The sequence below is a fragment of the Mustela nivalis genome (genome assembly GCF_964662115.1).
Source record: "Mustela nivalis genome assembly, chromosome: 1".
Classification (NCBI taxonomy): domain Eukaryota; kingdom Metazoa; phylum Chordata; class Mammalia; order Carnivora; family Mustelidae; genus Mustela; species Mustela nivalis.
Genome location: NC_139020.1, coordinates 80,681,828 through 81,190,223, shown reverse-complemented (window position 1 = coordinate 81,190,223; position 508,396 = coordinate 80,681,828). Strand labels below are relative to the sequence as shown.

General features: G+C 39.7%; 2 protein-coding genes, 2 long non-coding RNA genes and 2 pseudogenes across 17 annotated transcripts; 3 read left to right on the top strand and 3 right to left on the bottom strand.

Annotated features, from left to right (window-relative positions):
- Nucleotides 1–10,238: 10,238 nt before the first annotated feature.
- LOC309869307 lies at nucleotides 10,239–31,959 on the top strand. Of its 3 annotated transcripts, XR_014314111.1 has the most exons (5): nucleotides 10,239–10,542; nucleotides 10,627–10,713; nucleotides 11,722–11,855; nucleotides 13,445–14,818; nucleotides 17,942–18,532. It is a non-coding gene; the product is annotated as an uncharacterized lncRNA (long non-coding RNA). The 3 variants fall into 3 exon arrangements; XR_014314112.1 differs by lacking the exon at nucleotides 13,445–14,818 and having other exon boundaries at nucleotides 10,271–10,542; XR_014314110.1 differs by lacking the exons at nucleotides 13,445–14,818; nucleotides 17,942–18,532 and adding an exon at nucleotides 30,832–31,959 and having other exon boundaries at nucleotides 10,273–10,542.
- Nucleotides 31,960–77,576: 45,617 nt separating this feature from the next.
- LOC309843613 (ADP/ATP translocase 4 pseudogene) lies at nucleotides 77,577–79,295 on the top strand (annotated as a pseudogene). The gene has a single exon. The product of its transcript is annotated as an ADP/ATP translocase 4 pseudogene (transcript).
- Nucleotides 79,296–92,410: 13,115 nt separating this feature from the next.
- VEPH1 (ventricular zone expressed PH domain containing 1) lies at nucleotides 92,411–339,515 on the top strand. Of its 10 annotated transcripts, XM_082685582.1 has the most exons (16): nucleotides 92,411–92,565; nucleotides 101,005–101,299; nucleotides 129,097–129,312; nucleotides 140,749–140,923; nucleotides 164,588–164,754; nucleotides 177,699–177,908; nucleotides 214,267–214,296; nucleotides 214,396–214,487; nucleotides 236,905–237,114; nucleotides 239,594–239,991; nucleotides 282,096–282,235; nucleotides 285,485–285,619; nucleotides 313,618–313,735; nucleotides 332,178–332,314; nucleotides 336,687–338,016; nucleotides 338,788–339,515. In XM_082685582.1, exons 2-15 carry the CDS (start codon nucleotides 101,102–101,104, stop codon nucleotides 336,921–336,923), a joined length of 2,463 nt encoding a protein of 820 aa, XP_082541708.1. In that variant the 5' UTR covers nucleotides 92,411–92,565; nucleotides 101,005–101,101; the 3' UTR covers nucleotides 336,924–338,016; nucleotides 338,788–339,515. The 10 variants fall into 10 exon arrangements, with proteins under 10 accessions (XP_082541708.1, XP_082541704.1, XP_082541711.1 ...); XM_082685578.1 differs by having other exon boundaries at nucleotides 214,267–214,487; XM_082685580.1 differs by lacking the exon at nucleotides 92,411–92,565 and adding an exon at nucleotides 92,585–92,789 and having other exon boundaries at nucleotides 214,267–214,487.
- Nucleotides 150,450–157,210, bottom strand: PTX3 (pentraxin 3). Its single transcript, XM_082685683.1, has 3 exons — nucleotides 156,392–157,210; nucleotides 155,538–155,939; nucleotides 150,450–151,672 (listed from the first exon to the last, which is right to left on the bottom strand). The coding sequence occupies exons 1-3, from the start codon at nucleotides 156,792–156,794 to the stop codon at nucleotides 151,059–151,061; spliced, it is 1,419 nt and encodes a 472-aa protein (XP_082541809.1). The 5' UTR covers nucleotides 156,795–157,210; the 3' UTR covers nucleotides 150,450–151,058.
- On the bottom strand, nucleotides 212,915–214,130 carry LOC309841947 (heterogeneous nuclear ribonucleoprotein A1 pseudogene; annotated as a pseudogene). Its single transcript has one exon. The product of its transcript is annotated as a heterogeneous nuclear ribonucleoprotein A1 pseudogene (transcript).
- A 105,361-nt stretch (nucleotides 339,516–444,876) lies between the features above and the next one.
- On the bottom strand, nucleotides 444,877–447,496 carry LOC309841967. The gene is made up of 2 exons (XR_014299424.1): nucleotides 446,352–447,496; nucleotides 444,877–446,133 (listed from the first exon to the last, which is right to left on the bottom strand). It is a non-coding gene; the product is annotated as an uncharacterized lncRNA (long non-coding RNA).
- Nucleotides 447,497–508,396: the final 60,900 nt, after the last annotated feature.

Here is a 508,396-nt window from a genome sequence, read left to right as displayed (position 1 = left end):
ATTGGTAAATATTGAATGGCAGTTAGTCAATGAGACCAGCGGCACCGTAATAGTAGTCACGAAAACCTACCGAGGAGAAACCATAGAAAAAGGACATTTTTGTATGTTCATAAAGGGTTAAGAAACCTAGCAGAGGTATAAAAATGTAATACTCACACTTGATATTGGAAAAATATAGGCACCTTTTCTTAAATTTCAATTGGATTAATTCAAAACCTTACCCGGAATAAGAACAGAGCAATATGCCAGATTCTTTGGCTAAATCCTTCATTGTCAAAGTCTTGAATTATTGCAAAGACCTCAAGATTTCAGAATAATGATGATATAGAGCAGTAACTTTCTATCACTGCACAAGATGTACAGAGCTATAAATCTTATTATAATATAACATAGAGTTCTAGAAATGCTTAAAATTCTAGTTGGTAAGACGTAGCGTCCACAATCCGCTGGTAGAAAAACTGAGGTGACTGACCTCGTTATAATCACAGCCGAGGGAAGGCTGGATCTGCTTAGCTAATTACACTACAACAAGTGATCTGGTCTACAACCTTCTCTGTAATATTTATTTTTAATGAAATATACAAAAGTTTGCAAACATCTTGTCTGCCTTATAAGTATTTCCCTCAGGACTATTTAAAGATCAAAAAGGAGATTTCAAACGAGCAATCTGTTAAAAAAAAAAAAAAGGCAAGCAAATAAACAGCGAGATAAGCTCTCTGTCTTACAGGAGGCAAATCACAGCCAGTATGCTCTAGTTCACGGGCCTCCACCCACTCCCTTCATTACGCCAGTTTTCCAAGGGATACCTTGAAATCTTGGGCCTGGGAGAGTCTACCTGACCCTTTCTCCTTTTGATACTTTCTTTCCAGGCTCATGAGCTCCCTCCGTTTAGCACAACCATTTATGAAGTTTCCAAAATACACCATCCCTTCACATTCTCATCTTCACCCCTGTTCCTTAGCAATCCAGCCCTAGGTAGAGACACACAATCAATACTACTTATCAATGCGGATGATTCCTGGCTCTCTCAGTTTGTCCCTTTCTCTTGCTGGGAATACCACTTCAGGATACAGCTTGTCCAGGGGAAATGTATTCGGCCTCTCACCTTGCACCTGCCCCACCCCCCTTCTTATTCAGACCAGCTAAAATCAATTTAGGATGATGGCGAGATGGCCAAGAATTCAAAGACAACGGTTCCCCGAAAGCTGACCTGTTGAAAAATTTTTGAGAATGAAATACAGCCAGGGCAAGAAGGCTTATCGTATCTCTCTTTTACCCCCGATGCCTCCCACCCCTATCTTTAAGGATCAATCCAATGGCAACAAGAAAGTTCTGCTGGGGGAAGGGGGGTAAGCCCGGGTGGGCTTTTTCAAAGCACAAGTCTGGTGATTCTGTCTGGTATACCTTTTTTTCTGGGATTTCAGTTCAAAAGGACAACAGCAACAGCAACAAAACAAAAGGAGGAAAAAAAATCAAACCCACCACCACAGAAAACCTAGGGTCTCGGAGGCCTTGGCTGATGTCGTATCTGTGGGAGGAGAGGGTCTCCCAGGCATGAGTAGAAATCCCAACCACCTGTGCAGCTTCGACTAGCACCAGGTGTTGAGTAACTGGTTGAAAGGGGCTGGGCCGGAGCAGCTGCCCCAGCTGTTCCTGGAAACTGCTCTTCCTTGAGTGTATGGCCTGGAATACTTCAAATAGAGACAACCTTCTGGGTACTGGAACCTTAAACCTGAGCTGGGAGTGAGCTCATCACAACACTGAGCCCTGAGACGTGGGAAATGGGTGAAGATTAAGAAAAGGATCAGAAGACCGTGAAGTCAAACTCCTGGCCGTGGAGGGTTAGTGTGAAGGAGTCGGTGTTAAGAGCCTGACCTGAGTGGGACGCAGCAGTCCATCCCAAGCTCCCCGCATTGGGCTGAAAGGGAAAGAGGGAAAATCCGAATATGGAGTAGACAGGATTGGGAAGAACGCTGGGGACTTGAAAGCGCCAGGCCTCCGTGTCCTCACCTGTGTGTTGAGGAACATGTGCTTCCCACTGAGCTGTTATTCTATTTCCTGATGAGAATGGTGGCAGAGAAAAGCCAGCATTAGGAAACCAGAGATTTCTCTTAGTCTACTCCTTTCCCAAACCTCTGCCTGCCACAAATCCTGCAGCCCTATGAACGGGACTGTGCTCAGGCCTATTTCACACCCGAATTCTTGACACAGGAAGAAGATGCTATTCACCCAGTGTCAATAGACCATGTGTGTCAAGGTTTTACAACCAATGGGGCAAGGAATCCTGATCACCTGTTTATACTCTCAATTCCAGTTCTGCCTGATTTGCCTTCATTTAAAAAAAAGAAAAAAAAGTTGGCATAAAGGCTTGTGAAATAGATTGAAACAAATTGTTTAAATATTTACATTGAAACTACTCCTTTGAACAAATTAATATATTCCAGCTAACTAAACTTATCGACCATGCGGTTTTACAAATGTATACTGTTTATAATGTTTTTAAAACACCAAACAGCTAATCTTGAATTAATATAGTATACTGATGTTTAGCCCTCCTTTACCAAGGTTAATTGTTCATTATTCCAAGGCAATTATTCATGTTCTTGAAAGTGGGTTTGCTGAGCCTGGGTCCTCAGAGCCGTGTGTTAAGATTTGTAAGAGGCAAATACACTCACACGAAGGCAAATTAATTATTTAGGGAGGAAAGGCTTAATCAAGACAGTGGGCCCCTACAATAATTAGACTTCAGAAAGAGAAAGCAAGCAGCAGCACAATTCATGATTACTTATTCTTCTTCCCCTTCTCCAAATATCAGAATTAGATCTCTAGTCCCCAAAATACTCGGAGAATCACATATATGCCCCCGTGTCCCTGCTCCTTGCCCCTCTGCCCCATCTCTTCCCATTATTATAGCTTTTATTATAGCTGAAGGACTGTGAAAAACAGATCACTTACAGCATTTTTTTTTTTTTTTTTTTTTTACTTACAGCATTTTAGAGCAAATAATCCACTTGGTCATTCCTCAAGGCTCCAAAAAATAGACCTTTGAACAATGACAGTTGGAAAATCCTGAGGCATCAGACACAGCTAATAGAGGATTCCACTCCTGTTTCCAGGAGTCTTTGAAAACCAAAACGCATCGTCCACAGCACAACATGTGACAAGGCATTTATTTTCATCTATTTGCTGTAAGCTGTTGAAAACTAGAAATATCAAATTAGATCAAATGTTTTAAAATAGGTTAAAATTGATCCTTTTCTTGCATTTTGGGTTCTGCCCCAACAGTCCTCAGGTTGGGGACTTTGCAGCATCAATGTATACTGCATTGTAAGAGGGAAAGAAAAGCTGTGAATGGTGATAATTACTGTCACCAAACTAGAAGGCTAATTGTCAGAGGTGCTCCCTCCTCTCTGGGGTTGGGCAGACCGGCGGTGAGATGTGGTTCCCTCTGCGGAAGGGACAAGGGATGAACCAACCATCTTTGAGCAGAATGGTTTTTCCTTTCCATTCTTTCAGGAGGTTTAAAATCATTTCATCTCTAGCACAGCCTAATCAGGTAAAAATCCAGTGAGAATTTTGTCAAACAAAGGCTTTCTTAGGGATTTTTGTTTTGTTTTGTCCCTGCCAACCCTCTTTGAGAAATGGAAAATGTAGAAATCCACAGGACACAGAGCCCTTGTGACTTTGGCCAAAGTTGCTGGTGTGTATTTGTTCTATTGATCTTTACGACTCCAACCCAAGGAGAAGCAGCACCTTCCTTAAAGAAACTCCAGGCCTCTGACTGCTTTTCTCTCATCATTAATCCTCACAACTTCCCGGAGAAGCAGGGAAGAGACAGCTCTGGGCACCCCCACTTATAGCCGGAGAAGCTGAGGTTTGGGAAGGTTAAGTGACTTGCCCAAGGTTATTTAGCAAATTACAAGAGGCCACCTGGGACGAGAGCTCTGGGTTCGTAGGTTCTGGGGCTGTAGCCAGCAAACACCCGCCACAAAAAGACTCTTTTGTGCTTGATTTTGTTGACATACCTGTTTGTATAGAGACTAAGTAAATGTTTCAGTTCTTCTGCTCTGTCTTCCCCTTTTATGCCACACACGGCTCCCCCCTCGCCCTTCCTGAGCTGTTGGGGCAAAAGTATAGTTCTGGATTCGAAGCTGCAAATAAATTCACTGATTTGCTGCAACGGTCTCAATGTGGCCTATTGTTTTAGGCCCTACTGCTTGGATGTGTCACTCCTCCTTCCTCTCCTCACTCTGAGAGCTGGGCTCTAGTACCTCATTAGGACCATATTAAAGAGCTCGGGCGAGAACAACTACTCCATTGATATGGACTTTCTTTTTAAAAAACCTTTAAGGAAAATTTATTGCTATCATCCTGAGGGAGAGTAAAGGTGCTGTGTAAGTCTGAGAGAAGAATGAAGTCCTACAAACCAAGGTGCTTTCGTGGGATGTTTTGGATTAGCATGCCGTCGTCGGACTTGAAGAAGAGGTGCCTTAGTTTTCAGAAGTGAGTAGTGTCAAGGTAGGGGAAGAAAGAAACCACATCTTAAGGAATACATTTTTCTGCCCCATCACAGAGCTCCGCATAGAAGGATGACTCACTAGAAGTTTAAAAGGGTGAACTCCTACAGAGACACTGCCTGTGGGGAGAAGTGACCTGTCCTGAGGAAAGAGGGAGAGGCATATCAAAGTCTAGGAGGAAAGAAAAGAATACCATCTTCAGGGCAGTCAGTGCCTTCTCGTTTGTGTACATGCTGGTTTGTAAGTACAATAGATCCTTTGGTAAAAGGCTTGTACCTCCGGGGCTGCGAGTTTTTAATTTTTGAATTGCAAGTGCTCCATCTAGTGGTCAATTTCTAGAACAACAAGCCCGTGGTGTTAACTGATGTCATCCTTTGGATGCAAATTATTTAGTTCAAGATTTTTTTTTTTTTTTAAATGACTAATGCCTGCATCAATCATAGCAAGCTACTGAGAATTTAACTTCCGGCAGGCACAGTTGGCAGTGGCTTCCAAGAACTAAAAGTATCTGTATATTGGCAATTTAAATCACAGCATTTTTCCACTACTGAGACCAACTTCCATGATTCATTATTATCTAAAATTTAATTATCCTGACATTGTTTCTGGGGTGAAACAGATAGTCCCTCAGAAAATTTACCAAAATTTATTCTTAAATTCAACATTTATTCTACCGTGAAAAAGAAGGAGAGTCAGGCATTTGTTTGGCATTGGGTGACCAGCAAATGCATGAAGCTCTTCCAGGGTCCCAGCCTTGAAGGACACTGCTGCACAGGGGGAGGGCAGGAGTCTGCTGACATCCAAGGAGTCACAGAGGTCTGGTGTGGTGGCATTGTGGACTGCCACGGTCAGAGAATATCCTACAGATGTTATTTGAGAAAAATTCTTCTCAGTGATAATGAAGATGGCATTAGGCAACATCAAAATCAGATCCAGAATCCATTTCCACATGTCCTACTAAGGCTTCAGCACCTCTGAGACTTGCCAGTCATCCTTTATAATCAAAGAGGACAGGATTCCATCTTATTTTCTTTTCCCAGGCAACAATACCTAGTTAGAATTCCATAGAACTGCATTTCACTTTGTCTTTAGTTATAGCTTTCCAACAATGGCAAGTGATACTACTTTTTTGTTAGGCAATTACATAAAATTTCCCCTTAAAAGAAACTGATTTAAATAAAAATGTGACACAATTTGAAAAAACAATAATACAGGAGGTAGATGGGCAGAGGAGAAATTGTGAAGGTTCACAGGGAGGCAGGATGATTGGAAACATATCATGAGGACAGATCATGCTCTGGGAACACCTGGGTCTATGCTCCCCTCTGGATCTGACATCTGCACTCTGTTGATACTTGGTCATGCTACTGAATCTCCGTTGACTTCCATTTTCCTCACCCGTAGACTGAGGGTTTGTTTTCGGTGAACTCAAAGACACCAATCAAACCAGAGCTTCTTTAAGCAATTTTTGAAGTGGAATTATCTTTTACTTGAATTCATAAGATGACTGGGAGATAGGAAAGGAAGCAGAATATCCTAAGAAAACCTACATGAAAGAATGAAGGGAGACACGTGGAAGACCCAAGAGTATAGAGTGGTAGTGAATTATGTCTGGCGTCTGAGTTGTTCTTAACCACAAGCCGCAAATTATAGTCATGTTCTCCAAAATTCTAACTCATGCATACTAAGGAACCATCAAATCAAAGAGCTATCAAAATACATCATTTCTTATTATAGGGTTTTGGGAAAAGGGCAATATCTTGCCCCTTAAAGCCATGCAAAGGACTGTTCAGTGGGAATAGAATGCACCTTTCAGCCTTTCAGACAGGATTTTCTTTCTTTCTTTCTTTCTTTTTTTTTTAAAAGATTTTATTTATTTATTTAACAGAGAGACACAGAGAGAGAGGGAACACAAGCAGGGGGAGTGGGAGAAGGAGAAACAGGCTCCCTGCTCAACAGGGAGCGGGTCTGGATCCCAGGACCCTGGGATCATGACCTGAGCCGAAGGCAGATGCTTTATTGATTGAGCCACCCAGGTGCCCTTTTTTTTTTTTTTTTAAGATTTACTTATTTATTTTTGAGAGAGAGAAATCATGGGGGGGGAGGGGCAGAGGGAGAAGAAGCAAGAATCTTAAGCAGACTCTGTGCTGAGTACAGAGACCTTTGTGAGGCTCGAACTCATGATCCTAAGATCACAAACCTGAGCCAAAACCAAGAGTTGGATGCTTCACCGACTGTACCACTCAGGCAGGCTTTTCTTGTGCAGAGGGACAGCTTGCTGGGGAGTGTTGGGTCTAAAGGGAACAGCTACGTCTGGGCTATGTAACCTAGGTCTGTAATAACAGAGAAGCACCAGGTGAGAACAAGGAAGTGTCCAGTGAGGCTTAGCAAGGCCTCCTGGGGCCCGAGCTATGGCTCCTTCTTGTGCCTTCACTGAGCTGCCAGTGGGCTGGGATTCACTGAGCAGTGGGGCTGGGCCCCATGTTCATAGTCTGTATCCATCCAGTCCCGACAGCAGCCCTGCAATGCAGGTGTGTTACCCCATCTTTACAGATGTGGCAACTGGGACTCAGAACCAGTAAGTTCCTTGCCAGAAACCACCTGGCTTGTAAGTGGCAACACCAGGTTTGGGTCTAGGTCTCCATGATCCTGGGAACACTGATTCCAACACCAGGTGGGCCTGGACTCCACTTTGGGAAGACATGACTTCCCATCTTTTCTGTGAGGGACAGAGGCAGTGGGTGCAGAGAGACTGGCCCCTCACCTCTCTGGGAGATGTAACTGTTTTTAGTTAATCAGTCCTGATTCTGCCTTGGTCTTTTTGATGAGCCCAAGTCTCTAGCATTCAAGCCTTGGTGCCCAGAGTTACAGGCTCCTGCCTTTTATTTTCTTCCTCCTAATCCTCCTCCACACATTCACTCTCATAAAGGGCCACTCCCTGCCTAGTTCTAAAAAATTGAGCCACTGGGTTATTTGCTGTCCTAGGTCACAGATGGGCACATAGAAGACTGACCCATCCCAAGAGGAGAACAGATTCCCTTCCCTTCTTCCATGTTGCTCTCAGGAGCCTACGTGATCCTTCCTTCTGCAAGGGCAGAAGAGCCTCCTTTGTTCACCTCAGATCTCATCTATGGAACCTAAAGAACAGGCCACCAGGTGAGAACAATAGCTAATTGCAAGAAAACACAATGAGCTGAATTCTTGCCTGGCTCTGAACACCCAATGTGCTGCGTGGGGAGCATGCATCAGGCGTTGCACTAGGCAGGATGGGCAACAGAGCATGAATAGAACCCCCTCCTGCTGTCAAGACCTACCAGTGAAGATGCAAAATGCATATATTTATTACAGTCTATGCTACTTCCATGTTACTATGTCTTGTTACTTCTTTGTGTCTCCATGTTCTTCTTTCTTTGTAAAATGGGGATAGTAAAACCACCGGCCTTGGAGGGTGGGCTTGAGGGTTAAATAGAAAAACCCATACACTTAACACATTACCTGAACTATAATCATCAATGCTATGCCACCAACAGCCTCCTCCTTACCATCATTTGGAAAACGACAGTGTCAGACTTTGGATGGCACTGGGGCTGAACTTGGATGGCTGTTTTTTTGGTAGGTAGAGGTCTGTGGGGAAAGCAGGGTGGCATTCTATGTGAGGTGACTAGTCTAGAAAAAAGCAAGGTCATGAAAAAGTTTGAGCGAGAAAAGGTGAGTTCAGAGAACTCTAAGAAATATGGCTTGGCAGGAGGGCAGGTCTGTGAAGGGAGGGTCAGCCCATGGAATGGAGAGCTGACACTTGGGGGCAAAAGTTGGCTTGAATTGGGAAGCAGGGGAGACCTACCACTAAAACCTTTGGATGGGGTAAGCTAAAGTTGGTCCTTGTGTAAAGGAGGACAGAACGGGGACAATTAGTGAAAAGGGGGATGAGTCAGGTGACAGTTACAGCATCCAAATGACAAGTAAGCACACTGATAGTGACATAGGAATGTACACACCATTACTCCCTGGTCTTCCTCCTCTGGAGCCCGGCTTCTACTCAAGTGGGGAAAAGGGAATCCCCATCATCAGAAGCCGAGCTCACATGCCCTTTGCCTACTGCTCCCCACAGGAAAAATTGAAAGCCTGTTTTCTCTACAACTGCGGCTTCTCATCCCTCCTACAGACAAAGTTTGGATGAAGGTTTATAGGCACTGTTGACCTCTTCAAATGCAATGAGAATCTCGATATAAAACCAGCTCCTGGTCTGAGGACAGCCTGTGTCAGGAGGCTCCCTTCCCTCCTATCACCAGGTTTGGGATGAGTGGGCACAGCTTGAGACGTACTGGTTGGACAGATCACCTCAAGAGGGGATGGAGAGGAGCCCCTGGAGGTGGGTCCCAGAGCTGCCTCCCCTCCCAGTTGCCTGACCAGGCTCTCCTCTGGAAAGTCTGGGTCTCCCTCAGGCCCAGCATAGCTATCAAGATGGGCCTTGAGTGTCTTAGCAGGATCCATCACAATGCTTACAACATGTGGGCCCATCGATGCTCAATGCTACTAATTTGGCTCATGAATAGTGGGGTAGGAAACACCTAAAGCCAAAGCCTACCTTTGCATCTATGCATTGGTTAATTTTCACTTGGAAAAGAGTGTCAGTACCTGCCCCCTTCCCCTGCTGGGAATTGAAGTCTTCAAAAAAAAAAAAAAAAAAAAAAAGACAGTGTCTACTGGAAATCACTGCTCCCCGCCATTTCTGTCCAATAGAATCAAATACGTGAACTGTGATGCCAGCTGGTAGAAGCAGGCGGGGGTGGCGTGGAGGCAGAGGGGGTTCACAAGCAAAGCTGGGGACCTCTCATCAGGCCAGTTTGCCTTTGGAGCTTTATTTCTTCTTTTGCATGGCGATGGCGGAGGAGGTGGTCTGGGGGCCCTGACAGTCTCAAATACAGTTCCAGTCCAGTAGAAAAAACAAATGCCAGGCATAGTCATCTGGTCAATATTAGTCTTACCCCCAATCCTTTCCCCTTACTGATAACTTGGGACAACAGATTCAGGACTGTGGGAAAGGAAAACATGAGTCAGGAGAACATGCTAGCTGGGAGCCAGGAGCTGCCCTTGGGCGTCTGGCTGACACAGGCGGGCTTCTCGCAGACAGAGGGGGAGAGGCAGCTCCCTGAGGGGACAGCTGTGGGTCAGATGCCTTTCCTCTCTGCCTGATCCCCAAACCACAGAGAACACAAACCCTGTGACTCTCTGGGAAATTGTTTCCTGGGCCAATTATCATCATCATCAACATGTTTATCAAATAAAAATCATTTTAAAAAATCTCAGTCTCCTTAGACTTCTATGTGGAGGGTGGAGCCAGGAGCTTTTTATAGGGGTTGGGCACAGAGGTGTCCATGGCCGCACACCCTTGTCTGGCCCTCTCCCAAGTGGTGGGAACTGTTCTCAGGCTTAGAATCCACAGGGAATGTTGCCAGGGACACTAGGCTTGAGGGACACTTTCTCAGAACATGGCATTCCTGGGCATACACTCACATCCTCTGGTCCTTCACCTAAGTACAAAAAACAAACCATTGAGACGTGATCCTGGCCAGACAGTGAGGGCCACTGACTAGCGAAGGAGCCCATTCCTGCCTTTCAATGAGGGGGACTCAAATCCACCCCTCATCAAAATGCCCACAGTCCTTCCACTGCCCATACTGTGTGCCCTGAAGACCTGCTGCCCTGCCTCATTCTGTAGGGGAGCTGGCAGGGTGAACACCCCCAAGTCCCTCCCACTGACTTCACTGTAGCTCGTTGGTCTCCTGGTTCAAGCTGTGCAGGAAACACGGTCCACACTCGGAGCATTCAACTGGCTTAAGGCACGGAGGTGGGAGCAGACTCCCTCGATGCCCGTTGTTCCCTGGAGCACCAGAGTGGAAGAAGCACAAGTCACCGGGCTGCAGCAGGTGGAGGGGAAGCCTGCCTGTGACCAGCCTGGGCCTGGACAGCGCCATAGACTCCTGTTCCTCACACTCCTTTGGGGGGTGCTGCTCTCCTTTTGCAAGTAAGTCTGTTTTCTGAGGATCAGATCTGAGAGGGCGCCAGGAAGATTAGGAGAGCTTCCTTTCATTTTCCTTTCTCTCTCAAGGCTGCCTTCCGGAACAAGAAGCTGTCATCAGCCTGACCTAGAGTCCCCTCAAGAAGAAAGACACGGGATGCTATTTCCTGCCTCAGGGTAAATATGTTACCTGATGTATCAAAGTCAAAATCTTTGGCCCCTTCATCCCATGACTTTGAGCCAGTGTCTGTCCTTTGTACAAACCTGATACTGGATTTAAAGTTCAGCACGGCCTCTTTTGTGGTGGGAGCATAGGGGTCTCAGACAGGCGAGAGAGAGAGAGAGAGAGAGAGAGAGAGAGAGAGAGGCATCGGGGCTATTTACTTCCAATCCCCTAGAAGAGGCTTTGTCACTACTCTCTAGAGAGTGATCACTATTGTTTTTACATTGGGGCCTTAATCAGATGCTCTAGTATCTTTCTTTTATTGCTCGTCCCCTTGTCATCCTTAATTGAGCCTGCCATTGCATTAGATAATTACATTCAGCCTCCCCGGCTCCCCCTTCACAAACCTTCTTGGAAGGCTGAGCTCATGACTCATCTTTCTCTGATACAAAGTGACTCTCTGAATTCATCAATACCTGACACGGGGCTGCCCCCGTCCCCATTAGGCACCACATCATTGACTGGTTGGTTAATTTCAGGATTTGGTTCAGGGTCATAGGAATGGTTGCAAGATTTTTGTGACATTAGGCTTTTGCAGCCCATCAGCTTGTACAGGACCCAGGAGTAACCTTCAGTGTTGAATATAGTTAGTCCTTGCAAATTCCTAGGTGAACAGCGCTTGCCAGGGAATGAGCCATAAAAATGGCCACTGCTCCTCCTAACCAACATCCCTACTTTGTCTTCATTGGGTCATTATGCTGCATGTTCAGGGGGCTATCATGAGGCCATTGCCTGCCTCTCCTCCTGGAAATGTCTGTCCCTCTACTCTGACCTGGAATAAACCACCGCTAGTGGGGTCCTTCTCTGTCTTAGCTCTCTCTTCTCTTCTCTTTCCTTGGAAAGCCCCAGAATTCTGAAGGCTAGAGGTGAGAATCCCAGGCCCACAGCGATGATGTCCTTCTTGTTATTGGAAGAGCCTACACATTTGGGCTGCGCTTACCCCGGACCCTCTCATCCTACAGGTGTGGTGAGTCTGGAGTCCCCACCTTTCCTGTCCATGCTTCCCGCACTCTGGACCCTTAACACACCGAGGCCTCCATCCCACACTCCTCCAGCCCCTCCCTGTAAGAACCCCTGGATGAGTCCTCCTGGAGGGGTGAGAAAGTTTTATTCTTACAGGGACCTTGTAAGGAGCGAGTTGGCCTTGCACTCAGTTCAGATTCTGGGTGTGTTTCCTCACTGAAGCAATGTTTTTTTGTTGTTGTTGTTGTTGTTTTGTTTTGTTTTTTTTTAAGATTTTATTTATTTGTCAGAGAGAGCGAGCGAGAGCGAGCACAGGCAGACAGAGTGGAAGGCAGAGTCAGACGGAGAAGCAGGCTCCCTGCGGAGCAAGGAGCCCGATATGGGACTCGATCCCAGGACGCTGGGATCATGACCTGAGCCGAAGGCAGCTGCTTAACCAACTGAGCCACCCAGGCGTCCCTGAAGCAATGTTTTTAAGCAATGTTGTTTATTAATAGGAGGAATAGAATTCCACTATATCATGGTATCTGTGAAAGGGTCTAGACAGCAATCCTTTAGTGACCTGAAAGCTGTCTATAATCCAGTTTTGCACAGGGTAGCACAGGGTGTGGGGTAAGACACACTCCGGGGACCCCCACTGCAGCAGAGAGGGTCCTGGGACCCGGGACCAGAAATCTGGGTTCGACTGCTAATCTGTCCACCTTGGACACCACTGTCCTCTGGGAGACTCTATCTTTCCTCCAGGGCAAAACGAGAATGGTGTGAAGGTGAAGTGATGTGATCATTGGGGGGAACCTCAGAGACAGTAAGGGTGTCAGAACTGTTAGTTGAATATGAATTCCAAGCAGAATAAGAAGAGATACCGTGAGCTCCAAAGGTTGTTTACAGGTTTTGCAACTCTGTCATCACTCTCTCTGTTTCCAAAGACCGGTATCTGCCCCACCTTCAAAATCTCACTCTCTGAACCTCCAACTTTGCCAGCTCCTCCTCACATGACTGGGAAATGTTCCCGCTGCCTTATGTTTTACACCTTTTGCTTTGTGTCAGAGACACTGGCACGCGGGAGACCAGGGCGGCCACTCCGCACCCCCACCCTTGGCTCAGAGAGGCGTCAGGAGGAACTTTGCCAGATTTAACCAATGGGAATACAGGGCATCCGGTTAGATGTGACTTTCAGTTGAACGACAAATATTTGCACATTCTTAGAAGTAGAAAAACAACTCATTGTTTCTTTGAAAATCAGAGTTAATTGGTCACTAGGTATTTTGTGTCTGCTCTAGGCATAGTGTGTGTTTGTCTCATGTAGGTGAAGGTCAGATGTTGTTAGGACAGTGTTATTGGAGCCACTGAATTATAAAACTTTCTTCAACCATGAGAAGATTTAGGATGTTTTGGGGGCCAGTCTTGGGTCTTTTCTATTATTCATTCCCTGGTCAGGACATGCCAGCAGTTGGTGGCTTCCTTGCAGCCCAGGGTCCCCTGTTAAGCAGGGAGTTAGTTGCCCTTCCCCCAGGAACAGCCCTCAGCCAGTGATGGGTGAAAGTTGGGATCAATATCTCAGCCTTTACGTCCCTGAGTGAAGGCAAGACATCAGAGGTATCCGTTCTCCTCTATACTGTCCTCAAGTTCTGCAGCGGGACTGAGCCCCAAATGTCCACAGGTAACCACCCTTATAGTCTTCTCTCTTCCCTTCTCTATCTGACCTCCTGACTCTCCTAACAGTGCTACCTCGGCCACTTCCCAATCAACACCCTGCATATAGATCCATGACTCAAGGTTGGCTTTTGCAGGCCCTCACCTAAGACAAAGCTGGACATTCTTTCTTTCTCTCTCTACGGATTCTCCAGCTGCCTCAGCCCTCAGAAATCATGAAAGGTTAAACTCATAGGGTACTTCCTGAAAATACAGAACCAGGAACCCAAGGATGATATCAGGAGTCCTAACACATTGGTTGCCGAGGTCTGTAGAGACCCCAACAACCAAAGGAGATGCTCATGGGAGAAGAGCTCAGCCTTGCTCTCCAGTTACCAAGCTACCAAACCAGGAGCCATGGAGTAGAAGAGCCGGTGTTCTGTGTTCATGGAAAAAGGATGGCATCCCACTTCCTGTCCAGTCCTTCTAGGAAGTTAACCTTGCAGCCCAGTCAAAGATTATCACTGCTAACATGGTATGCTCTCCAGGAGCTGTCCTTTGAGAAGATTCCGAGGTCAAGCAGGGTTTCAGCTGTCCTGAGACACTGGGAAAGGCAAGAATTTGAAGCCACAGCAATCCAGGCTTGAATCTTGGTCTGCCTCTACCTACCGGTGATCCTGGATGGACAGCCTCTGTCTGCTCACCTATAAAATGAGAGCAATAATGACTCTTAGGTGAATCACATGCAAGTCAGTTGGGGTCAAAGGTTGTGTGGCAGTCAGTAAATTACTCCTTCCCGATTGTAACGTACCAGCAAAACCAAATGAGAACACACCCGGGTATCATTCTGTCTGGGATGGTAGCTTTCACAAGCCCTGTCTCTCACTCAGGCTGGAAGTCAGGCCCAGATCTTGTTAATTGCTTCAGCGGGCTCGACCTGCTCTGCTCTTCCTCCCACCTCACCTTTCTCCTGGATCTCAAGAAGGTTCCGTGAAGATTGCCACCAGCAAGGTTGTCCAGCCTTATTCCAGAGCAGATCCTACCAGTAATTTGCTGTGATGGATAGTGTGCCTCAAACTGCCTGTGTAATTGTGGTGAGAAGCCAGAGCCATGGAGCTGCCGTGTTTAGGAAATTCAGACTTGCAGGGAACGCGGCGCTGCCTCGGCCACAGTCATTCCAAAATTAGACCTTTCCCCTACTCCATCATTACATGGCTAAGCAGTCAGAACACTTCCTGAATACGAACCACATATCAGAAGTGATTTATGGAAACATCCACATGTGTGTGGATAGGCGGCAGAGAGAGGGAGGGAGGCTTGGGGTTGGCCCCAGACCTCACTGCCGCTCTGCACATAGCTGCTTAGACCGGGCACCAGTCGCCTCAGCCACCGCCCCAGCAGAACGATGGTTGCTCCTCTGCTGCAGGGATGGGGAAGGGCCACTGTCTACTGGGGACAAGAAAGGTAAAGTCCTTTCAATTCACAGACGTGCCAGACCATAAACCTCCTTACCATGCATGTTAACAGTTCAGATGCCCTGGATCCTGCCCTAAAGGCACTGATTCAGTGGGTCTAGCTTGGGGCCTGGGCATCGGTGCTGAACACATGGTTCTCAAACCATAGCTGTACATCAGAGTGGCTGAGGAGCTGGCAACTCTCCTGGTGCCCAGGCCCCATTCCCCAGACCGACGACATCAGAGTTGCTGACTGTGGGACCCAGGGACAGGGGCTTTTTACAGAGCTCCAGGTGATGCCCATGTGTGATCGGGTTTGAGACTCACTGCGCAGATAATTTGAAAATCAGACATGTTTGGGAAATATAAGTTCAGGACAGAAGCCGAACCAGGAGAACCAAGTGCTTTATTTATTTATCATCAGCAAACTGTAATTCAGTGCCCCGGATGGCTTCAGCAGGTAAAATCGTGTTGTAGGGGTTGATTCCAAGCCCTTGTTCTGATTTCTTAGACTCTCCAAGTTTATCAATTTTCTAATACAGTTTTCCAGATTGCAGTTCCCATAGCTACCTACATTTTAAAGGTCCCGTGGGTCATTTGGATGCTCTTTCCAATTTGGTGACCGGTGACTTCAGGGAATTTTTAAGAGTTCAAAGCTTTTGATTTATAATTTTGTAAGAGACATGAGGGTTTGAGCCACAAGGAAATTTAACGGTGACCGAACATTTCTAGACATATCTTTATTTTTAAATTTTTGTTAAAAAAAAAAGATGTTTGGTTGACGACTAGAAATCCTAAAATGGATGTCATGCTCTAAATTTCTAATTTGGTGTTTCCTTAACTCTGGAGAGAAGGCATGGTAAGGTAACTCCACCCTTCAAGCTGATTTCCCCATCTTGATGCCACTTCAGCCAAAGCAAGAAAAGGCTCGAACCTCTTCCCTTACCTGTCCAATGATCACAATGGTGGAAAAAAAAAAAATTACTGAATTGGGCGATCTGTGAGGTCCCCAGTATCATCTCCAGGGTGCTGTTGCAGGCCAACTATTTCCTGGGGGTGCGCCCCCTGGTGACAGCGTGCGGGATAACTTCTGATTAGTGCACAAGGAGGGGCTTTGTGCTGCCTCCTCCAGGGGTCAGGGTGTGAGAGGCTAGGGGTTATCTCAGTCAGGCTTCTCTGAGCCACCCATTTCTCCGCGAGTCTCCCGAATTTTATTTTCAGCCCTGCCAAGGACAGATTAAATGGCTACATGAATGGGGAAATACAGGAGGCTTTGAAACAGATGGTTGGCTGTGCAGGCACAGCGACTTGCCAGGCCCTGGATTGTGCCGCCATATGAATGAAAATCCCACCGTGGCTAGGTTTTTATTTCTCCAACCTATGGATGACAGCCGCTCCCTGGTCCCCCTGGCAGGGCAGCCTGGAGCAGTTACCTGCTATTATTTGCCTCCCATCAGGGCTCAGATTCTCGCCTCTCTGGATTTTCCTGGTTCCTTTCTCTGAAAAGGAGTGCCATTCTAGACCAATTTCCTGATGGTGTAAATGATTTAGCAGGGCTGATGAATATCAATAGAGCTGCAGATGGGTTTAAGGCTCCTAATGAATGTGACAGTCACCGGTGCCAAATATTTTTCCAACTTGCATTTAGGATGAAAACAAGCTTGAATAGTGCCCACAAAGGTTACTTCTTTAATTATGCATTATACATTTTAAAGTCAGTAGACAGGTGTCAGCAAATTTTGTCACAGATGAGAAGCTGTGTACAAGGCCACGCACTGAATGCATGGGAGCCACAGAGCCCTGGGTTCAAATCCCAGCTCTGCCACTAACAAGCTGTGTGAATTTGAACAGGTTCTGTAATTTCTCAAAACTTGATTGCAAAATTCAGATAATAATACTTGCCCTTAGGCATTTTAAAAATAACAAGCATGGGGACATGTAGCATGAGCTGCATTCAAATGTAACAAATAATTATTATGTCCTACTATGCAGAAAGGGGTGCACTGTGTGCTGGGGAGTCAGAAGATTCTAGAAACTCATAGGTAAAGGGAATAACTAAATCAATGGTATACCAAGGGTAGGACAGAGAGAGCTCCTCCCCACCCCCAGCCGGGGCTATAGGGGTGTGTTGTCTGCAGATAATTTAAAAACAATAACAAAGCTGACTAAAAGTTGATCTGCTTTTTATTATCAACATGTTCCAAAAATTCTAAATAATATCAGTGATGAGATGTTCTTTCCCCCAACAACTTAGACCAAAAAAAAATTACTTGTTGGTCCAAGTTCCTGAGAGCTAGTATGGTTATTATTGGGTATTAATACTATATACATAAGCTTTGGATTATCTCATTTTAAAAATTATTTATCCTTTAATAAACATTGTATTCTATCCAGAAGTTCATTGGAAGAATACCAATTGCCAATTACACAACGGGTCTCCCCATCCCCCACCTCCTCAGCATACGTGGGCTCAGGCCCAGGGGTTGGTTCTAGGCCAAGTTTGCAACCAACCATTGGACATGGTTGAAGCAACCGGTTCTAGAGCAGGTTTTGCCACTGACCCTGGTGGTAGCACTTTTTCCTGCATTTAAACAGTAGATTTAAAACAAACAATAACTGCTCAGTGATTGCAAAACCAAACATATAAAGATCTCTGAAGTGTATCCATTATGTCATTTATGCGTAACCTCTTGGAGAGTCTGGGTTTTAAATTGAAAATAAGGAAACTGAATGGTGAGGTATAATTTTTTTTTGGCAAGTGTACATTTTAGATCATACCTGACATGTGCTGAATTCAGATTATCTTTAAATTTGCAATTCACTCTTCTTTTTAAATTATTTAAATTATAAATATTTGCTTTAAAAGAACGAATCAAGAAAATAATGATTATTGCTGATTATTAATGTGATTATTACTGAAAATAATTATTACTGATAATTAATGTGATAATTACTGAAGTTAATTACTGAAAATAATTCTATCACATAAAGAAGCGAGTGTTAAGCGATGATTCACCCCAGATGTCAAATATGTGAGGTACCTCACTGCAATGAATCACACAGTTCATTTTTTAAAGATTGTAAATTGACATAAATGATGGTCCTTCCTTTTTCAACATGGCCCTACTCAAAGTTCATGATGGAAGAACGAAGGTGTCTGCGGTCTTTCTGAAGATCTGACTCTGGGGCCCTTTGTATCTATCCAGCCTGGAGCTGGCCTCTTGAAGACATTATTTAGGCTTCTCAGTGTACAGTGAGATGTGTATGATTACCCCGATTTAAACAATTGGGACAAAATCGAGACAAAAACAAGGAATCGAGGCTGGGAGTAACACAGCTGGAGTTGACACCAGGGATCACCTGGCTCTGAAGCTTGTTCTCTTAACCACACTTCATCAAAAGGAGGGACGCTGATGCTGGCATTTCAGTTCTTGACTAGATTGCTGGAGAGTCTTTAGGACGATGAGATGCTAGACTTTGCTTCTCTTAACAACCATGCAGTGAGACAGGACACGGATGCTCACAAACCAAATATGTGTCTGAGCTGAAATGCAGCCCAGGAATTATGGAGAACTTCTCATTCACAGGAATGAAGCTGAGGCCCTGAGAAATTCTTGCACTAACAATCACACAACTATTACTGGACCGGGAACCCAGATTTCCATCCACCTACACCATGCTGCCTCTGGGTCTCAATTAAACACAAGCTCTTTTGTCCTTTCCAGTTCTCTCACTCTCATTTCCACGGGTTTGGGCTTGGAAAGAGGAGACTCTGGCTGCATAATGCTTTAGCTTTGAGAAAGCAGGATGACAATGTCGCTGACAGAAAGGAGAGGTGTGTGGACCAGAGTTAGGGCAGGTACCTTGGCTGGGATGACTTGCGGTATCTACTACTCTCCTTGGACTCTACTGTTCAACTTCCCAGACACTGCTTGACATTGATTGTGTTGACCTGCTCACACCTGGAGAAAGCCTCACCTTTCCTTTCCATGTAGAAACACAGAAGGGGCTTAGGTAGAACCATGCTCTTTTCTCTTTCTTTGAGTTGTCTGGACCTAAGAGGTTTTGCAACGTTGCAGCCCGGTTCATCCGCCTGGCTTTAGCGAATTTGTATTATTTGCTTTCCAGTCTGTTTCTCCATGTAGAAAATATGAGCCCCTAACTTAATCATTCCAAACTTCGAATGCACATGACTATTGCTAAATGCAACTTCCTGGGCTTCACCCCAGATGCTCTGATTCATTAGATCCAAGTGGAGCCCTTGAATCTGCATTTTCAATGAAGATTGGTTGGAGTTTTTCTCGAGTCTCCATTCTGAGATGCTCAGAAACAATGCCATTGTTCTTCTATTCTTCCCAGGTCTTTATGAATGAAAGGCCCCCGGCAAGTGTTTGCCGATTGAAAATTAAGGTCACTTTTATCCTTCTACTGCACATATACACTATTTGGAAAATTTTGTGACTAGGTCAGGGTAGGCTTATTTTAATGAACACGGATGTTGATTCTAGAAGCTATCCCTCTCAGACCTCATTCATAGTTTTTTGTTGTTATTGTTTTTTAAAAGATCCAAAAGTTATGTGTTAAAAGAGAAGTTGCTTAATCAGCAATCTGATTTAGAAAAGAATTGACAAATTTTATTTTATTAACATCTCACACTAACTGTTAGGAAATAGATTAAAATGTAGAGTAAGAAATCATAATTCATTTGTAGGTACTTTTAACAACAGAAAAGATTCAGCTTAGGAAAAAAAATTAGATTTCCCTTTCCAGATAATATAAAGTCTTCATAATATTTGCAATGTCAAAAAAATAATTTATTAGCAATATTTAGAGAACCCAGAGTCAAAGGAAACCCAACAGTCATTTTTGCAATAATGAGACCTCCCAACCGTCGTAGAGGTGGCAGGAAATGGAACCTGATAGAGTCTGGGAAATCAGGATATTCTCTTAAAATAAACAATAAAATAAAATAAAATCCTAAGGATCTTCTGCCAGTTTTTGTGACAGTCATTATTTTTACACTTACACCAAAGTTTTAAAAGATGAGTAAAACAATAGGAAGCATATGTTTCTCTAACATCTGTCACGAGCTTGTGAGACCAAAAAAAAAAAAAAAAAAATTAACAGAGGACCTGATGATTTGCTCTATAAGTTATTACAGGGCATGAGACGAGGTCTTTACCAATCATTATAGCACCTCCTGGCATTAGGGGACTGCACTGCTGGAGGGTTTTACCGTTATTCTCAAGAAATTCTGGTTGGAAATCCATTTGTCATATGTGACTTAATAATCAAATTATTGTAGAACCTGAAACTGAGCCACTTGGGAGTTTGGTGAGCAAAAATAAACTTACTTCCTGTTTTAAAAGAATTTCACCTAAAAGCTAAGGCAAGGCATTCTAAACCAACCAGCTGTGTGGCTCTAATTTTAAAATAAGGATGATTCAAGATGCAAAACTCTCAAAAGCCTTCTTTATCATGCTCTTCCAATCATACCCTGTCTAAAGCTCTCTGAACTTTGCATCTAAATTCCTTAGAGGTGGGGTGCCTGGGTGGCTCAGTCGGTTAAGCGTAGGCCTTCGGCTCAGGGTCCTGGGATCGAGTCCTGCATTGGGATCCCTGCTCAGCGGTGAGCATGCTTATCTCTCTGCCGGCCACTCCCCCTGCTTGTGTACACTCTTTCTCTATGACAAATAAATAAATAAATAAATAAATAGATAGATAGATACATTCCTTAGAGGGGCTACTGTCTCTTAAAATAACAGAGACATGTTTCTTGGTCATCTGCTAGGCTTGGTCTCCGTTTATTCTCCCCAAGTGAGGAGTCAGATTAGGACCAATCACATACCTTGAAAAGAACATCTCTAAATCCCAAGGTAAAAGAGTGAAGACAATATAACATTTTAATTTCCCTTGATGTTAAAGAATATTCTGAAGACACCGGTTTAAAAATAGAGTGGTTAAAAACTTAAATTCACATTTTTCAAAATGAACCACAGTGGGAACAAAAACAAGAAAAATCAACTTCCAGGATATAATCTCCTTGGCCCTCAATTTCTCTAGATCGAATCTCTTACAGAATAGGGGAAATAGCTTTCTTCATAAGAAACACTAGCTAACTTAATTTTTTTTTTTCCACAAGTAATGCTGGTGAAGATCTCTGTCACCCACATTTTCAGGAAAAAAGGAAATGGAACAGAGGAACATTATCTTGTGTTTAAGTTTCATGATGACTTGTTCTTCAATTTACTTGAATTTATAGACAAAACAGCCCTTTGGCAATTCATTCATCTAAAGCAATAAATTGTTCCCACAGTAGATAACCAAAAAATTAAGTGGATTCAAAAGACTGTATTTTTATTCAGACTTTTAAAATGAGCCCCAAATGGATAAGGAGTCTTATAGGGTGTGACTCTCTTTTTTCTTTTTTAAGATTTTATTTATTTATTTGACAGCAAGAGAGGGAACACAAGCAGAGGAGAGTGGGAGAGGGAGAAGCAGGCTCCCCGCAGAGCAGGGAGCCCAATGCGGGGCTTGATCCCAAGACCCCAGGATCATGACCTGAGCCGAAGGCAGACTCTTAATGACTGAGCTACTCAGTCACCCCTGTGTCCCTCTTTCTTTAAGCAGTTAAACCCAATCATGCTCTTCCCTGATGTTTGTATATATAAAAGCAGTATCAGAGGCCTCATTCAGGCACATCTGCAGGCTCTCCCTGTCTGAAAAGTTCCAGGGCTGGAAATCACAGCAGTCTGGGGGTCAAGGTATTCATCTCGGGCCTTCTGCTTTATCTGTATTTGTCTCAGTCATTTAACCTCAATGTCCACATCTATAAAATGGGGAGATTGGCTCATTCCTTTTAGCTCTAGCTTTCTAGGTTGTATGACATATCACTTGCAAAGTGCTTTCACTAGTCAAAAGAAGGATACAAACTTCCAAATAACAGAAACCTGTATGACTGATAAAGATAATAGCTAACAATCATTAGGCCCTGAGACATGCTAAACAAAATGCTAAGTGCTTTGCCCTTACTATGCTACTGGAAAATAGGAAGGTTTTTTTTTGTTTGTTTGTTTGTTTTAATTCTACATATTTCAGTGTAGAATGCTCCAGAAAATTTAATTGCTTTTATATATACTGCTTAATGTAGTATATATATATAATTATGGTCATATGACATTTATATATCAATTTAACAAGATTAAAGTTGTCAATGATCAAGGTAAATCTTCAAGGTGACTTTTTTTTTTTTAAAGATTTTTTATTTCTTTATTTAACAGAGAGAGAGATCACAAGGAGGCAGAGAGGCAGGCAGAGAGAGGAGGGGAAGCAGGCTCCCTGCTGAGCAGAGAGCCCGATGTGGGGCTCAATCCCAGGACCCTGAGATCATGACCTGAGCCGAAGGCAGAGGCTTAACCCACTGAGCCACCCAGGTCCCCCTTCAAAGTGACTTATAAAGAAAAATCTCCTTTCAGAAATATTCAATGGAACATGGTATAAACACATTTAATACGCAGATATACTGACTTTACTTCTCTGAAAGATATGAAACATAAAAGGGCAGAGAGCCCCCACAAGTGACAGTCCAAACTTCTTCCTGGTGATGAATTTGTTGAGGTTAGAGCATCCTGAGAATGGGAACATGTGATAATATTACCCAATGTTTACACTTCAATTTCAGTGAATGCTGGTTTCCATCTCAAAACAAGGAATACCAACTTGCAAAGTCTTGTTGATACTCCATGGAAAATTTGGTGAACTAAATTTGCTCAAGTCCAAAAGATCTCACCTTTTTGTGACTTTTTTGGCATTTGCACCTTGACCCACTTGAAAACGTGTCCTTGAGGCAACCAGCACACAGCAGGATGAGACCAGAGAACTTTGCACACTTAAGGTATTCATGGTGGCCAACATGTTGCTAATGGAAACTTTTGGATCCTCAAAAAGCAAATTGAGTGACAGGTTTTACTAAACCATAAAAACATATGATGATAAGTATCAATCAAAATTCTTTCATCATGAATTAAAGAAAATGTGTTGTAGATATAAAATATACAAAATTTTTGTCTTTTACCTTAAAAAACAAAAAACCCTAAAGATGGTGGAGCTCAACTTCTTCATCATGAAAGTGAAATATTCTATATTTAGAAGAGGCATTTAAGACCATGAGTGTTAATTTAGTTTTAAAATTTTATTAAGCAAAAGGAATGTCCACACACAGGAGTATAATGTGCCCCTCACCCCTGCCAAACATGAAACTTCACTCCCTACTTGCAAAGCTGTAGTACAATGAAAAGGAAAAGGGTTAGAATTATTGTTATTCATTCTAAAACTTTTAAACACTTCAAGATATTTAAATTAAAATTTAGGCCTGAATATATCAGGGCAGGGTTGGGTCCTTTTATAATCAACCAATATAGCTGTGTCTCTACCTTCTTCAGTCTCTGGCAGACATGTGGCCTTGTAAAAATGTACTACAAAAGGGTAGAGTGTTTTCTTGCTCCTTTCCTCCATGCCTCACCTAAATAGTTCAATGACCATCTACATACCAAAACTGTATCAACTACTCACAAGAAAATATCCATTGTGTCCTAACAAACAGGAGGTTGAGGCCACCTACTCAAAACTGGGCAGATAAGAGCAAGCTTGGCACAGAATTCTTGTATCCGATGAGGAAGGTGTATAGTTTAAGGAATCTAAGGGAAGGACTGTTGCTCTAAGAATAGTCACAGCTGCTGTTGGCGTGCCAACTGTTCTAACACCTTTGTACCTCAACTTGATGTTTTTCTAACAGTACTTTGAAAGATACAGGGTGAAAGTCTGGGAGAATCCATTCCTTTATTCATTTTTAAAATTTCAACAAATATTTACTGACTGCCCAGGAGGGCAGTCCCCTAGGAGGAAGTTCTGAGGATGCAATAGCTAAATAACAAATAGACAAAGTGTCTGCCCTCATGAAATTATATGACAATGAAGAAGACTAAGTTGGCATAGGATATAACCAATGCATTCATGTGAATGAATTTTACCAAATGAGTTTCTCCTATACTGGTAACACCTGGGGTATAAAGAGAGAACTGGGCACTTGGCTGGGGTAACAAAATATAACTGTGTGCTCACTCCTTAACTTTTCTCTGGTCTATTTCCTCTTGGACGGTGTCACTCTAAAGTTGTGTATTTGCCACTAAGACATGTTAGGAAGACATTTAAACTTTTATGTAGAAAAACAGTGTCAAGTATTGGTCCGTGCTTTTTTTTCTTGGCTTTCCCTTTTTTCACTAGTAGGGAAAAACTTAAATTCACGTTGCTCTTTAAAACTACTTTCGTTAGAGTCTTGGAGTTTTTCATAAAGGCTTATGGGGAGAAAGCTAAGTAAAGGGCTTGATGTTTTTATAACTAAATGAAGTCAAGGCCCCTATATAAGAGTGAAGTAACAGAATGAAGTTAGAGAGGCCACAGAGCTGGTGTGTACATTACAACTTCAGGTGAGTGAACTTGATTTCTAGCAATAAACATTCTATCAAACTCAATTTCCTTTCACAAACTTATAGTGAGTAAATGCAATTTCCCATTCCAAGCAAGTATGTCTCTGAGATTAAGGATATAGTCCAAGAGAAGATAACAATAAAGTTTAGAGTCAGTATTTCTCTAAGGAAATTCTTGCAAACGAGTCAGAGAATGATTTAATGGCAACAAGATATGGAATAAATATAAACATGGGGAAAAAAAGACCGTCACTCCAACCTTGCTGTTTATATTCTCAGTGTGTTTAAAGTAAATATCTTACATTTTCTAGCCATTATAGATTAAGATGATCTGGCGAACTCAGTGCTTTGCCCCGTGCCAACATTCTTCAAAGTTTTTTCCTTAAACTGATCACTAAAGCTTGTGATCCTCTGGCTTTGATCACAATTTCAGCCAAGGCTAAATCAAATAAGTTTCAGAGGGCTAACTTTCTATTTCCATTACTCCTTAGTGTCACCTGATGCTTTCCACTGGGTCCGTATTGCCTCTGGGAACAAGTGATGGGGTCTAAAGAGAGAAACAAGGCATTTTCTCTGATTTGTGCAAAGGTCCAACCCTCAAAGGAAAACCCAAAGGATGCTTGTGCAGAAACAATGTAACGGGCTTTGTGGGCGTGCTTGCTTCTGTAAGTGCACGGCCTTCTGCCCCAGAGGTTGGAAAAGATTCTCTGGAGCAGAGGGCGGGGCACCCAGGAGGAGATGCTGGGGCCTTACGGAGGGGGGTGTGCCATGACAAACACAGTGGAATGGAAGGAACCTATCCCTCTTTCCTGGGCAAAGAGTGAGGAGCAGCACTATGCCAGAGTGGAAACGGCTACCCCTCATATCAACATAAATTTGCCAGAGGCAACCACACGGTGTGCCCCTGCCCAGGTTGGGGTGGAAGCAGCAGACTCATCCTCTATGCCCAGGAGATGTATGGATTAGTGGAGACCCACGCCTTGCAGGGGGTATGGGGGATGACAGCAGCAAGGACCAGACAGGATGAGATCTTTTTCAGGAATGCCAGCAAGAGCAGATGATGACTCAGATCTCAGATGGGTAACCTCCTTGCCACAGCTCCATCCCTGTGCGTTGGTATCATTTAAATTCCCAATAACTTAGTGCAAGCTCTGGGAGAGAGGGAGAAAATATTCTTTATTGACTCAAGCTAAGGTTTTGCCACCCAATGAGATGGGGTGTGAAACAGAAACTGAGTTGAGTTACAGAAAAATAAAGCTCCATTTCTTGCACAGCTAAATTTATGGACAATATCCTCACCTGATATGTTTCTTATAAAGAGATGGGTATTTCAGCTGAATTAGGATTACTTGGAGGTTGTTCTGGGGAGAGACTCATTTGTTTTAGCAAACAAATTTTCTGTCTTTTATTCACACGGGTTTTTTTGTTGTTGTTGTTGTTTGGTGGGTTTGAAGGAATCAAGAAGAAGAGAAGAGGATCTCTTTAAATTAGGGTGGAAAGTAGGAGTGACTGTTCTGAAGTTACCAGTTTGAATTGTAGATTGGCAAAGCTTTGACTACATAAGCTAATAAAGTTTGATGAAATTAGAATCATGGAGATTAAAATTCTTTGGTATCAAATTTAACTTTGCTTTCCAAACTGTTATAAAAGTTTGAAAAGTTGACAGTAATCAGTGATTTTTGCAATCTTAGCTGTACATCAAAAATCATCCACAGGATTTTCTGTAAATAAGATATACCCAGGACCTACCAAATCAGGATCTCTTGATTGGGGTCTTGTTCTTAACTAAGCCTTTTCTGGGCAGCCATTTTTTTTTAATGTCACAAGGCTCTAGGACAGCTAACTTAGTGTCAATGGACGTGTGAGAAACCTATTCTGATGCAACAACTAGGAGTATTATCAGAAGCCACAGAAAAGGACACTAGTGCATTTAAAGAAAAAAATTTATTAAGCACCAATAATTTCTTGTACTCTCTAGGAGGTAAAACGTACAAATAAATAGACTTTTAAGACTTGCATGCAAGATAAAATGCTGTTTCAGCTTCAACACCTCAGTGGAAGCAGTGTCACATAACTCCAAAGATGACTCAAGTTTAGTTTCCCTGTAAGAGTAGAGCTGGGACTTTCCTCAGAAGCCCAGAACCAAGCATGCCTCCTGAATTCTTCCACTCATGTGTTCATTCTCCGCTCAGCTCAGAAGCAAATCATGTCAAGAAGCCTGGCAACTCTCTGTTACTGGCAGGGGATTGTCAGGGGTGTGGTGGTAAGACCTGGAACTTTAATAAGGCAGGGATGCCTTCTTGCTCTTATGCAGGGGTGAGTCCTGACCCTCTCCCACCAATTCCGCTCACCCTGAGCAGTATCATCAAGCATGGGGGGATCCTGCCGTGTTTCTGCTGCCGAGGCCCACAGGGATTCCACAGGCGTTTGACCTTCTCTGACAACTCCCTCAAGATAACATCTCCCAAGTGCCACACTGACCATGTCTCCGTTCTGGAGCCTTCAGTAGGTCGCCGCTGCCCATAGATGGCCCTCAAGGCCCTGAGAATCTGACCTGCCTGTTCCAGCCTGTCCTACTCCAGCCCTGAAGTTATTCTCCCCTCGTCAAACAGTCTTATTACATCTCAAATACCTGCCCACCTCTAAGCCTTCACTCTAGCTTCTGCACTGCCTGGAATTTCCTTCCTTTTTACTCAGGCGACTGATAAACTACCCATTCTTTCAAGCCCACCAAATGTTCCCTCCCCCACAAAGGCTCATATTAACTTCTTGGGCTCCTATAATGAAGTACCTCAGAGCGGCTCAAACAATGGCATTTGTTTTCTCATAGTCCAGGATGCTGGAAGTTCGAGGCTACGGTGTCAGCAGAGTTGGGTCATTCTATGAGCCGTGAGGCTCTGTGCTAGGCCTCTCTCCCTGCCTTCTAGATGGCCCTTTTCTCTGTGTCTTCACATCGTCTTCTCTCTGTCCATGTTTCTGTATCCAAATTTCCTCTTCTTATCAGGACACCAGTCATACTGGATTTGGGCCCCACTTTATGGACCTCATTTTGACGTAACTACTCCTTTATAGATGTTATCTACAAATATGGTTACATTCTGAGGTATTAGAGGTGAGGATTTCAACAGATGAGCTTTGGGGGCAATACGCTTAAACCCGTAACAACCGTATTCTGGTTACTCATTCCAGTCAGAAGTAACCTGTCCTCCCTCGTACTGATTGTCTGTACCGTATATGACACTTAGCAACAACTGGATTTTATCTTTGTTCCTCAACTGGGGATGGGCACATTGTACCTACACGGTGAGCATCTATTACAGTAGAAGCTGCTTCAGAGACCCCCACTCACAAATTCTGCAGATGAGTGATTCCTCACAGCCTCTGTAAACCTCCCCCTTCCCTTCTCTCTCTCAGAGAGCTGGCAGTGATCAGGCCTCCCTCTAGAACCAGTGGGCTTCTAGTCAGACTGAGTGATTTGTACGTTCACCAAGAATCTGTTTTTGAGCCCCAAACTGTGTATCCCCTGTCTGGCTTCATAGATGTACACATTTCAAGAATTACGTGAAGCAATGAATTATGAGCACAACGGGAAGGGAGTGTTTATATAGAGATGAGGAGGCCTGGTTTGGAAAGGCTTGCCAAAAGGGAGCTCCTCAAAAGTAGTGCTAAATTAAGCATGAGTGAGACAACCGAAGAGTCAGAGAAGAGGGACTCCTGAGGGGCGCAGTCAGTTAAATGTCTGCCTTGGGCTCAGGTCATGATCCCAGGGTCTTGGGATAGAGTCCTGCATCAGGCTCTCTGCTCAGCGGAGAGCCTGCTTCTCCCTCTTCCACTCCCCTTGCTTGTGTTCCCTCTCTGGCACGCTCTCTCTCTCTCTCTCTCTCTGTGTCAAATAAATAAGAATCTAAAAAAAAGAGTACGGGAAGAAATAATTACATTCTGGAGGCCTCTGTTCGTAGATGACAGTATGAGTGTTTTTAAGTTCTCGTAATGAAGACATACTTTAAAGAAGCTCAAAAATGGATATTGTAGATGGTGCATTATAAATGGGGTTTGTGAAAGATAGCTCCAGTATCAGACCCAGATTCAACAAAAAGACTCCCCCCACCACATCAAACGATTCCTGAATGAACACACTAATTTATGTTTTAAGTTCAAAGAAGTGTTTATAGCATGTATGTCTTAGCTTTTTAAGATGACTCTTCATTTTATGTAACTTCTCCAATCAAGGATACAACTCCTTTTGCATAAGCGATGAGGGACTCTGAATAAGCTGACTTGTCAATGAAGGATTATACTGAGGTGTGTTTTTTCTAAACAAAGAAGGCATGAGAGCTGTCTACAGAATTTGCTAAGCACTGGCTGCAGCTGACAGACCTCAGGCTTGAGGAATGTTTCTTCCCAGACAAAGACCTCAGGGCCACGGTCTCAGATGCAAAGTCTGGAGACTCCAGCGTCTCAGAGACAGTCTGGTGGGTGACTGTGGGGGGTCAGCACAGCCCCTCACCCTGGGCTCTACTGCTGGCCACACCCACGAGCACAGGTCAGTCAGCTCCCCAGCCCTTGATCCAATGTTTCTGGAACTCCTGCTCACACCAGGCAATTCTGCTTCAAAAACACTTTGCAATCTTTCCCACCATCGGTTCACCCCACAGATAATCGATATGTTCCTCACAGCCCACGAGGAAATGAAACATTCTACAGCTACCCACAACAGAAGGCTAACACTCAACCTGTCTGCCTTAAGAGACCAGGCTGTCACACAGAGCACACCTGAGTGGTTTTTGTTGTTGTTGTTGTCGTTATTCTGTACATTAAAGAAATGACAGCCACTGCTGACTACTGAATAAAGTAGGAATGGAGACAGTAATTCCTACAGATTTTCAGATCAAGGAAAATGTAGCCAGTTGCAGAAAACCCTGGTCGGAAACAATTTCTTTATTTTGTAACCAATGGACCTGGCTGGGGCAGAACATTGTAGAATGACCACATGGTGGGAAGGTAAAGGCAGGAACTCGTCCCTGCACCTAAAGAGTGTCAACAAGAGGACATCCCTGCCCACACTGTGGACAGAGACCGAGGGTCCGCTTTGCCCTTTCGGATGTGGATGTCTCCTCATCAACTAGTAATGGTTCTCCCTCCAGCACCCCCAAAAGGGGCTGTGGTGGTCTCTCTTTGCAGTACAGAATGAACTGTGCAGTCATCTGGAATGTTTTTCTTAAGGTAAAGGTTAAAAGGATTATTAATTCTGACACTACTTACAGAATTACACCGCAAATCATCAGCTATTTCCCCCTCCTATTAAATCTGAGATACGGGAAATTAACCCGCCTCCCACAGTCCTGTCACCCCATTACTTATCTGTGAGCTTATTTCCTTTCACTCTCCTCCAAGTTTTTTCTCACTCTTGTTTCCCCTTCCTGATGTTTGCCTTCCTCACCTCCTTCCTGGCTTGCTTGCATTCCTTGATGTCCAGCCCCCAAAGGAATTAAACAAAGAAAGAAAGAAAGCTCTTGAGTTGGATGTAAAGAAGAGACAAAGAATTCTAAAGCTGGAAAGGCTATTAAGGATGTCATGGAACTACTTCCATTATGGACAAGCCCATGGCGATGCAGACGCGAAAGCCAGTTGAGGCAGAGGCTGGCTCTACAGTTCAGGTTGGAAGCTCTGGGGTTGTACTCATGCAGGGACTAGCTAAGGCAAAGGCCATGCCAGCTCTTTGAACCCCTTTCCCCGGCCCCTGCAAGGACCTTCCCTCCAAAGAGCAGCAAGGCGGAGATGCCATGTGTGAAATTGCTCTGTCAACTGCGAAACATTTTAAATGCTTAAATGTTTTCAAAACTCTGTGTATCACCGGTAGATTATAGTGACCTATCTCCCGCATTCTGAAGTCCCAGCCAGGCACCATAAGGGCTGGGGTGAGAACTTCATTTAATTAGGTCTCTGCCTGCTCCCTCACTGCAAGGGGTTAAATGAATGCCTCCATAAGATGTGTCCTTAAAGCTTCACATTTAAAATAGCCCAGAACTCTCAGGAGAGTGATAATAAAAAGAAGAAGGGTACCACATGCTAGGATTGCGTGTTACTCTTGTCAGCACCCAAAATCACGTGCCAATCCATTCTCTCACAGGGAATGGGCATTTTTCTCAGTTTAAACAAGAATAGAATTCATCGTTTGAATTACCTGCACATTACCCATTTATTTATTTGCTTACTTACTTACTTACCGACTTACTAATTTACTTCATATTTGGCCTTGTCACTTCCTGCCTTTGTCATTGAAGTTCTCATCCAGGAGATAGTCTGCCTTCGGTACAGGAATTTGTAAAATTGAGTTCATGGCCGGCATGTTTTTCAAATATAAAATTCTATATTACGACACAAGTAATGAAAAGTCGTAGAGCACGCCTCCTTCTTTCATCTGGTGATCACCCCTCAAGGGATACTCTGTGCATGGCTCTTATTTCTTTCACATAAAGGATACATTTTGCTATTAAATGTAGGGCCCTGGTACTAACTTCTCTTTTCTCTCATCTAGGTTCACATGGACCCTGGGGAGCTTCTGTGCTCTGGAATCCCACATTAGTTTGGATGGGGATGATTCACTGAGAGCGAAAGTGAAGAAAGTGTCATTCCTTCAAGCCGGCGCCTTTGGGGTCCTGTAATCCCTTTGCCCTTCTTTAGTGGGGCCACAACACCCTGGCATAACATGGACCCCACGGCGGTCTCAAAACTCCATCCCAGCCAGAATCTACTTCCACAGAAGGAGGGCAGGTGGGGCACTAACTAAACACAGAGTCCTGACCTAAAGATGAGGGAGGCGTGGAACAAACACCCTTCATCTCGGCCACTGACTCAGTCAGGAATCAAAGCAGAAAGCGGGGGAAAATGAATCCAAATCTCATTCCCTCTCAACCTGAAAGAATTTTAAGAGTTTTCTAAGAGCAGAAACTGCCACCAAGGCTGTAGGAGTCAGGCTAGCTGGGGTCTGTGACTGGTCTGACAAAGGCTAACTCTTACCCAGATGTCCAATAAAAACACTTAGCAAGTATCATTTCCATAAGGCTTTGTCTACTCGAAACACAAGCCAATTGTTTGGGTCCAATTTATGAAGCAAGGTCTTTCGAAGGTTATGGGGTGAGGAGGCCTGATGACAACTAAATTGCCTTAAATGGAGCTCAAAATACCACCTTAACCATTCTCCTCTCCCAAGAAATGCTTCATCATAAATCAACTGGCTCAAAACGTATTAAAAATGACAAATAGAGCAAGCACTTACATTTCATTTTTTTCTTTTAATTCACCAATGCATCAAAGATTTCTGAAGGATATTATTCCGCACAAAAGAGATGAAGTGCACCAGGAATGCGAGATTCCAGGGATAAAAGAGGAGACTAAAAAATCAAATGGTGGACCAGACTTAATGCCGAAAATTATTCTGAAAATAGACACACTCATTTGAGAACTAGGACATGAGGATGGTCTGTTCCGAACTTGTAAGGAGTGGTGAATCTCACAGTAATAGGACACATGTTTTTCATCTTAGAAGAACTTATGAATCCATTTTAGCGCATTAAAGTTCATGGGTACTGTTTGTCCACAAGTGAGCTTTCTCCTCCCTTTCCCCACCATGCATATTTTAATGGGGTATTGATTCAATGGGGGGGGGGGAACCTTCCAAAACTCACTAATGTTTCCTGAATTGCCATTAGGCTAGCTTTAGAAGGAGTTTTATAGCATGTGTTAAATGAAACTTTCTGGGCAAGAATCTTTAATATTCTTCTACTTTGGGATAGCAGCTTATTTTTTATGTGTCCCTTCCTCTATACATAGAAAGTCATTCTCCTCAATGAGAATTATTAAGTGCCTAACATAAGATGTAAATTTGTCTTGAGCTAGAATAGATTAGGAAGAGGATGGGGCAGAAAAGTCCAGCCCAGCAAATCATAATGCATGTCCTCAAAAGGCATTGGTTCCGAGCACTTGGATGGTTCAGTATGGAAGGAAGGAAGAAAGGAAGGAAGGAGAACAAACTCCATGAAAACAGTTCTTATTTCCCCTCCCTTCCTGTTGATTACAAAACCCTGAAAAACTCAACCAATCCTAAAGGCTGTGAACCTGATTCCCCCCATCCCCAAAACCTTTTTCAGTCTATTTGGAAACACCTGTTTTTAATTGCATTTGGATTTGAAAACTAATTTCAGGTGATATTGAGTTCAGGCTCCAATCAAGTTGGAACCAAGAGATTATTGCTTATCCACGCATCCCAAAATTCAGGGAGGCTTGAGGCCAAGGATACCACACGTTCTGAATGCATGCATGAGGCCCATATGTTTAGAAATGAAAAAGGAATGGCCTCGTTCTCTCTGGGAAACTTCTTTAAGGCCATGATTGGGGGTTTTAGGTTACAGCTTTTAGATTCAGCATTCGATTTTGGTAAAGGTCATTGGGAGGACAATACCGTCCCAGGCATTCCAACACACAGAGCAGGAGATGAAGCATTCATGTGATCAATTCAAAATAAAAATAGTATTTTAGGTTGTTCACTGAAGAGACCATAAATCCACCCCACTCACCCAATATGAAAGAAATTGAAATCAACAGGCCGTCGCCTAACCACAATTTCCCTCCTATAGTCTTTAAAGGCATGGAGCCCCTCTCTGCCTTCCTTCATACTAGAAAGGTGAAGGAAGGAGCGGGACTCAAGAATTCTTCTTTGTACATGTTCTAGGACTGCCTTTTCCACTCCAGAATCTGTTGAGACCAGGGCTTGGGGGCTGGTCCCAAACCTGTCACTCACTTACAGTGTATTCCTGGGCTCTTGGCCTCATAGTAGACAATTTTAAATGAGGTTCTTATTTCTCTGCTTCACAAAACATTTTGGGAGTTCTCATTGCTGATTTGTCATAAAGTACTAAAAATCATAAAGATCTGCTGAAGTGCAAGAGGCTATTTTGATTTTCTTTAATAGCTGAGTCTAAGGAATAAAAGGAAAATTCATGCCTAGAATCCTAACATGATTATTTGATATTCTGCATGACAATCCAAAACATAAGGCTTGGTGCCCTTGCTTTGCAATATTCCAAATGACAACTAGTGCCAGTTTTATTGAGCTGATCAACAATAAATACCTCTTTGATTTTTAAAACCGAAAGCACCAAAGAGTAAGAGAACACAGAAATATATTTCAATTGGACTATAAAGCTATTATAAATTTCAGTAAGCTAAAATACTGAGAACACAGAGTGCCCTCATATTTGTTCCCCACATTCAAAGGATGCAGGCAGGCTTAAACTTAAACACCATTGTTAATTTTTACTAAATTCATTAACCAATTTTTATAAATGTTTTACATACAATGAGTTATTAGTTCCTAAGATTCCCTTTTATGGATGAATGGGAGAGCACCACTTACCATTTGTTAATTGTTCTAATGTTCTAATTCTAATTCTAATCCCGAGCACCACCCACTAATGAAGAAAATATAATTTCCACGAAGCTTCTTTATTCTTATTCAGAGGCTGCATTATGCTTTTTTGTTGCTGATTATTGGTTTATTTATTCCTCTTCCTATATATTTATATAAATACCAATATATGTATATGTTGCTCTTAAAATTTTACTTTTGTAATACTGCATATCGAATTATTTACATAGATAAAAGACTATTTGGGCTCTGGAAATTCAAAGGCATTAATTAGAGAAAAATGTGATTTTGCTCCCATTAAACATCTAGAAATTTCATTGGGGGTTTTGATTTCTAAGACCTGACAGAAGGAGAAAATACAGTATCTGGAAATTCCCAGAAATCATGGAGAGCCAAAGAATCAGGAAGGTAAAATACACATCTCCAAGTTGGGTCCTCTGTAGGTTGCCACAATGAAGTAGGTCAGCTGCAAAGTGCAAGGAAATAGTGACTTTTTCACAATTGAAACAACCACAATACCCATGGTAAATGCTTCATAATAATTTATTGTGACTGCGTTAAATTGATGTTCATATGCAAGCCCTGCAAAACAGATTGAGCAAAAATTCTGGCTTGTCTAATTCTGCTGCCTAAACTGAAAGGAATTTAACAGACAAACAAATCTGAGCAAGAATCACCGTAGCACTGTGACTTCTGTGTTGCTGGTCCTAAAAGTACTTCTTAAAATTCTAAGGCATCTTCTAAAAGCAGACGAAAAGAAATAAGAAGCACTTTTGATTGATCAGAGCAGAAAGACCAAACAATGTACTTACATTTCTATATAGTTGGAGTAGAATATAAGTAGAATTATACAATATATGTAACCACAAATAAAGCCTGACATTCCAATTTGCCAGGAATGTTCTAAGTGACAACACAGAGAGAATGAGAACATTAAGAGGCAACCGAAACATACCTTGGGATCTGAATATTTTAGGTGAAACTGGGAATCATTAGAGAAAATTTAGATGGAAGTAATTTTTGTTCTGCATTCTTGCGAGTTTAGAGATTGATGAGTATTAAATATCTCTTTCTAGGATAGGTTGTGTCCCTAATCAGATAGAAAATCATATATCTACACAGTAAGATATGGGAAGTGGTTTTGAATAATGGCAATATAAAAAAACATTTTTGAGGGGCACCTGGGTGTCTCAGTTTGTTAAGCATCGAGGTGTTCATTTCGGTTCAGGTCATGATCGTGGGATCCTGAGATGGAACCCAGAGTCAGGTTCTGTATGCAGCAGAGCAATAAATCTTAAAAAATTTTTCTAAATAATTTCAGTAGAGATTTATTTATCTGGTTTCCAGAATTTCTGCTTCAGCCCCACAGAACCCCTTCTCTGCACTAGGAAACCATCTGCCTCTAGGAGAGGCCGAGTGGGCAGGTTCTCCAGCAGGATGGGTCTCCTCACTTTGAATCAGGCCCTTCTGCCCACCAGTCTCTGTCCCATGAGTGGAGAAGGTGCTTTCTGGAGTTTCATATATCTTAACCAAGCCCTGATCGGTTATGGTATGCTAAAGTTTACCACCTACGAAATCCCAAAGGCTTAAAGTTTCTTAGATGTATTTCAAAAAGTTAATAAAAACACTTTCTTCAACTTTCTTATTGGAAGAACATGGAGGGGGCAGGGATTGCTTCCCAGCACACTCCTATTTCTTTTTCAAAATAAATTATTTCCTAGACTAACATAAGCACGTGGACAGTATCTTTGTGAGGTTACAGAATTAACAGCAATGAAAGACTGGGCAAAAATACTTCCTAAGTGACCCCCCCAAAATGGATCTAGAAGACAGAGTTTACTGCTCTCAAAGTGATGATTACCTTTCTCGATTCTGTTCAAGTTGTGCGTTGATTCTTCATCAGTAACAGGCTGGGCATTGCCCCTGATGGCTCAGTGGACACCAGCGCCCTGAGTGCGCATGCATGAGCTGCCTTCTCCTCCCCAGGGCCTCACAAGGAGCAAAGAACGCAAGGGGGGCGGGGGGGGGGTCGGGGGTCGGGAATGCTACAAACCAGTGAACCGGCACCCACTGGCATGCTGAAAGAAACTGTTGCGGCTGCATAGCACTTACTTGGTATTTCATCTCCCTAATACTGGCATTTCTGGAATGGCACCACAACAAAAGGTACCAGGGGAAAACATATGCCCTTTCCTTAGAGCTCAGCATCCCTAAGTGCTCTGAAAGGACAGCCACAGGTAGTGTCGGATGGACTGCGGCGATGGGCGGAATCCATTCGAAGAAAGCGAAGTAGTGTTTTAATTGCCCGCCTTTGCACTGATAAACTCAATGCCTCCGTTCCAGCACGGACAGACTTTGGGAGGGGACAGCAGACGGGAAAGAACACTGCGGAGATGAAGTCGGAAGAGACTGCAGAGGAGGACGGAGGAGATTAAACGTGGTGTTAGTGACAGCAGTAGCCAGCCGCATTAAAAACGGGAACAGGGAGGGTGATGCAGGCCTCCGGGAGGAGAGAGGCAGCGAAAAGCCCTGTGCTTGAGTCAGATGAAAAGCAGAGTGACTGAGAAACCCAGGAACCGTTGGGAAGTGTCAAGCGAGGGTCCCGCGATGGGGAAAATTGGGGTCCTTCAACCAACGCGTTCTTGATAAACACCTACATCTCCTCTATCTGCAAGTCACACTCAGGGTTAAGTCAGCAGTGCCCGGCCAGGTACTTTTGGGGAAGCTTTCTAAAGGAAAAACAGAAAGCAGCTGGCCATAAACCTTTAACGTTGCAGAGCCGAACAGCTCCTTCTCCTTGGGCCCTGGCTGTCTGTATTCTAACTCCAGCAGGTAGTTGTAAAAGCCAGAGAGCTTCCAGGGGCAATAATCAGATTGAATACTCTTGTTTAGGGAGCTAGGAAATCCTGGGATGTAGAACCTTAGCAAATGCGAAAGGCAAAGCCAGAAACCCAAACTAATCACGCAAAAACGGAAGGAGGACACTGGGTCCGGAATGAGTCCACCAGAGCAAGCCCGTGCATTTTTAACCTCTGTATCTTATTTTTTAAAATTAAAAATTATTTTTAATTTTAATCTTATCTTTTTAATATGTATTCTATTTTTAAAATTTTTAAGCTTATTTTTTAAATAAAAAATTAAATTTTAAATTTAATTTTTAAAAATTCATCCATTTTTCACGCTGCATCAGTATGAGGGTTAATAGCAGGAGACACACCAAACACACAGACATCTGACTGCAAGATTCTGGGTAAATCGTTCCCACTTGTTTAACATCAAACTGATGAAACTTTTATATTAAACCATTTGTGGAGTTATAACTGCAGCAGTAGAACTCACAGTTTCACACACATTACAGCCACATGGTAAGACAATAGACTTCAATATAACATTACCTTCAAACACATTTCTTATTTGGGGGATTTGCTTTATCCCCTAATGTTCAGGGCTAGAGAGACCATTGAGCACACGTTCCTTTGCAAAACTTAATTTTCTTTTGAACCCTGCATTGACCTTAAGTTTAACATCATTCCAAATCTGGTCTACTTTGCCCACACAAGATATTGCAGCTAAGCAAAACTGTTCCGGAAGGCTCATAAATTGTATGAGCTGCTCATTTTAGGCCTGAGGGAGTAAATTGAAGAGAGCTAGTGTGTCATATTGTTTTAGACTGTTTGGCACAGGAATTCAGGATTCGTTCTAGATTGATTGAACTAGTTATGGTGGTGACTCTGTGTGTGTGTGTGTGTGTGCGCATGTATGTATTATAGAATATATATGTGGAATCCATACTCTGTTATTGTAGTGACCTTTACCAAGTTGTCCCTTTTTTAAAGTTCTTGCTGTCAAGCTTTATTTAATACACTTAAAGTGGGTTTGGTGTTTTGGGGGTGTAGGGGAGAAAACTGATTAGGTGTTCCCAAGTACCAAATGCATCACTGGGGATGACCATATATTTTGTAATTTGTTCTATTCTACTGCTATGCACCGAATGTCTACTATATGCTGGGTGCTTGGGACTCCTTATTGAAGAGACAAGCCCTCTTCTTATGAAGTTATTTTTCATGTGACACCATTTTAACTTTTCATCAGTCAGATAAATTCCCGACATCACTTAATGTTGATTCAGAAATCTAATGATCTTAGCCCAGTTCATTGACATTTCGGTTTTATCACATGTACAGTTGGGGTTGCTAGGAGAAATATGAGAAAGCAAAGAGCACATATAAAAGGGACACCACTGGGAGGTGTCCCCATTCCTTCTTCTCAACTGGATGTAGATTTAAAAAAAGAGAGAGATATCAGAGAACAGTCTGGCCTCTTTTCCACCCTACACAAGTTGCAACATGAAGACAGTCCCTGGGTACCCAGTGGGGTTCCGAGCTGACTGCATCGATTTGTGCAGTGGTCCTCACCCTTGTCATAGTTGCAGCCACCAGGTGGCAGTAGGAAATGTGTCCTATCTGAGAAGGAGAGAAACGGGGCCACTTTCACTGATGTAGAGCTAAAACCAAATTCAGTTTTGTACTGGTTCTAAGAAGACAAACGAAGAAACATACATATTAAACAGTATTTAAAGAAATGGGAATCAGAGGAAAAGTAAAAAGAATGATATTTAGTTATTCAATAAATCACAAAAGGTGTTGTGACCACCAACTTCGGATGATGAAAATAGGATCTACCCTACTGAGTGGTGCAGGGGAACTACAGGACAGTACTGACACATAGTATACGCTGGAACTGTTTGCAGTGATTATTTTGGAAGGAGGGGTTTTTAGAGTAGCTGGGAGAGGAAAAATGGGACTGTTTATCAGCTCAGATAGCTCTCTGTGTATTTGACTTTCCTTGCCAATCTCTCCCTTATCTTGAGGGACCGAAAGTTTATAACTGTACTTACTGTTCACTTTTCGGCCACACAGACCAATTGAAATAAAAAGTAGTAACATGGAATCTGAATGTGCCACAGCCAAAAATTCTCAAAGGACCCATTTGGGATGAGAAAGAGAAATGTTAGATCTTACCAAAGAATGCCTTATCCTATTGAAAATAATGCAAAAATGTTCTTATTGGTCTTTAAATGAGGAAAATGTCTATTACAAATAGAAGTCTACAAAACAAAACACAACAAAAACAAAAACAAATAGAAGTTTATTAGAATAAATGATTATCAAACTTACACTTTTTTTTCTGATTCTTTAGTTTGTAATTAATATATGAATTATGAGAACATGCTTATATCCATATTTATGTAAAGATCTGGACTTGTAAATAAGGGTGGACATCCATGAATATATAATCCAAAGCCACCATTATCCAACATTATAATGTGGCATATGAAGATGACAAAGTCATTTACATGTTTAAATACATTAACACGATATTTTAAAGGTTACAGATCTTCCACTTCAATTTTTTTTTTTCCATTTGAATACTATGACAGAGATGTTTGCCTGTGGCCACAAACTGTATTTTTAATGACAGTCATTGTGGACTACTTGTTAGCATCTGTGGATCATTCCTCAGTCTTCAGATAGAAAAGAATAAGATATCCCCCAACGGCAACATATCATGTTCAGCTACCTTGAGGCAAGAAAATATTCAAACTGGATGAAGACAATAAATTAAAACTGGATGTAGATTTTGAAAAAAAGAGAGATATCGGAAAACAGACTGGCCTCTTTTCCGCTCTACACAAGTGGCAACATGAAGACAGTCGCTGGGTCCAATACAAGATATTCATGCAAGATTTAAGGCGTGTTCGTACTGAACATTTAATCATTACTTATTTGAAAACCACACCTAACTGGGTGTCCTGCATTTTTATTTGCTAAATCTGGCACCCCCGCCCATGAAGTCCTCCATGTATGCATAACAGAGCCTTCCTTCCCTCTTTGAAGATAAATCCTCAGCAGCTGGTTCGTCATGGAGGAGCCTATGAAATTTGTTGGGTGCCCACCCATCTGGCATGTCAGGAAGTCTGGAGAAAGGGCTTCATCCCCTTTTCCAGTTCTGGAGGCCATGCAGAGGAGGCTGCAAAATAACAGTTGGCAAATGCCCAAACAACAAAACTTAATGAGCCAACTTAGTACCCATGACAAACAAAAGGTGACCATATAACAGCCATGAAACATGTCATTCACTCCTGGTCAAGGCTCTCTGACTAACCTGCCTTCCTTTATAGCAAGGAGCAAACACATTTAAAACCTGAAAGAAACCTGGTGGCGATCTTAAAAAATTAATTTGCCTCTTTTCTCTGCCTTTTCTTTGGCCATGTATATGGAAATTCATATACATGTCCAAATACATGATATGCTTTCTTGGCCTTATAATGCGGGAATTCATGAAGTCAGGCGATTAGAGAACTAGGTATGACACTAAAACATAAATAAGGGCACAGTTTCAAAATTTCTATCAGTGGTTAGATTTTAAATCAGCACCATTTTTACCAAATAAAATCACTTTTAATCAAATTGCCTATATGCACTGGTATAAGTAGGGAAATAAATGTGAAGATCTATTTGACCCTTGCATATAATAGAAAAAAAAAAAAAAAAAAACCTTGAGCTCTAGGGTCCAAAAGACCTGAAGCAATGACTTGTTCCCTGTGGGAAAACAGATAATTACTTAAGCCCTCAGAACGTCAGCTCCTGTGTTTATACAATGAAGTTAAATGATGACGATCACAAGCCAAGGGTAGAACTGGGCATCACCCTGAGTCTCCTGACTCCCAGCGAATCTTCCGGTACGACAGAAATGAATGACCTCAGAGTGAACCATCCCAGCACAGGGATCTGAGACCATACGCCACAATGCTTAGTCATGCTTCCAGCCAGTGCTGGTGTGTGGGATACCAACGTGATTTTCAAAATTCACTTCCTTCTGTTTTGGATTTCCAATGCTTCTGAGGACTGACTATATTCTGTACTTTTCTACAATATTTTATAAACAGATGACTTATCTAGGCATGTATAATATTTTACAGCTTCCCTAGAAGCAGCTCTCACTTAATAGAGATTAGTTCTAGAGTAGATATGGTTGGTGTCTGACTTCTATTATAAATAAGATGGACAAATTTACTCTGTGGAGTATCTTTCTCAGACTCTTCTTGAAAAGTACTCCCCTTGGGCATCTGGGTGGCTCAGTTATTAAGTGTCTATCTTCGGCTCAGGTCATGATCCCAGGGTCCTGTGATGGAGCCCCACATTGGGCTCCCTGCTCAGCTGGGAGTCTGCTTCTCTCTCTCTGCGCCTCCCCCCTGCTCGTGTTTGCTCACTCTCTCTGTCTGAAATAAATGAATAGAATCTTAAAAAAAAAAGGGGGGGGGAAGAAAAGTACTCCCTTGTCCACTACAAGAGAATAGTATAATGCAATATCTGACTAAAGATGATTAAAATTTTACTCTCATCAAGGAACACATGTAAAAGAAATTCAACATAGAGTAGTGAACATATAAAGTAAATATGCTTTATTGTCTTTTTTTTTTTTTTTTTACTAAATTTAATAGGTTGTTACATCTGAGTCAAGAAAAAAAAAGGTAGTCAGGTTTGCCTGGGTGGCTCAGTCGGTTAAGCTTCTGCCTTTAGCTCAGGTCATGATCCCAAATCCCTGGGACCAAGCCCTGAGTTGGGTTCCCTGCTCAGTGGTGAGCCTGCTTCTCCCTCTCCCTCTGCCTCTCCCCTCTGCTTGTTCTCTCTGTCAAATAAGTAAATCAAGTCTTGAAAAAAAAAAAAAAAAGAAAAAGAAAAAGGCAGTCAGTGAAACATATCAACAACTTTGCTATCATATTTCAAAGTTTAAAAATACTGTTTCTCTATTACATTCAAAATATACTATACCAAATATACCATACAAATATAGAACTTCTGTTCAATAGCAAACCCAATAAAAATAGTTTGAATAAGAATGTTTAAATATTTAAAAATATGGACAAATATGGACAAGAATATTAACTTATGAACTCGAAATCCAAGATTCTTAACTCATGGAAGAGTAGCAAACAGAAAACAGACAATGGAAACCAGTCCTATAGATGTGCTCCAGTATTCCCAGGAACCGAACACATATTCCCATAGGAGATGTCAAATCCAAGATACCACATTCAACAACACTCCTGTTCTCTGCTGAAGAAATGATGGCAGCAAGCAAATGCACTTGAAATTCCATCGTTAAAGTAGGGATACTTGATGGTTCTATCTGCTAAGAAAATTTAATTTTCATTTGAGAATGAAGTCTTGCCTCCACAGAACTTGCAGCCTGGCTGGAAAGGTAAACAAGGAAGAGCTAGGAAAGAATGCTATGGGAGAACTCAGTGTGAGCACTTTACTTGCTCTGGGCCTGGGGAGTGAGAGAGGATGGGAGGGAGATGTGTAAGCAAGGTGATCTGGCACTTAGACAAGGCTCTACGGGTTTTGCCTCTAAACCACACAACCTGAACAATGAGTGTAACTGCAGAAATCGCTAAGGCAAAACTCTGTACTAAGCCCAGTGAGTGATATGGATATAAACTGTATATATAAATTGAACTATAAATTAAATTTAATGAAGAATAAGCAATGGTCAACCCTCTTAAGGAGACACAAATAAAATAATGTGGGAGTGAGGAACAGTGATCATAGTTTAGAGTTCCAGAGAAGAGGAAACAATGAAGAGAAGGAGAGCTCCATAAATCTATATATGGGTCACCTTGAGTCTTTGGTTGATTATTGATTCAAAGTAGGACAAGGCTCTAGGAGGCCAGGCAAAGAATAACTACTGGGAAAAGCAAAACTCCTGGAGCTCATGCAAGACTAGAAGACATTTGAGTTCTGCCTTCTTGAATACTGGGAACATTCAGTAGAGTTTCTAGTAGGCCCTGCCTTGGAAGTAGGGATAACTCTTGACTTAGAGGATGTCTAAAATTTAAAAGATTGACCATACCAAGTTTCAGTGAGGATGTAGAGTAACTGATTCTCATACATTGCTGATGGGGATGTGAGATGTTTCAAGGACTCAAAACGTTTGGCTTTTTTTTTTTTTTTAAATAAAATTAAATACACATTTACTTCATGACTGGGCAATTCCACTGGGAGGTATTTACCCAAGAGTAATGAAAACATGACCACACAAAGAGCTGGACAAAAATGTTTATGGAGCTTTTATTCATAATTTCCCAAATCTGGAAGCAACCCAAATGTCTACCAACGGATCACTGGATAAAAATTTGTGACTGACTTGTACAATGAAACCTACTCAGGATTTAAAAAGAATGAATTACTGATATGCTAACAAAATGACTATGCTATGTAAACATTCATGGACATATCCACTTAAATTAAGTGTATTTTATTGCATGGATATTATACTTCAATAGAAGTTTCTTTAACTGAGGTAAAGTTCATGTAATTAATTTTATATAAACTATTTTATTTTATTTTTCCCTTTCAAAATACTTTTATTTATTTTTTATTTTCTATTAAATTTTTCAATTTTAATTCCAGTACAGTTAACATATAGTGTTATATTAGTTTCAAGTATACAATATAGTGAGTCAACAATTCTCTACGTCATTACTCAGTGCTCATCACAAGTGTGCTCTTAATCTCCTTCACCTATTTCACCCATCCCCCCACCTTCCTCCTCCTGTTTGATATGCTTTATGTTATATATGAACTATTTTAAAGTGTAGAATGCAGTGGCTTCCAGCACATTCACAATGTTAGGCAACCACCACCTCTATCTAGTTCCAAAACATTTTCATCACCCCGGAAGAAATCCTTATGTCCATTAAATAGTTACTCCCCATGGCTCCCCCATCTTGGCCACTGACAACCACCAATCTGCTTTCTGTCTCTATGGATTTACCTATTCTGGATGTTTCATGTCAGTGAAATCATACAATATGTGACCTTTTGCATTTGGCTTCTTTCCCTTAGCATATGTTCTCAAGTTTCATCTACGAATGTATTGTATTTCATTCCTTTCTATAGCTGATTAATATTCCATTGTAGGTGTATACCACAATTTCTTTATCCATTCATCTGCTAATGGACATTTTGGTTGCTTCTACCTTTGGGCTATTGTGAATAATGCTACTATGAATATGCATATGTATGTGTGTGGACACATGTTTTCAATTACTTGGGGTTTATACCCAGAAGAGGAATTTCTGTGTTATGTGGTAATTCCACGTTTATCTTTTTGTGGAAATGACAAGATGTTTTCCAAAGCAACTTGGACCACTTTACATTGTCACCACTAATGCGTGAGGGTTCCAATTTTTCCATATCCTCTTTAACACTTATTTTCCTTTTTTTTTTTATTATGTCCATCCTAGTAGGTGTGAAATGGTATCTAATTATGGTTTTATTTGCAGTCCTTAAATGACTAATTGTGTTGAGTGTCTTTGCATAAGCTTGCTTCATATCTACATCTGCTTCAAAAAAATGTCTATTCAAGTCTTTTACTTATTTTTTAATTCGATTTTTTATCTTTTTGTTATCGAGTTGAAAGGATTCCTAATATCGTCTGGATACTAGACTCTTACTTGATAGTAGATGATTTGGAAATACTTTCTCCCAACAATCTCCAATTGTTGTTTTTACTTTTTTGCAGAGTCATTTAAGGCGAAAAGGTTTTTAATTTCACTAAAGTCCAATTTATCTCTTTTGTTTTTGTTGCTCATATTGTTGGTGTCATATCTACAAAGTCATTGCCAAATCCAAGGTCATAAAGATTTAACTTTATACTTTCTTGCAAGAGTTTAACAGTTTTCACTCTTCTACATAGGTAATTGATCCATTTTGAGTTAATTTTTCATATGTGTGAAGTGAGGGCCCAACTTCACATTTTGTACATAGATATCCAGTCGTACCAGAACCATTTGTTGAAAAGACTACTCTTTCCTCATTAAAAGATCTTGGCACCCTTGATGGATGCTTTTCCACATATTTAGGTCTTCTTTAAATTTTCTCAGCAGTTTTTCATGGTGTTCAGTGTATAAGTCTTTCACCTCCTTGGTTAAACATATTCCTAGTTATTTTAGTCTTTAGGTGTTTTATAAATGAAATTGTTTTCTTAATTTCCTTTCTGAATAGTACATCACTGGTATGTAAGAAACACAACTGATTTTTGTGTATTAATGATTTTGTGTATTAATTTGTTGTTATATTTTGTTTTGTTTGCTGTTATATTTTGTTTTGTTTTGTTTTGTTTTGTTTTCAGACTCTTTGGGATTATTCATATGTAGTAATATGTCCTCTGTGAATAGAGATAGTTTTACTTCTTCCTTTCCAATTTGGATGTCTTGAATCCATTTGTTTCACCTGACTGCTCTGGCCAGACCTTCCAGTACAGTTACAAATGCTGGTGGTAAACGTGGACACCACTGTGTTGTTCCCCAAGACTATAAGCTTCCTTCCTTCCTTCCTTACATCATTGAGTGAGGTGTCAGCTGTGAATTGATGTTAGCTGTAGGTTTTTCGTAAATGCTCTTTATCACATTGAGGAAGCTCTTTCAGTTCCTAGTTTTCTGAGTATTTTCATCATGATAGGGTGTTGGATTTTGTCAAACATGCTTTCTGTGTCAATTGAGATGATTTACTTCTTTCATTCTATTAATGCGATGTGTTACATTGATTGATTTTCTCATGTTGACCCACTCTTGCATTCTTGACATAAATCCCACTTGGTCACCATGTATAATCCTTTGAATGTGCTATTGGATTCAGTTTACTAGTGGCTGGTGATTTTTACACCTTTATACATAAGGGTTATCACCTGTAGCTTTCTTGTGGGGTCTTTATCTGATCTTGGTTTCAGAGTAAGGTGTACTGGCCTCACAGAATCAATTTGGAAGTCTTCCCTCCTCTTCAATTTTTTAGAAGAGTTTGAGTAGAAGTGGTGTTAATTCTTTCATTGTTTGGTAGAATTTATCAGTGAAGTCTTCTGGCCGTAGGTATTTGTTTGTTGAGAGGTTTGGTTATTGAGACAATCTCTTGTTATAGATCTGTTCAGTTTTTAATTTTATCTGAGTCAGTTTTAGGTCTTTGTAAGAATTTGCCATCTCATTCACGCTATCTCATTTGTTGGCCTACAGTTGTTCATAGTATTTTTTTTAATCCATTTTATTTTCTGTAAGGTTGGTGGTAACAACCTACTTTCGTTTTTGATTTTAGTTATTTGCATCTTTTTTCTCAGTAAATCTGGCTAACGTTTTGTCAATTTTTTTGTTCCTTCCAAATGCACTAGCTTTTGGTTCACTGATTCCCTCTATTGTTTTTCTGGTCTCTAGTACAATGCATATGTTTTTTAATGCTATGAAGGATATCGATGACAGAGGAAAACAATTTTAATTAAGGACTCTTGGGAGCCTTTCTTTGAATGGTTACAATAGAATTTGGCATTAAATTCCTAAAAAGCAAATGTATTTCACAGCTTTCTCCCAGATTGAGAAAAAGGCCTGGAAACAATTTTCCCCTTTTGAAGAACTGCTTGTTTAGGGAAGGTGATGCATTTGGCAAACCGTATGTGTTTATTTGACGTCTTATTTAGTGGCTTTTTGGGTAATGGTTAGCTTCTAACATGCTTATACTAAGAAAAAAGATCATACGAGTGGCCTATCTAACTGTTCACGGCTTCTTCCCACTTCCTGAGCCTCAACAGCATAGAACACGATTGTTGTTTTGAAATTTGAAATGATACAGAGGTCTATCTTATTTATTAAAGTTCTACATTCTTAGATCCTGAAGAATGTGTTCTGAAAATGAATGTGATCCAAAAAAACCCCTTAAAGGTAAAGCCTACTCATGTTTCAAAATCAATGAAATGAGGGTAAGAAAAACAACTCATGCACTAAGTACCTTGCAAACTTCTCTTTGAATTTGGGGTTTGAAACCCTTTCTTTTTGGCCATTCCCGAATATGCCACTTCCTTTAACATATACATTAAAGTGAAGAAGAGTACAAAACAAATAGAAAAAAGACAATTTTTTAAAAAAGGTTTACACTGGGGTGCCTGGGTGGCTCAGTTGGTTAAGCAGCTGCCTCTGGCTCGGGTCACAATCCTGGAGTCCTTGGATCGAGCCGTGCCTCAGGCTCTCTGCTCAGGGAGTGTCTGCTTCTCCCTTTCCCTATGATACTCCCCTCTCTCGTACTCTTTCTCTCACTCTCTCTCAAAAAAAAAAAAAAAGAACGAAAGAAAGAAAGGTTTACACCATGTTTCATCATTGTATTTCTCATTAAATTTACTCTCCTACAAAGTACAACAAGCCATTAATCACCTTAGAGATGTTACCTACTTTATTAGTATAAAAATTCAGATCCTATCTATAAAATGCCATAGGCTTTCATTCGAAGCTAATCATCCACAGCTACGTTTTTCTTTTGAGATCACATTTAGCTTTGAGATTCCCACACAAACCCCCTCCCCCGCTTTCCATTTTCCTCTTCTCCATAATCTTCTATTGTAAAAACGAAACTATTTGAAAATGGGAGTCTTCAGTATAATCTTTTGCAAACCATTCTGATTTGTCCTCTAAAAAAAGTATAAAAGGAGAAAAAGCTCACATACCTCACAGGCTGCACATCACTGTCAGTCTATCACAGCCGGTAAAGCTTAGTCACATGTGGCAAATACCACCCAGTATGTCATTAGTAGGCTCTTACTAATATTTCAAATGTGTGGCTCTAGCATTCCCTTGTGCTCAGAAATAAATCCAAGATGGAAATTATGCATCAAAGACTATACCTGTAGTTACGTCGGTTCAGCTTTCTGACTGACCAGCTCTCAACTATAAGGCAGGCAGCTGTCAGCTAGGGTGGTCCAACAGATTTTGTTGTTGTTATGGATACTTCATATAATCTATTAAAAACACCGTTGGCGGTTCAAGTGTGAAGAGGTTTCTGTAAAGATCCTTACAACACTCTCTCCACAGTAATGTGGAGCTGTGACATCAGTATTTTCCCAGAGATTTTAAACAAACCCCAATCTTGGCAGATTGCAATCATTATAGGCGTGATCAAAGCTATTCAACATCTAAAAAGTATTATTCACTGGAAGTTCTGAACTGCTCCTTTTACCTACTTGACGAACACACTTTCGCAATTTCCTCAGACCCCGTGAGGACAGTGAACGAGAGTCTTTTGAATGGAAGATACCAATTAAGACACAATTAGAAGTTTCGGGTAAAGAATTTCCAAAGGAAATATCTCACAGTGTGTTCTTTATCTGCTCTGTGCCAGTCAAATGCTTTACAGCACCCTTTTCTCTCACAGTGTCTCAATAATAGCGTACAGGTTTGAGACCCGGTGGTATCTGATCCCCACACACAAACTGCCAAGCAAACAGCCGTCGTTGACAGACAGTGTGGGGCAGGCGTCATGATGTTTCTACTCCAGCAGTTAGTGATGCCATGGGGAGAGCCATGGACTAACCTCCGGACAGATGCCATTTTCCGCATTCCAAGGTGCCTTGGTACCTGCCTCACGACCACCACACAAGGTTCTGGGCTAGTGATTTGGTGTTTTGAAAGAGTTTAAAGACGACAGTGCCTTCGAGAACTGTCAGCTGGCTTGTTGCTATAGCGCCTTGTCTAAAGTCAGGGGCCCCGACTTTAGAGTGTAAGAGGCGCTTGGGGACCAGGATCTGGGGCAAAATTCCCCTGACAACTGAGAAACAAGCACTGGTGGCCCCAGAAATCCCAGGCCATGTCACTAAGGTCCAGCGTCATCCTTCTTGGATCTCTTCTGCAAGCTTCAATTCCTTTGCCATCTCCTAAGATCTATTTTGAGGCCATGATACCGAAGGCAGCCAGGAGTGGGATAACTGTTTGGGCTCTAGTTGTAAAATGTATTTAATCTGTTGCTAACATTTAAAAACAAAGAGAATTCCCATAAAAATAGAGAATTTGAGCTTCTCTTAGAAATAAGAAAATTTGGCAAAAATTTCTCCATGACAGTGGGCTAAGCTGAGGAGTAGCTTCACCTTCTAAGACAGGACAAGAGCCCTGCACAGCTGTTGACATTGGAGTTTGCAACTCTGACTCCAGAGCACCCCTAAAACATGCTCACGGGGACACCCGCGCGGCTCTGTCAGTCAAGCGTCTGCCTTAGGCTCAGGTCATGATCCCAGGGTCCTGGGGTTGAGCCCCGCTTAGGGCTCCCTGCTCAGCAGGGAGTCTGCTTCTCACTCTTCCTCTCCCCTTGCTTGTGTTCTTTCTCTCTTTCTCTCTCAATCTTTCTCAAAAATAGATAAATAAAATCTTAAAAAAATTAAAACATGCTTGCTGCAGAATCGGTATTACTTTCTGAATGAGAGGCATGGTTTTGTGTGTGTCTGAGTAAAACTGGGCCATTATGACTCTCTGGTCTTCTGTTTGTCTTGCTTACTCACTCAAAAAAAAAAAAAAAATCTGCTTCTTGCTTGAGGAGCATTTAACATTTTCGAACTTTTTGCTCCTTAGTTCATTAAAGCTATTTGTAAAGTGGCTGCAAATACTTTTCCTGCTCTAATTTCTATCTTCTGCCTTGAAGCTATAATACCAGTACCTTTGAGACATTCATTGTTGGTGGAATGAGAAACATTAGCATCACCAGGAGCTTGTTAGATTTTCAGAATCTCGGGCTCCTGCCCAGACCTACAGAATTGGAAACTGGATCTTAACAACATTTCCAGATGATTCCTATGCACGTTAAAAGTGTGAGAATCACTGCCCATAGCTCACATACTCGTCAATTGGGCACTTTATTGATTATCTCTGTTCAGGATATTCATCAAGCACTTTCTATGGGCCAGGTTAGTGTGAGAGATACTAAGATTCTTTATCTTCCCCAAAGCAGGAATTATTAATGTGTACATGCTCAAACTGAAACTCAGAAATTTTGTGTTTTTCCTAAGAAAGACAAGTCAAGAAGGGATCAGGGGGGGGGGGTCTCTCCAGCAGGATTTTACCCCCTCAATTCTACAGCTGAGGCTCTCAAATGAGTTTAGGAGGCAGGGACTGAAAGTTATAGTAATCACTCTGAAGAACAACTTGAAATATCAGACATAGAATTTTATTACATGAATGAGAAGTACCTCTACTAGTAGGTTATAGGTTTAAATTATGTGTTTGCAACATAAAAATCACAAGCTAGAGCATGGGGGGTTGGGAAGCAAGCTGTCACACTCTGCAGTTAGCTGCTTCTGAATTTTACCATTAATATTCATCTGCTCCCTGATCACTGACTTTTCCTTCCACTCACACTCACAAGCCAACAAGCCGTAACAGGCACCAAAGCTTTAGAAAATGCCCATGAAGAAATACTTAAAGATAAGACCATTTTGTTAAAATGTCGCCCTTGTGATTTGGATGGAAACCGTGCCTGGCCCATTTAGGCAGTCAGGTATTGCTGGGTGTAGCTCCTGGTATTTGCAGGGAGGTAAGTTTGAGAAGCATTGGCTGAAAAACTCTCCTTAAGCCGTTCATGATGCAGAGAACTAGCCATGCTGCCTCCTTGGTCCTGGTGAGTCTTCCTCCCAAATAGGCCCACCCACGATTGCCTATTTTCTGTGCACTTATCCCCTCTAAGTACCCACAGTCATCCGCAGACCTTTGAGGTCTCTTCCAGGCTCCTGGTATGCGCCCCATTTTTTCCCAGCCCCCCATGGAGGGATGAAATCTGGGCAATGACTGCTTCTGTGTGAAGCTGGATTTAAGGGCTTGTCTCAGTTTTTTTTTTTTCTTTCTTTCTCTCTTTCTTTCTTTTTTCCCTCCTGGGCTAGCTCCCTGAACCCTCCCAGAAGACCCAGTAAGTGCTCGGCAGCCCCCCCATAATCCCAGCCTATCTGCAATTCATCTTTAAGGTCACAGCTCTGCCTATGTTCTGCACCTAGACAGTGTGGCTATTGGCTCCCTCGTGCCCACCGTGGGGCTGGAGAAGATGCCCCTAGGCCCACCCACCAAGAGGCCCGAGAGGGCTAGCGAGCGCAGGATGGTGCAACGCTGGGCCTGACAGTGGCCGTGCAGGCAGCAGGACCACAACCCTGGCCCACAGCCAGCCTCCCACGCTGGCTAGTGTAAGATGCTATGCGCTGGGTGCACTCCAGTCTCGCGCCAAATAGAGGCACTTCCATAGCAGTACACACACGCACAGTCATGTGTCCACTGAACTCGCACATAGTAACGGCACTGAAATATACACAGCCACACGCACAGACCTCATTGCATGTACAGATGTGCACTTATACATTCTTTCAAGAACATGGTAGCACACACCGGCACTTTCTTACACCTAGGTCACACCTAGGTCTTACACCTAGGTCACACTCATAGGTAAGGCTCCCTTTAACAAATACTTGCATACCGACACGTTTTTTACTGCATACAGTAAAAACCTAGGCCTTCTGTGGAGTGGGCTAAATAGTGCCTGCTACCTCCACCCCCCAAGACATCCAGGTTCCTGAAAGCCATGAATGCTACCTTTTATGGCAAAAGAGGATTTTGCGGGTGTGACTAATTCAGGTTCTTGAGATCATCCTGCATCATCTAGCGAGCCCTAAATGCAATCACATGTTTATATGAGTGAAGCAGGGGAAGATTGAGCGTTTAGAAGAGGAGGCAGAGCAGGAGGCAAAGTGGGAGTGATATGGTGTATCCAAGGACTGCTAGCAGCCGCCAGAAGCTGAAGAGGCAAGGAAGCAGCGGAGCCTGGGAGAGTGACTGCTAACCCGCAGACACCTAGACTTCAGCCTGGTGAAACAGGTTTCTGACTTCTGGCCTAAAGAACTATAAAAAAAATACATCTGGGGGCGCCTACGTGGCTTGGTGGGCTAAGCCACTGCCTTCGGCTCGGGTCATGATCTCAGAGTTCTGGGATCGAGCCCCACATCGGGCTCTCTGCTAGGCGGGAAGCTTGCTTCTCCCTCTGTCTCTGCCTGTCTCTCTGCCTACTTGTGATCTCTGTCTCTGTCAAATAAATAAATAAAATCTTAAAAAAAAAAATACATCTGTGTTGTTTGAAGCCATCAACTGGTTATTCATTACAAAAATCATTGGAAAAAAGTACTTTCTTATTCATACTCCCACCCACAGTTCTGCATCCTGGAGCCTTTGGAGTCAAAATTAAGATCAGTTAGAATCGTGCCACTTATAATAGTTCTTTAGCCCAGTTATGGAACCTTTGGCAGTCTCGGTGTCCTCACCCTGAAAACCTGGACAGGAATGCCCACCAAAGGAGCAGGTTATTGTGAGGACTCCCTTATTCGAGCATTCTTGCTTTCGTTCCTCATTAACCAGCCACTTCCTGCCTTGTACCAGGCGCTGCTCTGGGGGCGGGGTTAAGTGAGCCTCCTGAACACAGGTACAGGGCATAACAAAAGCTCTGGGAACCATGCCTGTCTGGTATACAGATGTTGCGGTCATCATCGGTGTCGGAGTCTGAATACCCAGCCTCACTTTAATGGGAGCTCAGGCCAGCACCTTATGGAGAGAGACTCTAAAAGCAACAGTAATGAAAAAAGCCTGAAGAGGCTTCTTGCACTCAGAACACAACTGTTCTCTCCACTCTCCTTAAGCCCCAGTCACTTTGCACCTTTCCCGCCAGCAATGCTACACATGTTTCCGTTTAAGACTGAAACATCCTGTGAGAAGAGAGAGTGGCTCTCTCTGCTGAATGGGGTTCACAGTCATTCCTTACCGTAAGCCCAGCCTGTAGGCACACAGAGCTACCTCCTCCTGAGGAGACTTCCTCTACTCTCTGCTACCTATTCCACTTAAAATGGTCACTCCATCTCGGACCCGAGCTGTTTTCATAACTGAACTTGCCCTAAGCTGGCTTGAAAGTAGCAGAACAGTACTCGGGCAGATACCTCCTAAACCCAGAAGCTATGCTGCATCCAAACCACTCCAATAGCTCATTCTTAGCATAGGTGTCTTTTCTCCACAGCGACATGTAAGCCCCCCATAGAAAGGACAGCCTTCATCTAGTGCCACTGACACCACTGGCTTTTTTGTTGGTTTGTTTTCTGTTTTTATTTACCCAGTTTGTTTGTTTGTTTGTTTGTTTTCTGTTTTTAAAGATTTTATTTATATTTATTTGATAGAGAGAGATCACAAGGAGGCAGAAAGGCAGGCAGAGAAAGAGGGGGAAGCAGGGTCTCTGCTGAGCAGAGAGCCTGATGTGGGACTTGATCCCAGGACCCTAAGATCATGACCTGAGCTGAAGGCAGACGCTTAACCCACTGAGCCACCCAGGCGATCCCCCACCACTGGCTTTTTGAAAGGGACGATTTGTTGTGGGGTTCAGGCTGTCTTGGACATTGTAGAACACCTAGAAACCTTGGGCTTAATCATTTACCTCAGGATTTGTGACAATCAAAACTGACCACACATTTCCAAACAGGAGTGGGAAGGTAAGGCCACGTGGATGGAACAGTCCTCATTTGGTTCAAGTTTTTCAATGAATTTGGCCCCACATTTTCCCCATGACATTTAATAGTGCCTTATGTAACAATAGGTGTGCATATTATAAACTAAGTGAATACCCCAGCATATGCAGTAATTTTTAAAACAGAGAATATTTCCAAAGAGTACAATGTGCTTCACCACTGCGATCTCAGGCTAATTTCTCCATGCATCAGTTTCCTCCACTCCCAAATGGACATGATAAGAACCTTTCAGGGACAGACAATCCTTGTTCCCCTTCCATAGCGTAGAATTGTTCTGGTGAGTGGCTCCCTGCCCCCTGCTGTATCAGGGTTGGACTATGAGCTTATTCAATAAAATGTGAGAGGTGATGTGGTTATTCAGTAAGATGGGAAGTGATGTGTGTTATCAATGTGGTTTGGAAATAGATGCACCTTTTGTACCTGTTTCCTCACTCACCAGCTAGATGCCAGTGTCCTGAACATCCTAGGAAGCCACACGTTGGAAATGAAGGAGCAACAATGTGGGTAGGGCCTGGGATCTCTGTTTAGAGAAGAACTGCCTGCCAATTAGGAATACTCATATTGGACTTGAATGGACAAAGATGCTTCTATTGTACTTGAGCCATTGTATATTTTGGAATTTGTTAGAGCAGGTAACAGTGCCTTAACTAATACAAATATCCTGGTATGGGTGTACCAGAATGATGAGTACCCCCTTGACCTTGAAAAGTTTGTGGTAGATTAAATAATGTAAAGTGCTGAGGAAAGTCCCTGGTACATAGTAAACATTCAATAAATGCTAGCTCTAGTTATTATAATTAATATTTTCTCCCTATATTATTTAGTGGGATGGAAGGTACTCAAGTCTCCTCCATTGTTTGAGAGAAATTAAGTGTGTAGGATGCTTTTGGATGTAACAGAAAACTCAGCTTGAAAATGTCTTAAATGATCATAATATCTCACTTTGTAAATTCAGGGTCGTTTCAAGATTGAATGGACTATATTGTCACAGACCCTACTGTCTGTCTTTTTCCTCTACTATCCTGGTGTGTGATGTTGTCTGTCCTCATGGGTTTTGGGGATCACATGCAGGCAGGGAAATGTCCAATGAATAAAGGGTATTTCCTTTTAATTAGTGAAGAAGAGCTTTTCCCAGATGACCCCAAACTCCTTCCCCAGGATCAGTTTACCTACCCATGACAAAACTAGTCACTACTGAAACCATCATCATTGGTCACCTTCCCCAAGCATATGGGAAGGTAAGAAGCCAAGATAAATTGAGACTCTATGACAGATGCTTTGGGTGGTCCCCTCTTCAGAACATGTTAGCTGAACTTCTAACAGCTAACACCTACGTTTTTCTAGCTGGGACTTTCTATGGCTTCCAGAGTCTGCTTTACTCAGACCTGCAACAGGAAAAAGAGCGAGGGGTTAACACTCCAAGAGCAGGCCTCAGTCAATGGCTGATGGGGATTGGGTGTCTAAATACCCAACTCCCCCTCACCTTTGAGGAGATAACTCTGAGGTACGTGACTACTTCTGTTGCTGTGGGCAGTTTCCCATGGTAATTATTTCGCTAAGTAACTAACTCTTTATTAGCCATTTTCCCTTGCTTGTCTTCCCCAATTCCATATCTATGTTTCCTGGAATAACCTCCCAAATAATAATCATATCAAAGTTATACTAAAGCCCTTGTCATAGGATTTACTTCCAGGGGAACTAAACTAGGGCAGCTTGAAAGAATAAGTAGGGGACACAGCAATCCACAAGGTCTACCATGGTTAGCTTCTTCAAACAACACTTTCTTAATATCTCTTCCTTATTTAAAAAAAAAAAAATAAATCCCATTGACTCTTTTGGTTGAATGGAAAACTTTTCAAGGTCAAGGAGGTGCTAATCATCCTGTACCTCCAGTACCCAACATACTGTCTGATATACAGTAAGCATTCAAAAATGTTGTTTATGGAACTAAATTGGTTTACTAAGCTGAAGGTGAGCCACTGCCCTGGCTTACCTGGGACTGAGGAGTTTCCTGAGATGTAGAACTTCCAATGTGACAAGTGAGGATGAGTTGGCTACCTCATCTAGGCCCTCTATCACCAGTTTCCACCCTACCTTCCCCCCATGAGTTTATGGATAGGAACAAAATATTTTCTTTTGAGACTGTAAGGTTTGGTATAGTGGTTTGATAAAGGCACCTGGTTTCATTTGAATGAGAACATTAATTTTTCTGTCATCATAGCCATTCTACCACTCATGGAATGATCATGGGTAGACAATAGGTAGAGCCACCTCCTCGGCCAAGACCAGAGCAATTGGACATTTCTAGGTGCCTGGCTGAGACAGGCCTGAGGTTCTGGCAGCGGCCTCAGGAGGCTAAACGACCCTGCCCCCCAGGTCTTCAGCAGGTGTAATTTCAGATTAGTGTAAAGCCTGAAACATAATAGTGTAAGATCCATAGTTTATAGGCCCAACTTTATTTACCTCTTTGATTGCATTTCCATTTATTTTTGTCTACATTTCATACTTGGTCAATTCCTTCTGTGAATTTCATCTGATCTTGATACACTAAAAGAGAAAAGAAGTTTTGTCTACACTTGGGCTAGCATTTTGAATTAGTGGAGCATTTTCTGGCTGGAAGACAATGGTAACCTACATAAGAGAACTCCAAGGGGAAAAGGGAACACCATGGGAAAGGTCAGAATTGCTTCGCCAACCACCTTTTCCCATCTTCCAGGGCTCAACCTTGATGGGAAATGCATTTTTTTTCTAATCAGGGTAGGAATCTCTTATCCCCTACTGTTTAATAGCATGGACTGTGGAGCTGGATTACATAAATTCTTAGCTTATAACATACTGGGCAGCTTAAACAACAGAATTTTATTTCTCATTGTTCTAGAGGCTGGGAAGTCCAAGATCAAGTTCCCAACAGCATTCAGTCTCTGGTGAGGACTCACTTTCTTGCTTGCAGATGGTTACCTTCTTGCTATGCCTTCTCATAGCCTTTCCTCTGGACGCAGGAGAGAGGGAGAGAGTAAGAGAAGGTTGGGGAGGGGGAAGAAAAAGGGGTTCTCTTGTATCTCTTCTTATAAGGGCAGTAATTCCACCATGAATACCTCACCTTCATGACCTCAAATAAACCTAATAACCTCCCAAATATTATCACCTTAGTGGTTAGGGCTTCAACATATGGATCATGGGACGGGAGGGTGGGCACAAACATTCAGTCCATAACAAATCCCCTGCCTTTAATAATCTAAGGGACCTTCGACAAGTTACTTCACTTCTCTCTATTTCAATTTCTTCATCTATAAAATGGGTATTTTAAAAAGGCCTCATGAGATTATTGTGAGTATCCAATGATTTAATAGTTGTAAAATTCTTTATTTTTAAAGATTTTATTTATTTATTTGACAGACAGAGGTCACAAGTAGGCAGAGAGACAGGCAGAGAGAGAGGGGGAAGCAGGCTCCCCGCTGAGCAGAGAGCCCGATGTGGGGCTCGATCCCAGGACCCTGGGATCATGACCTGAGCCGAAGGCAGAGGCTTCAACCCGCTGAGCCACCCAGGTGCCCCAGTAGTTGTAAAATTCTTAGAAAAGTCTTAGTTGTTATTAACATTACTATTTCCCTAAAGGAACATTTTATACTTTCAGCAGAAGTCTATTTTCCTCATCTTGCAAATATCCTTTATCAGGTTTACCTCTGAGTCTTTGCTCATGCTCATCATGTCCCCTGGGATGGCTGGGAGAGGGAATTGGGGGAGGTGGTCAAAAGGCATAAGCTTCCAGTTATAAGATGAATTAACATGAGGGATACAAGGTATAGTATGGTACATTATTGGTCCATTATGTATGTGGTAGATAATTAACACTGCTGTATGGTATATAGAAATGATAAGAGTAAGTCCTAAGAGTTCTCATCATAAGGAAAACAATACGTTTTTTCATTTTTTGCTTTCTCTTTTTTTTGTATCAACATGAGATGATGACAGCAACTAAATTTATCACAGTAATCATTTCACAATATAAGTCAAACCATTATGCTGTACACCTTAAAATTAAACAGTGATGTATGTCAATTATATCTCAGCAGAACTGGAAAAAAAGAATATTGAATCTTCCGATTCATGAAAAAAAAATCCTCCTCTAACTTCATGGTAGATATTAAGTAAGTTATTCAATCACTGTAAATCTTGGTTTTCTTATCAATCAAATGGGAATAATAAATTGCATTAAAAAATTTATCTCCAAAGACAACTATCATATGATCTCCCTGATATGAGGAAGTGGAGATGCAACTTGGGGGTTTAGGAGGTAGGAAAAGAATAAATGAAACAAGATGGGATTGGGAGGGAGACAAACCATAAGTGACTCTTAATCTCACAAAACAAACTGAGGGTTGCTGAGGGGAAGAGGGTAGGGAGAGGGTGGTTGGGTTATGGACATTGGGGAGGGTATGTGCTATGGTGAGTGCTGTGAAGTGTGTAAACCTGGCGATTCACAGACCTGTACCCCTGGGGCTAATAATATATGTTAATACGAAAATTTAAAAAATTTGAAAAAAATTTATCTCCAGTAGCATACCCATTTGGAAAACAAAGAATCATCCCACATAAACTTGATTTTTACAGTGTTCATCAATTATTGTACCTCAACAACCACTCTCGAGCACTGAAATACCCCCAAGTGGGAACTTCGTCACTATAGTTGCACCAAGAATTTAAAAATGGCAGGTTCCCAGCAGGTCAAAGGTCTTCTAGTCATTCTCGATATCAGGTGTAATCATGTATTTCCTTTTCCAGAAAAATGTGTCACCATTTGTCTCTTTTCTGCAAAGAGATCCAGGGCACTAAGTCACAAAGGGGAGTAAAAGGCAGGGAGAGTGGATTTAGGAAATCACTTAGTAGTTGCCTTAGGACTTGCACGTAGACTATACAAGATGAAAGAAAGCGAAGACACAATCACTTTTAATAGTCCCTTGGAAAAACTCCATCCCCAAGTGTCCTTCATTCTTGTTTCTATTTGTTGAAGGTTTGCAAAGCTGACTAAGAGTGTTTTATGCTAATTGGCTTTATCTGACATCCCTTTATCATTTGAAATTAATAGACAGCCTAGTAGATACAAGGTTAATGGAATATCTTCTCCACCTCAGATTTGCAACTTGGCGTTTTCCCCAAAACACCACTTTCATCTTTGTATAAACGGTCGTGTCTCTAAAGTCTTCTAAGAAAGCCATGCTGTCTAATCCCATCAACCCATTTGTGAAATGTTCCAGAGGGAAACTGTTACACTGTCATTGTAGAAGCTGTTCTGTTCTTGGCATGCTCCTAAATGCCCAACAGATTTGACATCCTCTTAGCATGGTAGGAAGACAGCGGTCTGATGTGCCAAGCACTAAGCCACAGACAGCCCTGCAGCAAAGCCTCTTCTGCAGCTCTTTGGAATGGTTACCCTCTGAGAAGAGGAAGCATAATGAGAAGGGGAACCGAGCTCCACCCCAAGATGCAGAGATGGTAAGAGGCCCTCTCTCCTCTCCTCCTGCTTCTCTCTTCCGAGGAATCCAGGCTGAGGTGACACTTGTGGAGAAAGTATGAAAATGTTATAAGACCGGAAAGACTTTGGATGAAGGAAAGCTTCTCTGAGTATCTGTGAGGGGCAAGCGCAGAGGAGAGGAGGGGAAGCAGAGAGGGTGACTGCTTTGCCTTCCCAGGGAGTTAAGAGAACCAGCAGGTTTATTTCTGTTTATCCAGCTCAGGTTAGCAAAGGGAAAGGAGAATCGAGGGAGACAGATCTAATCCAGGGTCCATAATGACTAAGTCCGTATGCTTTATGCTCCAAAGTCTCCAGAGTCTTAAATAGCGTATGTCAGTATTTAAGACTCACAAAAAGGTGAAAAGAATAAAGCAAAACAAAGTCAATACATGTTTATATACATGTCTCATCTCCTCCCCCTGCATCCTAACCCAGAAGTAATCCCACTCTTGAATCTGTTGTTTATCACCACATGCTTTTCCACACCTTTGCCACATGCTAATTGTTTTGCGTGTTTGTAAACCTTATTTACACATGTATCCAATGTAATAGAAAGAAATGGGTGCAGTGGATCACAGGGGAAGAGAGGGACAAAATGAAACAAGATAAAACCAGAGAGGGAGACAAACCACAAGACACTCTGAATCATAGGAAACAAACTGAGGGTTGCTAGAGGGGAGAAGGGTGGGGAGTTGGGGTAAGTGGGTGATGGACATTGGGGAGGTTATGTGTTATAATGAGCTCTGGGTATTTTATAAGACTGATGAATCACAGACCTGTACCCCTGAAACAAATAATACATAACAGGTTAATTAAAAAAAAAAAAAAGAAAGAAAGAAAGAAAAGAAAGGAACAAATGGGTGTAACAGAAGAAAGGAAGAAAGAAAAAGAGAGAGAAAGAGGAAGGAAGGAAGGATAGAGAGAGAAAAAAAAAGAAAGAAAGAGAAAGAAAGAAAAATAAAGCTGCTTAAACAAAACACAAGTTAATTCCTCTATCACATAAAAGAAATCTGGAGGGAGGCTCTCTGGGACTGATACAGTGGTACCTGCAAATCTGTCTCATTCCAGCTCATGGTTTCCATTTTCAATGTCACCTTCTAGTCTGAAGTTAGCTTCTGGAATTTCAGCCAGTATGTTCACATTGCTGGCTGGAAGAAAGGGAAAAGGCAGAAAGGCAAGAAAGGGCCATTTACAGCTGAGCACAACCCCTTTAATAAATTCCTGGAAGTCATGGTCATCGTTTCCAGTTACAACTTACTGGCCAGAAGTAAATCACATGACCATATTATGCTGCAGGGTCCCCTTTATTCTGAGAAGCCATCTGCCAAGCAATATTGGTGTTCTATTACACAGAAGGAAGTAGAGAACAGCTTAAGCAATTGCAGTTTCTTCAAGAGATAGTGGTCCATATGTGTTTTGGGGGCTGAATTACATTTGTGAGGTTCATCCACGCTGAATATTATATGCTGGCTCATTCATTTTCACTGCTATATATTATTTCATTTTGTGACTATCTTACAACTTCTTTATCCGGTCTCCTGTTTATGCTTTTTTTCTCTCTTTTTGGGATGGTGAAAAGAGGGTTTACAGAAGTAATGCTATGAATGCTCTTGTATGTCTCCTGGTGCATACATATGAGTATTTCTCTATGGCTCCTACTGGGGAGTGGAATTGCTAGGTCAGGGGTATTTACCTGTTCAACTTGAAAAGATAGTACTGAATTTTTCTCAAAGCGATAGCACCGTTTATGCTCTCCTAGCAGTCAGCAGGGTCCCTTGCTTTCCACTTCCACAGCAACATTTGGGAGTTTGAGACTTTTCAGGTTTTTGATGACTATAATATAGTTTTCCATTGTGGCTTTCTTTTGCATTTTCTTTTGTTAATAGTGTAGGTGAGAATCTTTGTTGTGTTTATTGGCCTTCCACGTTTTGTCTTCTATAAACCATCCAACTCTTTTGTCCATTTTTCAAAAATTGGGTTGTCTGTATTTTCTTTTTGATTATTTATATGTCCTGGCTATTAACCCTTTGCCAGGTATAAGAGTTGAGAATACATTTTTCCCCGTTGGGATTTTCCCTTTCACTGACTTTATGGTACATTTTGATTAACACAAGTTTTTAATTGCAGCATACTTGAATTTATCAAATTATGTATAGTTTATGTTTTTTTTCTTTTAAGAAATATTTTCTACTCCAAATCAAAATATTTTTTAATCTCTTCTAAAATTTTTAAGGTTTTTTCATATTTTAATCTTTCATCTCCTGACACATAAATTTTATGATGCGAGCTGAACTTCGAAGTTTGCTTTTATTATTTGACTAGTCATTAGTCCCAACATGACTTACTAAATAGTTCTTATTTCCGTCATTGGTCTGCAATGCCAGGTATGAAATATATTGTTTCCAAGTATTGATAGGACTTTTTTCAGCTCTTTCATTCTTGTTCACCAGTTTACTTGTCTATCAAGGTCAAGAAGACACAGTCTTCACTGTGAAGTTAGCATGGTATGAACAGAGTATCAGACAAGTGAAGCAGTGAAACAGAATGAAAAATAGGTGTTCTTCTCTTTTCTGTGTTCTTCTAAGTGATAGTCAAGAGCAGCCATAAAAGGAGACATAAGAGAGACTCAGAAACACAGTTTATCATACTCACAGGTTCTGGAGAGCGGATCACCAGAGCCCTCTCCCGTCGGTACTCAGTTGGCATGTTCTAGCCACTCTGGCCTCTCTGGACTATAAACTCCATCTCCTGGACTCAGAGTCCCCCGGACTCCCCTTGGGTTTTCATCTCTGCAACGTGGTGAGGAAACTCTCTCAAGGCAATAATCTGGGGCAAGCAAAAGGCTCATCTCATTTGTTTACCATATTTCAGGAATCACTGTCCTTCATTGCCTAATCTTCAATGTCATGAAAACCATTTTTTCATATATTTTGTCCATTTTTTGTTTTTTCTAGGTATAAAATGAATCTGGTCCTTGTCTCACCAGCCTGACTACAAATAACAATCTGATCAAGTTCCATTTTTGTCAATAGCCATGAAAACACTTGTTAAGATTTTGATTGGAATGACATATGAATTCATATGAATGACATTATTGTGATACTGAGTATTCCTATTAGTGATATGAATACATCCAAATAACTTCATTACAAACATGATGCATCTTTCAACTTTTAAAGATTTATAAACAAATTTTTATAATTTTATCCATTAAAGTCTGGCACATTTTTATGACCTTTATTCTTTTTTCAAGATTATTTATTTATTTATTTATTTGACAGAGAGAGAGAGAGAGATCACAAGTGGGTAGAGAGGCAGGCAGAAAGAGAGGGGGAAGCAGGCTCCTTGCTGAGCAGAGAACCTGATGTGGGGCTCCAACCCAGGACTCTGAGATCATGACCTAAGCCAAAAGCAGAGGCTTAATCCACTAAGCCACCCAGGCACCCCTATGACATTTATTCTTAGTACATTTATTCTTAGTACATTTATTCTTAGTACTTTTTATCTATCTCTACTAATATAAGAGCCATTTTAATTAATTTTTTTAAATTTAATTCTGTATTTCTTTGTAGTTAATGTTTTGGAACGTAAGTGCTTTATATATATTGTTCTTGAAATCTAGTAACCTCATTAAACTTTCTTATGAATTATATCCAGAGAGTTTTTTGGATTTTGTATGTAGATAATCATATCATCTATGTAAAATTATAGTTTTCTTCTTTCCCATCTCATACTTTTTCTTTCTTTTATCTCTTTGCTTGCCTGCCTGCCTGCCTGCTTTCCTTCCTTCCTCCCTCCCCCCTCCCCTTTTCCTTCCTTCCCTTCCACCCTTCCTTCCTTTTCAGTGTTTTCTCCCTCCTTTTTGCCTCTCCCCCTCTCCCCTCCCCCTGCTCTCTTGATCACATTGCACTGACTTGAATATCCACTTCAGTGATCAACACTAAACCTGAGAGGTGGTAGCAGGTCTTCTTGTCTCATTCCTAATTTCAAAAAAAAAAAAAAAAACAACTTTTTTTTTTAACCCTTCTGAAGGTTTGCTATAGGTTTTTGTAAGGTTCTGCATGGGGAGTTTATTTCCTCCTCAGCTTAAATAACAGTTGCAACATGAAAGGAGCTGTGCTAAGGGCTATGAAGAGGACAAAGATATACAGGACACGGTCCACCCCAGGAAACTGGCTGGATCATTAGTGATAAGACATACATTCCCATAATTTCACTACAGAGCAGGCTGAACAGGAGCAAATGAAAGATACCAATCAATAGTTTCAATGTTGCATTATCTCCTTGAAGGATTCAACTCCATAAATAAATATTGAATACATGCTCTATGCAAGAATTAGGAAAGCCTGTGTAAAGAGGTTATTTAAATCTTAGAAATGTTTCCAAAAATTAGATGATTAGACTCTTGGGTTAGTAGTACGGATAAATTTGTTCTCAGTACTTTATTTAATGATTTAGCTCTTAAAACCCCAAGGTTTTAAAAACAGAAAAAGACCAATTCTATCCCCACAATAGGGTTAAACTCTAAAATGTACAGTACAAAAAGAAAAGGGACATCTTATATTTCAATATTATGGGAAATATTGTATTGGGAAGAAAAGATACATTTTAGATATAAATTTAAGAAATAGAGTGGAGATGCAAAAGTTGCAGTTCTATCTTTAGAGAAGTAGAAACAAACAAACAAAAAAACTACTGCCTATTAGTAATTGCTTTTAGTGCCTTTGGAACTTGACTTTTTGCTCAGGAAACTGTTAAAAGAAATCTCTTTTTTCCTATGTAGGAGACTTTCCTATGTAGGAAAAAAGAGACTTCTTTTAACAGTTTCCTGAGCAAAACATCTATCTCTCTTATTACTGTTAATATTTTCTAGCTAAAATCTTATCTGGCTTAGTTGTATATGAAAAGTCAGCAAAAGCACTACCTAATTCTCTGGTGTATAATCTACTAATAATATTGGAGAAACAAAGAAGAGAATGCAGAGAGTGATCAACAGGTGCTTATGCTGGTGAGATGAAGAAAGATGTCTGAGAAGTGTCCATTTAATGGGGTCATTAGGGAGTCACTGGTGGTCCTATCCACGCCATTTTGGGTGAAGTGATGGGAAAGGAAAGACCCTAGCCATGAAGGATGAAGGGGAGGTGAGGAAGAGGGGGCAGCAGGTACAGACAACTCTTCCCAGCAGCGAGTCTGCTGCTGTATGTCAGATTCCTTCAAGGGAAGTAGGAGTCCCAAAATCAATGGGTCCCAAATACCAATTGCTGTTGCCATAAAAGGACATGACCAGATTTTCACTGGTTCAAATCGAAGTGAGAAAGATATGGACCACACAGGCCCTCATCCCATTTTCATTTGTCAGATGGGCTAAAGGAGGTTGTCCAGCCATAAGTCTGGGAGGAGAAAAAAGTTAAGGCCCAACAGATTTTTTTTTCCCCCACACTGTGTTTCAATGACATATATTATACACTGCTGAGTGCTTCCAAGGAGGGCAGATCCAGGTCTGCATGAGGATCTTGCAGGCAGTTTCAAACATTTATTCAGTTTGAAAAACTGTCTCATGCTCTCAGATAATGATCTACCAAACTATCCCTAAATGTTTGGTGGTGATGGGGATGGAAGTAGAGGTGCAGACTGTGTGAAACACCCTTTCTTATATGAAATGATGGGGAAAGTAGATAGAGGTTTTTTTTTTTAAACTTATGGCTTTCTTTTTTTTAAAGATTTTAAAAATTTCTTTTGGGGGAAGGTGGATAGGCTGAGGGAGAAATAGAGAGAGAAGCTCACGCAGACTTCCCATGGACTGCTGACCCCTTGTAGGGCTCAGTCCCACAAATCTGAGATCATGGCCTGAGCTGAAATCAAGAGTTGGACCCGTAAGCAACTGAGCCACCCAGGTGCTCTCTCTACCCTTTTTTTTTTCTTTTTAAAGTAAAAATGTTCTAACTTTGAAAAATTCAGAGGTTGGTAGTTGTATATTTGTTTTCCTTCCTTTTTGTTGTCTTGAATTGGTTTTGTCTTTTGCTCTCCTAGGATTTCAAAAGTCTTGGAATCAGATTTCTTTACTGGGACGAGGAACTGCCATGGATAGACCATTACCACAGCAACCCACCTGGGATACTACCCAGGCTTCCTCTCAGAAACCTGCCTGCTTTCTGCCCAAATCTACTTCCGCAGCTGTGCTGACTCTGGGAGCACACAGGGCCCCAGGTGGAGGCCACTTCCTTTTCTCTTCAGCCCGATGGCATGGAGCAGCGACACAAGAGAGCGTAACCTTACCTCTGTAGTTGTAAGATTGCTAACCACCAATTCTGAGCACAGTCTTCATTCGGGCATCTGTTATAGCAGCTGTGCCAGATGTAGTCGTATTTTTAGTCATGTGCTGTGGGTGGTGAACTCTTACAGAGTTCACACTTTTATCAGTTTGCTAGACTCTATAGGTTCTTTTATTTCTTCTCTTTCGCTAGATGATGGTGATGATGACTGGTGTTCCATAGACAGAAAGCACTTTAACTTTATAAATCATGCACACTAAATTATTCCTCATCTACCAAAACAATTTTGTTCGAGAATGACAAATAGCAAGAAAAATGGGCACATGTCGTGGCATTTGTCACATGTTGGAAAAGGGGCCCTTTTTCTGTCCCTGACTCATTGAATCTCTGAGCATATTAGACCATTTGTTGTTTTAAGCCACTAATTTTGGATGGTTTGTTACACAGCAACAGTTAAGTGGCAAAGAAGCTTGTCGTTTTATTATGAAATAATAACAAAAGCTAACATTTATTGGACCTGGCAACAGGTAAGTAATTGACAGTACTTTCTCATTGACTCCTCAAAATGAGCCCTTGTAATAAGCATTACTTACTATTAATCCCATTTTATAGATGAGAAAACTGATACATAAAGGCAGAGACAAATGTGTTTTATATTTTCATAATTAGTGCTATATTATTTCTCTTTAAGTATTTTGGTTTTTTCATGTGCCAGTGACAAGGGATCACTTAATGTGAAATCCACTCCCCACCCTCACCCCCCCACTTCTTTTTCAATTTGAACTACTTTTGGAAGAATCTAAATTCTGGGTAGACCTTGAAGTAAGTCTATGAATGCAAACTCATTGTTTGCATTGTCTTGTAAGAGAGGTTATAAAACAATTTAATGGAAGAATCCTGGCAAATACTTTGCTCACAGAGAAGATATAATAATAAATTGATTTCTGTAAAGAATATAAACCATTATATTATTTTATTATAAGGAAATCAAAAAACTGTAAGGTGGTTATCATTATCTCTCAACCACATCAACCATAATTCTGTCTCTATTTGGCAGCTCAGAATAGTATAACTAAGTGAGGTAGAGGGGATCAAATGCTCAGCAGGAGAGTAAGGTATAGGACTTGGACCTCCTAATTGCGTTCTGGCTTCTCTATTTATCCAACTGCAACTTTCTGACATGGAGCATGTATTTATATAGTCATTTACTCATTATTAACTTTTAAATTTGTAAATGCCTATTCTACACCAACAATGTGCCAGGCACAATAGTAGTCTGATGGAGAAATATATTTATTTATTTTTATTTTTTTATTTTTATTTATTTTTTTTAAATTACAAGTACACTGAGAGGCAGGCAGAGAGAGAGAGAGAGAGAAGGAAGCAGGCTCCCTGCTGAGCAGAGAGCCCGATGTGGGACTCAATCCCAGGACCCTGAGATCATGACCTGAGCTGAAGGCAGCGGCTTAACCCACTGAGCCACCCAGGCACCCCGGAGAAATATATTTAAACCACTACTTTATTTTAAAAATGCTTTCCCCACCTTCAGAAGAATGCTTTTTCCAATGCTTAGCTCTTTCCCCAAATTGATCAGTTAGATTTTTCTGGGTTCATAGATTTAAGAAAGTGATATGAAAAGAGAAAGCAGAGGAAAAAAGTTTCTGTCTGCTTTTGAGTTTCAAAAGATTAGGCCCTCAGAGCAACACACAGAATCCCTTATTGGAAAAAATGTTTGAGAGAAGGACCTCAAAAATAAGGGCAAAGCTTCTATTTACCTACCTCCTGCTCCTTCTAGGAAGTTTCTCCGAACTGAGACAACAGAGGAGTTGGAGGAAGATAATAAGAGTGCAGACCTTGGTGGGTCCTGGAAAAGGAACCTGTGCCTGTCCCCAGGTAGCAATGATTTTACATCCAGACTGAGACCAAGCTTCAGCCAGTGACAGAGACTGCCCAGGACCCAACATGGCATCAGAACTGGAGAATGGCTCATTTGTACCTAATGAAAACAGTACTGAGAACCACTGGATGGAAGGGCCTTGTGTTTAGGAAGAAGAGGCCTCTTGGATGGCCTTTGTGAAACATGGACTAGGGCCTGGAAGGACAACAGGTGTTTGGCCAGATGGACAGAGAACATGGAGATCTTGAGGGGCTCCATGTAATTCCTCTACAACGTGGGTATATACTAGTGAAGTGGATGGGGAGGTTCTACCTTGATTTACATTAAATTTGTCTATCTTGGTCGAATGGGAATTTGTGAACAAATATGAAATATTTAGATAGTCATGTTTTTATACACCTATGTTATGGACAGTGATTTTTATCAACTGAACCAGTTTTAGGGATTACATAGTTGGACAGAGAGATAATAAATAAGTGAGCAAATAAATTAATAGATTAATTATAGGCTGCAAACAGCATTAAGAAGGAAATATATAAGGTGCTAGTGAGTAATCAGGAGGACCTACCTACTAGGCAGGGCCAGGAAAGGCCTTCAGGAATAGCCTGCACAAGGATCCCTAGCTATGGAAGATCATGGCCTATTCCTGATCCCACAGAAGGCACACTGCCTGGAATGGCAGTTCAAATAAGGCTGGAAACGTTATAGGTTGTCTAGGGCCCTTATAAGGAGTTGGAATTTTATTCTATGTGGAACGAGAAGCCATTGAAGGGATTTAATTTGGAGAAATCAAATTTAAATCTGTACTTTAAGATGAATTAAGCTGTTGTGTGGGGTCTGGATTGTCAGGGATAGGGACAAGAATGGAGTGGGGGGTCCAGTGAGAATCTTCTACAGTGATCCAGGCCAGAGATGATAGAATCTCAAACTGAACTGGAATCTGAAATGGAAAAAAGTTAGTCGAAACATGTAAGATATCTTTCCAACATAGAATCGAGAGGAATCGCTGATGCATTTGAGTTTGAGAAAAGGCAAAGGTGGATGTCAGGATGATTTCCTCCAGCTGGATACTAAGGCCATTTCTTGAACTTGGGGAAGAGGTGATGCCTTTTGGGGGTTGTGGTGAGAAAACAAGTGTTCCATTAAGACTGGTTCAGTTTGATGTAGCAAGAAACTGCACATGGAGTTGTCAGGAAGTTATTTAGATATTAATTGGGTTCTGAGGGGAGTCTGGGGAGATGGATGCTTGAGACCCATCACTCTACAAATGGTCTTCAAAGTTTCGGGAATGGACATGATCTATTAGGGAAAGAATGTGATGGAGAAGAAGAGAGGGCCTGGACATCTTTGCTTCAAAATGAGAAGGGAGAAATGCAAATTTCTTTACTCGTGATAACTCTGCTAAGTGAGTAATGTGCCCCCAGCCAACCAGGCAAAGGAGGTCTGTTCCTTCTATGGGACACCCTCCTCAGGCTCCCGAGTAAGTCCCCTCAGGCATTAGTTTCCCCTGTGGTAGCAGCCACTACATTCTTACATGGTTTGGTGAGAATTGTCAAGATGGAATTAGACTCAGGCACAAAGATTTACATTCAACTGCCGGCCATTTTCTCAGTCTTGATGAATAGTCCAGACTTTGTGTTTTAGGTCTTTAAAAATACTAATAATGCAATCGGAATCAAAATCATCATTCATATTATTAACAAGCAGTTTTGAGTAATGTTTTGGGTAAGTGCCTAGTAAAGTTTAAGGAATAAAAGTAACTCATGTTTATTAAAGAAGAATTACTAGGTCTCCATTCATAAGCTTCAATATCCTGCTTAATGGATTCCATACAACATAACACAGAAACCCAGTGAATGAATTATGGAGAAACAGTCCACAAAAATTATATGGTTTCCTTTTTTACTATTGTTCCCCCTCCATGAAATAACAATGAGGAGTGTAGCTTGAATAAAGCCATTTCTTGTGGCAGCACGAAGGCATTAGGGTGACACCGGTTGTATTTCAGCGGCTGGCGGGGACATCCACAACTTTGCGGTCAGAATGTGCCCCCTTGTGGAAGATGAGAGTAAGGATGCATGGAGAGGAAGCCACACCGCTCGCAAGCTCTTGTGAGAACTGAGGTGGGGAGAGGCCCAAGGAGACAATGAATAAAATGCTTGTTGACCACATTTTGTAAAGAGCTGTGTACGGAGGAAGACACTTCATCACGTAAGCAAATGAATGTAGCCAGATGGGAAGGAGGGCCTGGGGCAATTAAGCTTGCAGTCTCAGGTTCTAGAAAACTTGAATCATTTATGATGAAGAGTAAATGGAAAAGCCACTGAATGAATTGTAAAGTGGTGGAGGAGGGTGTTGTGCCTGGGCTCCCCCTGCCCGGGTGCAAACCTTGGCTCTGGTAGTAGCTGCGTGATTTTAGGGAGTCATTTTGCTGTTCTTTAAGCTTCCATCACCCCGTCTGGGAAGGTCAGGGTTGTTGCGAGGAGCAAATGAAACGAGGTACAGAATGTGTGTGTTTAGCCCAGTAACTGCGACACAAAAGGAGCCATCCCGGGCCACCTGCCAGCGTGTGCATTTAAAGTCAGAGAAAGACATGTGCGTGTCTATTTTAAAAGATGGCTTCCAGATACGGACACTTGTCGACTACAGAGGGAAGCTCCGTGGCTCTGTGAAAGTTGGGAGGCAGAAGGTGTTTGAACCTCTCTGCGAGGTACTCCAACTATGGTGAATCAGGGTCCAGCCGCTTATCTACGGTGTGTGTTGCCCAAGCTGTCCAGACAACTCTGGCATCAGCGTGGCCAATTTGTTTTCACTTTGGTTGAGGAGGGGTCAGGGCTTGCTGGGTGGGCGGCTGGGGCTGAGCTGAACTTGCAGGGAGCGACAGGTATAGGCATCCATGGGAAGTCAAGCCCAGGCCATAAGAAGGGCACAGATTTGCCAGAACCCGGAAGAGTTGTACTCCAGGAGAACACAAAAGAACAATCCTGGGGGCAGTTACCATTTTCTCTTAAGTGGGGTGGAGCTACCAACCTGCAAACAAGAGAATAGCAGGGTGACTATAGGATGAAACTTGCTTTAAATAAACAACAAAAGTGTTTGTCTTTTCATTCCCTCAAAGGTGCTGCCAAACAATTCAAGTACTTGAAAATGTCAAGAGGCATTGCTGCAACTGAGACTTTCAAGGGGGGAAAAGAGGTTGAGTGGTGCGTGCCTGAGGAGAGCGCCAGACTGAAGGCTCTCCTTTACCAGGGGGCCTCAGGGAGGCGCATGGATGGTCGGCTCTCCACCTCTCTCATTCAGTGAAGAGGTCCACAACCTGGATTGGATTTGATTTATTTTATTTTGATTTTATTATTTTATTTTATTTTATTTGTTTTTCACAGCCTGTATTCCAAACACAACTTCTGTGAAACAGTTCTCAAATGGGGAATTCCATTTGAATTTGGAAGTCTTTTGCCTCTTTTCATTACTATAAGGGAGAATTTTCTCCCGCTTTCTTCATATCACAAAATAATGGTTCGGTGAGCTTTGACAATTCACTCTAGTAAATGTCATGAAACGAAACAAACCCAGCTTAATGATTCTAATGGCAAAGTCGGTTTCCAGGACCTTCCCTGTGTTCATGCCATCCTTCTGGCTTCCAGTGACTGTCTCCTTGGCCAGGATCATACTTTTACTGTCCCTGCAGCACTCTCTCTAGCACCTACAATCCTTTTCTTCTCGTTGACTTTCTGTGATTCCCACCTGCCAATCCCATTGACTTTCTGTGATTCCCACCTGCCAGTTCACACCTCCAGGAACTCATTCTTTTTTTTTTTTGTCTTTTCTTGATCGGGCCGACAAGTGTTTCTCTAGGGGAAACACATCCCTAAGGAGTCCTATTAGAGACCATCATGTTTTTGTCCTCCCAAATCTGATCGGGGAACTTGCGGCCTCTCTCCAATTGTTTCTTCATTTCTTCTTGTTCCCTCCTAGCCCCCGCAGTGTCTGAGTCAGACCTAGTCCTTGCCCCCGGGACCCCAGCCCCGATCCTGCCGGTTCTCACTCTCAGTAAATCATTTTCCATTCTTTATGATCAAAGGAAATCAAGTGTAATTTTTCTTGGCCGTTCTTTATCCAGCAAACTAATTTTTGTTGTCATTATAGAGCTTTCTTCTTTGTCTCAGGGGAAGGTGGCCCTTCCTTTCTGCCAAGGCTGATCTTACTTTTTGCTCTAGATCTTGTTCTCCAGAGGCTTCTTCAGTGCCCTGCTCCAACATTATCCCTTTCTGTCCCTTTGTCCATAGCTTCCTATATACTTTATTCTCTGTCTATTTTATCCCAACTATACTTACCCACCATTCAGTTTTTATTTCTCTTCCAAACTTACAACAGATCTCTGTGCATATTCTCAGTGACCATGGCCTTACTATCCAGCCTAGCCCTTCTCCCTCTATTACAAAGCTTTCTTGAGGGCCACTGATGACATGCCTTCAGACCTCATCTTTCTTTTTCTTTTTTTTTTTTTTTTTTAAGATTTTATTTATTTGTCAGAGAGAGAGAGGGGGAGAGAGCAAGCACAGGCAGACAGAATGGCAGGCAAAGGCAGAGGGAGAAGCAGGCTCCCTGCTGAGCAAGGAGCCCGATGTGGGACTCGATCCCAGGACGGTGGGATCGTGACCTGAGCCGAAGGCAGCTGCTTAACCAACTGAGCCACCCAGGTGTCCCTCATCTTTCTTTTTTTATTGTTTTTTATGTTTCAAGCTTTTGTTTAAATTCTAGGTAGTTAACATATAGTGTAATATTGGTTTCAGGAGTAGAATTTGGTGATTCATCACTCACACGTAACACCCAGTACTCATCATAACAAGTGCCTTCCTTAGTACTCGTCACCCATATAGCCCACCCACCACCCACCTCCCCTCAGCAACTAACCGTGTTTTTTTTTCTCTATAGTTAAGAGTCTCTTATGGTTTGACTCCCTCTGTCTTTTTTTTTCTCCCTTCCCCTATGTTCATCTGTTTTGTCTCTTAAATCCCACTTATGAGTGAAATGATATGGTATTTGTCTTTCCCTGACTGACTTATTTTGCTCAGTATAATATACTGTAATTCCATCCAGATTGTTGCAAATGGCAAGATTTTGTTCTTTTTAATAAATGGCTAAGTGCTATTCGATTGTATATACTTATATACCAACTTCTTCTTTATTCACTCATCAGTTGATGGGCAGTTGGGTTCTTTCCATAGTATGACTATTGTTGATACTGCTGCTATAAACATTGGGGTGCATGTGACTCTTTGAATCAGTACTTTTGTGTCCTTTTCATAAATACCTAGTAGTGCAGTTGCTGGTTCAGAGGGTAGCTCTATTTTTAACTTTTTGAGGAACCTCCATAGTGTTTTCCAGAGTGGTTATACCAGTTTGCATTCCCACCAACAGTGCAAGAGGGCTCCCCTTTCTCTGCATCCTTGACAATACCTACTGTTTTATCTGTTGTTAAATTCAGGCATTCTGACAGGTGTGAGGTGGTATCTCACTGTGGTTTTGATTTCTGTTTCCTTGATGATGAGTGATGTTGAACATCTTTTCACATATCTGTTAACAGACCTTATCTTTAACCTCTCTAGAAAGTTCCATTCTGTCTTGATACTTTCTCCCTGGTCACAAGCTTCTGCCTCTCTTAGTGTTTTCTTTCTGCTCTTCCTAGCACCAGTTTTACAGCCCAATGCATTCTCCGTGTGCTGCTGGGCATTCTGTCTAGGGCACATGTCATTCGTCAGCTTAAACCTCATTTTAGGATCATTTCAGGATCAACCTCAAATCTTCAAGATGATTCATGATGGTTGGCCACCTCTTCAGTCTCTGCCTCATTACTTCCATCCACTCCCTAATCCAGTTACCTTTAACTCTTTTCAGCCTGTTTCCTCTAATTAAACACTGTCCCTTGCCTTTCCCAGCATGGCCCTCACCACTCACGATCCCCATGACTCACTAAGTCCTACTAGCTTTTCATAGTTCAGTTCAGCCACCGCTTCCTCCTGGAAGCCTCATCTCATGTCTCATGTCTCATATCTCCATGTCCCATGTCTCTACTCTGCGCTCCTGAGCCTGCCTCTCTATAAAAGTTGTCATGACCTGTAATGATCTCCATCCTCATCTCTCACTCCCACCATTCTGTGAGCTCCATAATAAGCAGGTTCTGGTTGGTTAGGTCACACCTGAAGACCCAGATGCTGCACAGCAAGGGACAAAGAGTAGAGGTTTAATAAGCGTTTGCTGAATCATCAAGACAATGAATTAAAGGAATTATATAATCCAAATAATAACTAATAGCTAACAAAAGTAGTCAACATTTTCATAGAGCTTAGTACATGCGAGTCATAGTTCTAAGGATGCCAGTACTGCTTAACTCATATAATTCTCTTAACATGCTCACACGGCAGGTAGGAGAATGTTTTCATTGCATAGAAGAGTAAACTGAGGATGATAGAGCACTGTTCTAGATCAGTGGTTAATGAACTACCACCCTTGGGCCAAATCTAGTCAGCTGCCTGACTTTGTACCTACAGTTTAGTCGGTATACAGCGATGCCCACTTGTTTATGCATCTTCAGTGGCTGCTTTCCCACTACCATGGATGGTTTGGGTAGCTGTGACAGACACTACATGGCTCACAAAGCTGGAACTCTTTGCTATTTGGCCCTTTAGAGGGCATTTGGGGCATGCTGGAAATCATGTTTATTTATACTCTCTTGTGGAGATCCTGAGAAGACAACCTCACATCCTCAAACTACATTTTAATTTTGAATTTTCCATTTTTAATTTTTGATATGTTTTGATAGTGTAGTAAAGCAAAATCTATCTGTCTGCAATATAAAATACTTTCCCCTGGTGGAGATGTTTTTCAAAACCTAGGACCTGGCTCCTCCTACTATACAGAATTTAGAAATCTAAGATGCCTGTGGCTTCTCCCATCTTCTTTTAAAAAAGAAAAAAAAAAAAAAACAGGAAATGAGGTCTGGAGACCCTGACTTATTCCCTAAAAGTCATGTGAATAGCCAAGGGAGGGTATGGACAAGAGGTATCCAAAGGCCCTGACAGCCCAGCTCTGCCTTTTCATTGGCAGGGCTCCCGGGGCACCCACTCGACCTCAGGGACTCAGTTTGGTGTCAGTGATTTAGGGACAGAGCAGCAAGGTTGGACTGTTTATTTCCCAAATATATAGAGTCAATTCTGAGCCCCCAACATAAACAGGACCCAGAGAATCAAGCTAAAGATCATTGGGATGTGTTTCCCTTTATTTTCTGTTATTGTTCCGACTTATTTCCTGAGTTCTTTGTTTATGTCATTTATGTGTGGTGTGTATGCATGTGTGGGGGTATGTGCAGGGGTGGTGTGGAGTCCCCAGTTTTCACAACCGAACCTTAAGCAAATGAGAAAAGTGCCTTAAGGTCTAACTAGGACAAATGGGACTCGAGTAAAACCAATAGGTTTTGATACCACCTGAGCCCTGGGGTACAGAATATGAAAATTCCAAACTGTTATTATTCAGATCAATCAGGAAAAAACACGTTAACGCCTCTGCAGAGCCGCGTGGCTCCATTAGCACACACAGCACCCACTCTCGGCTTCTTGGATGCAGCTCACATCACTGAAGACCCTGTGCGAGCAACACTGTGGTTAAGGATATGTCACAGCAAATCAACAAAATATGCAGTTTGATCAGCACATTCTGAGAGCAGATCATTAAAATATGCAACCCGATCCCCCAAGTGCATGAAAAATTAACTAACAAGTTTTGTATCTTGATCAGTTTAATGAGTGAGAAGTCGCTGAACAAGAGTGTCAAATTGTACAGCCCGGCAAGGGGCAGATGGTTGTCTGAGAGGAGAAGGGAGGGCCAGAGCTAATACTGTTGATTTTCAAAACAGCGATTCTTAGAATTCAATGTCAGGGAGAGCTGATTAGTATTAAGATGTTGTACAGCCTGTGTCCACCAGGATGTGATGAGATGTTGAGCCTTCTGATGTAAATGAAACATTGATTCTCCTTTTCAGGCTTCACTAAATCTTAATGGACCCAGCCATGCGCCTGGAAACCCCTGCCAATGGCATCATATACACATGTGTGGGACTAAGAGGCAGTGGCAGCCTTCTGGAAATATCTGAACCATCTGACCTTGAAGAATGGCTGAAAGGAAGAGAGAGAGAAGGCGAGGGGTGAGGGGGGGCAGGGAAGCCCTTTAATCAAACTAGATCAGACTGCACCATGCCGCAGGGAAAGGAGCAGGGTTTAGTAAGCCGGAAATGGCCCTGCTAGAAAGTCTGTGAAGATCCAGGCAAATGCTGCCCAAGTGGTGGAGGGTCACTGGGGAAACATGTGAATTGGATTGTCACAGAGGACTATGGGGACTTCTGCCACCCCACTATTGGCAGGCTGTGGACGGGAGGTTGACAACACACTTTTAAAGCAACCACACATGCCCCCAGTGACTTGGCCCACGTATAAACGGGAACTTGAGCACCGGTCTGTTAATCCTGCTTTGCTACTTTATCTTGGCCGACCGGCTGGCACTGCAGCTACGGGAGTGTCGGTTTCCCAGGGCATAAATTTACCCCCTTCTGTAATGAGCTGGGCAACAGAAAGATGGCAATCCCAAATAAAAGGCAGAAAGCAAATCCAAATGCGAAACATTCGGCAGACAAAGGAGAAGATTGGCAGCCTGGCAACTGCCGAGGCCGGAGCTGGCGGCCAGTTGCCCTTCTGTTGAGTGTGTACTTTGTGGGGCAGAGGAGGTGGGAGAGAGTACTTTTTTTTGGTCTTTCTAAACTTCATTAGATTTTCTCAAAATATAGTGCACGGACATACCTAGAATGCATTTTGGTCAAATGTGTTGTAGGGACAAACTTTTAAAAATTCTAACAGTTATGATTCTTTTTCATGAACATTAGATAAAATAGAAATAGCACATTAACTTCATGATTTAACTAATGTCATTTTTTAGAGTGAGGTAAAGATAGCAAAAGTGAGTCAAATTAAATTGAAAGAAAATGACTACTTATGTCACAGGACATGTGATAAATGGTATGTCAAAAATCATGCAGGGATTTTCAGATGGCTGAAGTTTAGGAAAATTCAGGCTAGAACGTTTTCCTTTGGTAAGAAGGTTTTATGCATTTCAGCCTAGCAAACAGGTCCGTGTATATGTTGAAAAGATGTAGGTTGCTGCTTAAAATGATTTTCAGCAGAAAAGGAAGACTAGGGGATAGGAATAAATCATGGAAATAAAAGAAAGATTTTAAAACTTGTCACTCATCCCATTTTCATTTGTCAGATCGGCTAAAGGAGGTTGCCCAGCCATAAGTCTGGGAGGAGAAAAAAGTTAAGGCCAAACAGATTTCTTTTTCCCACACTGTGTTTCATTATACACTGCTCAGTGCTTCCAAGGAGGCCAGATCTAGGTCTGCATGAGGACCTTGCAAGCCTCTGTGAATCTTTCTTAGAGCCATCAGAAAATGTTAATTTCAAAAATATATGATACACTGGCAAAAGGATCTTAAAGGTCATCGCAGGAGTTAGTAACTGTCTCACTGAACTCAGAGATAGAAAGAAGCTTGGACCCAGAACACATTCTTGAGGCAGCACAACAATGAGCTGTCATAAAACAAAGAAAATATTCCTTGGATTACTAAAAAATAACTTTCACCTGTTAGAAGTATTAATGAATTTTTTATGAAGATTTTCAAACAAATTATAACATGCATCAAAGTTATGTATACTAGTATGTATACAATCTATATATGTATGACATGTATAGTTCTACACACAGACATATTTATGTATATTTTAAAAATAACAGGCATGTGTGTACCCTTCACCCAGCTTAAGAAGTAGAAAATAACTTGTATTTTGAAGCTTCCAGTATGTCCCCACAACAGCAACCCTGTTCAAACCTCCCCTTCCCAGATACCCACTTTACTGAGTTTCAGGGTAATCACTCCTTTACCTTCTTTATAATCTTACTATGTGTACAAGTACCCCAAGCAACACATTATCTAAATTTCCTGAATGTCAGTTTTATATTAAAGAAAGCACACTGCATGGATTCTTTGTAACTTGCTTTTTCACTCAAGGTTATGATCTTAGCATTGACCCCATAAATAGGCATAGATTTAGTTTATATATTTTCACTCCTATGTACTATTTCAGTGAATATACCACAATAATTTATTTACCATACTTTTCACAGACATTTGGACAGATTTTTTTTATATCATGAACAAGGCTGCTTTTATAGGTCTCCCGTGTCCATGGCCAAGAGTTTCCCTTGGGAATGCACTTAGGGCTGGAATAGCTATGTTGCAGGTAGTGTCACATTGTTTTCCAAAATGGTATATCAGTTTATACTCCAACTCCTTCCAATAGCAACAAAAATAAAGTGACTGGACCTTTATCTACTAAATACACAAAAATCAACTCAAAAGGATAAAACTTAAATATAATACCTGAAACTGCAAAACTCCTGGAAGAAAATATAGGGAACAATCTTCCTGACATTAGTCTTAACAATGATTTCTTGGAAATGACACCAAATGTTTGGGCAACGAAAGCAAAAACAATAAGGAATTAAAAAGCTGATAAGAAAATTGAAAAGAAATGAGCAACCGAAAGAAAAGGCAATGTTTGGAATGGAAGAAAATATTTGCAAACCATATATCTGATACTGAGTTCATGACCTATGTGTATAAGAGACTCCAAACACTCAACAGCAAAATAATAGCAACAGAGGAGGACGCCGAGGCGGTTTTCTGCTTGCTTTTCGTCGTCCTTCTCAGGCTTGTTTTGCCACAGCTGCTGCCGGTTTTTAGCCTCCATCACCCCACCATGCAGCGTGAACCTCCGAAGAAGAAGCAAGAGAAGAAGTCGGAAAAGCGGCTCTTTGACCCCGCATCCTTCGGGAAGGACCTGCTGGCAGGCGGGGTCGCAGCGGCTGTGTCCAAGACCGCGGTGGCCCCCATCGAGCGGGTGAAGCTGCTGCTGCAGGTGCAAGCGTCTTCCAAGCAGATCAGTGCCGAGACGCAGTACAAAGGCATGGTGGACTGCCTGGTGCGGATTCCCCGAGAGCAAGGTTTCTTCAGTTTTTGGCGTGGCAATTTGGCCAATGTTATCCGATATTTTCCAACACAAGCTCTTAATTTTGCGTTTAAGGACAAATACAAACAACTTTTCATGTCTGGAGTTAATAAAGAAAAGCAGTTCTGGAGGTGGTTTTTGGCAAACCTGGCTTCTGGTGGAGCTGCTGGAGCAACATCCTTATGTGTAGTTTATCCGCTAGACTTTGCCCGAACCCGATTAGGTGCTGATATTGGAAAAGGTCCTGAAGAGCGACAATTCAAGGGTTTAGGTGACTGTATTATAAAAATAGCAAAATCAGACGGAATTGTTGGTTTGTACCAAGGGTTTGGTGTTTCAGTTCAGGGTATCATTGTGTACCGAGCCTCCTATTTTGGAGCATATGACACAGTTAAGGGCTTATTACCAAAACCAAAGGAAACCCCATTTCTTGTCTCCTTTTTCATTGCTCAAGTTGTGACCACATGCTCTGGAATTCTTTCTTATCCCTTTGACACAGTTAGAAGACGCATGATGATGCAGAGTGGTGAGGTGGAATGGCAATACAAAGGAACGTTAGACTGCTTTGTGAAGATATACCAACATGAGGGAATCAGTGCATTTTTTCGTGGTGCCTTCTCCAATATCCTTCGTGGTACAGGGGGTGCTTTGGTGTTGGTACTATATGATAAAATTAAAGAATTCCTTAATATTGATATTGGAGGTAGTTCATCAGGAGATTAAGAAACACATGTATTTAACTTGTTAAACATACAAATTATATAGCTGCCATTTGTGTACGATTTGATAGAGTGTTATTACTGTCAGTATTTTTTAGAATGCTAATTCTACAAAAAAGCATATGCTTTTTCAAGGATTTTATATACTAAAAATCAGATAAATGTGGGTTTCCTTCCTACTTAGACTCAAACCTTAATGAGATATTTGACTTTAAGTAGTATGTGTTATTTCTATTAGTTTAAAATCCTTTGCTTTTGTAATGAAAAATTAAAATGTATAATACTAAAATCTAAGAAATGGAAGTATATTCTTTTTAAATGCTCTTCTCTTAATATAACTGCCTTCTCATCTTTTAAAATCATATGATATGACAAATGTTTCTTAAAAGCTTATCAGGAGATGTCATCATATTTATGGGCAGAAGTAAACTTTCTTCTACAACATCTCTATTAAGACAGCTCAGGTATTACTATGTATAGTTTATGTTACCATATACCTGTTATAGATTCTAGATCTGATCATAAAAAATTAATGACTTTTTGACACTATAAACATGTTGGTGGAAAACAAAAGATATAAAATGGTGTGTCTGCTTTTATCTTTAAAATAAAAAAATCTGACTAATGTGAATGTATCTTGGAACAAAAAATATACCTATTAGTTTGTGTGCTGTGTATTGATAATAAAGTTTAAAACTATTATAAAAAAAAATAATAAAAAAAAAAAAATAATAGCAACAGCAAAACAAATTACCCAATTAAAAAATGGGCAAATGATTTGAATAGACATTTCTCTAAAAAGACATACAAATGGCCACCAGGTACATGTAAAAGTGTTTGACATCACTAATAATCAGGGAAATAAAAATCAAAATCACAATGAAATTTTATTCCCACCTGTTAGGATCACTATTATCAAAAACCCCCCAAAGATGGCAAATGTTGACAGGCATGTGGAGAAATCAGAACCCTTGCACACTGTTGTTGGGAATGTAAAATGGTGAAAACAGTATGGAGATTCCTCAAAAAATTAAAAATAGAACAATTGTATAATCCCGAATCCCCACTTCTGGGTCAGTATCCAAAATAATTGAAATCAGGATTGCAAAGAGATATTTGTGCTTCCATTTTCACTGCAGCATCAGTTACCAAGCTGAAATATGGAAGCAACCAAAAGTCCGTTGGTGAATTAATGGATAAAGAACATGTGGCATATATAATGGAATATTATGGAGCCCTAGAAAAGGAGATAATCTTGCCATATGTGACCACATGAATAAATCCAAAGGACTCTATACTATGGGAAATAAGCCAGTCACAGAAAGACCAATACTCCATGATTCCATTTTTACAGGGTTCCTAAAATAGTCCAACTCCCAGAAGCAGTGTTTCAAATGGTGGTTGCCTAATGCTTCCCGGCCTTTTGGCTAAGATCAAGTGTAGAGTGGTGGTTGCCTAGATCTGGGAGCAGGAGGGAATGGGGAGTTACTGTTCAATGGGCATAAATCTTCAGCAATGAAAAATGAGTAATTTCTAGAGATCTGCTATACGACGTTGTTCCTCTAACAATATTGTATTGTGCACTAAAAACAGAAGGAAGATCTCCTATGAAGTAGTCTTACCACAAAAGCAAAACCAAAACAAAGGGGCACAAGAAAACTTTTAGAGGTGATGGCTATGTCTATAAGCTTGCCTGTGGTGATGGTTTCATGAAAGGTTTTATGTGTATGTCCAAACTCCTCAAATCATATGTATTAAATAGGTTCAGTTTTTGTACATCAATTATACATTAAAACTGCTATTTCCAAAGTGTTTAAAAGGGACCTCTGGGTGGCTCATTCGATTGAGTTCTGCCTTTGGCTCACATCATGATCCCAGGGTCCTGGGATCAAGGGACCCATCGGGGTCACTGCTCAATGGGGAGCCTGCTTCTCCCTCTCCCTCTGCCTGCCACTCCCCTGCTTTCTCTCACTCTCTCAAATAAATAAATAAAATCTTTAAAAAACTAAAAGTATTTAGCATGTTTAAAATGCAATTTTAGAACAAATTTATTGAAAAATATTGAAGAAGATATAAATAACTTTGGAGTTATCATATGCTATGGATGGGAAAATCCAGTATTGTGTAAGTATTGATTCTCAAATTAACTGTAAATTTCATGCTCTTCCAATCAAAATCTAAATGTGTTTTTCTTGGAAGTTACAATCTGATTTTCAAAACGAATAGCCAGTAGAATTTTGAAAGAGATGAAGCAAGTCGTTCTACTGAATACAGTAATTAAGACAGTGTGGTATTGGTGTAAAGATAGACTGTATCTAAAAGAACAAAACACACAATCCAGAAACAGGGCCTTCCCTAGAAGGAAATGGCATATTGCTTTGGCCGTGTGGATTACTGAAGAAGGGACAAACTCCTGTGAACGGCACTCTGGCTCTTGGTTGACTAGACGACGAAAGACAAAACAGATCCTTATCTGCACTCAACAATCAATTCCTTGAAGATTAAGGACTTCAATGAGAAATGCAAAACTTCTACAACTTTTAGGAAATTGTAAAGGAGAATATATTTATGATCTTTGTGTAGGGACAGATTTCTTGAAAAAGAAACAGAAAGCACAAAACACAAACAAAAAGACTTATAATTTTGACTATATTAAAATCAAAATCTCAAAAGACATTTAAAAATATTGTAAAGAGGGTGAAATCCAAACCACAAACTAGGAGGGCATATTTGTGATACACGTATCTGGAAAAGAACTCATATCAAAAATACATATAAAGAATTCTTCTGAATAATTTATAAAAAATAAATGACCAAATGGCAAATCAGCAAAAGAGAACATGAATAGGCAGCTCACAAAAGAAAAATATAAATGCCCAATAAATATTAAAAGATGCTCAAACTCCTTGAATTGAAATGTAAGACCAGGGAGAGAGACAATTTCACACTCACCAGACTGGCAAAAATTGAAAAGTCAAGCAGCATTATTATCTGTTGGAGATGATATAGTGCTAAGAACTCTCACCCATGGTAGGTAGGAATGTACATCAAGACTTTGGAAAATAGACGTTCTCTAGGACAGTGGGGTACTCACATATCCTATGACATAATAGCGCTACTGTAGATATATACGGAAGAGAAGCGCTTGCACATTTGCATGGGAAGACATGCAGAAGGATGCCCAGAGCTCACCCTCAGCCACAGCAAAAACAGAACAAGTTAGACAACCAGCAGCAAAGAGAGGATGAATCAATCGAGACGAAGGATGTAGTAGGATACGAGGCAACCGTGATCGACCACAGCTCTATGGCTGAACGGCAAAAATAGAATGTCCGCTGGAAAAACACTGAGTCACAGAAGACTTTGTATTATTCAATTAATATTTCAAAAACGTAAAGTATTTAGATAAACACATAGGTGGGACCACTCTAAAGAAAAGCAAGAGAATGATGATGATGTACAATTCAAATAGTGTATTATTTCTGGATGGAGAAAGGAGGGAAAATTGGGGAGGGGCACATGTTTTGACTTCAGTTACTGTTTATTTCTTGAGCTGGATGGTAAACACCTGAGTGTTGTTTTTATTATCATCCCTGAAATGGCATTTTTAAAAATGATCCATTTCTTTTTCTTACTCTTTTGGATATATTGTAAATCTCACAATTTAAAAACGATAAAATAATTCTAAATATGGTGGAAGTTGTGGAGGTGATCATTTGATTGATCACATTAGGGTCCTTCTGTGCTAGGGAGAAAAGGGAGGTATGACTGCAGTGCATGGCACGTCAAACATCCCATTAATTCTTTCGGGATACTAGTACATACATGAATATTTGGCACCTGGCAAAGAATGGATATTCAATACAGTTGGTGAAAGAAAGAAAGGAAGGAAAGTAGAAGGGAGAGAGAGAGGAGGGCAGAGAGACAGAAGGGAAGAGGTAGGGAGGAGGAGGCTTACCACCCTGGATTTGTGAATAATTGATTCTACACAATGAGTAGATTCCCTGTTTGGAAAGAGCTCAGCCTTGTCTTGATGGAGAGAGAACTCTATTCTCTTGCAGAATTCAGCTCGCTGTGTCTTCACGTTCCTAATGGCTTCACTGACAGCTCTAGTACACCATAGAGACTTGCTTGTCAAACATTAACTACTATGCCATGTTATTATAGATTTTTTTTTCTGATGGATTAATCAGTACTACTTATGCGGAATGACAGAAGTTGCCTGATAGTATTTAATCTAATCTGAAAATATAAGAAATAGCCCAGCTGTGTAAGACATAGAAAGAACCCAAAGGGATTTCTTTCTTTCTTTTGAAAGCCAGGACAGAAAAAGAAACATTAACTACATAACTAAACTCTGACAGACTGTACCTTTTGCTTTAGTTTCATGAGAATTGGGGCAGTAAGTAAATAAGCACAATGTTGGCTGTTTTTTAAAAATTAATTTTTAAAGGTTGAATAAATACAAAATAATATTCATAACACAATCTTAAACTGTAACAATCATGATAAAACAAAAATTTGTGGACACACCACACAGCTTTAAAAAAAAAATTGAACCCTGAGGCAGTCTTTTTTTTTTTTAAGATTTTTATTTATTTGACAGACAGAGATCACAAGCAGGCAGAGAGGCAGGCAGAGAGGAAGGGAAGTAGGCTTCCCGTTGAGCAGAGAGCCCGATACGGGCTCCATCCCAGGACTCTGGATCATGACCTGAGCTAAAGGCAGATGCTTTAACCCACTGAGCCACCCAGGTGCCCCGAACCCTGAGGCAGTCTTTAGAGGTTCTTCCCCTTCCACTTTCCAGCACTCCATGGGAAATAATGATTATCCTGAATTTTATTTTTATTATTCCATGGCTTTTGTTTAGGGTGTTACATATTTTTATACCTTCTTAACCACTAACTTCTTTGCTTTTACAGATTTTTAAACTTCACATAAATACAACAGTGCTGCTTTTTTTTTTTTTCTATCATGACTTGGTTCTTTATCATTCAACACTCTGTTTTTGAGACTTGTCCATAGTAATACCATAATACGCTAAACTTTATTCGTTTCTGTTGCTCTTTACAATCACATCGTATGGATATCACAACATATATATTCATTTTTTCCTATTGATTCCCACTTAAGTTGTTTGCAGTTTCTTGTTATTATGACACCAGGAACTCTCTTGTATATGTTCCCTGGTTCATATGTGCACATTTCTTTGGGATTATACCTCATACCGGAATGACTGGTTTAGAGGGCATGCACATGTGCAAATTTTCTAGATAAGCATTGTTTTCTAGAGCAGTTGGCTAATTGGCACTCCCACCAGCATTGATCGAAAATTCCCCCAGGACCTTATCTTTACCTGTCTTTTTTGCCACTCTATGGATTAGTGTCCATCAAGCTCTCTAATGTGCCAACCTATATCATTCCTTTAAGTAACTGCAGATGTGATTCAGTCAGTATCCAAGCCATAACCTTAGATCTTTGCCATGATTTGAAGTTAGCGGCCCTTGTTGAATTGAGCCACGGCCTCATTGGACATTTGTCAAAAAGCGGGGCTTAAAAAGGAGAACGACTCTGCTGTTTTCTCAATAAAGTGCTGATTGACAAATATGAGGAAAAACTCATGATGTTAGTGGTAGAGATGAAATATTATATTTGGCACTGTTGGGAAATCACCCAAGTTTTGTGGGTTTCTGACTTTATAACTACAAGATATTTGGATCAAAGTATACTTACTTTAGGTGACATATGAATTCATAATCCAAGGGAAAAAGCCTCATAAAAATAACTCAACATTAAATATATCTTGCAAAAGAACCATTTAACTTGGCAAAATATTAATGAAATAAAACACATGGGTTAGATTTCCCTTCTAATACACATAGGAATAAAATGTGCTCAACAAAATGCGCTTTGGCTTTTGCCAAACTAGAAACATCTGAAAATAACTTAAGAGATTTCCCTAAATTATGGCATGTTTCTGGCTTTGTCCACCATTTAATTAAGTGTTGTTTTAATAATGAAGCACATTAGGGATGGGGGTTGTATCCAACCTACAAACCATTCTTTATGGGGTAGTAAAGAAATGGACAATAGTACAGACATAAAAAAATGTTTAATTTCACGGTCTTACCTTCTTAGCATATGTTTCATATCAGCCTTACTAGTTATTTTCTGAAATTCCCTATAGTTAAGAAAGCTGGTCATTGTTTTGTCCTTGAAAATGTAGATGGAAATCTATTACGATGATTCAAGGACAAAGGAGTAGGTAAGATGTATCCCTGGCAACTGTGATACTGTTGTTTATAAAGAACAAAATTATGTATGCTGGTAAATCATAATTGCAGTTCAGACATTTTCCAAGGCAAGATATTGTTTTATTCAGTATCTCCACTATATAAGCTCCTGAACTTTTAAAACTAATGTTGTAGAAATGATACAAAAACATCAGTGAATGCCATTTTAGAATAATCTCAGTACATGTGTATACCAAGCTTCTAATCCTATGAATAAAAACAATGCATTTTAGAGATAAAAATCTAACTGTTTAAGGCTTTCAACTTCTTGGTCCAAGTAAATCTGATCAGTCCATTTGCTGAGGACAATAAAATCTGGTCAAAATATAAATTTCTTGGTATTTGGGGGAAAAAAGTGTTTCAAGGTATTGAAAGACACTAAAATAATAAAGAATCAAGGTGTGACCCAAAATGTGGAGGGCCACACATGCACACACCTGTACACACATGCAGGCATTAGATGTATATATAAGATAGTACACCTATACTTACTACATCTCCAAGGAAGAGTAAAAAATAGTATATGAGAATATAATTTCCAATCTTACTGAGGAAAAAAGAGGAATAAAATATGCTCCATCAAAATAGGAGCCAGAAAAGAGAAAGAATCATAAAACAAATAGTGTAAGTAGAAAACCAATACTAAGATGGTAAATTTAAACTCAAATATGTAATTAGATGAAATGAAAATGGTGTACATGTTCCTATTAAAGGACAAAGGTGATCAGACTGAGAAGGGAAAAAAGTCATATGATATAAAGAAGACATAATCAAAACATAAGGTTAAAGAGAGGTTGAAATTAAAAGAGAAAGAGCCTACCTTCTGGCCCAGAAATTTCACTTCTGATATATATCCTAGGCCAATCCCTGCAACTGTGCACCAGGGAGCACTTTCAAGGATGTTCCTTTTGTTTGTATTTAGCAAACACTCATGTGGCCCTTACTACATTCCAGTCATGTTTCTGAGCACTTTACAAATATTACCTCAGATAATCCTCATAATAACTCTAGGAGGTAGGTACAATTAATACCCTTACAGGTTAAAAAAAAAAAAAAAAGAAAAAGAAAAAGGCCATATATTAAAAAGGTTGAAATTGTTGCCCAAAGTCACATAGCTTATAAGTGCTAGGACTGGATGTGAACCCAGTGAGTGTGTTCTTCCAATCCCAACCCCGCAGGCTTTTAGTAGTTCCTGCTCAGCACAAACAACTTCATCAACAAAAGAATGGATTAAGAGAAAATGCTACATTCATTGGATAAAATGCTACCAGCCAAAAAAGGGATATATATCTATATATTATATACATATAGATAATGTATATACAAATAGTTTTAAAGCATCTTATTGTGAAATGAAATAAAATTTCTGAAAGACTTTGTATACAATTAGTTTTATTTACTTTTTTTTTTGAGAGAGAGCAAGCTGTGGGCAGTGGCAAAGGGAATGACAGAGAGGGACTGGGAGAGAGAATCTTAAGTAGGCTCCACGCCCAGTGTGGATCCTAATGGGGGGCTCAATCTCAAGACTCTGATCATGACTTGAGCCAAAGTTGTGGGAGGTTTAACTGACTCAGCCATGCAGGAGCTCCATTATTATTCACTTAAGTGCTTTGTAGAATGTACCAATGAAACTACCTAGATCTTGAATTTTCTTCATGCGAATGTTTTTAACTGTGATTCCAATTTTTATTTAAAACATTTATTTACTTTTATTCAAGTATAATTAACATACAGTATTATATTAGTTTCAGGTATACAACATAATATTCAGCAGTTCTATACATTTCCCAGTGCTCATTGAGATAAGCATACTCTTAATTCCCTTTATTTTACACATTCTTCTTGTCCCTCTCCTTTCTGACAACCACATTTGTTCTCTGTATTTAAGAGCCTGTTTTTCTGCTTGTCTCTTTTTTTTCTTTGTTCATTTGTTTTGTTTCTTAAATACCACATGTAAGTAAAATTACGTGGTGCTTGTCTTTCTCTGACTGACTTATTTCACTTAGTGTTATACTCTCTAGGTGCATTCTTGTTATTGCAACTGGCAATATTTTATTCTTTTTTCTGAGTAATATTCCATAGTAGATAGGTTATGTATATTATATATACATATAATATGTATATACACATATATACATATATATGTATATATAATATATACATATACATATTATACACATATAATATGTATATTATTATGACATCTTCTTTATGCATTCATTGATAGGAACTTGAGGTGCTTTCATATCTTGGGTATTGCAAATAACACTGTATAAACATAGGGGTCCACACATCTTTTCGAATTAGTGTTTTTGTCTTCTTTGAGTAAATATCCAGTAGTGGAATTACCAGATCATATGGTAATTCTATTTTTTACTTTTTTGAGGAATCTTTGTACTGTTTTCTACAGTGACTGCCCAAATTTGCATCCCCACCAAATATACACAAGGGTTCCTTTTTTTCTACATCCTTGCCAACACTTTCTATCTCTTGTGATTTTTATTTTAGACATCTGACAGATGTAAAATGGTCTCTCACTCTGGTTTTAATTTGCATTTCTCTGACAATGATGTTGAGCATTTTTTTCACCTGTGTTTTGGCTATCTGTCTGTCTATTAGCTATTAGTATGTTGGAAAGATGTCTATTTTTTAGATTGTCTATGTTTTAATTGGATTATTTGTTTTTTTTTTTTTTTGGTCTTGAGTTATGTAAGTTCTTTACATATTTTGGATATTAACCCCTTATTGGATATCTCATTTGCCCCATTCTGTAGGTTACCATTTCATTTCGTTTATAGATTACTTTACTGTGCAGAAGCTTTTTATTTTGATGTAGTCCCAATAGGTTAATTTTGCTTTTGCTACCCTTGCCCAAAGAAGAAAGATCTAGAAAAGGGTTTCTATAGCTGATGTCAGAGAAATTACTGCCTTTGTTTTCTTCCAGGAAATTTATGGTTTGGGTCTCATGTTTAGGTCTTTAACCCATCCTGAGTTTACGTTTGTGTATGATGTAAGAAAGTGGTCCAGTTTCATTCTATAATTCCAATTTTTAAGTAAATAAATATAGAGCTATTCTAGTTATCTATGTTTTCTTGAATGGGTGGTGACAGTTTTTGTCCTTCAAGGAATTTATTCATTTCATTTAAGTCATCTAATTTATTGACATAAAATTTCCACAATAGTTCCTTATTCTTCTATTATAGCTGTAGCATCTATTATAGTAATGTCAACTCTCTTATTTGTGATATTGGTAGTTTGTGTCATCTCTCTGGTTTTCTAATCAGTGTTGTTAGAGTTTTTCAACAGAAGGTTATGCTCCTTTCTTCTTTACCAGTACTAAGAAATTACAAAAAAAAAACCCAAAACCTGTTAACCAACTTAACAAGAAAATAATTGTATATCAGCCAAATGGATTTCTTTGCTATACATCTTTTTATTTCTGAGTTCTTTTCACTTGTATAATAATAATTATTTTTTTAATTTGATTTAGTTTTTATGTGTTATTTTACTGATAATTTTCACTTATATAGCCCATTTCAATTATATAATTATTATTTTATTGATACTTTTATAAGGAGAGGCTTCATTCATGAAATTTTGATTGAATTCCTCCTCTGTGACAGACAATAGCCTCGTAGCCTAGTGCTGGAGTTCCTTAGATGAATTAATACCTGGTCCCTTTGTACCTCCAGTGTGGCTGGAGCCCGGCAACCAAAAGCAAGAGTTATAGGAGATGAAGCTGATGCCATGGAGGGAGAAGGGGGAAGCTATCTTATACAGGGCCTTGCTGATCTTGAAAAAACTTTGGTTCTGACTCAGGTGAGATGGAGAGTCATTCCATTGCAGAGAACTGGGCAGAAGGGAGTTCAGTTCTGTCTTCTATTTTCACAGGATTATCTGGGTGTTCTGTCACTACTATATTTGAACAAGGCAAGGGCAAAAGCCAAGGAGCTATGGCAATAACCTAAGTGAGACATGTCATCCTCAGACAATGGGTTGCCACTTATTAATTTTGAGTAAAAGAGATACATACCATATTTTATTTTAGAAAGCCGATTTGACAGCAGAGTTGAAGGGGCTGTGTCAGAGGCAGTGAGACCTGCTAGGAGACTCCTGTCAAAATCCAGACAAGAGAGAATGAAGAATTTAACAGAAGCAACAGCTATCTTGCTATCTCAGTGGAAAGAGGGAAATAGTCATGTTTTAGTTTTCTATTTCTGTATGACAAGTTATCATGAACTTAGTGGCTCAAAATGACACACATTTTTCATTCCATATTTTCTCTGTGTCTGGAGTCCAGGTAGGCTTAGATGGGTCCTTTGGTCAGAATGTCCCAAGGCTGTAATTGAGGTGTTAGCTGGGCTGTGTTTCCATCTGGAGGCTTAGTTGGGGAAATAATCCCCTTCCAACTTCATTCAGTTTGTTGGAAGGATTCATTTCCTTGTGTTTGTAGGGCTGAGGATCTTGGCTTCATGCTGGTTTTTGGCTGGATGCCATTTTCAGCTCTTAGAGGCCGCCCATAGTTCTTTGTCATGTGGGCTTTCTCAACATGACCAGTTATTGCATTGAACCAGCAAGGAAAATCTCTAGAGTGGGTCTGTTAGCAGGATGGCATCTTCTATAACATAATCACAGAAGTAGCATTTCATCATCTTTGTCATATCCTATTTGTTAGAAGCAAGTCACAAGTCCCACCCACACTAAGTGTAGAAAACTCCCAAGGTATAAACACTAGAAAATGGATCCTTGAGGATCACCTTAGGATCTATCCATTGTAGATTATGAATAATGATAAGGACACAGAACAGACAGAATGTAAGTTGTGATATGGTTGTTGGATGTGAGTGGGAAAAGAAAAGTGAGAAAGAGAGGATGATATGTATGTAGCTTTCTCGTTTATATGCTTGGTGGATTGTGAGGGCCCTTCACCAAGAAAAGAAACAGAAGGAGGAGCTAATTTAGGAGAATAATGAGTTCTTTCAAATTTGAGATTAAAAGATACTAGTTTTATTATCATATTTTTAATCAAATTCTTTAATTTTTAAATTTTTTATTTTTTATTAACATATAATGTATTATTAGCCCCAGAGGTACAGGTCTGTGAATCACCAGATTTACACACTTCATAGCACTCACCATAGCACATACCTTCCCCAATGCCCATAACCCCATCACCCTCTCCCTACTCAAATTCTTTATTATTATAATGAATCAAACTGAATAAACCTCAGTCACAGTTATCTATTTCCCTGTTCTTTTTTTTTTTTAAGATTTTATTTATTTGACAGAGAGAAATATCACAAGTAGGCAGTGAGGCAGGCAGAGTGAGGTGGGGGGAAGCAGGCTCCGCGCTGAGCAGAAAGCTGGATGCGGGCTCCATTCCAAGACCCTGAGACCATGACCTGAGCCAAAGACAGAAGCTTAACCCACTGAGCCACCCAGGAACCCCTATTTCCCTGTTCTTAAACAACAACAACAACAAAAAAAACAACACTTGATTCTCACAGTCCAAGCCATGTACTAGTTTGCTGAGCTAAAGGGGGGTTTCTGGATATGCCTGGGTATTTCTATAATGAGCTTCTGCAAAGCTGAATGGCTGAGCACAAAAAGGTGTACTCAAAAGAGTGTCACAGTTTCAGGTAGAAATATTATTACAGAAAATGGAGCCATCTAAAAATTCTGTGTTTATATGTAATTTACCCTTTTAAAGTTGCTTTGAAATTTATGTATCTTCATAAAGGAAGCCTCTTAGTCCAGCTATGTGGTTAGAGAGAATGTTCTTTATTTCAAGTTTATCAAAAGGGGCAGGGGAGGATAGTGGTGGGAGTGGTACAGAAACAGAAGGGGAAAAAATAAAGATAAAGCTATACTTTGTGCAACTAATTGCCCAAAGGAATTTATGAAAATTCTGCATGGATGGATGGATTTTGTGATCAGATTCATTAAGGTCAAACAGAATGTGGCCAGGAACTACCAGACAAGTCCAGGTGGTTAAAGTGTAAGTATTTGGGAAAGTGAACATGATGATGTTGGTTAAGAAAATCAATTTAGAAAGTCACACTTTCGGGTACACTGAATGACTACGGTCTTCCCCAGGCCTTTCCTGCCTCCACTGGTGGTCCGTGAAAGCCTGTGGTTGTCATTAAAGGGACTCATTTGTCATAGCTGGTTCCTAACGCAGCTCCCAGTCCACTTCCTTTGCAAGGGGCTGCACTAGGAAGACAGATCTCACAAACCGGCATTTGGCTAATTTAGCCAAACTGAAACTTTTCAGAGGCAAAGGGCAGAAAACCAGGCATAAAATCACTCAGGCTATTAAGGAATTGGGTTACAGGGAAGGGTGGGTCTTGTTAACTCCAGGGACAGCTGGTTTAAGTGGCCCAAACAAAGTCACTAAGGTTTGGTTTCTTGGTGGCAATGCGCAGGGTCAACCAGACCTTACATCTTCTTGTCACCAAGTCTAACAGGAAAGACTCTGTCCCCTCCAAGCCCCGTTCATCTTTCTCATGACTCCCACTGGCCTGGAAAGAGTCATCCCTCACTCTCTCAATCAATCACTATGGTCAGGACAACGTGATCTTTCTAATGGGTTTATGTCAGTGAACTCTGCCCAAAGAATGTTGTTTTGAAGGGAAATTTGGGTACATATTTTACCAGAAGTGGGATAAATAGATGTTGGGTGGCAAATACAGGAGAAAGTCCCCTTCACCCCAGGAGAATGCCTTTTAATTGAGCCAGCAATTTATTTACATGGCAGCACGTTTGCCAACGACATAGAAATACTGATATTTCCAGATGTACATCTTATACCTTACTTTTCCCCACCGCCCTGCCCCCCACACTCACACTTAGTTTGACTGAAAGCTAGAGAGAAGAGTCTCAGAGATATCCTGTTGCTTTATGTGCAGACAAAACCTCAGATCAATAAGGGGAGAAAACCCAGGTCAGACACATAAAAGGGGAGAGGAGAGCCTCCAGATATAACAATCCACTGGGTACCACCCATTAATTTATGCATTAGAGGTTTGGAGAGCATTCTCCTTAAAAGAGAGAGAGAGAGAAGACAGCTCATAAGGGATCCCCCAGTGTATTAGGCCTGAGAAGAAGACTTCTATACTTGGATGGCGAAAGGAAGTGAATTAGCAATTTGGACTGGTGCAAGAAAAAAAAACAGAGCCGGTTTGGAGAAATCCCCAGTGCTGGTAGGGATGCTTCATTCAGCCGTTTAGCCTTTCTCAAACAATACCAATAGCATAGTTAGACTTCGCTTCTTTACACTGGCCGTTTTGTTTCTCTCTAGGTGTTTTTTTCCACGTGTTTGCTTTAAATATTATCTCCTTCCCCCGCTTCCCTCTTTCCATTCCTCACTGAGCCTTTCACTGATGCCTGCCTGATAAAAGGCTCCCCATCTGATATTAACTTAAAACTTCCTTGATTCTTTAAAGTGAGTTACTCATTAACAGAAGCTAAGTTACTGGTTGTTAGGCAAATCTTCTAATTCTTGCAAACCACTGATCTGCTCAGAGAAGCTTCTCTAAATCTACCGTAGAAATAAGGGAAGCTTTGTGCCAATTGTCAGCGCTAAGCAGAAGGTTAGGAGAGAGAGGAGAAGTTACGCATTTGCTGGATCCCACACGGTGAGTTCAGGGGAGGGAAGCAAGTGTACAGCCAGCCTGCAGGACGAGCAGTGCAGGGGAGCGAGCGCAGCAGCTGCCAACAAGGCAGGACAGGACGGGGCAGGAAGGGGCAGGGGCTACCGGGCTGCCTCTGGGCTCCATCACGGGCACCAGCCAAATTACTCTAAAAATCAAGCATTTTACTTTCTATTTCCCATGATGGCCAGAGTTTCCTGTGCTGAGAGGTATGGCTATCTTTTTTCCCTGTCCTTCTGTTCAGCAAAAACAAAAGCTAATTAACGTTAAGTGTCAGAAGCTGCAGTGATGAAGGAGCTGGCTGCGGGAGTGGGGCAGAGAAACTTCCGGGGGCTGGCTGATTATGCAGATAAAGCACATTTGGGAGTTGTGTGTCTAGCTCTGTATGCCTGCTTTTCGGTTATTAGGATAAAAAAGCCACCTCTCTGTGGGTTATTAAAACATGTCTCTAGGCCTCAGGAGCAGAAAACCGTGCTTCTAGGTTCATAGTATGTGCATTTTTGTTTTACTCCAAAACCGTCTGGGCTCATTTCTATTTCACACTTTTGTTTACCTCAAGAAACATCTCGCAACCTGCAAAGAAACGGGCCCTGCCTCTGATTTTCAAAGAATTCAACTGCATCATTCCAGTCAGTGGGTTGAGCAGACACCACTACTGTTAAATGTTGCTCTTTTTTTTTCCTTTGGGTATTTTAGTTATCTTACAAACTGTAATTGAATCAAACTACTTTTTTGCTCTTTCAAATACATATTTAAATTGCTATAGTTATCAACCATTGGAGTGCATGACATTTTAAATTGAAACATGCAGGTTTTCAATTTAAGGAACAGAAAAAATACTTAAGGCATTATTTGAATTGGTCAATGCAGGTGTTTAACCTATGGAATTTAAAGGTAAGTAAAGACATGTTTAACATTGAATTTTCTTTGTAATTTGAGAGTTTGGGTATGTTTTTTGGAAAAAGAAACCTACAAAATTTGAATTAAAAAAAACTTTAGCAAGATTTAAGTTCATTATTGATATTTATAGTGATATAAGATCTATTCAATGTATACCAATATTTATATCAATTAAAAAAATTTGACCTGCAAAGTCAAAATTTATGAAAATGGATACACTATGAAATCATTACTACAGATCACAAATTCTTGGTTAAGAAAGTTTGTTAGACTTTAAGAAATTTACCTCATTCCCAAAGAAAAAATATTTCCTATCTGTTTTTCAATAAATTGCAATATGTATTCAAAACTAAGTGTTTCTTGAGCTCTTGCCTAAACAGGTCACCAAACCTGTTTTTTGTAAGTGCTTGTGATAATTAGCCTGCTACAAACTTAGACTGTATGAGTTTTAGAAAAAGACCACGGGCTGAGTCTGAAAGACCCGCGGATCCCCTTACCCAAGAAGGGGGGGGGTCTTTCAAGTCCTTTCGCATCATTTGGAACAACCCAGCCTCAGAGGCTTTCAGTAGAAGTGAATGAAGCTACATATCGTGCTAGAGGAAAGCGAGAGACGCACAGGGAACAATAGACATCTTGTGGCATGGGCTGAAATGTATGCGGCCAATTCCCATGGGAACGCCTGTAGCTCTTTCACGCTGTGTGAAAAAGATGCTCCTTGAAAAGAATCTTTAATCCTTTCTTTCAAGGGAAAATCTATCTGAGAGCTTTACTGTAAGTTTCTAGAACCCAAATGGGTATAAGTTAGTCAGTGGGCATTTATAATACAGGTGAATAAGATGAGAAGGTTTCGATGTGCCGTAGTGTTGTCCAAAGCATAATATAAATAAATGTTGCTATTCTAGAATGTTCTAAAGTGAAGAAACCAGAGAATATCCTAACCCCAAGTTGGAAGCTAGAGGCTAATTTTCTCAGAATAAGTTGGCTTGCTGAGTTAGTTATGTTTATTGAAACTCCCCCAAAGAGCCTCAACTTTTTCCACAGGTGGTATCCTTATAGTGCAGCAATTAAGTCCACCAGTTCATGTGTATTTTTATTTCATAGATCTATGGAGGAATAATAGAGTAAACTAGCAATGTTTTATTAGTGCCCATTGAGTGCAGGTCACCTTGAAAAGTCATAAAAAACTTTTTCCTCTGGTGCCTTGCAGGGAATTATACAGTCCATTTTCACTAAGAAATGTGGGAGTGAGCACTACACTTGCATCGAAAACTAAGTATTTGGATTATCCAACCACAAAAACGTCTGAGATGCATTGTATTTCAGTCCATTTCCACTCTAAAAAAAAATCTAGTTACTGTTTAGCCATGTTTGGGGATAAGGCTATTTCTTCAAGGAACAAGACTGCCAAAAAAAAAAAAAAAAAAAAAATCAACAGGGACACTTTCAAGATAGTGCCTAAACTACATTTAAATTTGGGGTAGAGTACAGCTAGGATATAAATATGATATCCTAGATGGAAAATACCTACACATCTCTAACATGGGAACTCAGCGTTGGGCAGAAGTACTGAGATGCATCAGATTTGGAAAGGGACGACCTAAGGACATGTTAACAGGAAAATGATCCACAAGAATAATGACATTAGAGATATGATTGCTGTTACTTCTTGTGTGGTTGCTATATGCTAGGTTCTATGCTGAATGCTTTACATAATCTCATTAAATCTTCCAGCCACCCATATCACAATCCTCAGGTGCAAATAAGGAACCTGAGGCTTAAGGAGCTTAATTAACCAGTCCTGATTTACACTGCAGATAATGGCATAGCTGAGCCCAATTGGGTGTGAGTCCCCACACTCTCACCACTCTGCTCTTCTTCCTAGAACAGGTCCAATTCTGGACCCTATACTCCTTTAAAAATGTAAGAAAATTGGATAAAATCTGGCAATGAGAACCACTAATAATGAATAGAGAACGAGGAAGAGGGAAGCCTAAAGCAGCAGAGCCTGTCCCTTTGAAAGAGGAGACTGCATCATATCTGTAAACGAGAAAATTACCAGCAAAAGGCTACACCTGCTCATGGATGACTGGCTTCTCCATTTTTACAGAGCAAACCCTTCAAAGGGATTCTCCATATGTGGATGGCATAAAAATGTGATTGATCACCCAGTATCTGGAAAGGTCATTCCCCTGGAGCGTAGGACCTGGTTCAACGGCAGGTGTGTCATCACTAGGACCAAACGCCTTTGCAGGAGCATAGCTCTCCTGGGAGTCCCATCCTCGTGATCACACAGATGAATCTGTCTGCAGCTCAGCTTCCCATATGTTTTGCCGGCAGATAAGAGATTTGATGGGTGGTAGACCCTCTATAAGGACAAATTAGAGGTAAAGAGGAATACAAAGAAAAAACATATTTTCTTTGATTTGTTGATGTATTTGAGAGAGAAAGCGAGCGCGCGAGAGAGAACAGGCAGGAGAGGCAGAGAGACTCTCAAGCAGACACCACACTGAGCACGGAGCCCCCACGAGTGGGAATCACAACCCTGAGATTGAGACCTAACCTGAAACCAAGGATCCGATGATTAACCAGCTGCACTACTCAGGAGCTTCTAAGAACATATTTTCTTAATGCACCATTAAGCATTGAAACCTTTAAGTGTTGAGAGTTTCAGGATCTTTTTCTCCTCTAGATTATCAGTAAGATTAAACAAGATAAACATTTTCTCTGAGTGTGATGGCAATATTTTAACATACGAATTTGACTTAAAGTGCCAATCCAAGTGGATTTTTAGGAAGAATCTCCCAGCGAGCGGAGGGGAAAAAAAGAAGGTATGGTTTTTGGTTCAGTGTGATTTGTTCATTTTAGTAGCAACTTCCTGCATCCTTAAATTTGCAACAGTATTAAACTAGAGGCAGAACAAGGGGACCACAGCTTTTGGAGCTGTGACTCACAGGACAAATGCTCGGTGTTCCAAACTCTGGGTGTGTAGTCCTGGGAGGGAGTGAAGCGTTCACGAAGCCGCAGTCCTCTCTTTCCCAGGCTTTGAGAAATGTCTCCCAATAGCCATTCCGTTCACCTGTCGGAGTTCTTGTTGAAACTGTTTCTTGCGTGGCTTTTTCTATCTACCCCCCTCCAGCCCCGTTCTTCCCAGGGAAAGTATAGATTTTCAGGAACACAGTGGGTTTTGTGTTCTCTGTTTAAAACAACTTTACTTGACTGGGGCAGGCTTTCTGTTTCACCCCGGGAAACAGAGCCTTTCTCTCAGATGCAACTCTCCACTGGGTGAGGTGCCGCTTGTCACCTGACCGGCTCTGGCGATGCCAGTGGCAGTAGGCTGCATTCCTTGAATTCTTCCGCCCAGCACCAAGAGCGAGCACAGCAATGAGCAACTTCAGGTTCACTGAGCTGAGTGGATTCCACTCGCCGTGCCCTCAGAGCCTGTGACTCGGATCTCCCACCCAGTCTCAAAACAGACAGCTGAGTAACAGCAAGCTGCCCGCCTTTGAAGAGTAGCGCACAGGTAAATCCAGTTTGTGGGGACAGCTGGGACTCCCTGATATGTGTCACATGGGACGCATGATCGTTTTTGTGTGTGGTGTCTGCTTGTCCGTGCAGAAACTTGAATTGTCAACAGATACCTGCTGAAAAAAAAAAAGATACTAAGTAAGGAAAGTGGGCTTCAGATGAGGGTCCCTTAAGGATTAGGGAGAGAAGCTAGGAGAGCAAAAGCTGGGAATAAGAAGGGCTTTTATATGTCGGTTTTTGTAATTCCAAAAGTACGAGATTGGAGGCTGACCTACTTGGAAATGAATCTTGGCTCTGTGTGTAACCTTCGACGCAGTGCCTCACCAGTCCTTTTTCTTCTTTGGTAACCATATCTACCTGCCAGGTTGATGGCAGAATGGAGGAGAAAGTCTCTAGCAAAGAGCTGAGTGCATGGAGAACCTTGGCGGTGCACACACATGTGATACGTGCACACACGTGCATGCTTGTGTGGATTCAGTGGGTGCATCTGTGTATGTGCATATAGGCCACAGGACTATGGCATTCATAAGGGTAGGGAGTTTCTCAGAGGATGAGGTTGAACTTGATCTGTCTCTGACCTTCTCTACTGTTGCAGAGAGATCAGCCCGGGAAGCCAGACACCTGAGCAAAACATTGACCAGAGCTGCTGAAAAATAAATAACATGTCTTGCTGATCCTTATCCAGGAAGGGGCGGTATAACGTACCATATGGGGTGCCCTTTACATGAAGACTGATAGAAGCAAGGCAGTTCAATAATTATCACACGTGGTCATGTATGCAGCTGATAGGGCTTCGTTCTGGGAGACCAACTATCTTCAGTTCTGACTCTGCAGCTTACTACTCTCTGGGTGTTCCTGGGCTGGTTGCTTTCCTCTCTGAGCATCCGTTTCTCATCACATGGAATTCTCATGAGAATTAAGTGACTCAGTCCTCAGGAAGCACTCATAGTAGTGCTTGCCACATGGTAAACACCTGCTAAACATTAGCTGTTGGTGTCATTATTTGACAAAAGGCTCTTTTATGTGTTACTCGCTTTGATCTTCAAAATGACCTGGTGAGATGGACAAGGCATGCATTAGCTCCATTTTGCAGATAAAGAAACTGAGGCTCAGGGAAGGGAAAAGCATGCACTGAACCTCAGTCTGTAGAAAAGCAGCTGACTTAGTATATCCTCAGCATGTGTGCATTGAATGAAACCTGTCTGAAAATGTCTGGCCTGAACACCATTTCTTCCACAAAACCATTCATTACCATCTTCCCCAGGAGAGATCTCTCTCTCCTTTGTAATTCTCCAAACTTCCTTTTATGGGACAGAGGAGACTTTCCTCTGGGTCATCCTTGTGTTGTAGAATGTTTGGTGTAAGTCTCACTTCTCCCTACCTCTCCTTAGATGTGTGAAAATTCTCATGGATGGTGGTGTTTTGAACAGTACTGTTTTGTACATGATGGATACTCAAGGGTAACAGCTGGAATGTCAGGCTCTGTACGAGGGGTCACTGTGGGTGTGGAGAGCACAGAAGGAGACCAGGGAAAACCTGGGGTGCTCCTCTCGACCTGTATGTATTTCTGCCCCATCTCCATGCTCAAGCCATGCTATGTCTGGGGCAGATGTCTCTTTTCAGGAACGGTGAGATGTTGACCAACAAGCTGGTTGGTCAAGGTGAAATCACTTCCAAAGTCCATCCAATGTCTTATTTTCCTGAATATTATTTCACTGAGACCCTGTCACTGCCAATCCCTGAAGGTAGGGAGAGAAATGTGTTCAGGGGACAATTCAGGAAAACACGGTCCTAATTTTTCCTATAGAGACTGTACTCTATGTTCCACATCTGCAAGGGTGCACTTTACTTTGTAGGACTCTCACTCTGTTCTCTCTCCAGCCCCCCAAACTCTCCCCGAACCCCCACCCTCAACCAACTCTCCTGATTTTCTCTTCCTCTAAGCTTCTCTTCCTTGTGATTTTCCTGATGTATGGTTGGCCTAAACCCCAGAGTATAGATGGGCAAGGATACAGAGTCCCTCCTTCCTTCAGTGTCGGAGGGAAGAGAAATTCATTTCATGCTTTATGACACCACCCATATCTTCTTCTTCAAATGTTAATAATGCTCTGAGGACTTTTACTCCTAACAGTAGCTGTGCATGAAGCTGTATGTGAAATCAGCATGTCATACTGGTAATGAACCGGGAGCCTACCCCTGGAATCTCTGGGTCCAAATCCCAAGTCTCCAGTTTGCTAGCTGTGTGGCTAGGGCAAGTTATTAATGCCTCAGTTCCTCACCGGTAAAATGGGGATGAAATTTCCTTCTATAGTTATTATGAGGGTTAAGTGCGCTAATGTTTGCAAAGCACCTAGAGCAGTGCCTTGCATGAAGGCAAGCATATGAAAGTATTGGGTATCATTTTTCTAGAGCTGGTAGATAGCACAAAAGTTGCATGTAGGTAATATTGCCCTTGACAGGCCTTCCGTGGCCTACAAACTGCACTGATAGAGCTTATTTAACAAGCACCCGGTGGGGGCGCCTGGGTGGCTCAGTGGGTTAAAGCCTATGCCCTCAGCTCAGGTCATTGATATCAGGGTCCTGGGATCGAGTCCCACATCGGGCTCTCTGCTGGGCAAGGAGCCTGCTTCCTCCTCTCTCTCTCTCTTTCTCTACTTGTGATCTCTCTCTGTCAAATGGATAAAATCTTAAAAACAAACGAACAAAAAAACAAGCACCCGGGGAAGGGGAGGACTGGGCTTGTGTTTAGAGACCACATCGCATGGTCTTGAACATTGCATTCAGCGCCCAGAGGTGCCTTCACAGTGACAGCTCAGGGAGGGGGTCTGAGATCACCCAAGGGAGCAACAGACTCCCCTCTCCCTTTCACACTCATTCTGGGAAACACATTCCAAGTGAAAGGCTGGGCAGTATTGCCTACTGCTTATATTCTTATATTAAATAAATCAGCCTCGGCTCTCACTCTCTGAACATGTATCTGCATTTGTAAGTTACATGAGATGACTCTACTTCATTGTAAACCACAGGGAAGCCCACTGGCCTGAAATCAGGGGAACAGCACCGCTGTAACTACCATGGAGACTTCGGGAAGTCGATGGCTAAGGTCTCTACCCATGCAAATGGTCTGTGATTTTATTAGGCCCAGAGGGGAACTGATGAGAAAAATCAGATACTTACGCTGTACCATTGCCCTTCTCTCTGTGGACTGTTCATCGAGTAAGAAGTATAGTGGGACTTTATTACTTCAACTGGGGGAATAGATGGAAGGTTGCCTTATCCCAAGGCCTTCCCTCTTTAGCCTGCATCACAATGCTATCACTTTCAAGTTCGGTGTTCAAGTTCAAATTCATACTCCCATTCAGCAGAGATCTGTAGCCTCATACTCCCAGGCAGAATCCTTACTTTCATTTCTACTTGTTTAGAGAGTATATATGAACAAGGCAAGTGTTGAGATCACCTCCTGGATGTAGGGGAGGGGGGGGCTTCTGTATTTTCAGTATAGGAAAGAAACCCAGCCAAGAAGGCAAGCACTGATTTCCCTGTCCAGGAATAAAGAGAAATTCAGGCAGTGGTTCTAAGAGATGTTTTCTGTGTTCCGTCTTTCCTTTCATTGCCCTTTTCTGTTTGGTTTCCATGGGAATCTGTTTGGGGAAAATCTGGTGAGTGCTGGGTATATCAGTGCTTGTCCACTTGTTTCCTTACGGCATGAGAGAAGGAGAAGCATATAGAAAGCGGGCAAGTAAGTGTGAAGGCTAAGAAGCTTTTTAAGGTAAATTAAGCTTTTATAGTAAATTCTAGAGAAACCTAATAATTTTTGGAAAGACCTTTCAGGAAAAAAACAAACAAAGGAAGAGCTCATTTGAAAGTCATCAAGTCAGGATCTGTTACTCTGTGCACATTTCCAAATGTCTTTTTCCCTCTCTCTGCTGGGCACCAAGTTCATATCCTGACTGGGCCATTCTACTAATACTTACATTGTATCATTTGTTTCTTTTCCAGAGAGAGTCAAAGAAGACCTCAAATTCTGGAGAAAAATGACCTTGCAAGGATTACAAAGTATACTTCCTACTGCATTTTTTTGTCTTACTAACCTCTGATGACTGAAACATATGGCCCTGGGCCTGCAGAAAGTCCATTGATTATCAAACTACTCATCATGCATCAACTGTTCAGACTGGTTTTAGGACAAAAAGATCTTTCACGAGCTGGTGACCTCTTCTCCTTAGATGACTCCGAGATTGAAGATAGCCTGACAGAAGCTTTGGAGCAAATTAAAATAATTAGCTCATCTTTGGTAAGTAAACTAGTTTTTAAACTAGATACCCGAAGTAACTTAGAGCCAAATAATTGTATGTATATGTTGGGGGAAAGAATCTTTGCATGGGGAAAGAGGAAAGACCACTTAACATTGGTTCCTTTTAACCCAGCTCTATGGTTTAGTTTAACATCTAAGAAATAACACCAGGGTAGTCACTGACTTATGGGGGCAGCGAGACTGCCTACTGCCCACTCTCAGGGACCAGGACTTGGGAAATTGCATACCAAGGAGGAACTATCACAAAAAGGCTTATCTAAGGGCTGTTTTTCTATCCTCGAAATGACACAGAGAGGAGAGGGAGCAAATCCTGGGAAAAGCAGACGGGCCAGGCTATATGACAGCATCAGTAAAAAAAGCAGGGTGTGTGGAGGAGGGTGAATAATGGAAGAAGGCAGGATGACACCTCCTGCCACACAGGTAACAGGAGACAAGGACAAGGAGCACTCTGTTGCCAGAAGTGACAGTCGCCCAGGGCTTGATAACACTGACTCCGTGTATTTCTATACAATCTCCATTTAAAAAAAAAACCAAAAAAACAAAAACAAACAAAAAAAACACAACTCTCATTTTACTCCTTTTTCTATACCCACCTATTTAATTCAACTCACCCATCATTAGCCTGCAGTGTGATCAGACAAATTTAAAATCCCCATCAACCCTCCCATCCCTTTGTTTCTCCTCAATGTCAAGATTATATATTCTGAAAGCACTTCCTAAAGGGGGTGGATGTGGAGTGCCCCGTGTGGTTTGCTGTTGTCTTTCTTCACTGTGCTTGGACCCTCCATGAGGTTAGTCCCATTTCAAAGGCCAACTCTCCCAAGCATCTCTTGTGCCTTCGCAGCTCAGTAACGTTTGTTAAGACTTGGCACAGACAGCACCCAGGCAGAGGAAAGAGACAGGACTTTAACCATAAAATACTGAATTACCAAATGTGTACACATTTCACAGATCACGGCATTCTTCCATGTTTTAATGGAGAGATGTTTGAAAGGCTTACCAGCAACCAGCGTGGCTTCCTCCCCAAGACTGTCAGCCTGCTCACTTATTGGCTGCTATGAACACACCATGTCCCCCCTGTGGCCAATGAAGTCATTGCCCAAACATTCGTTTCTCAGCTAACGTCTTTGACAGCAGTTATGTGTCCATATTTATTTTTTTTCCCAGAACGTTAATCAGCTTAGTCTGACTCAAAACAGAAAGTATTCCTGGTACACTTCCACCTTCCGGGCAGGATTTCTGTGCTGTTTCCAGCAGCCCCTTCCTTCACAGTCCTGTGGAAACCAATTGGCTGAATATGCCACTGATTTTCATCTTCTCTAATAAGAATATAGATATAGGTATCTATAAATAGGCATATATAGCTATAGATGTATTCCCCGAAGCCTATTTCCACTAGAGGTCACTACTGTCAGTGATTTCTTTGGTTTTCTTCATCAATTGCTTATTTTAACAGATGTCAAATTTAGAATTTTAGGACAGGAGAGTTCTATTCTATAACCCCACTTTTAACCATTAAGGGAGGCAGGTCCCTTGTCACCAGGAGCACTGTCTGTCCTTTAAGCCCTCTGATCAGCAGCCCACCAGACCAGCAAGGCTGGAGAGCTAGTGGTTCTCCTGTGGTCTTCATCTGCTAACTTCAATCATGTCTCACTTCCATTTCTCTATCCGTAACAGTGGCGTGAGCAGATGGGTGGCAGAATAAAAAGAATTTGTTTTTGGAGGAATTGTGCAGATCAGTTCATTTTTTCTGTTTGTTACTCAATCCTAGTTGTAAGTGTGTCTCAGTGTGGAATTCCTTCTCCGGTTCCATTCCTTTCAAAGCCAGTTCAAGTTTCATTATTCCTGAAATGGCTTCTAGTGATTCTAGTTCATAGTGATTACTTCCTTCTAAAAATACGTAGTTGTCCTTTGGCATGATACTCTGTTCTCATAGAGAATCATCTGTTCATATGACCTCCTCCAGGGCAACTTCTATATTATGGAATCCTAGATCTATGTTTTCAGCCTTGATATCTCTCCCTCACCTCAAGCCCTTGTGACTTGATATCCATGATCTTAACACAATCTATCTGAATGAGAAGTTATCATCTTTCTTCCAGCTGTACTATCACTTTCTTAGATCTCCAGATTTGCAACCTGGAGTCACTCTTGACATTTTTCTCTCACTCTCTCCTTTCTCCCTTCTGTGGACACTACCTGAGAAAAGCCTTTTCACTGGCTCCTTCTTTTCCCTTCCTGCTCACTATCCCCCTGCCTCAGGCCATCAAAACAAATTTGACCTTCTTGCCTTTGGTTTTACTTTTCTCTAGTTCAGTGTACTAACAGCTACCCAATTAAACTTCCCCAAAAGAGTTTATTGCATGTATCCCGTTGTCCAAAATCTTTCCATGATGCCTTAATGCCCATGACAGTCAATGACCAATGCCAGCCATTAGTCCACTGAACAAACATGGCCACTCTATGGCCCACTTCCCTGTTATCTGTAGCCCATCTTCCCCTTACTAGGATTTTCCTAATAGCTTAAATCTCAGTAATCAATTCTACTTCTCTACTCCTCTTTACAAACAAAGAACTAGAAGGGATCTTCTAAATCATCTTTTCCAACTTCTTTCCAGCCCATAAATCCCTTCATTATGATTCCTGACAAGCAGGTGACCGCTCTTTCTACCCTTGCTATGATGAGAACATAGTAAGTTTCTAATATTTTTTTCCTGCTCCTTATTTTTCCTTTCATAGATTTCCTTTTGCCATTGCATGAAGCCTCCATGGAGACTTCAGTCTGTTTTCTGCCTTGCCCTTGCCAGGACAGCAGAGAGGGAAAAAGTGGGGACACCTTGTTATGCCAATCAGATCTTATTTCCTGCTCGTTCCAGAAAAAAGTCAGTGAGGGTGATTTGTCATGATGATGGTGCTCAAAAGAGATAGTCCTTTGTTACTGTTATCCAAACTTTTCTGTTGCTTATGACCAATCCTAACTTACAAAGAGACAGTTGTTCCACTGTCAGAATTTTGAATTGTTAGTGTGTTCCTCCTTTGGGCCAGCTGAAATCTTACTCTTTGTATTGTCTATACATTATTCTTTGGTCTGTTCATTGCCCCAACAATCAAGAGCATAACTCTGTTCCTATAAGAACTTTAAACATAGGAAGATAGGTATCAGGGATCCCTTAGCTTCTCTCTTCTCAGCACACATCCTTGGTGTCCTAGTGTTCCTATGTTTTTCCATGACAAAGAAGGAGCCTATGGCAGAGAAAGGTTATACTACCTCACATTTCCAGGCTTTATCTGGAAGCTGAATTTTGTCAGTACATGAAAAATTCTATCCAAATCATGCTCTCCAAATGCAAGACTCGGAGGTATAAATTAGAGTGCTGATTTACTGATTTACAATGAAAATTATAATTCATGTCAGAATTTGTGTGCTCCCATGCCATCCCCACCAAGTGTATTACCCAGTCTTTCTCTAGACAATAGATATTATCATTGATTAGGTTTCCTCTTCCTCTGTTAGGATCATGTCCAGTCCTATCGCCCTATATTTAACTCACCTGTAGTCAGTCATGTACAGATAGCATGTTGGGTTAATCCCACTCACACAAGTGCATTTTTTTTTTTTCACTTAATTCTCAAAGGGCAATCTTGTTTCCTTATTTTTGGAGAACATCCCATCGTAGCTCCCAAGTACTGCCTACATTCTCAACATCTTGGTTTCTTTCCCCTGGAATTTTCCTAATTTATTATTGTAATTTGTCAAGGCCAAGTACTGAAACCAACTGCTTGGAACAATTGCTGATAATAGTCACTCTGTTTCTAAAATTTCTTTTCGACAGTAACATTACACAATTGGCCTCATTTATCCTGCCATGTACCAGAACCCTCAGCTTGAATCAAGACTTGTAATTAGAGAACTTGAAAAAAAAAATTGTAGGCGTACTGTGACACATTTTTAAACCAGTGTAATAATATCCTTTCCCTCAGGCCCTCATTCTAGGACATTCATACCTTTTAAAAGTTATGATTCTGTCCAGTATATTACTTCTCATTCCCATCTTTGTAGAACCTGAAAATTTGGCAAGCAACTCCTCAATCCTTTCCCTAAGGTCATTCACACAATCACTCAACCTTCCTAGATTCCATTCTATGCTCCTTGCCCTGTTTTCCACTAGTTTGTCCAAAATATTGCTGGGGATACTTTGTCCTTATGTTTTGCTTTCAAAATGTGACTGCTCACTTACAATTCTCTCCAAGTTCCTCAACGTGCCTTTAAGTTTTGTATTTTCATTTCAAATTCTTTCTGGACTGCTTTCATCTCATGATTATTTCTTCTACTACCCTGGCTCTCCTCCCAGACTACTTTCTCCCTAACCACTCATCCTCTTTCCCCTCCTCCTTTCCCACCATGTTCCCTTTGCCTAAACCCATATACCTTACATACATCTTCTAGGTCTCTTTAGTTTTTTTTTAAACCAACAAAAAATGTTAGGCATACACAAATTGCCCAATTTTTAAAATTAGATGAAATTGCAATCACTTGCATATTTTTCTCTGCTTTAAATCTCCTCCCTTTCCTCCCAAAGTAACCAATATCCTGACTATGGTATTTATCCATGAATGTTTTATTTCTTTACTACACATGCATAGCTTAAACATCATTTGTAGCATTGTATTCCATGTTTTTAAACTTTATATAAATGGTGTCATAAGGCTCAATATAATGTTTCTGAGGTTTATCATGGTATAGGTAGTCCCAATTAATTTTTTTTGGAGGAATGGAATGTTCCACTAAGTGACTATGCCATACTTTGATTATCCATTCTTCTTTTGATGGACATTTACTGTTTAAACAGTGTTGTAGTGAACATTCTTACAATCAGTGTTTTTGGCAAATGAGCTAGTATTTCTAGTGACAACAACTAGGAGGGAAGACACTGGCTTGGTGGTTCTATATACTTCCAGGTTTCTGATATGGCACCAGATTGTTCTTCTCTACAGTTGTACCTACTTATACTCCCATCAGCCCTGCTTGAGGTTCCTAGTGGCTTTATATCTTTACCAATGCTTGCTGTTATCAGATTTTTTAAGTTTTTGTTGATTTAAGTGAACCATATCTGATTGTTATTTAAATTTGTATTCCCCTCATGATTGGGAAGGGCAACAGATCATTTTTTTCATGTTTATTTGCTATTTGTCATTTGGGTTTCCTCTTCAGGAAAGTACCTATTTATGATTTTTTTTTCTCCTTCCATTTTTCCATTGAGGTTTTTAAAAAGACTTTTCTTATTAATCCATAAGAATTTTTTCTATATTCTTGGACAGACCCTGTCATGTATGAATGTTACAGGTCTCCTATTCCCAATGTAGCTTGCCTTATGCCTTTTACTGCACTAAGTCCTGATATCTGGTGGGAAAAATATCCCCAAACTTCTTTAAAATATTAGCTTCCCAATTTTAATGAATGATTCTGTGACTATCTTGATAGGAATTTAGTTATAGCTATGAATTTATTTGAAGAAAATTAACATCTTTATGCTACTATCTTCTTATCTGTGGATACTGTATACATATATATTTACTTAGATATTCTTAAATAGTTTTATGATTTTTTTCCCTAAAGATCTTAAAAGTCTTGTAAGTCCTTTTTTCCCCTTTTTAAATTTTATTTATATTCCATTAGCTAAGATACAGTACATCACTAGTTTCAAATTTAGTGTTCAATAATTTGTCAGTTGCGTGTAACACCTAAGTCCTTTTTAAAAAATGTAAGTATTTTAGATTTTATTAGCTGAGATTATAAATGACATCTTTTAAAAAATATTTTCCAATTATTTTTCAGATGATTAAAACTTGCATCATGATTATAAATCCAGTAAACTTATTCAACTCTCTTATTAATACTAATATCTGTCTATAAATTTTCCCCACTATTCAGCAACACTTATTAGGCACTTACAATATGCCAGATACTACAGATGCTGGGGATACAAGAGTAAGAAAAATAGACAAAGAAATCTCTGTTCCCTTTTATTCCTCTTTTTCTAAGAACTGATTAATTTTATCAACTGCTTTTTCTACTCTTAAAGTAATCCTATTTTCCCTTTTAATCTTATTAATGAGGTACATTATAATAATTGATTTTTAAAATACAAAGCCATTATAACATTCTGGGATAAAGTGAAATTTGATATTAATTTTAGTACATTTCCTTATTTGGTTTAATATTTTTAAAGAAGCTTTGGAGCCATGAGATTGGCCTATAATTGTCCTTTCTTCCACTGTTTTTCCTTGACTTTGGTATCGAGTTATATGTACTTGGTCATAAAATGATGTGGGAAAAGTTTCCACATTTCTGTTATCTATGACTTTGTAAGATTGTGACAATCTATTCCTTAATTTCACAGAAAACTATAAAATCCTCTTGACAGCATGCAGTTTTTTGGGGTGGGGATGCCGGGGGAGTGGTGGTGCTGGTCAGTTTTTTAAAATTCATTTTAAGATTCACTAAATTCATTTCTTTGAAGAAAATTGGGAAGGGTTGCTTTAGTCACTTTTGGTAAATTATCTTTTCTAGGAAACTATATATTTTATCCCAGGTTTCAAATTTATTGGCATAAAACTTTTTTATTCTTTTGTGTGTGTGTGTATGTGTGTGTGTGTGCTGCTGTATCTGTAAATGTTCTTTCACTGATCTTTTCATCAATACAGTCGGAGCTTTGTCTTTTTAAAAAGCTTTTAATTTATTAATCATCTGTATAGGGTCTTCTATCTCATTGATTCCTTTTTAAATATTCACTTATTTTCCTCTTTGATCTTTTTCTGATTGTTTTCTACTGTTCTTTTTCTAATTCCCTCAGGTATATGATTAGCTTATTGTTTATTGTTGTTGTTTGTTTTACTTTCTTATTTTCTGATATAAGCATTTGAGACCCTCGATTTCTTGCCGAGTACCATAAGTTTTGAGATATAGTATTTTCATTATGAATTCTAAATTCTTATTTTGATTGTGACTTCCTTTTTGATTCATCAGGGACTTAAAAGTTTGTGCTTTAATTTCCAGAAGAATTTTTGTAATCTTTTTGTTGTTAAGTTGAAATTTAGCTGCGTTGTTGTTGGATAACATGAATGGCAGGATACCACTTGTTTAGGCTTGGTCGAGACTTGTTTTGTAGCACAGTTGATGGCTAATCTGTGTAACTAACAATATTCCAGGGATTTTCCCAAGAGCTTACCACATGTTAATATATTTAGCCCTTTCAATAAACTTCCGAGATAAGTGTGCTAATATTCTCTCCATTTCATAGATAAGGAAACTGAAGCACAGAGAGGTTAATAATTTAACTTGTCCAAGACTATACAGCTAGTGAATAATCAAGCTAAGAATCAAGCCCAGAGAATTTGGATTCAGAAACCTCTTAGCCACTACACTCTCCTGACTCTTTAGACTATTTAGATGTTATATTTGTGCTTGAGAGGAATGTGTATTCTTGAATTAGTGGGTAGAAGGTATTAAGTAAGTTGATGAAAGAACTCTTTTTTGATTGTATTGTCTAAGTTCTCTAAATCCTCAATAAATCTGTGTTTGTTTAGACAGCCAAATGCTTAAGAGAGGTTTAAAAACTTCCCACTATAATTTTGGATTTGTCGATTTCTCCTTGTAATTTTGTCAAGATTGCTTTATAAATTTGGGAGCTTTTTTAAAAATTGAAGTATAATTAACATGCAATGTTATATTAGGTTCAGGGTACAACCCATTGATTCAATCATTTTATACATTACTCCATGTTCCCCCACAGTAAGTAAAGTCACCATCTGTCGCCATATGAAGTTTTTACAATACTGTAGCCATATTCCCTATGTTGCACTTTTCATCTCTATGACATTTATTTTATAACTGAAAGTTTTTTACCTCTTAAATCCCCTTGTTTTACCTGTCCTCCCACCCAGCTCCTCTCTGGCAACCTCCAGTTCTCAGTACTTGACAGTGTTTTTTTGTTTGTGTTCATTTGTTTAGTTTCTTAACTTCTACATGAGTGAAATCATATGGTATTTGTCTTTCTCTGGCTTATTTCACTTAGTCTATCTACGTTGTCTCAAATGGCAATATCTCATTCTTCTTTATAGCTGAGTAGTATTCGTGTGTGTGTGTGTGTGTACTTTTGTATTAATTAGTTTTGGGAGAGTTATTTATTCCTTGGAGAACTTTTCCTTTTTTTATTACATACACATTGTGCAACATTTTTCTGATAAGTTTTGTCTATTTTCTTTGAAATAGTTACCTATTTCCTCTTTTTCTTTTTCCTTTTTGAATTCTCACATCCTTATAACTTAAATATAATTTGTAAACACCATGTCAATAGATTTTTTAAATAATCCAAATTGAAAATTTGTCTTTTATTAGTAAATTTAGTCAATTTATATTTATTATGATAAATAATATACTTGGATATATTTCTCCATTTTATTTAGGGTTTCATTTCCTAATTTTCTAAATTTCTCTTAATCTTCTCTGCATTTTTTTCAATTGAGTGAAATTTTATCTTTTCATTTTCTACCTCTGTTGGCCCTGTTGGCTTGAAAGTTATATTCTATTTCTAATTTTTTAGTAGTTACCTTTAAAATTTTAACAAACATAGTAGCCATATATTGTCAATTCCAAGACAGACAGTTTTCATCTATTTATAACTCTGAAACAAGTATATATTTTATAGCTGATTACAATCTTACCATTCCTGTTGGTCAGGTATTAAGCATAATAAAGTTGCCATTGCCTACATGTGCATAAATTTTCCATAGCTTTTCATACTGTTAACATTCCAACTAAATTAGGTACATTATTGTTACTACTAGTGTTGGGTTAAGTGTCCACTTAAAATGCTTCCAAAGCTTCTAGATTATAATGTGGTACTGAAAAAAACACTTATTGAGTATGCAGGAAGGCATGGAAAAAGTACCAGAGTATAAATTTTACATTAGTGAACAAAAATATTCATCATTGTAGGAATGATAGGAATTCCACATTTTCTCACAAAATAATAACTGAAAGTTTTATGGAACCCAAAAAAGAATGTACTTTTTTACGTTACTGAGATATTTGTAAAATATTGTCTATTATATCGTAATAAGTAATGCAACTGAAAGCAGGAGAAACAGACAATTCTCTTGGAAGGCATGAAAGAAATTTCTGAGAAATAAGAGGCTAGCCAGTACCATCAATTTATGTCTTGCATGGAATTCTCTTTAAGACCTGATATAACCAGGGGTGCCTGGGTGGCTCAATGGGTTAAAACCTCTGCCTTCAGCTCAGGTCATGATCTCTGGGTCTTGGGATCAAGCCCTGCATTGGGCTTTCTGCTCAGCAGGGAGCCTGCTTCCTCCTCTCTTTCTGCCTGCCTTTCTGCCTACTTGTGATCTGTCTCTGCCAAAGAAATAAATAAAATCTTAAAAAAAAAAAAAAGACCTGATATAACCAACAATTTAATTGGCAGTCTTCTCTCTTTCTTCATAATGGAAGATCTCACAGTTGACACCATCTTACATTTGATGGGTTACAATGATGTCTAAAGTTATTCAATAGCTCTTGTCTATTACCATCAGGACCTTGGAATACTCTCATGCCCCTCTCATACATTAGTGTTAAGCAGGACTTTTTATTTCATCTTAATCCCCTTGAAACTATTCTTTAAAATTGCTGATGTTTAAAAAAATTGACCCATTGTTTGTTTCAAGCACCTAGTATTTCCTCATTTTTCCCCTCACTGTTCTTCCCCCCTCCCCCCCGCCCCGTTGTCTTCCTCTCTTTTTTCTTCTGCATCCAAGTTTCCACGTTCTGAAATATACATATTAAATGTCCTTTCAGTGAAGATCTATTAGTGATAAATCCTCTCAATGTTTGTCTTTTCCAAAAAGCTCCTCGTTTTGCCCTTAACTTTGAACATTGATCACCTGGCCTTGGATTTCAACACTTCATCTTAGTCGAAAGGCCAAGAAGCAATGGGCTTCTAGCTGGGTAGTGTTTTTATTTCTCAGTAACTCCTACCATTGCTGTTATAAAAATCCTCTGTCAGTTTGACATTCTTTATACCTACTCTATTTTTTTATGCTTTAATAATTTCTCTGTCTTTGGTGTGTTCCAAGGTTTCATGATTATGTGTCCGAATGTGGTTTTATTTGTATATCCTTACTCAATCCTCATTGTGTTTTGTGAGTTTGAGGTTCATGCTTTTTGTCAATTTTGGAAATTTAAAAAATATTATATCAAATACTCTCTTCCATCTCATTTTTCCTTCTGAAAATTCTACCCATTCCACTCATTTATGCATTCCACAAGTACTTTTGTGAGTACCTATTATCTTCTAGACGTTGGGAATATAATCATAAACAAAGCAGACAAGGAGGAGTCAAGATGGCGGAGAAGTAGCAGGCTGAGACTACTTCAGCTAGCCGGAGATCAGCTAGATAGCTTATCTAAAGATTGCAAACACCTGAAAATCCATCGGCAGATCGAAGAGAAGAACAGCAATTCTGGATACAGAAAAACAACCACTTTCTGAAAGGTAGGACCGGCGGAGAAGTGAATCCAAAGCGACGGGAAGATAGACCCCAGGGGGAGGGGCCGGCTCCAGGCAAGCGGCGGAACAACGGCGCACAAAATCAGGACTTTTAAAAGTCTGTTCCGCTGAGGGACATCGCTCCAGAGGCTAAACCGGAGTGAAGCCCACGTGGGGTCAGCATGGCCTCAGGTCCCGCAGGGTCACAGAAGGATCGGGGGTGTCTGAGTGTCGCAGAGCTTGCGGGTATTGGAACGGGAAAGCCGGCTGCAGAGACAGAGCCGACAGTAAGCTCACAGCTCGGTGTTACCTTGAACCGATCGCAGGCTCGGTGAGCTCAGAGCGCGGCCGGAGGTCAGGCAGACGGGAGTAACTGGGTGCTGTTCTCTGAGGGCACACTGAGGAGTGGGGCCCTGGGCTCTCGGCTCCTCCGGGCTGGAGACCAGGAGGCCGCCATTTGTATTCCCGTCCGCCGGAACTCTATGGAAAGCGCTCAGGGAACAAAAGCTCCTGAAAGCAAACCCGAGCGTATTACTTAGCCCGGCCCTGGTAAGGGCGGTGCAATTCCCCCTGGGGCAAAGATGCTTGAAAATCACTACACCAGGCCCCTCCCCCAGAAGATCAACAAGAAATCTAGCCAAGACCAAGTTCACCTACCAAGGAGTGCGGCTTCAATACCAAGGAGAGCAGCAGAATTCCAGAAAAGGAGAAAGCAAAGCACAGAACTCATGGCTTTTTCCCTGTGATTTTTTTTTAGTCTTGCAGTTAATTTAATTTTTTTCTTTTTCAGTTTTTGTTTTTTTTCTCACATTCTGGTAAATATTTTTTTAACTTTTACCTTTTTCTTTTTTAATGTTTTTTAACTAGTTTATCCAATATATATATATATTTTCTTTTTTATATTTTTCTAATTAGTTTTCTTTTTTTAAATTCTTTTCTTTTCTTTTTTTTCTTTCTTCCTCTTTGAACCTCTTTTAATCCCCTTTCTCCCCACTCACGATTTGGGATCTCTTCTAATTTGGTTAAAGCATATTTTCCTGGGGTTGTTGCCACCCTTTTAGTATTTTACTTGCTCCTTCATATACTCTTATCTGTACAAAATGACAAGACGGAACAATTCAACACATACAAAAAAAAAGAACAAGAGGCAGTACCAAAGGCTAGGGACCTAATCAATACAGACATTGGTAATATGTCAGATCTAGAGTTCAGAATGACAATTCTCAAGGTTCTAGCCGGGCTCGAAAAAGGCATGGAAGATATTAGAGAAACCCTCTCGAGAGATATAAAAGCCCTTTCTGGAGAAATAAAAGAACTAAAATCTAACCAAGTTGAAATCAAAAAAGCTATTAATGAGGTGCAATCAAAAATGGAGGCTCTCACTGCTAGGATAAATGAGGCAGAAGAAAGAATTAGTGATATAGAAGACCAAATGACAGAGAATAAAGAAGCTGAGCAAAAGAGGGACAAACAGCTACTGGACCACGAGGGGAGAATTCGAGAGATAAGTGACACATAAGACGAAACAACATTAGAATAATTGGGATTCCAGAAGAAGAAGAAAGAGAGAGGGGAACAGAAGGTATACTGGAGAGAATTATTGGGGAGAATTTCCCCAATATGGCAAAGGGAACGAGCATCAAAATTCAGGAGGTTCAGAGAAGGCCCGTCAAAATCAATAAGAATAGGCCCACACCCCATCACCTAATAGTAAAATTTACAAGTCTCAGTGACAAAGAGAAAATCCTGAAAGCAGCCCGGGAAAAGAAGTCTGTAACATACAATGGTAAAAATATTAGATTGGCAGCTGACTTATCCACAGAGACCTGGCAGGCCAGAAAGAGCTGGCATGATATTTTCAGAGCACTAAACGAGAAAAACATGCAGCCAAGAATACTATATCCAGCTAGGCTATCATTGAAAATAGAAGGAGAGATTAAAAGCTTCCAGGACAAACAACAACTGAAAGAATTTGCAAACACCAAACCAGCTCTACAGGAAATCTTGAAAGGGGTCCTCTAAGCAAAGAGAGAGCCTACAAGTGGTAGATCAGAAAGGAACAGAGACCATATACAGTAACAGTCACCTTACAGGCAATACAATTCATATCTCTCAATAGTTACCCTGAATGTGAATGGGCTAAATGCCCCTGTCAAAGACACAGGGTATCAGAATGGATAAAAAAACAAACCCCATCTATATGTTGCCTCCAAGACACTCATTTTAAGCCTGAAGACACCTCCAGATTTAAAGAGAGGGGGTGGAAAAGAATTTACCATGCTAATGGACATCAGAAGAAAGCAGGAGTGGCAATCCTTATATCAGATCAATTAGATTTTAAGCCAAAGACTATAATAAGAGATGAGGAAGGACACTATATCATACTCAAAGGGTCGGTCCAACAACAAGATCTAACAATTTTAAATATCTATGCCCCCAACGTGGGAGCAGCCAACTATATAAACCAATTAATAACAAAATCAAAGAAACACATCAACAATAATACAATAATAGTAGGGGACTTTAACACTCCCCTCACTGAAATGGACAGGTCATCCAAGCAAAAGATCAGCAAGGAAATAAAGGCCTTAAACGACACACTGGACCAGATGGACATCACAGATATATTCAGAACATTTCATCCCAAAGCAACAGAGAACACACATTCTTCTCTAATGCACATGGAACATTCTCCAGAATAGATCACATCCTAGGTCATAAATCAGGACTCAACCGGTATCAAAAGATTGGGATCATTCCCTGCATATTTTCAGACCACAATGCTCTAAAGCTAGAACTCAACCACAAAAGGAAGTTTGAAAAGAAGCCAAATACATGGAGACTAAACAGGATCCTTCTAAAGAATGAATGGGTCAACCGGGAAATTAAAGAAGAATTGAAAAAAATCATGGAAACAAATGATAATGAAAATACAATGGTTCAAAATCTGTGGGACACAACAAAGGCAGTCCTGAGAGGAAAATATATAGCAGTACAAGCCTTTCTCAAGAAACAAGAAAGGTCTCAGGTACACAACCTAACCCTACACCTAAAGGAGCTGGAGAAAGAACAAGAAAGAAACCCTAAGCCCAGCAGGAGAAGAGAAATCATAAAGATCAGAGCAGAAATCAATGAAATAGAAACCAAAAAAACAATAGAACAAATCAACAAAACTAGGAGCTGGTTCTTTGAAAGAATTAATAAATTTGATAAACCCCTGGCCCGACTTATCAAAAAGAAAAGAGAAAGGACCCAAATAAATAAAATCATGAATAAAAGAGGAGAGATCACAACTAACACCAAAGAAATACAAACTATTATAAGAACATACTATGAGCAACTCGACACCAATAAATTTGACAATCTGGAAGAAATGGATGCATTCCTAGAAACATATAAACTACCACAACTGAATCAGGAAGAAATAGAAAGCCTGAACAGACCCATAACCAGTAAGGAAATTGAAACAGTCATTAAAAATCTCCAAACAAACAAAAGCCCAGGGCCAGACGGCTTCCCAGGGGAATTCTACCAAACATTTAAAGAAGAACTAATTCCTATTCTCCTGAAACTGTTCCAAAAAATAGAAATCGAAGGAAAACTTCCAAACTCATTTGATGAGGCCAGCATCACCTTGATCCCAAAACCAGACAAGGATCCCATCAAAAAAGAGAGCTATAGACCAATATCCTTGATGAACACAGATGCAAAAATACTCAACAAAATACTAGCCAATAGGATTCAACAGCACATTAAAAGGATTATTCATCACGACCAAGTGGGATTTATTCCAGGGCTGCAAGGTTGGTTCAACATCCGCAAATCAGTCAATGTGATACAACACATCAATAAAAGAAAGAACAAGAACCATATGATACTCTCAATAGATGCTGAAAAAGCATTTGACAAAGTACAGCATCCCTTCCTGATCAAAACTCTTCAAAGTGTAGGGATAGAGGGCACATACCTCAATATCATCAAAGCCATCTATGAAAAACCCACCGCAAATATCATTCTCAATGGAGAAAAACTGAAAGCTTTTCCACTAAGGTCAGGAACACGGCAGGGATGTCCATTATCGCCACTGCTATTCAACATAGTACTAGAGGTCCTAGCCTCAGCAATCAGACAACAAAAGGAAATTAAAGGCATCCAAATTGGAAAAGAAGAAGTCAAATTATCACTCTTCGCAGATGATATGATACTACATGTGGAAAACGCAAAAGACTCCACTCCAAAACTGCTAGAACTTATACAGGAATTCAGTAAAGTGTCAGGATATAAAATCAATGCACAGAAATCCGTTGCATTTCTCTACACCAACAGCAAGACAGAAGAAAGAGAAATTAAGGAGTCCATCCCATTTACAATTGCACCCCAAACCATAAGATACCTAGGAATAAACCTAACCAAAGAGGCACAGAATCTATACTCAGAAAACTATAAAGTACTCATGATAGAAATTGAGGAAGACACAAAGAAATGGAAAAATGTTCCATGCTCCTGGATTGCAAGAATAAATATTGTGAAAATATCTCTGCTACCTAAAGCAATCTATACATTTAATGCAATTCCTATCAAAGTACCATCCATCTTTTTCAAAGAAATGGAACAAATAATTCTAAAATTTATATGGAACCAGAGAAGACCTCGAATAGCCAAAGGGATATTGAAAAAGAAAGCCAAAGTTGGTGGCATCACAATTCCGGACTTCAAGCTCTATTACAAAGCTGTCATCATCAAGACAGCATGGTACTGGCACAAAAACAGACACATAGATCAATGGAACAGAATAGAGAGCCCAGAAATCGACCCTCAACTCTATAGTCAACTAATCTTCGACAAAGCAGGAAAGAATGTCCAATGGAAAAAAGACAGCCTCTTCAATAAATGGTGCTGGGAAAATTGGACAGCCACATGCAGAAAAATGAAATTGGACCATTTCGTTACACCACACACGAAAATAGACTCAAAATGGATGAAGGACCTCAATGTGCGAAAGGAATCCATCAAAATCCTTGAGGAGAACACAGGCAGCAACCTCTTTGACCTCAGCCGCTGCAACATCTTGCTAGGAACAACGCCAAAGGCAAGGGAAGCAAGAGCAAAAATGAACTATTGGGATTTCATCAAGATCAAAAGCTTTTGCACAGCAACGGAAACAGTTAACAAAATCAAAAGACAACCGACAGAATGGGAGAAGATATTTGCAAATGACATATCAGACAAAGGACTAGTATCCAGAATCTATAAAGAACTTAGCAAACTCAAAACCCAAAGAACAAATAATCCAATCAAGAAATGGGCAGAGGACATGAACAGACATTTCTGCAAAGAAGACATCCAGATGGCCAACAGACACATGAAAAAGTGCTCCATATCACTCGGCATCAGGTAAATACAAATCAAAACCACAATGAGGTATCACCTCACACCAGTCAGAATGGCTAAAATAAACAAGTCAGGAAATGACAGATGCTGGCGAGTATGCGGAGAAAGGGGAACCCTCCTACACTGTTGGTGGGAATGCAAGCTGGTGTAGCCACTGTGGAAAACAGCATGGAGGTTCCTCAAAATGTTGAAAATAGAACTGCCCTATGACCCAGCAATTGCACTATTGGGTATTTAATCTAAAGATACAAACGTAGTGATCCAAAGGGGCACATGCACCCGAATGTTTATAGCAGCAATGTCCACAATAGCCAAACTATGGAAAGAACCTAGATGTCCATCAACAGATGAATCGATCAAGAAGATGTGGTATATATACACAATGGAATACTATGCAGCTATCAATAGAAATCAAATCTTGCCATTTACGACAACATGGATGGAACTAGAACGTATCATGCTTAGTGAAATAAGTCAAGCAGAGAAAGACAACTATCATATGATCTCCCTGATATGAGGAAGTGGTGATGCAACATGGGGGCTTAAGTGGGTAGGAGAAGAATCAATGAAACAAGATGGGATTGGGAGGTAGACAAACCATAAGTGACTCTTAATCTTACAAAACAAACTGAGGGTTGCTGGGGGGAGGGGGTTTGGGAGAAGGGGGTGGGATTATGGACATTGGGGAGGGTATGTGCTTTGGTGAGTGCTATGAAGTGTGTAAACCTGGTGATTCACAGACCTGTACCCCTGGGGATAAAAATATATGTTTATAAAACATAAAAAATTTAAAAAAATAAAAAATTAAAATTAAAAAAAAAAAAACAAAGCAGACAAAACCCACTGCCCTCACATCCTTCATATTCTCTGATTTTAACCTCCATGCCTTTTAACCTCTTGTATTTTTCATCTATGGAATATATTTTCATTTCCTCAGCTCCATATTCCAATCCACTGAGTCTTTTTTTCAGCTGTATCTTATCCACTATTTCATCCACTCACTGAGTTTTTCATTTCTTGAAGTTTCATTTGTTTTAACATCTTTCCTTTCCTTTTAAAAGAGATTTAGTCTTTGTTTATAAGAATCTTCCTTGATACAATGAATCATTTTGAACATATAATTATATAATTTGGGGTCAATAATTCTGCTATCTGCTTTTTGACTGTCTAATATGCCCCAAGTTGTACATCCTGCCATGTGTTCATATTGGCTTGGTTCCAATGTTTTATAAGTTTGGATTTTTGAATTGGTTTAAATAAAATTTTACTCCTGGGAGTACGGGATGATTTTAGCTGAGTGTTCCATCCTTCAAAGTCATTTTATGTTTGCTTTTGCTTTAAGTACCAGTGACATTATCAGCTCTGGGATCATTGGTGCTTCTGGTGAAGTTTTTAGTGTCTCCACCTTGAGGAATCTTAGAAGGGTAGAATAAGTAAGGTGTGTATACATGTGTGCTCTTGAAAGCAGGAAAAATGATACATAGATCAATATATTATTAGTATGGATTCTGTATAGAATGTGACAGTAGGAAGAGAATAAGTATGTGAAATTTTTGTGCTGTACATTATGAATTGGTTGTGAAATTAATGTATAAAAATATTGTAACCAGGGGTCCCTGGGTGGCTCAGTGGGTTAAGCCTCTACCTTTGGCTCAGGTCATAATCTCAGGGTCCTGGGATCGAGTCCCACATTGGGCTCTCTGCTCAGTGGGGAGCCTGCTTCCTCATCTCTCTCTCTCTCTCTCTGCCTGCCTCTTTGCCTACTTGTGATCTCTTTATGTCAAATAAATAAATAAATTCTTAAAAAAATTGTAACCACATATAAGGAAGTATTTATAACTCACTGTATGTTAACAACATTTATCTGCACTTATGTGCCAGACACTATTGTAAATCCTTTCCCTATGTTAATTAATTTAATCCTCACCATAGTAGCAGGAGATAGATATTAATAATAGGTTGATTTTTTAAGAAAAGATATTCATTTTTTATTCTCTACAATTTAAGTATTTTTCATATTTTTTAATTTTTTTATAAACATATAATGTATTACTAGCCCCAGAGGTACAGGTCTATGAATCACCAGGTTTACACACTTCACAGCACTCACCATAACACGTACCCTCCCCAATGTCCATAACCCCACTACCCTCTACCTACCCACCATCCCCCAGCAACTCCTCAGTTTGTTTTGTGAGATTAAGTGTCTCTTATGGTTTGTCTCCCTCCCGATCCCATCTTGTTTCATTTATTCTTTTCCTACCCCCAACGTTGCATCTCCACTTCCTCATATCAGGGAGATCATATGATAGTTGTCTTTCTCTGATTGACTTATTTCACTAAGCAAAATACCCTCTAGTTTCATCCATGTTGTTGCTAATGGCAAGATTTCATTTCTTTTGATGGCTGCATTATATATCCTACTTCTTCTTCATCCATTCCTCTGTTGATGGACATGTAGGTTCTTTCCATAGTTTGGCTATTGTGGACATTGCTGCTATAAACATTCGGATGCATGTGCCCCTCTATGGTGATCTCCTGTCTCCTTTTCTGTTTTAGGTGGTTTTCATTAAATGCAGAACTAGATTAAAAAAAGGGGGGGGCACCTGGGTGGCTCAGTGGGTTAAAGCCTCTGCCTTCGGCTCAGGTCATGATCCCAGGGTCCTGGGATCGAGCCCTGCATCGGGCTCTCTGCTCAGCAGAGAGCCTGCTTCCTCCTCTCTCTCTGCCTGCCTCTCCGCGTACTTGTGATCTCTGCCTGTCAAATAAATAAATAAAATCTTTAAAGTTGGAAAAGAGAAGGAGGATTCTTCTTACTAGAATTAACTGTCCTTTTAAAAGATATATATATCTCCTTTGGCTATTCGAGGTCTTTTCTGGTTCCATATAAATTTTAGGATTATTTGTTCCATTTCTTTGAAAAAAATGGATGGGATTTTGATAGGGATTGCATTAAATGTGTAGATTGCTTTAGGTAGCATAGGCATTTTCACTATGTTTGTATCTTTAGGGTAAATATTCAGTAGTGCGATTGTTGGGGTGTAGGGTAGATCTATTTTCAACTTTTTGAGGAACCTCCATGCTGTTTTCCAGATTGTTTGCACTGGCTTGCATTCCCACCAACAGTGGAGGAGCGTTCCCCTTTCTCCGCATACTCGCCAGCATCTGTCATTTCCTGACTTGTCAATTTTAGCCATTCTGACTGGTGTGAGGTGGTATCTCATTGTGGTTTTGATTTGTATTTCCCTGATGCTGAGTGATGTGGAGCACTTTTTCATGTGTCTGTTGGCCATCTGGATGTCTTCTTTGCAGAAATGTCTGTTCATGTCCTCTGCCCATTTCTTGATTGGATTATTTGTTCTTTGGGTGTTGCGTTTCCTAAGCTCCTTATAGATTTTGGATACTAGTCCTTTATCTGATATGCCATTTACAAATACCTTCTCCCATTCTGTCAGTTGTCTTTTGGTTTTGTTAACTGTTTCTTTTGCTGTGCAAAAGCTTTTGATCTTGATGAAATCCCAATAGTTCATTTTTGCCCTTGCTTCCTTTGCCTTTGGCAATGTTCCTAGGAAGATGTTGCTGTAGCCGAGGTTGAAGAGGTTGCTGCCTGTGTTCTCCTCAAGGATTTTGATGGATTCCTGTCTCACATTGAGCTCTTTCATCCATTTGGAGTCTATTTTTGTGTTTTGTATAAGGAAATGGTCCAATTTCATTCTTCTGCGTGTGGCTGTGTAATTTTCCCAGCACTATTTGTTGAAAAGACTGTCTTTTTTTCCATTGGATATTCTTTCCTGCTTTGTTAAATATTAGTTGACCATAGAATTGAAGGTCTATTTCTGGGCTCTCTGTTCTGTTCTATTGACTTTTGTGTCTGTATTTGTGCCAGTACCATACTGTCTTGATGATGACAGCTTTGTAATAGAGCTTGAAGTCCAGAATTGTGATGCCACCAACTTTGGCTTTCTTTTTCAATATTCCTTTGGCTATTCGAGGTCTTTTCTGGTTCCATATAAATTTTAGGATTATTTGTTCCATTTCTTTGAAAAAAATGGATGGGATTTTGATAGGGATTGCATTAAATGTGTAGATTGCTTTAGGTAGCATAGGCATTTTCACAATATTTGTTCTCCCAATCCATGAGCATGGAACATTTTTCCATTTCCTGTGTCTTCCTCAATTTCTTTCATGAGTACTTTATAGTTTTCTGAGTATAGATTATTTGCCTCTTTGGATAAGTTTATTCCTAGGTATCTTATGGTTTTGGGTGTAATTATAAATGGGATTGACTCCTTAATTTCTCTTTCTTCTGTCTTTCTGTTGGTGTATAGAAATGCAACTGATTCCTATGCATTGATTTTATATCCTGATACTTTATTGAATTCCTGTATGAGTAATAAGCATTTTTGAGTGGAGTCTTTTAGGTTTTCCACATAAAGTATCATATCATCTGCAAAGAGTGATAGTTTGATTTCTTCTTTACCGATTTGGATGCCTTTAATTTCTTTATGTTGTCTGATTGCTGAGGCTAGGACTTCTAATACTATGTTGAATGGCAGTGGTGATAATGGACATCCCTGCCGTGTTCCTGACCTTAGCGGAAAAGCTCTCAGTTTTTCTCCATTGAGAATGATATTTGCGGTGGGTTTTTCATAGATGGCTTTGACAATATTGAGGTATGTGCCCTCTATCCCTACACTTTGAAAAGTTTTGATCAGGAAGGGATACTGTACTTTGTCAAATGCTTTTTCAGCATCTATTGAGAGTATCATATGGTTCTTGTTCTTTCTTTTATTAATGTATTATATCACATTGATTGATTTGTGGATATTGAACCAACCTTGCATCCCTGGAATAAATCCCACTTGGTCATGGTGAATAATTCCTTTAATGTCCTGTTGGATCCTATTGGCTAATATTTTGGTGATAATTTCGTATCTGTGTTCATTAAGGATATTGGTCTGTAATTCTCTTTTTTGATGGGATCCTTGTCTGGTTTTGGGATCAAGGTGATGCTGGCCTCATCAAATGAGTTTGGAAGTTTTCCTTCCATTTCTATTTTTTGGAACAGTTTCAGGAGAATAAGAATTAATTTTTCTTTAAATGTTTGGTAGAATTCCCCTGAGAAGCTGTCTGGCCCCAGGCTCCTGTTTGTTTGGAGATTTTTGATGACTGTTTCAATCTCCTTACTGGTTATGGGTCTGTTCAGGTTTTCTATTTCTCCTGGTTCAGTTGTGGTAGTTTATATGTCTCTAGAAATGTATCCATTTCTTCCAGATTGTTGAGTTTGTTGGTGTAGAGTTGCTCATAATATGTTCTAATAATTGTTTGTATTTCTCAGTGTTGGTTGTGATATCTCTCTTTCCTTCATGATTTTATGTATTTGGGTCCTTTCTCTTTTCTTTTTGATAAGCCTGGCCAGGGACTTATTAATCTTATTAATTATTTCAAAGAACCAGCTCCTAGTTTTGTTAAATTTTTTTCTGTTTTTTTTTGGGGGGGGGGGTTCTATTTCATTAATTTCTGCTCTGATTTTTATAATTTCTATTCTCCTGCTGGGTTTAGGCTTTCTTTGTTGTTCTTTCTCCAGCTTCTTTAGATGTGGGGTTAAGTTGTGTATCTGAGACCTTTCTTGTTTCTTGAGAAAGGCTTGTATCACTATATATTTTTCCTCTCAGGACCACCTTTGTTGTGTCCCACAGATTTTGAACCATTGTGTTTTCATTATCATTTGTTTCCATGAATTTTTTTCAATTTTTCTTTAATTTCCTGGTTGACCCATTCATTCTTTAGAATGATGCTGTTTAGTCTCCATGTATTTGGGTTCTTTCCAAATTTCCTCTTGTGATTGAGTTCTAACTTCAGAGCATTGTGGTCTGAAAATATGCAGGGAATGATCCCAATCTTTTGTTACCATTCAAGACCTGATTTATGACCTAGGATGTGGTCTATTCTGGAGAATGTTCCATGTGCACTTAGAAAAATGTGTATTCTATTGCTTTAGGATGGAATGTTCTGAATGTATCTGTGATGTCCATTTGATCCAGTGTGTCATTTAAGGGATTCATTTCCTTGTTGGTCTTTTGCTTGGATGATCTGTCCATTTCAGTGAGGGGGGGTGTTAAAGTACCCTACTATTATTGCACTATTGTCGATGTGTTTTTTTGATTTTGTTATTAATTGGTTTATATAGTTGGCTGCACCCATGTTAGGGGCATAGATATTTAAAACTGTTAGATCTTCTTCTTGGACAGACCCTTTGAGTATGATATAGTATCCTTCCTCATGTCTTATTACAGTCTTTGGCTTAAAATCTAATTGATCTGATATAAGGATTGCCACCCCAGCTTTCTTTTGATGTCCATTAGCATGGTAAATTGTTTTCCACCCCCTCACTTTAAATCTGGAGGTGTCTTTGGGTTTAAAATGAGTTTCTTGTAGACAGCATATTGATTTTTTTTTTTAATCCATTGTGATACCCTGTGCCTTTTGACTGGGGCATTTAGCCCATTTATATTCAGGGTAACTATTGAAAGAGATGAATTTAGTTTCATTGTATTGCCTGTAAGGTGAATATTACTGTATATTGTCTCTGTTCCTTTCTGATCTACTGCTTTTAGGCTCTCTGTTTGCTTAGAGGACCCCTTTCAGTATTTCCTGTAGAGCTGGTTTGGTGTTTACAAATTCTTTCAGTTTTTGTTTGTCCTGGAAGCTTTTTATCTATTTCTATTTTCAATGGCAGCCTAGCTGGGTATAGTATTCTTGGCTGCATGTTTTTCTTGTTTAGTGCTCTTACTATATCATGCCGGTCCTTTCCGGCCTGCCAGTTCTCTGTGGATAAGTCCACTGCCAATCTAATATTTTTACCATTGTATGTTACAACTTCTTGTCCCGGGCTGCTTTCAAGATTTTCCGTTTGTCACTAAGACTTGTAAATTTTACTATTGGATGATGGGGTGTGGACCTATTCTTATTGATTTTGAAGGGGGCTCTTTGTACCTCCTGGATTTTGATGCTTGTTCCCTTTGCCGTATTAGGGAAATTCTCTACAATAATTCTCTCCAATATACCTTCTGCTCCCCTCTTTCTCCTTCTGGAGTCCCAATTATTCTAATGTTGTTTCATCTTATGGTATCACTTACCTCTCGAATTCTCCCCTTGTGTTCCAGTAGTTGTTTGTCTCTCTTTTGCTCAGTTTCTTTATTCTCTATCATTTGGTCTTCTATATCACTAATTCTCTCTCCCGCCTCATTTATCCTAGCAGTAAGAACCTCCATTTTTTATTGCACCTCATCAATAGCTTTTTTAATTTCAAATTGTTTATATTTTAGTTCTTTTATTTCTACAGAAAGGGCTTTTATTTCTCCAGACAGGGATTCTCTAATATCTTCCATGCCTTTTTCAAGCCTGGCTAGAACCTTGAGAATTGTCATTCTGAACTCTAGATCTGACATATTACCAATGTCCATATTGATAAGGTCCCTAGCCTTTGGTACTGCCTCTTGGTTTTTGTTTTTGTTTTTGTTTTTGTTTTTGTTTTTTGTGGTGAGTTTTTCTGCCTTGTCATTTTATCCAGATAAGAATATATGAAGGAGAAAATAAAATACTAAAAGGGTGGCGAAGACCCCAGGAAAATGTGCTTTAAGCAAATTAGAAGATACCCCAAATCATGGGGGGAAGAATGGGGGTAAAAAGAAGTTCAGGAAAAAGAATTAAAAAAAGAAAAAATGTAAAAATGTATATATATATATTAGACTGGTGATTAGAACAGGGTCACCCACTTAATTTTGGGAGTATTTTGGTCTCAGAAAAAACTACCTCTCAAAATTTAAAAAAATGAAAAACATATATAAAGGTAAACATGATGCAGGGATGGAATATAAGTATAAAGATGAAATTTTTTTTTAACTTCTAAAAAAAATAGTTGATAAGATAAGTTGGTTGGGAGAATAAAGAAAAAGAAAGTGAAGAGAATTTGTTCAGGCTGGAGACTAGAACAAAGCCCTGTGCTAGATTTAAGGTGTATTTTGATCTATTAGAAGAAGTTGTACCCCAAAATGTTTTAGAACAAAAAACCCTATGTGTATACAAAAAAAAAGTTAGATAAAATGAAGAATAAATATGACTATAATAATGAAGTTCAAAAAAGATCTTTTTAAATGAAAGGTATTGTTAAGATAGACTAGTTAAAAAATGTTAAAAGAGGAAATGGTAAATGTTAAAAAAAATTAGCAGAAGAAAAAAAATAAAAATATATTAATCAACTTTGCAAAACTAAAGAACCATGGGGAGAACGCCATGAATTCCATGCTTTGCTTTCTCCTCCTCTGGAATTCTGCTGTTGTCTTTGGTAAGTGAGCTTGGTCTTGACTGGATTTCTTGTTGATCTTTTGAGGGAGGGGCCTGTTGTAGTGATTCTCAAGTGTCTTTCCCGAGACAGAATTGCACTACCCTTACCAGGGGCTAGGCTAAGCAATCCCCTCGGGTTTGCTTTTGGGAGCTTTTGTTTTTCTGAATGCTTTCTGTAGAGTTCTGGAGGATGGAAATGAAAGTACTTGCCTCCCAGTCTCTGGCCGAGAGCTCAGGGTCCCACACCTCAGTGCACCCTCAGAGAAAAGTGTTCAATCACTCCCGTCTCCCTGGCCTCCACTGCGCTCTGAGCTCACACAGCCTGTGACCAAGCATCTCTGTCTCTGGCCCACAGCCCTGCCTGGAGTCTCTAACCCCACAGATCCCTGAGCTCTTCCAGGGGGCTCTCCCCGGATCTTGTAGAGTCCCTGTTTACAGAGCAGTCGACTGTGCCACAGATCATGGTTCAAGGTAACCCCAAGTTGAGAGCTCATTCCTTGGCTCCATCACTGTAGCCAGCTTCCCTGCTCTAATACCTGTGAGCTCTATTATACTCAGACACCCCCAATCCTTCTGTGACCCCGCTGGACATGGGGCCACACTGTCCCCATGTGCGCTTCACCCCAGCTTGGCCTCTGGAGTGATGTCCCTCAGTGGAGCAGACTTTTAAAAGTTCTGATTTTGTGCTCCATTGCTCCGCTGCTTGCCAGGAGCTGGCCCCTTCCCCCAAGGTCTATCTTCCCATCACTTTGGGTTCACTTCTCTGCCAGTCCTACCTTTCAGAAAGTGGCCAATTTTCTGTTTCTTGAATTTCTTCTCTTCTTCTCTTTGATCTCCTGTTGGATTTGTAGGTGTCTGGTTTGATAAGCTATCTAGCTGATCTCCTGCTACCTGATGTCATCTCAGCCTGCTATTTCTCTGCCATCTTGACTCCTCCCCTATAATATGCTGATTTTAAGGATTAGGCTACTGAGGTACAGAAAGATAAGTGGTTGCTCAAGATTTCAGAGCTGGTAAGAGCAGAATATGGCTCTGTGTGCAGACAAGAGTCCATACTTCTAACTGCTATGCTATGCTGTCTCTCACAGAAGGGAAGGAGAAATGGTTCTCAAGATGTTTTCCTTATTCTCTTCCAACTTCTACTCCTATGTCATTCCTATCACTAAGTGCTTTATTTCAGATGTTCCACATTCCCTTTTTCCAGTGGGCCATCCCCTGAAGACTGTTTAGAGCATAAGAAGTGTGAGTGGTTTATGGTTTTTGGATATTGATGTGGAGGAGTGGTATCTGTGGCTCGGTGGGGGTGACCCTTCCCAGTAACTAGACTTGGAGGAACACGATGTGTGGATTTTTTATTTTCCCACCTTATAATTTGGTCTCCCCACTGCTGTAGGGTAAGTTACTTAAACGTTAACAATGACCAGGTTACTGTGAGTATGAATCTCTAAACCTACTTTGATAGGTTTGATATTAAATAGATCTAGTTCTCAGAAGTTACCGATTTTAATATGCATAGGTAATGATTCAAGTTTGAACTTGAACATGGACACATATGTATGCAGACATATATATTTTATAAGATCAGGGTGGCATATGATGAGTTAGGAAACCCTAATTGCAAAGTTGATCCCCTGACAAAAATCTTTAGACTAGTCAATCACATCATTTTTTTGTTTTTTTGTTTTTTTTAATTTCCTTTGTCTTTTTGGATATTTGTTGAAGTAGTTAACAGCTTTTTGGGTTTTCAACCTTTTTTTGAGGAAACCTCCTTTTTGGAGAAAGCTTTTCTTCATGTCATATGTAGGGATTTAAATTTATAAATTGTCTCTAGTTAAAAAAATCTTTCCTTAGTAAAGTGGTATATCACAGGAAATTCTTAGCTCAATAGATTCACAGTAATATCAGCATTCATAACTGATGCACCTATGCCTAATATATTAATACGTTCACTGACATTGTGACCAGTGTGCACTGATTTATCTTACAAACAGCTGTTTAACTCTTGTAGTTAGAAATCTTAGAATGAGAATATATGCCTTTTGTTAAACAATCTTGCTGACACATTAATTTCTTCTGTATACTCCAGCTTCATTCCAGAATGCTTTCAGAATTCTCCATCAAAGCACTTCTCTTTTTAGTAGAAAACTGGAATTTTGTTGCTCGTGAACCAAGACACATATGTATGTCTTGTACTTTTCTTTTTTTTTTTTTTTTTAGGATTCATTTATTTATTTGACAGACAGAAATCAAAAGGAGGCAGAGAGGCAGGCAAAGAGAAAGGAGGAAGCAGGCTCCCCGCTGAGCAGAGAGCCCCATGTGGGGCTCGATCCCAGGACCCTGTAATCATGACCTGAGCTGAAGGCAGAGGCTTTAACCTACTGAGCCACCCAGGTGCCCCTTAACCTCACTTCTGATCAGGAAATTCCAAGTAAAACAGCAATGAGATAACTGTTTTTCACTGATCAAATTATTAGCACAAATTAATAATACTCTGTGCTTACAAAGGCACAGTGGGGAAAACATGCTTTCACCCAGCTGATGGGAATATATATCAGAAGACCTTTCTGGAAAATAGTATGACAGTATGTATCATGAGCCCTAGAAATGTTCCTGTCCTTTGTCCCAGAAATTTCCACTTCTGAAGACTCTGGCCATCGGTAATCTGAACATGGAGAGGGCTTCGTGCATAAGATGTTTACTGCAGCATTAGATATGATAGCTAACCCAGATTGTCAGGGCTGGAGCTCACAGTAGGGCAGAAAAGCCCCCTCACTTCCCATCTCCCATCGCACATGGTGGTGTATGGATCAAATTGCTTCACTGCTCAATTATATTTTCGTTTTTGTCAGTCTGCCAGGCTATGGACAGACCAGTTTTCTGAATTAAAATCATGGGCCGATTTTTCACATTTAGATCTTGGATGGTCCTATTACCTCCCAATAAAGATGATTAGATATTTGAGGGACAATTTAATAGTTAAATAAAGGGAAATTTGGTTGGGGAAAGCTAACGTGGATTTGGTAGTTATTTGAACCAAAAAGAGAGAGCTGAAATGATGTATTCTGTTGTGTAGTAGGAGAGAGAGAATGTTTATGAGGGGAAATTGGAGGATGATTTGAAACATTTCACAAAAATCATTGAACTGTCAGAGGAAAAAAAGTCAACCCTGACCTGTAACAGACTTAGAAACTGAAACAGCCTGAAAATTAAACCCTACTTGGCAAGTGAACAATTAAGCTTCTTTGGACTCTCCCCGCTCCCTGGCTGTGGGTCTGTGACAGCAGGAACCCGCTCCGTTTCAGCACATTTGCATATCGCCTCGTCCACCAGATTCTCATCTCCAAGGCAGAAGGCCCTCATTGTACTGGGGCTCACCCCTTAGCTCAGGGTACAGCACGCCCCTTTGCTAAGTGTATTAGCTGGCATGTTGTCGGTCCTTTCGAAGAGAACTTTCCAGACTGTTATTTAACATGAAGGTTTTCTTTCAACTAGGATTACCAGACCAATAACAATGACCAGGCAGTGGTTGAAATCTGCATCACGAGAATCACAACAGCCATCAGAGAGACAGAGTCGATTGAAAAGCATGCAGAGGCCCTGGTGGGGCTCTGGGACTCCTGTCTGGAGCACAGCCTAAGACCCTCTGGGAAAGATGAAGACACTCCCCATGCAAAAATTGCTTCTGATATCATGAGTTGCATTTTACAGGTATGTCAGCGTTCACTATCACGCTGTTCGACACTGGCTTTGCAACTTCGGTGAAGTGGTATCTCTGAACCAAGAGCTAATGTTTCTCTAGCCCTCAGATCTGGGAAGAAGACCCCACAAACCATCAACAGCTGAGCCCTGCAGGGTTCTAGAGAGCCTCTTCTGTCTGCAGGACACACTGTGGGGAATTCAAAGTAATGCTGCAGGAAGCTCCAGTCTATTTAGACAGATAAGACACAAGCATATCTAAGCTTAAAATTAATGTATGCCAAGATCCAAATGATGAAAATTCAGAATAAAAAGACCTCTTTTATCCAAGCTGACCAAGAAGGGGTGGGGTCTGAACTGAGGGACCATGAACTTAGAATATGTGGAGAGAAGTGATTTAATCATTTTTACATGTACCACTATATGTATTGTGAATTTTCTGCGATGATAATATTTGCCTATTCTAAATGTGCCCAGCTGGCTCAGTTGGTAGAACGTGCGACTTGATCTCGGGATCATGACTTTGAGCCCCAAGTTGGACATGGGGCCTACTTAAAAAAAAAAAAATCCTTCCTCTGGTATAAACATGATTTTGGAATTTGGGCTCAGCCAAAAACCAATTATATGATTGAAATGGTAGGGAGTCACTTAACTTCCTAAGCCACAGTTTCTTGCCTTAAAATACAGATGAGATGACATTGCCTAGGACAAATTTTACCAACCAGTAAATGTTGGTGCTGTTGATATGTGTTTTTCAAAAGAGGATTCAGTGGTCAAGTAAGTTTGGAAACACTAAATTCAATTTTTCTCTTTTGGGCTGTCATATGTTTCATAGTATATTAAAGGCTCTGAAAAGTCCAGCAATTAAGAAATCTCATTAATTTTGTTCAGTACAGTGTTGTTGATTCTGGTATGTCAGGAAACTTCCTTTTCCCTCCCTGTCCCCAACACAACATTTATGAATACCCCTCAAGACTATGGTTTCTGAGCCCAGTTTAGGAAATTCTGATTATGTGGGAGTGTTTAGCACTGCATGTGACATCTAATATTAGCCTCCTTTCTTCTTTCCTTCTTCCTCTTCTTCCTCCCCCTCCTCCTTCCCCTCTCCACCTCCCTTCCCCTTCTCCCCCTCCCCTTCCTCTTCACAGCTGTCTATACTTAAGTGGACCATATTCCATTTTGTCTGTCTAGACCAGACAATGGTCTACTGAAAAAAAAAAAAAATGATTTTACATACCCTGTCACACTGTTTTTTCTTCATCCCCAGGGTTAGGGATAGGAGGGAAGGAAATGGGGATTTCGTCAAAGTTAGTGAAAGATCAATGCTGCAAAGACCTAATACATCTGTTCTTCACTGATTATCTTAAATATGTTATTGATGTTCATCAGAGACATAGATTATCTTACTCCAAAATGCCTTTCCACAGACATTCAGACAGAAATTCACAAATCATCCATATTCCCCAGCTCCCACTGTGATTTCAAAACTATTGGTTTGGACTCTAGAGCGGTGCTATCCAATAGAAATGGAAGGTAATCTATAAACATAAGCCACATATATAATTTCAAATTTTGTAATTTGAAACATAAACATAAGCCACATTGTAATTTCAAATTTTCAAATTTTCAAAATTTCACATTAAAAAGAAAAAGAACTGATGAAATCCATTTGATAATATATTTTCCTTAACCCAGTATATCCAAAAAATTATTTCAATGCATGATGTAAAAGGAGATATTATACTTATGTTGTATACAAGTCTTATAAATCTGGTGTGTGTTTTAGCACATGTTACTTTGAAGCAATCAAATTTCATGTGTCAGTTGCTTCCCATGGGTCATGGTTCCTGTGTCAGCACAGTTCTAGAGAGTCAGGAGGTCTTTCTGGGTAGAGACCACATTTGAAAAGGGTTATGAACCATGAGCAATGATTTCACCAGGTAGGATATATAGAGCAAGAGGACATTTCAAGCAGACAGAAGATTCCAAGCTTGTACAGAAGTCCAGATTTGTGCCCTGAGATCAAGGTCAAAGAGTTTTAAGCAGGCTGCCCTTCAAATGGCCCCAATTTTAAACATAAGGGGGATGGTTCATTCTGGGCAAAGACATAAGATCTCCTACTTAAGAAAGGGGCATACACAAACGATGAATCATGGAGGGCTACATCAAACACTAATGAAGTACTGTATGGTGACTAACATAACAGTAAAATAAATTTTTGAAAAGGGGGAGGTTGAAGATGGGGGGAAATAAAAATGTAATTTCATGCTGATCAGTGACTCCAAGGAAATGAATCTGTAGGGTTGTCAAGAGCAGGACCCGAAGCACAGGCATGGATATTTTGGGAAGGGACAGTGGACAGGGCTTCCGAGTAAGCCTCTTGGTTGAGAGGGACAAGTGAGTCACAGAAAGGGGTGACTCCAGCCTGAAGGGCCAGTGTGGGCACAGGCTGTTCATTGTGCACCCTCCGAGGAAGCAAAAGGTATTAAAATGGAAGGCAGGGAGCCCTAAAGGCAAACTTGCTTTTCAGCCAAGTTCAGTCATTTGTGCAGGCCACCCCTGGGGATGTGGTTCCAGAAAGTTAGCCCTAGGATCCAAAGTCAAGGCTGTGGTTGCAGCTTTGCTGTGTAGCTTTGATCAAATTTTAAGGGAAAATTTTTGGCCTGTGGTAAATATCGAAAACATGATTTTGTACTACATGTAATTTCGGATCTTGCGGGAACCATGTAGAAATCCAGATGACTCGGGGCGCCTGGGTGGCTCAGTGGTTTGGGCTGCTGCCTTCGGCTCGGGTCATGATCTCACGGTCCTGGGATCGAGCCCCGCGTCAGGCTCCCTGCTCCGCAGGAAGCCTGCTTCCCTCTCTCTCTCTCTCTGCCTGCCTCTCTGCCTACTTGTGACCTCTGTCCTTCAAATAAATAAATAAAATCTTTAAAAAAAAAAAAAAAGAAATCCAGATGACTCATATTCTGCTCTGTTTTTTTCAATAAAATAAAACAGTAGATCAACTTTAAAGCCAACCACTTAGCATTTTGAGCTTACACAAAAACCAAAAAATAACAAAACAAAAAAGGAAGAGTGATTCCTTCTCTAGCCATTTACCTCTGTCAGATAAGCAATGCCAGAATCACACAATCAAGCACAGACCTACCCGTTCTTCCCACATCCTTGACCATTTTAACTTCATTTTTTTTTTCTCCTGGCCATTTCACTATCATTTCAGGCTAAATATGTTCCCACACACAGAACCTTCCTTTTTTCCCCACATTCCTTTTTTAACCCACTTCAGGTGACTCCTTCCTTTTCCACTTTTAATTAGTAATTATATATTTTGTTCTCTTTTTTCTTGGCCCCTATGTTCATGAACTTGGCACGTTTACCTTAAAGTAGTTTTTAAAATTCCAGTATTTGCCTTCTATACATTCTTCTGTACAGAATCAGTACCTGTGTGATATGTACCTGTGAGTTCTGCTTTCTTTTGCCTACCCCATGTCCATAAGCAAGTCTCAAAACCTGTCCTTGATAAAACAGAGGATGAACCAGATGATCTCTTAGCTTCCTTTCTGGTCTAAAATTCTAACTCCTGCAGGAGATGCGAGAGGTAGAATAGCAAAGAGATTTGGAGCTTAAGGGCCTTTAAGTCAAATGTTCTTGGTCTTCTATAAATGAGAGCTTGGCAAGTTACTTTATCATTCAGTTCTGTCTTCTGTAAAATGGGCATAGCTCCACATGCTGCTGGTGAGAACCATCCTTTATTAGAAAAGCAATCTCCATTTGTGGTCTGGCCACAGATGTACATATTTCCCACCATAGCTTCCTCCAACCAGGTTGCTCTGTGGAGTTGACCAATGCCTATTTCTTTGTTTCTAGAAAAATCCTGAAAGGGAAGATACTCCCTGTAAGGCCCATTGCATTCTAGGAGCCATTCAAACCTGGGGAGGGTTGAAGAAAATAAAAAAATACTGCAAGGAGGCTGTAATTATTGACAGAGCTGAGGTCCTAGAATGAAATTCTAGCTTGAACTGACAGGCCAACCATGATGAGGTTGAGAGTCAGTGCCTGGTTTTACTAGCTAAGGTGGTTAGAGCATCTTTACCAACCAAACTGCTTACAGAGCTGTTGCCAAGTAAGCTCAGCATCTCCTCTCTTTCTCCATTTCTGCTTGTGTTGGTGATGACTGTATGAAGAAAGGGATAGATAGCTAAAGGGGGTTGTCTGGAGGCAGGAGAGAAGAATCACAATAGTCTTCATGTTCACAGTTGGATCTCTTATTTTTCCTTTTTTTTGTAGATGGACCAACTATCCCTTCACCTTGATTCCACATTTTAATTTTCTAATTTCCTCTTCAGTTAATGATGGATAAGATTCACAGTCTGTTGCTGGCTGGTATTGCATGTGAAGTGCCTTGGACATTTTTTAGAGCATTTCCTTTGTAGCTCCTGGGGGCAGAATTGGTGACCTTGACCAAGAAGTTTATTCAGTAGGCAATTGCAACTCTACCATTTACTTGCAGTATGATCTTGGGCAGTTCTACCTTTCGGTGCCTTGCTTTCCTCATCTGTAAAATGCTGCAGCTGCCTCATGAGTTTTTGTGAGGATTACATTGTCATTAGATAATAGACATAAAATATTTGGGACGCAGGAAATGCAGCATGAGTAACGATTCTTGTTGGCATACTCTAAAATAGCACTCAGTGCTTCCTAACAAGCTATTCATTTAGGCATTTATTTTAGCCATTGTTCATTGCTTGTCTCCCCCTCCCCAAAAGAGAAGCTCTGTTTTACTGATGATCTTAGCACCTAGAATAGCAAATAACACATAGTAAGTGCTCAAAATAATATTCATTGAATGAAGGAATGAATGATTGAATAGATCAGGAGATGTGGCTGCCCTCTGGATTCTGTTTCTCTCTAGAATGAGTCCTAGTACTTTCTCTCAGTTAATGCCACACAAGCCCATGGCAAAAAAAAAAAAAAAAAAAAAAAAAAATGGGAGGAGACTGGGACACAACCTCCCAGGTTACTGAGACCCACTCTTTTATTACCTGTCTGAAAATCCAGTGGGAAAATTTAGGTGTATGTGCCATTTAGATTTTATATATGCCTATGCTGCTAAGAACCAAGCAATTTATATAAAAATCCAAAATTTGCTTGTTTGATTATCTGATCAGTGATGCAGGGTGAAAATCCATAAAACAGTGATTTTAATAAATGACACTTAATATTTCTTGAGATTACTCTTTTATGGCTTTTAGTTGAATTCAAAGTCCAAGAGCCAGAGCTTTTTAGTTGCTATCATCTCAGACAGATATCTCTTTTACTTCGCTTTATTTTTTCAATTCTGAAACTCCGGGAAATGTTCCCAAAGCGCATGTTTTCAAAAGGAAAACCTCCACCAAAAGCTCAAATTGGTGCTAATCTAGTTAAGATATATAATTCTTGGCATCCGTAGAACAAAGACCTTTTGTTCTGCTTTTATAGCTAAAAATAACCGTCCCCATGAGCAAGTCTTTATATCTACCTTGTACCTCACTGAGTGTGTTCCCCGAGTACTGGGCACTGAGTTGTAGGTAAGATGATACACATACCAATAAGCTCACATCTGCACCGAGACGCAAGGGCCATCGTAAGCTTCTGTAGTAACAGCTGCTATTAATGTGGTTTGTTTGTACAAGTGATCATTGGGTTTTCTCTGTGTGTGTACCATTAGCATTTCTGTGATCTAAATAATCTTAAAGATAACAAATTCATGGGCCTGAGATGACTGGAGAGTGAAACTCAGCCATTAGAAGGAGGTTGGATGGTACCTGCTAGGTCCATGGGACCTGTGTCTTTCTAGCCTCTTCTTGACCACCCAGGCCCTTGCTCATACCCCGTTTCTGTTATCAGTGCCCATGGCTTCTTGATACACTAGAAATGGTCTAGATGCTAGTTAGAGATTGAAAGCTTTTGGTAGTAATTCCTTGGTGTTCAAACAAGCGATGTGCTCTTTGCTTAATGTTTTACTCCTCCTGTCATTTGAAAGATTTCCAGATGACATATGTGAGAGGAAAATAGAAAAATTGAGTGTATTGAAGTTTTGTTTTGCTTTTTAATTATGACATTATACTTTTATTTTATTTGACTTTTATTATTTATCTAGTTTTATTAATTTCAGAGGTTGAATTTAGTGGTTCATCAGTTGCATATAACATCCAATGCTCATTACATTACATGTCCTCCTTAATGCCCATCATCCAATTATTCCATCCCCACCCATTTCCTCCAGCAACCCTCAGTTTGTTTCCTAGAGTTCACCATCTCTTATGGTTTGCCTCCTTATTTTGATCTTTTTTTTCCCTTCCCTTCCCCTATGTTCATCTCTTTTGTGTATTAAATTCCACATACGAGTGAAATCATATGATAATTGTCTCTCTCTGACTGACTTATTTCACTTAGCGTTATACCCTCCAGTTCCATTCATGTCATTGTAAATGGTAAGATTTCATCCTTTTTGATGGCTGAGTAATATACGTGTGTGTGTGTGTGTGTGTACATACACACAACTTCTTCTTTATCCATTCATCTGTCAATGGACATCTGGGCTCTTTCCATACTTTGGCAGTTGTGGACATTGCTGCCATAAATATCAGGGTGCATGTGCCCCTTCAAATCATAAATAAATACCTGGTAGTATTTGGATAAATACTTTGGATATTTATATTTGGATAAATACCTGGTAGTGCAATTGCTGGGTCAGAGGGTAGCTCTATTTTTAACTTTTTGAAGAACATCCATACTGTTTTCCAGAGTGGCTGCACCAGTTTGCATTCCCATCAACACTGTAAGAAGGTTCCCCTTTCTCTATAACCTCTCCAACACTTGTTGTTTTCCTCAGAAAACATTTGTTGTTTTCCTCAGTTTCCTATTTTAGTCATTCTCATGGGTGCAAAGTGGTATCTCATTGTGGTTTTGATGTCTTCTTTGGAGAAATGTTTGTTTATGTCTTCTGCCCGTATCTTGACTGGATTTTTTTGGGTGTAGAGTTTGTTAAGTTCTTTATAGATTTTGTATACTAGCCCTTTATCTGACAAAACATATGCAAATATGTTCTTCCATTCAGTAGGTTGCCTTTTAGTTTTGTTAACTGTTTCCTTTGCTGTACAAAAGCTTTTTATCTCCATGAAGGCCCAATAGTTCATTTTTGCCTTTATTTCCCTTGCCTTTCGAGGTGTGTCTAGCAAGAAGTTGCTGTGGCTGATGTCAAAGAGGTGGCTGCATGTGCTCTCCTCTAGGATTTTGATGGATTCCTTTCTCACGTCGAGGGCTTTCATCCATTTTGAGTTTATCTTTGTGTGTGGTATAAGAAAATGGTCCATTTTCTTCTGCATTTTTAAAAATATACTGTCATTATTAAAGAACAATGGCATTACAGTTTTTAAAAAATTTTACACATTTCACTTAGAATCACACTTCAAAGACTTTCACGGTTGCCTACTATTTTTCTCTAGAACATCTAGAGTTGTAAGAAGAATATGATGGAATTTGTTAAGACAGCCTGTTCTTTCATGGTTGCTGGCAAACATTAGCTCACCCCCAACGTTTAAAAATATCAGTTGCTGCAAGTACTGATTTTCATTGGTCTTTCACAGTCTGTGTTCACAATTAGTTGGAACATGAGTTGTACTCCCCAATGCTGCCATCTGTGGTTTCTAAGCAAGTTATAGGTAAATGTGCTTGGAGATGTATTCCTCTAATGGGAGATGTATTCCTCTAATGGGAGACAGCTGCAAGCTGTCCTTGACTAAAGGCTCAGAGTAGATACAAAGTAACCTTGGGCACAAAGTTCTTTGTTGGAAAGCTCTGAGAGGAATTGTGTGATTGTGTTCCACTCTCAAAACCAGGGCTTTGATTAGCCATGGCAGGGATAAAGATGTGTCATCTCAAAGTTAAACTAGCAAAAATCTATGCATGATGGAAAGATTGGCTGTCTGTAGGGGCAACCTAAAAATTGTATAGGTGAGACTGAAGGGTTTGGGGAATACCCAAATGCTATAATTGAGGTAATTTAAGTACTACCTCAAGGGAGCAGGGCTAGAATAAAATTATAAAGAGAAATAGAACAAATCAATTGGCCTTGCTAAACAACACCACTTCCTAAACATACTGTGAAGAATATGTCAACAAAAAGGAGGATGCTCAGTGGGGGGTCATTATTATGGCATAGTTAGCACAATTACCCAGTACTGTTTTGTGTGTGTTTGGAGGCAGTGGGTAGAGACTGAATCTCATGGATAGGAAAGTTCCAGTCAGTCACTAGAGATGGGGATTTGGTTATGGGGTAGGATTGTTATTTGAGTCGGGTTTCACCGTGGCAGGATGACATAACCCTCAGGATCTCTCTCTGCTCTTATCTGATTTTGTGCCCATCGGTGAGCATTCTGGTTAGTAATCTGGTTCCTGATATCCTGATAATGTGAAAGAGTCTGACCTAGGAAAGACCCTCACTGTAGACGAGTAAACTGGCATGCCTGATTATGCACCAGGCTTTTGGAAATCCCTTGGTGTGAGTTAGCATCAGTGGATCCAAACAATTCTGTCTGGCCTGACTAAGCACACACTCAGACTTCTAAAGCTGAAAGGCAGGGAGCAGCCAGCCTCCCAGGGAGGCCTCACAGCTCATCACATCAGTAATGGCCCAGTCCAATCAGGTCCAATTAAATTCACCAGGAGAGGAAATACTCAAGATAAAGTCAAAGCCTGGTATCAGAGAAGTCTGGCTGTAAGCCACGGTCCCAATAGTTAGACGCCATGAGGAACTCTAAGAAGGATAGGACCAAAACCTAGTGAGTGGAACAACTACAGAAGCACAGGGTTTGTTACAAATGGATAGGGTCAGAACTTGCAAGATAGTTGACTTAACCGTGAGATACCAGGTTAGGTTTTTGAATACTGACTTTCTCTGCTCAGGAGTCAGATTGACCCTTGAATCTGGAAAATGGGTGGAACTACAGAAATGGATTAAGGCTTTGTTGGTCTGTTTTTGTTTCTAGGGACCAGGAGAGGGAAAAAGCTCAAGCACAAAAGAGTTAACTGACTCACTTAGGAAAATTGGGGACAAATATTGGCCTCAACACAGCCTAATGCATAGGGCACAAATGATGCCACCAGGACCTATTGTCTCTCAACATGTCTCTCAGAAGCATATTGCCTTGTATCTCATACAGAGTCTCTCCTACTGAGGTCACAATCTGGCAGTAGCTACTCTCGGTCTTCCATGCTCAACACTTTGGATTGAGTAGAAGAGAGAATCTCTTTCACAGAGCCCTTTAATGATTCCTTAACTGTAATTGGGTAACTTTCCCATTCTTGAACCTATCATCTGGACAAATGAAATGTGATTCTCTGCTTGGTCAATGTCTAAGTTGTTTGATGACCCCTGAAGCCAAAGGTGCAAATGCCCCCATTAGAAAGAAGTATCATGGCTGAATGGGTAAAGAAGATGTGGTATATATATGTACAATGGAATACTATGCAGCCAACAAAAAATGAAATCTTGCTGTTTGCACTGATGTGGATGGAACTAGAGGGTATTATGCTAAGCGAAATAAGTCAGTCAGAGAAAGACAATTATCATATGATCTCACTGATAGGAGGAATTTGAGAAACAAGACAAACGATCATAGGGGAAGGGAGGGAAAAATGAAACAAGATGAAACCAGAGAAGGAGACAAGTCATAAGAGACTCTTAATCTCAGGAAACAAACTGAGGGTTGCTGGGGTTGTGGCACAGAGGGATAGGGTGGCTGGGTTATAGATATTGGGGAGAGTATGTGCTATGGTGAGTGCTGTGAATTGTCTAAGACTGATGAATCACAGACCTGTACCCCTGAAGAAATTAATACATTATGTGTTAATTTAAAAAAAAAGTATCATGGCACCTTGGCCATAGAAGTAGGAATTGGCTAACAGGTGTGTAACAACTCACCTGCCCAGTCAGGGTAGAAAATGTCCAGAAAATGGATGACATTGGAGGTTCAGACCCATACTCAGCCGTTGCTGGCAGCAATATGAACAAAAGACATAGGAGCAAATGGGCCCCCCACCTCCCTCCGTGCCTCCCTTTCTGTCACATTCTGTTCCGGATGACAGCTATCACAATAGATTTATATTTTCTTCATTGGTTACTCAGTTTCTCAGATGTTTATTGAACGCCTACCCCAAACCTAGAATTGTGGGTGGTATTAGAGGGAGTAATTCACAGCTGGAAAGATATAAGCACTTTTCACATGAATGGTTACAGAAAAATAACTGCCTTTTATTTCTAATATAATAATATGAAGACAAACATAGTGTACAGTGTGCAGCCTTTGCCTAATAGGCTAAAGGATGGGGTTGATGGTCAGAATAGTTGATGGCAGTGAAGACAAATTCTTTAAAATATATATATTTATTTATTTAATTGTCAGAGAGAGAGAGAGAGAGAGAGCACAAGCAGAAGTAGTGGCAGGCAGAGGGAGAAGCAGGCTCCCCACTAAACAAGGAGCCTGACACAGGACTCAATTCCGGGACCCTGAGATCATGACCTGAGCTGAAGGCAGACACTCAACCCACTGAGCCACCCAGGCATCCCTAACCATTCATTTTTAAGGAAATAATTTATATTTTTAACTATTCCCTAATTAGGTGATTAAATGTTGATGACACTATTTTATATGTAAGGATATTGATGGCCAATCATAAAGTAAAACAAAAAGAGAATTATTTTAGGAGTCAGCATTTCTTTAGTTTTTAGTCTTATGTTCATTCACTTTTTTCTTCTGAATCTCACTGACTGAGTTTTTAAGATACAGTCAGAAGGCACCGTTTTCAACATTCCTTAGGTTGTTAAATATAAATCTGAGGAGTTACTTTTGTCATCAATGATTCCTGATCACCTTAAGGATCAATTCCAAATTCCTTACCATGGAATGCCAGATCTTTCTAAATCATGCCCCTTTCACTTCTCCTGTCCCTGTGCTCACTTCCCTACCCCAGCCTTCTCACAGGTACCGCACTCCCACTGTGCAAAACTATTCACAGTTCCAGTGGTGCCTGCTCTCTGTCACCTCTTCTGTCTACCCCTTTCCTTGCCATCATGGAGCCATCTCCTCTTCATCCACCAGGTCCAGCTAAGACATCACTCCCTCCAGAAAGCTTTTGGACACCCTCCAGGACTGGGTTCTGTATTTCTTCTTTGTTCCCTCAGCATCCTGCACTTGCCTGTCTGTGCCCTCATCAGCCTATTCACTGCCTGTTTGCCTCCAAGTCTCCCCAGCAAGGACAAGAATCCCCAGAGGCCCCTATATAATGAAAACAGGGTGGGGCCCGTGTTTTCACAGCTGCATTCTGGAGATTAGCTCAATAAATATCTTTTGGATGATAAATAATGAACGACTTATTATTTGTTGCTTTCTTATGTTTCCTCAGAATTACAACCGGCCCCCTGTGATGGCATTAGCCATTCCCATCGCAGTGAAATTCCTCCACAGAAGCAACAAGGAACTATGCAGAAATATGTCCAACTACCTGTCCCTGGCTGCGATCACCAAGGCAGATCTCCTGGCTAATCACACAGACGTTATAGTAAAGAGCATACTCCAAGGTATGATACAATGGCTGAGCTTGGGGATGTTTTTTAGGAGTGGTTTTAAAGTATTTTCATGAACCATTTTAATGATTTGTGGAAAGGGGGGCATAGAATATTGAGAGGTATGTTCAATCCTCTGCTTTGCCACTAGTTGACTGGTGAACAGGGGTGAGGTTTCTTGGGCTGGCTGAGTCCATGTCTCTCATCTTTACTGAAGAGATGAATTATTTGAACTCATAGGAGAGTTGTAAGCTCTCTCTCTTCCAACTCTGCCTCTGTCAATTTGGAGAATGGTGTTTACCATGCTTCTGATTACCTTGTCCAGCTACCATTTGTGGAGAACCTACCTGTCTGCACTGCGTGGAATGTGTCCATTATTCTCAGTGGGAGGTGGAAAACCACTTCTGCCTTTGGTTTCCAAAAGCAAGAAATGTTAGATAAAACACAGAAGAGAACAGGTGAAGACTTCTTAAATGTGAACAAGATTTGGGAATAATTTGTAATTGTGTTAGTTAAATTTACTGTAAAAAAATCAGATCAGGACATCTCTGTTAATTGTTTCACATTTGCATGAAAGAGATCAAGTTAGTCCAATCAAAATATTCCCTTTGTCTTACTGTTTTTTTTTTTTTTCCCTCCTTTGGCTTCAGATCTATCAGAAACCATATTTTTTTTTCTTTTAATATTTTTTTATTTGGGGTCAGAGAACAGTATATGGTGTTATGTGATATGTGCCCAGTGTCCCTAGTTCCCATTAACAAGAAAGTATGAGGTCCATGAGTATCCTGGCCCAGATTTTACTGCCACATACCCCAGGTGCTCAAGTTGAATGTCAACTCTCCCAGACCAAGTATTTCTTAGAGTTTCGAAGGGTGTCCCACAAATGCTCCCTTTCTGGGTATCCAGACCAGTCCATAAACCCATGCTGTTATCGTCTCCATGCTTCCTGGCATAGCTTATGGTGGTGTCCACTTCCACCACCCGAAGCCCAGCAAACTCTGTGGCTGCTACCCCTGAAGCTTCAGGATCCACCAGTCCTCAGTACACTCATTTCATGTGGCAGCCTGAGGCAGGATGGGGGGAAGGGGGGGGTGGACACCTGTCTCCTTCCTTGGTGTTACACTTTGATACGCTCCAGAGTGGGGGTTGCTTAGCTCTCAATACCAACTTGTTCCCAAGTTTGCAGTAAAATGTATCCTTCTGTTCTAAAATGTTCTCTCTCTTTTGTGGGCTCACCTATCCAGCTAAGAGTCAGGCTAGCAACAAATCAGTCACCCAGTTCTCAAAATAACTATGGCCCACCAAGGACTAAGGTTTGTTTCATTGTATCAGACATTCCCACATAGAGTTCTTAGCACTGGCCTCTCGAGAACATCTGACCAGCCCCCTACCCTGTGGTCTACTGGATGCCCAGATATGTCTGAACCCCAGCCATGACAATGGAAATTCATCACTCTACCTGTGTTCCCCTCTAAAGATCTGTCATTGATATTACTAGTCAGTATCATTCATTTCCCATTTTCTTTGGCTACAGGATTGAATTGCTAATTTAATTTTTAATCATGATAATAAATTTTCTAAAAGTCCAGAAAAGCAGTTACACTTTTTTCAACATCTTGGCTATGTATTTGGAACAGATTTTGTATGATATTACAAACACATATATACACCACAATTTTAAAACCTTGATAGTTAGACTTGTAACTAACAGATTTATTGAAAAAAAAAACACAACAACAACAACAACAACAACACAGAAATGAATTGTTTCTTTGCAGCTGCCAACAACTTACTCATGTATTTGTTTCTTTTTTCTTTTTTTGAAATGCACTTTCAATGACCAAGAAATCTTTTGAAACACAAAATGCACTTTCTGAATTCACTGCAAGCATTTGAAATAAACAGATGATTTGGTTTATTTGATCTGGCACTATAAAAATTACCATAAAAGAAATGATAATTTGACTAAAAGAAGTTGTGACTACATATTTTAGGGCTTAGATTTTTAAGACTAATGTGTCTGTAAAACTCTGTAATGGTTCACATGAGGCCATCAAACTTAGACCGGCAAAGTAGAGGGGATCTTACTCTCTCTCAGTAAATTTTCTGCTCTGCACATATGTCATATATTCCCTGCAATTAGCTTTAGAAGCCATCATTAGGATTTCTTTTTTTCTTTACCTATAGTTTTTTCCTCTCTAGGTCTTCCTCCTTAACTTATATTACTTTAATCTGCAGTCTCCCATTTTTCTATTTCTATAGAAAATGCTGAACTGTTGCAGTTTCTTGATTTGATCCTTTTTTTTTTAAATAAGACTAGAATTTAAAAATTATAGAATCTTATGTTGGGACATTAAACATAGTTTAACTGAAGTACACAAGCATTACTTAAATCTACACCAAATGGTCATCTTCTCAATGATAACAATGATTATAATAACAATTATAACTACAATGGCAAAAATTTATCTCATGCTTTTGTTATGTCAAATACTGTATTAAGCACTTTATATGGATTATAGGATTATATCATTTAATCCCCAGAAGAACTGTACAACAAAAGTCCTATTATTGCCCTGTGTTACTAGTTAATAGTATTTTAAGTAATAGAAACCCCAGATCAAAATAACTTGATGATGATGACAATGATGGTGATAAATGAAGATGAGAAAGAAAAGAAAAAAGGGGGGGAGAGGGTAAGAAGAAAAGGAATGAAAGAGAGGAGGGGAAGGAAGAAGAACTTCTTATCAAAATACAAGACCAATAAGTGCATAAGTGTATCAGACTTTCCACATGGCTTGGTTCAGGGCTCAATGGCAGCCCCAAGAGTCATTACTCAGCTCTGCTTTCTTTGGATTGGATTTTCATGCTCTATGCTATGACCCTCTGCAGCTTCCAACTCACATCATCATGAGTACCAATTAAGCAAAAGAAACTCCATATTCAGTCTCGTATCTGTTTGACCTGACATGTGTCACATGCTCATTTCTGAACCAATCCATCATTATTGTCAGGGAATACAGTATTTCAGGTGACCAGGCTTGGGTAATGAACCACCGTCAAAGCAGGAGATGGGGGTCAACTGCAGTACCACATGAATGGGGTACTGGACCAAATCCAGGGCTGTTGCCAGCAATGGCTAAAATGAATGCTGGATACCAACAAACAGCTTTATGTATTTACTTTTCTCCTTTTATACTTTCTTTGTTAGAGAGTCAACCCACTGCTTTGGCATAACAAGACATTACTGGATAATGATTCTTCCAACTCAAGGTATCTGCAGTTCTTCCCAGGTTCTTGGCATCTGGAAATTTTATGAATAGAACCACTCTCCCTTCATTTTAAAACACTAATGAAAAAGTAGATCAGATGGAGCCAGGCAAGACTTGTGGTATGCCAGTGATGACTGCTTCTTATGCTTAGTTGGTATTACTCCACTGGTTTTATTTTTCGTTTGTTTTATACCGGTCTATCTCTGATTCAAAATGAAATGCCTCCTTTATGCTTGTAAGTCAATCATGGGAGGCTGTCAAATAAGCTTATGTATCTCTCCTTGAAGGCAAATATTTCAATAATTCCAAGACGATTTTTACTACTTTTCATTATTAGTAATTATATATAAGTAATAATATTGACTTTTATATTAAATGTAAATAGAAATTGATTTTATTTAAATTGCTTAGGCTCCATTTGTCTGTTTTATATTCTGCAATTCTCCCAGTGAGAAAGTAACTGTGAAAAGTCCTTCCATTTGGAGAAAAGATCAAAGGCACAAGCAATACTGCCTTGGTGCATACTTAAGAACTAAGGGGTTAGAAAACCTGAATATGCCTATAACAAATAAGACAATTATATCAGCATTTTTAAATCATCCCCAATTTTATAGATCAATTAGAACAAACATGTAAATAATAATTACAGGCTTGGCTAAACTTTTTCAGATAATTAAAAAACATTCTCCAACTAATTCTGTGAGGCTAGTATACATGTGATATCAAAACTAGAATAAGACAGGGTACCTGGGTGGCTCAGTGGGTTAAGCCGCTGCCTTCGGCTCAGGTCATGATCTCAGGGTCCTGGAGTCGAGTCCCACATTGGGCTCTCTGCTCAGTGGGGAGCCTGCTTCCCTCTCTCTCTCTCTACCTGTCTCTCTGCCTACTTGTGATCTCTCTCCGTCAAATAAATAAATAAAATCTTAAAAAAAACTAGAATAAGACTATATAAGAAAGGAAAATCAGGCCCATCTTAATTATGAACATAGTTGCATAAATCACAAATCAAAATGACTCCAGCCATGCTTAAGGAAAATAATAGTTTACATTTCTGAGTGCTTTCTGTGTATCATTTTCTGGTCTTTTTTTTTTAATTTTTAATTTTTAATTTTTTATAAACATATAATGTATTTTTATCCCCAGGGGCATTTTCTGGTCTTTTAAGTCAGGTAATTCTCCCAATATCTTATGAGGGAAGAACCTTTGTTATCCTCATTTTATAAAATTCATAATGATTCAGTTGAGTTTATCCTAAGAATGCCAGCATGTCTTAATATTCAAAATATAATTCCCCCCAGTAACAGACTAACAGGTCAAAAAGTCATCCGATCAATAAGAGCAGCCCATAAATTCAGTACCCATGCATGGAAAAGAAGTTTTTCGATGGGGTGCCTGGGTGGTGCAGTCAGCTAAGCATCTGCCTTTGGCTCAGGTCATGATCCTGGGGACCTGGGATCAAGCCCACCTGGGGCTTCCTACTCAGTGGGGAATTCTGCTTCTTCCTCTCTCTCTGTCCCTCTCCCTGCTTATGTGCACATGTTCTGTCTCTCTCTCAAATAAATAAAATTTTTAAAAAGAAAAGAGCTTTTTGAAAACTAGGAATTTTGAAGAACTTCCAGAAACTGATTAAGGGGATATTATGTATGTATATGTATGTATTATGTGTATTATGTCTATAATAGTATATATAAGAGAATTATATATATACACACACACACACCTGTATACCTATATGCATAGGTATATAGGTATTGTTTTGTAAAATTCAAAGCCTGTTCATGACAAAAAAAGAAACTTCTCCACAAACTAGCAATAGAAGAGGAACATGCTTAATCTAATAAAGTATAATCTACAAAAACCTACAACTAGAATCATACTTAATGGAAAAAATTAAATTCTTCCCCTTGAATTAAAAAATAAGACAAGGATATCACTTAGGTAATATATTTGTTTTCCACTTAAATAATATCAGAAGTAATTTAATATTTTGTGGCATCACCACCTTTTCAGAGTGGGAGTCATTTTTCAGTATTCCTGAATAATTCTCCAGACTTGTTCTTTGCCATGTGGATGCATTGTAAAACCTGCCCAGTGTCGGCATATAAAAGCGGGACCAGTGCTTAATGCAACATAATTGAGTGTGTCTTTTACCCCAAAAGCTGGCAGTTTTTTTGGAGAGGGTATCTCTAACTGTAAGGGATTATTTGAGGACTTACCGGGAAACCCTTTCCAAATTTTGATTTGGAACTCTGTGATGCAATGCATATCACTCCTATCAAAACTAAAAGGCTCTTCCCCTACGTTTCTGAATCAGTGGTCATAATAAGGAAACATGCCTCTCTGTCAGTATGCCTTTTATAAGGTCCTCTGGCACAGATCACAAGATGACCTCAAATGATTGGAAACTTAAGTAGAAAATCTTTGGAAACAAAATGTAATATTGTCTCAGCAAGAGTCCAAATTCCTTTCTGACTTACTGGCAAAAGTCTAGAAGAGACTGTCTAGTTAATTATGATAAATTCACCTCATTTCTTTCTCTATGTGAGACAAAATTCAAACCACTGACGGGTGAGCTGTCTCAGAAAATAGAGATAGAAAATTAACCTCTCATTTATTATGGTAGTAATAATACGTACCACATAGGGTGAGGTGAGGCGTAAGTGGATAAAGCAGTTATACTTTGCACAATGCTGGGCACGTAGTTCATCAATGGTTATGATGTTTCTTATCATCATCATTATCATAATCAACACCATTGTCATTGTCAAACCAAATTGAGCATCTGCCATGTACCAGGTCCATATTACAATATTAAAGGCAGAACCAAATTTATCTGTGGAGTTTTATACTCCCTGGGGACATATATAACCATTAAAGATTCATGATATGATTATTCTTAAGGAACAAAGTTTTAAGTTCAGCGTATTGCAGGTTGTTGAGAAAGAATTTATTAATTCAATTTCTACGAAACAGACTACGAAGCAATCTTATTAAGAAGATTCAAACTGAATAATAATACATGTAGGGAAATACTAAAAATGATGCTCTAAAAAGCCAACCCAAATGTGGATCAAGAAAGACACATCTTGAAACAGAAGAGGACCTCTTCTGAATTGTTAACAAAGTCTGGGATAGTTACACTCCGGAGTTTGCACCTTCTTGACTCCACCAGCAGATGTTGCTGTGAAGTAAAAGAAGGCCTGCATGGAGAGGCGCATCCCCGGGCAGACCTGCTGAGAATGACTTAGCCACAATATAAGGAAATCTTTATATTTGCTTATTTGTTATTTTTGCATGCTTACTCCTTTTTTCTTTAATGCACTGGGCGCACTTTGGAAAAACTTCTTTTTTAAAGACAAATTTTATTTCAAATATTATTTTATGGTTCAGAAAGTACACTTAGATGTATTATCAGTTTTTGTCATTTTCATAAAATCCTTCAGCAAGGGAAGGCAAGTCCTGTTATCCCTAATTTCTTGGTTAATGTGAGATCCATAAAGACTAGTTGGCAGGCCCAGCTTCTTCTGTTTGGGAGGTATTGGTGTTCTAGGAATCAAATGGTGAATTTCTGAGCCCAAGACCAGCGCACTTTCTTCCACAGTCTGGATTTATAACTGAATGCAAGCATCAGTAATTTCAGTTTTCCAGTTCATTGAATCTATGAATATAGATGTGAATGTTTATAATTACTTTGACCAAGATTTTTAACTTTTTGAGTGCTATTTATTAAGTGGCTAGAAGAGAGTTCTGGAAACATTTGGCCTTAGTAAGTTTCTCAAAGAAGAGCTTCCTAATATAAAATTTAATAAAAAAAGTAAAAATCAATGATGATTTCTTCTGTTTGAAAATATAATTGTTCAAGCGAAGTTAACTAAATAATTGTAAATACCAAACCTTAAATTCTATAATATATACTTAGGAGTAAAATCTTCTGAATATATTTTAAAGGAATTAACATTTCACTAAAAGCCAATTTACATTGTAATAGACAAGGAAAATATATTAACTCTATTTTGTTCATATATTCATATATACCTCTGCCAAAATATTGCTTTGTTGACATACAGATGTACATACTAGAGTGACAATGTGACAAACTGTCACAATTTGCCAAGAACTGAAGGGTTTTCTGGGACACAGGACTCTCAGTGCTAAAGCTGGGACAATAGCAGGCAAGCCAGAACAGCTGGTCACTTTAGCACACACATACCTAATATTTTGTATTTTATATATATAATGCATTTTTTCCTCCTAATAACTTGAGTCATCTTACACAATTACTTTATAATGCCAGGATATATAATGATGCCCCTAATAACCATTCTGGTGAATGAAACTCTTAGCCAATGTGACAAACTAAACCAGAATACTGATTTTTTTTTTTTTTTTAGAAAATTTATCTTCAGTTTTACACATTTCTTACTTCTTCCTTTTGCTGACACTCTGTATTTGAAACTCAATAAATCATATTAGAGAAAAAAAAAAAAAAAAGCCAGAGAGCCAACTTCCTGAGAATTTGGGAAATAGACTTTCTGAGTATAGTCTATGAATGTTTTGAGGAAATAAAGTGTGTGTGGTCTTTTCGATTTTTTAAAAAAAATTGCCCTCTTGGATCAGATTAGGTGGTCAAACAGTAGTGGATTTAAAACAACAAAAGTATGGTTTTCTTCATATTAGAGAAGTGCAGGAACAGGCAGCCCAGGACTAGCAACATCTTCACAACACGGGAGAGCCAAGCTTCTTCTGTATTGCTGCACCGAATTTCGTGATCTCAGATGGTTGCTGAAACTCCTGCCATCACAACCATATTCCAGTCAAGTGGAAGGGAAAGGGAATCATGTTCAGTATTTCAACATCAGCCAGCAATTAGTCATCTGGCCACACACAGCTGCAACTGATGCTAGAAAATCTAGACTTCGCTCTGAGTGGGCATAACAACCACTGAAACCAGAATTTTCTTCCTTTGGAAAAGAGAGAAAATAGGTATGAGGAAACAATCAGAAGTCCCTTGAAACACTTATCTGTATTTACTGCTGTAGTAGATGAAATTTCTACTTTAGTAACCCAAGAATTCCTTTTCTTCAACTTGCTGCTTCTTTACCTTAAATGTGTAATTCACATAGAAAAATTTAAAAGGCCCTTATGTTTAACTGTCAACCTATGAGTTTGCATGTATTTTGGCCTGCATCATATTAGATCTTTTGAACCAATCTAATTTGTGCTGAGATGGGAAAATTGAAATCGTGCCGAACTCTCAGCTTACATTGGGTCCAGTGTTTCACCTTCCACTTAAACATTCAGGTCATAGAGATAAAGGCTAAACAAGGACTTACCTATGGCCCTTCAAGGACAACCTTGAATCATGTAATCTCCATGGGCCAGTGACTGGCCTATGACCTCATAACTTTGAACACTCTTTTTAGAGATCAATCATCCTGATTTTGTGGACCTCATAAATGGGATCAAGCTCTACTGATGTCATCAGCATCCTCAAAGATTTCTAGATTCATGACATTTTATTGCTAAAGGCACTGAAAGACCAAGTTGCTTCTTTTACTGAGAAGACCCAGGAGAGTTAAGTAACTTGTCAACTAGCTAGTTATAAAATGTGGTTTGATAACTGCTCCTGGCCTTGTCCTCCAAACCTCAGAAACCAGAGATTATCTGGCCCTATTGTTAGGCAGACTAATCATCAGTGTGGCTCTACCACATTTGCTGCTGACATTCAGAAGCAGTGGTCTTCTATTACCCCTGCCTAGCCTTGACAGGAGAGAACTGTAGTGTGGTTGAGAGGTACTTCCCCATCTCTAGGCTGAAGGATCTTGACTGGTCTCTCCTTCAGGCATGAGTAAGAGAATGGGTATTTTTTGAGGGCAGGAATGGTTTTTCCAAATTCTTAGATCTTCCCAGGAACAATCCTGGTCATGTATATTTGGGGAACTCTGATATTTTGTTTCTGTATTACATATGACAGAATGTTGCATACGGTCATAGAAACATCAAATTGGGACCTACAGATCAATATCTCCTCAATTCCTTGATTTCTCAGTTGATAAAACTAAAACCCAGAGAGATGAATTGACTTAGCCAAGATCAGATTTCTTGCTCATGATTTATAGGAAGCCAAAGCTTAAATCAACTCTATAGTTTGTTTCTAACAATATTATTACTATTTACACAATAGATTAGTATCTGAAAACTAGTTCCTACTTTAAGAGTGTAGTTTTGCTCCAAAGCATCTTTTAAATTTATAATTACATGACATGAAGTAGTTTTATAAAATATTTTATTTACAGTAGAGTTTTACAAAAATAGTCTTAATAAAATTAATACAAAACCATTTTACAATATAACTTATATAACTATCTTCTCAAAAAAGAGACATTTGATTATAACACATAAACTACATTTGCATTTGTTAAGTCACATTGTAGTATAAATATGTTTTTATCATTTTTTTATAATAAGGTACATACCAAGAACAATGAACAATGGACAGCAAATGTTATTTTATTTTTCTCCCGATATAAAAGTTATCTCTGGCCAAAACAAAATTAACCAAAGAAAAGTAAAACAATTGTCCTTCTTTTCAACAATACAGTCCTTTTAATTATTTGAGAGTTTATCTGACAAAGACACAGCATTAATCTCAAAGCACCATGGCATAAAATCTAGTAACAGTATCCCCAAAAGCATTCTCCAATGTCTTCTCTTCAACTGTTTATTCAGTATTTTGCCAAGATAAATATTGATCTCAACTCTCCCCTTCATTAGTCTAAAGTGTTCTTAATATGCACTGAGGTTTTTAGACCGTCCCAACTGGCATATGTTTAAAATGTGAGTTTCTTTCTTTGGCTTCAAGTAGAGTTTCACAACACTTACAAGATATACTGAGCACCTCCATGTGGCTGAATCTCTGTGACTCCCCACCCAACAACATTTCCCCGGATGTGACAAGACTCTGCTCCACTGGTCTCTCTTATCTCTTCATTGCTGAGAACACGGTTCCAGATATTGAAGCCTGTGAGTCTTCCAGAAAAGGCCAGTGTTTCATCAAAGCCACCACCCACACAGCAGCCGTTCTTTTCTTGGCCAATTTGCAGGATTCCTCCCTCAGGAACAATGTGACCTGTGGCCATCTTGACTGTGGTAGCCATCAGCTCACCGTTTACCCACAAGGATGTGCGCCCTTTCTCAGAATTCCAGGTGCTGCACAGATGGGTCCACTTTCCCAGGGAAATCACGGTATTAGCAATCAGTGTGTTCTCCTCTCCACCCACCACAAACACTATGGACTGATAGCTGAGGTACAGCTGGATCTCATATGGGTTTCTCTTTGTGCCATAGGAAAACAGGATGGTTTTGTTTAATACATCTGTGGCTTTGACCCAAATGCAGGCACTAAAGGACTCAAGCTTCATGGGTGTCACTGGATGCACGCTTCCAAAAATCTTCTTGGAACGCATTGGGAATAAAATTGCTGTTTCACAACCTAGAGGAGCAGGAAAGTAAGAATATAAGAGAAAATATAAATTCCTTCAGAAATGATTCCAGCATTTAGGTATTTTAGCACAGGCACTTATTAACGACCACAACTGAAAATGATATGCTGTATCCCATTATGGCTTGAGGAGCTTCAAGCCTGATCTTGGTAGAGCAAAGAAAACTGGAATAAGGAAAGTCAATTGTCAGTTCTACTCAATGAAGCATCTAAGTGGAGAAGGCATGCAGGGTAGCCAGATTGCCCAAATTCAGAAAATAATGGAAACCACTTCCCCTAGCTTATTTTCTGCTGTTACTTAAAAAAAAAAAAAAAAAAAAAAAAAAAAGATTTTATTTATTTATTTGACAGATAGAGATCACAAGTAGGCAGAGAGAGAAGGAGAGGAGGAAGCAGGCTCCCTGCTGAGCAGAGAGCCCGATATGGGGCTGGACTCCAGGACTCTGGGATCATGACCCAAGCTGAAGGCAGAGGCTTTAACCCACTGAGCCACCCAGGCGCCCTTTTTTTTTTTTTAAATGAAAATATTGGGTCATTATGCGTTAACTTCAAACAATGATGCTGTAATTTCCAAGAACTTAGAGCCAGACTTGTTTCCCTCTTCTTGATTTCACCAAACTTCTGGAATAAAACAATCAAACCTATGAAATTCAATGGGCCTAGCTCACCCATTCACTCACTGGCAACATACATTTTTAAATGAAACTCTAGGACTGTCGATTGCAGAAATTTTAATACTCCGTATATGCCAGATACTTGTAACTTGCAAAGTTTGTAGAAATCTACCTTTGAAAGACAACAGTGTAGAACAATTATGACTCACTCTTACTGGGCACTCACCATGTACTGTTCTCATCACTCTGAATGTTTTAATCCTACTTATCAATCCTAAGAGATAGTCTTAATATTCCCTTTCTACAGATGAGAGAACTAAGGCATAGATCACTAAGTAACTTGGTTCTGCGTACTAGCTGGTAAGTGGTAAAACTGGGGGTTTGAACTTGGGCACTGTGGTTGCAGAAGCCACACCCTTAAACTAACACACTGCATTGCTTCTTAATGGGAAAAGAACCCCTTGATTTGGCTAGGAGAGATGGAATTCAGTTTGTTTTACTACTCTTAAAAACTCTTATTTTGTCCACATGCTTATAAATACTATTTAGGCAGCAATAGAAAAAACCTTTAAGGAAGATGGAACTCTTCCAAGGGGCATGGTGGAGAACATATTTCTGTTGAAGAGCACTTAGAAGGAGATGCTCAGACACCACGATGGGAGAATAGTAAAGTCCAGTTCACATGCTTAGTCAGGGAGCTAGAGATGCCAAAGTGAAGACCTAGGTGTCTCTGGGAAATGTGCTAAAACCTTTCGTAGATGAGCTCTGCTCTGTGATAACTTCATGTGAATAAGAGACCAGAAAAAGAATTAAAAAAAAAAAAAAAATCTAAATGAAGGCTAGGCATTCACTTCATAACAAACTAAAGATTTATCATAAAGTAGTTCTGATAAGCAAGTTCCAGAGCCTCAAAGACTAACTGGTAAACATACAGAACTGGAAGGCACCAAACATCCATGCAGTGTTAAACAAACAGTGTTAAACTAAAGTTAAATGCTGCAAGTGATTGAGGGCAAGGTTCTGTCCTAAAAAATTAAACAGGTGTGTACCTACAAACAGTCAAAGAAATCCTGAGATTCAGAAAATCGTATAAAAGTAACTACAATACTAAAGCATAAATTGGTCCTGTCACATTTTGGTATTTTCTTTTTCACTGAATAATTCGAATTTTTGAAGACTTTTAAGATTCATTCTTAATGAGGCTTTCTTGTTTCAAATGAAATTGGTAGATATTGTTTTTCCCCTAGCTGTGTAAATTAAATTAAACAAAGACTGTGGAACAAAAGATCACCATATGCATGACCATTTGAGATATACTCTGTAATGTCCCAGTAAAGTAGTGTTCAGGAGGGGGCCTACTGCAGTTCAATTAACTGATTTCCTGTTTAAATAAACCCAGGCAGTCAAGATTGCATTCCAAAGCATTCCTTGATTGCCTCTGAGAGACCCAGCTTTCCCTGCAGGCTCCACTGGCTACGCTATGTGAGCTCATGGAGTGGAATTTCGTGCTCACAGTTTTTTTGTGGCTTTTTTGGTGGGGACCAGTGATTGAGCCTCTTGATATCTCTTCAAAATGTCAGAAACTCTCACATGAAATGGCTTTTAACTAATAGGTTTTTCTGATTACATTATCAAAGACCAAACAAAATTAAAACCAGGTTCTTAGGAGGCCGACAACAGAATAATTAGGAATCCCTTAGGAACCAAGCTGGCAGGAAACCAAAAAGGGGAAATCAAACCATGTGGGTAAAAATACTATTGGATATAATAAGAAATTAACATGTCAGACTCAGAAATACATCTCTCTCTGCTCTAACTAGTATACAGAGGTGAGAGTGAAAATTAGCATTAATTCTTCAGTTTGGGGGATACACTGTATGTACAATCATTTCTCATAGTTTGCCAAAGACAAGACAATTTCATCCATTAAAAAATAGCCACAGAATTATAATTTGTCTCTGTCACTTACATTGAAGATCTATTGTATATTTGATTTTATGCTTTTTGGTCTCTGAACCGGTACTGAATATTCAAGAAACTATGCTCAGTACTGATAAACAGTCCGCAAATATTTAGGGAAGACTGTTACTCTGCTATGGTTTCTGCAAATTTAAATGAAACATGCTGTCACACATGCTTACAATTCTTCTTCCTACCCCAACAGAGGAGTTGGTTTATTGTAAATATAAAGAGGGATGACACTGTAATTGTTTTCTGTTCATGAGGGTCTCAGGAACAGTGTAAGTTATATTTTCTAACCAAGTCATTGATTTTCTAATATAACCCACAAAAGATTTTTTTGCACTACTATCTCTTAGAAATTTTGACTCCTAAATGAGGGCTATTTGGCTCCAAATCGTCTCATTTAGTTTAACAATCTTTCAAATGTATTATTCAAATGTATTATTTCAAAAGTATTATTTCAGGCCCATGTGTGTTTGGAGATTCATTCATATTACAGGGGAGTTCAACAAGTTGTATCCGGTTTGAACCGCCTCTCTCCTGTTTGGTCCTGACCCCCTAAAGCCCTGGGGAGGAGGGTTACCCATTTGCTCCCACAGCAGACCATTTCACTGTGGATCCCGCCCAGTCCAAACCTCACATACTCAGACCTCCCCTCTAGCGGGCTAATTCCACAGACCCCGGGGCCTGGGGGACCTCTCAGGAATTCCACTAATCCTTCAGGAGATGGGGTTCAGTCTCAAGTCTCTTGCCAGAACCAGCGGGGAGGAGGGGCCGGCCCAGGAATAGGAACGTGTTGATAAAAGAATTAGGCTGGGCCCTGAAATAGCGCGGGGAACCAGAGCTCCGCTAAAGAGAGAGACAGGCTAAAATTAGAAGAAGTGGAAATCCCAAACGGAGGGAAGCCGGACAGCTAGAGAGGTCACGGTTAAAACCGGCCAATAGAGCTCCTGGACTGCCCGGTCGGATCGGGTGTCAGGGGCCCCTGACGTCTATTTCAAGACTGTGATGTCTATGTCCTTAGCTCTCTTGGTTCCCGGGGGCTGGAGAATACTTTTTAAAGCCAGTTTTCGCGCCTTGGAGGGTGTTTCTGAGGCCTGTGAGCGTGCATGGAGAAACAGAGGTGTGTGTGTCCCCATTGAAGCTGCCCGTAGAGGACCGCCACCAGGCTTCCCGCCACGCGCGTTCCGAGGACAAAGACGCAGGATGTGTGGGGGCTGTGGGGAGAGGCGGGAGGCGTGGGCGGGGGGAGCGGGAGCCGCTCAGCCCGGCGTCCTTACCTGCTGGCAGCCAGCGCCGGGCTGCCCAGCCCTGCACAACGCGGAGGTCGGCTCGCGTCCGGCGCAGCTCCTCGAGCACCGCGCCCAGGGCGCGCCCCGCCTCCTCCGGGCGCGGCGTCCCGGCGCTCTCCAAGCGCGCCAGCCGGCGGCCCGCGTCGCGGCTCGCCTGCAGCAGCTCGTCCAGCGCGCGGTCCAGCCGGGCCTCCGCGGGGGCCGGCGGCGCGCACGGTCTCCCCAGGCTGCCGGCCAGGCGGCCCAGCTCCGCCCGCAGCCTCTGCAGCTCGCCGCGGAGGACGTCGTCGGTGGCCTGCAACAGCATGCCCTCTCTCATCTGCGAGTCCTCCAGCATGATGAAGAGCTTGTCCCACTCGGTGTGCTCCCGACGGCAGTCACACGGCGTGGCTAGAGCGAGGGACATACACGTTATCTAGCCGCCCAGGCCTTTCTCGGGTGCGCTTTGTACAAAGGTGACCTCCCTCGGTGGTCCCAAGTTCCTGCCCAGCCCCATCACCCCCTCCCCTTTAAGGACACCTCGGAAAAACAGCGTGTGAGTATCTCGACAGCGACAGGGACCATTCGCGCAGGTATATATTAAGTGGAACTCTGTGAAATTGCCGTTCATGCGGCTCAAAACAGGCAAATATCGGCGATTTCATGCGGTTCAAGCCGTTATGTATCTGTGACAGAAGTAACTTTTTGAAACCTCCCCCTTTCCTAAAGTGCTTCTTTCTTTTGCAAAACAAGCTATAATTTTTAGCACATTTCCTTGGCTACAAAGTATATGTATACTATTTAGAGCCAAAGAGGTGGGTATGTAGTTAGGGTTAGCAGAGAAACAGTTAAAGAGAACTTACGATCCTCAGTGGGATGGAGTCCATTGTCTATTTCGTTGTCCAAATTCACATACATGAGTTCATAATCCTCCGAGGTCTCAGCCAACGCCGCAAACCAGAGAGCGCAGAACAGAATCACAGGGAGATGCATTGCTGGAGAGAGACACAAAGTTCGTTCTTCGGCCACTTCCCACAGCTGGCCCGAGGGGACGAGGCGAGAAGCTCTCAAGTGAGCGGTGTTGCTGGAGCAGAGGAGAGTGAGAGTGAAAGGCAGGAGCCCAGAGCCCTTAATAAATGCTGGGGGAAGCCTGAATGGAGATGAATGAGTAATGCCGGTGGCACCGCGGTAACGGGAGTTCCCCTGAATTTGGAGGGGAGGGGGCCTGGTGGGAGGGCGAGGGAAACGTGGACGTTGCACAATCATAGACCGCAAAGGTTTACACCGCCGTCAGATTAATTGGAGGAGGGTCAGAGGGGAAAAAGGTGGGGAAACTGGGCTAAGACTGTCCCCCCAGAGGATTAGCTGTTGTAACTTGAATTGGTAGCATTGAGGGATGAAAGGGAAGGGAGGGGAGGTAGGGGGAGAAATAAGTCAGCAGGCACAGAGGCATGAAAGCAAGATCATCATTTCAGCATTTTGTGTGGTGCTTTTACAGTTTTACAGCCCTTTATGTATAGAAAACTTTCCCCACTTTTCTTTTGTACACGGTTTATAGGTCTAAGATGTGAAAGTTACTCCCCTGATTCCAAGATAAACCAACTTAAAGTAAGATTTCTGATTGCTGTAGAAGCCAAGTCCATTCTTAGTTATTCCATCTTTAATCCTTCTGGAGTTGCAACTCTACTTTTATAAACACATATATAAAATGAGAGACAACAAAGCAAAACTGGTAAATCTAAAGTAAGAAAGATCTGGGGGAGAGGAAGAAGCTGATTTTAGGAATGTCTCTTTTTGTAAGCTGGTGTTATGTAGAAAATGTATTATTTCACTAGGTTTAGAGTCAAAGATCACGTTTTTAAAATAAATTTAGGGATTTCTGCGTCCTTCAAAATAATAAGCTGAAAACTCTCCTGCAAAAAACACCTAGAAATGCATACATTATAATGATAACCTTAAATGTTCAAATGAACTACCAATAAAGTAAGGGAAGTATCCAGGGCCCAATGATAGAGGGGGGAACAAAAACCAAACTTGTAAGCCTGAGAGCTGATGCCAGGACTCCTTGGAGGGGCGTAGAGGGAAATTAGGGTTATCAGTTCTATAACAACTAAGTGTTAATGACCAGGTGGGAGCAAAGCTTAGGCCAGAGTGGGAGTTGGAATTGAGAACCTCACCTAAAGCCAGACCCTCAGAGAGTTACATATTGGATTTCAGTGTATATAGCCCCACCCTCTGTCCTAACACAAATAAGTGGGAAGTAAGCATGTCTTTGACTGAACTCTGCAGGGTCCCTAGTAGTTTGTGACATGGGTCTGCCCTCACACATGTTCAAGATTCAAATGTATACTATCTACCACAGTAAAAACAAATTCACAATAAAAATATTTAAACATATGAGGAAACAACCCACCACAAATGAGAATCAGCAGATACAGAAAAAGGATTAGGTACCCCTCTCCCAAGAACTTCATTTACTTAAATATCAGATAGGAATTAGAAAATGAGTGTGTTTAAAATTGTAAAATTCCAACACAAGGAGTTGGAAACACGAATAAAGAAAAAAGACATTGTCAAAAGAAAAAGATGAGGCAGATTTTTAATTTTTTTTTTCACTTTTTTAAAGATTTTATTTATTTGAGAGAGAGAATAAGCATGAGCAGGGGGAGAGGGGAAGGGCAGAAAGAAGGGGAGAAACAGATTCCCCACAAAGCAAGGATCCAGACATGGGGCTCGATCCCAGGACTCTGAGCTGAAGGCAGTTTAACCAACTAAGCCAACCAGGTCTCCCTAGGCAGATTTTTTTTTTTTTTAAAGAACCATATGTAACTTCTACAAATAAAAAATTAATTAAAAAATTTAAAACCTCAAGGAATGGATTAAATGGCAGATAGGCAAAACTGAAGAGAATTAAAGAACTGGAAGAAGGATCTGAGAAAATCATCCAAAATGTACTCTTTAATTTCAGTAACCTCAAGTCCTTTCATTGCTCAGGAAGATGATAGAAAAATTAATTTTGCTTTGTTTGGTCTAGAATGTTTATCTTTTTGAAGACAGACATGAAAACCAAAAGGAAATAGAATGTTCGTTTTGAACATTCTTAGAATTAGAATTAATTTTAGATTAGAATATTTAGAATTATTCTATTAGAATTATTAGAATTAGAGTTTTTAGATTAGAATTAGATAATTAGATAATAGATAATTAGACAATAATTAGAATTATTAGAATTAGACTTATTCTATTAGAATAATTAGAATTAAACAAACCTTTTTCCAAAAAAGCGGTAAAGAAGAGGGAAAAAACATAGACAAAGCAAGATGAATAAAAAACACAAGATGAGGTATCTGGGTGGCTCAGTGGGTTAAGCCTCTGCCTTCAGCTCAGGCCCTGGGATGGAGTCCCACATCAGGTTCTCTGCTCAGCAGGGAGGCTGCTTCCCCCTCTCTCTCTGCCTGCCTCTCTGCCTACTTGTGATCTCTCTCTGTCAAGTAAATAAATAAAATCTCTTAAAAATGTAAAAATAAATCCAAATATACCAATAGTCATTATAACTATTAATAAAACAAACTTTCCAGTTAAGAGACATAAGATGTCAAGTAGGAATATTTTTAAAGTCCCCAGCTATAAGTCACTTACAAAAGCCACCCATAAAACAGAAGAATCTAGAGATGCCCAAAGTAAAAAACTTGAAAAAAGCAGGAAAAGAACTTACCAAGCAAATGCAATTCAAAAAAGCTAGGATAGTTACAGTTATATCAATTGGAAATAACTGTAAGGGAGAAGAGGATAAAGTATGATAAACACTTTACTAGAATTATTTAGTAACATAGTTTCAAAAATATACGCTAAAGACTGACAAAATTATAAGGAGAAACTGACAAATCCATAATGATGGGGGAGATTTTATTTGTTTGACAGAGAGAGATCACAAGTAGGCAGAGAGGCAGGCAGAGAGAGAGAGGAGGAAGCAGGCTCCCTGCTGAGCAGAGAGCCCGACTCGGGACTCGATCCCAGGACTCTGAGATCATGACCTGAGCCGAAGGCAGTGGCTTAACCCACTGAGCCACCCAGGCGCCCTGGGGAGATTTTAATATACCATAACTAAGTTCACTGTTGTCATAAATGGCTACTCAAATCCCCCCCAAAAAGCACCTGCTAAAACATACAGAAACTTACAATACATGAAGTTTGAAATAATGAAATATATAGAACATTGTCCAGAAGGTTTAATAAGCAAGTTCTACCAAACATTCAAGGAATATATAATCCTCTTCTTATACAAACTGCTTCTAAGAATGAAGTGTGCAGGAATGTGCTAAATACTTTCTATATGTGTAGTACCTATGATACTAAAAAGAGACAAGGACAGTATAACAAAAGGTCAGCTTCATTCAAGAACATAGATGCAAAAGCTTTAAATAAAATATTAGCTAAACGAACTTGGCAATATATGCATAAAAGTACAAGATAACCAACCAACCAAGTTGAGTTTTACTCCAAGACTGCAAGATTGGTTAAAATTAGAGTTATCAATTAATTTATTACATGAACAATTTAGAGGAGAAATTATATAATCATGTCTATAGATGCAGAAAATCATTTAATAAAATTCATCATTTATGTACAGAAACAAAAATAAAAAAGAAATAACAAAATTGATAGAGCCATATACATATATTATGATGGGTCCTTAGAAACACACGTCTTAAAAAGAGTAAAAACAAAAGGATACCTTGGACACTAGCTCTATTCACTGAAGTACTGGAGGTTCTAACCAGGAAAGTAGGATCTAAAAAAAAAAAAAAAGCACTAAGATATAAGAACAGAAAAAAAGAAACAAAGCTTTCATCAATCATTATGAGTTGATTGCCTATATACAGAAAATCTAAGGGGCGCTGAAGACAGATTATTAATAAGAGAATTGAGGAAGTTTTGTTGGCTGAAAGATCAAAACAAAAATCAGCTGCTTTCTTAATACCAGCAGACAACTGATGATACATTTTTTTAAAAGTTTCCATTTACAATAGCAACCACAAAAATGAGATACCTAGGAATCATTTTTAATTAAAAGATACATAAGACACAGCTAATATCACAAAACTTTATTGAAAAACATTCTTTAAAACCCTGCATAGATGGAAGGACATATGTTTTTGAATGGGAACACTCAATTTCATAAGGATGTCAATTATCCCAAATTAGTCTATACATTCAGTATGGGAGAAAAAAATAAAGTAGTTTTTCAAGGAAGTTGACAAAGTAATGGTGAAATTTATATAGAGGAACCAAGAAGAATTTGAAGTAAAAGATAATTTGCCTCATGAGATATAATGCTTCATTATAAAGTTACTACAATTAACAAAATGTATAACTGGTAAAGGTATGATAAATACCCAGAAACAGACCCAGACATATGAGAAACCTTACATGTGAAGAAGGTATTAAAAAATTGGAAGAGAAACAACTGACAATTTGATAAATGCTAGGACAATTATTTATATACACACAAAAAATCCATTCTTTATGTACAAAAGTAAATTCCAGATGGATTAAGGACAAATATGAAAAACAAAACCATAATGCTTTTAAGAGAAAATGTTTATGAACCTAGGCTAGAGAAAGATACCTTAATAACAAAAAAAAATTATAAACTACAAAGAGATTTTAAAAAATCAACTACAAAGGGACGCCTGGGTGGCTCAGTTGGTTAAGCAGCTGCCTTCGGCTCAGGTCATGATCCCAGCGTCCTGGGATCGAGTCCCACATCGGGCTCCTTGCTCCGCAGGGAGCCTGCTTCTCCCTCTGACTCTGCCTTCCACTCTGTCTGCCAATGCTAGCTCTTGCTCGCTCTCTCTCTGACAAATAAATAAATAAAATCTTAAAAAAAAAAAATCAACTACATTGACATTGCAACTTTAGAAGTGATAAAAAAAAAAAAACTAGTGTCTAGAATAAATAAATAGCTTCTACAAATCAAGTAAAAAACACAAACATCCCAGCTGAAAATAGACAAAAGATATGAATGGTCAAATCGTGAGAGGGGAAATGACCTGTAAACATACTAAAAGGATGCTTAACTGCACAAGCAGTTAAGGAAATGAAGATGAAAACAACAAAAAAATGAGATGCCATCTCACACTCCATCAGGCTGGCAAAAACCGATGTCTGTCAAGACCAAGTGTTGGCAAAGATAAGGAACAACAGAAACACTCATGTTGCCGGCGGGTGTGTAGGTCATTATAGTCTTGATGGTAGGCAGAATAATGCCTCCCCAAATGTTCACATCTTCATCCCCACAACCTGTGGACATGTTATTTCACTGAAAATTAAGGTTGAAATTGAAATTAAGGTTGCTACATTAAATATGGAGATAATCCTAGATGATACACATGGTCCCAGTGTAATCACAAGGGTTCTTAAAAGCGGAAAAGAGAGGCAGAAGGGAGACTCAGAAGAAGAGGTATGATGATAGCAGAGTCAGAGAGGTGCTTACTCTGCTGCTGATTTTGAAGTTGAAGGAAGGGAACTCCAAGGAATGCTGGTAGTCTCTAGAAACGTCAAGGAAACCTATTCCCTTCTATAGCCTCCAAGAAGGAACTCGTGCCTTCCAATGTCTAGATTTTAGGCCAGTGAGATTCACAGCAGAGTTCTGAACTATAGAAATATAAGAATTTGGGCCACTAAGTTTTTGGTAACTTCTTATGGCAGATTAGAAAACTAATACAACCACACTGCAAAGAAATTTTGGAGGATCTAGAAACTTAACTCCTAGGGACATAGTCACTGCTTTCTGCTTAATTATGTGACCCAGGGACCATCAGCATCACCTGAGAGCTTGTTAGAAATTCAGATTCTCAAGCCCAGACTCTGAACCAGCTGAATCAATATCTATGGGTATCTATCAAGATACCCAGGTGATTTCTACGTGATTAAGCTCGGAGGCCATACCCTAGGGAAGATCTTCCATTTATGAACAAAGAAATAGGCATAAAAATTGCAGTGCTATTGGTAAAAAGCATCATCATCATCATAGCAGTGTCTTTCAACCATAGAGTATATGAATAAATTATTGCCTGTTTATACAATAGAATACCATACAGCTGTGAGAATAAGTGAAGGAGAGCTTTTTGGAGCTAATACTTCAACACAGTGTCGAATGTAAAAAAAAAAAAAAAATTAAATGTTCCAAAGAGATTTGTATAGTATGAATACTATTGCTGTAAAATTTTAAAGCATGCAAAACAACACCATAAAATGTTTGTTGGTATAGACCCATACAACTAAGAAGTAAAAAAACATCCATGAAGATGATAAATACCATCTTTAGGATGGTGGTTGCCCTTGGGGAGAAAAGGAAATGAGTGGGATAGGAAGCCATTTTGGCACGAGATTTTTTGACAAAACTAGCTGGTGGACACAACCCCATTCTTTATATTATTACCTCATTTGCCTAATGTCTTGAAATATTTCATAATTTTTAAAAAATGTTAGTTTATAAATGGAATTTACAGGATTTCTCTTTTTGCCTCTGAATTTATAGAATTTCTACATCGAAGTGTCTTCATCAGTTTCTAACTTAGAAAAAAAATTTATGCATTTCCTTTTGCATCATTTGATCAAAATTCAAGTCATCTGAAAATGACTAATCTGGAGACTTTCCCTTCAAGACTCTCAGGGTGTCTAATGAGTATCACACCAAAAGCCTTATACCAGTTTCCTGTCTTTGATTCCAAAAAGAGTGCTACTTATCATGAAATTTTTTAGGGATTGGTCAGTGTGTTTATATAATTAAGCTCTAAGATCTATTGTACCCTGTACAGAGTGGGCATTACATTTAAAATTCCTGATTGTTTAAGGAAAATCTCTTGGTTAAAAGAGAAGGAAAACAGATAAAGCAATGTGTTGTGTATGGACACAACTTGTTTTAAAAAAGAAAACCCTGAATATTTCTAGTACTTTGCAGTCCTTGGGCATATGACCAAAACCTGCTGGAGATTAATTATATGAACTACATGTGGGAAAAGCAATTCTCATTATTAATCATCATCCATATACATTTAAGTTGATCCAGAATCACCCTTCTACTATTTTTAGTCACTGGTATTCTGAAAATGATAGCCTTTGTCCAATTCTCATATTTAAATGTCCTTTATATGTGGACACATTCCTTCTGTTTGAGAAAGGTCTACATGTGTGTAATCACTGGTGCTTATTTGATTCCTTCTGTGTCCTTCTTCTATATACAAAGCCAAATTTAAAGTAAATAGACACAAAAAATTTTTTCTTCAAGAAATCCCTAGAAACCAATTCTCCTGAGACATTTAAGTACTTGAGAGACTTTTGAGAAAAAATCTATACCATAAAGTGATAAGCAGATGTTTCCCATATGTCATTTGCAGATAAGTCCCTGTAGCTTATGCAATATCTTTTCTGGAGATTTTGCCATTTTAAATCCAGTTGTCCATACATGTCATTGAGGCAAATCATGTGTGACAAACAAGCTGAGTCTAAACTTCCCTTGAAATGGTACAGAAATTGGGGATTTAAATTTGCATTGCTACTTTTCTGACTATTCATAAAAATAAGGCAGCTTTGCCATATGTCAGTTGTCTTAATCATGCCCCCATATCTCTCAGGAACGTGGATACATTCCTCTGCACTTTTTTTGGTTCAGTTTCATGCTTATGGCACTGCTTAGTTTTCATTTAAACAGCATCCAAATGTTGTTTCTCGTCAGAAATTCTTTGTCAGAACAGTTTCCTTCTTAAGGGTGTGGTCTGGTTACTGTCAAATTTTCCTCTTTCCCCGTGGTGCCTTACTCAGGAAAAGTTTTCATTGGATAATAAATAAATAAAATATCCCCTTGTATGGAATCCATTTAAATCATGCTTTAGTGATTTTTCAGAATAAGATATGGTGTTATTTTTAGCAGAAGAGTTGGCCCTCACTCCTCACTATTTAATGAATAAGTGCAAAGGTTATTGCATTGACAATAAATGTGTTTCCACTGCCTGTGAACTAATAACTCACCATTCTTGGTATTGTTCCCTCAACAGGCAATGCCATGCTGTTGAGGGTGTTGCCCGCAGTGTATGAAAAGCAGCCTCAGCCAATCAACAGACACCTGACAGAACTCCTGGCCTTGATGTCTCAGCTGGAACAACCAGAACAGTACCATCTTCTCCGGCTTTTGCATGTAGCTGTGAAGAGAAAGCAACCAGAGGTAAAAAAAAGCAAAAGCACATCACGTTATTTGATGGTCCACACAACCAAGCATGTTTCTGGGTGTGAGAACAGGATATGTGCTTCAGGTTTTTGCTCCCGTGTGCCCAAACACACCCATCTTTAAATGAAAGCACTCATTCGCTTTTTCTAGAACCATGTAAGTGAGGAGGTGACGGCAGAGGTTGGGTGCTGTGTTATGGTTCCCCAGAGAAACAGAACCAGGATACATATATCGTGAGCAACTGAGATTGGTTTACATGACTATGAGACTGAGGAGTCCTGCAGTACAACCTTTGTACGCTGAGGGCCCAAGAGAACGAGTGGTGTAGTTCCGGTCTGAATCCAAAGGCCTGAGGAGCAGAAGAATCAAAGTTGTGAGCCTTGGTCAGAGTCTGAAAACTTCAGAACTGGATGGCTGGTGGTGTAAGTCACGGTCTAAGGCAGGAGTAGACCAATGTCCCAGCTCAACCACTCATACTCAGGCCCTCAGCAGTTTCGAGGAGGCCCACCCACATTGGGAAGGGCAATCTGCTTTACTCAGTCTACCAATTTAAATGCCAGTCTCATCTGGAAACACCCTCAACAAACACACACAGAATAATGTTCAAGCAGGCATGTGGGCACTCCATGACCCAGTCAAGTGGACACATCAAATTAACCATAACAGGCACAGTACTAAAAACAGAACAAAGGTAAAACCTGTCACTATGGCAGAAAAGCTTGAATGTGGCCGTGCAGTCCAGGAATCTGGTTTCTCAGAAAAGGCCAAGGAAATGACCTATGCATGGAGAAGTCAACCTGGAGTGACAGCAGAGCCTTGTTTTCTAGGTAGCAAGTTAGTTGCTGATTTTTTATAATCAAATAAAAGATTGAAATAATTAGGATGATTGTGATATGCAGTCACAGAACACCCAACCCATGTTGATTTAAATAATAAAAGGAATTTATTAGCTAATTAGATGGGGTAAAATGCCTTCTGATGAGGTGGTTGATCCAGGAGCTCAAATAATACAAAGAGAACAGTTTTACTATTCTCTATTTCTCAGATTTGATTTCTGATTTTGGGTTCCATTTTCAGCAGGCTTTCCCCTTGTGGGCTCCATATAGGTCCAAGGGCTCTCGAGGCACCATGCTTCTTCTACCTCCCCCCCCCCCCCACCACCAACATCCAAACAAGAGTCCTGGTATTCTCTGTTTAGGACACACACTGTACCCCTGGTGCTTCTGCTGACCCCCAGTGATACTCAGATAGAGACTAAAGACTGCTAGGAAGGGGAAAGTAGAAACGGATTACAGAAGGTACCCAAACATGTGCTCAAGTGAAGATTAAAGGTCAGCCCAAGGTTTTATCAATCATGGTTGCAACTCTGTTTCATTTCCTGAGTGAACATTAAGGCGAATACTGGAACATTTGAAGTCAACATTCAAACTGTTCAAAGAAAAGCAGGCAAAAATGGTCATATGTGTAATTAACCACAATAGGCTGCCAATACCTGGTGGTAAGGAATCATTTCTTCTTTTCTTCTATATCCCAGACCTTGGCATAGTACCCAAAAGCACTCAGTAAACATTCATGAAATGAAACAGAATAAAACGTGGTGATAAATGTTCTACAGATGGTACAAACAGAAAGAGGGGCAATAAATTCTGCCTTAGGGAGAAATAGGTAACATGAAGATTTACAGTGGGAAGGGCCTCAGGGCTAGACCTTGAAGAATGGGAGGTTTTGATCCAGGTGGAGCAGAGGGGCAAAAGGCCTTGAGGAGGTGGAGACAGGGTTAGTTTTCTGCCTTTTTCCAGATTCTCAGGTGATGCTTTTCCCGATACTTCAGACCACACTTTGAGGAGCAAGGTGGGAGGTTGGGCAGAGGACTGGGTCATCTATGTTACCTGGTGTGTGTTTTTGCTTTTGCCCTTAGAACAATATATTGTCATTATTTTTGCATGACTGTCTTTCCTAGTGCGCTCTAAACTCTTTGAGGAACATAGGACCTGTGTCTGCATATTCACATGCATTCCCTAACATAGCGCTGCACACACAGTAGGATTTCAATAAAAAGTTGATGAATTCAGGGAGGAATAAATGACCAGAAGAGACCAAAGAGCCTGGAGACCTTGGAGAACCAGGGAAAGATGTTGAAGTTCCAAAGGATGAAAAGTGACTCAACAGGATCAAGATCTGGAGAAGTAAAGGACCTCGGAGACAGGAACTGAACTTACCTTTGACAACCGGGGACTCTGCAGGGCACTGCCTATGTGGGTGGGGTGAGGAGTGGTGGTCCTCTATTATGGACTGTGTGTGGAGGAAGGTTAGGAATTGACTGCACGAGTGCAGAAGTTTAAAGAAATAAGGAGAGCTAAAATAAAAACCAGTCACAGTGAAGAGATTGCAGATGTGGATCAAAGTACTAGCTAGAATCAGGGACTAGAGGCAGTTGGAGAATGAATACCAGAGTGTTAGTGGAGGAATCAGTTTGGGAAAGAATTAAGGACAGAAAGTTGGAGCAAAACTGTAGTAGAGTTTGGGCAAGGAATAGAGTTGAGGGATCACTGGATCACCTAAGTGGAGGCTTGTAGTGAAGGGAGCAGAATGGGTGGGGTATGTTTCCCAGCCCTGCTGAAACAAATGACCACAAACTTGATTTAAGACAGCACAAATTTATTATCCTCCAGTTCTTGAGATCAGAAGTCACAAATGGGTCAGCAGGGTTGCACCCCTTCTGGAGGCACTAGGGGAGAAATCTGTTTCTTTGCCTTTTTCCAGCTTCTGGAGGCTGCCTGCACTTCTCAGCTCCTGTCTTGCCTCCCTCTCACCTCTGCTTTTCTCATCACATCTCCTTCTCTGACTCTGAGCCTCTTTCCTCCCTCTTCTAAGGGCCCTTGTTGGTGCCACCCAGATGATTCATGATTATCTCTCCATCTCAAGACCTTGAACTTAATTATACCTGCAAAGTCCCTTTTGCTGTACAAGGCAACATCATTACATCATCATTACAGGTTCTGGGTGTATATACATCTTTGGGGAGTCATTATTCTGCCTACCACAGATAGAATCTGGGGACCAGATGATATGGGGGAATGGGGAGGGGTGACCAAAACACCAAACTTGGTTTCATAAAGGAGCCAGCTGGCATGCCATTTTATTTGCAGCCTGCAAGAAAGAGCAAAACATAGTTTTTGGAAAGTCAGGGGAAATAAAAATTCAAAGGGGATCTAGGGAGAGTCACTTAATTCAATTTATTTCCCATGGGCTAAAGGCTGGACATAAATGTAGATGAAACCAGCAGGAGGCTCACTTATAGGAAGGGGAAGGAAAAAGACTTGGGGTCTTCCAACCTAAAATGATGGGATCCAAGAGTAATGGTGGTACCATGGGTGACATTCAAAGAGGTCTCATTAGACACCTGGTTATAGCTCCTCTGTGGCTGAGACACAGAAAAAGATGACAGGGCCTCTTTAACTCCCAGCACCTTGAACAATTATGAGGTCCTAAACACCCATGGTTGGACACTCTCCTCTCAGTGCACTGAGTTTTTATATACATGCTGTGTTCTTCTGGAATGTTCTTCCCTCATCACCACTACCACTCTTTCTGGACTGACTATTCCTGGTCCTTAGACAAGTACTTTTTTTTTTTTTTTTAAGATTTTATTTATTTATTCGACAGAGAGAGATCACAAGTAGACAGAGAGGCAGGCAGAGAGAGAGAGGGAAGCAGGCTCCCTGCTGAGCAGAGAGCCCGATGCAGGACTCGATCCCAGGAACCTGAGATCATGACCTGAGCCAAAGGCTGTGGCTTAACCCACTGAGCCACCCAGGCGCCCTCAATGATTATCTTTACCTCTGCAGCACTTACCCAGATATAAGTCACTTTGACAATTTTCAGTTCTTGCCAGGAATCTTCTGATTCCTTCCTTCCCCACATCTCTGCCATACCAAATTTCACACTGTAATGAATCTGTCTCTACTGGACTCTCTCTGGGCCACCTTGGCTGTGATGCAAATGCTGGAGACATGAAGACCACTTTGTTCACCACTATGTGCCTGAGGCTTTGCATAGTACTTGGCACACAGAAGTCACTCCATGAATATTTCTTAACACAGATGAGTTAGTATTAGTGCCTAAATTTGCAGAGGAACTTATCATTCATAAAGGACTTCTTTTTTTAAGCATCTAATCCTACCAATCATCTAATCCTACCAATTTATTTATTTATTTTAATTTTAAGATATTATTATTTATTTGTGACAGAGAGAGATAGCAAGAGAGGGAATACAAATGTGGGAAAGTGGGAGAGGGAGAAGCAGGCTTCTCTCTAAGCAGGGAGCCCAATACAGAGCTCGATCCCAGGACGCTGGGATCATGACCTGAGCCAAAGGCAGACACTTCACAACTGAGCCACCCAGATACCCCTAATCCTCCCAATTTAATTTACTCCTACCAATAACTCTATGATGTGTTATTTTTTTCTCTATTCTATACCAGTCAAAATGGATGTTCTGGGAGGTTAACTTGACCCCATCACACAGGTAGTAAGAAGTAAGTGACAGATCTAGGACTCTGATTCCCAATCTCCTTCTCTCTTCTTGTGTGGGGAAATAACCAAGTTCAATTCACTGCACTTTGCAGCTGTTGTATTTTTTACAAATTAAAGTTTTGTGGCCACCCTGCATCAAGCAAGGCTGTGGTTACAATTTTTCCAATAGCACTTGTTTACTTTGAGTCTCTGTGTCACATTTTCATAATTCTTGCAATGATTTAAACATCTTTATTATTATTATATTTGTTATGGTGATCTGTGATCAGTGATCTTTAATGATACTATTGTAATTATTTGGGGGTACCCCAAACTGTACCCATAGGGATGCAAACTTCATAGATAAATGTGTGTGTTTTGACTGTCCATTAACCCTCCATTCCCCATCTCCCTCCTTATCCCAGGGCTCCCCCATTTCCTGAGACACAACATAATTGAAATTAGGCCACCTAAGAACCCTAGAAAAGCCTCTAAGTGTTCAGGTGAAAGGAAGAGTAGAAGCTCTCTCACTTTAAATAAAAAACTAGGCATGAATTAGCTTAATGAAGAAGGCATGCCAAAAGCTGACATAGGTCAAAAGCTGGGCCTCTTGTGCCAAATATCGATCTCTTAGCTAAGTTGTAAATGTAAAGGAAAAGTTCTTGAAGAAAATTGGAAGTGCTACTCCTTTGAATGTATGAGTGATAAGAAAACAAAACGGCCTTATTTTTGCTGTGGAGAAAGTGTGAGTGGTCTGGATAAAAGATGAAACTAGCCATGATGTTTTCTTAAGCCAAAGCCTAATGCAGATCAGTTCTGCGAAAGTGGAGAGAGGTGAGAAACCTGTGGAAGTGAAGTTTGATGTTGAAGCTGTAACAAGCTATGCAGATGATCAAGCTAAGAAACTTCATGAAGGTGACTGCACTAAACAACAGATTTTTCCGTGCCAATAAAACAGCCTTCTCTTAGAAGAAGATGCTGTCTAGGAATTTCATTGCTAGAGAGGAGAAATCAATGCTTGGCTTTAAGACTTCAAAGGACAGGCTTCTCTTTTGCTAGAGGTTGCTGCAGTTGGTGACTTCAAGTTAAAGCCAATGTTCACTGACCAGTTTGAAAATTCTAGAGCCCTTAAGAATGATGCTAACTCCACTCTGCCTGTGCTCTAGAAATGGAGCAACAAAGCCTGGTTGACAGCACATCTGTTTACAACGTGGTTTACTAAATATTTTAAGCCCACTGTTGAGACTTATAGCTCAGAAAAAGGAAGAGGAAGAGAGAGATTCCTTTCAAAATATGATGGCTCATTGACCATTCACATGGTCACCCAAGAGCTCTGATGGATGTGTACTATGAAAGCAATGTTTTCATACCTGCTAACATGAGTGGATCAGTGAGTGGATTTGAACTTTGAAGTACTACTACTTAAGAAATACACTTCATAAGACTGTAGCTGCCATACATAATGATTGTTCTGATGGATCTGGGCAAAGTAAACCGAAAACCTTCTGGAAAGGCATTACCATTGTAGACATCAGTAAGAACATTCATGGTTCATGAGAGGAGGTCAAAATATTAACGTGAACAGAAGTTTGGAAGAAGTTGATTCCAACCTTCATGGATGACTTTGAGGGATTCATGACTTCCCTAGAGGAAGTAACTGCAGATATGGCAAAAATAGCATGAGAACTAGAATTAAACAGGAACCTGAAGATGAGACTGAATTGCTACAATTTCGTGATAAAACTTTTAAAGATATGAAGACATGCTTCTTTTGGAGGAGCAAAGGAAGTGGTTTCTTGAGCTGGAATCCACTCCCAGTGCAGAAGCTGTAGAGACTGTTGAAATAACAACAAAGGATTTAGAATCTTACATACACTTGGTTGATAAAGCAGCAGCATGATTTGAGAGTATTGACTCCAGTTTTGAAAGCAGTTCTACTGTGGTAAAATGCTATCAAATAATATTTCATGCTGTAGAGAAATCTGTGAAAGGAAGAGTCAGTTGATGTGGTGAATTTCATTGCTGTCTTATTTTAAGAAATTGCCACAGGACCCCAGCCTTCAGCAGCCATCGCCCTGATCAGTCAGCAGCCATCAACATAAAGACAAGAACCTCTGCCAGCAAAAAGATTACAATTCGCCGAAAGCTCAGATGATGGTTAGCATTTTTAAACAATGTATTTTAGCTAAGATATATACATTTTTTAGACATAATGCTATTGCACACTTAATAGACTATAGTAGAGTATAAACATAAATTTTATATGTGCTGAGAAAGCAAAAAAATTCATTTGAATCTATTTATTGGGCTGTTTACTCTATTGTGGTGGTCTGGAACCTCTCCAAGGTGTTCCTGTAGGGTTCCCAGCTGGTTACAGGAAGCAGAGGAGGGTAAACAAGGGGCAGTAATAGTTGTTGAACTAATGTCAAGTTCTGGACACTGTGTAGGTGTTTTATAACATTATCTCACTTATTCACCATAATAACTTTTCCTTTGGTCAACAGAAAAGTCAACGTTTGGAGAGGTTGACAACTGTGGTGGTACATAGGAGTGATAGCAAAGTGGCTTTTCACAATCTCTTCTTCTTTACCAGCCCCTCCAATTTTCATATGGGCAGTGTCTGTTTCTCCTATTGTTCATTACAGTCATACTGCCCTCCCTGAGATTGCCACTTACAGAAGATCTGTGGCTATCACTGGTTAGGTAACTTTCCTAAAGCATAGATTTAAGGCTGGGCTACATTGTAAACCTAGTTTAATTCTAGCTGTTGAGATCTTTTGGCCTCAACATCCTGGAAAAAGGCTGTCAGGCTGTGGCTTATGAAGCAGATGGAAATTCCAGAGGGCCCAGTGGACGATAGCAGTCAGAAAGGTGAGCTAGATAGGAGAAGAAGGAATAAATAAGACTGAATGATGAGGAGGAGAGAATGAAAGCAGAGTCCCGTAGGCATTGTTGAGTGCTGGGTGTGTATCCTAGAATGAAGAAGCAAGGAAATCCACAAGTTTAGGAAATCACAGTGATGTGAATGGACCCTACCTGTGCCAGGGCCCTAATGGGGGAAGAAGTTAGAGCAGGAGAAAGACCCAAACCTTTGTTTCTCATCAGCACTCTCCTTCATGTTAAAGCATCCCCCACCAGCCTCCTATGGCTTATCACACAGCTCTTTGGGAGCTCACACTTGATTACTGAGGTGTGTAGGCAGTGAGCCAGAGAAGTGCCAGAGTCACCTTCTCTCTCTTACATTCCTTAATTAGACAGTGGGCAAAAAAGAAGCAGGACAGGGGTGGGGATGGGCAGGTGGGTTCCCTTCCTCCATCGCTGCCCTCTGGGTATCTCTCTTTCAGGAAAGTATCCTTTCTAGCTGGAGGGAGGGAGTTCCTGGCTGGTGATTCAGGCTGGAACCTCCAGAGAATCCTCAGGGTCCATTTATAGGAAAAGGCTGGGTGGTCAGTTTTCCAAGTGGCCTTTTGGGGCTAAGTGTGTATTCTTGGCTGCCATAAGCCATGCTGTAATCTAGCCAACAAAAGAAAGAATTTAGTAACACATAAGGGCCCATCTGTTATTATCCCCAGGATTTGGGCCTCTAGCCCCAACCATACAGAGATGAGTGGCAGAAAATAGCAATGTCAGCCCTCTGTTGATTAATGTCCAAACCCAGAGAAACTGCTTTTGTGGTCTGGCTCCTAGAGGAGAGAGTCATTTTCTTGGACTTTCCCTCAACAGCTTTGAGCATTCCTATTCACGTACCTAATCGTGCAGCACCTACCCCAGCATCATCTGGCTGACAATACTCAGAGGTCACTTTTGGTACTTATTTAAAATAAGAAGCTATTTGCAGAACATTAAGAAGATGGAGTGATGGAATATATAGTCTGTTCTACAACAGTCTTTGGAGCAGAACCATCGTTTTAAGAATATATATTTTATCAGTATAGTAAGAGTGATTAGCAAAGGATGAATGACAGTTATTACAGAGTTTTGGAGATTAATTGTTAATGCTGGCCAAATTAATTAGAAGATACAATTGAGCCTGAGGACCAATTTAAGAGGGAGTACATAATCACACATGTACACACATGTACACACACACGCAATAGCTCTACCTTTTATTCTATGCATAAGAGTTGAAGAGTCATTTGTTGCCAATTAAGTTATGGTGCTATGTGTTCAGATGGCCCTACCCTCAAGGTCCCCATGGCCTGGGGTGATGAGATGCAATGACAAAACTTGAGGTCAATGACAAGTTGCTAAATCCGTCAGCAGACTGCTCTGGGAGCACAAAAAAGACAGTGATTAAGTCTGCCCTGGAAGGAGTGGACAAGTCGGAGATAGGTGACTGTCTTTAAAAAGGACTGTCTTTAAAAAGTGGCTGTCTTCTAAAGTAAGGAAGGTCCTGATCTGAGCCTCACCTGCATGTTCTCCCAATTTCCATGCATTCCGTTGCCTATTAAATGTAGTCCAGGTAACTGGGACCTTGGAAATCTTTTCCTATGTATCATCTCCTTCCTGCTTCCAGGGCTTCAGCAGGCCTGGTCCCTGGATCTGTTCTCCCAAGGACAGGCCATGCTGACGGTGTGACCCCACAGGCCTGAGGCGTGTCCCAGATGAGCTTGTATATGTGGGCTGGGGTATTCACATACATGCATACAAGACCCCTTTCAGGGCAAAGCTGAGGGAGAAGAGAAAAGAGGGACAAGAAATGCGGTCTAAGGGTCATTTCCCTCTGGTCCCTATACCGAGGCCAAAACTTCCAAATTCAAATAAGGCCTCCTAGACTGTTATAAAGGTATATGTGTCAGGTGGAGGAGTAGCTGCTGAGTATTTGAGTGTGTGGTGTGACGACCTTTATTTGTCCTCTAACCCCTGGTCCTGCATGTGTTCGAGTAGGCTGTGGGGAATGGTTCCCACGAGTACAACCATTTGAGATGGGCTTTGAAAGCGTAAGTGTTCTCTCTGTGTTGGGGCCAGCTGTGGGTGATCAGTGGCATGTCTCTGGGTCAGAGTTCATGGTGGAAGAGGCAGTAGATATGCCTATCAGTGAATGCCATGGCATTGGGATTCCAGCTGTAAGCCATGAGAAATCTTTGGAGATTGAAGTCTTGACATGATTCTAATGGGGTTTTGGGACAATGACAGAAGAATAGAAGGAAGAGAGATTTGAGGCCAGGGGTCAGTTGGGAAGCTCTTTCAGAGGTCTGTGCCATGAGGTTTATGGCCTGAACAAAGGCCATGTCGGCTTGCTCTCCTCCAGGCATTAATGCTGTCTTAGTGGCTACTCTGCTCTCAGTGATGACAAAGCTTTCTCTGAGATGTGAAGCAGCCCCAAGTGAAGCAGCTCTATGAAAGAAAGCAGCCTAAGGAAATGCCCTGTGTTTAGAAAATAAAATTCCTTCTTATTCAAGAATAATCTATCTAAAGCCCAAAGTACCACTTGCTTTTCATATGTATGATAAACTTCAAGAAATATCTATCCTTTCTATCACCATCATAATAAGCTTTGGGCTATCAGGAAATGGCAAAATAATCAACTTTTGTTTAACTGGTAAAATGACTTTGTTTATGCTATTCAAGGCTTCTCTTCTCTTTGCTTCTATGGGTTCAACTCTGCCTAAACATACATGTATCTGCCATGAGCCAGTTCACTAGCTAGCTTGCTCACTTGTTTTTTCTTTTTTTTCTTTTCTTTTCTTTTTTTTTTTTTTTTTCCTTTATGGGACAATGAATACAGTATTTTTCTTGCATAGCTTGGGATGTATGGCTAGAGTTTAAATAAAATTGGCATGACTAGAAGCACGTGTCACAGAGACCTTCATGTTCCAGGAATAGGACATGAAGTGTAAGGACTAGGAAATGGAATTTTATTGAATGGGGCAGGAAGTGTGTAAGCATTTTCCATTCCTAAAAGACTCAGGTTAAGTATGGTGCCCTGACCCAGAGCAGCTGGCTGACACTTCTGCCTCATGTGCCAGGGATCTCTCGTGGTTTCTCCTGAAGGACATACAACGGCTTCCAAATGCACAGGCAGCATTTACGGAACTGTGCATTCCTATGTGCCATATACCAGAAGCAAGCCCTGGCCCTTACTTAGCAAGTACTGGCTATGAGTATCAAGTTTAAATTTGTACGTAGGATAATTTTAATAATAATCTCAAAATGTCTTTTTTATGTCCCTATTAGTTATGTTGTATATGACATGTGACAATATGTATGTTAAACATTATGTGCAACTGTTCAACACTATGGGGTAGAATGTGGAGGTTATTCAAATGCTACCTAAAAAGTCATTTAGACATGTCTTCCTTTGATTTGTGCCTCAAATATTTATCGACTCATTTTTTGGCCAGGCTTTGTGCTAGGCTTTGGGTGTGCAATGGAATACAAATTAGAATTGAGTCTTGACCTTGTAGAGTTTTTGATCCAGCCTGAAAAGCAGACATCTAGAGCAGCAATATGAAGAAAGCATGAGAAGGGTTTGTTGGGAGCCATTTAGTGTATGATGGGGCCTCAGCCTAGACACTGGACTGAATGGGGAGAGAAGGGAGTGGAGGAAGGCTTTTAAAGGAAACAGCAGCTAATCTGTGGCCTCAAGAGTAAGGAGTGTCAAGCAAAATAGAATAATAAGAATTATAGGCAAAGTTGATCACATGAGTTAAATACTAGATGCAAGAGAAAACTTAGCAGGTCAAGAAAAAATTTTTTAAAAAATCAACATGGTTGAAGTATGATACGTGATAGGATCTAGATGGGAGACGGTAGAATAGGTAAGATAAGTCTAGAAAGATTGTCATCAGTTCAGAAAAGGTATGTTAAATCTCAATCTGGAGAACAATGTCAAATTAGTGAACTATGCTAAGCGGGGGAAGGGTTACCATTGTGGCCACAAAGCAGAAAAGGAATTGGGTGGATGAGACTAAAGACAGAGAGAATAGTTAGAAAGCTGCTGGATAGGTTCAGGATGAGGGGATCAGTGGTTTCAGCTTAGAGGTACCTGCTGACAGTACTTTCCTGACCCCAGCCTGAATGAGGTCCCCAGGATATGTCTCACAGGTCTCACAGCACCTTGGATTTTCCCTGTACGGCACTTAATTAGAATTTATGATTAAACATTTCCTTTGTAATTATTTGTTTTATGGAATGTCTTCTTTACTACATACTGAAGTATTCCACAAAGTCAGACTTATTAGCAGCCATAACACTGGCACCTAGAACACTACCTTGCAAATAGGGAGGATCCAATAAATATTTGTGAATGAGTGAGTGGAGAGATGAATGAAAATGAAGGGAAGTGGAGAGATCTGTGAGATACCTGGGAGGTGGAATGAACCACTTGGTGGTTGCTTGGATGAGGCTCTGATAAGGGAGAAACAGATGTCAAAAGTGACTCCCAGATTTCTGACTTGAATAGCCAGGCAGATAATGGTTCCATTTATGGAGAAAAGAGATACTTAGAGCTAGCTAGAGAGGGACGTGGGGGAAGTAGGTTTTTGGCAGAAGGTGAATTATAAATTTAGCAGACCAACCTGAGTATCAGATTCTGTTTTAATACTGGAAGCTACATTTCAAGTTGACCTTGCAAAAAAAAAAAAAAAAAAAAAAAAAAAAGTGACAAGCCAAAAGAGCAAACCAACATCAAACAAAAAAAGTCAACGTAGTAAAAATAGGGATGAGCAAATTGTTTTTACTTTATTGTTCAGTTTTCCACAGATTATCCTTTCTAATTATTTTATTTTAACAGACAAAACAATTCATCAAATTGTTAGCATGTAACCTGTATGTGTATTAACATAGTGACTTTATTCCACAAAAAGTCACATTTTCTTTAATATGAATTATTGCATTTTTATATTCACAAAAGCATTCCAAGTCAAGAAAGCAACATTAGGGTATCAGGAATAGAGTAGAAATTATTTTACTTTGGTAATCTTTTTTATCTTAGTACATTTTTGTGATCAAAATGGAAAATTAAGAAAATGTTAAAGCTCTTTCCTGTTTCCTTATTTTATTATTAAGTATTTCTAAGGCATGCTTCTCCAACTTGAAGATGTTCATTAAAGTTATCAAGGATCTTTGACATACTTATACCATATTGTCCTTTAAATCATAGCTCTCACGGTGGGTTGGAGGAAATGTAATATTCCTGGTGAGGACATAACACATCAAAACTTGATTTATGAATAGCAGTATCTAAACATTTTTGTAAACTCTACTCTCCAATAGCACAGCACAGATGAAAAGAAACTGAATCCTCTGAAACTTTATCATAAATTTTAAATTCCGGATGTGGGGGATATGTTTGAGTTGCAATGAGGGCAATAATCCCAGAATGTGCTGACTTTAGATTTCATGCAAAAAATACTAGTTTGATTCTGATTTAATTAATTTTCTTCCTTGTTTCTCTTTCTTCTCCTCTCTTTCCTTTTTGTAGGTGGCTCAGAAATGTATTCCTTTCCTAATCGGGCATTTGAAAGATTCGACCCATAATGATGTCATCCTAAACATCCTCATAGAGATAGCAGGCTATGAACCTGTGGCTTTGAATGGTTTTCTTCCAATGCTGAAAGAGATTGGTGAGAGATTCCCCTACCTCATCGGACAAATGGCAAGACTCTACGGAGCTGTGGGGCATGTGGATGAAGTAAGTTTGGCTTTTTTCTCTCTGTTTCCCGAAATTCCATTGCCGCCTCATCCATTGGGGCTGTTGGACCTCCAAATTTGTCCTGGAACTTCTCAGAGTTCCCATTTCTCTTTTAAAACCTTTTGCATGGACAGTGATCTTTGGAACAAGGGCACGTTATAGCAGGGCTAGGTGGAAGGTTCGGTAAGTAAGGATCTCATTGCTGGAGTGTCATAGGGAAGGGGAAAGATTAAAATGGAGAAAGTGCTACGACAGACTCAAGACCACTTTGTAATAACAATAACCAATAAAAGGATTGTGTCTTATTTCTGGTTGCAGTTTTGCTCAATGAGAAAACCATCAGGAAGCATAAGGTTAGGTCTCAGACATACCTATTAATAAGATCCCATAGCTATACTGTCAATAAATACGTGAATTCAGTATCTTTTGAGCCCTCTGGATGATGTTACTTGGAAGAGTGAAATAAACGTTTGTGCATGTTTAAAAGGCCTAAATATTTGCATAATAGAATCCTTTGGTAGGAACAGCAGGATGCCATCAGCTTGTTGGGATTAGGCAACCAAGAAACCATTTCCAGAAATTCAGGTTCTGAAGGGTATGCATACATGCAAGTCTGTCTGATGATTTTACATTGGGATTTAGGATTTTTATCTTTTTAAAATTAAAATAAATATATAATTGATAGAAGGAAGCTTTTACTTTCACCCACTTACATATAATACAGTTTCCTATAAGATAGATATAAAATTGTACAACTCTTAAAAGGAAATTCACGGTTCATCAAGTTCAGTCCCTTAATTCTAAAAATTAGATAAACTTACCCAAACTGAGACTGGGTCAGTTGGTGACCCAGCTGGAGTTAGATCTTTGTTATCCTTGGCACTCTTTTCAAAGTTTGTCTTAGAATGGACCTTTGGTTCTGTTTTATTTTATTTCTGCTGAGATTTGCAGATGGCCTAGTGAATGAGAGGCTTCTTTCTGGTGGAGGGACTTTCTCTAGCTTCCCAGAAAAAGGTGGGAGAGAAGAACAGTCAAGCAGCTTGTAACTGTCAACATGAGGAGGGGATCTTGTAAAAGGATTACTTTGGTGTGGACATGTGCTTAATATAATCCTGTCCTATTCACTGCTGTTGGGAATGTCTCACACCTGCCATAATCTGCTTTCTGGTAACACTTTGCCATGCCTGTCACCTTTGCTGCCAGAGGAACCCACTGGTGTGCCCAAGTGCTTTTAGAACAACTTCAGCTGACAGCTGTTCAACTGAATCTGCTGACCTTGCAGATTTTTGTAGGTACCAAAAAATTCAACCTCTGATGTGTGAGGCCCTGGAATCCTTAAAACTCGTCCTGCACTCTAATGGTAGTTGTTTTCATCACAAATACACTAATGATTCATTAATGTGTTATAATGCACACTGGAAGTAAATGAACTTCCCATAGAAAATGGAATCTGGTTTTAAAAAAAAAAACAACAACTAGCCACATACAGTTATGTCACTGTAGGTTTACCTGAACTAAGGCTAACCTGACAGAGAGTTGCCTGTTATGGTGACATTTGTGTGACTCTGGGTGGGTGCAGAGAAAAGGTGAGGAGATCCAAAGAGCCTGAAGAATCACTTATTTCAGAATTCAGAGTATCAAAATATTTGTCCCTCCCACTCTTCTCGATCTCACATTATCATATGTTCATGAAGGCATCTGTGTTTGAAGGAAAAAATTTTTTTCAGGTGGTTCTGACTCACCTTCCCAGCAAAGAACAATGCCAGATCAAATACCTTCCAAATATACCTAAATATCAGGATTTCATGGGGAGTTTTTAAATGATATAAGTTCATGAGACTCATAGAAAATCTACTAAATCAGAATCTCCAGGAAGGGGACCCAGGAATCTGGATTTGTAGGAGTAACTGTCAGGATCAGTATTTGAGATCCCCTGATATAAAATATTTAATGCATATTCCATCTTAGTTTAGAATCAGGTCTTCTCCATCACTCTTTCTCTTTCCTCCATCAAGCTTTGTCAATCAATTAAAACTTTTCCAGACTACTGATATAAGCAGTTTAGATTAGGTATGGTTGAGAGTAGCACAAAAATTCAACACAATAGTGGCTTAAACAAAGACAGTCATTTATTTCACTCACACTTAAAGAAGTCTTGGAAGCAGTCTGTCTAGAAATTCATGTTTCAGAGACCGACCCTTGAGTATACCAGAGAACACTTAACTTCTGTGTCACAGTCCAAGGTGGTTATTTATCCTTACCCATCAGGTCAGTATTTCAGCCATCAAGGAGGTGAAAGGACAGAAAGAAGACTATCTTCCAGATAGTCAAATACAACCTACTATTCATATTCCACTGGCTACATAGAACAAAGTTACATGTGACCACACCCAGCTGCAAGGGAGGCTGGAACATGTAGTCTGAATTCAGGTGGTTACATATCAAGAAAGAAGGGTGGAAATAATGATAGAGGGCAAATAGTTCCTCTGTTGCAGCTTGTCAAGTCAGAGTTTGTTTTCTCTTCTCAAAAATAACATCCTTACACAGGTTTACCTCCCTTCTGCTCCGAGAGTCTTCATTTCATTACTGTATTTCATTTAAGGTCTGCCTGACCAAATCACCTATAAATGTCAGTATGGCTCCTTTACTGAGAAATAATGCTCTTTTTATTTGTTTCTAACCCCTAAAATATCACCATTAGAAACTCTTTCTTTTGACTTTAAAGAATGATAAAGTTTGGATGTCCCAAGAACACGTGTAGTAGTCTAAGTAGCTCTTAATGGGTTCATTTGGTGAACCTGTTCAACTTTCTGAAAATCTCATGGAACCATTTCCCAAAGACCAAAACCAGCAAGGAGGATATATATGTATGTGTATTTCTACCCAACTCATTCTAAAAGGAAACATGAACTTACTGAAGTACATTGCCAGGTGGGCCTGAGGGCAGAAGTTAGAGTCCTGGACACCTGTGGAGAAGAGAATTGTAGTAAAGAGGGAGCAGCAGGAATTTTGCCTCAAAAAAAAAAAAAAAATCCACAGAAAACAAAAAAACCACCATTTTCTGAATGGAGAACTTGGTCTATAGTGAGATAAAGAGACATAGGAATATATGAGACATGGAAATATTTAGAGTATTAAGGATAAGACAGCCATGGGACCCTAGTAACCTCAGTTTGTGGTCCTCTCTCTCATCCTGTCCTGTCTAAAAATTGACTTCATTTAGAAATTTTTCTTCTTGCACCAAAATAGGATTTTCAGATGTATTCAGGGTTTTCAAGTATCAGATGATGACATTGCTAAGATTTAAATGATTTTAGAAATACAGAAAAACAAATCCAACTTTGAGGATCTTCCTCCAACATTGAAATGCATAATCTGTGACTGACTGGAGCATACTGTTCCATCCCTCCCTTATTGCCTGGTCTCCAGAAAACTGAACTGTTAGATCCTTAAGAGAAATAGGTGAGACTCCTGGGAGCATGCAGTCATCAGGCCAGGGAGAGTCTTGGAGTAGAGCTAGCCTGGAATCAATTGCATGAATTATTAATCAACTTGTGCCTCAACTTCTATGCTTGCATGAGGCCAGGAATGAGAACTGCAAGGCCTGGATACAGAGAACCAGACCAGATGTGCCTGTCTTTCACATCAGGGCCATGTGGGTGGACACACTGTTATCAGCACCTTGAGAGCAATGTAACAGTGTTTCCATCTGCATTGCAAACAGCAGGGAGAGTTGTGTATATAAACCAAAAACTAAAACCCTACAGATTGTTATTCTCTCTATCTCTCAAATGACCTCAGGGATCTTTTTTTCACCCAAACTTAAAGGAAACTGAACTTAATAGCTGTATGGTGCCTGTATCACTATAGGAGGCAACAGAATGCCTCATGAACCATTTTCAGGTTTGTCCTTACACCCAAAGCACATCTACTGGATAGAGAATAAAAAGGAAGGACCATAGGCCAGGGAAACATGCTTCTGGGGCAATGATGCATTCTTGTCCCTGAGGTGCTCTTTCCTTGGCACTATCAAGTAAGGGACACAAATTGTTTCCATCATGCCAGGATTCACCCCAATTGTGTGGGATGCTCAGTTGAAGCAGATGCACAAGTAAGAAATATTACTATATTAGATGTGTCTTCACATTAGCCAAAACACACAGGTCCTTTTGTCTTTTTCCAATGAGAAGATTGCAATGAAGACCTTAGGAGACAATAGCAGCTCCTAAGAATCCAACCTCAAAGTGCCTAGCAGTTTGGTGCCAGCTACCACATCTCTGGACAACACTTGATTGACTCAGTGCAAAACCAAGGAGGCCCTAACCTGACCTAATAACCACACAAGGACCAAACCCTGCCCACAACAGGAAAAGAGAGCCATTACAAATCACTGGGCTTAAAGCAAAGGTGGCTCAGGCACAACAGTAGGGCACACACAGGAGGCACTCTTAAAGCACGGGTTCTGGTGAACAGGGGACAGTGCCCTGCAGGGCACTACAGAAACTCTTCTTCATAAGGCCACTACTTCCAAGAACAAGAGATATAGCTGACTTTCCTAACACACAGAAACAGACACAGAGAGTTAGACAAAATGAAGAAATAGAGGAATATGTCCCAAATGAAAGAACAGGACTAAATCAAAGCAAGAGAACTAAACAAAACAGAGGTAACCTATATGCCTGAGAAAGAATTTAAAGTAATGATTGTAATGATACTCAATGGACCTGAGAAGAGAGTGGATGACCTCACTGAGATGCTTAACAGAGAGATGGAATATGTAAAAAAGAATCAATTACAGATGAAGAACTAAGTAACTGAAATTTTTAAAAATACAAGAGGAAATAAATACTAGACTAGAGGAAGCATAAGAATGGATCAGTGACCTGGAGGAGAGAGTAATGGAAAGCAATCAAGCTGAACAGGAGAGAGAGAGAAAACATAATATAGACTGAAAATAAACTTAGGGAACGCAGTGTCAGCATCAGGGATAATAACAGTCACATAAAGATTCCAGAAGGAGAAGAAAGAGAAAAGGGGGCAGAATAGCTGACAAGTTCCTGAATCTAAGGAACAGAATCTACATCCAAGAGGCACAGAGAGCCCCTGACAAAATCGCCCCAAAGAGGCCCACATCAAGACACATAGTAAGTAATTAAAATGATAAAAAGTAGTGATAAAGAGAGAATCTTAAAAGTAACAAGAGAAAATAAAAGAGTTACATACAAGAGAAACCCCATAAGGCTATCATTGGATGTCTCAGCAGAAATTCTGCAGACTAGGGGCACCTGAGTGGCTCAGTGGGTTAAAGCCTCTGCCTTCAGCTCAGGTCATGATCCCAGGTCCTGGGATTGAGCCCCACATCGGGCTCTCTGCTCAGCAGGGAGCCTGCTTCCCCCTCTCTCTCTGCCTGCCTCTCTGCCTACTTGTGATCTCTGTCTGTCAAATAAATAAAATATTTTAAAAGAAAGAAAGAAAGAAAGAAAGAAAGAAAGAAAGAAAGAAAGAAAGAAATTCTGCAGACCAGAAGGGGGTGGCATGATATACTCAAAGTGCTGAAAGGGAAAAAATCTGCAGCCAAGAGTACTTTATTCAGCAAACCTATCATTCGAGTAGAGGAAGAGATAAAGAGCTTCCCAGACAAAGAAGGTTAAAGGAATTCATGACCACTAAACCAGCCCTACAGGAAATGTTAAAAGGCAGTTTGAGTGGAAAGGAAAGACCATAAACAGGAGTAAGAAAAGTAGAAAGCACAAAAGCAATAAAATTAAGTATATCTATAAAAATCAGTCAAGGGATTCACAAAATAAAAAGATGCATGGTATGTCAGATACCTAAAACATTGGAGAGGGGGAGAGAAATAAAGAATGAGTTCAAACTTCAGTGACCATCAAGGTAATATAGACTGCTCTACGCAGAGGATGTTATATATAAACCTAATAGTTACCACAAATCAAAAACCAGTAATGGATATGCAAAAAATAAAGAGCAAGGAACCCACATATATCACTAAAGAAAGCCAGCAAACCATGAGAGAAGATAACAGGAGAAGAAAGGAACAGAGAAGAATTACAAAAACAACCATAAAGCAAGCAACAAAATGGCAGTAACTATATACTTATCAATAATAACTTGAATGTAAATGGACTAAAGCCTCCAATCAAAAGACATAGGGTGATAGAATATATAAAAAAGCAAGACTCATCTATATGCTGCCTGTAAGTGACTCATTTCTGAACTCAAGACACAAGCAGATTGAAGGTGATGGGACGAAAAAAAACACTTATTATGTAAATGGAAGTTAAAAAAAAAAAAAAAGCCAGGGTAGCAATACTTATATCAGAAAAAATAGACCTTTAGACAAAGATTATAACAAAAGAGGAAGAAAGATACTGTAAAGTCATAACTGAAAACATTCCAACAAGAAGATATAACAATTATAAATATTTATTCACCCAACATGGGAGGACTCAAATTCATAAAGCTGCTATTAATAAACATGAAGGAGATAATAGAAAAAAACACAATAATAGTAGGGGACTTTGACACCCTACTTACATCAATGGACAGATCATCCAAACAGAAAATCAACAAGGGACAGTGGCTTTCAATGAAAAGCTTCCAAATTCATTTTATGAGGCTGGCATTACCCTGATACCAAACCCAGAAAAAGACACTACAAAAAAAAAAAAAAGAAAGAAAGAAAACAAAAGGCCAATATCTCTGATGAATATAGATGCAAAATCCTCAACAGAATGCTAACAAACTGAATCCAACAGCACATTAAAAAAAATAATGCACCACTATCAAGTGGGGTTTATTCCTGGGATCCAAGGGTGGTTCAATATTCATAAATCAATCAAAGTGGTACATCATATCATCAAGAGAACAAATAAAAACTTTAGGATCATTTCAGTACATGCAGAAAAAACATTTGACAAGGTACAACATCCATTCATGATAAAAACTTTCAATCAGGTAGGTTTAGAGGGAACATACCTCAAAATAATCAAGGCCATGTATGAAGAGTCCACAGCAAACATCATCATACTCAATGATGAAACATGGAGAGCTTTCCCCCTCAGATCAGGAACAAGACAAGAATCTCCACTCCCACCTTCATTTCTTTTTCTTTAATTTTAAGATTTTTATTTATTTACTTGACAGACAGAGATCACAAGTTGGCAGAGAGGCAGGCAGAGAGAGAGGGGGAAGCAGGCTCCCTGCTGAGCAGAGAGCCCGATGCGGGGCTCGATCTCAGGACCCTGAGATCATGACCTGAGCAGAAGACAGAGGCTTTAACCCACTGAGCCACCCAGGCGCCCCCACCATCTTCACTTAATGAGGTACTGGAAGTCATAGTTACAGCCATCAGACAAGGAATAGAAAGAAAATGGGGCATCTGGGTGGCTCAGTTGGCTGAGCATTTTATTTTTAGTTTCAGCTTAGGTCATGTTATCAAGCTAATGAGATCAAGCCCCACATCAGGCTCCATGCTCAGTAGGGAGTCTGCTTGAGATTCTCTTCTCCCTCTCCCTCTGCCCCTCCCCACTCTCTAAATTAAATAAATAAATCTTTTTTTAAAAAAGAAAAAGTAGTGAAAGACACCTAATTTGGTTTAAAAAAAGTAAAACTTTCACTATTGCGGATGACATGATATTATATATAAAAAACCTTAAAGTCTTCAGCAAAAAAATACTGGAACTGATAAATGAATTCAATAGTCATAGGATACAAAATCAATGTGTAGAACTTGGTTGCATTTATGTACACTAATAATGAAGTGGTAGAAAAATTGCAAAAATAATTCCATTTACAGTTGCTTGAAAAATAATAAAATACATGGGAATAAACTTAACCAAGGAAGTGAAAGACCTGTACTCTGAAAACTATGACACACTGATGAAAGAAATTAAAGATGAGACAAAGACATGGAAAGATATTCTATATTCATGGATTATAAGAACAAATATTGTTAAAAAGTCCATACCACTCAAAGTAGTCTACAGAATTAATGTCATTCCTATCAAAATATCAATAGCGTTTTTCACATAACTAGAACAAATAATCCTAAAATTGGTATGGAACCACAAAAGGCCCTGAATAGAGAAAGCAATCTTCAAAAAGAAGAACAAAACTGAAGATATTGTAATCTCAGGCTTCAAGATACACTACAAGACTACGGTAATCAAAACGGTATGTTACTGGCACAGAAATAGAGACATAAATCAATGGAAAAGAATACAGAGCCCAGATAGAAACCTACATTTATATGGTCAATTAATCTTTAACAAAGGAGGCAAGAAGATGCAATGGGGAAAAAGACAGTCTCATCAATATGTGGAAAAACCAGACATCTACATGGAAAAGAATGAAACTGGACCATTTTCTTAAACTATACACAAAAAAATTCAAAATGTTTTTAAGACCTAAATGTGAGACCTGAAATCATAAAATCCTAAAAGAGAGCACAAGCAGTAATTTCTTTGGCATTGGCTGTAGCAACATTTTTCTAGGTATGTCTCCTGAGACCAGGAAAACAAAAGCAAAGATAAACTATTGGGATTACATCAAAATAAAAATCTTCTGCACAGCAAGGAAAACCATGAATGAAACTGAAGGGCAAACTACTGAATGGGAGAAAATATTTATAAATGACATATCTGATAAAAAGTTAGTACCCAAAATATATAAAGAACTTGGCACAACTCAACACCCCAAACCAAGTAATCCAATAAAAATGGGAAGAAGATATAAGCAGACATTTCTCCAGATATCCAGATGGCCAACAGACACATGAAAAGATGCTCAACATCTCTCTTTATCAGGGAAAAGCAAATCAAACCACAATGAGACACCACCTCACATTTATCAGTATGGCTAAAATCAATACCCCCAAAACAACAAGTGTTGACAAAAATGTAGAGGAAGGGAAACCCTTGTGTACTGTTGTAAGAAAGCAAACTGGTACAGCTGCTGTGGAAAACAGTTTGGAGGTTTCTCAAAAAGTTAAAAACAGAACTACTATGTTATCCAGTAATAGGTATTTGCCCAAAGGTAAGAAAACATGGATTCAAAAATACATGCCCCCCTATGGTTATTGCAGCATTATTTATTATAGCCGTATTATAGAAGCAGCTCAAGTATCCACCCATAGATGAGTGGCTAGAGAATAAATAGGATGATAGAATGTTACTTAGCCATAAAAAAGAATGAAATCTTGTGATTTGCAGCAACACAGATGGATCTAAAGAGTATAATGCTGAGTGAAATAAGTCAGTCAGAGAAAGACCAATACTGTGATTTCACTTATAGGATGAATTTAAGAAATAAAACCAAAGAAGAAAGGAAAAAAGGAGACAAACCAAAAAACAGATATTTAACTACAGAGAACAAACTGATGGTTACCAGAGGGGAGGTGGGTGGGGAATGGGGGAAAAAGTGATGGGGATTAAGAAAGAGTACACTTGGGGTGCCTGAGTGGCTCAGTGGGTTAAGTCTCTGCCTTCGGCTCAGGTCATGATCCCAGGGTCCTGGGATCGAGCCCCACATCAGGCTCTCTGCTCTGCAGGGAGCCTGCTTCCTCCTCTCTCTCTGCCTGCCTCTCTGCCTACTTGTGATATCTCTCTGTCAAATAAAATCTTAAAAAAAAAAAAAGAAAGAGTACACTTATCTTGATAAACACTGATTAATATATGAAAGTGTTGAATCACTATTTTGTACACCAAATATTTGCAACTAATATAACTCTGTATGCTAACTATACTGAAATTAAAACTTAATAATAAAATTAAAAATATAAATTTTTTCTGTCTATAAATAAATAAAAAGTCCAATGAACCCTCTCAAGATGAAAACCTTGTGGGTGGGTGTTTATTTTCTATCCCTGTTAGTCCACGTCTAGTCACCAAACAAGTATTTCTCTGATTCCCTGGAACCTAATCATATTTCAAAAATGAAAGATACCTATACTTTTGAACTTTATTTCAGAAATTTCTATTGCTGAGATTATTGAAACTTAAAAATATGTAAGGTAAGGTACAGAGTACATCCCAATATCCGTTTATCAGACATGGAGCATTACACAAATTTTTAAATCTCAAAATATATGACTGTTAGAGGAATGCTTTCTCACCATTTCACTGTTGGTTTTTTTTTTTTTTTTTCTTCCTACAAAAAGCTCTGGGTTATAACAACAGTAAGGTAATAACATTTTTTAAAAGATCTTTTATTTATTTATTTGAGAGAGAGAGCATGAACAGCAGAGGGAGAAGCTGACTCCCCACTGAGCAGGGAGACTGAGGCAGGATTCGATCCCAGAACCCTGAGATCATGACCGAAGCCAAAGGCAGATGCTTAACTGACTGAGCCACTCAGGCACCCCAAAGTAATAACATTTCCTTCCCAAAACTTCAAATTTCATGATTATAGTACATCTCCCTAGATAGTTTTATTGGATACGTTTCTGAATCTTTAAACAATTTTTTTGACTTAGAGTTACCTTTTTTTTTTTTTTGGTACTCTTTATATCAATTTCCCTATCTATAAAATGGGGGAAATAACTCTACTTAACTCATAGTGCTGTTGTAAAGATGAAATGACAGAATCAGTGTGAAGCAGTGCTCCTAGCATATAACCATGCCTGGGGATCAATGAGTACACTTATTGTGATGAGCACTGAATAATGTACAGAATTACTGAATCGCTATATTATACACCTGAAGCTACTAATATAACAACGTATGTTAACTATACTGGAATTAAAATTAACACATACACCCAGATCATTCATACAAAGCCTTTAGCACAGTGCCTGGCATATAGAAAGTGCCTGATGATACATTTCTTTCTTTTTTTTTTTTTTTCAGATTTTATTTATTTATTCGACAGATAGAGATCACAAGTAGGCAGAGAGAGAGAGGAGGAAGCAGGCTCCCTGCTGAGCAGAGAGCCCGATGTGGGGGGCTCGATCCCAGGACTCTGGGATCATGACCTCAGCTGAAGGCAGAGGCTTTAACCCACTGAGACACCCAGGTGCCCCTTAATGATACATTTCAACGAATCATATTAATAGCAGCAACTTCAATCACCTCTCTTGGCTCAGTTTCCTCATCTGTACAATAAGAAGAGCACTATTATTCACCTCATAGGTTTTTGTATGGATTTAATGAATTAGGCTGTATGGAACAGTGTCTGGCAAATGGTGTACAGTCAATAAATACAAGCAATCTAATTAATGTATTACTTTTTCAGTGTTGCTTAAGACTTTCATTTATTTGGAGATACTGAAGCTTAAGCCTAACAGACTGAAAGTAGGGAAGACAGCAACCAGGGAAATGATTTGTCTCTTCCCTGCTTCTCCAATGAAAGAGGCTGAATGTTTGTGTATCCATGGAACAAGCCCAAATAAGGACAGACAGGAAAGGAATGATTTACCATCGGTGACTACACGTATCTGAAAGGTGCAAAGCAGGATTGACTGTATCTTTTCTTTTTTAGAGAATAGCTGGTCTATGTAGATTTTGTTTTCTAAGCAGAATGTATATCTGCTTTATATTTATTTTACAGACGACTATTCCTGAGGGGAATAAGAGTAACAAAAACAATAATAGAACCACATTTTGTAAAAATTTTCTAATTTAAGATAGGTCTTGTATTCTTGGGGGCTCTGGAAGTAAACCGCTTTCCATAAAGGGCAGGTCGTCCCCAGCTCCTCACCTATAAAAACAGCGAAAATAATTTTGCAGTTTTATTTTTAAAGTTCTTATGAACTAAATATGAAGTGGTTTAAATTAAATCCAGGCCAGACTTACTGGTGTTTTTTGTTTTGTTTTTTTTCATTTGTTTGTTTGTTTGTTTTTTTTTTTTTTTTTTGGTCCATGGAGAACTGAAATAGAATGTTTCGATTCCAGAGGCTTTTATTTTTTCCATCATTTTCTTGACTCACTGGACTGTGTCAGCCATGCACATGGCCTCAGCCCACTGGGTTGGGTACAGCATTTATTATAGACCTCTTTGCTAATGTGGGTCAACAAGGAAAAGAGACTCCATTGTAATGGCTTTGATTTTTTTTTTTTTTTGAGAAGCTGAATTGAATTCATGTGTTCTGTCTATTTACTTAAGGCTCAAGTAAACAAACTGAAAACAATTTTAGTTTAATAGTCAAATCCTAATGGGGACCAGCATCATTAGAAGGCACACACCAGTATAAAGCAAATGCTCCACAACCATGTTTTTTTCCCCATGCCAGAGCCACAAGGCAGCAGACCAGTGTGCTGGAAACAGAGACGGGATGCCTTAAAATGCTCTTTAAAATGATCGAGCACATGGAAGGATGCTATGGCTGGTTGTTTTCCTTAGCTGGAGATCAACACTCCGCACCTGTGGAGAGTCAAATGGCATGCCCTCCCAGGGCAGCCGCTGCCATGGTGGGTGTTAAATCCTGTGTCTTTTGCCTTGTTTTTCTAACTGGCTGGAATATGCTGGCCAAGCACCATGGTGTGTTTATTACATCCTCTCTGGGCTCAGAGTCCTGGACACTTTTCAAGTAAAGAAGTGACACACATCTTGCCCAGGTCGCCTTTCTGTGACATCCGGCAGGGTTTCCACAAAAACACTTTCAGGAGGAAAAGGAAAAGAATGACAAAGGCAACTGACAACCCCATTACTGTCCTCATCCTGACTGTGGAAAAACATCCTGGGAAATAGGAGCTGGATCAATGATTTGCTCATTTAACTTGCAAATCAAGACTAAAGGATCTGGGGGTGGGGGCACTCTACAAAAGGAGAACCTGTGACTTAAAACTACACTTTCCTCAAAGATGGAGAATTTAGTCAAAACTTTGGTAGTCTCAGTTACTTTGGAGATTCATTTTCTTAAGCCTTGGCTGGTGCCAGCCAGATGCTCCTGAATATTGCAGAGCTGTCATCAACTGGGGAAGACATTTCCCCTCAAAACATGCAAAGAGCTTTCTTGTTATTTACATTGTGAGAAGACTGCATGTTCATTGTAAATAGTATCAATAATAAACCTCTTCCAAAGTGTAAGGAAAACGAAATCAAAACAGACTTTGAGTATATACAGAGTATGCTTTCAAATAATGGTGCTGCTATTCCAAATCCTCCCTACCTCCAGGATACGGGTGTCGGTCGCTGAGTCTTTCCGGGTTCAAGCCCCAGTGCTGATGACGGGGACACAGAGAAGAGAAAAATGTGGTCCTTGCTGTAGAAGTGCTCTCAGCGAATGTGGGCCAAGGGAGATGTACGAACAGATGATTTGAATTTAATTCGCTGTGTGTTACTACTTCATCCTGAACTGGATCACTAAGGACACAAGGAACTACATGAGGGAGTCCGGGAGAGTGTTATGTAAGCTTGGTTTGTCAGATGACAGGATCATGTCATGGGAAGAAGAGGAAGGTATCCATGGGTGGACACAACACATAGAATAGCAAGCAGCTGGGGAAAGAACTTGAGTCTCCTGGAAACCAGGAAGAATTTCAAGTGCCTGGAGCATTGAATGAATAATGGAGGAGAGGATGAGGCTGGTCGGTAGACTGAGGCTAGATTCCGAAAACTCCTCATTGATGAGCAGACAGTTCCTGTCTTCTACCTTGTCTCTCTGAAATTATTCATCCCTGGAGCTCTGATGACCTTATTTTGTTTCCCTCCGTATTGCCCACAAGTAAATGAATACCGTATACCTCAGCGTTCCCAAGAAACTAAAGAGCCTGGTAAAAGGACAAACAGTCCCCACAAATAGTTGCAAATGCAGAGCAGTAAATAATGGTTACAAAAGTTACATGTTGCAACAATTTTCAACAATGTCTTGTAATTATCAACTGCAATTTAGGCCAACTGACCATATCCACAAATGGCTTTCAGTTCCTCAGTGTGAGCCGGGCAGCTTGACAAAACTTATGATGCAGCAGCAATACCTAGAAGGTACCTCTTCCTGACAAGTCTCCCCTTAGGGTTGAACCCCAAGAATGGCAGCCTGTTCCCCACAGAGTTGATCTCCTTTCTTCCAACAGGGACTGTTTGACTTTCTTGCAGAGATGTCTGTGCGGAAGTAGGTGAGTGTATTTGCCCCAGGAAAGTAGGAAGCTCCTCCTCAGTGACTCTCCCCTTAGTCTGCAACTCAAGAAGTAACCGAATCCTGAATCCTAGTTCACCAGAAGGACAAATGAGCCTTGGCAGCAGGGGGGTTGAGAGGATAAAGTAGTTGTTAATTCCAGCTCAAATCCTGCTGCTCTTTTAAGAAGCCAGCAGCAGTCCCGACCTCATCCATTTCCTCCCTCAGACGTTAATCACTTTGGCTTAAGCAGGCTACTTCACCTACAATCATCTGCAGTTCTTTGCCAATGGCTTTCCTCACTTTCACAAGCCACTGTGCTAATATGCATGACAGGATCGAGATGTGAGGAATCAACACTCCCCCAGCAGCCCTCTACCAAAGATGGAAGTTGAGGTATGTACCTCAAATGAGAGCTCCTTTCCCCAGAATTCTCAGGTATCCGTTGTGGCTACTTCCCTTCTGTACCTCCCTTCACACTCCCCTGCTGATTCCCTGCAGTTTCCAAATAAGTGATTGGCACTTCAATCATCTCAAAGGATCCTGATCCAAGGAAAAGGCATTTCCATGCCTCCCCAAGCCATTATGATCTCCCCTGTTCTGAACATATGTGGAGGTTAGCATTTGATTTTCATCTGGTTGCATTGGCTTTTCATTCATTGAGACTGGAGCTTGACTAAGTAAGCATCAGTATGTTGTGCTAGTGAATGACAGCTGATGACAGGGCAGGTTATATGTAAGGGGGAGGGGCAGGCAGGAGATCTATAGGCATTGCGTTCCAGTCATGGCTGGTGGCTACCGGTTTCCAGAAGCTGTCGGTCTGCTTCCTGTGTGGTGGCCAAAGCATAGTCCCCAGACTAGGAGCATTGGGCATCACCTAGGAATCAGAATCCACAGTTTAACAAGATCCCCAGGTAATGTGTATGCATGTGAAAGTTTAAGACGCACTGGCCTCAAGGAGCTAGGCCCTGCAGGATTTATCTGCTGTAGTATAAACCCCCTGAGATTTATTTATCAAAAAATTTAAGCCTGGGTTTATTTTGTAGTGAGTAGGAGTTGCCAGCTTGTTATTGGTTCATGTGGACTGAGCTAAAGTGGCTGAGAAAAGATACATCTGACAGCTGACTGACCAATGGACTGTCACACTGAAATGTTCCTGTTAGAGTTCCTAGCCTTCACCAGAATGATACTAGTTATCTACATGAATACATGAGCACTTGAAGATAACACATAAAAAATGACACTGAGAAGGGTGGCTTGACGTCAGTTTATTTCTTGTTAAGTCATAAATAAGTCTAAAGTAGACAAATACATAGTTGCTATTTAAGATTAGTGCATTTGAGATGACTGGAAAATAAGTGTTCCTAGACCGAGTGAATGGAAATGATCAACCATCAAGGTTCTGTAGATCCCACAGAGTTTCAGATATCTGGCAGTTCACCCGGAAAGGTGGAAGACAAACTTTCCTAACTATCTCAAACCATTGAAATCTTTATTTACTAAATGTGGTTGATTTTAGAAATCCCAGAATTAATTCTAAACTACTACTGCACTTTCCATTCTCTCAGAATATTTCTTGTACTGACTTCTGCTTTGGAGGGCAAACTTCCTTCAGCTGCAGATAGCATTCTTTGTGATGAGGGTCCCTATCTCATGCAAAAATTCCGTTCTTCCTTCAAAACCTTTCCAGAGCTGGCTTTCTCTATGACAGCTCTGCATTCCTGAAGCACTATTTGGTGTTAAAAAACTTTCTCTCCTTGGTTGTCTCCTAGGTACAAATTCAATTGGAAGAGAAGGAGGGTAATGAAACAGAAGAAGTTACAAAGATTTTCTGAAGGAAATATTCTCCATTCCTTTACCTTAGAGAGTGAGAATGACCTTGAAGGCAAGATGTGTGGATTTTAGTATCCCATATAGTAGATAAAACGGACACAGTAGATACAATGAGGTGACCCTTCTGTTCTGCTGTTGAGAAATGACAAGATTAAATCATGCTATGATCTGAATGTGCACCCCTCACCCCACCCAATTCATATGTTGAAACCTAATTGCCAAAGTGATGGTATTAGGAGGTGGAGCCTTGGGGAGGTGATTAGATCATGAGGGTGGAGACCTCATGAATGGGATTAGTGCCCTTATAAAAGAGGCCCAAGGGAGCTCTCTTGCCTCCATACTCCTGGAACCAAATACCACATCGAAAAATCCTAAAAGGCTGTTTTACTCTTTTGCCACTGTTACTAGAAGTCAGCTTACAAATAAGTGGAAAGCAATTTGGAACATAATCCTTTTCTTCCAGTCAGTGTATTTCAAACTTTTGAACATACCATCACATGACATATCTTCAACACCCCATCCTAGTCACTGCAATTTGTTTGCATATTTTTATTTACTTGTTTATTTATGCCAGTTAAGTTTAAATAAATTTGTTTATGTCAATGAGAAGTTGAGACTGTTCCCAATGAAAGTGTATTTGCTATGAGACCAAAAATAATGAACCCAAGGCAAAATCCAATATTGAGAGGTAAGCAGTGGGAGGATGGGGAACAGGGTACCAGAAAAACAGTATCAAACTCGCCTATCCAATCTCAGGCAAGATTTACACTTTTGCAAATTGCATTTTTTCGTTTATTCTCTGCCATAAGTAATGAAATAATACCCAAATATTTCCATCTAACTGTGCTTTAGGAGTTAAATCTCAGCTACCATGAATAAAACATCCTGGCTATTTCTTATGAAAATAAGTAGGTACAAAGAAAGATAGTCAGCCAGTGTTTAATTATGTAATGAGCAAATTATGTAATGTAATGAGTGAATTATGGGGAGTTCAATTGTAGCTGATGTATAGTTCAACTGAGTTAAATCTTACCATAATGTTCCTTTCCTAGTGAACAAAAGCATTTTTTTTTTCCTGGCAAAAGGCTCAAACACAATTTCTTTCTCTCGCTCTCTTTTTTTTTTTCTTTTCTTTTTCCTTTCCTTTTCTCCTTTCCTTCTCTTCTCTTTTTTCTTTTCTTTTCAGGCCCATAATAATCATTTTTCTCCAAAATGGTTTCCATGATTGGACCAGGTCTGTGGTCACTTTTTTTTTTTAAATCATTTTGTGATTATGCCACGTTTGCTAAACAGATATTGTGTAATTAAAAATGGGCTGCTTCTTGAGGTCTCTAGAAATGTTTCAATGTTAAAGGCCCCAGTGGTCTTTCAAAATGTTTGCTTAATTAAAGGAAAAGAAATAGTGGAACCATTGTTCAGGATAATCAATGAAAGGTCATTTACATGAAGGGACCATGGTATAGTGAGAGAAGAAATCCTGGCTCAGTATAATTCATTCTGGGTCCCTTGAGTCCACACAAAAGATTTACCTTTAAGAGGCTAAGTTCCCAAGCCCCCAGTTTTTAGGGAGTAAATCCAAACTATTGAACCTCTAAATCTTTTATCAGCCCACCAAATAACGCTATGTTAGAAGCTCAAATTAGAAGAGACTTCTGCAAGCTTTCATATCTGTATTAGGGGGTCAGTGCAAAGAAAAGATGCTGGAAAAAACCCTCAGGACAAAGGGAGACCGATTTATGTTTTCCAAATATAATTGTGGCCACGCTGAATACTATTTTGGGGAAAAAAATCATTTTAAAATTGGAACATTTTATTTGACAGCAGATCATGTTCAGTGCTTTGCCCTTTAAAAAAATCAATCATACTAAAAACATAATTTATTTGGGTATATTATTATCTCAAAAAGCAAGGCATAAAGGTAAGCTACCTTTCACATTCTTTGATTTCTATTTTAAATCCTAAGTCTTTCTGAGGAAGACAAAGTAAGTTCCACATTTTAAAAAAAGCCATAATTGGTTTATAAATACAAAAATTATACTTTTTTTAAAAGAAGGGTGGGGTTTACTTGAGCATTCTGTGCCAAATGCATGCTGTTGTACTGTGTCCAATTGGTCCTTAATTTTTGCCATGTTACAAAATTCGAGGTTCTTTCCAAACAAAGGATACATCTGTTTTTATCAGCTGTTTCTTGACTTTTATTACTGGGACTTATTTTAAAATTGTTTTGCCTGGATGGCATTGTTTTACTTGGCATGATTTATTACTCTCCCATGTCCCCACAGAAACTACGTATTCCAGAAATAATGCAAACTAAATAAAAAATAAGAAGAAAAAGATGGGAACTCATTTCATTTACATTGGATTAAATGATCATTTATAATATGTGAATACATTTACATTGTAATAGAATTTTTATTTATGAATGGGAACAAAAATATGTTCAATTACTCTAAGCCGATATACGGAAAAATTGAGGTCAAAATTGATCAGAGGTCAAAAGGAAGAATTGAAGAATGTGACTTTTTGGAATGTTATTTAAAAAATCAGCTCAAAATTGGAGGATTTTCTGCCTAACTGAACATTAACAATGTTTTTATTTATTTATTCTCTACTTTGTTTCACAAAAGATTTCAAGCAGTTTTCCCTTTCAATGTTCTGTTAAAAAATGTATTGAATCTTAGCTTTTGATATTTATGAACTAAAGACATTTGATCCCTACTTACTGTGCAAGCATTTTGCATATATTTTTATGCTAATTTTTAAGGCTAGAAGAACATATCTTTGAGTAACATAACATTTAAAGAGTAAATTTATTAGTTGTACTGTTATCTTGGCATGTATAGATTACTGGATAGCTTGACAATTACTGCCTTGCCAACTTCAATAACTAACTTTTTGTGGGGTTGAAAATGTTAAAATAATAGGATAGTTTTACTTTAGACAGGAAAATATTGAAAAAGACTGGGGAATAATTGCAAAGAGCAAAATATCTAGATATCTATAGATAATGAGCTAAACTTGGCTCAAATCACTAAGAAAATCTTAAATTGTACGGTGTTTTTATTTAATCATGTAACATTTTAAAATTTTAAGCATTTTAAATTTTATTAAATTTAAATTAAAACATTTTAAAAAAATTAAAAAGTGTTTTAAAAAATTTAAAAATTTTTCAGTAAAATGTAGAGCCTATTTCACTTCTAGGTAAACATTTTTTGTAGTTGGCCCATATTTGCTGATATTGGGGTTTGGGACATTTCTAGATCTTCCAAAACTTTATCAATTCACAAGATAAGTTAGCCAGGAAAATTTGAGGAGATATATTGCTTTAGAGACAGCTTGTTTTAGTTTTGTGATAATTCAAATATCCCTGCATTTGCATTTACCATTTTTGTTACTCAAACAGTAATAGCTAACATTTATTTAGCATTCCACCTGCCAAGCATTGTTCTGAATGCTTTGTTTTTTTAACCGATTGAATCCTCAGAGCTGCTGGATAGAGCAGGCACTGCTTATTAATGTTTTATAAGCCAAGACATAGAGAGTTAAGTAACTTACCCAAGGTCCATGACTGGCCATCACAGTGCCATGATTCAAACTAAGAAAGGAGCTCCGAGCCCAGTTTGTGACCACCAATGCCTGCTCAGAAAATGAGGCATCGTTGTGTGAGCTTTACGTGCTACTGCCACCATTCTGTTCTCTGAGAGCGGAGTTTTCTCTGTGAATATTTATCCAAAGAAAATCTCTCATATTTATTGACAATTTGAATAGCCAACGCTCTTCTTATTTTTGCCTCGCTAGTCTCTTACTTATCATTTCTATTTTACATGAGGAAAGAAAGATTTCAAGAGATTTTATGCAGTGGAACAATTTAGGTTGTTGCTTGAAGATATCTCAGAAAGAGCTACGAATCTCCAGGATCGGTCTGAGCAAAGGCTAGAATGGGGAAATTTCACACATTGCTCAGGCAGAGCAGCTGAATCCAACAGAAAAGCAACGCAAACAGGTCTCTTATGACTCAGACTCAGTCGCCATTTTGGATTTTCTAAAAAGAGTGATTATAAACTCACCAGGGAATAGAATTTTGGAATTTTATCTTAAAGGTTAATACCTCAAATTCCAAATAGAAAACAGAGTAGAAGATGCCAAAAATCTTCTAGTTAATAGGACAAAGAACCATAGACCATCAGCAAGTGCAACTTTACCTGCTCCAAGGTGATTCCTACCAATTAAAATTTTTTTCACATAAAAGAGTTGCAATTCTCATTCGGGGAGGGCTGCATAGTGTGGTATCCCAAACCAGATGGATCCCTTATTTTAATGGCATTTTTCTAACATCTTTTTTTCCCTTTTATATGGAGAACCAAGAAAGAAAGAAAAAAGGATTTCAGAATGTCAATGTTACCCGTATTTTCTTCATCTTCTATAAATACTGAGTTGTAAACAAAAAGCAGATGACTATGCCCAGTCTTCAGTCTACACACCAGAGTTGGGTCACATAAACAAAAAAATCTATAATGGGGAGAAGAATTAATATGTGGTGAAAAATGCAGTTCAAATGGATTTGGATGTGTAGTAACCTCCCACTTAAAGAAAATTTCAATTAGTTTAAAGACAATAAGAGACCTGCTGATGATGGAAAGTACAGGAAAAGACAAACTGGGAGATGTGCTGGAAACCATACTCCATCTGACCTTAGTAAAGGTGAACTAACATTTCTCTGTGCATGATTGCAATGGTTTATGCAAAGTCATGTGTTAACAATTTAGAGTGTCTTTCAATTCAGGCCAACCAAGGTAAAAGCAGGTATTTCCTTTTATAGGAGATCCACAAAGATCTGAGATTAATCAATAGATCCTCCTACCAACCTACCGACCCATTTTCTCTCCTACCTTCCTTTCTTCCTTCCTTCCTCCCATCTTTCTGTCTTCCTCACTGATTTCATGTTTGTGGATTCACCCCGCAGTAAAATGTGTTAGTAATCCCAGATCAATACTCAAGGTGCTTCTGAGATCATCCACAGACCTGCACAGAACAGCAAAAAATTTGAGTCACCCAATAGAAGTGGAACAAGGTGCTATTTTGCCTTCTTATTTCAGCTCTCATACAAATGTCTGTTCTTTTCATGGTCTATTAAGTGTCACATTTTTCTCATCTTTGTCTTTTTTCCTGGTGATTTTGCTGTTTAAAACGTCCCACAAGTGTAGCACTGAAGTGCTGTCTAGTGTTTCCAAGTATAAGAAGGCTGTGATGTGCCTTATGGAGAAAATGTATGTGTTAGAACAAGCTTCGTCCAGGCATGAGTTACAGTACTGTTGGCTGTGAGTTCATTTTAAATGAATTAACAATATATATTAAGATGTCTTTAACACACATAAAACAAGGCTATGTACTCCTCAGTTGATGAAGATGTATGACCAGAGGCTCGTGAGAACCTAGCCCTGTATTTCCCTAGAAACAATACTTCTGTATTTGGTAGTTCAGTGTTCACACAGATACACATACAGAGAGGGGGATATACGGGGATGTATCATCATATCCCCAACAATGTGAGTCTATGGAGCAGAATCCTCTGAGCTGCAATAATTTCCCACCTTCTCACAAACTGCCAAATAAGTGAACAACTATCTCAATTTGCCCATATGCCTTTGATTAAGGGATTTCCCAGGATGAGGGACTTTCAAGTGCGACAGCTGGGAAAATCCCAGGGCAAACTGGAAAGAGTTAGTCCCCTATTCTGGAATTTCTCGAAGCCAAAGAATTACGGTGGGGTTGGGGCCCATACAGACCCTTCAGATCTTGCTCTGGAGCTAGTAATCCCACCATCATTAGGAAAGAGACATAAAATACATATACCATTAAGCCCCCCTGGCCCCACTCATACTTCTAAGTGTTCATGAGCAAAACCTAAGGCCTCTCTGGCAACACTTGATTGAGAAAGCATTAACCACAAGTTCATTTGATTTACATTTCTAATGTCCCTGTCTCTTTGGTGTGAAGAGACTTCAGAGTTGAGCTGTGAAGAAATATAATGACTTAACCCAATAAAAAAGCAAAAAAAAGATACCCCAAAAATTAAATATGTCCATTCAGGGAGCTAAATATACTCTTTTCCATTATTTTTCTGTACATTGACAAATGATAGAGGAGAAAAAGTGTGGACTTTAAGATTTAATCCACATTTCCGAAATCAACAAATCCTCAACTTCTCCGAGATTTGTGGCTCTGTACAGAAGAGTGATTCTCAACCCTGTCTGCACATGAGAATTATCTGGGAGGTTTAAAAAAGTCCTATGCCTTGACTGCACCTATTATAATGAGATTAAATAAGAATGGGGGTGGGGTGTTACTGGCATTAGAATTATTCTAGAAGCTTCTCAGGTACTCTAATGTGAACCCTGAGCTAAGTAGCACTCACAGGGGAGACGGTGTTGAGGAGAGGTCTCGAGAAGCTTCTAGGTTCAGCAGAGAAGAGCGCTATATCAACTGGTGATGCCTGCAGAGGGCGGAAGGCAGGGAAGCTTTCAGCACACAGGGCTGCACTACACACCAGAAGTGGAAACATTCAAACTCTGTAATCAGGCAACTCTTGATTCTCTCTTTGCTCAGCTGTGAGGACTGTCTCACCTGTGTGACGTTGGTCAAGTGATTCGCCCCTTTGTCATCAGTACCATCCCCTGATAGCCATTTTGCGAGATTTGTAGTTAAGGATTGAGGAACCACATGCCACGTACCTGGCACAGAGTGAATGCTTAAGAAAGAAAAACTATCGTCCTCATGACAGGCTCCCACATTTCTCATTTTTGACCGCTTTCTGAGCTGCATTCTGTGATCCTGACAAAGAATACCAGGGGAGCTTTATGAGGTGGGAGTAGAGTTATTTTAAAAACAAAATGAATAACACTGATAAAAATGAATGGTACAGCCAAGGCAATTTTGTAAGCACATAATCTAGTTCGGGGGTCAGCAAATGACTGCCTGTGGGCCAAATCTAATCATACCCGCTCATTTACTTATTGTCTGGAGCTGTTTTCCCACCACAGAGATCATATGGCCCCTAAAGCTAGAAATATTTACTATCAGGTCCATTACAGAAAAAGTTTGCTGACCCTTGATTCTCGTTCATCAATTCTCAGTGTGGTTTCTGGACCCCTGAGACCCCGTCAGGGGATCCGTGAGGTCAAAGTTATTTTCACAGTAACACTCATACATCATTGGCCGTTTGCACTGTGTTGACATTTGTGCTGGAAGGACAGGAACCATGGCGGGTAAAACCGCTAATGCCTCAGCACCCATGCAGGCAAGGGCACCAACAGGCTTTTTAAGTTCTTTAGCACCACACCTTCACAGGAAAAAGCAAACAAAAAGCCAGTTTCACTTAACTCAGGGTTTCTTAGCTTTGGCACTATTGATATTTTGAGCCAGATAATTCTTGGTGGCGGGGAGCTGTCCTGCCCGATGTATGATGTTTATCAACATCTCTTGGCTCCATCCCCTACAGACTGACTGGACAACCAGCCCTTCCTCCCATTCCCCAGGGTTGACAACCCAAAGTGCCACCAGCCATGTTCTTTTTTGTTTTTTGTTTTGTTTTACTTTTGATTTCTCAGTTTTAACTTAATACATGTGACAATATAGGGCACATAGGAATAGATAAAACTCAGATCAACAAAAACTCTCTGGGGTCGCCTGTGATGTTTAACAGAGTAAGGAGATTCAGAAACCAAAAAATTTTAGATCTGCTGCTCTCTCTTGTATTCACGGTGCATTTACGATGTGTATATCACAAAATCAATGACCATATAACTGACGATAAGCAAGATGTAGAAACAAAAAGTAGAAAAATATGTGTGTGAGGGGGCTGGGGTCTTTGGACGGGAGGGACTGTGGGTATCCCCAGCAAGTACACAACTTTAGAGGCAGAAAAGGCATATGTGACCCTGAGCAAGTTAGTCTTCTGTTTGTGCCTTAGTTTCCTCCTTATAAAATGAAAGTGATCACAGTACTCCTCTCAGAGTATTATTGGGAGGATTTCATGAATAAACACATAAAAAGTGTGCCAAATAGGCTTGGCACTTAGATTAAGTATACCCTGTGGGTCAGCTATTATTATTTTTATAATAAATAGTTTGTCAGAAGGGATGAAGTCAGGCCTGCAATTAAGGCGTACAGGTGCTGCTGACCTTACCCCCAGTGGAATGACTGAAAACAGAAAAATTGAAGTCACTGGCTCCCCAGAGACAAAATATCATGGAGTTGAGAAAGAAATCAGAATCTTCAAACCCCCTTCCTACCCTAACACCACGCTTTCTAATCCAAAATCACATCTGTTACCCCTGTAAGGTACATGGACATTCTCCAAGGTTTCAAACAAACGATGTGAGGTTGGCTTGGTTTCATATGTTAGTTCCAGAGCAGTTATAATTTTTCTTGTTCCTGCACTGTGATTAATTTTCCCTTCAGCTCAATTTGGCTGCCAGAAGACCATACAGAATTGTATTGGTTTCAGAAAATACCCACACAGTCCCTTTCACCTTTAGGAAGACGCATGCTTTAAAGAAAGAGCTTGCTAGGGACACATGGATGGCTCCGTCAGTTAAACATGTATCTTTGGCTCTGTTCTTGATCCCAGGGTCCTGGGTCCTGGGACTCAGCTCTGAGTCAGGCTCCTTTCTCAGCAAGGAGTCTGCTTCTCCCTCTGCCTGCCGCCTCCCACGCCCTGGCTTGTGCTCCATCTTTTTCTCTTTCTGACAAATAAATAAAATCTTTTTTTAAAAAAAGGGGGCTTGCTAATTTTTATAGTAGGAAGAGTCCTTAAGAAAACCATAAGAACACTTCTTGGATAAGCAAATGAAATGTTTGTGCCATGGTTTTAAAAAGTGCTGAAAGAAAAATCTGATTCTGAAGGTGAAGAGAGAAGTTACTTGAAATTTGAAATGACATTCTCTGTAGTAAAGTGCCCCACGTGCCAAATTTCATATCTTCCTAACCTCCCTGTATCGAGCATGACAAGTGTTACTATAGTTATTTTCTGTAGCTACTGAGAATGTTGAGTTTAGATTCTAAAATTCAGTAAAATCCAAATGTCACCTTCTTTGTGAGATCTGACCGCCTTACACTATTTTTTAATTTTATTTTTTCAGTGTTCCAAGATTCATTGTTTATGCACCACACCCAGAGCCCTCCTCCACCAGGCTCACCTATCCCATCATCCCCCTCCCTTCCAAACCTTCAATTTGTTTCTCAGAGTCCACAGTCTCTCATGGTTCATCTCCCCCTCTGATTTCCCCCAATTCACTTTTCCTTTCCTTCTCCTAATGTCCTCCATGTTATTCCTTATTCTGCATGAATAAGTGAAACCATATGATAATTGACTCTCTCTGCTTGACTTACTTCACTCAGCATAATCTCCTCCATCCCATCCATGTTGATACAAAAGTTGGATATTCATCCTTTCCAATGGAGGTGTAATATTCCATTGTATATATGGACCATATCTTCTTACACTATTTAACATTGACTCCCCTCCCTGCGACTCCCCATCCTGCATCATTTTTCTTTGACGCATATTTCTTTTTCCAACACATGATATATTTTACATAAGTATTTTATTTATTGTCTGCTTGCCTCATTGTGATGGCAGGGGTTTTTATCCTTTTCCTTCAGTAATGTTTTCCTAGCTCCTGAAACTGAGCCTGGCACATGGTAGGGGCCCCCAAATTCAGGTTTTGTCTTTAAATGGGGAATGGAAAATGTCCCTGTGATGCATTGCATACTGTGAATTCACATACGGAGACCTTGCATGAATGAAAGCATCTATGTTTCGCAAAATAACCTATTAGACTCAAGAGCATTCAACTGTCACTCTGCAACTTGGCAATTGTATGAGCCAAGGTATCAAATAGGCTTTCAGGAACTTGTTCCAACAACCTTTACTTTTTAGTCATCTAACATTCTTATCCTTTAATGAATAAATGTCTCTTCATTAGATGTCCGGCTCATGAAATCTTCCCATACACCCAGACAGAGCACTGTGACTGACTGGCTCTTAAGAAATAATTATTAAGAGATTGATTGGCAGCTGTACTCCACATCCCCAAGAGATGTGTTCCAGTGCAGTTGTACAAGAAATCCTTGAAAACCTAATTAAGTATTAAAGACTAGGGAACTTAACTACTTAAATCTGTTCTGTAATAAATACTTCTTGTAAAGCACAAAATTCCTTTGCAACTATATATTTTATTTATAAAGTCATATTTTGGCATATAGGTTTTGCTTAAATGAGTGAAACAGGACTTATACACTGGGTGTAGGCTCTACAGGCTCAATTCTGTGCCAGGCTGATGATTGATGTTGAGAAAGAGCCCCTTTAGGAGACATGACTGGTATATACAACCATTAGTGAATTATAAATGGAAGGGGGAATTGCAAGTCCCTCCAAGGCAGAGTCCACCTCTTCACCTTTGTCATCTAGAATCTAGCGCAGGCATATTTTAAGCATGCAATACCTACCTGGTGATTAAATTAAACATGAATACACAAATAATCAAATGCAATCAAGTACTAATGAGATTCTTTAAAAAGTCTATAACGCAGTGAAAATTCAGACAGAAAAGGTCACTAGGAATGGCTTCATGGAGGAGATAGGGTAGAAGTTATGTCTGGAAAGAAATTAAGGCTTAAGTGCTGGAAAAAAGGGTAGAAGGGAAGATCAAGATAGAAAAGTAATTTAGACCTGTACACCCATCACTCAAAAGGATTTGGAACATCAATTTCCAGCAAATGTTTATTTATAATTATATATATTTTCTACTAGAGTAACATAATAAACAGTTTTTTAATACATTAAAAAAGGATTTTAAAGGAGGAATTAAAGATGAAATAAACCATAATAAACCATATATTTAAAATTATCTTTATTAATTGTGTATCATCATTTATATTGGGTACAAATATATGTTTCAACTATCCTTTGATAATTTTGAATTTCTTGGCTAACTTCCATTCATGTTGGATTAATCATGGTACCTCATGGTTCAGGAAGAGATAGATTCAGGAGACCTATCAGCTAAGACATTTTGCCTGTTTTGTACTCATGCCTGCATTATTCATATTGTCTTTCATCTTCTGTTTCTCTAAAGGAACTGATTTTACTCATTTGTGAGCATTAACTTGATTACAGGTAGATAATATGATCTGGTCACTTGACCAGGCACATAGAATTCATAACATGTTGAAAGATGCTTAAAATGAACAAATGAGTGAAAATACCCTGGGGAGAGGAGGTAAACGTTGCACACCATGGCACCACCTGACAGAAGGATGGATCAAGGGTGCCACTGACCAGCCTCCCCCTTGCAGGCAATTACTGAATCACAGACCTGGACACTGCCCTGAGGAGGACACAAAGTTGGGAAGAGTAGATGCGTGGAGTGAGGTCTTCAGTGGTAGTCAAGAGGTTTTGACTTGACAAGATAGGCAAATGAGTCTACTGATGTATTTTTTAAATTATTTTTATTAACATATAATGTATTATTTGCCCCAGGGGTACAGGTCTGTGAATCGTCAGGTATATATATTTCACAGCACTCACCACAGCATATAGCTTCCCCAATGTCCATAATCCAACCACCCTATCCCCTTACCCCCCAGAAACCCTCAGTTTGTTTTGTGAGATTGAGTCTCATGGCTTATCTCCCTCCCAATTCCATCTTGTTTCATTTTTTCCTTCCCTACCCCAACAATCCCCTACCCTGGCTCTCAAAATCCTCATATCAGAGAGATCATATGATAATTGCCTTTCTCTGATTGACTTATTTTGCTCAGCATATTACCCTCTAGTTCCATCCATATCATTGCAAATAGCAAGATTTCATTTCTTTTGATGGCTGCATAGTATTCCATTGTGCGTGTGTGTGTGTGTGTGTGTGTGTGTGTACACACCATATCTTCTTTAGCCAGTTATCTGTTGATAGACATGTAGGTTCTTCCCATAGTTTGGCTATTGTGGATATTGCTGCTATAAACATTTGGGTGCATGTGCTTCTTTGGATCACTACATTTGTATCTTTAGGGTAAATACCCAGTAGTGTGACTGCTGGGTCATAGGGTACCTCTATTTTCAACCCTTTGAGGAAACTCCATGCTGTTTTCCAGAGTGGTTGCACCGGCTTGCATTCCCACCAGCAGTGTAGAGGGTTCCCCTTTCTCCACATCCTTGCCAACATCTGTCATTTCCTGACTTGTCAATTTTAGCCATTCTGACTGGTGTGAGGTGGTATCTCATTGTGGTTTTGATTTGTATTTCCCCAATGCCGAGTGATGTGGAGCATTTTTTCATGTGTCTGTTGGCCTCTGGATTTCTTCTTTGCAGAAATGTCTGTTCATGTCTTCTGCCCATTTCTTGATTGGATTATTTGTTCTTTGGGTATCGAGTTTGGCAAGTCCTTATAGATTTTCAATACTGGCCCTTTATCTGATATGTCATTTGCGAATGTCTTCTCCCAGTCTGTCAGTTGTCTTCTGGTCTTGTTGACTGTTTCCTTTGCTGTGCAAAAGCTTTTGATCTTGATGAAGTCCCAATAGTTCATTTTTGCCCTTGCTTCCCTTGCCTTTGGTGATGTTTTTAGGAAGAAGTTGCTGTGGCTGAGGTCGAAGAGGTTGCTGCCTGTGTTCTCCTCAAGGATTTTGATGGATTCCTGTCTCACGTTGAGGTCTTTCATCCATTTTGACTCTGTTTTTGTGTGTGATATTAAGAAATGGTCCAATTTCATTTTTCTGCATGTGGCTGTCCAATTTTCCCAACACCATTTGTTGAAGAGACTGTCCTTTTTCCACTGGACATTCTTTCCTGCTTTGTTAACTATTAGTTGACCATAGAGTTGGGGTCTATTTCTGGGCTCTCTATTCTGTTCCATTGATCTATGTGTCTGTTTTTGTGCCAGTACCATACTGCTTTGATGATGACAGCTTTGTAATAGAGCTTGAAGTCTGGAATTATGATGCCACCAGCTTTGGCTTTCTTTTTCAACTATCCTCTGGCTATCCATGGGTCTTTTCTGGTTCCATATAAATTTTAGGATTATTTGTTCCATTTCTTTGAAAAAAAAATGGATGGTATTTTGGGAGGGATTGCATTAAATGTGTAGATTGCTTTTAGACATTTTCACAATATTTGTTCTTCCAATCCATGAGCATGGAACATTTTTGCATTTCTTTGTGTATTCCTCAATTTCTTTCATGAGTACTTTATAGTTTTCTGAGTACAAATTCTTTGCCTATTTGATTAGGTTTATTCATAGGTATCTTATGGTTTTTGGTGCAATTGTAAATGGGATCGACTTCTTAATTTCTTTGTTCTCCCTTGCTCTTAGTGTATAGACATGCAACTGATTTCTGTGCATTGATTTTATATCCTGACACTTTACTGAATTCCTGTATGAGTTAATAGCAGTTTTGGAGTGGAGTCTTTTGGGTTTTCCACATAAATTTTCATATCATCTGCAAAGGGCGAGAGTTTGATTTCTTCTTTGCTGATTCATATGCCTTTAATTTCCTTTTGTTGTCTGTTTGCCAAGGCTAGGACTTTTTTAGTACTATGTTGAATAACAGTGGTGATAGTGGACATTGCTGCTGTGTTCCTGACCTTAGTGGAAAAATTTGCAGTTTTCCCCCATTGAGAATGATACTCACTGTGGGTTTTTCATAGATGGCTTTGATAATATTGGGTATGTATCCTCTGTCCCTACACTTTGAAGAGTTTTGATCAAGAAAGGATGCTGTACTTTGCTAAATGTTTTTTCAGCATCTATTGAGAGTATCATATGGTTCTTGTTCTTTCTTTAATTAATGTATTGTATCACATTGATTTGTGGATATTGAACCAACCTTGCAGCCCAGGAATAAATCCCACTTTGTTGTGGTGAATAATCCTGTTAATGTACTGTTGGATCCTATTGGCTAGTATTTTGGTGAGAATTTTTGCATGTGTGTTGATTGAGGATATTGGTTTGTAATTCTCCTTTTTGATGGGGTCTTTGTCTGGTTTGGGATTAAGGTAATGCTGGCCTCATAAAATGAATTTGGAAGTTTTCCTTCCATTTCTATTTTTTTTAACAGTTTTAGGAGAATTGGTATAAATTCTTTTTTAAATGTTTGGTAGAATTTCCCTGGAAACCCATCTGGCCCTGGGCTCTTATTTGTTGGGAGATTTTTGATGACTGCTTCAATCTTATTACTGGGTATGGGTCTGTTCAGGTTTTCTATTTCTTCTTGGTTTAGTTTTGGTAGTTTATATGGCTCTAGGAATGCATCCATTTCTTCCAGATTGTCAAATTTGCTGGCACATAGTTGTTCATGATATGTTCTTATAATTGTTTGTATTTCTTTGGTGCTTGTTGTGAGCTCTCCTCTTTCATTCATGATTTTATTAATTTGGGTCCTTTCTTTTTTCTTATTGATGAATCTGGCCAGGGGTTTATCAATCTTATTAATTCTTTCAAGGAATTAGCTCCTAGTTTCATTGACTTGTTCTACTGTTCTTTTGGTTCATTGATTTCTGCTCTGATTTTTATTATTTCTCTTCTCTTGCTGGGTTTAGACTTTTTTTGCTGGTCTTTCTTCAGCTCCTTTAGGTGTAAGACTAACTTGTGTACTTGAGACCTTTCTTGTTTCTTGAGAAAAACTTGTATCACTATATACTTTTCTCTCAGAACCACCTTTTCTGTACCCCACATATTTTGAACAGTTGTGTTTTCATTTTCATTTGTTTCCATGAATTTTTAAATTTTTCTTTAATTTCCTGGTTGACCCATTCATTCTTTAGTAGAAAACTCTTTAGCTTCCATGTATTTGAGTTCTTGCCAACTTTCTTATGGTTGAGTTCTAGCTTCAGAGCATTGTGGTCTGAAAATATGCAGGGAATGATCCCAATCTTTTGGTACTGGTTGAGACTTGATTTGTGACCCAGGATGTGATCTATTCTGGAGAATGTTCTATGTGCTCTAGAGAAGAATGTGTATTCTGTTGCTTTGGGATGGAATGTTCTGAATATATCTGTGATGTCCATCTGGTCAAGTGTGTCATCTAACGCCTTTATTTTCTTGTTGATCTTTTGCTTAGATGATCTGTCCATTTCAGTGAGGGGTTGTTAAAGTCCCCTACTATTATTGTATTATTGTTGATGTGTTTCTTTGATTTTGTTATTAATTGGTTTATATAGTTGGCTGGTCCCATTTTAGGGGCATAGATATTTAAAATTGTAGATCTTCTTGTTGGTCAGACCCTTTAAGTATGATATGGTTTCCTTCCTTATCTCTTATTATAGTCTTGGTTTAAAATCTAATTTATCTGATATAAGGATTGCCCCCCCCAGCCTTCTTTTGATGTCCATTAATGGTAATCTTGTAGACAGCATATCAATGGATCTTGTTTTTTTATCCATTCTGATACCCTGTGTCTTTTGATTGGGGCATTTAACCCATTTACATTCAGGGTAACTATTGAAAGATATGAATTTAGTGCCATTATAATGCCTGTAAGATGACTGTTACTGTGTATTGTCTCTGTTCCTTTCTGTTCTATTACTTTTAGGATCTCTCTTTGCTTAGAGGACCCCTTTTAATATTTCCTGTAGGGCTGGCTTGGTGTTTGCAAATTCTTTTAATTTTTGTTTGTCCTGGAAGCTTTTTATCTCTCCTGCTATTTTCAGTGACAACCCAGCTGGATATAGTATTTTTGGCTGCATATTTGTCTCATTTATTGCTCTGAATGTATTATGCTAGTCCTTTCCGGCCTGTCAGGTCTTGGTAGTTAAGTCTGTTGCCAATCTAGTATTTCTACTGGTGTATGTTTCAGAATGCTTGTCCTGAGCTGCTTTCAGAATTTTCTCTTTGTCACCAAGACTTCTAAGTTTTATTACTAGATGACAGGGTGTGGACCTATTTTTATTGATCTTGAGGGGGGTTTCCTCTGTGCCTCCTGGGTTTTGTTGCTTGTTCCCTTTGCCATATTAGGGAAATTCTCTACTATAATTCAGTCCAATATGCCTTCTTCCCTTCTCTCTCTTTTGTCTTTTTCTGGGATCCCAATTACTCTAATAGTGTTTTGTCTTATAGTATCACTTATCGCTTGAATTCTGCTCTTGTGGTCCAGTAGTTGTTTGTCTCTCTCTTGCTCAGCTTCTTTATTCTCTGTCATTTGGTCTTCTATATCACTAATTCTCTCTTCTGCCTCAGTCATCCTAGCAGTAGAAGCCTCCATTTTTTTATTGTACCTCATTAATAGCTTTTTTAATTTCAACTTGGTTAGATTTTAGTTCTTTTATTTCTACAGAAAGGGATTCCCTAATATCTTCCATGTATATATGTATATATAACTGGTGAATAGAACAGAGCCACCCACTTGTTTTGGGGTGTATTCTGGTCTCTTAGAAGAAACCACCTCCCAAAATTTTAAAGAAAGAAAACATATATATGCAAAAATAATGATAAACATAATGAATAGATGGAATATGACTGTGAAGATGAAAATTTAAAAAGATTATAAAAAGGAATTGATAAAATAATTTGGTTGGAAAAGAAAAAAAAAGAGGAGAATGTGATCAGGCTGAAGACTAGAACAAAGCCATGTGCTAGATTTAGGGTGTATTTTAAGCTATTAGAAGAAATTGTACCCCAAAATTTTAAAGAAAGAAATGTATATGTGTACAAAAAAGTAAGGTTAAATACAATGAAAGGATAAAATATGACTATAACAATGAAAATTTTAAAAGATTTTTTTAAAGGTATTGATAAGATAAAATAGTTAAAAAATGTTAGAAGAAGAAAGAGGAAAAGTTAAAAATGTAGAATAAGAAAAAAATAAAATTAAAAAAATTTAATTGCAAGACTAAAGGATCATGGGGGGAAAAAGCCATGAATTCTATGCATTGCTTTCCCCTAGCTCTGGAGTTCAGCTGTTCTCCTTGATTAGTGAGCTTGGTCTTGGCTGGATGTTCTTGCTGATCTTCTGGGGAAGGGGCCTGTTGCAGTGAGTATCAACTATCTTTGCCTGAGGCGGAACTGCACTGCCCTTGCTGGGAGCCAGGCAAAGTAATCTGCTCAGGTTTGCTCTCAGGAGCTTTTGTTCCCTAATCACTTTTCATAGAGCTCTGGAGGACGGGAATGTAGATGGCGGCCTCCCATTCTCCGGTCCAGAGGAGCCAGGAGCTCGGGGCCCCACTTCTCAGTGTGTCTTCAGAGAAAAGCTGTCAAACTTTCCCATCTCACTGGTCTTCAGCCACATTCCAAGCTCATCCATCTTGTGACTGAGCATTTCTGTCTCTGGCAGCAGATTCCTGCTGCGCCTTCCTGTACTACTCCTCCTGGAGGAGGAAGGAGGTGTCTCTCTGGATCTGCCACTTGTGGGGCCCCTGCTCGAAAAGCAGCAGCCCAAATGTGCCTCAGATCATGGTTCAAGGTTACCCTGAGCTGAGAGCTCACTCCTCCGCTCTGTCTCTATAACCGGCTTCCCCACTCCAATACCTGGCAGCTCTGTCACACTCATACACCCCTGGTCTTTCTGTGACCCCACGGGACCTGAGACCACACTGTCCCCATGAGGGCTCCATCCCCGCTTAGCCCCTGGAGTGATGTCCAGAGGAGCAGACTTCAAAAAGTTCTGATATTGTGCTCTGCTGCTTCACCACTTGCTGGGAGCCAGCCCCTCTGCCACCATGGTATATCTTCCCGTTGGTTCGGATTCACTTTTCTGCATGTCCTACCTTTCAGAAAGTGGTTGATTTTCTGTTCCTAGAATTGCTGCTCTTCTTCTCTTCAATCTCCTGTTGAGTTTGTAGGTGTTCAGAATGGTTTGATAAATATCTAGCTGAACTACTGGGATCTAATGATTTCAGTGTCCTAATCCTCTGCCATCTTGCTTCCTCTCCCCTTTTGATGTATTTTTAAGAAAGGAATAATGGTTGTTACTCATCATCAGGAAAAAGGTTAAAATCTCAAAGAAGCCAATTCAGTGGCATTGTGAATGAGACATTATTTAGCTTTAGCTAGCTCTCTCAGCTCCCCGTAGAATCATTATCTGCTGGTCAGGGAACTGTGTTTTTCTTTTAAAATACAGATTTTTTTTCATTGTTCTTTAGTTCCCCTCCAGCCTTAACTGATGTATAATTGATTAGTACAATTGCAAGATATTTAATAAGTACAATGTGATGATTTGATATACATATTCATTATGAGATGATTCTCCCATATAGAGTCAATTGATGCAACCATCACCACACATATTTACCTTTTTTGGGGGGGGTAAATGAGAACATTTAAGTTCTACTCTCTTAGCATATTTTAATTATACAATACAGTGTTATCAACTATAGTCACCATGTTATACATGACCTTATTCAACTTATAGCTAAAAGTAAGCTTGCTCCCTTTGAACAACCTCTCTCTATTTCTCCCACCTACCCAAGTCCCCTCAGGGTTCTCTCAGTTAAAGTTCAACATTTTTTTTTTTTGTTTGTTTGTTTCTGCATATAGATGATACCACATGGTATTTGTTTTTTTCTATGTGGCTTATTTTACTTAGCATAATGCTCTCTAGGTTCATCCATGTTGTTGTGAATGGCAGGATTTCCTTCTTTTTTTATGACATGATTATGGATAAATAGTATTCCATTGTATATATATACTACATTTTCCTTTGTCCATTGATCCTTTTATGGACACATTGGTGGTTATCTCTTTGGGATAATGATTTTGTTTCCTTTGGATAAATACCTAGAAGTGGGATTGCTGGCCATATGGTAGTTATATTTTTTCATTTCTTTTCTTTTTTTTTTTTAAAGACACATTTATTCAGCGTTATGATCAGACTATTACATTTAGCAATCAACAACATGGGTGCAAAAAAAAAAAAATCTACATTAAAACCTTTTGTTGGAATGCTTTACACTTTCCACAGAACAGAAACTAAAATAACCTGTTATACAATTAGTCACACATACAGTCCTCGAGTTTTTTTGCCCATACACATAAGTATTGTCTAAAACATGTCTTCTTTGTAGCAGGTAGGCCCTGCCACCACTGTGCTTGGCTGAGTTCACAAATCTGTTGTAACCTGTAGCTTCCCTGTCATTTCTCTGGCTCTCCTCTCCTGCTAAGCTTTGTTTCCTGGCAGTAATTAAAACCTTCTGCCACTGCCATAGCTGCTGCTGCTGCTGGAACCACCATAGCCACCTTGGTTTCGTGGTTTGGTGAAGTATTGGCCTCCACCACCATAGGGGCCAGAGCTTCTGCCTCCAAAATTGCCACCTTTCATGGGTCCAAAATTTGAGGATTGATTGTTGTAATTGCCAAAATCATTATAGCTTCCGCCACCTCCAAAGTTGCTTCCACTACCACCGCCATAGCTGCCTCCACCTCCTCCGTTGTTATAGCTGTCATAGCTGTCACTCCCGCCATAGCCACTGCGCTGGTTTCCATAACCCTGTCCACCACTTCCATAGCCTCTGCTTCCTCCAGAGGAACCAGGGCCGCCTCCTCCATAACCACCATCATTACCAAATCCGTTATAGCCATCCCCACTGCCACCATATCCACCACCACCTCGACTGCCACCAAAGCCACCTCAACCACTGAGGTTTCCTCCGCGACCAAAGTTGTCATTCCCACCAAAACCACCTCCACGACCACCACCAAAGTTTCCAGAACCACTTCGACCTCTTTGGCTGGATGAAGCACTAGCCATCTCTTGCTTAGAGAGTGCTTTCCTTACTTCACAGTTGTGGCCATTCACAGTATGGTATTTTTGAATGACAATCTTGTCTACAGAATCATGGTCATCAAATGTTACAAAAGCAAAACCCCTCTTTTTGCCACTGCCTCGGTCAGTCATGATCTCAATCACTTCGATTTTCCCATACTGTTCGAAATAATCTCTTAGATGATGTTCTTCAGTGTCTTCTTTAATGCCACCAACAAAAATCTTTTTCACAGTTAAGTGGGCACCAGGTCTTTGAGAATCTTCTCTTGAGACAGCCCTCTTTGGTTCCACAACCTTCCATCCACCTTGTGTGGCCTTGCATTCATGGCTGCATCCACCTCCTCCACAGTGGCATAGGTGACAAACCCAAAGCCTCTGGAGCGCTTGGTGTTCGGATCTCTCATTCCCACACAGTCCGTAAGTGTTCCCCATTGCTCAAAATGGCTCCTCAGACTCTCATCGGTTGTTTCAAAGCTCAGACCTCCGATGAAGAGCTTCCGCAGCTGTTCAGGCTCTTTGGGAGACTCTGACTTAGACATGACAGCGGTGGGAGGGGAGACTTTAATGATGCTTACTCGGTGGCGTCCACAGGCAGAAACTATTTTTTCATTTCTTGAGGAACCTCCATACTGTTTTCCATTGTAACTGTACCAGTTTATGTTCCCACCAACAGTGCACACTGTTTTTCATTGTTTTTGGCAGGAGAGAGCCAGGAGCTGCCTGCCTTTCCTGGTGAGTCAGTTGGCCAACATGGAACATTCGTTTCATCATATTCTCCTGCTGGAGATTAAGAGTATCACTGATGCTTTCTCCTCCATCCTGGGCCCTCAGAGCAGAGATATCTTCCGTATGAGCAACAGCTTCACCACGATTGCCAGGCTCCTTACCCAACAACTGGAAACTGCCAAGGCCAAAAGCAGCAGGTGAGCAAGAGCTCCTGTGTACATCAGGGACATGTCATAAACCTATGGAGGTATAGCACAGACAGTAGGCACTCAACCTCCCAAAGAAAACCAAACCCACTATCTCAATGCAGAATAGCTTCTGAGTAAATTATAGCATTTGCCAGAATTTTTTCTAAATTTGTGAAAACCAGAGTGAAACAAACAAAAATTTCTAAAAAGTGCACAAAATGTGACAAAGGAATAAGAATGTAGTACAAATAATGCTTATATCACTCATTTAGTCAAGAAGTACTTAGCAATTGCTTGCTCTTACCAGGAATTCTGCTAGAAGCTAGACATATAGAGAGAGATAAAACATATTCCTTGTACCCATAGATCTTACTGTCTAGTAGAGGAAATAAATATTTAAGTGGTAACTAGAGAATAGTGGGAAGGTCATGCTTAATCAAGATGTGGTCATGGAGTATGGGGACACAAGGATAGGGATATCTACTTCAGCATGGAATGAAGAGAAATAGAAAACTTAGGTCAGGGAAGGCTTCCCAGAAGAGATGATATTTTGAACCAAGTCCTAAAAGATGACCAGATTGCACCAGGCTGTCTTTTGGGCGGCATGTGAAAGAGCACAACACTTTCTAGAAACAGAAGTCATTTTGTATGGGTAGGGTATGTGTTAGGAGGGTAACATTAGGTAATGCAAATGAAGTGGTAGGCAGAGACTGCAGGATGGTGGACTTGACACCTTCCTAAGGAGTTTGAATTTTACTCTGTAGGCTAAGAAGTATTGTGGGGTTTTATACATGGCAGGATATTATCAGAATCCATGTTTCAGGAATCTACTGATTCCAATGAAGAGAATGTCTCAGGGAGAGGTGGACTGAAGTCAAGTCCAGTGAGGGAAGGACAGAAGAGTGTCCATGGGAAATTATTGAAAATTGTGATGAATGAACTGCCAGTGATATGGGTGTAAAGAAAACAGAATTCCTGGGGTTGAAGAGAGAGAGTAGATACAATGCATCAAACTGGTCAAAGTTTGTGGGAAAATTTTTGGAAAAAAATAAAGATCATGTAAGATTAAAGGAGGTGTTATATTTTATTTTGCTATATTTTGAATAGGGAAGCACTTGGAAAGTTTTATAATTCTTAGAAGTTAAAAAACAGTTTCCAACAGTACTCTTATTTGATCCTCATGACTGCTCCACAAGGTAAGAAAAGCAGATATCATTCCTATTTTACAAAAGAAAAAATACTTCTATTTTTGAGGTGAGAGGTGTTAAATGTCTTCCCAAGGTTAAACAGTGACTAGGCGATAGAGGACAGACTCAGACCTTATCTTCACACCATGGACTGGAGGGTATTCAGTTCTAGAACAGGGCCAGGGCTCATTGGAGACCAATGTCAAATTTTGTGAGTTTTGGGGATATCAAATGATGCATACCATTTCCAGTGTGAATTAAGGAGTCCAAAAACATAAGAAGTGAGTAGTTAATCATCAGGGTCACTTTATGCCCACTTTGGCACAGTCTTGTGGTTTCAAGAGACCTAAGACACCATCCATTCCCTCAAAGGATTCACAGTCAGGTATGCGACAGGATTTTGGTAGAAGTGCATACAACAGGCTGTGGAGCATGAGAGATGTACTGACTAACAGCCAGGAAATTATAGAATGTTTTAGAGAGAAGGTGAAATTTAACTTCAGTCCATATTTATTGAGCAGCTTCACGGGCCAGGCATTTCTCTAGGTACTAGATAAAGTTGCACAGGATGAATGAGAGTTTTTCAGAAAAGGGTAGAAAGGATATTTTAAATACAGGGAACAGCATGGGCAAAGTTAGAGTTTTAAGAGTGTGTGACCCAAACTAAGGAAAAGCCATTGATTCATTGTGGTTGGAGCAAGTACATCAGGGCAGGGTGGGAGAGTAAGCTGAAATGTCAGGTGAAACAGATTATCAGAAGCTTTTACATGCTGTGTCAAGAAGCGAGGCGTTCATCCCTTCAGCAATGGAGGCTTGGAAAGGTTTTAATCCAGAGAATGATCACAGTTCCTAACAGAGTAATTAGCAGATAGGCACTTGATAAATGTCTATTCCCTGTAGGACCAGGGAAATGAGGAAGCGGCTAAAGCTGTGGAGCACTGAATGGATTTGGCTGGAGCAGCAAGATGGCTAGAGAGTGACCAAGATGGGATCACTGGAACCTTAATAAACAGGCTCTTTCAGCTCTGAGGGGAGCCTGAACTAAAGTGGTAGTGGAGGACCTAAGAAGGCAGGGAGTATCATTATAATGAGGAGAGCAGAATTATGAGGAACTGATTACTAACAAGAGGTAGGGCAAGGAGAAGGGGAAGATTATGGATAAAGCCCAGAGATACATAGTTTGAGGGACTGCATACACATGGAAGATGATGCTAACAACCATGAAAAGAGGAGCAGGAGGGAAGCCCAAATGGAAGGATCTCTTAGTCCACTCTACACAGAGAGTATTATCTGACCAATAGGGTCATCAAAGTCAGCAATAGCTATTCATCCAAAAAGACTGCTTTCTTCTAAGTGCCCTTTTGCCCTCAAAGCCATAGTTTTGATCTGTTGTTGGCTGATTCAATACATAAAATGCCTACAAACCAGGGTTTCTATTCTTGGTACTATTGAAATTTAGGCTCATTAATCCTTGGTTATGGGGTTGTCCTGTGCCTTATATAATATCTGCCAGTATCCTTGGACTCTACCCAGTAGATGCTGGTAGGAGTCCTCCCCCTCAGCTGTGGCAACCAAAAATGTATCCAGACATTGCTAAGTGTCCCCTGAGAGACAAAAATTGCTTACACTTGAGAACTGCTCTTATATATATATATTCTATTCAAAAATAGTATTTTTACAGACCCATGACTGGCCTAGCAACAGCCTAAACACAGCGGTATCCAAGAAATCCAAGGCCAGCATCATGAAGGGGTGATTTGTCATTTGTATGCAAGCACAAAGTCACTGTTGGCCAATTTTCATGATGATGTGGTTTTAGAAATTTGGTTTAGATCCTGGAGACATTTTGAATTCTGTGCATAGCCAGTCTGCTTATTTCTTCGTCCAGTGATGAGCGATGTGTATATCAGATGTGAAAGCTTAGGCATACGTGGCTTAGGCATACGTTCTATATGATCTCTATTGCCTCTGCAAATTCAAAGTTGCAAGAAGCTAGTTGGCATCTGCAAGAGTATATATGTGAAAAATATTGACATAAAGGAAAAACATGTTACACAAGGGTGTTACCTTGGGCATTCTAACAAGAAAATTCATCCTTAATAAGTAGGCCCAACCCAGTTAGCAATAAAAAATTCCCCCATGAAAAGAAGATTTTAAGATACACACACACGCATATATATAGCAGATTTTAATCTGCTAATGTAATATATACATTAGATTTTACTATTAAAATATGAATCTGTAGGTATGAGAATGCATTTAAGTTTCTCCTCCTTTTATTATTTTTCTGGGGAAAAAACACACAGAGAGAAATTAAATGCAAAGAAATAAAAATGTCACCACTCATCCCATGTACCACTACCACCACCATCCCCACTGCCTCTACTTTTCTCGATTCAAAATACTCACTTTTCCAGTGTTCAACACTCACTATCAATCTCCTTCTAATTGATTGCAATTATTCAGTGGGAACCTCAAAACGCTGGTGTGGACAGCCAGCCTTTGATATTAGCTGCTCATCCTCTATGGGATGGTTGCTAAGGCTTCTCTCCCAACATCTTTTTCCTGAATAGATTTCACTGTGACCACTTAGCTTTAGTAATTTTAATCTGTGTCCCCAAAGAAGAAGTGTCTACACTTTTGTCTCAAGCACCCAGCAAAGTGTGATCCTTACAATTGAAGGGGATATGAATAAGTGAGGAGAGTTTGAAAGAAAATAAAAGATGATAATATTCAAAACAGATGTCATCTAATTTACAAATCTGACACATAGCCCAGCAGGCCAGATTTTAGACTTCAGGCCAAAAATACAAGATTATCAGAAGAAAAACAATTAGCATCCTAGGGAGAATGAAAAACTGAAGCAGACAGGAGCCTTCTTTGTGCCAAGTCATTCTGAATTAATTGGGTGAGTTTTATTAGATGCACTAGGTAACACACTTGCACTTTTCTTATTTGCATGTTTTCGAGAGAACATTTATATCTAAACAATAAACCAACAGGAGAGCCAAGCAAAGCATTTAGATTTTGAAACTAATTCTGGGGAAGCAAAAAGAGGTAACAGCAATTACGGATTAAAAAGGAAAGTGACAAGATAAGAGAAAGGATCTAAACCTTTCAGAATCTTGGGAGCCCTGGGTAGCCTTCTGGGCAGCCACTAACCATTAAACCTTATGCCAGCCAGGACCCAGGGGATGCGTAGAAGGAGAGTGTGAGCTCCTGGCAACTGTGTGCCGGCCGAGCATTCAGGTGGTCATTGGACTAGAAGACACCTTTGCCCAGTGCATGTGGTTCCAGGGAGACTGCTCTAATCAGGCACCAACAGATTTGGGGACAGTTTGTCACAAGTTGTCTTAGTAGGTGGTTAGGCTCAGACACCAGTCGGGGATGGAAACTTGGAGGGATGGAAATTATGAAAAGAAACCGGGGTTGGCAGGAGGTCAATAGGCAAATTGAGCAAAGACAGGATGAAAGGATGGCAGTGGGAAAAGACCTAGGGAAAGCAGAGGACAAGGAGGAAGGGCACCTGCACACAGCCCCAAATCCCTGGCCTGGGTGGGGTGTGTGTGTGTGTGTGTGTGTGTGTGTGTGAGGGGATTTACAGTTTGCTCCAATCCAGTTTTCAAACCCTAGCCAAAGCCTTCAAGTTGTGGGGGGAAAAGAGCTGCTTATAAGAAAAGTTTTAATGTGAAGCATGTGGCTAAAGCTTTCCCAGACCTCTGGCTTGGTTCAGTGGGTGGTATGTTGTTTTGTTGTTTGGGTGGTAATGATGGCAGTAGTGGTGAGATTTTTTTTTTTTAAGATTTTATTTATTATTGGACAGAGAGAGAGATCACAAGGAGGCAGAGAGGCAGGCAGAGAGAGAGGAGGAAGCAGGCTCCCCGCTGAGCAGAGAGCCTGATGCGGGGCTTGATCCCAGCACCCTGGGATCATGACCTGAGCCGAAGGCAGAGGCTTTAACCCACTGAGCCACCCAGGCACCCCAGTAGTGGTGAGATTTTGCGTTGATTCTTTGTTTTTAAGAATCAAGTCCAGGGGTTGGGGGGAGGGGGAATGAAAGGTAAATTATGGCCAAAGCAAAAGTATAAATCTGATTTTGATATAAATAGAAAGAGATGACACAATGGAGAGAAGGCAAAAAAACAAAACAAAACAAAACAAAAAAAAACAACCCACAACAGTGTGTCAGGGAGAATGAAGAGAAAACAGAATAAGGAGATGATGTCCTTAAGGAATGACTCCAGGAAATCTATCCTTCTTGGCGTGTCCCCAGAGTTTTGGTTTATCCTAAATTTCATGCAATAAACATCAAAGAAATGGATTACAGGGAAAAACCAGGGATTTGAGTCGGCGCGTGGCCTGAATGTGTAAGCAAGCAACATGGCCTGCAAAGACTCTTTTCAAAATGTGAGACCTTTTGCTACCTGTGTTCCAGAGTTCCCATCTTGATACCCTGGGGATCACGTCAGAGCCTAGGTGTACTACACAGTCCCTGAAGGCATTGCTCAAGAGGTTGAGAGTGGTGGCTTTTTACTGGGTCCACAACAGAAATCGCAGAGAGCGGGGACCAGGTTCTTTCCAACTTTGTAATGGAGGATGTTATCCTTAGGTCTGACCATGCCTTTAACTAGCTCCTACCACATGACAGATTTTGTGCTAAGGGCTTTCAACTACGTTATACTGTTTAATCCTCACAACCGCAAAGTGGTATGTATTAGGATGACAGAGGCTTCCCGTTCAAGTGTAATAGAGTGAATCTTGTGGGCAGGTGAAAATACAGGAGCGAACTCTATCCAATCTTTACTCCCCTCTAGGTCCTTGGTAGCTCTTGCAGGGGCAATAGTGCAAATGCCCAGACATCAGCTCATAGAATTTCCTGCCATAGTCCAGTAGATCTCAAGTGTCAGCGTGGATGAGATTTATAGTGCTCACAGTACTTCATGGATAATTCAGAAAAATGTTAAAGGATTGTCAAGGGTGACTTTGCCTACTCCTCCCTAAAGTGATACTTCCCTAACCTTTATCATTATCTTCCAGAATGCCCACTTCCTCCCTCCTTTCCCTTTGAAGGTTTCCCTTCTCTAAGACTCCATTTTGGTACCACTTCCCCAGGAGGTGTTCCCCACCCATCCCTGCCCACTCTGACCTTCTCTCCTCTGAGCCACTACAGTTCATACCGCCATTCCACACCCCTGCACCCAAGGTCGCGCCCTGAAGTGTTAGCTATCTTTCTGTGGGCCCCTCCAGTCTCCCCCCCATACCTGAGAGAGCTAATATTCACAGCCTGTGCTCTATAGAAGGAAAACAGAGTCTTAAAAATGCTTATAAGAGTTCCTACCTTTTTTAGGCAAGACATTTTTTTACAAAGAGAAATTGATTCTTTGAGTGCAACAGTTGGCTCAGGGAATATGAGGAGGTTCAGGATCATAATTAAAAACATCTGATATTCTGGTCAGCATTGCCCCCTGCTTAGGAAAAGCTGAATGTAATTTCACCCCCACCAAGGTAACCAGAGTTTTAATTTAAAAACAGTATATCTTTTCAATCTAGAGAGTTCTACACTGGCCATTGTCTAAAAAGTGAATTTTAACAGCTATTTGTGGCAGTAGCTGTGGCTGTTTTGCTCCATGCATAGGGAAGGAAGGGCTTTGGGGTTTTTCACCCCTCTTCTCACCGAGGAGATTAAGTCTGACATGTGGTACCATTTATGTTCCATGTGTTGTTCATTTACTCCACCATTTGTCCTTCCTTAAAGCAGCATTTATGGTGATGTGAAGGTCCTTAAAGGTATTTCAGGAATTCGTTTATCAGCAAGAGATGGAGGTGGGAGACATCATTATCAGCTTTGGAGACAATAAAGCAAGCCCAAGGAGGGTGAGGCCCCAGAGGGGCTGGCTCTGAAAGTGTGGACAAAGAGAGGTAGAGATGGGAGGCGGGGCAGCCCTGCTAAGGAGTGGGAGCCTGGGCAATTGCAGCTTAGGCAGGGGATCCTGGCCTGTAACACAGAAGTGTTTAAAAACACAAGATACACCAAAAAGGGAAAGAGCTTTTCATCAAGCTCCTACGGCTTGGCTTCCTATTTCAAACAAGACAGGAAACACCAAAGCTTTAGCCTGGAGAAAAGGAAAAAGTGCACTTGTGGAAGAAAAAGTGGGAAGGACTTGACCCTCTATAGCCTTTTATAGGAGAGGTAACCCTCTCCAGCTTCTTTTTGGGATCAACCAAAATTGCACTCTGAGTTTGCTATTCACATCCCATTTCCTGAGTTTTGAACACCTTTTCAGTTTTGGCTATAGGGGATGCCAAAATTCATTTTTCAGATCCCTGTGAAGGGTTTGTTCAATGATTATATGTCAACTCTGTTCTGGTGTCTACTCCCATAGAATGTTACTCAGAGATGTGAGGGTACAATAACTTCTGTTGGGGACTGCATTATCACGAATGCCGTTATATGTATTATTTACCCCTGGGGTAGATTCAGATGCAGCCTGAACCAAACAGCTCCATAGAGGCAGTGGGAGAGCGATGTCACATGGGTGTGCTCTGGAGAAAGATACTTCCGGCTGGGTTTACTTGTCGACCTTCAGTAAGTTCCTGAACTCCTCTGTGCCTAAACTGCTCCATCTGTAAACGGAGACAGTAATAGGACTTGCCTCACTGGATTATGTAAGAAGTCATACGTGCAGCGAACTTGAATGGTGAGCGGCTCATTCATAGAAAGCCCTCACTAAGTATTAACTGCTAGCATTAATACTCTGTTCCAAGTGGGCATTATCGTAGGTGATTTCCCTTAGCATGTCCGTTATGTCAGAGCTACTGAAACCGTAGCTCATGAACCAACACCAGTCTGCAAACTATTCCTTACTAACCTGTGACAAGGTTACTACAGAGATTGAAAATAAGAGTTTAGAACTTTTACAGCAATATGACGTTGGTGCAACCTCCAATGCGTGATCAGCAGGCTTATACTCTGTATGTCTTTGTTTTCTTCCTTTTATTTCTCTGATGATTTATTTTTATTGTATTTCACAAAAATATTGGTCTGTGACATCTGAAAATTAAATTATCAAACAGCTTGTTCTGTGCCACAGGTAGTTTAAGAATCACTGCTTTAGATCTTCAATGTAGCTGAACCCAGGCAAAGCTTAGAACTCTCTTCAGTTACTGGTATTTTGCTCTCCCAACCTTCCTTTGGGACCTAAAGAAAGAGCTTTAATAAATGAGAGAGAGTGAACACAACACTTCAGCCATGGCGGAGATCAACTATTGTGGGAAAAATAGTTCTTAATGGTATTCAGTTTTACCACGAGGCAAAAGGTGGATTTTGTATTAGGGTGAAGGCTGTTGCCTAGACTTGGCTATAGGCAAATGCTGAATTCTAGGTAGACAGTGTTTGAATCACAGCATTTTGTGTAGTGTTCTGTCCCCCGCTCAGTCAGTAGTGTGTTTTGACTGACTGTATCGCCCCATTTCTAGGTAGCTATCCATTTCAACCAATTAAAAATGGGATAAGAGATCATATTTGTGGTGGAACCTCTGAGAGGGTGTATCAAAAAGGACTACTTAGTCATTTTCCTGTTCTTCCAGGAAGAAAGCTGGCAAGCTTGTCAAAAGCTGGCAAATGACAGTGTCTCCACTTTTTTCCTCTGCAGGCCCCATGATTCCGTTTTCATGGTAGATGCCCTCACTTCAACCCCATTATCCACTTACATCCCCAAGACAGTAATGTTACCCTAGAAAAAGAGGAGCATGTCGTTTTTACAGTTCTTACTCCTGATTCAAAGTGTTGTGGTGACATTACCTCTTCACATCTTTATGTTCCTTTATAGTTGAAAAGTGCTCTTGTACCTTGTGTCACATCCAGATGACAATGTGTTAGGACCCAGCAGCCTTCTGTTAAGGCTGGCCTGCCCACTCTAGTCCTGGGAATCCCGACTAAAGACTTAGGGCACATCTGAACCTCCCACAATGGCCAAACTGACAAGGTACATTTACCTTAGAATCGATAAAGACCTTTAGTGGCTTGAGGAAGACAAAGCTATGAGATGGGAACCACATGCAGTACTCCAAGTAATGCATGGGTTAAGTTTCACCTGGCTGCAGAATTAGTGAAACCCTTCTCAGCATTTTCAAGGGGAATGCCTGGATCCTGGTCTCATTCAGATTCTGTTCTTTCATTGTCTGGGCCATTTGCTTCTCAAACTTTAATGTGCCAGTGAGGTACCCAGGGATTGTGTTAAAATGCACATTCTGATCAGTGGGTCTGGAGTGTCTCTTGAATTTCTGCCTCTCCACAACTTGCAAGGTGATACTGACACTGCTGGCCCTGTGAGCCCACTTTGAGGGCAGGGGCTTTGCGCTTTTTGCTCATCCTTTTTCCATATTCCATTCTCTCTCCTGTGGGCTGAATGAAAAGTAAGCAATTGGCTGAGCATCTGTGTTAGAACAGTCACTTCCTCATAGCAGGGCTTTCAATTTTTCTTCTAACTGCAAGGAATCCTCTGTCTACAATTGCTCAGAATTTATGCTTACTATACAGAGTTGTTGTTGTTGTTGTTGTTGTTTTTAACCAACTATTTCTGCATCCCAGTAGCAAGGTTCACTATCTTTTTGTCCATACTCTTTAAGATGCTGTGGGAGTAAGAGCATTGTATGGTCCCCCCAGCTGTGAGCAAGAGAAGCTCATCTTCCAGGTTTGGTATCACCTACACAAGCCACCTTCTTTTGGTGTCACATGTCCACACAGCCTAGCAGCCACCCAGGGTTTTGCCATTTGACTTTTTCATGCCCATTCTGTGTGTGCTACACTGTCAAATCCATCATATAATGCTTTCAACAATCTGATGGTACTCTATCATTAACCCCATTTTTATAGGACAAAAATGAGACTTAGATTTATAAAGGGATTGACCACATCACAAATAAACAGGAAATTGGAGTCATAAACCTTCCGGTAAGACTATGTTCAGTTCATTTCCCCACAACCATCTCTTTTTTTGAGAACCCTTTAAAAATATCTTGTGTGAATGAAATAAACCATAGAGTTGTTTCATTTGAGGCAAAGTTGTACTAGTGGAGTGACTGGACCCCATATAACCGGGCATCTCCTGGTCTCTGGTCTTACCCATGAAGCAGGTCAGAAGCAGACTAGAGTACCAAGACCCAGACTTATCATTGTCCTTTCCCGTAGTATTGGAGTGTGGCTGTTCCAGCACTGTTTACTTCTCACAGTCCCAGAACAGAAGAGTGCTGTGGAGCTGGGGGATCCTCTGTCATTCTTATGATGACTGATGAGCCAAGAAATTGCTAAAGAGGAAGGAACACAACATCCTAAGAATTTAGGACTCCATTGTGGATTTGATCCCTCATGCTCTCCTACTTCTCTTCTAACAAACTGAACTTTGCAGGAGTACATATTCTGGACATGGGATCATAAGCCAAGATCATCAAACTTTAACAAATATTATTTTTCTTTGACCTAAGGAGCCAGGAGGAGAGGCTGCCAGTCTCTCCACCCCTGCAGGCTTCATAGTATCATCTTTAGTAAGCTTAGTGAGAGCAGTGAGCTAGCTGCCCAAGGGCTAATTTGTTTCCAAAGGGAGTCATGCTCACACCAGAGGGAGGTAATTTGGCCTCCCCCTGAGTATCCCTAGAGGTACTTTTAAAAACTTTACTTTGGCAAAAAGACTAGAAACTGTTCAGACTGGAAATCATCTGAGCCTCTTAAATGTAGCATGTTGAGTTAAAGCCAAGTTAATATTTAGGGGATTATAGAACTCTGACAAAGATTTCTGTAAAATTACCTCTGAAGTTAAAAGTGACAAATGGAAGAGAAATAACAACCCCTTGCATGAGCCCAACCCACTGGCCCCTACCTCCACCCCCAACAAGTAAACACACTCAGGACCCATGGCTCCATCCACGCTTTTGCATTTGTAAAGCATTTCCATGCTCTCCAAGGAAAAAAGAGTTTACCTCAAAAAAAGATTTTGGTCCTGAACAAATTCTCTCCTGTCTTTTTAGACCAAATTTAAAATCTAGGAAAAGTGAAGGAGCATGAATGTTTACTATAAACTTAAACTTCTGTCTACTGTTTCCTGACCTACCAACCTATTGGAACCAAAATGTGTCCTAACTCCCTGCCAGCAAAATTCTATAACAAGACCCAGGTGGTTCGATGACCAGTGACAAAAAGTTCTCTTTGGTCCATCTTGTGGCTCTTTCTGCCTTGGTGACTCTTCATGACCACCCCTGGCCCCTGACTTCTAAGTTAATGAAGCTTTAAATCATGAAAACAAGGAAGATTGTGTATAAAAGGAAGTCTTTGTGGCGAGAATTCTACTTCCCAGTAATGCTCATTAACCTCATATATAGCGATCACTTCTCTGGCCCAGATATTTTATTGTCATTTCTTCACTCTTCCTATTTGACCTTTTGCAAATCCCTCATTTTACTCCTACTTTTGCTCTCTGCTTCTCTATATTTGATATTTTCCAAATGATACCACCCCACCCTCTACCCCTTATAAGCCAGAAGAAGTGGCCAGTGCCTCATGGCCATCTAGTAGAACTCAGGAGGTTTGGGGGACCCAGAGGGTAGGCTGGCTTAGTAAACCAAGGTGATCTGTATTCATTTAATCAACAAACACTTCAGGTACCTATGTGTGTCAAGCAGTGTGCCAGATCCAAGGAAACAAAGATGATCAGTACAGGTTCCTGCCCACCCAGCAGCAGGGATTTACCCCAGACAGATTTAACAAATAGAAGTACAGGACACCCAATTGAACTTCAGATAAAGAACAAATAATTTTTTGGTATAATCATTTTAGTCTAGTATTATACACTTTTAGTATATCCCACTAGGGGTATACTCACACCAAAAAAAATTAGATTGTTGATCTGAAATTCAAATTTTATTGGGTATCCTATATTTTACAGGCAACCCTACCCTAAAAATACCTACCTGACTTGCCCCTCTTGTGGTGAGTAAATGTATAGGGATAACCCATAACTTCTCTCATGCCCAAGTCCCCTCCGAGGGATGTTACAAGGCAATCTAAGAATGAAAGAAGGCATGCCCCCAACTACAAGAGGTCTGACTGCTGGCTTCATAGCCAACACCTGGTAACTAGAGACAGGGGCAGAGAAAGGGAGCTGACTGTCCTCTCTTAAAGTCTGTTGCCATGGTGCTCTCCAGGGGACATTAATTCCCTCCAGGATATGGAATATTGGTCTGCCTGTGTCCAGACCACTGATGTGTTCTCTACATATTAACATAAGAGAGACAAGGCTGATGAAGTTTCCAAAGGAATAATAATAATAAAAATAATAATATCAGTTAATAATAACTGTCATACTAATAAAATCTAATGTCTTTTGAGCAGTGTGTTATCTGTTAGGAACACTACTTCATTCTGTTATTTCATCTTTGCAACAACATTATGAGTTAAGTACAGTTGTTTTCCCTATTATATAGATAGGGAAATTGATATAAAAAAGTACCAAAATCAAATGAAGATCTCTCTAAGTAAAAAATATATATATTTTATATTAATATTTATATAATATTTATATTAATATATATAAGATATATATATATTTTTTAAAGCCAGAAACTGATCCAATAAAATTATCCAGGAACATTTAATATAATCACATGAAATTCAAAGTGTTTTGGAAGAAAATACTGTTAACTGTTGTTACAACCCAGAGCTTTATGTAGAAAGAAAAAAATTGTGAGTTTGTAAGAAATTCTTCCTCTAGTAAGTCGTATGTTTTTAGATTTTAAAATTTGCATAATGCTCAATGTCTAATGTATGCATATTGAGTGTACTTTATACCTTAAAAAATCATTAAGTTTTAATAATCTCAGCTATGGAAATTTCTGAAATAAAGTTCAAAAACTTTAAGTGAGTAATATTCTATTACAAATATATACACATCACTTCTTTATCACTCATCTATGGATGGATACTTGGGCTGCTTCTATAATATAGTTATTATAAATAATGCTGTAATAAACATAGAGGGGCATGTATCTTTGAATCCATGTTTTCTTACCTTTGGGTTAATACTCAGTAGTGGAATTACTAGATCATATGGTATTTCTGTTTTTAACTTTTTGAGAAACTTCCAAACTGTTTTCCATAGTGGCTGTACCAGTTTGCTTTCCTACAACAGTACAAAAGAATTCCTCTTCCTCTACATTTTTACCAGCACTTGTTGTTTTGGGGTATTGAATTTAACCATACTGATAGGTGTTAAGTGATAGCTCATTGTGGTTTTGATTTGCATTTCCGATAATGAGAGATGTTGAGCATCTTTTCATGTGTCTGTTGGCCATCTGGATGTCTTCTTTGAAGAAATGTCTGTTCATGTCTTCTGCTCATTTTTTAATTGGATTATTTGTTTAGTGTTGAGTTGTTTAAGTTCTTTATATATTTTGGATACTAACCCTTTACTGGATATGTCATTTGCAAATATCTTCTCCCATTCAGCAGGTTGCCTTTTAGTTTTATTGATTGTTTCCTTGACTGTACAGAAGCTTTTTATTTTGATGTAGTCCCAATAGTTTATGTTTGTTTTTGTTTCCCTTGCCTCAGGGGACCCATCTAGAAAAATGTTGCTATGTCAAATGGCAGAGAAAATCCTACCTGTGTCTCTTCTAGGGCTTCTATGGTTCTAGGTCTCATTTTAAGTCTTTAACCTATTTTGGGGCGCCTGGGTGGCTCAGTGGGTTAAGCTGCTGCCTTCGGCTCAGGTCATGATCTCAGGGTCCTGGGATCGAGTCCCGCATTGGGCTCTCTGCTTGGCAGGGAGCCTGCTTCCCTCTCTCTCTGTCTGCCTCTCCGACTACTTGTGATTTCTCTCTGTCAAATAAATAAATAAAATCTTTAAAAAAAAAATAAGTCTTTAACCTATTTTGAGTTTATTGTGCATGATGTGAGAAATTGGTCAAGTTTCATTCTTTTGCATGTGGCTATCCAGTTTGTTCAAGAGACTTTCCTATTGCATCTTCTTGTCTCCTTTGTCAAAGATTAATGGACCATATAATCGTGGGTTTCCTTTTGGGTTCTATTCTGTTCCTTTGATCTATGTGTCTATTTTTGTGTCAGTACCATAGTGTTTTGATTACTATAGATTTGTTGTATATCTTGAAAATGAGGATTGTGATACCTCCAGTTTGATTCTTTTTCAAGATTACTTCAGTTGCTCCAAGTCTTTTGCGGTTCCATACCAGTTTCAGGATTATTTGTTCTAGTTCTTAGAAAAATGCTATTGATATTTGATAGGGATGGCATTAAGTCTTTAGATTGTTTGGGGAAGAATGGATATTTTAACAATATTTATTCTTCCAATCCATGAATATGAGATATCTTTCAATTTATTCTTGTCATCTTCAATTTCCTTCATCAGTGTTTCATAGTTTTCAGGGTACAGGTCTTTCACCTTTTTGGTTAAGTTTATGCCTACATATTTTATTATTTTGGTGCAATTGTAAATAGGATTTTTAAAAAATTTCTCTTTCTTCTACTTTGTTATTGTTATATAGAAATGCAACTGATTCCTGTATATTGATTTTGTATCCTTCGACTTTATTGAATTCATTTATCAGTTCTGGTAGGGTTTATTGTAGGGTTTTGTTTTGTTTTGTTTTGGTGGCATTGTTAGACTTTTTAATATATAGTATCATGTCATTTACAAATAGTGAATGCTTTACTTCTTCCTTACCAATTTGGATGTCTTTTTATTTTTTTTTCTTGTCTGATTGCTGTGGCTGGAACTTCCAATATTATATTGAATAAAAGTGATAATAGTTGACTATCCTTGTCTTATTCCTGATGTTAGGGGAAAAGTTCTCAGTGTTTTACCATGGAGTGTGATGTTTGCTGTTTTTTCATATATGGCCTTTATTATGTTGAGGTATGTTCCCTCTAAACCTACTTTGTGGGAGGTTTTAATGATGAATAGATGTTATACTTTGTCAAATGTCTCTTCTGCATCTATTTAAATGATCATATAGTTTTTATTCTTTCTCTTGATTATGTGTGTATCACATTGATTGATTTATGAATATTGAACTACTCTTGCATCCCATGAATAAATCCCACTTGATTGTGATGCATGATTTTATTGTTGGATTCAGTTTCCTAGTATTCTGGTGAGGATTTTTGCATTTATAGTCATCTGAGATATTGACCTCTTTTTTTTTTTTTTTTTTGGTAGTGTATTTATCTGGTTTTGGTATCAGGATAATGCTAGCCTCATAGAATAAATTTGGAAACTTTCCTTCCTCTTCTTTTTTTTTTGAAATAGTTTGAGAAGAATAAATATTAACTCTTCTTTAAATGTTTGGTAGAATTACCTTTGAAGCTCTCTGCACTCTGGACTCTTATTTGTTGAGGGTTCTTTGATTACTGATTCCATTTCATTACTAATATTTGGTCTCTTCACATTTTCTGTTTTTTCCTGGGTCAGTTTTAGAAGGTTTTATGTTACTAGGAATTTATCCTTTTTTTTTCCCCCGAGGTTGTCCTATTTGTTGGCATAAAGTTTTCATAATATACTCTTATAATCCTTTGTATTTCTGTGCTGCCAGTTGTTATTTCTCCTCTTTCATTTCTGAATGTTAGAGTTTGTTTGATTTCTCTCTCTCTCTCTTTATGACTCTGGCTAAAGGTTTATTAATTTTGTTTTTCTTTTTAAAGAACTGGGGCCTGGTTTCATTGATCTGTTTCACTGCTTTTTGTTTTGTTTTTAGTTTATATTTCATTTGTTTCTGCTCTAATCTTTATCATTTCCTTCTTTCTACTGATTTTGGGTTTTGTTTGTCCTTCTTTTTCTAGATCCTCTAGGTGAAAGATCAGGTTGTTCATTTGAGATTTTCCTTGCTTCTTGGATTGGTCTTTATTGCTATGGAACCACTTTTCTTGTATCTTAAGGGTTTTGAACAGTTGTGTTTTCATTTTCTTCTGTATATACATATATATTTTTTATTTTCTAGTTGAATTCTGGGTTGACCCATTCATTGTTTAGGAGCATGTTATTTAACCTCCATGTATTTTTGTTCTTTCCAGATTTTTCTTATTGTTGATTTCTAGTTTCACAGTGCTGTGGTCAGAAAAGATGTGTGGAATGACTTCAGTCTTTTTTAATTTGTTGAGGCTTCTTTTGTGGCCTAATTTGTGATCTATTGTGGAGAATGTTTCCTGTGCCCTTGAAAAGAATGTGCATTCTGCTGCTCTAGGATGGAATATTCTGAAGATATCTGTTAGAGCCCTCTGATCCAATGTGTCATTCAAAGTCACTGCTTTCTTGTGGATTTTCTTTTGGATGACCTGTTCAGTGGTGTGCATGGAGTTTTAAAATCACATACAAACATATATACATACGTAATACAATAATGATTGTATTTTAGAAATATTTTATTTATTTATTTGACACAGAGAGATCACAAGTAGGCAGAGAAGCAGGCAGAGAGAGAGAGGGAAACAGGCACCTTGCTGAGCAGAAAGCCTGATGCGGGGCTGGATCCCAGGACCCTGAGATCATGACCTGAGCTGAAGGCAGAGGCTTAACCCACTGATCCACCCAGGCGCCCCCAATAATGATTGTATTATTATCAGTGACATATTTATATTTGTTATGAGCTGTTTTTTGTATTTGGGTGCATATTTACAGCTGTTATTTACAGCGGTTATATCTTCTTGTTGTATTGTTCCCTTTTTGATTATATAGTGTGTTTCTTTGTCTCTTGTTACAGTCTTTGTTTTAAAGTCTATTTTATGTAAATATTGCTACTCCGGTTTTCCTTCAACTTCTATTTGCATGATAACTGATTTTCCATCCCTTCATATTCAATCTGTATATGTGTCTTTAGGTGTGAAATAAGTCTCTTGTAGGCAACATTTGGATAGGTCTTGTTTCTTTATCCACTCTGTCACTCTATGTCTTTTGATTGGGGTGTTTAGTCCATTTATATTCAAAGTAAATATTGATAGGAATGTATTTATTACCATTTTGTTATTTGTTTTTTTTTGTTGTTTTTGCAGTTTTTCTCTGTTCCTTTCTTCTCTTGCTCTTCTCTCCCATGGCTTGCTGATTTTCTTTAGTAATACACTTGCATTCCTTGCCTTTTTTGTTGTTATTGCTTATCTATTACTGGTTTTTGATTTGTGGGTACCATTAGGTCTGTATATAATATCTTAAGCATATAATGGTCTATATTAAATTGATGACCCTGTAAATCTGAACCAGTTTTTACTCCTTTATCCCCACATTTTAGGTATACAGTGACAAATTTTATATCCTTTTATTTTTTGAGTTGCTTGACTGATTTTTATAGATAAGATGAATTTTACTGCTTTTGTGCTTCCTACTTTTCTTACACCTACTTATGTCTTTTCTTTCCACTCAAAGAGTCCCCTTTAACATTTCTTTTCAGACTGATTTAGTGGTTATGAATTTCTTTTACTTTTAAAAACTCTTTACTTCTCCCCCCTTTTTTTTCCCAGCAGTTTTTTTTTCTTTTTTATTTAAATTAACATATAATGTATTATTTGCCCCAAGGGTATAAGTCTGTGAATCATCAGGCTTACACATTTCACAGCACTCACCATAGCACATACCCTCCCCACTGTCCATAACCCAGCCACCCTATCTCTACACCCCCACCTCCCAACAACCCTCAGTTTGTGTGATGAGTTTATATCTCTTTCTTCTATTCTGAACAATAGCTTTGGTGGATAGAGTATTCTTAATTAGAGGGTTTTTTTCTTTTAACACTTTGAATATATTATACCTCTCTCTTCTAGTCTTTCAAGTTTCTCCTGAAAAATCAGCTGATAACCTTATAGAGACTCCCTTGTATGTAACGTTTTCTTTCCCCTTGCTGTTTTTAAAATTCTCTCTTTATCACTACTTTTTGCCACTTAAGTTACTAAGTGTCTTTGTGTGGAACTCCTTGGGTTGATTTTGTTGGGAGTTGTCTATGCCTATTTGTTCCAGATTTCTGTTTCCTTCCCCAGACTGGGAAATTTTCAGCTATTATTTCCTCAAATAAAATTTCTTCCCCCTTTTCTCCTTCTGGTATCCCTATATTTAAATGTAACTGTGCTTGATGGTGTTGCAGAGTTCTTTAAGTCATCGTCATCATTGTCTTCTTCTTCTTCTTCTTTTTATTATTATTATTATTATTATTATTATTATTTCTTCTCTCTCCTCTTCAGCTTGATTGCTTTCTATTACTCTGTATTCTGGGTTGCTGATCTGTTCTGCTTCTTCTAGTCTACTATTTATTTTCTCTAGTGTATTTTTACTTTCAGTTATTGAGTTCTTCATCTCTGATTAGTTTTTCCTTATGTTTTCTATCTCTTTGTTAAGGGTTTCACTGAGGTCCTTTATTATTTTTTTTCTTTATGAGTATTACTTTCAATTCTCCAATAGGAATATTACTCACCTCTATTTCATTTAGCTCTCTTCCTGTGACTTTGTCCTGGTCTTCATTGGGACAATAGCCCAATATTGGGACAATATTCCCCTGTCTCCTTTTGTCTAACTATTTGTGCTCCTTTTTTAATTTTTTTTTATGATTTCTATATTTGATAGGGGAAGGGGCAGAGTGAGAGAATCTTTCAAGCAGACTCCCAGCTGAGTATGGACCCCCAACATAGGGCTTAATCCCATGACCCTCTGAGACCTTAACCTAAGCCAAAACCAAGAGTTGGACACTTAACTGACTGAGCCACTCGGGTGCTCCTGTTTGTGCTCTTCCTAAGTGTTAGGAAAGTTATCTGCATTTCTTGATCTTGAAAGTAGTAACCTTTTGAAAAAGAGGTCCTGTAGTGCCCTGCAGTGCAAAGTGCCTTCTTCACCAGAATATGTTACTTCATGGGTATCTCCTATGTGTGTTGAATGTGCCCCATTTCTTTGGCTGAGCCACTTTTGCTTTCAGCCCCATCTCTCTTTGCCTATTGTGGACAGTGATTGGTACCTGTGTTGTTATTGGGTCAGTTTGGGTCTGCCTTGGTCTTGAGATGTGTCAGACCAGGAATTTGTCAGAGATGCAGTAGAACTGATTAGCAATGTGCTTTCTTATGTTGTCCCTTGAGAAGGTTTATTGGTAGTTAGTGCCTGCATTCAGACCAGATGCCTGCCCCCAACCCACTGGGGGTGATTTTGGAGGAGAATGTGGGGGTGGAACTTACAGTGTTAACATGCTTCATGCAGGAGTGTTGTGGGAATGGACCTTGAATTGCTTTAGAAAACTGCAGCAGGACTAAAGGGGTCATGTCTACAGGAGAACACAGGGGTGGGACATGCTGCCAGCAAATTAGGTGAGAGTGGTCATACTGTGCTGGTTCCCACAGGTGTTCATGTGTCTAGGCTGGGGAACAGGAGAGGGAAATTGTGCTTGTCAGTTCCTTTGTCCCTGGAGAAGTCCTCTTAAAGATGTCTGCTCCTTTAGCACATTCTCTGAGATTAGTAAATAAATCTTCCCAGGTACCCCAAACGTTTTTCAAATTGCTACTTCTAGGCTGTATCTCTACAGAGCTATTTGTTGTGCTGTCTCTTTAAGGGCAGGGAATTGGTTTCCTCTGGCCCTCTGGCTCTCCCAGAGTGGAGCCTGCTGATTTTTAAAGTTCCAGGTGTTAAACCTCTATCATAAGAACTCAGAGAATTAGTCCCCTGTGGTTTCCAAAACCAAATGTTATGGGGATTCATCTTACTTGTGTGGGTTTCCCAGCCCGGGGTGCTTGTTGTGAAGGCCTGTTCCTTCTCTTCATGCCCATGGCTTCCCTTCCTCCTTGGACAGTCCTAGGGATCCATTTAGCCTCTACCATGTCTCTACCCTTCCTATCCTCTTCAGTGTGGACTTTTCTCTACATTTAGCTGTCGAGATTCTGTTCTGCCAATCTTTAGGTCATTTTTTTGGTTATTTACATTGATGTGGGTGTTATCTAGCTGTATCCTTGGGACAAGGTGAGCTTAGGATCTTCCTACTCCATCATCTTCCCCAGAAGTCCCATTGGATCTTTTAAAAATAACCTTAATAATCATCCTGGTTTGTAAAATAACATCCAGTGATAGTACTATCTTTGTTTCATTTGTAACAGTTCAACTTTTAGAATCATCTGGCTGGAAGATGTCAAAACCTCCCATCTGTTGTGGGCAGCCAGTATCATATATATCATAAAGGAAAACATGTTCGTGATTAGCCTTTATTCCCATGTACTGATTCTTGAAATCTACTCATGTATATTTCAATGAAGCATGATATAGATAATAAATTTTGCATTATGTATGCAAAACAATAGGAAGCCTATAAAAATTATATAAGTGTGTATTTAACTTTTTCTCAGCAATATTTTATTAGACAATAAACAATATCCTGGTTACTTAAATGATGATCTACTTGCTTTCCCAGTAGCACCAATTACATCTGTTCCCGGGCTGGACTAATGGGAATTTTAAAAATTGAGGGGCCCCAAACTATGAACCCTCCCATGAAACCAGTACTCCTCTCTGGGCAAGCCAGGAAAGCTGCCAACCAACATTTCCCAGTGCCCAGAACGGGTGAAGTGTAATTGGAAAAAACTGTCACCAGCACTTTCATGTTGATTTTCCCTAAAAAGCAGTGCCATTAGAAAAACCAGAATTGTATTTTCTCACTCTCACCTATGTACTATGCCAGGTCCTTAGGGGGAAATAGCCATATATTTGAAAAAGCCAGGATTGTTTTGTATGTTTGAGACCATTTTTGTTAACTTCTAGGAAAAAATAATAAAGAAGGACAGCCAGGTAAATGCACACAGACAAACCAACAGAATTATTAAGCCACCTTGATGAATGGATTTCTAGGGATGATTAACCCTTATATTTAAAAAGAAAGAATAATAATCTCATATTATATTGATAGTGATTGTTTAATAAAAATTTGGAATGCCTGGGTGGCTCAGTCAGTTAAGCATCTGCCTTTAGCTCAAGTCATGATCCTAGGGTCCTGGGATTGAGGCCCAATAGAAAGGTTTTTCTTATTTCATAATATAAAAGAATCACACTGATTGCCATAAAATTAACAATGCCATGAGTTTATACAGTCCATTTGAAATGTTCTATCAATTTCAGTACAAACAAATCACCCCTTAAAATTTTTCTAAAAAATATCTGGCATTAATTTCATGCAAAAGATATGCTTTTGTAGAACTGGATAAAAATAGGGTAGATAACCATACAAACTGCTTTGTTGGCACACACACACCAATGTTTATACACTTCTAGCAGAAGAAGCTATAGGAACAATTTTGAAGATCTATGTCCATTATTCACCTGAAACTAATGTAACATGGTGTTTCAACTATACTCAAATAAAAAAAAAAAATTTTTTTAAAGAGAAGGAAGTTTAGCACACAGATCAATTCACTATTGGCTGCAACAAAGAGCCCTAGAGTGTGAGTATCAGTGCAGGCAAGAATGAGCAATGGGTTCAGATCATACCTAGAGTGATGTGTACTGTTACGGCTAATCAGAAGCTGAAGAGGATCTGTGTGGTTGCATAAAAAAGTCTCCCACCTACACCGCTCCCACTAGCAGGCCACACATCTGTCAGTTCATGATGGTTGTATAATGCAAGGGCTTGCAAAATGGCCCCATAAAGGTGGTAGGCCATCACACTAAGTAGGATGACCTCAGCAGCTCCAAAGAAATGTTCTCCAAAGATTTAAATCATACACCCATTGAATAGAATGGTCTTTTATAGAACAAATCTATAATCGGTTTGGGCGTATTTATAGAGGAATAGCAGGCATCCATAAAGAAGAGATGGGCTAGAGAAAGGTACATGGGAGACCCCAGTGATGGGCTGGCAGAGATGGTGACTATAATGAGCACATTTCCTACCATAGAAACAATGTATATGACAGAAACTGGAACAAATATAATTTTCTTTCAAAAAAAAAAAGGGGGGGGATAACAAAGTCAGTGTGTAGAGCATGTGGCTTTTTATCTTGGGGTTATGAGTTCAAGCCCCACGTTGGGTGTAGAAATTACTTAAAAACAAAATCTTAAAAAAAAAAATCCCTATGTCCATTGTAGTTACTCAATAAACATTTGCTAGGTGACTAATCAAAAATACATCCGGTAAATTTTTCCATTTTGAATAAGAAGCAGTTAAATAGAGAGTAGCACTGTCTTGACAGTATATGTGACCATCATTTAATGCAATGGTTTTTATTCCTTTAGGAAAAAAACAAGCACTGAGGTTGAAATCCCTGAGAAGCTGGAAAAAATCAAGCTCACTTTGGCTGAAAATGAAGATCATGAAAAGCTGCAAGTTAAAATACAGGCTTTTGAAGACAAAATAAATGCTGAGAGCAATACTCCCAGCTCTATCAGAAGATACAGTTTGGGCCAATTTTCTAAGGAAGAAAGAAAGGACATTAGATTTAACAGGTATAAGCTTTGCTTGACTGGTTTTTTAAAGTATGCACTTCATGTTTGCTAGAAATTATGTTATCACACTGTTATGGGGTGGTTTTTAAATATCGTTCACCTATAGCACTCAACGTCCCATATTTTCATAAATGAAATGGCATTCACCATGCTTCCGTTATTCAAAGATGCTTACTTTATTTTTTATTATTATTAAAAGGAGAATACAGATGGAAAACAAATCTATGGCTTATTTTTTTTAAATACTTTAAATATAGATGTGCTATATAGGTCTTTTAAAGATTTTATTTATTTCTTATTATTTTTTAAAATTGTTTCAATTTATTTATTTTCAGAAAAACAGTATTCATTATTTTTTCACCACACCCAGTGCTCCATGCAATCCGTGCCCTCTATAATACCTACCACCTGGTACCTCAACCTCCCAACCCCTGCCACTTCAAACCCCTCAGATTGTTTTTCAGAGTCCATAGTCTCTCGTGATTCACCTCCCCTTCCAATTTACCCCAACTCCCTTCTCCTCTCTAACACCCCTTGTCCTCCATGATATTTGTTATGCTCCACAAATAAGTGAGACCATATGATAATTGACTCTCTCTGCTTGACTTATTTCACTCAGCATAATCTCTTCCAGTCCCGTCCATGTTGATATAAAAGTTGCGTATTCATCCTTTCTGATGGAGGCATAGTACTCCATAGTGTATATGGACCACATCTTCCTTATCCATTCGTCTGTTGAAGGGCATCTTGGTTCTTTCCATAGTTTGGCGACCGTGGCCATTGCTGCTATAAACATTGGGATACAGATGGCCCTTCTTTTCATGACATCTGTATCGTTGGGGTAAATACCCAGGAGTGCAATTGCAGGGTCATAGGGAAGTTCTATTTTTAATTTCTTGAGGAATCTCCACACTGTTCTCCAAAGTGGCTGCACCAACTTGCATTCCCACCAACAGTATAAGAGGGTTCCCCTTTCTCCACATCCTCTCCAACACATGTTGTTTCCTGTTTTGTTAATTTTGGCCATTCTAACTGGTGTAAGGTGATATCTCAATGTGGTTTTAATTTGAATCTCCCTGAGGGCTAGTGATGATGAACATTTTTTCATGTGTCTGATAGCCATTTGTATGTCTTGATTGGAGAAGTGTCTGTTCATATCTTCTGCCCATTTTTTGATATGTTTGCCTGTTTTGTGTGTGTTGAGTTTGAGGAGTTCATTATAGATCCTGGATATCAACCTTTTGTCTGTACTGTCATTTGCAAATATCTTCTCCCATTCCGTGGGTTGCCTCTTTGTTTTTTTGACTGTTTCTTTTGCTGTGCAGAAGCTTTTGATTTTGATGAAGTCCCAAAAGTTTATTTTCGCTTTTGTTTCCTTTGCCTTTGGAGACATATCTTGAAAGAAGTTGCTGTGGCTGATATCGAAGAGATTACTGCCTATGTTCTCCTCTAGGATTCCGATGGATTCCTGTCTCACATTGAGGTCTTTTATCCATTTTGAGTTTATCTTTGTGTACAGTGTAAGAGAATGGTTGAGTTTCATTCTTCTACATATAGCTGCCCAGTTTTCCCAGCACCATTTATTGAAGAGACTGTCTTTTTTCCACTGTATATTTTTTCCTGTTTTGTCGAAGATTAATTGACCATAGAGTTGAGGGTCCATATCTGGGCTCTCTACTCTGTTCCACTGGTCTATGTGTCTGTTTTTATGCCAATACCATGGTGTCTTGGTGATCACAGCTTTGTAATAAAGCTTGAAATCAGGTAACGTGATGCCCCCAGCTTTATTTTTGTTTTTCAACATTTCCTTAGCGATTCGGGGTCTCTTCTGATTCCATACAAATTTTAGAATTATTTGCTCCAGCTCTTTGAAGAATACCGGTGGAATTTTGATCAGAATGGCATTAAAAGTATATATTGCTCTAGGCAGTATAGACATTTATTTGTTTGTTTATCAGAGAGCAAGAGAGAGCAAAAACAGGCAGAGAAGCATCCAAAGGAAAAAGGAGAAGCAGGCTTTACACTGAGCGGGGAGTGTGATGTGGGGATCGATCTCAACACCCCGGGATCGTGACCTGAACCGACAACAGACACTTAACTGACTGAGCCACCCAGGCGCCTTTATAGATGTGCTATTTTGAGAATGACTGTCAAAAGCCTCTCTTGTTTTCTGATGAAAAAGCAGAAGCAAATGTATGGAAAAAAGAATATAAGTATGTAAGTCTACTATTTTCCAGTTAGTTTTGCCATGAAATTGACTTTTTAATGTCTGTTTTTGGAGGTAGCCTGGATCTTCAAGAATTTGGCTTACTATGTAACTTGTTGCTGATCTATGTTTTTATCAAATCTGTTAATAGCACCAATTCTCAGTTTCACACTCTAGAGGAAGTCATTTTTCCCAACTGTTATTATCCTTTATTTTCCTTCTCAGTGAGTTCTAGCTCAGCTTCTTTACCTGTCTTGGCTTTTTGTATTGTAGGTCAAAGAGTTTGGCTTTGCACACAGCACTAATGAAGAACGAGAGTTCAGATGATGAGGAAGTAGTAGAGAGTGAAGATAAGCCAACTAGCTTCTTTCTTTCAGAAACAGACCCACTTCGCCAAGGAAATGATAAGTTGCCCTTTAAGGCAAACTCTGACAGATCACAGCTGGGAAATTCTTCAGTTTCACACCCAAGTATTATGCATACAGAATCAGAGAATTTGCCAGAAACAGTTAAAGAAAACTGCCAGGAAGAAACTCCAGAAACAACTGCAAGTCCTGTAGAATACCAAGATAAGCTCTACTTGCACTTAAAGGAAAACTTCAGTAAAGTAAAAGCATATGCTATGGAAATCGGAAAGAAGATTCCAGTCCCCGATCAGTGTACTATTGAAGGTATGTGCTCTGAACACCCTAAATGTGAGAAATTTCAGACACCCCTGGGTGGGGGAAAGTCTTAAATCATAAAAATTACCATACCCTGGATTTTTTTTTGCAAAACAGATAGTTTGAAAACAACCTCACAATATTTTAATTGCTTTTCCCACCAATAAGGTCAATCATCTTTTTTATTTCTATTTGAATCTACTTAGGTGCACTGAAGTTCACCGACTCCAATTTTATTCAAACCTCAAAATCTGTTGTTCCTGGTTCTCTGTCCCCAGTGTTTAGGAAACTCCTGGAAGGGTCCATGTTCACTAAAATAGGCTCTGGGGTAGAGGTCCAGTCAGAGACATTTTCCCAACCACGTAAGCATGCAAGGAAGCTAGACACAGCAAGGGGCTTCAAGAGCTTTTTCTCCCAATCATTTAGCAGCATGTATGAAGCAGCTACTGTGTGCCAGGTACTGTGCTAAAAATTCACCTTTGTGTGGGATTTGGCTGTGACCCAAATCTTTGGCCTCTTGGAGAAAAATCATAGTCAGGAGATGATATCTGTCAGGAACCAGTGAGAGTATGAGCTAGTCAGAAATCAGAGAACAAAGAAAAAGATGCCAGGAAACGGGACTTCCCTCAGGTGCACAATTTAAGGAGGTGCCAAAAAACCTCAGTAACATTTTAAGCAAAGACAGGATCAGTATGTCTTGCCAAGCCATACTGGAGCAGAGGCTAAAGGATCAAGAGGTAATATTGATCATGTTTCCATTTATAATTTTGATCTCTTGTTTCATCATGAACTTTTTGCATTCATTTTCATTTTTTAAAAATATTATTTGTCTTGGGCGCCTGGGTGGCTCAGTGGGTTAAGCCGCTGCCTTCGGCTCAGGTCATGATCTCAGGGTCCTGGATCAAGTCCCGCATTGGACTCTCTGCTCAGCAGGGAGCCTGCTTCCTCCTCTCTCTCTCTCTCTCTGCCTGCCTCTCTGCCTACTTGTGATCTCTCTCTGTCAAATAAATAAATAAATTCTTTAAAAAAATTTATTTGACTACTAAATTTTCTCATACTTCTTAAGTTTTTGTGCCCTGTTCCTGGAAGAGATGATAGGTTTGAGGCACAGATACTTAATATGAGTGTTGGATAGTTAAGTATAGCAAGACTTAGAAATAACTAAAATCAATAAAACTCAACACAAACTCTTCACAGTTTTGCGTTTCACTAATACTCTGTGTATTTAAAGCACAGATTGGAGAATATAATGTAAAAGAGGTTAAGTGAATTGCCCAGCTTAAGAGAGGAAGTCTGTAGCAAATGTAAAGTCAGACATGTTTCCATCTGCTAGAATGGTTTTGTTTTTTAAGTTTAGCTTAACGCGTTGAAGCTGTGCTGTGTGGTGAGTTTTAATCTTGTGAAAATGTGTGGAAGTCCTGCAGTTACTTGAAGCATCTAGTTGTCAAAAATACATGCTATTTCTTTTTTTTTTTTTTTTTTTTTTTTTTTTTTTTTAACTTTTTATTTTTTATAAACCTTATTGCCTTGAATTATTTGGGGAGTTTGAGAGTGACTTGGATTTTTTTTTTCCAAAATATTGACTGAATCCATCATCTTTACTAAAAACAAACAAAAATCAACAGGTATTTTCTTTTGATGTTCCCTACTGGGAATGGCACATGCATGCATATATATATATATATATATTTTTTTTTTTAATATATATATATATTTTGAGTATACATTCTTTTTAAATTGACATTTTGGAATTTGTTCACATTTTTGTAATTTCCTGGAAAATTTCTTGCACAGAGATATGTGGGAGGGATTAAAGATTTATATGACTCACTATAAATACATCCACCGAGAAAGGACTCATGCTGACTGCAGGGGACGTGTTGTTATTATTCCCGAGATTGCGTAAACCATTTGGAGAATGCCAGAAGTCATCTGGCTGACACAGTTTTGCTTGCTGTCACGAGATCACTCAGCTCAACAGTATCACATTTCTATCCTTAAAAATTTATTGAAGAAAGATTCAGGCTTAGAAACTGTGTTATGTGTTTTTGGTGTAAAAAAAGGCACATTTGGCCTTTCTTGCTGAATTATGCAAAGTAATCAAGAAACATAAAAACCACTTCCACAACATTTAGAGTTAAAAAGACAAATAGCCATCAGGAAACAACAACAACAATGTAGTAAGAATAGTTTTAGACTGATGTCATAATGTCTATACCATAAGAAAATGATAAAACAACACTTTAAAGAAGTTCTTTTGGTATCATTTTGAATCATATGAAAAAAACCAATACTGACATCTGACTCCCTTACTTTGGCCTATAAAAACATCACTCTCGTAAGGTTCAACCTAATACTGTAGTAATAAACTGTGTTGAAAGAACAGGAACCTCACTAGTCAGAGTCCAGCAGAATTCAGTATGAGGTGAATCAAGGTCACAAATGCCATTCTTATCCTCAGTCAACCATCCTGATATTGCATGCTGTTAATCAGAGAGGGGGCAGGCAATGGGGTCTAAATACAGCAGCACAAATCTATCATCGTGTCTGGAAAAATTGTCAAACCCCCAGTCTTCCTGAGGTTAGGTCAGCAGTGTCATTTCAGCTATGAAAGAGCCTGTTATTCCCAAGTCAGTAATTCTCTCCTGGGCCCTCGAGGCCTCTGATGTGGGTGCAGGTTAGCCAACTCTGGAAAGTCAGGTATTCATAGTTAGAGTAATTGTCTGACATCACTGCCTGATTATATTTACATGCAAGACCGAAGGAATTTAGTTCATCAGCTAAAGGGCATTTTAAATATCCGAATCACTAGAATTCCTTTATGTGAACAAAAATGATTTGAGGCTAAAAAAAAAAAAAATCCAAAAACGCTTGATATTAAATAAATCCTTGAAAATCTGGCCCATCACCGGTGTTCTATAAAGGATGATATAAAAGCTTACAAGAACCCATCAATGTGGCTTTGGTGTGCTTTGAAGTATTCCCTGATTGGGTGAAAATACATCCCATCTGTAGAGCATATCAGCAAGTCTGACTTGCAGAAAGCTAATTTTAAAGCTAGTAATGTCGTCCTTTCTCTAATAGACTGACAGAAGGTGATTTTTCAACTTGAACAGATATGAGAATATACAAAAATAAAAGTTCATTATAAATATCAAGAAGCAGGTGCTGTTTCATAATTAATCACAAATTAATTTTTTAATTGAAATTTTGCATGTAGTCAAGTCCAACCGCATGCTGGGACGACCAAGGAGGAAAGGCAATCCAGTCCTTACCTCTATCTCCTTGGTTGGTCTAATCTGGAGGGTGATGTAACATTCATTCATGGAGTGGTTCTGGAGAAAGGGTCTTTCTTTTTTAAAATGGAGTGGTTTAGTCACGGAATTAGGATCATTTATCCTTGAGGATATTTATTTTTACATTTTTTTCTATTTTAATTCCAATATAGTTAACATACAGCGTTATATTAGTTTCAGGTATGCAAAATAATGATTCAGCACTTACATATATCACCCTGTACTCATCACAATTATACTCCTAAATCCCCATCACCTATTTCACCCATCCCCCCACCCGCCTCCTCCCTGGTAACCATCAGTCTGTTCTCCATAGTTAAGAGTCTGTTTCTTGTTTTTTTTTTTCCTCTCTCTCTCTCTCTCATTCCTTTGCACGTGTGTTTTGTTTTTTAATTCCACATATGAGTAAAATTGTATGGAATTTGTCTTTCTCTGACTGACTTAATCTGCTTAGCAATATACACTGTAGCTCCATCCATGTCATGGCAAATGGCAAGATTTCATTCTTTTTGTGGCTGAATAGTATTCCGCTGTATATATACAGTGGAATATATATATATATATATACAGTGGTATATATATATACCACTTCTCCATTCATTGACTAAGGAACATTTAAGCTGCTTCCATAATTTGGCTATTGTAAATAACACTCCTATAGTCATAGTGATGCATTTATCACTTTTAATCAATATTTTTATATTTTGGGGTAAATGCACAGTAGCACCACTGCTCAGTCATAGGGTAGTGTTGTCTTTAACATTTTTTTTTTAAATTTGACAGAGAGAGAGATCATAGGTAGGCAGAGAGGCAGGCAGAGAGAGAAGAGGAAGCAGGCTCCCTGCTGAGCAAAGAGCCCGATTCAGGCTCCATCCCAGGACCCTGAGATCATGACCTGAGCCGAAGGCAGCGGCTTAACCTACCAAGCCACCCAGGAGCCTCTGTCTTTAACATTTTTTTTTTTTTAAGATTTCATTTGTTAATTTATTTGACAGAGAGAGAGAGAGATCACAAGTAGGCAGAGAGGCAGGCAGAGAGAGAGGGGGAAGCAGGCTCTCCGCTGAGCAGAGAGCCCAATGCGGGGCTTGATTCCAGGATCCTGAAATCATGACCTGAGCCGAAGGCAGCAGCTTAACCCACTGAACCACCCAGGTGCCCCTGTCTTTAATATTTTGAGGAACCTCCGACTCTTTTCCACAGTGGCTGCACCAGTTTGCATTCCCACCAACAATGCAAGAGGTTTCCTTTTTCTCCATCTCCTTGCCAACACTTGTTTCCTGGGTTTTTTATTTTAGCCATTCCAACAGGATCTGAGGTGATATCTCATGTAGTTTTGATTCACATTTTGCCTGATAATGAGGGATATTGAGCATCTTTTCATGTGTCTATTGGCCATCTGGATGTCTTCTTTGGAAATATGTCTTCATGTCTTCTGTCCATTTTTTTTAAACTTTTTAAAAATTTTTCTTTATTTATTTGACAGACAGAGATCACAAGTAGGCAGAGAGGCAGGCAGAGAAGGAAGCAGGCTCCCTGCTGAGCAGAGAGCCTGATGCGGGGCTCAATCCCAGGACCCTGGGATCATGTCCTGAGCCAAAGGCAGAGGCTTTAACCCACTGAGCCACCCAGGTGCCCCTCTTCTGTCCATTTTTAAATTGGATTATTTGTTTTTGGGATGTTGAGTTATATATTTATATATTTTTATTCTAACCTTTTATCAGATATGTCATTTGTAAATATCTTCTTCCATTCAGTAAGGTGTCTTTTACTTTTGATTGTTTCCTTGGCTGTGCAGAAGATTTTTATTCTGATGTAGTCAAAATAAATTTTGATGTAGTCAAAATTAATTTTTGATTTTGTTTCCCTTGCCTCAGGAGACATATCTAGAGAAATGTTGCTACAGCTGATGTCTGAAACATTAGTTCCTATATTCTAGGATTTTTATGGCTTCAGGCCCCACATTTAGGTCTTTAATCCATTTTGAGTGTATTTTTGTGTATGGTGTAAGAAAGTGGTCCCATTTCATTGTTTTCCACGTAGCTGTCCAGTTTTCCCAACACCATTTGTTGAAGAGACTGTCTTTTTCCCATTGGATAGTCTTTCCTACTTTGCCAAAGATTAATTGACCATGTAATTGTGGGTTTATTTCTGGGTTTTCTATTCAGTTCTATTGATCTATGTGTCTATTTTTGTGCCACTACCATACTGTTTATGATGATTACAGCTTTGTAATAGGGCTTGAAATCTGGAATTGTGATACCTCAGCTTTGCTTTCCTTTTTCAGAATTGCTTTGCCTATTCAAGGTCTTTTGTGGCTCCACACCAAGTTTAGCATTGTTTCTTCTAGTTCTGTGAAAAAATGCTGTTGGTATTTTGATAGGGATTGCATTAAATGTATAGATTATTTTGGGTAGTATAGACTTTTTAACATATTTGTTTTCCTAATCCATGAGCATGGAATGCCTTTCCATTTCTTGGTGTCATCTTTGATTTCTTTCATCAACGTTTTATGGTTTTCAGAGTATAGGTCTTTCACCTCTTTGGTTAGGTTTATTCCTAGGTATCTTGTTATTTTTGGCACAATTGTAAATGGGGTTGTTTTCTTAATTTCTCCTTCTGTTGCTGTATTATTGGTGTAGAGAAATGCAACAGATTTCTGCACCTTGATTTTATATCCTACAACTATACTGAATTCATTTATCAGTTCTAGTGGGGTTTTGGTGGAATATTTTGGGTTTTTGATATGTAATATTGTGTCGACTGCAAAATTTCTTACCAATTTGGGTGACTTTTATTTCTTTTTGTTGTCTGGTCTCTAGGACTTCCAGAGAATAAAATAAATAAATAAAATGAATAAAAATGGTGAGAGTAGACATCCTTATATTATTCCTGATCTTAGGGGGAAAGCTCTCAGTTTTTCCCATTGGATATGATGTTGACTTCAGGTTTTTCATAGGTAGCCTTTATTATTTCAAAGTATGTTCACTCTAAACTTACTTTGTTGAGGGCTTTTACAATAAATGGATATTGTACTTTGTCAAGTGTTTTTCTACATCTACTGAAGTGATTGTATGGTTTTCATCCAGCGTCTTATTAATGTGATATATCATATTGATTGATTTATAAATATTAAGTCACCCTTGCATAGCAGGAATAAATCCCACTTGATCATGGTGAATAATTTTTTAAAATGTATTGTTGATTTCAGTGTGCTAGTATGTTGTTGAGAATTTTTGCATCTATGTTCATGAGTGATGTTTGCCTACAGTTCTCTTTTTTTGTGGTGTCTTTATCTGATTTTGGAATCAGGGTGATAAGGACCTCCTGAAATGAATTTAGAAATTTTCCTCCTTCTTATATTTCTTAGAATAGTTTCAGAAGAATATATATTCCTCTTTAAATATTTGGTAAACTTTACCTATGAAGTGGTCTGGTCCTAGGCTTTTGTTTGTTGGGAGATTTTTTTTGTTTTTATTTTTGTTTTTTTTATTACTGATTCAATCTCCTTGCTGGTAATCAGTCTGTTCAAATGTTCTATTTCTTCCTGCTTTTGTTTGGTAGGCTGTACTTTCCTAGGAACTTATCCATTTATTCTAAGTGGCCTAGTTCTTTGGCATATAGCTTTTCATGATATTCTTTTCAGTTATTTGTATTTCTGAGGTATTGGTTGTTATTTTCCTCTTTCATTTGTGATTTTGTTTATTGGAGTCGGCTCTTTCTCTCTCTCTCTGATGAGTCAGGCTAAAAGTTTATCAATTCTGTTGATCTTTTCAAAGAACCAGCTCCTGGTTTCATTGATCTGTTTTATTTATTTATTTATTTATTTATTCTTAGTTTCTATATCACTTATTTCTACTTTAATATTCATCATTTCCTTCCTTCTACTGGTTTTGGGTTTTATTTGTTGTTCTTTTTCCTAGCTCCTTTAAGGTATAAGATTAGGTTGCTCATTTGAGATTTTTCTTGCTTCTTGAGGTAGGCCTTTATTGCTATAAACTTCCCTCTTGGAACCACTTTTGTGGCCCCTAGAGATTTTGGATGGTTGTGTTTTCATTTTCTTTTGTCTCCATATATATTTTTAAATTTTCTTATTGAATTCTTTTTTGACCCATTCATCGTTTAGGAGCATGTTATTTAACCTCCATGTATTTGTGTTCTTTCCAGATTTTTCTTGTCATTGATTTCTAGTTTCACAGTGATGTGGTCAGAAAAGATGCGTGGAATGATTTCAGTCTTTTTGAATTTGTTGAGACTTGTTTTGTGGACTACTATGTGATCTATTGTGGAAAATGTTTCCTGTGCCTTGAAAAGAATGTGTATTCTGCTGCTTTAGGATGGAATGTTCTGAATACATCTGTTAGATCCCTCTGGTCCAACGTGTCATTCAAAGTCACTGTTTTCTTGTTGATTTGATGTTGGATGACCTGTCCATTGATGTACATGGAGTGTTAAAGTCCCCTACTATTATTGTATTACTATCGATGACATATTTTATATTTGTTATTAGCTGCTTTTTTGTATTTGGGTGCTCCCATGTTGGGTGCATAAATATTTACAATTATTATATCTTCTTATTGGAATGTTCCCTATGAATATATAGTGTCCTTCTTTGTTTTTTGTTGCAGTTTTTGTTTTAAAGTCTGGGGGTTTTTTGTTTTTGTTTTTGTTTTGAAGATTTTGTTTATTTATTTGACAGACAGAGATCACAAGTAGGCAGAGAGGCAGGCAAAGAGACAGAGAGGTGGAAGCAGGCTCCCTGATGAGCGGAGAGCCTGATGTGGGCCTTGATCCCAGGGCCCTGAGACCATGACCTGAGCCAAAAGCAGAGGCTTTAACCCACTGAGTCACCCAGGTGCCCCTTGTTTTTGTTTTGATATAGGTATTGCTACTTTGGCTTTCTTGTCACTTCCATTTGCATATAAATATTTCTTTAACCCTCCACTTTCAATCTGCATGTGTCTTTAGGTGTGAAGTAACTCTCTATAGATGGGTCTTATTTCTTTTCTTTTCTTTTCTTTTTTGAAGGAACTTTCATTTTATTTTTTTATTTCTTTTCAGTGTAACAGGATTCATTGTTTTTGCATCACACCCAGTGCTCCATGCAATACATGCCCTCCTTAATACCCACCACCTGGCTCCCCCAACCTCCCACCCCCCGCCCCTTCAAAACCCTTAGATTGTTTTTCAGAATCCATCATCTCTCATGGTTCATCTCCCCCTCCAATTCCCCTCAACTCCCTTCTCCTCTCCATCTCCCTATGTCCTCCATGCTATTTGTTATGCTCCACAAATAAGTGAAACCATATGATAATTGACTCTCTCTGCTTGACTTATTTCACTCAGCATAATCTCTTCCAGTCCCATCCTTGTTGATATAAAAGTTGGGTATTCATCCTTTCTGATGGAGGCATAGTACTCCATAGTGTATATGGACCACATCTTCCTTATCCATCCGTCCGTTGAAGGGCATCTGGGTTCTTTCCACAGGTTGGCGACCGTGGCCATTGCTGCTATAAACATTGGGGTACAGGTGGCCCTTCTTTTCACTACATCTGTATCCTTGGGGTAAATACCCAGGAGTGCAATTGCAGGGTCATAGGGAAGCTCTATTTTTAATTTCTTGAGGAATCTCCACACTGTTCTCCAAAGTGGCTGCACCAACTTGCATTCCCACCAACAGTGTAAGAGGGTTCCCCTTTCTCCACATTCTCTCCAACACACGTTGTTTCCTGTCTTGCTAATTTTGGCCATTCTAACTGGCATAAGGTGGTATCTCAATGTGGTTTTAATTTGAATCTCCAGCATCCGTTCCTGATTAAAACACTTCAAAGTATAGGGATAGAGGGAACATTCCTGAACTTTATAAAATCTATCTATGAAAGACTCACAGCAAATATCATCCTCAATGATAAAAAGCTCACAGCCTTCCCGTTGAGATCAGGAACATGACAAGGATGCGCACTCTCACCACTCTTGTTCAACATAGTATTAGAATTCCCAACAACAGCAATCAGACAACGAAGAGAAATAGAAGGTATCCAAATTGGCAAGGAAGAAGTCAAACTCTCTCTCTTTGCAGATGACATGATTCTTTATATGGAAAACTCAAAAGACTTCACCCCCAAACTACTAAAACTCCTACAGCAATTCAGTAACGTGGCAGGATACAAAGTCAATGTACAGAAATCAGTGGCTTTTTTATACACTAACAATGAAAATACAGAAAGGGAAATTAGAGAATCGATTCCATTTACTATAGCACCAAGAACCATAAGATACCTGGGAATAAACCTAACCAAAGAGGTAAAGGATCTGTACTTGAGGAACTACAGAACACTCATGAAAGAAATTGAAGAAGACACAAAAAGATGGAAGATCATTCCATGCTCTTGGATCGGAAGAATAAACATTGTTTAAATGTCTATACTGCCTAGAGAAATCTATACTTCTAATGCCATTCCAATCAAAATTCCACCGGTATGGGCGCCTGGGTGGCTTAGTGGGTTAAGCCGCTGCCTTCGGCTCAGGTCATGATCTCAGGGTCCTGGGATCGAGGCCCGCATCGGGCTCTCTGCTCAGCGGGGAGCCTGCTTCCCTCTCTCTCTCTCTCTGCCTGCCTCTCTGTCTACTTGTGATCTCTGTCAAATAAATAAAATCTTAAAAAAAAAAATTCCACCGGTATTTTTCAAAGATCTGGAGCAAATAATCCTAAAATTTGTGTGGAATCAGAAGAGACCCTGAATTGCTAAGGAAATGTTGAAAAACAAAAATAAAACTGGCAGCATCATGTTACCTGATTTCAAGCTTTACTACAAAGCTGTGATCACCAAGACACCATGGTACTGGCATAGAAACAGACACACAGATGAGTGGAACAGAGTAGAAAGCCCAGATATGGACCCTCAACTCTATGGTCAAATAATCTTCAACAAAGCAGGAAAAAATATACAGTGGAAAAAAGACAATCTCTTTAATGGTGCTGGGAAAATTGAACAGCTGTATGTAGAAGAATGAAACTCAATCATTCTCTTATGCCGTACACAAAGATAAACTCGAAATGGATAAAAGACCTCAATGTGAGACAGGAATCCATCAGAATCCTAGAGGAGACATAGGCAGTAACCTCTTCATTATCAGCCACAGCAACTTCTTTCAAGGTATGTCTCCAAAGGCAAAGGAAACAAAAGTGAAAATGAACTTTTGGGATTTCATCAAGATCAAAAACTTCTGCACAGCAAAGGAAACAGTCAACAAAACAAAGAGGCAACCCCCAAAATGGGAGAAGATATTTTCAAATGACAGTACAGAGAAAAGGTTGATATCCAGGATCTATAAAGAACTTCTCAAACTCAACACACACAAAACAGATAATCATATCAAAAAAATGGGCAGAAGATATGAACAGACACTTCTCCAATGAAGACATACAAATGGCTATCAGACACATGAAAAAATGTTCATCATCACTAGCCATCTGGGTCTTATTTCTTTATCCACTCTATCACTCTATGTCTTTTGATTAGAGTGTGTAGTCCATTTATAGTCAAAGTAAATTGATAGGAATGCACTTATTACCATTTTCTTATTTATTTTATGGTTGTTTTTGTAGTTTTTCTCTGATCCTTTCTTCTCTTTCTCTCTTTCATGGTTGCTGGGTTTTTGTTGTTGTTGTTGTTTTTGTTGTTGTTGTTTTTAGCAAAATACTTGGATTCTTTTGTCTATTCTTTGTATGTCTGTTATTTTTTTTTTATTTGTAGTTACTATTAGGTTTGTATATAACATCTTCTGGATATAGCAGTTTATATTAAGTTCATTATTGTTTAAGTTCAAACCTATTCTTTTCTTCTTTAGTGAGAGAGAAAGTGAGTAGTGACGGGGAAGGCAGTGGGAGAGAGAATTCCAAGAAGGTTCTATGCCCAGTGTGGAGCCTGATACAGGACTTGATCTCGTGACCCCAAGCTCATGACCTGAGCCCAAATCAAGAGTGGGTCACTAAACCAACTGAGCCACCCAGGTGCCCCCCAAACCATCCTTTACTCCTCTCCCTCTCATATTTGAGGCATACGGTGTCATATTTTATATCCTTTTATTTTGTGAATACCTTGACTGATTTTTTTTTTTTTTACAAACATGTTTATTTTTATTTCCTTTGTGGTTCTTATTTTCATTCTCTCACTTATGGTCTTTCCTTTTCACTCAGAATCACCTTTAATATTTCTTGTAGGCCTGATTTAGTGGTCATGAACTCCTTATTTTTTTGTTAGTCTGAGAAACTGTTTATTTCTATTTCTATTCTGAATGATAGCTTTGCTGGATAGTATATTCTTGGCTATAGATTTTTCCTTTTCAACACATTGAATATATCATGCCACTGGTTTACAAATTTTCTGCTGAAAAATCTGCTAATAGGCCTATGAGGTTCCCCTTGTATGTGGCTATCTTCTTTTCTCTTGCTGTTTTTAGAATTTTTTTCTCTATCGCTACTTTTAACATTTTGATTATTGTGGATTAAAGGACCTCCTTTGGTAGAACTTATTGGGGGAATTTCAGTGCCTCCTAGATTTGTAAATCTGTTTCCTTCCCCAAATTTGGGAAATTCTCAGCTATTATTTCTTCAAATAAATGTTCTGGCCTCTTTTCTTTCTCTTCTCTTTCTAGGATCCTTATAATTCAAGTTATTACACTTGATGGAGCTACTGAGTTCCCTAAATTTATTCTCATTTCACATAATTCTTTTTTTCTCTCATTTGATCAATTTGATTACTTTCAATTACTCTGTCTTCTAGATCATTAATTTGTTCTTCTTCCATCCTGTTTACTCCATCAAGTCTATTATTAATTTCATTTATTATGTTCTTCATCTCTGTTGGCTCTTTTTTATCTCTGTGTTAAGTGTCTAGCTGATGTCCTCCACTCTTTTCTCAAGTCCAGTGAGTATGTTTATGATCATTATTTTAAATTCTCTATTGGGCATGTTACCTATATCCATTTTGCTTAGGTCTCTTCCTGTGGTTTTGTCCTCTTCTTTCATTTGTGGCATATTCTTCTGTCTCTTCATTTTGCCTCTCTCTGTCTGTTTCTGTGTGTTGGAAACTCAGCTTGCTCTTGAAGTTAAAAAAGTTAAGAAAGTCTCTTGCCATTTAAAGTGGCGGGCAGAAAAGAAAAAAAGTGGTGGGCAGGGCTGCCTGGATGGTTCAGTGCGTTAAGCCTCTGCCTTGGGCTCAGGTTATGATCCCAGGGTCCTGGGATTGAACTCCACATTTGGCTCTTTGCTCAGCAGGGAGTCTGCTCCCCCCGACCCCCGCCTGCATCTCTTGTGATCTCTGTCTGTCAAATAGATAAATAAAATCTTTAAAAAAAAAAAAGTGGTGGGCAGGATATGAACTTTTAATTAGTTGGCACTGGTCCTCCTCCACAGGGAATGTGCATCCACGCATCCACAATGGAGTTCAGACCAGCCAGGGCCACTCCACAAAACATGCTTGGGAAGGAGGTGCAGTTTTAACAAATGCACATGTCCTTAGTGGAAGGTCAGGAGACAGTGTTGGCAAGGTTTGTGTGGGTCTTGAGGGGAGGGGGGAACTCTGGAACTGGGACTGAGGCAGGTCTGGCTGGAGAGGGGTGTGGTATAAGCAAGTTAAGCAGTGAATACAGGTGATGTGCTGGTTCCACAAGTGGCTCTGTGTTTATGATGAGGGGTGGGGGAAGGAAATAGTACCGGCCATCTTTTTTGTTCTGGAGAAGTCCCTTAGTGAACTCTGATATTAGTAACTAACACTCCCCCCTATAAATCCCAGATGCCTTTCAAACTGCTGCTTCCAAGCTGTATCATCATGGGCAGTTTGTTGTGTTATCTTTTTAAGGAAAGGGACTCAGCTTTCTATTACCCTTTGGGCTCCCTCAGAACTGAGCCTGTTGAATTTTAAGGCTTTAAGTACCACTAGTTGTAAATACTCACAAAATTCAGGCTTTAAGTACCACTAGTTGTAAATATTCACAAAATTCAATACCTCTGATTACAAATCAAGTGCTATGAGAATTTCTCTTCCCCTTTTAGGATCCCCTGTGTGTCATTCTCTTTCCTGAGCTTCTCCAGACATATCACCCTTCAGTGACAGACCTGTAGGGTCTAGAGTCCCACCAAGTCCTTAAGTCCTTGCCCTTCCTACCCTTTTTGATGTGGCTTTATCTGTACATTTAGTTGTGGAGTTTTTTCACAATTGCTAAATGCAGTTTGCAAATTTACTTTTGAGCACTCTAGTAGCCAGTAAGGAAGGAAATAAAACCAGTGAAAAATATAGAGTGTCCATAAATAGAAGTATTATAATTGCTTAGGGGGGGGGGGAGAAAGAAAGTTGTTTATTCATTTGGTTAATGATGTTGTATTCACTGAAGCTATTTCATTAAAAGAGGTTTTTATATTATGCAACATTTAACCACTAAACATAAAAAGAGTACTGGTTCTTCAACTGGAAGCAATTTTATCCCTAGCTTTAGGACTTTTGGTAACAATGTCTGGGGACATTTTTCATTGTCATAAGTGAAGGAGTGAAGCAGGAGCTACTGTCATGTAGTGGGTAGATGCCAGAGATAAGGTTAGGCATTCTACAATGGACAAGACAGACCCCTGCCAAAATAAAGTATTATCCAGGCTGAAATATCAGTGATGGTTACAAAACCCTGCAACAGACCTTTGTTTCTCAAAGTGTGGTCCATGAACTAGCTACATTGACATTGCTGGGGTACTTGTTAGAAATTCAGAGTTTCTAAAGTTTAACAAGATCCCTTAAGTGATTCAAATGCACATTAAAGTTTAAGAAGCATTGTTAGTGCAGGAATGAGAAATTCCAGTGGATCCCATAGGGATCCCATAGGGAAAATAATTTTATTCCTTATAGTGAATTTGTTATTTAATTAACTGATTCTTCATTTAATAATCACCTCTTAATTAAGGAGATGACTATTCTTCTCAAGAACACTCAAGGTTACAGGGCTCAGATATCTGGACTATTTATTGAATTTGTGTTTCCAGTTGTCCTTTGATTTTTTTCACAGGATATAGGTTAAAAAAGGATGAATAGGCTTATAAGCCAGAAAATTCTACTCCATGGTATATGTGTTAATTTGTAGTGTGTTTGACCTTCTGACTTTTTATGAACGTGGAATTTAGTTTCTCATGGAACTAGTAGTTTTAATAGCTTCAAAATATCTTGGGGATCAAATATGTCTTCAATGATGATTAGTAAACTTGTATAAATGAATTAGAAACATACAGAGTATATTTCCCTTAAAATATGCAGAGAATTTAAATTAAGCAAAAGCACGCTAGAGGCAAAATTTTCTTTCTTAAACCCAAAACATTGAAAAGTGGGTTAAGACAAGTATCTACATGTGAACTTACCTATCATTAATATTTATAGATTAATCCCATTAGCCCTCATTCCTTTTAATAAGAAATGATGTAATTGTACTTTGGACCATCTTTTCTCTACTGAATCTACCTGATTTTTTTTCTAACTTCCTTAAAAAGGATCTTGAAAATATTTTTTTAAAAAGCTCTCTTTTCCAGTAATTGTAGACAGTTAGGACATTCCTACATCTCTTTCTTGTCTTTCTGCTGAATTTATATTTTTCAGTCACACCGGTTACTGTTTTGTTTTTTTGTTTGTTTTTTGTTTGTTTGATTGTTCTTTTAACAAATCCTTTGAAATCTTACAAACAATTGAATCTACAGTAAAAAAAGAATCAAGACAAATATTTTTATTCTTATAACACAAAATTATATAATCTTTCCATAATTCCAGTGTCAAATGTACAGTGAACACTTGAGATGTTTATTAATGTTTTCAGAAATTTTATCATGTTTAACTTTCCATTTACTATTGTGCATTGTGTATTTTTAATTTATGTGCCACAGCAAGAAGAATTATTGTGTCTCCATAAGACAATTCAGTACCTTATAAATTAAAAAGTTTATCTTAAAGTACTGAAATACAAGGAAATTTCCAAAACAAAGGATAAAACAATAGCATATTGCCATTCTTGGTTGGTTGATATGCTATCTGTGAATACTTTTAATCTATATTATAGTGTCCTAATGTGTAATGGACCTAAGTTCAGCTTAGAAACTGATTTTTCAAACTCTTGAAGCTTAAGAAATTTCAAAATGCCTTTAGTCAAGCACTATTACTGTTAACTTTTGAACTCATGCACATTTTAGGGAAATTTAATCCATGTGTTTCAAATTTATTTTCACTTTATCCATCAAGATATGTTTTGGTAAACTCTTCTGATCCTTATGAGGTGTTTTATTGATAAAAATATTATCAAAAAAGAAACTTTGCTGGTATTAAGAAGAGACCTATATCCAAACTGCCTTAAAATGACCCATGACTTTTTTAAAAAGATTTCATTTATTTATTGGAGAGAGAGAGAGAATGAAAGAGAGAGAGAGCACGAGAAGTGGAGGGTCAGATTCCCTGCCCAGCAGAGAGCTTGATGGGGGACTCAATCCCAGGACTCCAGGATCATGACCTGAGCCAAAGGTAGTCCCTTAACCAACAGAGGCACCCAGGTGCCTGATCCGTGACTTCTGAAAAAAATATTTTTTTCTAGTTTTGGTCATACTTCTTACTATTTATTTTTTTATTTTTTATTTTTTATAAACATAAACATATAATATATTTTTATCCCCAGGAGTACAGGTCTGTGAATCGTGAGGTTTACACACTTCACAGCACTCACCATAGCATATACCCTCCCCAATGTCCATAACCCCATCCCCCTCTCCCAACCCCCCTCCACCCAGCAACCCTCAGTTTGTTTTGTGAGATTAAGAGTCACTTATGGTTTGTCTCCCTCCCAATCCCATCTTGTTTCATTTATTCTTCTCCTACCCCCTTAACACACATTGCATCTCCACTTCCTCATATCAGAGAGATCATATGATAGTTGTCTTTCTCTGATTGACTTATTTCACTAAGCATAATACCCTCTAGTTCCATCCACGTCGTCACACATGGCAAGATTTCATTTCTTTTGATGGCTGCATAGTATTCTATTGTGTATATATACCACCTCTTCTTTATGCATTCATCTGTTGATGGACATCTAGGTTCTTCCCATAGTTTAGCTATTGTAGACATTGCTGCTATAAACATTCGGGTGCATGTGCCCCTTCAGATCACTACATTTGTATCTTTAGGGTAAACACCCAGTAGGGCAATTCCTGGGTCATAGGATAGTTCTATTTTCACATTTTGAGGAACCTCCATGCTGTTTTCCAGAGTGGTAGCACCAGCTTACATTCCCACCAACAGTGGAGGAGGGTTCCCCTTTCTCCACATCCTCACCAGCATCTGTCATTTCCTGACTTGTTAATTTTAGCCATTCTGACTGGTGTGAGGTGATATCTCATTGTGGTTTTGATTTGTATTTCCCTGATGCCGAGTGATATGGAGCACTTTTTCATGTGTCTGTTGGCCATCTGGATGTCTTCTTTGCAGAAATGTCTGTTCATGTCTTCTGCCTATTTCTTTTTTTTTTTTTTTAAAGATTTTATTTATTTATTTGGCAGACAGAGATCACAGGTAGGCAGAGAGGCAGGCAGAGAGAGAGAGAGGGAAGCAGGCTCCCCACTGAGCAAAGAGCCCGATGCAGGGCTCGACCCCAGAACCCAGGGATCATGACCGGAGCCGAAGGCAGAGGCTTTAACCCACTGAGCCACCCAGGTGCCCCGCCCATTTCTTGATTGGGTTATTTGTTCTTTGGGTGTTGAGTTTGCTAAGTTCTTTATAGATTTTGGACACTAGCCCTTTATCTGATATGTTGTTTGCAAATATCTTCTCCCATTCTGTCAGTTGTCTTTTGGTTTTGTTAACTGTTTCCTTTGCTGTGAAAAAGCTTTTGATCTTGATGAAATCCCAATAGTTCATTTTTGCCCTTGCTTCCCTTGCCTTTGGCGATGTTCCTAGGAAGATGTTGCTGCGGCTGAGGTCCATACATCTTACTATTAACAAACAAACAAATCCACATATCTTAACATGGAATCATGGAATCAACTAGTTGTGGGCCAGGTTTGTACAGGGAAAATGTGGATAGGCTACTTTGCCCACTCATGTTAGGCAACGTTGAGTTTGGAACTGCTCCTACAATAAAGTAATGATGAGAGTTAGATACAGTAAGTCAGTTAAAGGGTCTAAGAAAATTTCTCTTTCTCTTTTTCCATCCAAAATCTATACTACCACCACTTTCTAGGGCAGGTGTCGCAAATAATTTCTATTAGAAATACATTTCTGTGTGTTATCACCCTTTGTACCTTTACCCCAGACAGAGTCAGCTCACATTCTCCAGAAAGATGAGGGTCTGAAGACACAAAAACCTAAGAGAGAGAATGTGGGGCTGAGATGTCCTGAGTGCATGCACCAGTATGAAAAGAACAGTTGGAGCCCTCAGCTACCTTTGCATCTGCCCACTCAGTGCTTGACTACACCAACCTAGGAGGAAAAGCAGGGTTGACATTTTGGTGGGCAACTAACTAGGACAGAGAAATCCATGCAGCAATGGGTCCCACTGAAGTCAGCCTCTGTGGCCATTGTAGGCCCTCTCAGGTCACAAATCACTGCCTTTAGCAGATAAATGATTTCCCAAAGTACTTGAGTCTGGCAGTCTTTCACTACCATGAGCAAGCAAAAACCCAGGGCACCAGACCAGGTCTTTTTGGCCCCTAGGGGCCTCAGCCAGGCCTAAGGTGGGAAAAGAATAGCACTTGGAACTTGAAGAGATTCCCTGGGCTCTGGAGTAGGACACAGAATACCTTCCATTTAAAGTTTCCAGTAACTTGGCTTTTAGGGCTCTGGCTTTAATAACCTAGTTATCTACTATCCTGTACACTTGCACAACTTGTGAGATACCTTCTGAGAGTGTCAGGATTTGGAGTCCCAGGCACAGAGAGATAGAATGGGACACCCTAATAATAGCAATTAGAATGAGAAGATCTCAGCACCGTGGGGTCTGGGTCTATATACCTGTGACATCCCTTCAGTCTCCAGACCTTCTCTATCCCCAGTGCCTAACATAGTACAGAACAACTGTTCAACATACACACTTGAATGAAAGAAAGGATGAACAAATCAACCAACAAATGGAAAACAAGGAACAGATCTTCCCAGAAGCTGACCTAGTACACAGTGTGTGTACCATCAATGTACAACTGAATCACAGTCTCTTTGTCAAGTAGATTTTAACATTGCACATGACTTTCCACTAATGGTTAGGTTGATAGCCTTTATTTAATTAGGAAAAGAAAAGTTAATTGTCTTTTCAACACAAAAGGTTGAAAACAGAGACTTCCACAAATAAAGAAATTATATCTTAAACTCAGCTTTTAAAAAGAGGCAAAATGGTTAATCATTTACTGGGAACATATGCATGGTATTTTTAAAAACTTGATATATTGAAGAAAATATTGAATTAATAGAAACTGACAACTGTTAGTGCTTTTAATAAATGAGCTTCATTATCGTTATTTATAAAATCAGCAAAGTTCAAAGGTAAAGCAACTGGGTGGAGTGTTAAGAGCACAGGTTTCAGCAGCCAGAGTAGGAGCCAGAAGTCTCTATAGTAATGGCCTGATGCATCACATATCTGAGAATTAAATGAGATAAGCATCTAAAAATTATTACTCACAAAAGTTTTTAGTATTTTTAACTGAAATTCAGTCAGTATTCGCATTGTAGTCTCCAGCTTTCATGGACATTAATTACATATAGTTTTTATCTGTAGGAAAATATAGGGTGGGGAATGAGAGTGTAACTCTCAGCAACACTCCTACCTCTCATATCCAGGAAAGTCATGGACTGAGCAGCAGATGAGACAAAGACTTTTATTCTCCAGAGCAGTTCCTTAGGTTGCATTATCTGTGGGGAGGATGATGTTATTCTCCAAACTAAAACTGGGACACATGAGCTGGAGAAATCAAAACTAAACTAACCTAACTACCAATTCATTTATGTCCAATGGTTTTCATACACAATTCTTAGTCTCCAAGTATTTTGCACTTCTGAGACTGGTATTTCCTGAAATTATTTTATCTACAAAACAAACTTAGCTCAATATTTATCCCTCAGAAGCCTAGGCCCCTGTGATAATAACAGCTGATAGATAAATTGAATTTATCAACTAATAGCACAACCTAACTCTAATCCATTTCCTAGTACAGAAATTCCTTGTAAAATTAACTTTTTTCTAATTATATAAGTACAATATCTGCTGTAAAAATTTGGAAAATAGAGAAAGGAGCAAAGAAAATTATCCTTAATCTTACCATTGCTACTACTGTTAAAAATTTTATGTATTTTCTTCCAGGACTGTGTTGAAAAGTATTTTAACCTTTCAGGGAAGGGCTATCACTTTTTAAAACTGAAGATGCTTCACTTTTTAATTGTAATGGTGAAAATTTGGATTTGAAAAATGTGGACCAGTATACAAGTACAATTTAAAGATCTAACCCAGCAATGTGCAATTATAGCTGTTGTTTGTTACAAAATTTAAGCAGGATGATCTTCTAAATGGAGTATTTTTTTGTTGAGGCACTGGAAACAATAGGCCAACTAGTTAACATTTCTTTAATATGTAAAGAGTTGCTAGATATCCCTCTGTAAGTAACATTACCTGACAGCTATAGCGGGTACAAGATATTGAACCTAGATCGGTACTTTTCTTTAAAAAGATAAAAAAAAAAAAAAAGATATTCTTTTACCATACCTTAGTAAAAGATAATTACTTCTTGCTTATGGCATTCACTTTGACACTAAAAGTAAATGTAATAATTCCAAAAATTTTAACATTCTTCAAACAAGTTTGAAATAAAAATGTTTACATCATCTTGCAATATTAAGCATTGTTATCAGCCTGTATTATAGGCCAGAGTTTGGCAAACTTTTTCTGTTAATGGCCAGATAGTAACTTTTTTTCATCAGAAACAAACCATTTGTTCTCAACTACAACTATTCAACTCTGCCATTAGAGTTTAAAATCATCCGTAGATAATGCATAAATCCATGGGCATGACTGTGTTCCAATAAAACTTTATTTACACAAACAAGCAGAGTCAGACTTGGCCTACAGTTACAGATTTATCAAGCCTTGTTCTAGACAGTTTTTGTTAGCTGCTGCATTCACCTGGACTTTTATGTTAGACAGTGTCTACAGATTTCTAACCCTCCTCCCCACACACACATACACACACATAAGACTTTCAGTAAACATAGCTGGTTGAACACATGTTTATCTCCATTATCACTAAAATTCCACTTAAATAATAATAAAGAAATTAAAAGATGTTAGCTCAGGAAAATGGAAGTGAAAGCAGCAGACAAAGGATGTCATGTCAGCAAAGTGTCTAACAGAGTAAAGATACAAAGTTGGCCCTAAACAGTGGCAGGCTAGAAGTCCAAGAGAATTGGCACTCGAGATAGAGATTTTGTACAGTTCTGCTGAGATCTCCTGGTGATCCGGTGTTGGAGATCCAACAAACTATTTCTCAGGAAAGTTGGTCCTAACCTGATGCAGTTGCTGTCAGAGCTGCCGCATTTAATGTATTTGTAAAACTCAAAGTAACTGATGTGTGGTGACAGTCGAGGTCTTGACTTCAACTGTAAACATTCTGGTATTCAGTGGGATTTTGGAATGAGAAGAATAGTATAACAAAAACTAGCAGTTTGACTACTAGTGTTTTTACTGCTATTAAGCTATTTTGAAACCCCCTTCTCTTCAGCCTTCTTTCTAAGACCCAAGGGAATCATTTGCTCTTATTTGCAGAGTCACTCCTAGTACCCATTGACCATTGACTAGTACCCTAGTGCCCAGCATTCTATCATGTGAGGAAGCAGAAGACAGAAAATTGGAAGATAAGGAGTGCAGAGAGGAGGCTTCTGTTCTGGGACGCTAATTTGCATGTCTGGGTCTCTGTCTGCAGAAGGAAGCATAGACAGGGGCAGGTTGGTAGCTATGGTGCTGGTGGGCTATTTGGGTGTCTCACTCTACAGCCCCGCATGCATGAGTCCAGCAGACAAAGGCGGTGTATAAGGAAGCTGTGTGCTGTGTGCTGTGTCGCAACAGATGCAAACTTCAAGAGTGACTGGGGTCAAATATAATAAGCCTCACTAACTCTTAGCCAATAACTCCTATCTCCTTTTCCCAGCAGAGTATTCAGAGAACTGATGAGAAAAAAAACCATGCACAGTTTACTGAGTTGGAACTTTTTAGGGATCGGGAGGGGTTTGTCTTGTCTTGTTTTGTTTTGAAACAGACACTTTTTGTGTGACGTTCTCCCTTTTGTCCTAAAGCAGACACTATATTCAGGTCTTTTTGACTCTATTCAGAGAGAAAAAAATTAGACTTCTTGGGTTATTACTACCACTATCACAGTATTGTCTTTCTTATTTTATTTTATTTTTTTAAGTTTGTAAACTTTATTTTTTTTTTTTTATTATGTGATGTTAGTCAGCCTACAGTACACCATTTGATTTCCTTGCTTCATAATAAATCTTCTTGTCTTCTCCCTCTTTGGTTTTCTCATCTCCTCTCAGTTCATTGTATTTGCATTTCCTTATTCCATGCTCATTCCTTTCATTCTTTAGGTTGGTCTACTCTCTCTGAGAATGTCAAAGAAAAAATATACCTCAATACCTCATACACACAAACTTCTGGCTTTCCAGTGGCAGCTTTTCAGAGAGGAATGCATTGAGCACAGAGCATCATAGTGTTGATGAAGGTGATTAGGGGAGTGGGCTGGTAACTGATTTTCAGTTTTGATAGGGGCAAAAATAAAATCAAATAAAATTCGGCAGCCCTACAGTCTCCACATAGAATAGGAAAGGCATGAAACCCAAGGAACAATGTATCTTTCCTGGCTGTGGAGCACTGTGCCTGTCATTACTTCCTGCCAGATTCTGTGAGCTCATGGTGGCATCTGGTTCTCCCACCCTCCTGGATTTTACATTATTGTGGATACCTGGGGGATCCTCATAGCCAGGACGCTACGTAAAGATATCCACAGGCAACCTATAATTGTTTAGCTTCGAATTTATGTTAAATGATACTTGCATTTGGGGAAGGGTTGAATCAGCAAGTTTAGGGGGAGGTTAAACAACCAGCATTTGCCATGTTGGATCTCTGTCCAAAGAGATCTCACTCTGAGTGAGATGCATATAGTTCAAGCCAGGAGGAGGTAAAATAGAATTGTGGTACAAATAAAATTAACCACCTGTTGTTACACTCTTTATTGCGATTTTATTCTCAGAGCACAATATAGGCACATGATTCCTCTAAATTCACTGAGTTTGATTTGAATGGCTTTTTAAGAATGTGATCTCTTGAAGTCAGAGGGCCTTTTGATTTTTTAAATTTGTTTATTTTTCCAAAAAGTAAAGTCTCCTTATTTATTTATTTTTGGTATGTCTGTTAGCTGCCACGCCTCTGTCCTGCCCACAAACACTCCTGGGCACCTGATGCAATAACTCTTGCCCTTACACAGGAATTTAAATCAGGCCTTCCCATTCAAATGAGAGCAATCACTTCAGATATTATGTTCCTCCTACCAGACTAACTTCCACAGACAACAACTATAAACTCTGGGGAAAATATAAAATATGGCCAATAGAGGTACCTGAGAGCAATCAAAAGCAAGCAGATTCTGGAGAGGAATCAGCCTTTGAAAAAAGGGAATAGCTGCTAGGTTGGGTTTTTAAATTTTTTTAAAATTTAATTCAATCAATAAACACATAATGTTTCAGGGGTACAGATCTATGATTCATCAGTCTTACACAATGCAATTCACACATACTTCCCCTTCCACACCCCTCCCCTCCAGCAACCTTCAGTTTGTTTCCTATACTTAAAAGTCTCTTATGGTTTGCCTCCCTTTCTGGTTTCATCTTGTTTCATTTTTTCCTCTCTTCCTCTGTGATCCTTTGCCTTGTTTCTTAAATTCTGCATATCATTGAGATCATATGTAATTGTCTTTTTCCAGTTGATTTTATTTGGCTTAGCATAGGACCCTCTGGTTCCATCCACATCATTGCAAATGGCAGGCTTTCATTTTTTGATGGCTGCATAATATTCCTGTGTGTGTGTGTGTGTGTGTGTGTGTGTGTAGATAGATAGATTCCACATCTTGTTTATCCATTCATCTGTTGATTGATATCTCAGCTCTTTTTATAGTTTGGCTATTGTGGACATTGCTGCTATAAACATTGGGGTGCAGATGACCTTTGGGTCACTACATTTGTATCTTTGGGGTAAATACCCAGTAGTGCAATTGCTGAGTCAGAGGATAGCTCTATTTTCAATTTCTCGGGGAACCTCCACACTGTTTTCCCGAGTGGCTGCACTAGCTTGCCTTCGCACCAACAGTGTAGGAGGATTCCCCACCAGAAGACCTTTTTAAAGTCATTCTTCTATGTGTGCTTGGGGGTTAGATTGCCTCTGTTGCCAGAACTAATATTTGAATTTCTATTATAAGAATTGCCAATGAATTTCAAAGATCATTCAGGCCAAACTGGCTTTGAAGTCATCTATTGTGGTCAAGGTTTATGCAAATTTAAATATATACATATATTTTAATATATATATATTAAATATATATATATATATACACACATATATATACACACACATACATATATATGATACCAGGTCTGTCGTGGTATTTGAAAACTATGTACACCAGCCCCATGCCAGGTTCTTTCCCACCCAGGGCAAGACCATTTGGCCCTCACCCTGCTCCTCATTCAAACCCGCCTATCCTTGATGTCTCAGCACACTGTTTCCTTAGAATAGCCCTCTCTGACCCCCAGCCCAGTCTAAATGAGTTGTTCCAATATTTTGTTCCAATACTTTGGAGAATTTTTACTGTTTTTTTTTTTTCCTTCAGAGCATTTATCACATTCACTTCCTTTGTGTATTATTCTCTATTTTCTCCTCCACTAAACAAAATAACACTCATTTCATTTACTACTGCATATCCAGTAGGAACTCAGTAAATGCATGTTGAAAAATGATCTTTTGAAAATTCTTACAAGTGTATGTCTATACTGTATTAAACCCCTTTAATACTTATTTTTTTTACTGCTCAGAAAAACAAATTTTTATAAGCGCTATTAGTTCACTCTAAACTTTGTATGTCTGGATACTTTGGATTTTATTTTTTTAGTTTTGACAACCTTCTTCCCAACTAATCCCTACACTTGTAAAAATGAACAAGAAAATAAGGAACTGTCTGTAAATTATTTAACAAAGGAATATACGGATAATAAATAATAGAAAGAGACCACAACTTGGTTTTTGCTATTGGTTTTCCTTTCTATCCATGTTAGTATTGTAGGGGTTATCAACTGACAGTGACTGTCATTTGTATTTGAATGCAGCTTATGCCTCCAGATTTAGGGTCCAGTAATTTCCCACATGGACTTGCTCTTTCCAAGTGAATCAACATATTATTTGTAAGAATGGCTAACTTTACTCAATGTACCATAAGGAATATTTATTGATTAAAAAATAACTGGATAAACTTATCTAACCATGATGAAAAACCTGCAGTCTAATTATGATTGTCCTCATTTTATGGATGAGAAAGTAGACTCAGAAAGTCAAATAGCCTGACCAAGATAATACAGCCAGTAGGGGGCAGAGTCGGGATTCAACCCTGGATTCAAGGCCATGTCACTGCCAGTCTATCCCACACTGCCTTTCCGGATGTGCCGCTTTCGTTCATACCTCCATGCCTTTGCCCACACTATGACTCCTCTAGGTGTCCTCCACTCCGTACATCTAGGCTCATCAAGTCTAGATCAAGTCTTACCTCTTCTTTCCTTAATGATTCCAAATACTACTTATCCTGCACTTTACCTTGGATTGTTATTTTTTTTATATTCCTATTTTCCTAATATCTCTTTATAAGTGATAAGACTTTCACTGAATCTCCTTATAGTTTCAATACCTAGATCAACGCTCTGTACTTGGTAAATTGCCAAAATATGTATTAATGACAGTGATGATGCTAGGTGTTTCCCTTGTACAGGATAACAAATGAAATCAACCTTCTTCAAGCTTAATAGCTTTCTATATTGTTACAGCATCTACACGAATTAAAGGTAATCTGTAACGTTTCAGAATTTATGCTCTAAGAGTATAGTTTACATGAAAATCCCTTCCTCAAATGCTTACAGTCATACTTATAGACTGCAGTATTGAGTTTTCCTTAAAACTAGAATTATGTTCTAAAATTAGCTTCCGGGGCACCTGGGTGGCTCAGTGGGTTAAGCCGCTGCCTTTGGCTCAGGTCATGATCTCAGGGTCCTGGGATCGAGTCCCACATCGGGCTCTCTGCTCAGCAGGGAGCCTGCTTCCCTTCCTCTCTCTCTGCCTGCCTCTCCGTCTACTTGTGATTTCTCTCTGTCAAATAAATAAATAAAATCTTAAAAAAAAATAAAATAAAATTAGCTTCCAAATTCATGGTATATCCCCAGAACTTAAATTAGCTACTTTCTATTTAGTGAGTCCTCATTCGGCAAAATGCTCCCTAATTTTCCCATGTCAGACACATGATTATGAAATCAACTTAGAATAAATCCCCAGTGGACGTCCTGGGAAAGTCAGGCTTGGCTAGGAGTTGCTAAAGGTCACCTCTTGCAAGAGCTTCAAAGAGTCTGAAGCAGTTGATATATACTCTGTGGTGGTACCATATATCTTGCACTAACATATTTGACATCATCAAACATCTTAGTAAATACATATCACTCTCCTAGGAGTGTTCTTATGAGGCTGATGGGTGGTGGCTAGGCCAGAAGGTCTCAGTTCAGAACTACCAGCTGGAGAGTAGTAAGATGGATAACTTGCATGCACACGATCTTGGGCTTGTCCTTCTTTCCTCAGGGAGAAAACATGTAAACAGACTCATTTTAGTGGAGTTTAATAATAAAATTTCCTAAAATTTTCTATGCCCTAAATCTGGTTGCTGTTATATATTTTGCAGAATCGTAAAGTAATTGGTCGCACATGGAATGGTACCTGCAGGGGATCACAGCTTTGCCTGCCTTGTTTGCCTCTGCACAGCTTTTGATAAATCTCTGCTTGGTAGAGCCAAATGTTTATTTATAACACATGGGCTTCCACTGACTCAGTGTGACCACAAAGTGACTCTGTATCATTGCCAGAAATTAACTACATTAGCATCAGAAAAAAATAGAGAGATATGTATGTATTTGATTTAAAATTCATATAAATTCCAAAATTACTTTCACTTCTGCAAATTATGCTAGCTTCTATGAAACTATCCCAGATTTATTTCTGACCATATTGATGTTGACTACTCTGCATTACTGTTTGGACATCTAAATCATATTTGGAGACTGTCAAGGGTGCATGGTGAGAAACAGTTGAGCTCTGCCTAATGAACTTCCCACTGGAGGGTTTGTGATGTGTAAGTGCTTAGTTGGAGGGTGCATTCTTTTTAGTGGCAACCACTAATAAAAGTTTCAGTATAGTCATTTAAAGGTAAGCTCAATTTTAAATTAGTCTCATAATTTTTAATTTCATTATGTCTATTTTGAGAGTAGTATTGGCTAAATTCCTGGAAATATTAGAAACAGTATTGAAATTAATACAAAAATATGAGTAATGTTACTATCATAACTTTTTTCTGTAATGATAAGCAATCAGTCACCTGATCAGAAATAATCCCAATGTGGGGAGTATTTGTAAGAGTCGCTGCTCATCTGTCTGTTCAATCAGGGGACCAGGAAAGTGGTCCCCTGTCACTATCAAGTGCCCATGTCACTATCAAGGTACATCTCCTTCACAATTAATATGATGGTTTTATCACTGAGTGAAGGATAACTATTCCTGAATTACAAATGCAGAAACTGAAATATAAAAGAAAAAACAAAATTTGCCCCAGATCATATAACTGGCAGATAGATGGTAGACCTGAAATTGATCCCAGGTTACCTAGCTGCGGAATCTGCCCTGTTACCTTATGTGCTGTTAGGCTAAGCTGATCTGGTCCTGTGATAATAAAGCTAATGTGCTTATGGCAGCATGTTCTCAGGTTCTCAGAACAATGCTCATAAAGTTTTGGTTCCTACGGAACACACTATTTTTATTTGCATCTTCAAAGTACAAGGATATTTCTATTGGCTTTATTATTTACTTGCCCAACTACCATTAAACATACGCACATAGGCTATGAAATAACTATAAGAAGTACAGTTCCTTTTCAGTGTAAATTCACTGTGCTATGTAAGGTGATTTGCTGTGGTCAGAGGTCCTATGGCCTTCTGCAGTCTTCTGTTGGAATAAGAGATATATGCAATTTTTCAAATACATTTCTCCCTCCCTGTCTTTCATTCCTTAGTAAGCTAAATTAGATTTGGTTGAATCATAAAAAAAAGGGCTTGGCCACTAAGCAGGCAGGAGGTTGAAAGAAGTAAAGAATATCATAAGCCCAAAGAATGGGAGTCAGAGTCATGAATGAGAAAAAACTAAAAATAGAATGTCAGCCTCCTCCAGGGAGCACCAGACCACCCCAAATGATGCTGTCCAAGGGAGTGTGGTTCACTCCAGAAGGTCCTGTGCATTGGCCAACTCCAGAAAGGAACCATTTACACCATGGCCTGTGAGAATGACATCCCCTGGACTCACACAGTAGAGAAAGCCTGTGTGGCTACAAGCAGTGACCCCGCAGATAAGGCCTAGAGTTGTATCTGAAAGGATGAGGTTTGCAGGGCAACCAGAACTCTTGGACAGATGCAGTTCTTGGCAGCAAATGAATGCCAAAGGCATGTTTCCAGCATAGTCCATTCAAGTGGACAAAGGAAATCTATGAGTAGGGCCAATCTCCAGATGGAAGGACGCTAGCAGCAGTTAAGCAAGATTGAAAGTCAGCTTCCATTTCCTTGAGGAGATGAGATGGATCCCAGCAGTGGGGAGAAAGTGAAGACCCATGCTTACTGCCCATTTTTCTCCATCTTTGATCATCCCAACCTAGACTCTTTCCAGCTCAGTAGCATGAGTGGTCACAGAGCATTCTGGTTAACCACCAGGTCTGCCTTCCTTGGTTCTGAAAGCAAAGCCCACCATCAGAGATTGTTGCTCTTTATAGGTGGGCCAGGGCCGGCCTATGCAAGGGCAAGTTCTGTGGTATTTGTACCAGGAGCACTGTGGCCATTTCAGGCTCCTCGTAAGTGAAATCAGAAACAGCACATTTGCCACTTCTTGCTCCTGTGCCACCCAAATCCTAGGAAAGACTCTCCATGATTTATCCCACTTGCTCTTTTTCTTCTGCTTCTTTCAAATCAGAAGACCAGCCCAGCACTCAACAATAATGAAATGTTTCCTTATAGAATTTTTCATACAGAACAGTACCAGATGCTGTATGATTGCTTAGATGATTGGGAATTCATGAATGTGAAAAGTCCTCTCTTGGGGGACACAAGCCCAATTTCATTTGATAAAGATGCTATCACACAATATATAGATAGGGTTTAAATATCTCAACTGTTTTCAGATACCTCTCATCTTGACTTTCTGATTCTCAGAACATCACACAGGGCTTTCAGTGAAAAAAAAAAAAAAATTGACTATAGAGGAGGCCTTGCTGGTGTAGAAACATTTAATTTCAAAATTAAGCCATTATGATCTAAATGCATGGGAAAATTGAATAGTGAGCTTTGCCATGCTTTCAAGGGTGTTTGAATCTCAAGATGGTATAGAAAAGAATAGTTTCTGAGCTGGTTCCTTTGCAAGTCCTCTATTATAAGAAAGAAAACGACAACTCTGGGATTTTAGCAGATTTTGCACACAAGGCAAACATTTAACATGCCAGAGTTTCTGAGGGCCATGGGCCACTACTGCAGTCTCTGCTGGACGCATGCTGATTGTCTTCTCACCTCGAAGTTTATGCTACCCCACAGACCACTGAAAATTAGCCAATTGAGGCAGGAATAATTCAACTCTATTCACTCCCACTTTCGTTCTTCAATAGATCTTTCTGTCTTCCTCTATGGGACAAAATATATAACCACCTGTTCCACATTTACAACCAGAAGGTTGAGTTTCTGGAAGTTGAAAAATATTGCTACTCTATTTTATTATAACTTTTTCTCTAGGCAGCAATATGAAAATGAAGGTAGAAATAATTTACCAGAAAGAGTTAAAAAAAATGACTCTCATTAATGTTAATTATGATGATTAATGTTATCATCCCTGGGTTGTAGGTTACCTAAGAATCAAACAAGTTGAACTTAAAATACAAGTTGAAGGAAACAATGGAGGAAACTAAGGTTTTCGAAGATATATTGACCTCTGCCATGTGTAACGTTGATTTATAGAAAAATAATTTTATTATTATGACTTTTGCTTCTACTGTAAGCTTTCTAGTTTTCAAAGCTAACTTGACGGAGGCAGTTTATCTCCTTGATTTATTTCTTTGACTGCTATGCTTCCAGTTCAGATGGTTCCCCCTGGGGAACAGTAATATCTTGAGCAGGGATTTCATGGGTCAATCACGTGTGTGTCCTTCAAGAGAGGTGTGAGCATGAATGGGAAGCTACCACATAACTCCTCAAATTTTACTCTAAAGATCAAAACTGCAATCAAAACCAAGAACTGACTAACAATGAATCTCTAAATACTGTGTAAATGAAAGTGATACACAATTTATAATGGGATTTACATAATTAAGAATGCCTAGGTGTAAATTAAATCCGTCTTTGACTTCAACTGTTATTAATTGCTGTTTAATCTAAACATAACAAATTACTTAATATCTTTGAGACTCAGCTTCTTTCTCTAAACTGGAAGTATCCATATTACAGGATTGTTGTGGACTAACACAGTAAGTGGGAATACACACATACAGCTCTTAGAACAGTGTCCTATACTCCCTGCTGCCTTCTCTCTTTCTCTGCCCCTCCCCACCCCACTCATGCTCTCACTTGCTCTGACCTCTCTCCTAAATAAATAAACAAATAATCTTAAAAAATATATAAGAACAGGTGTCCAACATATAAAAACCAACTTATTAATGTTAGCTATTTTTTCCTTATTCTGCTGCAAGAAAGTCTTTCTCTCACTTACTTTGCTCTGCATGCAGCAAATGTCAAAGCTTTTCTCAGAGCTTCCTAGTGGCATTCTTGCCACATTTCTGTGCTTCGGAGCTTCAAAATAGCATTAGCATCAAAAGCCTCACTTGCTCCTGTCTGGAACACTAGAACTTTGGAGGATTTCAGAGGGACCCTAGTGGATGACTTCAAACACTGTTGCTAGATCTTCCTTCCTGCCAGATCTTCTTCTGTCATGTCTCCAGAGATTTATGTCAGTTACGTAGAATTTTACTTCAGCCTGAACTTCAGTATTAGCTCTGTATTAAGTTCTTTTTAAATAAACAATTAGGCAAAAATTTCAGGACACTTAAGAGACCTAGAGATTCCAGGGGTCCTTATTCATCCCCTTTAATCCAAACAGCACTATGGCAAATGTTGAAACACTCCACTTGGCCAAGAAATCCTCTTTTTATATTCAATAGTACTAGTTGTAATAGTGATCATGATAATGGTAACAACCATTACTAAGCACTTGCTCTGTGCCAAGTGCACTTCCATCAGAGAACTTCGTGTGACTTAACTCCTTTTGTGCTCATATTAACCAGGGTGACCAGTACCTCTTGGTTTTTCCAGGACTTTCCTAGTTTTAACATGGAAAGTCTCACATCCCAGCAGCCACCTCAGTTCCCAGCAAGCCAAGGTGGTTAATCACCCTAAACAGCCCTTAAAATTATGTGTTCTTATTCCCAATCAAGTCACAGGGAGGTATGTAACTTTCTCAAGGACATAAAGCTCATAAGTAGGAATGTCTAGCTCAGAATCTGTGTTCTTAACCACCACATTGGAGAAGGACTGGTCTTTAAATGTTGGGTCAAAGCAATTGACCCTAGATTGGCTTGTGAGAGGGGCTTTTCCTCCCTGTGTCAGGGTGGAAAGATTGATTGTATGTGAGCATGCAAGATTTTCCATCACCTGAAAGTTAATGGGCAAGTCTCATTCTGTTCTTTAATAGTGACATGAAATAATAAGCTGGTATAATTTCTAAACAGTTTTCACATAAGAAATTTACAAGCATATTTTACAAGAGACATTAACTACATTCCACTGTGTGTGGTTGGATTTTAGCCCTCATGTGCCAGCAAGTGTCCAATATCCTTCCCTAAGCTGACTCCCTACCCTCTATCCTTTGCTGTGTGACTCTTAATAAGAATTTCTGACTTTCTATTAGAACATGATTTCTTTCTCCACCTGAGTCTTCTTATTCAGCATACTTTTATTCTCTATCATTATATCTATCATTATCTATCTATCTATTATATCTCTCATCTATCATCATAATATCTATCATTACTTTTCATTTATTGTGATATTACAAAATTGCACAGTATAATTCATACTTGTAGAGAAAATATATGGACATTTTGTCCAGAACTCATAAGGAGTAACTAACCACTGGCTAGTGAGGGGAGAAATTAACTGAGTCTCATTTAAATTTAATTCCATGCGATCATTTGAATAGAGCATTTAGGAAACTATCTCTCATTTTGTTGAACATGTTCTTTGTCTTACTTCCTTCTATGCTTATCTCCCTAAGGTGGCATGCTCTTTCTATGTGATGGCAAGAAAGCACTGGGCCTGGGAGTGGAGGGTGGAGAAATAGTGTCTTCTTGCCTAGAGGATAGTGTCCTTTGTTTGCCTGATCACCCTCTCCCAACTTAAGGTTAACGAGGTGTAATATCATGTAAGAACTCTGCACAGGGACAGGCCCATAGCTCTACCTGGTCACTCCGACCCCATCTCAGCACCCACTGGTGCTGTGGCCCGTCCAAGTTCTGCCTCGGACAATGCTCCCTGGAGTCCACCATGTGGAGCTTTCCACCCCCACATGCATTGTAGTGATTTCTCTGAAAAGCTGCCCAATAACAGTCGCAGCTTCTTCTTCCTCCTGTCCACTCAATAAGAGAGGCAAGGGTGGTCCATGAGAATTGAACCTCAGGCATTCTTTGTTTAGCTCCATGAGCTATGCTTGTAACTAAGTTGGCTGCCTTATATTGGTGGTGAGTGCCACCTGGGAATGCATCTCCTTGGTAAAGATCACCATTGCCCCCAGTGTTACCATAACTTATCTAATATATTCCCTCTTGAACAGACTGAAGCACAAAGACGGGAAAGTCAGGACCTGCATCTGAAGGCTTTACACTTGTCTCTCTCCTTCTCTCCACAATCTCTCCTACCCGAACTGAAAAGTCTTCTCTTCTACTTCCTCTATGTTATGTTTTCCCTACCAACCATACAATTGACCTAGCTGCCACTTGCTCCATACCACCAATCTATAATGCAAGTCCTCCAGGCTCACGGGTTGATGGACTAAAGGGAGAAAATTACATATTAATATCCTTCATTAAGACAGAAGTTTTGCTAGCAAAGCTTTTGTGATGCTACCTAATCCAGTTTGGGCAACTGAATTCTATTTTACTTTATCTTTCTCTTTGTTACTGCTATCATCATCTGATGTCTATCCTACCACCACTGTCACACGCATCTGACTGATAAGTATATGGAGGTTCACATGAATTAGGACAAATGTTGTAAACTCAGGAAGCCATAAAAGAAAAATATTTTTAAAACTAAATATTGGCTCCATTGCATGGTAATTTAGTGAGATATTATTAAAATCACTTTACTTAATCAATATCCACTTTTTCATTGTATATGATCTTTTTTCTTTTTAAATTATGTAGGTACACACAAATATAAACCCATGATGAGACAGTTATAATAATAGAAGTGTATGGAATAAAAAAATGTATGCTCCGCATGTCCAGTCCCACTTCTCAATCCAGAATAATCACTATCAATGATTGAACTATAGTCTTACAGATCTTTCTTCCATGCATTTATATAAATATATATGTTCATATATGAAAATATAATTTTGACTTTTTTTCTAAAACCAGGGTCAAAGAAATAGGACTTTGTACAACTATGGTTTGTACATTTCTGAATGTGCAATTACCAAATTTCCCTTTGCTGCTCTGAATTTATTTGTATTAGTAAAGCAATCACTTGCAAAATAACTTTTTCATTTTTTGGATGATTCCAAATAAAAACATCTGTCATGCTTATTTGGCAACCGACTAGAATTTTTGCTGTAAGCAGGAAAATGAGCCTTGTACTTTGGCTCTGGATGTGGATGTCGCACACATGTGCATGTGATATGGCCTGTGGCCAGCCAGCTGCTGAGAAGAGACTATTTCTCAATCAATAATGCTGTAAGTAGAACTTAGTGAAAATAAGACACAGTTTCTTTTCCCATCACTTTCCTGCCCTAGATTCTTTATCAACTGAGAAATTTGATAGTTTTTTCTTAAGCACATATCAGTTCAACAACTCACACTTCTGAGCTCCTGCTGTAGATCAAAGCCCTGGAAGTACCATAATGACTAAAGCAATGTCTACTCTTAAAAAATTATTTGATATCATTTCAAAGTCATTTCAGAAATTCATCTTTGTTTTTCAGAGTCTAATTTTTTATTTATATAGTAATATAATAAATATATTTTATATTATATGATGGTGGTGATGATTGTACAATAATATGAATGTACTTATTGACGTTGACCTGTGCACCTAAAAATAGCTAAAATGGTCCATTTCATTTTACATATATTTTACCACAATAAAAGAATCCTTACCCTCAAGGAACATACAATCTAGGAGAGAGAAAGATAATAAGCAAATAAAAGTGTAAAATTTAAAAAGTACTTTCTGGATCAGCTTTTGGTTGGCCACCATTTTACAGATAAGAAGCCAGAGGACAGAGAGAAAGATGACAGGAAGCTACCCAATAAGATGCTGGTGGTCTAATTTCTGGGCCAATGATCTTTCCATTGAACCATACTTCCTTTTTTTTTTTTTTTTTTTTTAAGATTTTATTTATTTGACAGACAAAGATCACAGGTAGGCAGAGAGGCAGGCAAAAAGAGGCGGAAGCAGGCTCCCTGCTAAGCAGAGAGCCCGATACAGGGCTCGATCTCAGGACCCTGGGATCATGACCTGAGCCAAAGGCAGAGGCTTGAACTCACTGAGCCACCCAGGTGCTCCCCATACTTCCATTTTGAGGTACTTCTATTACCTCTGTTTTTATCTGAACCATTCAATAATATACTGGAAAGAAAAGGACTTTGGAACCTGGGTTCAAATTACAGCTCAATTGCTTCCTGGAAGTTTGATCTTGAAATTTCCTTCTCTAAAATGAGGATAACAAGATCTACTTTATAAAGGTTCAATTTGTTATGTTTATACCTATGTACAAAGTAAGGAGTCAATGAAGATTATCTCCCTTGCTGTTAAGTCCCTCAAAAAGCCTTCTCTGAATTTGTTGCATATATGTGATATATTCAATGTATGAATCCTTTCAGTCTAGCAATTTCAGCAAATATATTCCTGTGTTTGAGTTTTTACAAATCATTCTAGAAATGTAGTTTGGATATGGAGACAAATAGCTCAACTAAAATACCTGGGAAACAAGCCAGATACATTTATTTGATCCTTATTTAGCTGGAAGAGATGTTCCAAAGTGTGAGCTCAGTAATAAATTCAAAACAAGAGCTAGCTTATTCTTTTTTCTGAAAAATAAAGCTAACTCTCTGATATTTCTACTAGCCATATATATAAACAGTCAAAGCTGTATTCTCTATTTATTCTTAAGAGGCATTTATCTCTAAATAAAAAGTATATAATGGCATAGATTATGTATAAGAACCACCCTGGGTGATGCGTTATAAGTATCTAGTCTCCCAAGAAGAATGATGTGTTTCTCAGATCCAATATAGATATTTAGAAAAAAGTCATACTTGTCAGCAGCTAGCAGAGCATCATGGGGCATTAAAATTACCACCACAATCCTCCTTCATGTGATTCCACAGTTTTGTCCACCTCAAGAAATTCTAAGCATAGCCATTTTGATAATTCCTATGGGGTTTAGAACCTCTTCTACTTAGCACACTGAAGATAAAAGAGACCAATTACTGCCATTTTACACAGGCCTGTAAAAAACTTTTCTTTATAAATTTGCCACAGTTCTTAAGATTTATGAAGACTTGTCCTACTCCCAGGTTAAAAAAATTACATTGGCTATATAGAAATTACATAGAAATTAAAGCCTTAGGTTACATTTCTAGAGCTGGACAACTTATATGGTCTTGTTAAAGATACTGACAATTTATCTTGGATTCTTGATCTTGTCCCTGCAAAAATTACAGATAGCTCAGCTTGGGAGGCAGATTCCAGTCTTTAGACAGTGTGGCTTTCAAGGAGGTAGTATCTCTTTATGAACAAAGTATAGGTTTGGCATTTTAATAAACTTGGGTCCAAATCATAGTTCCACATCTTATTACTTGATTAAGTCACTTAAATCTCTGACCCTTTAATATCTTAAGTGAAAAGAGATTCTCATAGATACTTACAAGGAGTGAATGGTTGATTGAATTATATAAAACATCTAACAAAGTGGTAAGAGAATAAATACTAATATTAGTTGTTTCACACATTGACTTACTTATTTCAAGCAATTCACATGCACTCGTACACATATGAACTAAAATCCAATTTTTATTTTTGGTTATAGTTTTGTTTGACTTAGAATTTCTTTTTTTTTTTTTTTTAAGATTCTGTTTATTTATTTGACAGACAGAGATCACAAGTAGGCAGAGAGGCAGGCAGAGAGAGAGGGGGAAGCAGGCTCCCCTGCTGAACAGAGAGCCCAATGTGGGGCTCGATCCCAGGACCCTGAGATCATGACCTGAGCTGAAGGCAGAGGCCTAAACCACTGAGCCACCCAGGCGCCCCTGACTTAGAATTTCTACTAGACTTTTAAAATAGTACTATAAAATTATAACTTCTTTTTGAAATTTCAGGATGTTATTTAGGACCATTTCTAATTTTATGGTTTCCAAAATGTTAGTTGGTATACTTTTTAGATTTTTTTAAGCACTTTACAACCATGAATAAAATAAATATTTATTTTGCAAGATCATAACATAAGAAGATACTGGCATCCGGAAAACAGCTAAAATACAAGTGACTGAACTAAGGTAGAATGTTCACATTAGCAAATGTATCTCTCATATTAGATATGCATTGTGGATTGTTTAAAGTGAAGTAAAATTTCAACCTAGATGTTAATATTGTATTATTACTGCTATAATTTCTCACTATGTTCATGGGGTTATCCTACAGTTTTATCTTTGTTCCAGAAGGAACAGATAGAGTGTAATAAATTATCATTGTTATACCAAGTCTCTATACCAGGTACTATAGTAGATGCTAAATATATAAAGATTTTTAAGAAAGAAAGCCAGAAAGGAGGAAGGAAAGGAGAGAGAGTGATCTTTACCTTCTATAGTAGACAGATAAAAATACTACAAAGTGAGAGCCAGGCTTCTCACTGTTGAAGCATGAATTTTCAGATAAGTAAGGAGAAGAGGCTAGAATGAGCCATATAGTAATGAAATGAAGTCATTGGTATGAACCCATATTTAGCTTAACATAGATACAGATGGATATTTATGAAAATACAGACATATGTACATACCCAGATTAGTGTACACACATAATTTCCTTGTTTTGACAGCTGAGAGGTCCAAAGGGCAATGACACCCCAGTACCCAGATCTCAGTTTCTAATACTCTTCTCCAATAAAAAGAACTCCTTAGAGAAACAGCTGATTCTATCACAGGACAGAAAACAATCGTGATGAGTCTGGAGCATCTTTTAGTCCCAGGAAGTAGGTAAGTGATCAAAAACAAAACAAAGCCAAACCACACACAGTGTTGGGGGCACACCAAATGAACACAGAAGGCAACTGAAAGAGTTCCAAATAGCCAAGGCTAAAACAATTAGAGCAACAAACAAAATAAAATAGTACTGAAATACAAAATAAATTATCATAAGTGTATACTGATAAAATAATTATTAAATCATTTTGAATTAAATAACTGAAGAAAGAAGAGATAAATTTGTCCAGAATCCTACATAATTTATGTAGCTCTTCTCCCCACAAGGAGGTGAAGCTGACTCCCCATTCCTTAAGTGTGCTCTACACATAATGACTTCCTTTCAAAGAGTATAATGTGAAAAGTGGAAAAAAGAAGAATAACTTTAGAGAAATCTGGTAAAACCTACCTCAGCCAGGCAATTAAGGTCAACATCAATATTTATTAAGCTATGATGATCAAATGGTACTCTTGACATGTTAGGATGAAAATAGCACTTTGTATCTGTGGTCTTCCTCCGTAAAACTCAAAATCTCAGTCTAATCCTAAGAGAAAAACAGGCAAATGCTATCTGAGGGATATCCCACAAAATACATACCAAAAGTACTCCTCAAAACAGTCAATGTCATCAAAAACAAAGAAAATCTGAGAATTTGCCACAGCCAGGAAGAGTCTGAAGATGGCATAATGAATAAATGTCACCTGGTATCTTAAATGGGACCCTGAAACAGAAGAAGGACACTAAGAATAAACTAAGGAAATCTGAATAAACTATGGACTCACATTCATAACAGTATATCAAAATAGGTTCATGAGCATGGACTAGATTTCCATTTGTTTGTGTCATCTTCAGTTTCTTTCATCAGTGTTTTACAGTTTTCAGAGTGCAGGTGTTTCACTTCTTCAGTTAAGTTTATTCCTAGGTACTATATTCTTTTTGGAACAATTATAAATCGTGTTACTTTTTAAATTTTCCTTTCTGTGATTTCATTGTTAGTGTATAGAAATACTACTGATTTCTATGTACTAATTTTGTACTCTGCCATTTCACTGAATTTATAAAATACTTCTGGTAATTTTTTTTGGTGGAATCTTTAGGTTTTCTTTATGTAGTATCATGTCATCTGCAAATAGTGAAATCCCCTTAACATTTCTTATAAGGCTGATTCAGTGGTGATAAAAGCCTTTATTTTTTGTTTGTCTAGGAAACTCTTTATTTCATCTTCAAACCTGAATGTTAACTTTGCCAAGTAGAGTATTCTTGGCTGTAGGTTTTTTACGTTAAGCGCTTTCAACATACCAGGCCACTTCTTTCTGACTTGCAAGGTTTCTGCTGAAAATTCATCTTACAGACTTACAGGTTTTCCCTTGAGGTGACTTCTTGTTTCTTTCTTGCTATTTTATGATCCCTTTTTATTTTTAAGCTTTGACATTTTAATTATTACGTGCTGTGGTGTAGACCTCCTTGAGTTCCTCTCATTTGGAACTCTGTGCTTCTTGGACTTAAATATCTATTTCCTTCCCTAAGTTAAGGAAGTTTTCAGTTATTATTTCTTGACATAAGTTTCCTACACCTCTCTCTCAATTCTTCTTCAGTGACCCCCTACAATGCAAATGTTTGTTGGCTTGACACTGTCCAAGAGATCCCTTAATCCTCATTTCTAAAAATCCTTTTCTCTTTTTACTGTTCAGCTTGTATGCTAGTACTCTGTCTTCCAGATTGCTGGTATATTCTTCTGCATCTTCTAATCTACTGTTGATTCCCTCTAGTGTGCTTTTTGTTTCAGTTATTGTATTCATCCATTCTGATTGGTTCTTTTTATTATTTTCTATCTTTTTATTGAAGGTGTCACTTGAGTTCTTCCATTCTTTTCTCCGGCCCAGTTAGTATTTTTGATATCATTGCTTTAAGTTCTTTATCAAGCATATTGCTTATCAGTGAGTTCAGGGTTTTCTTATATTGCCATCTTGAGCTGGAACCTATTCTTGAATTTTGTATCATACCTTTAAATCTACGCATGTGTGTGATGTATATATTTTGGATATTTCAACTTATAACACATTATATTATACAATTATTGATGTTAATGTTAACTTCAGTATTTATAAAGACCATAACAAATCCTTTGATTTTTACAAAGATAGGCTGTTGTCTACCAAAAGAAAGAAATAATCAGATATGGTATATACAAAGCATTCTATATTTAGCAAAGCATGACCTTCAACATGTACTCTGTAAAAATAAATAACCCTTTGGACAATAACTGTATAAGCAAAAGATATCATAGTGACCCCGATACACTAACCTTACCATCTGGAATTACCTTAAACTTAATGCTTTATATGATTTTTTTTCTAGATGTTCCATATGCTTAAAATGCTTTTTCTCCTCCCAACTTTTTCTAAGTTCAAGATCATGGTTATCTTTCAAAGTGACCTCAAATATTTCCTCTTCCAAAAAGATTCCCCTTGTTCTCCAAATAAAATAGCTACTCATTTCTCTGAGCAGTCAGAATTTTGTGTCCCTCCATTACCCCATGAACTTAAAACAGTTTATGTTTTGCTTATAGATGTCTTTCCCATTTGGCTGTAAGCTTCTTAAGAGCAGGGTCAACATTCTGACCTTTCTTGCTCTCCCTGTAGTGTTTGACATTCATTCATTCATCCAACAACCATTTACTGCATGCCTACCATTCAATACCACAGAGTGGAACATGAGGGAGAAAATTGCAGAGAAAAACAAGTGTTAATGTTGTGGAAATTTTTTCCAAGTTAGGACAGCTCTGAAAAAAGTGAGGAAAAAATATTGCTACAGATCAGGTTATAGAAAGCATTAACAGAAGATATCTCAGAACCAGGTTATTTTTATAGCCAGCATATTTGCTTCTAAGTTAAAGACCTCTATCTTCTACTGCTTTGCCTATTTTGTGTGATCTGGGACCCCTGTAGTTTGTGTATAGAAACTGGTAGACTCCAGGTCAGTAAAATATATCTAATCAATTTTAATTTGCAGAATAAAACATGAATGAGCAGTGAGAATATTTAGGGAAAGGGAAATACAAAAACTTTTTTCATGGTAGAGGCCTGAAGTCCAACTTGTGACTGTCAAACTACTGCATAGGTTTTTAGAAAAGAACTTGTTCTCTTTTGAACCCTTCTACTAAAGCAAAACACACTATTTGCTGTCTCAGCATATACATCACAGATAGCTTTATTTCAAGTATCATTTTTGTGTGTGCTTTTATGGGCTACTTGGATTCCTGTTTCTCTAGTAGTGATTAATTTAAATCCAATTTTCCAGAACATCTGTACCAAAAAAGGATTTTTAGCTACCATATCAAATAATTTCTGATAGGGCAATTTTAAGCCAATATTATGCTCAATTCATTGAGCTCTTTCTTTCTCAATGGAGGGCCTCTTGGTCTTTTCCACTGAAACTTCAATCAATTTTTATATCTCATAATTCATTCACCCACAGAATACAGAAATGATTTCTGATTTTATACAAGGATATTGAATGCTCAACCCAATTTTTTTAATTCCCCAAAACAATTAACTTCACAAAAATATCCTCTTACACACCAGTGTTTCAGAATGACAGAAAGTTGTTAATTGTTAAGATTTCTATATATATTTCTAAATTGACAGGTGACTTTATTTCTAATGCCTTGTCCTCTTCCTTAATATGTCATTGGTCACTCTTCCTTAATTTTTCTAAGCTCTTCCTGAAAAGCCTTTCATTCCTCACATCTCAGTCCTTATAGTGCACAGATAGGACTCCCCAATTCTCTAGGGACCCCAAGCACCCTCATAGGCGTGACTGCTACTTAGGGACTGACTGCTTCTTAATTAGGGTCCCCATCAACTTTATTAATAAACTGTAACCCATATTTCCATTTTTAAAAGTAGTGCATACTAAAATCCATTAATTCTCAAAATATTTCATTTAAAATATCAGCTTAATTCTGAAAGAATAAATACCTCATGCTTTATCAATATGACAGATCTAAAAATTCCCAGTATGCTAGAGCCTAAAGCATCTTAATGTGGAATCAGCTCAGCTGAGTTCAAATCCTGGCTCTGCCACAGTTTTTCTTTCCCTGAGCATCACTCATCTGTCCAAGGCATTCACCTTGGTTCACTAAGTGATCCACTAATGCAGTAAGTTTCCTTAGTGGTTCACTAAGCTGATCCACTAATGCATTAAGTTTCCTCAGCTTTAAAATAGAAATAATAACACCCATCCTGTAGGGTGTAAAAATTAAATGGCTCCTCCTAGTTGTGGCTTCTTGCCACTTCTGCTCCAATATAGAAACACCTTTAGAAATGTGTTCTATGCCACCACCACCACCCCCCTCCCTGGCTCCTTATCCCTAAAAAATGATCTCATTAATTTTCCCTACTGAACTTCTTCAATGTATAAGATAAACTTTCAAACCACACCAGGCTAGTTCACAGGAAGCCACACCACTGGCAGAGTTATTCTGGAGGCTATCTTTGTGGCCCCTATACAACCAAGAGAACAATGTTACTGGCTCATGGCATACTACCCACTGCCCAGAAAATGCCTGGGTTTTCTTTATGCATTTGTTTATCCTTCCCACATTATCATTTCAAAGTGCCCAATCAGATAGTAATAACACTCTTCTCCCTTTTTATTGGTGACAGGTCTTCTTTCTTCCAGGTGTGTTGTTTGGAGATTCCTGATGCTTTATAAATGAGAAGAAGAGAAAGGAGGATAGAAAAAATATAACTTGTTGAAGACCTCTTTAGTTAAATCTACATTCCATGAAATGGAACCCAAACACGCAGTTGTTCAGAGTTACTCGCTTGCAGACTGAAACTGAAGAACATATTTCTAAAGGTGTTTCTATATTGAAGAATAAAGTACAACTCTAGAAGAATCTATGTGTAATGCTATGTTTATTCATTTCTAGATTCTGTCAGAAGTTGTGTAGCAAAGTTGTTCTTCACCTGCTCCCTGAAGGGTCATTACTGCCTCTACAGTAAATCCAGTTTTATACTCATCAGCCAAGAACCTCAGCCATGGATCCAGATCATGTTTCTCTTTCAGCAGGTGTGTATATATATGTTTGTCATGACTCCTTAGTGAGTTAGTTGGGTATGAGTTTATAATCATTTTTACCAGATTATTCTTTGATTAGAGTTCATATGTAAATAACAGCAATGCATACACATTTTACTAATAATTTTTAACATGGGTTTTTTATATTTTAGGGTAGTTTCTTTATGAAAAAATTTGGATTAGTATTAAGGAGGCCAAGCCTAGTAATATCTTGAATGTTCTTAGCTTTAAAAAAGAAGAAAATGTTCTTCTCTTTAAAAAAAAAAAGAAAGAAAGAAAAAATATTTTTTATTAAATGACAACAATAACAGCTTATTTGGAGGAATAGTTTTCCTTATGTAGTGTTTGTCTTTATTTCTCTACAGCCTTCTGATCTCCAATTAATTTTAGTGTCAACATATCCTTTTTGACATCATTAAGATACTGGAATGTCCTTTTTTTCCCATAGAATTTATGTATATAGGTAAAGTTACATAAAGAGAAACTTCCAATTTAATGAATAACTTGATGCAAAGCTTTTAGCATAAGAGGAGATCCTTGAATATTGGGAAATACTTATCTTGAATACATTAACTTTCAAATAAAAGTTGAATATAGATTATAAAATGTTAGTAGTAGAAGGAGTATCAGCCATCATTTTTACAGATAAAAAAATTAAATAAAGACTGCAGGCCACCTAGCCCCTATTCGGTGGTCTTTTCCTAGTAGCACATGTGTTAAAAAATGAAATGGGGGGTTTCAGGCAGAAGCAGAGAGAGTTGAGGCAGAAAAACAGAATACGAATTTGTAAAACAGATAAAAATTAGGTCAAATGATAGTATAGTTTGTTTCTATTAATAAAATATTTCTATAAGAACCCCTACCAACCAATTACATTCCTTATAAAGAAAAGGTAAGCTCTTTTAAAGAGATGAATTTTAATGTTGAAAAGATCATAATCATAAAATGGAACTATAGTAATTAAGAAAGAAAAGAGGCTGCTTAGACATGCCTTAGGAAAACCATCTTTTCCTATAGGAAGAAGACTTAATAAGAACACTTAATAAGAAGAACACTTAATAATGTCTCATAGAAAACAACTTACATTTTGATGTGAATCAAATTGTATATGAGTATAAAAACCAGAATTGATTTTGTTTTTCCTTTTCTTGAAATGACCTTATTTTTTCTTCTGCTTTGCTTATGTTTTTCAAATAGTTTCCATTAGTGAGTTTGTATTTGGTTTCATCATTAGCTTTGTTCTTTACTTGTCAGTTTTCTGAAAATAAACCAAACAACTTGATTTACTTTTGTCCCTTCAGTCTTATTTTATTGACTAAGTATGATGCTTTGTTTTTCTCTTTAACAAAATCACCCGAAAGCATCTGTTTATGATGCTTTTCTTCTTTGTTCATTTTACAATGTTTCCTTTCTTTTTCTACAACCTTGATATTGTGTAGCCTGGGAGAATCCTGACTTTGGGGTCAAGAAAAACAAATCTTTGACTTGATCATTACAAACCCAGTACTACCCTTATACGCTGGGTCAAACTCTTCGCCTTTCTTTGTCAAGTTAACACATTCATGGAATTCTTAAATTCACAGATTCCAGTCTAACTGGTCCTCTTTGGAATGGTGATTTGTTGAATCAGGTCCTATTCTTCTTTAAGTGAAAAATCATATGCTGTATAATTTTCTGATAATAATCAAGAATTTTCCAGATGTGTCCTCATTATGGGTGGTATAATCAATTTATCTGTTATGGCTCTTAGCCTTTTTTGATCTGTGGACCACTTACTTGGGGTCTAAGATCCTCCACATTTCCCCACTCAGCATAAGAAATAGTTTATCTTGATGATGATAATAATTAGATTTTTCTGGAAGAAAGCTATTAATTTTCATGTACTAAATAGATACTTTATACACACAGACCACCTAAATTCTGATAAACTAATGCTTGGACAGTCATTGACACAAAAAATAAAATTTTATAAGCCAGTATCATTATTTTATCATACCTCACACATAAAGGATAAAATGTATAGTGTTATATGTATGTAAATTATATTTTATGCCCTATATTATGTTCTATGTTTTTATAAAATCGTTCCTTCCAATTAAAATACTTCTCACTTTATAAATATCATGTCACAATGTTTAAATGACTATTAAATCCATGATTGATTAGTAAATATATAAACACAATTTAAATCTTCCTTTGAAAATTTTATTGTTGTTGACTTGAATGAAATATGTATAAATGTGATTTTTACATGAACAATCTTTTTATCCAAAATTAGAGTATTAGCTCTGGAAATAGTTATCTCTTGTACATCTTAAGATTAAAAGTGTTTTTGTTGGGATACCTGGGTGGCTCAGTTGGTTAAGTGGCTGCCTTCGGCTCAGGTCATGATCTCAGCTTCCTGGGATCGAGTCCCACATCAGGCTCCTTGCTCAGCAGGGAGCCTACTTCTCTCTCTGTCTCTGTCTGCCACTTGGTCTGCCTGTGCTCGTGCTCTCTCTCTCTCTGACAAATAAATAAATAAAATCTTTTTTTTAAAAAAAAGTGTTTTTGTTTCCTTACCATCCATTTATACTATTCATATTTGAGTTGTTGCCTAGTGAACTCTTAGTTATTTAATTTCTAGCCTTCATCATCTAATCTGTATAAACAGACTTGATATTTGTACTCTAGTTTTAATTTTATACCATAATTCTCAGATCTTTCGACAAATAAATATGAATATTTATAATAACCATATTCTAATTAAGTAACCATGCCTGAGAAATGATCAAGGTAAACATTACATGACAAAGGTTAGGCATATTTAGAGATCAATATCAACTGGCTTGAAATCCTATTCCATAATTTTACTTTTCTAAAAAAAATGAAAAGCCTAGGGGCTTCTGGGTGGCTCAGTCACTTAAACGTCTGCCTTTGGCTCAGGTCATGATCTTGGGATCAGGTCCTGGGATCCAGCCCCACATCAGACTTCCTGCTCAGCAGGAAGTCTGCTTCTCTCTCTCCCACTCCCCCTGCTTGTGTTCCCTCTCTTGCTATCAAATAAATAAATAAAATCTTTTAAAAAATGAAAAACCTTAAATATATATGCCTGATCTTAAAGATAGACTTTTTTCTTTTGCTAATTTGCTTAAATTTAAACCATGTTGAATTTCAACCCAAATAGTATGTTGTAGTTGATCAAACAATGTTGTTAAGACAGGAGATAATGTTATGATTTTCTCATTAATGCCCTTTCAGAGTCTGTTTCCTGAGCCCCTGTCCATACAGAGTCATTCTGTACAATTCCTCAGAGCTCTGTGGGAGAAGACCCAGGCAGAAGGTGCTCACAGCTTTGAAACAGCCATGATGGAGTCCACATTTCCACAACAGAAGGTAAGTGTTTGTTTCCTTGGACATTGTAAGCTAATATTCAAGATTGTCTAGAAACAGTTTGCCTTTTTCTTAACAGCTGGGTTTTTTTCTTCTTTCCTATACCTTTTTGCACCATTATCAAAAAACACTAATTAAGGGACACCTGGGTGACTCAGTGGGTTAAGCCTCTGCCTTTGGCTCAGGTCATGATCCCAGGGTCCTAGGATCGAGCCTCGCATCAGGCTCTCTGCTAAGCAGAGAGCCTGCTTCCCCCCACCCCCCACCTCTCTCTCCCTGCCTCTCGGCCTGCTTGTGCTCTCTCTCTCTCTCTCTCTGTCAAATAAATAAAATCTTTTAAAAAAACAATAATTAAGTAATGATTTTCATGTGGTAATCATTGAAAGGACAGAGTAATATTGGTAGATAGGGTCATTGCCTGTTATGACTGTTAAATTAATGTTTGTTAAATGGAGCACAGGGTGCCAGATGGTGAGTCCCAGTTCAACAAAATACCACAAGGGAAATTGAAATAGAGAAATTTATTACTCCTGGAGGAAGTACACAGCACACCTCTAGGGGCCACAGTGGGAGGTCAAATTAAGATGCAGGCAGAGAGAGAGGCAGGACCTAGGACACATGCATTTATGGCAGTTGTGGGTGGAGGGCTTTGGGAAGTTCCCAGGCAAAGGCTGGAGGAATCAATTCAAACTAAAAAGAGCAGTTTTCTGTAAGCCTTGCCAGAGTCCATCTAAAAGGCACACCAGGAGAAGGCCCTCAGAACCAGAGGAAACTATTGATCACAGGAGCGATTAGAGGTATCCTACCAGGAGTGTGTGTTTTCTTGTGACTATGCAGGCTGCCATCTAGGCCATGAGTGGGCACGAAGGGATTAGTGTCAGTTTAAGTGCCCTGCAGCCCACTTGGCCAAACAAAATGGATTCCGAAGCACCAATACTATGGAGTAGCTTGATCAGAGTCACAACAGTGCTGTTTGAGGCTCACGGACTGACATAACACAGCCCACTCAGAGACACACAAAAACTACACAAACAATATGGCATAGAAAGCGTCTTTACAGAAGCAGATCATGGACTCTAGGATCAAAAGGGAAAGAGCATCAGGAAACTGGGTTCCAGTTCTTTGGTGCCTTTCATTTCTTCCCTCCCACACTTCTCTTCATCCCTTCGTCCTCTACAATTGCCACAAAGTTAAAAAAAAAAATAGAGAGAGAGAGAGAGAGAGAGATAAGATGGGCAGAAGAGAGGGAGCATGGTCAGGGTGAGAAAGAGCTCTATTGAGGCAAGTACGGCTTGAGACATAGCATTTTAGGAGTATGGACACAGGGGCAATGCTCTCAGGACACAAGTGAGACCTCTTGAGCATACGGCCAAACTGGAAAAGGACCAGAATATGGAATTGCACCCATTCACCAAACAGAGTGAAACTGGAAGTGTATCTACCTGATGTGAACAGGTTTGCATGAGAAAAGTCATAGGCCTGCGTATGGACAAAACAATCAAGTACACCTGGCTGGAGATAGGAAGGCTGCTTAGGAAGCTATTACTAGAATCAGGTAGGAGATGAAGGTCTGAACTGAAGTTGGAAGTTGTAGGGAGAGGATGGATTCAAGAGCTATTAAAGAAAGTAGAACCCACAGGATTTGGTTCTTGATAAAGAAAATGGAAGAACCAAGGATAATTCCAGGTGCTATCATAGGGCTGCGTGGATGAGGGCACGCTTCTGAAAAACAGACCACAAAGGGAGCTGAGGTGGAGGAAGAAGGCATTCTCATTTATGTATTTAGAGTCTGAGTTATCTGTGTAGCTAACCAGATGGTGATGGTGGCTGAAATGCCTGTGTGGACTTCAGGAAGAAAGCCATTACTGGAGACATGGATTTAGAAGTCATAAGGTAATGCTTGATATCACAGCAATTATCAGATCACTCAGGGAGAATATGACAATGAGAATAGAGAATTGGTATGTCCTTAGTAAATATAACAAACTGCTGTAAGCCCTTCACATATTCAAAGATTCTGATTACCCTTAATTTGCCTTCAAGAAAGCCCAATAATAGGTATTGGATGCTTACGGGGCAAATCAGAGGTTCTGAGAGTATATGATCATGGTCTTTGTCCTTGTTTTACTATTAGAAGGGGAACAAGCACACCAATATTAAATAAATTCAAAGTACAGACAAGTAGCAGATTAATCAAAACCTGTTAAATTGTGAAACGACTCAATACCTCTTAAGTGTGAAAGGATTGTAAGAAGAATGACAAATAGGTGTGATTAATCAGAAATTTATTTAGAATGGTCCAACTATTGCAGAAATTTATTTAATGTGTCCAACTATTGCATCACTATTTTTTGGCTTTGGTTTAAGAATTAAACTTGCCGTAGTAAGAATAAAGGAAATCCCATAATCAGATCAATGTAAAGTAGAGTGGATTTTTTTTTTTGCATATTTCATTCAAATTTTAAACTGTTGCATCACGATTAAAGACAATGCCTCAACTTATAAATTTTTCATGTGAACTGTATTTTAACTGCAGGCAACTAGTAAATTAACACTTGGCAAGCTGCTTCAAGTCCTGAGAGATTTTTTTCTTAAATTGGCAAACCAGTTTTGTGCATGCTCACAAATATGCGTCTTTGTATTTCTTCCATTTTATATCAATAAACATTCCTCTAGGGAAAAATTAACTGCAAATCAAAATGGTTTTGAAATCTTTAGTTTTGTAATTTTATTTATTCATAGGTAATAAAAAGAAAACCCTCTGATATCTGGAATGTACATTATGTAGCAAAGTTATCTCTCCAGGTATTTCTCAATCAAATTGATTTTCTTCTTCTTTTTTTTTCTTTTAATGAAGTGTTCTGCCCACTGAATTCAGAATAGCTGTGAGAATAATCCAAAGTCTGCTTTATTTCCCCCACATGCACCACTAGGCACATACACCAGGAATTTGAAAGTGATGTACATGTGTATATCTGTTGCTAGAAATGAGTTAACACTGCAGCCAAGGGAATTCACGTACACCAAAAAGGAAGAAATTCTTAAGAAAATGCCTGAGTCTCTAGCATGTAATGCTCTAGAAGGTTTGTTATTGCAATTGCTTTTAACGGAATCCTGGAATTTTAGAACTAAACATCAACAGTAAGATAGCTATTAAATTGCCACCCACTTGAGGACAGAAGTTGCACCCTGTTTATTATTGCATTTGCAGGGCCACACGGTGGTACCCAATTTAAAAAAAAAAAAAAAAAAGAAGTATGGTTTCTTTTATAATCAAGGAATAACAGATATTACAGATGTACTATTTTAGTTACATTGCTTTATGTAAGTAAATGTAAAGGAGCAGTTTACTTAAAGAAAAATCCATTTGAAGTTCATTGATTTCCATTATAAAATAAAGATTTTAGAAAAAGGGCAGAAAATCCATTAATTTACTTAGGAAATGAGAAGGATGGCCTCTGGGAGCAACCAGAGATACCATTAATAATTTCATTCCAGTGCATGTGTGGCCCAGCCCTTTAAAGGGAATGGTGTTCTGATTATCAGAGGAACAGACAGTTGACAAAGTTGATTGGGGATTGCTAAAGGACTGGAATTTGAGAGAGAAATCTCCTTTATTGACACACATGTTCCAGTTCCCAAAGCATGGAGAAGTTCCATAAGCCATAGAAAAGAAGTCTCAAAACTGACCATTATGGAGACAAAAAAGAAAAAATTTAATTTACTGCTGAAATAAAATATGCCCCATCTGGCTAACATTTGGAGGTTTTTTTTCAGTCCACACTGTTACAAACACACTTGACAGTTCCCAGGATAATTGGCTGTAGTGTCAAAGCATAAATAAAAGTGAAGCACCAGTTCTGGATATAATGAAAAGGAGACCTTCTGATGCTCCCCGAGACTTAGATGTAATGTGTTGAGTTGCAGTGTTAATATCATGCTCGAGGAAATAAATGCATAAGTAAGGAGTGGGTCTATTCTATATAAGCTGTAACTATCCACATTCTTAAGAGAAATTTAAGTCTTCCTGTGCCATGTAAGTGACAAGTGATGTAGGTCAGCCTCCAGGGAGAGCAGGGTGAATCCCGGTGTTGGAGAGACATTAGTTTTGTTGAGCCCTCCCTTTCAGAGCAAGCTAGGTGAGAATGGGATAAACAGGTATTGGGTTTGTTGATTTCAAAAGCTGAGATTAGGGTAGGGAATTTTAGGCTGTAAACTGAGAACCAGGAAAATCTGATAGGCATTATCTAAGAAGCAAAGGTGAGGTCAAGAATGAAAAGAAGGTCTGAGTAAAATCTAGTGATTAAAAGGTAAACTCCAGGAGAATGTCATTCATAATAGGAAGCCGAAGACAAGGGGGTTGAGAGGGCAGATTGAGGGTGGACTGTAGATGCAGATGCAAATGTCTGGGACACTCCGGACTGGGAGAGAGCTGGCTGGAAGGAAGTTAGGTATAATAGGGTCTGGGCTTCTAAATGAAAGAGGGACAGGGCTTCATATAAGGAGGATGACGTGAGCAGTAACATGGAAGAAACAACAACAACAAAATCACAGTGAAGTCCTGGAGAATGGAACCCTAAGTGCATTCATTAAGTTACAAACACTTTCGGCAAATGCCTGCTTTATGCCAACCTCTGTGCAGAGGCCAGACATAAATAATCATGCTCTGCCCCAAGGAGACAAGCAATCTGCAAGTAAAGAAAGGCACAATGCCCCACTGAAAGAGCCTGTAAAAAAATAAAAGGCCTGGAGGAAGTGATGAAGAACAGCAGTGTTTGTTGGGTGGTCAGAGTCTTCTCTGACCTCGAGTCAGGTTAGTTTTCCTGGCAAAAAGAATAATTTGCACAAAGGCAAATTACAAAAACCATATTACAAAAACAAAAATAACAGATTATTTTAAAAAAAAGAAGAATGAGAAGAGAAAAGAGAAAGGCAAAACCGTCAAAACCGTGGTGCATTAGAGCATTCTCCTTTAAATTTAAATAACACATCCCATCAAAAAAATAATTTGAGCAAGCACCCTCCATGTTTATATTTATTTACTTATAAATAATACACATGTACTATTACACTCATCATTTTTATTATGAAAATTTCAAAAATAGAAATCTTAAAGGATGATAATGAAAAGTAAACAAAAGTTAGAGTTCTAATATTGTCCTCCCCCTCCAGTACTGGGGATGGTCATACCACCCCAGGAATGAACTCTCTCCCCTTCCACAGTGTTCCAAGAAGGAGAAGAATCAGGGTAGAGCCCAGGGAACTAAAAGAAGAGTTGGTCTGGGGTAATTTACCTCTGCCTTATAAGCCATGTAAGCCATGTAAACCTTGTAAGCCATGGCAAGGAGCTTAGATTTTCTTGTAGTCTATGGGAGGTCACTGAAGAGTTTTGAGCAGCAGGCATTATTTCCAAGCCTATTTTGAAATGATCACACAGTACACTATGTAGAAGCTAGATCAAAAATGGGCAAAAGGAGAATCAGAGAGATCATGAAGATTTTTGCTCACCCAGATGAGAGAGGAAAGTAGTTTGAGCTAGAATGGTCCTGGTAGAGATGGAAATGAATGACACATTCAATATAAATTTTGGAGGTAAAAGGGACATAGCAAGCTAACTGAAAGAGTGTAAGGGTGAGGGAGACTTTTGAATATCTTAAATTTAAAATGCCTGTGGGATGTGCCAGTGTAATTGTCTAGTAGACTTATTTGTGGTTTAGGCCACAGACAAGGGCACTCTTGGCACAGAGGTGGTGAAAACCATGTGAAGATGAAAGCAATCTGAGAAGATCGTCTAGAGAGCCAAAGCACCCAGTACAGAGGTGAGTTCAGAGAGCAGCCGGAAGACAAAAGGAGCCAGAAAGTATGAAAGTCACCCATCTCAAGAGAGTCCAAGAAAGGGAGAGAACAGAGGTGAACGGGATTTGGCAGCCACGCCAAGGCAGCAAAGTACAGAAGGGTGCCCATCCGACCACGCAACTTAGAAAAGGCAGCTTTAGTGATGCTTTAAAGGAGAGGGTTCAAAACGAAATAGCCAAAGGAATGAGGAGAGAATGAGCAAGGAGACAGCATCTGTAGAGATCTGGTGCAGAGGTTGGTGCTGAATGGGTTCCGTCTTGGAGGAAGTATGGCCATGCTTTAGAATGGGAGCCCCCTGCGCATGTTTGCAAGTGTTGGGATGACACAACAGAGAGGGTGAGGATGGTGAACAGATGAGAAAAAGTGATTGCACACAGACCCAGATCAAGACGTAGAGTTGTTGGGGGAAAGATGAATGAGTGCTGTTTCATGGCTTTTCATCTTTTTCAGTGAAATAAGAGGTGAGACCATCATCTGAAAGTATGATTTGGGGAGGAGGGATAGAATGTAGGAGGTTTGAGGAAGAAAGTCTAAAATGAAATTCTCAGAAAAATGAACTATGAACTTACTAGAGAAATATAGCAGGACTTTAAGGCAATGAGAAACAGCCATTTGGGATCTGAGATAACAGACTTAGAGTAAAACGGAATTTTGATTTTCTCCAGTAGTGATTAGCTGTTTAGGTGCTATAATGGAAGTCATTCAAGCTTGAGCTTTTGTCTTTTGGTTGGGTGGTAATTAAGTGGTGAAAGATTTCAGGGTAGGCACGGGAGATCTGTGTTTGAGAAGATAAGAGGGTCAAGGGGCAGACCAAAAGAAAAAACTTGAAAGACCAAAAGAAAACATAGGAAACCCAATTTGAGAAACAGAAAGATGGTCTTTAGATCCCAGAAAGAAGTTATTTTCTGAACGAAGAAGAGGATGGATTTATGTTGAACTTCTTTTCACAAGAACCCTCGGCTTCTCTTCTCAGCCCCAACCCGTGCTCTACCACTCACCTTGGAAACAAGGGCACAAGCCCATTAGTCACACGCTGACCAAAGCTAACGCAGACAGCCCGTAGCCACTAGGCAAGATGAGGCTGGCCGTGACTGTGACCAAGGGTGTACCTGGCTATGTGTGTGAGACTTGCGATGCTAGGGAACACTGGGAGAGTATTAGCTTCAGCACAAGATGAATTTTATCACAGTTTATGTGCTGTCCGGATACCTACAATCCCCCCCACCAGAACCACATTATAGTTCATCAGGGATTAACATGATTAACATAAGAGGACAGGTTCCAAGATGAAAAGAGTCCTTGAGAACAGACACATCCTCTGGAGACTTGTATAAGCAGGACTTTTATTGATGCCTTAGGACCAGAGAGTTTGGAAGTCCAGCCAGATTCTCAACTTTGCCTCCCTAAATACTGCCTCTACCTTCGTTCAGATTCTTTATTTTCCCCCCCTTAACAGCTATACATCATAATAATCTGTAGGGCTCCTCATTTAAACAATTCCATACACTCAGCTCATACTAAGTGATCACACATGACTTCACAAACACAATGAACCTAAGTGACTATTTGATTCACTATTTAAAAACTAGAAAATTGTTATCCTTACACTTGGCTAATTAATATACACTAATTAATATCTCCCTAACTACCAGCCACACATATTATGCTTGTGTTGTACATAAACTTTTTTTTAAAGAAATTAAAATTGGCAGAAGGAATACTTTCTCAGTTTAGTTTAAAACGTGGTTGATCACATGTATTCTATTTCCTTCATTTTTCACAAGCCAAACTGTCCTATAATGAAGCATGTCAATTTTACTACTGTAGTGAACATTCCTTCACAGTCAGCCAGATGTTCTGCATCGGTCAAGGAAATTAAAAGAACTTTAGCAAATAGTTAACAAAATAACTCTATTCCTGGGGGAACAGAGGTACGTAGTTCCTCCAAAATGTCTATTCCAATCCAATAGTGGTTTGGGTTCTTAATCAGCCCATGACTAAAATAGTATCTTTTCCACTCTCAGTGCTATCAAGGATATTGTGTGAATGCATACAAACCATGGGCACTAAACTATGATAATAAATAGCACTTTATTGCAAGCAAAGCAGAAGCATGATAGAAACCCAGGCTCTGTGTTTGAATGCTGACCCGCACTTACTGTGATTGCACACAGACCCAGATCTTTAAGTCCTCTGTATTTACTCTTCTCTACCTGTAGAGTGCAGGAAACACTTGGCAAGCATGTTGGGGGGTTTAGAACACATAATACATGTAAAATCCTTGGACCAACAACTGGCCCACGGTTAAGAGCTCAGTCAAGTGTAACTAGTATCATATTATTATGCTTCCTCTGCAAGACACCTTCAACAAAATGAATGACCAAGGTTTCATCTTTTGAGAGTGAGATTGATTTTCACAACAGTCAGAAAACTTATGTAGGCCCAGATCTATTATAAAAGGAGATGATTCAAACCAAATAATAGTTAAAAGCTGGGTTTTACTCAAGTAATGAAACTTTTTTTGCACGTGCCTAATGTATATACTCTAGAGAACAGTCCTGCAAGAGACTTCTAAGAATGGTTTGAGCAGAGACCGTGTCACATCCAAGTTTAACACTCATTTCAAAATATAGATTCTGGGTTTTTTTTTAAATCTAAAAAATCATAGCAATTTAGATATCTCATACTAAATAAATCAAGAAAGAGAATAGTGTCACTACTTGTCTTTTTCTTTAAGATCCTGTATGTCGCATGTAGATTAGATCTCTGGGGACACATTACCAAATTACCCTCTTTCCTTTAGGGATTATGGAGTAAACTTTATTTTTTTTCAATTCAGTATACAAGTATTTTCTAAAGTCTACTTATTTTCAATACATTATTGTATTGTTCTACTATCCTCACTACGATTTGGGGTTCTTATTGAAGACCATTCCGAGGGGAAGGTGCCTTTTTAAAAATTCTTTTGCTAACTACAGCCAACAGAATCATTTAGCGCCTCTCCAGGCTTTGATAATTCCTTCTTAGTCGCCCTTGTAGCCAGCCCAAATTGTTCATGCTGAGTGTAAGCCCCTTTCTTCATGATCTTTCACCAGCCCTGATGGGAAACATTAGAACACCTGAGTGGGAGGGCTGCAGAGTAGTTCCCAGATCCTAGCACAAGTGAGAGTCTCAGCAGACCTTGTTTAAATGAAATTTTGGGGACCTCTGTGGATTTTGCAAATGGTAATCTTGGGGCGGGGGCGGTGGAGTGGGCCTGCAACTCCCACACAAGATCTCCCAGGGACCAGTCTTACACAAGATCTCCCAAGGACCAGTCTTACACAAGATCTCCCAGGGACCAGTCCTATGGAAATAAGTGAAATAGTAAAAGAGTCAAAAGCAACTGGAATCCAGTTGACCTGGCTTGAGTCACACCTCTACCACCAACACATTCTGGGAATCTGGGCAAGTTGGTTAACCTCACTGAAACTTAACTGCTTCATCTATAAACTGGGAACAGATCCACCTGCCCGATGGTGTTGCTAGGAAGGTAGTACGAGGTGATGCATTTCGTTAAACACCCAGAAGAGCAGCTGGCACAGAGTGAGTCCCCCATAAATAGCAACTATAAAACCACTGCTTCATAAATGTTGTGGCTGTGGTGAAATCACCTGTTTAGTTTTCTCTTTTGGGGATTTGTAACAATTTAGGTATCTTCATGGCCCTGCTCTGAATATTTTCCATCTTCACCTACTTCACAAGAACTGAACGCTGTGGCCTGTGCCTGATCAGGCCCAGGTACCTCATTATAGGCCTATCTATGTGTCTAATCATGCCCACATGGGCACACCTCATTGCATCCTTCAATTTCAGCATCTCGTTAGCATGCTCCATTTGCCCACCTTGTTATTTCCTATCCCCTTACCAATGTCCCCCCGCCTTTTTTGCTCTCGCATCTTCTTATGCCCATTTCTTTATTCATAGTAGTAAATCCTTCCTTTTATGCTTGTCATGATTCCTTCCTTTCTGCACAGCTCATTACATGCCTCCATCTGTGAACCTCATTATGCCATCCCATTTTTATCTCGTTACATCCTCACCGTGCACATATTATTAGCTCCTCCATTCATGCATAGCACTGCATTCTTTCCCTCTGCTTCTTATCACGACCTGCCCTTTCCACCCTTCCCATTTAATGCTTCCATTTATAAATCACATTACATGCCCCCAAATGCTTTATCATTACAGCCTTCCATGTATGCATCTCATTACACTATTGCCCATGCACATTTCTATGTGCATTTCTGTTTGCACATCTCATTACAGCCCCATCAAACATACACATGGCATTACTCCCCTTTCAAGTATTCACGTTGCATTACATCCTTCTATGTTTACATCTTATTACGTCCAATATTCTGAGGTTTGACAACAAACTAACAAAGACAGATAAGTATGTTACTTGCTTTTAGAAAACAAAATGTGTTTCTCAGGCGCCTAACATCAGTGTTTCTTAAACAAACAATTCATTTCAGAAATATTTACATATTTATCTAGCTAAGAGACAAAAAACCTTGTATTTTATATGCATGAAAAAAGCTTCTTATCTCGTTTTGTTCAAATCATTGTTATCACTACTTTGTATTATTTCTCTACAGTGTACAAAGTGTTGCAATTATCCATGAACTTATTTGAAGTGGCAAGTCTCTGCAGGAGACAGCTTAGGGATCACAGTCATTTTACAGATGGAGAAGTGCATTGAAAGCACCAAGAAATTATTTCCCAAGACCTGCTAGTGAATGACAGTGGCAGGACTCAAACTCGCATATTCTGGTTCCAAAACCTTCCTTCTTTCTGCCATACTACTCTCCAGCAAAACAAAAACAAAAAACAATAAAACAAAACAATACCCTTATTTCTAAGTATCACTTGGATCACTTAAACCATTCCATAACATTTCCCTATGGTGGAAGCTGGGGTTAGCGAGCTTTAGGTTTGCTTTGTTTTGTTTTCTAAAACAAAACAATGTGATATCAAACTTTCAAATCAGACACTTTGCATTTCCTATTTATCTCTTTATGTCTGAGTTCAAAGAGCCAGATTAAAAGAAGCTTTAATGTGGAGCCTCTCCCCCAACAAGACTAAATGCACATGGAATAAAATGCAAAAATCAGGAAAAAGTTATGGTCCTTTACTGATCTTCACCACCAAGGCCAGCCTCACACAGGCAAAATAAGGGGACTTCCCTATGAGGGAATTGAGGCATACTAAGGAAGCCCCCCCCCCCACCCCCCGCCCACCAACTGCAGAACCTTTCTTCCGACAGATCATAACCCCGGCCAGTTTCTGCTTCATTGAACTGTGTCCTCTGGCTCACTTTTATTGTTTATTAAATTATGAATAGCTCATAAATTCAGAAAAGTGCAGAAAAATGATGCCCATTCCCACCACAAGACAGAAGAGATGTTTACATTTCTTCCATATTTACTTCAAATATTCCCCTTGACAAAAAGAAAGAAACTGTCGCAAATACTCTCAGGAGGTTGGTGTGTATTATTTCCATGGATATTTTGGTACTGTTGTTTTAAACTTCTATATATGTGTTATCATATTGCACATATCTTTTGCAATATCCTTTCTCTGCTTACCAATATGTTTTAAAAATGTATCTATCTGTTCACACATGTGGAGCTAGCTCAATCGTTTTAGTATCTACAAAGTTTTCCATTGTGTAAATAGACAAGAGTTTACTTTATCCATTCTCTATGGATAATGCAACATCATATCTGCCTTGATCTCTTCATCAGTGCTTAATGCTGTGCTCTGGCCTTTGAATAACTAAGTGGAGACATTTGAAATTCCCACATGGTGGAAAGCAAAGCCTTCTCCTCACGTCCACAGCAGAGTCAGTTTTATTCCCTTTTTATTTTATTCCAAGTAGTAAACACACCAACAAAATGATATTTATTAAATAAAACTAGACCCTAACCAAATGTCGATGTGTACTAATGTATTAAAATAATTGCACCTAGAAAGGGTGGTCTGATTCCCAGAACCTGGAATGCTTCTTATGATAGTGAAAGGCAATAAAGATGAAGAAAAATGCAATGTTTGCCATATAAATGTGGTTGATTGTCCCCCTGGTTTAAGGAGTCACTGGAGACAGCTGCCAGTCCCCGATGCAATCGGACCAATGACTGTGGTCACCAAATGCATGGCCTAGCTCAGATATAAGAAAGGACTGTTAGATAGTAATCCTTCCAGAAGTTTCAGAGCCCAGAAAGGCCTTCCATTGTGAAGCACAAAAGGAATTCTTCATACTGTGCTGGTGGGAATGTAAATTGGATCATTCTGGAAAGTAATTTAACAGAACTTAGTGAAGTTAAAGATATGCATAATGTTTAATTTTTAATGTCTTGTGCAAACAATATTTCTGGAGCAGAGCAGATAACTTACAGCCAATAACCTCACCAGCTCTCCTTTGCTTCAGTTATTAACCCTGGGACACACAATGAGAGCCCGGTGTCATCGTACACATACAAGGGTCTGTACTATAGGTAAAAGAACCCTGAAAATATGGATCTGGATACTTACATAGCGGAAGGCCAGCAGCCCCATTCATCTGAGAGAAGGGGAGAAAAAATGTTGGTCTTTGGGAAGAATTCTGGGTTCTTCTACCTTGTGAGATATATATTTCTGGGAAGATAAATCTCTCTAGATTGTCTCTCAGTTTCTAATTAGGCATAAATCAACTTCTCAAGTTTGTTCTTTTAGCCCGAGTCCCAAGTTTTAGTAAAATTTGTCCAGAAAGTCTATGGAGAAACATAAAAAAATATTTTCTCTACAGCCCTAAACACACTTTGTAATGCAGCAGTTCCACTTCTGAATGATTTTCCCAGAAAAAATTCTTACTCATCACAAAGGGAAATATATGAGGATACTCATTGTTGCATGGTTTGTGTAGATGCAAAGATGGGGGCCTGGGAAATGGTGAAGTAAAATGTGGCGGTGTCGGATGTGCACTATGAAATCACTCTGTAGCAGTGACGGCAACAAACCAAGTACACACACAAGGCCATGTACAGAGCTTGAGAGACGCAAGCAAGAAATAGAATGTGGTCCATGGCGGAACATCATTTGTGAAAATGAAAAATACACTAAACATTGCTCCATATTTTTTGAGAATCAAGACATGTTCAAAGAAATAGATCAAACCCAAAAGAACAAGAGCTTATATAAAGGGGAGGTAGGAAGAGCATCTGGGAATGAGAGTGGTATTAGGGATAACTAGAGAAAAATAAGAGAAGGACCTCACCCCAAACAAAATAACCTACATGGCTGAAGAGTATGGCTATCTCACTAATTGATTTCCAGAGGAGAAAAAGAAAGCCCTTTCACTGAGCTTGCTCCCTATCAGCACCCTCGGTGGTCTTGTACCATGCGGTAATACAGTAGTCTCCCACACCGCTTTATCCTCAGGGATATGTTCCAAGAACTCCAGTGGATGCCTGAAACCATGGATAGTACTGAACCAAATATGGACTATGCTTTTTTCCTATGCATACATACCATTAGGCACAGAAAGAGATTAACAATAAAAACTAATCACGAAATAAAATGGCATAACGATGTCCTATAATAAAACTTATGTGAATGAGGTCTCTCAGAATATCTTAACATGCTGTACTCACTGTTCTTCTTGTAATGATGTGTAGTGAACGAGACGAAGTCAGGTGAAGGACACACGCAGTGTGGTGGAGGACCACTGGGCTACTACTGACCTCTGATGTAGAAGGAGGACCATTGTTTCCAGACTGGGGTTGACAGTGGGGAACTGAAGCTGTGGAGAGTGGAACCACAGATAAGGGGGGACTACTGGACATTGTGGTGTGAGATGATCAATATATCGTTGTTACAGGCAGATGGCAAGCATCAGTTAGGATGGGGAAAAAAAAAATACTACAATTCTTTGCTTTCCAGTGTGAAAGGAGATCCCATGGGAAAGCTGGCTGTCATGCCAACAGTTCCAGTGATTACATTTTACTGCTACCACCACTGTAGAAATGTCTAATTTTCTTGACATTTTGAACATTGGTAATCTTTTGCCCTTGCTTCCACTCTGATTAAAAATACTTAGCTGGGGGGGGGGGGGGCGCCTGGGTGGCTCAGTGGGTTGAGGCCTTTGCCTTCAGCTCACTCAGGTCATGATCCCGGGGTCCTGGGATCGATCCCCACGTCGGGCTCTCTGCTCGGAGGGGAGCCTGCTTCTCCCTTTCTCTCTCTCTGCCTGCCTCTCTGCCTACTTGTGATCTCTCTCTCTCTCTCTGTCAAATAAATAAATAAAATCATAAAAAAAAATACTTTGCTGGCTTTAATGGAGTCAATTTTAGAATAAATTTGGTTCCTAAAGAAACCAAAAAGAAGTCATTATGGATTTATCAAACATGTATAAAGCTTCACCCAATTTTCCACTCAACTCATACACTTACATTAGCTTTTGCAAAAACCTCTTTATTTAAACACTTGTAATATTTACTGCCAACATTTTATAATCACATTATTTTTTCATGATCGTTAGGCAAGTGAAAAAACTTTGACTTTTTTAATCGAATCAAATATTCTATCATATTTGTTGGTTCTTACATGAAAGAGTTCTTCAGAGCCTCTCTGTGAAATGAATCAAACCAGCAACTTGGAGCCAGACCCATGGTTAAAATCACCATGACTTGCCAAGAAACGATTCAGTTCTTCCCATCACGTGGGTACTCAAAGGATAGGATGAAAGTCAAGTTTGTTTCATGATCTATAGTGATGGTAAGAAACTGGCCACATTGACCTCATATACCCATGTGTACTTAGAGTTCCCTTATTAATCTGGGATATAAAAAGGATAAACAATGGAACAGAGCTCACTTGTGACCTCCAGTGAACACTGGATCACACTGTGCATTCCTCTGGGGAAGCACCCTTATGGCCTCTGCTCAGAGTCTGTCTCCCACCTGTTGCTCGCCCCTTCCCCACACATCCCAGCATTTCTGCCAACTTTCAAATAAGCCCCAACAACTTCAATTTTCACGCCTCCTTTCTTCCTTCCAAGTTGCACAAGTTGGAATAATAATGTCTCTGATCTTCAAGAAGGGAATTTTTACTCTTGCAACCAGATTGTGTATGTTGTCATTTAAACCAAACTATTGTGGAGAAGTCTGAACATACGGACATAAGGATGAAAAAATTCCTCGGTTGCCAATTAATAGAAACAAATCAGTCATCTTCATCTGTTTCCAAGAATGTAGGATTAACTGCCAGTCCTTGCACATCAGAATAACCTGAGAATTTGTTTAGAAATGCAGATTCCCAGGCACAATCACCGGCTGATTGGTTTAAGTTTCCAGGGATGGAACCTGTGTTTGTTGTTTTTAACAAGTTTCCCTGGGATTCCGGATACTGACACCTTCTGAGAACTGGTGATTTGGAAAAGCTGAGAACAAGCAGGCAGCATGCTATATTGAAGGATTTAGACAAGCACTCTTCAGTTATTAACATTTTATACCAGCAACTTAGTTTTTTTTTTAATTTTATTTATTTTTACTTGACAGATAGAGATCACAAGTAGGCAGAGAGGCAGGCAGAGAGAGAGGGAGGAGGAAGCAGGCTCCCCGCTGAGCAGAGAGCCCAATGCGGGGCTCGATCCCAGGACCCTGGGATCATGACCTGAGCCGAAGGCAGAGGCTTTAACCCACTGAGCCACCCAGGCGCCCCCCAGCAACTTGTTTTATAAAATAAATTCCTATAATACACATAGAAATGTAAGTGTATTTTTTTTTAATAAAAATGTTCTGAAAGGGCTTAGTGGGCATAATTGATGAGAAAATTAAAAACTGAAATGCTGAGATGCCTAGGTGGCTGAGTCAGTTAAGCATTCAATTAGGGACATCTGGGTGGCCCAGTGGGTTAAGCCCCTGCCTTCGGCTCAGGTCATGATCCCAGGGTCCTGGGATCTAGTTCCGCATCAGGTTCCTCGCTCAGCAGGGAGCCTCTCTCCACCTTTGTCTGTCTCTCTGCCTGCTTGTGTGCTCTCTCTCCCTGATAAATAAATAAAAGGCATTCAATTATTGATTTCAGCTCAGGTCTTAATCTCGGGTGTGGTGAGTTCAAGCCCTGCACTGGGCTCCATGCTGGACATGGAGCCTACTTAAAAAAAAATAAGAAAAATACCCTAAATGCTACTGTTGACATAAATTGCAGGTAAAATCTTTGTGTCTCAATTAGCGAAAATTTATAAAAGATTCACTGAACATCTCATATGAGCAAAGCACTATACTTAGTACTTTCGGAAGCTACAAAAATAATAAATAAATAAGTTTTCTTGCTGAGGGGCTTTAATCCAGTTGAGAGCCAAAAGAGTCACACCAGAAGAGGCTTAATAATGACCACAACTAAACACAAAGATGTATTCCAGCTTTCCTCTGTGAGGAACACTATGGACCCAGTGCATTACTGTTTACATTCTGGAATGTAGGATGATGTCTCCTTCTTCCATTTATCCTTGGTTCTTGACACAGGTGCTATAAATACTAATTGCTGTAAGTTAAATACAATAGTAATATTTTTTCAGAAGTTGAAATAAATTTAAAAACTAAATTATAGCATAAATATTCTTTAGAGTTTCTTTTGCTGGTTTATTCATCATACAGTATGTTTCTTACAAGACACTATGCTTGCACAATGTAGGACAATATAAATAATACAGAGATAAATGGTAAAAGGATGCCTCATTAATTTTTTTTTTCCTTCAATGAGTTTATTGCACACCCTGGACACCATAGAGTTAGAATTTGTGCACTAGAAATAACCATAAAGTCATAAAGCCCTCCTATTATATGCAAATATTGGAGATCATTAAAAAATAAAAAAAACTATTGTTTACATTTTTTAAAACATACTTGAAATATATGCCTAGATTTGATCCTATTAACCATAGGCAAACAGAGCACATGAGACAATCCTATGTTTTGTATCTGTGCAAAAATAGCTTTAAACAGAATTTAAATGTACCAGAACCTAAAGTTCTTCCAGATGTATGCTTTCACTGATTTCTGGAAAATTGCTTTCCCATACCCTCTCACAGTACATCGACCACTTTATAAGATCCAGAGGCCACTTTTCACTTTCACGGAATCCACATCATTGACTCATGCTGTCACTGTCATGAAATAATGTTGTAAATATCCTCTCATCTTCCCATGCTATCTGGCTTATTTTTCTCCTAAGAGGCTTTGCAAGAGATTTTTTATATAGTTCTGCAAATTCCTATTCCCATTAATGACTTAAAAAAAAAAAAACTGGAGAAATGTTCATTTCATCAGCTGTTTAAAAACAGCATTTTTCCTCCAAGGGCTTCTACCCCTTTTGAATCATATGGTCTTTATCAGGAAAATCTTTCTTAGCATATCTTTATTATGGTTATATATCTTTCTCGCCATGTTCTTCTTTTTATTGAGGCCTGATTTAGAGTTTTCTCAGAAGAATGTGACCCCTCTCATTTTCACCGAGAATTGGTCAACAGGGTCTCTGTCACCTTTCTTTCTTCATGGCATGATGTCAGTTTTGATTCTTTTTTTTTTTTTAAGATTTTATTTATTTATTTGACAGAGAGAGAGAGAGAGAGATCACAACTAGGCAGACAGGCAGGCAGAGAGAGAGGGGGAAGCAGGCTCCCCACTGAGTAAGAGCCCGATGCGGGGTTCAATCCCAGGACCCCGAGATCATGACCTGAGCTGAAGGCAGAGGCTTAACCCACTGAGCCACCCAGGCACCCCTCAGTATTGATTCTTTTTTTTTTTAATTTTTTTTATTAAATTTTTAAAATTTTTTTATAAACATATAATGTATTTTTATCCCCAGGGGTACAGGTTTGTGAATTGCAAGGTTTACACACTTCACAGCTCTAGCACATACCCTCCCCAATGTCTATAACACCACCTCCCTCTCCTGGCCCCCCTACCCCCAGCAACCCCATTTGTTTTGTGAGATTAAGAGTCACTTATGGTTTGTCTCCCTCCCAATCCCATCTTGTTTCATTTATTCTTTTCCTACCCCCCAAACCCCAAACATTACATCTCCACTTCGTCATACAAGGAGATCATATGATAGTTGTCTTTCTCCAAATGACTTATTTCGCTAAGCATAATATCCTCCAGTTCCATCCATGTCATTGCAAATGGCAAGATTTCATTTCTTTTGCTGGCTGCATAGTATTCCATTGTGTATATATACCACCTCTTCTTTATCCATTCATCAGTTGATGGACATCTAGATTCTTTCCATAGTTTGGCTATTGTGGACATTGCTACTATTAACATTCGGGTGCATGTGCCCCTTCGAATCACTACGTTTGTATCTTTAGGGTAAATATTCAGTAGTGTGATTGTTGGGACATAGGGTAGCTCTATTTTCAACTTTTTGAGGAACCTCCATGCTGTTTTCAGAGTGGTTGCACCAGCTTGCATTCCCACCAACAGTGTAGGAGGGTTCTCCTTTCTCTGCATCCTCGCCAGCATCTATCATTTCCTGACTTGTTAATTTTAGCCATTATGACTGGTGTGAGGTGGTATGTTATTGTAGTTTTGATTTGTATTTCTCTGATGCCGAGTGATGTGGAGCACTTTTTCATGTGTCTGTTGGCCATCTGGATGTCTTCTTTGCAGAAATGTCTGTTCATGTCCTCTGCCCATTTCTTGATTGGATTATTTGTTCTTTGGGTGTTGCGTTTCCTAAGCTCCTTATAGATTTTGGATACTAGCCCTTTATCTGATATGCCATTTACAAATATCTTCTCCCATTCTATCAGTTAACTGTTTCCTTTGATGTGCAAAAGCTTTTGATCTTGATGAAATCCCAATAGCTCATTTTTGCCCTTGCTTCCCTTGCCTTTGGCATTGTTCCTAGGAAGATGTTGCTGCGGCTGAGGTCGAAGAGGTTGCTGCCTGTGTTCTCCTCAAGGATTTTGGTGGATTCCCTTCTCACATTGAGGTCCTTCATCCATTTTGAGTCTATTTTCATGTGTGGTGTAAGGAAATGGTGCAATTTCACTTTTCTGCATGTGGCTGTCCAATTTTCCCCAACACCATTTGTTGAATAGACTGTCTTTTTTCCATTGGACATTCTTTACTGCTTTGTCAAAGATGAGTTGACCATAGAGTTGAGGGTCTATTTCTGGGCTCTCTATTCTGTTCCATTGATCTATGTGTCTGTTTTTGTGCCAGTACCATGCTGTCTTGATGATGACAGCTTTGTAATAGATCTTGAAGTCCAGAATTGTGATGCCACCAACTTTGACTTTCTTTTTCAATATTCCTTTGGCTACTCGAGGTCTTTTCTGGTTCCTCATAAATTTTAGGATTATTTGTTCCATTTCTTTGAAAAAAATGGATGGGGTTTTGATAGGGATTGCATTAAATGTGTAGATTACTTTAGGTAGCATAGACATTTTCACAATATTTATTCTTCCAATCCATGAGCATGGGGCATTTTTCCATTTCCTTGTGTCTTCCTCAATTTCTTTCATCAGTACTTTATAGTTTTCTGAGTGTAGATTCTTTGCCTCTTTGGTTAGGTTTATTCCTAGGTATCTTATGGTTTTGGGTGCAACTGTAAATGGGATTGACTCCTTAATTTCTGTTTCTTCTGCCTTGTTGTTGGTGTAAAGAAATGCAACTGATTTCTGTGCATTGATTTTATATCCTGACACTTTACTGAATTCCTTACAAGTTCTAGCAGTTTTGGAGTGGAGCCTTTTGTGTTTTCCACATACAGTATCATATCATCTGCAAAGAGTGATAGTTTAACTTCTTCTTTGCCGATTTGGATGCCTTTAATTTCTTTTTGTTACCTGATTGCTGAGGCTAGGACTTCTAGTACTATGTTGAACAGCAGTGGTGATAATGGACATCCCTGCCGTGTTCCTGACCTTAGCGGAAAAGCTTTCAGTTTTTCTCCATTGAAAATGATATTTGCAGTGGGGTTTTCATAGATGGCTTTGATGATATTGAGGTATGTGCCCTCTATCCCTACACTTTGAAGAGTTTTGATCAGGAAGGGATGCTGTACTTTGTCAAATGCTTTTTCAGCATCTATTGAAAGTATCGTATGGTTCTTGTTCTTTCTTTTATTAATGTATTGTATCACATTGATTGATTTGCAGATGTTGAACCAACCTTGCAGCCCTGGAATAAATCCCACTTGGTCGTGGTGAATAATCTTTTCAATGTACTGTTGGATCCTACTGGGTAGTATTTTGGTGAGAATTTTTGCATCTGTGTTCATCAAGGATATTGGTCTGTAATTCTCTTTTTTGATGGGATCCTTGTCTGGGTTTGGGATTAAGGTGATGCTGGCCTCATCAAATGAGTTTGTTTGGAAGTTTCCCTTCCATTTCTGTTTTTTGGAACAGTTTCAGGAGAATAGGAATTAGATCTTCTTTAAATGTTTGGTAGAATTCCCCTGGGAAGCCGTCTGGCCCTGGGCTTTTGTTTGTTTGGAGATTTTTGATGACTGTTTCAATCTCCTTACTGGTTATAGGTCTGTTCAGGTTTTCTATTTCTTCCTGGTTCAGTTGTGGTAGTTTATACATCTCCAGGAATGCATCCATTTCTTTGTTTGTCAAATTTGTTGCAACAGAGTTGTTCATAATATGTTCTTATAATTGTTTGTGGGTTTTTTGGTGTTGGTTGTGATCTCTTTCATTCATGATTTTATTTATTTGAGTCCTTTCTCTTTTCTTTTTGATAAGTCTGGCCAGGGGATTATCAATCTTATTAATTCTTTCAAAGAACCAGCTCCTAGTTTTGTTGATTTGTTCTATTGGTTTTTTGTTTGTTTGTTTCTATTTCATTGATTTCTTCTCTGATCATTATGATTTCTCTTCTCCTGCTGGGTTTAGGCGTTCTTTGCTGTTCTTTCTCTAGCTTCTTTAGGTGTAGGGTGAGGTTGTGTATTTGAGACCTTTCTAGTTTCTTGAGAAAGGCTTGTACCAGTATATATTTTCCTCTCAGGACTGCCTTTGATGTGTCCCACAGATTTTGAACAGTTGTGTTTTCGTTATCATTTGTTTCCATGAATTTTTTCAATTCTTCCTTAATTTCTTGGTTGGCCCATTCATTCTTTAGAAGGATTCTGTTTAGTCTCCATGTATTTGGGTTCTTTCCAAATTTCCTCCTGTGATTGAGTTTTAGCTTCTGAGCATTGTGGTCTGAAAATATGCAGGGAATGATCCCAGTCTTTTGATACCAGTTCAGACCTGATTTATGACCCAGGATGTGATCTATTCTGGAGAATGTTCCATGTGCACTAGAGAAGAATGTGTATTCTGTTGCTTTGGGATGAAATGTTCTGAATATATCTGTGATGTCCATCTGGTCCAGTGTGTCATTTAAGGCCTTTATTTCCTTGTTGATCTTTTGCTTGGATGATCTGTCCTTTTCCGTGAAGGGGGTGTTAAAGTCCCCTATTATTATTGTATTATTGTCGACGTGTTTCTTTGATTTTGTTATTAACTGGTTTATATAGTTGGCTGCACCCATGTTAGGGGCATAGATATTTAAAATTGTTAGATCTTGTTGGACAGACAATTTGAGTATGATATAGTATCCTTCCTCATCTCTTCTTATAGTCTTTGGCTTAAAGTCTAATTGATCTGATATAAGGATTGCGACCCCAGCCTTCTGATATCCATTAGCATAGTAAATTGTTTTCCACCCCCTTACTTTAAATCTGGAGGTGTCTTTGGGTATAAAATGAGTTTATTGTAGGCAGCATATTGATGGGTTTTGTTTTTTTTTTTTTTAAAGATTTTATTTATTTATTTGATAGAGAGAGATCACAAGTAGGTGGAGAGGCAGGCAGAGAGAGAGAGAGAGGGAAGCAGGCTCCCTGCCGAACAGAGAGCCCGATGTGGGACTCGATCCCAGGACCCTGAGATCATGACCTGAGCCGAAGGCAGCGGCTTAACCCACTGAGCCACCCAGGCGCCCGGGTTTTGTTTTTTTATCTATTCTGATACCCTGTGTCTCTTGATTGGGGCATTTAGCCCATTAACATTTAGGGTAACTATTGAGAGATATGAGTTTACTGCCATTGTATTGCCTATACTGTTACTGTATACTGTCTGTTCCTTTCCGATCTACTACTTTTAGGGTCTCTCTTTGCTTAGAGGACCCCTTTCAATATTTCCTGTAGAGCTGGTTTGGTGTTTGCAAATTCTTTCAGTTTTTATTTGTCCTGGAAGCTTTTTATCTCTCCTTCTATTTTCAATGATAGCCTAGCTGGATATATTATTTTTGGCTGCTTGTTTTTCTCGTTTAGTGCTCTGAATATATTATGCCAGTTCTTTCTGGCCTGCCAGGTCTCTGTGGATAAGTCCACTGCCAATCTAATATTTTTATCATTGTATGTTACAGACTTCTTTTCCCAGGCTGCTTTCAGGATTTTCTCTTTGTTGCTAAGCGTTGTAAATTTTACTATTAGGCGACACGGTGTGGACCTATACTTACTGATTTTGAGGGGGGTTCTCTGCACCTCCTGGATTTTGATGCTTGTTCCCTTTGCCATATTTGGGGAATTCTCTACAATAATTCTCTCCAATATACCTTCTGCTCCCCTCTTCTTCTTCTGGAACCCCAATTATTCTAATGTTCTTTCATATTGTGGTGTCACTTATCTCTTGAATTCTCCCCTTGTGGTCCAATATTTGTTTGTCTCTCTTTTGCTCAGCTTCTTTATTTTCTGTCATTTGGTCTTCTATATCACTAATTCTTTCTTCTGCGTCATTTATCCTAGCAGTAAGAGCCTCCATTTTTTATTGCGCCTCATTAATAGCTTTTTTGATTCCAACTTGGTTAGATTTTAGTTCTTTTATTTATTCATAAAGGGCTTTTATCTCTCCAGAGAGGGTTTCTCTAATATCTTCCATGCCTTTTTCGAGCCCGGCTAGAACCTTGAAAATCGTTATTCTGAACTCTAGATCTGACATATTACCAATGTCCATATTGATTAGGTCCCTAGCCTTCAGTATTGCCTCTTGTTCTTTTCTTTGTGGTTAGTTTTTCTGCCTTGTCATTTTGTCCAGATAAGAATATATGAAGGAGCAAATAAAATACTAAAAGGGTGGCAAAGACCCCAGTAAAATGTGCTTTAACCAAATCAGAAGAGGCCCCAAATCATGGGTGGGAGAAATGGGATAAAAAGAAGTTCAGAAAAAAAATTTTAGAAAAAAGAAAACAAATTTTAAAAAATATTAAAAAGAAAAAATATATATATTAGACTGGAAACTAGAACACTTAATTTTGGGAGTATTTTGGTCTCTTAGAAGAAACTACCTCCCAAAATTTTAAAGAATGAAAAACATATATAAGGGTAAACACAATGAAGGGATGGAAAATGCCTATAAAGATGAAAAAAAAATTTTTATATTTCTATAAAAGGAATTGATAAAGTAATTTGGTTGGGAGAATAAAGAAAAAGAAAGTGGAGAGATTTTGCTTGGGCTGGAGACTAGAACAAGCCCAGAGCTAGATTTAGGGCATATTTTGATCTATTAGAAGAAGTTGTACCCCAAATTTTTTAGAAGAAAAAACCCTACGTGTATATAAAAAATAAACTTAGATACAATGAAGGATAAAATGTGACTATAATAATGAAAGTTCAAAAAAGAAATAATGAAAGTTCAAAAAAGTTTTTTTTTTTTAATGAAAGGTATTGTTAAGATAAACTAGTTTAAAAAACGTTAAAAGAGGAAAGCGTAAAAGTTAAAAAAAATTTAGAAGAAGAAAAAAATAAAATTAAAAAAAAATTAAATTAACTGCAAGACTAAGGAATCATGGGGAGAAAGCCATGAATTCCATGTTTTGCTTTCTCCTCCTCTGGAATTCTGCTGTTCTCCTTGGTACGTGAACTTGGTCCTGGCTGGATTTCTTGTTGATCTTCTGGGGGAGGGGCCTTTTGTAGTGATTCTCAAGTGTCTTTGCCCCAGGCAGACTTGCACCGCCCTTACCCGGGGCCGGGCTAAGTAATCTGCTCCCGGTTTGCTTTCGGGAGCTTTTGTTCCCTGAGCTTTCCATAGAGTTCCGGAGGATGGGAATGAAAATGGCGGCCTCCCAATCTGCGGCCTGGAGGAGCCAAGAGCTCAAGGCCCCACTCCTCAGTGCGCCCTCAGAGAAGAGCACCCAATCACTCCTATCTCCCTGGCCTCCAGCTACACTCTGAGCTCACTGAGCCTGTGACTGGTTCAAGGTAACCCCGAGCTGAGAGCTCACTCCTCAGCTCTGTCTCTGTAGCCAGATTCCCCACTCTAATACCTGTGAGCTCTGTAACACTCAGACACCCCCAATCCTTCTGTGACCCTGCGAGACCAGGGGCCATGCTGACCCCGCGTGGGCTTCACCCCAGTTTAGCCTCTGGAGCAATGTCCCTCAGTGGAGCAAACTTTTATAAAAGTCCTGATTTTGTGCTCCGTTGTTCCACCGCTTGCCGGGAGCCGGTCCCCCCCACCCCCGTGGTCTATCTTCTCGTCGCTTTGGATTCACTTCTCCACCAGTCCTACCTTTCAGAAAGTGGTTGATTTTCTGTTTCTAGAATTGTTGCTGTTCTTCTCTTCGGTCTCCTGTTGGATTTGTAGGTGTTCACAATGGATTGATAAGATATCTAGCTGACGGGCGCCTGGGTGGCTCAGTGGGTTAAGCCTCTGCCTTCGGCTCAGGTCATGATCTCAGGGTCCTGGGATCGAGCCTCACATCGGGCTCTCTGCTCAGCAGGGAGCCTGTCCCCCACCCCCGCCTGCCTCTCTGCCTACTTGTGATCTCTCTCTGTCAAATAAATAAATAAATAATTTAAAAAAAAATAAAAAATTTAAAAATTTAAAAAAAAAAGATATCTAGCTGATCTCCTGCTACCTGATGCAGTCTTAGCCTGTTACTTCTCTGCCATCTTGACTCCTCTTCCTCCTCAGTATTGATTCTTAATGCTGCATAACAAATTACCAAAACCTAGAAACTTAAAACAATATCTGTTATCTCACAGTTTCCTTGGGTCAAGAATCTGCTTGTGACTTAACCGGGTCTTCTGTTCAATGTCTCCCTAGGCTGCAAAAACCAGATATTGGTTTGGCTATGGTCTCATTTGGAGATTTGAGTGGGAAGGGTCTGCTTCCAAAAGTTCTTAGGTTGTTGGCAGTTACTATTGATTTGGGGTAGTAAGACTATAAAGACCTGGGGCTTGTACTGACTATTGGCTGAAGGCAGCCTTTATGTCCTAGAGGAAACCCACACTTACCTGCCAGGTGTAACTCTCCACAGGTGTTTCACAACATGGCAGCTTGCTTCCTCAAGGCTAGCAGAAGAGTCTTCCAATTGCATCTGCTAACAAGATAGGGGTGTGTGTGTGTGTGTGTGTCTGTGTGTGTGTGTGGTACATATGCATATATGAGCAGTGTATGTGGTGCATGTGTGTGTACACATAATAATGTAAACATGGGATTGATATCTTACCATCTTTGCCATTTTCTCAGAAGCAAGTCATAGGCCTCTTCCACACGAGGGAAAGGGATTAGATGAGGGGATGAATACCAGGAGAGGGGAATTATAGGGGGCGATGGAGGGGGAGTCACACTAGGGTCTGTCCACCATAATCGCAATAAACTAGAATACTCAGAAAGGGACTATACTTAGATATGAATGCTTTTTTATTGTTCTTCTGGAATCTAGTTGTTTTAAAAGAAGCTTATAATTCTTTTAACAAAACAATTTTAGTTCCCTTGTATTAAAAAAAAAAAAAAGCCATATAAGCGATCTTGGGCAAGTCCTGGGAAGCTATAGGACCCAGAAGGGTAAAGAAGATAAGTAAGAGAGAGAAATAATGACATCAAGCACAATCAGAAAACCAAAACTCCAAAAACGTAGGTATTACTGGTTGACGGGTTTTGTTTGCTTATTTCGTGATTGATTCTGCTGTAATTTTCCAACAATATTTGGAACTACATGTATTTCATCTGTTTGTATCCAAAGTTGGCTGTTACAGCTGATTTCAACAGTTCATAGAATTACCATCCACCTTCTTCAGTCAATTCCCTTCGCACAACACCTAATCCTCTGAAGTAAGCCTGCTTTTGACTTCAAGTGCTTGAATACTGGGATGTAGCTCACCATCTGTCCTAAACTTTTCAAGTAACTTTTTGCCAAGACAAATGTGGATTATAAGCAACAACCTGGGACATTTCTGGTCTCAGAACAGGAAAAATAAAGGAACCCTTACGTATTTCAAGTACTTTGTTTGTTAGTGGTGTTTGTGGTGAATGAGAAATTGATCCCTAGTTGTGTGAGAAATAGAGAAGTGATCTGCATGCCTATGGCCAAGCATAGACTTCAGAGACTTAGCAGTTTTGAAACTGATATTTATGAACATCTGCTTTTCCCCCATAAATTTTAATATAGATTTCATCCTTTGAAACCTGCAAAACTCCCAGGTGCTTCTTCAGTCTTTATCTTGGGAACATGATTAAAAAAAAAGGTATTAAACTTTAGAATTTAAAATGCTGTATTCAGCATGTTGAGCCTTCAAGATGTCCAATCCCAGAACACAAGCCATAATGGTCTTAATAAAGAGTGCTGAAAAGTATTTATTTCTAGTCCCAGTTTATGCTTTTCATTATTCTACAAATATTTATTTAATGCTTGCTTATGTGATAGGCATTTTTAGTGCTGAGATCATAATAGCCATTATAACAGAGAAAATCCGTGCCTTCATTGTGTTTATGTTCCAGTGAATATAAATGTGCTCTTAAATAATCCCCTTTAAATGTTCATAATACTTTCACATAGGTCATTGGAAAACTTTACATTGGGCTTGCAAGCTGTTGCTGTGAATCCATTCCTGATGGTGGACTAGATTCTGGGACTACAACTTTGAACAAAGTGGATATTCATTCTCCCAAGGAGCTTAGAGTTTGGCATATTTATCACCTCTGTCAAGAAATGCAGACCTGGGAAACAGGAACTTTGGAGCAGAAACTAGGAAGCCACTTGTCCATTCTCTATTTTAGATCCATCAGAAGCAGCTCACACAGTGCTCCATCCCTGGAGCTTTTGGGCTTACGCTGTTACTCTGGGTAGAAGATCACAGCATGTGGACCAGAGGAAAGGGAATAAAATCTCAGCTCAACAGAGGACAAACACGTTCGTCAACTGAGCACGTGTAAGGCTAGCTGGCAAAGACATTAAATCCCTCTTAGGAAAGCAAGTTTTTAAGAGTGCGGTTCTGACCACCCTGTAGCAGAGGCTACAAGTCATTTACATAATAGGAAAGCCTCCAGAGGACAGTAGAGCTATTTAATTTGGTTAGGCTAATCGTATTCCATCCATTTACAGTGTAACGGAACCTCTCTCCTCTGCCTCTTAAGCAGGAATACATTGGCACAATGCCACGGGGCACATAAGACAAGGACAGTCTTCTTGGTGCATCAATTCAATTCAGCTATTGGGAGGGGGAAAATTAATTAATTTACTGATAAGTAATTTAAGACATTATTTTCCATTAAAATTAATACAGCCATATCATGGAATATAATGCAAGATTTGCATATAATCTTAAGATAAAAGGTAGAACTGAAACAGTGCCAGAGCCAAGGGCTGAGGGATTAAGCCTTCTCCCACACATTTCCCATCAGCCCCCTGCAAAGCCAGCCTAACAAAAATAATTTTTTGATACGGATACTCGATTCTCAACTTTACACAAACTGTACATGAAAGACCAACTCCCCCGTAGCATTCCTTTCAACCACAGTGCCACATGGCTACCCCTCCCTTTTACCCCTCTAATGTCTGGGGCAGGCATTAGATGCAAGAAAATGCTGGGCCACTTCAGGCTCACCCCCAACCCTGGGGCCCCCCACGCTCACTGCCTTCCGCATTGAGAGAACTCCCTTGGAGGGGCTTGAGATGGCTGTGGTCGTGCAGGATGGGCCAGTAGAGGTTTTCTCACTGCTTCCTCCTTGTCCTTAGCACCAAGTCTGAGTACTGGCCACCCTACTCCCATGTCCCTTCTTTCAGTCCCAGAATGCTACGTAGCAGGAAGATCAGCTTATGGGTTCTTTGTGCTTTGTGTTCCTGGAACAGGATCTGGACCAGGTACAGCTCCATCTGGAAGAAGTGAGATTCTTTGATGTATTTGGCTTCAGCGAAGCGGCAGGAGCGTGGCAATGCTTCATGTGCAACAATCCCGAGAAAGCGACCGGTGAGAGACCTCTCCTGTCCACTTGCTGCTCAGAATCGCTCGTGCCCCTGGGATTCACAGGGACCTCTGAGCCCTGCATTTCTCGTTGGCCTTCGTCTCACATCCTATGTTGTAATAATACACAGGGATGCCTGATCGCCTCTGTCTTGTGCTGAGAAAGGTATCTCACCAAAGTGGGAGTGAGAGAAAGGGAAGATGTGGAAAGGGGGAGAAACATAAGCCAGAAACAAGCAAGAGAAGCGACTTCCTTATCAAGGAAGCTGTACAGACTGTTTTGCCCTGAAAGCATTCATTTCAGCCCAGGTGACCCTGAGGGTTAGAGAAAAACAACCAACCTCTCAAAAGCCCTGAAGGAAGGAGATCAGACTGAGGGAGTGAATGCAGGCACCGACCCTGTCATCTTGAGGTCATCCCTCACACTCCAGTTTCGTGATGGAGCTACATAAAAAGTGAAACTTTTGAAAAGTGAGGATGTGAGGAATACCTTCATAGCTGTTATTCGCCCTCTCACTTCCTTCTTGTTGCCCAAGGAATTTGGTCTACTGACCTTGCCTAAAAGTACAATTATTAGTGAATATGAACCCAGCCCTTGCTAAATGTGTTAGGTATAGTTCATTAACATTTACAATGATCTTATCAGGTTGGTACTAACGTTATCTCCATTTCACTGATGGGGAAACTGAGGCACAGAGCAATTTGATTAACTGAGGTCACACAGGTAATAAATGAACAATAGTAGGATTTGAACCCAAGCTGACTCCAGGGGCCATGGTTAACATTCTACCGCTCTGCCTCCTCATTACGCTTGTCCCAATCAGACCAGTGGAATTAGGTTGGTAATATGTCTGTCTTCAGAAAGTTATGCTGTCCTTGGAAATGGACTATTTCATCACTCACTTCCTTCTGAGAGGACCCAGACTTCTCAACATGGACACTGCTCACAAACTGCAGTTTCAACTTAGAGAACAGTGTTCAAACCGCGTTGAAAATCCACTTTTTAGGTGATCCATTTGCTAGAGAGCCACAGGTGACACCCCCCCACCACCACAGCCCTTATATCTGTAACCTCCATTTTAGGATTTGGGGGCCTCTTAAAGATTATCCATTGTGGAAAGTCTGTTCTCTTGCTAACTGCTGAGAAGGTAAGGCTGAATGGAAATAAATGTCTTTATTTGGCCAGATGGGGATAAGAGGGGCTCTCGGAGAGGGACCAATTGAAAGGTCTTTCCCCACAGAAAAGGCTGTGGCTGGAGGAAGCTGGCACTGAAGGATGGCGGCCCCTGTGAGGCACAGATTGTTGGCCCATTACAGAGTCTGTGTTGAGCTGATGCCAGAGTGAACACCCCAATTTTAATAAGTTATTTGGGCAAATAAGAAATTGGGGAATTGAAAGTCTCCATTATAAAACTTTGTAATTAAACCTGACTTCACCTATGAAAAAGACAGGGCGTGAAAGAAACTTTATTTGAGAACATGGCGAAGTAAGGCACTTATCTTAGGTGGCTCTGAGAGACCCTTAAGAATTCTCATTCCAAGTCAGCTGAGTCCTTAGTTCAATATACATTTCAGCATTTCTGGCCAATGGAGGCCTCCGAGAAGGGTCTGGAAGTTAGAAACAAAAAGTGTTCCTTTAATATATGTTTTCTCAAATTCGCTGCCATACTCTTGAAAAGGACATTTTGCAATTTACTCTTTCTTACTTGTGTTTCTCACTGTTAAATATAGACTGAGAACACACAGAAATAAAGACTCAAATAAGGCCAAATATTTTATAACAGAACATATTGAATCAAAAATGTTCGGCCCCCAAAACTTCCGTGTGCTTACATTTCTTTGCTCATTTCCTTTTGCTACATAAAAGGGGATGCAAGCCTGCAAGAAATCTTATTTTAAACTATAATTTTCACCAAGAACTCCCGATTCCCTGAAAAATTTATGTAGGTTGTTGATCTCATCTTGTTTTGATACAAGGGTATAGGTTATACATTTCATATAAATGCAAGGTCTGACATCATACCGCTAACACATTATTCATGGAGATGATGGCTGCCTTCATGTTCTTCAATTGTGAGTTTAAATATGGTCAAGGAATAACTAGGAATAAATATTTTATTGTTTGGTTACTCACAACAAGCATAGTACCTGTGTCCCGCTGTTCATTTATATAAGTATGTGTGTTGCCTTGGTCAAATGTCTTCTACAGGCTGCGGCTTTGGACAAAATATGAGCAAGGTGCAAAATCTCCACTCTGAAAGGATTCAGAATCCAGTTAGGGTCAGACAGCATATATGGAAAAGTCTAGCAGACACCCTTGTATGTTTAGGGCACACAATGAATACTTGCTGAGTGAGTGAATGAATGAATAATATTTGGGAATGGCAACATCAGATACACCTCGAGTGTTAAAATAGGATATTTCAAAACTGTGGTTATGTGTTAATCAAATCAAATATATCATTATACGATACCCAGTGCATTGTGAATCTGGTAAATGGAGGCTGGTGCTTCTTTCCTCCTTGAGAGAAGTCAGTAGATATAAAACAAATGACCCACTTCCCTAACCTAGCACCTGACATACTGTGCCTGAGTCCTGTTACCATTCTGGGTTTTAATCAGTGCTCCTGAAGGATTCACATGCCCCTCACAAGGTTTAGCCTCAGAGAGGATGGGGTTTAAAGAAGCAGAGTTGGAGTCTAAGGCATAAGAAATTTTTTAAATGGATTTGGGGTTTTTTTTAAGTACTGACAAATGATACAACAATTGCTGTCAAGTATTCATTGTTCCAGTATAGAAAGAAAGATGCTATTCAGTATCTCCATAAGTGAGGAAATTTCAATTAGACTTCAGGAAAGACATCCTAAAATATAAATCCTTCTTAACAGTGTGTACCCTAAACTATGGGACTCATTCAGAAATTGACAGAAAACCATCTGGCTTATGTGGTCGCCTAAGTACATTCCCTTCTTCAGATCAAAATCTTATCACCCGCTAACACGCTTATCAACATACAGAAATTCACAGGCATTTAATATCTACTAAGTCAGTAAAATGCACTTTGAATCTAGTTAGGTACAGATGAATTCAGAGGAAAATGAAGGCTAAAATAGGCTAAAGATCCTAAAATTATTATAATTACTGCCGTTTATCATGTTAACTATGAGTTAAACATTTTTCTCATTATTATTGACTCCATTTTACAGATGAGGAGACTGAAACACAAAGAAGTTAAGTAATTTCCCCGAGGTCACAAAGCTACTAAGAGGTAGAACCAAGATTTAGTGCAGATTAATTCCTCAACCTGAAATTTCTGCCTCTTGGGCAAATCCAACTTAAGGACATGGACTATTTGAAATTCCAAGACTGATTATTTCACAATGTTATAATATCTTCCTCCCTGCTGACTTATTCCACTTAAAGAACAGAGGCTTTGGTGTGATCATGTGTGGGAAATGATTACATGAGGGAAACGGTTACAGTGAAAGCTATTTCCAATCCCTCCGATTGCTGATTCAGTTTCCGATAATCATTTTATAAAAGTACAGAGTCCACAATTAGCAAATCACTGGAATAACTCAAGAATCCTCTGAGATTTGCTTGGTGGTGTTTATTGCCCATCCCTGTACTCCTCCTGAATGAGAGAATCGAGATTGAGCAAGTGAATAGAACAGAACAGAACTTCCTTCTGGAAAACCAAGCAAATCCCCTTTATCAGTTGGCCTCATGTCTTGGAACTGCAAGTGCATGTTAGCAGTAACAGTGAGTCAGCTCGGCCATCCTGGAACACATCTGGCTCTCTGTTCAGTCACATTTGTCAAAAGGAGGAGGAAGAACTAGGTCGTGACTTTCACTCTTATTTCTTGAGACACAGGGGATGCCTTTGCTCTTACACCCAACAAAAAATAACTTAGACATCTCGGTTTTGGCACGGGTGTCCTCCTCTGTAAATCAGATTGCTTCCCCGTGTGATTACTCACTTAGTCACTAGATACTTGGATGTTGAATGTGTTTGTCCGTAGGAGGGCTCCTTAGCGTATGAAAGAAAATGAAAGCATGTCTTTTTTCAGACGACCTTCTTTCAGGATTGCTCTTTAGAACTTGATTTCAAATCTTTGCGCTATAAAACCATGCTGTCTGTTTTAACACACGGCCAAACAGAGATGGTTTCCAAATGATAGCAAGTGAAGAAAGGCCTCTTGTGAGGAGATTTTCTTCACACCTGCTGGGTAACTGGTAATAGCCTTTGTGGCTTTTGCTCGCCGGATGCCTTCAGCGTGGACTGGCTAACTCTCCACTCAGATGCCCATGCGAGAACATGCTTATGACCTCCGAGGTCAGAGGCCGCAAATAGCTTTGTGAGTCCATTAATATGAAACTTTCCCATTGAATTTCATGGTCAACATTCACAGTACTTTGGAGGTGACAAGAAGAAAGCCCCACTTTGGATTTGTGTGGTGGTAGGTTTGTCATGTGAGGCCTTCCCTCCTTCTGTATATGTTAAAACACTGTCTTATGTGCTCAGTGTTGTTTGAGCACCAAAAGCAATGTGCTGCTTGTGTTCATATTTGTCTACTGCTAGTGACTACTGAATACGCATTCCTTATGTCAAACCGAACCCCAGCTTGTTATTTAAAGATACTTTCTATTAATGACAAAATACACACATATTGACTCAGATAAATCATTATCCCGAAATCATTTTCCTTTTCCTCCTCTTCCCATTTTCCTGTTTTATGCCTTTCTGGCATGGGCATGCCTCTCTCTTTTAAACCTTCCCCCACACACTCACCTCTCTCTCTCACAACACACACATGCTTGCACGTGGGCGCACACACAGTATACGCAGACACACCACCACCCCAGATAATAGATTTCTCTCCTCTGTTCTTTCTGTTCTTCTGGGCTTGTTCTTATCAATCTCCCCCACTGAACAATGAAGCAGGGGCGATTCTTCATCCTTGTATGCCCTACTCAGTACCCAGTGTACAGTAGTGCCCAACAAGTATTTGGCATATGGATGGACTATTGAGTAACTCGTGGATAGTGTAAGTGATACGATGACTATGGAAGATAGAGGATTTGTTGTGAAATGTAATTTTCAAATCTAATGCTTTCTCAAAATTAAATAAACCCTGAACTGAAATCTTAAAGGAGCAACTTTTGCGAAATAAATGTTTTAAAGAAGAAAATGCTGCTGTACGTGGGATTTTAACATACCCAGATCTAATGTTTTACTGAAAGCTTTCAATACACACATACACACAGAGTCCATAGAAAACTTGCTAGTAACATGAGAGCCTCAGTGGGAAATAAGCTGAGATCAGTAACCTAGCCCCCTTCAGGGCTTGATTTCTATTCTTCGTCTCCCATCACTACCTAATCCTTCTGCCTTTTCATGTCAGGTCAACAATCCTATCTTGAAATAGGATAAAACTGTCTGATAGGCCTTATACTGGCAGTCAAGCATAGTCACCCTGTGGTTCTCCACAATAAATCATTGCACATGGAAATGTGTCCTTTTCCACTTGGAGAATCAGTTGACTCCAGCCAATCTATGCAGGAGGAAAAACATGCTTTCAAAAGGCAGACTAGAGTGAGTAACTCAGTCTCTTATCACTACACAGGATTAAGATAACGTTGATTTAAAAAAAATTTTATGTCCCTCCAAAATAAAGCACTTAATATATTTCAAAGGAACTCTAGTCATCACCTTTCAGAGTAACCCTAACTTATTTATTTACCTATATAAACACATTAAGAAAGAAATTTGTTTTTCAGCCACACACTCACCTATATAAATGACATACAGGTGCTTTTAGCAGCCACAGAAAGTCATCAAATATCTCAAGAAGGTGGTGATATTTTGTGAAGGATCTCATCCTTCCCACCTTCTCGTACACATCACCCTTTCTTACATATTCTGTTTCTTCTTCCCAAATGAATTCTTCCATTGGCTTTTTTTAAACTTATTTTATTTAAACTCAATTAGTTAACATATAGTATAACATTAGTTTCAGATATAGAGTTCAGTTATTCACCCACTGCATGAAACACCAAGTACTCATTAAATCACATGCCCTCCTTAAGCTCATCACCTTTTTATCCCATCCTCCCACCCACCTGCCCTCCAGCAACCCTCAGTTTGTTTCCTGGAATTAAGAGTCTCTTATACTTGCCTCCCTCTCCAATTTTGTCTTATTTTATTTTTCCCCTCCTTTCGCCTATGATCCTCTGTTTTGTTTCTTAAATTCCACATATGAGTAAAACTATATGATAATTGTCTTTCTCTGATTGACTTATTTTGCTTAGCATAATACAATCCAGTTCCATCCATGTTGTTGAAAATGATAAGATGTCATTCTTTTTGATGGCTGAGTAATATTTCATTATATGTATATAGTATATGTATATCTTTCACTATATGTGTGTGTATATATATATGTAACATATAGCTATATATAAAGACGTTTTTACATATAAAACTTTATCTATATATATCTATATATATTATATATATATTTATATATAAACCTTTTCTTTATCTATTCATCTGTCAGTGATCATCTGGCTCTTTCCATAGTTTTGCTATTGTGGATATTGCTGCTATAAACATTGGGGTGCAGGTGTCCCTTTGAATCTCAAGATTTGTATTCTTTGGGTAAATACCAGTAGTGCAATAGCTGGGTTGCACATAGCTCTATTTTTGACTTCTTGAAGAATCTCTATACTGTTTTCCAGAATGGCTGTACAGCTTGCATTCCCGACAACAGTGTAAGAGAGTTCCCCTTTCTCCACATCCTCATCAACATTTGTTGTTTCTTTGCTTAATTTTAGCCATTCTAACTGGTGTTATATCTCATTGTGGTTTTGATTTGTATTTCCCTGATACTGAGGGATGGTGAGGGATGTCTGTTGGCCATTTTTATGTCTTCTTTGGAGAAATGTCTGTTCATGTCTTCTGCCCATTTCTTGACTGGACTATTTGTTTCATATGTGTTGAGTCTGTTAAGTTCTTTATAAATCTTGGGTACTAGCTCTTTACTGCTAAGACATTTGTAAAAATCTTCTCCCATTCTGTAGCCTATGTTTTGGTGTTGTCAACTATTTCCTTTGATGTGAAAATCTTTTTATCTTGATGAAATCCTAAGTTCATTTTTTCTTTTGTTTCCCTTGCCTTAGGAGACAAGTCCAGCAAGAAGTTGCTGTGGCAGAGGTTGAAAAGGTTGCCAACTGTGCTTTCTTCTAGAATTTTGAAGCATTCCTGTCTCAGTTATGCCTTTCATCCATTTTGAGTTTATCTTTGTGCATGGTATAAGAAAATGGTCCAGTCTCATTTTTCTGCATGTGGCTGTCCAGTTTTCCTAACACCATTTGCTGAAGAGACTGTCCTTTTTCCATTGGATATTCTTTCCTACTTTGTTGAAGATTTGTTGGCCATAGATTTGGGAGTCCATTTTTTGGGCTCTCTATTCTTTTTTTTTTTTTTTTTTGAAGATTTTATTTATTTATTTGACACAGAGAGTTCACAGGTAGTCAGAGAGGCAGGCAGTGAGAGAGGGGGAAGCAGGCTCCCTGTTGAGTAGAAAGCCCAAGGTGGGGCTCAAGGTGGGGCTCGATCCCAGGACCCTGAGATCAAGACCTGAGTTGAAGGCAGAGGCTTAACCCACTGAGCCACCCAGGTGCCCCGTGCTCTCTCTTCTGTTCCATTGATCTATGTGTCTGTTTTTGTGCCAATACCAAGCTGTCTTGATGTTTACAGCTTTGTAATAGAGCTTGAAATCCAGCACTGTGATGCCCCCAGATTTGGTTTTCTTTTTCAATATTCCTCTGGCTATTTGGACTCTTTCCTAGTTCCATAAAAATTTTAGGATTATTTGTTCCAGCTCTGTGAAAAATACCAGTATTTCGACAGGGATTGCATTGAATATGTAGATTGCTCTGAGTAGCATAGACATTTTAACAATGTTTATTCTTCTAATCCATGAGCATGGAATGTTTTCCTATTTCTTTGTGTCTTCCTCAGTTTATTTCATAAGTGTTCTGTAGTTTTCAGAGTACAGATCCTTAACCTCTTTGGTTAGGCTTATTCCTAGGTATCTTTTGGTTTTTAATACATTAGTATATTGGATTTCTTAATTTCTCTTTCTTCTGTTTCATTGTTAGTGTATAGAAATGCAACTGATTTCTATGCCTAGATTTTATATCCTGCCATATTGCTGAATTCCTGTATGAGATCTAGCAATTTTAGGGCAAAGTCTTTTGGCTTTTCCACAAAAAGCATCATGTCATCTGAAAAGAGTGAGAGTTTGATGTCCTCTTTGCCAATTTGAATGCCTTTTATTTCTTTTTGTTGTCTGATTGGTGAGGCTAGGACCTCTAGTAGTATGTTGAATAACAGTGGTAAGATTGGGCCTCCCTGTCATTTTCCTGACCTTATGGGAGAAAGTTCTCAGTTTTTCACCCTTGAGAATGATATTTGCTGTGGGCTTTTCTTAGATGTGTTTTTTTATGACATTGAGGTATGTTCACTCTATCCCTATACTGTGGAGAGTTTTAATCCAAGAAAGGATCCTGTATTTTGTCAAGTGCTTTTTCTGCATCAATTGAGAGAATCATATGGCTCTTGTTCTTTCTTTTATGTATGTAGTGTATCACATTAATTGATTTCCAGATGTTGAACCATCCTTGCATTCCAGGAATAAATCCCACCTGGTCATGGTGAATAATCCTTTTAATGTATTGTTGGATCCTATCTGCTAGTGTTTTGGTGAGAATTTTTGCATCATCTTCATCAGTAATATTGGTCTGTAATTCTCCTTTTTGATAGGGCCTTTGTCTGGCTGATCCTGCCAGTCAGCCTCCCATGTTGCAGCCAGAATGGTCTCTTCAAAATGCAGCTCCGATAGTGCCACTCCCCTGCATGAAACCTTACAACAGCTTTCCACAGCTCTTAGCTTAAAGACCAGATTCTACAATATGCCCCTCACAGCCTCACAGGCAATGGTCTTTCCCATCCTCTGCAGCCTCATCTTTTCCCATATGTCATCTATTGTCTTTCTACTCAGGCTAGAAGGATCTTCTTTCAGTTTCCCATATACACCATGCTTCTTCCTGTCACTTCCTCCCCTCCTTATCTGGTTAATAGAGATCTTAGCCTCCCCATTACAATTCAGATTCACTGCCACAGGGAAACCTTCTATGACCTCCCTAATACTCACGTCCTCAAAGCCCTTCAGACTTCTACTCATGACAGTTGTTACACCTGCTGTTTTGTGTTTTTATATGTGGTTATTTGATTAATGTCTATTTCCTCTGGTAAATAGTAAAGTCTATGAAGGGAGCTCTCCTCATCCATCCATCTTCAGCCCCTAGCACACAATGCTCAATAAATATTTACCAAATAAGTGAACATCCAAAGTTGGTATCATCTCAGAAAATTTTTAGTAAAATTTTTCTCAGGTAAATGGTGACAAAAAACAAATTAATGAATTCACAGTGATTCATTTTAAGAGACAAAAGTATTAATATGATAACATTTAGTGCCAAATATATTCTTTGAATAAATAGTATCTTCTTAAATAAGTTCTTTTCAAAAGTAATATGAGATATCATTTTATTTATATATAATATAAATATATAATTATATATTATATATATAAATACATGCAAATATCATATATAAATATATAAATATCAAACACAGACAAAGCATGATGGCATACATGTATACATATTACAGATAAAGCTTCCAACTTCTATTTATTGCCAAAAGATTTGAACCGCAACAGATGGAACTTGTGCTTAATCAATTCTATAAAAGCATTGCAGACAACACCTTAGAATGTACTAATATGCCAAGAATGTACAGGGAGCTGGAACAATGGCTAGGATATGCTCAATTTACACAACCCAAACAAGCGGACAAGAAAGTATGTCATATCTCTTTTTCCCTGTGCAAGGAAAGCAGCTCTATAGTATACGGCAGTGTGGGAAAGCAGTCAACATCTACAACTGTCTAAATCCTATGGCCAGTTTTGCCAGCAAGACAATTAATTCATATTAATGGAATGGCAGTGTGCACCCAACACAAGAAACATGTGTGGAATCCTTCTCATTAAAAGTTCTATCCTAAAGTTGAGCAATTATCTTTATTCACTTCCATTCTCCCTAATATTTTCCCTTTGGTCCCTACCAGTCATAATGGGCAAGTCTGGGCCAGTCTTCATTGATAGCTTACCAGGAAGGCATTAAAGTAGATCATGCTTGCTGCACAAAACTAGTGAACAGGGGATGCCTGGTGGCTCAGTGGGTTAAACCCTCTGCCTTTGGCTCAGGTCATATTCCCTCCTGGGATTAGGCCCCACATCGGGCTCTCCAGAGAGCCTGCTTCCTCCTCTCTCTCTCTCTGCCTGCCTCTCTCCTACTTGTGATCTCTGCCTTTCAAATAAATAAATAAAATCTTAAAAACAAAACAAAACAAAACTAGTGGATGGATTACCTTCATAGGAAGTGGCTTTAGAATTTTTGTTTCACTGATGATATAAAAAATAAGCCAAGTTCCATGAATGTTGATTCTGAGCATTTTTTCTTTAACTCAATTGATTTAATCCAAAGACATGCATGTTATCTTATACTGCTATCCTGTTTTTTAATTATATGGAAATGTCATAAACAAATTTTGTCCCATTATTGGTTTTGCAGTTTAACTAGTTTGTGTATTATATGTCCTATTACTGTCATCAACCATGAAGTTGCTTTAATTTCCTAGAGGTTCTTGAGCTTCTTGATTGAGAATCACCTGGGGATCTTATTAAAAATATAAGGCCCCTCACCACCACCCCCCCAAACTATGATTCAGTAGATTTGGGCAGCACCTGGGAATGTACATTTAACAAACCAGCAAGTAACTCCAGTGTAGGTGGTCCTCAGAACACAGTCTGGAAAACATTGTTCTACAAGCTTCTAAAATAGTAGTTCTGAGGTTTCTTTAGATAAATAGTTCAGTGATTGATAGAGAAACCTAAAAAACATACTATGTTTTTTGTTTTGTTTTGTTTTTTTAAGATTTTATTTATTTATTTATTTGAGATGGAGCACGAGTAGGGTGAGGGGTGGAGGGAGAGAGAAGACGACTCCCTGCTGAGCAGGGAGCCCAATATGGAGTTCAATGTGGGGCTCGATCCCAGGACTCCAGGATCATGACCTGAGCCAAAGGCAGACACTCAACTGACTGAGCCCTCCAGGTACCCTGTGTTTGTTTGTTTTAGCATACTATGTTTTGATGGATATAAAATTATTGATGAAGGAAGCCATTCATTTACATGTGAAAGTGTCCTCCTCAAAGGGCTGCTGTCAAATTGAATTTGTCTGTCATATTCTGGGCCACACAGCATCTTGTAGAATGTTTCAAAATCCATGTTGGATTATGCCTCCTCATTCATTCACTACTGATAAAGAAATATGACCCCCTAAAATACTGCCTAGATATTCATTGGAAACATACCATTTGTTATGATCCATAGTGATTTCTAAAACCACAGACACTCAGTTTACTAAATGTGGCTTCTATGACCTCCTCATCTAATACTTCTATCCCTCTTTAGGCATTTCCTCTGTAATTAGGGTTGGCTTTATTAGAACTGGCATGCATACAAAAAAAATCAGTAAAGCCATGGAAGGGAATTCCAGTAAATCTGAGACTCTCAGTGCATACAAAGAAATTCCCCACAAACTGTATCAGAGTTATAATTCCCAGAAGCAATAATTTCAAGGGAAATTGAAAAAAAAAAAACACCTTTTTCTCAGTTCTTATTTAAAAGTGAAGTCTTTGAGATCTATATATTTTTTTCTTCCAGAATATGCCTTCTTTTGAAGGTATTTACCTTTAATAGTCAGGAAAGACTATCTAAGAATTCTCTCCTTATTCCTAACACCTTCATGTAGATTTCACTACATTCTTGATTTGAGGGAGGGAGGCAGGTTTTATCCTAGAGCCACTGGGTTGTGCTATTTATAAAAACCAAGTGTTCATTGTCACAGTAAAAGCATGATGATGATCATTTTATGTTGTTGGTGATGATGATATCATGATCATGATGATAGTAGCTACTACTTATTGATCCTTTACAATACACCAGGCATTTGGTTAAGCAAGGCCATTGTTAATCTTAATGACACTTTTGTGTGTTTTTATTTCTGGTGGATGAAATCCACTTGGGGGTGTGTGGCTTGAACATCAAAATACAAGCTGAATTTCAGCCTCTACTCACCACCTTGGCTGTCTGTTTTTGTGCAGTGGACAACCTACACACCAGTTCATGGTGGCCCTGTTGTTAAGCATGACACCTCTAGAGAGTTAGATAAAACTGACAAAATCCTGTCCAAGGATCTTTAGGACTGGTACCTCCTTGACTTTCACACCAACTCTGGCCCTCCAAGTCCCACCAGGTTCCCATCACATAGAATGAGTTAGTTTCTAGAAGGCATTGCATGAGGCTTTTCTAAGCCTTGGCCTTTTGCCTGTTTTTTGTTTCTGTTTTTGTTTTTTCAGTATACCTCTTCTCCCTTCACCCTCCTCACTGTTATTTGTTCTTCAGAATTCAGCTCAGACTCATTCACTCCAAGAAGCTTTCCTGCTTCTTCTGCCCAGTTAAGAAGAGGTGCCTCTCTCTCTTGGGGCGCCTGGGTGGCTCAGTGGGTTAAAGCCTCTGCCTTCAGCTCAGGTCATGATCCCAGGGTCCTGGGATCAAGCCCCACATTGGGCTCTCTGCTCTGCAGGGAGCCTGCTTCCTCCTCTCTCTCTCTCTCTCTCTCTCTCTCTGCCTGCCTCTCTGCCTACTTGTGATCTCTGTCTGTCAAATAAATAAATAAAATCTTTAAAAAAAAAAAAGAAGAAGAAGAAGAAGAGGTGCCTCTCCAGGGTGTGCTAAGTCTCCCTTACCTCTGGCTTTCAGTTACAGTTGACCACTAGCGACAAAGACAGACGATCAGAGGGAGGGAGAAGACTGAGGTTGGGTTATTTATTCCCAGCTTGCCCTCTGCTTGGTTGCTGCAGGTTGACTGTGTCCTGTGCCCAAGACCACAGTTCCTGTCAGTCAGTTCTCTATACAGGTTTCCCTCTGAGTCCTAACTGTTCTCTCCCATCTCTTCTTCACACAGAGGTATGTTATGCCTTCCCACGCTTCCTGACCCCAGAGTACTATGGTGCTTTTCCTACACCTTGCTCACATCTGTGTAAATAGTTCCTTCATTAACTCCCCTCAATTACCCAGCTTGAGGTGTCCTCTGTTTCCTGCTGAGACTCTCTGTGATACATAAATGATCCCATCTGGGGCCCCGGGGGGCTTCATGCCTGCCCTGGCTCGACCTTCATAGGCTCTAGGCTCCTGCTTAGTCCTTAAGAAAAGCAAAGTCCATTCTAATGAGTCTTCAAAAAGACCTGCAATTAAATTCCAATATGACCTCACCATGACAGTTTGTTACCCAGTCTCTTTCCTGGATCTTACACCTAGAAAATCCTGCATTGCCTTCACACTCTCCGCCCCCCTCCACCCATGGCTTTGTCCCAGAGCAACTGCTTTATGAAGTTTCTTCTGAGTTCATGGATCCTTCCATATTCTTTAGGTTCTTTTCTTTTCATGTTCTCTCTCTTACACATCCCTCTTGTACTTCAGCCCTTCTCTTCCCTTTTCCTAAATACCCTTTTTCCTTCCCTAGTACAGGCCCAGCTACCATGTCACCTCCTCCCAGCCAGAAGTAGAATTTCCTTTCTTTGAGGGTCATGGTGCTTGGCTTTTCCTTCTTCAGTGGCACTTGCCAAATTCCATATTGAGCTGTATAATTTGTAAAATGCTTTACCTCCCCTACACGATGATAAATCTAAGAACTCTGAACCTGGCATTTTAACTCCCCCAGATCTAGATCTAAACATAGTGCCTTACCGCTTATCTGTGGTCAAAAGTGCAGTGGGATGGCTGGGTGGTTGACGGATGAACAGAGGACTATTCTTTATTGCTTTGCTCTTCTTGCCATGGGGTTCCTCAGGCTTAATGTCTCTGTCTGGTATTACTTCGCTATGACTCACCACCTTCATGCTGAGTAAGACCAATCCCTTCAAAATTCATTTTTTAGCAGCATAAATATCTTCAACTCTTGCTGCACAAAAGAAATACAATTAATGTATACACATCTGTGTTGACACTCAGAAAGACTTTTAAGTTGATAAACACAGTAACAGTTGGGGCTCCAATTGCTCAAGGTAATTCAGTTTAGTATTCCATAGCTTTTCAGCCAACTGACAAAGAGAAGAACAGATCCAGGTTGGTAGAGAATACTTAGTCAAATTGTTGCACTTTAAATAAATTAATGAATTAATTGGCAAGAGAGAAAATATTTATTTATCTTGCATATGTTATGTGCGAACAAGAAAGTTTCAGACACATGATCATTCTCACAGTCTCGCTCCATGTGTTATTTTTGAAATAGAATATGATCATCCCTAGAAAGAATTGGTTCCCTGTTTTGATCATGAAGACAGTGTTTCATGAGAATTATTGCTTACAAGGACAAGATATGGGCAATAGACCTATTAAAATGACACATGGCATCTTTTGCCTATGTTAGATATAATTGAAAAAAAAATTAAGACATGGGATAGTAAGTGAAAATTTTTAACTCTTTTTGTTTTTTGCCTTTTGAAACTATTTTTTAATTAATCCTAAAGCTACAAATAACTTGGTTTTTATAAAATTATCTGAAGCTGACTCTGATGCCTAAATTGGGCCCTCACAGGAAGCTTCTTTAAAGTTCTGCTAACATTCCCTTCCTACAAGCTTTTCCATGGACTTTTCCCCCGGGGTAATTTTGGCGGGGCCCTACAGTGAAAAGCCTCTGTTTAGAAGCATTTCTCAAAAGTAAGCCATTGCTCCAGTAAGCCTATCATTTTGTCTTGAGTCTGTCATGGTCATTATGGTCACATAGTCATTATGTAGGTCTGTGGGTATGGTATCCTATCCACTCTGTGTTTTCAAGCAATTCCTTCAACTATTTTCCCAAGTGTTCCTTGCAAACTTCTGTCACATACTCTTGGGGTGCAACACTTGTAAAGCCTTTTTTTTTTTTTTTAAGAGAAAGAGATCAAGTGAGCCTGTGGGCAAGTGGGGGAGGGGCAGAGGGAAAGGGAGAGAGAGAGACTCTTAAGCAGGCTCCACACACAGTGCATGCAGTCCCAATGTGGGGCTGGATCTCACGACCCTGAGATCTTGACCTGAGCTGAAATCAAGTCGGATGCTTAATCAACTGAGCCACTCAGGCACCCAAGTGCAGCGTTTGGATCTGCCTTGAAGAGAAATATTTGAAGCTAATACCCTATGTCAGATCCAGAAGGCTCCATGAGCATAAATATTACTTAAATCAACCATGATTTCTTTTTTTTTTAATTTCTTTTTTTTAAAGATTTTATTTATTTGACAGAGAGAGATTACAAGTAGACAGAGAAGCAGGCAGAGAGAGAGGAAGGGAAGCAGGCTCCCTGCTGAGCAGAGAGCCCGATGCGGGACTTGATCCCAGGACCCTGAGATCATGACCTGAGCAGAAGGCAGCGGCTCAACCCACTGAGCCACCCAGGCGCCCCCCTAATTTCTTTTTTTTTTTTAATTTGACAGACAGAAATCACAAGTAGGCAGAGAGGCAGGCAGAGAGAGGGGAAGGGAAGCAGGCTCCCTGCTAAGCAGATAGCCCAATGCAGGGCTTGATCCCAGGACCCCGGGATCACGACCCAAGCCGAAGGCAGAGGCTTTAACTCACTGAGCCAGCCAGGTGCTTTATCCAAGGTATCTGCAGAGTGTAGAGACCGCACAAAGGAAGCAAGCATCATGTTTATGGGACAATTAAATTTGCAAAGAGCATATGATCTTTAATACTTTAAATCAGATAATTCCTAAGTAAAGCAAAGCAGAAATAATTTTCTTTTTTCTTTTAAGATTTTATTTATTTATTTGAGAGAGAGAGAGAACACAAGTGGGGTGAAAGGCAGAGGGAAAAGCAGACTCCCCACTGAGAAGGGAACCTGATGCAGGACCTGATCCCAGAACCCTGGGATCATGACCTGAGCTAAAGGTAGACATCTAACTGACTGAGCCACCCAGGAATCCCTGAAATCATTTTCTTGATATTGATAGTCAATAATTCTTGAGTTCTTGGTTTCCCTATACTCTGCTATGCACAATACAGGTCGTCATGAAGCTTCTCATAAGATGGGAGACACTTCTCAATGCTAAAGTCTCATATGGAAGATCCTTTCAAATGTCCAGGCTCTTTCCTGACCACCTATGTGAGTGTGCACTAATCCCCAGGTCACCCCCTACTTTATTTTCATCATAGTCCTATCACTATCTAAAATATATTTGATAGTATTTTCAGTTTTTAGCTTTAATTTGGGATTGACAAAAGAATATCCGATTGAATGGGGGTGGGGAATGTCAAACTTGCCTTAGTAAAACTTTGTGAAAACTATACATTTCATACATTTCATCATTCTTATCCTGAAAATCCTGTCAAGGTGAATAAATCCTCCTTGTCTAAAGTAGTTATGAGACCTATATTAGAAAAGAGAAATGGTAGGTTAGGGAGAATAGGTTGTGTTTGTATGGTCAAATAGGCATATTTGATGAAATATAAATTTCCAAATGATGAAACACATTTTATTACGTTCAAAGTGCTATGAAAATTGAACATAATATATGTAAGTATATATTGTCATAATCTCTAGAAATCAGATGCTTACTTATAAATTTGGAGAGTGAATCTTTTATTTTATTTTATTTCATTTTTTCAGTGTTCCAAGATTCATTGTTTATACACCACACCCAGTGCTTCATGCATTATTTGCCCTCCTCAATAACCACCACCAGGCTCACCCAACCCCCCACCCCACCCCAAACCCTCAGTTTGTTTCTCAGAATCCAGTCTCTCATGCTTTGTCACCCCCTCTGATTTCCCCCAATTCACTTTTTCTTTCTTTCTCTTAATGTCCTCAGTGTTATTCTTTATGTTCCACAAGTAAGTGAAACCATATGGTAATTGACTCTCTCTGCCTGATTTATTTCACTCAGCATAATCTCCTCCAGTCCTGTCCATGTTGATACAAAAGTTGGGAATTCATCCTTTCTGATGGAGGCATAATACTACATTGTATATATGGACCATATCTTCTTTATCCATTCATCTGCTGAAGGGCATCTTATCCCTTTCCACAGTTTGGCGACTGTGGCCATTGCTGCTATGAACATTGAGGTACAGATGGCCCTTCTTTCACTACATCTGTATCTCTGGGGTATATACCCAGTAGTGCAATTGCAGGGCCATAGGGTAGCTCTATTCTTAATTTCTTGAGGAATCTCCACACCGTTTTCCAAAGTGGCTGCACCAACTTGCATTTCCACCAAGTGTAAGAGGTTTCCCTTTGTCCACATCCTGGAGAGTGAATCTTATGTAGTTGACAAAATGAATGAAATTCTTCAGTTCAACATTGTAACTTCTGACTCTTGACATTGTAGTAGATCTTCTAATTCGATGATTATGTGCAATTCTATACACTCTACTTCACTGTAAAATTAACCTTTTCACATAAAAAATACTTACAGATTCCCTATATTTGCCAGGTAGCATATTAATGGCCTGGTGATATATCAGTGAACAAAGCAAAGGCCCTCATGGAGCTTTCAGTTCAATGGGAAAGAGAGACCTGAATCAGATAAACACCAAGAACAGTCTACCAGTGATGCTTGATGTAAAAGAAATAGACCAGAGGCTGTGAGAACATACGGCAGGTGAATCCACTCTGGCCTGAGTTTGGGGAAGTTCCCCCCAAAGAAGCAATATTTGAGTTGACTCATGGAATCATTAGTTGTTGATTGGGCAGAGATGGACATTTGCAGAAAGGAGAGGGTGTATGTGTGTTCCAGAGTGGAAATACCAGGTTCAGAAGAGTTACATTTGCCTTTGCAACTTTGTGTCTTCAGGAAAAACACATCTTTGGAGACACTGCTTGGGCTTCTGCTGCCCAATAGCTAAATGTACTTGGTTTGGGATTATTTATAAAGTATGCTTCTAAGCAGTTCATGTGAACAGAATTTCATGAAATAAGAGTTAAGAAGCACAGAAAGCTGGATATTAGAATATGCCTTAAAAACTGCTAACCAGATGCTCTTTTTGTGAACATACTCCTTTTGAAAATCTCAATGAGGGCTTTCTACAGGATCCCATTGTCATATCTAAATTGTGCATTCCTTTAGGGACAAAGGGGAAAAGGTTAACCAAATTCACAATTTATTAGCGCACTTTCCAAATATGCTTACTGGGTTCTGGTTCATTGTACAACTCTGACTTTTGATCACTTACCAAATAAATAATGGGAAATAAATGTTCATTCTCTTACCTTCAACAGTTGTAAATCAAGATGGCCAACCTCTTATAGAAGGAAAACTTAAAGAGAAGCAAGTCAGATGGAAGTTCATCAAAAGGTGGAAAACTCGTTATTTTACACTGGCTGGAAATCAACTTCTGTTTCAAAAAGGAAAGTCTGTAAGTTTCCCCTGTCTTTTACACTTTCATTTTTAAGGTCTTTATCTCCACCAACCAGCTAGGGATTTTGTCCTGAGTTAATACACCAATAATTTGTCCTTTTCCATTTATAATTTTACAGTGTCTTTTTTTTTTTTTTTTTGCATACATCCCTTGGACTGTCTGTTCTGTTCTGTCCTACCTTAGATGATCCACTGTCTCTCTTCAGTTTGTTATGAAAGATCTTTTTAAAAGTTGGCTTAAGTTTTGAAGATGAACGCCAAAGGACTACCCAGTGAGCTTGGCTTGAACAGTGTTTCCTTATAGATCACCTCCATAAATTAATAGCTTATGATATTGACCCTGACTCCCTTTATAATTAAAGGTTATATTTGGAAGCAGGGACACAGGGAAGAAGGACAGAAGACTGGAAAAAAGAAACAAAGGATGATTTATTATAAGTACCTTTTGTAGTCAACTAAGTTCAGTTCTGGTTAGGGAAAACCATTATCATCTTTCAGTCACTTAATACTCAGTTAACAAATATAAAAGGGTCCTAAAAAGAATGAATAAATATTCTTTTAATATAATATTCAATCTGAGCTAGGATGCTCAGTAAATATCTATACTCTGAATTTTCAGTGGGAAACTTCTGAAATAGCATTTTATTCCAATCAGCAATGCAGAGTTATTCCCTTCTTTTCAAGTCAGCTTTATCTATCATTAAATTCTATTAATTCAGGATCAGGGAGAAAGAAATGTGGACCTACTTCTTGGGTATTTTGAATATAATAATAATAGCTTATCACATGCCACCCTGGATTGTCTTAAAGAATCCTCAAAACAGTCCTTTAAGGTTAACACTACTGTTATTGCCATGTTCCAGATGGGTAAATCTAGGGTGCCTTTCCCTCCCTCTCTCCTTCCTTGCTAGCAGATGGAAGCATATTCCTCTGGGCTAGGTGATCCTCGTGGCCTTCTGCACAGTGCACAGGCCCTGAGAGCCTGGGTCCCAGGATGGGCAGGCACCAGGTTAGGTCTGATGCCAAGAAAGCCTTGTGCAACCAGACTTTAGCAATGTAGGCACTTTCAGTCTTTATCTCACTGCCAGACAAACCAGGAAGGGCAAGATCCTGGCCTTTGGATTTCTGTCTTATCCCACTCTTACAGATATCATTTGAACCCCAAAATCAGAGTGATTGGGAAAACATGAGCATATGTACACATGGTCATCCACTCCTGTGCAAAGATGCCCAGAGAACATGCATACAACACCTAGCTGATGCCTTTATAGCCATCATTCCCCATTCGTGGCATTTGGGACCCAGGGTCTGTCAGTCATTACCAGGAGTTGGCCTTTGTCCTAATCAAAGATATCAGGGAAATACAAAGGAGCTTAAGGCTCTGACAAGTTCTGCAGGAAAGAACCCACTTAATTTTGTTTCACTACTGTATCTCAAACTTGTTCCACCACATGGTACTTTTACATCATGTAACATCAGACCCAGTCCCACTCCCTTCCCCTTGTGAGAGAGACAGAGGAACAGAGACTCTGACTGGCTTGACAAATGAGTCAGTAAGGTAAAAAGAGGTAAAACTGGAGTCAGGTACAAGGCAGTGTGACATCAAAGCTTGCTGTTAAATGAGTACACTGTCCCTCTTCTTATGAACACTGAAAATACAGAGCCAGTGGCAAACCAAACTGTGTTTGAATTAATTAATGAAAGATTTTAAATTATTTAAAAATTGTGATTCACTGAGAATATGGGCACTATATCTTTAGAGTGCTCATTATAAAATTTATTTGAACTTTTTGCTCAACAGGAATAAAGTATGGTGTATCTCAATTATGACAAATTTTTCTGACCATTTTTTAAATTAATAAAACTTAATGTTAACTTTTTGAGTGAAAAAAAAAAAAAGCCCTAAGCTCATGCTACTTTCTTCATCTGTGTGTATTATTAAATATACAGATGGACTTTTCTGTGGCTGAAGATCTTTTTGAAAGGGAAGTATAATGGTATTCTCAATTCAGACAGTTATTGGAGGTTTAAAGAAACTTTTCTTAGCATAGCTCCACATTGAAGTATTTTTAATGTGTTTAAAGTGACTGTCTGAATTTCCCGTTTTTACTAAAGAAATCAGAAATAGAAGTTAAGATGTAGTGATTTCTCCTATCCCTTGAGATGGAGCAGAGTTAGTGAATAAGAATATTTTTCCTGAACTCAAATAATGATCTTTAAACATCTTGATTCAGAGCTTTTTAATAAAACTTAGAGAATAAGCTATTTTACAATTGGCTAACTTGTTTGACATCTTTATAGGGAAATAATGGTTTGACATTTCAGAAATCTGACAGCACATGTGGCTCAAATATTGAGAAATAATATAATGTACTATAAGGACCACAACAAATTTCTTCTCATCCCCAGGGACACAGTAACCTAGCAGAGGTCAACAGTCCAGCTGAAGCTTCAGGCCCATAATAAGGAACCTTTCTTATAAATGAGAAAAATGGTAAAATGTGCATTTTTAATAAGGACTGAAAGACAATAGCGTTATTTTTTACTTTCACATTCTTAAAGTCTTGATCTCCACCAACCAGCTAGGCAATGGTGCCCTTTGACTTCCTGTCCATTTCTCTTGGGTAATTCACTGTCTCTCTTTAGAGAACTATGACAACTTTTTGTTTTCTTGATCAGTTCCTCCATGTATCAATTTCTATTCTATAAACTAATTCAAAGAAATACAGCTTTATTGCTGTCAGATATTTACCATAAACCAAATTAAGCTAACAAAGTATTATCTAGCACAGGCATCTTCAAACTTTATTCTGTCTATTCCCTAAAAGAATCTTGAAAATCTGTGTAATACCTTGCTACATTTTAAGTTTATCATAAATTTAAACAGTTGCACAAACTGTAATTTCTGTTAAATTGAAAATACTATTATTTTGAAATAAAAAGTTCACACCTGTCCTTTAAGTATAACCATAGGAAAAAGGCAATTCACGCCTAACACCATCCATTAAAAAAATACATAAATTAGTTCATCTTTTTTTATTATGTTCAATTAGCCAGCATATAGTACACCATTCATTTTTGATGTAGTGTTCAACGATTCATTATTGAGTATAACTCCCAGTGCTCATCACAACATCTGCCCTCTTTAATAACCATCGCAATGCTTACATGGTATCATTTTTCTTTGAAATCATATTGTTTTCTACCTAACTCACAGTATTTTATCCTGATCATCCAATTATTTTTTACTGCAATGAAACTATGTATATAAATTTAAATTTAATTATTTTAATAATTTGTGACTATCAATCTCTAAATGTTAAGATTTTTCATTATTATAATCTTAAAATTAATTATAATTTTAATTTATAGTCATAAGCATAACACCAAATGCAATAAATAGTTACTAAACATTAAAAAGGGAAATGCTATTGGAAATGCACCTCTTGATATAGTAGCTGGGGAGTGATTGTGTTTTGTTTGAAGGACACTTCCTTAGCATCAATATTTTGCGTTGATCTTTCCAGTTCTTTGATCCTCCAGAGATTTTTCCAAGTTGGACGATACACCATGGTAAATTTGGGATGAGTGAGAAGGTTGCCTTTCCATTGCAGAATGAAAGAGGAGTGAGTTGTACAGGGTGCATGAGAAAGGAGAGTTGGCCAGATCCTCAAGCACAGGCACGTCTTCCATATTCAGGGATGTTAAAGACATTTCTGTAAAGAAGTATTTGATCTTTTGAAACTACTCATACTAGCCCATTGGGATGACCCTCATGTTATAGTTGTGATCTGTAAGCCTCTGTTTTGATGCCAGAAAAATGTAAATCACTAAGTATTCTTTCACTTAATGTTTGCAGACAAATCATACTTCCAGAGCTCCAGTGTGTCTCAAAACAGTTTGATCTGCTTAAACATTAGGACCCTATTTATTCAATTAATACACCTTTCTCAGAAATAACACAAAGGAAAATTCAATTTCATACTTCCCAAGTTATTTCAGATTCAGAGTTAATAGTACTCCAATTGTATTATTGCATTTTGCTCTATTGATAGTGTTGATACCAATCAAACATGACTTAAAATCAAAGAAGTATGAATTAAACATTTTCCCAAATGCCACTAAATAATAATTTCTTATAAATTCGCCATCTTGTGCCAACTTAATATACTATAACGTAGGACCAATTGCTCACTCCCTCCATTGTTCTAATGAATCACTCACTGAGGCCTTAGCATTCAAAATAACAAAGGCTAAGAACCAGTTGCAGTGAAAGGATTCTGATTTTGTTGGAAAATTCTCCAGTTGCCAGAGATCTTTTCATACTCTGAGAGCCAGCTCATGTTCTCTCCTTCCCATATGCATTTCAGAAAGATGATCCTGATGACTCCCCAATAGAACTCAGCAAAGTACAGAGTGTGAAAGTTGTGGCCAGGAAACGCAGGGACCGCTCCCTCCCTCGAGCTTTTGAAATCTTCACAGACAATAAAACCTATGTTTTCAAGGCCAAGGATGAGAAGAACGCAGAAGAGTGGCTCCAGTGCATCAATGTGGCAGTTGCCCAAGCAAAAGAGAGGGAAAGTAGAGAAGTAACCACATATCTGTAGGGATTTGCAAGCCGACCTCACACTGATTGCATACAATGGGCATTGCGCTATCATTGACCATGTTAAGAAAAAGAGATAAATTCACCAAGTCACATTGTGTTTTTCTAAGTACCAGTGGAATTGTTTTCCCTAAGAAGCAGGACCCAGAAGTGGTGAGATTCTTATGCATTTCATATTCTAATGGTGCCTGCATTAACTCTAGAACATCTGTGTGACCCTACAGGAAAAGGAGCTACAAATGGTATGGGGCAGAAAGGGGAGAGTTGGGGATCTAGGACGCTCTGAAGATATGCCATTGTACGTTGTAAAAACACAACTCTACGAGATACCTGAAATACCTATCCTGAGGAAAGATTAAATACTTCTGATTAAAACCACAATTTGCCAAAAGTATTAGAAGGGAAAAAAAAAAAGCCCTATTGGGAAAAGTCAAAACTATCAACCCTAAGGGGAAACATAGAACTTATTTATAGACATATAATTGTGTTTTTTCTTTCTAATGCAAATAAGGCTAATACATGGTAAAATGGCCCTCAAGTGAAAAAAGTTATATAATTAAAAGTCTTTCAGACATTTATCTGATTATTCCATTTAGATTCATATAATATAATCTAAAATGTAGGTTCTTGGATATATCTCTTGCCTAAAGCAGTAAGTGTAAGCTAGGATAGGCATAGAAAACCATTTTCACCATCTTCAAAATATGGGCCATTTCCATAAAAATTTGAGATGTTGAGGTTCTATACATTTTTTCTTTACATTCAATCTTTTAATATCTCAAAATTGCATTCAATGGTATTCCCTTCACTCATATTTTTTAAAAAATTAAGCTGTGGCAGGCAGAATTATAGAATGATTCCCAATGGTCTACACTCTGACCCTCCCCTTGAATGTGGTAGAAATCGTAACTTGCTTCTAACTAATAAATTATGAAAGAAAGAATAGAACAGTCTCCTCCATGATTATGTTACATTACACGGCAAGGGTGAAGAGATTTGTGGTTCTTAATTAGGTGACTTTGAACAAGTCAAAAGGATATGACCCTGGGTGGGGCTGACCTTATCAGATGAGACTTTTTAAAAAGAGTGAACAGGTCAAGTCAGAATGGCTAAAATCAACAAGTCAGGAAATGACAGATGCTGGCGAGGATGCAGAGAAAGGGGAACCCTCCTACACTGTTGGTGGGAATGCAAGCTGGTGCAACCTCTCTGGAAAACAGCATGGAGGTTCCTCAAAATGTTGAAAATAGAACTGCCCTATGACCCAGCAATTGCACTATTGGGTATTTATCCTAAAGATACAAATGTAGTGATCCAAAGGGGCACATGCACCCGAATGTTTATAGCAGCAATGTCCACAATAGCCAAACTATGGAAAGAACCTAGATGTCCATCAACAGATGAATGGATCAAGAAGATGTGGTATATATATACAATGGAATACTATGCAGCCATCAAAAGAAATGAAATCTTGCCATTTGCGACAACATGGATGGAACTAGAGCGTATCGTGCTTAGCGAAATAAGTCAAGCAGAGAAAGACAACTATCATATGATCTCCCTGATATGAGGAAGTGGTGATGCAACATGGAGGCTTAAGTGGGTAGGAGAAGAATAAATGAAACAAGATGGGATTGGGAAGGAGACAAATCATAAGTGACTCTTAATCTCACAAAACAAACTGAGGGTTGCTGGGGGGAGGGGGTTTGGGAGAAGGGGGTGGGATTGTGGACATTGGGGAGGGTATGTGCTTTGGTGAGTGCTGTGAAGTGTGTAAACCTGGTGATTCACAGACCTGTACCCCTGGGGATAAAAATATATGTTTATAAAAAATAAAAAATTATAAAAAAAAAAAGAGTGAACAGGTCAGAGACTCTCTCTTCCACTGGCCTTGAATACACAAACTGCAACAAGTTCTACAGCTTCAAGGGAATGAATTTTGCCAAGAACCCGTGAACTTGGAAGAGGATCCCAGCCCCAGCCAACACCTTGATTGCAGCTTTGCGAAACCTGGACAGAGGACCCAGCTAAGGTGTGCTTGAATGTCTGACCTAGAGGAATCTTGAGATAATAAATGCTGTTGAAAGCTGCTGAGTGTGTGAAAATTTGTTCCATAGCAATAGATAGATAATTCATACAAACACTAACTTAGTATACATATAAAGGGTCATTTTTTTCTTTTAAAATTTGTTGACTATGTAGTCTAGGATAGAAATCTGGAAAAAAAAATCTAAGTAGTCAGTATTCTTAATTCTACCTTAACTCTACTACCAACTCCCTAGCACAGGAAATATGTAAGAGGCCAAGTTTGAGGAGAGAAACATTTGGATTTTAATATGTAAAGTTTGAGGGCATTGTGAATCACAAAAGATATTACAAATTGGAAGCAGTTCTGAAGGTCAAGATTTTGCCTCACTGGATATATAGATGGTCACTAAATCTGTGGAACTAGCTGAAGTTACTCAGGGAGAATAAGACAAAAGAAGAAATAAGGGCTTCCTTGGGATACCCAACATTTAAACAATGGGCCACTGGATTGGCCAGTCAATGTTCAGAGATGTTATAAACCAAGGAAAACAATGTCACAAACCCCTTTTGGGAAGAAGGGAGAGATTAACAATGTAAAATCCTAGAGTAATCACTTAAGATAAAGAATGACTTTTGCAGTTAGGAAGGAATTTGTATCATTGGTAGGAACAATTTCATCAGAGTGTTGAAGTAAAAGTCAAATTCCAGTGAGTTGAAGAATCAATAGGAGGTTAGGGGTTTAAAGCAATAATTGGACAATATTTTCAAAAAGTTGGAGCTAAGATACAGAAAAGTGGTTTGTTGTTTGTTTTAAAAATGTATTGGACTTAAGGGGGAAGAATCTAACATACAGAAAGAAGAAAAATAACTTTACTTGAGCACAGTTTCTAGAAGTGATGGAAAAGGATTAAAATTCATGCCACACCAATTTATGGAACAGCTAGCACACAACAGTTACCATGTTTGTCCTGGAGATACAAAAATACCCAGGTCTTCCCATCAAAGAGTTTATAGGGCAGTGAAGGAGACAATCATAGACAACAAAAACTGAAATGCTAAGAGGCAAGTGCCTTGATAGAGGTTTGCCCAGGGGCCTGTGGAAATGCAGGAGGAGGCAACCCTATAATTGACTTTGAACTCAACACATGGGCACCCTCACTCTTTCTCAGAGCTGTTAGAGAAGGGTCGTGTCCTAAAGAACTAAGTGAGAAGGTCATGGGCAGATGAGGAGAAAATGGTCAGTTGAGAGGACCATGCTGCAAAAGCACAGGAGGGAAAGGGAACAAAACTTGGTCTGTTTGCAAAACAGCAAATCCTTATGTAAGATTGGAACATAAGGGGACCATTGAGGAATGCTGCGGAATGATGCCAGAGAAGCTTATGGGGTCATAGCATAAAGGGCTGGGTTCTATGCTAAGGAATCTTAAGATGACGAAACACCATTAAAAGGTTTTAAGACTTGCATTTAGAGAAATAATTTTGGACTGTAGGGATATAAAAAATTATATCAGGGAGATCATTTAGGAGGTTCTTGGAAGTGGTGAGGTCTACTAGCAGAGGAGATAGAGGAGAATGGAAATGCAGGAAAAATTTTGAAATAGTAAAACGGATTGGACACTGGTGGAAGGATGGAGCCTAGGTACAGGAATGGGAAGGAAAGTGTCTCTGATGATCCCTGGGTGCTTCCTTGGGAAACTTGATGTGAGGTGAGCCCAATTGTAAAATCAATTTTAGTGTATACATTTAGATCCATGATTCATCATGGACTGGAGAGACATCTCCAGTGATGAAGTCAGGCAGGAAAAGGCAAGAAGTTACAGTTGTAAATGAGTCTCTAAATATTATTTTGAAATCTAACAGCCCATTCTTAAGAATCTCTTGAGTAAACCTAGCTGTTAATTAGAAAAAACTGGTAACAGACAAATAGAATATCAAATAACACTGCATTAGTTATTAATAATTTAAATGCTAACAATGTGCTCAAACATTTTATAGCAGAGAAAATTACAATAACACTCAACCTGGTTGCATACCGATTTTATTTTCACTGAATGCTTGTCCTAGGAAAGAAGAGAATGGTCCTACTAGCTCAATTTAGAAGAAATGAATTATCTTTGTTACTTGTTACTTGTGATTTAATTAATCGGATACCTCTAGTTTAGAATGCAAATCGCAGAGCCTTTAAACCAAATCTAGAAAGAAAGAAATGTATGAAGTGTGAATAATGATCTTCCTGGTTTCATTCCACGAGGTAGTAGCAATTCCAAATGCAAGCAAATTCTCCTGGGTTTAGAATCAGACAAGAATCCCAGACTGGTCGGTTTCCCACTGATATTTCTGGCAATTCCATCCCTATTGCCAGCTAGCTTACCACAGACTGGCCTTTCCCAAGAGGGCCGCAGTTCCTGATTCTGATCTAAGAAGAAACCACTTTTTAAAACATGTTTAAACCTTTAAAAATGTTGGGATGAATACAATTACAATTATGGTTAGAAATTCAAGTGGTTTTCATTTTCATCTTATTTTGGTTCTTTTTTTCCCTCTCAGATAGCTGTGGAAACAAACATTTATATATAAGACTCTCATCTGGTTATTTCTTGAGAACCTGGAGTTTGGTAAAAATAAATGTTCAATACTTTTCTAACATGAGTTTTCTGAAAAATCCTTGGCTGGTGATATTTAGAGACATTTATTGGGTTATCTCCAACTCACCTATTTTCTGTAGGCACTTTTGGATCTATTATTGTAACTTTATTCTCAGGCATAAATGAAGAGTGCCCAGTTGAAAAACTACCTTTGAGAGATTTATGTTTAAATTTAAAGGTAAATTTACATTTACAAATTGCCTTTAGGAAACTATTGCACGATGATTTAAGAGAACATGTGAGGGGAATTTGAGGGGTACACTGCAGAGAAGTCAAAGCCAAAAGGACCCTAGGCAAGATTTTAAATCTGAGGCTTAAAAGCCCAAGCCAGGATTTCCAGTCCCAAAATCTAAGATTTTAGATGAACAACTAAGAAAAACCCAAAATTTCATCTTGTTCCTGAATAGCTCCAGTTTATAGGCCTCTTGGGACCATTCCTCCCCAAAGGTGCTTCTGAAGGACAGAGGAGTTGAGAAATCAGAGTGACTTCTACCAAGGCTGTGAAAGCTAGAGAAGGTGTCACAGGCTCTGGTAATGGGCACATGAAGATTCAAGTCCTAGTTCTACCAAAACTAAATGACTAACCTGAGTAAATGACTCATCTCTTATCTCTAGGTTGAGCATAATGACGTTGATGGAGAAGAATTGATGCGAGGCTTAAATGGCAAGAAAAACATCCAGTAGAGAACCTTTAATTGAATAGGTACTTGATGGCACATTATTTCTTACAGAACAGCAAGGAAGGAAAAAATCCTACAAATGAAATTATGATGCCATGTCTTAATAATAGTCTAATCAGTGGTGTTTTACTTCCAAATGTCTTTTACCTATTCTGAGAGTTTGGGCAGTTTCTTCTGACTTTGGGTACCTTGAGTGATGTGTGATAGGTCATTCTTTTGTATCTATTTCAGCAACAAAATGAAACTCAGCCTTCTCTACATGTTGATACCTTCCTTCATTGGGTAAAATATTTAGTGGCTGCATTGCAAGACATAGGGACCTGCTGTGATGGCTCTTTGGTTCCCAAATATCACAATTCATTCCACTCTTCCTTTGCTTCCCTGTGTACCTGATAACTTTTTGTTTCTAAGTCAAATCATATTATAATTTTTAGGACATACTAAACAGCAATTAATACATATAGTGTCAACCATACAGGTAACTCATTTAAAATGACAACACAAAGAACTGGGACCAAGTTTGAATGACACCTGGTCACATTCATTCCTAGTAGATGACAATTGCCAAATGCCACTGAATATAAGACACTTCCCAGTTTCAGAACTGAAAGTATGGGAGAAAAAAATTTAAGTAAATGCGTGAAAGTAAGTATTAATTTAAGAGTTCTATGCGGATTTGATTCATAGTAATCAAAACTGTATGTAAACGTTTTTGTGAACAATAAAGCATATTGTATATATAAGAAACTTTTAAATCTTTTTAAATGGTTAAAATGCACCCAATGCATCCATTCTCAAAGGTATGGGATCAGCCATTTCTGTGAATGCTTACCCTCTGTATTACCAGGGTTCTCCTGAGAAGTAAAACCAACAGGATATATAGAGATAGATATGTAAGAGGAGATTTATTGTAAGAATTGTCTCATGTGTTTACAGAGGGTAAGAAATCGCAATCTCTCATCTGCAAGCTGGTGACCCGGGGAGCCAGTGGTGTAATTCAGTCCAAGTTGAAAGGCCTGGGAACCAGGGAGGTGTTAGTCCTAGAGTTTGAAGTCCAGAGGCAGAAGAAGATGGACATCCAGCTCAAGAAGAGAGAAAGAATCCTCCCTTCCTTTGACATTTTGTTCCAATCAGACCCCCAATGGATTGGATGATGTCTACCCCCATTGGTGAGGGTGAATCTCTTTACTCAGTCTAATGATTCAAAATGCTGATGTTGTCCAAAAACATCCTCAGAGACACATCCAGAAATAATACTTTACCAGCTATCTGGACATCCCTTTGGCCAGTCAAGCTGACACATAAAATTAACCATCATACACTCTCCTTTGATGGAAAAAAAAGATGGTTAATATCCACAAACAAGCCATTTCTCAATGCCTCTGTATCTGCCCTTCCATGTTCTCCTTTATGCAAATTTCCTTTTTTTGGCAGGGAAGCTAATAGGGAATGAGCCAAGGTGGCAGGAGTGAGGGTGAGAGCACTGGTGTGTCTTTTACCCATTGTCACAAATTGGAGAGCCTGGAGGTGAAATTAGGATGGTGTCTAAGGAGAAATTCCAGACCACGTAGGAGAATTTCCAGAAGAGGCCCTCAAGGTCAACCACACCAGAGACAAAATGAGGGAGGCAGGGCCTCAAGCCAAGTTGGAAGCTGGGGAACCAGGGAAGAGTAGAGGGAGCACAGGGCAGAGCAGATGGATATGATGAAGTCTGTAGGACATTTAACAGAGCACGCTAATTCCCAGGGCTGCCTGTTCTTGGGTACTTGCCCAGGCGAGGAGGGTTCTCTTCAATGTACTTTTGAGACCTCCCCATTTGTGTTTTTCTATTACCAGGTTATTTAAGGCCCTATAGCCATATACTTGGCAGAACAGGCGACTAGCTCCCCCAGAGGCCTTAGAGAGCTTGGGTTGCACCATGAGATTCTAGCCTTGCAGAGCACTTTGCATATGTACATTCTTCTCATTCTATACCCCCAACCCAGCACATATTGAACTTGTCTACTTCAAAGAAAAACTTTCTGAGGGTATGGAGAGGGGGAGATGGAAATCCTAGAACTTTCTTAAGCATTTTTGTGTAAGACGATAATCAGACACATTGTGTTTACATGGTTCTTTATGGCTTTGTGGGCAAACCTTTTTAGAATCTTGCATCCAATAGAAAGAAAATGCATTTCCTCTTTCAATCAATAAAATAATTAGAATTCACTTTGGTACTGAGAACCTGGAAGAGTTACAAAGAAGTCAAATAATGTAAAAATAGAAAATATTCATACAAGTGGCAGACTCATTTGTTCATTAGAATAACAGTGCTCCTGAAGATCTCACTGGAAACTAAGGAGGATGGGGTGGTAATAACAGTGACTTCTCATTTTTCCCTTTTGAATTCCTCTTTGCCTTGTTTTGTTCTTTGACCATCAGTCTACTCACGTCAGTAATGTCCACAGTACACTTTGATACACATGTACACACGTATATTCTTTTACACTGGTGTGATGACAATAACACAATGGTTTTCATGCATGCATTATAGAGATCAATCTTTTTTCATTATCTCAAATTTCTTACTCTCTTTCACTCTCTCTGTCTCTGTTTATCTGTCTAGGCTGGGATTTCATGTCATCAGAAGACCTTTATGTGAGTTCCACTGTTTTCTGGGCAGAGATTCACTTCTACACACCAGATTTCCTCTGGGAGTATTCTGTTCCCTTTTAATTCTGGACTATTGTAATATGGAGGAAATTGTCTAAATGCCCTTTCTCTTGAGAGTGGAAAACAATGGTCCTGTTTGCCAAACTAGCCTATAAACTCACAAATCAGAACAAAGCCCATCTTTTTAATTTAACCAAAACCACAGTTTGGAAATGTCTCTTTTTAAAAATTAGCCATTAAATATAATACTTAGGGTATGTGTTATTCAAGTGCTGATTTGAGAACATTTTAATCAGGATTCACTCAAACAATTCAGACAGATACCTTACACTTCACACAAACAACTCTCACCCACATATTCATGCTCTTGCCATCACTGACTCCTGCTGTATATCAGCCTCAGTGGAATACAGATCAAATTCCACTGCAGCTGATCCTGTCATGGTGAGGTTCCAATGTGAGGAAATACTGGAAGCATGGAAGGCAGCCAAGCACATTAGACCAAGTTCTTCCAAGAAAGGGGACTCAGCATCTATCATTCAGGTAATAGGTATGATGGGCTGGGGTGCCTGAGGAGCTCAGTTGGTTAAGCCTCCAAGACTCTTGGTTTCAGAGTCCTGAAACCAAGCCCCAAGTCAGGCTCCACGCTCAGCTTGGAGTCTGCTTGAGACTCTCCCCCTCTCGCTCCACTCCTGCCTCTTCCCCTGTTTGTAGTCTCTCTCTTTCTCAAATAAATAAAAGATTTGGGGGTGGGAAACAGTATCATGGGCTATTGGATTCAGAAGAATCTTAGGACATGTGAGCTCCAATCTCCCCCTTCCCAATGGAGAGGTCCGTTCATTGGCAGGTGTCATTGCTGGCTATTCAAACACTGTTAGGGACAGAGAGCCCATTGCCTTGTCACATGCCCATATCTTTATAAAGTAGTTTTTGTCTGATTTAGTTACTGAATTTACTTATTTACTGCATATGAAACCAATATAGTATTATAGAAAAAGTTAGAAAACACAAGAAGACTACCAAAATATAGTAACAATTACCCATAATCTCAGAACCCAAACACATTCAATAGAATTGTTCAAATATGATTTCTGTTATATTATTTTTATTAGTATTAGCTTTTGGAAAAAATTCTGCCTTTCTCTAATTTTTAACCATAAGTCCTGCTTCTTTCCCCTGCAGCAACACAAAATATCTGTTCCTTCTGCCCCATCCCCCAGCAACCCTTCAAACAATTAGATTCAGGTATTCATTTAACAAATATTTAGAGCATCCAATATATGCCAGATACTATGGTAGGGCATCAGGGCTCAAAGATGACTAATAAATTGTCCATGCCTTTAAGAAACTCAGTAAATAAATACATATTTATCCAGTAGGTAAATCAAAACATAAAGCACCTCCTATGTCCTGGACTATGGATTAGGAATTGTGAGATGATCAGGTGTCCCAGCCTTTGTGCAATTTATATGCTAGTAGAAGAAAAAGATGATGAAGTCTTTCCTTAATCAACTATGAAACTGCCATGTGACCAGTACTACAAAGAAGCACAGTAGATAGAGATCCATGAAATGAGACACGTGACCTAGTCAGGGATTTAGGGACAGTCAACCTGAGATCTGAAAAAGGAACAGGGGTTCTAATCTTTGAAAGAGGTGGAGAAAAAGAAGATAAGAAAGAACATAGTAAGAGAAGATCCTAGGAAGAAAAGGTGCACAGCCCATCAGAGAAATCAAAACATGTGTCCCGAAAATGGCAGCAGAGAGAGGAAAACTGATGAGGGTAGTGAGGCTGGGGAGGTGGACAGGTCATGCGGGCCCAGAGGGGGAGCTATTGACAGGTTAGAACAAAGTGACACAATTAGATCAGCATTTAGTAATAGTAGTATTATCATTATTATTATTACTGGAATATAACTAACATGCAATGTTATATTTGTCTTGGGTTTATAACATATTGATTTCAACGATTCTTTACATTTCTCAGTGTTCACCACAGATATGTAGTCATCATCTGTCACCATGCAATGTTAGTACAGTATTATTAACTATAGTTCCTAGGCTGTAATCTTCATCTCTGTGGTTTGTTGATTTCATAACTGGAAGTTTGTACCTCTAATCCTCTTTTTCATTTTTGTAAGAGCACTCTAGTTGCTGTGTCAAGAGTGCAACCCATTCCATTGGGAAAGTAAGAATAGAAACTGAGAAAAAGGAGGCTATTAAGATAGTATAGGCAAGAGATGTATTGAGAGCTTGAAAGGAGGGAGGGGCACCAGAAATGGAGAGAAATGGAAGGCCAGAGAGATATTTAAGAAAAAATATTGCAGGACTTGGTGACAGATAGGAAGCACCCTCGGGATTCGGCACCAGTGGGTCAGTGGCAGCACTATTTATAAGAAGAACACCAAAGAGGGTGAGGTTTGAGGGCAAGCCTTGTCAACAGAGAAAGTATCACAGAGCTGGCCATGGCAGAGACACAGTGGGAAGCAGATGACCCTGCCTGGAGGGAATCATCAAACCCTCCACTGAAGAGGTGATGATATTCTGGGTCTTGAAGAAGGAATCCACTCTTCTTTTACACATTCTCCTTTTACACATTCTTTTTTTACACTTTCATACTTCTTTAGTCAAAGAAGTGAAAGGACATTCTAGTCTTAGGGAAGAGCATATGCAAAGATTCAGATCAAAGTTAAGGTAAAAGACAACATCAATGGGTGAGGATGAGAACAAGGATCACTCATTTCTATCTACTTATTTTATTTGTGCCCAGTTCCAAAAATTATCTATAATTCTTTTAAAATATATTCTAGGTTAAAAAAAAAAAAGTGAGTATCTTAATCCATTTGGGCTGTTATAACAAATTACTCCAGACTGGGTGGCTCATAAACAACAGAAATTTCTTTCTCATAGTCCTGGAGGCTAGGAAATCCAAAATCAAGGTGCCAACAGATTTGGTGTTTGGTTCATAGATGGTGTCTTCTTGCTGTGTTCTTACATTACAGAAGGGATGAAGAGATGAAGGAGCTCTCTGGGGTCTCATATGTAAAGATACTGATCCAATTCATGAAGGCTCTGCCCTCATGACCTAATCACCTCCCAAAGGTCTCACCTCCAAATGCCATCACTTTGGAGATTGGGTTTCAACATGTGAATTTTGGGGGACACAAATATTCAGCCTATAGCACTGATGTACCACCAATGCCCCCATGAATGAAGAATTTGGTCCTCTAGCTGCAAGGAGTACTTTTGGTAAATACCCTTTTGCTGTCATTCCCTTCAAGGATTGCCTCAGTATGCCCAATGTCACAACTCTAATTAGAGCATTTGACATCTAATGAATGGTTGCTGGAGGACTATAAAGATGTGGCTACTCGTGCTCAATTTGGGACAACCCTGGGGGCCATTCTAGCTCCAGAGCTCCCTTTGAGGTATTCTGAGGCTATTATTGGGACTGTTTCAAAGCTCAACTTCTTCCCCTCCCCAATCTTGATTCCTCTTCACTCCCTTCCATAGGTGTTAATTTTAAAGGGACTCCTTAAGAAACATTCTGCACCTTAAATTCCATCTCAGAGTCTGCTTCCCACAAAGTCCAACCATATTGAAAGTAAGTAAAGGCATAAGACAAAAGGAAACAAGACAAGAAGAATAGTCACCAGAATGAGGTAAGTAGGTAACATGCATGCCATGAGGTTCCACTTACTCACAAAAGGTAGGTAATATTCAGAGCTGACTCTGTCTTTTTGTGCAAGCAAATTTGAGGGAGATGTTCAGTCAGATTCATGAGTAAATTCATACAATTTCCCAGACTAAATATAAACCAGTTACCCAAAGGAAGAAAATATTCCCAAAACTAACACCTAAAAAATTTTTCCTGTAGGGACTCACAAAGAGAACACTGTAATATATCAACAATGGATTCCACTTCTTGCTAAAAAAAAGTCTCCAGAGGCAAGGGAAACAAAAGCAAAGGTGAACTATTGGGACTTCATCAAGATAAAAAGCTTTTGCACAGCAAAGGAAATAATCAACGAAACACTAAAGGCACCCTATGAAATGGGAGAAGATACTCACAGATGATGTGTCAAATAAAAGACTAGTATCCAAAATCCAAGAAGAACTTATCAAACTCAACATCCACGTAACAAAAAATTCAATCAAGAAATAGGCAGGAGACATGAACAGACATTTCTGCAAAAAAGACATCCAAATGACCAACAGACACATGAAAAATATCTCAACATCACTCAGCATCAGGGAAATATAAATCAAAACCACAGTGAAATACTACCTCACACCAGTCAGAATGGCTAAAATTAACAACTCGGGAAACAACAGATGTTGATGAGCATGTGGAGAAAAGGGAGCCCTCCTACACTGTTGATGGGAATGCAAACTGCTGCAGCCACTCTGGAAAACAGTATGGAGGTTCCTCAAAAATTTAAAACTAGAGATACTTTATAACCCAAAAATTGCATTTCTAGGTATTTTTCCAAAGTGTACAAAAATAGTGATTTGAAGGGGCACATGCACTCCAACATTGGTTAGCAGCAATGTCCACAAAATGAAAAGAGCCCAGATGTCCATCAACAGATGAATGGATAAAGAAGATGTGAGATATAGATATAGATATAGATATAGATATATAGATATAGAAACAGATGTATATGGAATATTACTCAGCCATCAAAAAGAATGAAATCTTGCCATTTGCAACTATGGGGATGGAACAAAATGGTATTATGCTGAGCAAAAAAAGTGAGTCAAATACTATGATTTCATTCATATGTGGAATTTAAGAAACAAAACAGATGAACATAGGAGAGGGGAAGGAAACATAAAATAAGGTGAAACAGAGAAGGAGGTAGACCATAAGAGACTCTTAACAATAGGGAACAAACAGAGGGTTGCTGGAGGGGAGGTAGGTGGGTAGATGGGGTAATTGGGTGATGGGCATTAAGGAGGGCACTTGCTGTAATGAGCGCTGGGCATTCTACACAACTGATGAATCACTAATTCTACCTCTGAAACTAATCATATACTATATGTTAACTAACTTGAATTTAAAGAAAAAAATTGTTTAAATGGCCTTAATATCTCCTTGATAAGGACTATAGCATGTTTTATAAGGAAGTGTAAGGTACAAACACCAGCTCATTAACTTAAACATGTAAATAACATAACTTCTTTATTTCTTTGTATTTGAACTTAGTTTATGTTTTGAGCCCTGGATCCCATTTCACCTGGTGGCCAAAAAAAAAAAAAAAAAAAAAAAAAGTAATCTTCGTCAAATCAAGGGAAATGTGGTAAACTTGGAGAATTCTCCATTATTCGGGTTTTTCCTCATTCCTCTTCTCCACAGTACTCCCAAATGTATTACTTATGCAACAAGGTTCATATCCTGGTTCTTCAGAATCATGAATATTTTTAACATCAAAATCTTTCCTTCTGAGACAAAATCCTATTTTCTCAAAGTATTACCTTGACAGTGAGTCTCAGAAATCTATTCTGAAATTCAAAAGCTGACAATTCACTGTTACTTCTCTGTAACTCCTTTTCAACTTCCCTCTTCTGAGGCAATGAACTCCTCCTGCCTAGTGTCAACGAGGGGTTGGGGTGACAGAAAGGGCAAAATGGTCTACAGGAAACAAAATGGGTAACAAAGGATTTTTTTAAACCATATTAATTAATGGATTGTTACCATTTAAAAAAATAACATTCTAAGGTGAAAACCAATAGCACAACACTAGTATATGGAACAAATAAAAGTAATTTGGGTGTAGGCTGGTGTATAACCCAGACAGACAGCATCTGTAAGTCATAATTATGGCAGGAATACATTTTTGAAAAAAGGACGGACACACTGTGCAACTTCCAAGCAACCTTTCACAAGGACCATCCAAGTGGAGTGAGAATTCTCTATTATTTTTTATACAATATTTCCATATTTAGGATATCTGCTTCAAAAAAGCAAAGAGTTGTAAAAGTTTATCTTTGTTGTTTTAAATAAAAGCCCCTGGAAGAAACGTGAGGTTGTCCCCCCAAATGAAAAAGTTATCATGAAAATTCTGTTTATTTTGTTCTCTGCCTCCACTAACTAAAGCCAGCCAGTTTTGTTTTAAATTCCAAACCACGGGAGAGGACAGGCTGTCGGGGGACAGGGCAGTGGTGGGTGAAAGTCCAGAGAACAGAGCAAAGGTCAAGAGGGCAGGGGGCCCCCTGAAGAGGGAATTAAAATAGCAGATGTACACAGAGCTCTGTGTGCTGAGAATGCTGAAAACATCAAGAGATTAAACTGATGTTCTGGAACGCCGTGGGAGCAGACATATTGGACTTATACCTGTAACCAAACAGAGGGGTTAAGAGATGATTTCTGTTGATGAGAATGGATGCCTTGAGGGTAATCTTAAACTATCTAAAGAATGAGTTTAGCTATTCATTATCCCAGGACAACAAGCAAACCTGTATAGCTGAATATTTTGTGGGGGAAGGTATTATTACAGAGAATTACACCGTTACTGTGAAGTCCGCCCCTATGTCGTGTCTGCTTGCTGAAGTTTTAATTGTAATACTTCTGGGTGATCACTTTACTCCACAGCAAGAAAGAATATGATTGTAGATAGCCTGGTATTTATGATGAAATTCCTCAAAATAGAAAGAGCTGTAAGAATAATCCAATAAGCCCCTTACAGCCACCACTCAGCTTCAGAGAAAAAAAAAAAAAAAAAAAGCACTGAAAATGTTTTCGAAGCTCTCTGTGTTATCTCCTCCCTAAATGCAATTCCTTCCGTACCTTACAGATAATGACTGTCTTGAGTTTAGTAATTATCATTCCAATATGTTTCTATACAAGTTTACTACATAGATATGCATTTCTAAGAAATACATGGTATTGTTTTATATGTATTTAGACTTTACATAAATGGTATCATATTGCATGAAACTTGCTCTGTTTTTAAGGATCTTGTTTGTGAGACTTACCAATCTTGATATATCTCTAGCTGATTTTCTTTGCTGTACATTATTTCTTCGCATACCATTCCACTTCCGTATTTATTTCTGGGTGGTGTCTGTCTCTGGCCTTTGCCATGATCAAAAATATAGGAAAACTCTGGTTCTTGGTGTGCCAAGTCAAATATTTCTTTGTGACCCAAAGAACCCTGACTTGCCTAGACCTCTTGAACCCCAGGCAATCCATGAGGTCAAAACCATTTTCGTAATAACACAGAGACATGTTTCCAATGTTTATTGTGTTGTCAGTTGTACTGAAGATATAAAAGCAACGGTAGGCAAAGCTGCTAGTGCCTCACACAGATCAAGACAATGGCACCCAGCCGTACTTGTGGCCGTTGTGTTCATTACCACTGCACATTGGGGATTTTAATAAATCACTTAAGAATATTAATTTTATTAAAATTCAACTCTTACATACTCATCTATTTTGTATTCCGTCTGTCAAATGGGGAGTGAGCACAAAGTACTTTTGCTGCCTACCCAAGTGCAATAGTGGTTCCGAAATCACTGTGGTTGTTTGGGCTTCAAGACAAATTGCCACTTTGTCATGGAATAGTGTTTTCATTTGGAAGAATGACTGACAGACAAACCACAATTCATTCAGTCTCTGGTATCTGGCAGACATTTTCTCAAAAGATTAATGAGGAAAAACTAGAATTTTTGAAAACTTCAATCCAAATGCAAGCTTGACAGCTTCTCAATATCTCAAAAATTCTCTGATGAGTTGGTGGTGATTTTCTGATATTGTCTAATGTAATTAAACATATCAACATTTAGAAAATCTGTGTATCTCAGTAAACCAGTATTTTCTTTCTTTTTTTTTACTAGAATATAATGTATTATTTGTTTTAGAGATACAGGTCTATGATTCATCAGTCTTACACAATACACAGCACTCACCACAACACACACCCTCCCCAATGTCTATCACCCAGCCACTCCAACCCCTACCCACCCTTCCCTCCAGCAATCCTCAGTTTGTTTCCTGAGATTAAGAGTCTCTTATGGTTTGTCTCCCTCTCTGGTTTCCTCTTGTTTCATTTTTCCCTCTTCTCCTCTATGATCTTCTGCCTTGTGTCTTGAATTCCACATATCCAGTGAGATCATATAATTGTCTTTCTCTGGTTGACTTATTTCGCTTAGCATAATACCCTCTAGTTCCATCCACATTGTTATAAATGGCAAGATTTAATTTTTGATGGCTGCATAATGTGTGTGTGTGTGTATGTGTGTGTTTATCATATCTTCTTTATCCATTCATCTGTTGATGGATATCTCAGCCCTTTCCATAGTTTGGCTATTGTGGACATTGCTACTATAAACATTGTGGTGCAGGTGCCCCTTCAGATCACTACATTTGTATCTTTGGGATAAATACCCAGTAGTGCAATTTCTGGGTCATAGGGCAACTCTACTTTCAACTTTCTGAGGAACCTCCATACTGTTTTCCAGAGTAGCTGCACCAGCTTGCATTCCCACCAACAGTGTAGGAAGGTTCCCCTTTCTCTGCATCCACACCAAGATCTGTTGTTTCTTGACTTGTTAGTTTTAGCCATTCTGACTGGTGTGAGGTGGTATCTCATTGTGCTTTTGATTTGTATTTCCCTGATGCTGAGTGATGTTGAACAATTTTTCATGTGTCTGTTGGCTATTTGGATGTCTTCTTTGCAGAAATGTCTGTTCATGTCTTTTGCCCATTTCTTGATTGGATTATTTCTTCTTTGGGTGTTGAGTTTGATATATTCTTTACCGAATTTGGATACTAGCCCTTTATCTGATTTGCTTTGTTGACTGTTTCTTTTGCTGTGCAAAATCTTTTTATCTTTATGAAGTCCCAATAGTTCATTTTTGCCATTGCTTCCCTTGACTTAGGCAATGTGTCTGGGAAGAAGTTGCTGCAGCCAGTGTTGAAGAGGTTGCGGTCTGTGTTCTCCTCAAGGATTTTGATGGATTCCTGTCTCACATTTAGGTCTTTCATCCATTTTGAGTCTATTTTTGTGTATTGTGTATGGAAGTAGTCCAGTTTCATTCTTCTGCATGTGGCTGTTCAATTATGCCAACACCATTTTTTTCCACTGCAAAATGTTACAAAATGATGGATGAGTACAAAGATCCATTCAAAGTGCAAGATAGATCATAGATTTTCGGAGTGCCTGGGTGGCTCAGCTGGTTAAGTGTCTGCCTTTAGCTCAGGTCATGCTCTGAAGATCCTGGGATTGACCCCAACATCGGGCTCCCTGCTCAACGGGAAGTCTACTTCTCCCTCTGTCCCTCCTCCTGCTCATGCTTGCATTCTGTCTCTGAAATACATAAATCTTCAAAAAAAAATCATAGATTTTAATTTAACAGAGTATGAAAAGTTCATTGACATGATTTAAATTCCAGTTCAACTAACCTTTTTTTTTTAATTTTTTATTTTTTATAAACATATATTTTTATCCCCAGGGGTACAGGTCTGGGAATCGCCAGGTTTACACACTTCACAGCCCTCACCAAAGCACATACCCTCCCCAATGTCCATAACCCCACCCCCCTTCTCCTAATCCCCCTCCCCCCAGCAACCCTCAGTTTGTTTTGTGAGATTAAGAGTCACTTATGGTTTGTCTCCCTCCCAATCCCATCTTGTTTCATTGATTCTTCTCCTACCCACTTAAGCCCCCATGTTGCATCACCACTTCCTCATATCAGGGAGATCATATGATAGTTGTCATTCTCTGCTTGACTTATTTCGCTGAGCATGATACGCTCTAGTTCCATCCATGTTGTCACAAATGGCAAGATTTCATTTCTTTTGATGGCTGCATAGTATTCCATTGTGTATATATACCACCTCTTCTTTATCCATTCATCTGTTGATGGATATCTAGGTTCTTTCCATAGTTTGGCTATTGTGGACATTGCTGCTATAAACATTCGGGTGCACGTGCCCCTTCGAATCACTACGTTTGTATCTTTAGGGTAAATACCCAGTAGTGCAATTGCTGGGTCATGGGGAAGTTCTATTTTCAACATTTTGAGGAACCTCCATGCTGTTTTCCAGAGTGGTAGCACCAGCTTGCATTCCCACCAACAGTGTAGGAGGGTTCCCCTTTCTCCACATCCTCGCCAGCATCTGTCATTTCCTGACTTGTTGATTTTAGCCATTCTGACTGGTGTGAGGTGATATCTCATTGTGGTTTTGATTTGTATTTCCCTGATGCCGAGTGATATGGAGCACTTTTTCATGTGTCTGTTGGCCATCTGGATGTCTTCTTTGCAGAAATGTCTGTTCATGTCCTCTGCCCATTTCTTGATTGGATTATTTGTTCTTTGGGTGTTGAGTTTGCTAAGTTCTTTATAGATTCTGGACACTAGTCCTTTATCTGATATGTCGTTTGCAAATATCTTCTCCCATTCTGTCAGTTGTCTTTTGATTTTGTTAACTGTTTCCTTTGCTGTGCAAAAGCTTTTGATCTTGATGAAATCCCAATAGTTCATTTTTGCCCTTGCTTCCCTTGCCTTTGGCAATGTTCCGAGGAAGATGTTGCTGCGGCTGAGGTCGAAGAGGTTGCTGCCTGTGTTCTCCTCAAGGATTTTGATGGATTCCTTTCGTAAATTGAGGTCCTTCATCCATTTTGAGTCTATTTTCGTGTGTGGTGTAAGGAAATGGTCCAATTTCATTTTTCTTCATGTGGCTGTCCAATTTTCCCAACACCATTTATTAAAGAGGCTGTCTTTTTTCCATTGGACATTCTTTCCTGCTTTGTCAAAGATTAGTTGACCATCAGTTCAACTAACCTTTAAGAAACTACTACTTGTGGGGCACCTGGGTGGCTCAGTGGGTTAAGCCGCTGCCTTTGGCTCAGGTCATGATCTCAGGGTCCTGGGATCGAGTCCCGCATCAGGCTCTCTGCTCAGCAGGGAGCCTGCTTCTCTCTCTCTCTCTCTCTGCCTGCCTCTCTGCCTACTTGCGATCTCTGTCAAATAAATAAATAAAATTAAAAAAAAAAAAGAAACTACTACTTGTTAGGGTGCCTGTGTGGCTCATCAGTTAAGCCTCCAACTCTTGATTTTGGCTCAGATCATGATCTCAGCATCCTGGGATCAGGCCCCACTTTGGGCTCCCTGCTCCATGGAGTCTGCTTCTCCCTCTCCCTCTGACCCTGCACACTCATACCCTCTCTCTCTCTCTCTATCTCTCTCTGAAATAAGTAAATCTTTAAAAAATAAAAGAAAGAAAGAAAGAATAAAGAAAGAAAGAAAAAAGAAGCTACTACTTTTTGAGTTTGGGGCATATTATCAAAGAAAGATTAAAAAAGACTATTGAGATACTACTCCCTTCTTTGATTCCAAATGTATGTGAGTCTGTTTTCTTCACATACTTCAATCAAAACAATACACCACAATAGATTGAATGTGGGAAAAGACTCTAGCTGTCTTCTTTTAAGCTAGCCATAAATAGCAGAAATGTAGAATAATGCCACTTTTCTCACTAAAATTTTTGTTTGGGAAAGATAGAATTATTTTATAGAAGTGTGTTATTCCTATTAACTTGCAATAGGCTTATATTGCTTTTTAAATGACTTAATAAATGTATTTTTAATTTCTCAGTTTTATTTTCTAGTATAATAAATATTGGTAGATATAAATGAAAGCTCTTCATCATCCTCAATAATTTTTAAAGGTCTGAGGGTCTTGAGACCAGAATGCTTAAGAACTGATGATGTAGGATATAGCCAAGAGTGGAATTGTTGGGTTGTAATTTATCTTTGTCAAGTATTTCCAAATTATTCTTCACAATGATTGCATCTAAATTCCTACTTGAACTATATAAGAATGCCTGTTGTTTACATTCCTACCAGCACTTTGAAATTGGTTCATGCTTAAATTTTTTTATACTTAATGAGAGTCAAAGTGTTGTTTTAATTGTGTTGCACTTAAGTGTTGTATTTCTCCAATTATTGCTGAGATTATGCATTTTCTATGTATTTATTGTCTCTAAAGATTTTCTCTACTTTGAAAATCCTGCTTACATTTTTTTTGCCCATTCCTCTACTGAATTGTCTTTTCACATTAATTTTTGAAAAAAAAAAATTCACATTTTCCAGGCATGTATCCTAGCTGGTTTCTCTCTTTTTTTTCACCTTTAATTTTTTCTTTTTTATTGAGATATAAATTACATACAAGAAAAGTAACCTAATGTAAATGTTGAGTTCATGAGCTTTGACAATTGTATAAGTCCATGTTATCAATACCCAACACAAGATATATTAGAATATTACTCTCATTCCAGAAATTTCCTCATGCTTCTCTGCAGAAGCAACCGCTATCGATTAGCTTAGTCTTTTCTGTAACTTCAAATAAATAGGATCATATTTGCATATGTTCTTTTGTGTCTGGCTTTTTCTCTCAACATGTTCTGATGTTCATCCATGTGTTTATGTGTATCAGTAGTTCATTCCTTGTTACTGTTGAATACAGTTCTATTGTATAAATATACCAAACTTTGTTCATCCATTATCCAGCAGATACACATCTGAGTTGTTTCCAGTCTTGGACTATTGCAAGTAAAGCTGCCATGAACATTCTTGTACACTTTTGTTTTGTTTTCTATTGGGTTTTTTTGTAACATGTTATCATGCCTTCTGGGTAAAACACTGAGGAATGGAATGAAACACTTTCTAAATGTATGTTTGACCTACACATGTTGTCTTCCATATGTTTTAATTTCTCTTTTTTTTCCCCCCATCTCTTTGTACTGTTATACAAGAGCTCTTAAGAGTTATCTCCTGGCTACTTATTACATATACCAAGTTTTCGTTTCAATGATTGCATTTTCATTTCCAAGATTTCTCTTTCATTTCTTTTTTGAATCTTCTGGTATTTTTAAGTAGTATCTTATTCCTTTCTCTTATTGTTTAGTCCATGTTTTACTGGCCAGATTGTTTAAAATAAAATATCTGTACTCAATATTTTCGTTTTCTGATTTGGTGGGAGCTCTCATCACATTGTTACTGTTTCTATTAACTCTTGGGCTTAGTAGTTTATTTCCTCATGGTTTATAAGTTGATGTTGGAAAAGTTTATCTGTGGGATTTATGCTGTTATTTTGATCATGTGTATATATGTGTATGTGTGTGTATACATATATATCTACTTTTTTTTTTTTTAATTTACTGCTTTTCTGCCCCATTCTGGAACTGGAGATGCAAAGTGAGGCTTGGAGCCTGCCACAGGAAAGTCTCAATCTGAGCAACAGGCAGGATTTCCTAGAGAGTCCCTCCATCCTGGAATACTTGTCCTTGGTATCCAGGGAAAGGGGGACAGTGGGGACACCAAACTGTTACTTTGACAATGCTAGTACCCATCATAGTAGCTGACCCTCATTCTGAACACTGGGACTCTGCCCTAATCTGGATTCCCTGAGGACCTGAGAGATTTCTTTGTTGAGAGATGGGAAGCCTGGGATCTGGCCCTTGTTGAGGATAGAGGTATCCCTTTATTTGAGCTTGAGATAAGAAGCCCATGTGCACTCCTTCTCCCTTTCCTCCCTATCCACAACATAGAATCACCACCTTACAATCTTCATGGGGCTGCCTCAGGGTGAGAGGTGACCAGAATAGTTTTATGGGGGATTTTGCAGGGAGAACAGGGCAGGGAACCCTTGTTAAGCATAAATGGCTGCCAGAAGAAATTTTTTTCACTTTCAAGTTCTACCAGTTGGCAGAAGAGCTAACAAAAAGAACCACTTCATTTTAATATCTTAACTCAGGATTTCTGACCACTCAGGGTATATAAATTCAAATCTCAACACCATGTATAGGTACATCTGATTGATTGATTGATTGATTTTTGGACACAGAGCCCAGATGAAGCAGACAGGTTTTCTTGTTATTTCACTTTGCCTGGACATCTTTTTTCTGGTAGTATCTTTGGGAGTCGTAGCAATTAGGTAGAGCCTTACTTCTACCTCCCCACCATGGCTCAAGGCCTTTTGTCCCGACATGTCAGAAACCCAAACTTCATGATTTCCAAGATCACCAAATGCCCCCAAAGCAGGGTTGGGGCTAGAATTAGCACCACCTCACCACTTTTGGTGTCTGGAAGTTTCCCCTGTTTTTCTTGAGAGCTTGATAATTGTTTTTATTTAAATTTAAGGTAGTTAACATATTGTGTATTATTAGAGAGCTTGATATTTTAAAGATTACCTGTTACATTTGATCCATCATTTCTAGATGTTTTGTATTGAGAGGTTCTTCAGAGTATTTCTTCTATTATGGTGACAGAAAAAGAAGTCTAGAAGCTATTGTTTCTTCCCACCAAAGTTATCAATAAGTAATGACCACCATTATTTTTCCAAGTCAGAGCACAACTGTTTTGGGATTAGGAAAGGCACACTACCCAGATAAAAGAGACACATATCTTCCTCATATCTGAGAAGCTCCTGCCTAAATTCCTTTACTTTATAAGATTCTAAGAGTTCCTGGATTACTGAAAAAGTCAATAAATATGGAGGGCATCCTTTGGGCACATTCTAAGAAGTTTAATATAAAACAGCAAAATATAAAGCCATTTCAAGTGATCCCAGGTCTCAAGCAAGTTCCATGTTCTTTCAATGTAGGAATACACTCAAAGATTATACTCCATGTTTGTTTTGAGTCAAAGAAGCAGCAGAGCCAAAAAGAAAAAAAAGAGAGAAAAGATTAAATCCTAGACTTACCAAGAAAGACAGAATTTTCCTAGTAGATCTCATGAGACAGAATTTGGGAAAGAGAATATTATTTTGGAGAAACTGTGCCCTGTTGAACTTGATTATTTAGCAACATGCATTGGTCTGAGGAAGAAGACTGTGCCATTTCCCTATAATCTCCCACCCTCATATAACATGTTTTCTTTCCTAATTATTGTTTCAAAATCAAAACTTGTGTGTTAAAGGCCTTTTATGAAATGGAAAATAAGAGAACAAGCATAAAAACAAGTGGTCAGAGAAAAACGGTTTTCAAAAGTCTCATTTACACATGTCTAGGGAATACAGTCAAGCCATTCAGGGCACAAAAACAAACAAACAAAAAAAAAAAAAAACCAAGAAAAAACTGTGACAGTGACTACTTACCGATGGGAAGGAAAATCCCAATAATAACTAAATACTGGGTTAGACCTGAAGAATATTCAGGGGTAGGAGATGTAATGGGAGGAAACAGAGTAATGTCATGAAAAAGAGTCACTAGCTATAGACTATGTCAAAGCAATAGCCCTTGAGGAATCACACACTACGCCGGGCTCAACTGGGCAACATTATGATGTTTTGTTCTTGGTGATCCACCTCTGCCCATGTAGACTTTCTTGCAGTAATTCTCCTTGGTGCCTTCCTCACATACTACTTCCTGCCCCTACATGCCCGCCTCCTGCATTAGAACACAGTCTGCCCTTCTATTAGGCAGGGGGGTTGGTGATGTGGGGAGATAATCTGGGAAGATCCAGCAGCTACTATAGGAGGCAGGTGGAGAACTTTATCAGAAGGCTCCCAGAACAGAGAGTAGGCAAACTTTTTTAAAGTAGACAACTCTGCAATCAAAATGATGGGCCAGCCAAAGAGAGTATATCCTTAGGCTCTGCTCCATGGGAAGATTGGTGATGAGGGAAACCTGGCAGAACCCCAGTTCAGAAAACAGTATGGACTAAGCAAGAACAGACCAAAGGAGCTGCGAGGACCAGAAGGCAGTTAACTGAAATAGATCCCATAATCAGTGGAGTGATCACGAGGATGGAGACAGCAGTCTTGATGCCAAATCAAGGATTGCAGGGAACTTTCTGAGATATTAACAAAGGCTTCTCATAAGCATCCTTCCCCAGGGCTTCTTTCTGCCCATTACTCTTTATGATTCACCAAGAACAAAGAATCAAATTCTTGTCCATGAGTTCCAAAATAAGCTCTTAAAATTCATAATAGAAATGATCTTATTAAAAGCCCAAGTATTTTTACTTGTATGAATTGGACTTTTGAAAGACAAAAGATTGTTTTGGTTCCAAAAGCATGGCTTTGAATATCAGGATCCAATATTCTGAACAAAAAGTTTATACTATAGTCAAAGTTTGTACTATAAACAACAGAGTTGGAGAGATTGCAAGGTGATGAACAAGCTGTTTTCCTCTACTGTAGCCACTGCCTCCACCCCCAAGACCAGCAGAAAATTTCAGTTTGGAGGAAAGAAGATACTGGGGAAAGAGAGCAAGATAGGAGTAACTGATATGAATTCCTGAGAAAAGGGCCTCCATAATCCTGCACATCCCAGGTTCAAATCCATGGTGCTGGAGTCAGGACTTCTAAGAGAATTCCTTTTAAGGAGGACCTGAAAACACAAGAAACTTCTGCTTCACTTCACAGGCAGTAGCCCAGAGACACAGAGCAAACAAAGGCCCATGGCAGAATCATAAACAGCTGGTAGTGCACAATGATAAGGACCAAGCAGAGGGAGTATATCTGGTAGATCCCAGCAGAAGACAGACGAAGAAGATGGCTTCCAGAAAACTCTTCTTTCACCAGAACCAGGATGAAAGAGAAGCTGTTGTCACCTGAACACTGCAGAGCTTAGATCAACTACAGGAGAGAGAGCGAGCTTGAACTGGCTGAATCCAGTGTTCTGCCATAGGATAGACACGGTGCTCAAGGGCTAATCTGGATTCAGCTGTTGAGAAATGAAGGTACATCTTTGCCCACCTGATTTTTATAACTGTGGTATTTATACCCATTAAAAGATCCAGATCCAGAGTAACATTGATCTAATGCTGGATCTATTGAACTGGTGTTTAGGGAGTGACACACTGTCTCTAATTAAATTGTACAGAGTTTGGGCGTACACCTAACCATATACGAGAATTTAACATAAAAGCTACATTTAAGACTAGTGAGGGAAAGATTATTCAGTAAGTGGAACTGGCATAACTAGAGACCATTTGGAAAATAATAAAGGAAAACCTCCGTCTTGCTCTTTATACCAAAGTAAATCTCACAAAGATTAAAGATTTAAACTGCAAACAAACAAGCAAAAAACAAAACAAACAAACAAAAAAACAACAACAACATCAAAAAACCAACACAGACGGTGCTGCAAGAGCTATTGCTCTATCAGCAAAAGATCATTATTATTACCTTTGTGTTTTTTGCACAACTGGCAGCCAAATGCAGGGTGGAATGAAGAAGGCAGCAGGCGGAGAGATGAATTAGCTGGTTGATACAATAGGTCATGAGGCCAGAACAAGGTCAATAGAAGTTAAAATGGGGAAGCTGGAGAGGGTTGGAAACAATTTAGAGATGGTAGAGTCACAAGATGGCTACTTATCAGGTGTGAGAAGGAGAGGCGGTAAAGTCATTTGAGATAGCATTTACCGAACCTGGTGGTTGACTGGGGGTGGGAGGCAAAGGAGGTAAAAACGTTTCTAATTTCGTAGACTAGGAAAAGCTGATCTGGTTAAACAACTTAAGGAGCCCGAGAAGGAAGGCACATTGGTTGAGGGCTGAAAGACACGCTAAATTTTGGAGGTGTTGAGTTCGAGATACCTGTGCGGTGCCCAGCTACAGGTCTCAGAGTGATATTTGGAAAATATAGTTGGAAACTCCTGAGTGAAAAAAACTGCTCCATGGGTAACAGAAGAAGAAAAGAGAGGGGAGGCAGAACTTTGGAGAAAACCTGCATTTCACGGTTGGGTCAAGGAAGGGGAATCAGCAAAGGGATTGGAGGAAGAATGGTCAGAATCTCTGGAGAAAAAGTAGTGCTCTGGTAGCCACAGGTCGAAGCAGCCATGAATGCCCAAATGCAGGGGGAGCCGTGCTTCCTTCTGGGAGCCCCCAGAAGTTCAGCTGCGCGAGCTAGCCCCAGCCCCACCCCGATTCTCTCCAGCTGTTCTCTGAAGTTTAAAGAACAGCAGTCCCAGCTTCTCCAGTTTTGCAGATAATCCTCCTTCTGACTTGTCTTCTAAAGCTACGGCAGGCTGCCTCCATCCTTCACCTCGTCTCCTCTCTTCACAGGGGCATTCTGTCGTCTCTCAGCATCACAAGAAGAGGGGTGAGCACAGAACATTAGGATATTTTGAGAGAAAGCACAAGACCACATCCATATACCTTTTATAACAGTACCTGGTCTTAATTGTCCTATTTTATTCCTAGCTATTGTTGTTCATCTCTTACTGTGCCTAATTTATAAATTAAGCTTTATCCTAGGAATGCATGCATAGGAGAAAAACATAGTATATATAAAGTTCAGTGCTGTCTATGATTTCAGGCATCCACTGGAGGTCTTGGAATGCTTCCCAGGCAGATGAGGGGGACTACTGTAATGTTCAGCTTTTTACGTAAGAACCTTCAAACATTTTCTAAAAAACAAGTGCTGTAATCCCCTTTGTCCCAAAATTCACAAATATAAAAAGATGCAATTTCCTTACACCCCTTGGCAACTCAAGGGCAATGGAGCTCACAGTTCGCCAGGCCTTAATCCAAGGCCCCACAGCCAAAACCTTCCAAGCAAATAAACAAAAGAAGCAAAATCCACCAGTCTACAGAAAGTCATACAAATTGAATTACATTTCTTTTTTCATATGAGAAAACTTGCTTCTGACAAGAATATTGAGCTCCTTTCCTAGGTCTTATAGCATAATGTTCCTGTTCTTTTTTAAAGAATTTTTTTTTTAAATTTTATTTATTTATTGGACAGACAGAGATCACAAGTAGGCAGAGAGGCAGTCAGAGAGAGAGAGGAGGAAGCAGGCTCCCTGCCAAGCAGAGAACCTGATGCGGGGCTCGATCCTAGGACTCCGGGACCACGACCCAAGCCGAAGGCAGAAGCTCTAACTCACTGAGCCACCCAGGCGCCCCTCCTGTTCTTTTTTAAATCTTCTAAAAATTCCCCAGCAATCTTTATGCTCCTTAAATCATGACAAAGCCAAGGATATTCCATAAGGCTGGCTTTAGTTCGAACACCTAGGGGACGATTTTGAGACATTACACGTCACTGAGTTTTTGGGGAGGCAGTTACTAAATGTATAAGTATGTAATTAATCCTAAAGCCCTTCTGATTATTTGCTCGGAAAAAAAATGATTTAGATTGCAATGACAGACTCATAGACATGCCTTGGAATTTATATAAGAAACCAAAGAGTTATTACAGAAACAATTCAAACCTGTATATTGTGACTTAAAGTTGCCAAAACAAATAAACTTAAGGTGCAAAGATGTTTTTAATAAAGAATGTTTTTAAAAACAGCTGCATAAGATGTATCCAAAATAAGAGTATTTTATTAAGTAGTATTTTTTTAAAGTCAGAAAACGAAGCAGGCACTGGAAGTGAAACCAGGCTCAGCAGGTGAAGTACTAAGGACTTGAGAGCATAACTCGGAGACCTTTTATAATTTTGTTTTATAAATCCATTTTTATAAGGAATGATCTGCACCTTTTCAAAAACTGTCAGATATTTTAATAGCTGGAAAACTTAATTCTGAGCTAATCTAATTGAGAGTTGGCTTTATCTGGTACCAACATAAGAAAGGAAACTTCAGTAAATTCAAATACATTGAATAATAACTTAACTCAGCCACTCTTTCTGGTCTGGAAGTAAGTAGCCGTCCTTCTCCCTTTTAGAGTTAGGCCTTTAGATCCTAGGCTTTAGATGCAGTCTTTTCATCCTCCTCAAAAAATCACCATCTCCACTGACACACTCTTTGTGGAGCCTTCATTCCCTGGCCCTCCAGAATCCTTCAGTTTTGCCTGTAAGTGGCCCCTCTGTCATAGAAATAAATGCACGTGTTAACATAGCCCTGTGATCCTCCTGGGATCTACTCCTTTCTTTTGTTCCTTTCACCCCATATTTCTTGATTGGCCGTCCTGCCAGGGCCTTCCCAGTCACTGCCAGGCACACTGAAGCCTTTGCCTCCTGCTGCAAAGCTCCTGTCCGCCATTCTGCTCACAGCTCTGTTCATCAAATCAATGGGCTTTTCTCAGACTTCATTCTTCTTGAACTCTTTACCACCTGGCCAGCCCTTCCTCAATAACAAGCTATGATGCATGGATTGATGTAAAACAAATCATTTGAGTTTTTGCAATGTTTAGGAGTATAGATTTTGTTGTCAAGGAGACCCAGTATCACCATTTTTGTAACTCTTTAACTATTGGGGGAAATTCTTAAATTTCTCTGTCTCAGTTTGCTCATCTGTAAAATTAGGTAAACTCTTCTTCCTAGGTAAGTTATGAGGATTAAATAAGAAAACACATGTAAAATTCTCAGTATTCAGTAGGCGCTCAATAAAAATTACCTCTACTACTCACCCCATCTTTCTGACAACTCCCTAGTCTCCTTGCTGTCTCCTCTTCATTTCTCTGTCCCTAACTGTGGATTTCTCCCAAAGCTTTGTGCTGCCCTCTATAAGCCCTTACATACCCCATCTCCTCATTTTTTCCAGGATGACCACTATACTATACCCTTCTAGTTTGGGCATGACCTCTCTGCCAAGCTCCATCCAATCCCACTTCATGGATTGCCCTCAGCACATTCCTCCCTGACTGAGCTGTCCTCCCTCACATTCAACTCCAAACAAAAGGATCTTCTCTTCTACCTCCAGTAACCTCTACCAGTGGCATCACAGATGTAGGACCTTAGAATCATTTTTAAGACATTCTTTTTCCACAGCTGCCTGCACTTCACATATACAATATCCTGTTTTTAGTTTCTAATCTCTCTTAGTACTGATTTCACCTTCTCTTTCCAGTGACCAGTGCTCTTGGTTAGGCCCTAATCTTCTTACATTTCGGTTACTGAAATAGCCTTTCAAAAGGCCTTCTTCTACTATCAACAGACTAATTTTTCTGAAATGACAGTGTAATAATAATGGTCTCCCATTCAAAATCCACTGACATTCTCCTCCCACGTGATTTTCTACAAGATGAAACAAAACTCTTTAGTCTTTAATTCAAAGTCCTCCGCATGCAACAATAATCAACCTCTCCAATTTTGTCTTCCAGTTGAAATCCTCTAAGTTAGAAGGTATGTCTGGTTCATCTTCGTATCCCCCATGTAAATCACAGTCCTAGTCAATAAATGTTTGCTGAGCTGAGCTACTATCGCTGATGTCCTCCCACAATTATAGGCATTTGTTGATTGAATATTAAATTCATTCTTCATTCAATTCATTTAACTAACTAATACTTATTGTCAAAGTGTCTGAAACTATATAAGCTCTACAATTATACAATATTTATAATGAGTAAGCATATTAATTAAGATAAGCCACTTTATGCTGTGGTGACAAATAATCCCAAATTCTCAGTGGCTTCACATATAGTATTATGTTTATCACTCACACAAAGCTCAGGCAGGTGACCTCCAGTGAAACTGCCTTCCTATGGGGTCCTGGGATTCCTGCATACTTTAATCCAATGGACGTCCACATCAAAATAACCTTCCACAATCACCATGGCCAGAAACAACAGCATGGAAAATCATATGCTGGCTCTTATACACTTAGACCTGGAAGGGACATGCAACATCTTACACTCAATGTCAAGGAAATGAAGAAGAGAGATCCTCCCATTTGTCCAGGAAGGGAAGAAGAACCAGAGGGCTGATGCATTAGGAATGAGAACAGTGGGCTTGTCAATGAATTGGAGTTTAATACAGCTGCTCGCCAACTTTAGCATGTGTCTGAATCACTGCAGAGTTTGTCAAATCAGAGATCACTAGACCTCATCCCCAGAGCCTGATTCAGTAAATCTGGATTGCAACTGGAAATTTTGCATTTCTGGCAAGTTCCCAGGAAATGCTGATGCTGCTAGTCTAGGGACCTCACTTTGAGAGCCACTGGGTCAAAATATACCTAAGCAATCTTTTCCTATTTTAAATGGTTCCTGTTCTCAAAGAGCCCACAATTTAAATTGAGGGGGAGTGAGAAGAAAATGTTCCTACTGAACTGAGATGAATATTGGCTGGAAGTGTTCAGGACTGGCCTAGCACAGTAAAAACAATAGCTAGAGCTATTGTATCCCACACCTCCTTCCACTTGCTGAGATTCAACCTTCTTTTTCACTTCCTCTGTCCCCATTCTCTTCCTCTCTTTTCTCCCCCCCTGACCAGGTATTTCTCCCTACACTTCTTGCTCCAGCCTCCCATGGATTCATTTCTAGAGTCCTAACTTTTTCTTCCAAACTGGTCCCCTTTGTCTCTGTCATTGTGAGCTCATAGTTTTGACATTTACTCCCACCACTGACCATTCATAAAATGTTTGCTGTTATCATTGAAAATCTACAAGAGGACATCAGCCACTCGGATCAGTTCAGCCTAGGGGCCAACTGGGTGCTTCTATATATGAGTTTCTATCAATCACTTTTTCCAAAATATTTATCCCTTTTAACCAGTGTGGCTCTCTCTTTGGGAAAGGTGGATACAAGCCAGAGGAAATATGAACGTGTACAAAACTCAAGACCTAGTGGCAGGGTAGGTTGGAGACCACTCAGGTGAGTAGGCCATCACTCCTGCTCCTATTACACCATCTATCACTGATCTTGTGGAAAGGTATTCTGTGGTCTTTTTGGAGACTTTCTCCAGTCTCCCTGGCAGGCATGACTCTCTGGTATCGTCCCAAGCTCTGGTCATCTTTGCAGGTGTCAGGACAGAGGCAGTCCAGGTAACAATGAAAACTCTCCCCACACCATCAATGAGGCACCATCTATGTACCTCAACCCTGACCTGGAGGGGTGACCAAAGTGCAACAAATGGAAATGCACAAGTCATATCTCTGTGTTATGTGAATTCTGTGGAGCCTGATTCAGCTCACCTGGGGTAAAAAGCTATTGGTTCTAATTGGATGCACCTGCATTTGAATTCCCATGAACTCAGTTTTCCAAAATATTTAGTTGGCTGCATAATCAGGAGTCAAATCATCAAAATTTAATGAGATTTGTCAAATACCTGAGGAACAGTTTCAAATTAAGTCTGCTGCCAGCAGGGGTGCCTGGGTGGCTTACTTGAGTCTGCTTGGAGATTCTCTTCCTTTTCTCCTCCCCGCACTCAAATTTAAGAGAGAGAGCACACATGTATATGTGTATATGTGTGCTCTCTCTCTTAAATAAATAAATAAATCTGTTGTCAACAATCACCTGACCCGTGCAGGACACCAAGAACCCTTTCTGTTGCTCACCACTCAAAATCCATCTGTAGAATTTCTGAAGAGTCAGCAATTCCAGATTTTAAGTAATTTATAAATTTTAAGTTTCTATGTTATTACCAACTTGTGATTTTTTAAATTACATTATTGTTAATCGATTTTTATGTTCAGATGCTAACATTTACTTCCTGCTTAGTTTTATAACATTTTTATCATTTATTTTAGCTCTTTCCATGAGTATGCTTTTTTTTTTCTGTTTTGTCATAAGAGGAAAATAAGGAACTATTAATGTATTTTGCTTTGGTTCTGTAATGTCAAGAATTTTTCCAAAAAAATTAAAAGATAAGCTAGAAAAGAAATTGAGGGGAAAGTGTATATAAATAAACATCTTTCTGATCTTTAAGAATAATATTTATTCTCCAAGCCAAGAGCTAACATGGTTGTGCAGTTGTATTTTCAAAATGGTGAAAAGCGAAGATAAAATCCACTCTTTTGGTGCCTGTGGGGCTGTGTTTACCTTGTGGTATATTACCTTATGGATGATTTTTTCTGATTTACCCAAAAACCCATATAGGGCTCCAGTTGTCCTGCTTACTTCTACAGATTCAACCTATCCAGCTATGTACAAAGCAGAAAACCAGGTCCCATCCTCCATTCCCCAGGAAGTAACCCTACTATTAATACTTTCGTGAATATGCCTCCAGATATTCTTTTTACTATTCAATTATTATATGTGAATAGGTAGGTGTTTTTAAATAGAATCATATCAAAATAGTCTCTTTCAACTTACTTTTTCAAAAAATAATATGTCAGGGACATCTCTAGAAACATGTTTACATGAAACTGTATACCAGTAGTTCTTCTAGGAGCTAGGGATATAAAAGTGAAACTAAAAAGGAAAGTCATTGAAAACTGTAATTTTTGGAGCAGGGGGGCGGAAAATAAAAAGCAAAATAATAATTATTAATAATTAATAATAATTAATAATTATTAATAGTAATAATCACTTTCATTTAATAGTAGGTATTATGAAAAAATAGTTAAAAAAAATCAAAAGCAGAAAGAAATGGTAATATAGACAGGGTAGTGGGTTGATGTGCATGCCAGCAGGAAAAAGAACTTCACCTCAGATGATTCAAATAAAGAGACTTTGACTGACAGAGGGGCTGTGTACAGAGGCATGAAAAAGAATACAAGGCAAAAGAGGGAAGATGACAGTATCCCAAGAGGTTAAGGGACAAGGAAAGGAAGGAACAGAGTCACAGGGATCCCAGTGCAATTGGGGCAAGGAGGAGGGGCCTTTGGAGTTGGGGGGATGCAGCTACTGTTAGAGATACAGGCCTGAAGCAAAGGGCGAGTGGGGAAAAAGTACCCTGGCCGCTCTTCCCCCACTCCCTGCCATTCTGCTGGGGCCACCCATTAGCAAACCCAGAAGGAACCCAGAGAGCATGGGAGATGCTGAGAAGTAATCCAACTTCAGATAATTTGAAGGCTTTGCTAGCTGGATATGGGGAGTGAAGGAAAGAAAAGCACTAGAGGTGGCACTAAGGTTTTTGGCCCAACTACTGATTGATTAGAGATACTGCTGTTGAGATGAGGAGGGCTGGGAAAGAAGCAGATTATGGAAGTTAAACGTTTGGTTTTGGACATGTCTGACTTGAGAGGTCTGTTAGACATATAGTGGAGATGGTTAGTGGGCGGAAAGTGTATTTGTTCAGAGCTTAGAAAATATATAAATTTGGGATTAATCTGCAAACAGATGACCATGGGGCTAGCTAAGAAAGGGTATGGCAGATAAAGAGAATCAAGGATGTTGTCCCTAGGTCCTCCAACATTTAGAGGGCCAGCAGAGATGGGGAACCAGCAGAGATGGGGAAGTGTCCAGTAAAGTGGGAAGAAGCTGACACAGAGCAGTGAACTGGAACCCAGTGACGAGAGGATTTCAAGGAGAAAGGAGTAGTCATCAGGGAACAAGTGACCTGATGAGGTCCAGTGACCCTGACAAGAATATTTTCATGGAAGCAGAGGGGATGAAAGCCAGATTGGAGTGACTTTTAGGGAGATGGAAGGTGAGGAAGTAAAGAAAGCAATGACGGGCAACCATTTTAAAGAAGTTTTGTAGTGAAGAACTCTAATTGAAGAGAACTTGGATAGAGAGGTTTTTTTTAACTTGAGAGATCACACATTTTTATGCTGATGGGAATGATCTGTTGAGGATGTGAAAACTGATAGTGTGGAAAGGAGAGGGCATGACTGCAGAGGCAAAATGGTTAAGGAGGCAGGACGGTGACTCTGTACACAGTGGAGAGGTTGTCCACACAGGCACAGAAACTACTGGAATGATAGGACAAGAGGGAAGATGATTTAGGCATAGAAGGGAGTAGAGTTGGAGGTGGGAAGAGAAGTTGGATCTCTCCTGACTGCTTCTATTTGTTTAGTAAGTTAAGAAATTTGGGGGTCTGAGAAGAGAGGATAACACGTGAAATGGTCCTTCCTGGCAGAAGAAAAGTTAATGTACCTTACCAGTGTGGTATGATTGTCTGACTGCAGTAACAACAAATCCTAAGTGAACCCAGCCAGCAGAGTGCGAGTTCTCCACCTGTTCCATTTCTCCACATGCAGCTGCCCAGGGGCTGGCGTGGTCAAATGAGGGAAATGAATTGCCCCAGGGTTTTGAGTTTCCCTTTATAATGGCTGCATGAAAGTCAACTTCCTGTGTAGAGTGATTTCAAGCTCTGACCTCAGAAATCCAGTTATGGTTTATTTATCCTTCATAATAAGAAAGTGAACTGAAATGTTTAAGAAATATTAAGCATAACTTAGTCTAGTTAATTTAAACTTAATTATATGTTTATATTTGGAGGCTTTGAGACAATTTATTTTGAAAGAATATTAGGAATATGTAGGGTTGATGATGTCATGGTTATGTCATTTGATTTTTAGGATTTATACTAAGTAGTAAATTTTTAAATTTCTTTAAATTCCAGTGTAGTTACCATTCAGTATTACATCTGTTTCGGGGGTACAGTATAAGTGATTTAATAATTCATGTATTACTCACTGCTCATCAAGATAAATGAACTCTAAGAAGTAAATTTTGAAAACAAGCTTATGAAGTAATTAGTCAGTGGCTTAGCAACAAACATTTATATATCCCTATATTGGTCTGCAAGGTGGCTGAGCTCAGGGGGGGCCAGATTGAAATGGGGTCTTCCCGTTGATTCAGGTGTGCTCCTCATGTTTTCCTGCTCAGCCTGAAGGGGCTCCTGCTATGTATGGCATGTTTTTCTCATGGCAATGAAAGAATACAAGAGGTGTGTGCAAAAGCATGCAGTACCCTTCAAGGTCTTGCTCAACCCTGGCACATTGTCAACTTCTCCCACATTCTTTTTTTTCTTTTTTTATTTAAATTCAATTTAATTAACATACAGTGTATTATTTGTTTCAAAGGTATAATTGAGTTGATTCATGAGTTGAATACAGCATCCAGGGCTCATTCCATCAAGTGCCCTCCTTAATGCCTATCACCCTGTTACCCCATCCCCCTACCCACCACCCCTCCAGCAACCCTCTGTTTGTTTCCTATGGTTAAGAGTCTCTTATAGTCTTCCTTCCTCTCTATTTTCATCTTATTTTATTTTTCCTTCTCTTACATGAACCCTATGTTCATCTGTTTTATTTCTTAAATTCCACATATAATTGAAATTGTATGATATTTGTCTTTCTCTGACTCACTTATTTTGCTTAGCATAGTACCCTCTAGTTCCATCCACATCATTACAAGTAGCAAATTTCATTCTTTTTGATGGCTGAGTAATATTCCTGTCGTGCACGTGCGTGGGGGGGGGGCACGCACGCGCGTATACCACATCTTCTTTATCCATTCACTTCTCCCACATTCTGTTGGCCAAAGGAAGTCGCATGGATAAGCTGAACATTAATATGATGTGAAAATACAATCTGTGGGAAGCATTTCAAGTTTCAATGGCAGATAACATGGATATATCCTATTACTATAGGAGAGTGTGCAGAATTGAGAACAATAATCCTGATTACTGCTTATGCGATGACATCATTGGGAACCACAAACTTCATAGACACATGACTTTGGTTTCATATTTGTAAGAATTTGATATTATCTGTGATATAGCCTATCTGAAATCTCATTCTGAGTTCAGAATGATTAGTGGTCTGAACTCCCCTCTATTCCTTTCTCAGTCTCCTAAACTGATATTGAATTGTTACCAAATGGGTCCCAGTGGTTCTATATTTGTGAATTGAACAAAAGTTGGCCCTCAAAAAGGCAACCCTTTCTTCCTTCCTAATCTGTTTTGTTTTTTTTTTAAGATTTTTTTTTTATTCATTTGAGACAGAGAGAAAGAGAGAACATGTGCAGGGGGAGAGGCAGAGGGAAAGGGAGAAGCAGACTCCCTGCTGAGCAGGGAGCCCAATGTGGAGCTCTATCGCAGGACTTGGGAACATGACCTGAGCTGAAGGCAGATGCTTAACCCACTGAGCACACAGCACCCCCCCCCCCAACTGGTTTTGTGTCTGGAAACATTCCCTATTTAAGATCCTTAAGTTCTACAAATTTAAAAGAATTCCGTTTCCTCAGGCAAGCATTTTTTCATTCAAACACAGTTTCAGAATGAGGTCTACCTGGAAATGGTCCAGGAGGTGAGGGGGGAGGCAGTGGGGAGATGATGGGGGAACAGGGACTTACAAGGAATGTTGCAAATGACTGAGTGACAATACTGAGCATGAGGCAGGGGCTCCCAAAGTCCACTAAGCCACTGTCAGTACAGCTCTGCCACCAGGTTGGTAAAGCTTTAAACAAAAAGAAATGGAAGACAAAGAATAAAAAGGCTTTTTTTTCTTTGAAGTCCCAGAGGTGTTAGCTTCTGTAATCGAAAGTGTTATCCTCTTCTCTTAGCAAAGACCCTTCCTATCCATTCATCACTTAAAGGCTTTTCTGTCTCCCCAGAACTCAAATAGGGGTAATCTTTTTTGTTGACTATTTTCAGAGACTATGATCTTTTCATCCTTGTGCATAGTTTCATTCACTTTGTTTCCTTTTATTCTATTATTTGAGGCTCTTCAAGAATTTTTGGATCCTTGAAACTATATTCCAAGTCTGTTTAATGTTTTTAAATACACACATTCCTATAAAGAAAAGTGAGATGTATTTTGATGGTGAATCACTAAACATATTGTTGGTATTTTGGTCATTCTCCTTTTCAGTGGGAAATCTTGGCTTCCTGGATGCTGATTTATGCAGAAGCACTCACTTTTGAGGACCCTCCACACCCTCTCACTGCATTACCAAGTGCAAAACATCTCACTTCTTTTTTGGTCTGTGAATTTTTTTTTTTTTTAAGATTTTATTTGTTTATTTGACAGAGGGAGAGCACAAGTAAGCAGAGTGGCAGGCAGGGGGAGAAGCAGACTCCCCACTGAGCAGGTAACCCGATCCAAGTCTCTATACCAGGACCCTGGGATCATGACCTGAGCTGCAGGCAGCCGCTTAACCGACTGAGCCACCCAGGGACCCCCGGTCTGTGAATTTATGAGCCAGCAATTCCAGAATCATGTCTTGCATTAAAGGCCCTGCAATGCTTCCCTGTTATGGTTAGTGAGAATCCAGAGCCAGAATTCTAAAACATTGTAAGATTAAGCCAGTCATAAACAGAAAGCCTGTATGTTCTGCCATGTTATTATTTAAGAAATCGCTCCGCTTCCTGAGTTTTTAAAAAGGAAAGTAACGGCTTGTGGCCATTTTTAAGGTTTTTGACTTGAGAGTATTCAAATTAATTTAATCTGACCTTGTTATTACTTTTTAATCTATGAAAATAGACCTTGGGTATAATAGCTACATTTTTTAAAATCCAGCATATTAGCTGAATATTAAAATTCTCAGACAAGACATTGGATTTTTCAACTTTTTAAAAATTAATTGGAAATGTTTGCCATATTAAGAATTTGCATAAATGAAATTGTTATTTATTGCTCTTAAGGCACCCTAGCTCCCAAATATCAGAAAAACATTTTATTTAATGAACATTTAATAAGTGTCTTTTTACTTAAGTGGAAAGGATTATTCCTCCTCTGTTATCTCCCTCCAGATATAATTTCTTGAAGGTAGATATTTATAGCCTACTCAATTAATATTTAGTATAATATCCTAGGACAGTTTTATTAACTCGGTGGTTACTCAATTAATAATTACTAAATGAATTTTTTCAGACTCAATCACTAATCACTTGGTAGTAATTACCTCAATACAATGGCAAACCGGAGTCAGAAATAACTGACTTCATCTGGATTAAATCAATAGGGTTTACAATGCATTTCAATGGATAAAGACAAGGATAAATGCCTTTGGGGCAAACTTCAGGAAGGATTAAAGGGAGCAGTGTTGACCCTTACTTGAAACTATAATAGCTTTACAATCTAGTCTCTTCACCAATAATTGTTAGTTCCCAATATTTTCCAATCCTTCTGGGCATATTAAAAAAAAGGAAGCCTTGTATATTGAAAGAGACTTCCCTTATGGCCTCAAGTAAGAGTATAAATAAGGAACCTGAGTCTAATAATCCAGCATTACACAAGTCCTCCCCAAAAAAATATATGTAAAGCTTGAAACATTTTAACCTTTTAGTTTTTTTAGAAGACCTAGAGAAAAACCTCACCTCTTTTTGGCATAGAAAACAAATAAGCAGTGTTCACTGTTTTATTTCCTTCACATTTTAGAATTTAAAATAGAATTTACTCTTCCTTCTCTTCCTTGCCACAGCCCCTTCCCGTGCATGACAGCTCAGTCCTAAAGCCATGAAGTAGGGCAGAGTCAAGTAGGCATCTGCCCCTGAAGGGAAGAACTTTAGTTCTCCACAGCAGGGTGCCAGAGCTCAAATATAACAAGAGACTGACCACACAGGATGGCATCCCGATGTGAGTGTCAGAGTCAGAGCTGGGTAAGGAGGGTGTCCACGAAGAAGGGACAGCCTGGTGTCTGCTGTCAGAGAATAAGCAGAGTAAAGGAGGCACCAGGCACGAGGGCTGCCCAACATGGGGTGCTGAAGCCCAAGCAGGGTCAACAGATGTCAGCAAGGTGGTGACAGCCCAGCACAGAGTGAGGTGAGCGCCCTGGTGGGCAAGAGTATGGCAGCAGTTAAGTAGCATATGTGGAGATGGATGGGATAATTAAGTAAATTAAGGCTATTAAGAGTCAGCTTCCTCATTGTCAGAGAAGGGAGAAAACGAGAATGAAACTTGTGGGGTTGGATTGGAATGGAAGGATATCAGTGTAAACTCATAATTTTCAATGTATATGTGAGTATAAGAGAGAGAAAAGTGTATAGATGCATGCAAATGTGTCTTTATGTAAAGATACAGGTGTGTCTACACCCATCTTTATGCTTTATAGATATACTTTATCAAAAATGTAAGTCTAATTATACCAACTGAAACAGTCTTAAATGATGTATTTCTAACATACCATTATGTGCTCAAATGTGTATAGACACACACACACATACATACGTACATACATACATACACACGTACTCTAGCTCTGTCTTCTGAGAGGGCCTGAGAAATAGCCAAATTCTAATACCAATAAACACACCCAGCAACCAGATCTTGGGTTATCAACATGATTCTCCACTAACAGCAACCTAGATTTCTTGGGGTTATGGATGATTCTAGAGCTGGAGCAGAGAGAGTATATGATGAGACTGAAACATCTTATCAGAAAGCAAAGAAGTATGCAAAGAATGATGGGGAAATGAAAAAATGGTAGAGAAGCAAACTCAGAGAAGCTGCCATTACCCAAATATCCCACTGCCCAGGGATGATCTGGGCATTGAAAAAAAAAAAAAATCAAGGGGCACCTGGATGCTCAGGGGATTAAAGCTTCTGCCTTCGGCTCCAGTCATGATCCCAGAGTCCTGGGATCGAGCCCTGCATCAGGCTCTCTGCTCAGTGGGGAACCTGCTTCTCTCTCTCTCTCTGCTCAGTGGGGAACCTGCTTCTCTCTCTCTCTCTCTCTCTGCCTCCCTCTCTGCCTACTTGTGATCTCTGTCTGTCAAATGAATAAATAAAATCTTTTTTTTTAATTATAACCTATTGAGTTAAATAAGAAGCCATGAATCCAAACAGATTTAAATAATGAATGACTTGAAAGTCTAAAACATAGTTTCAAAGTGCCAAAGGGAGTAAGAGTCACTTTCAGTGGAAAAGAGTCCAGCAGATGCCATTGTAACCAGGTGATCGAAGTGAAATTTGTCAGTAATGAGACAAATCTAAATTGTACACTCCCCTATAAGATGCAGAGAGGACACCGATATTCCTACCAAGGATGCATAACCTGAGTGTCATCATGAAGACACATCAGACAAAATTAAAGGACATTTACGGGGTGCCTGGGTGGCTCAGTGGGTTAAAGCCTCTGCATTCGGCTCAGGTCATGATCCCAGGGTTCTGGGATCGAGCCCCTCATCGGGCTCTCTGCTCAGTGGGGAGCCTTACTTCCTCCTCTCTCTCTGCCTACCTCTCTGCCTACTTGTGATCTCTGTCTGTCAAATAAATAAATAAAATCTTTAAAAAATATTAAAGGACATTTTATAAAATAATCAGCCTATGATCCTTAAAAGTGCCAACATTGTGGAAGACCAAGAAGGACCAAGGGCTTCATCAAGACTAAAGAAGACTAGCATGACAGCTAAATACAACATGGGATTCTGAACTAGATCCTGTATGTCATGAGGACAATCGGTAACCCTTGCATGGAGCCTGTGGATTAGAAGTGAGCGATGACTTGGCATTCACTTCCTGATCCTGATGCTTATCTTGTGCTTATGTAGGAGAATGTGCTTATAGGGAAACGTAACTAAAGTATTTAGGGATGATGAAACATCAGGTCAGCAACTTCCTCTCAAACTTATTTAGGAAAACAAAGAGTTTTCTGCCCTGTACAGTACTTGCAAGTTTTCCGAAAGTTTCTTTCTTTCTTTACTTACTAACCATAAGTAAGATACTTCATTATATTATATATATTTATATTATAAATTATATAATTTATACATTATATAAAATATAAAATTTTATAAAACACTTGTTTTAAAAATAAAGTGAATCTCATTATTCACTTTAGATGCTTCCCACTTTTCATTTTTGTACTCTCAGTATTATGCACCGTACACCTGGAACATCTCAGTGGTAAAGACTGAATCTCTGTCAACATTCCCCTGACAGCGTCTGGAACGTAGTAGACACTCAATAGCATTGCCTGGAGTGAGAATGAAGAGCTCTCTATTGGCCACTTTTATTTATGCTTTCAATTATTGCTTTTTCCTGTCAACTTTAATGATGATGCAGGAAAAATATATTAAAATGGCAATGTTCCGAGAAATATTTCTCACTTTTCTCCTAGTGCCTCAATAGATGTCTCATGCCCCAAATAAAATTAAATTAAGTAATAGCAGCCCATATTCTAAACAATAAAGTCTTTATTATATTTACGACTTAATCATTTTGTTGTGGTGGTGGGTTAGATTTCATCTTAGGCTCTTATGGTTCTCCCCAATCCATCTTCTTGTACATGTGGTCTTCTACTTCCTTAAACTCAACTTCCATATAATTCACATTTTTTTAAACATACATTTTACATTAGGGCCCTCAAACTGAGTATTGTTGGCCACATTCTGAATTTTTTTCTTGGCTTCCAGACAAACATTTTGAACCATAATATGGGGAGCTGCTTGAGGCCAGTCAGCCACTCACTTTGGCCAGCATTTGTCAGTGGATAGTGCTGTCAAAAAGCTTGACTGTTTTACTATATTTTGCCATTAGTATTTTATAAAAAGTAGTGGAAAATGAGAAAATGGGATGGTTGATATTAGTGAAAAATAAAGGTTTCATAAAAGTAATACTATTGGGACAAAGATGGAAATCAGTGGACATGCCAAAAGCTGTAGATTTCAACCTTATTCAGATGCTCATTGGACCTAAACCAGGTAATAGTGTGTTTTAGTATAGGAGGAAAACAAGATAAAAACTTGAGTGCATATATGATACATTAGAAATACATCTTTGAAGATTGTGTTTAACTTGGCATAATTAGACTTCTAATGAATGTTTGATAGTCCGTTTTCTTTCCTGCTCTCAGGAAGACTATGTATACAAAAGTAGCAGGTTCATGAAAGAAAAAAGTCCAGTCCTCATGAAATTCATACAACTTGGTGCATGGCTCAGTCATTAAGCATCTGCCTTAGGCTCAGGTCATGATCCCAGGGTCCTGGCATCAAGCCCCAGTTGGGCTCCCTGCTCAGTGGGAAACTTTCTTCTCCCTCTCCCTTTCCCCCTGCTTGTGTTCCCTCTCTCTCTGTCAAATAAATAAATTAATTCTTTAAAAAAAAAATTCAGACGACTTTCCAAGGTTTTAATTTTTAGCAGCCATGGCCTGGGAACAGAGGACCAGCTGAAAGCAATCATGGAGGTGGCCAAGACGAGCCCCCCCACTCCCAGCAGTGACATGGAATTATAGATGACTCACCCACCCATAAATCTCACAGATAAGTGTCCAGAAGAAAGAACCATTGTTTTTTGTTTGTTTGTTTGTTTGTTTGTTCTCGTTGTAGCCGTGATTAATGTCAAGATTGTCATAGATTTTATGTAAGTTTTTCACTGGGATCCCAAACTCAAACTACACTCTAAAGGCTGTATCCTACCTTTGTGTCCCCCATTTTAACATGTCTAGAATGCAGGGCACATTAAGGTAGAGGAGAAGGAGCAGAGGGAGGAAGAAAGAGATGGAGGAAGATAAAGAAGAGGAAATATGTTGCCATTCTCCCTGCCTCAAAGATACCCAAATCATTATAAAAAGCTGTCATATAAGCAGCTCCACAAATTCCTCCCTGTGAAGGCACACCAGGCAGCCCCAGTGTGCGCAGGATTGGGGGACAATGCAAGAAACTCATCACTGTGCTTCCTCAGGATAATGCGGGGGACTTTGTTATTTTTTTACAATACCCTCTATAGCAGAAAGTCCTCCCTTTCTCAGAATGAAGAGTGGTTTTTCTCCTGCTGAGACAGTATGAGGCTATGTCTCTATTTGCTGCTGAGACATTTAGAGCAGAATTTGTAGCCCAGCAGGAGCAAAGAGACCCATCCTTACAGCATGCATGGGATATGCTGATGGCGCCCATCTTTATCTGCATCGTTCCTACTCTTAAGTTGGGGCTTGGTACCTTCATGACTTGTTTTTGTTTTTGTCTTTTTAATCTCTCTCTACTGTGTATAGTTTGAAGACTCTGAAATCCTTTCTGGGATAAGAAAGGCCACAAATAAATATAGGTACACGTTCTAACTCATCTTAATTGTGAACATGTGAAGCGTTGACCTTGGGCTGTGTCAGTCGTGACCATAGATAATGCTCCAAGTAATTCAACTATACTACTAAATTCTTGTTATTTATCATTGTTGTAGTCCATAGCCCTTAATATGTCATGAACAATTAGTGCCAAAGTCATTTATAATCAGAGCAACTGCTTCAAGATCTGAATTCAACCGTATGATCCCTTTGGCCTTGCCGTACTGATTCACACCTCTTAGTGTGTTAGCAGAATTTATTAGATTACCCTCAAGAGGAAATAGAACTATTTCCTCCCTCAAGGTACTCCCTGACTGTAAAAACGTCGATGGTTTGTTTCCAGAGTTGGAAGTGGGGAAAGAGCGGGTGGAAGTGCAGGAGGGAAACAAGGGGACAGAGAGTAGTTTTGATAGAATTCTATCAGTCATAGAAAGACATATGGAATCATTCCTAGTTTTTGAAAAAGAAAATCAGATGCAAGTTAGGCAATAGTAAAATGACAGAGCATGTTTACCATATTAGTGAGTCAGTAAGTGTTGACATGGGGACTGACCGCAGGAGACCGGCATTTTCTTAAAATATTCCAAACAGAAATGAACAACACAAAAGTGTGTGTGTGTGTGTGTGTGTGTGTGTGTGTGTGTAATAGGGCAGGACCAGCCAGGGGAAAAAGGATCACAAAACGGTCAAAAATATTGTAACACAAAGCCCTTTTTAGGTTATAAACAAAATAAGGAAGATCCCCAGCTCTGTATACATGAAGAAAATGTTTTCTAAGAAAAATATGGTTTTGATTTTCTTAAGCTCTGATGAGGACTCCTACATGGAGCTAACACTTGGTAGATTTATTTCTAACCAGTCTTCACTGAAAATGAATGTTTTTGAAATACTTCAGCTCACGGGGAATATAAAACTGTGATCTTAAACCACCTTCCTGAGATGTGGCTGAGGAAAGATTCCAAGAGAAACTGCTGACCTTGCAGGTAGTGGCATTTGCTTCTGCTTCCAAAGCCTCGAAAGCTGTCCTGTTCTGTTTTGGGTTTTTTTTGGTGGAATCTGCCCCTGACATCATGGCTCTAGGACAAGTGGTGCAAACTGAAATCTCGGGGCTTAGCATGAGTAGGCAAACCTTGAATAGGACACAACTAAATCGTATTTCTTAGAATCATAAAAACAGGGTGCCCAGGGAAATTGGAATCCTAGAATCCCCACTCCATTGTTCAAAGAAAATGTTAAGAATATTCCAGGAAAATGTCTAAAGATAGCTTACATAAAAATTTCGCAACTTGCAGCTAAGCACAGGATGAAATGAGTTTAGATTTCCTCTAGCAATTAGAGGCCACAGGCTATTTCCATAGAGGAGGTCATGGGGTGATGGGAGGCAGTATCCCTTGGCCTAGTACACAGTCCTAGGCACCTCCACCCTCTCTGTTAGCTAACATTTGCTGTGTTGTTACTGTGTACCTGTCCTGTTTCTCAGCTTAAGGGACATAGAGGTAAGTAAAACTCTGTCCCAAGGCCCTCATAGTCTAGAGAAAAAAAAAGACAAGTTAACCAGTCATTAATGCAAGAGACAACAAATATAGGGATTAAGGGTGTAGATGTGGAAGTCAGATAACCAAGTTCAAATCCCAGCTCCAGTTTATGGCTTCTATTGACTGTGTGACTTTGCAAAAGTTATTTAACTTCCATGTCTCAGTGTTTTATGCACACACACACATATATATACATTCAGTTGTACACACACGCCAGTGTGTCCCTCAAAAGTGGTTTTGAGAATTAAAATATGTTCATTACTGGAAACAATCACCAAAACTAAAAGACAACCTACTGAATGGGAGAAGATATTTGCCAATGACATCCAATAAAGGGTTAGTATCCAAAATATACAAATAACTTATATAACTCAACATCAAAAAAACAAACAATCCAATTAAAAAATGGGCAGAAGACATGAATAGACATTTCCCCACAGAAGACATCCAGATGGCCAACAGACATATGTAAAGATGCTCAGCATCACTCATCATCAGGGAAATACAAACCAAAACCACAATGAATTATCACCTCACTCCTGTCAGATGGCTAAAACCAAAAACAAGAGACAAGTGTTGGTGAGGATGCTGGGTAAAAGGAATGCTCGTGCACTGTTGGTGGGAATGCAAACTGGTGCAGCTACTATAGGAAACAGTATGGAGATTCCTCAAAGAGTTAAAAATCAGGGGCAACTGGTTAACCCACCTGCCCAGTGGGTTAAGCCTCTGCCTTCGGTCCAGGTCATGATCTTGGGGACCTGGGATCGAACCTCACATAGGACTCTCTGCTCAGCAAGGAGCCTGCTTCCCCCTTCTCTCTCTGCCTGCCTCTCTGCCTACTTGTTGTGATCTCTGTCAAATAAATAAAATCTTTAAAAAAAAGTTAAAAATCAAACAATCATATGATCCAGTAATCTCACTACTCAATATTTGCCCAAAGAATATAAAAACCCTTACTTGTGGAGCATAAGGAATAACACAGAGGACTCCGGGAGAAGGGGAGGAGAAGTGAGTTGAGGGAAATCGGAGGGGGAGATGAACCATGAGAGACTGTGTACTCTGAGAAACAAACTGAGGGTTTTGGAGGGGAGGGGGCTGGTGGGGTGAGGCTGGTGGGGTTTTGGTGGGGTGAGGCTGGTGGTGGGTATTGAGGAGGGCACGCATTGCATGGAGCACTGGGTGTGGTACATAAACAGTGAATCTTGGAACACTGAAAAAATAGAAATACTGAACACTGCAAAAATAAAAAATAAAATTGATTATAAAATTAAATTTTAAAAAAGATAACTATCTTGATATCTTGATAGGAAAAGAGTTTTCTAGAATGTCCTGGGTTTTTTTTTTTTTTTTTTGCTTTTGTCCATTGGAAATGAGTATATACACATTAAAGGTATAATTAAAAGAAAGAAAAAGAAAAACACATTCTAAGGGATATATGCATCCCTGTTTATTGCAGCATTATTTACAGTAGCCAAATCATAGATGCAGCCCAAGTGTCCATCAATGAATGAATAAAGAAGTGATATCTATAATAGAATATTATTCAGCCATAAAAAAAATGAAATCTTGCCATTTGCAACAACATGGATGAATCAAGAGAATATAATGCTAAGTGAAATACATCAGTCAGAGAAAGACGAATGCCATACGATTTCACTCATATGGGAAATTTAAGAAACAAAACAAGCAGAAAAAGACAAATAACAGACTCTTAGCTGTAGAGAACAAACAGGGTTGCCAGAGGGAAGGTGAGTGGGGGGAGGGTGAAATAGGTGAAGGGGATTAAGAGTACACTTACCTTGATGAGCACTGAGTAATGTATGGAATTGACAAATCCCTATATTGAACACAAACACATATAACACTGTGTTAACTATACCAAAATTAAAATTAAAAATTTTTAAATAAAATATGTTCATCACTTAGAAGATTGTCTTGCCCCTAGTAACTGCTATGTATGTTTGTTAAATAACTAAGTAATGAAATTTATTTATTTTTAATATTTCATTTATTTAGTTAATTAATAAATATTTCATTTATTTATGTATCTGTGCTCTCTACTTCTAGGAGAGCACAAACCGGGAGAGCAGCAGGCAGATCATGACCTGAGCTGAAGGCAGACACCCAACCAACTGAGCCACCCAGGTACCCCTGCTTTTATTTCTTCTTTCAAAAGATTTTATTTATTGGGGCGCCTGGGTGGCTCAGTGGGTTAAGCCGCTGCCTTCGGCTCAGGTCATGATCTCAGAGTCCTGGGATCGAGTCCCGCATCGGGCTCTCTGCTCGGCAGAGAGCCTGCTTCCCTCTCTCTCTCTGCCTGCCTCTCCATCTACTTGTGATTTCTCTCTGTCAAATAGATAAATAAATTAAAAAAAAAAAAAAGATTTTATTTATTTATTTGACACAGAGAGAGAGATCACAAACAGGGGGAGCAGCAGGCAGAGGGAGAGGGAGAACCAGACTTCCAACAGAGCAGAGAGCCTGAGGTGGGACTCAGTCCCAAGACCCTGGGAACATGACCTGAGCTGAAGGCAGACACCTAACCGACTGAGCCACCCAGGTGCCCCGGCTTTTATTTCTTACTAGTAGTAAAACTGATGTTGAGGTAGACCTGCCATGCCTCTCCTAGGGGCAGATGTGCCTGGTCTGACAAGCAAGTGGCAGAAAAATTAGAAGATAAAACAGTACGGAATTATTAGAAAGGGTGAAACATTCAGAGTCAGTATTAGAAGCTAAGCCTTCTGAAGTATTTGTGGTTATGGAGGGAGCGCAGGACCTCCAGGCCAATGCCACTGGCTACCCCAGAAGGAAACTCTACGGCAGGCATCCTCCAAGAAGCTCAGGAACTTCTGTGCAGCAAGGACAAAGGAGCCTCCTAGGGATAACTAAGTATGATTTCAAAAATCCATAAAATGGGTACTCTGTTAGCCAGCATATACTACATCATAATCTTTTGTTGTAACATTCAACAATTCATCAGTTCCCTATAACACCCAGTGTTTATCACAACATGTGCCCTTCTTAATGCCCATCACCCTATTACTCCTTCCCCTCACCTCCACCCCTTCCCACAACCCTCAGTTTGTTTACCTGAGTCTCGAGTCTCTCATGGTTTGTCTCCCTCTCTGATTTCTTCCCATTTAGTTTTCCCTCCTTCCCCTGTGGTCCTCTGTTCTATTTCTTATGTTCCACATATGAGTGCAAATAAAAAGAATAAATAAAATTTTAAAATAAAAAGAAAACTAAAATTAAAAAGAAGCATTTCCATGTTAAAAATAAATAAACAAATAGATAGTCTGCCCCCTGGCTCTTAGTATTAAAAAACAAAGATTAGAAAGAAAAATGACATTATAGAACTTGGTACAATTCTAAAACACATACTCATTGTGACTAAGCAATTTCACTTCAGAGCCAACTGCCCTCAAGAAATAACACCACGGTGGTGTTTCTAGGTGATTTCTAGATGGTCTTTGTACAGACCCAGAAATGTGGTTTTATTAATGCTCTGAGTATGGGGTGACCTCTGTGACTTTGGCTTGCCCTAACCAAACCCACAGAAATATCTAAATACCAAGTGGAATGCTAATTCGTCAACTGACCATGAGAAAAACAACTTTAATCAAATTGGAATACAAAATAGTTATGGAGAAAACTCCCAAGCTTTACAGATTTTCCCGTATTTAATTCTCAAAACAATGTTTACAAGATGGACATTGAAGAAACTGTTAAAGCTCATCAATATCTCTGTGTACCTCTATATTTCCCTACCTCCCTTGCAGCTCTACTGGACAACAGAATGTGAGCAATTCGTGTGAGTCACTTCTGAGCAGAGGTGGTTAAGCAGATAATGTCCTTTCCCTATGCTCCTTCTTTCCCAAACATGCAGTTGGATGCAAAGGAAATGCTGGGCCAAGAGACCAGAAGAAGAGAGAGGTTTTAAGGGAAAGGACATCACAATGAGATCCAGGCCATTCATTTTTCTAAATTCACATTCTCAAGGACCAAGTCTTGCCCAGACAAGATTACAGACCCCAAGTGAGCAGAGAGAGACAAAAGAAGCTGGAAAACACTTTCCACAGGCTAAAGTGCCAGGGGTGGGATGGAAAGAAGAACCGTTTCAGAGGGGTTGAGAAATGGAGGGGTGGGTTTGTTGAAGGAGAAAAGATTATGTGGCCAAAGTGGGGGAAAAATGCAGGGGTGAAGTATTTCCAGGTGGTGACAAGGTCTAGGGTATTAGCATACCATGAGTTGGAAGAAGTGGAACAGAGGCTTTGGAATAGTCAAAGAATGATGAAGAAAGGGTCTGGATGGTAATTAAAATATCAAAATCTTAAACTCTAGCCAAGGCCTTAGACTTATGAAATCACAAATCCATCTTTTAACATCTAACATACACAGACATGGACATCTGATACACTTGGAATTCTACCTTAGTTTCATTAGTGACTTTCTGAATCATACCCATTTGTCATCCAGGCTGGCTTGTTTTAAATCCTATAGGAAATAGGTTTGATACAAAACTTTAGCTCAATATATTTGCTCTGTCAACAAGAATAAATCATATGGAAACTGACAAATCCCTGGAACAAATGTAATGAATTGATATTTTGATTTTGAGATATGTGATCATGAAAACATAAACTTTGTTATTGTCTTCAACCAAGTATTTCCTTTTTTGATTTTACCAGAGACTACGACTGATGTTTCACAGTAGAGCCATTCATTCTTTTACAACAATGTTCTTAACTAGTCCATACATTTAGCATATTTCTATTTTCCAAATTTGTTAGTTTTTTCTTAAATTAAATGTCCCTCCCAGTATTTTTCAGAAGGAGATATTGAGGAGGAGTTGTGTTACCAATTCAGTAATGTATTCTCTACAATATTGCCAGAAAACTTGCTAGTGAAGACTTCTTGGCTTATGTCATGGAACAGACAACAATTCTATCAATAGTTGACCATTTCAAAGTTAATGGATAGATTTCCACCTGATCAACTGAAACTCTTTGCTTTTCTTGTACCTGACTCATGTAAAGATATATTTACAGACAAAAGCCATCAACACTTACAGATGAACCAAGCAGAACTGTACTAGAAAGGACTCTATTTCCAAAAAGAAGTTCTTTTTACCCTCTTTTGATTTTGAAATTCCTTTTACTAAGGACAGAGCTTATCTTTCACACAGAAAAGGAAGACTTAAAATATAAATACCTCTGGAAAATGTAATATACGGGCTAAAAATTTATAAATTTTATTCTAGAACATTCTTAAGAAAAGGTTAAAGAAATATAAAATTTTTGAGTTGGTAGGAAGGGAAAAGAGGCAAAAAATGAAATAAAATAAAGACCTGTTGGAGTCATATTTCCATATTTATTTGGCTAATATCTATATTTACATACATTTCTCATTCATTTCTCTATTTCTTACCAATTACCAGTCTCATTTAGTACTCATCTTAAAAGTTACTTTAATTCCTGCAATTCACTATTTTCACTTACATAAAAACAGCACTAAAATAGCAATGTTATTTCTTGAAAAATTTCTAAGATACTTAGACCAAAGTTGTTATGCAAATGTAAAATATTATAGCAGTGGGTGTGCTATGGTAGGATTTATTGCAAGGTCAAGGTCTCCAAAATAGGTGCACCATTTGAAACTGCTTTCTTCTGTGTTTACAAGATTGCTCACTCCTGACCACATGTCCAGCTCTCCAGAACGGACATGCCCCACCTCAATGTTGACCAATCGTGTTGATTACACTTAAATTGTGATGTCCCCTCTGCTCTGTCTACAGTGATGGAAAAGATACAGCTACATGCCAGAAGAGATAGGAGGACTCCAGGTAGGTGAACTGCGTCATACTTTTCAAGATGGAATTTATCATTCGTGTGGGATTGGGTGTTGGCAAATGTATGCTGCTAGATGTGTAGATATGTGCGTGATCTGGGCACAAGCATGTTAATTTTACTCTGAGTCTAATATCACCACAGCTCATTGGAGACTGAATCTCCCAGTCTTCCCTCTGTGTCCTCATCTTTTTATTTTCTTTCACAATGCATATCTTGGTTCTCTCTCACCAAGGATTGTATTATGATTAGTGAATTCACTGACATCCTGATAATAAATAGGCAAACTTGAGAACTAAAGCACATCTTGGACCATTCTCTTTCAATTTTGAATAAGAGGATTAATGGAGAGGAATAAGGAAAGAGACAAATTAAAATAACCAAAACTGGTATTTAGAGAAAACATTTCTAACACCTAGAAACTCTGAACTAAGTCAAATAATCTGCAACCAAAATGATGCACACAAACAGAAATCTATCACTTTCTAGTTTTGAGACTGATTCTCCAAAAATAAGCAAAGTCAACTCAATAAAGGACTTTCTCCAATTCACTTTTGCTTCTAAATGAATATTTCAGACTTTTATACTTGAATCACCTAGATAATCAGCTCAAATTGTCACTTTACTTTGGACCAGTAACATATTCTTAAGCATGGTTTTACTTTTCTATTCTTTTGGTCACAATAAAATAATATACTTGAAATTTCAAAATACTTTTGACCTTGTCCAAAAAATTTTTACATAGTCTCCAGAAGGCTACTTCTACTCTTTGTGCTTGGGATCATAAGTATTGAAGTATTTGACAATATTCTTGAACACAATGGGACTTATCTCTAGATAGTCTTACTGCGAAAGATGCCCTCAGTATCACTAATCCAATCAGCTTTTGTTTGCAAACACTGTTCAAGCCTTAAAGTGGACCACAAAATCTGCTCTGAACATAAGGCAATGTATTCTATAAGTTCTGGAACTCTTTTGCCTACTTTTCTACACAGACCCCCTCCAAAAAAAAAAAAAAAAAAAAACCGTCTTTAATTTTGTTTTCCCCCAGAAACTACAAATGTACCATTACCTTCTTCCCATCTCCTTTCAACTATATGGAATTTTCTCATTTTCTTCTGCTGACATTTAATCCTTCAGAATTCCCAGTTTGTCCCACGTGATTGAATGGAATGTTCAGCATTTTTGTATATTATGCCTCATTGGGCAAGTAATCAACCAAAATAGACATTTATCATAGATTTGAAGTTCTCTTATTTTAAGTAAACACACACTCTAAACTCTATAATAAGCCAATCTTCTAAGTATTCACTAAGAATTTGTACACTGAATATAGACTATCAGAAAAAAATCATATAAAACCAATGTCCTCCAGCCAATGCTGTCACAGAAGGCAGTAAGATTTAAGTCCAAAGGAGTCAGAACTACACAGCAGATAGTCTGAAATCACTAAGACCATTATGATTAAAATTTGACCTTTTATTTAGCCAAGTAAATTGTCTGAAGAAATAAATCTAAAGTCACTGAAAGAGATAGAGCATGACTCCCAAGCCTAGGAGCCAAGTACCATGTGTAGGGTTTGCTAATCCTACTCTAGGCTAATCAGCTAAGAGATGTGTGGCAAATCCAGCGTAGGCTAAAGATACTTAAAAGACTCAGAAGGAAAACCTACAGCAACCAGAAGAGAAACAAATAAAGAACCTGAGGCTATTACAGCCAGAGAAACCTGGAGGCTGATTCCCTACTAAACTTCAGTTTATAAGGACTGTAAGCTGGTCAGGGACAGACTGCACTCCAATGGGACAAGACAGGAAGGGATGCCATAAATGCCGATGTAGGGATTAGACACAAGACAGACTTTGTCATAATGGGAGCCTATTAAACTGTACCCTGGGCCAACACTATGTTCAAAGTGTGTGACCTGCTGGACCCTAGGTCCCAACACAGAGGTATCAGAATGAACACAGGAAAGAAACTGCAAGGTTGCAAAAGGAGTGTCTTTTCTACAGAAGGTATCTCACCAAGATGAGGAGGATGTCCTATAAGATGTCGCAGAACAAGATGACTAAGAATCCTCTCTTAGTTCCAGTCCCAGTCCCCACCCAGGCAATTTTCGGTCCTTCTGGGAAGCCCCACTGCTCCAGTGGCCCTCAGTCCCTGTCACCTCTCTCTACCCTCTTCCCTGTCTCCCTTTTCTTTTCTTTCTCTTTTTCTCCTTCTAGCCTCTTTTTACTTCCTCCTTCCTCCTTCCCTATACTCTCTCAGTTTCTTTCTCTACCCACATGCATTGTTCCCATGGCTGGAGACGGAGGGAACTGAAAATTCTTGCAGTAGAATTTGATTTTTCATGACACGCTATAATTTATGCACACCAAAAGATTGCGGCATTGTGCTCTTCTATAGATGACATAAACTTGCTCATAAGCCACTGCTTTGGACTTGTATCTCCACCAAAATTCGTATGTTGAAGCCCCAATACTCAATGTGTCGCTTATTTGTAGGTGAGACCTTTGGGAGGTAATTGGTTTTAGATAAGGTATGAGGGGAAGCTGCCTCATGGGGTGGGGGGAATGGATGATGCTGGATAAGGCACTCCACCCTCGTGACCTCATCTAAACCTCTTCCTCTTTTTATAAGTAGCCTTATAAAAAGTGGAAGACACACCAGAGTTCTCTTTCTCTGTGTCATCTGAAGACATAGTTAAAGGAGGCAGTCTAAGAGGAGGATTCCCACCAGGAACCAAGCCTGCTGGCACCTTGATCTTGGAATTACCATCTCCAGAATCATAAGAAAATAGATTTCAATTGTTTTAGCCACTTGGTCTATTGTGATTTGTTATGGCAGCCCAACCTGACTAATACATTTCATTCCCACTTCTTGAGGTTGTAGGATGGGGTGGGATAAGGGGAGTACAAACTTCCCGTTAAGAATCAGTCAGCTACTTGGCTTTTAACAGTCCCTTCCAGATAAATATGCAGCCAGTTTGAAGTTCAAACTCCCTCTACGATTTGTCTCTCCTCTCGTGTTCCTCCCACTTCCCTCCCAAGATGGGAACTTGAAGGTGGAGCACAGATTACTTATCTTTGAGGACAGTGAAAGCGAATGTTGAGCCCAAGGCTGGCCTCAGAGATGTCCCCTGCATCCTGTGGTCTTACTCTGATGGTGACATTCATGATCAGTTCTTCGGTGGAAAAACGGGGTCACTGGGTCTTTTCTTCTGTTAGCTGGCTCTACCTTAGCCCAGGCTGGCCCTGTCAGTCCTCTTGAGTTTGTCTCCTCCTGAGGAGGAATCTGCACTGGGGTTCCCCCACTTCTTGCCATCACAGCCCTAGCAGGCCTATGGTTTTGTGGTTTTCATTTTTTGTTTTTTAATTGAAGTAAAACTGAACTAATATCCTATTAGTTTCAGGTGTACATCATAGGGATTCAACATTTTTATACATTACTAAATGATCCCCATGAGAAGTCTAGTTATCGTCTCCTGCCATACGACATTATTACAATATTACTGGCAACATTCCCTGCGCAGTACTTTATATCCTCAGGACTTCTTCATGTTATCATTGGAAGTTTATACGTCTTAATCCCCTTCACCTATTTTGCCTGCCCCTCCAATTCCTCCTCTGTCTGGTAACCAACAATTAATTTCCTGAATCTATGAGTCTGTTTCTATTCTGTTTCATTTTGTTTGTTCATTTATTTTGTTTTTTAGATTCACATATAAGTGAAATCCCATGGTGTTAGCTACTGTCTGACTTTCTTCACTTACTTGAATGCCCTTTAGGCCCATCCATATTGTCATAAATGGCAAGATTTTGTTCTTTCTGTGGCTGAGTAACATTCCATTACATGGATCACATCTTCTTTAACCATTGTCTATCAATGGACACTTAGGTGGCTTCCATATCTTGGCTATTGTAAACAATGCTGTAATGAACATCATAGTGTACATATTTCTTTCAGTTGGTGTTTTCATTGTCTTTGGATAAATACCCAGAAGTGGAATTGTTGAATCTTATGGTAGTTCTATTCTTCACTTTTTGAGGAACCTCCATACTGCTTTCCATAACGGCTGCACCAGCTGACATTTCCACTAACAGTGTAGGAGGGATCCCTTTTCTTCTACATTGTCTTGACCAATACTTATTTGTTTTTGTCCTTTTGATAATAGCCATTCTGACAGGTGTTGGGTAATATTTCATTGTGGCTTTGCTGGGTGATTAGTGGTGTCAAGCATCTTTTTATGTACTTCTTATCCATCTATATGTCTTCTATTAAAAAAAAATGTCTATTCAGATCCTTTGTCCATTTTTTAGCTGGATTGTTTTTTGGTTTTTGTGGGTTTTTTGTTTTGTTATAATAAATTCTGTAAGTGCAGGCCCCTGGTTTCAGTTGCTGCATCAAGGCATATAAGAGCTTCTGGATCTTTCCACATCATACCCAAACCAAGGGATTTTAGAGTTTCAGTATTTCACTCTCTCTATACTTAAATACTCCATCGTTGGCCATTACTACTTTGCTGCCTAGATGGTTCCATGTTGTATATGATAATTCTTCTAGAAGGCTTGAAATTTTCCCAGTCTGTATCCAGGGGAAACTAGAAACAAAACTCTTTGCTCTGGGAATAGCACATCCCACACCCCAATAAAAAAAAGGTGAGGCTATTTCTAACTTCTTCTCTCCTTTGGCCATGAAGGTGTGAAGCCTTCTTATTTGTCCACTTATTTGACCCTTTACCTCCCTTCCTCCTGTGCTCTCCTTTCTCTTTTGGTCTTGATGGGGGTGTGTGTGTGTACATGTGTGTATGTCTGTCTGTCTCTCCTCCCACACTCCCCCCCAACACACAGCTTCCTAGAAATTAGAAATATTATCTACTTTCTCTTCCCGTTAGGTGAGAAACTGTATGACAATTTCCTTCAGAACTTCTTTGATACTGTCCTTTCCTTCCCTGGGAAATAAGTCTTAATGGTGAAGGTTGGAAAAATTCAAGTTATATCAGTTTTTAAACAACATTTCTCATTAATTATAGACATATGAGGCCAATTTATCTCTACTCAATGAGGCACAAATATGAAATAATCGTTTTGCTCATCCCTGCTGTGAAACTGTGATTTATAACAAGAAATATATAATTTGGTATTATCTAATTCCTGTCATAAAGTTCCTAATGCCCTTGGAGTTTCCTAAATTATGGGAACCACAAAGGTTATTTTGTTATATTAATGGTGACTTTGGGACAGCACCTCTGGATGGGGCTAATTGCCAAAGGAACCCAACCACGGGATTAGAGATCGAACTTTTAACATCCCTTACACCACTTCCTAAGAGGGGAGACAGACTGGAAGTTGAATCTATCACCAATAGCCGATGATTTAATCAATCATGCCTATGTAAGGAAGCCTCCATAAAAATTCAAAAGAATGGGGTCCAGAGAGCTTCCAGGTTGGTGAACCAAATGCTTCCATGTGCCACTCTACTAGGCTCCAGAGTCTACAGGGACCGAAGTTCCTTTGTCTCGGACCTCACCCTATATATCTCTCATCTAGCTGTTAATTCACACGCTTTTAATACTCTTTGTAATAGACCAGTAACCTAGTGAGCAAATAGCTTTCCTGAGTTCTGTGATCCACTCTAGCATATTAATCAGACCCAAAGAAGGGTTTGTGAAAAACTCCGGTTTATAGCTCGTTGGTCAGAAGCACAGAGAAAAGTCTGGACTTCTGATTAGCATCTGAAGTGAGGGCAGTCTTGTAGGAATGAGCATGTAGAATCTGATGTTATCTCAAGGTAGATGGTGTTAGAAGGAATGAGTGTGCAGAATCTGATGTTATCTCGAGGTAGATGGTGTTAGAATTGCGTTGAATTGTAGGACAGCCAGCTGGTGTCCAGAGCATTGCCTGGCGGTGCAAGGAAAAACCCACGCATTGGAATCGGTGATCAGAATTGTCCCTCCCTTCACCTTCACGTTTGCATTCCCTATCACTCCCAGATTGCATCACTTTCTATTAACTTTGGGTTATTAAAAAAGAGATCATCAAAAACTTCATTTTCAAGCTCTATGTAAATTCCATCTCCTCCATATCCCACAGCCCCAGAGAAGGTATGAGTGGGGACCTTGACTGTTTGAAGTGAAATGAGGTTGGAAGGAGTCTTGGCTCTGAAACACGCCCTCCTCCCTGTCCCAGGCCTGGCTCCTCTCCAGTATGGGAAATCAGGGAGAAGCAGAAGGAAGGGGAAAGCGGTAACCCTCTCTCTGTTGGCTGCTCTGCTTCTCCAGTGAATCTGAGCGTGCATGCCACTATCTGAAGTCTGTCGCTTGGGGAGCACGTGTGAAACTTAGTCATAGAGGTCTTCCCACAATACAGTCCAGCTCTAGGAAAGATTCAGCTCTAACTGGACTTCTAACTAGCCCCTCAACTATCCCAGTAATATACCCCATCATGGTGCACAGTCCTGCGGGGAGGTGGCAGGGAGGCAGGGGTGGTAGGGAAGGAAATTGTACAGTAAGGTGATTAAAGAATAGCTAATTCCGTATGTCCTCTTGTCCTAAGGAATTTCTCAAACCCTAGCCGTGACACGTAATGGGTGGGCAATCTTACTATTCTGTCCCCTCTTCCCCTCGCCAGCCAGCTCTCCCCAGCTTCCATCTTCTGTACTCAGGGAGAAGTGGAAAGCCCCGTCAAATCTGCTGCCTGAGCAGAAGTCACCGGAGGCAGTCCCTAAAAAGCCATTGTCTTGAAGCCTCTTTCTTCACTTGGCAATGCCAGTCAGAAGACCCTCGCCAGTGGGAAGGGGAGGAATCCCCCACCCCACTCCTTCCCTGGCTTCTTTTATAGACCATTAACTGGTTATTAAGAGGCAGGGGATGTACGTGGGGACTGACATCCAGTTCTTTAGCCTCTTTGGAAAATTTGGAGAAAGTGTCAGATCCTAATTGCTGTTCTTAGTTTTGAGCCCTTCTGTCAAACACAATGTAACAAAAAAGTCCCCTTAGCATGCCATCATTCTTTAGCTGAATTTCCCCTATCATATTGGAATCCCTTTCTCCCTAATCCTTTGAAAGCAGATAGACTCACTTTGCTACATGGATGAAAGGCATTCCAATCAGCAGTAACTGAGCTGTATCGCATGATATTTGAAGGTCCCTTCTAAAGACCCCGTGATCCTATGAAAACAAGGAAAGAAGAAGTAAATTACATTTATGAAAATAAATGATTAGAACTATTTCATTATCCTTATTTTGGAACGAATTCAAGGTGGGGTTTTTTTTTTTTTCCTTTAAAGTTGATCTCTTATTGGCCAAATACTTATTTTCTACAAGTTAGCAATAATTGAATCCTTCATTTTGCCTTCCTCTATTCCCATCTTCTCTTCGGCTCTTTATTTTGATCAGTGTCTTTACTGCAAAAACAGTTTCTGCCAATTAATTTGGCCACCATATATGCTAGTTGTAATTTTAGATGCATTTGATCTGGGTAGGATTTGGATTCTATAACTATTTCAATATGCAAAACTCTAGTGATGTCTAGGAATCGTCGCACTGAAAGATTTTTGGATGTGTGATTAGGTAGCCTACATTTTTAAAGGAAAAAAAAAAAGAAAAAGAAAACTTGTTAGAATCTTTGCAGAAGAATCAGTTTAATAGTAAAATGCTGCCTCCTTCTGGATAAATTATATTAGGCATGATAAGCTTGCAAAACTGCTACAGAGGTGTACCATTTTAAGAACAGAAATTCTTTTAAAGAATTAAAATGCTACTTCTTAAAATAAAAAAATAAAATCAGAAGACTTGAGTAGACCTTGGAAGATTACCTAGATTTTACCTTTGGGGCTGTCACCCACCTCAACCACTTATCCTATATAACTGATTTGGTTATCTGATTTTCTTTTAAAGATCTCTGAACAGTAACTGAGAAAGGACGAAATAGATGATAAACTTACAAACAGCATAATTTTCAATTTTACATTTAGCTACCTTCCCTAACATTCACATGGTGTGGGCATTTATGCATGCACACATATTCATAATACATACTTGGAAACGTGTGTAGACTTGGCAGTGTGAGGTGTGACAGTGTGTGTGTTTGCGCACGCATGGGTGAATGTGAACAAATGCAATGAGAAGCCCGAGTGTTCTAGTCTTAGTTCTAAGGTCAGTGGTCATGTGAATTTTGCCACTTAATCTGAGTCCTAGTTTCCTTATCTGTGTACTGAGGATAATAAACTCATTGTTATTAACCTCAAAAACACTTTGTGAGGCTCATTGAAATCAAGGAGCACTGTGTGAGGTATTAAACTCATTTGGTTATCTTTAAGGTTTTAAATGGTCACATGCCTGAAGTGAAGAAGAGAACCGGATTTGTGACCAACAAGAAGAAAAATGCTTAATGGTGTCCTATTTATTGCATAACTACAGCTAGTTTGGTGACACTCAAATAAAGCAACTCTCTACTATCTGGAGTACAGAGCTGGAGAACAAGGTTACAAATAACCCCAGACCACACTTCCACAAAAATGAATTCTACTGTCCAGTCTCCAGGAACAGTTAAATCCCACAGAGCCAAAAGAGCAGGGTCTATCCAAAGATGATAACAGTCAGTAACCCAGAGCTCAGCCTTATCCTTGAGTCAACCCTATCTGGAACCCTAGCCCAAGACAACCAAAGGCTAATTGTGCGCTGGTTTTCTTAAAGGGATGCTGATGGCTCTGTAAGGATGCTTCAACCTAAACAGTACTAACCAAAATCCAACACAGCTGAGAGACCAAAGGATACTCTAAATATTCTGTTTCCTAGTCAGCCTCTCACCAGTGGGTATGTGATTTAACCACCCTGTGCCTCAATTTTGTCTCTGAAATGGGTATTAAAATAAAACCTATTTTTTTAGGTTGTGAAGATCAAATGAATTCCTACAAGCAGAGCACTCAGAATAATGTCTAGCAGGTAAGGTTTCAATACCTGTTAGCTGCTGTTACTCCCACCACTGTGATGATTAATTATCACACTGACTTGCATGCCCATGGCATTCATTCATTAAGAAATAACGTGTTGGGGACACCTGGGTGGCTCAGTTGGTTAAGTGGCTGCCTTTGGCTCAGGTCATGATCCCAGCGTCCTGGGATCAAGTCCCACATCGGGCTCCTTGCTCGGCGGGGAGCCTGCTTCTGCCTCTGCCTCTGCCTGCCATTCTGTCTGCCTGTGCTGTCTCTCTCCCTCTGATTAATAAATAAAATCTTAAAAAAAAAAAAAAGAAATGACATGTTGGGGTGCCTGGGTGGCTCAGTGGGTTAAGGCCTCGGCCTTCGGCTCAGGTCATGATTCCAGGGTCCTGGGATAGAGCCCCACATCGGGCTCTCTGCTCAGCAAGGAGCCTGCTTCCCCCTCTCCCTCTGCCTGCCTCTCTGCCTACTTGTGATCTCTGTCTGTCAAATAAATAAATAAAATCTTAAAAAAGAAAAAAAAAATGACATGTCTCTCTCATAGCTCTTCAATGTTCTGAGACTAAAGATTGATCTTTTAAATTCTTTGGCCGTCAATATTTAGAATTTTGTTCTTATATTAGTTATCCGACATTGGAGACATACTTCTTTTTATTTTTCACTACTGGCGCTATTTAATGACATAGTAGCCAAACCAAGCCACAACTGTCTTACAGCCATACCAACAGAGGAACTGTTTAGAGTTGGGACTTTTGCACATCTCAAGCTGTTAAGCCTTTTTTTTTTTTTTATGATTTAGAAATATTCCAGTTCCATTTCACTACAAGAGCAAAAGCTGCTATAATATCTTTGACTCAGAACTATTTAGTATATCACCCTAAGAAAAATATTAGAAAGCACCAGAACTGTTTTGATTGAAGACTAAAAATGACACTTCGCCACTAGATGGCATTTAAATTATGTAGCCCGTTTCAGCTCGCATTTGATCTATTGAAAACCTTAAGTGGCTTGCGCTTGGCTCAAGCACTGGCAATTCATATATTTTGACAGTGAGGAAACTCTCAGGAGTTGGCTGAATAGAGGTTTAGGAATATCTCCGGTAGGTTCTACAGCTACAGACATGAAACGCTTTTGGAATTATGAAAAGAGGAGTAATTTTTAATTTCTGCCTTCAATCTTCTTCAGTTTTTTGTTTATTTTTGTTTTTTAAGTAAATTATTGAGGGTAAGATTGAGAGACTGGATAATGTCTGTCTTTTCAATTTACCTATGTAATATGAAGTCTTCATAACCACAGAACAGCATGATTCACCGGCCGCTCGTCCCAGCTGGCCAGAGGTATCCTTGAGCCTGGCCTCTACTGTTTTACCAGGTCTAGAAGCCTAATCAGATTTGCCATTTCCTTTTCAATTAATTCCTAGGAAAGGCCAGCCAGGAACCAGTGAAATATGCCAGAGGAGAAAGAAATAGAATTTAATCTTCACTGAGTAAAAAGGCTGGTGAAAGAAAAGAGAGCAGATCAGTTATTTTTCCATCTCCATGAGGTTATGAGTAGAGAAACATTTCAACAGTAAGACTTCAAGATAACCATGAAGATGAAATAAAATAAAATAAAATAAAAAACTACAAAATAAATATGTGCATGTTCTTTCCATATAATAGAGGAGACACTTCTCTTTGGGTAGGTTTTGCATAGATACACAAAGAAGGTAGTAAGAGATCCTCTCTAGCTCTCCTCTTAGGTTTCAACTTGTCAGATTTCAAGCCTATGACACTAACTCGAGATGTCCACTAGATGGCGCTAACACATACTGAGTTCCTTTAAGGGGTGGCCCGTTTATTCCTGTGATGAAATAAGTACCACTTACTCAATTACATATGTGATTGAAGAAGGCCTCCCCTAAGGGAAAACTGTGCAGTGGCTAAAAAGTTTAATAACAAATTATTAATTTACCTAAAGAGATGGAGAATTGAACATCCTTTATATTTATTGTCTCCCAACCTATCCCCCCCATGAAAGACAAAACACAAAATTATAAATCCACAAGGAAACAAAGAATAGGAAAGATAAGAAGAGCAGACCAAGACACATATTCAGGAAGGTGCCAACCCAATGGCTTCATGTGACTAACCCAGAAAAAACTGAAACCCAAGCACCCACAGAAGGAGAACCAGTGAAAAGAAAAACATATCCCACCCTAGAAACATGGGGGCTCAGAAATCGAATGTGCCCTCTTGCCCTGGCCTGGGAAGGCTCAGGGTGAACTGAAAACAGAATAAAACTGGGGGAAATATACATACTGATCTGCAAGACTCCTCAGCCCCTTTGCCCACTCATTTCCCAGATAGCTGTCAGACCAGGCTGATTTGCTCTATCATACACTAAAGAGTAATGGGCTATTCTATGCTCTAACACTGGGGAAAGCCTTCTAGAAAATGGCTCACTCCTGGCTTATTAGTCCTCCAGTGAAGTTCACCACTCATCAGGCTTCTCCTTTCCCATGAAAATCAGTTTTTGTTTTTGTTTTTGTTTTTATTTTATTTTTTTTTTCCATTCTGACTCTTAGATACAGATAGAGAGTCAAGAATCACCATTTAGGGAAAGTTTCCAACATAAGAGATGTAGACTAAACAGGTTGGCAGGGGGTGGGGAGAAGGGGGGTTGTGGTGGGTAGGAACAGAACTTAGAAGAGAGACAATGCAGACAACAGAAGAAAAGAAACTTTCAAAGAAACTAACTAGTGTCCTTTGAGAAAGAAGAAAAGTTGTTGGAGCCATAACGAAAATAAGGTGATATTAAAGGGCTTTCTTAAAGAAGAAAGAAGTAATCAGAGAAAAGGAAAGGGGTTTTGAACATTTAAAATATGATAACAAGGATGAAAACCATTTCAAAAGAAAGATTAGAAGAGAATTTTAAGGAAACTGCCTAGTAGATAAAACAAAAAGGAAAAAAAGAAAGAAAAGACAAAAATGATAGGAACATTGGAGGGTAAATCTAGACTCTCTAACATGGGACTAATAGAAGTTCTAGAATGAGAAATGAGAGTAAATCAAAAGGAGGAAATTACTGAATAAATAATAAAAGAACATTCTCCTAGATTGAAAGAAATGAGTAAAAGGAAAGAGATTCTGGTTTGAGAGCATCTACTTAGTACCCAAGTTATGGAATTAACAACAACAAAAAATCTACAGGCCCCTGGGTGACTCAGTTAATTAAGTGTCTGACTCCTGGTTTTGGCTCAGGTCATGATGTCAGGGTCCAGGGATCAAGCCTTGGATGTGTCAGGCTCCACATTCGGCACAGAGTCTGCTTGAGCTTCTCTCCCTCTCCCTCTGCTGTTCCTCATCTGCTCTCTCTTTCTATCTCTTTAAATAAATAAATCTTTTTAAAAAAATCTATAGCATATCACTGTACAACTTGAGAACATAAGGGATAAAGGAATAATCCTAAAAGCCTTGGGGGGGCAGTTATATGCAAAGAGTGAGTAATCTGAATGTACGGGATATCTAAACTGCATTGGAAACAGAAGTCAATAGAATAATGCTTTTGAAATACTAAGGATAAATTATTTTTATACCTAGAATTCTATACTCATCCAAACTCTCAATTGAGTTTGAAGGTAGAATATGTCTTTTTAGACACATAAATTCTCAAAGAACATACCTTCAATGCACCCTTCCACAAGAAGCTACTGGAAGATGTTTTCTACCAAAACAAGGGAGTAATCAAGACAGAGGGAACCTGAGATCTAGGACACATGAAAATCCAACCTAGGAAAGAGGTGATGGCAATTCTCCAGTGGTGACAGGAAGTGCCGGGAGAAAACTGTGAGGCCAGTTTCCGAAAGCACGTCCAGGAGAGGAAAAAAGAAAGAAAAAAAGCACTAATAGATTATCTCATTTATTTGACCCTGCTGAGAGGTATTTTACTCTTCTCTTAGAAATTATGGGCATGAATTAGTAACAGAAACATTGAAAACTAAGCAGATTTTAAAAACAAGGTGGTCCTTGATTAAACCTTTGATTTAAAATTTTTTTTTAAGCCATAAAGACATTACTAGAGCAGTTGGGGAAATTTGAATAGGGAGTATATATGAGAAAATATTATTGTGTCAATGTTAAAATTTTTAAATCTGATAAAGGCTAAGTGTGCTAAGTGTATTTAAAATCACCAGTATGGGCGAGAGAAAAGTGGCTGCCTAAGGAAAAATACTTTTCACACACACACACACACACATACACACACACACACACACACCCAAGTCAGTCTGAAGAAATGAGTATTTCCATGTGGGAGGAAGAACATTCCAGGACAATGCCACATGTTGAAAGAGGAACCATGAGCATCAGACATTGGGTGAGGGTCCACTATGTGTCTGGCACGGTTCTTAGCAATGAGACTATAGCAGGATATGAAGGGACCAGCCCCCTGGCCTTTGAAGGGTGACATTCTAGAGACAGATGAGGAAGAAGGAAGGAAAAGAAGGAACAGACACTAATAGTGAGAACACTCCAGGCACAGCAAAATCCTTGCAAAAATGTTCTGAGGAGAAGCACACCCAGGTCTCCAGCAACCACAAGGGGGGTAGGGGAATGGGGCGGCTGGGTGATGGACATTGGGGAGGGTATGTGTTGTGGTGAGCACTGGGTGTTGTGTAGGACTGATGAATCACAGACCTTTTCCCCTGAAACAAATAACACATTATGTATTAGTTTAAAAGAAAAAAATACTAGTTACAAAAGTTGTATGAGGGATGCCTGGGTGACTCCTGTCAGATAAGGTCTGCCTTCTGGTCTTGTCCTGATCTCAGGGTCTTTGACCCAGCCCTGCATCAGGCTCCCTACTCAGCAGAGTCTGCTTCTCCCTCTACTCTCTTTCTGTGCTCACTATCTGTCTCAAATAAATAAATCCTTAAATTTAAAAAAAAAAAAAGATTGTACAGAAGCAACTCACCATAATCTAGTACACTAAAAAAAGTAATCAACATTTTCTTATTTTAAAAAAAAAAAAAAGAAGCACACCCAGATTTGTTGAAAGAACGGCTGGAAAGCCAGAGTGGCTGGAGAGAAGTGGCCAAGGAGAGAGCAGCAGGAGAGGTTTCCAGAGCTCTGGAGAGATCAGACCAGGGAGGCTTTTAAGACATGTATGGATTTTGGCTTTTATTCAGAATTTATCATGTGGAGAAAGGAAATAATATGTAGGTATTGAAAAAACTCCTGTAGCTTCTGTGTTGAGAATAGATTACAGAAGGATATGGGTACAAGCAGGGAAACCATCTAGGAGCTACTGTGTCACAGCTGCTGATAGGTCAAGAAAGGTGAGCTGTGACAATTAACTAGTATGTGGAGGTTATTATGACCCTGACAAGAACAGGTTTGGTTTGGTACATGGCAAGGGGAGACGCCGTTTGGGTTGGGTCCATGAAAGAATAGAAAGAGACAAGCTGGGATGCCTGGGTGGCTCAGTTGGTTGGACGACTGCTTTCGGCTCAGGTCATGATCCCGGAGTCCCAGGATCAAATCCCACATCGGGCTCCCAGCTCCATGGGGAGTCTGCTTCTCCCTCTGACCTTCTCTGCGCTCATGCTCTCTCTCACTGTCTCTCTCTCTCAAATAAATAAATAAAATCTTTAAAAAAAAAAAAAAGAGACGAGCTGAAGGGATGTTGATGTATTTGCTGTGAAGGAGAGCAGAAAAATGGAGCAGTGGCTGGAGGAGACATGACGTCAGAAGACAGGTCTGTTTCTTTTTCAATTAGACAAAGCACAGATTGTGTACTGATGAAAATAATCCATCAATTGGTCATGTTATTAAGTGATTGATAACTACTGATCTTGGGCCCAAGTGAAGCTCTGTCCTCAGCTACAAGCATAGGTAGTCCACCCACAGAAACAGAAAGGAAGGCAGAGTATCGCCTCAGATGCAGGTGGTGAGTGGCTGTGGGGTGACAGGCATCGCATTCTGTTCAGATTGCTTCTCTTTTCTTAAGAAAATGGAAAAGATTGAGGATGAGAGAGGTACCAGAAGTTAAAAGAAAAAAGGCAGGTGTAAAAACTAGTGATCTCAGAGAGTACCCATGTTATCCAGAGGGTACTAGGAAAGGGTGAACATTTCAGAGAACTGTGTGGTTGCCCAACAGAATCAAGGGTTCTCTTGGGGCTGGAGTCGTACATTTAGCTAAAGCCCAGCTGGCACGGTATTGTGTTTCTGCAGCTGCATGAGGCTGAGTGGTTCAGGTTGGAGTTACACAGGCAGTGGTTATAATGACTAATAATGGAAGTGAAGCCAGCGAGAGAGAAGAGTGAGAATGTGACAGGGAGAGAACAGCGAGGAGCTGGCTGTGAACACAGGCAGAGGGAGGGTGAGACTGCAGAATGGCTAAAATGTGTTGTGACAGCCAATGTTGTTAGACGGGCCCATGGGAGCTGAGCAGTTATTAAGGGGAGGGGAGAGGACGGGATTATTGGAGGAGAAGCCAAAGAATGATGAGCCCCAGCTATTGGAAGACCATCCAATGGTCTTGGATATTCAAAATCAGGAGATGCTTCGGACAGTAGCAGTGAGCCTGGAGATACAGCTCTTCCAAAAATGAAGGGGAAGGACCTAGGACTCCATAAATTACTGCATTATGGCGGCTGGAATCCGACTAAAAACTGCGTAAGGAGGTGGGGAGGATGGGGAGAAATAGCCTGGAAGTAACCAGAAGGAGCAAAGGCACCCACCCCACCCGCAGACCCAGCGGCATCGGGGGCCTATGAACAGCCAGGCTAGAGTGGGTTGCAGAGAGCAACGTCCTCAGGGACAGCGGGGTTTCTGTGAGAGCAAGAAGTTGAAGGGAACATTTATACATGAGAGAGAGCGTAGAAGGATTTGCCTAGGGTGACCAAGCTTAGCAATACCAAACACCAAAACAACATCCAAGTTCATTCTGACAACTACAGAACTATCTATGATTCATTGCACTTCCTGAGCCAAAATGTGCTTAATGTTTAAAGCTTTAACAAAGTCAAAACAATTCTTCTGATTTTCTAAGCAGATCATGAGGCTGTGATCACGATATCTACAGGAACGTCTCCATATCCAGGCCAATGCCTGCTGATAGAGACCTGTGAGCTACAGCAGAGGACGGTGATCCAGAATCCCCTCTGAGATGGAGCCAGAGGGAACACTGGGGGGCTCGGAGAGAACACAGTTGAGAGTGACTCTCAGTGGTTGGTTGGTTTGCTTGTTTGTTTGGGGGGTGGGGACAGGTAGATAATCATGCCAATAAAGGAGACAGACAAAAGGGACATAAAAGCTTCACTAAGACACAAGTTAAATTTGAGATGCCTGCAGGCTGACAAGTTGGAAAATCCAGGAGCCATTGGAAAAAGGAGTTCTAGAATACCAAAGAGTAGTGAGGCTTGGAGGGAGAGATTTTGGAGTCATCCTGTAGGTATACGGAAGCTGAAGGAGGGCAGTAGGTGAAGCCGCTCAGGAGGAAAGCACAGAGCGGTTTTCCTAGTCTGGGGCCCCAGAGCCAATGGCCTGGCAGATTCTTTAGGCGGCGGTCACGATGGCCACTAGAATGCAGGATGCAACGCTGAGCTGTACTGGATCCTGAGGAGAAAGGAAAAATCAGTAATGCTCTCTGCCGTGTTGAATTGTGTCTCTCCCAAATTCGTGTCTACGAAGAGCCTCAGAATATGACCTTATTTGAAAATAGGGTCTTTGCAGATAAAATAAATTAAGATTACTAGATTAGGGTGGCCCCTGAATCCAAGGATGGTATCTTGACTGAATATAATAGGTTGCTAAGGCTATCCCTAAGCAAAGTCTCTTACTGTGGTAGGGTGCCGAGTGTCCATGCTGGGTCCTTGGAACATGTGCAGTTTGGTCCAGTTTCAGAAAAGGTTCATGGTCCCGGCGCACCTGGATGGCTCTGTCGGTTAAGTGTCTCAGTTCAGCTCAGGGCATCATCCCGAGGTCCTGGGATTGAGTCCCGCGTCGGGTTCTCTGCTGAGAGCGGAGTCTGCTCTTCCCTCTCCCTCTGCTGCTCCCCCTGCTTGTGCTCGCTCACTCGCCCTTTCTCTCTCTCTCAAACAAAGAAAATCTTAAAAAAAAAAAAAATTCATGGTCCCACAGTAACGTGCATAAGGCTCATCTTCTTAATGGCTGCCAAATTCCACTTTAAAACTCCTTGACCTAAGTAACTCTGTTTCATCTTTTACTGGCATCTACCTCATTTCAAGTCTTGACCTACAAAATGGCACATATTTGAAGTTTGTTTCAAGTAACTTCTACTCCCAGTGTGGGGCAGGGTAGGGCGCCCTTTAGGGTGCTGTCCAACAATGGCATGTCGAACTGCTTTCTCAGCGAGGGTCTCAGTCAGAAGGACAGAGTACCCTCCATTTGAAGATATGTGGGAGTCTTGGTTCCTGGAGATGCCCAGGACTCCATGAGGCAGCTGCCCACATGGGGACTACATGGTACCCATTCGGAGCTGCCACCTCAGGCTGACTTATCAGGAGTGGGCCCCTTTCCACACTGTAGCCCATGCAGGTACGGAGCCTGGTCCCAGCTCCACCCCTGTGGATGGCCCTGGCTGCCTCAGACTTGAATGCCTGGTGTGTGACCACAAAGTGCCTTTCAGGCTAGCAGGCATCTGGGCCTGGTCTTGCTAGTCTGGGTCAGAAAAGTGGCACTTGGGGGGGACAAATTGTTTGCATCTTAGAAAGCCTGAACCTACGCAAAGGACAGTATCCCCCCGAACATAGAGCTCTAGCTTACTGAACTGCCTTTGCAGGACAGGGCCAGGAGAGCTGGCCAGGGTATTATGTAATAAGGGATTCCTGGAGGGCACTTGGGGTGGGGCGGCGCAGTCAATGAAGCGTCAGACTCTTGATTTTGGCTTAGCTCGTGGTCTCAGATTGTGAGATCAAGCCCTCCCTCCGCAGGGGGCTGGACTCTGTGCTGGGAGTGAAGCCTGCTTATGAGTCTCCCTGTCCTCCCCCACTCTCTCACATTCTCGCTCCCTTTTTTTTTCCTCTCTCTCTCTCTTTTTAAAGATTCCTGGGAGCCCTAGTGGCTGGAAAAGCCCCAAACCACTCAACATGTCTAAATAGGGGCTGATATTGGTCACTTTGCTGCTGCTGCCTTTGGCAATTTCTGAAAGTGAGATCCTCCACGCAAAACCTGTGCAGGTGTTGGGGGTCAAGCCCCAGGCATGTCAACTTGGTGGCTCCCAGCTGCCTCAGACCAGCTGCAGGTAGGAGTTGCTCGTGCCCCCACAGCACAGTTCAGGGTGGCCAGGAGCCTGGGACGGGAAGGGTCAGGAGAGGCCAGCTCTCAAGAGCAGACTCTTGGGGACCCAGGGCATCTGCCTAATTCTGAGCCCTAACCTACACAAATGTGTTCCTTCTGAAGGCAAAGGTGGAGTAATCAGGACTTCCCTTCGAGGCTGGGGCTGGCAGGCTGGCCACGGTGTCCTTCAGTAAGAAGGATAGTAGGAACTGCGGCTGCCGGAGAAGTCCAGGACCCCATCAGGCAACTGGTCCAAGTGCAGACTCTTACCATTTGAGCTGTCATCTGAGAAAGATTTTGAGAGGGTGGGGTCCTTCACCCAGGAGGCCACGAGGTGGATAGGCACCAGCCCACTGTCCACTGTGCTAGAGGGACCCGGCTCCCAAGGCTTGCTGACAGGGTGTGTACTGCACATGCGTGAACTGTACAGGTTCGGGAAACCGGGCACCTGAAACAGGGCAAGTGCAGGGATAGGCTGTGTCATGGAAGTAGGATCCTTGGGACACAAATGTGCATATTCTGCAGGAAGACGGAGCTAGAGGATAATGGAGGGCAGAGATAGGCAAGCGAACTAGGGTATCTATCATCGACCTGGGAGTCCTGTTGAAGCCCGGAACCCTTTAGGGGGGCAAGTCTAAACCTGGACTAGTGATGGTCATTTTGCAGCTCCTGCTTCAGGGTGTCTTTCATGGGCAGGGCCCCCTCCACCCTGAGCCGGTGCAGGTGTTTGGAGCTAGGCCTCCACTGCCCCAAGCCTGCTGTTGAGGTACAGACTGCCTCATGTGACGTCAGCACACTTCAGGGTAGCCAGGGACCCGGAAAAGGGCACTGGTCTTAAGCGGCTGCTCAGAGGACTGGCTCATGGAGGATGTCACACTTTAAAAATAGCCAGTTCTTTTACCAGAAAAATAAGTTTATTTGGAAATAACAGGGATTGAAATTCAGGCCAAGCAAATTATGGCAAACCACAGGCAAGACTGAAGATAACACAGGAAAGGCCTGCTTTTGTTGCGTTTTAGGAGGAAGTGGGGAGGGTTGTTTTGAACAGGAGCTCACTGGAGAGGAACAAGAGTCTGAGGTTGTGATGGGTTTCTCATTGACTGTAAGCCATGGTTAGTGTGGTACGCTGGGGCAGGGAGAGATCTTCCTCTTTCGTAAGAGCAGGAGATAAAATTATTCTGTGACAGTGTCCTCTGTTGTCAAGATAAGAATTCTCTTCCTCCTGCTGATTATGCTGGCTGCCAGGAGTGGTATGTGCTTGAGAACTCCCCCTTTCAGGGCTTCCTGCCTCTGTTTTCAATGAGGTTTCCTTTACTCACTTGCACATTTCCCTTTCTTGATTCAGATCTTTTCCTGAAAGCATTGCTGGTCAAGAGTCAGGTTCTCTGCATGTAGTGGTTTTGTCCCCCAGTGCCAGAAACAATGTTTCCTGGTTGTCCTGTCCTCCACTGTAGGAAAAGTGCACTGATTGGAAACCATCAAGGCCACACTGAGTAACAAGGGACAAAGGAGAACGTTCAGGAATCTTCCACCTAAAGTCTGTCTTCTCCAGGGTGTAAGCACCAGAGGTCATCTCAAAGCACTGAGTCAGCTTTACCCGACTTGGTTCATCACTCAATCAGACTGGAGAGGCCATAGGTACAAAGTTTAAAATTGATTATACAGAATAAGACAAAGAACAATATAATGACTCTCATTTCTATAATCAAAACCAAGGGCCCACACCATAGAGGTAACTGGCTAAGTAAAGGACCACGGATCATTAGGTGGAATTTGTTGGAACCAATGTGCTTATTCTCTAATTTTATGCAACTGGGTTTCTACTGCTCAGGGGAATTGATCCAAGTCCAACAGGTCCTCGCTATTGCTTAACATCTTGTTGAGCAAGTAAATAAGTGCTATGCAATTATGCAAAATTACTTTAACTGGTGAGTTAAGTGATCGTTGTTCTGGCTTCAGTTGTGGAGTCAGCCACGTCTCCTAAATTTAGGAAGAGCTTTCTGATCATGCATTCATTGGCAGGTACTCGGATCTGTGGGTGAGAGAAAGGCTCTCCACATGCAGAATTATGTGTGCCTCCTGGAAGATCTTGTTTATGGCAGACAGGGAGGCTCAAAGGGGTGGACCGGTGGGAGGCTTCTGATTTGTTATAGATGTTGCCAGGGGACCGCTAAATGCCCCAACACACATTGACCTCCAGTTCACCAGCTATCTAAGCATTTGTGTCTCCCTGGGAAACACTGTCCATTGCAAACAAAAATAAACCCAAGTGGCACATAGGGGATGCAGCAAAGGTCTGGTTATTGACAGATTCATTAGCTGGAGTTTCCTGACTGACCTTTGGAAGCCATGGGTCAGAAGAGCTGGGATGACATTCGGTGAGAGGTGATCCCTTTTAAAGGGGTCTTCTCAAAAAACTTCATTTGCATTTGCAAATGTATTTGCATTTTCTTAGGCTGTAGGGGAGCAGATCATATTTAGAAAAGGAAAAATAGATGGTGGGGGGGGCAAGCCTTGTGCAATTGACAAATGTGGAAATGTTTAGTTAGCACAGTTCTGACTGGGGAAAGGTTGAAACAAGAAAGAGAAACACCAGGTCTTCACAACCTAACTATGTGGGTACTGGCCTTAGGCTTGTGGGTAAAATCAGCCATTGTATTTGAGACTAAAGAGAAATTAGTTACAAGGAAGATCAAGTGGTCTCTGACATTGAGAGCAGAATGGGGTCTCTGATGACAGATCTAACAGTCAGAGAGGTTTACCTTTTGTAAGACACTAAGAAATGTGGGAAAGACTGTGACCTCTCCAAGAGAAGACCGTGGCGGAGGAGGTTTTAGCGGGTGGGGGGGGGGGTAAAAAGTAGCAGCAGGAGAAGGGTATAAAGGCCTGGTCTTTTTATTATAGACAAAGCTGTCTTCTTCAGCGGTTACTTGCTTGAATTCCTAGAAATCTTTACTTTCGGGTCACCAGTAAGTATGCAGGGCCAGAAGGGGTTTGGTGCTTTCTTCAGATGTAACACATGAATCCAAGTGTCTATTCCTTGGTGTTTGGCCGTACAAGGTTGGTTAACAGTACTTGATGGGATCTTTCCAAAGGGGTGGAAGAGAGTCTTTGTAGAGATGTCTTTGCCAATAGGTGAAGTCCCCAGGTTGCAAAGGTTTGATGTTTAAGGTATTCATCTTCTCCTGAGAGCACTCTGTGGAAAAGAAGTGCTGGGTGTTGTATGCAAACAATGAATCATAGAACACTACATCAAAAACTAATGATGTACTGTATGGTGACTAACATAACACAATTAAAAAAAAAAAAACAAAGAACACTCTACCATAAGCATGGATATTTTAATAGAAGCAATTAGGCCATTACAGTATTTGAGAAAAATCTCTTATCAGCCATGGGTCAAAGAAGCAGGGGCTAGATGCATTGAGGGTTTTGCTGCAAGAAAAACAGATTTTTACGGAACTTAGGCAAAAATGTACATTGTTATGAAAAATAAAAATATTTAAGAGTTTCAGAATTCTGGAGGGATCAGGGAGAAAAAGATAAATGCTTCAACCTTCGGCGTAAAGATACACTTTACCAAATTGTGTGCTCACTTTGGCAGCACATATACTAAAATTGGACATTTTACCAAATTGCTATAAATTGTGGGTAGCTTAAAGGAGAGGCGAAAAGACAGTTTTTGAAGTCTGGAAAACAAAACACTAAAGCAACCAGTTTTCTATGAAAAGTTTTAGAAATTCTTCTGTTCAGTGTACGATCTTCAGTTTATCAATCCTGCATTCTAGAGTACTTGTCAAAGTCTTTCTCATGAATGTCTTTGAAGAAACACTTAATAAATGGGCATAAATGACAAAAGACATTAAAATACCAATGGTTAGAGAGCTGGTGAGAGTTCATTATGATGTATTTGACAAGGAAATTGGTTATTTCTGTGACACACAATATCTCAAGATCGTAATTAGAATTATGACTGATAACATTATACCAGGACATAACAGAATTTTAGGGATTTTTTTGGTAATTCCTAGAATACTTATAATGTATACCCATACCATACAAATACAACACAAAGCATAGTACTACTTTGCATTTCACAATGCTTCCCATGTAATTTAATATATCAACTAATCCTAATTAGTAAAACCTCTCCCTTTTTATAAGGAAAGGGAACAAATCTTTTTTTTAAAGGTTTTATTTATTTATTTGAGAGAGAGACAGTGAGAGAGAGCATGAGCAAGGAGAAGGTCAGAGAGAGAAGCAGACTCCCCATGGAGCTGGGAGCTCGATGCGGGACTCGATCCTGGGACTCCAGCATCATGACCTGAGCCGAAGGCAGTCGTCCAACCAACTGAGACACCCAGCATCCCGGGAACAAATCTTTTGAAAAGTGTCAGAGACCCTTTGAAATTTATCAGTTATGTTTAGGTCAAAGAGACTATTTAGAATTTGGTTTTTGGAAATTTGTAAGCAAAAATAGATTTTGGACACTTGACCAAACAGGATCACAGATTATTATGAAACAACAGTTAATGGTCTACTCAAACAAAGTAACAATCAAGGATGTCAAGGGCAGATACAAAGGTCGGGACACCTGGGTGGCTCAGGTTGTGATCTCGGGCTCCTGGGTATTGGGGCTTCCTGCTAAGCAGGGAGCCTGCTTCTCTCACTCTTCCCCTGTTCTCTTTCTCTCAAATAAAGTCTTCAAAAAAAAAAAAAAAAAAAGTACAAAGGTCATGTGGTTGTAAGCAAAACTTAGCTTTCTTAATCTCCAGAAGACTCCGTTTACTTGATGATAAAAGCATGAAGTACAGGAAATTATTTTGAGAAAACATAAAATCTTTGCTCTCCAAGTAGGTTCCTTTAAAAGACAAAGAAAATCATTCACACTAGCTTTTCAAAAGCAGACCAACAGTCCAAGAAAACTTTGCCCTTTTAATGCGTAGGAGAGTTTTTACAAAAGTACATTATTGGTATTAAAGGTCAGTTTTAAAATCCTTATAATAACTATTCAATTTTCAGGCACCTTAACCATACATAAAATTTCTTTTCCATGAAACTTCAAGGAACCTACTTGGAGTAGACTCAGAAAAAAAGTTGTTTATCTGCATTATGTTTAATGCTGAGAACTCTGAAGACATGCCTTTTTTTTTTTTTTTTTTTAAGATTTTCTTTATTTATTTGACAGAGAGATCACAAGTAGGCAGAGGCAAGCAGAGAGAGAGAGGAGGAAGCAGGCTCCCCGCTGAACAGAAAGCCCTATGCGGGGCTCAATCCCAGGACCCTGGGATCATGACCCAAGCTGAAGGCAGAGGCTTTAACCCACTGAGCCACCCAGGCACCCCGTGACATGCCTTTTTTAAACATTAAACCAACAGGGAGTGCCTGGGTGACTCAGTCATTAAGCCTTTGACTCAGGTCAGGGTCCTGGGATCAAGCCTCTCATCCAGCTCCCTACTCAGCGAGGAGCCTGATTCTCTAGCTGCCTTTCTCCTGGCTTGTGCTTTTTCTCTCTCATATACATAAATTGAAATCTTAAAAAAAAAAGAAAAGTTAAAGCAATAAATTTAAACTGCCAATTTATCAGAGATTATCTGAGATCATATGAATTTAGAAAATTTGAGTTAGTTTGTATGTTTCTGAAAGTATATTTGATTTATATAAATGCTTTGTTTTCTTTAAGCCAATTAAATCAAGGTCTTTACTAATTAACTTTGGTAATACTATCTGGAGGTAGAAAAATATCCCCTATCTGTAACGTATATGTTACAGATAGACATACATAACCTATAGATTCAGGTATAGTGTAGCTTTTGTTTAGAAATTTAATCCTATCGCAGGTAGGAAACTCTAGAGAAAATAAAGTTGTCCTTGAACAATGTGGGTTGGAACTGTGCAGGTTCCCTTACATGTGGATTTTGTTCCCCCCAATAAATACAATACAGTACTGATGTGGTTTTAGAATATAGGTGAGGTTCCCTGGGTAGGTCCAGAGCCTGGGGCCAAGAAAGAATTCTTGAGACCTTTTTGGTGCAAAAAGGTGGTTTTATTAAAGCACGGGCAGAAAGAGCTGCCCTGGTGTTGTGAAGAGCAATTGATAACATACTGTAGGGTTGGGGGAGATCAAAAAAAAAAGAAGGCTTTCAAATAGAACTTTCATACGCTAAAGAGCACCTAGGAGATAAGGGAGGCCTTACCCCTGTCTAGTTGAGTTTGTTTTTCCCCTCTAGCAAGGCATTAAGATAGTTGGGAGCTTCTTGGAAGATTGTCTCACTGGACCCACCCAGGAGGGTCCACCAGACGGGGCGGCAGGGGAGTTGTAGGGTGTCCGCTTAATGCTTTGTCTACAGCTGGCCTTCTGCACTCTCATCAGTACTGTAAGCGTATTTTCTTTTTCTTTTTCTTTTTTTTTCTTTTTAAGATTTTACTTATTTGGCAGAGTGTGCACAAGCAGGGAGCGCTAGGGAGAGGGAGAAGCAGGCTTCCCACTGAGCAGGGAGCACAACTCAGGGCTTGATCGCAGGACCCTGATCATGACAGAAGCTGAAGGGAGACGCTTAACTGACTGGGCCACCCAGGTGCTCCTGTAAATGTTTTTTCTTTTCCTCGTGATTTATGTAATGATACTTTCTCTTCTCTGACTTTTTGTGAGAATACAGTGTATAACACATATAACGTACAAAATTTGTTAATTGACTGCTTATGTTATTGGTAAGGCTTATTGTCAGTGATGTGGGGAACAAAGGCAGAAGAAAAAGGAACTTTCCTTTCTACTTAAAACCCACTGACAGGTCGTTGAAACAGGAAGAGTGACATTCTTCTAGGAACTCAGCTGCCCTTTAAACTTTGCTGAGGGCAAAAGACAATCTTAGCCCAATCCCCAGGATTCTGAGTCTACTTTAACATATAAAAGTTCCTTTGGAAACGTCCTTTATCTCTACCGGCCAAGGTACATGTGGGCAATCACCCCCAAGCATACGACCCACTGATGTACATCTGAAGGGTCTCATGACTCAGGTTTTATTAGATAGTAATAAGTGACCTTTTCCTAACAACAGTACACCCCTCAAGATCCTGGAAATCTTGCTTCCAAAATTCTTTAGAAACAAAGCTATCCCCAACCCCCTCCCAACTTGAGAGTATATAATCAGTCAATCTTCATGACCTCAGTGCAGTTCTTTCCGCTCTGGGTCCTGTCCCTTGCTTTAGTAAAACTACCTTTTGCACCAAAGATGTCTCAAGAATTCTTTCTTGGCCTTGGGCTCCAAACACCAACATCTTTCCTTCATCATCAACAGTAGGCTATTAATAGTTAAGTTTTGGGGGAGTCAAATGTCATACATGCCTTTTTGACTGTGTGGCGTTGGGGTTCCTAACCCCTGCTTTACTCAAGGGTTCACCTTAATGAGATCCAAATTGTGCAAGTGGACTAAGTTAACGTCTCTTGCTGAGATGGCCAAAGTTTTTTATTAAAGTTTATTCATTTGCATGCTATAAGGATCCATTCAGAACTTTTAAAAAGTCATTTTTGTCTTTAGAAGATTCTGCACACCAAAGAATGCATTTCATTGTCCTTCTGAGGTTTGTAATCCTCTTTTAAGGGGGCTCCTTAAGGTGGATTCATCTAAAAGTTTTGAGAAGATGGCCATTACAATTCAAATTCTTCAAAAGTTTATGCATTTTTCAAGAAAGGCAAAAGATGCTGATTAAAGAGCCAGGTGGAAGCTAACAGGCCTTTGGATTCCCTAAGATGTCTTAACTGGGAGAGGCCTTATTTTTAAACAATTCTTCTAAAACACTGTGAATCATGTGTTTTCCTCCCTTTTGAATACAATGAGTAACGTACCAGGAAGCTTCAAACAACAAACAAAAGCATCCTTACAAGGAAGTGTGATGCCTTCATAAAAACAAAAGCCAATCCCAAATAAACCCAGAGAGCTCACAATACAAAGAGTGCACAAAACCCAAAGCAACTCAAAGCCAGTTGTTTTACCAGCAAAAAGAGTTTCTCCAGGAATAGCAGAGGAATTGCAATTTGGGACAAGCAAACTATGACAAACCATTGGTGAGTACAAAGAGTCAGAAGGAAGGTCAGCTTTTATTAAGTTTTAGGAGAAAAGTGGGGAGGGTTGTTTTGAACAAAAGTTCATTGAAGGAGAATAAGAACTCGAGGTTGTGACAATTTCTCACTGGCTGCAAGCAATGGTCCATTTTTGGTGCTGGGGCTGAACAAGATCTTCCTTTCTCTGAAAAGCAGGAGATAAAATTCCTATAAAGATGTCTTACATTATCAAGATAAGAATTCTGTTCCTTCCGCTGGTTATGCAGGCTGTAAGGAGTAGTAAGTGCGTGAGTGCTCCCTCTTCCAAAGCTTCCTGACTCCATTTATTTATTTCAGTTTTATTTGAGAGAGGAGGAGAGAGAGGGTGCATGAGAGAGAGAGAGAACACGCATGAGCAGGGGGGAGGGGCAGAGGGAGAATGAGAAACAGACTCTCTGCTGAGCAGGAAGCCCGATGTAGGACTCCATCCCAGCACTCTGGGATCATGACCTGGGCCAAAGGCAGATGCTTAACAGCCTGAGCCATCCAGGTACTCCCTGACTCCATTTTAAATGAAGTTTACTTTATTCATTTTCACAGGGAAAAGGTATATGAGGACCCACAAGCCCTAGCCTACCCAATGGGCAATAACCCCTTTGAAGGCAGAGATTGGTGACTGGACAGCCTTGGCAAGGCAGGGCTGGGAGGGCTGGCCAGGGTATCCTCTAATAAGAGACTCCTGGGAGACCTGTTTTCTGGGAAAGCTCTGGACCCCACAGGCAGCAAGTCCAAATGGCAAGGGACTGTCTCCAATTTGCAGTTACTGCCCCAGGGTGATGTTTGCGGGTGGTAACTTCCACACTGAACCTATGCAGGTATTTGGGGGTCAAGATCCAGCTACCCTGGCCTGCTGGGCCCTGGCTTCTGGAGGTTGGCTGAAGGGCTTCCAACTCCAGGTGCCTTGACAGCACAGTTCAGGGGAGCTGGGAATCTGGAACTTGGCGAGAGTCAGGAGAGGCTGGGTTGTAGGAGTGGGCTACTGGAGGTTCAAGGCATCTGCCTAAATCCAAGTCCTAATGTCCTCAATTGCACATGTGGTGTCAAGTCCAGGCTACCACAAACACGCCGCCTGAGTATATTGATAATTTTGAGTTAAAGTTAAATTGAGTTAAAAATACCCAGTGCAAGTATAATACCCAGACTTCACTTTGTCTCCACAAAGCAACAAATAAGTCTCCCACGTAAAATGTAGCTTCCCTTTACCAGGTGGTAGAGACATCAGTATCACCAGAGATCTGGAATTCAGAGTTAGGAAGTCTGGGTAAACCCCTTGCTACTTTTACCAATTTTACTACCCCAGCTCAAATTCTGTTATATTTGCAAGCTTCAGTTTTAAAGAAACTCTAAGTTTTCTTTGTACTATCAACTCATCACTGATGTGTTATTTCTGTGTCTAAGAAAAGTCTCGTAGCTGCCCATCTTAGTGGTTTCCTTGGATCTCAGTGTTAATATCAGGCCTCTCTGTGCACAGAATTAAACTTTGTTTTTCTCCTGTGAATCTGTGTCTTGTCAATTTAAATCTTAGATCACCTGGAAGAATCTTCCAGGGTAGAGCATACTTTTCCTCCTCAATAGCTGGCAGAGTTGGCAGGATACACGCTAACTGGCAGGACACTGCTGTGGCTGAGAGATGATGGGGCATCTGACAAAAGCTGGTGGAAGTCAAGAATCCCCACCACCACATCACATCCTGGATCTCTGCCTGCATGGGCTAAATTTAGATGAGCAGAAGGAAATATTTGCAAAACTGGTTTCTTGGCTTTAAGGATTCTGGTGACGTTAGTAGAGTCCTCTTGGCTTAGAGATCCATTTCCACCCAGAGATGGCCATAGTTTTTCCTTATGTCTTTTTTATGTCGTAAGAGCTTGCCTTTGTGACCAGTGAGAATATGGTCTCTGGTCTCCACACCAAAAAGGGTTCACTTATCAGGGTGCACCTTGGTGTCCTGTCAAATAGAGTGGTGTTCTGAGACTCAGAGTTATAAGCAGTATTTTCATTGTCTGCTCATGCCTGGTCACGAGGGATTGTGTTCTAAGAGGTCCCAGCTGATAAAGGATACTTGTCATCTTAACCTTTGTTAGTTCTGGAAAAGTGTCATTACAGGAGTGTCTGTCCCACGTCACAGATTTGTGAGAAGGCATCTCACATTTTTCTGGGAGACTTGAAGGTACCATTTTCTCTACACTCTCTTTGCTGCCTGTGCAATGAAGGCCTTTGCTGTCTTAGACTATTTTGGTGAGTAAAATTTTGGGTAACGGAGTTGCATTATTTTTTCCCTCTTTAGGCGTTGCCTCTTGGGTCAATGGCCTAAGCCTGGAAAGTTGCTTCTGTGTCTTCCCATAAAAAGGCTTATTGGTTGAGTCACTGTTGAGATTAATAAGATCCTACTCGGGGTGCCTGGGTGGCTCAATGGGTTAAGTCTCTGCCTTCAGCTCAGGTCATGATCCCAGGGTCCTTCCATGAAGCCCTACATCGTGCTCTCTGCTCAGCAGGGAGCCTGCTTCCCCGCTCTCTCTGTGTGCCTCCCTGCCTACTTGTGATCTCTGTCAAATAAATAAATTCTTAAAAAAAATAAGATTCTACTTATCATTGCCAGATGATGGAGCCTTTAAATTATATTTTAATGAAAAAATATATAGAGTGTTCTTAATTATTAGTATAGTGGTTAGCTTTTGGGACTCTCTTGAAAAGACTTAAAGAAAAAACAAAAAATTAGACTTAAGACAAAAATGAATGTTCACATCCAATGTAAATTCCCCTTCTCAGAGTCTGGCCCCATTTGCCTATTTTAATTTTCCTTTCCCGACAAGATTATAGAGAACACTGTGGTCTAATCTCAAGGTTTGAAGTATGCAGGTGTGAACCTGAAAAATAAATTACAAAAAAATTTTTTAAATAAAAATTAAATTGCCAGTTATTTTACCATCAAAAGATGGGTTTATTGGGAGTAGCAAAAAATTCCAACCTGGGGCTAACATATGGCAAGTCCTTGGAACAAAGGAAAAGGATGATCTTTTGTAGAGCAAAGTGGGGAACTGGGATAGCTGTTGAAAACAAAAAGTCCACTGGAGTAAACTTGGTGCTGGAAGTATAATGGCTTTTCATCGGTTGAGTTGTGACTGTCTCTTGTTTGCTGGGCTGTTGCTGGGGGGGAAGGAGGAAGCCTGCCTTCCTCCTGCTTGAAGTGTAAAGTCCTCTCCCTGAGCAAGGTTTAGTCAATTCTGTTGATTCTGCAACTGACGACCAGGAGTGGTAGAACGTGAGAGATCTTCTATTCAAACCTCTTAGTTCCACTCTGAGGTTTCCCTTTATTAATTTTAACACTGGTTACTTAAATAAATGCTGAAAGGCAGGGAATGAATTTTTTAAAAGTCACCAAAGACTGGCAGTAAAACTTGTTTTGCTCCTACTTTCCATGGCTCTGTCATCACGCTCTGGCAGCTTCAGGCATTTCTTTCTTTTTTCTTTTTCTTTTTCTTTTTTTTTTGTTTTTGTTTTTTTTTTTTATTTTATTTAACAGACAGAGATCTCAAGTAGGCAGAGAGGCAGGCAGAGAGACAGGAGAGAGAAGAGGAAGCAGGCTGCCTGCCAAGCAGAGAGCCCGATGCAGGGCTAGATCCTAGGACCCTGGGATCATGACCTGAGCCAAAGGCAGAGGGTTTAACCCACTGAGTCACCCAGGTGCCCCGCTTCAGGCATTTCTATGCAATGTCTTTAGTAGGTGTATCCTAGGACACCCCCCAACACCCTCCCCAAGACAGACACATAAATACAATTTGTGTCCCCTGAACAGCAGCAGATATTTTAAATTCTAAAATAATTTACCTTTACCTCCATTTTCAGAAGTTCCTACCAAATTTAGGGAAGAACTAGAAAGATGAGTGGCCATTCACTATACCCTTCACAGAGAAAACTGATGGCCAAAATATTCCGAGGCCCTCCTGCAAACAATCAGTGGAAAGTCAGCGTTCAGGGACTAATAGAAACCATGGCTGAATTGTGTAATCAGAGGCTTTTGTTAAGATGCTTTGTACAGACTTTACTAAGGCATATTTCCCACCAGGTGTGGGAAATAAAGCATATTTCCCGTTTTAGTTAAAAAATCTCCCTGATATAAAGAAGCAAGTTTAAAAAGGTGGTCAGTCCCTTGATATTTAGGTTATAATGCAGTTCTTTACAGGAATTAAAAATAACTGTCTTTGTCTTGCAAATCTCCACAAAACCAGAAATATAACTATGGCAACAAGTCAAAGCCCACCTATTTTACCAATCCCCAAAGTGTGCCTTGTCCTTTCAAATGCTTGTAGGTATATTTTTTTAAGATTTACTTATTTTTGATGGGGGTTGGGGGACAGAGGAAGGGAACTGATAGCTGATTTTGTTTACTATCTCCTGAAGTTTCTTTGGATAATCTAAACATAATTCTTGGGAACAAATTATTAGGTAAGTAGAATAAGAGTTTATAAACTTTTTTTTAAAAAGATTTTATTTATTTATTTCACAGAGAGCGAGAGATCACAAGTAAGCAGAGAGGCAGGCAGAGAGAGGAGGAAGCAGGGTCCCCGCTGAGCAGAGAGCCCGATGCGGGGCTCAATCCCAGGATGCTGAGATCATGACCTGAGCCAAAGGCAGAAGCTTAACCCACTGAGCCACCCAGGCGCTCCATTTATAAACTTTTTAGTAACAATGATATTTAATGGTATCTTTAAAAAGAAAAAAAAAAGGCTTGCAAAACTTTTTGGTAATCTGAAATCTTAACTCATCAATTTAGTAAAATTTTAAGTTGAATTTATTGAATATCCACATCCTTTCCAAATAACATAATAAAAACATTAATTACTAAACATAGGTTTGCCTACTTTTGACTTCCCTGTTACAGAGTAATATATTTTGTGCTTACTGAGAGATTGTCCTATGAAGAAGTATGTGTTTCTAGAAATTACAAAAGTATTCATAAATTTGCCAAACTAAAAAAAAAAAAAAATGACTAACAGTTCACAATAGCTTGCCACTTGATTTTCATGAGGAATTAAGGTTTCTAAGAGTTGAGTAGTAATATATATAGTTTAAGCTGCTAGACATAATAAGGGAACCATGTCCATATGCAGGTAAAGCAGGATATATGCTTTTGGTAAAAGAGAGTATGAGGAAGACAAATGCCTTTTTGTTGAGGGAGAGGAAAGTAATTTTGCCCTAAAGAAGGCTAAAAAAGAAAATAAGACAAAATCTGAATATAAAAAATTAAGTTGTAAGAGGTTTATCACAATGAATCTTAAAGGAATTGTACATGTGGTCAGCACTGAATAAGACTAGATTAAAGTTAAGTGAGTTTTCATGTCAAAAGTACACGTGTGCAAAACTCAAATTTGGATTTCTCTTTGTGAAAAGGATGACGTGTTCTTGAATGATTGATCTGCTTTTGATAAGAGATTATAAAACTTGTTTTTTACCTTTTAAAGTTATCTGCCTAGAAAATAAGGATCCTATGTTTTATCAAAATAATTTCCTTTGCTGCATAGCTTTATCATCAGGTCTGTAATGATCAAGGAATGCTTTTCTTACTAAAAACTAAGTTTTGCTCACAGCTATACAACCTTCTGTTTTTGCCTCTGAGATATTTTCTTGTTACTTTGGAAAGATAATTACGTATGGTTCCATACTGGTCTGTGAGGCTATTGAAACATATTTTCAGACTCTCTGATACATGTTTTTATTATTGAAGTGTACCTGACATACAACATTGTATGAGTTTCAGGAACACAACAGTGTGATCAATAACCGTGTAACGCTCAGCACGGTTGTAGCTACCATCTGTCACCTTCTGTCACTATGACGGTACCATTGACTTCATTCTCTGTGTTGTACTTTCAGTGTCTGTGACAAAACTGGAAGTCTGTATCTTCCAGTTCCCCTTCCCCTCTGGCCTCCACCAGTTTGTTCTTCAGTTTTATGGATCTGATTTTGTTTGTTCATTTCTTTTGTTTTTTAAGGTTCCACATATTAGTGAAATCCTGTGGTATTAGTCTTTCTCTGCTGTCTTATTTTACATAGCATTATACCTTCCAGAACTATTCCAGCTGTTGCAAATTGCAATTGAAATTTTGTTTTCATATGGCCTTTTCTCTCTACTTAAAGAGTTCCCCTTAACATTTCCTGTAAGGCTGGTAAAGTGGTGATGAACTCCTTTAACTTTTGTTTGTCTGGGAAACTTTTTATCTCTCCTTTATTTCTGAATGACGCACTTGCTGGATAGAGTATTCTTGATTGTAGATTTCTTCCTTTCAGTATTTTGAACATCTCCTGCCCCCTCCCTTCAGGCCTGCAAAGATTCTGGTGAAAAATAGCCTTCCATGTTTTCACTTGTATGTTACTATTTGCTTTCCTCTTGCTGATTTTACGATTCTCTCATCAGTAATTTTTTTGTTTTTTTATGGTGCACAGCTTTATTTATTTATTTATTTATTTATTTATTTTGGGGGATTATATACTTTTTATTTTATTTTCAGAATAACAGTATTCATTATTTTTGCACCACACCCAGTGCTCCATGCAATCCATGCCCTAATACCCATCACCCGGTTCCCCCAAACTCCCACCCCACCCCCCCTGCCACTTCAAACCCCTCAGATTGTTTTTCAGAGTCCATAGTCTCATGGTTCACCTCCCCTTCCAATTTCCCCCAACTCCCTTCTCCTCTCTAACTCCCCATGTCCTCCATGCTATTTGTTATGCTCCACAAATAAGTGAAATCTCATCAGTAATTTTTGCCATTTCAGTTAGTATATATGTCTTCATGTGGACCTCCTTGGGTTTATATTCTTGGGGGCTTTTTCTGCTTCCTGGAGCTGGATATTTGTTTCCTTCCCCAGATTAGGAAAGTTTTCCATTATTATTCCTTCAAATAAGTTTTTTGCCTGCCTCTCTCATTCTTTTCCTTCTGGGATCCCTATAATGTGAATGTTATTATGCTTGATGATGCAGCAAAAGTCCCTAAGCCTGTTCTCATTTATTATTTACTGTTTTTCTTTTTACTGTTCAGCTTGCTTGTTTTCCATTACCCTGTCTTCCAGATTAATGATCTGTTCTTCTGCATAATCTAAACTGTACGATTATTTATACTTTTTCAGTTATTCTTCAGCTCTAACTCATTTTTTAATATATTTTTTCTCTCTTAATTGACATTCTCTCTGAGTTCATTCACTTATCTCAAGTCCAGTGAGTATCTTTATGAACATGACTTTAATCTCTTTATCAGGCATATTTCTTATCTCCACTTCGTTTTCCTCTTTTTCTGGAGTATTGTTTTGTTCTTTAATTTGTGAGACCTTTGTTTCCTCCTTTTCTCTCTTTGTTCATATGTATTAGGTAGATCAGCTATGTCTCCTGGTCTTGATAGTCATGAGCACATGTAGAACATGTTCTTTGGCGCCCTGTAGTGCAGTTCCCCTAGTCACCAGAATCAGGTGCCCCAGGGGTATTCCCTGCATGGACTGCCTGCACCCTTTTGTGTGGCTGGGTTGTGATTGCTGTGGGCATGCTAGTGGGTGGGGCTTGGCTGCAGCCCAGCTTGCTGTAATGACCCAATTTATTTACTCCAGGTGCTGTGGGCAGGGTTTGCTCCCTGTACTGATGAGAGGCCCAGCTGCAGCCCCTGTGGGATTGCCGGCAGATGGGGCTGGCATTCAGCCTAGCTGTCTGCATTTAGCCTCTGTGATCCTTGCAGGTGCACCAACGAGCGCCTCTTGCTTCCCCCAAGGCCAGCTAACCTGTGGGATTTGTGGGTGTAAGGGTAGGTGTGGTTATCTTCCCTTTGCCTGAGGGCAGGAGTCCCTTTAGAGGGTCGCTGGCCCCAGCCAGTGTTGCCTGCCAGGTGGGGCAGGGCAGAAGCCACTTTGGAAGGGTGTCTACCAAAACTGATGAATTGGGTGGGGCAGAGCTGCAGGGGAATGCTGAACTGGGGCAGGGTGTTAGAACTGGCTCTTGTAGGAGCCCAGCTATCTAGGCTGAAGGAGGGCAAGAAAAATGGCGCCCACCTACATATTTGTTCCCAGAGAAATCTACTACAGTTCCTGCCCCTGCAGCACATGTGCGAAGATGAGTGAATGAGTCTCCCTCATATATACTCCAGGCACTTTTCAAAAACTGCTACTTTGTTGCTGTCTCAGGCCAAGTTATTTATTGTCCTGGTTCTTTAAGGGGAGGGACTGGGTTTCCTGTCATCCTCCACCTCTCCCAGAATTAAGCACCAACTATTTTTAAAGCTCCTGGAGTTAGCCCCACAGATTTTCCAAGCCAGAAATTATAGGGAGTCCTATTGCCAGGGCAGGTCCCAGGGGGTGGGACCTGCTTTGATTATGTTTGTGTAGATGTATGTTGTTAAAACAAGTGTTGTAGAATTTGGAAAATCGTTGAGTATTTATATTTTCATGGCAATATATTTACTTGTGTAAATTTAAGGAACTGAGGTTGGCTTTATGGAACCAATAAGACCCCTTGGAAATCCCAGGGGGTGGGGATGCCCAGTGTGGCCTCTGATATCCTCACTCCTCTGTGCTTGGGCTGTCTCTCCCATTTGTGCTTAGTCCTGCTGGGTTTTGGTTCCTGATCTTGTCTTTAGCCCTCTTCCTCTTTCTGTTGTGGTCCTCTCTTCCCTCGCTGGGGAAGATCCTCCCTGCCCGTTTTTGGGTCATTTTTCAGAGTTAGCTGTAGTAGATGCAGTTGCTGCCTCAGTGTGTCCATGGCACAAGGTGAGCTCAGGATCTTCCTACTTGGCCATCTTCCCCCGCTCTCCCACACCTTTTGATCTGTTTTGACAAACTTCCCCAAATCAAATTCTAAAATGAAGAGACTGATCACAGATGAATTGAACTTCAGTTTAGTTTGGAGGGTCCATGAAACAAATCTGTCCTCAGAAAAGAGGTATGAAACTGAATAGGCTTCTTTGGTTTACTAAATTACATGGGACACATTATCAAATAAATAATGGTAAACCTGCTTTGATTATGTTTGTGTAGATGTATGTTGTTAAAACAAGTGTTGTAGAAATTGTACAAAATTCCTAAAAATCTCTAGAATACAGATTTCTGATAACCTTAAGATCATAAAACTGAACTGGTTAAAAAAAATTTCCATAATTAATTAAAACCCCACATTCAAGCCAAAAATTTAATTTAATTACATGGGGCTGAATAAACTGAGGAGGACTCTAACTTATACGACTTTTGGTTCAAAACGTTGCTGACCTTTTTAATGTTTTGTTTTTCTAGATTTAAAGAAACTTTCTCTTAGGCTGATTTACACCTTTGCAAGCAGAATTCAAACACTTCTCCCTACCTAATCCCTTCAGAATTTGGAAAATCGTTGAGTATTTATATTTTCATGGCAATATATTTACTTGTGTAAATTTAAGGAACTGAGGTTGGCTTTATGGAACCAATAAGACCCCTTGGAAATATCAGCCTGAAACATTGCTTACTGGGTTCCCAGCAGCCTTACCAGGTATGTAAAGAAGGTCACTTCCTGAGAGGTGCAAAAACCTAGGATATTTTGGGGACTTTGGGAAAAGAGGAAGTAACCCTAATCTTCACTCAAGTGAAGTCTGATGACAAGCACTTGGCTTGGCCTCTTTGCCTTAAGAGGCTGTTAAAGTTTGATCTGCAGATCCTAATGAAAAGTTCTAGCACAAAAGAGTCTGTAGGATCCATCTCTATTTTTGGTGTCTATTTTGGTGTCCTTATGTAAAGAACCATTAATTAATCATTAATAATAATTATAATTATATAATTAATAATTATTAATGTAATTAATTATTAAAAGCAAATCTATAAGTAAATTAGTCTTAATTTGGCTAACTTTGAAAATGAGGGTGACTTTAGAAAGAAAAATTACTTTTGTGTTTATTAGATTTTAGGTCCATTGATTGTCTTTGAGATTTTGTTTTCTACCTGTAAACTAAACTAGATTCTGAATTCTAATTTCCTCTAATGTCTGACTGCAACTCTCCAAACTAACATTTCCAGTATTTTCCCCCTTGTTTTGACTTGGAGTCATTGAGAACCAAAGCTGACCTTTTTCCTGAGGCCCTGCAAACTAAATATAGATGACTTGATACAACCTTCAGAGAAATCACAATAACTCATAATAGACAATCTTTGTGCCTATTACTCTATGGGCCACTCAAAAAATCACCAGAGACATTCAAACAACAAGGCAGAAAAAGCTGTCATCCACAGCCTATCTTGATGCCATTTGAAAATACTTTGAGCCTGACATCTATGCAGGGGGCTGCTGGTGGCCTGGGTTGCACAGCCTGTGAGAGCCTAGCTGTACAAGGCCACCTCACCAGGCATTGTCTGCACGTGTTTGGGTGATGCAGGTCAGGGTAGCCAGGGACCTGGGACAGAACACATTTTTTGAGAGGTCTGCTCATGGGAGGGGCCTGTTGGAGAAACAAGGTTTCTGCCTGCTTCCAAGCTCTTACCAAAACAAATGTGCGTATACCCCATGAAGGTGTAGCTTGAAGAATCTGGACTGCCTTGACAGAGCAGGGCTGGGAATACTGGCTGCGGTTTTCTCGAATAACACACACCACCCTAGATGCCTTGGTTCCTGGAGAAGTTCTAGACCTCATCAGATGGTCCAAATGGGGACTTCTATCACCAGTTTAAAGCTGCTGCCTCAGAAATATTTTTGAAGGGACGGCTCTGTCCACTCTGAGGTCTTTCAGAAAGTTGGGGCACAGCAGGAGCTTCACAGGACCGGTGTGCCTCAGCAGCCCAAGGGTGGCGGACACTGAGAGGACAGTACATGCATAGGCCAGCACAGGTTGAGGTAGCTCCTGGCCTAGAACCGGGCAATGTCGTGCAAGGCTAGCTCACAGGAGTACGCTGTTGGATGTACCTTGCATCCCTCTACTTCTAGGGCTTAATCTGCACAAGTGCACATATTCCTGCCAAAGCAGAACTGGAGAAATCTGGACTGCCTTGCCAGGGTGAGGCAGGGAGGGCTGGCTAGGGTCTTCTCCACTAACAACTCCTGAGCCTTGTTGGCTGGAGAAGCCCAGACTCCATCCAAATGAGGATTGACAGTCACCAGTTTAAGGCTGCCTCCTTAGAATGATTTCAGTGGGTAGGCTCCCCATCCTGGAAGATAGGTAGGTGGTCTGGTACTGCCTGAGCTCTGCAGGTCTGTAGGGCACTGAGGCTAGCGGCCAGCTGACAGGGTATGGACTGTCCATGCTTGGGAGGTGCAGGTCAGGGAGGCCAGGGACGTAGGATAAGGACAATGTCAGACCAGACTGGGTCACAGGAGGGGGTTTTGGGGGGTACCTGGAATCCACCCAATTCTAAGCCCTGGCCTACACAAATGCACACATTCCACTTGAAGGCAGAGCAAGAGGAATCTGGCCTACCCTCCCAGGGCTGAATTGGGTGGATGGGCCGAGGTAGCTTCCAGTAAGATACACCTGGGAGCCTGGACAGCTGCAGAAGCTTGAGACCCCAGCAAACCGTAAATACAATGGCAACTGACTTTTGGTGATTTTGGTGGATGCCTGCGAGCTGTTGTTGGGGAGGAAGGGGGCAATGCCAGTGGCTGGGGATGAGCCCTAACTTCAAGGCCTGGGAGGCTCCGGCTGCCAAGCATGGTGGATAGCATGCAGACTGCCCCCGCAGGGAGCCAGGTCAGGGGAGTCGGAATTCGGGGACTGGGCAGTGTCGGGTAAGATTGGATCACAGGAGTAGGCTATTGGTGATACTTTGCCTCTGCCTAAGTTCTAAGCCCTAACCACACAAATGCACATACTCCCACTGAAGGCTGTTTTGTTGTGGGACACAAATAATGCTCACAGACTGACCTTGTCTTTGCACAGTTATTTGTATTTAACATGGGTCCACTGCAAATTTCACAAGCCAATAGTGCAGAGTATAATGTCTTCTGGTAGCCAGTAAATTCATAACCTACTCTAGCCCAGCGTTAGATGGATGACATTGTTTGTTCCAGGCAAGGTGAGGTGAATTTAAACTGAGGTGAATTGAGGTGTAGGGCGCCTGAGTGGCTCAGTCCATTAAGCATCTGCCTTCAGCTTAGGTCATGATCCCAGAGTCCAGGGATCGAGCCCCATGTTGGGCTCTTGCTCAGTGGAGAGCCTGCTTCTCCCTCACTCATGAATAAATAAAATCTTTTAAATAAATAAATAAACTGAGGTGTACCTTTTAGAGGAACTGGAAGAGAGCACTTAACCAACCAAGGGCAGACATGCCAGCACCCAGTGCAAAAGTAAGAGGCCTCTGCTGATAGAACACATCACTAGAGAACAAGGCCACTGGTGATCACCACACAATGGATGACCCTCTCGCCTCTGGGTAGCTTTTGTTGCTGTTGGTAAGAGTTCCATTATCTCAGGAGGAGCTAATTACCCTAAGGGCTTCAGACCTGTCTAGATCAGCAAAGTGTAGCCTTGCCCAGACGGAACACTCTGGATAGTCCTCACAGACTCTTAGTTACAGTCTAAACGTCCCCTTGCCAGTTGCTTCTTATGTTTTTATTCTGAAGTCCCCCATGGGGCCCCTCAGCAGCTGAGGTACCAAGTTCTTAAGGGTGGGAACAGAGAAGAAGATGCCATCCTGACCCAATTTTCTTCATTGTTCTGTCAAAACAACTTTACTTCTAAAAACAACTGTTTCTAGTCCTTGTCATAAACTAGGGGATTTGAAATCAAGTCAAGCCAATATATAGTAATCCATCCAGTGATTCCAAATCACTCACATGCTTATTTATGCTCAGGGCCTAATGTCCTATGCAAATCTAAGTTCACAAAAATATCCATCCACCTTGTGACTCGACATTCTTTTTTTTTTTTTTTTTTTAAGATTTTATTCATTTATTTGACAGACAGAGATCACAAGTAGGCAGAAAGGCAGGCAGAGAGCCCTATGCGGGGCTCGATCCCAGGACCCCAGGGTCACGACCCGAGCCAAAGGCAGAGGCTTTAACCCACTGAGCCACCCAGGCTCAGTGAGTTATGAGTCGACATTCTTAATCACAAAAAAAACATATTTGGGGAGTATTTTTCCTTTGACACAGATGCACTTACACCATAGTTTAATGACCAGTTTTAGCAACCATATTCCTTTTTTTTTTTTTTTTTATTCAACAGAGAGCACAAGAAGGGGGAGTGGCAGAGGGAGAAGCAGGCTCCCCTCAGAGAAGGGGGAGCTCAATGTGAGACTTGATCCCAGGACCCCAGGACCATGACCCAAGCCGAAGGCAGTTGCCCAACCAACTGAACCACTCAGGTGCCCTAAGCAACCATATTTCTAGTTACAACAATATAAGCCTAACAAGGAACCCTTTACCATATCCAATCTCCAAACAACCAAAAGATAAGTTTCTTAAATGAGCAGTTTAACTTTTTTGACAATGACATTTCCAAGGAAAGATCATTTTTACCAAGCTCCAGGAAGTACGCATGTGCATGGCCCCATTAGGCACATATCTCACTGCATAACATCAGAATTTAAGGCTAGGATTATTCGAGGGGAAGCGTGCATTTGTTCTGTTTCCAGTTCTGCAAAATTATTTTCACTGTATTAGTCCTATCTTCCCCGTGTTCCTTTACTTAAGTTTTCTAATGCATGATTTACATTTATTTTAAGAGGTTCAATGTGAACTATTTCTCCAGTTATTTTTATGGGCTTTTTTCTCTTCTCTTGGCCTCAAATAATATTTTTCCTTCTGTTGTCACATTTATCTCCTGTTCTGTTTTTATACATGGAATCATGTTGTGTCCTATATTTTTCCCTGGACTCCCAGTAGGTGAGGGTGAGGTTTGGCTTAGAGCACACTATCCTGGTCCAGTTTTCCATATTATATGTAACTAGGGGAGGAGGCATTAAGGCCATAGTCTTCCATACTTGTACTATACATACGTCCAAACGTCTCACATTAATGAAGTTATTTTGGATCCATTCTACCAGCATATCCAGTACACGTTTTCCTGCTATCATAAGGTGGCTTTCTGGGCATTCTAATATCGAGAAGCCACAAAACTGTAGTACCCCAATGTCCCCTTCCTCCTTTAAGAGCCAATAATGTGTTTTCACAGTCGCGCCTTGAATCACAGCTCCTAGAATGTATGGTATCTGCTTTACTTCTGGTTGGGTTGTCTGTTATCTCAGGTAACCACTATTGCCCCAAGACTGTAGCCGTTCTAAGAATATTCCACATAGCAACCAATCTTAATGGCAACAATTCACAATGTACATTCAAAGAAAGATCTCTTGGTACACCTGGGTGGCTCAGCCAATTAAGAGTCTGCCTTTGGCTCAGGTCATGATTCCAGGGTCCGGGGATTGAGCCCTGCCTCCAGGTGGGGGGGCGGGGGAAGGTGTCCCTGCTCAGCAGGGAGCCTGCTTCTCTTGCTCTGTCTCCCCCTCCCCAGTTCATGTTCTCTCTCAGATAAATAATCTTTAAAAACAAAAACATCTTTTATGTCCTTTTTAGTTTTATGTTAGTTTTAGTATTTCTGCTTTATGTCAAATTTCCATTGCTATATTTCTGTTTAAAATTTGTTCTTTAATATATTGCTAATTTTATCCAGTTATGTGCCCAACCAGGACAAAGCTGGCATTGCCAGTGTTAAATTCAGATTGTTTGCTTTCAGAATTTCTGAAACAATGTGAGTTGATCAATTTGGAATTGAGAAAAAGCAGCTACTGTTGTTCCTCAGGTAAACTTCTTGCCAGTCCAATAAGGAATTATAAAGCTTTCTTTCCTTTTAGTGAACCTGTTGTTGGCACAGTTGTAATAGTTATAAATCTCACAGTAACAAAGATGCACAATTTGGGGATCTGCATCTGGTTGAAAGTCCTGAATATAAAATTTCAGGGTTTATGCAATTATGTCAGTTCCAGTATGACCATGAGAGGTCTTATTAACATGGTTTCCCATGTTCTTGGAATAGAAATCTGCAGTGTAAGATAGAAGCCTGCTGGTGTACCACCAAGGATAATGATATGTTATATGGTAAATTCCCTATATATCCTTTATGTACCTTACAAGTTGGCTCTTTTTTCAAAGTCTGGAAACAGTGCCCATGGATCTATTGCTAATTTTCTAATAGGTGACAATGGATTAAACAGTGTAAGTTGAGATTGTTGTAAATGATCTTTTTTGGCCTATTTGTATTTAAATATATAATAGCCCATTCAGTATATTCAGGTGCTGCTTTTTTTAGAATAAACCACTGCCACACAAAGTAAATCAGGAATTGAACTGGGGCCACTTTCAGAGTCTCTGCCGTGTATCCAATGTTGCGGTCAATTCAATAAGGTAAGGGGAGAGTCTGTACTAATGAGACTTGGCTTATATGCTGCATTGTATTACCATGAGACAATCCGTAATCCACGTCAATCTTTACAATCCAAGTCAATGTCAAAACTTTAGGAAGTGTTGATCAGGATCCTCACTGATTCTTGTGGAGATTAAAGTGGAGATTACCACTGCCTCATCAGCCTTTCTTAGTATTTGGTTTCTCCCCGATTGAAGTTTTCCCAATAAGTAGATGGTGCTTACAGTGAAGGGAGGGGAGGAAAGGCTGAGCCTGGTGATGCCAGTGATGCAGTTAAGTCCTTAGTCATAATAAGGTGACCAAAATGGCAATCCATGGAGGAAGAAGAGGATGTCATAGACTTAAGGCATATCTGGAGCAGACGTTGCATTTTGGAACAGTGCTTTTGCTGGAGATACCAGAGAAGTATCCATAGCTTTACTGAGTATGGTATACAGAGTGAGTGTCAGGACGCAAGAATTCCTGGCCCCTCAAAAGTCCTTCTAACTGGACTAAGAAACAAATTGACATAAAACAGATTACCAGGAGAAAATAGAATCCAATAGCATACATATGGGAATGCACATAGACCTGGAAATTCCAAAGACCAGCACAATGGAGTATATATGTCATTCAGAACTGAGGAGAAGGGGGCAGGAGTCCGGGATTTCAGAGGAAAGGAACGCACTTCACAGGGCAATATGAAGTGTGCATGTTTGGTCATTAGATGTTCGCCCTTCCATGCAAACGAGGCACTCAGATAAAATTTGCTTCTGTTACTAACCTTTATTCTAAGAAAGAACACCAATTTAGATTCTTCTGGGTGGCTAAGGGAAGGACCAAAGTTTCTCTTGAGCCCACATGATCTCAAGTGCCTTCAGAACAAAATAAGAGGTTTATGCCAAAGTGGTACCTTCTGGGGTGACTATCCTGAACAACAGGCAAAAGAGGATCGCCAGCAGGCAGTGTGCTACACTAGCCTCGTTAGTATTTATAGGGTTAGAGATGCATAGCAGAGTCATGATTGCAAAACGCAGTAATTTGTAATTTGTAATTCTTTTGTTGTTCTTGCCATCTAAGGACATCTATTGTCGTCTTGGTCATTATTGACCATCTTTGTGCAAGCATAATCGCTCATCATTATATTATGCTAAATATTTCTGGTTTTGATAAAATATAGAATAGTGTTCTACATGGTCGAACTTTTGAAGAGGCATATTATGGTCTTTATTTTGCTGTAATATGCCTTTTCCTTTGGTCACTGAGTAGGTGTCATTATGGCAGGAGGTATGTCCCCAGTACCATATGTTTTTATGTTTTTCAGTTAATACTTCTAATTGAGATTCTGGAGTGTTGTTAATGCTAATTCCTATCTCTGTGGGTGCCTGCAATATTAATTCACTGGACGTTTTTCCACCCATTCTAGATCTGTGCCTCTTAGATTGTTTTAGTCTAAGCTTTCCTATTCTGGATAGTAAGTAATTTAAGCGTTTTCTTAAGGAAGCCATGACACCTCTCAATTGATCCAGAGGTGGTTGGGTTATAGGGTAAGGGGAAGTTCCATATTATGTCTTGTTTCTTAGCCCATTCTTGTATTAGCTTTCTTGTGAAGTAGGTGCCCTGATCTGATTTTACGATGGTTGGAAAACCAGAGCAAGCAATCCAGATTTCTAAGGCTTAGATTGTGAATTCTTTATCATTTCTCCTGCAAAGATAGGGTAATCGTCTTCCTATGTGCCTACAGTGGCCATGCAAATAGTTTATTCTCTGATTTAGGCCATGTAATTACTTTGTGTCATTTTTTTCATACTTTGTGTCACTTGGAAAGATTATCTTTGATCTTCCGCAGATGACCCATTAATGTAATAAGGAATGAATGAAAAGCTTCAAAATGTTGATATTTCTCACATTTCCTAATTTCAAACTGAGGCTATTCAGCAGTTATATACATGTTTTCTTTTCTCCAATAGCATTCTTGTGCCATGTATCCCAGCATGACTATTTGGTGATGTCCCCATGCAGTGATCCGCTCAGTTGGTATATCTGTGAGTCTGTGTTTTATGTTTTATGTTTTATGTTTCATTGTCCTTCTTGTTTAGATATGCTACCTGGTTATTAAAATTTGTTACTTCAGAGTTGTCCTTCTGATGTGTGGAGACCTCTATAATCAAAATAGAGATGTCATCCAGGGCTATTTTCTGCCATATGTCCTTACCCCATATGTTCTTATATCCCGTTTCCCATTTTCCTGCCATGACCTGACCAAAGAGCTATTCATTTACTATTGGCTTTAGGTCCAAATACACACACACACACACACACACACACACACACATATCATTATGATTTTCCTTAACAGACTCCTCAGTTACCAATTTTATGGTAACTAATTCAGTCTATTGTCCTGATTACCTTCAGCCTGATTTTGATAGGCCATTCTTAATTCTCAAGGCCACAGACTGCCAGCATACTCTGAATGATGGCAGGGAGCCTGATCCATCTGAAACCATATATCATTGACTGCTGTGGACCAGGGTGGTCCCTATTGTCCAACTGCCCCAGCTGATGCCTTGAAACCCAGCACGTCTACTATTGGCATTGTCAACGTTCTTTTCAGTTAATACAGAGGTCAACCTTTCATCTGCATGCTCCACTCCGATAAGTACTATTTTTATCTTAGGATGTTATGCTCATGACTACTTGTCATCTATTTGTCAGGGGTCTACTTTACCCACCCCAGAAGGTGGTTGGAGTTTAAGTATAATTGGTTTATTTTCTGTCAGTGGTTCTGTATTTCATAGGGCCTCACAGAATGTTTAGACGAGACTTTCAGTTGGTTGGTATATATTCCCAGACAGTGGGAACTCCACAGGGTAAAGCCCAGTCAGGTGAAACCTGGGGTTCAGTGGTGTTTCAGTCCACAGTGCTGCTGCTGCAAACTCTCCCAGCTGTAGGCACTCTAGTTTATATTCAGAGTCCTCATTAGCTGGTCCCAATGTTTAAACATTCTGACAGCATTTTTCAAAGAAATAAAGGCTGTGTCTTGAGTCTCTATCCATCTAAACTCCCTGCTCTTCCTCTTTATTTCATAAATGTGTTTCAGTATTCTCCCCATAGTGGTATGGCATGTAGCCAATATCCAAATAGTTCCTATCAGTGTGAGCTGCTGCTTTTGTGGTAGGAGTTGATACAGTCTTTATTGTTCATGACTGGGTGTGGTGTTTTTATGCCTTCAGAGGACCACATTTTGCCTAGAACTTTTACTGTAGCCTGGGTCTTTGGACCTTACCGGAGTCAGTTTTCCATTTTCTGAGTGGAAGGGATTCAGTTCACTCTATTTTGGCTCTGGTTATCGCCATAAATAAGGATGCCCTCAATCTATAGGAAATACTGGGTTTTGTGTGTGTTTTCATCAAAGGTCTGGATGTCTCGTGTTGGAAGGTTGTGGGCCATTGCTGGACTGCTAAGGTATCCTTGTGGCAGCCCAGCAAACCGATCCTCTGCCTTCTCATGGAAATGCAGTCATGGGCTGGCTCTCCTCATCCACTGGGATAGCCAAGAACATGCCGCCTAAGTGTCTCACCATGTCATGGGGTCTGGATTCAGTGTGCTATTGGTTATGATAGTTGCCTATATGCCAGAGTGCTCTCTGAATTTGTGGAGAGTGTTTCAGGCCCCATCATATACTGTGAAACAATATGGCTTCTCTGGCTTTTTAACAGTTGAGACTGGGTTAGTATGTAGTAGGCCATGAATTTGTTCCCCTCAGAGTTCTGAAGGTTTTCCTGATTTTGAGTATGTTCTGTTACATAGAGTATGATCTGATACATCCATGCCGGGAATGTCTTCTGTATTGGGAAACTAAGTCATTTAACCTCCATAGGTAGTCTGTCATCTCATGTTAGGAATCTGCATATCCATGTAGCTGGGTTTTATTTTCCTCCTAATGCTTCCATTGGTCCCTTTAAGTTTTTTTTTTTGTAGATTAGTGGACTAGCCCTGTATCATTGTTATGAACCCTCCATCTAACAACATGGTAGTCTTTGTAGTATTTTTCTTTACAACGGGCTTTCTAGTGATAGGGCCAACATAACCTATGCACCACTGCCTTCATAGGCTAGGAGGGCTCGGGAGTGTGTTCTACTGTAGTTATCAGTGACTCCTCTGGTAATGGGATTAGATTTTATAAAGGGGTTGGTATTGACAGTAACTGGGTTAATGGGTCTATTGTGTTCCACCTGGCCTGCCTTACCAGAGCTAAACTGTGTGAACTGGCTGAAGGACTTATCAGTAAGAGACATCTGGGAACCTTGGCAGGTACAGAAGCCTAGGAACCCTACAAACAGCCCTGTGGTTCAAGTAATCAAAAATTAAATACATCATTTCCATAGAGAGAAAAGGAAAATACTGGTTAATAATTGGAGCAAATCATAAATCAGTTTCTCATTTCTGAGGGTAGCCACTTGAGAAGATTTCTAAAAGTCCATTTCAAAGCACCCTTAAATAGAGTGAAGCCAAGGAGTCACAATCAGACTTTTCTGTTTTGCAGTTTACGTGCCTCTGGTGATCTTTGTACTGGTTGCTATGTGGTTACTTGTAGGTTATCCATACATAAACTGTTATGATTTCTCTGGTCCTGTGAAGTCATTCATATTCAGTATTCAGTGCTTCAAGAAAAGGGGCAATTTTATTTTTCAGTGATTTCAAGTCAAAAGAATGGGAGAGATTATCAGAAATGTTACTTTGGAAAGATGTAACCAGATGTTTGAGGAAACTAGAAGGAATCAGGATCTAGTTTACAGGAAGAAAACAAAACCTCAAAGACAAGTAACAGAACCAGAATCCAATATCTAAAAGTTCACATAGTTTCAGTTAAGACAATTTTTCTCTCTATAATTACTCCCATTTCTATCAATTATAACCAGAGTAAGACAGTTTGTTTCGGTGAGCTTGATTACATGCATAAGTGCAAGGAGAACAGTGATTGATCATGTAGGCTCTTTTAAATCTGCTTTGCTGGAACTTTTCATAAGGTAGCAGAGACTGAATTTTTAATAGTCTCTTAAGCCTAAGAAATAAGGCCATCATGCTTTGCTTGCAATACCTACTGACTTGAGTTACTTCCTTTCTTATCAGGGTCCCCAAAATATCCTGAGGTTCTTGCACCTGGCCTTCTTTACTTAACCTGGTAAGGATGTTGAAAACCCTGTCATCAAGGTATCGCACTGACATTTTCAAAGCATGTTCTTGGCTCCATGGCTAACCTTAGTTCCTTAAAGCTGTCTGATCTGAGCCTATCCAGCTCTCTCTTAAATATGACATTCCAGTCAAAACCTTAGTAATAAAACCAGTGTTCCCAACTATGTCCTAAGGAAGACAGATTATAGTTGAACATAAATAAATGTATTTCCATAAGTATGTAAGACTACTCACTGAGAGTTCCCAATTCCTGGGGGGAATCAGGTAGGCAGAAGATAAATGTTTCAGTTTTGCTTACAAAGGTATAATTTACCAAATTGCTGAGGAAAGGTTTTCCTATAGCAGGGGGGAAAAAAAAGTTAAAAAAATTTAAAAAGTATAAAGTATTTGAAATACTTTTGAAACAAAAAGTCAGAAAAATTATAATTCTCCATTTATTCAGCCCCATTTGTAATTAACTTCTGTTGATCTTGATCTTGTTAGTTTTACGAAGCTATAAATTTCTCTCCATTAGAGTTCTCTAGATTCTTACAATCAGTTTAGTGGTATGATCTTAACTTATTAGAGGCCTCTAGTTTAGAGATTCATCAGTCTTTTCCTGAATCTCCTTGAACATGAAGCACTTTTGCAAAAGCATCAAGGTGAAACAGTATCTGTAAGTAACAATAGTGACAAAAAGACTTAGAAATGGTAATCAGAAAAGATCTGATTACGATTGGGTTATTTCTGTGATGCTCAGCACGTCAAAATAGTAACTAGGATTGTATAACATAGAATTATCTATTATATAATATACCCAGACATATTAGATTTCTAGGAGTTTAATACAATTTCTAGAACACTTATTCTAATTATGGATATATAATCTAGAACACTTATTCTAATTTATGGATATATAATCTAAGAAGGTTTAGCATCACTTATTAGACAGTGATTCTCATGTAATTTAACATACCAAATAAATTTAATTAACATCTTTCTTTTATGAGGAGAACAAAGCTTTGAAATCTTCCAGGGCGGGGTGCCTGGGTGGCTCAGTGGGTTAAGCTTCTGCCTTCAGCTCAGATCATAATCACAGGGTCCTGGGATCGAGCCCAGTGCAGGCTCCCTGCTCAGTAGAAACCTGCTTTTCACTCTATCAAATAAATAAAATCTTCCAGAGATCCTCTGGGAAATTTCAAACTCAAAAGACTTCATTTTAGAATTAAGACTTTTCATTAAACAGGATCACAGATCATTATATAACAATACTTAGTTATCCATTTAACTAAAGTGGCAAAGACTTCACAGGCAAATACAGATACTTAGTTTTTCTAAGTAATCAAAGACTTGAAGATAAAACAGACTTTTTCTAGATTGATTATATTCAAGTGAAACCTTTGTTTATAATTAAAAGCAGAATAATCATCTAAGAAAATGTTGGTCTTTTAATAGAGAAAAAATGAATTTTTAAAATTTTGTACTAGCTTTTTATATTAAAATTCAAATAAATCATTTTAATCTTATCCAGCATGACCATACATTAAAATTCATTTTAAAGATTTGTTGTTCACAAATGTTTTAAGATTTTTTCACATATAGGTTTTTTTGGTTTTTTCCTCTTTATATGGTCTCAGTTCAAGATATCTTTATCAAAAACACATGTCCTACTTTTCTTGCAAATAGAGAGGTTCCCTTTATTTTTAGTAGTTCTAAACCACACATATTAGAATTTTTAATCCTTAGAAACTTTATAGTTAAAAATAAGTCATAAGCAATTGTAAACTGTTACACTTACCTAGTGCATCTTTAGACTGGCAAATTATGAAAGTATTCATACATTTCTAGAAATATGTGCTTCTTTATAATAATCTTCCAATAAAAGTTTTTTTTTTTTAAAGCTATTTACTACTCAAGTTTCTGATAGGGAAGCCAAAAGAATAGATTAGCATATGGTCAAGTAATTAATGTTTTATTATTCTCTTATTGGGAAATAAGTTAATTCATTGAATATCTAGATGAATTCATTACTTAGCAAAACTTTAAGCTTTCAGGCTACCAAAAAGACTTCGTGGAGAAACTATTTTACAAGTTTGTAGATCTACAAACTTTAAGATTAACCACAAAAACTTCACTAGACATCAAATCAGCCAGTCTTTCAAGGTTTGTTTTTTTTTTTTTTTTTGGTTGTAGAAAAATTCTATAACCTAATCAAACTTCCGGGCAAGATGTCAGAGTAAGAGGATCTTTGGCTTACCTCATCCCCTGGATACACAGAGATTACACCCACATCACTGTAAATACCCCCAGAAAACCACACAAGTCCTGACAGAACAACAGACTTTTCATAGTTATTCTTAGCCAAGAAGCCACATCAAGAATGCCTAAAGACATGGACATCTATGGGGACAGAGCCAAACCTCATCCCCACTTTCTCCTATGAATTTACCCCATTCAACCAGCCACACTGGACAAGAGTTCCTCCAAAACGCTCTAGGCATTTTCCCTCAGCAGGGCTCTTCCCACAAGCAGATGGGTGCAAACTTTGCCTACACTGTGCATCCCACCCTTGTGTTTTCCTATAGACTATCCCATCTGATCCAACCCACCCCACTAGGCAAGAGTCCATCCAATGTGGCACCATAAGCATGGTAGTATACAAACAGCCCTGAGAGGGGCCAGTACCATTCCCAAGTGACTGATGCCTAGGACTGATACAAGTGGAAGATAATGACACACACTAGTTTGCAGCCCCAGCAGTGGGCTTGGGGCAGACATCTGGTCCAACCACAGGTCCTGCCCACCAACAAAAACCTCTCAGGGGACAATCCTGGGAGATCACCCTGCAGTTCAGTGCAGCCACAGTTGTGGCAAATGAGCTGAGGGCAGGCATCTGGTCTATCCCAACTCAAGCCCATGGTGGTCCCAGACTGGCCCCTTAATAACACAGGGACCCAAACCCTGTCCATAACAGTCAAAGAGCCATTACAGACAACTAGACTGAAGTCAAATGCATCTCAATCACAACAGTAAGGTATACACAATATACATAACAGATAACCCTGAAACATTAGGTTCTGCTGACCAGGAGACATCACATTGCAGGGCACCATAGGACCTCTTCTCCATAAGACCACTGATTTCAAAAGCAGGAGACATAGTTGACTGTCCTAACACATAGAAAGACACAAAGTTAGACAAAAATGAGGAGACAGAGGAATATGGTACAAATGAAAGCACAGGACAAACTCAGAGCAAGAGAACTTAACAAAATGGAGTTAAGCAATATGCAGATAGAGAATTCATAGTAATAGTCATAGATACCCACTGGGCTTGAGAAAAGAGTGGAGGATCTCAGAAAATATTAAAAATAACCACTCAGAGATGAACTCAATAAGTGAAATTAGAAATTAGAAATACACTAGAATAAATAGTGGACTAGAAGAAGCAAAAGAATGGACCAGTGACCTGGAGGCCAGAGTAATGGAAAACAACTAAATGGAATGGGGAAAAGAAAAAAGACATTAGAAAATGAGAATAGGTTAAGGGAATACAGTAATACCATCAAGTATAGTAATATTCACATTATAGGGGCTGCAAAAGAAGAAAGAGAAAGGGGGGAGAAATTTTAAGAAATAATAGCTGAAAGCTTCCCTCATCTGGGAAAGAAAACAGCCAGATCCAGAAATACACAGAAAGTCCCCAACAAAATCAACCTAAGGAGGTCCACACCAAGACACATAATAGTTAAAATGACCCAAAAAAATTGATAAAAAATTTTAAAAGTATCAAGAGGGACTCCTGAGTGGCTCAGTTGGTTAAGTGTCTGCCTTCGGCTCTGGTCATGATCTTGGGATCCCAGGATTGAGCCCTGCATCAGTGTCCCTGCTCAGCAGGGAATCTGCTGCTGCTTCTCCCTCTCCCCCTGCTCATACCCCTGCTCAATCTCTCATAAATGAATAAAATCTTTATTTAAAAAAATAATAACAAGAGAAAATAGTTACATACAAGGGAAACGCCACAAGACTATCAGCTGATTTTTGGCATGATATATTCAAAGCGCTGAAAGGGAAAATCTGCAGCCAATAATACTCTACCCAACAAAGCTATCATTAAGACTCGAAAGAGAGAAAAAAAAAAAAAAAAAAGAAAGAAAAAAGAAAAAAATTCATGAACACTAAACCTAAACCAGCCCTACAAGAAATGTTAAAGAAGATTGTTTGAAAAGGAAAGAACATAAGCAGAAGTAAGAAAAGTAGGAAAGGGAAAATTTTCACAGATATATATAAACATGACAAAAATAGCCTATTAATCCCTTGTAAAACCAGTATGGAGATTGAAGCACAACAGCAGTAAAATCAAATATATCTAGGAAAATCAGTTAAGACATTCATAAATAAAAGGTTGTAAAGTATGAAAACATATCTAAAATGTGGGATGGAGGGAATAAAAATTTAGTGCTTTTAGAATGAATTTAAACTTCAGTTAAAACCATCAATTTAATATAGACAGCCATACACATAGGATATTATATATAAACCTAATGGCAAACCACAAATCAAACCACAGATCAATGATAACCTCTCATAGATATGCTTGGATTTCTTTCTTTTTAGTTTTTGTATATCATTAAAGAAAGCCATCAAACCACAAGACAGCAAGAAAGGAACAGAGAAAACTACAAAAACAACCATAAAACAAGTATGAAAATGACAACTTATTGATAATTACTTTGACTATAAATGGACCAAACTACCTAATCAAAAAATAGCCTGACATATAGATAAAATAGCAAGACCCTTCTATATGCCACCTGCAAGAGACTCATTTCAGACGTAAAGACACACCCAGACTGGAAGGGAAGGGATGGAAAACATTTATCATGCAAATGGAAGTGAAAAGAAAGCTGGAATAATAATACTTATATCAAACAAAATAGACTTTAAAACAAAGACCAGTAATAAGAGACAAAGAAGTACATTACATAATCGTAACCATTTCAACAAGAAGGTATAACAATTTTAGGAGTGCCTGGATGGCCCAGTCAGAGAGGTGGCTGACTCTTGAGATTTTGGCTCTAGTCATGATCTCAGCGTCCTTGGATCAAGCCCCACAGAGGCTGTGTTCAGTGGAGAGTCTGCTTGAGGATTCTCTCTTTGCCTCCCCCTCCTCCTCTCTAAAACAAATAAAATCTTCCCCAAAGGGAGGGGTGGGTAATAACAATAATAAATATTTATGTATGCAACATGGAAGCACCCAAATACATAAAGCAGCTAATAACAAAGACAAAGGAAGAAATCAATAGTAATGTAAAAATACTGGTGGGTTTTAACACACACTCACATCAATGGACAGATCACCTAGACAGAAAATCAACAAAGGAACAGTTGCTTTGAATGACACATTTCCTGATGGATTAAACAAATATATGCAGAACATTCGACAACAACAGAGCAAAATCCACATGCTTTTCAAGTGAACATGGAAAATTCTCCAGAATAGATCACAGTAAGTCACAAAACAAATCTCAAGAAATTTGAAAAGATTGAAATCACAACATTCATCTTTTCTAACCACAATGCTATGAAACTAGAAAACAGCCATGAGAAAAAAAAATCTAGAAAAAGCACAAATACATGGAGATTAAATAACGTGCTACTAAACAATAGATGAGTCAATGAAGAAATCAAATAAGAAATAAAAAACATAGTGGCTCAGTTAACTGTCTGCCTTTGGCTCAGGTCATGATCCCAGCATCCTGGGATCAAGCCCAGAATTGGGCTCCCTGCTCAGCGGGGAGTCTGCTTTTCCCTCTGCCCTTCCCTACCACCCATGTTCTCTCTCCCTTGCAAAAATAAATAAAATCTTTCTTAAAATCTTAAAAAAAAAAAAAAAAAGAAAGAAAAGAAAAGAAAGAAAAAACGTGAAAACAAATGAACATGAAGACAAAATGGTCCAAAATCTTTGGGATGCATTAAAAGGTATTCTAAGAGGGGAGTCCATAGCAATAAAGGCCTACCTCAAGAAACAAGAAAAAATCTCAAACAACCCAACTTTATACCTAAAGAAGCTAGAAAAAGAGGAAAAAACGAAGCCTAAAACTAGCAGAAGGAAGGAAATAATAGGGATTGAAATAGAAATAAATGAAAGAGTTTAAAAAATAATACAACAGATCAATGAATCCAAAAGCTAGTTCTTTGAAAAGATCAACAAAATTGATAAAACTTTACCCACTCATAAAAGAGAGAGAGAGAGAGAGAGAGAGAACTCAAAACCAAAAAGGAAAAAAAAATCTCAGAAATAAAAAGAATGTTATGGAAAGTGATATTCTAATAAATTAGACATCCTAGAAGAAACAAAGTCCAAGAAACAAATAACCTCCCTAAACTGAATGAGGAAGAAATAGAGCATTTGAACAGACTGATTACTAGCAATGAAATCAAATCAGTAATCCAAAAATTCCCAATAAACAAAATTCCAGGATGAGGTGGCTTCACAGGTGAATTCTACCAACCACCAAATTCTACCAAACATTTAAAGAAGACAATCAAATTCTTCCAGAATATAGAAGAAGGGAAATCTGTTGCATTTCTACACGTCAATCATGAATGAGCAGAAGAAATTAAGAAAATAATTCCGTTTACAATTGCACCAGTACACACACACATACATACATACACACACATACATACATACCTACCTAGGAATAAACTTAAACAAAAGGGTAAAAGACCTGTACTATAAAAACTATAAGACACTGATGAAAGAAATTAGAGACAACACAAACAAATAGAAAGATCTTCCAAGCTCATGTTCTGAAAGAATATTATTAATATATTCATACTACCCAAACAATCTACAGGTTTGATCTAATCCTTATCAAAATACCAACAGCATTTTTCATAGAACTAGAACAAATAATCCTAAAATTCGTATGGAACCACAAAAGACCCCAAGTAGCTAAAACTGTCTTGAAAAAGAAAAACAAAACTGGAAATTCAGAATTCTAGAATTCAAGTTATATTACAAAGCTATAGTGATTAAAACACTCTGGTACTGGCATAAAAATAGACACATAGATCAATAGAACAGAATAGAAAACCCAGAAATAAACCCAAAATTATATGGTCAATTAATCTTTGATAAAAGAGGCAAGAATATGCAAGGGGAAAAAGACAGCCTCTTCAACAAATGGTGCTGGGAAAACTGGACAGCTATATGCAAAAGAATGAAATTGGACCACTTTCTTACAACATACACAAAAATAAACTCACGATGGATTAAGGACCTACATGTGAGACCTGAAATCATAAAAGTCCTAGAAGAGAGGACAGGCAGTAATATCTCTGTCATCAGCCATAACAGTGGCTTTCTAGATAGGTCTCATGAGGTGAGGGAAACAAAAGCAAAAATAAATTACTGGGACTACATCAAAATAAAAAGCTTCTGCCCAGCAAAAGAAACAACAAATCTAGGAGACGGCCTACTGAATGGGAGAAGATATTTGCAAATGACATACCTGATAAAGGCTTAGTATCCAAAATATATAAAGAACTTATACAACTCAACACCAAAAAAACAAACAATGCAATGAAAAAATGGGCAGAAGACACTTCTCTAAAGAAAACCTACAGAGGGCAAACCAATACATAAACAGACGCTCAATATCACTCACCACTAGGGAAATACAAATCAGAGCTACAGTGAGATCTCACCTCACACCTGTCAGAATGGCTAAAATAAACAATAGGTTTTGGCAAGGATGTGGAGAAAAAGGATTGGAATATTAGTCATAAAAAAGAATGAAATCTGGCTGCTCACAATAACATAGAGGGAGCAGGAGTATAATGCCAAGGGAAGTCAGTCAAATACCATATGATTTCACTCATATGTGGAATTTAAGAAATAAAACAAGCAAAGTGAAAAGAGGAGGACAAATCAAGAAACAGACTTAACTACAGAGAACAAAGAGATGGTACTGGAAGGGAGGTGAGGGAGCCTGGGTTAAGCAGGTGATGGGGATTAAGGAGGGCACTTGTAGATGAGCACTGGGTGATCTAAGGGAGTGCTGAATCAGTATATTATACTCCCGAAACTCACACTGTATGTTAGCTGGAAGTAAAATAAAAACTTAAAGAATTTTAAGTTTTAAAAGCATTTAAAATTTTAAGAATTAAAAAAAATAAAAACTGAAGAGAAATTTGTAATTTTTGTCCCAAGAGTTTTGGGTATTTGTTATGTATTTTTTCCCCCAAAGTATAGGTTAATTTTAGTCCTATATCATGGTCTTCTATACTATCTAGAAACATTTGAAAGGAATAGGCAAGCTTTGGGGATTGATAAAGACAGGTAGGCTTTGAATGGTTTCTAGAGTAACATTTCTGGTTTGTAAGGCTTTGCAAGACAAAGTCATTCTTTCTGTTTTCTCCAAAGAACTGGATTACATCCTGAAAATCAATGGACTGACCCACTTTTCTAATTTAGTTTGCTACTTTATATCTGGGAAATTTTTAACTAAAATTGGAATCAAAAGATTTATGCATTTGTAAAGTCTATATAAAGCATTTTAACAAAAGCCTTCTTTCTGAGTACAAAATTCAGTCTTGGGTTGGATCAGCCCCTGAATATTGGCCTTTAGCTGATTAACGTAGGAGGGCCAAGGAGAAATTTTGGTCATCCGTGAGGGGCTGTGAATGGTTAATAATCTAATTTCTCTCTAAATTTGGTAGGATCTTCTTAAAGTGGAGGTAAGGGGCCTTATAATTTTAAAGATCTGTTGCTGTTCAGGGGACAGGGTTCTTTTGTTGTTGGTGGTGGTTTTTTGTTTTTGTTTTTTTCAGTGAGGGGTATAGGATACATCTGCAAAAGACATTGCATAAAAATGTCTGAAGCTGACAGAGCCTGATTACAGAGCCCTGAAAAATAGGAAAAAGTGTAAAGAACAGCCTCTCCTAAATTTTCTTCCTGGCTTTTAAGGATTTACAGGAGTAACCTATGTATTGGGGGCCTATAGATTAGGCCACACTGTTCTGTGTAGGATACGAACACAAGTTGAAACAGTTGGTTGGGAGCCAGATTTTGAGAAGGAGAATTTATTTTGGATATGGACGTTAATTTTTGTTTTAAGTCTAACTAATTTCTATTTTTCCATCTTGTCAAGAAAGTCCCCAAGGCTAGCCATTATACTAATAATAAAACTGGTAAGCAAGGAGTTAACCAAACAAAGATCTGCTTGTTCTTGGAATGCCATCTGCCCCCATGTTCCTATAAGACAATATGCTTGCCTGATGCCATGACAACTAACTGTTAATTTAGTTGTTTCTGCAGGAACTCCAGTTTTCATCACGAAGCCAGCCAGAGCCAGTCAAGACCACTGACCTCCTCTTTGAGCACAACAAAATGGAATTAAACCTCCCTGACTTGGTTACTTTTATCTGATTTTGAGTAGCATAGCTCCTCTCCTGTTTACCAGACTCTTTTCTGCCTGCCTTAAAAAAAAAAAAAAAAAAAAATCCCGAGTCTCCCTCTCAGAGAGATGGATTTGAAACTTTTCTCCCATCTCATTTGGCATCCTTTCAAATGAATTGTTGCCACATGCTCAGTGATCAACTTTGATGGAGTAGGTCATGAACTTATGTTCATTTGTAACCAAACTTAACTTTGGTTACAAATTTGGTTACAAACTTAAGTTTGGTTACAATAAGACAATTAAGAACCCTCCATAAAGAAGGGTGCCTGGGTGGCTCAGTCAGTTAAGTGTCTGCCTTCAGCTCAGGTCATGATCCCAGTCCTGGGATCAAGTCCTACACTGAGGCTCTCTGCTCAGCAGGGAGCCTGCTTCTCCCTCTCCCTTGTTCCTCCCCCATGCATAGGTGTGCATACATGCCTATGCGTTCTCTTTCTCTTACTCTTTCAAATAAATAAATAAAATCTTAAAAAAAAAAAAAAAACTCCATAAAGAATTTTTTTCCTTCAAATATAGCTAATTTATTTTTTAAAGATTTTTATTTATTTATTTGACAGAGAGATCATAAGTAGGTAGGGAGGCAGGCAGAGAGAGAGGGGAAGCAGGCTCCCCACTGAGCAGAGAGCCCGATGCAGGGCTCCATCCCAGGTTCCTGAGATCATGACCTGAGCTGAAGGCAGAGGATTAACCCCCTGAGCCACCCAGGCATCCCAAATATAGCTAATTTAAAGGATCCATCATTTGGCCATTCATGGGTAGAATCTTAAATCTCAATAGCAACTCAAATAAACTTTCTTTCTTTCTTATTAACATATAATATGTTACTTGTTTCAGGGGTACAGGTCTGTGATTCCTCAGTCTTATATAATACACAACACTCACCACAAAACATACCTTCCCCAAATAAGACTTTTTCTAGCAAGACCCAGTGGAAACTTTCCAGGCTTAGACCATGGACACAAGAGGTGTTTCTGGAGAGGACAAAGGTGATCAGCCTTAATGATCCCAAAGCTTTCTCCCCAAAAATAAGACAGCAACAGCCCTCATTGCATGGGTTGTAAGGTTAGGCTAGTGTAAGTCTAGCCTCCCATAAATATGTGAGATGCCTCTAGTCACAGACTCACTGATCTGTGACACCAGGCGGGTACTACTAGAGCAATGAAGTTGGGACCACAAAGTTCCCTTATGTCTGGGACCTCTTATGAGAAACTCCCCTGAGCACAGCTGGACCAGGAGAGTACTGCTTATAACTTCGTGCCTCAGAAACCATCCATTTGACCACCACAATACACCACGGTGAGGGAACCCTCTAGATGGCAGAGGCCAGAGAGAATGTATCTCACTTGTAACAAAGCCAAGTTCTCAGGACATTAAAAATTCGAACGGAAGAAGCCTTTTCTTTTGTCTTAATATAGAGGACTCAAAGCAAAGTTCATCTAAACAGATGTCAGTCGGATGAGAGCCAGTAACTCATCAGTCTGTTTGGCTGTCTTCAACAATAGGCGTATAAAGGCCTACCCCTGCATTCTTTCCCTATGGTAGTTCCTTTTTAGATCAATATAAAAGATGGAGACAAAGAAAAGTGACCCTATATGGGATGAAATAGATCACTTAAATGAAGAGCACTCTACCAAATTTACCAGAATCGTGATGCCTAAAGAAAGACCTAATATAAATTTAGAAAACTTATACGTATAAATGTAAATTTAGAAAAGGGGCTCTCACTCCATTGGACTCTGCAGACAGAGACCCGGAAAGCTTATCAATGAGCAGTGTCCAGCCGGGGAAGTTGATCTTGCTCACGACATAAACTGCTGGAAAAGAAAAAGAGCTCTCGGATGCCTGGATGGCTCAGAGGGTTGAACATCTGCCTTCAGTTCACATCATGATCCCAAGGTCCTGAAATTGAGTCCCACATCGGGCTCCCTGCTCAGTGGGGAGCCTGCTTCTGCCTCTGTCTGCTGTCCTCCCTGCTTGTGCTCACTCTCTTGTTCTCTCTCTTTGACAAATAAAATCTTAAAAAAAAAAAAAAGTTCTCTACCTCCTAGTGCAGGAATGGTACCTTTCACACAGGGGATTTATTTCACACAGGAGACTACTTACTACCCCATTTCTTAAGTCACTTTAATTCAAAATAACTAATATGCTATTGTGGAAAATTGGGGGTGCAGCATTCCCTGGGGCCCCTATGCTGGTAAACCTGGGACTCTTATCAGGCAGTTAGACCAAATGGGGATTGACTATCACCAGGTTAAAGCTTCTGCCTCAGAAAAGTTTTCAAGGGGTTGGCGTCCCATCCTGAAGGCTATGCAGGCTCACAGGGATGGCCTAAGCTCCCTAACCCTGGAGGGTGCAGGTGGCCAAGGCCAGCTGACAGGCACATACCACGTGCATTGGCCACGTACCTCAAGGGTCCGACTGTATACAGAGCAAATGTTGGGACAGCCCAGGTCACAGGAGTGGGCCTGTGGGCCAGTTAACTCCTCTAATTCCAAGTCCTAACCTACACAAAAAGACATGACCTTCCTGAAGGTAAAGCTGTAGGACTATGGACTGCCTTGTTATGACTGCACTGGGTGTGCTAGCCTAGATACTCTCCACTGACAGACACCTCAGAGTCTTCAGTACTGGTAATCCTGGAACCCCAAAAGGCAGCCTCTCCAAATGGGGACTGTCACCAGTTTAAAAACGTTGCTTCAGAAAGATATGGTCCGGGCCCGGGGGCGAGGTGAGTTCTCGTGGCCATGGAGTCTATGCAGGTGGTTTCAAACAACCTGAGCTTATAAGCCTGGAGGTCCTTGGCTGCCCCAGGGTGTCTGAAAGGGTGGATATGCCAGGTGCAAAGCTCAGGGTAGCCAGAGACCTGTTAAAGCACAAGTGTCAAGAGAGGCTGGGGCACAGGAACAGGCCCTTAGGGGTACACGGAGGCTACTTCAGTCCAAGATTTAACAAACAAAAATGTGTATGTCACTGGACTGCCTTACCAGGATGCGGCCTGGGACACTGATGAGGCATCCTCTAATAAGAAACACCTGGGAGGGGTACCTGGGTGGCTCAGTGGATTAAGCCGCTGCCTTCGGCTCAGGTCATGATCTCAGTGTCCTGGGATCGAGCCCCGCATCGGGCTCTTTGCTCAGCGGGAGCCTGCTTCTCTCTCTCTCTGCCTGACTCTCCGCCTACTTGTGATTTCTCTCTGTCAAATAAATAAATAAAATCTTTAAAAAAAAAAAAAAAAAAAGAAAAGAAACACCTGGGAGCCTTGATTACTGGCTCTGTTTCAGAAGGCAGTCCAGTTTTCTTCAGTGATTGCCTTTAAGGTTCTTATGCTCATTTGTTTAAGGAAGGCCTTGGAATTAGGCAAAACTATGGACCCCTAAAAGCCCACTCTTGAGACCTGTATTCTGCTGACATCGTCCAGTTCCAGGGCTCTGGCTTCCTGGACATGCATGACTAGTGCATACCCGGTACACACCTGTTCAGCCACGCTAGGGGAGCCAAGGCCCTCCAGGACTGTAGAGCTACACTAGTCCCCAACCAATAGCATAGCCTCCAGAGCAAAGGAAACCTACTCCTGAAAATCTTTCCGTGGCAGCAACTTTAAGCTGGTGGCAGTCCTGTTTGAACTGGGTGCCAGTGGGGTCCTCGGCTTCCCAGCAATCAAGACTCTTGAGTATGTCTTAGTGGAGGACACCCTGGCCAGCCAGACTAGACCCATTCTGGTAAGGCAGTCCAGATCCCTCCACGTTTACCTGTGTTGTTTATTAGTCTGATCTAATTTAAGTGTACTTGTTTACAAAAAGAAAAAAAATGTTTTTCAAAGTAGAGTTATTTTCATATAAGAATGAAGTTAAGTTGGTCAGGAATCATCTTGTCCATTCTAACAACAACTCATAGCTCAGCTGCTGAGGGGCCCCCTTCATAGCTGAAGAAGCAATTATGGCAAGGAGACACGCAGACTGTAACTACTGAGAGTATGTGAGGGCTAACCCAGAGTGATCAGTCTGGGTACGGCTTCGCTTTGCCGATCTTAATAGCTCTCTAAAGACCTTGGGACAATCAGCTCTTGCAAAAGTAAGGGCAACCCTTTTGCCAGCAGTGTTGACAACCATGCAGAGCTCGCCCATCACCATCAGCATCAGCACTGTTGTTCCCTAGCACTGCGCACTAGCTACAGGGGACATTTTCTTGTCCCCTGTCCACTGGACATAGCTTTCAACTGGCTAAGCCACCTCTCCCAAGTACCATTTCCTATAAAGGGACATCTCAATTAAATTGGACTTTATTCCTTTCATCTCACCTTGCCTGGAATGGTAGTTGGCTTGGAGTCCATAATTTCCTCATTGGCCTATTGAAAGACATTATCTTACTTGCTTTTAGCTTGCAAAGTTCCAGAGTGAACCTGTGTTAAATAAATTGTTGAGAAAGACAAACTCAGTCTCTGAGCATCAATTAGCCTACCAAAAAACAAAACAACAGAATTGGCAACCCACTCCCCAAGATGATAATTCACAATGGTTGGTCCTCTAGGCCAGATCCTACTCTGTGCCAAATTTGAAATACAGGTTGACAAATTACACTACATGTATAGTTGATCGAACTACAGTACGGCCCAAACTGGACTGATGAACTTTTAATACCGTGTTTACCACCTATGGCATTCTACTGAAATTACAAACAGCCTTTGAATAGACAAAATTTATGGAACTGTTACAGTTTGTATACTAATACTGGCCACAACAACTAATATTGCTTTACCATATTATAAACCACTTGGAATGTTCTATGATGTCTCTGTATAATAAAATATGTCATTGAACACTAAACAGAAATATAGGAAGGCAGTAGCAAATGTGCCTCACTAACTCCACCAAAATTGCCCAAGAGGTGGTGTAGGAGTACAATGGACTATACATTATCTTCTGAGGATCTGGGGAGACCTACTGAAGACTTAATTCAGACAAAACTTATAATTAAGGAAACTCCAGATGTTGGCCTGATCACCAATGAAGTGAGTTATAGCCTGTATTTTTAAAAAGCAATAAAAAAATTTTTTTGGTGAACTTATTAGAAGGCGGAAGTAACATGCCAATAGACAAAAAAGTACTAGGACAAAAAGTAATTTCCAGAGAAAGAAGAAACCCAGATCCTTTTGTTCCTAAGAGCACCAACCCACGCCTTAAGGACAATGAATACTTTAACCCTTTTCACCCTGGTAACTAACTACTAGAGGCTAGGCCCCGGGAAAATAGACAAAACTACAACAAAGGTACTTTACATCACCAGAGTGATAGAAAGGAGAGAATGTAATAGGTAAGAAATGACAAAAACTAAAATGGAATTCCAACAAACAGATCTGGACCCAGAAATACGGTGGTATGAAAGTTAGAATCCAAAGGAAGACAAAACCTTATCCTTACAGAGATCATGCAGCTTGGGTCCATTGCTGCTGATGCTAAATTTAATCAAAACCCTCAAGCATTTGAAGAATATATTACCAATTTACAGGGTTTTTTTTTTTTTTTTTTGGCTGGGTAGCAGCTGCCTAAAGATTACAATGATTACAATGGCCCATATGTAATATATTTTTCTTTCAAACCTTTCTTTGGGAAACAGCATGGGGAGCTAAGACAATAATGAAATAGGGCTACTGACTATGATTTATAATAGAAGACAGACAACTTTCACCACTCTATGCAGAAGCAGCAGAACAAATTTAGAAAGTCATCCTAAAAGTCACACCCCCGCAGGCAAGAAAGCATTGTTTACAGTATTTGCAGGTGCCAGAAACACTGGGAACTGATTGACTTGATAAAAACCGCTGAGGAACTAAGTCAAGATAAAAGCTTTATCTTTAACACTCACTATAGAAATAAAACAGGTCTACACCTAACATAAACTACCCCATCAAAGAAGACTCTGTAGACCTAAATCTCCAAGGCCCTTTTGGCCATATAAACCATTTAGACCACCCCACTTAAACAAAATTATAAAGATAGAAACCAATAGACACCTCAGAAACCAAAACAGTGTCAGAGAAATGGAAACAACCAGTTTTTTAGAGCATCTACCCATTACTCCATTTACTGTCAATACCAACCCCTTTATAAAACCTAATCCCGTTACTAGATGAGACACCCGTAACTACAGTAGAACACACCACTGAGCCCTCCTGGCCCATGGAGGCAGTGCTGCATAGGTTATGTTGGCCTTATCACTATAAACCCTTTATAAATAAAAATACTACATAGACTACCATACTGTGACTATGACTTATAGTTTCCCAATACAGAAAACATTCCTGGCATGGATATAACAGATCATACTCTATGTAACAGAACATACTCAAAATCAGGAAAACCTTCAGGAACTCTGAGGGGAACAAATTCATGTGCCTACTACATTCTAACCCAGTCTCAACTGTTAAAAAGCCAGATAGACCATATCATTTCACATTAGATGATAGGGCCTGAAACACTCTCAAACACTCTCCCCAAACTCAGGGAGCACTCTGGCATATAGGAATTATCATAACCAATAGCACACTGAATCCAGACCCCATGACATGGTGAGACACTTAGGCGGCATGTTCTTGGCTATCCCAGTGGATGAGGAGAGCCAGCCCATGACTGCATTTCCATGAGAAGGCAGAGGATCGGTTTGCTGGGCTGCCACAAGGATACCTTAGCAGTCCAGCAATGGCCCACAACCTTCCAACACGAGACATCCAGACCTTTGATGAAAACACACACAAAACCCAGTATTTCCTATAGATTGAGGGCATCCTTATTTATGGCGATAACCAGAGCCAAAATAGAGTGAACTGAATCCCTTCCACTCAGAAAATGGAAAACTGACTCCGGTAAGGTCCAAAGACCCAGGCTACAGTAAAAGTTCTAGGCAAAATGTGGTCCTCTGAAGGCATAAAAACACCACACCCAGTCATGAACAATAAAGACTGTATCAACTCCTACCACAAAAGCAGCAGCTCACACTGATAGGAACTATTTGGATATTGGCTACATGCCATACCACTATGGGGAGAATACTGAAACACATTTATGAAATAAAGAGGAAGAGCAGGGAGTTTAGATGGATAGAGACTCAAGACACAGCCTTTATTTCTTTGAAAAATGCTGTCAGAATGTTTAAACATTGGGACCAGCTAATGAGGACTCTGAATATAAACTAGGGTGCCTACAGCTGGGAGAGTTTGCAGCAGCAGCACTGTGGACTGAAACACCACTGAACCCCAATTTCACCTGACTGGGCTTTACCCTATGGAGTTCCCACTGTCTGGGAATATATACCAACCAATTGAAAGTCTCAAGTAAACATTCTGTGAGGCCCTAGAAAATACACCTCTCCAAAGGCCACACCTGGCAGGTAGCTCTGGCTGGGATGAGGGCCCTTCAAAGGGATTCTGCTCTGAGGCAGAAGAGATAACCCTGCATACCAGCACACTTGCAGTTCCAACAGCTGAGGCTCTTTGGTTGTGCAGGGATGAAGCCTGCTCATTGATGTATCTGCAGCTGTTGTAGAGGCTAATTACAGACAGGCTGAGTACCAGCCCCACCCACCAGCAATGCCACAGGGACTACAGCAGGGCTTCTCATCAGTGCAGGGAGCAAACCCTGCCCCAGCACCTGGAGTAAAGAAATTGGGTCATTACAGCAAGCTGGGCTGCAGCTAAGCCCCACCCACTAGCATGTCTACAGCAATCACAGTACAGCCACACAAAAGGGTGCAGGCAGTCCATGCAGGGAATACCCTGGGGGCACCTGATTCTGGTGACCAGGGGAACTGCACTACAGGGTACCACAGAACCTGTTACATGTCCTCGTGACTGTCAAGACCAGGAGACATAGCTGATCTATCTAATACATATGAAAAACACAAACACAGAGAAAAGGAGAAAACAAAGATCTCCCAAAGAAAGAACAAAACAATACTGCAGAAAAAGAGCAAAACAAAATGGAGATAATCAATAGGCCTGATAGATTAAAGTCCTGTTCATAAAGATACTCACTGGACTTGAGAAAATAGTGGATGAGGGCGCCTGGGTGGCTCAGTGGGCTAAAGCCTCTGCCTTGACCCAGGTCATGATCCCAGGGTCTCTGCTCAGCAGAGAGCCTGCTTCCTCCTCTCTCTCTCTGCCTGCTTCTCTGCCTACTTGTGATCTCTGTCTGTCAAATAAATAAATAAAATCTTAAAAAAAAAAAAAAAGAGTAGATGAGCTCTGAGAACTTCAAAGAGATAAAAAAAAATTTTTAAATGACCAGTTAGAGCTAAAGAATAAATTAAATAAAATTTAACTAGAGAGAATCAACCACAGATTAGAAGATGCAGAAAAATAGATCATTAATCCAGAAGACAATTATGGAAACAACCAATCTGAACAGCATAAAGAAAAATTATAGTAAATGAAACTAGGTTGAGGGACCTCTGTTAACATCATCAAGCATAATAGCACTCATGTTATAGAGATGCCAAAAGGAGAAGAAAGAAGTGGGCAGAAAATTTATTTGAAGAAATCCTAACTGTAACACCTGGGTCACTTAGTCACCTAAGCATCTGCCTTTGGCTCAGGTCATCCCAGGGTCCTGGGATCAAGCCACGCATGGGGCTCCCTGCTCAGTGGGAAGCCTGCTTCTTCCTCTCCCACTCCCCCTGATTGTGTTCCTTCTCTCACTGTGTCTCTGTCAAATAAATATATAAAATCTTAAGAAAGAAAGAGAAGAAAAGAAAAGAAAGAAAGAAAGAAAATCTTAACTGAAAACTTTCCTAATCTGGTAAAGGAAACAAACATCCAGACCCAGGAAACAGAGAAATGAGATGAACCTAAGGATGTCCACAGCAAGATGCATAATTAAAATGTCAAAAATTAATGACAACAAGAGAATCTTAAAAACAGCAAGAGAAAAGCAAACATTAACATACAAGTAATACAACAGAAAGCCCATAACCTCTTTTCTGGCCTTTGTAGGCCAGAAAGGAGTGGCATAAAATATTCAAAGTGCTGAAAGAAAAACTACAAATAAGAATACTGTATCCCTGCAAGGTTATCATTCAGAATTGAAGGAAAGATGAGGTGTTTCTCAGACAAACAAAAGTTAAAGGCATTCATCACCATTGAATAAGGCTTATAAGAAACATTAAAGGAATTCTTAAAGTGGAAAGAAAGGGCCATAATAGAAGAATGAGAATTATGAAAGAAAAAAAAAATCACTAGTGAAAACAAATATATAGTAAAGGTGGTAGATTAATTAGGTATAAAGCCAGTATGGAGGTTAAAACAAAAGTAGTAAAATCAATTAGATGTACTAAAATTAGACAAGGGGTAGACAAAATAAAAGGATGTAAAATATGACCTTATTTACATGAAACGTTGAGGGGTAGTAAAAATTTAGTGCTTTTTTTGTGTTTGAACTTAAGCAACATCAACTTAATATAGACTGCCATATACATGAAATGTTATTTATGGTAACTACAAATCAAAAGCCTAGAATAGATATACACACACACACAAAAAGAAAGGAATCAAAGCATAACACTAAAGCCATCAAACCACAAAAAGGAGAGCAAGAAAAGGAACAGAAAAGAACTACAAAACATTCATAAAATAATTACCAAAATGGTAATAAGTACATGCCTATCCATAATTACATTAAAAATAAAGGGACTAAATGTTCCAATCAAAAGAAATAAGGTAACTGAATGGATAAAAAAGAAAAAAACAAGACCCATCTATATGAGATCTACAAGGGAATCACTTTAAACCTGAAAACCCATGCAGTCTGAAGGTGAAGGCACCAAAAACAATATTTCATGCAAAGGGAAGGGAAAAAATCTAGGCTAACAATACTGGATTGGACAAAATATTTCATTGGACAAAATAGACATTAAAACAGACTGTAGCAAAAGACAGAGAAGGGCATTGCATAATGATAAAATGATCAATAAAATAAGAGAACACAAAAATTATAAATATATATGTAGCCAACATAGAAGCATCTGAAAACTTAAAGCAATATTAAAAGACATAATGGGAGAAACTGACAGTAATATAATAACAGTAGGGGGCTTTCACACTAAACAAAGGATAGATTATCCAGACAGAAAATCCAACAGAAATTAAGCCAACTGTGGCTCGGAAAAACACATTATACTACAAAGAGTTAACAGGTATATTCAGAACATTCCATCCAAATACAATAGATGACATATTTTTTTCAAGCGCACATGATACATTCCCCAGCATAGATGACATATTAGGCCACAAACAAGCCTCAAAAATTTAAGAAGACTGAAATCCTATCACGCATCTTTTTTGATGATAGCAGTATGACTACAAATGAATTACAAGAAAACTACATAAAATACTAACACATGTAGGTTAAATATGATACTAAAAAAAAAAGATGGGTCAATGAAGAAATCAAAAGAAGAAATTAAAAATTACATGGAGACTAATGAAAATGGAAACAAAATAATACAAATATTTTCAACAAAGCAAAACTTTATTTAAAAAAAATTTTTTTTTTAATTTGACAGGGAGAGATCACAAGTAGGCAGAGAGGCAGGCAGAGAGAGAGAGAGGAGGAAGCAGACTCCCTGCCAAGCAGAGAGCCCGATGCGGGACTCGATTCCAGGACCCTGAGATCATGACCCGAGCAGAAGGCAGAGGCTTAACCCACTGAGCCACCCAAGTGTCCATTTTTACTTTTTAAAGATTGTATTTATTTATTTAACACAAGGAGAAAAAGAGTACAAGCAGGGAGCACAGCAGGCAGAGGGAGAGGGAGAAGCAGACTCCAATGCAGGACTCGATCCCAGGACCCTGAGATCATGACCTGAGCTAAAGGCAGAGGCTTAACAGACTGACTCTTTCAGCCAGGCACCCTTGTTTTTGTTTTGTTTTGTTTGTTTGTTTGTTTTTTCCTTAAGATTTTATGTATTTCTTTGTCAGAGAGAGAGAGAGCACAAACGGGGAGCGGCAGACAGAGGGAGAAGCAGGCTTCATGCTGAGCAAGGAGCCCAAGGCAGGACTTGATCCCAGGACCCCAGGATCATGACCTGAGCCGAAGACAGACACCCAACCAACTGAGCCACCCAGGCATCCTCAAAAGTAGTTCTAAGGGGAAAGTTAATAGCAATACAAGCCTTCTTCAAGAAACAGAAAAATCTCAGAAGAACTGAACCATGCACCTAACAGAGCTTGAAAAACAAAAGGTCCCCAAATTAGTGGAAAAAAGAAAACAATAAAAACTAAAGCAGAAACAAAAAGATGTTTAAAAAAACAAAAGTTTGATAAAAAGGGGAGCTGTTTGAAAAGATAAAATTGATAAATCTTTAACAGGAATCACAAGGAAGGAAGGAAGAACAGAGGGAAGGGACGAGGGACGGAAAGGGAGAAACATCACCAGACAACACAGAGAAAACAGGATTTGTAAGAAAACAGGAAAAATTAAATCTCAGCAATATTGACAACTTAGAAGAAATAGATAAATACCTAGAAACACATAAATCTTCCAAAATTAAACTGGGAAGAAATAGAAAATTGAACAAATTACAAAAAAAGGAAATACAATCAGTAGAGAAAAAACAAAACCAAAAAACGTCCCAGAAACAAAAGTCCAGCACAGATGACTTCACAGGTGAATTTTCCCAACATCTGAAGAAGAGTTAATGCATACTTTCATCAAGTTAGTAAAAAAAATTAAAAAAAAAAAAAAAGAGGAAGCAAAGTTTTAAATTCATTCTGCAAGGTGAGCATTGCCCTAATATCTAAACAAGACAAATACACAGTAGAAAAAGAGAACATCAGGTTAATGCCCTTAATGACCACAGATGCAAATATATTACCAAATAATTATTATTACCAAATTGAATTCCAAATCAGATTAAAAAAATGATTCCCAATGATCAAATGGCGTTTATTACCAGGACAAAAAAAGATTCAATATTCCAAATTAATCAATTTAACACAACACATTAACACAAAAGCAAGGATAAAAACCATATGATCATCTCACAAAATGCACAAAAATATTTGACAAAATTCAACATTTGTTCAAGATAAAAATTCTCAAAATAGTGGTATAGAGAAACATAACATAATAAAGGCAATATAAGAAAAACACACAACAAAACATAATACCAAAGGAAGAAAAGCTGAAAGTTTTTTCTCTATAATCAGAAACAAGACAAGTATATCCACACTCATCCCTTTAATTCAGAAGAGTACTGGAACTCTTACAAACAGCAATCATACAATAAATTTTTTAAAAATCTAGCCTTATAAGAAAGAAGCTGTCATAGTTGCAGGAGACACAATTATTTATATATATATATTCATTCCACCAAAAAACAATGAGAATGAACAAATGCATAAGTAAAGTTGTACGATACAAAATTAATATGCATAAGTCTGTTGTGTTTCAAAATACACTGAGAACAAAGTAGGGGAGACAGAAATTGCACACACACAAAAATTAACAGTTGCTCCAGAAAGAAAAAATACCTAGAAATGAACTTAACCACAAAGGTTTCTACTCTGAAAACTATAAAACACTGATGAAAGAAACTAAAGAGAGCACAACTAATGGAAATAGATATAACATACCCCTAGTTGACAATTACTAATAATTTTAAAATTCCACACTACAAAAAGCAAACTATGGATTCAATGTAATCTCCATTAAAATTATAATAGTATTTTTCAAAGAACTGGAATAAATGAATTACAAATGTGTATGGAAATTGCCAAACATGCTAAAGAGCCAAAACAAAGCTGGAAGTAACACAATCACTGTTTTCAAAATCTATGACAAATGTATAGCCATCAGAAGAGTGCAGTACAGGAACACAGACTCATGAAACAATGGAACAGGAGAGGAAGCGCCCACAACTCTAAGATAAGTTAACCTACAACAGAGGAGACATGAATAGTCAATGGGAAAGACAGTCTCCTCAATAAACTGCACAAGGAACCATTTTTTATATCATAAACAAACATAAGCACAAAATGGATTAAAGGCCTAAATATGAGACCTGGAGTCATTAAACTCCTAAAAGAAAACATGGATAGTAATCCATGGCCATTAGCCTTAGCTGCATTTTTCTACATATGCCTTTTTAGGCAGAAGAAATAAGAAAAAAACAAACAAATACTATTGGGAATATGCTCCAAAACAAAACAAAACAAATACCATCAATAATCCAAAAGGCAACCTATTAAATGGCAAAATATATTTGCAAATGATTTCTCAGAGAAGCTTATATTCAAAATCTGTAAAGAAAGTATAGAACTCAACACAAAACACCAAACACATCAATTAAAAAATGGGCTGAAGACCTGAATAGACATTATTCCAAAGAACTCATCCAACAAAACATGCAAATGCAAAGATATTCAACATCATTAATCATTAGGGGAATACAAAGTGATGTTCAACATCATTAATCATTAAGGGAATACAAAGTGAAACCAGAATCAGGTATAATCCCATACCAGTCACACTACCTAGGATCAAGAAGCAATAACAAGGGCTGGCCAGAATGTGTAAAAAGGGAAGCCTCATGCACACTTGATAGGAGTGTACATTATAAAACTCTGTGAAAAATGTATGGTGGTTCCCCCAAAACATTAAAAAGAGAAATAGCATATTTTAGCAACTCCACTCCTAGGTATTTACACAAAGAAAACAAAAATACACATTCCAAAAGATTTAGGTATGTCTATGTTTATTGCCACATTACTTACAATAGATAACATATGGAAGTGACGTAAGTGTCCATCCATAAATAAATGGATAAGGAAGATGTTTTATGTGTATATCTATACACACACACACACACACATACACATACATACACACACACAGGAATGCAACTCAGCCATAAAAGAAAATGAGAATGTCCCATTTGCGACGTGGATGGAACTATAGCATATTATGTTAAGTGAAATAAATCAGACAAAGACTAATACCATGTGGTTTTACTTATACATGGAATCTCAACATCAAAAAAATGAACAAGAAAGCAAACAAACAGAAGGAAATTCATAAACACAAAAAACTGGTGATGGACGGAGATGAGAAGAGTGAGAAGGGAAAAATGGGTGAAGAAAACGTGAGGTTAAAACTTTCATTATGATATAAGAAGTCATGAAAACTAAAGTATAGCATAGGCAATATAGTCAGTGGTACTGAAATAGCATTCTGTGATAACAAATGAGAGATGCACTTATGAACACTGTGTAATGTCAAGAGCTGTTACATCAGTATGTTCCTCACTTGAAGCTAATTTAACATTAATGCTAACTAAATGTGGATAAAAACACTGGGTGTTATACGCAACTAATGAATCATTGACCATTATGTCAAAAACTAATGATGTGAAAAATTTTTTTAAATAAAATTACTATAAAGCAAACAAAACATTAAATTTTAAAATTTTAATACCTAACTTTCATTTAAGATTTTATTTATTTATTTGGTAGATAGTGAGAGAGAGAGAGAGAGCATGGGTGGGGGGAGGGTCAAAGAGAGAAGCAGACTCCCCACTGAGCAAGGAGCCCAATGTGGGACTATAATCCTGGAACACCAGCATCATGACCTGAGCTGAAGGGAGTCACTTAACTGACTGAGCCACTCAGAGCACAATGTCTAACTTTTAAATCAGTATATAACATAGAAGCCAAAGGACAAATTCTGGAATCACTCTAGAGATCAAAATCACCCTTGACCAAAATTTGACCAAGATTTTGTCTACAAAGACCAACCCCCCCCCCAAAACAAAACATACACACACACACACACACACACACACACACACAGAGTTTTCTATTTCTATTTCTATACAGAAACAGAAAACTTCAGACCAATATCCCTGATGAACATAGATGGAAAAATCCATACCAAAACAAATTCGACAATACACTGAAAGAACCATTAAAAAGAACAAAGCGAATTTATTAAAGGGGTGCAAAGAGAGTACAATATTGCAAAGTATTCAGTGTGATAGAAAACATAAAAGGGGAAGGATAAAATACACAGGATCACTACAACTGATGCAAAAAAAAAAAAATTAACAAAATTCAATACTTGTTTGTGATAAAAACTCTAAATAGAGTAAGTTTAGAAGAAACATACTTCACCATACTGAAGGGAACATATGCAAAACCACACATGATATTGCCCTCAGTAGAAAAGAACTAAAATAATCAGAAATGGACAATGATGTTCACACTGATCTATTTTCTTCTCAGCAGATTGCTGGAAGTTCTTTTGGAAGTTCTGGCAATGGCAATCAGACAAGAAAAAGAAAAGCCATAGGAAGTAAAAGTGAGTAGAATTATATTTAAAAGACATGATATCAAACACAGAAAATCTAAAGACTGCCCAAGAACTCTTTAAACTGATAAATGAATTCAGTAAAAATGCAGAATATAAAATTAATACCCACAAATTCACTGAGTTTCTACCTAAGAATAAGGAGGTAAGAAAAGAGAGAAAGAAAACAATCCCATTTCATTAGAACCCAAAAACCCCAAAACACCAAAAAAGGCAGAAATGTAACCAAGAAAGGGAAAGAACTCCACTCTGAAAACCATAAAACACAGATGAAAGAAATTGATCATAGCACAAATCAACAGAGAGAGAACACCCATGGTGGAAGAATCAATAGTGTCAAGATGTCTGCTCCACCCAAAGCAATCAACAGACTTAATGTGATCCCTATTAAAAAAGCAATCATATTTTTCACAGAACTACTCATTCTAAAATGAGTATGAAATCACCAAAGACCCCAAAGAGCCAAAGCAATCTTGAGGAAGACGAACAGAGTGGGAGCTATCACCGTCCCTGATTTCCTGATATGCTCAAAATCTGTACATAACCAGAAGAGTATGGTCCCGGCACAAACAAGGGGACACATGGATACAAGGAACCACCTAGGGAACCCAGAAACAAACCCACCATTACATTGTCCATTAGTCTAGGACAAAATTGACAAGAATAGACAAGGGGGAAAAGACAGCATGTTCATTATGTGGCAACTGGACAGCTGCGTGCAAAAGGACAGTGGACCATATTCTTACACCATGTGCAAGAACAAACCCAAAGTGGAAAGGAGACCCCAAGGTGACCCCTGAAACCATCAAACTTGCTCAAGTAGAGGTAGGCAGTAATCTCTTGCACATAGCCAGAGCAGTTTTCTAGATAGGTCTCCCCAAGTAAGAGAAAACAAAGCAAACATAAATGGGTAAGAGCACACTGGCATGAAAAGCTTTTGTCCAACAAAGGGAAACATCAATGAAATGAAAGGTACCCTGCTGAATGGCAGAATTGCTTTGCAACTGATACACACCGTAGGGGATTAATATCCAAACTGTAGGACATGCTAGTACAACCCAACACCAAAAAACCCCAAAATACTTTGTGAATAATTGGACCTAGTGTTCTTTTTTTTTCTCCCCAAGGGAGAGAGTCAGCTAGCCAACAGACCTAGGAAGAGATGCTCAACATCAGATATCATTAAGAAGACCCACTAGGAAACCCCATGAAATACCACCTCACACCAAGCACACAGGATAGGATCAAACATACAACAAATAGAAAGTGTTTCCAATGATATCCACAAGGGAACCCCTGTTCTTTCCTGGCAGGTATGTAAATTGGTGCAAGGGCAGTGGAAAAGACTATGGTGACTCTACACAAAGTGAGAAAATACATACCCCAGGATCCAGGGATTCCACTCCTGGGTATTTACTCATAGGGATGGAAAAGATGACTTCAAGAAGATATACACACTCCTAAGTTTATTGCCACTTCATTTTCTTTTGCAATATCCAAGATACGGAAGCAATTTAAGAATCCATCAATAGAGGAATAGATAGGAAGATGTGGTATATACTTACAATGGCATATTACTCTGCCACAAAAAAGAATAAGATCTTGCCACTAATGATGGCAAGGAGGCTTTTCTCCTAAGTGAAGTAAATCTCACAGTGGAAGACTAATGCCATATGACTTCACTTACATCTGGCTCTACACAAGCAAAAAATAAATAAATAAAAATAAAAATAAATTACAGAGCCCTTTAAAGTAGGAGCAAAGCCAGTCATGGTTGCTTTTGTTAATTTTATTCCTTGCTTTCCAGCATTTAATAACCTATATACTTTGACTTTGAGATTAGGTCAGAGTGCTCTTTGTACAACTTGTTAGGAAAGGGAAATTAAAATAGGCAAATGGGGCCAGAGTCTGAGAAGGGGAATTTATATTAATATAAACATTAATATTTGTCATCAGTCTAATTTTTGTTTATTCATATCTTCAACAGAGTCCCAAAAGCTAACCATTATATGAATAAGACAACTGGAAATCTCCTGTACAGATTTTTTTTTCTTCCAAATATAGCCTATATAAAGCATCCAACATCTGGCAATGAATAGGATCTTATTAATCTTGACAGTAACTCAAACCAATAAGCACTTTTATGGGAAGACATGGAGGCAACTTTCCAGGCTCAGACCACTGACACATCCCCCGTAACTTAGAATTTTACTCCCCCAAATCGTCTAACACAGCAAAGGCCTTCATTGCACAGGCAGTAAAGATGGTGTGGAGAAAACAGTGTGTTCAGTCTCCTACAAAAATGTGAGACATCTCTAGTCATGGACCCACTAATCTGCAACATAGAACAGACACTACTGTAATGAGATTTTTCCATCACTAAGGGAGGTTATGTTGACAAATGTCCTTTATGGGCTGGGACCTCTTAGAACACACTCCCCTGATTGCTGGCATGGCCAGACAATGAGTACTGCTTGTAACTGAGTCTCAGAACCCTACACGACTTGACAGACCACAAAGATGCACTCTGGTAATTACATCTTTTTGAGAATATTACCAGAGGTAATATTCTCACTAGTCACAAACCAAAGCTCTTAGGACATAAAACAAGACAAAAGGAAAACCTCTTCCAGCTTTTACACAGAGCACCCACGGCAAAGTTGGTCTAAACAGATACAGGTACGATGATAATTGTGGACTCACCAGTCTGTGAGGCTGATTCCAACAGCAGGCTGATTGGACTTCTGCCTGTGTTATTTTCTGTGGTAATTCTTTTTATGACAAATGACACAAAAGACAAGGACAATGAGAAACCATGGCCATCTCTCATTGGAAAAAGGATCTCTCAAGCCAAATGAACTGTACCAACGTCACCAGAGTCCTTAAAGCCAAGGAACTAGGTCCACAAATATTTCCTCCTGCTCATCTAAATTTAGCCCGTGCCAGCAGAGATCCAGGAGGTGATGTGGTGGTGGAGATTCTTACCTTCTGCCAGCTTTTGTCAGATGCCCCATCATCTCTCAGCCACAGCAGTGTCCAGCTAATTAGCGTGTATCCTGCCAACTCTGCCAGCTGTTGAGGAGAAAAAGTATGCTCTACCCTGGAAGATTCTTCCAGGTGATCTAAGATTTAAATTGACAAGACACAGATTCACAGGAGAAAAACAAAGTTTAATTCTGTGCACAGAGAGGCCTGATATTAACACTGAGATCCAAGGAAACCACCAAGATGGGCAGCTACAAGACTTTTCTTAGACACAGAAATAAGACATCAGTGATGAGTTGATAGTACAAAGAAAACTTAGAATTTCTTTAAAACTGAAGCTTGCAAATATAACAGAATTTGAGCTGGGGTAGTAAAATTGGTAAAAGTAGCAAGGGGTTTACCCAGACTTCTTAGCTCTGAATTCCAGATCTCTGGTGATACTGATGTCTCTACCACCTGGTAAAGGGAAGCTACATTTTACGTGGGAGACTTATTTGTTGCTTTGTGGAGACAAAGTGAAGTCTGGGTATTATACTTGCACTGGGCATTTTATAAGGAACTTTAACTCAAAATAATCAATATGCTGAGGTGGCGTGTTTTGTGGTAGCCTGGCCTTCACCCCACATGTGCATTTGAGGACATTAGGACTTGGATTTAGGCAGATGCCTTGAACCTCCAGCAGCCCACTCCTACAACCCAGCCTCTCCTGACTCTCACCAAGTTCCAGATTCCCAGCTTCCCTGAACTGTGCTGTCAAGGCACCTGGAGTTGGAAGCCCTTCAGCCAACCTCCAGAAGCCAGGGCCCAGCAGGCCAGGGTAGCTGGATCTTGACCCCAAATACCTGCATAGGTTCAGTGTGGAAGTTACCACCCACAAACATCACCCTGGGGCAGTAACTGCAAATTGGAGACAGTCCCTTGCCATTTGGACTTGCTGCCTGTGGGGTCCAGAGCTTTCCCAGAAAACAGGTCTCGCAGGAGTCTCTTATTAGAGGATACCCTGGCCAGCCCTCCCAGCCCTGCCTTGCCAAGGCTGTCCAGTCACCAATCTCTGCCCTCAAAGGGGTTATTGCCCATTGGGTAGGCTAGGGCTTGTGGGTCCTCATATACCTTTCCCTGTGAAAATGAGTAAACAAAACTTCATTTAAAATGGAGTCGGGTGTGCCTGGGTGGCTCAGTCTGTTAAGCATCTGCCTTTGGCCCAGGTTGTGATCCCAGAGTCCTGGGATCGAGTCCTACATCAGTCTCCCTACTCAGTCGATAGTCTGTTTCTCATTCTCCCCCTGTCCTCCCCTGCTCCTCCTATATGTTCTCTCACTCATGCACTCGCTGTCTCTCCCTCTCTCTGAAGGAAGGAAGGAAGGAAGGAAGCCAGCAAGCCCTGGAAGGGGGAGCGCTCATGCTCTTACCACTCCTTGCAGCCCGCATAACAAGCAGAAGGAAGAGTATTCTTACCTTGACAATATGAGACATCTTCACAGGAATTTTATCACCTGCTTTTAAGAAAAGGAAGATCCCATTCAGGCCCAGCAACAAGAACTAACCACTGCTTGCAGCCAGTGAGAAACTGTCACAACCTCAAATTCTTATCCTTCTTCAATGAACTTTTGTTCAAAACAACCCTCCCCACATTTCTCCTAAAACTTAATAAAAGCTGACCTTCCTTTTATCTCTTTGGACTCACCATTGGTTTGCCATAGTTTACTTGTCCCAAATTGCAATTCCTCTGCTATTCCTGGAGAAACTCATTTTGCTGGTAAAACAACTGGCTATTTTAAGGTTGACATTAAATGGTGTCAAAGAAGAGATCTCCAGAGAAGACCCCCCACAACTCAGAGGTTGGTGACAAATAGGTGCCAATATCCACAAAACCCATTGAGCTAATTGCTTTCTTGCTGACCCTGGAGTTTGAGGGTGTATCTTTCCTGGATATTGAAATCCACTTTTTATTGTGAGCTCTCTGGGCTTATTTAAGATCTCTTTTTGTTTTAATGAAGGCATCACACTTCCCAGTGAGTACTCTATTTCTTTTTGGTCTTTGAAGCTTCCTGGTAAGTCACCCATCCTCTTCAAAAGTTTGGAAAACTTTTGAAGCTCTGGACCCCACAGGCAGCACATGATTCCTGGTATTTTAGAATAGCTGTTGGAAAACAGGGCCCCGTAAGGACATCTTAAGGAATCCAAAGGCAAGATAGGCTCTACCTGGTCCCTTTGAACCAACACCTTGTATGTCTCTTGAAAAACAGGCAAAGGGTACCTGGGTAACTCAGTTGGTTAAGCATTGGACGCTTTATTTGGGCTCAGGTCATAATCTCAGATCTGGAGTCCTGAGATCCAGTGCCACCAAGCTCCAAGCTCAAGGGAGAGTCTGCTTTTCTCCCTCTCACTCCCCCACTCCGCCACTCATGGGTACACACTCTCTCAAATAAATAAATAAATATTAAGAAAAAAAAAAAAAAGAAAAGAAAAGAAACATAGATGAGCTTTTGTATAATCTGAATTGTAATGGCCATTCTGGCAAAATGTTATTTTAGATAAGTCCACCTTAAGGGGCACCCTTAAAAGAGAGGATTACAAATCTCTGGGAGATGAAGGCTTGCATTTGTTGATTGATATGCAGAATCTTCTAAAGACAAAAGGACTTGAAAAACAGCTCTGCAAGGATCCTTAGAACCGACAAATAAAAACTGTCTTTAGTAAACATCTGCACAGTTTGGATCCAATTACAGTTGAGCCTTGAACAGAGCAGGGGTTAGGGATGCCACCCCCAGCCATGCAGTCAAAAACCCAGATATAAACTTTGACTTCCCCAAAACCTAATACCCTACTGTTGACCTTATGGATAACGCTAAGTAGTTGACACATATTTTGTATGTTATATGTACTAAATACTGTATTCTTAGAAAAAAACCCTGAAAAATGTCAATTCCTTAAAAAAAATACATTTGCAGTAATGTCCTGTATTTATCCATAAAAAGAAAAAATGCATATACACGAACTTGTAGTTCAAACCTGCATTGTTCAAGGGCAACTATATTTTCTCTTGAGTTTTTTCCCTGAAGTGTGGCTAAAATTTCTAAACAAACGCTATAAAATCTCTATATATCTAAGCGGAATGTATGTCTATGTTACATGTGTTATAGATATGTGATATCTTTCTACCTCCAGAAGGTATTGTTAAAAATAATTTGAGCAAAAATAATGAGTACTGTTATGCTGAAAATAAAAAATAAATTAAAAAAATAATTTGAAAAGAGCACTATTTAATTGGCTTAAGGAAAATTAAGCATTTATAGAAGTCAAATAAGCTCTCAGAAATTTGGAAACATATTTTTCAAGTTCATATGATGTGAGATGAACTAAATACTAGTTTAAGTTTTTTGGTTTAATGATAAGGCAGATCTTCAGAGTCATAGCATAAAATATAATGTTCTATGTTCAATCAAATAGCTCATCTCATCTTATCAATGAGAGAAATAACCTATGATTATGGTTAGCTGTTTATACTTGATCTTAGCCAAAAGGCTGAGAAGCGATGATGGTTAGCTGTTTAAGGTCTAATGCAAGAATAAGTGTTAATGGGCACCTGGATGGCTCAGTTGTTTAGGCCTCTGCTTTTGGCTCCAGTCCTCCTGGAGTCCCAGGATCAAGTCCCACATCTGGCTCCCAGCTCTGTGGGGAGCCTGCTTCTCAAATAAATAAATAAAGTCTTAAAAAAAAAATAAGTGTTCAATGCAAATAATATTTATTTATATTTACAAATATAAATAAGATCAAAATTTATATTAAATTAAATTGAAAAATGGGTATTAAATATCTAAATCATTTCCAAATAAGATAAACATTAAATGCTAAACAGAAGTTTATCTACTTTGACTTTTAGGTTTTTACAGAAAAAAAGAAAATATTTGGCTCTATTAATAAACATGTTTTATGCCACACTGAAAAATAATTTCAAATGTATTTGTAAGTTTGTTAAACTACTTACTACAGGATGCTAATATAGATAATTCACAATTGCCTGTATCCTAGTTTTCACTGCAAAGATTACAAATTTTTTTTTTTAATGGAAGAAGAGCTAAGGATACCGTATGAAACCCCCCAAAAATGCCAGAACACTTCGAGTGCTAAGTGTAAATTAATTCTGCGCAAACTGTGTGCATTAATGCTCAAAGGATGAAAGCAATTATGTAAGCCATTCTTTGGAAGATGAGAAATACTGAAATTCCCATGGAAGCTCCTACTATGGGAGGATTTACTATTTTTTTTTCCCAAACTATGGTCACAGACCACAGATGAATTGTGATTAACATTAAATAGAAAATATATGTATTATCTTTATCTATATAACTGGATAATACAGATCTTTAATTTTATCTATGACTTATAAATGGATTGCAGATTATAACAAATAATTTCATAAAATGCATAAGAGTAATGCATGGCATATAATAAACTGACATGTCTTTCCCATTTCTAGTAAAGTTTTATTTCAACTGCTTATATGGTTAGAGAGGTATGTTCTGGCCCATAAAATACCCGCTTACTGTAGAATGACCCAGCATGTTTGACAGCTACTGCTCTTATATCACAGTAAATTGTGCACCAAAAAGGTCTGTGCAGCCAACTGAAAAGGCCAGTGGAAGAACAACCACTTGTTCTGTTTTGTACATACAGTGATAACTCCTTAAGATCAAGCTGTGATCACTGTTCGGTAGGCTCATGCTTTATTGCCAGGCAGCAATCTATTTGAAAGAACTTCCTCCATTTCTTATAACTACTTACGAAGCTGTTAATTCTGGTGGGGGCTTCCCAGGTATAGATAATTCTGCCTTCAGTTTACAAGTTGTTTTTCAAATCTTTATTCTCCCTACTTAGCGTAATCCTCTTCTTCAATAATGAGGGGATACTGTTGCCCCTGCCTATTCTGTTTGCCCCAGTATAGCAGAGATAGGTCAGGATGGGCCCACAGACCTGGGTAAACCTTGTACTGTCACGTCCAAAAAAGTCTGGTTTGGTTTAGTGATATTGTAGAGGAGTTGATATTCATTAAATGTACTGCATAAGCAATTGCACTATCTTCTAAGAGTGAATCTGAAATTATTTTATGACAACTGCCTTACATTTCTTTTTAGAAAAGCTTTATAAGTTTTTGAAATTGAGAAAATAACATTTAAACTAATAAAGATAAAATTGTCAGCAAGAGGGTTTTTTCCCCCACAAAAATTCTGTAAGAATGAAAGAAAATGACTATATGAAAAATAAGTAAGGAAAAGAGAGTGTGGGTTTGTTTTGTTTTGATAAGAAAAGATATAAAAGACATTGGGTGTTGGGGAGGCAGATTTTGTCCTCAAGTAAAATGATTATTCCAGAATAAGAAAAATACAGGATGAAACCTAAATAGATACAGAAAATTTTTGAAGGCTTATGGAAAAGGAATCTCGAGAAAGAAATTTTATATATGGTCAAGTTGGCAAAATATTGTATCGTTCTTATAAGGGTTTTAAAATTAAGCCTTAGGACCAAAAATGTAATAACACTTACCTCTAATGTGTTAAAAGGACAAAGTTTTCTTGGACTATTGGTCTGCTGTTGAAAATATATTATGAATGATTTTCTTTACCTTTTAAAATAATCTACATGGAAAGTAAAGGTTCTGTGCTTTATCAAAATAATTTCCTATACTTCATGTTATTTTTATCAACAGGTCTTTGCTTACTCACATAAACAGAGTCTTCTGGATTATTAAGAGGCTAAGTTTTGCTTACAACCATGTGACATTTTTTATTTTGTTTTGCCTTTGACATTTTTTATCTACACTTTGCTCAAATAGACAATTAACTACTGTTTCATAATGATCTGTGGTCTTATTTGGTCAGGGGTCCAAAACCTTCTGAGATTTTTCTTTTTTACAAACTCCCTAAAATCAAATTCTAAATATCAAAGTTACATTTAGGTCAAAAAGACTAATTTCCAGAAGATACCTGGAATTTTTCAAAAGACTTGTTTCCTCTCCTTATAAAAAGGGAGATATTTCCTTAATTAGGATTAGTTAATATGTACAGGAGTGTTGACAATACTGACCCCATCTTTGGCCCTCCATCTTGTTCAATCTGCTTGATGACCTCCTTTGAGGTTATGTGTTTCAAGACTCTTGGAGATTAATGTATGAACCTTAGAAATGTCCATCTAAGCTGGGGAGTGGGAGGCTTGCTTTGGTCTCCCATGAGTCTGTTAGAGCTAACAGTCTTTCCCCTTTCCAACAGACAGTTGGCACCACAAGAGCTAATTAAATGTTAGTTTTCAGGTGCACTTGAACACTTTGATCTTCCTACACTGCCCTTCTGAGCATCCATTCACTCTATAAAATCTGTAGACTAAAGTCTGGACTTGGAGAAGAGCTGTACAGCTTCAGTTCATTCTCTGTCCCATCCTTTCTATCAGTAACTTCCCCTGAATAAACCAGAGGGGGAGACAAACCATAAGAAATTCTTAATCTCAGGAAACAAACTGAGGGTTGCTGGAGGGAAGAGGGTGGAAGGATGGGCTGTCTGGGTTATGGACATTGGGGAAGGGTATGTGCTATGGTGAGTGCTGTGAAGTGTGTAAGACTGATCAGTCACAGACCTGTACCCCCAAAACAAATAATACATTATATGTTAAAAAACAAAACAAAACAAAATCTCAGTGGCTTAAAATAGTTAGCTATACCAGACTTTTCAAGAGCACATCCATGATGTTAAAAGGAAAATACACCCAGAACCTGGTGTAATCTTCCTACTTAAGATATTGCTGAAGCTAAGAACCAGAATAGATTACCTGAGACTACCTTGGATATACATGAAGTTTCATAAGGTATTCTCAGTTATTTTGCCTTTCATGTGACCTATACCATCCCTTTTCTACAAAAAACAAACAAAAACCAAACAAACAAAACTCTATATAAACTATATGGAGTCACATGCTTCATTTTACTGTATCAAAATGCCTTATTAGTTTGGAGAATATTTTACAGCCCCTCCTTCACCTTCTAATAATGTTAAGTTACATGGGAAGTGCTGTCAAATGAGAAGTAATACCAAGCCTTCTTTATATTTTATTTATATAAGTGTTCTAGAAGTTGTAAAAAAAAACAAAAAACACTCTAAAGTTCTGATATTTTCTTATAATGTAATAAGTCCTGGTTCTGATTATCTTGAAACATTGTATGTCACAGAAATAACCAAATTTCCTTCTCATTTTCTTCATAATGAACTCTCATCAGCCCTCTAACCATTGCTGTTTCTAAGTCTTTCGTCATTTATGCACATTTTTCATCTTAAGTGTTTCATCTTCAAAGACATTCATGAGAAAGACATTGACAAATACTCAAGGGCACAGGTTTTGATAAATTTAAGATCATGACACTGAAAAGAATAAGAGTTCCTAAAACTTTAATGAAAACTGATTGCTTTGTTTCATTTTTCCAGACTGCAAAACCCTTTCTTTTCTCCTTCAAGCTATCTATAATTTACAGCAATTTGGTAAACTAGGGCTTTACCACAAAAGGAAGCATTTATCTTTTTCTCCCTTCCTGGTCCCTCCAGAATTCCAGAACTTATTTTTCATGATAATGTATATATTTGCATAAGATCAATAAGAATATGTTCTCCTTGTAACAGAACTTTCAATGTACCTAGCCCCTGCCTCTTTGACCCAGAGCTGATAAAAGGAGATAACTTCAATACTAAAAAGGCCTAATTACTTCTGTTAAAATCTCCATGCTTATAGAGCATTCTTTTCAGAGTACTCCTTGGAGATGAACACTGTAAACATCACACCCTGCAACCTGGAGACTTCATCTACCAAAAAGGCATCTCTAGAAAGTCTATACCATCCCTTTGGAAAGATCCCATCAGGTGCTGTTAACTGACTCTTATTCAGTCAAAGGCCACAGACATTTGGATTCACGTGTTACATCTGAAGAAAGTACCCAACCTATTCTGGACCCACACCCCAACTTGGTCACCTGAAAGCAAAGATTTCCAAGATTTGAAGCAAATGACAGCTGAAAGAGATAGCTTTCCTAGGATGTTAAGACCAGGACTTTTCTTGTTGCTGCTTCTTACTTTGTTTTTGCCTCCCTTCTTTTTCTTGGAGAGGTAATGGTCTTGTCCACATTTCTCAGTGTACTGCAAAAGTGGTAAACCTTTCTGACTGCTGAATCTGTCACCAGAGACCCTAATCTGTTCACAATGTCAGAGATCACTTGTCTTACTTGTAATTAATTTCTCTTTAGTCCCAAATACCACTACTGATTTTACCTACAAGCCTATGAATATCACTTATGTGGTTAGGCAGTTACAACTAGGTGTTTCAATTCCTTGTTTCAACCTTTCCCCCCATCATAACCCTAGTAGCTCAACCAAACTTTTCCATCTTTGTCAACTGTACAGCACTTTCTCCCCCATATGATTTGCCTTACCTAAATACAATCTGTTCCCCAGCAACCTAGGGAAATACGAAGAGGTCTACACCTTTTTGAGAGGTTTTTAGAGAAGACCCCTTTCGGAAGGGATCACCTCTCACAGAATGTCATACCAACTCTTCTGACCCAGGGCTCAAAAGTCCAGTCAGGAAACTCCAGCTAATAAATCTGCCAATTACAAGACCTTTGCTGCATCCTCTATGCTCCACTTGGGTTTATTTTTGTTTTCAGTGGACAGCATTTCCCAGGGAAACATGAATGCTTAGATAGCTAGTAAATTGGAAGTCAATGTGTATTGGAACATTTAACTATCCCTGTTAACATCTATCACAAATCAGAAGTCTCCCATTTGTCCACTCTATTGAGCCTCCCTGTCTGCCGTAAATGGGAAGGTCAAGGAAGCATACGTAGACTCAAGGTTTGTCTCCCTAAGGAGAGCCTTTCTCCCATGGATCACAGTGCCAATGGATGCATAATCAGAAATCTCTTCCTAACTTTAGGAGAGCTAGCTGACTTCACAGCTAAAGCAGTAAGAGCTCAATGAGGATCACTTGATTCATTGGCTAAAATAATTTTGTATGATGACATAGTCTTTGATTATCTACTTGCTCTGTTAACAAGGAGATATTTGTGCAATAGCAAGTACCTTTTGCACATGGATAAATTCTCCTGAAAAGTGGAAATCCAAATTGTACAAAATTAGGCAATGAGTACATTTGCTACAACAAATCCCACCATGAAAAAGATCCATGGTCCTTTCATCTATTTAGTGAGTTGCCTACAGGCTTGGGTTCCTGATTTTGGACAATGACACAAACTAGAGTCATTATTCTCTTCTCCTCTTATCCTGTATAATCAATTTTAAACTTCGTCCCTATTGCCTGTCAGATCTCTGCAGAAGTGATGCACCAAATAGGGTGAAGTTGGCTCAGTGCTTTGAGATGACCTCCAATGCTTGTATCCTGGAAAAGATACAGACTTCAGGTGGAAGATGCCTGAAATTTCTCCCCCCTCTCCTTAGGGAGGCCTTGATAGTTACCCAGTGTGGCCTTAATGGTTTCCAGTCAGTGCACTTCTCTTCCAACAGAGGATGTGACAACCAGAGAAGGTAGTTCTGGCACCGAGAGACAAAACCAATACATGCAGAGAAACTGACTTGATCAGCAATGCTTTTTGAGGAATGGTCTGAATCACAAAGGGAAAATGTGAAAATGAGCAAAAGAAATCTCATTTAAAATAGGGTCAGGAAGCCCTGAAAGAAGAACTCTCACGCACATATCACTTATTGCAGCCTTTATTACCAATAGGAAGTAAGAAGATAATTCTCTCTTGACAAGGGAGGACACTTCACAGAAGAATTTATCTTGTTTTTAAGAAAAAGAAGAAAGATCTCTCCCTGCCCCAGGAAAAATGTACTAACTACAGACTTGCAGCCAATAAGAAACCACCATAATCTCAAACTCTTGAGGTTGTCCCATGAACATTCTTTCAAGACAACTCTCCCCCATTTTCTCCTAAAACCCAATGAAGGCTGACCTTCATTCTAGCTCTTTGGTCTTTCCTGCGGTTTGCCATAGTTTGCTTTTCCTGACTAGCCTCTGCTATTTCCGAATAAATTCATTTTGCTAGTAAAATAACTGGCTATGTTATTTTAAGTTTAACATCCATAAGAGCCATTCCTCTAACCTCGCCTCTCAATACCAATGCCCTTGTCCAGATGTCTGGTTACCATGAATTATGCTAAGCACACACACACTGCCTGAAATAGCCCAGGCAGTCCAAAGGGATGGAGCCAGAACCCAGGCTCCAATACCTGCCTGGGCTCCAGTGTGGAGGGGCACAGCCCTAAAAATCACCCTGAAGCAGAAACTGCCAACTGGCTACCATCAGTTCTGATTTGGACATTTTTCCTGAAGGGGTCCTGGGTTTCTCCAGCAACCAAGACTCCTAGGTGTCTCTTATTAGATGATAGATGTCCCAGACAGCTTGCAGGGCCCCACCCATGAGGTCAGGGGACTAGGATCCTCCAACACATTCCTTCAGAGGGAATGTGTACATTCCTGTTTGTTAGATTTAAAACAAGGCAGACGCTTTGTGTAGCTGAGATTCTCCTCCCATAACATAGCCTCTCCTTATACTTGCCCTGTTCCAGATCCCTGGATTCCCTGACCTGTGGGACTTGTACAAGTACGGTATGCACCACATCAGCTGGCCTTGGGCAGCCTGGCCCTCCAGGACCTGTGGAGCTCCTGCTGGTTCCCACTACCTACATCACCTCCTGCATAGTGAGAATCTACCCCCTGAAAACCATTCTGAGGTGTCAGGTTTTGGACTGGCTACCTGATGCATTCCCTGTCTTCTCCAAAATCCAGGCTCAAAGGTGACGCTCATTGGAAGATATCCAGAAGAACTGACCTGGCCCCACCCTCAAAGAATAGTACAGCTCTGCCTTCAGGGCAATACATGCATTCATGTAGGTTAGGGCTTGGAATTAGGTAGATACCTTGTACCCCCAAAACTGATTCCCATGGCCAGGCTTCTTCTGACACTTGCCTTGTAATAAATAGGTCCCTTGCAACTCTGACCAGGACAGCTTACACATGCACTGTGTGCATCCCATCATGAAGACTCTATAATGAAATGTGAAAAATGTGTAAAAGGCAGGAAGACAATAGCAAATGTGCCTGACTCACTAATCCTACCAAAATTACCCAAGAGGCAGTTTAGGGGTAAAATGGATTATATATAAACTTCCTGAGGATCTCTAGAGACCTACTGAACACTTAGTCTGGACAAAACTTAACATTAAGCAAACTCCAGATGTTGGCCTAATTACCAAATCCAGAAAGTTATATTCTGTATTAAAAAGAGCAACTTTGGGCACCTGGGTGGCTCAGTCGTTAAGCATCTGCCTTCAGCTCAGGTCATGGTCCCGGCGTCCTGGGATCGAGCCCCACATCGGGCTGCTTGCTCTGTGGGAAGCCTGCTTCTCCCTCTCTCACTACCATTGCTTGTGTTCCCTCTCACGCTGTGCCTGTCTCTCTGAGAAATAAATAACTTAAAAAAAAAAAAAAAGCAATTGGGGAGGTTAGGAAGAGGGCAGAGTAAGATAACCCTGAGCTTGCCTCATCCCATGGATTCAACAAGGTAACACTCACATCAGTGTAAACAACCCAGAAAACAACCAAAAGACTAGTAGAGAAAACCCTACAACTAAAGACAGAGAAGAGGCCACATCTAAGAAGGTAGGAAGGGCAAAAACACAGTTTGGGAGTGAAATGGACTATGGCCATCTGAGGTCCAGAGGGATCTCAGAGAAGGGCAAGAAATAGACTGTCACACCAGGAAGCCCACATAGGGGAAGATAAATCCCCATAACACTTGGCTCTGAAAGTGAAAGGGGCAGAATTTCATAAGTTCTTACAACCAGAAGGTCTTAAAGAAAGCCTGGAATTTTCAAAATCCAAGCAGTTGGCTCTGGAAAAGCCCAGAGCGCTTTAGGAAGCTGAGTCCCAATCCTTAAAGAGAGAACATGACAGCCAGCCAGCTGAGATATAGTGTAGAACCAGTAGTTTGAAAAATATCTTGGACATATAGGAAAGGGAATTATTTATTCATCTCAGAGTGTGTCCTAGAGAGGGAAGAATAGTAGGGAGACTCCTCCAGGAACAAAGGGACTGGCAAGCACTATCCCCCCCTTCTACCTCCCAGCATAAACACAGGGCCCCCTGCTGGGAATCTGTACAGTGTCCCACACTCACTACCTAACTTGCTTACACCAAGCTCCACTCCTTGGCTCCTTGCACTTCCTCAGATCCACTCTTCCCAGTCATACTTGCCTCAATTTCCATGCTATAAGTCCCTCATCTAGAAGACTCATGCAAATCTCACCAACACCTCATAGGTTTTACAGGACCTTAGTTCTGGTGGCAGCAGGTCTCATCTTGCAAGCAGACCAGCACACACCTTTTTAAAATGTACTCCACTCACCCCAGCTGAAGCCAAATTCTGCCCACAACAAAGAGCCTCTGCAGATGATTAAAAGGACACAACATCAAGGCATAGACAGCACACATAGGAGATACTCCCTGAAGCATCAGATCCTAGGGAATAGAGGGCACTTCACTGCAGGGCATTATAAGATCTCTTATTCACAAGGCAATTACCTTCAAGAGCGGAAGACATATCTGACTTTGCTAACACACAAAATCAGACACAAAGACACAAAATGAGGAGATAGAGGAATGAGGAATCTGTCCTGAATGAAAGAATAGGACAAAATCATAGCAAGAGACCTAAATGAAATAGATAGAAGCAATATGCCAAATAAAAAATTTAAAGTACTGCTCATAAAGATACTCACTGGACTTAAGAAAAGAGTGGAGTACATCATTGAGATCCTTAACAAAAAGAAAAAAAGAACCAATCAAAGATAAACAACACAATAAATGAAGTTAAAAATACACTTGATGGAATAAACAGCAGGCTAAAGGATACAGATAAATGAATTAATGACTTTGAAGACAGAGTGATGGAAATCGATCAAGCTGAGCAAGGGAGAGAAAAAAAGTACGCAAGTTGAGAATAGATTTAGGGAACTCAGCGACTCTATCAAGCATAATAATATAGACATGATAGGGATCCCAGAAGAAGAGAAAGGAAGGGGGTAAGAAAATTTATTTGAAGAAATATTAGTGGAAACTTCCCAAATCTGGGGAAGGAAATAGATCCATACCCAAAAAGTATAGAAATCCTCCAACAAAATCAACCAAATGAGGTCCATATCAAGAAACAAAGTAATTAAAATGGCAAGAAGTAGTGAAAAATAAAAAATTTTATTTTTTTCTCGCTTTATATTTTTCTAACTTCCCACAGAGCAACAAGAGAAAACAAGACAGTTATATCCAAGCAAAATCCCATAAGGCTATCAAGGGATTTTTCAGCAGAAACTTTGCAGGCCAGAAGAAAGTAGAAGGATATATTCAAAGTGCTAAAAGAGAAAAAGCTGCACCCAAGTAATACTCTATCCAGCAAGACTATCATTCATAATAGAAGGAGAGATAAAGAGTTTCTTAGACAAACAAAAACTAAAGGCATTCATGACCACTAAACTAGCCCTACAAGACATATTAAAGGAGATTCTTCAAGTGGAAAGAAAAGGCCATAAGTGAGAGTATGAATAACAAAAGCAATATTAATTTTTACCTGTAAAAGTCTAACTAAAAATCAGTCAAGAAATTTACAATATGAAAGGATGTGAAATATGACACCATATATCAAAAACTTTGGGGGGGGGGAGTAAAGAAAGTGTTCAAACATAAACAGCCATCAACTTAATATACACTGCTATATGCAGAAAATGTGTATACAAATGTAATTGTACCCACAAATCAAAAACCAGCAATAGATATGTAAATAATAAAGAGGGACCAAGTATATGACTAAAGAAAACCAGCAAACCATGAAAGAAAGCAAGAGAAGGAACAGAGAAAAACTATAAAACAACCACAAAATAAGAAACAAAATGGCAGTAAATATATATCTATTAATAATTACTTTGATGTAAATGGACTAAACACTCCAATGAAAAGACAAAGGTTGACAGATGTATTAAAAAAAAAGACCCATCTATATCTGCCTATAAGAGACTCATTTCAGACCTAAGATACATGCTGATTGAAACTGATGGGATGAGGAAACATTTATCCTGCAAATGGATGCCAAAAAAAAGCTGGAGTAGCAATAGTTAATCAGACAAAAGCAAACAACAACAACAAACAGAAAACAAAACTTTTTTTTAAGATTTTATTTATTTGTCAGAGAGATAGAGAGAGAGCACACAAGCAGGGAGAGCAGCAGGCAGAGGGAGAAGGAGACTCCCCACTGAGTGAGGAGCCCAATGTGGGACCAACCCTAGGACCCTGGAATCAGGACCTGAGCAGAAGGCAGACACTTAACCAACTGAGCCACCCAGGTACCCCCAAAAAAGACTTTAGAACAAAGGCTGTAACAAAGGGACAGAGAAGGATACTCTATAATCATAAATGGTATAATTCAACAAGAAGATAGAACATTTGTAAATATTTATGGACCCAACATGGGAGCACCCAAATACATAAAGCAGCTAATAACAAACATAAAGGAAGTCATCAATAGTAATACAATAATAGTAGGGGACTTTAGTACCCCACTTACATCAAGGAAGAGATCATCCTAACAGAGAAACAAGGAAACAGTAGCTTTGAAAGAAACACTGACCAGATGGATTGAACAGATATATTCAGAACATTCCAACCTAAAACAGCAGAACACACATTCTTCTCAAGTTCATATGGAACAATCTCCAGAATACATCACATATTAGGCCATAAAACAAGTCTCAACGAATTCAAAAAGATCAAAGTCAAACCATGCATCTTTTTTGACCACAGCAATAGGAAACTAGAAATCAACCACAAGAAAAAATCCAGAAAAAAACCCCACAAATTCATGGAGGTTAAACAGTACTAAACAACAAATAGGTCAATAAAGGAAAAATAAATAAGTAAATAGAAACAAATGAACATGAAAACACAATGGTCCAAAATCTTTGGGATGTAGCAAAAGCTATTCTAAGAGGGAAGTCTTTAGCAATAAAGGCCTATCTCAATCAAAAAAAAAAAATCTCAAACAACCTAACTTTAAACCTCAGAAACTAGAAAAAGAGGAACAAACAGAGCTTAAAAACAAGGAGAAGCAAGGAAATAATAAGGATTAGAACAGAAATAAATAGAGATTTAAAAAAACAGTAAAACCAACTGATGAAGCCAAAAGCTACTTCTTTGAAAATACCGATAAAATTTGAAAAAAATTTAACCAGACTCATTTCATTTTCAGAAATGAAAGAAGAAAAATAACACCTCAGAAATACAAAAGATTGGAGGAGGAGTCAAGAAGGCGGAGAAGTAGCAGGCTGAGACTACTTCAGCTAGCAGGAGATCAGCTAGATAGCTTATCTAAAGATTCCAAACACCTGCAAATCCATCGGCAGATCGAAGAGAAGAAGAACAGCAATTCTGGAAACAGAAAAACAACCACTTTCTGAAAGGTAGGACTGGTGGAGTGCGACGGGAAGATAGGCTCCGGGGAGAGGGGCCGCCTCCCCGCAAGCGGCGGAGCAACGGAGCACAAAATCAGGACTTTTAAAAGTCTGTTCCACTGAGGGACATCGCTCCAGAGGCTAAACCGGGGGGAAGCCCACACGGGGTCTGTGTGGCCTCAGGTCCCGCAGGGTCACAGAAGGATCGGGGGTGTCGCAGAGCTTGTGGAAATTAGAACGGGAAAGCCGGCTACAGAGACAGAGCCGACAATAAGCTCACAGCTCAGTGTTACCTTGAACCAGCCACAGACTTGGTGAGCTCCGAGCGCGGCCAGAGGTCAGGCAGACGGGAGTAACTGGGCACTGTTCTCTGAGGGCGCACTGAGGCGTGGGGCCCCGGGCTCTCGGCTCCTCCGGGCCGGAGACCAGGAGGCCGCGATTTGTATTCCCGTCCTCCGGAACTCTATGGAAAGCGCTCAGGGAACAAAAGCTCCTGAAAGCAAACCCGAGCGGATTACTCACCCCGGCCCTGGTAAGGGCGGTGCAATTCCGCCTGGGGCAAAGACACTTGAGAATCACTACACCAGGCCCCTCCCCCAGAAGATCAACAGGAAATCCAGCCAAGACCAAGTTCACCCACCAAGGAGTGCGGTTTCAAGACCAAGGAGAGCAGCAGAATTCCAGAGAAGGAGAAAGCAAAGCACGGAACTCATGGCTTTCTCCCTGTGAATTTTTTTAGTCTTGCAGTTAATTTAATTTTTTTCTTTTTCATTTTTTTTTTCTTGCCTTCTGGTAAAATTTTTTTTTAACTTTTACCCTTTTCGTTTTTAACGTTTTTTAACTAGTTTATCTAATATATATATTTTTTCTTTTTTATATTTTTCTTTATTCATTTTCTTTTTTTAAAATTCTTTTCTTTTCTTTTTTTTCTTTCTTCCTTTTTGAACCTCTTTTTATCCCCTTTCTCCCCCCTCATGATTTGGGATCTCTTCTGATTTGCTTAAAAGCATATTTTCCTGGGGTTGTTGCCACCCTTTTAGTATTTTACTTGCTCCTTCATATACTCTTATCTGGACAAAATGACAAGACAGAAAAATTCACCACAAAAAAAAGAACAAGTGGCAGTACTGAAGGCTAGGGACCTAATCAATACAGACATTGGTAATATGTCAGATCTAAAGTTCAGAATGACAATTCTCAAGGTTCTAGCCAGGCTCGAAAAATGCATGGAAGATATTAGAGAAACCCTCTCGGGAGATATAAAAGCCCTTTCTGGAGAAATAAAAGAACTAAAATCTAACCAAGTTGAAATCAAAAAAGCTATTAATGAGGTGCAATCAAAAATGGAGGCTCTCACTGCTAGGATAAATAAGGCAGAAGAAAGAATTAGTCATATAGAAGACCAAATGACAGAGAATAAAGAAGCTGAGCAAAAGAGGGACAAACAGCTACTAGACCACGAGGGGAGAATTCGAGAGATAAGTGACACCATAAGACGAAACAACATTAGAATAATTGGGATTCCAGAAGAAGATGAAAGAGAGAGGGGAGCAGAAGGTATACTAAAGAGAATTATTGGGGAGAATTTCCCCAATATGGCAAAGGGAACGAGCATCAAAATTCAGGAGGTTCAGAGAACGCCCCTCAAAATCAATAAGAATAGGCCCACACCCCGTCACCTAATAGTAAAATTTACAAGTCTCAGTGACAAAGAGAAAATCCTGAAAGCAGCCCGGGAAAAGAAGTCTGTAACATACAATGGTAAAAATATTAGGTTGGCAGCTGACTTATCCACAGAGACCTGGCAGGCCAGAAAGAGCTGGCATGATATTTTCAGAGCACTAAACGAGAAAAACATGCAGCCAAGAATACTATATCCAGCTAGGTTATCATTGAAAATAGAAGGAGAGATGAAAGGTTCCAGGACAAACAAAAACTGAAAGACTTTGCAAACACCAAACCAGCTCTACAGGAAATATTGAAAGGGGTCCTCTAAGCAAAGAGAGAGCCTACAAGTGGTAGATCAGAAAGGAACAGAGACCATATACAGTAACAGTCACCTTACAGGCAATACAATGGCACTAAATTCATATCTCTCAATAGTTACCCTGAATGTTAATGGGCTACATGCCCCTGTCAAAAGACACAGGGTATCAGAATGGATAAAAATAAAAAAAAATCAATATGTTTCCTCCAAGAAACTCATTTTAAGCCTGAAGACACTTCCAGATTTAAAGTGAGGGGGTGGAAAAGAATTTACCATGCTAATGGACATCAGAAGAAAGCAGGAGTGGCAATCCTTATATCAGATCAATTAGATTTTAAGCCAAAGACTATAATAAGAGATGAGGAAGGAAACTATATCATACTCAAAGGGTCTGTCCAACAAGAAGATTTAACAATTTTAAATATCTATGCCCCCAACGTGGGAGCAGCCAACTATATAAACCAATTAATAACAAAATCAAAGAAACACATCAACAATAATACAATAATAGTAGGGGACTTTAACACTCCCCTCACTGAAATGGACAGATCATCCAAGCAAAAGATCAGCAAGGAAATAAAGGCCTTAAACAACACACTGGACCAGATGGACATAACAGATATATTCAGAACATTTCATCCCAAAGCATCAGAATACACATTCTTCTCTAGTGCACATGGAACATTCTCCAGAATAGATCACATCCTCGGTCCTAAATCAGGACTCAACCGGTATCAAAAGATTGGGATCATTCCCTGCATATTTTCAGACCACAATGCTCTAAAGCTAGAACTCAACCACAAAAGGAAGTTTGGAAAGAACCCAAATACATGGAGACTAAACAGCATCCTTCTAAAGAATGAATGGGTCAACCGGGAAATTAAAGAAGAATTGAAAAAAATCATGGAAATAAATGATAATGAAAATACAACAGTTCAAAATCTGTGGGACAGAACAAAGGCAGTCCTGAGAGGAAAATATATAGTGGTACAAGCCTTTCTCAAGAAACAAGAAAGGTCTCAGGTACACAACCTAACCCTACAGCTAAAGGAGCTGGAGAAAGAACAAGAAAGAAACCCTAAGCCCAGCAGGAGAAGAGAAATCATAAAGATCAGAGCAGAAATCAATGAAATAGAAACCAAAAAAACAATAAAACAAATCAACGGAACTAGGAGCTGGTTCTTTGAAAGAATTAATAAAATTGATAAACCCCTGGCCCGACTTATCAAAAAGAAAAGAGAAAGGACCCAAATAAATAAAATCATGAATGAAAGAGGAGAGATCACAACTAACACCAAAGAAATACAAACTATTATAAGAACATACTATGAGCAACTCTACGCCAATTAATTTGACAATCTGGAAGAAATGGATGCAGTCCTAGAAACATGTAAACTACCACAACTGAACCAGGAAGAAAGAGAAAGCCTGAACAGACCCATAACCAGTAAGGAGATTGAAACAGTCATTAAAAATCTCCAAACAAACAAAAGCCCAGGGCCAGACGGCTTCCCGGGGGAATTCTACCAAACATTTAAAGAAGAACTAATTCCTATTCTCCTCAAACTGTTCCAAAACATAGAAATGGAAGGAAAACTTCCAAACTCATTTTATGAGGCCAGCATCACCTTGATCCCAAAACCAGACAAGGATCCCATCAAAAAAGAGAGCTATAGACCAATATCCTTGATGAACACAGATGCGAAAATTCTCACCAAAATACTAGCCAATAGGATTCAACAGTACATTAAAAGGATTATTCACCACGACCAAGTGGGATTTATTCCAGGGCTGCAAGGTTGGTTCAACATCCGCAAATCAGTCAATGTGATACAACACATCAATAAAAGAAAGAACAAGAACCATATGATACTCTCAATAGATGCTGAAAAAGCATTTGACAAAGTACAGCACCCCTTCCTGATCAAAACTCTTCAAAGTGTAGGGATAGAGGGCACATACCTCAATATCATCAAAGCCATCTATGAAAAACCCACCACAAATATCATTCTCAATGGAGAACAACTGAAAGCTTTTCTGCTAAGGTCAGGAACACGGCAGGGATGTCCATTATCACCACTGCTGTTCAACATAGTACTAGAGGTCCTAGCCTCAGCAATCAGACAACAAAAGGAAATTAAAGGCATCCAAATCGGCAAAGAAGAAGTCAAATTATCACTCTTCACAGATGATATGATACTATATGTGGAAAACCCAAAAGACTCCACTCCAAAACTGCTAGAACTTGTACAGGAATTCAGTAAAGTGTCAGGATATAAAATCAATGCACAGAAATCAGTTGCATTTCTCTACACCAACAACAAGACAGAAGAAAGAGAAATTAAGGAGTCAATTCCATTTACAATTGCACCCCAAACGATAAGATACCTATGAATAAACCTAACCGAAGAGGCACAGAATCTATACTCAGAAAACTATAAAGTACTCATGAAAGAAATTGAGGAAGACACAAAGAAATGGAAAAATGTTCCATGCTCCTGGATTGGAAGAATAAATATTGTGAAAATGTCTATGCTACCTAAAGCAATCTATACATTTAATGCAATCCCTATCAAAACCCCATCCATCTTTTTCAAAGAAATGGAACAAATAATTCTAAAATTTATATGGAACCAGAAAAGACCTCGAATAGCCAAAGGGATATTGAAAAAGAAAGCCAAAGTTGGTGGCATCACAATTCTGGACTTCAAGCTCTATTACAAAGCTGTCATCATCAAGAAAGCATGGTACTGGCACAAAAACGGACACATAGATCAATGGAACAGAATAGAGAGCCCAGAAATAGACCCTCAACTCTATGGTCAACTAATCTTCGACTAAGCAGGAAAGAATGTCCAATGGAAAAAAGACAGCCTCTTCAATAAATGGTGCTGGGAAAATTGGACAGCCGCATGCAGAAAAATGAAATTGAACCATTTCCTTTGACCACACATGAAAATAGACTCAAAATGGATGAAGGACCTCAATGTGAGAAAGGAATCCATCAAAATCCTTGAGGAGAACACAGGCAGCAACCTCTTTGACCTCAGCCACAGCAACATCTTCCTAGGAACATCACCAAAGGAAACAGAAGCAAGGGCAAAAATGAACTATTGGGATATCATCAAGATCAAAAGCTTTTGCACAGCAAAGGAAATAGTTAACAAAATCAAAAAACAACTGACAGAATGGGAGAAGATATTTGCAAACGACATATCAGATAAAGGACTAGTGTCCAAAATCTATAAAGAACTTAGCAAACTCAACACCCAAAGAACAAATAATCCAATCAAGAAATGGGCAGAGGACATGAACAGACATTTCTGCAAAGAAGACATCCAGATGGCCAACAGACACATGAAAAAGTGCTCCATATCACTCGGCATCAGGGAAATACAAATCAAAACCACAATGAGATATCACCTCACACCAGTCAGAATGGCTAAAATCAACAAGTCAGGAAATGACAGATGCTGGCGAGGATGTGGAGAAAGGGGAACCCTCCTACACTGTTGGTGGGAATGCAAGCTGGTGCAGCCACTCTGGAAAACAGCATGGAGTTTCCTCAAAATGTTGAAAATAAAACTGCCCTATGACCCAGCAATTGCACTACTGGGTATTTACCCTAAAGATACAAACGTAGTGATCCAAAGGGGCATGTGCACCCGAATGTTTATAGCAGCAATGTCCATAATAGCCAAACTATGGAAAGAACCTAGATGTCCATCAACAGATGAATGGATAAAGAAGAGGTGGTATATATACACAATGGAATACTATGCAGCCATCAAAAGAAATGAAATCTTGCTATTTGTGACAACATGGATGGAACTAGAGCGTATCATGCTTAGTGAAATAAGTCAAGCAGAGAAAGACAACTATCATATGATCTCCCTGATATGAAGAAGTGGTGATGCAACATAGGGGCTTAAGTGCGTAGGAGAAGAATCAATGAAACAAGATGGGATTGGGAGGGAGACAAACCATAAGTGACTCTTAATCTTACAAAACAAACTGAGGGTTGCTTGGGGGAGAGGGATTGGGAGAAGGGGGGGTGGGGTTATGGACTTTGGGGAGGGTATGTGCTTTGGTGAGTGCTGTGAAGTGTGTAAACCTGGCGATTCACAGACCTGTACCCCTGGGGATAAAAATACATGTTTATAAAAAAATAAAAAATTTTAAAAAAATTCGGAAAAAAAAATCCACCAGCAGAGATTTAGAAATCTGGATTATTTGTGATGGTATCACAAACATCATAAAATCAGATGAGGGGACATATTTCACAGGAAAACCAATGCAAGAGTGGGCTAAGAAACAAGGAGTAATGTGAAATTTCTGGTTGCCATACAATCCAACTGCCTCTGGATCAGTTGAAAAGTACAGCTTATTCAAGCAAAAGCTTAGGTTGCTTAGTAACAATCTAGATATGAAATCTTGGACTAAAATGATGTGGGAGGCAGCAAGATCTCCAAACCATAGCTATAGAAAAGTAGAAAAAGTTCCTATTGAATTAATATTGCAGACATCCACAGAGATCAGAATTAGCACTAACAACATCCCAAAATCAAAATTAATCTAATTAAAAAACAATCATATAGAGTACTGCAGAAATTATAACATCTGCACCACACACACACACACACACACACACACACACACACACACACACAGTCTACTGGTTGACCAAAGAAGAAACACTGTTACATCAAATGAAGGAAAATAGCATAATGCCTCTGAAAAAATTTCAGGCACGAAGAACACCATGTTTTACTATATCAACACTAGATGCCTAATATTTAGCCTAGAGTGATGCAGGATGATTATGCTTGGGGCAATATTGGCAATAATTATGGCCCAATTTTGGCATAAACTATAAATCTCCTTGAGTCGCAAAAATAAAACAGCTACAAAGAATTATAAATTTATAGAACACTGTCTTAATTTTGTAGGCATGAATCATCTGCTATGCATTATTAACCCTGTAAGTATTACTGTGTGGGTCAGTGCAGCAGGCTTACCTACCAGCCATACTACTTTGCTGATTATTCGCTATTGGACACCATACTTATTGCAGCCTTGGATACTTCCCTGACATCTCCAGCCATGGTGATTGTGCCATCAGTACAAAATGGAATGCCACATTCTGCTCCAGATACAGCTCCAGAGTTTGTGACATCTCTTCCTTTTCCAGACTACTATCCCAGTCACCTCATTGCAAATGATGACTCAACATAACCAGCATTACCAAATCCAACCTTTCCACCCTTCCATGTACTCACTGTGAAACTGTGAATCAACTGATTTTAAAAAGTGGAAACTTCTACTTCATTCTCCACTAGAATCAATGAGGACACCCTGAACAACACCCCTTATTAGAAGCTGACTTGAAGGATAAAGATTGGCCTGACCACTAACTGTCTCTTGATATGATAAACCAGTGTAGATAGGGACCCCTGGGTGGCTCGGGTCATGATCCCAGGACTCTAGGATCGAGCCCCACATCTCCTCTCCAGCTTCCTGCTCAATGGGGAGTCTGCTTCTCTCTCTCCTTCTGCCCCTCTCCCTGTTTATGCTCTCGCTCTTTAAATAGATAAAAATCTTAAATATATATATATATACACATATACATACATTTATACATACACATCAAGGCAACCAGGTACTGACTTTTGTAATTTTTATCTTACTAAATTGAGCGTAGCAGTCAACACACGCCAGAGATTCTGAAAATACATCAATTTCACTCCTTGCTTACTTCATGTAGGAGCACTTTATTCTATGTAAGACCAACTGCTGAATACCCAGAATGGGCAATTGCACTTGTAAATAGCCAAAAATAGCCCAAAAACTGATCATTTACTACACTCTCAACTTATACCATTTAATCACCTATTTAGTCACCCATTGGAAAAATAAAGAATGCATTCATGTACACTATGTCTAGACTTTAAAAGAAGCAATGCCACCGTGTAAAGTCTACAGAGGACACACAGGAAACAGCATGTAACATATCATTATCCTTGGTGGTACACATCAGACTTCTCTCTCACACCAAAATTTCTACTCCAAGAAGATGGGAACTTATATTAAGGAAACCTCTCATAGTCATAATGGAAGCTATAATACTAGCCTACACTTTGCCATTGAATAAAGAGAACTTTCAACTGAGATACTGATCCCCAAATTGTGCTGTTTTATCCATCTTTGCTTATGCCCATGAACTATGCCATGAACAGATTTGCTAAGGAAGGAAATCCTTACAGGTCTTTGTTGGACCAGTAAGAGGCTTAAGTGAAAGAACAATGGCAGATATTTTCTCAATTCCAAATTGGTCAAATCACATTAAGCTTTAGTATTTTCGAAACCAAGCAATCTCAGTTTAACACACATCAACAGCAGCTTTGTCATCTGTGGGTGTATAGATGGATAAAATTAGCAATAGATTATAAAACATAAGCAAATTTCACACAGAAGGAAATAGAGCAATAAATATTTGACAGAAATTTGAGAAAATGCTAAAAAGTAACAAAATATTAAAACTGACATAAAAGACATTTCTCTATATGTAGACTGTCCATTTTGGGAGTTAAGATCGTTATGTAGAGGGGCGCCTGGGTGGCTCAGTGGGTTAAGCCGCTGCCTTCGGCTCAGGTCATGATCTCAGGGTCCTGGGATCGAGTCCCGCATCGGGCTCTCTGCTCAGCAGGGGCCTGCTTCCTTCCCTTCCCCTCTCTCTGCCTGCCTCTCTACCTACTGTGATCTCTCTCTGTCAAATAAATAAATAAAATCTTTAAAAAAAAAAAAAAAAAAAAAGATCGTTATGTAGAAGACTCTTAGAACGACTATAATCTTGAGGCAACAATGGTCATCTGAGGTAGCAAAGAACCCAACCAGAAGTAGATACCAGGCATCCCAACATCTGTGATTTCTTGGGCAACTGTGAAATTGGAATATTGGCACACAAGTGGGGAAAATAACACTGGATTACCTCACTTTCGTGGTTGTCTGTTACCAAAAGGGAGAGTGGTGTCTCCAAGCCACAGAAGGCCTTTTCATGATAGAAGGAAAACACATTTTGGGTTTTTTTTGTTTGTTTGTTTAAAAGATTGATTGATTGATTGATTTGAGAGAGAGAGAAAACATGAGCCAGGGTTGGAGCAGAGGGAGAGAGAATCCTCCAGCAACTCCCCACTGAGCCTGGAGCCCAACACAGGGCTCTATCCCAGGAACCCTGAGATCATGACCTGAGCCAAAATCAAGAGTCAGCCGCTTAACGGACTGAGCCACCCAGGTGCCCTGAAGGAAAACAGTTCATAAGGAAGTGTTGGTGGAATGGAACACAAATACCTTTATTCCTGTTAGACATTTCAATAAACCTATAATACAAGTACCTGGGTCTATGGGCTTGATGCCTTCTCTACCAATTACACAGAAAAATTGGATGAAGATTGTGCTCGAAGCCAAACCTCACCCTAACCTACTGGAGCAAAGGGAAAAATAAGGCACACAACATGATGGGATGTGTAGAAATAGAACAGGCAATAAATGTGGCAACAAAAATAAAAAGATATTACTTGAGGTCAATAGAAGATAAAGAACCTATCAAATGAACTAGAAATGTTTCACATCGAACCTCTTAAAATCAATCTAACAAATTACATTGTATGTTGTCAGCTTGTGAAGCTCACAGCAGTGAACCAATGTTAAATACCTTGTTGGCCAAGACAAAAATCAGTCTTGAGGCATTATTTGTTTTGTACAACAAAACAGCTTTCAGGCGGAATGTGTACTTTGTGTAGGTTAGGTCTGGCATTAGGCAGGTGGCGGGTATCCCAACAGCTTGCTCCTAGAACAAGGCCTCCCTCAGCATTGACCTGTTTCAGATTCCTGGCTCTCCTGCCCTGCCCAGCACAAACAGTCTGCACTTGGCTGCACCTACAACCATTAGCATTACCTTAAGAGGAGAAGGAGCCCACCCTTTTAAAATCACCTTGAGCTTGTCCCTGAAATAGCCAGTCTCTGCACCTTGTCAGCCAGTCTTGTGCCACTGGGGCGCTCTGGTCCTGGGAAACTCCTGCCACACCAAAACCTCTGAATGGCCTCAGGGCAGACAACTCTCCCTCCAAAAATATTCTGAAGGCGGCAGCAGTAATTCCCCATTTGGCCTGGATGCACAATGAGGTCCGGAACATCCTCAGCAATCAAGGCTCCCGAGGGTCTGGTACTGAAGGGTACCCTGCTGAGAGTCCTCCCAGCACTGCCCTAGCAACACAGTCTGGATTCCTCCAGGTTGGCATTCTGGAGGATTCTGTACATTTGTATATGTAGTATTTGGAATCAGGCACACTCTTTGTGTCTCCGACAGCTCCCGCCCATCCCCCAGCTGTTTCGGACACTTGCCCTGTTCCCGGTCCCTACCAGGCCAGTCAGCCTTGCGCATTCAAGACCCTTGAATGGGGTGTGGAACTGGAGCCATCTGCAACCATGCCCCAATGTCAGGCTGAAGCATCTTCAAATATAGTGAGGGAAGAGAGTAGCTGTCGGAGAGATTATCCTGGTTCAAAGTTTGAATGCCTCTGCTGATCTTTTTGAATGGCCCAGAGAGCAACAGGCATGAAAATTACCTTGATGTAATCTATTGTGCTGATTTTTCTGAAGGTTACATCAAGTTATTCATATTCAGTTGGCAGGGCTTTAGGGGAAAAAGTCTGTTTTAATTCTCAATGATTCTAAGTCAAAAGGATGGAAGAGAATTGGAAACATTGTTTGGAGAGTTATAGTCAGTCATTGGAAGAAATGAGAAGAATTCAGAATCTAGTCTAGTTTACAGGTAGAAAACAAAGCCTCAAAGACCATCAACTAAAGGAGAATCTAATATTCATAAAAGTGTTACTGAAACATTATTTTTCCCCCTGAAGTCACCCTTATTTTTGAGGTTGGCCAAATTGAGACTAACTTGTCTATAAAGTAAGTTTACTTCCTTTTTTTGGGGGGGGGAGATTTTTATTTATTTATTTATTTATTTATTTATTTATTTGACAGACAGATCACAAGTAGGCAGAGAGGCAGGCAGAGAGAGAGAGGAGGAAGCAGGGTCCCTGCTGAGCAGAGAGCCCGATGCAGGACTCAATCACAGGACCCTGAGATCATGACCTGAGCTGAAGGCAGAGGCTTTAACCCACTGAGCCACCCAGGCGCCCATTAAGTTTATTTCTAATAGACTTGGCCTGGTTCTTCACTTAAAGGCAAGTATAGTGCTTGATTGTATAGGGTCATCTAAATCTGCCTTGCTCCAACTTTTCTTTCTTCTTTTTTTTTTTTAGGAAGGGAAAGGGGGCAGGTTGGGGATGGGGGAGGGAAAGAATCTTATGCATGTTCGCTGCCCGGCGCAGAGCCCAACAAATGGTTGGATCTCATGAGCCTGAGATCATGACCTGAGCCAAAATCAATAGTGGGACACTTACCTGACTGAGCCACCCAGATGTCCCTGCTGGAACTTTTCAGAAGGAATCTTCATATCTTCTCAAGGCTAAGAAGCCTAACCAAACACTTACCAGCAGACTTTGCCTACAATACCTGTAAGTTTCAGTTACTTCCTCTTTTCTTGAAGTCCCCCAAATACCCTGGGGTTCTTGTACCCGCAATAAAGTTGATCCTTCCTTACTTATCTAGTAAGTCTGCTAGTTACCCCATAAGTAAGGTGTCAGGCTGGTATTTCAAAGGGACTTTATTAGCTCCATAAAGTCAACCTCAGTTCCTTAAATCTGTCCGATCATATCTGAGACTATGCATGTTTCCCTCAAATACGACATTCCAGCCAAAGCTTCCATAATAAAACCAGTGTCTCCAATTGTATCCTGTCACAAGAACAGATTCTTATTGAATTGATGTAAATAAATATACTGCTACGAAAATATAAAAATACTGAGAGTTTCTGCATTCTGAGGGGATCAGGCAGGGAAAAGAATACAAATATTTCAATTCTGCTTACAAAGGTATAATCTACCAAAATGCTATAAATCAGTTAGCTTAAAAGAAAAAAAGTTTCCTTAAATCTGGAAATAAAACATTTTTGAAAGTCAGGAATGTTTCTAACCAAAAGTAATTTAACACTTATATTCTTTCTCTTCCTCAGTTTATTCACTCACATGGAATTATTCTTGTTTTGTTTGACTCCAGCTTTTCCACTAATTCTGGAGTTTTTACTTATAGATCTTAAAGTTTTCAGAAACCTATATTCTAGAGTCTGTTTCATGAATTTCCTTGAACAGGAAGTATTTCTGTAGGAACACTTTTATGAAAGCATCTGAATAAAAGTATAAAGCTGTCTGTAAATGATAAAAGATTTAAAAATGGCAATGGTTAAAAATCTGATCAGAGTCCACACAATGTAATCAAGAAGGAAATTCGGTTATTTCTGAGACACAGCAATTCAAGATACTAAGCAGAATTACAAGTGATAACACCACTACATGTAAAATCTAAGTAACTTCATACCATTTCTAGATTATTTTAACACTTGAGAGTTGCAAAATAAAGACAGCTGTTTTAAATTTCCACTATATAGTGGATTACAACCTGAGTATCAAGGGACTGACCTGCCTTTGTAAATCAAACTTGCTTCTTTATATCAGAGTTTTATAACTAAAATGGAATCAAGATATTTATGCCTTTGAAAAGTCTGTACAAAGCATTTTTTACAAAGCTTCTTTCTGAGTACACAATTTAATCTTGGTTTCTATTAGTCCCTGAACATTGACCTCCTGCTGATCACTTAAAGGAGGGCCTAGGAAATTGGTCATTGGTCATTTTTGGTCATTGGTTTTATCTGTGTGGGTGTGTGGGTATTGTGGCTGGCCGTTAATCTTCCTAATTCTTCTCTAAATTTGGTAGGAATTTATGACAGTGGAAGTAAAAGGGGTTTCATAATTTAAAGGCTCTGCTGCTGTCCAAAGGACATAAAATTGTATGGGGTGGGAGTGTCCAGGATGCATATGCAAGGGACATTGCATAGACATGCCTGAACCTGGCAGAGCCCAGTTTCAGAGCCTGGAAAGTCGGAGCAAAGCAAGCCTTCTTGTCAGTCTTCGCTGCTTCAGTTATATTGATTTTCTGGCTGTCCACATTTACAGGAGTAACCTGTGTACTTTGAACTTAAGGGTTTAGACTGGAGTGCTCGGTCTAAATCTTGTGGGGGATAAAGGAAGCTAAAACAGGCAGTTGAGGCTGGATTTCAAGAAGGAAAGTTTACATTGGTTGTGGACCATGATTTTTATCTTAAGTCTGTTACTGTTCTTTCACTTTGTCAGGGGAGCTTCAAAGGCTAGCCATCATCCTAACAGAATAATTGAGAACTCTCTGTACAGAATATTTTTCTTTCAAACACAGCCAATTTAAAGGATTCATTGTCTGGCAATGATGACTAGGATCTTAATCATCCCATAAGCCTTTTTATGGGAAGGCCCAAAGGCAATTTTTCAGGCTTAGACCATGGACCCAAGAGGCATCCTTGGTGAAAGCATAGATGATGCATCCCCCATGGTCCAAAATCTTACTCAAAAAGTCCAAGACAGCAAGAGCCTTCATTGCACAGGCAGTAAAGATGTATAGAGAGAATAGTACCTTTGGTCTCACACAAAAATGTGAGACACCTCCAGTTATAGATCCACAAATCTGTGACATGAGACAGGAACTACTGTAATGAAACTTTTTCAGAACTCACAAAGGTTAAGATGACAAATGTCCCTTATGGGCTGGGACCTCTTAGAACACACTCCCTTGTGAGCTGGCATGGACAGACAATGGGAGTACTGCTTGTAAGTCTCAGTACCCCAAGCTGTTTCAGGGGACACCAAGGTGCACCCTGGTAAGTGAACACTTGGGGTGTGGAGACCAGAGAGAGGATTCTCACTGGTCACAAACCAAAGCTCTTAGGACGTAAAACAAGACCAAAGGAAAATCCTCCTCTGGCTTTTATAGAGAGGACCCACAGCGAAGTTTGTCTAAACAGATGCAGGTATGATGAGAATTTCAAAATCACCAGTCTGTGAGACTCAAACAGCAGGCTGATTGGATCTATGCCTGTGTTCTTTTCTAGAGTATTTTTTTTTTTTTTACAACAACTGACACAAAAGACAAGGACAAAGAGAAACTGTGGCCATCTCTCATTAGAAATGGGTCTCTCAAGCCAAGAGAACTCTATTAACGTCTCCAGAGTCCTTAAAGCCAAGAAACTGGTTCCACAAATATTTTCTCCTGCTCATCTAAATTTAGCCCGTGCAGGCAGAGATCCAGGAGGTGATGTGGTGGTGGAGATTACCTTCCACCAGCTTTTGTCAGATGCCCCATCATCTCTCAGCCACAGCAGTGTCCAGCCAGTTAGTGTGTATCCTGCCAACTCTGCCAGCTGTTGAGGAGGAAGAATGATGCTCTACCCTGGAAGATTCTTCCAGGTGACCTAAGAATTAAACTGACAAGACACAGGGGGTGCTTGGGTGGCTCAGTCAGTTAAGCATCTTTCTTCAGCTCAGGTTATGATTCTGGGGTCCTGGGATTGAGCCCCACATCAGGCTCCCTGCTGAGCCAAGAGTTTGCCTCTGTCTCTACCTCCCTCTCCCTTTCCTGCTCCCAGTGCTTGCACTCTTTCCCTCTCTCTCTCAAATAAATAAAATCTAAAGAAAAAAAAAAGAATTAAATTGGCAAGACACAGATTAACAGGGGAAAAACAGGAAGTTTAATTCTGTACACAGAGAGGCCTGATATTAACATTGAGATCCAAGGAAAGATCCAAGGAAACCGCCAAGGCGGGCAGCTTCAAGGCATTTTTAGATGTAGAAACAATACAACAGCGATGAACTGACAGTACAAAGAAAACATATTTGTAAGCTTCAATTTTAAAGAAATTCTAACAGAATTTGACCTGGGGTAGTAAAATTAATAACAGTAACAAGGTGTCTACATAGCCTTCTTAGCTCTGAATTCCTCATCTGGCAATTAAAATCCTGGTTCAGGGATGTAAAGAGCCACCCAGGCACCCCCTGAGTCTTGTCAATTTAATTCTTAGATCACCTGGAAGAATCTTCCAGGGTAGAGCATCATTCTTCCTCCTCAACAGCTGGCAGAGTTGGCAGGATACACGCTAACTGGCTGGACACTGCTGCGGCTGAGAGATGATGGGGCATCTGACAAAAGCTGGTGGAAGGTAATCTCCACCACCACATCACTGAACCTTCTACACGAGATTTATTTCCTACTTTCTAGAGACAAAGAGTTCAGAGCGTTATTCTTGCACTGGCTATTTAAGTGACTTTAGTCCAAAATAATATGATGAAATGGCACATTTTGGGGCAGCCTGCCTTTTGTCCTCACACACCTATTTGTGTTAGTTTAGGGCTTGGAATTAAACAGATGACTTGGACCTACAATGGCCCACAGCAGTGACCTGGCCTCTCCCGACACTTGCCCCATTCCAGGACCCTGGCTATGCAGAGCTGCCTGTCCCACCCATCCCCCACCCAGTCCCTACCTTGTCAGCTGGCCTTGAGTGACAGGTGGCAGTCCAGCAACCTGTGTTTCAGAGGACCTCAACCACCTGAAAGGGTAGGAGGAATACGCTAAGGGAAAGTTTTTCTTAGGCCACAGATTTAAACTAGCAACAGTTGTCCCCACTTGGATTAGCTGCCTGATGCTGTCTCAGGTTTCTCCAGCAATCAAGGCTCCCAGGTATCCATACTAGGAGAGTTCCTAGACCATCCAGCCTCACCTGCCCCAACAAGGCAGTCCGGATTCCCCCAGCTCTGCCCCCGGGGGATATATGCACATTTGTGTAGATTAGTGCTTGGAATTAAGGCAGATGCCTTGGACACCCAACAATGTACTCCCATGATCCAGCCTCTCTAGACACTTACCCTGTTCCAGGTTCCTGTCTCCCCCGACCTGAAGAGCTTGAGAATGTGTGGTACATTCCCCTCCAGGCCAGCAGAGCTAGGGTGAGTCTGAGCCTCCTGCATCACTATCAGGGCAGAGGATGCCATCTCCCCAGAATCTTTCTGGGACAGCAATTTTGGACTGGCTACGTGATGGAGTCCTGAGCTTACCAGTCATCAAGGCTTCCAGGTGTCTCATATTGGAGGAGACCCTGACCAGCAGCTGCAGCCCCACCTTGGCAAGGAAGCCCACTTTCCTTCAGCTGGCCATAGACTGCTGCAGTCCAGGCCTCTGAAGCTCTGCAAAAACCTCAGACACCTACATGGCCTCATGGTGGAGGGACTCCACATCAGAAAAATCTTTCCGAGGCAGATTTAAACTGGGGACAGTCAGGGGCGCCTGGGTGGTTCAGTGGATTAAGCCGCTGCCTTAGGATCGGATCGTGATCCCAGGGTCCTGGGATCAAGTCCCACATTGGGCTCTCTGCTTCAGCAGGGAACCTACTTCTCCCTCTCTCTCTCTGCCTGCCTCTCTGCTTACTATGCCTACTAGTACTCTCTGTCAAATTAAAAAACAAAACAACAACAACAAAACGTTAAACTGGGGACAGTCAATCCCCATTTGGTCTGCCTGCCTGATGGGGTCCTAGGGTTCCCTAGCAATCAAGGATCCCAGATAGCTCTTCCTGGAGTGTCCCCCAACCATCCCGGGCAACCCTGGCAAGGCAGTCCCGATTCCTCCAGCCCTGCCCTCAGGGGAAATATGCACATTTGTGAAAATTATCACTTGGAATTAGCCTGCTGCTGTGACCAGGGCTCTCCCTACAGCTGCTCTGTTTCGGTCTCTAGCTCCCTCGACCTGGGCCACCCACCTATGCATGCTCTGTGGTCTGTCAGCTGGACATTGACGGCTGAAGCCCTCTGGGCCCGTCTCCAAAACCTGCAAAGCCTCCAGGAGGAGAAGTACCCACCTCGTAAATGTTTCCCAGGCTGCAGCTTTAATCTGGCAAGTCTCTTTGGCCTGAATGCCCGATTGGTTCCAGGCTTCAGCATCCCTTCAAGATGCCCAAGCATCTGTTAGTAGATGGTACCCTGCCCATCCCTCTCTACCCAGGCCTAGAAAGGCAGCTCAGTGTCCCCCGGTTCTGTCCTCAGGGGATATATCCACCTTCATGTAGGTTAAGGCTTGGAATTGGCAGATGCCAGGTGCTCCCAATAGCCCCCTCCTATGAACGAGTCTTGCCCTACCTTGCCAGCCTCCTAAGGCTGTACATTCTCAAATCACATCCCACAGGCTGCCAGGAGCACCCAGGCCAGAGAGCTTGGCAGAACCCCAAGCCCCAGAATGAAATGGGTGTAGAAAGCCCACAATCTGATATTTCTAAAGCTCCCTTTTAAACTGGGTGGGGTCAGTCCACATTTGGAGGGCTCCCCGACATCAGCTTCTCCAGTAACCAAGGCTTCCCAGTGTCTCTTATTGGAGGGTACCCAGGCCGTCCCGCATGGGCCCACCCTGGCAAGGCAGTCCAGCTTTCTCTATCCCCTCGCCCAAAGGAAGAATATGCACATTTGTGTAAACTAAGTTTAGAATGAAGGAAATACTTTGGAACACCAACAGACCACTCCTGTGGCTCTCCGGAAACTTGCCTGTTCCAGGTCCCTGGCTCCCCAAATCTGTGCTGTTTGCACATGTCAACCTGCTGAGGGCATCCTGGGTCCTCTGGGCTGGCAAAGCTTGGGTTGGTCCCCAAACCTGTATAGTCTCCAAAGTGGAGAGAGCCCACCTCCCAGGAATCTTTGTGAGACAGCAGCTTTGAACTGTCAACAGTCAGGACCCATTTGGACTAGCTGCTTGAGGGGGTTGCAGGCTTACCAGTAATCAAGGCTGACAGACATCTCTTACTGGAGGATGCCATGGAAGCACACCAGGCTCCATCTTGGCAAGGCAGTGCCGGACTCCTCAGCTGTACATTCATGTGCAACATTCTAGCACATTTGTGTAGGTTAGGCTTGGAATTAGTCTGATCCTTGCATCCCCAGCAGCTCAATCATATGACCTGGCCTCTCCAGACACTTGTCTTATTTTTGGTCCTTGGCTACCCTGACCTGCAAAGCTTGCACATGCATGGTTGGCTTACCAAGGACATCAGCTTACCAAGGACAGCTGGTACCCTCCAGGCCCATGGAGCTTGTTGGTCCAAACCACCTGCATAGCCTCCTGGGCAGACAAAACCCACCCCTGAAATTCTTTGAGGTAATAGCTTTCAGCTGGCTTTCAAAGGTCAGTCCTCATTTGGACCAGCTGTTAGCCGGGGATCCTGGCTACGCCAACCAAAGCTCTCAGGTGTCTCTCATCAGAGAAGTTCCTGCTCAGTCAGCCTGACCCCATCCTGGCAAGGCAGTCAACTTCCCTCCAGCTCTGTATTCAGGGGGAATATACTCATTTGTTTGCAAGACTTGGAATTAGGCAGATTCCAGGTACCCCAAGTAGCCTGCTCCTGTTCCCCAGCTTCTCCTGACAGTTGCCCTGTTCCAAATCCTGGCTACCCAAACCTGGCTCGTTTACACATATAGGGTCTGTATTTCATCAGCTGGCCTTTGGCTGAAAGGGGCACTCCAGGCCTCAGGTGTTCCAGAGGGGACCCCAACCACCTGCATTGCCTTAGGGTGGAGGGAGCCCACCCTAGGAAACTCTTTCTGAGGCAGATTTCAACTGTTGACAATCAGTCTCCCTATAGACTGGCTGCCTGTTGGGGTCCTGGGGTTCCCAGCAATCAAGGCTCCCAGGTATCTCTTCTTGGAGGGTCCCCCAACCATCCTGTACTGACCCACCCTGGCAAGGCAGTCCAGATTCCTCCAGCCCCACCTTCAGAGGAAATATGCACATTGGTGAAAATTAGCACTTGGAATTAGAAGCAAGTACCCCCAGGAGTCTGCCCTTGTGACCTGGCCTCTCCCTACAGCAGCCCTCTTTTATGCGCCTCGCTCCCCTTCCCCAGCTGTCTGTACATGCTCAGTCTGCACTTGGCCCTTGCCCTTCTGGTCTGTTGGGTTCAGGCTGTGATCTGAAACCTTCATAGGCTTCAGGGTGGAGCGTGCCCACTCCTCATAAATCTTCTAAGGCTTTAACTGGCAACAGACAGTCCCTATTTGGAATGGATTGCCTGATGCGATCCCAGGCTTCTCTAGTAATCAAGGCTCCCAGGTGGCTCTTATTGGGGGGTTACCCTAACCATCCTGTGCCGACCCACCTTGGCAGGTCAGTCCAGATTCCTCCAGTTCTGCTCTCGGGTGGAATATGAGCATTTGTGTAGGTGAATGCTTTGAATTAGGCAGATGGCAGGTACTCCCAGGGCTTCGCCCTGTGAACAGGCCTTGTGGGACACTGGCCTATCCCAGGACCCCAGCTAACCCCGACTGCACTGACCATGTGTCTGCAGTCTGCACACTGTTAGCATTTCCTGGATTGCAGGAGCACTCCAGGTCCATGGGACTCTGGTAGGACACCAACCACTTACACGGTCTCAGGGTGCAGAGAGCCCACCAACTGAAAGTATTTCTCAGTCTCATTTGAAATTGAAGGTGCTCGGTCCACATTCGGGTGGACTGCCCGATGATGTCCTAGGTACTTTAGAAATCAAGTCTCCAAGGCGTCTGGTATTAGAGGGTACCCTGAACATCTTGTGGGTCAGATTCTACCAGTTCTGCCCTCAGTTGAGCAGGCAGATTTGTGTATGTTAGGGCTTGGATTTAAGCAAAGCATTGTACTCCAATAGCCTGAATCAGTGATTTGGCTTCCTTGTACACATGTCCCTGGCTACCTTTAACTGCATGGCCCATGCATGTGCAATATGCACCCGTCAGCCTGCCCAGCCTCCAGTGCCCTCCATGCCTAGGATTTCACACCAGTCCCCAACCACCTGCTTAGTATTTTGGGTGTACATTGCTCACCCAAAAGTCTTCCCAAGGAGGAAGCTTTAAACTGTCTGTAGCCAGCTCACATGGCCTGACTGCATGATGGGGACTGAGGCCTCTGTGGCAACCAGGACTCCCAGGTGTCTCTTACTGAAGGATATCTTGGGAGGTCAGAGCAGCCAGGAACCTGGAATAAGTCAATGTCAAGTGAGGCCCAGACACAGGTGGGGACTATTGGAGGTAACTGATCTTAATTCTAAGCCTCTGAGACACAAATGCACATAATCACTAGAAGGCAGAGCTGAGGGAATCTGGACTGCTTTGTAAAGTCTATATCAGTTTGGCTGACCAAGGTATCTTCCAAAAAGAGACATCTAGGAGCCTGATTGCAGCGGAAGCCTAGAACCCCACCAAGCCAGTAGTCCATAGGGGGACTGGTAGTCTTCCACTTCAGTGGACATCTTAAAGCAACTTTGGGGGAGTGGAGGGTGGGCCCCCTCCACTTTCTACAATGCAGGTGGTTAGGGCTAGGTGCTAGCTCCAAAGGCCTGGAGGGCCCTTCTGCTCAAGGGCAGCTGACAGTGCGAATGCTGTGTGTGTACCAGACTCACAGATCCTGGTGGCCAGGGTCCTGGAAACCAGTAAGTGTTGGGAGAGGCTGGGTCACAGGAGTGGGTTCTTGGGGTTACAAAACATTACCTATCATTGTGTAATATTCTCCTTGTCTAAGGCAGAACTGGAAGTTTTTCAACTTCTTTGCTAGGAAGGGGCCAGGCAGGCAGGACAGGATATCCTCCACTAGGAAACATCTGGGAGTACTAGTTTCTAGAGGGATAAGGAAGCAAGTCCATATAAACATTGTTAGTTATTTTCAGTTGCCAACTCAGAGCGATATTCAGGAGGTGGGCTCCTACCATGCAAGAGGGTATGCAGGTGGTTGGGGGCCTGGCCAGACTTCCATGGGCTTCAGTGCCAGGTCTCCCCAAAACCTGCTTATGAGTGCAAAAAAGTGGCCGCTAAAGAAGTGTGCATGCACACGGAGGGAGGGGATGGCCACAGGCCAGGGTAGCCAAAGACCTAAACAGGGCAAACATCTGGAGAGGCCAGGTCACTGGAGCAGGCTCTGGGGGTTCCAAGACATAATCTACACAAATGTGCATATTCCCACTGATGGCAGAGCCCCAATAATCTCGGTTGTCTTAGCAGGGATGGAATGTGTGGTCTGGCCAAGTTCTCCTCTAAGAAGGACACCTGGAAGCCTTGATTGCTGCAGAAACCCAGGACTCCAGCAGACAGTAAATCCACATGGGGTCCCAGCCACCCACTTCAGGGCTGTCTCAGAGTGGTTTTCAGGGGGACATCTCCATCCATTCTCAGGATATGCCAGTGGTTAAGGATGGGCCCTAGCTCCACAGGCCTGGAGGGTTCTGGCTGCCCAGGGTTGTTGATGGGATAGGTACAGCTCCTGTGCGTGTCATGTAAGTCGGGTGGCCAGGAGCATGGGACAGGGTAAGGCCAGGTCACAGCAGCAGTCTTTTTCTGGTACCCGGCATCTGCCTAATTCCCAGCCTTAGTTTACACAAATGTGCACATTCCTCCTGAGGGCAGAGCTGGAGGAAAGTGCACTAAGTTACCAGGGTGGGGCAGCCAGCAGGGCTGGGGACTCTCCAACACAGGCACCTGGGAGCGTTGACGATTGGATAAGCCCAGGACCACACCAGGCAGCCAGTCCAAACGGGCACTTTTTGTCACTGGTTTGAAGTTTCCACCTCAGAAACGTTTTGAAGGGGTGGGCATCTTCCACCAAGGAGGCTATGCGGATTTTGGAGAGCATAGGACTGGAGGATGCCAAGAACAAAAGGCCAGTCTGCACATGGTGGGCAGTGAAGGTGAGGGTAGCTTGGGGCCTGAAACAGGTCTCTGGAGGAGTAGGGTTTGGGGGGTATAGGCATCTGCTTAATTCCAAGTGCTAACCTACACAAATACACATATAGACTCACCTCAGAAATATTGTGGATTCGATTCTAGACCATCCACAATAAAGCAAATATTGTAGTGAAGTGAATCAAATGAATTTTTGGTATCTCAGTGCATTTAAAAGTTATGTTTACATGACAGTCTGTTAAGTATGTTAAAGTAATTAAAAAATACTTTATTGAGGTGCCCAGGTGGCTCAGTCAGTTAAGCATCTGCCTTTGGCTCAGGTCATGATCCCTGAGTCCTGGGATCAAGCTGCGTATCAGGCTCCCTGTTTAGGGGGGAGCCTGCTTCTCCCTCTCCCTCTGTTGCTGCCTGCTTGTGTTCTCTCTCTCTTTCAAATAGATAAATAAATAAATAAATAAAATATTTTTAAAAATACTGCTAAAAAATGCTAAGCATCATCTGAGCTCTTGGCAATTAGTAACTGCTGAGCTCAGATCCCCATGTCAAATATAATTAACAATGAAAAAGTTGGAAATATTGTTAAGAATTACCAAAATATGACACGGAGACATGAAAAGAGCAAAACTTTTGGAAAAATGGCACCAATGGACTTGTTCAAGGCAGGGTTGCCACAAAGCTTCCAATTTGTAAAAAATCTAATATCTGTGAACATAAGAAAGTAAAGCACAAAATGAGATATGCCTGTTTTCATTTTAAGAAAATATCTAAAGGAATTCCTTTAAATACAGAGTCATCTCCTTGGACCAATAAACTACAGAGGACACAATAGTGAGGCTGTGTCATAAAAAGCAATGCAGCACTGGCCTTATGCACTAGAACATTTAAAGGCTGCAGCCCTGCTCTGCCACAGAACAGTCTGATTACTCAGAGGACACTAGCTGTAAGGAAGCCAACCCACACAAAGTAGCCAAGGGTAGTTGGCTCCCATTGGCGTCCTAATCTTTGAGCTAGACCAAGGGGCTTCAAAGAAAAGAATCAATCCGTCTGGTCTTGGTCTGAATTTCTGACCCACAAAAACTATGAACATAGTAAAATAGTTGTTTCAAGATGGCACATTTAGGTAAGTTTGTTATGTAGCACAAGTAACTGCACCAGAATGGGAGGGTCAAAGACATATCAGCATGGATGGATAGATTCATTATCCAAAAACATTCCAATCATCTGCAGAATGGAAGGTCACAACACTTTGGAATGAAGTTTTTCCAAATAATCTAAAGAAATTTTTTTACATATGTGTTGTCCTACTTGAGAGCTTCAGAGCAATGAAAGTAGTCCTTCGCTAAAGCTTTCTGATCAGACTACTTATTAAGTAGTTAGTTTATTGTGAGAGTAGTTAATTGTGAGAGTTCTAAGGAAGAAAAAGGTTAGTAAACCTTGTTCCTTGAGCCCACATTTCAAATTGTATCCCATGAGTGCAGATAGTAGTAAAAGGCATCCCAAGTTTTCCAGTTAGAGAACTGACTAGCATAACTTCTCAGATAATGGTATTATTTCATGTCAATATGTTTTACAGTTCTAGCAGTAAAAATGTCAACACCATTGCTGACATTTTAAAGACTAATATAATAATTTTTATTTGTATTTTAAGTCACAAAAATAAAATTAACCCTCAAGAATCAATGTTCCTGGGGCGCCTGGGTGGCTCAGTGGGTTAAAGCCTCTGCCTTCAGCTCAGGTCATAATCTCAGGGTCCTGAGATCGAGCCCCACATCGGGCTCTCTGCTTGGCGGGGAGCCTGCTTCCTCCTCTCTCTCTGCCTGCCTCTCTGCTTGTGATCTGTCTGTCAAATGAATAAATAAAATCTTAAAAAAAAAAAAAAGAATCAATGTTCCTGCTTTGTTTTTAAATAGTGCATATGATAAGGATAATAATAAAGTCCTATCAATATATAAAAAGTTTTTTGGAGTAAGCAAGCTTTGTATTTCTACCATCCTGGGATCCAGGTTCCTAACTTTATGATAAGGTGTAAGATACAAAACTTAAAGAATCACTACTCTGGAAGGTAGAATTTGGGTGGGGTAGGGGGAAGGAATAATATACAGTAACAGTCTTCTGTGAATGATAAACTTCAGAATAGACATATAATATTACACAGACATTATGGAAATAATTTATTCTAATATAAATGTTTGGCTTGAATATCATAGATGATATTATTTTTTCTGTTTTTAGTCTTCATTGAAATCAACAATTCTTTTTATTTTCTTTATTTTTCTTTCCAATTTACTGAGCTATAACTGACATATACTATTACGTAAGTTTAAAGTGCACAAAATTTGGTATATCATATTTGGTATACAAAATTTGGTATATCATATATATTATGAAACATTTACCACAGTAAGGGTAAGCAACACATCCCTCCCTTCAAAATGAGATAACACTTTATACCTGTTAGAATGGCTATCACCAAAAAGACAAGAGATAACAAGTGTTGGTGAGGTTGTGAAGGAAAAGGAAAACTTATGAACTATTGGGGGGAATATAAATTGGTACAGCCACTGTGGAAAATAGTACAAAGCTTCCTCACAAAATTAAAAATAGTATTACCATATAATCCAATAATCCCACTTCCGGATATATATCCAAAGAAATTAAAATCCGGATCCCATAGAGGTATTTGCACTCCCATGTTCACTGCAGCATTATTCACAATAGCCAAGATAAGGAAACAATGTAGACATCCACCAACAGATGAATAGATAAAGAAAATATGATATGTACATATAATGGAACACTATTCATCCATGAGAAAGAAGGAAATTCTGCCATTTGAGAAAACTTGGATGAACTTTGAGGGCATTATGCTAAGTGAAATAAGTCAGACAGAGCAAGACAAATACTGTATGATCTCACTTATACGTGGAATCTAGAAAAGTCAAACTGAGAGAAACAGTAGAAAAGTGATTACCAGTGGTTGGCAGGAGGGGGTGAGGAATGGGGAGATATTGGTCAAAGGGTACAAACATCCAGTTATAACAGCAATAAGTTCTTGGTGAATGGTGAATATAGTATAGTATTTGTCTTTCTCTATTTCACTTAATTTATTCAACTTTCTAATTATTTTTAAATTACGGGATACAGAGCAGTGTATTTTCTTTCAATATAGGGAACTAAAACACAAACCAACCTTCAGGACTATCCTCAAATGTTTCAGCAATATACAAAATAGGTTTCCAACCAATTTCTGTAAACTACTATTGACCAAAAAGAATACGACAAACACCAAAGAAATAAATTGGTACTAGGAGAGTATACTTCATTCAGTTGGTATTAGCATATTTTAGTGAATTCTATTATTCATTCAAAATTAGATATTACTAGACATGTTCACTTAGAGACTAGAGAACTGGGAAAAGCAGCAGAAGTTCTGCCTCATTAAAGGTCTATAATGTTAGGCAAGTGACTCTGCTTCAGGCTCCCCAAGTGTAGAACAAGGATAGCAGCATCCACTGGCAGAACTGGAAACAGGTGCCACCACACTGAGAAGACTATAGGGTGTCCATGTAGTCTGGAAGCACTGATATATTATTTCATTATTCATGAAATTAATAGTTAATCCCAGTGACTACTTATTCTGGGGCAGCTAAAGCTGCGGGTTTATTCTAAGAATGACATAAAGCATCTAAAGAAATGGATTGCGGAGGCATGTACAGGGATTGGTTGGAAATGATGTGTTTCTTGTTTCATAGAACCTACAGCTATGTTGTTTTGAATTAAGTAGACCGCCTCTCTCTATATATTTTTTCTCCTGTTTCTGGTTCCAAACAGCTCACTACACCCCCCCCCCCCCCACCTCTCCTCTTCTCTTCAACACACACACTCCTGCTTTCACTGCACTGCTATGGAAGAAAGGAGAAGGCAGCTTTTACCAGAGGAAATTTTTATCTACCTATACACGAATTACCCGCCTCCTGAAAGCCTCCCTTAAAACAAGAAAATAAACTTTAAAAAAGTCTTCTATTTTCTTTTACAGGTATTTTTAAAAGAAGCCTGAAAGGAGAGGAAGGGAAAGCCTGGTTCAACTATCAAGAAAACAAAGGCAGAACGCAAAAGCGGGTGGAGGACAAAAGAACTCAGGAAGGGAAGCAGAATCACAGAAAAGGGGAAAAGAAAAGGGAGGGAGGAAAGCAAGAAAAGTAGCAACAGATGCCCAGGTCTGGCAGAGGTTCTGAAGTCACAGCCTTAGTCAAACTGGCAAGAGTATTGGCATTGTGAAAGCAGTGGCCCGAATTCCATCCCTCTTGAGCAAGTCACAGAAATCTGTCAGCTTCACTATCTGTAAACAAAATCTTCACCATTTTTAACTTTAAAGTCTTATTTCTAATACACCTTGATTTTCATCTTGGCTTTTAACAGCTTACGAAACAAACACTCCTGGAAGCTTTTTAACCGTTTTTTATACCCAGCCTTTCTTGATGCCACTCCTGGATAGTTCAAATGGAAACTAAATTTAAGCTAAATTAAAATTAACCTCACCAAGCCAAACCAGGTACTGCCTATCCCTGCCTCCATATACAAAGTTACGATTTATGGATGTCAACTTTCTTTCAATTTACACACTAGGAGAACACCTTAAAAATAACAGGCAAAAGCTTCCAAATGAATCCAAATAACGACACATTTTGCGGTTTACGTCCAACAGAACTCCCGGCTTGCAAGGAGCTGGAACCAATGCGAGGGGCCCTTTCTCCCTTATTAGGAAAGGGGAACAGTTTAAACACTTGATATGAAGTCTTAGGAAATTACAAGTTGTTTCCTTTACAAAACAAGTTCAGGCCAGGGGGAGGAACTGACGACCTGACCACCCAGCCCGCCCTGCTCTCCGCCTTAGATCCAGACCTAGAGGATTCTGCTGCTGACGTCACAAGAGACCGGCGCCGCGGAGGGCGAGGGGAGGAGACAGTCTACGTCACCGCCGCTCCGAGACGGAAGTCAGGCGCGCGGAGAGGGCCCACAAGTTAGATCCGGCAGCTGGCGGAGGGAGCCGCTCAACCGCTTCCACGCGAAGTAAGAGCGCGCTGCGCGTGCGCGGATTGGCTGCGGGATCGCCGTTCTGGCTAGTGTGAGGTCCTGTCCGTCCGCCCCCGCACCCTGGCAGTCGCCGGGCTCCCTGGAAATGATGGAGTGCTCGGGCGCGCTTTTTCCTCTTGAACCTGGAGAAATCATTTCTCCCCTGGCGCCTGCGCAGCCCAGTCTGGACTTGTATGAGTTCAGTGACCGCTGAGCGCGATTGTCCCTGGGCGGACCTTAAGGCTTGGGGCCTGGGGATGTGGGGTGGTGGCGATTCATTCAGGTCAGTTGTCTCACGGGGTGTGGACACTGAGCTTTCGGCGAGTTTGTAGCAAGGCGCAGCTCACTTAAGTCACTTCCTCCACGGTAGAGCCCTTGAGGAACCCTGCCTCCTCTAGATTAGGGAAGGCCCTTTGGCCGCTGGCGTTGGGAGTTCTCGCCAGAGTCCTCATGTACACTTGATCTTAGCTAAAAGGCCGAGAAGCGATCAGAGTCCTAAAGTAAAAATTGTCAATAACATTTACCTGTTAAAATACATTCATTTATCCCAAGTACGCGGAACGTTACCAGGTTCCGTATTAAGAGCGAGTAAAGGGCAATTGATACCGTGGTCTTACGTTTATAAACAATTACTGAAACGTCTGAAGGGCAATTGATACCGTGGTCTTACGTTTATAAACAATTACTGAAACGTCTGAGGGTGTAGAATTGAGCTTTTCCAGCTTGTAGCCTGTCCACCTATTTCCCTGGACTTCCCCATCAGGGAAAAGCCACGTCAGGATTGCAGTGTCTGTAGATCCAAAACTGAGCTCGAAAGGAATCACATGCCTAAAACAGCCCGTCTCCAGACTAGCTTCTAAGTTTGAAGCCGAGGTAGTCCTGAAAATGAGTGAATGTATGACATACATATATGAATAAATGAACGTATGAGACCATTCCCCCTTATGTTTCTGCTCTGAAAATGAAGTATACACTAGAGATTCTTAAATGCAAAGAATTAGCAATCCAGCCTATATCTACTGATCCGTGCTTCCCACCTGGAGGAGTTACTGGGTAACTTTTTGAGATTTCCAGTTATACATATGCAAACATTCCGTATTTCATAAAGCAATTACGTGAATTACGTGTCCACTGTAAGTGGTCCCAGGATGTAGGATTTAAATACCTCTGAATTGTTTCCTGACTTGTAAATAGAAAAATCTTGTTCCGAGATAGTTTAAAGGTGTGGCTGATAAGCAACACTGTGTGTGTGTTTGTGTGTGTGTGTCCCTATCACTATGAGGAAATCTTTCCCTGAGATAAAACGAGACTAGGTCTCCAAAGAGTCTAAGGTGACAAAGTGCGAAATTTAAACCAATCTAAATAACATTTCTTCTAACGCACCCTATGGTGGGCCTGGAGAAAGCTTGTTCTTTTAGTTACACAGAAAGGTGTCGTGAACTTTTTTCACTGCGGAAACAAATGTTACATATGTCCCAGAGAACCAGCCTTCCAATACTAACTTCAGATGCTGTCATGGAGAGAATACTGCACTGGGCATTAGAAAAACCAGAGTTCTAATCTCACTTATGACACTTGATCTTGGGCATTTCATATCTCTGAACTTTCCTTTCCTCACTTTTAATGTGGTCTTTGTCCTTCTCCCAAATTCTCCTGTAGTATTTTGCTCTTTGACTCTGGTCTCACTACTTTGTGGTCTTAGTACTAGCATGACAGAGTTTAGTTTAGTGGGTACTCACTAGAAATTTGTTGAAATAATCCTTTCCAACTCTATAAGGATTCAACTGGGCCATTTTTCTTCTTTGAAACAATGTACCTAAGATGTTATTGAGATGCTATTTATTGCCAAAGAATCACCCCACAGGTTACTTATTACAAAGGTGTAAAGGTGTTTACAATGGATAAACCTTGTAGATACCACCTTTAACCAAATCATCAAAATTAACCAAAAATTGAGCAGTAATTTGACATTGTATTGCTATGAAGCTTTGAGGGTACATCATCTATGGAACATCCCTGGAAAAAAATGTTCAACCTGAATCTAATCATAATCAGAAAAATCCAAATTGAGGAATATCTGGCAAAACCACTGGCCTGGAATCATGAAAAATATTATAGAAGATGAAAAACCCTAGGTAATTATTCTATATTAAAGAGGCATGATAATTGTATATAGGGAAATAGATGTAAAGCTCATTTATTTTTGTTATAATGTCCCAAATGGCCAAATTGTTCCTCAGATTCCCAGTTACTTCTTGTTCCTGTTGAGAAAACTAATTAAATAAGTAGGGTGCTTCAGAAAAGTTGATTCTTAATATTCCTAAAAGTTTCTTCAGTGAAAGTCTGCTTATGCTGAATGCTCACTGGAAACAGAAAACACCAGTCAATGGAATCAGCTACTTCTTTGCTCCAAATTATAATTTTGTAAATTATAGTAAAAGTATAACTCTCAATCCTTAAAAGGAAAACAGTATTTTTTAATATGTAATTTTCAAGAACTTGCTAAGTCCTTTTCAGTTTTAATTGCCTCGCCCAACCAGAGGTAAAGAAACAGAATAAAAATGAAACCACTAGAAAAACCTGAGGAAGTGTTCTTAATATTTCTGATTTATAGCTCTTCATTTTCTTGAGGTAATCACTGCTGTTAAAAAAACAAATTCAACTTGAGTACATTTTAAAGATCTAATTGGCTTTATTGAACAATTTATGAATTGGGCAGTACTCCATCTAACAAACAGAAAAGAGCTCCAAAGAACTACAGAAAAGGAAAGGCTTTAAAGCCAGAGAAGGAGTGGGACAAGGAAGTCATTAATTGGGGAGTGAGGGAGGATTATGTCAGGCAAGATCACCTTCCTTTGGGGGACAAAAAGGGACCTACTAGACAAATCACTTCACTACTGCCTATCAAGAAATTCTAGATTGATAGGTTAAGATTACATTCCTGGAGCAGGGTAAAACTGCAATTAAGTTAGAAGTTTTGGTTTGGTAATGTGGGCTTAGTACTAGTGACTCCCTTTTAACATTGCTTTAGAGCCTCCAGAGCTCCTGGGAGCCTCCTAAAATGAAGACCTATTCCTCAGCCTGTCTAGACCCTGCCCACTTCTGCATTATATTAGTTCCTAGCATATGCACACACAGAAATATTCTAGCATACCATAATACTCTTTATGTAGGTCTTTCAGTTAAGAGGATTTAAGATTAGGGGCACCTGGGTGGCTCAGTGGGTTAAAGCCTCTGCCTTCAGCTCAGGTCATGATCCCAGGGTCCTGGGATCTAGCTCTGCATTGGGCTCTCTGCTCAGCGGGGAGCCTGCTCCCCCACCCCCCACCTGCCTCTCTGCCTACTTGTGATCTCTGTCAAATAAATAAAATCTTTTTAAAAATCTTAAAAAGAGGATTTAAGATTAAATGAATAAAAAGGAAGTCATTTGTTCATGTAACTGAAAATCCCAGGGGTAGAAGATAAGGTATGGCTACATGCAAATGTTAAATGAAGTCTTTAGATTGGGTTTTTATCTCTGGTCCCTGTTCTTTTTCTCTGCTGGCTCCATTCTCAAACTGGTTCCCCTGTCCAATAGTGAGATGGCACTCTGTAGGTCTGGGCTTTTATCTCCTCTCTTGACACATACTTCTTTCTCCTGCCCTAGCCAGGGTTACAGCAAAAGTCCTGGACTTAACTGATGTCCTGAACCAATCACTGGGAGGAAGTAAAGACGGGTAAGAAATGCTGATTAGTTTGTGAGCCAGGAGGAGGTCATCCCTACCCAAACCACCTACACTGGAGAAGTTATGGATCCCCAAGGGAAAGATGTCCACTATCTTTCTCAACTCACCTAGCAATTTCATACCTCCCTGCCATGGCTCCTGTTTTCCCTCTGTTTAAAATAGTCTTCCACAATTACCTTTCTGACAAATGCCTATGTAGCCTTTAAAATCCAGATCATGTATCACCTCCTTTTTGCCACCTTCTTTGTTGCTTGTCCATAAAACTACCCCATCCTCGGAACCACTTCTATACCATGTACCTATATGTTGATTATCAGACTGAACTGGAATTTTTTTCAAAACAATTGCAATTTTACAAGAAATGAATGTCCACTATTTTAAAAAATTCAAAGGAAAATACCAAAGAATGGCCCATCGGCTGGCACCAAAATCTGAACTGTTTGTTATGGGTAGTTAATAAGATAAGTACAGAAATTCAGAGTGTCTAGAAATGGTTATGGCAATTTGGCAAAGTAACTTACATATGTTGAATCTAATAAACAATTCAGATACGCATTTTCAAACTCTTAAAAAATCATTTCACTAGTAATTCATAAATAACGCAGTTAATTTCATATAAAAAGGATCACACTAGGGATGCCTGGGTGGCTCAGTGGGTTAAGCCTCTGCCTTTGGCTCAGGTCATGATCTCAGGTCCTGGGATAGAGCCTCACATGTGGCTCTCTGCTCAGCAGGGAGCCTGCTTCCTCCCCTCTGCCTGCCGCTCTGCTTACTTGTGATCTGTCAAATAAATAAATAAAATCTTTAAAAAAAAAACCACACTATATGTATGGTGCTGGAACTTTCTTTTGTTCACTTACTATCTCAAAGATCCTTCCATTTAAAAAAAATTAGTCAAAATTA

Bases quoted from the DNA above. Each gene is read 5' to 3' on its own strand.
- VEPH1 (XM_082685578.1), top strand. From the start codon at position 101,102: ATGACTGAAACATATGGCCCTGGGCCTGCAGAAAGTCCATTGATTATC. The intron at 101,300-129,096 runs GTAAGTAAACTA...TCTTTCAACTAG, and splicing joins AAATAATTAGCTCATCTTTG to GATTACCAGACCAATAACAA. The intron at 214,488-236,904 runs GTGAGCAAGAGC...TTATTCCTTTAG, and splicing joins GCCAAGGCCAAAAGCAGCAG to GAAAAAAACAAGCACTGAGG.
- PTX3 (XM_082685683.1), bottom strand. From the start codon at position 156,794: ATGATTGTGCAACGTCCACGTTTCCCTCGCCCTCCCACCAGGCCCCCT. The intron at 155,940-156,391 runs GTAAGTTCTCTT...CCCTCGCTCTAG, and splicing joins ACTCCATCCCACTGAGGATC to CCACGCCGTGTGACTGCCGT. The intron at 151,673-155,537 runs GTAAGGACGCCG...CTGCTCCTCTAG, and splicing joins CCGGCGCTGGCTGCCAGCAG to GTTGTGAAACAGCAATTTTA.